This window comes from Mobula birostris, chromosome 16 (genome assembly GCF_030028105.1).
Source record: "Mobula birostris isolate sMobBir1 chromosome 16, sMobBir1.hap1, whole genome shotgun sequence".
NCBI classification, from domain to species: domain Eukaryota; kingdom Metazoa; phylum Chordata; class Chondrichthyes; order Myliobatiformes; family Myliobatidae; genus Mobula; species Mobula birostris.
The window spans coordinates 61,412,267-61,840,669 of NC_092385.1; the positions used below are offsets into that span (position 1 = coordinate 61,412,267).

The window sequence follows — 428,403 nt, forward strand, 5'->3', positions numbered from 1 at the left end:
CAAGAGGATAAGACATGAGAGAATAGAACCAATCAAGTGTGACAGTGGAAAAGTGTGTATGGAACTGAAGGAGATGGCAGAGGTACTTAATGAATACCTTGCTTCAGTATTCACTATGGAAAAGGAGCTTTGGCAATCGTCAGGATGACTTGCAGCAGACTAAAAAGCTTGAGCATGTAGATATTAAGGAAGAGGATATGTTGGAGCTTTTGGAAGGCATCAAATTGGATAAGGCACTGGGACCAGACAGGATGTACCTCAGGCTACTGTGGGAGGTGAGGGAGGAGACTGCTGAGCCTATGGCAATGATCTTTGCATCATCAATGAGGACGGGAGAGGTTCTGGAGGACTGGAGGGTTGCGGATGTTGTTCCATTATTCAAGAAAGGGAGTAGGGATAGCCCAGGAAATTATAGACCAGTGAGTCTTACTTCACTGGTTGGTAAGTAGATGGAGAAGATCCTAAGAAGCAGGATTTATGAACATTTGGAGAGGTATAATATGATTAGGAATAGTCAGCATGGCTTTGTCAAAAGCAGGTTGTGCCTTACGAGCTGATTGAATTTTTTGAGGATGTGACTAAACACATTGATGAAGGCCTTAGATGTAGTGTATATGGATTTTAGCAAGGCATTTGATAAGGTACCCCATGCAAGATTTATTGAGAAAGTAAGGAGGCATGGGATCCAAGGAGACATTGTTTTGTGGATCTAGAACTGGCTTGCCCACAGAAGGCAAAGGGTGGTTGTAGACGGGTCATATTCTGCATGGAGGTCGGTGACCAGTGGTGTGCCTCAGGGATCTGTTCTGGAACCCCCTTCTCTTTGTGATTTTTATAAATGACCTGGATGAAGAAGTGAAGGGATGGTTAGTAAATTTGCTGATAACACAAAGGTTGGGGGTGTTGTGGATATTGTGGAGGGCTGTCAGGGGTTACAGCGGGACATTGATAGGATGCAAAACTGGGCTGAGAAGTGGCAGATAGAGTTCAACCTAAATAAGTGTGAGGTGGTTCATTTTGGTAGGTCAAATATTAGAGCAGAATATAGCATTAATGGCAAGACTCTTGGCAGTGTGGAGGATCAGAGGGATCTTGGGGTCCGAGTCCATAGCTATAGTCCAAAGCTGCTATGCAGGTTGACTCTGTGGTTAAGAAGGCATACGGTGCATTGGCCTTTATGAGGCGAGAGGTAATGTTGCAGCTATATAGGACCTTGGTCAGACCCCACTTGGAGTACTGAGCTCAATTCTGGTCGCCTCACTACAGGAAGGACGTGGAAACCATAGAAAGGGTGCAGAGGAGATTTACAAGGATGTTGCCTGCATTGGGGAGCATGCCTTATGAGAATAGAAACCATAGAAAAACTAGAGCACAAAAACAGGCCTTTTGGCCCTTCTTGGCTGTGCAGAACCATTTTCTGCCTAGTCCCACTGACCTGCACACGGACCATATCCCTCCATACACCTCCCATCCATGTATCTGTCCAATTTATTCTTAAATGTTTAAAAAAAACCCGCATTTATTACGTCGTCTGGCAGCTCATTCCATACTCCCACCACTCTCTGTGTGAAGAAGCCCCCCCCCCAATGTTCCCTTTAAACTTTTCCCCCCTCACCCTTAACCCATGTCCTCTGGTTTTTTTTCTCCCCTTGCCTCAGTGGAAAAAGCCTGCTTGCATTCACTCTATCTATACCCATCATAATTTTATATACCTCTATCAAATCTCCCCTCATTCTTCTACGCTCCAGGGAATAAAGTCCTAACCTATTCAACCTTTCTCTGTAACTGAGTTTCTCAAGTCCTGGCAACATCCTTGTAAACCTTCTCTGCACTCTTTCAACCTTATTTATATCCTTCCTGTAATTTGGTGACCAAAACTGAACACAATACTCCAGAAACACACATCAAAGTTGCTGGTGAACGCAGCAGGCCATGCAGCATCTGTAGGAAGAGGTGCAGTCGACGTTTCAGGCTGAGACCCTTCGTCAGGACTAACTGAAGGAAGAGTAAGGGATTTGAAAGTTGGAGGGGGAGGGGGAGATCCAAAATGATAGGAGAAGAGAGGAGGGGGAGGGATGGAGCCAAGAGCTGGACAGGTGATAGGCAAAAGGGATATGAGAGGATCATGGGACAGGAGGTCCGGGAAGAAAGACAGGGGGGGGGGGAACCCAGAGGATGGGCAAGAGGTATATTCAGAGGGACAGAGGGAGAAAAAGGAGAGTGAGAGAAAGAATGTGTGCATAAAAATAAGTAACAGATGGGGTACGAGGGGGAGGTGGGGCCTTAGCCGAAGTTAGAGAAGTCGATGTTCATGCCATCAGGTTGGAGGCTACCCAAACGGAATATAAGGTGTTGTTCCTCCAACCTGAGTGTGGCTTCATCTTTACAGTAGAGGAGGCCGTGGATAGACATGTCAGAATGGGAATGGGATGTGGAATTAAAATGTGTGGCCACTGGGAGATCCTGCTTTCTCTGGCGGACAGAGCGTAGATGTTCAGCAAAGCGGTCTCCGAGTCTGCGTCGGGTCTCGCCAATATATAAAAGGCCACATCGGGAGCACCGGACGCAGTATATCACCCCAGTCGACTCACAGGTGAAGTGTTGCCTCACCTGGAAGGACTGTTTGGGGGCCTGAATGGTGGTAAGGGAGGAAGTGTAAGGGCATGTGTAGCACTTGTTCCGCTTACACGGATAAGTGCCAGGAGGGAGATCAGTGGGGAGGGATGGGGGGGACGAATGGACAAGGGAGTTGTGTAGGGAGCAATCCCTGCGGAATGCAGAGAGAGGGGGGGAGGGAAAGATGTGCTTAGTGGTGGGATCCCATTGGAGGTGGCGGAAGTTACGGAGAATAATATGTTGGACCCGGAGGCTAATACTCCAGATTCGGCCTCACCAATGCCTTATACAACCTCATCATAACATTCCAGCTCTTATACTCAATACTTTGATTAATAAAGGCCAATGTACCAAAGGCTCTCTTTACGACCCTATCTACCTGTGACGCCACTTTTAGGGAATTTTGTATCTGTATTCCCAGATCCCTCTGTTCTACTGCACTCCTCAGTGCCTTACCATTAACCCTGTATGTTCTACCTTGGTTTGTCCTTCCAACGTGCAATACTTCACACTTGTCTGTATTAAACTCCATCTGCCATTTTTCAGCTCATTTTTCCAGCTGGCCCAAGTCCCTCTGCAGGCTCTGAAAACCTTCCTCACTGTCCACTACACCTCCAATCTTTGTATCATCAGCAAATTTGCTGATCCAATTTACCACATTATCATCCAGATCATTGATATAGATGACAAATAACAATGGACCCAGCACCAATCCCTATGGCACACCACTAGTCACAGGCCTCCACTCGGGGAAGCAATTCTCTACTACCACTCTTTGGCTTCTTCCATTGAGCCAATGTCTAATCCAATTTACCACCTCTCCATGTATACCTAGCGACTGAATTTTCCTAACTAACCTCCCATGCGGGACCTTGTCAAAGGCCTTACTGAAGTCCATGTAGACAATATCCACTGCCTTCCTTTCATCCACTTTCCTGGTAACCTCCTCAAGAAACTCCAATAGATTGGTCAAACATGACCTACCACGCACAAAGCCATGTTGACTCTCCCTGATAAGTCCCTGCCTATCCAAATGCTTGTAGATTCTGTCTCCTAGTACTCCCTCCAATAACTTACTTACTACCAACGTTAAACTTACTGGCCTATAATTTCCCGGATTACTTTTCGATCCTTTTTTAAACAACGGAACAACATGAGCCACTCTTCAATCCTCCGGCACCTCACCTGTAGACAGCGACATTTTAAATATCTCTACCAGGGCCCCTGCAATTTCAACACTAGTCTCCTTCAAGGTCCGAGGGAACACCCTGTCAGGTCCCGGGGATTTATCCACTTTAATTTTCCTCAAGACAGCAAGGACCTCCTCCTTTTCAATCTGTACAGTTTCCATGATCTCACTACTTGTTTCCCTTCATTCCATAGACTTCAAGTTGAGTGAACTTGGCCTTTTCTCCTTGGAGTGACAGAGGGTGAGAGGTGACCTGATAGAGGTGTACAAGATAATGAGAGGCATTGATCGTGTGGAAAGTCAGAGGCTTTTTCCCAGGGCTGAAGTGGCTAGCATGAGAGGGCATAATTTTAAGGTGCTTGGCAGTAGGTGTAGAGTAGATGTCAGGGGTAGTATTTTTTTTTTACGCAGAGAGTGGTGAGTGCGTGGAATGGGCTGCTGGCAGCGGTTGTGGAGGCGGAAACGATAGGGTCATTTAAGAGACTCCTGGATAGGTACATGGAGCTTAGAAAAATAGATGGCTATGGGTAAGCCTAGGTAGTTCTAAGGTAAGGACATGTTAGGCACAGCTTTGTGGGCTGAAGGGCCTGTATTGTGCTGTATGTTTCTAACTTTGGAGACCTCAAAGCTGTGACCAGAGCAAGATTTAATGGTGGCACTTACTGGGTCTAAGAATTTTAGCATGTGACATCTGGGAATTATGTAGATAGAAAGGTAGCAGCTGCCTCTTGTGTTTAAATGCTCTGAATGCCAGTTTACATTTTAATTTGGGACTTTCGGTGGTATTTATTAAGTGCTGAGTTGGAGGTGGTGTTGCTAGTCAGGGTACTGGATGAGATGTAGAAGAGTTTCATGAAACAGCCCTCGGATGTGATGGGTAACTCATTTTTATTGTTCACGTCTGCAAGTAAACTCGCATGTAAGAACAGTCCATCAAATTCAATAACACAAGCAACAGTTTCTCACACACACTCCATTATCCCCAACAAAAGGGAATCCCAAAGAACTAAAAGCAGAAATTGGCAGCTCTCACTGCATGCAGCTTCCCAGTGGATAGACAAAGGTTCTCCACTGCTGCTAACCCCTCACCTTTAACATAGGGAACAGGGTCAGGGAACAGGTTGCTCTACCAACTGATTAGACCAGTCACTTATAATAATTGTGAAATACATTTTGCAAATATAAACCTGTAGTTCCGAACCTCCTTGGCAGGGACTATAATGATATATCAGGGCCAGAGAGCAAGTTACAATATTAATTTATAAATGCTAAATCTTCAGTTTTTAATATGTGTTAAGTTACAAGATCAGATAGTGAAAAACCAGCATCTTCACACATTCTTCATAGCAGCCAAGGGTTGAACAGTAACTCAGGCAGCAGAGGTTAGTACTTGACAACCAGAACTGGTGCGGTTGTAGGAAGATGATGATGGCACTAACCAGGTCACTAAGTTCCAGCTTTACACAAGCCCAGCAGCACTAGTTGCAATGTACATATGCTGGTGCACTGGCAGGTGATAGTTTTTGGCAAAATGCATGTTGTGCACTGATCACCAAGAATGAACAGTACTCAGGTACTGAGTTTAATTAGTGAAGAGAGGAAAAAAAAATTGAAATGCAAGATCAGCTTTCAAATGAAAACACATCTCACACAGAGCTGTAAGCAGAGAAAGGGACAAGTTAGCCAGTTCCTTGAGAACCGGATGCTGATTCTCTCTGTCTACTTTTCCCATGCCCTCTTTAAACTTTGGTAATTTGTTACTTCTCACTGGTTAAGTCTGATGGCCACCTCACAAACTCTGGACTCCTGCATCAAGCACCATTTTAGTGCAAGTCATATAGTAGATCTTTGAATCAGTAGTGCCATAACAACTCACAAGTGACATTAAATTGTCAGAAAGTGGATCATCTCACGACCGATGATATCGTTTTGTAGTGTGGTTTATAGTGTCAATGACCAACACAGTAACAGATTTTGAAAGTAGTATAGGAAATTGAGGACACAAAGGCACTAACTCATGCATTATGCAGTGTCATTACAGATAGAGACATGCGATTCTGCCTGGCATGGACATGTTGGCTGATTCATGTTTCATTTGAGGTACAGACTCATGGGATACTGGCTCATATTACCAGGTGGACAGTATGGTTTTGGCAATATTCAGCACGTGACAGGTGAATATATTAGTACCGTGATTTACACGTTAGACAGAGCCAGTGCTAGTACCAGTCCAGGCATGAGCAAGTTCACACCCAGCATCCTGATACAACAACAGATTCATGCCAAGCAGGTGTCATAGCATCAAAGCTCACATGGACTTGCTCTGCACATTATCTGGCATGTCTGGGTATAGACTCATGTAATCCAATGTCACAGAAGAACTGTCTCACAACATTGGTCAGGACGTGAACGTGAGAGTCAGATTCACAAAGGGCCGGTGTTTAACTATGGACAATGAACCCTAATTCTGCCTTCTCCAGCATCAGGCTGGCTGTGGCACACAGGATACTGAGTAGTATGTCTTCCAGTATTAAACCAGGTATGGACAGATATGATCTTGATTTGATTGTTATACAATGATAGTACCAATTAATGAATTAAGAGTTGGGAAAGTATCTTAGACTTAAAATTTAAGATTAGATAATTGGTAAGAAATACTCCTGATGCCTGGACATGAACCTGATGTGGGGGGAATTCGGGTATGGGTGAAGTACAACAAGTTGTTGTTCTCACCATGATAAACTGGAATCACTCTATTCTTCATTGTCAGTGGCTGCATTAGTTACTAGACATCAAGGGACATCAGTTCAATGGGGAAATGTTCAATGAAACCAGGCAATCAGACAGTAAGTGCACAAAAACACTGTTTCCAAGTAGGAGTCTTTAGAAAAGCTTTAGGACATTGGCAGGGCCTGTGGATTAGTAGAAAACGCTCCCATCATTTTGACATAGGTTGGTTTATAAAAGTCATGTCAAGGTGTAGGGTATCAGACAATCTGGCACTGTTCGAGTTCTGCTGTTGATTAAAATGTTCCCATTAAAAGTCTCAATGTATGGCAAAAAGGGATCCAGGTAGCTTTGAACAATTTCCACAGGAGCCTAAAACCACCTGCTGAAGACAAGTAGGTATCTTCTCATGGGTCGCTCCAAGCTCCTGCCAGACTCTAGTGCAAACAGCTGGAGTTACACAGATATACGCTTTCTTTCCCATTTCTGCAAACAGATTTTAAATCTCACTTGATGTCAGTTCGCAGCTCATAAATTAATAAAGGTAGGCTTTAGGACCCAAGAAGGGAATCACAGCCAAGACACAAGATTAGCGTGTCAGGGACAGGGCGAAATTCAATCTGTAAATTGCCCTTCAGAACGTGTTTGCCTCAGTCTAGGAATCAATATATGAAATTAAATAGCAATCTAACAAGTGCATCATTGCTTGATGAAGCACCAAGGATCATTCCCTTTTGTAAACATTGGATATTGAACATTCCAATCTCTGCATGTTACACAGTTGCTAATGTCCTGAAGAGTATCTTTTCCTTTACCCTATCTTTGGAAGCAGGGAAATTGCAAGGTTGGTGGATCAGTGACAACTAGGAGGAGGATGGTTTTGCGTAGTCATCCACGGCAGTGATAGTGGCCTTGCAGAAAAAGCAGTCCTTGTTGTTCATCAGGTGCTGGTTGATGCAGGCCCTGAAATGACAAGAGTAATAGTCAGTCCTCAAGCACGTCAACAAACAGAATCCCAATTCACTAATAATTTTGAAAAAATGAAAATGCTACATCAGCTCAGGAACTGTCTGCGGAAAGAATTCTGACATGAAATACTAACTCTGTTTCTTTCTCCACAGATGCTGCCTGACTGGCTGAGTGTTTCCAACATTATTGGTTCATAGTTCATATTTCCAGCATATGCAGTTTTTTTTTATTTTCAACTTTATCACACAGCTATTAAAGTGATCATCTTTCTGATCAGTTTATGCTGTTCCAACTGAAGGACTAGATACATCAATCAATACTTGGCATTCAAAAGGTGAAGGGGAGTAGAACAGGTTGAATGCTAACCTTAGGCGCTGTCAGTTGGGAGTCTGCACATTCTCTCTATGACCATGTGGGTTTCCACTGGGTGCTTCAGTTTCCTCCCACATCCCATGGTCAGTAAGTTAATTGGTCACTAATTTCCGCCATATAATCTGGGAAGAGGTGAGGGAGTATGTCTTATTGTAGGATGGGTGAACTAGGTCTTTTCTCTTTGGAGTGAAGGAGGATGAGAGGTGACTTGATAGAGGTGTACAAGAGACATGGATAGATTGGACAGTCAGATACTTCTTCCCAGGGCAGAAATGGCAAATATGAGGGGACAGAATTTTAAGGTGATTGGAGGAAAGTACGAGAGAGATTGCAAGTTTTTTTTACACTGAGAGTGGTGAGTGTGTGGAATGCCCTGCTAGGGGTGGTGGTAGTGACAGATACATTAGGGGTATTTAAGAAACTCTCACATAGGTACAGAGCTGATATAACATTTTAAAACAAAGTGAATCTGGGCAAGTGTGTCTGGGTAGGCGTGAGATACATTAATACATTAACGGAGGTGTTAGACATATCAATACAATATGCAGGGGTTTGTCTGTGTTGGGACTGCTTCTTTTCACGTTTTCTGGATGATGACAGAATTGATGACTTTGTGGCCATGTTTGTGGATGATAAGACAGGTGGAGGGGCATGTAGTGTTGAGGAAGCAGGGAGACTGCAGAGAGGCAAACAGGTTAGGAAAATGGGCAAAGGAAATACAATGTATGGAAGTGTATGGTGTTGCACTTTGGTAGAAGGAATAAAGATGCAGACTATTTTCTGAATGGAGAGAAAATTCAAAAATCAGAGCTGCCAAGGGACTTGGAAGTCCTTGTGCAGGATTCCCTAAAAGTTAACTTATAGGTTGAGTCCGTGAAATTTGTGGAGATAAAACATGACATCCAAAACTTTGTCAAACTTCTATAGATGTGTAGTGGAGAGTATATTGACTGGCCACAGCACAGCCTGGTATGGAAACACCAATGCCCTTGAACAGAAAATCCTACAACAAGTGGTGGAAATGGCTCAGGCCATCATGTGTAAAGCCCTTTCAACCATTGAGCACATCCACATGAAATGCTGTTGCAGGAAACAGCAGGGACACCCACCATCCAGGTCATGCTCTCTTCTCACTGATGTCATCAGGAAGAAGGTACTCACACCACCGGGTTCAGGAACAGTGACTGCCCCTCAACCGTCAGACTCTTGAACCAAGGGGATAACTGCACTCAACTTCACTTGCCCCATTCACAATCACATCACAATCACTTTCAAGGACTCTTCATCTCATGCTCTCAATATTTATTGCTTGCATGCTTATTTATTTATTCTTTTTGTATTTGCATTTTGTTGTTTCCTGCATTCTGGTTGAATTGAATTGAATGATCTTTATTGTCATTATACATAGGTACAATGAAACTCGGTTTGGCTTCCTCTCAGGCAATTAAATAAAGCGGTAGATGAAAACAAGACAGTAATAGAAAAACAGTATTAAATAGACAAGTAGCAGCAGCACCAGAATATCACAGTGATGCACAAAGTGCCGTTAGTGCAAGTATTTGAGTCCTTGTGTGTGCATGTGTGTGCTCACAGTTTCAGTCATTGTTCTGTGCGAGTGGTGTGATGGAGGCCACAGCTCTGGGATAGAAGCTGTTCCTCAGTCTATTTGTTCTGGCTTTTAGTGTCCTGAACCTTTTGCTGGACGGCAGCGGGTCAGACAGGGAGTGGCCGGGGTGTGTGGTGTCTCTGGTTATGCTGATTGCTTTCCTCCTGAGTCTGCTGGAGTAGATGGTGTCCAGTCCTGGGAGCTCCATCCTGACAATTCACTGGGCCACTTTCACCACACGATGCAGGTCTTGTCGCTCAGCGGCTGTGCAGCTGGCATTGTACACTGTGGCGCTGTTGGTCAGGACGGTTTCAATTGTGCTTCTGTAGCAGTTAAGCAACAGCTTTTGTGGGAGTTTGGTCTGTTTTAGCTTTCTGAGGATGAAGAGTCTTTGTTGTGCCTTTTTTACAAGCAGCGAGGTGTTGGTAGTCCATGTCAGCTGTTTTGACAACATAACTCCAAGGAACTTCAGCTTTTCCACACTTTCCACTACCTCTCCATGTATATGGAGGGGGGTGTGTACTCTGTACTTTGATCTCCTGAAGTCAATGATCGTCTCTTTTGTTTTAGAAGTGTTAAGGACCAGGTCAATAAACAATAGGTGTGGGAATAGGCCATTCGGCCCTTCGAACCAGCACCACCATTCACTGTGATCATGGCTGATCATCCACAATCAGTACCCTTTTCCTGCCTTCTCCCCATATCCCTTGACTCCACTATCACTAAGAACTCTATCTAACTCTTTCTTGAAAGCATTCAGAGAATTGGCCTCCACTGCCTTCTGAGGCAGAGCATTCCACAGATCCACAGCTCTCTGGGTGAAAAAGTTCTTCCTCAACTCCGTTCTAATTGGCCTACCCCTTATTCTCAAATTGTGGCCTCTGGGTCTGGACTCCCCCAACATCAGGAACGTGTTTCCTGCCTCTAGCATGTCCAATCCCTTAATAATCTTATATGTTTCAATCAGATCCCCTCTCATCCTTCTAAATTCCAGTGTATACAAGCCCAGTCGCTCCAATCTTTCAACATATGATAGTCCCGCCATCCCGGGGAATTAACCTCGTGAACCTCCGCTGCACTCCCTCAATAGCAAGAATGTCCTTCCTCAAATTTGGAGACCAAAACTGTACACAATACTCCAGGTGTGGTCTCACCAGGGCCCTGTACAACTGCAGAAGGACCTCTTTGTTCCTATACTCAACTCCCCTTGTTATGAAGGCCAACATGCCATTAGCTTTCTTCACTGCCTGCTGTACCTGCATGCTTACTTTCAGTGACTGATGAACAAGGACACCAAGATCTCGTTGTACTTCCCCTTTTCCTAACTTGACTCCATTCAAATAGTAATCTGCCTTCCTGTTCTTGCCACCAAAGTGGATAACCTCACATTTATCCACATTAAACTGCATCTGCCCACTCACCCAACCTGTCCAAGTCATCCTGCGTTTTCTCAACATCCTCCGCACATTGCACACCGTCACCCAGCTTTGTGTCATCTGCAAATTTGCTAATGTTACTTTTAATCCCTTCATCTAAATCATTAATGTATATTGTAAATAGCTGCGGTCCCAGCACCGAGCCTTGCGGTACCCCACTAGTCACTGCCTGCCATTCTTAAAGGGACCCATTAATCCCTACTCTTTGTTTTCTGTCTGCCAACCAATTTACGATCCATGTCAATACCCTATCCCCAATACCATGTGCTCTAATTTTGCCCACTAACCTCCTATGTGGGACCTTATCAAAGGCTTTCTGAAAGTCCAGGTACACTACATCCACTGGCTGTCCCTTGTCCGTTTTCATAGTTACATCCTCAAAAAATTCCCTAAGATTAGTCAAGCATGATTTCCCCTTCGTAAATCCACGCTGACTTGGACCGATCCTGTTACTGCTATCCAAATGTGCCACTATTTCATCCTTTATAACTGACTCCAGCATCTTCCCCACCACTGATGTCAGGCTAACTGGTCTATAATTCCCTGTTTTCTCTCTCCCTTCTTTCTTAAAAAGTGAGATAACATTAGCTACCCTTCAGTCCTCAGGAACTGATCCTGAATCTATAGAACATTGGAAGATAATTACCAATGCCTCCACGATTTCTAGAGCCACCTTCTTAAGTACCCTGGGGTGCAGACCATCAGGCCCTGGGGATTTATCAGCCTTCAGTCCCATCAGTCTATCCAACACCATTTTCTGCCTAATGTGAATTTCCTTCAGTTCCTCCGTTACCCTGTGTCCTCTGGCCACTATTACATCTGGGAGATTGTTTGTGTCTTCCCTGGTGAAGACAGATCCAAAGTACCTGTTCAGCTTGTCTGCGATTTCCTTGTTCCCCAGAATAATTTCACCCGTTTCTGTCTTCAAGGGACCAACTTTGGTCTTAACTACTTTTTTCCTCTTCACATACCTAAAGAAGCTTTTACTATCCTCCTTTATATTCCTAGCTAGCTTGCCTTCGTATCTCATCTTTTCTCCCCGTATTGCCTTTTTAGTTATCCTTTGTTGCTCTTTAAAAGTCTCCCAATCCTCTGGCTTCCCGCTCATCCTTGCTATGTTATACTTCCTCTCTTTTATTTTTATACTGTTCTTGACTTCCCTTGTCAGCCATGGTCGCCCCTTACTCCCCTTAGAATCTTTCTTCCTCTTTGGAATGAACTGATCCTACACCTTCTGTATTATTCCCAGAAATACCTGCCATTGTTGTTCCACTGTCATCCCTGCCAGGGTATCTTTCCAGTCAACTTTGGCCGGCTCCTCCCTCATGGGTCCATAGTCCCCTTTGTTCAACTGTAATACTGACACTTCCGATTTTCCCCTCTCCCTCTCAAATTGTAGATTAAAACTTATCATATTATAGAAACATAGAAAATAGGTGCAGGAGCAGGCCATTCGGCCCTTCGAGCCTGCACCGCCATTTATTATGATCATGGCTGATCATCCAACTCAGAACCCCGCCCCAGCCTTCCCTCCATACCCCCTGACCCCCTTTAGCCACAAGGGCCATATCTAACTCCCTCTTAAATATAGCCAATGAACTGGCCTCAACTGTTTCCTGTGGCAGAGAATTCCACAGATTCACCACTCTCTGTGTGAAGAAGTTTTTCCTAATCTCGGTCCTAAAAGGCTTCCCCTCTATCCTCAAACTGTGGCCCCTCGTTCTGGACTTCCCCAACATCGGGAACAATCTTCCTGCATCTAGCCTGTCCAATCCCTTTAGGATCTTATACGTTTCAATCAGATCCCCCCTCAATCTTCTAAATTCCAACGAGTACAAGCCCAGTTCATCCAGTCTTTCTTCATATGAAAGTCCTGCCATCCCAGGAATCAATCTGGTGAACCTTCTTTGTACTCCCTCTATGGCAAGGATGTCTTTCCTCAGATTAGGGGACCAAAACTGCACACAATACTCCAGGTGTGGTCTCACCAAGGCCTTGTACAACTGCAGTAGTACCTCCCTGCTCCTGTACTCGAATCCTCTCGCTATAAATGCCAGCATACCATTCGCCTTTTTCACCGCCTGCTGTACCTGCATGCCTACTTTCAATGACTGGTGTATAATGACACCCAGGTCTCGTTGCACCTCACCTTTTCCTAATTGGCCACCATTCAGATAATAATCTGTTTTCCTACTTTTGCCACCAAAGTGGATAACTTCACATTTATCCACATTAAATTGCATCTGCCATGAATTTGCCCACTCACCCAACCTATCCAAGTCACCCTGCATCCTCTTAGCATCCTCCTCACAGCTAACACTGCCACCCAGCTTCGTGTCATCCGCAAACTTGGAGATGCTGCATTTAATTCCCTCATCCAAGTCATTAATATATATTGTAAACAACTGGGGTCCCAGCACTGAGCCTTGCGGTACCCCACTAGTCACCGCCTGCCATTCTGAAAAGGTCCCGTTTTTTCCCACTCTTTGCTTCCTGTCTGCTAACCAATTCTCCACTCACACCAATACCTTACCCCCAATACCGTGTGCTTTAAGTTTGCACACTAATCTCCTGTGTGGGACCTTGTCAAAAGCCTTTTGAAAATCCAAATATACCACATCCACTGGTTCTCCCCTATTCATTCTACAAGTTACATCCTCAAAAAATTCTATGAGATTCATCAGACATGATTTTCCTTTCACAAATCCATGCTGACTTTGTCCGATCATTTCACCGCTTTCCAAATGTGCTGTTATCACATCCTTGATAACTGACTCCAGCAGTTTCCCCACCACTGATGTTAGGCTAACCGGTCTATAATTCCCTGGTTTCTCTCTCCCTCCTTTTTTAAAAAGTGGAGTTACATTAGCCACCCTCCAATCCTCAGGAACTAGTCCAGAATCTAACGAGTTTTGAAAAATTATCACTAATGCATCCACTATTTCTTGGGCTACTTCCTTAAGCACTCTAGGATGCAGACCATCTGGCCCTGGGGATTTATCTGCCTTCAATCTCTTCAATTTACCTAACACCACTTCCCTACTAACATGTATTTCGCTCAGTTCCTCCATCTCACTGGACCCTCTGTCCCCTACTATTTCTGGAAGATTATTTATGTCCTCCTTAGTGAAGACAGAACCAAAGTAATTATTCAATTGGTCTGCCATGTCCTTGCTCCCCATAATCAATTCACCTGTTTCTGTCTGCAGGGGACCTACATTTGTCTTTACCAGTCTTTTCCTTTTTACATATCTATAAAAGCTTTTACAGTCCGTTTTTATGTTCCCTGCCAGTTTTCTCTCATAATCTTTTTTCCCCTTCCTAATTAAGCCCTTTGTCCTCCTTTGCTGAACTCTGAATTTCTCCCAGTCCTCAGGTGATCCACTTTCTCTGGCTAATTTGTATGCTTCTTCTTTGGAATTGATACTATCCCTAATTTCTCTTGTCAGCCACGGGTGCACTACCTTCCCTGATTTATTCTTTTGCCAAACTGGGATGAACAATTGTTGTAGTTCATCCATGCAACTTTTAAATGCTTGCCATTGCATATCCACCGTCAATCCTTTAAGTGTCATTTGCCAGTCTATCTTAGCTAATTCACGTCTCATACCTTCAAAGTTACCCCTCTTTAAGTTCAGAACCTTTGTTTCTGAATTAACTATGTCACTCTCCATCTTAATGAAGAATTCCACCATATTATGGTCACTCTTACCCAAGGGGCCTCTCACGACAAGATTGCTAATTAACCCTTCCTCATTGCTCAAAACCCAGTCCAGAATAGCCTGCTCTCTAGTTGGTTCCTCGACATGTTGGTTGAAAAAACCATCCCGCATACATTCCAAGAAATCCTCTTCCTCAGCACCTTTACCAATTTGGTTCACCCAATCTACATGTAGATTGAAGTCACCCATTATAACTGCTGTTCCTTTATTGCACACATTTCTAATTACCTCCTAATGGCTCCTTTACCTCGAGTTCCCTTATCAAATCCGGTTCATTACACAACACTAAATCTAGAATTGCCTTCTCCCTGGTGGGTTACAGTACAAGCTGCTCTAAGAATCCATCTTGGAGGCACTCCACAAACTCCCTTTCTTGGGGTCCAGTACCAACCTGATTTTCCCAGCCTACCTGCATGTTAAAATTCCCCATAACAAGCGTAGCATTACCTTTGCAACATGCCAATTTTACCTCTTGATTCAGCTAGCACCCTATATCCAGACTACTGTTTGGGGGCCTGTAGACAACTCCCATTAGAGTCTTTTTGCCCTTACAATTTCTCAGTTCTATCTATACTGACGCTACATCTCCTGATTCTATGTCCCCCTTGCAAGTGACCGAATTTCATTCCTCACCAACAGAGCCACCCCACCCCCTCTGCCCACCTGTCTGTCCTTTCGATAGGATGTATACCCTTGGCACGTGGCCAAGCGGTTAAGGCATTGGACTAGCAACCTGAAGGTCGTGAGTTCGAGCCCCAGCCGAGGCAACGTGTTGTGTCCTTGAGCAAGGCACTTAATCACATATTGCTCTGCAACGACATTGGTGCCATGCTGTATGGGTCCTAATGCCCTTCCCTTGGACAACATTGGTGTTGTGGAGAGGGGAGACTTGCAGCATGGGCAACTGCTGGTCTTCCATACAACCTCGCCCAGGCCTGTGCCCTGGAGAGTGAAGACTTTCCAGGCGCAGATCCGTGGTCTTGCAAGACTAATGGATGCTTTTACTTTACTATATCCTTGAATATTCATTTCCCTGCCCTGGTCCTCTTGCAGCCATGTCTCTGTTATTCGTACAACGTCATACTTGCCAATTTCCAACTGAGCCTCAAGCTCATCCACTTTATTTCTTATACTTCGTGCATTTATATATAATACTTTTAATCCATTACTCCCCCTCACCTTTCATATTGATTCCTATTGAACTTGACCATAATCTCAGATCCCTTCCTGAGCTTTCTGCCCCGTTAATTCTGTTGTCTTTCTTAACTTTCCTTATTCTCTCTTTCCCTTTAACTCCACCCTTATAGTTCCTCTCTTCCCCCCCCACTACTTAGTTTAAACACATCCATGTAGCAGTGGCAAACCTGCCTGTTAAGGTTGTTGTCTTTACACCACTCCATCAGATGATCCACCTCAAGCCTGTAAGCTGTTTCATCCTCGTCTGAGATCAGGCCAACCACTGTGGTATTGTCCACAAATTTAATTATGGAGTTGGAGGTGTAGATGGGGGTGCAGTCATGTGTGAAGAGTGTGTAGAGCATAGGCTCAGCAAACAGCCCTGCGGGGTGCCTATTTTTAAGATGTGGGTGGTGGAGGTGTGCTGACCAATTCTGACTTGCTGTGATCAGTTTGTGAGAAAGTCCATGACCCATGAGCACAGGGAGGAACCAAGGCCAAGAGTGTTCAGTTTGCTGACCAGTTTATGGGGGATGACTGTATTAAATACAGAACTGACGTTGAATGCCCTAGTTGGACAGACTTCCATTGATTAATTCTGTTATGGTTACTTTTCTATAGATTTATGGAGTATACCCACAAGAAAATGGATCTCAGGGTTGTGAGTGCTGATAATTATGTACTTCAATAATAAAATTTATTTTGAACTTTGGTAAGGAAGGCAAATGCAATGTTAGCGTTCATTTGGAATCAAATTGAACATAAAATTAAGGATATAGTTCTGTGGCTTTATAAGACATTGGTCAGACTGCACTTGGAGTATTGTGAGCAATTTTGGGCCCCTAACTAAGAAAGGACGTGCTGGCATTGAAGAGGGTGCAGAGGAAGTTCATGAGAGAGATCCCCGGAATGACAGGGTTAATGTATGAGGAGTATGATGGCTCTAGGACTGCACGCACTGAGGTTTAGGGGGGGGGCGGGGGGATCTTACCGAAACCTATCTAATATTGAAAGGTCTAGATTGAGTAGATGTGCAGAGGATGTTTCCTATAGTGAGGGAGTCTACGACCAGAGGGCACAGCCTCAGAATAGAAGGACGTCCCTTTAGAACAGAGGTGAAAAGTAATTTCTTTAGCGAGAGGGTGTTGAATCTGCAGAATTCAGCTGTGGAGACAGTCATTGGGTATAAAACTGAGGTTATTAGGTTCTTGATTAGTAAGAGTGTCAATGGTTACGGGAAAAAAGCAGAAGAATGGGGTTGAGTGTGATAATAAATCAGCCATGGTGGAATGGTGAAGCAAGATGCAAATACAAAAGAAGAATTAAATAATAATAAATAAATAAACAATAAATATGGACAACATGAGATGAAGTCTCCTTGATGGGCTGAGTGGCCTAATTCTGCTCCTTTGCCTTAAGGATGCAGTTCATAAGGTAACGATACTTTAGAGAGGAGCTTCAAGTTTGCAGAAAGTCTTGAAAAGGAAAGGATTCTAATGAATGAGGAACAGACCAATGCAGAAAGACTTCGAAAGTTTTAGTTAGGCTAATGAATACTGAACTTAATGATGAAAGAAGGTATTAAAATTAAAACAGTTATAACTGCTTTAAACAAACAAAATATCCCAGAAGTGTTTCACGGGGATGATGTCAGAGAGAAACTTAACACCGGGCATTTTAGTCAAATAACTGGTCAAGTGAATTTTTGAAATGTGCAAGTTTCAGTATAACTGAGGGCATAGCCATCCATGGGGAATTGAAAGAAAGTGGGAATGCACAAACGAGCACAATTTGAACTTGTTTCGAAATGGAGTTGGAGGAAATTACGCAACAGTCAATAAACAAGTGATATGAGCAAAATGGGATTACCGTACTGAATGGGAATACTGTGGATCCACTGCAGGAGATATTAGTACATTAAGTGACCTGTGGGTTTGATGCATTTAGGAGAAATAAAGAAAGAGGGGTGACAGGAAGTGCACAGAGCAGCGTGATTCTGAGACATTTGAGCTGTTAATGAGCTGAAAATTCTTGGTAAGGAATACAGATGAGACGAAGGCCACTGTGGCACAAGTCAAGTCGGACTTACTTGCAAGATTTGTGAGAACATGGCATGAAGATGGCAGAGATTGGATGTGCGTAACAGATGGGGCAGAGATCTTCCTCGCTGGTGGGCTGCAAGAAAACAAAGATATTATAACACGTAGGCTGCAGCAGTGCATACAGCCCCCACCCCAACACTCCCGTCAAAGCTTTTGCAATATTCGGGATGAAGTGAAACTCAAAATTCTTGAAGGATTTCCCTGGGAAAGATCTGCCAGTTTTGAGGAACCTCACTGTTAAAACTTGGTACTAACAACAAAAACTGTAATTTAAACTTATCGACCAGAGAGGAGATGCTAAAGTATGAGGTAAACTATAAAAATGGCAAAATGGCTTTAGGTTGATTTTCGAATCGCTACCAAACCCTTTTCATCACATGAAAGGTTGGAAGCTGCAGTTTCTGATCAGGACCCAAGATAAAGGGCATTGTGCCAAATTCTCTAGTCTATAGAGGCGAATAACAGTTACTGCCAACAAAAGGGTCTAACCACCTCCTTAATCTTCTATGGTAAGTGCTTTAACTGCTGCCTTCTGTCCGGTGAAGGTGCTGCTGGAAAGGAAGTTCCAATATTTAAATCCAGTTGCAATTTGTTTCCAAGACAGGAATCTGCACAAGATGGTGTTTCGATGGGCATGGCCCTTCTTGGTTGCATAGGTTGGTGTTTTTGGGAGGTGCTGTCAAAGTAGTCTGTGACTAACCCCGGCACATTGTGTAGATGGTGCACACTGCAGGCTCTGGTGGGTTGGCACGTGCACTGGGCGCCACTGAGCAGTTTCTGTTAAAGTCAGACAAGCCATCCTCGGAGAGTGAAAAAAGAATTTTTTTCAGATGTATGATCTGTCTTTGATTATCATAGGTGAGAAGCACTAGGATGGCCTTATTTGGTCTTCTGTGTAAGAAGACCATGAAGCATTTCTTCACGAAGAAGGGGTAAAGTGGAAGCTGAAGGACAGAGGGGACTAAAGTTGGAGGCGGAGGAAGCCACGAAGTCGAGCAAGTTCTTCATGCCCTTCATGCTGCATGGAGTCGCCTGCAACTGCTACAAGTTTGTTAGACTCCGAAGGTGGATCAAGTACAAATGTGTCACAAGCCGAGGAGGAAGTCAGGTCAGATAAATCCGAGTATGACGAGATTAAGAGTGAGGCTGCCACAGAGAACGTGGACATGGCAGGAGGGGAAGACAATGGTGGTGGTGGTGATGTTGAGTTTATTGATGAGATTGAACCTGACAACACTGAACCTGGTGAACTGGATGGTGTCAAAGAGCCTCAAACTGTCATACCAGAAGTGATCGAACAGCATGACGTTGGACTTCTGAAGTTCGACAAGGATACTGGAAAAGCAATTCTGCCTGATTCGTTGAGAACAGAAATAATAAAGCTGGGTTCAAAGTATTTCCAGAACTATGAGGGGCCTTTCCTACCAACAAATAACCGCTCAATGAACAAAACTTGGTTCAAGAGGAAATTGGACAATGGTCGTGGTGAGGAAGTGACTGGCTCATGGCTGGTCTATTCCCCTTCTAAAAAGTCTGCATTTTGTATCTGTTGTCTTCTCTATTCCCGGTCAGACCATCAATTCTCATTGGAAGCAGGAAAGTGGATTCAACCAGTGGAAAGCACCTGAAAGGATTAGTGTTCATGAAAATGCCAAGAATCATCGGGAATGCTTCACACAGTGGAAAGAAATGGAAAGAAACTTAGCTGGAAACAGAGGAGTTATTGACGCGGTATTTCAGTCACAGATTGAGAAGGAAAAGCAGAAGTAGCGCAATATCTTGACAAGAATCCTTCACTGCATAAAATTCCTTGTGACTCAGACCCTGGCTTTGAGAGTACACAGGGAGTCACTTCAGCTAGACGATGACTCCAATGTGGGAAATTTCCTTGGTTTACTGAAACTACTGGCTATCTTTGACTGTCATAAAAGAATACCACACTCATTTGGAAAGTCAACCTGGATCTACATCTTATCTTTCACTGGGTGTCCAGAACGAATTCATCCACATGATGGCATCCACTGTTAGCCAGAGTTTAGACACTAAAATACTACAGCACAGTACAGGCCCTTTGGCCCTCGATGTTGTGCTGACCCATATATTCCTTAAAAAAAGTAATAAACCCACACTACCCCGTAACCCTCTATTTTTCTTTCATCGATGTGCCTGTCCAAGAGGCTCTTAAATACCCCTAATGTTTTAGCCTCCACCACCATCCCTGGCAAGTCATTCCAGGCACCCACAACCCTCTGTGTAAAAAACTTACCCCTGATGTCTCTCCTAAACTTCCCTCCCTTAACTTTGTACATTTACATACGCCCTCTGATGTTTGCTATTCATTTGCTATTTACTGAGAAGCATTCGTAAAGCGAGTACTATGGCCTCATGTTCGACTCGACTCCTGATCAGGCACACCGTGAGCAGATGTCAGAAGTAGTTAGGTATGTGGAAGTTGTTAGAGAGTCCTTCCTTGGTTTTATCCAGAGAAGCCAGAAGGTGCTGAGAGCTTGGTCGAAGACATCTTGAAACAGCTAGAGAAGGACGAAATGGAGCTACAAGATTGTCGGTCACAGTGCTATGACCACGCTGCTGTGATGGCTGGACACAGAAGTGGTGTTCATCAAAGAGTAAGTAAAGAAAAACAATCTGGCAGTGTTGTGAATTGCGACAATCACTCACTCAACTTGGTGGGTGTACATGCAGCTAAGCAGGATACAATGATGGTCACGTTTTTTGGAACCATCGAAGCTCTCTACGTGCTTTTCTCTCATTCAACACAGCGCTGGGAGAAACTCAAAAAGACCGTGCCTATGGTTGTTAAGTCAGAGTCCGAAACCAGGTGGACTGCAAGGACAGAAGCAGTGAAACCCGTCAACAAGTACCTTGAGGAGATACTTCAAGTTGTCCAGGACATGACAGACAATGAAAACGAGACCAGTGAAACAAGATGTGATGCAAGGCAGCTGTACAACTACATGTTGAGTAAGAGTTATGACTTTCCGATTTTGCTAGGATTTTGGAACAAAGAGAAATCCATCCCGGCAGTTTTATCACTACTAGCTCAGTTTAGTAGTTTTTCTGGTTATAAACTAAATCTTAATAAGAATGAGCTTTTTCTATTAAATATGCAAGTTCCAATTTATAGACGATTACCATTTGAATTAATTACTGATTATTTCACTTATTTGGGTGTCAAGATTACTAAAAAATATAAAGATCTATTTAAAGTTAACTTTCTACCCTTAACTGACCATGTTAAACAATTGTTTACTAAATGGTCCCCACTGTTCTTATCACTGATTGGTCCAATTAATGCTATTAAAATGACTGTTTTACCTAAATTTCTGTATTTATTTCAAATGGTACCAAATTTTATCTCGAAATCGTTTTTTGATATTATTGATTCTAAAATTTCTTCATATATATGGCAGAATAAAAATCCTACACTGAGTAAGAAATATCTACAGAAATCAAAAAAGGACGGTGGTTTAGCATTGCCGAATTTTAGATTTTATTATTGGGCAATTAATATCTGATATTTAATGTTTTGGACGCAAGATTGGGATGAAACTCATTGTCCATGATGGGTGAACCTGGAGGGCGAGTCTGTGCAGGGGTTCTCATTAGCTTCTATTTTAGGAGCTTCGCTCCCCTTTGCGTTAACCAAACTGAATAAACAAATAATTAAACCAATAATTAAACATACAATACGAATATGGGTGTCAGATGTTTGGACAGGGGCGCAATTTCAGTGCTTGCCATAGGTGCTATTTTCCGTAGGTATGCCCCTGGCCAGAGTGGAAGGAATGAAAGTTTAGGATGGTTGTACAGGAGCCAATTAAGTGGGCTGATGTGTCCTGGATGATGTTAAGTTTCTTGAAAGTGGTTGGAGCTGGATTCATTGATCTTGTTCCTGGAATAGCCTGTAGTCAGTTCAAAGATTTTGGGAAATCAGGAGGTAAGTCATTTACTACAAAATATCCCTGACCTGCTGTCATAGCCTTGTTATTTATATCAGAGGCACCATCTTCACCCTGACACAAGGGCACTTGGTGATGGCAATAATGTCCTGGGGAGGTGATTAGACCATCTTCTTATTGACAGTCTCTAACTGTCTCACATTTTACAAATGTGAGATGGTCTCTCACTCTTGCATTATTCACCCTGATCAATCCAGGCCTGGATTTTTTCACCTTCAGTATCTTCATCTCCTGAGGCATTCCAAGTAGGGTTAGTAATCTGACCTTGTGATGAAAGGATGCTCCTGAGTTTTGGAAACAATAAATTCAATACCCAAAGTGGTGAGGGCTTAGAATGCCCTTTCTGGAAAGGTGAATGAGCTAATAAAACCTTCATCAGAATGGAGCAAAATCCTGATAAATACTCACCTATCATGTGCTACAAGGTGACAGACTGACTGCCCAAGTTTTGGCTTGAGTCAGCAGTTACTTTCTTTGGTCCAGGCAAGCTGATAGGGTGAATAGCCTTCTAGGTTTCTATTCTCCTTGTGACACCACTTCCAAGGAATTAAGGATCTGTATTTGCAGATCTTTCTGTTCTACCACACTCCCATGCAAGATTTATCCTCCCAACGTGCAACACCTCACACTTCAGATTCCGCTGCAAGCTTCGACAACCAACCTTGCTGTCCACTAAGCCCCCAATCTTGATGTCATCTGCAAATGTGTTGATCCAGTTTACTATCAGTTTACTTATCATCCTGATCATTGATATAGATGACAAACAACAACAGACCAGCCCCGATCCCTGTGGCTTCCAGTCAGAAGGCAACCATCTACTACCACTCAATGGCTTCTCCCACAAAGCCAATGTCTAATCCACTTTACTACCTCATCCTGAAAGCCAAGTGACTGAACCTTCTTGCCCAACTTCCCATGTGGGACCTTGCTAAAGTCCATGTAGACAATATCCACTGCCTTACCTTCATCAATTTTCCTGGCAACTTCCTCAAAAGTACTCTATAAGATTACTTAATCTTATTAAGATTGGTATAAGATCTACAAATCAGTGAACAGGAATGAGGCAAGGACAATAGAAGCACATAAAAGTCTCTGTTCTTGTCATGTGGTTGCAGGAATGGAGGCACCCATTTTGTGAGACAGTCTTTGCAGCCGTCATTTTGCAAACTATTTGGTGAACTCTTTGCTGCTCAGGGATAGCTTAATCAGAGCAACTGAACATGGCCACAATGAGTTTTCTGCTGATGATTTTTATTATGTAAATTGGCAATAATTATGTAATTTTCCAATAATTTACACATTAATGATGTCAGGCTTACTGGTCTATAATTTCCCAACGTATTCTTAGAGCCTTTCTTAAACAACGGAACAACATTAGCCATCTTCCAATCTTCTGGCCCCTCATCTGTTTTTAAGGACGTTTTAAATATCTCTACTAGACCCCTGCAATTTCTACACAAGGGGAACACCTTGTCAGGCCCTGGGGATATATCCACCCTAATGTGGATGCCCAGAGTTGTAATGGATTTAGTCAAGAAGAAAAAGTTCGGAAGTTAGGATCAAATGAAACATGAGGAGTATAAAGAAGCCAGAAAAGAACTAAGGAAGGGAATCAGGAGGGGCCATGAGAAGTCCCTGGCAAGTAGGATTAAGGTGAATCCTAAGGCACTCAGTACATACATCAAGAGCAAGAGGATAACTAGGGTGAGTATGGGACCACTCAAAGATAAAGGGGGGAACACTTGCTTGGACGCAGAGAATATGAGTGAGGTACTTTATGAGTTCTTTGTTTCAAGGAAAAGGATATGGAGGACTAGGAGATGAGTGCCAAGTGTATAAATACATTAGGGCATTTAGAGGTCAAGGAGGAGGAAGTGTTGGGCCCCCCTAATGAGTATCAAGGTGGGTAGTCCCCAAGGCCTGATGGGATTTACCTCAGGTTACTGAAGGAGGCAAGAGACAAAGTTGCTGGGCCCTTGACCAGTACTTTCATCTCCTCTCTAGCCACAGGTGAGGGCTCAGAGGACTGGTGAGTGGCTAATATTGTCCCCCTATTTAGGAAAGGAACAAGGGAAAATTCTGGGAACTATAGACCGGTGAGTCTCTTGCCAGTTGTAGGGGAATTGCTGGAGAAAATTCTTAGTGAAAGGATGTATGAGCATATGGAAACCCATGGCATAATTTTTGTCATGCCTTACCAACTTGTTAAGAGTTTTTTGACAGGCAAAGTTCCTCATGGAAGGCTAATCTATTGGCTGTTCAGAGTTAGAACTGGCTTGTGCATAGAAGACACAAGGTAGTGGCTGAAGTGACTCATTCGAGCTGGAGGTCTGCAATTAGTGGTGTTCCACAGGGATCTGTGCTGGGACCTCTGCTGCTTGTGATGTATATAAATGGTCTGGATGAAAATGTAGATGGGTGGGTTAGTAAATTTGTGGATGATATCAAGATTGGTGGAGTTGTGGATAGTGTAGAAGACTAGCAAAGAATACTACGCGATATAGATCAATTGTAGATATGGGCAGAGAAATGGCAGATGGAGTTTAACCTAGATAAATGTGAGGTGTTAGACCTTGGTAGGGCAAGTACAAGGAAGCAGTACACTGTTTAAGGGCAAGAACAGTGTTGCTGAGCAGAGAGATCTTGGGGTCCAAGTTCACAGCTCCACAAAAAAAGCTACATGGGGTCAACAGAGTGGTTAAGAAGGCTTATGGAATGCTTGCTTTTATTAGTCAAGGCATTGAGTTCAAAAGTCAAGAGGTTATATTGCAACTTTATAAAACTCTAGTTAGGCCATATCTGGAGTATTAGATACAGTTCTGTTCGCACAGGGCTTTGGAGAGGGTGCAGAAGAGGTTTACCAAGATGCTGCCTGTTTTAGAAGGCATGTGATATCATGAGAGGCTGGATAAACTTGGGTTGTTTTCTCTGGAGCAGCCAAGGCTGAGAGGAGGTCCGATAAAGGTTTACAAGATTATGAGAGGCACAGACAGGAGTGAACAGAGAGTATCTGTTTCCCAGGGTTGAAATGTCTAATACCAGAGGACAGGCATTGATGGTAAGAGGGGGTAAGTTCAAAGGGGATGTGAGGAGTAGGTTTTTTACTCAGATCCTTGGTATGGTGGTACACTGGAGACTTTTGGATAGGGACATAGGAGATGGAGGAATATGGACATGGTCTAGGTAGAAGGGATTAGTGTTTGCTTTTTAACATAGTGGGCCAAACGGCCTGTTCCTGTGGTGTCCTGATATGCCTCACATCAACAAAAAACTTCTCTGTAATCTGTATACGGTCCATGACCTTACTGCTGTGTTGCCTCGCTTCCATAGACTCTGTGTCCATGTCCCAAGTAAATACAGATGTGAAATCTTCATTTAAGATTTCCATGCACAGATGACCATACCAAGTGGCCATTTTATTAGGTACACCGGCCCATTTATTCAAATATCTGATCAGCAAATCAGTGGCAGCAACTCAATGCATAAAAGCATACATACATGGTCAAGAGGTTCATGGGTCGTTTAGACAAACATCAGAATGGGAAGAAATGTGATCGAAGTGATTCTGACTGTGGAATGATTGTTGGTGTCAGACGGGGTGGTTTGAGTATCTCAAAAACTGCTGAGTTCCTGGGATTTTCATGCACAACAGCCTCTAGGGTCTGTGGGTGAAAATGCCTTGTTAATGAGACAGGTCAGAGGAGAATGGCCAGACTGGTTCAATCTGACAGGAAGGCAACAGTAACTCAAATAACCACGTGTTACAAAAGTGGTATGCAGAAGAGCATGTCTGAATGCACACCACGTCGAACCTTGAAGTGGATGGGCTACAGTGGCAGAAGAGCACAAACTTACACTGAGTGGCCATTTTATTAAGTACTGGAGGTACCTAATCAAGTGGTCACTGCGTGTATCTTTGAAAGGATTACCTACCTGTGTTGATGGTCCATTTACAAAGTCACTTGCTGCAGCTATGTTCAGTGGTCAGAAACACACGATGGAGTGTATGATTATGTAGCTAAGTACAGTTCCAATGCTGTGTTTTAGGTTTGCTGAAGTCATCACTGTTGTTGGCAGAATCACAGGTGGTGATGAAACATCATATAGCAGGAGGGAGATTGAAAATCTGGCTGAAAGATGTCACAACAAAAACCTCTCACTCAATATAAAGTATCTGCACTCATTGCCAATAATAACTGATAATTTAGGACTAAACTCTGTAGACCATTTTTCAAATAGGGAGTTGAAGCCTAGAGCAGGGGTAATGTTTTGCATTTGATATGGTTGGGTTTGCACTGTAGAAAATTCCCCACAGAACTCACACCAAATTAATGGGATGGAAAATCTTGTGCTGAGTGTGAATTTGTCCTGAACAGCTATACTGAAGTACAGCCAACATTATATTAAAAAATATCAGATTAGCTTTAATTGTCATATGTATTCGGCACCATGGTAGCCTAGCAGTTAGCACAACACTTGCCGCTCAGGCCTTTTCGGAGTTCAATTGTAAGGAGTATGTATGTTCTCCCCATGGACAATGTGGGCCTTTTCCGAGTTCCATTTTGGTGGTATCTATAAGGAGTTTGTATGTTCTCCCCATGGACAATGTGGGCCTTTTCCGAGTTCCATTTTGGTGGTATCTATAAGGAGTTTGTATGTTCTCCCCATAGACAATGTGGGTTTCCTCACAGTGCTTTGGTTTTGTCCCATAGTCTAAAGATTGGTTAGTAGGTTGGTGATTGCTATTGGGCTAGTGTTAAATAGGGGGACTGCTGGGCACTGCAGCTCAATGGACCAATAGGGCCTGTTCTGTGCTGTATCTCTAAATAATAATATATCTAAGTAAATAATAACATCACCCGGGGCAGCTCGAGTAGCAGCAGATTCTGATCAGAAAAACTACAGAAAGAAGCAGCCAGAGATCAATGAGCCAGTCCTCATCAAGGGAACGGAGGCGGAGCAGGTCAGTAGCTTTAGATTCCTTAGCATTAACATATCAGAGCATCTATCCTGGGACCATCACAAAGAAGGTAGACTTTCTTAGAAGTTTGTGTAGATTCAGCATGACATGTAAAACTCTGACAAACTTCTATAGATGCACAGTGGAGAGTATCCAAACTGCTTGCATCATTGTCTGTTATGTGAACACCAATATCCAGGAATGGAAAAGGTTACAAAAAGTGGTGTATACAACCCATTCTATCACCAAATGAAGCCCTCACCCAGCACATCTACATTAAGTGCTGAGTGCTGCCGCAAGAAAGCAGCATCTGACATCAAACACAATCACCATGCAGGCTGTGCTCTCTTCTCACTACCACCATCTGGCAGGAGATACAGAAGCCAAACCATTAGGTTCAGGAACAATTACTACCCTACAACCATCAGATTTCTGAACTGGCATGGATAAGTTCACTCACTTCTGACTTGACTCTACAACCTAAAGACTCACTATCAAGGTAGTATGTATATTATAACACATACATAGTTTGATAATAAACTTACTTTGAACATGGGACACCATTTTGCTCTAAATCCACCAGCACATTCCCTGTACATAGAGAGAGATATTTTTTACTAAAAAAAAATGCATTGTGCCAAACCCTGTTCCTTCGGATCCCTGGCACAGCTTACATGACACCCTCAACATTGCAGTTAGACTAACACCACCAACAGATACAAAGGGGCAGCTTGGAAAGCTGCTGCCTCACAATGTCAGAGATCCAGCTTGAACTGTGACTTTTGGTGCTGTCTGTAGAATTTGCACGTTCTCCCTATGACCCCAAGGGCTTTCCTTGAGTGCTCCAGTTTCAATAAGACTACAAAACATAGGAGCTGAATTAGGCCATTCAGACCATTGAGCCTGCTCTGCCATTCCATCATGACTGATTTATTATCCCTCTCAATCCCGCTCTACTGCCTTCTCCCTGTAACCTTCGATGCCCTTACCAATCAAGATCATATCAACCTCCACTTTAAATATACCCAATGACAGAAACTACAGCCATTTGTCGCGATGAATTCCACAGACTCACCACCCTCTTGCTGAAGAAAGTTGTAACACTGAGGACATTGGAAAGTGTTTGAGTAGCCTGCAGACACATCTGAAGCTGGATGGGACGTTTCCACTGAAGCAGAGTGTCCCTCTACACCAGGGGTAGACAATCTACGGCCTGCGGGCCAGATCCAGCCTGCAAAGGTATTTCGACCGGCCCATGAGCGATTTTTCCTTATTCTGAGTGTTTCACGCGACCACACTGATGGACATGCATGGCATCTTGTTACACTGGCCCCAGGTTCCGTTTTGTTCCAAACCAAACACTGATATATACAAATGACGGGAAGGCAGACTACCTTATTAATATGCACACGCAGGTTTTCAGATGGGATCGTTCAAATTTGTAAACAGAAACAGCGTCACTGTGTTTTAACAAGAAATCCATGCTAAATATCCAGATATTTACATGTGATGGCATCATTGTTTGGCAGCACTTATCTGTGTGAACAATTATTTTCAAAAATGAAGCACACCAAGAACCATTTGCGAACAAGATTGACTGATGCCCATCTGGATAATGCCTTGCTCTTGGCATCAACAAGTCTGACACCCAATATTGAGAAGCTTTCAAGCAACAAACAGCATCAAGTTTCACATTAAAATTTTCTTTTTTATTATACTTAAATTACCACCATTCAATGCATCATGTTCATACGTTTTATGTTTAAAGATTCTTTGTGTCCTTTCAATAGATTCAAAAGATGCCTTGATTGAGATAAATTGCAACTAAACTGAGTTCTTTGATTCCTAATTGGCATCCTTGGTTAAACACAAACGGTTTTCTAGCATGCAGTATTCATTAATTTGAGGCAAAACATAACCAGATATATTTAACTGGATAATTCCCATATTTCAAGTTTTTTATGGTATTTATCTGGCCCACCATTCGCTCACTAATACGCGATCCAGCCCACAGAGGCAAAAAGGTTGCCGACCCCTGCTCTAAGCAAAGACAACACAACAAAGTGGGGTGATGTGTTCCCGTTCTGCTACAGCTTTGGATCCCAGAGCTCCAACGTGTGCTAATAGGGCCAGAAGAGAATGTATGATCAGTGATATCATTCCGTACTGATACTGCAAGAACATGAATGACAACTACTTCAATCAGAAATATCAAAATCAATAACTTGCATCGCTATTGTTTTACTGATGACATCAGTAAAGATTGAATAATTTGAAACAATCATTAAAGGATGAATTAATGAAGAAAGATTTAAAAATAACCTGGTCTGCTGGACAAACAGGAAATCTAACGTTACAGAGAATGACCCCATTGAGTAACCAGGAATTATGAGCACTCACACACAGTGAGTAATCCTTACCCCACCAACTTACCAGAACATTTGCACAGTGAGTGACTCCTACCTTATACATTCACAATGAGTTCATTTGCAAAGCTGCCTATAGACATAAGTCTGCCAAAACATAGTGGATTTGTGCTGCCTTAGAACTCTACTGACCTGGGTTCAACCCTACTGTTGGGTGCAGTCTCCCTGTGACTGCATGAGTTTCCTTTGGGTGCTCCACATCTCAGAGAAGGCCAGTGAGTTAAGCGGTTACTGTAAATGACCACAAGTGTAGGCTGGTGACAAAAAGAATCAAAGGGAGTGTGAGAAAGTAAGCAAGCTTCAGGAGGACAGTGATAAGGAGAGAAGGAATGGGAAAGTGATCACGGTTGCTCCACTGGTGTGGACACATGGGACTCGTGCATTGTTATAGGTGTGAGATGAGCTGGTGACTTGGATCAGAGACGTAATTAGGTTTTGCAGATGACAGTCTAGTGAGTCCTGTTGCATTTAATTTTTCAGTAAGGTAAGACTAAAACAGGAGCAGAAATCAGGTTGCATATGAGGGTAATCAGTGAATCTAGTGACTGGTAATGGCCAGGTCTAGGGGTCTAGGGAAGAGGAAGAATGTTCTCTAACCAGTCATTAAATAATTTAACATTGTGTGCAAATATTATCATTGTCCATCATTATTCCACCTATAATTCCATAAGATGGTGCCTGCATACAACACGCCCATCTGGATAGACCACAGAACTACTGACTTCATTTCTTTTATGTCTTTTAATTTGTTTTTCATCTTGAATATGTTTCTGGAACTGCTGGAGTCTGTGATTTGCAGTTTGGAGATCGTTTGGGTGATCCAGCACATTGCCGTCTCCGAGAGGATTCCAGGAGGCAGAGGCAGCTAGTATGGGCCTCGAGGCGAGGAGACTGCAGTGGGTGGGAGTAATGCTCACCTCCATTTCGCCAATTAAAGCTTCCCCTGTTCGCTGATTAAAGTGACAAGGGAGATTGAAACATCGAGGTGAATGTGGAGGGCAAGTGCCGGCTGTCTGCATTCTGATCCCTGGTGGGATCACTCTGTTGCCAGACAAGGGAGCCTGTGTGGCATGCCACCGTGGCCGGAGGACATTACCGAGGTTTTCTGCATTTCTGATAGCGATATGGATTTGGAGATGGACTTTTTTCCCCCCAGTTTTTTGGGGTTTTTTTATATTCTGTGTTTTTCGGCTGTTCTTTCTTGTTTTTATTGTGCAGGGAGGGGGATTTAGATTTGGGGGTGAATATCCTTGTGGTGTTTTGTGTGGGGAGAGGGGATGTCTGAGGGTCGATTTTGATTTTTGTTAGTTTCTTTGTGTGGAATGAGGAGGATTTGGAGGCTGGTGTTCTTTTTGCATTTTGTGCAGGTTTAACAGCATGTGCCTTCAGACTTGTGTACCTCCTTCCTGATGGTAACAGTGAGAAGAGAGCACGTCCTGAGTGGTGGGGGTCCTTAACCATGGATGCAGCCTTTCTGAGGCACCGCTCCTTGAAGATGTTTGGAAACTATGGAGGCTAGTACCCATCATGGAGCTGACTAATTTTGCAACTCTCTGCAGCTTACTTCGATCTTGTACAGTAGCCCCCCACCCCCCACATACCAGACCACGACAGAGCCAGTCAGAATGCCCTTCATGGTGCATCTGAATAGAGTGTTCTGAGTGTTTTAAGTGACAAACCAAATCTCCTTAAACTCCTAACGAAATATAGCCACTGTCTTGCCTTCTCTATAGCTGCATCGATATGTTAGGACCACATTAGGTTCTCAGAGATATTAACATCCAGGAACTTGAAATCACTTGCCCTTTCCAATTCTGATCCCTCTAAGGATTGGTGTGCCTACCCTCAATTTACCCTTTCTAAAGACCACAATCAGCTCTTTGGTCTTAATGACGTTGAGTGCAAGATTGTTGCTGTGACACCTCTGAACTAGCGGGTAAATCTTGCTCCTGTACACCCTCTTGTTACCATCTGAGATTCTACCAACAATGATTGTATCATCAGCAAATTTACAGATGGTATCTGAGCTGTGCCTAGCCACACAGTCATGCCCTCTTCTCATTATTACCATCAGGGAGGAGGTACAGGAGCCCGAAGGCACACATTCAACATTTTAGGAACAGCTTCATCCCCTCTGACTTCAGGCTCCTGTACCTCCTTCCTGATGGTAACAGTGAAGCCTGATTTCTGAACGGTCTTGAATCAGAATTAGGTTTATTATCACTGACATGTATCATGCAATTTGTTGTTTTGCAGCTGCAGTAGAGTGCAATAAATAAGTTACAATGAGAAATATATTAAAAATAAATAAGAAGTGAAGAAAGGGAGCAATAAAGTGAGGTAGTGGTCATGGACTGTTCAGAAATCTTCTGGCAGAGGGAAGAAGCTGTTCCTAAAGCATTGAGTGTGTGTCTTCAGGCACCTGTACCTCCTCCCTGATGACAGCAATGAGAAGACAGCATGAGCACTACCTCACTGTTTCACTCTCTTCTTGTGCTCTTCATTTATTGTTATATTTCCTATTGTAATCTATAGTAATCACTTTATGTATTGCACTGTCTTGCTGCCAGAAAACAAAAAACTTCACAACACACAGTATGTCAGTGCTAATAAACCTGATTCTAATCTTTGTTGGAAGTTGATCAAACATGGTCGACCTGACATTGTACTGATCCTTGATAGCAGGACATGTTAATGGAATCACTTGCTTGCATTTGAGGCATTAGCGCAAGCCCAAACACAGTGAGGCAGCCAGGACTCAGGCTGCAGTGGGACTAAGAGATGCTGACTCAGCGCCACTCAGAAATGTGGAAACCACTGAATGCCTGCTATGCTGTCAATTATTCATCAAACCAGCATCCTTCTAGGTCAGGCACTGCGCAGTTTGTGTGCACATCACTTCAAACTGCACTATCCCTTTCAGGCAAACCATGGGAAGGTGACTCACCTCTGTGCTATACAAAGACTGCGATATTCATCAAAAAAATTCAGAGTGCAAAATACTGCCGTGATTCAAGTGAGAAGGAGTGGGGATCACACAAATCAAGGGACCAGCTTAAAACAAAATTCACAGGAAAAACTGCTTCAGCTACTGAATCAGATATTGTCAGATACCAAGACAAAATCCAAAATACATTTTATCAGATACTAGAACACAGTGAGACACACTGCCTGTGTGAGGTAACCTGTGCCACACACTATGTGTCTGATGCCCACTGCAGTGTCCAGAGACTGTGAACTTCATTGAATAAGGGGGTAATTCACTTGTTTAATTTAATTTGTTTTCCTTAACCTTGCAGTTTTCATTTGCAGTGATAAATAGATGCTAGAAATTGTTAAACAGCTAACTACGAAATACCCAGCTGGAACTAGTTGACATCCTAAGGGCTTTGAAAGGGATGGCAATGAAGAGAGTTGATAGTTTGTCATCTTCCAAATGGTTCTAACAGAGTGGAGGGGAGTAAATTTAATTCAATTATTTGCGAAAGGAGTGAGAGGTAAACTGGGGGCTGGGGGCCAGTTAGACTGTCATCAATAGATGGGGATTGCTAGAGTTTGCCATTGAAGGAAATGGTAGCTGTGCACTTGGATAACTTTGAATAACTTCAAAACAGATTTGTCAAACTTGATTTAGCTTTTGTTAATGCATCTGGACTCTACCCGATCCTGTTATCCATGAGGGGAAAACCAGTGGGTGTGGTGTATTGGCAATTTCAGAAGTTTCTGATTAGGTATCTAACAAAATGACTGAAACAAAATTCGGGCACCTGGGTCAGGGCTTAAGGCACGAGGTTGCAAGAGATTGAGGTTGGTGTTCAGAGGGGAACTGGGTTCCTTGTACACAGATTACTGAAGATTAGTATTCAGGTAGCACAAGTAATGGGGAAAGAAAAGAAAATGTTAGCCTTTATTGCTATTGAGTAACTGCAGTAATGTACTATACTGCTGAGAACACATCTGGAATAGTATGTACAGGACTTGTTTCCCTACTGAAGCAAAGGTGTGAAGGTAGGCAAGTCACCTGGGCTGCTTCTTTTCACATTATATGTCAACAATTTGGATGATAGAATAGATAGCTTTGTGGCCAAGTTTGCAAACGATATGAAGATACGTGGCGGGGCAGGTAGTGTTTTTTTCTAACTGTGCAGAAAATTCAGAAAGTAGAGGTACAAAGGAACTTTGAAGTCTACATGTAGTATTCCCTAAAGGTTAAAATGCAGTTGAGTTGGTGGTAAGGGAGACAAATGCATTCATTTCGAGAGGACTAGAATATAAAAGCAAGGATGTAATCCTGAGGCTTTATAAGGCATTGGTCAGAGTGAACTTGGGAGTATTGCAAGCAGTTTTAAGATATAGGAGCAGAATAAGGCCACTTGGCCCATCAAGTCTGCTCTGCTATTTAATCATGGCTGATCTATTTCCTTCTCAGGCCCAGTCTCCTGTCTTCTTCCCCTATCCCTTCATACCCTGACTAATCAAGAATCTATCAACCTCTGCCTTAAATATATCCAATAACCTGGCTTTCACATCAGCCTGCGGCAATTAATTCCACAGTTTCACTACATTCTGGTTAAAGAAATTCATCTTCATCTCCATTCTAAATGGATGTCCCTCTATTCTGACACTGTGCCCTCTGATCTTAGACTCCCCAGCTATGGGAAGCATCTTCTCCACATCCATTCTATTGAGGCCTTTCAACATTTGATAGGCTCCAATGAGATCCTTCCTCGTTCTTCTGAATACCAGTGAGTATAGGCCTAGACCTGTCAAACACCCCTCATATGATAAGCTTTTGAATCCCGGAATCATTTTCGTGAACCTCCTTTGAACCCTCTCCAATGTCAGCACATCCTTTCTTAGATAAGGGGCCCCAAACTGCTCATAATACACCAAGTGAGGCCTTACCAGTGCCTTATAAAGCCTCAACATTACATCCTTGCTTTTACATTCTGGTCGTCTTGAAATAATGCCAACAATGCATTTGCCTTCCTCACCACTGACTCAAACTTCAAATTAACATTCAGGGAATCAAAATCAGAATCAGATTTACTATCACTGGCATATGCCAAGAAATTTGTTGTCTTTACAGCAGCAGTACAATGTAATACATAATAATAGAAAAAAATGTGAATTACAGTAAGTATATATATTAAATAGTTAAATTAAGTAAGTAGTGCAAAAATAAAAATAAAACCGTAGTGAGGTAGTGTTCATGGGTTCAATGTCCATTCAGAAAGGTGAAGAAGCAGTTCCTGAGTTGTTGTGTATGTGCCTTCAGTCTTCTGTACCTCCTCCCAGATGGTAGCAGTGAGAACAAGGCATGATCTGGGTGACGGGGGTCAATAATGATGGATTCTGCCTTTTTGAGGCACCGCTCCTTTAAGGTGTTCTGGATACTACGGAGTCCAGTGTCCATGATGCAGCTGACTAAGTTTACAACTCCTTGCAGCTTATTTCAATCCTGTGTAGTAGCTATCTCTCCATACCAGATGGTGATGCAGCCAATTAGAATGTTCTCCAAGGTACCTCTGAAGAAATTTGCAAATATCTTTGGTGACACACCAAATCTCCTCAAACATCAAATGAGTTATAGCTACTGACATGTCTTCTTTGTAACTACATCAATATGTTCGTCCCAGGATCGACCCTCAGAGATATCGACACCCAGGAACTTGAAATTGCTGCACGAGGACTCCCAAATCTCTTTGCACCTCAGATTTTTGAATTTTCTCTCCATTTAGAAAACAGTCTATGCTTTTTCTTCTTCTACCAAAGTGCATGACCATACACTTCCCAACACAGTATTCCATCTTCCACTTCTTTGCCTAGTCTCCTAATCTTTCCAAGTCCTTCTGTAGCCTCTTTGCTTCCTCAATACTACTTGACCCTCCATCTACCTTCGTATATCGCCTGCAAACTTGGCCACAAAGCCATCAATTCCATCATCCAAATCACTGACATTAAACATAAAAAGAAACGGACCCAACAAAGACGCCTGTAGAACACCACTGGTCACCAGCAGTCAACCAGAAAAGGCCCCCTTTATTCTCATTCTTTGCTTCCTGCCAATAACCAATGCTCTATCCATGCTAGTATCTTTCCTGTAATACCATGGGCTCTTAACTGGTTAAGTAGCTTCATGTGTGGCAGCTTGTCAAAGGCCTTCTGAAAATCCAAGTACACAACATCCACTGATTCTCCTTTGACTATTCTGCTTGTTTATTTCTTCAAAGGATTCCAACAGATTTGTCAGGCAAGGAAACCATACTGACTATGGAGTATTTATCCTGTGCCTCCAAGCACTCTGACACCACATATTTAACAATGAACTCCAACATTTTCCCAACCACTGAGGTTAGACTAACTGGTCTACAATTCCCTTTCTTCACCTCTACTCCTTCTTGAAGAGCGGAATGACATTTGCAATTTTCCAGTCCTCCAGAACTATGCCAGAATCCATTGATTCTTGAAAGATCATTATTAATGCCTCCACAATCTTTTCAGCTACCTCTTTCATAATCCTGGGGTGTAGACCATCTGACCAGGTGTCTTATCTACCTTCAGACCTTTCAGTTTCCCAAACATCTAGTAATGGCAACTTCACTCACCTCTGCCCCTTGACAATCTTGAACTTCCAGCACACTACTAGTCTTCCACAGTGAAGACTGCTGCAAAATACTTACTCAGTTCAGCCGCCATAATCTTGCACCCCAGTACTACCAAATTTTCTAAAGATCCGATATTGACTCTCGCCTCTCTTTTACCCTTTACATTGCTGAAGAAACTTTTGGTATCCTCTTTAATACTACTGGCTCACTTAATTTTGTATTCCATCTTTTCCTTCTTTATGACTTTTTTAATTGCTTTCTCTTGGTTTTTAAGTTTCTCAGTCCTCTAACCTCCCTCTAATTTTTGCTCTATTGCATGCCATCTCTTTGGTTTTTAATATAGTAAGGGAGTCTAGGACTAGAAGGCATATCCTCAGAATAAGGGATGCCCATTTAGAACAAAGATGAGGAGGAATTTCTTTGGCCAGATGGTGGTGAATCTATGGAATTCATTGCCACAGACATTGATTATATTTAAAGCAGAGGCTGATAGGTTCTTGATTAGATAAGGTGAATGGGCTTGAAAGGAATAATAAATCAGCCACAATAGAATGGCAAAACAGACTCAATAGGCCAACTGGCCCAGTTCTGCTCTGAAGCCTTATGGTTTTATACGTGGTCAAGGGAGTGTGGTTTAAATCCACTGGGATGGAGAACTTGATGAGAGATTCAGCACACTAAGGCCTTCTTAAGTTTAGGTGATCTTATTGAAATTCTTACAGGGTAGATGCAAATGTTATTTCTCCCAGGTTAGGATATCTGGGACCAGGGATCACAGAAGGAGCTCGTCACTGGACCAATTTGAGATCACAATTCTTCACCTTCAGAGGATAATGAGTTGTTGGAAATCTTTTCGCAAGAGATATGTGGATGGCAGGGTTCTGAGTTCTGGAGATTTTTGGAAATTAGAATCAGAAACAAGTTTAATATCACTGACATACTGTATGTTGAAAATTTGTTGTTGCAGCAGTACATTGCAATACGCAAGAATAAAAAAACTATAAATTATAATAAAAATTAAATTATATAAGTAGTGCCAAAACAAAAAAAAAGAAAAAAAATTGTGAGGTAGTGTCCTTTCAGGAAACTGATGACGGAGTGGAAGAAGCTGTTCCTGAATCGTTGAGTGTGTCTCCCCAAGCTCCTTTATGGTAGCAATGAGAAGAGGGTATGCCCTCAGTGACGAGGGTCCTTAATGATGGAAGGTGCCTTTTTGAGGTATCGCCTTTTGAAGGCTGTTGCTGGCTAGGTTAGTCCCTATGATAGAGCTGGCTGAGTTTGCAACTTACTACAGTTTTTTTTCCAAACCTATGCAGTAGCCCCTCCATACCAGACGGAGATGCTCTCACAGTACATCAGTAGAAATTTGAGAGAATGTCTGGTGACATACGAAGTCTCCTCTAACACCTAATGAAATATAGCTCCTGTTGTACCTTCTTTGTAATTGCATCATTATGTTGGGCCCAGGAGAGATGCTGATACCCAGTAACTTGAAACTGCCCTCCCTTTCCACAGCTGATCCCTCCATGAGGACTGGTGTGTGTTTCCTCGCCTTCCCCTTTCTGAAATCCACAATCAATTTCTTGGTCTTACCAATATCGATTGCAAGTTTGTTGCTGTCTCACTCCTGTACCATCTGAAATTCTATGAAAATAGTTGAGTTGTTGGCAAATTTATAGATTGCGTTGAGGTGTGCCTAGCCACGCAATCGTGGGTGTAGAGAGAAAAGAGCAATGGGCAAAGCACACATCCTTGAGCTGCGCCAGTGTTGATTGTCTGGGAGGAGGAAATATTATTTCCGATCCACACAGACTGTGGTCTCCCGATGAGGAAGTCAAGAATCCAATTTCAGAGGGAGGTACAAGAGCTGCAGATCTTAGAGCATGTTGATTAGAAATGAGGGTATGATTGTGTTGAATGATGAGCTATAGTCAATAAACAGCAGCCTGAGTAGGTATTCCTTTGTCCAGGTGATCCAAGCCGAGTGCAGAGCCAGTGATATTGCATCCACTGTAGACCTATTATGATGATAGGCAAATTGCATTGAGTCCAGTCTTTGCTTAGACAGGAATTGATTCTGGCCATGACCGACCTCTCAAAGCACTTCACCACAGTAGATGTGAGTGCAATGGGAAGATATTTGTTGAGGCAGCTCACCCTGCTCTTCTTGGGCACTAGCATGATTGTAGCCCTTTTGAAGCAGGTGGGAACCAATGACTGCAACAATGAGAGAGTGACCATGTCTTGAACACACCTGTCAGTTGATCCACATAGGTTTCCAGTGCTCTACCAGGTACACCATGAGGATTTCAGCTGTGGTAGTCCTAAAAGGGAATATTTGATGATTCCCATCAGAACTGCAGACAGAGTGGCCACTTATCGGTGCCATTCTGATTGTAGAAGGATTGATGAAGGAACAAGTTTCACGACCTTCTGCTTACCAGATACTCTAATTATGATAACTGGTCTGGAGAATTTCAGAGGTTCTTAGCACCTATCATCATTACGGTCCGAAGATAGGTTCAAGGGATAAAGGGATGTGGGTCAGGAAAGTGACACTAAGGTAAAAGATTAGCCATAATACAACCTATTGATTGCTTCTCAATGTCCTTCAGATGTGCATTTGACTCCTGAAACGTTACAACTAAAAAGATTCAAATTTAAGCTTTTCTGTTCACAGGACAGGGATGAAACAGAGGTGCAGGAAATGGAGAAGTCATGCATCTGTGATACTAGCTCAGCGTTTTTTAAAATTCTGTTTTCTCTCTCTGGGAGTGGAGGACACACCCAGCCTGGCCTGCCAAGCCTGTCTTCCTACTCTGTATTTCACAACTCCTCCATTCCTTTGTCTATGTTCTCGCCCTCAATCAGCAGGTTACGTTTTGAGTTTTTGAATTTCTCCATTCTGTGGTCAGGATTGTAGAAAGCACAGCAACAATGATCTCTGCCTTTGCTATTAAGCAGATTTTTAAAAAACAAAATAAACTTTAATCATAATAAATGATTTATAATAATAAATCATTCTTACATTCATAGTTAATACTTTGAATACTGTTCTGTAACTTTCCTTGAAACCAATGTGGCCCCCTGGGGTGCTACTCTACTACCTCCTCATCCAACCCAGCCGTTTCCTGTCCAGTGGCAGAAATATCCTATCCTGTGGTCCTTCTGCACCTAGCCTTTGCAGTGGCTGCACCAAACTCGAGTGCGTCCATCAGTTTGTACTCCTGCAGCCTGGACTGGCAGCATTCCTCCAGGGCCATCTAAAGCAGATACAGGTTGAGTATCCCTTATCTGAAAACTGCCAAAATCTTTTTAAGCGCTGAAATAACATCAGAAATGGAAATTACCATAAGGCAAAGATTCCCAGGCAATGCGCAGATCTCTGTGTACAACTGTCAATTCTGAGAAGTGATCTCACATATGTAATGAACAGTTAATGAAAAATAGAAAAACACTGCATAAAGTGAAATTTATTGAATTTATTGTGTATTAAAAGAGTGGATTCATCAGCATTGGAGTGAATATATATAGTACACTGATCATGAAACAACGAAGGATCTATCACAACAAACTGAAAATTGAAGGTAATTGTGAATATTCACCAGGCTAGTTGCAGAAATTTAAGAAAGGGCATGGCATTAAATTTTTAAAGATTAAAAAAACGTTAAAGATAAAGCATTTGCTAATCATGAAGTAACAGAGAAATACATTGATAAGCTTGCTGATGAAAATCTAACACCAGAACAAGCCCACAATGCTGATGGTTTTTATACCTTACATAAAACCTAAAAAAAAGTAAAATACAAATACAGTGTGCTGTAACCTTTAGTAAAAACACAGCATTGTAGGTGGATCCTGCTGTTGTTTGTTGTTGTTCAACAGCTGATTCAGGTGTTCTCCTGATGTTGCAGTGCTGCTTTTGTTACCCTACACACATTAACTTTCATTATATTAATGGTATGCAATTTTTACTAAATACAAATGAGTGATGAACAAGTGTAAGACAAAGACTACTTACTGGTAGCAGATAAATTCAGAATTGGAAATGATGGCAATCTCATTACATATTCAAACATCTGGAAAAAAACATGAAATCCGGAACACTTCCGGCCCCAAGAAAGGGTACTCAACCTGTATAATGAAAAGGCCCACACTCCCGATGCCAAAACAATAAAACAGTAATAGAAGCTGATAAAGAAGGGCAATGTTGTGGTGTGCTGCTGTCTGTGGTACTCACCAGCGCAGTGGCGGCAGCCTGCTTGGACTCACGCGTCAGATGAGAGAGTAAATTTTCAACCTTCATTTGCTCTTCCAGACTGATATAATCGGGGTCTTTACAGGAAGAATCAGAGGGACATACAGTCACACAAATAACCAAAATCAATTTATTTTAAATCAGCATAATTTTAATGTGATTGGAGGAAAGTACAGGCGGGATGTCAGAGGTCAGTTTTTATGCAGATCTCTGAATAATCTATGAAACCATGAACATTACCTTAAGGTTTCTGCTTTTTGCACTACTAATTATTAATATATATACTTCTTATTGTAATTTATGGTATATCTCATGTATTACACTGTACTGCTATCACATGACAAACATCATGACATATGTCAGTAATAGTAAATGTAATTCTGATTCAAGCAGAGGAAGCAATGGTATGATCAGTACCCTCTCTGAGTCTGGCATCCTACGCCTCAGAGCTGAAAGGCTAACCCCTGGAGATGACTTCACCTTCAGCAAAGAGAAACTGTTCATCCCAGGATATAAATGCAGGTCTCCTTGCACTAATGGAACCTTAAGCTCACACAGATATATAAAAAAAAACACTCATTGCTGTTCTAACTTTGCTATCATATTTCATAGAAGAGAATCAGAGTAACTTTAACAGCAATGATGTTCCCCAGAAGGAATTTCAGCATGACATAAACATACAGGCACCTTGACTGAAAATAGCCAAGTGTACATTGGTATTATGGGATGGTATAGCAATAACCACCCTCAAAGCCAGTTTCACCACTTCCTGATGATCACTCCATCACCCAACACACAACTGAATACCTCTGTCAAGTGGGGATGGGGGTGCAAATAATAAAGTTGATGTTGCTCTAAACTTAGCAAAGAGAATAGAACTAGTATGCACCATGCTCCATATGGTGTCAATTTATTGATTCCCCTTTTTCTGCTTAAAATCTCAAATATTTCTCACTGATTTGTCAAAAATTTTGGTTTATAAATCCATGTTGACTTTTCAAAATGCTGTTAGTATTTTCTAAGCACTCTTTACCACTTCATCAATAACCGATCTCGTATTTTCCCTGCTACTTAGTGTGGTTGTCTGCCTACTTCACTTTGCTCTCAAATTTTGACATTTCATCTTTTTCTAACACAATTGCTTCTTTCAGAATATCCATTGTTTCTTTCCTCTACTCATTTCATTATTCATTCTCCTTCTTGCTCTTTTGTCCCTATTCCATAAGATACAGGAACAGAATTGGGCCATTTGACCCATTGAGCCTGCTCTGCCATTCTATCACGGCAGATTTATTATTCCTCTTAACCCCATTCTCCTGCCTTCTCCCATAACCTTTGACACCTTTACTAATCTAGAACCTGTCAACCTCTCCTTTAAACCCTTTGCTTCTCTTCCTACTTATCTCTCATTTTGCATGCTATGTATAAGTACTTAGAGTGGCCACAGGCCACAGCTGGAGTACTATGTACATTTTCTGGGCTCTATGCCATAAGAGAGACATTGCAGAAACAGAGAACCATCAGACTTAGAAAATCAAAAAAACTACAGACGTTAGATATATAAAATACAAACAGAAAATGCTAGCAATCTTCAGGTAGCATCTGTACAGTGAGAAACGCTGTGCAGCCATTGACCTAAAATGCTAACTCTGTTTCTCTCTCTATAGATCTGTGACTATACCAGCATTTACTGTTCACTGGAACATTCCCTGGTGTAAAGAATTACAAATGAGAAAACACTTGAAAAATTGGAACCACTTTTATGAGGAAATTAGGTACCACGGATTGAAAGTGACTTGGAACCAAGATGATAAACTGATGAATTCTAGTAAGGACAGAGCAATACAGAAGGAGAGATTGAAAAAGAGACCAGGATGAATGAGAAGGAATGGAGATAAAAGCATATCGGATGAGCTGGGCCCATGGTATTTGGTACAGCTCACATGGAAAATGGTTGGGCTGTCAAGCCAGATTTGTGCCAATGTTTCCCTTTCATTCTAATAAACCACACAGTCAGAATCAGAATCAGGTTTATTATCACCGGCATGTGTCGTGAAATTTGTTAACTTAGCAGCAGCAGTACAATGCAATACATGTGAATATAGAAAGAAAGAAAGAAATAAATTACAGTAAGTATTTACAGGTGTCCCTCGCTTTATGAAAGTTCGCTTTACGCCACTTCGCTTTTATGAAAGATCTACATTAGTACCTGTTTTCGCTAATCAAAAGAAATCCGAAGAGGATTTTCGCTTTTACGAAAAAAGGCGTCCGCTTTAAACTTGTGTTTACCCTGAGAAAGGCTACCATGACTTTGAAGCCTTGCGTGGGCAGGTGTGTGCGCATGCGTGTATGTGCCGATTTTTTTTCTACAAATCGTTTTTTTGGCTAAATCCTCCCGATTCTTGTAAGTGAAACTACACTGTACATACATTATTTCTACTTTATATAGAAAAAAGGCGCCTGCTTTAAACTTGTATTTACCCCAAAAAAGACTACCATGACCGTGAAGCCTTGTGCGGGCAGGTGTGCGCGCATGCATGTGTGTGCCTTTTTTTTTAGGTTTTATGTGCTATTTGGTATGATTTGGTAGGTTATCTTTTGGATCTGGGAATGCTCAAATATTTTTCCCATATAAATTAATGGCAACTGCTTCTTCACTTTACTCCATTTCAGCTTACGAAAGGTTTCATAGGAACGCTCTTTCGGATAGCGGGGGAAACCTGTACCTGTACATTGAATAGATTAAAATAGTGCAAAAGCAGAAATAATATATATTTTTTAAAAAAGAGGTAGTGTTCATGGGTTCAAATCACAAACAAGAGAACATCTGCAGATACTGGAAATCCAGACAACACACGCAAAATGCTCGCAGAGCTCAGCAGGCCAGGCAGCATCTATGGAAGAGTACAGTCAACGTTTTGGGGTGAGACTGGAGAAAATAAAAGTTGAGGAGTCAGAGTTAGAAGGTGGGGGGAGGGGAGGGTGATACACAAGGTGATAGGTGAAAATGGGATGGGAGGGGTGAGGGGAAAACCCATCTGCCTTTCCCTCTCTCACCTTACCTCTTTGCCTGCCCATCACCTCCCTCAGGTGCTCCTCCCCCTTTTCTTTCTTCCATGGCCTTCTGTTGGATTTCCCCTTCCCGAACCTATCTCCCCATCTCTTTCACCAATCAACTTCCCAGCTCTTTACTTCACTCCTCTCTCCCCACCCCAGTTTCACCTGGTAACAATGAGCAGAGGGCATGTCCTGGCTAATGGGGGTCCTTAATAATGGACATTACCTTCCTGAGGCACTGTTCTTTGAAGATATCTTGGGTACTACAGAGGTTAGTACCCAAGATGGAGCTGACTAATTTTACAACTTTCAGTAGCTTCTTTCGATCCTGCGCAGTAGCCCCTGCGCCACTCCCCCCCCCCCCCCACACACACACACAGATGTATCCTGTCAGAAGGCTCTCCATGGTACATCTATAGAAATTTTCAAGTGTCTCAGTTGACACACCAAATCTCTTCAAACTCCTAATGAATTATAGTCGCTGTCTTGTCTTCTCTATAGTTACATTGTTATGTTAGGACCAGGGTTAGTTTCTCAGAGATCTTGACACCCAGGAACTTAAAATTGCTTACTCTCTCCACTTCTGATCCCTCTATGAGGATTGGTTTGTGTTCCCTTGTCTTACCCTTCCTGAAGTCCACAATCAGCTCTTTTGTCTTACTGACATTTAATGCAAGGTTTCTACTGCAACACCACTCAACAAGCTGGTGTATCTTGCTCCTGTACACCCTCTCATCTCCACCTGAGATTCTACCAACAACGGTTGCATCATCAGCAAATTGATGGATGGTATTTGAGCTATACTAGCCACACAGTCATGGGTATAGAGAGAGTAGAGCAGTGGGCTAAGCACACACCCCTGAGGTGCGCCAGTGTTGATTGTCAGTGGGGAGGAGATATTATCACCAATTCGTACAGATTGTGGTCTTCAGTCTAAACAATGATGAGCAGTGCACAATTGAAACACAGAAGAGATTTCATGGTAACAAGTTTAACATGGGGAGAAACTCTCCTTTTAACTCCCACATCTGATGAATCAGTGCTCCTTCATGCTGGATACCATTTGGAAGTTGTACTGAGCAAGGTGACAGCACAGATGCAGTGAGTGAGGAGACTTCAGACTCGTTACTGAGTGGTGCTTAGTGGGACAACCATGGGTTAAGCAGGCCAAATCCTGAAGGAGAATTTTGTATACCTCTATCAAATCTACCCTCGTTCTCCTATGCTCCAGGGCATTAAGTCCTAACGTATTCAACTTTTTCATATAACTCAGGTCCCCAATTTGTGGCAACAGCCTTGTGAATTTTCTCTGTACTCTTTCAATCTTAATTATATCTTTTCTGTTAGTGACTAGAAAGGCACAAAATATTCCAAATTAGGCCTCACCAACGTTTTACAGTCAGAAACAGGTGAATTGATCATGGGGAACAAGGACATGGCAGACCAATTGAATAACTACTTTGGTTCTGTCTTCACTGAGGAGGACATAATTAATCTTCCGGAAATAGTAGGGGACCGAGGGTCTTGTGAGATAGAGGAACTGAGGCATGTTAGTAGGGAAGTGGTGTTAGGTAAATTGAAGGGATTAAAGGCAGATAAATCCCCAGGGCCAGATGGTCTGCATCCCAGAGTGCTTAAGGAAGTAGCCCAAGAAATAGTGGATGCATTAGTGATAATTTTTCAAAACTCTTTAGATTCTGGATTAGTTCCTGAGGATTCGAGGGTGGATAATGTAACCCCACTTTTTAAAAAAGGAGGGAGAGAGAAACCGGGGAATTATAGACCAGTTAGCCTGACATCGGTGGTGGGGAAAATGCTAGAGTCAGTTATCAAAGATGTGAGAACAGCACATTTGGAAAGCGGTGAAATCATCGGACAAAGTCAGCATGGATTTGTGAAAGGAAAATCATGTCTGACGAATCTTACGGAATTTTTTGAGGATGTAACTTGTAGAGTGGATAGGGGAGAACCAGTGGATGTGGTATATTTGGATTTTCAAAAGGCTTTTGACAAGGTCCCACACAGGAGATTATTGTGCAAACTTAAAGCACACGGTATTGGGGGTATGGTATTGATGTGGATAGAGAATTGGTTGGCAGACAGGAAGCAAAGAGTGGGAATAAACGGGACCTTTTCAGAATGGCAGGCGGTGACTAGTGGGGTACCGCAGGGCTCAGTGCTGGGACCCCAGTTGTTTACAATATATATTAATGACTTAGATGAGGGAATTAAATGCAGCATCTCCAAGTTTGCGGATGACACGAAGCTGGGCGGCAGTGTTAGCGAGGAGGATGCTAAGAGGATGCAGGGTGACTTGGATAAGTTAGGTGAGTGGGCAAATTCACGGCAGATGCAATTTAATGTGGATAAATGTGAGGTTATCCACTTTGGTAGCAAGAACAGGAAAACATTATTATCTGAATAGTGGCCGATTAGGAAAAGGGGAGGTGCAACGAGACCTGGGTGTCATTATACACCAGTCATTGAAAGTGGGCATGCAGGTACAGCAGGCGGTGAAAAAGGCGAATGGTATGCTGGCATTTATAGCGAGAGGATTTGAATACAGGAGCAGGGAGGTAATACTGCAGTTGTACGAGGCCTTGGTGAGACCACACCTGGAGTATTGTGTGCAGTTTTGGTCCCCTAATCTGAGGAAAGACATTCTTGCCATAGAGGGAGTACAAAGAAGGTTCACCAGATTGATTCCTGGGATGGCAGGACTTTCAAATGAAGAAAGACTGGATCGACTAGGCTTAAACTCGCAGGAATTTAGAAGATTGAGGGGGGATCTTATTGAAACATATAAAATTCCAAAGGGATTGGACAGGCTAGATGCAGGAAGATTGTTCCCAATGTTGGGGAAGTCCAGAACGAGGGGTCACAGTTTAAGGATAAAGGGGAAGCCTTTTAGGACCGAGATGAGAAAAAACTTCTTCACACAGAGAGTGGTGAATCTGTGGAATTCTCTGCCACAGGAAACAGTTGAGGCCAGTTCATTGGCTATATTTAAGAGGGAGTTAGATATGGCCCTTGTGGCTAAAGGGATCGGGGGTATGGAGAGAAGGCAGGTACAGGGTTCTGAGTTAGATGATCAGCCATGATCATACTAAATGGCGGTGCAGGCTCGAAGGGCTGAATGGCCTATTCCTGCACCTATTTTCTATGTTTCTATGTTTATACAACTTCACAATAACGTCCCAACTCCTGTACTCAGTATTTTGATTTATGAGGGCCAATCTGGCAAAAGTTCTCTTTACAAGCCTGTCTACCTGTGACACCACTTTCAAGGAATTATGGATCTGTATTCCCAGATCCCCTTGTTCTACGCAGTCCTCAGTGTACTACCATTCACTGAAACCCCCATCATCATAGAAGCCAGTCTTTAACCTGTCCAGTTCACTCCAGGTGCAATAAAGGAACAGCTGGATGCAGCAAAGACCATGAGACCAGACAACATGCTAGCTGTACTACAGAACACCGTAAACATTGAAATTGAAACTATTTCCACTGGCAACTTGTTCCACACTCTCACCATCGTGCATCCAGGTGTGCCTTCAGCCAAGGCGTTCCAGTACAGTTACATCATGAGCATCTACTCAACAATGTATCAGAATTTGGGTATGCTTCGTCTACAAAATTTAATTTTGTAGAAAAAATTAAATGACACATTACCACCCAATCTGTATGTTTTTGAACACTGAAACAAATTCATACAAACTTGATACTAAATTCTTACAGGTTTGAACAGGCTAAGTGCAGGGAAGATGTTATCCTTGGCTGAGGAGTTTGGAGCTAACTTGGGTAGGCTACGTTTCTCACGCCAAAGATAATGGTTATCTGGTGGTAGAGGCAAATACAATAAGTGTTTAAAACAAATTTGGACATATACTATACTTGGATATGAAAGCTAAGGAGGGATACAAGCCTAATGCAGGAAAATGGGATCAGCATAGACTGGTAAAACCATTGGCACAACACAGACAAAGGTCCATTCCTGAGCAGATTGATTCTATGATTCTATAGCTTTCCTCTCATTTAGCTGGATAAGAGTGATCTTATTCTCAGGTTTACAGTGTAATCTGTCTGGTTTAACCACAGAATGACCTGCAATGGCATATCTTCACACATAACTGACTCTGGTGTCCCCGGAAATCTATTCTCAGGCCTGTCCTATTACTTTTCTAGATATGATTGCTCTGGAACATCAGCTAGCATCTCGAATTGGACACTCTTCTTGCTGACATTAACTCCAGATGAACAAGAATTTTCTCCAACCACACTTTCCATTCCCTAACCGTTGGCTCCATTGCTGTCAACAGCCTGATGTGGAATTAGATTGTTTATGACCCTGGTACCATAGCTGAGCCAAGGTGAGCCTCCAGCCACAGATCCATTTCATTCCTCAGAATGCCTTCTGTCCTCTGTACCATCTCTCTACCCTGACCTTGCCTCAGCTTATCACTGCTGAAATTTTATCCATGCCTTTACTTCCTCTCCTCCATTTCTGTACTCTCCTGGCTAGCCTTCCATCTTCCAAATTAGACAAACTGCTCTCCAAACTTTAACTGGCATAATGTCTTATTCATCTTTGCTTTCTGACACACACTGGCTCCATTTTAAAATCATCATCCTTATTTTCAAATACCTCTATGGCCCAATGACTACATTAAGCAGCCAATGTCTGACAAACTGTGGAGGCCTGATTAATCCTCTAGCACAGTCTTCTAGGCTTTTATTCCCAAGTGCTGGATTCCCAACATGCTCCTCCTGCCTCATTTCTCCTGTTTTAAGATCCCACGCAAAACCTAACTCTTTCACCAAGCTTATGTTCAGCTTTCCTAATAGATCCCTGTGGCTTGGCATCAATATTTGATTGGTAATACCCTTGATAAATGCTTGCATTTCTGCTGCCTCCTAGATGTCACGTAAACGCAAACTCCAGTTGCAGTTTATATTGTTATATTGTTCAGCTTTTGCCTCCTATCTTACCCCGATAAATCTTTAAACAGATGAAAAAAGTTTACTGAACTTGAGTGTTTCTTTTTATATGTAGCATTCTGACTCCTCCTTGCCCAATCCTGCTGAGCTCCAAGGTGGCTGTGAATCAGAGTGTCATGTGCAACATACAGAAATTCCTCCCGGAGCAAAAAATGCTGGGCACGGTTCTAACCTCAAACAAGAGAAAATTTGCAGATGCTGGAAATCTGAGCAACACACACAAAATGCTGGAGGAACTCAGCACGCCAGGCAGCATCTATGGAAAAGAGTACTGGTGATGTTTCAAGCCAAAATTCTTCGGCAGGACTGGACCGTTCTAGGGGCACAGTTCTAGGAGCATTTCCCAACAAAATTTGGAAATTAGTCAGCAGATACTGGCACATCCTATACCCCTGCATTTTCCTCACAACAAACTTAGAACACAGAACATTATAGCACAGTACAAGCATTTCAGCCCATGATGTTATACCAACTTTTCAGGATCAATCTAACCCTTCTCTCCTACATAACCCTCCATTATTCTATCATCCATGTGCCTGTCTAAAAGTTTATTAAATGCCCCTAATGCATCTGCCTCTACTACCCCCTCGGTAGAACAATTCACACATTCACCACTCTGTGTAAAAAAAACTTACCTCTGACATCTCCCCCCAATACTTTCCTCCAATCACCTTAAAATTATACTCCATTTAATCACTTCCACCCTGGGGAAAGGTCTCTGAATATTGATTTAATCTACAATATGCCTCTTATCATCTGGTCAGCTCTTATCCTCCTTTGCTCCAAAGAGAAAAGCCCTGGCTCGCTCAATCTATTCCTGCCCATTGAACAACACACAGAGAAAAATGAATATCGAGTGGCGCCTAAGGAATTTCACAAGCTAGCAACAGCCAGTATAGACATTTCAAAGAAGCTGCACACCTTTCTTCTTGCTCAGATAATACATGCAACATTTTTAAAATAATTTCTCATCCTTTCAAGACTTCTATGTCACAAATACAGGACATTCCAAACCATTCAAGTGAATTTTATGATCATTACTGTGATATATGATAAAGCACCCGATTTGAACAGAGCTAGGTACCTCAAAGAGAACTGAGAAAATTATCATCACACATGTTTTAGGTATTCAATGAGGGGTATCAACCAGGATACATTTTGCTCTTCAATGGAATCCTTCACAGCTACCAAACTGGCCCAGCAACAGTGGCAGTACAGCACATCTGTAGATCCTGAAAGGGAGCGTGAATTTGGATAATGACTTCAAGTCTTAAGATTAACTCCACAAACTTCTAAATCAAACACAAGAACATTGCCCAATAAGACATGGCAGGCACAAACTTCAGGGTGCTGTATCAGCCAGAGTGGTTTTGAGTATCCCAACAGGCACTGGGAGGGGAAGGGGAGAAATAGGAGGGTAGGGGGGAGAGGGGCTAGGATGAAGGGGGTTAGGGGGGAGGGGGAGAGGGATATGGTCAAAACCTGGTCAGTATCAACATGAAGAAACAGATTATGATAACCTTGCACTGGCACTTTGTGGAAGAGACTGCAAAGGCAGGAACTGACGGTTGAAGTAACTGAGGAATGATGCTAGCAAGAATTTTAGGAATCCTACAAAAAGTAGTGGATATGGCCCAGTCCATCATGGTTAAAGGCCTTCCCACCACTGAACACATCTAGATGAAGCGCTGTCATGGGAAAGCAGCATCCATCAAGGACCCAGGCCACACTTTCTTCTCTCTGCCATCATCAGGAAGGAGGTACAGGAGCCTCAGGATCTACACCACCAGGTTCAGGAACAGTTATTACCCCTCAACCGTCAGGCTCTTGAATCAGTGGGATAACTTCACTTGCCCCATCACTGAAATGTTCCCACTACCTGCAAATTCACTTTCAAGGACTCTTCATCACATGTTGTCAATTTTTTTTTATTATTATTACTGTGACGGGGTCCTGAATTACCCCTATAAACTGTGCTCGATTACCCCTATGAACTGTGCTTTTGAAAAGAGAGAGCGAGAGAGAGGTATTTAACACTGACATCTGGTTTTGAAAAGAGGGAGAGAGAAACGAAGACTAACTTTTGGGCTGTCACTTTAAGGCACCAGGAACTTTTGGATTTCTGCTGAGTTGGAGAGAGAAAGCACCGAGAAGTTCCTAAGTCGCTATGGTGACTGAGGGAGGTTGTTTATACTTTCTCCAAGGACATGGCTTGCTAGTGCATTCTTACACAGAGAAGGGAAGGAGGAGTTATTTGAGAGACAGTTGGTACTCAGTATGGTGAGATAAATAGGAGGTCAGATGATAGACCTCAGGCACATGTTTTTGGACACTGAATGAGCTTTGTTGTGCCCACAGAAAAAGTGGGGTATTTTTTTTGGAGGATCGATCAGGCGGGTTGATCAGTAGCTCTTGCAATGTGAAAAGGGAGTGACCGGTGGGGAGTTGTCCATGTGTCCACCCTTGCCTGGGTTGATGATTCCACCACAGAGAAATGGTCCCCTTTGTTCTGGTCACAGTCGGTGACTTTTAAAGGATTTCAGAGGACAACGAGAAGATCGATGGTGTCAGCTCAACTGAAGACTCAAATCTCTCCCTCTCTCTTTCTCTCTCTCTCCCTCCATCACTACTCAACTCAAAACCATGAACTGAACTGAACTTTATTCATCATCGTAAGATTGTATCAGACTTAAAGAAGCTTGGTTTTTCATATATTTCCACACTTACTGATTTACTTACTTATATATAATCATTGCTAACCTGTTTGATTTATCTACATTTATATTACTGTATTGTGTAGTTACTAATTAATATTATTAGTTAATAGCAATACTGGACTCCAAAGTAGTTTCCATCTCCGCTGGTTTGTTAACTCGTCATGGGGTACATGACATTACTTAGTTTTTCTTTTATATTTGCACAATTTGTTGACTTTTGCACATTTGCCGTTTGTCCGTCCTGTTTGGTCCTTCCTTTCATTAATTCTGTTAAGTTTCTTGGATTTACTGCGTATGCGCCGAAGAAAATTAATCTCAGGGTTTATGTTGTGACATATATGTACTTTTAGAATAATAAATTTACCTCACTTTTAGGCAGTTAGCAAAAGACAAATTTATATGGATAAAAATAAAATTATAATTGTATGATTGGCTATAAAGATTTAAGCAATTCTGGAAGGTATATGAGAAAATGTTTAAAAATCTGCTTTATGCGATAACAACGACTCCAGAGACCACCCCTCAGGAAGACCCAGAGTTAAGGACTCAGAGAAGAACTTGAGAAGACTGAGCCCTTGGCTAGTTCATCAAGAGTGAGTTATATCTGAATACAGGGAATAAGTTTTGTAAAGAGTTGTGTAACTGAAGATGCTGCCTGGCCTGCTGCGTTCACTAGCAACTTTGATGTGTGTTACTTGTGTAACTGAAGAGTTGAGTTTCAGGATTCTGAAACGAAAGAGTTAAAGAACTGAACACTAGTGACTCATTGTGTTGTTTAAACTAATCACAATTATTAAAGTAGTATTGATACTAGGCAAAGTGTGTTTTATCGTTGCTACATTTACATGGCAACAATGCTATAGATGATCATTTGCTCCTACTTGGTCAGGACAGTGCAGACATATACGAGCAGTCAGGCCTGGGATGAATGACTACAGGACAACATTTGTCCTATAGACATCTGAGCAACGACAGACACTTCCCTTCTACCAGCCCACTGAAGAACAGCACTGTGTCTGCAGCTGGCTCCTCGAACCAGGACTGGGGTGCAGGAGGTGGTGCAGAGGTCCCAAAAGCTGTGGTGGCCATGGAGCCATGGAGCCATGGAGGCAGTGGTAGTGGCTTGCAGGGGAGCCTGGATGAATCTTTACTGGATTAGGAAATGGAACCCTGAAGATGGCAGTGGCAGGAATGTGTACTGAATTCAGTACTCATGCTCTCCACTGAGCGAGAGCGTTTAAGAGAGGTTCACTACATTCTAGTCCAGTATCGGGTCAGGTTTAATGCAGTATTTCATAATCACAATGCATAAACATCCCTGTGTTGCCTTTTTGTTAATAGACAGAGCTGTTCTCAACTGCTGTAAAAAAAAAAGACTTGCATTTACATTGTGGTGCTGGTGGGGATGTGCAACGGGCTGGAGACTGCTGCAGTAAGAACAGAAGTCACAGGTTCCTTCATCAGCCAGCTCAGATCAACTGTAATTTCCTGTTTAAGTCTCCTGCCTGCTTTGATTAAGAGCTACTGTGCCCGACACTTGGCAATAGGTTTTCTGCCTGTCAAATGGCAGGGCCCATTCACTCATTACCAACACCAGGAACCAGGCCTGTAAAAACAGGAAACTTTTACTTGCAAGAATCAATAACTTCTTGTTAGAGAAAGCAGTCTAAACCGGGCTTGATCCTGAGGCAAAGGACCTTTCTGTTCTCACTACCTTCTATGTCAGAAAACCATCACACAGAGTCACAGTCATTGTTGTTCCTTTCCATGCCTTGAGGTGCATCGGGTGGCCACCTTGCTGTTCCTGGAGCAGTTTTGACGCTCAACCCAGCACGGATGGAAAGCATGTAAGGAGCCGGCTGGATTCGAACCTGCCGAAGTCCGGGGCGAGAGTCACAGTCATACAGCACAGAAACAGGTCCTTCAGCTCAATAGGTTCATGTCCATCCATTCCAACCTACCTCCATTTGCTCATGTTTAGCCCATAACCTTCTAAAACTTTTCCTATTCATGTACCTACCTATCTAAATGTCTTTTAAAAGTTGTTATTGTACCTGCCTCAGCTGCTTCCTCCGGCAGTTCATTCCACATACATATCACCCTTAGTATAAAAAAGCCGTCCCTCAAGTTCCTATAAAATCTTTCATCTCTCACCTTATAGTTGTTGATTCTTATCCTCGGGAAAAACACTGAGGGCATCCACCCTATCCAGGCACCTCATGATTCTTATGGACCTCTGTAAGATCACCTCTCAATCTCCCAGAAAAAAATCCCATACACAAGATTCAAACAAAACCGACTAGACAATGTTCTGCATTGTTTTAAATTGTTTATGCCTCACTTTTCCTCGAAAAAAATAGTGACATAAGGGTGACAAAAGCTTTTTCTAGTGGCTATCATTCCATCTTCGAGTGTTGGCAGTCATTCATCAAGCAAAATGCTTGATTATGGAAAGGCTGAGTCAGATGCTGTCTGACTCAAAATGCAGCGGGGAGATGCTGTCAGAGTGAGCGACATAATCCAATTTGTACCTGAGATACTCTTCAGCTATGGAGAACACTAGCTGGAATGAAGGTGGTAGATCAGGTGTCAATCAAGTGGGCTGTTCTGTGAGTGCTGCCAGAACTGTTCTCACCCAGCTAAGTGGAGACCATTTCATCACAATACAACATAAGACTATGCCATTCAGCCCCTCATTATCATTCTGAAAGATCATGGATGATGTTTTACCTCAACAGCACTCCTCTTGCTAACCCCTTGTCTTATGAGGATAGGTTGAGCAAGTTAGGAGGATGCAAGGTGACTTGATACGAGGTGTACAAGATGATAAGAGACATAGATCAAACAGATAGCTACAGGCCTTTTTCCCAGGGTGGAAATGGCTAATACCAGAAGGTATAATGTTAAGGAAATTAGAGGAAAGTATAGGGGGGTTGTCAGAGGTAAGATCTTTACACAGTAAGTGGTGAGTGTGTGGAATGCCTTGCCAGGGGTGATGGCAGATAAATTCAGGGCATTTAAGAAATTCAGATAGGTTAAAAGGTCGGCACAACATCATGGGCCAAAGAGTCTGTACTATACTGTAATGTTCTATGTTCTATATAATCCTACATCTCTTGATACCTTAATACATAAACATCCTGGTACTGAATATGCATAGCCATCAAGCCTCCACAGCTGCGTTGGGTGGTGAATGCTAATTCACTATCCTTTAGGTTAAGTAATCTCCTTTTATCTCTGTTCTCAATGGTTTATCCCTAATTCTAAGACTGAAGCCCCGGTTATGCAGAGATACCTCAACTTCATATCTACTCTGTTAATCACCATGACAATTTTCTACATTTCAATGAGATTGTCTCCCATTCTTCTAAACTCTAGACAGCGTCAGCACAGTCTGCTTACTTTCCACTGATATGACCAAGCCACCATCACTCGAGTCAATCTGGTGAATCTTTAATGAGAGTAAATCCTTAGGCAACAAGAACATGGCTATAAATAATATTCCAGATGTGCTCTCTCCTGAGCTTTATGTATCTGGTGTTGAGATGCTCTGGTTTAGATACTTGAATCCTCTTGCAGTAAAGACTGACATATTGTTTGCCCTCCTAACAATATGGTAGCTTTCAGAGATAGATGTGCAAGAAAAACAGGTCCCTCTGAACAGCAGCTTTCAATCTCCCACTACTTAAAATCTTAAAAGTTTTCTGACAAAGTGATTTTTTTCCCCCTAAATTATATCCCAAGTACCAGTTCCTGCCCATATTCCCCAGAAGCCTCTCAGCATCCAATTCACAATACAAAATGCCACCCCATTTTGTAAGGTCAATTAGCTATGTTACATCTTACTCATTATTAAGCCCCTACTCTGATATAGATGGTGAACAGCGCAAGCCCGAACACAGATTCCCAATGCACCTGATTGGTTACAGACTCTTAATCCACAAAAAAAATTTCTAATTTGTTTTATTATTACAAATTATTGCTAATTTGTTTTCAATGGATACCAATCCCACTTGTATTACCCCACTTGTGTGGCAATTTATCAAAGGTCTTTTGGAAGTCCAAAGATACTGTGTCAATTGGCTTATTCTCATCTATTCTGCTCATTACAACCAAATTAATAGGTTTGTCAGATGTGACTACCCTTTCATAGATTCATGTTGACCTTGCTTAATGTATTATTGTTGTTTTATAATTGCTCTGTAAACAATCTTTAATAATTGATTTCAGCACTTTCCCTAATCTTGATGTTGGGTTAACTGTCTACTGGTCTCCATTTTCTCTCTTTTGTTTTTTAAAATCATAAGATAACATCTGTTTTCCTCCAATTTGTAGGAACTAATCCAAACTCAATGACATTTTGAAAGATGACAATCAGTGAATCCAATAAAAAAAATTCCTTCAAAACCCAAGGATTCAGATAATCAGGACTTGAGGAATATAGCAACATTTAGTTCCATTAATTCTTTCACCTTCCATTCACTCTAAGCCTGCAGTATTTTATCAATTCTATTACATTTTCTTTGACACAAAATAATCATTTAATTTCTCTGGTATTCCTTTATTTCTCAATACAATTTCTCCTATGTCAGTCAATAAGAGACCTATAATATAATTAGTTTTTTTTTGTGTTAAGATATGCATTTGGTAAGCCTAAAGGCTGATTTATACTTGTGCGTCAAATGTACGCCATAGCCGCGAACCTTATGCTGTATCTATGTCGAACTCTACGCTGTAGCCTAACGCGACCTCTCCCAAAATGTAACTACGCGTCGCGGCGACGCAGACCGAAACAACTGTGATTGGTCCGCTTGGTAGCATCGCATTTCCTACTTCGCTGCAATAGCTTCCCATTGGGCGACTGAAGGGCAGGGAAGGAACTCTGGCTGCAATGCTTTCCATAAAGCTTTACAGACCTCCGAAATTATGGAGGACCCTGTGCTTAATGCCAGTTTGTAGCTAGCTGCTACAGCCTGTTGACTTCCACGTGAAGCTAAAACTTGAATGGTGATTGCCAGTTTCTGAGTATACTGTGCGTACACTGATGTGAAATAAGTGATTGGAGACGATGAACCAAATCGTCAAATCTACCTACCGACATCCGAAAATATTTGAAATGCATTTCCTCGTCCATGTCTCTCAGTGGCCGGACAAGCACAGAAAATTCACCATCCTTCAGTTTCAGACGCCATTGATTAAAGTTTGAGTTTCTTCGTGTTGAGTTTCAACACGAAGAAACTCAACACAGTGGCATAGAAACTCCACCGCCAACCAGCGTTTTGGCGGTGAATTGCAGAGCAACGCAGACACACCAACGTACAAAAGTATAAATGCTCACAACGGCAGAGGCCACTTGCGTAGGCTATGGCGGGAGCTAGTATGCACAAGTAGCCTTTAGTGTTTATTTGCATGTTCTGACATTTTCCCCAATCAGAGGTTCACTGTTTATTTTTGGCAACTTCATATAACTTTGATCTAATCCTCTGATAACTATGGCTGAACCACCTTTGCTGCCAATTGGTGTCTTGATGGTGATAGAAAGGTGTTTGGAAATCAACATCAAATGAAAATGCAAAGAATTTCCACATATCCTTTCTCAGACAGATAAACTGGAAATACCTACAGATTCTCCAGAAGGATATATGGAGCAGAACTTCTACTTTCTATGTTGTAACAAGTCTAGTTCTTATGCGCAAGAACTCATACTCACATGCTTGGAGTGAGAAGTGTTTCTTCACAGTTGGTGTTGCTCCCAGAGAGGAGAGCTCATTTTCTCCGAGGAGGTACTGTATTGATCGCAACTGAAAGCAAGGGTCAGCCAGGAGCACAGCTGTTCCTCGTTGGACCCTGGAAAGAAGCAAGAGATGAAACATTGTACAAGACCTTGAAATGATAAAAGAAGGAACAGACATCAACTATATTAGACACATCACTCCCCTTTCAAGAATTTCAGTTCAAACACATTAGCTGTCAAGTATGTAAAGGAAGCAAGCCAACAGGAGCATTTTGGCTCCTTAGTTGTCAGGGAGTATGTGATGGTCAGTATAGTGAGCTAAAATGTGAGGTAAAAATAGGATCAAAATCAATTAAGTGTATTCCTGGAGGGAGAAGAGATATGAAAGTGCGATTGATGACTTAGGTTTAGTGGGACTAATGGATTCTCAAGTATCATCTGTTTGTCATCAGCTCAAGGGAATGACAGCCTTGTGCTGACTAGGTACTGTTAGATTGCAGTGTAGAATTGTTATTTTTCTTATATTTTAACTTCGCTATGCTTGCTTATATTTTTATATAACCACCTATATATATGTAATTGTTCAGTCAATTTCTTAGTAATTAGGGTACAGTTGCTTCTGTAGTTTTCTAGAAGGCTACTTCAATCTAGCTATTTTATAGGATTAATAGTAATCACTAGAATTTCTGTTATATCTAGTCTGGTAGGAGAAGACCATGACTAGTTTTTAGTCTGGTCTTTTCTTTGTTCTCTCAACACTTCTTCTTGTTCTTCTTTGCTCTTGTAACATCTAATAAAATGAACATAAGTAACAAGTTCTATGTTTCATTCTTGGCTTCTGAAGAAACTCTGGATCTCAAAAACATCAGGATCCGGCAGTATTCAGTAAAGAGCAAAATGAGCAGCCATCCAGCATTGGTGTCATAAAACTACCCTGGTATTAGGAGCAAAAGTATTGTGATGGGTTCAATTTATATTTATATTAACATTGGGAATTGTTAAAAGTCCTCCAGTGATTTACAAGTGTTATTGACTATACCTCAAACCAGCAAAGAAGCAAATCCTTGGGAATGACAATGCAATTTTGGCCATTCATTTGTCCAAAATACTATAGGACACACATCACTGCTGATTTTTATGTGGTGATTACTGAATTTGAAGTTTAATGTCTATTCCTTCACTTAGCTTCAGCACAACCTCCTTAAAACACTTCAATCATTTAAACACTCATCCAATGAAGTGAATGGTTACACACCAAATGGATATGTTCGAAGTTTACTGATAAATTGTCTCTGGATCATGGCCTGGGATCTGGTTCCTTGTCCAATAATATAATCAGCATATTATTGTACCACTACTATGCTATACCGTATAAACTAAACCTGCAAGATTTTTGTGCAGTCCTGCCAAAGCGTCTTGGCCTGAAACATCAACTGTATTTCTTTTCCATAGATGCTGCCTGGCCGGCTGAGTTCCTCCGGCATTTTGTGTGCGTTGCTTGGATTTCCAACATTTGCAGATTTTCTCACATGTTTGTGTCAGAAGGTTTTAAGATCTGGGCTCTCTGAAACTTCAACAGTCTTGTAATTCAGATGAAGTGCTTGAGAGCAAAGGTGCCATCTTCTCACAGCCACTGTCAGGTAGCAGGTACAGCAGCCTGAAGTCTGACAAGTTCAAGAACAGCTACTTCCCTTCAACTACTCGATTCTTGAACCAACTGGCACAGCCATCATCACTAGAGTTTAGCAACACTGCGTTTTGTGTGTTAATTACTTTAACACACAAAAAGTGACGGAAGAACTGAGCAGGTCAGGCAGCATCTATGGGAAAGAATAAAGAGTTGAGACTTTTGGCCCAAAACACCGACACGTTATTTTTTTCCATTGATGCTGCCTGATCTGCTGAGTACCTGTAGCATTTTGTGTGCGTTACTCTGGATTTTCAGCATCTGCAGAATCTTTTGTGACTATAGCCACTTTGATTACTTAGCACAAATGGACATTTTTTTGTTTTAATTGTGCTCTTTACTGTAAAAATTGTGTTTACTCTGTATTTTGTTTTTTTTCTGGATGTTGCCTATATGATGCCCTGAGCCTGCGATAATGCTGCAAGTAAGATTTTCATTGCACCTGTGCATACATGTACTTCTGCATTTGACAGTAAATTCCAACCTGACTTTGAGAAGAAAGCCGAGGTAATGTATGGCTACTATAACACCACCCCAGACATCCCACCCTGCAAAAACTGATTTCAGGGAGGTAGCACCATCAATTTGCGGGAGACTTCCGGGAGAGGTGGGATGTCTGCAATAGAGTAGCTCCCTAGCAGTCAGCCAGCTAGTTTAAATAATGTTAGCTATGCTAATGAACAAATGACATCTGTTAAACTCACCTCAACATGTCTTTTACAGTCTTAACCAATCATGGGCAATAGAAAAGTCACTGTTGCAAACAGTGCAGCGAGCAACACTGTCATTATTTTTGACCCCTGTGAGGCAGGGGTACACTTTAGTGTAGTCTGGGGTGACGTACGTTTTATATTTTCTTTTTTTCTGGAACACTCTGCCACAGCACGCTCTCGCTCTCTCTCTCTCGTGGTCACTCGCACACTCTCGTTTGCTTTCTCTCTCGCGCTCTCGCTTGCTTTCTCTCTCGCGCTCTCGCTTTCAGAATCAACAAACTCATTCGTAAGGCCAGTGATGTTGTGGGGATGGAACTGGACTCTCTGACGGTGGTGTCTGAAAAGAGGATGCTGTCTAAGTTGCATGCCATCTTGGATAATGTCTCCCATCCACTACATAATGTACTGGGTGGGCACGGGAGTACATTCAGCCAGAGACTCATTCCACCGAGATGCAGCACAGAGCGTCATAGGAAGTCATTCCTGCCTGTGGCCATCAAACTTTACAACTCCTCCCTTGGAGGGTCAGACACCCTGAGCCAATAGGCTGGTCCTGGACTTATTTCCTGGCAGAATTTACATATTACTATTTAACTATTTATGGTTTTATAACTATTTAATTATTTATGGTGCAACTGTAACGAAAACCAATTTCACCTGGGATCAATAAAGTATGACTATGACTATTTCTCTCTTGCGCTCTCCCTCTCTCGCTCGTGCGCTCTCTCGCTCTCGCTTGCTCACTCTCAAAAAAAATTGATTTCCGTAATATTGTATATAATTTGCAGGCATCGGGGAGCCACTCTTCATATGCAGAGACTCCCGGAACTTCCGGGAGAGGTGGGATGTCTGCCACCACCCCCCCCACCCCACACACACACCTCCCATAATGGTAGATTTAACTTTCAAGTAACTGATGTCTGTTCCAATGAAGCACATGATATAAAGATTGTGCATGGAATTGAGGGAGACCATGACCGCTGGGCTCCTACTATGTGCTCTGCCCTAAATCCTGAAGGCCTAAGGCAGGCTATGAAACGGATTGCTTCCAAAACTTCATCTACCACAACTTTACGAAAGACTATGCCATGTGCAAACTTTACATTAGTCCCTGTGTGATCTTAGGTGCTCCCACAAGACATAAATAAGCAAAGCCATCGAACTTTAGTCAACTGCATAAGGTACTATACAGTACCTCATTACACCATGGTCAAACATAAACACAAATATCCATGAAACAACAGCATTTATCTTCTAGTTAGAATGGACTTAAACTTTATAGTAGAAAATCATGCAGCATCTTTACTAAAGCAACTGTGTAAAATCAGATTAATATACAAAATAACTGAAAATACTTATCGTTATGAGGTGAGAGCAATAAAACACAGAGCTAGGTCATGCCTCAGGGTCTGTAATGACAATTCTCACAAATATATAAAAATATGAAAGCTTATTCTGGCAAAATCAACAAGCATTTTTTGTAGGAAAGAATGAGCCACGAGAAACAAGACAAAATCAATGCAGCAGTTTCCAGAATTAGAACAAAGGTTAAGTGCAATTGATTAACAACATAAGATATTGGAAAAGGAATAGGCCCCATCATTCGTTAAGATCATGGCTGGTCCTCTACCCCAGTGCTATTTTCCTGCACTGTCATTCTATTGACATCCAGAAATTTATCGACCTAGTTTGAATGACTTAGCCAACCCTCAGGGTTAAAGAGTTCCATAGTTTCATCATCTTCTGTGGGAAGAAATATCTTCTCAATTCATTCCTAAAGTGCCTATCTTATTTCAGAGACTGCAAGCCCCAACTTTAGACTCTCCAGTGAGGAGACCTATACTCCCTGCACCCATATTGCCAAGCCCCATGAGAATTGTGCATGCTTCAAAGAAATCTCCTCTCATGCTTCTAAACGACAGAGAACATAGGCCCATCCTGCTAAATCTCGTTTCAAAATGCAAATTCTCCAACCTTGGAACGGGCATAGTGAACCTGATACTGAGCAGACCTAAATTCTATACCATGTCCTTCAGCCACATTAAATCATTATTTTTATTTCTATACTTGCCTTCCTAACTACTTATTGTATCTGCTTATTGGCATTCAGTGATGTGTGTTCAATGATATCCTGATCCTTCTGACCCAACCCCTCACCATTTAAAAACTATTGCACCAAATGGATAGCTTCACATTTTTCTGGTGACCTCTTTGGAAATTTATCCGGCAGAAGGAAATGGCAAACCACTGCTGTAACTTGCCTCGTACGCGGTTCCCCACTACGTCAGAAAGGTGTGGAGGGAAATTGTCTGCTAACCGGAGAAACTCCAGATGCGACGTGTCTTTCCCTTACTGCATCCACTATATTCTTGTCCACTCACTCAGTTTGTCTATATCACCTAGAAAGTCAAAGTCAATTTATTATCCAAGTACGTACACACAGTGGCCACTTTATTAGGTACCTCCTGTACTTCTTGGTTTGATGTGTTGTGTGTTTAGAGATGACTGTCTGCTCACCACTGTTGCAATGTGTGGTTATTTGAGTTACTGTTGCCTTCCTGCCAACTTGAACCAATCCTGCCATTAAACTCGAGATTAAACTCTAGAGACTAGTGTGCAAGAAAATCCCATGAGATCAGCAGTTTCTGAGATACTCAAACCACCGTGTTTGGCACCAAGAATCATTCCACAGTCAAAGTCACGTCGATCACATTTCTTGCCCTTTCTGATGTTGGGTCTTGACCATATTTGCATGGTTTTATGCATTGAGTTGCTCCCACACAATTGGCTGATTAGATATTTGTATTAGCAAGTCAGTGTACTGAGTATGTATGTTACCATATACCCCCTTAAGATTGATTTTCATGCAGGAAGATGAATTTAACAAAATTTATGAAGATCTATACAAAACAACCTAATGTCCAAATAAATAAATAAATCACACTGAGAACATGAGTTGTAGGGTCCTTTAAAATGAGTATGTCGGTTGTGGAATAAGTTCAGAGTTGAGGTGAGTGAAATTATCTCATACCCTACTCTCTGCTGACAGTCCCACCTGGCTTTGCACCATCAGCATTCTTGGAACTTCAGCCAGAGACTCATTCCACTGAGATGCAACACAGAGCGTCATAGGAAGTCATTCCTGCCTTTGGCCATCAAACTTTACAACTCCTCCCTTGGAGGGTCAGACACCCTGAGCCAATAGGCTGGTCCTGGACTTATTTCCTGGCATAATTTACATATTACTATTTAATTATTTATAGTTTTATTACTATTTAATTATTTTTGGTGCAACTGTAACGAAAATCAATTTCCCCAGGGATCAATAAAGTATGACTATGACTATGAAATTGACACTTGTTGCCTTGGCCAAAATGATGACATTGCTCATGAAAAGCACAGGCCTGAGCACTGATCCCTGTAGTATCATAATCATATCTTGCCAACCTAAGAACCATCCACTTATTCCCACTCTGTTTTCTGTCCAATAATCAATTCTCTGTTACTGATAACCAACCTCCTGATCAAAACCCTCTAAAAATCCAAATGAAACGGCACAATGATGTAGCTAATAGAGTAGCTGCCTCACAGTGCAAAAGGCACATCTTCAATCCTAATCTCATGCTTGCATGTTCTCCAGCGACTCTGTGCGTTTGTTTTCCTTTGGGTGCTCCAGTTTGCTTCCACATCCCAAAGACTCAAGGCCATATGGTTGGTAGATTAACTGACCACTGTAAATTGCTCCTAGTGTGTGGGTTAGAGGTAGAAACTGGGGACTGGGTGAACGTGGGGAGAATGCAGCAAAACTAGAAAAAGGTGAGTGCACGTGAGTAACACGTTATCCAGTCTCTTGCTTGGGTTGATTGTCGTGTCACACAAAATATGATTTCTACAGCTTGGTAGTGTTAAACTCTTCCATCTGAGCACCAAGAGGAAACTCACGTGATCATGGGGAGAATGAACGCATTTTTTAAAGACAGCGGTGGAACTTGAACCTTGATCGGTAATTGCCAACGCCATAGCCATGCTACGATGCCACCCTCTAAAGGGGGTGGGGGAGGCGTGAGGTGAGAGTGACAAGATATACCAATATCAAGATTGTCCAATCACAAACAAGAGAAAATCTGTAGATGCAACACACACAAAATGCTGGAGGAACTCCGCATCTATGGAAAGAGTAAACTTTGCCTGCTGAGTTCTTGCAGCATTGTGTGTGTGCTATCAAGCTGAGGCTTTATAAGGCACTGGTCAGACTGAACTTGAAAAATTGTGAGCTGTTTCAGGCCCGTTATCTAAGAAAAGATGAGCTGATTGATTCTGGGGAGGAAAGGGTTAATGTGTGAGGAGAATCACAAACACAAGAAAATCTGTAGATGCTGGTAATCCAAGCAACACACACAAAATGCTGGAGGAACTCAGCGGGACAAGAAGCATCTATGGTGAACAGCAAAGAGTCGACATTTTGGGCCGAGACCCTTCATCAGGACTGGAAAAAAGATGAGAAGTCAGAGTAAGAATGTGGGTAGGTGATGGTGAAATTGGGAGGGAGGAGGGATTAAGTAAAGAACTGGGAAGTTGATTGGTGAAAGAGACAAATGACTGGAGAAGGGGGAGTCTGATAGGAGAGGTCAGAAGGCCATGGAAGAGAGAAAAGGGGGAGGAGCACCAGAGGGAGGTGATGGGCAGGTGAGGAAACAAGGTAAGAGAGGGGAACAGGAATGGGGAGTGATGAAGGTTGGGGGGGGGGGTGGTGGGTGGCAATTACCGTAAGTTAGAGAAATCAAAGTTCACGCCATCAGGTTGGAGGCAGCCCAGGTGGAATACAAGGTGTCGCTGCTCCAACCTGAGTGTAGCCCCATCACGACAGTAGAGGAGGCCATGGACTGATTCGCTGGAATGGGAATGGGAAGTAGAATTGAAATGGGTGGCTACTGAGATATTCTGCTTTTTCTGGCAGATGGAGCATAGGTGCTCAGCAAAGCAGGCTCCTAATTTACGTCAGGTCTCTCCAGTATACAGGAGGCCACACCAAGAGCACCAGAGACCTCAACAGAATCACAGGTGAAGTGTCACCTCACCTGGAAGGACTGTTTGAGGCCCTGAATGGTAGTGAGGGAGAAGTTGTAGGGGCAGGTGTGGCACTTGTTCTTCTTTCGAGGCTAAGTACCAGGAGGGACGAATGGAGAAGGGAGTCGCATAGGTAGTGATCCTTTGAAAAGTGGAAAGTTGGGGGGAGAGAAAAATGTGCTTGCTGGTGGGATCCTGTTGGAGATGGCAGAAGTTGCAAAAAATTATGTGCTGGGCGTGGAACTAGTGGGGTGGTAGGTGAGGACAAGAGAAACTCTATCCCTGGTGGGGTGCAGGAAGGATAGCCCCTTTCTTTGAAGAAGGAGGACATCTTATTAGTTCTGGAATAAAAGCCTCATCTTGAGAGCAGATGCAGGGAGTAGGTAGAACTGAGAGAAGTGGATGGCCTTTTTACTATTGACAGGGTTGAAAGAGGTATAGGCCAGGTCGTTTTGAGAATCAGTGGGTTTATAAAAGATATCAGTAGGTAAACAATCTTCAGAGAAAGACAGAGAGATTGAGCAAGGGGAGGAAGGTGTCAGAAATGGACCAGGTAAACTTGACGGCAGGGTGGAAGTTGGAGGCAAAGTGGATGAAGTTGACGAGCTCAGCATGGGTGCAGGAAGCAGCACCAATGCAGTCACTGATGTAGCATAGGAGAAGTTAGGGAGTGATACTGCTGTAGGCTTGGATCATAGACTGCTCCACATAGCTGATAAAAAGGCAGGCAAAGCTGGAACCCATGTGAGTGCCCATGGTTACACCTTTGGTTTGAAGGAAGTGGGAAGAGCTGAAGGAGAAATTATTGAGAGTGAGGTCCAGTTCCGCCAGATGGAGGAAAGTAGTGGTGGAGGGGAACAGATGGGGTTTGTTTTCCAGAAAGAAATGGAGAACTTTATGGCCCTCCTGATGGGGGATGGCAGTGTAAAGGGACTGGGCATCCATGGTGAAAATGAGATGATCAGGACCACGGAACATGAAGTCATTGAAAAGATTCAGTGTGTGTGAAGTGTCACAGATGTAGATAGGAAGGGACTGAATCAGGGGAATAAAAAAAAAAGTTGAGGTATGCAGATATAAGTTCAGTGGAGCAAGAACAAGCAGAAACAATGGGTCCTACTGGACAGGCAGGTTTGTGGTTCTTGGGTTGGAGTTAGAAACAGGAGGTGCGGGGTAAGGGAACTATGGGGTTGGTCTCAGTAAATGGGAGATCCCAAGAGTTAATAAGCCAGTGATGGTGTGGGTGACAATGGCTTGGTGCTCCTTAGTGGAGTCCTGCTCGGGGGGTAAGAGGAGGTGTCTGAGAGTTATTGCCTGGCCTCAGCAAGGTAGAGGTCAGTCGGCCAGACTACTGCAGCACCCCTCTTTATCTACAGGTTTGATGGTGAGATCCTGTTAGTGTTGAGAGTGGAGAGCACATAATGCTCCACAACTTTCGCCATTTCCAATGGGATCCCACCACCAAGCACATCTTTCCCTCCTCACCCCCCACTTTCCACTTTGCGCAGGGATCGCTCCCTTCTCCATTCATCCCTCCCCACTAATCTCCCTCCTGGTACCTATCCTTGCAAGTGGAGTAAGTGCCACACCTGCCCTTACACCTCTTCCCTCACTACCATTTAGGGCCCCATAGAGTCCTTCCAGGTGAGGCGACACACCTTGAGCCATTTACTGTATTTGATGTTTCCGGTGTGGCCTCCTGTATATTGGCGAGACCTGACATAGATTAATAGACTGCTTTGCCGAGCACCTAAACGAGAAACAGGAGACCATTTTTGCCAGAAAAAGCAGGATCTCCCGGTGGCTACCCAATTCAATTCTACTTCTCATTCCCATTCTGACAGGTCAGTCCATGGCCTCCTCTGCTGCTGCAATGTGGCCACACTCAGGGTGGAGGAGCAACACCTTATATTCCGTCTACGTAGCCTCCAATCTGATAGCATGAACACTGATTTCTCTAACTTCTGGTAATTGCTGCCCTCTCCTTCACCATTCCTGTTTCTCTCTTACCTTATCTCCTTACCTGCCCATTGCCTCCCTCTGGTGCCCCGTCCCTTTCTTCTATTTTCTTATACCCTCTCCTACCAGATTCCTCCTTCTCCAGTCCTTTCTCTCTTCCACCAATCAACTTCCCAGCTCTTTACTTTACCCTGCCTCTCCGAGTTTCACCTATCACCTACTTCTTCCTCCCATCCTCCACCTTCTTACTGATGTCTCATCTTTTCTTCCAATCCAGATGAAGCGTCTCGGCCCAAAACATTAACTGTTTGCTTTTTCCATAGGTGCTGCCTGACCTCCTGAGTTCCTCCAGCATTTTGAATGTATGAGTAGAGTTTGATGGCTCTGAGTCTGTACTTGCTGGAGTTTCAAAGAATAAGGAGGGATCTCATTGAAACCTATGAATACTGCACAGGCGTGTTTCCTATAGAGGGACGTCCATTTAGAACAAAGATGAGGAGAAATTTCTTCAGCTAGAGGGTAGTGAATCTTTGGAATTCATTGCCACAGATGGCTGTGGAGGACAAGTCAATGGGTATATTTTAAGCAGAACTTGATAAGTTCTTAATTAGTCAGGGTGTCAAAGGCTACAGGGAGAAGACAGGAGAATGGGGTTGTGAGGAATAATAAATTAGCTATGAAGGAATGGCTCAACCACAATGAGGATTCATAAATTCCATGGAACCAACAAGTTGCTAATGCCAGTTAGAATGACTTCCCTGTTCACTGTGATAGGAAGGTGGGAAAAGCAATTCAATATTGTCTTTTCCCAGTTTAATAAAACATACCCTTGCTCAGTCATCACAGTGCAAGCAGCAGCTCCAGAAACATGGCCAAGTATTGCACAGAGGGAACTGGAGCTGGGGCTGTTTTAAGGATAGAGGTAAGTTTCCACAGGGGCAAATGCTCATGGAGTTGGAATAGCGTGTTTCAGAAAACTTAAACCTCAGTTCCAAATTCAAGAGGAAATTTTTATAAGCTTTGATAAGACATGTGGTACACATTTATTATTGGTATAAAATCATTTCCTCTTATGAAATTGGTTGCACAAAGAACGCTGTCTTGATCTTTTATAAAGTAGATCATTATTTATGCAAGTAATATTGAATGAACATCAAAGTTGAAGTGAGTAATCTGCTTCAAGTGTAAAGCTACTCAGGGTTGTTTTCACTACTTCCTCAACAATCGCTACATCAATTATTCAAAGATCTATTCCACAAATATTCAGGCTATGCTGTACATTCTGTTATATTAAAATACAGACACAATTAGCCTGCACGCGACTTCCCACCATCAGGATTATGAACAAGAAGCAACTCATAAGTCTGATATTATACTGTTGTAACAACAGAATTCTCATGTAAAATATATTAGAGATGAATGCTTATGTAAACTTTAAGGCTAGAAAGTTGATTTGTTATTAATTCTAGGTCAAAAATTAGAACATAGAACATTACAGCACAGATATTTTGCCGACCTTTTAATCTACTCTAAGCTCCAACTAACCATTCCCTCCTACGTAGCTCTTCACTTTTTCCTATCATCCATGTACTTAAGAGTCTCTTAAATGCCTTCATGTATCTGTCTCTAGTACCTTAGGCAGCGTGTTCCACGTATCCACCTCTCTGTGTAAAAAACATACCTCTGAGAATCCCACCCCTATACTTTCCTCCAATCACCTTAAAATTACACACCCTGTATTAGCAATTTCTACCATATATTATTAATTATATTCCAGCAAATGTCAGGTCCAGGACAGGAAGGGATAAAGTTTGTACTTTTCCCTTGATTATAACACATTGACATGATGGTGTCTCAAGTGGACCAGTTTATTGCATTTATTTGCAACCAACAGAAAGATATGCCAATAGAATAACGTCCTGTGAAGAACAGAATACAGCATTTCTTACAGTCTGTGTTGTTTCCTAACAACACATTTGTTAATCTGGCTCATTTACTATTTGCTCATCCTCAAATACATGAATAAATTAGCAATTTTATTTAATTAAATTTGTTCCTCAAAATAATAACAGTTTGCAGAATGACATGATAATGAATAAAGATTTGAAGACAAAAGGCAAATGGTCCTATGCACAAAGAGAGCAGTCAACAAGCTGTCAACTGGGAATAAATCAAAATCCATTTGTTCATCTCTCTCTCTATCCAATATATCTAAAAAGTTTATAATGAACACTCTGGCTGCATAGCACTCAGTGTATTTTGTCAGTATTATATTTATACCAATATGAAAATTGGTTTGTAGTTCAAGCACTAGAAGTTCACAGAACAGAGAGCATCTGCATTAGCACCTGAACATTCCCAACTAATGCCATAAGACCATAACACATTGGAGCAGAATTAAGTTTGCTCTGCCATTGGCTGATTTATTATTCCTCTCAACCCCTTTCTGTTGCCTTCTCCCAATAACCTTTGACGCAGTACTAATCAAGAACCTATTAACCTTGCGCTTTAAATATGCCCAATGACTCGGCCTCCACAGCCACCCGTGGCAAGGAGTTCCACAGATTCACCACCCTCTCTGGTTAAAGAAAATTCTCCTCTTCTCTGTTCTAAAGGGATGTCCTTGTATTCTAAGTCTGTGCCCTAATGTCCTAGACTCTCCCACAGTAGGAAACATCCTTTCCATGTCCACTCTAGATAGGTCTTTCAATATTCAATAGGTTTCAAAGAGATCCCCCTCATTCTTTCAAACTCCAGCAAGACCAGGCCCAGAGCCATTAAACACACCTCATATGCTGACCCTTTCATTCTCAGGATCATTCTCATGAACCTCCTCTGGACCCTCTCCAATGCCAGCACATCCTTTTTTAGATAGGGGGCTATAAACTGCTCACAATACTCCAAATGTGGTCTGACCAATTCCGTATTCCATCCTTGCTCTTATATTCTAGTCCTCTCGAAATGAATGCCAACATTGCATTGGCCTTTCTTACTACCAAATTAACCTGCAAGTTAGCCTTTAGGGAATTGTGCACATGGCTCTCAAGTCCCTTTGCACCTCCAATTTCTGCATTTGCTTGCCACTTAGAAAATAATCTATGCCTTTATTGCTTCTATCAAAGTGCATGACCATATACTTCCCTATACTATATTTCATCTGCTATCTTCTTGTACATTCTCCTAATCTGCCTGTCCTTCTGCAGTCACTACTTCTTCAAAATTGCCTACCCCTCCACCTATCTTTGTATCGTCGACAAACTTAACCACAAAGCCATCAATTCCATCATCCAGTTCACTGACATATAATGTGAAAAGAAACGGTCCCAACACCAACTCCTGCAAATCACTAGGAATCAACCAGAAAAGGTCCCCTTTATTCCCACTCTTAAACTCTTGCCAATCAGCCAACACTTGCATCTTCCCTGTATTAACATGGATTCTTATCCTGGCGGCCTCACACATGGCACCTTATCAAAGGTCTTCTTCAAATTAAAGTAGACAACATCCACTGACTCTCCTTCATCAATCCTGCTTGTTATTTCCGCAAAGAATTCCAACAGCATTATCAGGCAAGATTTCCCCCTAAGGAAACCACGCTGACTTCAGCCTATTTTGTCATGTGCCTCCAAGTACCCCAGGGAGACCAATATCCTGGCGGGGAGGTTTGCTAAGGCTACTGGGCAGAGTTTAAACTAGGATTGCTGGGGGGTGGGAACCGAACTGAAGTGACAGAGGAAATTGGCTCACAAATAGAGAAAGCTTGGAGACAGTGTGAGAGGGAGGTTAGGCAGGTGATAGAGAAGGGATGCGCTCAGACCCATGGTTTGAGATGTCTATTTTAATGCAAGGAGTATTATGAACAAAGTGGATGAGCTTAGAGCATGGATCAGTACTTGGAGCTATGATGTGGTGGCCATTACAGAGACTTGGATGGGGCAGGGGTAGGAATGGATACTTCGAGTGCCAGGCTTTAGATGTTTCAGAAAGGACAGGGAGGGAGGCAAAAGAGGTGGGGGCGTGGCACTGTTGATCAGAGATAATGTCACGGCTGTAGAAAAAGAGGAAGACATGGAGGGATTGTCTACGGAGTCTCTGTGGGAGGAAGTTAGAAACAGGAAGGGGTCAATAACTCTACTGGGTGTTTTTTTTTTATAGACTACCCAATAACAACAGGGACATCGAGGAGCAGATAGGGAGACAGATTCTGGAAAGGTGTAATAATAACAGGGTTGTCGTGGTGGGAGATTTTAATTTCCCAAATATCAATTGGCATGTTCCTAGAGCGAGGGGTTTAGATGGGGTGGAGTTTGTTAGGTCTGTTCAAGAAGATTTCTTGACACAGTATGTAGATAAGCCTACAAGAGGAGAGGCTGTACTTGATCTGGTATGGGGAAATGAACCTGGTCAGGTGTCAAATCTCTCAGTGGGAGAACACTTTGGAGATAGTGATCACAACTCTATCTCCTTTACCATAGCATTGGAGAGGGATAGGAACAGACAAGTTAGGAAAGCTTTTAATTGGAGTAAGGGAAAATATGAGGCTATCAGGCAGGAGCTTGGAAGCATAAATTGGGAACAGATGTTCTCAGGGGAATGTACGGCAGAAATGTGGCAAATATTCAGGAGATATTTGTGTGGAGTTCTGCATAGGTATATTCCAATGAGACAGGGAAAGGATGGCAGGGTACAGGAACTGTGGTGTACAAAGGCTATTGTAAATCTAGTCAAGAAGAAAAGAAAAGCTTACGAAAGGTTCAAAAAACTAGGTAATGATAGAGATCTAGAAGATTATAAGGCTAGCAGAAAGGAGCTTAAGAATGAAATTAGGACAGCTAGAAGGGGCCATGAGAAGGCCTTGACGGATAGGATTAAGGAAAACCCCAAGGCATTCTACAAATATGTGAAGAGCAAGAGGATAAGACGTGAGAGAATAGTGTGACAGTGGAAAAGAGTGTATGCAACCGGAGGAGATAGCAGAGGCACTGAATGAGTACTTTGCTTCAGTAGATATTAAGAAAGAGGATGTGCTGGAGCTTTTGGAAAGCATCAAGTTGGATAAGTCACTGGGACCGGACGAGCTGTACCCCAAGCTACTGAGGGAGGAGATTGCTGAGCCTCTGGCGGTGATCTTTGTTTCTATGTTTCTAAAACCACATCCTTAACAATTGACTCCAACATAGAAACATAGAAAACCTACAGCAAAATACAGGCCCTTCGGCCCACAAAGCTGTGCCAAACATGTCCTTACCTGAGAAGTTACCTAATGTTACATATAACCCTCTATTTTTCTGAGCTCGATATACCTGTCCAGGAGTCTCTTAAAAGACCCTATCCTATCTGCCTCCACCACCATCACCGGCAGCCCATTCCATGCTCTCACCACTCTCTGCATAAAAAACCTTGACATCCCCTCTGTACAGACTTCCAAGCACCACATCTTGCCAATCACTGAAGTCAGGCTAACTAGCCTATAATTTCCTGTCTTTTGCCTCCATAACTTGTTAAAGAGTGCAGTGCCAATTACAGTTCTGCAGGCCTCCAGAACCATTCCAGAATCTAATGCTTCTTTAAAGGTCATTAATAATGCATCCACAATCTCTTCAGCTACCCCTCTGCCAAGTAATTAACCACTCACTCAACCCATCTATATCTTGTTTTATAGTCCAAATAACCTCAATGCAATATCTTTTGAATGTGTTGTTTTCATTTGACAGGTACTTGTCCGTAAGAACAAATGTCACTTTTAAGGTTGCACCTTACAATCACAGCTGGCCATGTGCCCCAATATATCCACAACAGCTCTTGGTACCAAACTATTATGCCTGAAAACATAGTCCATGCAAGACATAAGAAAATATCCACACAACGTCCAAGGACAAGGTGTTGAACTTTCTCCAAGGTCATCTGATAACTAGTTTACTAAAAGTCATAGCACATTCTCTGTGAGACCAAAGTCTGCATGAGGTTTTCTGACAACAGTATTTGTCCTTTCAAATGAGTTCATGTTCTTCTGCTATGTTTGCTGTCTGTTTCCTTCTTTCTCCTTCTTCCCCCAAAACTCCTACACTCTCTCCAGAAAATGGCTACCACCCCCCACCCCCCGATCCCTCTAGAACGTTCTGGGGCATCTAATTGGACAAAATGTTAACAAGACAAATCATATTGATTACGACAACAAGCCTAACTCAATCAATTCAATCATTATTTTAAACACAGCAAAAAAAAACCCAGAAATACCATATTGTAATAATAGTGCGCAGCGCGCCGGTGAAAAATGATATCGTATCTGTTAAATAGCGGCCATGGACAATTCTGATTTGATGGAGAATGGACGTGAAAGCACAGAGGAACATCTGGAGAAATTTCTGGAACGCTCGTTCGCTGCTGTCGTTACTGCGTGGTCGGGAATCTTTCAGAGGGTAGGCCTCAAAATCCCCAGCTTTGCCTGCTGTTGGCCACCAAGGTTGAGGTCGAATCGTTTGGACAGAGATGGCGCTCAGTACTCGGTGTCGGAGAGCTGATCAAAGCTCGAAGTTTTCGGATGACTCAGAGTCGGATTGTGGTCGGCATGGCAGGGAGAGTTTTTCTTCCTTCTCCCGTCTACGTGAGATGTGGGACATTTCAGAGACTCTGAACTTTTACTGTGCTCATGGACCTCTTCATCAAGTTATGGTATTGTTGCACTGTTGTAACTATATGTTATAATTATGTGGTTTTGTCAGTTTTTCAGTCTTGGTCTGTCCTGTGTTTTGTGATATCACACCGGAGGAAATATTGTATCATTTCTTAATGCATGCATTACTAAATGACAATAAAAGAGGACTACGTGTTTTCATAATCTAATCTAAATTTAAAGGAGCACCTTGCATTTTCAGAAAATCTGCAGAAAATTAAATACTCAACAGCCTAATTATATTAATCCAATAAAGCATGGTCTTAAACCATAGTATTACAATTGTATATATACATACAATGGAGTCTGGTTAATTGGGTGGTCAGTTATTCGGGGCAGTCATTTATTTGGGACATCTTTTAAAGCTCAAAAACTTATTGAGAAAGTAGCTGGGAATCCCTTCATTTATCTGGGATACTATGATACTATGCATTTAATTGATGGCAGTTACAACTAGCATGAGTTGTATGCACTTGAGTGATTGTTAGACTTACACCATGCTTCGAACGGTTTTAAAATAGCCTTAGTTGCATGTGTTTGTGTTCAAAAAGGAGCAAGTTTTGTCACTGATAATTGGTGAGAATTAAACAGCTAGACAATTAAGAATTGTTTTTCTCACTGTAGTTTCAAGCATTCAGGTTTGGAGATGTCAGAACAGCCAGGAGCGAAAATGAAATAGTTTCACTATTTCATCAAGTTAGGAAATACAAAGAATTTGAAGGCATTGACAATTATCTTGAATGTTACATTGAAAATGAAGATTTGGAGGATGCATCATTGACAACATGAAGGCAGTCCACTATCTTCACTAGGTGCCTGTATTGATTTTGTTCACTTACATTCAAAAGAACATGATGTAGATGAATTCCTCCCTTTAAGTATAAGGAACTAATACACAGTTTTATAGTACAAAGAGTTGAACAGCACGTGCATGCAACGAGAGCATCTTGGACCTCCAAGTGGTTCACAGCAGGGGTGATTGATAAGTTCGTGGCCTAAGGTAGAAGGCGATGAGTTATACAGCTCTCATTACATGCACGTGCAGTTAAACTCTTTGAGTGATAATGCAGAAAGTTTGAAGTTAGTAATTCATCTCCTTCTACCTTGGGCCACAAACTTATCAACCACCCCTGCTGTGGACCACTTCTGGAGGTCCAAGACGCCGACTTCTACAAAGAAGGGATCCGTATGCTCCACGACCGCTGGACTAAGTGTGTAAATGTAGCAAAAAATAAATGTGCTAGGTTTTCTAAAATTGACTCCTTCTACTGTAGGCCACAAACTTATCAATCACCCCTCGTGAATGCTGTTTTTGGACTACAGTTTGGCATCCAACACCATAATTCCCTCCAGGCTCGACAAGAAGCTCAGAAACCTTGACCTTCATCCTGCCTTGTGCAGCTGAATCCTGGACTTCCTTAAGATCATCGTCAGATGGTAAGAGTGGGCTCCCTTACCTCTGCCCCCTGACCATCAACACAGGTGCCCTTCAGGGCTATGTCTTAAGCCTCCTCCTTTACTCTATGTATATCCATGTCTGTGTCGCCACCCACAGCTCCAATCTGCTATTTGCTGACGATACTATATTGATTGGCCTAATTGCAAATAATAGCAAGGAAGCCTACAGAGAAGAAGTCATCCCCCTGACATAGTTGTGTCAAGGAAACATCCTCTTCCTCAATGTCGCAGAAACAAAGGAGCTTGTTGTGGACTACAGGAGGAATGGAGATGGGCTAACCCCTATTGACATCAATGGATCTGGGGCTGAAGCGGTGAACAGCTTGAAGTTCCTCGGCATACATATCACCAAGGATCTCATGTGGTCTGTAAATACTGGTTGTATGGTGAAAAAAGCACAACAGTGCCTCTTTCACCTCAGATGGTTGAATAAGTTTGGTACTACTACTACTACTATGTCAACTCAGGCCTAGGGGGCCGGCGTCGGGCACGATGATGGACTCTCCACTTCTCCCTCATCAGTGTGTTCAGTTCTTCTACATTAGCTGTGCCGCTATCTTCTAGGAGCGTGTTGACCATAGTCTTGGGACGGCACCCAGGGTTCATCCTCCCATACTTGGGCTCCCATATGATGACTAGGCTGGCAGGTAGCTCGGGGTGGCGTAGACAGTGCCCCACTAGTTGTAGTCTTCTTGCCTCAATTTTAGTGGTGAGCATCGGTAGGTCGTCATAGAGCTCGACGTTCGTCATGTGTTGTTACCAACTCATGTCAAGAGCCATCCAGAGCATTCGTGTATAGCAACCATCTAGACTTTTGCATAGTCTTCGTGAGTGTTCACGTCTCGCATCCGTACGTGAGAATGGACTCTATGACTGCTATGAAGATCCTCTTTTTAAGCCCTCTGGTTAGGTTCAACTTCTATGACTCTATGACTGCTGTGAAGATCCTCTTTTTAAGCCCTCTGGTTAGGTTCAACTTCCAGATTTCCTTCATGTCGTTTGGTATGGGCCCCCAAATTCTAAGAACTTTTTATTGGGGCATAAATGAGAGCATCCTGACTGGCTGCATCACTGCCTGATATGAGCACTCTACTTCTCTCAATCGCAGGACTCTGCAGAGAGTGGTGCAGTCAGCCCAGCACATCTATAGTTGTGAACTTCCCATGATTCAGGACATTTACAGAAGCAGGTGTGTAAAAAGGGCCTGAAGGATCATTGAAGACCCGAGTCACCCCAACTACAAACTGTTCCAGCTGCTACCATCCAGGAAACGGTACTGCAGTATAAAAGCCAGGACCAACAGGCCCCAGGTCAGCTTCTTCCACCAGGCCATCAGACTGATTAATTCATGCTGATACAATTGTATTTCTATATTACACACTACGTTACTGTCCTGTGCTACATACTATTTATTACAAATGACTATAAATTGAACATTTAGACGGAGACGTAACTTAAATATTTTTATTTCCAGCTAAGCTGAAAGTGGGTGGCACAGTAACGCTTTACAGATCCAGCGACCAGGGTTCAATTCCCGCAGCTGCTTGTAAGGAGACTGTACACTTTCCCTATGACCCCAAGGGTTTCCTCTGGGTGGTCCAGGTTCAGTCCCACACCCCAAAGACACACCAGTTGTTAGGTTAATTGGTCATTGTAAATTAGGCTCGGATTAAATTGGGGATACTGAGCGGCGTGGCCTGCTCCTCACTGTATGTCAATAACTTGTAAGAACTAGGAGAGAACGATTGGAGAAGAATGGGGGGGGGAACTTTTTTCCCCACCAAAAAGTTGCTGGAGGTTTGAAATTGACTGTTTAATGAGTAACAAGAGGCAAAAACATTTGTTGCCTCTAATCAGTACTCAGATCAGATTGCCACAATTGGGAAGGCTGTGAACCAGAGTCTGGCAAATGGGATTAGACTGAGTAGTTATTGTTTTCATTTGGCATGGATACAATAGACAGAATGTGCTACAGATTCTCGCAACCCTCAAGGAAGTTCCTTGAAATCTATGATAAACAAGATTTTGGCCATCATGTCTTTATGTGTGCAGATCTGTCTCACATTTTGTTCAATAACGCTCTCATGAAACAGATTGGGATGCTTTGCAATCTTAAATATGCTATGTGGGTGCAAGTTGCTGTTCTTGCACACCTATCTTTCTTCTTGGAAGGTCACACATCATGCGGACCAACTTGAAGGGAGAGATAGTGGGAGGTGAAGAATTAAGGTGACCATAAACACGACAATGATGATGATATATTCTCGGATTCATCCATAACTTCAACTGGTAGACTTTGGGAGGGGGAAGGATTTATAAACCAAGTGGTCAGTGATTTGGAGATATGTATTACATAGTTCATGGACAAGTGGTAAATGTTGGCTTTATAAGCAAAACTATCATCTGCAGTTGAATAAAAAACAGAACCTTGGAAATGAATCTCAGTTTATATGTGAGCAAAGAGAATATACTCTAGATATATCATCAAACTGGTAAATTATTGGCTCAGAGAAAGTCTTTAATCAGACCAGGGAACTCTAATAAGAATGCAGCAGTGCAACACATACAAAGCCACCAGATGCCTGTTTATTACCTGCTGTCTGAGGAAAAGAAAATGTGCAATTATCTGGATGTGAAAGACAATGTAGCATCTTAGGGGTGTCATGACAAAGTAGTGGTTAATGAAAGATCACGGTTCAGTTCCCACTGTGTTCTGCATGGAGTTTGTATGTTCTCACATGACCGCGTGGGTTTCCTCCAGATGCTTCACTTTTCTCTCACATTTCAAAGATCTGCAGATTAGGGTTAGTGAGGTGTGGGCATGCTACGTTGGTGCTTGAAGTGCAGCATGAGACACAATCCTTGCTCAGTTGATTTGATGCAAACAACACATTTTGTGTGTTTTGATGTACATGTAACAAAGAAAGCTAATCTCTCTTTGTCACATTACATTTCAACAAATGTTTATATTTTTGCTGTCTTTTATCTCCAGGCACAATGATTCACTCTTCCGTTTCCAATAATAATTTACGCCATTCCCATAACACCTGCCTGTACAACCACAGGAGTTGCAAAAGCTGTCCTTTGAACTGCTCCCTTCCCACCAGCCAGGTACCCACACACTCCTTTCCAGATGAAGCAACTATGCCTCTTCCAATTTAGCACACAGTATCTACTCTGCAGAATGTTCTGGATCATCGGTCTTGAATACCACAGATCTAGCCCTCAGCAGACTATGAATATCCTTGTTTATCCACGGTTTTTGGCTTGGTATGTCTGGTATGTTCTCAAAGGCTCACACTCATCAACATAGGTCTTCATGTGTATTCAATCAGATTCAAAGATGAGTCCCTGGATATTGCCCAGTCCTGTAAATGCTCCTTTACCTCCCTTGACCATACTTTCTTGCTCCTCACCAGTGGTGTTGTGCTCTTTAGTCTCTGCCTAAACACTGGGAGCCAGGTTACTTGTCTGAGTGCTACTGGTACCATGGAACCCAGCACTACCTGTCGCATGGTTGGGTGGTCGGCGACTAAACCACTCACCCACCAGGCTTGCCTAGTGAGGACGGTGGCAAGACACCCTGCAGGACAAGAAACAAGACCTGTCAAAGGGTGGATGAACCCTCTCGTAGGGTCAACGGCCATCAAGCAAACACGTGCCGTGAAGCGCGGAAAGGGCATCGAAGCCTGGTCTGGTCATTCACTGCAACAGGACTTCCCCCAGCTGTCTTGGACCCCACCATGCCGCTGGATCCGGGAGGGGATGTCGAGAGGGTGGGTCTGGACCTGTGCAACCCCCTACTCACCTAAAATCCACTCACGCACACGCTGTTCCTTTCTGAGGAGTGGGGTATCCAAACCCCACTAACTGACTGAAAGGAACCATCATCATCCAATAGGATGGATAGCCAGAGATACACTGGGAGTAGAAGTACAGCCAGGTGTTCACACTTACCAAAGTATGGGTGAGGGATGGCACAAAGCATTCTTGATGGTGGTATAACAGTGGTCAAGTGTATTGGCTCCTCTGGTTCAGGAGCTTCTTCAAGGCATGAAAGCAAAGCTTAAGAGGGTTAATGGTGCCTAATGGCGACTCCTTTGCTTGCACCTTCAGAAACAGCTCTATTTCCATCTTTAAACATCTCTATTTTTCCCTTTCAGGGTTTTTTTGAAGACCATGACCTGGAGTCACAACAGGAGACCCGTGTATCGCTGGGGGAGTCAGAATATCTGCAGTTCTGTGCCCAGTATTTTGGGCACAGAGCTCAATAAAAGCGACGTGACAGACTTTTAACATCATAAACCAACGAGTTGTTGGTCAGGTCTCCCTTATTAGGGGGAGAGAGAGAGAACCTGTGGGTTGTCGAATGCTGGGTGAAATGCGAAGTCTTTGGGGTAACTGCATGTCTGTGTCTTTGCTATTACTTTGCTCACGCTTGAGTGCTTGGTAACTGTGCCGATGCCTTTTTTTTGCCAGTGGGGGAGGGGTTGTTGCTTGCTGCCGCTTACGTATGGGAGGGGGAAGCTGGGGGGGACTTTAGGGTTCTAACATTTAACTGTTGTTCATTGTTTGGGGCACTCCTCTGTTTTCGTGGATGGTTGCCAAGTAAAAGCATTTCAGGATGTATATTGTATACATTTCTCCGACATTAAATTGTACCTTTGAACTTTTGAAGTCTGGCTGACGTTGGCCTGAGGTGGAATGTACCGCTACCAGGACAATGGAGAAAAACTCCCTTAGCAGATAAAATGGATGACATTTGACCATTCAATGTTCCAGGTCAGGTTAGCTGGACTAAGGCAGAACCGTCACGTCTGTGCACCACAATGAATTAATCATAAAGCATACCCACCTCCTCTACCTTTAAAAGACCGAGCTGTCCTATATTTGTGGAGAATGGTGAAGCCATCGGGCTGCAGCGCTGTGTCTGAAATGGCAGGGGATAGCCATGTTTCCGTGAAGCAAAGTACAAAGCAGCCTCCGAGGTCTTGCTGGAGCAGCAATCTTGCTCCGGGGTCTTCAGTTTTATTTTCCCAAAGATGTACATTTGCTAACAGGATAGTCAGGTGTGGAGGGGTGCAGCGGGGGAGGGGTGTGTGTGAGATGTTTCAATCATACCTGCAAACCAGCGCGCTGTTCAAGCTTCCACTTCATTAAAGGGGAAAAGCACTCGCGACCTGAGTCTGCAAGCCGGGATCCATCAATTTAAAGTATTGATAGATTTAAAAAATACCTTAAAAGGATGCTGCTTACTGAAGTACCCATGGCTCGAACTATGGATTTCAGCTGTAGTAATCCTAAACGGGAATATTTGATGATTCCCAGAGAGTCAACACTTATCAGCGCCATCTTAACCAGAAGATCAACAATTCTCTAACAATAAAAATAACAGGAATTCTGCAGATGCTGGAAATTCAAGCAGCACACATCAAAGTTGCTGGTGAACGCAGCAGGCCAGGCAGCATCTGTAGGAAGAGGTGCAGTCGACATTTCAGGCTGAGACCCTTCGTCAGGACTAACTGAAGGAAGAGTGAGTAAGGGATTTGAAAGTTGGAGAGGGAGGGGGAGATCCAAAATGATAGGAGAAGACAGGAGGGGGAGGGATAGAGCCAACAGCTGGACAGGTGATAGGCAAAAGGGGATACGAGAGGATCATGGGACAGGAGGTCTGGGAAGAAAGACGGGGGGGGGGACCCAGAGGATGGGCAAGAGGTATATTCAGAGGGACAGAGGGAGAAACAGGAGAGTGAGAGAAAGAATGTGTGCATAAAAATAAGTAACAGATGGGGTACGAGGGGGAGGTGGGGCCTTAGCAGAAGTTAGAGAAGTCGATGTTCATGCCATCAGGTTGGAGGCTACCCAGACGGAATATAAGATGTTGTTCCTCCAACCTGAGTGTGGCTTCATCTTTACAGTAGAGGAGGCCGTGGATAGACATGTCAGAATGGGAATGGGATGTGGAATTAAAATGTGTGGCCACTGGGAGATCCTGCTTTCTCTGGCGGACAGAGCGTAGATGTTCAGCAAAGCAGTCTCCCAGTCTGCGTCGGGTCTCGCCAATATATAAAAGGCCACATTGGGAGCACCGGATGCAGTATATCACCCCAGTCGACTCACAGGTGAAGTGTTGCCTCACCTGGAAGGACTGTTTGGGGCCCTGAATTCTCTAACAATTCTCTTCTACTGTACCGAGAAAGCTCAATGTTAACTCAAGGAACAGTAGCTCATCTTCTAAAGAGACAAACTGCCTTCTGGAAGCAGCAATAAATTAAATAATTTCAAGTAATTAGCATTCTAAGTATTTTACTTTGGATTTCCAACATTCATAGAACTTTTTCTTGCTAATTTGGTTTGGATTCTCCTTTTTAAACCCTAAAAGGTTTACTCTGTGAATAGTGACGGTAGGAGGCATACAGGAGCATGACAGATCAGCTGATTGAGTGGTGCAACAACAACCTTGCACTCAACATCAGTAAGACCAAGGAACTGATCGTGGACATTAGGAAGGGGAAGTCAAAGGAACACAGACAAGTCCTCATTGAGGGATTAGCAGTGGAAAGAGTGGGCAGTTTCAAAGTCCTAAGTGTCAACAATTCTGAAGATCTATCCTGGGTCCAACATAATGATACAAATACAAAGAAAGCTTGGTGCGGCTATATTTCATTGGGAGTTTGGGAAGTCTTGGTATGTTACCAAGAGCTGGACAGGTGATAGGCAAAAGGGGGTACGAGAGGATCATGGGACAGGAAGTCCGGGAAGAAAGACAAGGAGGGCGGGGGGGGACCCAGAGGATGGGCAAGAGGTATATTCAGAGGGACAGAGGGAGAAAAAGGAGAGTGAGAGAAAGAATGTGTGCATAAAAATAAGTAACAGATGGGGTACGAGGGGGAGGTGGGGCCTTAGCGGAAGTTAGAGAAGTCCTGGGTCCAACATAATGATACAAATACAAAGAAAGCTTGGTGCGGCTATATTTCATTGAGAGTTTGAGAAGTCTTGGTATGTTACCAAGGACGCTCGCAAATTTCTACAGGTGCACCGTGGAGAGCATTCTATCTGGTTGCATTACTGTCTGCTATGGAGGGGCCTCTGCACAGGACCAGAAAGAGCTGCAGAAAGTTGTAAACCTAGCCAGCTCCATCATGAGCACTAGCCTCCCCAGCATCAAGGACACCTTCAAAAGAATATGCCTCATCATCGAGGGCCCCCATCATTCAGGGCATGCCCTCTTCTCATTGCTACCGTGAAGGAGGTGGTACTGGAGCCTGAAGACACACACTCAATACTTCAGGAACAGCTTCTTCTCCTCTGTCATCAGATTTTTTGAATGAACAATGAACCCAAGAACACTACCTCAATATTTTATTTTGCAATCTTTTTGCACTAAATTTAATTTTTAATATATATTTCTTATTGTAATTTATAGCTTTTTATTATTGTGTACTGCAATGTACTGCTGGCACACAAAACAACAAATTTCATGAAATACAGTATGCCAGGCTCTGTTGCATGGATACTAATGGCCCAAAATCCAAGCCCCACTGCAGAAAGCCAGGAACAGAGATGATTATCAAAGATAGAACGGCAGGCTGGAGTACTGCAGCTAGAAAGCAAAGTCAAATACAAGGAGGTTTCTTTTATTATTTAGATCAGGTTTAATGGCTGCAATTATGTACAAGTTTGTAGCTATTGTTTTAATCAGCACCCCTTCTGTTGTTTCTTAAAGCTGTGAGGACCAACCATGGCCTTGAGCAGGAAATTTTTAAACAACCTGAAAATTGTAAGCAATTTTTTTTTATAATAGGCATACAACTTAGAATGAAAATTGAAAAATTACATACTTTTGATTTTATTTATTAATTGGAGGGAGGAGAAGATGGCGGCACGACACAGCACACGCGGCCTCTCCAGTGAATGATATCGGTATTTGTAAGTAGGATGCCGTGCACAATTCTGATTTGATGGAGACAGACATGAGAAGCACGGAGGAACATCTGGAGAAACTTCTGAAATGCCCGGTTCACTGCCGCTGCTACCTTGCAATCGAGAATCTCCGGAGGGGAATGCTCCAAATCCTTGGCTTTGCTTATTGCTGGCGGCCGGGGCTGGGGTCGAAGTGCTCGGCAGAGATGGTGCTCGGTGCTCGGTGTTGGGAGGGCTGGTCGGAGTCTCGAAGTTTTCGGACGGACTGTGGTCGGGTGCTTCCAGGATGCTGCATTGGCAAGTTTGCGGTGCTGGAAGCTCGTGGCAGGGAGAGTTTTCTTTCTTCTACTGTCTTCCTGAGATGTTGGGACTTTCGAGAGACTTTGAGACTTTTGTTTTACCGTGCCCATGGTCTGTTCTTCTATCAAATTACGGTATTGCTTGCACTGTTGTAACTATATGTTATAATTATGTGGTTTTTGTCAGTTTTTCAGTCTTGGTCTATCTTGTGTTTCTGTGCTATCACACTGGAGGAACATTGTATCATTTCTTAATGCATGTATTACTAAATGACAATAAAAGAGGACTGCGTGTCCTCATAATCTAATCTAATCTAATCGAAGGGTGTAATGAAAAACAGCACAACAAAGGAAACCTTTCAAGCTTCATGAACTTTTTCTGGCTGCATCCAATTCCAGCTGTGCAGCAACAAAGGCTATAAGCACGGAAGCATTTCAGTTATGCACAGCTATGCAGCTTAGAGGGAACAGTGGTTTTAAGGTATTGATTTTTCATGTTTAAAAGCATTTACTGCATTTTAATAGGTTTTGAATATCTCTAAGTATTCAATAATAATTCTGGGTTTTATAGCTGCAAAGTATAGGTGTGGCTCTGCCAGAGGACAAAGCATTGAGGGACAGACTTGGTCAGTGTGCCACCAGAGACCCAGCTTTTTGAGCCTACATTCTGCAACGCTTTGGGTCAGCAAAGTACATGTGTGAAAGACGACAGGCAATGATCCCAGGCCAATAGTATTTACCCTATTTTATTTAAAAGAAAATTTACAAATATATTGCCAGGACCTGAGGGCCTGAGTTACAGGGAAAGGTTGAATAAGTTAGGATTTCTTTCCCTGGAGCACAGGACAATGAAGTGAGATTTGATAGAGGTATACAAAATTATGAGGGGTATAGATAGGGTAAATGCAATCAGGCTTTTTCCACTGAGTTGGTTGAAACCAGAACCAGTGGTCATAGCCTAAGGTTCAAAGGTGAAATGCTTAAGGGGAACATAAGGGGGAATTTCTTTACTCAGAGGGTGGTGAGAGTGTGGAACAAGTTGCTGGTGGAAGTGGTGGATGCGAGTTTGATTTCAACATTTAAGAGAAGCTTTGATAATTACATGGATGAGAGGGATGTGGAGGGCTATGGTCTGGGTGCAGGTCGATGGGAATAGACAGAATAGTTTGGCATGGATTATATGGGCTGAAGAGCCTATGGGACTCCATGACTCAATTCTGCTCAAACGAGCAAGAGAAAACAAACATTGATGAGATTCTATGGATGAGTAATAACAACTTGCAACTCTAAAGCAAGTTACAATTATCCGAAGTCCAAGGGAATATAGCAAAAGCATAATCAAAATTTGAAACAAAACCAAAAGGGAACATTACGGCATGTATCAAAGGCTTGATCAACGTGGTAGAACTTAAGGGGTGAGAAAGGTGTGGAGGAAGATAGGTTTCAGAAGAGAAATTCACAGCTTGCAGTCTTAGTGCGCAAGACCAGGAGTATCACCAACAGATTTGGAGCTGATCAAAGAGCTAGCATTAAGTGAGTGCAGAGAAAATTTTAGGAATGTAGTGGCACAAAGCACTCAAAACAGAACGTTGAGTTTAAGGAAGGGGATATAGGCTAAGTATTAAGAGCTTATCGAAATCTTACAGGTCCGGGTGAGGCCACAGCTGGGAACACATGGACAGATCTGCTCTCCTTACCCTAGGAAAATCAGATCTCGCGATAGAGGGAGTACAATAAAGCAGATTGATTCTTGGGATAATGTGGCGCGTGGTTAAGTGGTTCGGGCGTTGGACTAGCGATCTGAAGGTCGTGGGTTCGAGCCCTGGCCGAGGCAGTGTGTGTGTCCTTGAGCAAGGCACTTAACCACACAATGCTCCAGTCTACCCAGCTGAGAATGGGTACCGGCGAAAATGCTGGGGGTTATCCTCGCGATAGACTGGAGTCTTATCCGGGGGGGGGTGGGGGGGCCTCGTACTCGCAGTCGCTTCACGCCACGGAAACCGGCATAAGCACCGGCCTGATGGGCCACAAGGCTCGTGACAGACTTTAATCTTTAACCCTCGGTTGGTGCCCTTTGAGGAGAGAATAAGCAGACCGGGACAATACACCCTGGAGTTAAGAGAAATGAAATGGAATAGTGTGGAATATTTGGCCAACTGCCCAGTCTCTGAACTGCTTATTTTACACTATATGAAGAGCTAAGAAAAATTGTTAATGATAAAAAAAATCACAATCCTTACCCTGCTGAACAATCAGCAGTTTGATGTTAAAGAGAGAACCACAGTCTCAGGACTATCTCTGTGATTACAGCACAATACTTGAAATAACTAATAAGAAATAACAAAGAACTAATAACTAAGAATGATTTCAACATTTAAGAGAAGTTTGGATAAGTACACAGATGGGAAGGTATAGCCCAGGTGTGGATCAATGGAACTAGACAGAAAAATAGAACAGCATGGACTAGATGGGCTTGTTTCTATATTGTAATGCTCTAACCTTTGAATTTTTAACAAATTGGAAATGCTGTTAATCCATCTGCCTTGAACTGTTTCTATTAAAGTTTGTGAGGCCCAGTTTAGAGTAATGTGTGCAATCCTGGTCACCTACTTGCATATCTTGCATTGAAAGAATACAAAGAAAATTTAAGTACAAGTATGTTTCTAGGGCTTAAGGACCTGAGTTATAGGGAAAGGTTCCCTAATTCTTGTTACTGCCATGGGGCGGGAGGTGCAGTAGTCTTTGGTCCAACGCCACAAGGTTCAGGAACCGTCATTGCTCTTCAACCATTGGGCTCCTGGATTGACATGGGTTCACTTGCCTCGGCGCTGGACTGACTCCGCAGCCTGCGGACTTACTTTTGGAAACTCCGGAGCTCATGTTCTTAGAACTAATTTTTTTTTTTCCTTATTTGCCAGATTTGTCCTTTTTTTTGCACTTTTAGATGTTTGTTAGCCTTTGTTATGTGTGTTTTTTCATGGTTCTGTTGTATTTCTTTATTTTCCCGTGGGTGTCTGCACGAAAAAGATCTCAAGGTTGTATATGGTATAAGAGGAGTATATACAGGACAAATGCAAGCAGGCTTTTTCCACTATGGTTGGGTGAGGCTAGAATTAGACGCCATAAGTTAAGAGTGAAAGGTAAAATATTTAAGAGCCTAATGGGGAACTTTTTCACCCAAAGGGTGGTGAGAATGTGGAATGAGTCGCCAAGAGGAAGTGGATAAGTACATGGATGGGAGGGCTACAGTTCAGCTGCAGGTCAATGAGAATAGGCAGAATAACAGTTTGGCATGGACAAGATGGGCTGAAGTGCTGCTGTGCTCTATAACTTCATAAAATCTTAAAGACAGTTACATTCCTTTTTAAACATAGTTTTTTTTGTCAGCTGAGTAACTGTGCAAGGAAACATACTGCCTTATTCAAAAATCTCTTAACCAGTTTCCTGAAAAATACACATACCAGGTAGGAAAGAAAACACTGCATTAGTATGACATGTTTTTTTTCCATGTCAGGATGGACTTCAATGAAACACTTTTGAAATGCAACCAGTTGGTTACATTGGAAACAAGGCCGCCAGCTTGCACACAGCCAGGTACCACACACCCTGAGAGAAAGAAGATAACAACATGATAGCTGCTTTAGTGTTAATAGCTGAGGGATACCAGGGAAAACTGCTCTGCTCCTCTGTGATCATTACATTCAAACGATTAAGACAGATGGGACCTTTGTCCCTTACCTCATCCAGAAGTCAATGCAGTACTGAAATGTTAGCCTAGATGTTGTATTCAAAGCTCCAGATAGGACCTGAATCAACAACTGCCTGATTCGAAGCCGGACTGCTACAAATTACACCTGACAGTTTGTCGGTGTAATGTGGTGTGTGCATGTTTGCTTCCCCTAAAGGGTCATACAAATAAGAATAGCTAAGGATTATTGTTTGCTGCAGAGGTGTTACTGAGGTTTAACCACAGATTCCCAGTTGATTCAATACAAGCAAACAAGTTCAGAGCAGAAGTAGGCTACTCAGCCCTTTAAGCCTGCTCTGCTGTTCAAAGAAAAATCATGCCAGAGCTGACTATGATTTCAACTCTGCATTGCTTTCTGCCCCCGTGGCCCTGAATACTAAAAAGTATTCATTGTCTATATCTACATTGTCAAAACATCTCAGGATCTTAAATGTTTCAATGTTCTAAACTTCACTGAAAATCGGCTCAACATTGTAACATTTCCTCATAATTTACTCCATGCACTCAATATTAATTTAATAAATCTTCTCTGAACTGTTTCCAAAGTGAAGTTTAGAAATAACTATGAGTACAAAGTGTTAGTGAAGGCGCACTGGAATATCGCACAGTTTCAGTTCCCTTGCCTAAGAAAGGATATATTAGCTTTGGAAGCAGTCCAAAGGATATTCACCAGATTAATTACAGGGAAAATAAGATTGTTCTATTAGGAAAGGTTAATCAAAATTGGTCTGTATTCTTTTGAGCTTGAATGAATGGGGAGGGGGTGATCTTATGATCCTGAGGGACCTTGAGTGGGTAAATGCTAAGATGTTTAGTAGGAGAATCTCAAAGGGAGATAGATTCAGGACTAGAAGCCACTCATTTAAAATCAGAGTGCAGAGAAGTTATTTCCTTTTGGAGGTACTTGTATTGGAGGGGTCGTGACTGTCACGTGACAGCACTGCCCACCACCCGGTCGGAAGGCACGCCACCTGCCAATCAAGGTTTGACCCCGCCTCACCCATCAATGCACACCTAACTATTGGCCCCTTTAATTAGCCTTGTACTTGGCCTCGGGCAATTGGTCTTTGTAATCAGCTTAACTCTGCTGGCACCGAACCATTGGCCCCCTGTGAATTACCTGGGCTGGACCCTCCAGCCCTCCTGTACTAAAAGGGTGCCATGTGTGCTGGACTCATTCTTGTTGTCATCTCCGAAGGACCACCCTGCTTCACTCCAGACTGAGAACCGTGGAATGGCGCTGGAGAAACTGTTGGTGAGCTGTGTTGGGAGTGTTGATTATTGTCCCTAATAGCATAGAGCCATGCCTGCACAGAGTCAAGGGGTGGCAGGTATCGTATTGACTTTTCCCGGGGGGGGGGGTTGTGTGTGTGTGGTGTACTTTATTCCCAAGCCATTTTCCTACGTTAGTTATTAATTGTCTGTGTGTTTTATTGCCGATCTGACTTTACCCGTGACTGCTGTAAATTGTGCGCGTGTGCATGTTGCTTCTGTTGCCATTTTCCCACGTTTGCCTTCTGTAAATAAAATCCTTCACTACCAAACTGTGTGTCCAGAGTCCTTGCCATTGAGACCTATCAAATCTGCTTCCTCACTTACAACTGTACTGAACCTCTGTAATTCTCTAACCAAGAGAATGGTGGAGGCTAGATTAGTAGAAATGTTTAAAGCAAAAGTAGATTAATATTTTAATGACCAGGGAACTAGTACAGAAGAGGAGCTGAAGCCTGTACAGATGAGCCTAAATTATACTGATTGGTGGGGCAGGATTGAGGATCTAGTGACGTCCTCCTGCTCTATTTTATTGTGCTTTTATGCTTATAATATTTGATATGTAACTAACAACATGCAGTTTCATGCTTTTTGTCTTAAGGTTTTCTTTTTTCCAGTCTAAGGGAACATTACCTGAATCATGGGAATCTCATGAGCTATATTTCTGACGGCAGGACAAAATCCACCTGAAGTCGGGGTCCTGCCAGCCCAGAGCTCCAAATATTTGGTCATTCTTATTGCTCTGGTGATTGCAATCCTCCTGAGCTCTTCTTTCTTTCGAAGACCCGATCCACACCATTTCTGGAATGTTATTTGTAACACTGATGGGTAAATCTGTTTAATGGAACTGCCATCTTCTTGTACTCTGCTATCAAGTCTCCAGACTTACCTTAAATACAACCAGCACTTTCTTCAACCTCCTGATAAGAACAAACCACCCTATCTAACCAGCAAAAATCCAACAGCATCTGTCTATCTAGGTGGTACATGGTCTCAGTAGGTCCTGGGTAAAAGAACATCTGTTTCTCAAATATTGCCTCCTGCACCATCTTCAACAGATATCATTCCATGGCTCAGAACTTCCCCAGTAAGGATGAAATAATGCCCAGGATTTCAGCTCATTTGCAGGACATATAACAAGCAAAAAGGTACTTTTGAAAATTTCCAGTGCAGCAGATGTGGTGGTTCATTTGTGCACAGTTAATATTGTACTCAAAGCTTTAATGTGGGACATAAATCCAGAAACTTTTACTTCAGAGGTGAGAATGCTTTCAACCCTATTGGTAATAAAACCAAGCAATAAAAATTGTTATGTTGGCAGCATCCCTCTTTAAAAGTAAAACTTTCTGAAGGGCTCTTAGGCCTGTTGTAACAGAGGCATAAAAGCCTTTACTCAAGCTTGAATATAGCAATGGGGCTGGCATTGCTTAACAACTTAAAATCACATGGTTTTTGCTTTGTTTTCTGTGCCTTGGAAAGCAGAATCCAACTTCCAAGTTTCTATCGTCACTAACACCTCAGTTCTACTCCATTTCAATTAGTTGTTAACCTCTTACTCAGATTCTAATCCCCTGCTTCTTCTTTCTGAGTGTTTCCGATCATTATCCAGTTTCATTTCCTTATTAAATTCCAATCTTTATTCTTTGAAATCATTTCCATCTCCCTCTATACAACAATTGGGGCACATTTTTCTCAAACATCTGTTATGCATCTTTTCCCCTCCTTAGGTTAATGTTAAATTTTCTCCTTCCCTATAAAATTCCTAAGTGTGCTTTCCCCTACTCAGTTTTCTTTGAGGTCCAGCTTCCATCCTATCCACAACACCACAAGACTGTCAAAACCCTACCATCCTTTAGCCGGAAGGTGGTGAATCTGTGTTCATTACCACAGACAGCTGTGGAAAACAAATCACTGGGTATATTTAAAGGAGAGGTTGGTAGGTCCTTGATTAGGTAGGGCATCAAAGATTACAGGGAGAAGGCAGGAGCATGGGGTTAAGGGAGATAATAAATCAAAGATGATGGATTGGTGGAGCAGACTTGACAGGTCAAATGGCCTAATTCTGCTCCTATGTCTTATGGTCTTCATTTTATACACCCAAAGCCCCAATGCTAATGATAGAGAAATGTCCTAAATAAATGTATTTATAAAGGGTGCATAATGGTCTCACAAACAGAAGAAATCTGTTTTTAGTTCAAGGTAAATTGTGAGTATCTACACTTTGAAAGGATTGTTGAGTTTAACACGACTGATACCATGCAGACAGACTTTCAAAAGACTTTGACGAACAACCACAATCAATTGTCTGGCAAGAGTGAAATTAAGGGATTAAAGAGAAATAGGCTGCATGGATTATAAAAGGGGCCAAGGGATAGAAAGCAAATAGTAGTGGTGAACAACGCACCTTATACAAAGCAATACAAGTTTCCTATCTTGTATTTATAGTTGTTACTTGTTTAAGAAAGTTGTAGGTGCCACAAAACCCCAAAAATGAGAGGAAAGGCTAGTGGAAAGCACTGACATGTGGCAGATGACATTTGATACAAATGGAATGTTTTGGCAGAATGAACGAGAAGCAGCAATGTGAACCAAGTGATACTATTGTACAGGGGGTGGAGAAATAAAGATCAGAAACACAAGCACACAAATCTTAGAAAGAATAGGTGAGGAGGTTGTTAAGAGTACCAACATGTTTATAGAACACTTGATATATAAAATAGAAAGACTGAGATTCAGATGCTAAGGACATTATGTGTGGTTTTATGAGGACAACAAGCTGTTGGCAAACTGTTATTTTTCTCCTCACCACAATAATGTGTGGTCAGAGGAGGGAGACCCTCGGTCTCCATAACAAGCTCTTAAAACAGAACAAGATTCCAATAGCTGCTTTAACTGTACCCATGGAATTAAGAAACTTAATCCCCAAGGGCTCTGCAGGTAAGTCGAGACATTGTTCAAGCTGAGGTTGCATCAAACAGTCCGGCTCACAACAAAAAATATACAAGCAACACACACAAACTGCCAGAGGGGCCAGGGTGCATCTATGGAAAAAAGTACAGTTGACGTTTCGGGCCGAGACCCTTCAGCAAGACAAATGTTTGCAATTACTGAGCTGCTAGTAGAAAGTAATGTTGATTCTGGTCAGCACCAGCTTTAGTTTAAATAAAGAACAAATTTCACACAGCTGATCCTAACAAAAACGATAAAATAAAGAGGACAATCTTTTCTAAAATAATTACTAATTTAAAATGTACCCCTCTGTTGACAATTTGTATTTTATGCACAGGTGCATGCCCGGGTCAGGGAGAGAATGGTATTATTCTAACCCATTCACAAAGAACATTATTCCATTCTACAGCATTCAATACTTTCAGATATTCAGAGCTTGATGGTGAATAGAGGGGCACAAGGAGTAACTCTGGAAGTAAAAGTGGCCTTAGCAATGCTTTGAAGCTCAAATTCAAAATCAAAGTAAATTTATTATCGAAGTACATATATGTCACAAACAACAGGAATTCTGCAGATGCTGGAAATTCAAGCAACACACATAAAAGTTGCTGGCGAACGCAGCAGGCCAGGCAGCATCTCTAGGAAGAGGTGCATTCGACGTTACAGGGAAAGCAGGATCTCCCAGTGGCCACACATTTTAATTCCACATCCCATTCCCATTCTGACATGTCCATCCACGGCCTCCTCTACTGTAAAGATGAAGCCACACTCAGGTTGGAGGAACAACGTCTGGGTAGCCTCAAACCTGATGGCATGAACATCGACTTCTCTAACTCCCGCTAATGCCCCACCTCCCCCTCATACCCCATCCATTATTTATTTTTATACACACATTCTTTCTCTCACTCTCCTTTTTCTCCCTCTGTCCCTCTGAATATACCCCTTGCCCATCCTCTGGGTCCCCCCCTCCTCCTTGTCTTTCTTCCCGGACCTCCTGTCCCATGATCCTCTCGTATTCCTTTTGCCTATCACCTGTCCAGCTCTTGGCTCCATCCCTCCCCCTCCTGTCTTCTCCTATCATTTTGGATCTCCCCCTCCCCCTCCCCCTCCAACTTTCAAATCCCTTACTCACTCTTCCTTCAGTTAGTCCTGACGAAGGGTCTCGGCCTGAAACGTCGACTGCACCTCTTCCTACAGATGCTGCCTGGCCTGCTGCGTTCACCAGCAACTTTTATATATGTCACAATATACTACTTTGGGATTCAAGAATGCAGGCATTTACAGGAAAATAAAGAAATACAATAGAGTTTATGAAGATCTATATATAAATAAAGACTGACAAACAAATGAGCAAAAGAAAATGAATTTTGCAAGTAATATATAACTAAGTAATAATACTGAGACATGAGTTGCAGATTCCTTGAAAGTAAATCTGTAGTTTGTGGAATCAGTTCAGAGTTGACGTGAGTGAAGTTACTCACGTTGGTTCAGGAGCCCAAATAACTGTTCCTGAACCTGGTGGAGTCAGACTAAGGCTCCAGAATCTTATTCTGAATGGCAACAGCAAGCAGAGAACATGGCCAGATGGTGGCGGGCCTGGATAATGGATGCCGTTTTTGTGTGACAGTACTCTATGTAAATGAGCTCAATGGTGGGAGGGCTTTGCCTGTGTTAGACTGGACTATATCCATCACTTTCTGTAGACTTCTGTACTCCTGGGCATTGGTGTTTCCAGGCTGCAGGTGAACTGGACCAGAGAGAGCAAGTCGGGTAGACATTGTGTCATGGGCAATATTGAGGAGGTCTGGTTGGGAGCTGAAGAAAATTACTTCTGATTTCTCACGGTAAAGCTGGATGAATTTCTCAGCTATCCAGCCCTTAATCTCAGACCTATGCTGCACAACACAATTTTGCTCTTGGATCTTCTCCGTACTAGCTACCAAGCCATGAGAATATCAACAGTTGCATATGTGAAAGCAAATCTGAATGCTGTATTTGACGTTGACAGGGAAGCCATTTTTCCCTTCAAACTAACAGAAGCTGAGAGGAAAGGTGTGGAGACATGACGTACCAGTGTTAGAACTTAAACATCGTTCAGTAATTTAGTTGGTTAATCTACTATGTTATAAGTTAGAATTTAGAACATCATAAATTAAGAACCAAGAGCCCACGTTTTACTCAGGCTGATCTCCTTCGCCTAAGTGCTGATCCAAGAGCATATCTCATCCTAGATCTGGGATACCACATTGGAAAGTACAAACACTGTAAGAAAGTCACACTACAATATTTGACTACACAGTGTATGATGATGCACCTAGGTCTATCACTAAACATCAATAAATTGCAGATGCTGGAAATCTCCATCAGCATGGACCAGTTGCACCTAAAGACCTGTTTCCAAGATGCATGACTCTCTGAAATAAAAACAGAAAATTGTAGGAACACTCTGGAGGTTATGCAGCATCTCTAGGAGGAGTTACATTAGTCCGGATGAAGGTTCTCAGCCCGAAACATCGATTGTTCATTCTTTTCCATAGATGCTGCCCAGCCTGCTGAGTTCCTCCAGCACTTTGTGTGTGTTGCTTAGATTTCCAGGATCTGCAGATTTTCTCCATCTTTGATCTTCACTGTTTAACACGATGGTACTCTAATGTGGGTACTGATGTAAGCATAATGCTGCATGAACCCAAAACCTGTTAGCTTGCCCAATGCTGGTGCCAAGAAGAAATATCAAAGTTAATATCAGATAAAAGAAAAGGGCTGAAGATATTGCTAAAAGAAGCTGAGGAGTGGGATTATTTCAGAATTCAATAAAGGCAAAAGCATTATTGAGGAAAGAACAGGCAGAATATGGGAGCACACCAGCCATAAACATAGAAACAGAAACAAAGTTAAAGTTTTTTTTATAGATATTTATGAAGAGTAAGTTAATCTGGGTCATTAACAGAATGAGACAAGAGATATTATATTGGGAAATAAGTAAATAGCAAGGAAATTAAACAAATATTTTGTGTCCAGCTTTGAGGAAGATACAAAAAAAATCCAGAAAATGGAGGAAAATATGTGAAAAGTGAATAAGGAGTTCATAGTAAGAAATCATGAGTGGCCTTTGGAAATATTTTGAACTATCAGTCTAGCACGTCTTACAAAAAATTGTGTGCCATCATCTTAGAGAGAAAGTGAAAGAAACTGGTATATCTGAGGCAAAGGCAAAAGGAGTCAATTTTGACCCTCAAATCCAACTGCAGGAGGAGTAATTTATGGGGCAATATGTGTTTTAGGTATTGTCACAATCTAACGTTTAATAACCAAGTATCAGGAGAGTCACAAGAACGTGGAACGATGCAGCAGTGGAGTTCACTTGGACTTTCACATTTGTGCTGACACTTTGAAGGGGGAATTTACATCCACTTCCCTGTTCTTTCCCAATAACCCCTTACACATGTTACCTTTACAGAGAGCACAACAGCACAGTACAAGTCCTTCGGCCCACAATGCTGTACCAGCCTTTTAACCTACTCTAAGATCAATCTAACTCTTCCTTCATATGTAGCTCTCCATTTTTCTATCATCATGTGCCTATCTCAGAGTTTCTTAAATGTACCCAATATATCTGCAGCTACCACAACCCTGGCAGCGCACGCACCCACTACTAGTGTAAAAGAAAACTTACCTCTTGACATTCTTCCAATTACTTAAAAATATGCCCCCTCGTACAAGCCATTCCTGCCTAGGAAAAGGACATCTCTAGACTTGATCAATGCCTCATATCATCTTGTACACCTCTATCAAGGCACCACTCGTCCTCCTTTGCTTCAAAGAGAAAAGCCCTAACTGACTCAATCTATCCTGATAAGACACGCCCTCCTGGTAAATCTCCACTGCACTCTGCCTTAAGCTTCCTACAATGGGGAAACCAGAACTGAACACAATATTCCAAGTGTGGTCGAACCAGAGCTTTACAGAGCTGCAAAATTACCTTGCAGCTCTTGAACACAATCTTCTGAATAATGAAGGCCAACACACCAGTTTCAGGTCTTATTAAATCCCTTCTTGCTAGTTACTATTGTTTCTGATTCCTTTACTCTTCCAAACGGTGCTCTCTCAAACAGCTCATCAGACCAAGTGAATAAAATTCTCTCCTCATTCCCAGTTCATTTGCGTCCTCGAGGAGAATGATGATGAGTGGCTCTCATGTGCAGCATATGCTCAAGCCTCTTAATCTTCTCAAAATTAAATTCTGTTGTAGATTATTAATAAACAGGTCTCTAAATACTGAATGCAATACCAATGGCAGAATCTTGCTGCTCTGTTTGCTTGAATTACTCATATAGGAGGCTATTTGGCCCATCAAATAAGTGGCTGCCAGAGGGATCTGAATCCCCCACTTAATTTCCCTGTACCTATTCTCCCCACAGAGTCGACCAGTATGTGTTAGGGCAATGACTTTATTCAATTAACCTACAATCAGCAGATTTCATTTTGCAGGAGAAAACAATCAAACAGAATGTGCAAACTTAGTGCAGATAGCAGCAAATGTTAAGATTAAACCCAGGTTGCTTGGAGCTGTGAGGCAGCAGCTATACCAGCTGAATCACTATTAAAATAACTGTTAGCTTAGTTATAACCCTTCCAGTTTTCAGGACTGGCCAGTGTATTATTAAGCTATTTTGACCACAAGATCCCCAGTGTAATCCGCACTCTCATTTGGGGTTCGGCTCCAATTGCATTCTTTGGAATTGCCTCTCCTAGTTCAAGTTTGCAGGAATTAGTGCTGGACCGTGCAAATAATGGGCATTATAGCTAGAAGCCTGGAGGTGAATATCCTGCATGTACTGGGCTCATATTTGGCTGCAGTATGACAGGATTAAGGGTACCTGTATAACTATGCACCAATAATAGCTTCAGTAATGATGCAAAGGTTAAAAAAACAGAAGCAGAAAAACTATTATCCTGTCTGTCCTTGCTGATGCCCCATTACATTCCTCTGAATGTCACTTGGAACATATTATGTAGTGAGCAGACGTAACATTACTGCTGGTCTCATATTACGGGATATATTTCACCGATACAGTACAGAACTCAGAAATTGCTAGAGAGAATAACGCACTACAATGATATTTATAAGCCATTAAGATGGTAGGTAAATATATTTTCTCTTTCTCCACAGGAGAGGATCCATTTTGTATTGATTGGTAGTCAATCTAAATTACTCAACTAAACAACTCAATTCAATACATAAGAACAGGTTCCTCATTATGTAATAACATATTGCAAAGCTATGACTTGGGAATAAGCTTTTACACACATTAGGAACTTTTCTAATCCAATCCCTCAGATAACTTCAGTAGTCAGACTGAAATAAAGTAGCAGCGGAAATGGACAAGGCAAACCAACAAGCAAATTCTAAATTTGTAAGTGGTGAAAAATGCAAAAGCTCCCCCTCATTAGGTGCCAATTACCTGCAGTGTTTGTACTGTGCAATTCCATTTGGGTTTCACATAATTGGATCAAGGGACATTTGTGCCCTTACATGCTTTCCAAATGCTTCATGTTTAGCCCTCGGAGGGCAACTTAAGTGTTTCTGAACTCCACCCAGTAACAACTATGACGAGAATTTTCCATTTTCTTGGCATTTCTATAAATAGAGGCCCAGGTTGAGGAAGAGTGTTGTACGCTGGCAGACCTGCCCATGAGTGCCATGTGTTACTTAATAAGCTGAATTCCCCAATGCAAAGAGGGCTCTCCAAATGCTTCACAGCCAATTAAGTTTTATTTTCAGGTACAGTTTCTGCTGCAAGGAGAAATCTCGGAACCAACTTGTTTGTAACAAAATCCTATGAACAACAACGTGATAATGATTTGATAATCCTGATAATGATTTTCCTGAGGGAGACAGCTTTGACTGCCGAGACCTTCAAAATATCACCACACGAACATTTTATACAAACAAGCAGACTGGGCCTTATCTTGCCACTCACTTCAAAGACAGAAGTTTTAAGTAAGAGAACACACCAGCAGCCTGCAACAAGCAGATCAAAGTCATTGCTGCAGTAGATGCCAATTCGCTGCAGTGGAATCCCAACTTGCTGAAACAACAGATTTCCAGGGAAAAACAATAAACTCTGATGCAGAGGAACCAGATATGGCTCCTGGTGCCCTGGACACAGCACTGTCTAAACTTTACATATCACTGTGATCACTCTATCACTGGGGCAGGTGCACATGCTGTGTAATAAGCAGAAAATGCAACATATTACCAACCAGCAGAAGGACAGGAGCTAATGCATTTATACTCCAGTGTGATGAATCAGAAAGATAGGGGCTGGGATTTGAACCTACAATATGAGCCTAACAGTACATTTGAAGCAATGTATTCCATAGCGAGTGAGCCACAACTCAACAATGGTCCCCCTCGCTGTTCTATTGGGGACCTGGATCAAGAACAGCATCGAAAGATATCTGAAGACTGTCTGCTCTGGGAGTTCTGCACAGCACAATCAGACGATCACCCATTCAGCAAGAAGCACCGAGCTCTGGATCTCACACCCAATGTTGTTTACGAGCCATAATGGCAACTCATCCTGGAAAAGTGTGCAAACTCCATAATCATCATCATGAAGTAGGAAGCACGTTTCCACTTCTCTTGTTATGGTGCCTTCGCAATGACTCTCTTTCACTCAGAGTGTTAGTCTCAATCCTAATGTTTTTGTCCTTAAACCCTTATGCATTCCTATTCATTTTAAATCCCAGGGTATTATAGCAGCTTTAGGCTGCCTTTGACTTTGCATTGCTGAGAAAAATGGGTGCTGTTTGCAGCTCACTCCCACCGACTAGTGGTGCACAGTGGTTGTGCACCACTGCATTGAGACCTACTTAAAACATTGCCCCAACTACTGGCCACCAATCAGCATCAAGCCTCACTCTCAGCGAGCCTCCTATCCACACCAGTTTAAATTGAGAGAGATCAATTATATACAGGCTGTGGGATTGCACAGAGCTTCATACTCGTCATGAGCCAAAGCAGAAAGTTATGAATTGCTGCCGTGGGATGATGTGTCGAGGTTTAAAGATCTGCCCAGAGGGAAACAAGTGACCGAAGCAAAAGCATCAAGGGATAAAAGACTTCATCATTTATTTTGCACCTGCTACTTGCGTGTTCTGTGCAACTTCATTTGCCTAGAGACTACAGAGAAGGGAATTTAACAATTGATGACACTGTATGTGTGCAGATGTGCTCCCGAGTCAGCAGCAGTCGCAACTCTGCCAAGATGAAAGACGGATACTAACTGGTCTGAAGAAAATTATCAGCTGTAAGTACTTTCATTAAAACACAATGCAGGGAAATGTCCTGTGTGAATTGATATTGTGATATTATGCCAACACATTAATATAGCCACCGTCAGTGTGGTTAGACATGCAGCACTGAACTCTAAAAAGCGGCAGCCCCGCAATATGCGGATCCCTGTGTAGTTCACGGTCCATCGTTTAATGCTGAACCTGATGTGAAATGAAAGAGTCTGATTAACTCCTGGTAAACTTCACCACAGCTCTCAAGAGTGTAACACCATGATTAGTCCCGGACTGGTGATTCTAGCTCTGTGGTGGCTAATAGCAGAGTTGTTATCGGATTCAATCTCCAAGGGAGTAAAAGCCAGCCTCCATGCTTGTCCTGGGGTATGCATTTGTGCCTCGGACCTGCTCAGCTGTGTTAGTCGGAGTCTGTCCATGCTCCCTCCTGGACTCCCCAACATTGCAACTAGCTTGGACCTAAGTCACAACAGCTTCCATCAGCTGCAGGACAGATGGCTGGCTCAGCTACCTCGTTTGCACATGCTCCGAGTTGGGAACAACCATATCAGTCACATTGCAGTAGGGGCCTTCCGTAATGCCTCCCGGCTTACGCACCTGGACCTGTCCTCCAACAGGCTGCACTCAGTGGAGAAACACTTCTTCCAGGAACTGACCAATCTGCAAGAGCTGCTGCTTTACAACAACAAGATACAGCGGGTGGACAGTGACGCCTTGCCTGCTCTCAGCAATGTGCAGAAGGTGTACCTCAGCTGGAACCAGCTGACCGATTTTCCTTTCAGTGCAATGCAGGACAACAGCCTTCCTCAGCTGAAGATAATGGACATCTCCTCCAACAAGCTCTCTTCCATTCCCATTGATGAGGTGATTGCATTGCCTCAGACTATTAAGAATGGACTCTATCTTCACAACAACCCTTTCACATGTGATTGTACCCTATACAGCATGTTCCTGCACTGGGAGAAAAGCCGATTTAACTCCGCTCAGGACTTCCGGGAGGAGCACACCTGCCTGGTCCTTAGGCGACCCGCAGCCTCACTGCGCTTCCTGAAGCACCGCAAGATGTTTGAGAACTGCACCCTTGTTGGCCAAGAACCGATCAGCACGGGAGACGCCAACTTCATGGGGGAGGTGGGGAAGCCAGTGTTGATTACCTGCGAGACCAGCCTGCGGGGTGAGCAGACAACCTACCTGTGGATTTCACCGAACAAAGAACTTATCACTAACAACTTCAACCAGATGATCAAACTCTACTCCAACGGGAGTCTGGAGATCCGTAAGGCCCGTAAAGAGGACTCTGGTATCTACACATGCATAGCAACCAACAAGTGGTTGAAGCGCAACGACACCCATGAGGTCAATGTCACCGTGATCCACGGAAAGCACAATAGCGAAGGCTTCAACACAGGACTCACCACTCTCCTAGGGTGTGTGGTGAGCCTCGTCTTGGTGCTTATATATTTATTTCTGACTCCATGCCGTTGCCGCTGCAGGCCATCGCAGAACCCCACCCTGCCAAATGAGTGCAGTGCCCGCTCCTCGATACTAAGTGCCACCCCGCCCTGCAATGATGAAGCTGGCCGCAAAGCTGGCGGAAAGCACGTGGTGTTCTTAGAGCCCGTAAAGGACTGTCAGAATGGCAAGATACGGCTTGCTATCAGTGAGGATTTCCCAGACATCAAAAACCCAAAAATCCTCCAATTGAAATCAGACTCAGACTCTATCAGTTCAGTCTTTTCAGACACTCCCATTATGCCCTAGGTTCTTGTGAGGATAGAAAGGTTTTCCATGTACTGAGTAACCCAATCTACTCACTGAGCATTACTGGTGTGAGTCAAGTACCCAAGTGATGCTATGCACCAGCACTCGATATCATACACCAAAATGCACTTCTATAAGTTTACGAGTAGTTCTGGCACAAGTCATTCAACAGCACCCTGTGTTGGGAAATGTAGGTAATGGTATTGTGCAAATTACAGCTCTTTGCGCTCCTCACAGGGTTGGAGTGGATCTCACCACTCATCCTGGTGCCTTGTGTTTGGCAGAAGTCTCCCTCCAGCCAGTGACAGGAGCAACAACAGGAAAGATGTGGGATGCCAGACACTGACCAGAACTTTTCAACTGATGCTAAATGAAGAAACTATTCTATCAAATATATTGTCCTAATTGCATATATATAGTATTTAACAAAGCATTGTATTATATCATGTATTCCATATCCTCTGCAATGATGTAATCCTTAATAGGGCCTGATTTATAATAAATAATATGATTTGTTTCTACTCCTGTATATCTCATAGATCAGATGAATGGACAGAGATTAACAAAGGATGCATGTTATTGGTGCTGCTGTTACAGAATATGGAAGTGCTCTCAGCTTCATTTTAGCCTATTTTTAAGAAACGGAAAAATTTAGAAAGACTTGCAAAATCGATTTGTTATAATTTTCTATCAACTCTTCCATCTCATTTTTTTTGCTTAACCATTTTGTAAAAACACAGCTTGATGGAACTTATTGGAAGGGAGGGGGTCACCTCAGGCATCAGGTGTTTTCAGATCATTTTGTAAACTACCCACAGCCACAGAAAGGTAGAAAAAAAGAGGACATGGAAAATAGGGAAAGAAATAAACATAGGGTTTTCTGTTTTTAAAGACAGCAATATTAATAATAATACTTGAAGGAAACACATCAGAACTTTAATACTGGTTTACAAGCAGACTGCTGCTTTGCTAACTATTTTCCAATATAACCTGATTTTAACTCTCGAAATATCACATAACTCCAAGACAGCAACATGTTACATTGCACAGATGTGATGATGATCAGATAACAGTGATACTGAATGATTAATATTAGTCCAGATACTGTAAAAATCTCCTGGATATCAGAAACAGAATCAGAATCAGGTTTATTATCACTGACATGTCGTGAAATTTGTTGTTTTGCTATATATAAGTAGTGTAAAAAGACAGCAAAAATAGTGAGGTAGTGCTCATGGATACGTTGTCCATACAGAAATTTGATGGTGGAGGGGAATTGAATTGACTTTATTTCTTACATCCTTCACATACACAAGGAGTAAAAATCTTTACGTTACATCTCCGTCTAAATGTGCAATCATAGTAATTTATAATAATTTATAAGAAATAGAACAGTCAATGTAACATAGAAATACACTCAAATCAGCATGAGTTAATCAGTCTGATGGCCGGTTGGAAGAAGCTGTCCCGGAGCCTGCTGTTCCTGGCTCTTATGCTGCGGTACCATTTCCCAGATGGTAGCAACTGGAATTGATTGTTTTGGGGTGACTCAGGTCCCCAATAATCCTGTGGGCCCTTTTCACACACCTGTCTTTGTAAATGTCCGGAATCATGGCAAGTTCACAACTACAGTGTCTGCACCACTCTCTACAGAATCCTGCGATTAAGGGAGGTACAGTTCCCATACCAGGCAGTGATGCAGTCAGTCAGAATGCTCTCAATTTTGTCCCTGTAGAAAGTTTTTAGCATTTTGGGGCCCATAGCAAACTTCTTCAACTGTCTAAGATGTAAGAGGCGCTGTTGTACCTTTTTCACCACACAGTTGGCGTATACAGACCACGTGAGTCCTCGGTGATGTGGATGCTGAGGAACTTAAAGCTGTTTATCCTCTCAACCCCAGATCCATTGATGTCAACAGGAGTTAGCCCATCTCCATTCCTCCTGTAATTCACAACCAGCACCTTTGTTTTTGCAATACTGAGGGGGAGGTTGCCTTCTTCACACCACTGTGTCGGAGAGATGACTCCATCCCTGTAGGTCACCTCGTTATTGTTTGAGAGTAGGCCAATCAATATAGTGTTGTCCTAAATGGTAGAAACTTCCTAAATGCTATAGTGGGTCTCTTTAGGTTTCTGTACCTCCTCTCTGATTGTAGTAATGAGAAGGAGGTATGTCCTAAGTGTTGTGGGTCCTTAATAGATGCTACTTTTTGGGCCACTGTCTTTTAAAGATGTCTTCGATGGTGGGGAGGCTCGGAGCTGGCTGAATCTACAACCCTTTGTAGCCTTATCCAATCCTGTGCAGTGGCATTTCAGGACAGATACTGGCATGGATAGCGGAATGGAAAACAGGCAGGAGGCAGCGAGTGGGATTAAAAGGGGCCTTACTGGTTGGCAGCCGACGACTGGTGATGTTTCTCAGGGAACAGTATGGGACCACTGTTTTTCACATTGTTTGTCAATGATTTAGATAATGGAATTGATGGCTTTGTGGCAAAGCTTGCCGATGATACAAAGATAGGTGGAGGGTTAGGTAGTGCTGAGGAAGCAACACGACTGCAGCGGGTCAAACAACTTGGAAGAATGGGAAAAAAAGTAGCAGATGGAACCACGAGGAATTCTGCAGATGCTGGAAATTCAAGCAACACACATCAAAGTTGCTGGTGAACGCAGCAGGCCAGGCAGCATCTCTAGGAAAAGGTATAGTCGACGTTTCGGGCCGAGACTCTTCATCAGGACCCAGTCCTGACGAAGGGTCTCTGCCTGAAACATCAACTGTACCTCTTCCTAGAGATGTTGCCTGGCCTGCTGCGTTCACCAGCAACTTTGATGTGTGTAGCAGATGGAATATAGTTCTGGGAAATGTATGATAATGCACTTTAGTAAAAGGAACAATAGTGCGGACTATTATCTAAATGAGGAGAAGATTCAAACATCAGAGACGCAGAGGGACTTAGGAGTCTCCCAGAAGGTTAATTTACAGGTTGAGTCTATGGTAAAGAGGGCAAATGCAATGTTGGCATTTATTTCAAGGGAAATAGAACATAAAAGCAAGGAGATAATGTTGAGACTTTATAAAACACTAGTCAGGCTGCACTTGGAGTATTGCCAACAGTTTTGGGCCCTATATCTCAGAAAGGATGTGCTGTCATTGGAGAGAGTTCAGAGGAGGTTTACAAGGATGATTCCAGGAATGAAAGGGTTAACATATGAGCAGCATTTGGCAGCTTTGGGCCTGTACTCACTGGAATTTAGAAGAATGCAGGGGGATCTCATTGAAACCTACCGAATATTGAAAGAACTAGGCAGGGTGGATGAAGAGAGGATGTTTCCTATGGTGAGGGTATCCAGAACTAGAGGGCACAGCCTCAAAATTGAGGGGCGACCCATTAGAACAGAAAACAGGAGGAGGATTTTTTTTAAACCAGAGAGTAGTAAATCAGTGGAATGCTCTGCCACAGACTGTGTGGAGGTCAAGTCGGTGCTTATATTTAAGGTGGAAGTTGATCGTTTCCTGATCCGTTAGGACATCAAAGGATATGGTGAAAAGGCAAGTGTATGGGGTTGAGTGGGATCCGGGATCAGCCATGTTGGAATGAAGGAGCAGACCCGATGGGCTGAAAAGCCTGCTTCTATGTTTTATGGTCTAATGGTCCCTCCATACCAGATGGTGATGCAACGAGTTAGAATTTTACAAATTCTACAAATATTGTTTTAGGATCAGTTACCTGTGTCTGAGAGGGAAGTCACGGTTCTGGTTTAAAGATGGGAGCTATGGTAGTGCACCACGCCCTCAGTACTGGAATCTTAACTAGAGTCTTTGAAATGTGACAAACCATTACTTTTTCCATTGGGACACCTCAGGGGTGTGTACTTAGCCCACTGCTCTACTCTCTCTATACCCATGACTGTGTGGCTAAGCAGAGCTCAAATACCATCTATAAATTTGCTGATGATTCTCCCAATGTTGGTAGAATCTCAGATGGAGACAAGAGGGCGTACAGGGGTGAGATACGCCAACTAGTGGAGTGGTGTCGCAGCAACAACCTTGCACACAACATCAGTAAGACAAAAGAGCTGATTGCAGACTTCAGGAAGGGTAAGACTAAGAAACACATACCAATCCTCATAGAGGAATCAAAAGTGGAGCAACTGAGCAGTTTCAGTTTCCTGGGTGTCAAAGTAGCGACGATACTTCATTGGGAGTTTGAAGAGATTTAGTATGTCAACAAAAACATTCAAAATTTTCTGTAGATGTACCGTGGAGAACCTTCTGACAGGCTGCATCACTGTCTGGTATGTCGGGGGAGGGGGGCTGCTGCACAGGACCAAAAGAAGCTACAGAGGGTTATAAATTTAGTCGGCTCCACCTTGGGTACTAGCCTACAAAGTACCCAAGGCATCTTCAAGGAGCAGTGTCTCAGAAAGGCAGCGTCCATTAGTAAAGACCCCCAGCACTCAGGGCATGCCCTTTTCTCATTGTTACCATTAGGTAGGAGGTACAGTAGCCTGAAGGCACATACTCAGCAATTCAGGAACAGCTTCTTCCCCTCTGCCATTCGATTCCTAAATGGACATTGAACCCATGAACACTACCTCACTTTTTAAATATATATTATTTCTGTTTTTGTACAATTTTTAATCTATTCTATATACAAACGTTTGTACATACACTGTAATTAGAAACATAGAAAACCTACAGCACAATATAGGCCCTTCAGCATACAAAGCTGTGCCGAACATGTACTTACTTAAGAAATTACCTAGGGTTACCCATAGCCTTTTATTTTTCTGACCTCCATGTACATACCCAGGAGTCTCTTAAAGGAACCTATTGTTTCCACCTCCACTACCGTCGCCGGCAGCCCATTCCACACACTCACCACTCTCTGCTTAAAAAACTTACCCCTGATATCTCCTCTGTGCCTTCTTCCCAGCACCTTAAAACAGTGCCTTCTCATGTTAGCTATTTCAGCCCTGGGAAAAATCCTCTGACCATCCACACAATCAATGCCTCTCATCATCTTATACACTTCTATCAGGTCACCTCTCATCCTCTGTCGTTCCAAGGAGAAAAGGCCGAGTTCACTTACCTATTCTCATAAGGCATGCTTCCCAATCCAGGTAACATCCTTGTAATCTCCCCTGCACCATTTCTGTAGTTTCCACATCCTTCCTGTAGTGAGGTGACCAGAACTGAGCACAGTACTCCAAGTGGGGTCTGAACATGGTTCTATATAATAGCTCCAATATTACTTTTTGGCCCCTAAACTCAGTCCCACGGTTGAAGGTGGCCAATGCACCATATGCCTTCTCAACCACAAAGTCAAATTGTGTAGCAGCTTTGGACTCGGACCCCAGGATCCCTCTGATCCTACACACTGCCTAGAGTCTTACCATTAATACGATATTATGCCATTATATTTAACCTACCAAAATGAACCAATGAACCACCTCACACTTATCTGGGTTGAACTCCCCCTGCCGTTTCTCAGCCCAGGTTTGCATCCTATCAATGTCCTGCTGTAACCTCTGACCTTTGTGTCATCAGTAAATTTACTAACCCATCCCTCCACTTCCTCATCCAGGTCATGAACAGAAGGGGTCCCAGAACAGATCCCTGAGGCACACCTCTGGTCACCGACCTCCATGCAGAATATGACCCGTCAACAACCACTCTTTGCCTTCTGTGGACAAGCCAATTCTGGATTCACAAAGCAATGTACCCTTGGATCCCAATGCCTTCTTACTTTCTCCATAAGCCTTTCATGGGGTACCTTATCAAATGCCTTGTTGAAATCCATATACACTACATCTACTGGTATACCTTCATCCATGTGTTTAGTCACATCCTCAAAAAATTCAATCAGGCTTGTAAGGCATGACCTGCCTTTGATAAAGACATGCTGACTATTCCTAATCATATTATACCTCTCCAAATGTTCATAAGCTCCCTGCCTCTCAGGATCTTTTCCGTCAACTCACCAACCACTGAAGTAAGACTCACTGGTCTATAATTTCCTGGGCTAGCACTACTCCCTTTTTGAATAATGAAACAACATCCGCAACCCTCTAATCTTCCGGAACCTCACCCATCCCCACTGATGATGCAAAGATTATCGCCAGAAGCTCAGCAAAGCTCCAGCACATCCTCTTTCTTAATATCTATATGCTCAAGATTTTTAGTCTTCTGTAAGTCATTCCAACAACCGTCAAGATCCTTTTCCGAAGTGAATACTGAAGCAAAGTAGTCATTAAATACCTCTGCTATCTTCTCTGGTTCCATACACACTTTTCCACTGTTACACATGATTTGGTCCTATTCTCTCAGGTCTTATCCTCTTGCTCTTCACACATTTGTAGAATGCCTTGGGGTTTTCCATAATCCTGCCCACCAAGGCCTTCTCTTGGCCCCTTCTGGCTCTCCTAATTTCATTCTTAAACTCCTTCCTACTAGCCTTATAATCATCTAGATCTCTATCATTACCTAGTTTGTTGAACCTTTCGTAAGCTTTCCTTTTCTTCTTGACTGGATTTACAACAGTCTTTGTACACCACAGTTCCTGTACCCTACCATCCTTTCCCTGTCTCATTGGAACGTACCTATGCAGAACACCACGTAAATATCCCCTGAACAATTGCCACATTTCTGCCGTACATCTCCCTGAGAACATCTGTTCCTAATTTATGCTTCCAAGTTCCTGCTTGATAGCCTCATATTTCACCTTACTCCAAATAAACGCTTTCCTAATTTGTCTGTTCCTATCCTTCTCTAATGGTAAAGGAGAGAGAATTGTGATCTCTATCTCCAAAACGCTCTCCCACTGAGAGATCTGATACCTGACCAGGTTCATTTCCCTATACCAGATCAAGTACAGCCTCTCTTTTTGTCGGCTTATCGACCTATTGTGTCAAGAAACCTTCCTGAATACACCTAACAAACTCTACCCCATCTAAACCCCTTGCTCTAGGGAGATGTCAATCAATATTTGGGAAATTAAAATCTCCCACCATGACAACCTTATTATTATTACACCTTTCCGGAATCTGTCTCCCTATCTGCTCCTCGATGTCCCTGTTACTACTGGGTGATCTAGAAAAAACACCCAGTAGAGTTATTGACCCCTTCCTGTTCCTAACTTCCACCCACAGAGACTCAGTAGACAATGCCTCCCTGACTTCCTCCTTTTCTGTAGCCGTGACACTACCCCTGATCAACAGTGACAACTCTTTTGACTCCCTCCCTGTTCTTTCTGAAATATCTAAAGCCTGGCACTCTAAGTGACCATTCCTGCCCCTGAGCCATCCAAGCCTCTGTAATGGCCACAATATCATAGCTCCAAGTACTAAGACACGGTCTAAGCTCATTCGCTTTGTTCACTTACTTTTGATTTACTTATTTATTTATCACTTTCCTCCCTCTTCTTCTATGTTATGTATTGCATTGAACTGCTGCTGCTAAGTTAATAAATTTCACGACACATTGGGGCGATAATAAACTTGATTCTGATTCTGAGTGGTAGATTTAGTCAACTTCAAGATTCACATGCAGAGTTCACTCACAGGCCTGGGCACTAACAGTACTGGCAATGAACACTCCTGCCTGATGGAGCACCTGACTTCCAGCCAATGCACAGGAGATGGAGATAATGCAGTGATATTATTTCTCTGTCTCCCTCCTTCCCTGCCAGGGTCCTGCCGCAGAGCACAGCAGAAAGGAAAGCTTCTGTTCCCTCTCTCTCCCATTATGGAAATTCTTGCTGTCAAACAGATCACAAGCAGGAGTCAGCATGGTCAGGTGTTTAGGTAGGCACTAATGTCCTCAACTCTCGATTAACACAGCAAAAGGGGTGAAGAAAGGCTGCTAAACAATGTGATGGATGGAACACAAGGTCCAAAACTCCTGTAACCGTTGTATGAGGCAACATGGTGGCTCACAAGATGCTCTAGATCATGACCCAGCTAAGTCAGCAATTTACTTTATCCCAATGCAGAAAAAGCTAATACAAGGCTGCATAATTTGAAGAATTTGGGAGGAAAGTAAAGGGGGATGTCAGAGATAAGTTTTAACAGAGTGGTGGGTGCAAGGAATGCCCTGCCAGTGGCAGTGTTAGAGGCAGGTATATTAGGAATATTTAAGAAACTCTTCGGCACATGGTTGATAGAAAAATGGAGGGCTACATAGGAGAGAAGGGTTAGAATGATCTTAGAGTAGGTTAGAAAGTCGGCACAACATGTGGGCCAAAGGGCCTGCACAGTGCTGCAATATTCTATGTTTTGATGTTGTAATCCCACTTGAGGTAACGACCCACAGTTTGAACAGCTCTAAATTAGAGCCCCACAGAAACACCCGTGTTCAATTACCCTTTTTAATGGTCTAATCATTTTTACGTACACGATGAACCATTCATTTATCTTTCCCCCCCATTTCAGATTGATCCTAGATACAACAATATTCTCAGTTATGTTTAGTAGGCAGTAATACTCCGTGCTCTAAAGGCAAAGGCACAGCACAGTTAAATTATACAAGCCTATTTCCACCAACCTCTGAATATTAGCATCATTTAATCATAGGCAGCTGTCAACAGAGATAATAAGCAATTCTGACACAAACATCCATCAACACAGAAATCTGCAAATTAGATTAACCCTTCACTCACCCAACTGGTTACTCATAAAAAACATCCAAGTCAATTTTCTCCCAGTTCCTTTCTCACAGGTATTTAAACAATGTAATGTAGACAGGAATTTTTCTACCAGACTTGATCTGTTGATGCACTAAAATTTAAAACACTCTCAGTTCCAAGTATTGTTTGCATTTGCAGCCAGTGTGATTCATACCAAGGCACATTTCAGTGTGATTCCATCAAACTCAATCCTCAGATGCATTCTTAACTTGGTTTAAAGGACATCATTATTATATTTAGTGTGACTTTGTAAACACACACCTTTCTTCAATTTATAACCAGTGTGACTGCACGGTTCATTTACTGGTGCCATTGCAGCCAAGTGTCAGTTTAGAAGTGCTTTGGTGCCTTAACACCTGTGGCCAGAGAGCTTACTCCCTATGGTTGTATTCATGTGTAGAATCATTCCTTGAGTTCATTCCCTACACCTGGTGCTGCATGCTTTTTGATTACGTTAATAACAGGCACCAGCCCATATGGCTCATTCCTACTGGACCACAGCAAATCAGTTTCTGATTAAGTTATTGTCTGGTGTGGCTCAGTACATCACACTGTCAATAACATTATTCAGTGCGTACTACAAATATACTACAGGGCAGCGTGATATTGTGCAGTTCACCCTTGGCTATAATAGAGACTTGGAAACTTCCTTTCCAATTCTGATTGCCAACTGTGACGGTGCATTTCACTCTGTGGTAATACTGCTGTAGAGATTGATTCTGTGCAGTTGACTCTGTAATCACACTACAGTAAAACTCCATTAAACCGGCACACTCAAGACTTAGGTAGTGAAAAACCAGATTTTCCAGACAATAACACACACTTAAAGCACTTTTTCCTTAAATTTCACATTGCAAAATAATAATTCTTCCAGAGAAACGAGTGTTTAGGAAACAAAACTAGGTAAGTGTCAAGGGAGTGCAGACAACAGAACCACGTGAACTTAAACAGTTAGAAGTTTAAAAAGTAAAAGTAAATGTCATCATATACTGCCCTGAGATCCATTTTCTTGCAGGCATTACAGAACCAAGAAATACAATGGAATCAATGAAAAACTATACACAAAAAAGACTGACAAGCAACCAAAGGGCAAAAGACAAACTGTGCAAATATAAAATAAATTAATAAACAATCAGACAATGGTGAGAACATGAATTGTTAGAGTCCTTCAAAGTGAATCCATAGATTGTGTTCAGTGATCAGTTCAGTGTTGAGGTGAGTAAAGTTATCCACGCTGGTTCAGAAGCCTGATGGTTGAAGGGTAATAATTGTACCTGAACCTAGTAATTTGGGAGCTAAGGCTCCTGTATCTCCTTCCCAATGACAGCAGCAAGAAGACAGCACGGCTTGAATGGTGTATGCCCTTTATAATAGATGGTGCTTTCTTGTGGCAGCCCTCCTTATTAATGGTGGGGAGGGTCTTTCCTGTGATGGACTGGGCTGTATCCACTACTTCCTCTAGGCTTTTCCATTCGTGGGGGTGGGTGCTTCCATACCAGGCCCTGATACAACCAGTCAGGATACTCTCCACTGTGCATCTATAGAAGAAAGTGTGAGGACCAGAGCTCCAGTGAGCAGGAAGGACGTGCAGGAAACATCACCTGCCGAGCCAGATGCTGAACCATTGGCATTTCCAGATAGTGGGATAGTAGGTTACTGGAGTTCCACTGGTGTGATTCTGAGTGATATTACTCAGCTTAGTTTCTGATTAAGCTACTAACCATTACAGTTTTGAACAGTTTACTCAGTGACCCCAGCTACACACTCACTAATGATGCTGTAGCCCAATGTTCCTCTGGGTAACTTACCTGTTGACATGATATACACACCTGCTGGGTAGCTCAGACTCAGTATGCAGCTCACTCTTAACCCTTGCACCCATCAAGACTCTGTTCAGCTCACCCTACAGTTAAACTATTATCTGAATTAACAATGAGCAATGCATCATTCAGCGTATAATCTTCCAAAAACTTTGTTTGCAGAGGATTGGAAAAACACAATGCAACTACCAACAGCCTCCCCCCACCCCATTCAAGAAAGGAAGGGATCAAAGGTATTTGGATCCAGTCAGGTCACATTTAGCTTTGAAGTAATAGCAGGATATTTAGAAATCATAATACAATTAAGCAGAGTCAATATGGTTTTATGAAAAGAAAATCATGTTTAACCAAATCCATATCATTATTCTATTAAGATGCATGAGCATACGGGACTGAGTTATAGGGAAAGGTTGAACAGGTTAGCACTTTAATCCCTAGAATATAGAAGATTAAGGGGAGATTTGATAAAGGTATACAAAATTATGAGGGGTATAGATAGGGTAATGGGTGGCAGGGGTGGAGATACATCTCTACTAAAGGTGCTCCTTTCCTTCGCTAACCTAGCACCTGCTTAACCCTCCCTCCCACACCCCACGGATCAAGGTCTCATGAAGCCATTAGAGCAGATGGTGGATGGTCATATGAGCAGCTGGTGCATATCACAAATCCTGGTTATGCAACCACTGAAGTTGGGTACTCAATCTCTGAAGAGCATTGATAATGGCTGGCATCACCTATCTTGTAAAGACACTGCCCAGAAGGCAATGGCAAATCACTTCTGTAGAAAAAATTGCCAAGAATAATCATGGTTGCCCACATCATAACTGTTTCCATAACAATGTTGATGACGATTTATGTCATAATAGTGAGTCTGAAAAATTAATAGAACCATTTAACTTGAAAATAAGTTTTGGGGAGGAGAGTGATTCTGTGGAACAGGTAAGATGTCTTTAATAAAGGCATCACCAGCACACGAGCAGCGGTCTAGAAACCTACTAGGCATACCACTCAGATCAGTGCAACCTGGGATTTGTCAAAGGGAGTGATATCTGAACCCAGGCATGCTATTCTCAGAAACAAAGCCGGTGAGGTACAGTCAAGGCATTCCATAGTCTAATGTAACATGCCTGGTGTGACTCTGGGCACCTCACTACTCACAATGTTTCAAGCCATCTCATGACTCACGGTGTGACTGGGCATCTCACTGCTCTCTGTGATCATGGGGAGCTAACTATTCTATAGTCTCTCTTTATTACACCATTGTCTTTGCAACTCTGTGAACCTCTTTCTACACATTACATTTTGTAGGACACTAATAATTTGTGTAAACTATACTAAGATCCCTGCAGAAATTACATGGAAGAATAACTGTCTCTCAACCAAAGTGGCTGAAGGCATCAATGCTTTGTGAAGGACCTGGGAAATGCAAAGTCCTCTGTCAAAGACAGAGACGTGGCATACATGATTTCTCTATTGGCAACCATTTATCAGCTATTTTAACCTGTATGTCAAATCTAAAGCACAGAAAAGGACACTCCAGTGTATCTGGTCTGTATGAGTGCTTATACTTCATGAGATTTCTCCCAGTTTAAATGCCTCATCCCAAAATATCTCCAGTACCCCACTTTTATCTTCTTCATGTCTGTACCAATCCTCTCACTAGCGAATTAGCACCCTCTGCTTCAACAAACCCATATTGAACTAATTTGGCACTCACATCATGTAAACAAGTTGCTCCTAAATGATTTACTTGTTCCATTTATATTTATATCCCCTTGTTCTGGACAAATCATCAAGAGAGATAGTTTTGCTGCATCCATTTGATTAAATCCCTCCATAAGAGTAAAGAAATTTTCATTGTCTTTATAAAAACATTGTTAACTTAGGGAAAATAAACAACTTTGTTCTAATTAAATCAGCTTTGGTTTCTCTAACCTCATACTTAAATATCTCCATATTCAATGCGTCTGTTCCCTAGCTATAGCATTGAATCTTTTCTGTATTATCACGCTGAGACCTACTTTCCAAAGTAGATGTATATGTACACTCAGTGTTCACTTCACAAGGTACCTCATGTTCATGGTCTTCTACTGCTATAGCCTATTCACATCAAGGTTTGATGTGATGTGTTGTGCGTTCAGAGATGCTCTGCTACACACCACTGTTGTAACGCATGGTAATTTGAGTTACTGTCATCTTCCAGTCAGCTTGAACCAGTCTAGCCATTTTTCTCTATCTTCTCTCATTAACAAGATATTTTTGCCCACTGAACTGCTGCTCACTGGATGTCTTTTATTTTTTGCAACATTCTCTGTAAACTCTGGAGACTATTGTGCATGTAAATCCCAAGAAATCAGCAGATTCTGAGATATACAAACCACCCCATCTGGCACCGACAACCATTCCACAGTCAGTCACTTAGATCAAATTTCTTCCTCATTCTGATGTTTGGTCTGAACAACAACTGAGCTTCTTGGCTATGTCTGCATTCTCTTCTGCTTTGAGTTGCTGTCACATGATTAGCTGAATATTTACATTGATGGGCAGGTGTACCAGTGTACACACACAGTGGCAGACACTCAAAGAGCTTGTGTTCAATAATCTCTTTAGCATTTTGATTGCACAAAAAACCTACATAAAAAGTTATTAAACTTTTGCTTTGTTTAGTTTCTATAATGTTCCTTAGAAACTTTGCACCAGTGTACATTGATTAACTCCTTCAAACAAATTCAGCAGAGATGATCTTCCACATACAATGACTGATTCCATCTGTAATTTGTAAGTATTATTTACAGGATCAAGTAACTGAGAGGCATCAGTTTGTGCAATGATACTCCTAAATTTTATGCCTATGGCCTGTTTGATAGTATACTCTTCACTCTTGGTGTTGACAGGCAAGGTTCAATTAGGTAAGTTTGTCACCTAGCACTAAGAGTGTTTTGATGTAATCATTCACAGACCTGGCTTTTCTTTTACACATATTGGAACACTTTCCTTCACACAGAAATGACATGACATCAGCCAGCTCCAAAAAGCTGAGAAACCAGCAGTGTTACTGCTGGAGAGTGCAATGCCCCATTTCTGAAGAGGTGACTGATGAAGAACCTTGTGGATTTATGTGGAGCCGCCACAGTTATTTATTTATTGCCTGGCAAATGAAGATGCCATGGTTGTTCAAGTGCAAGATGCAACTGTAATAAATGCACAACTGTACTTCCTTGACTATTCTCATGCCGACATTCAGTCATATTGCATGGAAACAAGCCCTTTGGCCCAACGCATTCATGTCGATCAAGTAGTCCATCTAAGCTAGTCCCATTTACTTGCATTTGGCCCATGTCTAAACCTTTTCCATCTAAATACCTGTTCAACTGTCCTTGAAATTACTCTCACCGCTTTCTCTGGTAGTTCGTTCCACATATGTACTTCCCTCTACATGAAGGAGTCACTTCTCGGGTCCCTTTTCAATCTTTTCCCCTCACCTTAAACCTAAGCCCTAGTTTTTGATTTCCTTTACTTGGGAAAAAGACAGTGTACTCATCTACTTATACCCCTCATGATTTTATACACCTCTGTAAGATCACCTCTCAGTCTCCTATCCTCCAGTATATAAAGTCCTAGCCTGACCAACCTCTCCTTCAGGCCTACAAGTCTTGACAACACTGGTTAATCTTCTTTGCACTCTTTCCAGCTTAATGACATCTTTTCTACAGAAGGGTGACCATAATTATACACAATACGTCAAGTGCGGTTTCACCAATGCCTTATACTGAATAATTTGTGATCTGGGGGTAATTTAAGTTTGAACTTCCAACAAAACATCTCGTAGCAACACTTTAGTTCCTTGCACCTGATGTTAACAGAGGGTAAGGAAGGTCTTCAGCGTAACCCGATTCAGGGAAGGATTGAGCTTAGGCTATCGATCCAGTGCATTTGCTTATCATTTTAATGACAAGAGTTCAATGTACATAACTGGGGATGGACGATACCAGCTGTGATGTATCATTTCAAAATGTCATATCTGACTTTCAGTTATCTAAGCTGTAATATGAACTTTAGAGTCAATGAAATACTTTGGAAGAATTGTCACTGATGTAACGTATGGCAGTTAAATTGTATTCTGAAAACCTAGCATGATCAGGATTGCTAGAAAATCTGTGTTTGGTGATGTTGATTCAGGCCAAGATAACAGAGAGAACTTCAGATAATTTTTACTGAGGCCCTTATCCAGTGTTCTTGATGAGGCTTCATCTAGCCTGCACAGCAGTGGCATTCAATCCAAAGGCAATGACAGCATCATGGCACACATTCCACCTTCTTTGCTTTATTGCTGAGTTGTCCTTCCAATATAATACACAGCTTCCATTAACACTTAAGGGTGAACCACTATCTAAGCACAGGACTGGGACTCCCCAAGGAAACATAGCCTCCCCTCCAATATGGTACAAGCGTTCTAACAATTAAAGTACATAAAGAGGCAAGAACAGACCACTCGGCCCCCTTTGCCTATTTCATTAGTCCATTAATTCTTTTCCTATGGTGTCAATTTCCAGCACTGACCCTGTGATTTCCAAAATTCCTAAAAATCAACCAGTCTGTATCTTGAATAAGCTCAGTAACTGATTCATATCAGCTTTTTTTGGGTAAAGAATTCTTAGCACTGACCATCTCTGAGAGAACAGATTTCTTCTTATATAAGACCATAAGATATAAGAGCAGAATTAAGCCATTTGGCCCATCGAGTCCACTCCGCCAATCCATTTCCCTCTTAGCCCCAATCTCTTGCTTCTCGCCATATCCCTTTATGCCCTGACTAATTAAAAATCTATCAATCTCTGCCTTAAATATACCCAATGAATCACCCTCAACAGCTGCTTGTGGCAACCAATTCCATAAATTCACCACTCTCTGGCTAAAGAAATCCCTCCTCATCTCTGTTCTAAATGGACATCCCTCTATTCTGAGGCTGCGTCCACTGGTCTTAAGACTCTCCCACCATATCAAGCATCTTCTCCACATCCACTGTATCAAGGCCTTTCAACACTTGATAGGTTTCAATGAGATCTCCCCTCATTTTTCTGAATTCCAGTGAGTACAGGCCCAGAGCTATCAAATACTCCTCATATGATAAGCCTTTCAATCCCAGAATCAGTTTTTGAGAGGGTTCAAAGGAAGTTCACAACGTCAGAACAAATTTTCTTCGATATGGGGCTCAATACTGCTCACTGTACTCCATGTGAGGCCTCAACATTACTTCCTTGCTTTTATATTCTAGTCCCCTCAAATTGAATGCTAACGTTGCATTTGACTTCCTCACTGACTCAACTTGCAAATAAACCTTTAGGGAATCCTGCACGAGGACTCCCACGTCTCTTTGCACCACAGATTTTTGAATTTTCATTTGGAAATTGCTCCCAAGGATGAACGAGACTTGACATCATTTTCTGAACTCAATCCGATATAAAATTTGTGGGCAGAACTGAAAAAGCATGTGCGAGCAAGGAGGCCTACAAACCTGACTCAGTTATGTCAGTTCTGTCTGGAGGAATGGAACAAAATTCCAGCAACTTACTGTGAGAAGCTTGTGGAAGGCTATCCAAAATGTTTGGCCCAAGTTAAACAATTTAAAGGCAATGCTACCAAATACTAACAAAGTGTATGTAAACTTCTGACCCTCTGGGAAAGTGATGAAAGAAATAAAAGCTGAAATAAATCATTCTCTGTACTATTATTCTGACATTTCACATTCTTAAAATAAAGTAGTGATCCTAACTGATCTAAGGCAGGGAATGTTTTCTAGGATTAAATGTCAGGAATTGTGAAAAACTGAGTTTAAATGTATTTGGCTAAGGTGTATGTAAACTTCTGACTTCAACTGTACATATTGAAATTTCTCCATGCCTATTGTAACATTGCCCTTTTGACACGAATTTTCTATCTTCCATCGTAATTTGTAGACCATATCTTTGCTACTGTTCGGAGGTCCTTATAGCTCTCATCAAGGCCTCTTTACCCTTGCAGTTTCTTAGCTCTACCCACAATGATTTTACACCTTCTGATCCTAGGTACCTCTAGTGATTAGATTTTAGTTTTTACCAACAGAGCCTCACCATCCCTCTGCTTACTAATGTCCCTTCAATACAATGTGTATCCTTGGACATTAAGCTCTCAGCTAAAATCATCTTTCAGCCATGATTCAGTGATACTCACAAGGTCAAACATGCCAATCTGTAGCTGTGCAACAGGACCTTCAGTCCTGTATTTACCCTTTTCGATTTTGTTCCCCTTTTACATTGCAATTCATCCTGTTGACTGTAATTTTGCCCTTTCATCGGCCTCCCCTTGCTCGAAGTTTCACTACTCATTGCCTCTGTTTGTAAACCAACTACCCCATACTTAGCCCTATCACACAAGTTTCCATCTCCCTGCCATATTAGTTTAAACCCTCCTGAACAGCTCTAGCAAACCTGCCTGCAAGAATATTGGTCCCCACCGGGTTCAGGTGTGACCCTCCTTTTTGTACAGGTCATACCTTCCCCAGAAGAGATCCTAATGATCCAGTAATTTGAACCCTTGCCCCCTGCACCAGTTTCTCAGCTACGCATTCATTTGTCAAATTATCCTATTCTTACTCTCACTGGCACATGGCACAGGTAGCAATGCAGAGATTACTACACTGGAGGTCCTGTTATTCAGTTTTCTACCAAGCTATCTAACATCTCTCTTCAGGACATCCTCATCTTTCCTATTTATATCATTGATGCCAATATGTAACAAGACATATTGTAACAAGGCTGCTCACCCTTCCCCTTTAGAATGCCATGGACTCTATTTGAGACACCTCTGACCTTGGCACCTGGGAGGCAACATACATTCCAGGTGTCCCTATCGTGCCCACAGAATCTTGTCCCTATTGCTCTACATTATCCTTAATAGAATCTCCTATCACTCCTGCAGTCCTCTCTTATCACTACTACAGTCCCATCTTAAATAACCAGATCCTTTGTCACTGACATCCCAGTGAGTAATCTACCTCGTCAAGCCCTTTAAGAATGCTGTTCTTCCAAAAACACGAGAGTACTAGCATATTGTACTTAAACTAACCTCATATGACAAATCTACAGTCCAGAAATTAATCTCATGATCTTTGGCTATACTCACAATGGCAAATATTTCCTTCCTTTGGTGGGGAGACCGACATACAAAATTACAGACGTAGTCTCACCAGACAAGACATCTCTACTCTTATACTCCATTCCTTTTGCACTAAATTGCAATGTTTGCCTTCTTAATGGGTTCCTAGATCTGCACATTAATGTTGAGAGGTGAATATGAACGTTAACATGTCCAGCACACCTTTTCAACATCAAACTCCTTCACTTACTTATTAAAATAAAATTCCACTTTCCAAAAGCTTTCCACTAAAGTGGATGAGCTCACTTTTCTCTCCCACATTATATCTATCAGCCAATTTATTGTATTTTGTTTGTTAACTCATTATCTATTCATGCCGTTATATTAGCCGTGATACTAAGAATTTTCACGGAGATAAATCAGGCAAAGTATTGGCCAACCAATTAAAAACTTCTGTAGTTAAACAACAAATTAAAGAAATTTGCAAAGCTAATGGTAATAGCACAACTGATTATAGGTTTACCCACCGTCCGAAGGTAGAGTGTTCCTATGAAACGGTTTGTAAGCCGGAATGTCGTAAAGTGAAGAAGCAATTACCATTTATTTATATGGGAAAATTTTGTGAGCATTCACAGACCCAAAAATAACCTACCAAATCATTCCAAATAACACATAAAACCTAAAATAACAGTAACATATAGTAAAAGCAGGAATGATATGATAAATACACAGCTTATATAAAGGAGACAACAGGAGTTCTGCAGATGCTGGAAATTCAAGCGACACACATCAAAGTTGCTGGTAAACGGATGCTGCTTGGCCTGCTGCATTTACCAGCAACTTTGATGACTTATATAAAGTAGAAATACTTTTCCACAATCATTGCCTGAACTGTTCTCCGTAGCAAAAATCTCACGCAAGCACCATCGGCAAAAACACGGCGCAAGCGCTCTCCAGTAACCTTTAAGCTATGAAGCTGCCAAATCATACCAAATAACACGTAAAAATACACAGCAGGTATAAAGTAGAAATAATGTATGTACAGTGTAGTATCACTTACCGGAATTGGGAAAGCGCAGAGCACACTGATGATGATGCATTAGACTGAGTCGTCGGAGTTTGGGTGGTGCAGTGGCCCCCACCCTCCAGGCAGCGACCCGATACCGACCCGTGAAGCATGCAGGGGTCCAGCGGTAGCCGGAAGGCACACAGCACATCTTTAAGAAAAAAAGCCGAAATAGACATGCTAATTAATTAGGTGCCGCCCAGCACATAATTGTCGGCCCAGATCAGTGCCAATTGCATCGCCTCTGTTCTGGGCCAACATTTACATGCCGGGCGGCACCTAATTAGTTAGCATGTTTATTTCGGCTTTTTTATTAAAGATGTGCTGTGTGTCTCCCGGCTACTGCTGCATTCTCCGCGAATCGGTATCTGTCTGCAGCCTGGGTATTGGGGTGGTGGGACACTGGGGTGTCATCTCGTCGTCTGTTTCCATTAGAGCAGGCAGCTCATCTTCTCCTACCTCTGTCTGCCTCGATGTCGAAGGTCAAGGTTCGTCGTCTGCTGTGGCTGATGTGGAAGGCTTGCTTGACTGCTGAGCCTCACGCAGTTTTCTATCATACAGTTCTTTGTAAGCACTCAAACCATCCTGCAAATATCCCCTAAACCTACGTACCCTTTCAAAATTAAAGTCGTACTTTATCATTACTCATTCTGTTTCGATTGTTATCCTTCCAATTGCATCAGCTCTTCATCTATCAGTTCTTGGTCATGGGATGCCAAACCTCTTCAACGTCATCTTCGTCAGCTTCCGCAAGCCAAACTCACTTATACACGCTTAGTTTCTGCACAACTAAAACGCATAGGCATTGTACCAATTACTTGTGAGTCACCTAACCAATGCAATACAGGTATTGCAAATATTACCACTGAGCCATAAAATATAGGAGCAGAATTAGGCCATTTGCCCAACCAACAGGGTACAGGCATTTAGAAATAGCTACATGTATCAGGATCAAAGTGCAGCACTGAGCTCTCCATCTCAGCATTGAGCAGTTGTACACTCTGGGTCAACTGATCCAATCCCAGCCCTCACAGGCATTCTGTCCTGGGGTGGGGGGAAGCACGCTTCATGGGCTTTTCATTAGTTCACAGGCACCACCAGAGAGCAGGCATTTACACCAATTTCTTGACAAAGGGGTACTTCTCTAATTGCTAAAATGACCATTTATAGTGAAGTACCATGTACATTAAAAACCATCTGCTGAACTTCAACTCTTGTTTCAAGAACTTTAGCTGGAAATGTACTTAAAAGTTGCTGAATAATAGTTTGCAATCCTTGCATACTGAAGAATTTAGTATGAACCATCTACCCGTTCTCTGATGCCCTCTTAATTGCTACTTTTTAATGACTAGGGAGTTTGAGCATGTTTAACACCAGCAAGACTGAATTCTGTCCTAAATCTCAAGGGCAATTTTCCACATATATACCCAATAAGTAGAAAGTTGAAATATCCTGTTTTATTTATTTATGCAGCTCCCCGGCATCACTAGTTCCGGCAGAAGCTGTAACTACGCTGAGAAGCTCACTGAGGCAGTTCTCGTTATAAATAGGAGGCTGCAGATGCTCACACTGTCACTTGTAACTTTCTATCCCATATGATATTGCATTAAGATCACCAGCAGACTCCAAGTCAGCAACCCTCCCTCACAAAAAAAATAGAAAATTCCCTTGGCTCAATCTTTCTCAGATTTTAAATAGTCACATCAGAAGCAATAAAACCTCATAGATGACACAGAATGAAGGTGACAACACTTTGAAAACATGGATGAATACAGTATTTGGCATTCTTACCCTGCTTTATACCTACAAGCCACACTCAAGTGGGGGTTGAACTGTTTTGTCTCTTTTCATTATAATGCAGCAGCCTGCCTGCCTAAGCAAGCTTGTTTAGGGAATGCAAGTGCCCAAGGTTCTGAGATACCTTGTCTATAAACACGAATAGTCTAGAGGATAACAGAATCATTGTGCTGGCAGTCAGCTAGAGCTGGCAGCATCACTTTTTACAGTTAGTTGTCACCGTAGAGATCATAAAGTAAGTAATATGGTAGCCTTCAGCTTGCTGAAGGCCAACAATTTTTAAATGTACACTGCAGGTCCCACAAATAAATGCTTGCTCATAGAGTCATAGAAAAGTACAGCACAGAAACAGGACTTTTGGCCCATCTAGTCCGTGCCAAATTATTTAAACTGTCTAGTCCCATTGACTTGCACCGGGACCACAGCCCTCCATACCCCTCCCATCCATGTACCTATCCAAACTTCTCTTAAACGTTAAAACTGAGCTCAGAAACACCACTTGTGCTGGCAGCTCATTCCACACTCACAAGACTCTCTGAGTGAAGAAGCTTCCCCTCATGTTTCCCTTAAGCATTTCACCTTTCACCCTTAACCCAAGACATCTAGTTATAGCCTTCAATTCCTCCATCTCTGCCGCATCTGTTCTCAGGATAAGGCTTTTCATTTCAGAACTAAGGAGATGTCCTCCTTCTTCAAACAAAGGGGCTTCCCTTCCTCTACCATCAATGCTGCCCTCAACTGCAACTCTTCCATTTCGCGCACATCTGCCCTCACCCCATCCTCCCTTCACCACTTCACCAGGGATAGGGTTCCTCTTGTCCTCACCTACCACCCCATGAGCCTCTAGGTCCAGCACATAATTCTCCGTAACTTCTGCCATCTCCAACGGGATCTCACCACTAAGCACATTTTTCCGTCCTCTTCACTTTCTGCTTTCTGCAGGGATCACTCCCTACGCGACTCCCTCGTCCATTCATCCTTCCCCACTGATCTCCCTCCTGGCACTTATCCTTGCAAATGGAACAAGTACTACACCTGCCCCTACACCTCCTACCTCACTACCATTCAAGGCCCCAAAAAGTCCTTCCAGGTGAGTCAACACTTCAGCTGTGAGTCTGTTGTGGTCATCTATTGTAACTGGCGCTCCGGGTGTGGCCTCCTGTATATAGGTGAAACCTGACATAGATTGGGAGTAGACTTCATCGAGCACCAACAGAAAAAGCAGGATCTCCCAGTGGCCACCTGTTTTAATCCTACTTCCCATTCACATTCCGACATGTCAGTCCATGGCCTCCTGTACTGCCGCAATGAAGCCACACTTAGGTTAGAGGAGCAACACCTTATATTCTGTCTGGGTAGCCTCCAACCTGATGGTATGAACACTGACTTCTCTAACTTCCGGTAATGCCCCGCCCACATTCCCATTTCCCTCTCTCACTTTATCTCCTCACCTGCCCATCACCTCCCTTTAGTGCTTCTCTCCCTTTTCTTTCTTCCATGGCATTCTACCCTCTCCTATCAGATTCCCCCTTCTCCAACCCTGTATCTCTTTCACCAATCAACTGCCCAGCTCTTTATTTCACCCCTCCCTCCCCTCCTGGTTTCACCTATCACCTTGTGTTTTTTCCTCCCCTCCCCCCACTTTTTTTTACTCTAACTCCACATCTTTTTTTCTCCAGTCATGATGAAGGGTCTTGGCCTGAAATGTCGACGGTATTTTTTTCCATAGATGCTGCCTGGCCTGCTGAGTTCCTCCAGCATTTTGTGTGTGTGTTGCTTGTAAAAAGCCTGCTTGCATTAACTTATCCATACTACTCATAATTTTGTTTATCCCTATCAAATCACCCCTCAATCTTCTATGTTCCAAGGAATAAAGTCCTAACCTATTCAATCTTTCTTTATAACTCAGGTCCTCCAGCCCTGGCAACATCCTTGAAAAATTTCTCTGCATTTTTTCAACCTTATTTACATCTCTCCTGTAGGTAGGTGACCAAAACTGCACAAAATACTCCAAATTAGGACTCACCAACATCCTATACAAATTCAACATCCCATCTCCTGTACCCAGTACTTTGATTTATGAAGGCCTATGTGTGAGAAGCTTTCTTTACAACCCTATCTACCTGTGCTGCCACTTTCAATGAACTGTGTACCAGTATTCCCAGATCACTTTGTTCTACCACACTCCTCCGTGCCCTACTGTTCACTGTGTGAGACTTACCCTGGTTGGTTCTACCGAAGTGCAATACCTCACACTTGTCTGCACAAAATTCCATCTGCCATTTTTCCATTTGGTCCAGATCTCATTGCAAGCTCTGTTAGTCTTTCTTCACTGTCCACGACACCCTCAGTTTTGGTGTCATCTGCAAATTTGCTATCTAGTTAACCACATTATCATACAGATCATTGATATAGATGACAAACAACAATGGACCCAGCAGCAATCCCTGCAGCACTCCACGAGTCCCGGGCCTCCAGTCAGAGAGGCAACCACTCTCTGACCTTCATCCACAAAACCCATGTCTAATCCAATTTACTATCTCATCTTGAATGTCAAGCAACTGAATCTTCCTGACCAACCTCCCACGTGGGACTTTGTCAAATGCCTTCATAAAGTCCATGTAGACAACATCCACTGCCTGGTAACTTCCCCTAAAAACTCCATAAGATTGGTTAGGCACGACTTACCATGCACAAAGCCATGCTGACTATCCCTAATATGTCTCTATGTATCCAAATACTCACATCTGGCCCCTTGGAATACCTTTGAATAACTTTCCTACTGTAATGCTGCTATCCTCCAAACCTCCAGTACCTCATCTGCCGCTAAGGATGATTTAAATATCTCTGCTCAGGCCCATGCAATTTCTGCACTGGCTACCCAGAGGATCCGAGGGAACGCCTTGTCAGGACTTGGAGATTCATCCACCCTAATTTGCCTCAAGACAGAAACCGACTCCTCCTCTGTGATTTGTAGTGTCCATGACCTTGCTGCTACTTTGCCTCACTTCTATAGACTCTGTCTCTGCCTCCTGAGTAAATAAAGATGCAAAAAATCCATTTTAGATCTCCCCCACCTCTTTTGGCTTCACGCATAGATCACCCTTCTGATCTTCCGGAGGAACAATTCTGTCCCTTGCAATCTTTTTGCTGTTAATGTATCTGAAGAACCCCTTAGGATCCTCCTTCACCTTATCTGCTTGGGCAACCTCATGCCACCTTTTACCCTTCGTGACTTCTTTCTTAAGTGTTCTCTTGCATTTCTTATATAATATAAGCACCTCTGACATGCTATGCACCTTCTCCTTTTTCTTAACCAGGGCTTCAATATCTCTTGAAAACTATGGCACATGAAACCTGTTACATCTTTACCTTTTATGTAGGCATGTACAAGCTTTATACTCTTAAAATTTCATTTTTGAAGGCCTCCCAGTTACCAGGTACACCTTTGCCAGAAAACAGCCTGTCCCAGTTCACATATTTCAGATCCTTTCTGATACCATCAAAATTGGACATTCTCCAATTTAGAATCTCAAACCACATACCAAACCTATCTTTTCCATAAATACCTTAAAATTAATGGCACTATGATCACTAGGTGTAAGGTGTTCCCCTACACAAACTTCTGTCACCTGCGCTGTCTCATTCCCCAATAGGTGATCAAGTATCTCGCACTCTCTCATTGGGTCTTCTATGTACTGATTAAGAAAACTTTCTTGAACACATTTGACAAACTCCTTCCTTTTACAGTATGGGCGTCTCAGTCAATATACGGAAAGTTTAAATCACCAATTATAACAACCTTATGTTTCTTGCAACAGTCAGCAATCTCTCTATAAATTTGTTCCTCTAAATCTTGCGGTATTGTTGGCGCCATTAATGTGGTTGTACCTCCCCCCCGCCCCCTCAGTTCTGCCCATAAAGTCTCACTAGACAGGTTTTCCAGTCTGTCCTGATTGAGCACTGCCGTGATATTTTCCCTGACTAGTAACACCACCCCACTGCTCTGTTGCATCTAAAACAACAGAACTCCGGAACATTGAGCTGTCAGTCCTGCCCCTCCTGCAGCCAAGTCTCACTAGTGGCTACAACATCATAATTCCATATGTTGATCCATGCCCTGAGCTCATCTGCCTTTTCTACAAATCTTCTTGCATTGAAATATACACAGCTCAGAACATCATTCACATCGTACTCAACTTTTTGATTTCAGACTTTGCCTGAGGTCTCAACATCTGCCTCCACAATCTCTCCACTATCAGTTCTGGCACTCTGGTTCGCACCCCACTGCAATTCTAGTTTAAACTCCTCCCCATACAGCACAGGCAAACTTTCCTGCTAAGATATTAGTCCCCCTCCAGTTCAGATGCAAGCTGTTTCTTCTGTACAGGTCCCACCTTCCCTGGAAGAGAGACCAATGATCCAAAAATCTGATGCCCTCCCTCTCTGCTTCACCAACTCCTTAGCCACGTGTTAAACTGTATGATCTTACTACTTCTGGCCTCACTAGAATGTGGCATGGGTAGCAATCCTGAGATCATAACCCTGGAGGTCCTGTTCTTTAACTTAGTGCCTAACTCCCTGAGCTTACTTTACAAAACCTCTTCACTCTTTCTACCTATGTCATTGGTACCTACATGGACCATGAGCTCTGGCTGCTCACCCCCCCAATTAAGAATGCTGAATTTGATGTCCCGAACCTGGCACCCAGGAGGCAGCATACCATCTGGGAATCTCGTTCACACCCACAGAACCTCCTTTCTGTCCCCTTAACTAACAAACCTCCTGTAACTACAGCTCGCCTCTTCTCCCCCCCCTTCCCTCCTGAGACAAAACCAGACTCAGTGCCAGAGATCTGGCCATTGTGACTTTCCTCTGCTAGGTCATTCCCCCCAACAGTATTCAAAGTGGTATACCTGTTGTCGAAGGGAATAGCCACAGGGGTACCCTGCACTGGCTGTTCAACCTCTCTCCCTATCCTGACTGTCACCCAGTTTCCTGTGTACTGCACCTTAGGTGTAACTATCTCTCTATATGTCCTATCTATCACCCCATCAGCCTCCTGAATGATCCAGAGTTCATCCAGTTCCAGCTCCAAGTCCTAGAAGCAGCAGCTGGATTCAGTTTTTGCAGGTGAAGTCGTCAGGGTCTCTGGAAGTCTCTCAGCCTTCCCACAAACCACAAGAGGAACATTCAGCTATCCTGCCTAGCATCTCTACTGTTCTAATTGTGCAAATTAAAGGAAACAATAAATAAACTGGAAAAAAAATTACCTACAGCTTTTTACCTTCCCTCACTCAAGCCTCTCCTCACTGAAGCCTCAAAGAGCTAAAGTCTCAAGTAACTCTAACAGTGTCCACACCAAAAATGGCCAGTCCACTTGCCCCACCTTATTTTTATTTGTTTTTGCCAATCAATCCTAATTGCTGACGCCAAACTGCTGCAAACTGATGCCTATGTACTTAATCAGCAAATCTGAGTGATCTACATTTTCTCACTTTCCTGATTGCTGATTGTAGCTGTTCTAATATGCTGAACTGCCACAAATCGATGCCTTATGTACTCAATTGACAAACCTGTGTGAGCTACATATTTTCACACTCTGGATCACTGACTGGTTGCTGCTCTAAGAACTTCAGTTGAAAAATGAGGTGCATAACCAATGAGATTGATGAGGCTCTCTCTTCACATAAATTGTTCAGGTGTTTTTCAGTACAGGTTTTCCCCGCCATCTCAAGGTAGAGCGTTCCTATGAAATGGTTCGTAAGCCGGAATGTCGTAAAGCGAAGAAGCAATTATCATTTATTTATATGGGAAAAATTTGTGAGCGTTCGCAGACCCAAAAATAACCCACCAAGTCATGCCAAATAACACATAAAACCTAAAATAACAGTAACATATAGTAAAAGCAGGAATGATATGATGAATACACAGCCTATATAAGGTAGAAATACTTCTCCACAATCATTGCCGCACTGTTCTCCGTAGCGAAAATCTCACGCCCGGTAAACTTTAAGCTATGAAGCTGCCAAATCATACCAAATAACACGTAAAAATACACAGCCGATATAAAGTAGAAATAATGTATGTACAGTGTAGTATCACTTACCGGAATTGGGAAAGCGCCGAGCACACTGATGATGGTGTGTTAGGCTGAGTCATCGCAGGTTGGGGTGGTGCAGTGGCCCCCACTCTCCGGGCAGCAAACCGATACCGATCCGCGAAGCATGCAGGGGTACAGAAGTAGCTGGGAGGTATACAGCACATCTTTAAGAAAAAAGCTGAAATAAACATGCTAATTAATTAGGTGCTGCCCGGCACATAAATGTCGGCCCAGATCAGAGGTGACGCAATTGGCTTTTTTCTTAAAGATGTGTTGGGTGCCTCCTGGCTACCGCTGCATTCTCCGCGGATCGGTATCTGTCCGCGGCCCGGGGTTTGGGGTGGTGGGACACTGGGGTGTCATCTCGTCATCTGTTTCCATGAGGTAGGCAGGTCATCTTCTTCTATGTCTGCCTGCCTTGATGTCGAAGGCCGAGGTTCGTCGTCTCCTGTGGCTGATGTGGAAGGCTTGCTTGACTGCTGAGCCTCACGCATTTTTAGATCAAACAGTTCATTGTAAGCACTCAAACCATCCTGCAAATATGCCCTAAACCGACGTACTGTTTCAAAATTAAAGTCGTACTTTATCATTGCAGTGAAAATCTCATGTAGTTGCCTCACGTTCAGTTCCTGAACGACTTCACTTTCGGTCTGTTCGCTACTGCATTCGGTTTTGATTGTTATCCTTTCCTCTTGCAATTGCATCAGCTCTTCATCTATCAGTTCTTGGTCATGAGATGCCAAAATCTCTTCAACATCATCTTTGTCAACTTCTACAAGCCAAACTCACTTTGTCCTTACTTCGTTCACCATGATTGAAATGCTTAATTATGACTAGTTTTACGCTAAGTGTAACACCTTTACAAGCTCTTTCAGGCTTTTCCAATACATCAGAACTCATCTTGCAAACGGCTGCTCACAGACACGTGTTTAAGCAATGCCGGCGAGAATGCCGTTCCGAATCCGCGGGAGGGCGGCTACTCGGGACGCACGCTGCTTTTTATCGTGCACTGCTTTTTCTCGTAACAGTGAAAACGCCTTCTGTTAGCGAAAACAGGTAACTAATATAGGTCTTTCATAACAGTGAGGTTTCGTAAAGCGAACGTTCGAAAAGCAGGGGACATCTGTACTAAGAATACAAGGCAAAAACTGCAACATGTTCTGTTGCATTGTACCATAAAAACAAGTTTCCAACTTGACATGTAACTAAATGCTATACTTGAAAATAGCAGTGGCAAATAGTTTTGCAAAGCTATTGTCTTTCATCAATTAAAATCCATTACCATTAGTTGAAGACCAAAAAAATTGCAGATGCGTAATGGAAGATCATTCAACCTATTATTTTCTTCCACATCTGAAAAACTTTTCTGTGTTTCAGCACAGGCACAAAAACGAAAATAAGAACTTGACCTGTTGTGGTTCCCTTGAGGTTCCATTTTGAGTTTTGTGACATTCTGCAGCTGGGAATACCCATCGCCAGATTTTCTTGTCTATTGTCCAGCATGATGAATTGATCACACATGATTTTGCTGCAGAAGAATCGGGGCGGGGGAGTTGATGAGGATGCAAGAGGGAAAATGGCAACAGTATAGGATTACATGGTTGTTTAGGGTAGGTGTGGACACAATGGGTCAAACACCCAGTTTCCTTGCCATATGACGAGAAATAAATGGGGAAATGGGACTCGTGGGAATTCTCCAAGGGCCACATTAAGTCAAGTCAAGCCGAGACAATTGTCATATGCAGAAATATGATGACAAAACCTGCTTGCAGCAGCAGCACTGGCACATTGCTTCAGAAGTCAGAACATATTTCAAAGTTTAAGAGAAGTTTGGACAGGTACATGGATGGTAGGGCTATGGTCGGTGTAGGTTGATGGGAGTAGGCAGTTTAAATGGCTTTAAACGAAATCAAGCCCTCCCTGCGTTACAGTAAGGTTATGGTCCTGTGGACTTGTTGTGTTGTGTTGTGTTCCTGTGACGCATACACCAGGATGCTCTTTATCAATTATAGTGCAGCATTTAAGACCATCATCCCCTCAAAACTTATAAGTAAACTCCAAGACCTGGGCCTCAATATCCCTTGTGCAATTGGATCCTGGATTTCCTCATTTGTAGACCCCAGTCAGTCCAGATTGGCAAAAACATCTTCACCACAATCTCCATCAACAATGAGCACTGCAAGGATGTGTATTTATCCCCCTGCTCTACTTGCTTTCCACCTATGACTGTGTGGCTAAACACAGCTCCAAAACCATATACAAGTTTGCTGCTAACACCACTGTTGTGGGCTGTATCAAAAGTGGTGATGAATCAGCATACAGGACGGAGACTGAAAATTTGGATGAGTGGTATAATAACAACAACCGCTCAATCAAAGCCAATAAGACCAAGGATCTGATTGTAGACCAGGAAAGGGAAACCTTGGCAAACTTCTATAGATGTGTGATGGAAAGTGTGCTGACTGGTTGCATTACAGCCTGGTATGGGAACACCAATGCCTTTGAGCAGAAAATCCTACAAACGGTGGTGGATTCTGCCCAGTACGTCACAGGTAAAACCCTCCAAACTATTGAGCACATCTACATTAAACATTGCTGTAGAAAAGCAGCATCCATCATCAAAGATCCTCACCACCCAGGCCATGCTCTTTACTCACTGCTGCCATCAGGAAGAAGGTACAGGAAGCTCAGGACTCGTACCACCAGGTTCAAGAACAGTCACTACCCCTCAGCCATCAGGCTCTTGAACAAAAGGAGATATCTGTACTCATTTAAGGACTCTTTTATCTGTTATTTGATGCTTTTGTTATTTATTACTATTTCTTTGTATCTGCATTTGCAGTTTGCTGCCTATTGTTTACGATTACATAGAAACACAGAAAAACTACAGCACACTACAGCCCTTTCTTGAACAAGGGAACAAAATCCGCAACCCTCCAATCCTCCGGAACCTCTCCCGTCCCCATTGATGATGCAAAGATGAGCCAGAGGCTCAGCAATCTCCTCCCTCGCCTTCCACAGTAACTTGGGGTACATCTCGTCCGGTCCCGGAGACTTAACTCACTTGATGCTTTCCAAAAGCTCCAGCACATCCTCTTTCTTAATATCTATATGCACAAGCTTTTCAGTCCACTGCAAGTCATACCTACAATCGCCAAGATCCTTTTCTGTAGTGAATACTGAAGCAAAGTATTCATTAAGTACTTCTGCTATCTCCTCCAGTTCCATACACACTTTTCTACTGTCACACTTGATTGGTCCTATTCTCTCACGTCTTATCCTCTTGCTCTTCACATACTTGTAGAATGTCTTGGGGTTTTCTTTAATCCCACTCGCCAAGGCCTTCTCATGGCCCCTTCTGGCTCTCCTAATTTCATTCTTAAGCTCCTTCCTGCCAGCCTTATAATCTTCTAGATCTCTATCATTAATAGTTTTTTTTTAACCTTTCGTAAGCTTTCCTTTTCTTCTTGACTGGACTTACAACAGCTTTTGTACACCATGGTTCCTGTACCCTACCATCCCTTCCCTGTCTCATTGGAATGTACCTACGCAGAACGCCACACAAATATCCTCTGAACATTTGCCACATTTCTGCTATACATTTCCCTGAAAACATCTGCTCCCAATTTATGCTTCCAAGTTCCTGCCTGATATCTTCATGGTTCACCTTACTCCAATAAACGCTTTCCTAACTTGTCTGTTCCTATCCCTCTCCAATGCTATGGTAAAGGAGATAGAATTGTGATCACTATCTCCAAAATGCTCTCCCACTGAGAGACCCGACACCTGACCAGGTTCATCTCCCAATACCAGATCAAGTACAGCCTCTCCTCTTGTAGGCTTGTCTACATATTGTGTCATGAAACCTTCCTGAACACACCTAACAAACTCCACCTCATCTAAATCCCTTGCTCTAGGGAGATGCCAATCAATATTTGGGAAATATTTGGTAAACAACCACCCTGTAATTATTACACCTTTCCAGAATCTGTCTCCCTATCTGCTCCTTGATGTCCCTATTCTGTTGGGTGGTCTATAAAAAAACACCCAGTAGAGTTATTGACCTCTTCCTGTTTCTAACTTCCACCCACAGAGACGCAGTAGACAATCCTTCCATGACTTCTTCCTTTTCTACAGCCGTGATACTATCTCTGATCAACAGTGCCACGCCCCCACCTCTTTTGCCTCCCTTTGTCCTTTCTGAAACATCTAAAGTCTGGCACTCTAAGTAACCATTCCTGCCCCTGAGCCATCCAAGTCTCTGTAATGGCCACAACATCACAGCTCCAAGTACGGATCCACATTCTAAGCTCATCCGCTTTGTTCATGATGCTTCTTGTATTAAAATAGACACATCTCAAACCATCAGTCTGATTGTATCCCTTCTATATCACCTGCCTATTCTCCCTCTAGCACGGTCTCCAAACTTTCTCTATTTGTGAGCTAACTGCCTCTTTCTCCGTCTCTTCAGTTCGGTTCCCACTCCCAATAGCCTTAGCAAACTTCCCCGCCAGAATGTTGGTTCCCCTCGGATTCAAGTGCAACCCGTCCTTTTTGTACAGGTCACGCCTGCCCCAAAAGAGGTCCCAATGATCCAGAAATCTAAATCCCTGCCCTCTGCTCCAATCCCTCAGCCACGCATTTATCCTCTACCTCACCCTATTCCTATCCTCACTGTCGCGTGGCACAGGTAGTAATCCCGAGATTACTACCTTTGAGGTCCTGCTTCTGAACTTCCTTCCTAACTCCCTGTAGTCTGTTTTCAGGACCTCCTCCCTTTTCCTACCTATGTTGTTGGTACCAATATACACCACGACCTCTGACTGTTCACCTTCCCACTTCAGGTTATTGTGGACACGATCAGAAACATCCCGGACCCTGACACCTGGGAGGGGGTTACTGTTCTATAGATTTGTTAAGTATGCCCACAGAAAAAGAATCTCAGGGAAGTATGTGGTGACATAAATGTACTCTGATAATATTTTTTTATTTTGACTTTGAACTGTTTGTAAATAACCAAATAGTATACAAGTTGTAAATACGGTTGCGAACCGAGTCTCCACATGGTAGAAGATAACGGCAGTCCCACAGTAGCCAGCACATCCATCCCACCAGTCTTTCAAATGTTTTCGTATTTGCAAAGTTCTGTACATAATTGGGTTCATAAGCTGGGGAGATCTGTATGATCACAGTTAACTTAATTCTTTTTAAAAGAAAAGGGCTGGCATAGTAGTGTTCCAATCACAAACAAGAGAAAATCTGCAGATGCTGGAAATCTGAGCAACACACACAAAATGCTGGAGGAACTCAACAGGCCAGGCAGCATCTAGGAAAAGAGCACAGTCGATGTTTCGGGCTGAAACCCTCCAGTATTTCGTGTGCATAGCATAGTAGTGTAGCTATTAGCGTAATGCTATTACTGTGCCAGCAACATGGGCTCAATTGCCACACTGGCTGTAAGGAGTTTGTACATTCGCCCCATGATGGTGTGAGTCTCCTTTGGGTGCTCCAATTTCCTCCCACATTCCAAAGACGTACAGGTTAGGAAGTTAATTGGTGTAGTCAGGTGCCGTGGTCTCATTGGGACAAAGGGCTGGTTACCGTCATGCATCTCCAAATATAAAAATAAATTAAATTAAATTTAAAAATGTAAATCAAAAAACACAACTACAGATGCTGGAAATCTGAAATAATAGCAGTAAATATGGAAGTATTCAACGGGTCAGGCCACATTTGCTGAAAGAAGTAAAGAGTTAACACCTGAGGTCAAAGATCCTTTGCCTCTGACCTGAAACATTAACACTGTTTCTCTTTCTACAAATACTGCTTGATCTCTGTTTTTTATTTTCTACTAGCTTAGGCCTGTACACTTGCTTTTGGTAGCTATGAGCACTAAGGGAAGATGTCGTAGGACTTGCTCAGATCACTTGGTCTGGTGGCTGGTGATACACCTTATTATCCCTCTGTTAGTTGTTCTACTCAGATACTTCTTCTTCATGTGCCTTGTGTGTTACACGCTTGGGCAATCATGGCTCTCCACATCAAACAATCTTTCGCAGCGTCAATGATATCTCGCACACTTAGATCTGTTCTTTCACAGTGTCCATATATTTTCTTCTTTGCCTTCCTCTTCCGTGTTTCCCAGGCATACAGCCTTGTAATGTAAGGCATTCTATTTCTCCCTTTCTGATGACATGGCCCAGGAATTCAAGTTTCCTCTCATTTAATGTTCTCATTAAAGATCTTTTTGTATGGACACGTTGGAGTACTGTCTCATTAGTTACCCTATCTCTATATGATATTTTCAGCATTCTTCTAAGAAACCACATTTCTGTTGCTTCTAAGTTTCTTTGGAGTGCTGGTGTTATAGTCCATGTTTCGGAAGCATGCATCAAGATTGACCAGACGTAACATTTTAGTAGCCTAACTCAGACACATTGGAACAGAAAAACTTTGGACCTTCTTGTGCATCTTTTTAACAGAGGAAAGTGTTGCAAGTCACTTTATTATAAGCAACACAAAATGTAGCATCAGGTGTTATTTGTTTTTCATAAATCTCCCCCACACCCTCTGTGGTGAGATCACATTTTTCTTGTATGATGACTGGCACTGCACATGATGCTGTAGCTGTGACCTAACTGGTGTTTTATACAGTTCTAGAATGACCTCCCTACTCAATTAGTTTACATCTTGGCCAACAAAGATAGGCATTGGTATAGCTTCTTAACCATTTGATCTAGCTGTCCCTCCACCTACAAGGTTGTGCACACATGAACTTGAGAAGTCCTTGCTCCTCTGCTCTAGGTACCATGCATTCCTTTGCCTTGCCAACATCCTGGAGCTGTAAGGAATGCTCAGTAAAATAAAGTTCCTGAAGAGAGTAGGACCCTGTTTGATATTCAATATTTACTGATTTTGATTTAATACTTGCAGGTACCACACTTTCCCGGAATTTGTTGGAAGATAGCTTTAAATCTTACAGATGACTGGGTACACCCTGATGGATATCCTGGCTGCTCTCCATTATTGTAGCACCGTCGATATGGGATAAACCTTAAAAACAGTCTGGTGAGATACACACACACACACACACACACACACACACACACACACAGAGGAAGTACGTAAATACCAACATCTATATTCATTTAATGGACAATCCAAAGAAAGATCTGTACTCTCAGTGAAGCGATTATCTGCTTTACTTAATAAATTTCCATCCATTTCAAGTGGATAGATGGGTGCCTTTGAAATTAGGGTAGATTTTCTGTGAGCGTTCCCTTATCTCCAGCTGTAACTTCAGCCAGAGCCCTGCAGAAACTGTACCACCGCTGAAACTGAAGATGGCAACAGCTCCTACGAAAATTGTGATTTGTTGAACCCTGGTGTGCGCAAATTAGCTGGCTTGATTCCTACATTACACCAGTGAATACATTTCAAAAGTAATTAACTGGCTGTGAATTGCTTTGAGAGGCTAGATATCCAGGAAAGTTTCTATAAAAGTACACAATCTTTCTTATCACAGAAAATGCCAGCTTGCTGGATCCCCAGAAGAGTCTGAGCCAGCCAAAGGCCACATTATAAAACCAATGAAGTGCTTCTTAAGAGCTGTCACTGGTTTTGCAGAGAAAGGTGGTGGACACAGCATGGTCTCCCAAAAGACGATGAATTAATTGTCTAATTAAACTATTTTTGTACAGTTGGTTGAGGCATCAATAATATAGGACACAGGAGAGAGCAGCAGTCAGCCTTGAAACCAGAAGTTAGATCAGCAGTCACTGCATGAGCCAAGCGAACCAGTAGAGGAATAGAAATTCAGTTATAATTCATTAATTTCTTTCAACATCCTCTTTTGTGATTTTTACAATTGAGTGATCAGCCAAGAAGTCTCTAAATCTGATAATCCAAAACACAGGGTTTGCAGTCACTTCTGACACTTATTAAAACAACAGGAGAGTGAATTTTTGTGCATGTGGACCATAGAGAAAGGCCAGATTATAGCCATGCACTACTGGTGGTGGATAGCTAAAGAATGATTGAACAATCTTGTAAATTAATTTAGCTTTATTAAGAACCAACAAAAGCAGTAGGCCACCCACGCCTTTCAGCCTGCTCCACCATTCATCAAAACTATGATGGGTCAAACTCAGCTCCATTTCCCAGCATTATCCGCATATCCCTCAACACCCTCAATATTTCAAAATCCCTACAACTTGTTTTGAATGAACTCGATGACCAGGTCTGGAGTAGAGAATTCCAAACTTTAATGACCCACGATGTGAAGAAATTTCTCTTCACCTCAAACCTGTAGAGATCCTTTTTTGTCTGAGACTGTGAGATTTTTTTTGGGCATTTCAGTCAGGAGGAACGTCCTCCATACATTCACCCTGTGAAGTCCTGTAACAATTATAAGACCTATAAGATATAGAACCAGAATTAGGCCATTGAGTCTGCTCCATTTCATCATGGCTGATCCGTTTTTCCTCTTAGCCCCAATCTTCTGCCTTTCCCCCCATATCCCTTCATACTCTGACCAATCAAGAATATATAAAATTTTTAAATTTATATAAAGACTTGGTCACCACAGCTGCCTGTGGCAACAAATTCCACAGATTTATCACTTCTGGCTAAAGAAATTCCTCCTCATTTTCATTCTAAAAGGACACCCCTCTATTCTAAGGATGTGTCCTCTGGTCTTAGACACTCCCACCATAGGAAATATACTCTCCATATTCACTCTATCAAGGTCTTTCACCATTTGATTGGTTTCAATTAGGTCACCCCTCATTCTTCTGAATTCTAGTGAATACAGGCTTTGCATACGACAAGCCATTTAATCCTGGAATTATTTTCGTTAACCTCCTTCGAACCCTCTCCAATTATGCAAATGTCCACCTCTCATTCTTCTATACCCTGAATACACAAGACCGTAAGACATAGGAGCAGAATTAGGCTATTTGGCCCATCCAGTCTGCTCCACATTTCAGTCACCGCAAATCCTTTTTTCCACTCCTCAGCCTCATTCCCTGACCTACTCCCTGTAACCTTTGATGCTGTGTCCAATCAAGAACCTATCAATCCCTGCCTGAAATACACCGAGCGACCTGGCCTCTACAGCTGCCTGTGGTAATAAAATCCAAAAATTCACTGCCCTCTGGCTAAAGAAATTTCTCTGCATCTCTGTTTTAAATGGTAGCCCCTCTATCCTGAGGCTGTGCCCTCTTGTCCTAGACTCTCCCGCCATGCGAGACTTCCTTTCCACATCTACTCTGTCTAGGCCTTTCAACATTCAAAAGGTTTCAATGAAATCCCCCTCATCCTTCTAAAATTCCAGCTGCCAGCAAAGAACTAATCTCTTCATTGTACTCCTTCTACAATAAATACCTATTTTTTTATGCAAAGTGACCAAATCTGTGTACTTTACTCCAAGTACAATCTTATCAAGGCCCCATATAAATGTAGTAAGCTGTGAAATTGTGTACTCAAAACATTTGTCTTCCTAATTGGAGTTACAAGAGAGTGCAGATACTGGAAGCTGGAGCACGAACCATCTGCCAGAGGAACTCAGCGTGTTGAGCAGCATCAGAGAGGGTATAGGAACTGTTGATATTTCCGGTTGAAACCCTATTTCAGGATTGCTTGCTTGTTTGCTTGTCTTCTAAATTACTGGCCACAACTTCACGTTAGCATTTTTTGACTTGTGTACAAGTACACCAGGTCGATTCTGACAATTGACCTCTCCAAATCTGTCACCTTTTATAAAATACTGCCTTTCTGTTATATTCATCAAAATAAATAACCTCAATTTTCCGCATTATATTCTAACTGCCAGACTCTTGCCTACCCTTTCTAAGAAGGGATGGAGACAAAAAGCTGGTGACCATTGGGCAGCTAACCTATCATAGAACATAGAAATCTTTAGCACATTACAGGCCCTTCGGCCCATAATGTTATGCCAACCATGTAACCTACTCTAGAAACTACCTAGAATTACCCTACCGCACAGCCCTCTATTTTTCTAAGCTCCATGTACCTATCTAAAAATCTCTTAAAATACCTTAAAATCTCTTAAAATTGTATCCATCTCTACCACCGTCACTGGCAGTGCATTCCACGCACCCACCACTCTCTGTGAAATACTTACCTCTGACATCCCCCCGTACCTACTTCCAAGCAGGATACTTGGTAGTGTGGAGGAGCAGAGGGATCTCGGGGTACATGTCCATAGATCCCGGAAAGTTGCCTCACAGGTGGATAGGGTAGTTAAGAAAGCTTATGGGGTGCTAGCTTTCATAAGTCGAGGGATAGAGTTTGAGAGTCGCGATGTAATGATGCAGCTTTATAAAACTCTGGTTAGGCCACACTTGGAGTACTGTGTCCAGTTCTGGTCACTTCACTATAGGAAGGATGTGGAAGCATTGGAAAGGGTACAGAGAAGATTTACCAGGATGCTGCCTGGTTTAGAAAGTATGCATTATGATCAGAGATTAAGGGAGCTAGGGTTTTACTCTTTGGAGAGAAGGAGGATGAGAGGAGACATGATAGAGGTGTACAAGATAATAAGAGGAATAGATAGAGTGGATAGCCAGCACCTCTTCCCCGGGGCACCACTGCTCAATACAAGAGGACATGGCTTTAAGGTAAGGGGTGGGAAGTTCAAGGGGGATGTTAGAGGAAGGTTTTTTCCTCAGAGAGTGGTTGGTGCGTGGAATGCACTGCCTGAGTCAGTGGTGGAGGCAGATAGACTAGTGAAGTTTAAGAGACTACTAGACAGGTATATGGAGGAATCTAAGGTGGGGGCTTATATGGGAGGCAGGGTTTGAGGGTCAGCACGACATTGTGGGCCGAAGGGCCTGTAGTGTGCTGTACTATTCTATGTTCTATAAGCACCTTAAAGCTATCTCAGCCCTGAGAAAAAGCCTCTGGCTATCCACACGATCAACGCCTCTCATTACACCTCCCAACGGAAAAACTCCCGATTTCATTATTAATAGCAGGATATCTAGAATATTGTGAAATATTTGGCAAAGTCAATTTGAGCTTTAGACTCTTAGTTTCTTTCCAACTGTGATAAGATTGCTGAACAGATCCTGACCCGGATCTGGGCCGTACTCTCCAAATATCCAGACCTGCCTCTCGGCTTTTTTGCACTACCTTACTTTCCCTTTTCTATTTATGATTTATAATTTAAATTTTTATTATATTTACTATCGATTAGTACTCCAGGGAGCGCGAAGCGCAGAATCAAATATCGCTGTGATGATTGTACGCTCTAGTATCAATTATTTGGCGACAATAAAGTAATAATAATAGTCAATTTGGTAAAGTCAATTTGGGCTCTTAGCGCTGTGACTAATACTTGATGCGTGCCTGCCCCAGGATCAGCAGTCTAAATAAAATTAACAGCATCCTTAGACTCACTACAACACACATCAAAGTTGCTGGTGAACGCAGCAGGCCAGGCAGCATCTCTAGGAAGGGGTACAGTCGACGTTTCAGGCCGAGACCCTTTGTCAGGACTAACTGAAGGAAGAGCTTTTGAGCTTTTCCCCCTTTTAAATCTCTTACTAGCTCTTTCTTCAGTTAGTCCTGACGAAGGGTCTCGGCCTGAAACGTCGACTGTACCTCTTCCTAGAGATGCTGCCTGGCCTGCTGCGTTCACCAGCAACTTTGATGTGTGTTGCTTGAATTTCCTGCATCTGCAGAATTCCTCATGTTTATGTTTTTGTTTTTAGACTCGCTGCTTTGGGTTTTGGAAATACAGACAGACAAGACAGATACACACAGACACATCATGTGTGACAAATGCACCCATCATGCTGCAGCAACAGCGTCAACAGTTCAGTACACTGGGCACGTAATTAAATATACTTCCAATTGAATCAGGACTAAAGAGCAAACCCAGAGCAGCTCCTGGCTAATAGCCTTCCACCACCACCTAGCTTCTTTAAACCTACACTTATTATTCTCCAACTGAAACTGAACGTTGAACTAAACGATTGCCAACTAAGTTACATTGCACTAAAGAACGTCAGTGGACTAACTCTGAACCCAGCAGTGGAGTGAAATCAGTAAATCCATTACAGAATACTTCTTATAGTTAAAAATGAAATCCTTCAAAAAGTAAGTCATTATCTTGAACAGAGTAATTGATTGGAATTGTGTTTAGTTGAAGTTCAAGTCACAGAACAGGCCCTTTAACCCATCCAGTCTGCCAAACTATTATACTGCGTTGTGTCATCGGCTCGCGCCTGGACCATGGCCCTCCATAACTCTCCCATCCATGTACTTACCCAACTTCCCTTAAATGTTGAAATTGAACCCGCACCCACCACTTCCGCTGGCAGCTTGTTCCACACACTCACCAACCTCTGTGAAGAAGTTCTCCCACATGTTCCCCTTAAACCTTTCACCCTTAACCTATGACCTCTGGCTCTAGTCTCACCCAACCTCAATGGAAAAAGCCTGCTAGCATTTACAATATCTATACTCCTCATACTTGAGAACTGAGGTGAGCAGCAACTGGACAGATAAATAGATCTGCAAAAAGCTAAGTGCTTGAAATCTACAGTGTAATAATTGCTGAAATATTAGTATATATTGATGATATATTGGATGGGGCCATGAAAGAAGGCAAGACATTTCTGGATTTAGTCCAATGCAATAAAGTAGGCTGGAAGTAGCTGCTTTATAATCCAGATATTCTTTCTGGGGAGAAACATGTACAATCAATGCCTCCTGGATGGTAAACATTCCTGGACTGTTTCAATAGCTTGACGTTTTATATTCTGTTTTTCACTCATTTTTTGCTGTTTGCGCAATTTTTTTTGTGCATTGGGTGCTCGATGTTTTCTTTGAACATGTTCTGTGGTGTTTCTTTGTTTCGTGGCTGTCTGTGGGGGAGCAAACCTCAGGGTTGTATACTGCGTACGTACTTTGATAATAAATGCACTTTTTGAAGCTTTGAATAAAGAGTTAAACAGTAGAATGAAACAAAAAATCTCATCGGAAAATACCCCTGTACACAGCAAAACTCCTCTGCTCTGATCCATTCAACACTACAAATAACAGCTTCAGCAGCAGAATCTGCTGAATGTAAAAATGCATGGGATAAATGAAATCGCATTAAAAAGAGAGTAAGAGGAGCAAAGATACAAAGCAAAAATAAACAGGCAACTAAAAGTAAGGGAATCTTATGATCTTCTCCAGGATATCAAGAAGGCTGTCAGACAGTTAACAGAGCTGATAATGGACAAAAAAGCAACAGCAGGTATGGCAGAGGTATTATATCAGCACTTTGAAATAAGTAGGCCACTGGAATATCCAATGAAATACAATTAGATAAAGAGGCATTGGCAGGAAGGCTGATAGTACTTCAAGTGAATGTCACCCGCCATAAGGAAAGGAGACATTTGTCTCCTTAAGACCATAAGACACAGGAGCAGAATTAGGCTATCGAGTCTGCTCTGTCATTCAATCATAGCAAATCCTTTTTTCCCCTCCTCAACCCCATTCCCTGGCCTTCTCCCCGTAACCTTTGATGCTGTGTTCAATGAAGAACCTATCAATCTCTGCCTTAAATACACCCAACAACTTAGCCTCCACAGTTGCCTGTCGTAACAAAATCCACAAATTCACCACCCCCGGCTAAAGAAATTTACCCGCATCTGTTTTAAATAGACACCACTATATCCTGAGGCAGTGCCCTCTTGTCGTAGATTCACCCACCACGGGAAACATCCTTTCCACATCTACTCTGTCTAGGCCTTTCAGCATTCGAACAGTTTTAATGAGATCCCCTTCATCCTTCTAAAATTTCAGCGAGTAAAGCTGCCATTAAATAACTAATCTCTTCATTGTACTCCTTCTATAATAAGCATCTACTTTCATATGTTTGTCATGAGGATTTCTTGTTGAACTGGTCAATGAGAATCATGGGGAGTGCCTCACACAAAGGAAGAAGGTTTTGATCACTAAATGATTGTCTCAGCCACAGAGCATCATTGCAGAAGTTCTTCATGGCAGTGTCATGGGTACAACTACTTCAGCTGCTTCATGAATGAACACAGCTCCAACAACACTCAACCAGTGTAACATCATCTAATACAACACAGCTTGCTTAATTGGTACTCTATTCACCATTCTAAACTTTGACTCTTTTATCTACAAGTAACCCATGGCTGCACTGTATTTACTGCCTAGATTACTCTGGCAACTACTCTTGTTTTGCAGTAGCAATACATAAAATATACTATAAATTACAGTAAGAAATATAAGGAAAAAATTAAGTAAGTGGTACAGAAAGAGAGCAAAAATAGTGCAGTAGCGTTCATGGGTTCATTGACTGTTCAGAAATCTGATGACGGAGGGCCAGAAGCTGTTTCCTTGGGCTCCTGTACTTCTTCCCTTATGTATAGTATAGTATAGGCATCCGTTAGTTTTGTGAGACCATGAATTTGCGCCTTGGAAGGTTTCCAGGGCGCAGGCCTGGGCAAGGTTGTATGGAAGACCGGCAGTTGCCCATGTTGCAAGTCTCCCCCCACACCACCGATGTTGTCCAAGGAAAGGGCATTAGGACCCATACAACTTGGCATCGGTGTCGTCACAGAGCAATGTGTGGTTAAGTGCCTTGCTCAAGGACACAACACGCTGCCTCAGCCAAGGCTCGAACTAGCAACCTTGAGATCACTAGAAGAATGCCTTAACCACTTGGCCACGCTTCTTCCCTGATGATCGTACTGAAAAGAGGGCATGTCCTGGATGGTGGGGATCCTCAAGGATTATTGCCACCTTTTTGAGGCATTGCCTTTTGAAGATAAAGTGCAGAAGATATTTACAGAGACAGTTGCAAGGAAGGACTTCAGTTATGTGGACAGACTGGAAAAACAAGGGTTATCCTCTTCGGACAGAGCATTATTTAAATCAAGGGCATAGACAGTGTATTAGACAGAAACTTAACCAATTCGAAGAGGGCTCAAGAACAAAAGGGATATAGAATGAGAGTGATTAGCAAAAGAATCAAAGGTCACAAATGAAAGTATTTTGTTTTAAACAGTGATGCAGTGCCTAGACTGCTAGGGAGAGTCATGCTTAAAAGGGAACTGGGCATGAAAATAGATAGCTCGATCGCTCTTGCATTGATCCAGTGAATAATCAATGAGCTAAATGCACTTCTTCTACATTATAAAAGTTCTGATTCATGATCATCATGTGCTTAACCCTATTGCGTTTCTAGAATACTTCGGGGAAAACAGAACTGAGTAATGCTGTCCTGACAGTTTAAAAAATTGCAGTTGTGCTTTATTATATTCCCACCATACAGTTTCCCTCATTTTTACACCACAGAGACTGTGGAATGACTGTAGTTAAGAAGTGCTGAGATAAGCACTTGAATCACCAACGTACCAAGAACTGGGAATGGGGTTAATAGGGAAGGGTGCCTAAAGATCAGAGTGAATATGTTGAGCCACATGGTGTACAATTCTATGGAACATGCTGCACTTCAGCAAGAACCATTCTTTGTGAACTGCTCAGTGCAGCTCACTCGGAGCAGACCTATATTTTCCATGATGTATTTTCAAGGGTAGCCTGGTTGGTAGCACACTTTGGCAACAGCTGATGCATTCACAGTTAATTGTCATAAGAGCCCAGCCCAGACATTGCAGTGAGTAAACATTTCTCCTCTCACAGGATGTGTGAATCTGTCCTGACGCCACAGGCTCTGAGGTAATACTCTCTCCCCTATACACCAGAGCTCACTTCTCAGTTGGGATGTTGTATTCTGCAGCTGCTGCATCAAAGGCAGAACTATATCATGGGATCATAAGCACCCATGGAAGACATCAAAAATTCCCAGTCTGGAGGAGACCAGCCTTCCAGCAACAACAGCCACAGGGGTAAGTCCATAAAATAGTAGGAGAGGACTTCATGAAAAGAGAGGCTTTAGCAAAGACTAAACCATGATTCTGAAAATCACTTTGGAAATACAACAATCATATTCATTGACACATCACACCACAATATATCAAACACTCCAACAAAATGCCATTCCAAATGCCTTCTCAGGGTTGAAGTGTCTACTGTTGGTAGAATGACTCACAGAAGGTTCCATTTACACTGCTCTCTGTAAGGAGTTTGCATGTTCTCCCCACGACCCCATGGGTTTCCTCCCACATTCCAGACATATGGGTTAGTAGTTTAATTGGTCACATGGGTGTGACTGGATGGCATGAGCTCGTGGGTTCGAGGGGCCTGTTACTGTACAGTATCTCTAAATAAAGAAGTGACATACATTCTTGAAGTACAAAGTTCAGAGCTACAATATCCACTCTTTCCCTGTATTGGTGTTGGGGCATTATTACCTATGTATACAGTTTATCTGTCACGTGTTAGCTTTCTTCTATGAACCTACAAACAGATTAACATTATAGGCTGAAAATTCTTCCACCACCTATAAATGATGTCACAAGGTTAATGAACATGAGCTTCAAACAAATGGAACAATCAGCATTTGTTATGGTGTCTCACTATGGCATGACATCTCAATGAGCTACCTAGTGCCACTATTTCAGACCTCACTAAGTAGCCCTGTTGTTTTGTGCTGCAGTCAGCCACAAGATCCATTAGGAATTTTCTTACAAGTTTTCTTAAGTGAGCCTTCTAATCAGTTTGGGCTTTGCCAGGGCCACTTGGTTTCAGACCTCATCACAACCTTGGTCCAAGCATGAGTCAAAGTGCTATGGGTGAGAGGGATCTCCCTTGACTTCAAGATAAGCACTGTCAGAGCATCAGGGAGGCCTGGTAAAACTGACGCTACCAGGCAATTATAAAGGGGAGATCATTTCAATGGCTGGTGAAAAGCTCATATAGTATAAGTAAAAACTGACTGTGGTTTTTGTAGGCCAATCATCCTGGTCCCAAGGCACTGTTGCAGGAGTTTCTCAGGGTATATTCAACATGACGTTAGGACTTAAGATATTTGTTGATGATTGCACAGTATTCAACTTCATTCACAACTTCTCAACAAATAAAGCAGTCCATGCCTGTAAGGCTTTTGTTGATTTGTCACAAGCAATATTTCCGATGAGCAATATTTTTGACAAGTCACAAAAGTACCAGTCAATGGCCATCTCCAATGAGATATAGTGTAACCACCAACTCTTGACATTCAATAGCATTATCAATGCTGAGTTCTCACCACATCAAGATCAGAGTTGGGGGGGGGGGAGTGGTTTACCATTGTCTAGAAGCTTAACTGACCCATGATGTTGCTAGAACAGGTCAGAGACTGGAGCTATTGAGATGAGTGACACACAGATCTATTGGCTCACACTAAATGTTCATTCCACCCATTATCAGTGCACAGGAGCACTGCGTCAACAATCTATAAAATGAGATACTCCACCATTACCACTTTAACCCATGACCTCCACCAGCAGCAATTACAAGGGCAGCAGGCATATGATATCACTCAGATCTGCAAGCTCCCCTCCAAATTATATATTGTCCAGACTCGTAAATGTTCTGCTGGTTCATCTTTGCCACTGTGTCAAAACCTAAATTCTGGAGTCCCTTCCCTAACAGAAGAAACTGACGGGATTGAAGAAGTAGCTCACTACTACCTCGTCAAGATGAACTAGGTTTGGGCAAATACAGGCCTTGCCAGCAATGTCCACATCTATAAATCAATTTTAAAAAGTAAGTGTTCTTCTCTCTGATGAGATTAATATAATCAGCAGGTGATGTGCACAACCTTGATGTGAGTGGATGGGTGCAATTTCAAATAACCTTTATGGAATTGGACACAGTCAGTTGAGATCAGAATAAGGACAACAAATCAATGCAGTGTAGTGTAGCTCCTCTGTTAGCTGGTTGTCAGAAAACAACAACTATGTAAGTGACAGTCGTTTAAGTGCAAAAGAGAGAAATCTCTTGTGTGGGACCTTATCAAAAGCCTTCTGAAAATCAAAATACATCCTTTCTATGTAGCCCCTTGTCAAGACTACTCATTACATCCTCAAAGAGTTCCAGAAGATTTGTCAAATATGATTTTATTCCGTAAGTTCATGCTGACTCTGTTCAACTCATTTCAAAGTGTTCTGTTATAAATCCTTCATTACAGATTACAGCATTTTCCCCACCATAGACATTAGGCTGACAGGTTGGTAGTTTTCTCTCCTTTTTTCCCCTTCAAGGGTAGGTTACGTTTGTTGCCCTTCGATTTGTAGAAACTATCTCAGAATGCCTAGAACTTTAGAAGCTGATGTCCACAGTGTTTGCTATATATTCAGTGGCCACTTTATTAGCTACACCCGTACATCTTCTCGTTATTACAAATATCTAATCAGCCAATCATGTGGCAGCAATGCAGTTCATAAAAGCATACAGACATGGTCCAGAGATTCAGTGGTTGTTCAGACCAAATATCTTATTGGCGAAGAAATGTGATCTATGTGACTTTAACTGTGAATGATCATTGTTGCCAGACAGGGTGGTTTGACTATCTTAGAAACTGCTGATCTCCTGGGATTTTCACAACAGTCTCTAGAGTTTACAGAGAATTGTGCAAAAAACAAAAAAAAAAATCCAGTAAGGGGCAATTCTACAGGCAAACTCACCTTGTTAATGAGAAGTCAGAGGAGAATGGCTAGCTTAGTTCACGCTGTCAGTAACTCAAATAACCATGTGTTACAACAGCGGGTGCAGAAGAGCATTTCTTAAAAGCACAACACATCAAACCTTGAAGTGATACCTAATAAAGTGGCCATTAGGTGTATTTCTAACTATAAACTGAAAACTTTGGGATACATGCCACTGGGACCTTGGGAATTATTGGCTTTTAGTCTTATCTACTTCCAGAGTACTATTTATTTTACCAATGCTTCTTCCTTATTCCCTCTAAACTTTTGATTATCTGACACTTCTGTGTCTTCTATGAAGACATACACAAGGTAGTTGCCATTTCCTCATTCTATAATGATCCCTTCACGTTCTGTCATTAAGCATTAAACATTTCACCTGGCTTTGTCGTTTCCTCTTTACATAGCTATTGAAACTCTCATAGCATGTTTTTTTTTGTTTCTTAGCACTTAATCTTATATTCCACCTTTTCTTTCGTCAATTTCCTGGTCCCACTTACAGAGTTCTAAAGTTTTCCTCATCCACTATGATTTTTGGTAACTGTATAATCCTCATCCTTTGATTTAGAACTAACTTTAATTTCCATTGTCAGTCATGGATTGACTACCTGTCCTGTTGGTTTTTAGTGCTTTGACTTATTAGATCTTAACTGGAAATTAATATTACTTTAAATTCTAGGCATTGTCTGTCCACAAATTTATCTGTAAATATTTGTCCAATCAACCAGCAATGTTCCTCTCATGCCCTCAGTTTTCTTTGTTTAGTTCCAGATTGAACTACATCACTTCAAACTTAATACAAAATTCTATAATATTTTGGTTATTCTTTCCAAAAGCAACAATTAACACACAAAAATGCAGAAGAACTCAGTACGAAATGCAGCATCTATGGAAGGAAATAGACAGACAGGAAATATGGAGGAAATAGTCCTTTATCTGGTCTGCTTGAAATGTCGACTGTCCATTTCACTCCATAGCGTTTTGTGGATTGCTGCAGACTACAGCATCTGCAGTTTCTTGTGTTTCCAGATCATCAACTGAACCTTTCTCACTGCACAAAGCAAGATATGCAATACCCTCTTCCCTACTTGGCTCCTTAACAAGTTGATCAGAAAATAACCAGAAATATATTCAACTAATTTGAATTTCATTATACTACTAATTTGACTTGTCCAGTCTATATGTAGATTAATGTTCTGCATAATATTTATCAGGAACACTCTTTATAGCTAAATGTAGCTATTTAAGTTGCCCTTTACAACCAACCTTACATCTGAAACATGCACCTCTTGATTAATAGAGAGCACAACAACTATTTGATTGTTTCTCATTAACTATTACCAATATTCACTGATCATTGCTGTTCTTAGCTTGACTCAAACTGATTCTAACTCTATATCATGACCATTTCTCACCATTTTATTAACTTCATCCCTTGAGCATTCAGTTCCCACCTCTGGTCACCTAACCTTGTTGTACATTAGATAAAAGATAAGACATACAGATCAACCCTAAACACTAAAAAGCACCGCCCAGCTCATGCTTTCTTCCCATTACTGTCATTGGGAGAGATGTACAGGAGCCTGAAGACCCACAGTCAATGATTTTGGAACAGCTTCATCAGACATCCCACCTCTCCTGGAAGTTCCGGGAGTCTCCCGCAAATTAATAGTGGCTCCCTGATGCCTGCAAATTATATACAATGTCCTGGAAATTGATTTTTTTTGAGAGCGAGCGTGAGACAGCACGCGAGAGAGAGCGTGAGAGCGAGCGTAACAGCAAGAAAGCAAGCGCGAGAGAGCAAGCGCAAGTGAGAGCAACCACTAGAGAGAGAGCGAGAGAGCACGCGTGAGAGAGCGAGAGCAAGAGTGAGAAAGCAAGCGCAAGAGAGTGAGAGCGAGAAAGCAAGCGCGCGAGAGAGAGCGAGAAAGCAAGCGCGCGAGAGCGAGAAAGCAAGCGCGAGAGAGAGAGCGAGAAAGCAAGCGCGAGAGAGAGTGAGAGCGAGAAAGCAAGCGCGCGAGAGAGAGCGAGAAAGCAAGCGCGCGAGAGCGAGAAAGCAAGCGCGAGAGAGAGAGCGAGAAAGCAAGCGCGAGAGAGAGTGACAGCGAGAAAGCAAGCACGAGAGAGAGTGACAGCGAGAAAGCAAGCGCGAGAGCGAGCGAGAAAGCAAGCGCAAGAGAGCGAGAAAGCAAGCGTGAGAGTGCGCAAGAGCAAGAGCGAGCAAGCATGAGACAGCAAGAAAGCAAGCGCAAGAGATCGAGAGCAAGAGCGAGAAAGCAAGCACGAGTGAGAGCGACCACAAGCGAGAGAGCACGAGGGCAAGAGCAAGAGCGAGAGAGTTCCAAAAAAAGTCAGAGTGGCAGAGTGTTCCAAAAAAAAATATAAAACGTACGTCACCCTAGACTACACTAAAGTGTACCCCGCCTAACAGCGGTCAGAATAATGACAGTGTTGCTCGCTGCACTGTTTGCAACAGTGACTTTTCTATTGCCCATGGTGGGTTAAGACTGTAAAAGACGTGTTGAAGTGAGTTTAACAGGTGTCATTCGTTCATTAGCATAGCTAACGTTATTTAAACTAGCTGGCTGGCTGCTAAGGAGCTACTCTATTGCAGACATATCACCTCTCCCGGAAGTCTCCCGCAAATCGATGGTGCTACCTCCCTGAATTGAGTTTTTGCAGTGTGGGATGTCTGGCTTCATCCACTTTGCCATCAGATTTCTGAACGGTCCATGAACGCTACTTCATTATTTTACTCTCTTTTTCCACTATTTTCTTACATACACTTCTTATTGTAACTTTTAGTAGTTTTGATGCATTTCACTGTACTGCTGCCACAAAATAACAAGTTCTATGACATACACCTGATTCTGATTCAGGTCCAAGGGCGATCACCAACCACACATTTCTGGACCAATGTAGCCTAAAATGAAAACGTATCAGCACAATTGTGGTTCTTACTGTTTGTCTTTTTGGTGCTGAAAATCTAAATTCTGACAGCAAGCCCCAGAACATGCTTCCAGTGTGGTGTGATGTGACCCAGAAAGTGTCACTACAGTGCTGCACTCTAGGTCAAGCCAATTTTCACCTCCGTTCTGCATTTTTTCAGTGCTATGCAATCAGATGTTTCAGGCCTTGAATTTAATAATTTGCTTACTTTCATGATTTCTGAGTCCAGGGTCTGTATCTGTACATGCACTATTCATGGAGAAAAAAAGTCTTTGATTGCCTTACAAGACTAAATGCATTTGTGTTTAAAAAGTGGAAGCCACACCTACCACTCTAATGACTTTGTATTCCTGTCAGAACAGCAACTTCCATGAAATATGTTTGATTTTTTTGAGCTCATTCTTGAATCTTTTCCTCTGCTCACCAAGTAATCGATTTCTGTGACAAACCTTGGAATAGAGTGCCTGTTTTGGGAGCATTAAGATTGTGAAAATTATCACGCACACAGCCATTGTGCACAAACACATCCGAATGCTTCAAGAATTGTCCCAGCTATAGGTCAGGCAGTCTCACTGTCTTGCTGGAAGGAGTGTGCTCGAGCCAGAGACACAGGGAGTATCGCTGTCATTAAAACACACGCAGCATTTGCAAGCCACTGTGACAATTTCTCAAGGGCAGTTCCAGCTGCCAACAGCCTGCAGCTGAGCTCATCAGCATACACATTACAATCTCAAGTGCTTGTGTGCACTAATTTGTAAGGAAACAGAGTGTGGGACTTAAATCTACTTATTGTAAGGTCTCAGCTGTTGACTAATAAAGTACTGCGGCAATAGGGAATCACAACAGGGGCAGATGAGCCTCTCACTGAAAGTTCCCAGCTGACTGACAGCTCCAGTATGATGGTCATTTGCCTCTTGACCCCAGGTCAATGGAGAAAGTTTGTGACAGAGCAAACCTTTCCAGGATGCCGCCCCCCTCTCCTCTCCATAAAAACAAAACATGAGAAAAGGATTCTTAGTTATTGTTTGCCCAGTCAGCTAGTTGGTTGGTCATAGTTATGGTTATCTGCATATCCCAAAACCTATAAAATGATAAATCTGAAAGGAGAGTTTAACTTAACCCCCTGGAGCATGTATACAATTGTTACACAGTGAAAAATCTGTAAATAACAATCAAAGGTGAGAGCAACGCACACAAAACATTGGAGGAACTCAGCAGGTCAGGCAGCATAAAAACACAATGTTTCAGGCCGGGACCCTTCATCAGGATATCACTGATGGGAACTGTATCAACACTGCTGTACAAATTAAGATGAGAGCCTCTGATGTAATTTCAATTGTGGAGCGTACCCTCATCTGTGCTGAATGCCTGCGGATGAATTACAAGAAGATTTCACTGTCACATGTACTCTCACTCACAACCTTGTGGTATTACTCCTCTACCCAATGTCACTACAGTTGACATTGCAGCTAGTATTCTTATGCAGCACTTGGCACTGTTCATGCAGCAATGGCTCCTGATAATGTGAAGGAGGATCTTTATACAAGCCTCAATTACTGCTTCTTTCAATGCAGTCCCGAGTATCAAGGATGACTTGCTTCTGCTCTTTGCACACAAGATGGTGAGAAGTGGAAATGGCTAATACAAGAGGGCATAATTTTAAGGTGATTGGAGAAAAGTAAAGGAGGGATGTTAGAGGTAATTTCATTATCTACAGAGTGGTGAGTGCATGGAGCACACTGCCAGGAGAGGTGGTAGATTAGGGACATTTAATAAACTCTTGGATAGGCACATGGATGACAGACAAATGGAGGGATATGTAAGAAGGAAGGATTAGATTGATCTTGTACCCCACTCTTTTAATGATAACTATGTGCATATTTTGGACAGGAGAACCGGTGGTTTGAAAGAGGGGTTAAAGTAGCCATCTTTGTCAAACTGGAAAACCCATCCCTGAACAGAGAGAGTGGGGTACGACACCACCTATCAGCTACTTACAATGTGGTCCTAACATCTCTACCCCTGCTCCTCCACTACGGTTCACACCTCCGTTCATGCAAAGGTAAGACTACATGATCCTCTTCCTCCTATATGACTCTTAGCGACCCTGATGTGATTACAATACCTTTAAACAACTCTCAGGGTTTATAAGCTGGAAAACTACCCACCATGGATCAGAACTGAAGAAGCCTCTTGGGTGAGTGACAAAAGGTCTTCTAGACAACTCAGCAGGTCCAGTTACCTTGATTTGCTACTGCTTGACATACAATGACCTGGATGACTGAAAACTTCATAGATATTTTCCCTAGATGACCAAAACAGTTTAACCATTTTGCATTACTAGCTAAAGGTAGCTGCAAATATTTTTGCCTTCATTTAGCACTCAAGTCCTATCAAGGTAGTAAATGGTGATTTCCTTAGATTCTCCTCTGTCCAGCTGACTCCCAAAACACCAACCATAAAATAACATGTGCTGCTGCTCAGATACAATGACAAGAGTAGAGCAGATGTGCATTCTCATCTTTGGAATCCCAAAGCCTATTTATCACCAAGGCATACAGGAGAAATGCAATGAAATATTCGCAGAACACCTGCTTGACCACTACAGTTCCAACTACACACAAAAGCTGTGAGAGACTCAGGGCAAAGCAGTTAGTTCGACCATCATTCTATGGACCATTTTAAAAGCTGCCCTCCCTCTGCAACCGACAAATACACTTTACAGCTGATTCCTCAGCATTCATAGTCATACTTTATTGATCCCGAGGGAAATTGGTTTTCGTTACAGTTGCACCATAAATAAACAGTAATAAAACCATAAATAATTAAATAGTAATATGTAAATTATGCCAGGAAATAGGCTCAGAGTGTCTGACCCTCCAAGGGAGGAGTTGTAAAGTTTGATGGCCACAGGAAGGAATGACTTCCTATGACGCTTGAGTGTTGCATCTTGGTGGAATGAGTCTCTGGCTGAATGTACTCCTCTGCCCAATCAGTCCATTATGTAGTGGATGGGAGACATTGTCCAAGATGGCATGCAACTTGGACAGCATCCTCTTTTCAGACACCATCGTCAGAGAATCCAGTTCCATCCCCACAACATCTCTGGCCTTACGAATGAGTTTGTTGATTCTGTTGGTGTCTGCTACCCTCAGCCTGCTGCCCCAACACGCAACAGCAAACATGATAGCACTGGCCACCACAGACTCGTAGAACATCCACAGCATCATTCGACAGATGTTAAAGGACCTCAGTCTCCTCAGGAAATAAAGACGGCTCTGCTCCTTCTTGCAGACAGCCTCAGTGTTCTTTGACCAGTCCAGTTTATTGTCAATTCGTATCCCCAGGTATTTGTAATCCTCCACCATGTCCACCCTGACCCCCTGGATGGAAACAGGGGCCACCGGTGCCTTAGCCTTCCTCAGGTCCACCACCAGCTCCTTAGTCTTTTTCACATTAAGCTGCAGATAATTCTGCTCACACCATGTGACAAAGTTTCCTACCATAGCCTTGTACTCAGCCTCATCTCCCTTGGTGATGCATCCAACTATGGCAGAGTCATCAGAAAACTTCTGAAGATGATAAGACTCTGTGCAGTAGATGAAGTCCGAGGTGTAAATGGTGAAGAGAAAGGGAGACAGGACAGTCCCCTGTGGAGCCCAGTGCTGCTGATCACTCTGTCGGACACACAGTGTTGCAAGCACATGTACTGTGGTCTGCCAGAGCGGTCTTCAAAGTGTGAAGTAAATTTATTATTAAAGTATATATATGTATGTCACCATATACTACCTTGAGATTCATTTCCTTGAAGGCATTTACAGGAAAATAAGAAATTCAATAGAATTTATGAATATACTTTACAAAGACTGACAAACTATCAATGTGCAAAAGACGACAAATCAGTTCTCCAATGTTGTTCTGTCTAGCTTTGGAGCCCCTGACAGCAGCCATCAGAGAGAATGAGAACTTTATAGGGATATCTGTGGGAAGACAGGTTCATTAACTGATGCTTTATGCGGATGATATTTTATTATTTGTGTCTGACCCTAGTCAATCAGCGCCATGTCTTTTTAACATTATAAAGTCTTACTTAAGAAAGGAGGGAGAGAGAAAACAGGCAATTATAGACCAGTTAGTCTGACATCAGTGGTGGGGAAGATGCTGGAATCAATTATAAAAGGTGTAATAGCGGCATATTTGGATAGCAGTGGCAGGATAGGTTCGAGTCAGCATGGATTTACGAAGGGGAAATCATGCGTGACTAATCTTATGGAACTTTTTTGAGAATGTGACTATGAAAATGGACATGGGAAAGCCAGTGGATGTAGTGTACCTGGACTTTCAGAAAGCCTTTGATAAGGTCCTACATAGGAGGTTAGTGTGCAAAATTAGAGCAAATGGTATTGGGGGTAGGGTACTGACATGGATAGAAAATTGGTTGGCAGACAGGAAACAAAGAGTAGGGATTAATGGGTCCTTTTCAGAATGGCAGGCAGTGACTAGTGGGGTACCGTAAGGCTCGGTGCTGGGACCGCAGCTATTTACAATATACAAACGTTTCTACATTAATGATTTAGATGAAGGGATAAAAAGTAACATTAGCAACTTTGCAGATGACACAAAGCTGGGTGGCAGTGTGAAATGTGAGGAGGATGTTATGAGAATGCAAGGTGACTTGGACATGTTAGATGAGTGGGCAGATGCAGTTTAATGTGGATAAATGTGAAGTTATCCACTTTGGCGCCAAGAACAGGAAGGCAGATTACTATCTGAATGGTGTCAAGTTAGGAAAAGGGGAAGTACAACGAGATCTAGGTGTCCTTGTTCATCAGTTACTGAAAGTAAGCATGCAGGTACAGCAGGCAGTGAAGAAAGCTAATGGCATGCTGGCCTTCATAACAAGGGGAGTTGAGTATAGGAGCAAAGAGGACCATCTGCAGTTGTACAGGGCCCTGGTGAGACCACATCTGGAATATTGTGTACAGTTTTGGTCTCCAAATTTGAGGAAGGACATTCTAGCTATTGAGGGAGTGCAGCGTAGGTTCACAAGGTTAATTCCCGGGATGGCAGGACTGTCATATGTTGGAAGATTGGAGCAACTGGGGTTGTATACACTGGAATTTAGAAGAATGAGAGGGGATCTGATTGAAACATATAAGATTATTAAGGGACTGGACACGCTAGAGGCAGGAAACATGTCCCCGATGCTGGGGGAGTCGAGAACCAGAGGCCACAGTTTAAGAATAAGGGGTAGACAATTTACAACGGAATTGAGGAAAAACTTTTTCCACACAGAGGGTTGTGGTTCTGTGGAATGCTCTGCCTCAGAAGGCAGTGGAGGCCAATTCTCTGGATTCTTTCAAAAAAGAGTTAGATAGAGCTCTTAAAGATAGCAGAGTGAAGGGATACGGGGAGAAGGCAGGAAAAGGGTACTGATTGTGGATGATCAGCCATGATCACAGTGAATGGTGGTGCTGGCTTGAAGGGCTGAATGGCCTACTCCTGCACCTATTGTCTATTGTCTAGACTCACAGGTTATAAGGTTAATTGGACAAAATCAGAAGCACTACCGTTGACTGCATATTGCCCTGCATCTGCTTTTTACCCAGGCCAATTTCACTGGCCAAAGAAGGGTACGTATATGATATTTAGGTATTAATTTTCCCCCTCAACTGAAGGATTTAGTAAATGTAAATTTTGATCCATTATTGCAGAGAATTTCATGTGATGTAGACAGACGGTCATCATTCTATTTGTCAATGTCGAGAAAAGTAAATGCCTTGAAGATGAATAGCATTCCAAAGGTTAATTATCTGTTCCAATCGTTACCAGTTCAAATCCCATCAACATACTTTAAGCAATTTGATAAAATAATTAAGGCTTTTATTTGGAATGGTAAATGCCCACGCTTAAACTTTAACAAATTACAATTGCCAGTTGAAAGGGGGGGCTTAGGTTTGCCAAAGTTAATATACCATTACTATGCCTTTACTCTTAAGCATTTAGCACATTGGTCTCTCCCTCCGGAGAGCGCGCCTCCTTGGTATTGTATTGAGTGTTCTGCTCTTCCTCCCACCCCTCCATTTTGTCTATCAAGTTACCTCCTGAGGCAAGGTCTCACCCAATTATATCACATATGCATTTGTTTTGGAATAAGATAGCTAGATTATTTAAATTTAATCCATATTTGAATGAAGCCTCGAGTATCTGGATGAATCCGAAGTTCTGTATTGATAAGTCCACTTTCTTCTGGAGGGAATGGCAAGGGAAAGGTATAATTAAATTGGGAGACCTTTATAATGGTGACAGTTTAAAATCTTTTAATCAATTATCCCAACAGTACGATATCTCTAGGTCACAATTTTGGAGATATCTTCAACTGCACCATTTGCTACATACAACTTTTGGTTCCACAGCAACCCCCACAAGTTGCTACAATACTGTCTACTGTACTGGCTGCATATGGTAAAGGTCACAAAGCCTCAAATTATTATTCAGCTTTAACACAAATCTCCGGGGACAAATTTCTGTTGGGTCTTGAAAGATCATGGGAAAGAGACCTGAGTGTGACTTTTGAGACAAAGGAGTGGGACAAAATTTGCAAAAATGTCAAAACAATGTCAAGACCTGAGGGTGCGCCTTATTCAGTTTAAGATTCCACACTGTTTTTATTGGACTCCAGCGAGGTTACATAGATTAGAATTGAAAAATACCCCTAAATGCTGGCGCTATGAGGCGGATAAAGGGGACTTAGTGCATGCGCTCTGGTCCTGTCCCAGAATTCAAGAATTTTGGATTATGATACATAAGTATATTGGTGAAGTTTCAGGTATTCAACTCCCTTTCTGCCCCAGACTTTTTTGTCTTGGGAGACACACATTGGGCTACTTGGGGATAAACACTCTCAAAATTGGATCCAGACAAGTATAATGGTAGGAAGACAAATTATACTTAGAGGTTGGAGGAACTTGGGGGGGAACCATCATTTCAGGAGTGGGCCACAGAAATAGCCAAAGAGGCAGCTTTTGAACGCATATCTTACAAACAGTTTGATAGATTGGACATCTAAGCACAAAAATGGGGCAAATATTTAGGTTTCCTGGGGGAGAAATAGTGGTGAATGTGTGATGAAGCATATTGCTGAATAACAGGCTTTTATGTTATTAGAGGTCTAAATAGACACACATGGTTATTATATTGATATTTATTTCTGCCATGTTTGTTTTTATTTTATGGATAATTTTATGTTTTGTAAGCTATGATTTACATAATTTCAACACTGACTCAAGGGATCGAGGAAAAATTTGTAAAAGAATTCAATAAAATTTAAATCATAAAAAAAAGTAAATAAATAATACTGAGGACCAGGGTTGTAGAGTCTTTGAAAGTGAGTCAGTTCAGAAGTTGTGGAATCAGTTCAGAGTTCAGGTTATCACACAGGTTCAGGAGCTTGATGGCTGTAAGATAATCATGGTAGCCCTCCACCGATTGGGATTGACCATGGATGTTGTGAGCTAGTCGTCAAAGTCGATATGCAAGCCAGGGCAGTACAATATGGAGAGCAAGCTGTTGTCCATACAGCAGGCTCCCTCCACCATGCAGAGGATGAGTTCAAAGGAATGGCAGAGATTGATACAGTCTGGCAACAGTAGTGAGCAGGAGATGTCAGTCAGTGTTGAACTCATCTTAGGGATTCCATCTCCAGATTTTTCCTCTTACTCTTGAAGCCTTCCCCATGAGTGAGTATAGCCACAAGGCAACAAAGGTTTGAGATCAGAGTTTTCCTTTCCTTGATGAGCTGCCAACCACAGTGGTGTGGGACCCAAGGCTCCTATAACTCCTGCCTAATGGTAGTAATGAGAAAAGAGTATGGCCTAGATGATGGGAGATTCTTAATGATAAATGCTGCTTTCTTGTGGCAGCACTCCTTGTAAATGTATTCAATGATTGGGAGGGCTTTGTTGGATTGGACTCTATCCACCACTTTCTGTAGAATTTTCTGTTCCTCAGCACTGATGTTTCTGTATCATTATGCTGACCATAGGAATGTACTTATCACTCTTCATTAAGGGATGTGATGTTAGAGGGATTAGTTATCTTTTTCATTCCTAAATTAATTTTAAAGTTTTCAATTACTTTGCAAAAGGTAATAGTATTTTATATAAATTCATTATACTTTAATTTTAAAGGAATTATTAACATTTTAAATTATTTAAGTGCATTTTAATTTTCTTTAAGCACCTCCATTCTTTGAAGTTGTTCTGAAGCAGCCCTCTAGCAGCATACTTTGCCTGGCAACCAGATGATTGAGCCAGATTGTTAGTGTAATGCTATTTCAGAGCCAGCTGTAAGATCTGGGTTCAATTGCTGCCATTATTCGTTAGGAGTTTATATGTCCTTCCCATAACTGTGTGGGTTTCCTTCAGGCTCTCACTCCAGTTTCCTCCCACATTCCAAAGACATAGGATTAAGATTAGTGAGTTTTGGACATGCTGGAAGCGTGGAACCATTTGTGGGCTGCTCAGCAGAATCTTTGTTTTGATTTGAGGCAAATGGCAAATTTCACTGTATGTTTCAATGTGCTTGTCACAAATAAAGCTAATCTTTATCTTCATAGTCCGGCAGCAAGACCTCAGCAAACTGGGTGCTACATGGCTGGAGGTTAGTGCGGGCAATGCAATCCCATAGAAGGTCAATGCTACGTGCAAGCCAAGCACAATCAGACCCACACTACAGGCTGGTGAGCCAAAGGCAGCAAATAGAGTTTGATATGTTAATTATTCTGAGGACAGCCCCATATGTGTCATCTTTGCTGTGAGATCCTATTCAGCTGACTGGACAAAATTTTTACATATATTCAATGATGCATTCAGCACTGTGTGCAGTAGTATTTCCAGGGATATATCCAAAACAGTGAATAAGGGGGAAGAGGTGGAAAAGAAATAAGTGCAAATTGAGAGTATGTCATAGAATCGTACAGTGAGGAAACAGGCCCTTTGGCGAATTGAGTTTATGCTGATCACCAACTGCACATTTACATTAATCCTATGTTAATCCCATTTATTTTCCTCAAATCCCCATCAACTCCGCCAAATCTACCACTCATCTACACACCAGGGACAATTTACAGTAACCAATTAACCTGGGAGGAAAGCAGAGGGCCTAGGGGAACTAATGGAGAATGTGCAAACTTCACACAGACTGCACCAGAGATCAGATTTGAACCTAGATCACCAGATTTGTGATGCAGCAGCACTACCACTTTACAACACCCGACAATGTGACACGATAGAGTCCAAAGTTACTCTGATAATGCCTTGGGATGTGTGAGGCATTTAGCTGTCAGAACAATTCATGGCAGTGCCACTAACCTCAGGACAAGGAAACCACTTCAGTATGAAATGACATTCGAGTATAAAAATGGAAAATTGGGATGAGTGTCTCACAAAGCTCTCATGAGAGAGCATTCAGTCATTAAATCTACTGTTCTACCCCAATAAATAAACCAGCATGTAATGGAAACTGATGGCTCCAGGCCTGTTTTTATGGTCTCCTAGAGCATGCTTGCTGATTTTCTCCTTTGAGAAAGGGATGTGCTGTTAATACTTTACTGGGAGGATTTGCTGCAAAGTGTTTCCAGACCACAAGAGATCATTCTCTTCATGAGTCTCTCCCCTTCCTGCAATGACGTATCTGCATCAATACACTGCCATCAGTTTTGCACTGTTTCCAACAGAGGAGGTCAATTTGTTCCATTAAATCGATGCCAGCTCACAGAACCCTCCTATTCGCTGCTAACTTTTTCCCTGGTAACCTATTCTTTTCCACAGTCAGAACAGCCGGAAGAAGATGGAAGAAACCGAAGTGGTCACATGGAGCAGGCAGATTCCAGAAGGACAATGCTCAAGGTCAGTTTCAAACCAAGGTCACTTGAATTGTTCTAACAGCTGTACCTCTATGCCACTCTTTCCATTCACAGAGACAGCGCAGCCCATAAGCCATTTCATGAATTGGTTTCTCAGCCTCAATTAGCAGAATTCTGTTTCTGCGCAGAACACCCAGGGACTGGTGGGCTGGTAATGCCACATTTTCCCCCTCTTCTCTCCTCCAACTTCATCTGTTGCTACTTATTGTGGTGATTTTGCTTCTCTATATTTCTGCAGAGCTATCTTGAACCTCATGCATGAATGTTCTTGCAGCCCTCAAAACCCACTGTCAGTCTCGGTGCAGTGTTGAAATGGATCTGTGAGCTTTTATATATTAATATTCACCTGCACCTTTGCAGTTTGCTCCATGCCCCACAGAGGTCAGGAAGCAAGCTGTTAGATGCAGGTATAAGAACTGACTAGCAGTTAACACGAAGCGAAGCATGGAGGCAGAAGACCATAAAACCACATAACACAGAACAGAATCAGGCTATTTGGCCCATCGATGGGCTCTGCCATCCAATCGTGGCTGATTTATTATCCCTCTCAACTCCATTCTCCTGCTTTTCCCCTGCAACTTTTGGTGCTCTGACTAATCAAAAACCTATCAACCTCCACTTTAAATATACCCAATGACTTGGCCTCCACAGGTATCTATGGCAATGAATTCAACAGATTCACCACCTTCAGAAGGAATAGCTGAAACATAAAATGCTTATTCTGTATCTACCTTGGCCAAAAAAGGCATTGCTGCTACATAGATGGGAGGAGGTACCAGAAAACCGACTATACTTAGATACGAAAAATCACGTGGTCAAGATTGGATGCATCGCACATTGCCAATCAACTGCAGATGGAAATTTCAAAAGTATTATGTGGAATCTTCGAGCCTTCACTCGGGACAGGGTTGGTACCAAACATGGTTGAATGGGAACATTACAATTTTGTTCACGACGACATAGATAAACTCAACAAGTGCAGGTTGGTCACTTAACTGCACGAATACACCAGCTTTTACAAATAATAACCAACGAGATGAAAAATAACAGTAATTTGGAGAGGTGTGAATTATTAACGGAGAACAGAGAACCATGTTTGACTAACTTAGGTTAAGTTTATTGACGAAGTAATAAAGGAGGCTAATGAGTATAATGTAGTAAATATCACACTATTAACTTTCAGATGGCATCCAAAAACATCTCTCAAAAAAGGTTATTCTAAAACTGAAACTGATGGAAGCGAAGAATCACTGATGGCATTGGTAAGAGGACGGCTCAAGGACTGCAAGCAGAGAACTGTTGCAAATGGCTACTTCTCAAACTGGTGAGAGACAAACAATGGTGTGGGTTCTTACTCGACAAGCAACCAGGGTTCTGGACCATTGTTCCATTGGCAAATTAAAGCAGCTAGGGAATTTAAACTGAATAAAATAGACCTCGAATTTAATAAAATCTCAGCAGTAACAGTAGCCTTATGAAATTACCAGATTGAAAGGCAAAAATGTTACTTTGAAACTTTGTAAAACAAGAGTTTAACATCCCATTTTACTCATCACCATGTAAAAAGGAATGTAAAATCCCAGAGAATATGAACAGAGAGATAACCAATGTCAATTGCAAGAACAAGGCTTATATTGTTCTTAAAGCTGAGCAGGTTAGGAAGCCAATACCATGATGGTTTAAATAGGCAAAAACAGACAGAAACTGTTCCCATTTGTAAAAGGCCAAGGATACAGATTTAAAATAACTGCTAAAGATCCAGGCTAACAAGAATAAAATCTCCGTGACACAGCAGGTAGTTATGATCTAGAATTCTGAAAGTGTGAAGGGCATATATTTAACTGAGGCTTTCAAAAGAGAACAGATAAAATCATGAGGGACAAAGTATTAAAGTAGAGCAGGTAAATTAAACTGACAAAGCTGGTATGAACCTGCCGGGCTGAATGGTTTCTTTCAGTGCTGTAATATTTCTATGATTCTAGCAAGTTTTGTAGCCATTTAAAATGGAGGAATATAGCTGAACTTTGCATTGCTTTTATTGAGGTTCTGCTGCAGCTCTGAAGTTTGGATCTATCTTTAGAATTAATTCTAACTATATACTGTGAACAATAAATCCAAACCCGAGAACTGACACAATTCAAGTTATCCAAATTGTTCTTCAACCAAAACTTCACAGGCTGTTTGGTTATCATGCTTAAATAAAGAACTAGGAAAAACAGTTAAAACTTTCTTTTAATCATGCGCGCCAATATTTATCTAACCTTACATCACGGTGTAAAATATACCTCCAAAGATACTTTATTCTTTTAAAAATAGCATTTTGCAATTTCCCACATCAAATACACTGTCTAACCAAGTGACAGGCAATATACATAAATTATTATATTATAGCTTAACAATCCTTCTGTTCAACATTTAGCAAACAGTTTCTTACCCCTGAGCATCAGAGTCAACTAGGATGCGGACAAGAATTCCTGTCACAGCTACCAATATTGGATAATGGTCCACACTTTCCAAACCTGAGGAAGTAGGAGGGAAGAAATAAAATCATTAGTACATTATTTTTAAAAATACAATCTCTAGCATGCCACATTGATCTACATTAAAGCAAGTGTGCAATAAAGTATGGAAGGTGTGTGTATTTTCATAGCCAAGCTTTAGATTTTTGGATTTGAAGAGAATTAAGGAATATGGGGATTAAACAGGAATGTAGGGTTGAGGTATAGGATCAGTCATGACTTGAGTGCACGCCATTTAGTTAATCTCTGCTTTTCTTAATATTGCAAGACTGGGGTATAAAATCCTCCTACCCACTGAACTGCAATATAATCTTAGGCCACTCTGCTGCCTAGGTCACATGATATTTTCCAGAATTTTACTCATGTCTATGGGTCAGTTTGACCGCCTCCTCCACTGTGTTTCAAGTAGTACCTATGCACCTGTACCACTAAAACACTAATGCAATCCACTTCAGCACTGGAATGTTCACTACAGCAAAAGAATGCATTTTTGGCATAGAAAGCATTCCGGTGCTGAAGCATTCTATGACACCTATGCATTGCAATAACAACACATGCACTTCCTGCAATCCACAGGTGTCATTGAGCTGAACAGCACTGAAATGACCCATCATGTCCATGCAGACCTTTTTGCTTATCTACACTGATCCCATTTGCCAGTACTAGTAAATATCCTTTTATGCTTTGCCTTTCTAAATGAATGTAGGAAATGTTAACCACTTCCTCCGCTATTGTGTTCCAGGTATCAGTCACTCACTGTAATGTAAGATTAAATCTAACAATTAGCTATGGAGAGGACAGCCAGCCAAACACTGCTCAAAGTTAGACAATAAAGAGCGCCTTAAAGACAGGAAACAGAAAGGTTTAGGGAGGGAACTCCAGAGGTTATGCCCAAACATGCCAGGCAAGCTCATCAACACCAAGATGAACTGATACTGTAAAAAAATTATTTATAAATACAACTCCTCAAAATAATTTGAGGGACTAAAAGAGATGAAGAATTTTAAATCTGAAGCATTGCAAAACTGAAAGCTGGTGCAGCTGGTGAGAGGTGTGTGAGGCTCAGGAAGTAGGGATGGAGGCAACAAAATTCTGGATAATCTCAATGAAATCCTGTTGAAAATTTGAAATAAAAACAGAAAATGCTGGAAACATTCAGCAAGTCAGACAGTACTTGTGAAAAGACAAGCACAGTTAATATTTCTGGGTCAAAACCCTTTGTCAGAACTGGGAAATGAGCTAGTTTTCAAAGTAAATTTATTATCCAAGTACATAGATGTCAATGTATACAACCCTGAGATTCATTTTCTTGTGGGCATACTCAATAAATCCATAATAGAACAGTAGCCATCATAGGATCAATGAAAGACCACACCAACTGGGTGTTCAACCAGTGTACCAAGTATAACTGCGCAAATACAAAAAGAAATAATAATAAAAAATAAATGAACAATAAACATGAGATGTAAAGTCCTTGAAAGTGAGTCCACGGGTTGTGGAACATTTCAGTGATGGGCAAGTGAAGTTGAGAGAAGTTATCCCCTTTGGTTTAAGAGCCTGATGGTTTAAGAGTAGTAACTTCCTGAACCTGGTAGTGTGAGTCCTGAGGTTCCTGTACCTTCTTTCTGATGACAGCAGAGAGAAAAAAGCTTTACCTGGGTGGTGGGGGTCCCTGATGATGGATGCTGCTTCCTTGTGACAACGCTTCATGTAGATGTGCTCAATGGTGGGAATGGCTTTACCTGTAATGGACTGGGCTGTATCCACAACTTTTTGTAAGGTTTTCCATTCAAGGGCATTGGTGTTTCCATAGCAGACTATGATGCAACCACTCTATATACTCTCCACCACACATCTATAGAAGTTTGTTAAAATTTTAGATGTCATGCCGATCCTTCACAAACTTCAAAGGAAGTTTGAAGTTTGCCATGTTTTCTTCATAACTGCACTCGTGCTGGGCCCACAAAGAACTCAAACATACTAAAGACTGCTAGTCTTGGGAATCCTTTCCCTCAGAGAAAAATAAAGACAGATGTTTGTAATCCAAGAATATGTGAGAATTAGAATGGAAAGTGGAAATGAGGTGGATTATCCGTCATGATCTTGATGAGTGGTAGACTAGACACGCCATTGACCAAACTGAGTGATAAGCAAACTGATTATTCTGAACATAGCTAGATTAGACAAACATATGGGGTTTTCGCTGTTGGAAACCACTGGTTTTTAATACTTTTTGTAAGATATTAGATGAATTAATGTAAGACTAAAGTCGTAGTTTACTCATGATTTGTACTTTTTTAACAAACTCATGTATTTTTCACAGAATATATGGTGGTTCGTCCCCACTTACTGGCAGAAAGTGGTAAAGGACTTTATAACACCTTATATTCCATCTGGGTAGCCTCCAACCGGATGGCATGAACATTGACTTCTCTATCTTCCGTTAATGCCCCACCTCCCCTTCGTACCCCATCCCTTATTTATTAATTTATTTATTATCATTACTTTTTTTCTCTCTTTTTTCTCCCTCTGTCCCTTTCACTATACTCCTTGCCCATCCCCCTCCCCCTTTCTTTCTTTCTCCCTAGGCCTCTCATTCCATGACCCTCTCCCTTCTCCAGCCTCATATCCCTTTTGCCAATCAACTTTCCAGCTCTTAGCTCCATCCCTCCCTCTCCTGTCTTCTCCTATTATTTTGGATCTCCCCCTCCCCCTTTCAAATCTCTTACTCACTCTTCCTTCAGTTAGTCCTGATGAAGGGTCTCGGCCCGAAATGTCGACTGTACCTCTTCCTACAGATGCTGCCTGGCCTGCTGCGTTCACCAGCATTTTTTGTGTGTGTTGCTTGAAATTCCAGCATCTGCAGATTTCCTCATATTAGGAGTTACCGACACTTTTTCATTTTTCGTTGGTTAAGTGTTAGCACATTATCCATGTGATGTAATTGTGCAACCATTGCTTGGTTTATTTTTATCTAAGGAATTTTCTCATCCTCACCATAAAGGTGATGGATTTTTCAATGGTGCCATCGTTTTTCTCGTTGCCTTTTTCTTTTTTATCTTCAGCTTCTTTGCTTTCCATTGAATCTCTGCTTTGTTTCCTAGCTCTTCACTTAGTTTGCTTAGTATTTGTACTTTTGTTTAAACTTTAAAATAAGTGATCGTTAAGAATTAAGACTGCTTGCCATTCTTAGCCCCTGGAAGAACCTTAAGGATAACAAAAATAACTGAGTTCCAATGCCACATTGCCATACTAATTAATCAAATGCAACAGAATCCAAATTATTTATATTGTTATAATAGTTGTCATTTACCTATTGCAATAACAGACACAAAGCCTCTTTCACAAAGGTAATCCCTTTTCCATCATCACTCTCTAGGCACTGTTAGGGCAGCTCGTAAAGCTGCTGCCTCATAACTCAGTGACTCAGGTTAAATGTAGTATGGAGTTGATCAGAATGTGGGAAGTATAGATTAAGGAAAAATTAGTGGTGGAATTGGATTGATTTATGCCAGCAAAGAGCCAATGGACCTAAACAGCCTCCTATTTCATAGGACAAGTAGTAATTTGGACCTAGAACTCCAACCACCTCCTCTCACAGAAACCTCTACTTAAGGCACTTCCTTCCTTTCCTCACCTAGAACCTCTTGCTGATTCACAAAACCTAATGCAATCCCAAGGTCCGTCTATCTGGGCTCTTACCATTTAATTGCTTTGTACAGAATCTGCTCCGTTTAATCAATTATCAGGATATACTTTTCTTTTACATATAACCTAAATATGCACACACAAACAATCCGAAACAGGAGACCGATGCTCTATATACACTGTATTGAACCTTGCCCAGGCCTGCGCCCTGGAAACCTTCCAAGGCGTAAATCCATGGTCTCATGAGACTAACGGATGCCTATGAACAGAGGGGACAATGGTCTGTGTGGCCTGTACTAAACAGAAACAGTGCTATTTTGTAGAAAGTTTGTAAAAAGGTTGAGGGGTGTTGTTGGATGGGGGTCAGTCCTCAACACACGTGTGTGTGTGTGTGTGTGTGTGTGTGTATATACCACTGCTGCCTGTAAGGAGTTTGTACGTTCTCCCCATGACCACATGGAATTCCCTTAGATATTCTGCTTTCCGCACACATACGTACGAGTTGGGGAAGTAGGTTGTGGGCATGCTACTTTGGCATCTGAAGATCGATGACACTTGCAGGCTGTACTCAGCATAATCCTTGCACTGATACAACCTGGTACAACCCTCTGGTTGTACAGCTCACATACTGCATGAAGTTGGGCAGTGTTCTAGCCATGGTAACATGGTTGAAGTCACCTGAGATGGTAGCAGAGGGGAGAGGACTCTGGATTTGATTTACGCTAATGTTAAGGATGCATACAGCTCCTCTCCCCTCCTCCCATTGAGGTCAGATCACAACCTGGTGCATCTAAAACCCTGCTACGTGCCTCCAAGGTGAACAGTGCTGATCACACACAGAATCTTGAAGACTATCTGCCAATCTGCCAAAGGAACTCAGAGGTTAAGTAGCATCTGTGGGCAAAGGAACTTGGGTGTTTTGTGTTAAAGACTAGTAATGGGTTCTACAGTTGCTCCATCTTAAATAGGGATTCAGTGGTTAATGTGTACAATCCTGAACAGTGAAACAATGCTCCAAAAACACCCATTCTCAAACACAGAAACCAAAGTGGGCCATTTAATTCCTCAGGCACTTTGACCTTAGATGTAGTTATGTAAAACAAGTAGAAGCCATTTCACAATATATATGTATTTCAAAGCCTTTGACAATAGTTTATCAATTTCAGTTAGATGACTAATCTTTCAGCCATTGGCATTTGTACAGTAAGGTTACTAGCCCTTCAGAAATCCCCTACTAGTTAGAACAATCTCTCTAGTCCTAGACTCTCCAATGAGTAGAAAATATTTCTCTCATCCAATCGGTTCCACTTAATAGCTTCTAAAAGATTAAATAACCCTTAGCTTTCAAAGTTCCAAATCATAGCACTGAATTTTATGCACCTTCTCCTCAGACCTCAACTTTCAAATGTGGCATTATCCGACACCTCACTCCCTCCAAGAGCATCATCGACCTCCTGAGCTATGATGCCCAGAACTGTTGCCAATACATTATCTGACCAAAACTTCAGAGTCTCCCTTATATACCCATCCTTTATGTGTAAAACATGCTCAGCTTTCTTTTTTCATTGTTTTCCTGCATTGATCCATAGAAGCCAAAATCTCCATGGTCAGTATCTATCTTTCCCAACGGGATCATCTGTGAGACCATAAGACACAGGAGCAGAATTAAGCCATTTGGCCCATCAAGTCTGCTTCTCCATTCAATCATGGCCGATACTTTTTTCCCCTCCTCAGCCCCACTCCCTGCTCTTCTGCCCGTAACCTTCGATGCCATGTCCAACTAAGAACCTATCAAGCTCTGCCTTAAATCAACACAACAACCTGGCCTCCACAGATGCCTGCGGTAATAAATTCCACAAGTTCACCACCCACTGGCTAAAGAAATCTCTCTGCAACTGTTTTAAATAGATACCCCTCTATCCTAAGGCTGTGCTCTCTTGTCCTAGACTCCCCCACTTTGGGAAACATCCTTTCCACATCTTCTGTCTTGGTCTTTCACCATTTGAAAGGTTTCAATCAGATCTCCCCCTCATCCTATTAAGTTCCAGTGAGTGCAGACGCAGAGCTATCAAGCATTCTTCGTATGATAACCCTTTCATTCCTGGAATCATCCTGTGAACCTCCTCTCAACACTCTCCATTGCCAGCGCATCTTTTCTTAGACAAGGAGCCCAAAACTGTTCACAATGCTCAAGGTGAGGCCTCAGTAAAGCCTTATAAAGCCTCAGCATCACATCCCTGCTCTCGTATTCAAGACCTCTTGAAATTAATGCTAACATTGCATTTGCCTTCCTCACCACTGACGTCTGCAAGTTAACCTTTTGGGTGTTCTACACAAGGACTCTCAGGTCCCTTTGCATCTCAGATTTTTGGATTTTCTCCCCACTTAGAAAATAGTCTACTCATCTATTTCTATTACTAGAGTGTATGGCCAGGCATTTTCCAACATTGTATTTCATTTGTCACTCTCTTGCCCATTCTCCTAATTTGTCTGACCTTCTGCAGCCTACAGTTTCCTCAACACTACCTGCCCCTCCATCAATTTTCATATCATCTGCAAACTTGGCAACAAAGCCATCTATTCCATCATTCAAATCATTGATATACAGCTTAAAAAGAAGTCGTCCCAACACCAAACCCTGTGGAACACCACTGGCAGCCAACCAGAAGAAGATTCCCACTCACTACCTCCTACCAATTAGCCAATACTCTAACCATTCCAGTAACTTCCCTGTAATACCGTGAGCTCATAACTTGGTAGACAGCCTCATGTGTGGAACCTTGTCAAAGGATTTTTGAAAGTCCAAATATACAACACCCACTGCATCGCCTTTATCTATCCTACGTGTAATCTCCTTAAAGAATTCCAACAGGTTTGTCAGGCAAGATTTTCCCTTAAGGAAACCATGCTGAATTAGTCCTATCTTGGCCTCTATCACCAAGTAGTCCATAACCTCATCCTTAACAATTGACTTCAACTTGTTCCTAACCTCTTGAGATCAGGATAACTGGTCTATAATATCCTTTCTGCCGCCTTCCTCCTTTCTTAATGAGTGAAGTGACATCTGCAATTTTCCATGCCAGAGTCCAATGATTTTTGAAAGATCATTTCTAATGCCTCCACAATCTCTACCACTACATCTTTCAGAACCCTAGGGTGCAGTTCATCTGGTCTGGGTGACTTATGTACCCTTAGGTCTTTCAGCTTTTTGAGCACCTTCTCCCTTGTAATAGTAACTGCACTCACTTCTCTTCCCTCACACCCTTTAACATCTGGCACACTGCTGGTGCTTTCCAAAGTGAAGACTGATGCAAAATAAGCATTTAGTTCATTTGCCATCTCCTTGATCCCGTTATTATTTCTCCTGCCTCATTTTCTTGCAGTCCTATATCCACTCCCATCTCTCTTTATTTTTTTACATACTTGATAAAGCTTTTATTATCTATCCACTTAGATATGGTTTGCTAGCTTGCTTTCACATTTCATCTTTTTCTTCCTAGTGATTCTTTTAGTTGCTCTCTGTAGAGTTTTACAAGCTTCCCAATCCCCTGTCTTCCCACTAATTTTTGCTTTGATGCTCTTTTGCATTTACACTAGCTTTGACTTCCTTGTCAGCCTGGATTGAACTATTTTGCCACTTAAGTATTTCTTTGTTTTTGGAATATATCTATCCTGCACTTTCCTCAGTTTTCACAGAAATTCATGCCATCTGCTGTCATTCCTGCCAGCATCTCCTTCCAATTTGCTTTGGCCAATTCCTCTCCCATACCATTGTAATCTCCTTTACTCTACTGAAATACTGCGACATCAGACTTTACTTTCGCACTATCAAATTTCAAGTTGAACTCAATCATATTATGATCACTGCCGCCTAAGGGTTCTTTTACATTAAGCTCCCTAATCACCTCTGGTTCATTACATAACACCCAATCCAGTATAGCTGATCCCCTAGTAGTCTCAATGACAAACTGCTCTAAAAAGCCACCTTGTAGGCATTCAACAAACTCACTATCTTGAGATCTATTACCAACCTGATGTTCCCAATCAACCTGCATATTGAAATCCCCTATGATTATCATAACATTACCCTTTTAACACGCCTTTTCTATTTCTCATTTAATCTGTAGTCCACATCCCAGCTATTGTTGTGAGGCCTGTATTTAACTGCCATCAGGGACCTTTTAATCTTACAGTTTCTTAACTCAACCCACAAGGATTCAACACCTTCCAATCCTCTGTCACATTTTTCTACTGATTTGATGCCATTCTTTGCCAGAAGAGCCACGCCACCCTCTCTGCCTCCCTTCCTATCGCTCTGATATAACGTGTAACCTTGGACATTCAGCTCCCGACTACTACAACCATCCTTCAGTCAGGATTCAGTGATGGCTGTAACGTCAACCCTGACAATCTGTAACAGTGCAACAAGTTCATCCACCTTATTTCTTATACTCCATCCATTGAGATATAACACTTTGAATACCGTATTTGCTCCCCTTTTTGATTCTGCATCCCTAATGTACTGATACTCACCCTGCTAGCTGCAATTACATCCTATCATCTGCTTGCCCTTTCTGACAGTCTGACTGTTCGGTATCTTTACTTTTTTACCATACGTCCTATCCTGAGTCCCTTCACACAGGTTCCCACACCCCCCCCCCGCAACAAATTAGTTTAAACCCTCCCCACAGCTGTAACAAATCTGCCCGTGATAATATTAGATCCCCTCAGGTTCAGGTGCAACCTGTCACCTTTGAACAGGTCATACCTCCCCCAGAAGAGATCCCAATGATCCAAGAATCTGAAGTCCTGCTCGCTGTACCAGCTTGTCAAAAACATCCTGTCAAATCTGTCAAAACATCCTGTTTCTACCAGAAATTACTACCCGGGAGGTCCTGCTTCTAGGCCTTCTACCTAGCTCTCTAAGTTCTCTTTTCAGGACCTCTTTGCTTTTTGTCCCTATGTCATTGGTACCAATGAGGGCGTTTAGAGATGGAAATAGGGAGGAGCTAAGGGCAATACAGAGGGATCTGAAAGCCAGGATCAGGGAGGCTAAAGACAGGTACAGGAGGAAGCTTGAGTGGAAACTCCAGCAGAACAACATGAGAGAGATCTGGAGGGAGATGAGGACCACCACTGAGTTCCGGCAAACTAGCAACAGAGGAGCTGAGGGCAGTGTGGACAGGGCCAACGAACTTAACCTGTTCTTTAACGGATTTGACATTGTGACCCCTGCCCATCCCCCACATTAGCCATCTGTTGTCAGCCCCCAACCAACACATATTCCACTCTCCCCTCCTACCCCTCCTCACAGTCCCCCACCCTGCTCTCATGACTATACCCCTCCCCCATACAAAACCACCACAATGGGCTTCACGGCTGCACAGGTGAGAAGACAGCTGAAACGTCTCAACCCAAGCAAGTCTGCAGGACCAGATGGTGTCAGTACCAGGGTGCTCAAAGCCTATGCCCCTCAGCTATGTGAAGTGCTTCGCCATGTATTCAACCTGAGCCTGAGGCTCCGGAGGGTTCCTGTACTGTGGAAAACATCCTTCCTCGTCCCTGTGCCAAAGACGCCACGCCCCAGCGGCCTCAATGACTACAGACCGGTGGCATTGAGCTCCCACATAACGAAGGCCCTGGAGAGACTTGTTCTGGAGCTGCTCCGGCCTATGGTCAGGCCACACTTAGATCCCCTCCAGTTCGCCTACCAGCCCCGACTAGGAGTTGAGGATGCCATCGTCTACCTGCTGAACCGTGTCTACGCCCACCTGAACAAGCCAGCGAGCACTGTGAGGGTCACGTTTTTTGACTTCTCCAGTGCGTTCAACACCATCCGCCCTGCTCTGCTGGGGGAGAAGCTGACAGCAATGCAGGTGGATGCTTTCCTGGTGTCATGGATTCTTGGTTATCTGACTGGCAGACCACAGTACGTGTGCTTGCAACACTGTGTGTCCGACAGAGTGATCAGCAGCTCTGGGGCTCCACAGGGAACTGTCTTGTCTCCCTTTCTCTTCACCATTTACACCTCAGACTTCAACTACTGCACAGAGTCTTATCATCTTCAGAAGTTTTCAGATGACTCTGCCATAGTTGGATGCATCAGCAAGGGAGATGAGGCTGAGTACAGGGCTACGGTAGGAAACTTTGTCACATGGTGTGAGCAGAATTATCTGCAGCTTAATGTGAAAAAGACTAAGGAGCTGGTGGTAGACCTGAGGAGGGCTAAGGCACCAGTGACCCCTGTTTCCATCCAGGGGGTCAGTGTGGACATGGTGGAGGATTACAAATACCTGGGGATACGAATTGACAATAAACTGGACTGGTCAAAGAACACTGAGGCTGTCTACAAGAAGGTTCAGAGCCGTCTCTATTTCCTGAGGAGACTGAGGTCCTTTAACATCTGCCGGACGATGCTGAGGATGTTCTACGAGTCTGTGGTGACCAGTGCTATCATGTTTGCTGTTGCGTGCTGGGGCAGCAGGCTGAGGGTAGCAGACACCAACAGAATCAACAAACTTATTCGTAAGGCCAGTGATGTTGTGGGGATAGAACTGGACTCTCTCACGGTGGTGTCTGAAAAGAGGATGCTGTCTAAGTTGCATGTCATCTTGGTCAATGTCTCCCATCCACTACATAATGTACTGGGTGGGCACAGGAGTACATTCAGCCAGAGACTCATTCCTCCAAGATGCAACACAGAGCATCATAGGAAGTCATTCCTGCCTGTGGCCATCAAACTTTACAACTCCTCCTTTGGAAGGTCAGACACCCTGTGCCAATAGGCTGGTCCTGGACTTATTTCATAATTTACTGGCATAATTTTACATATTACTATTTAACTATTTATGGTTCTATTACTATTTATTATTTATGGTGCAACTGTAACGAAAACCAATTTCCTCCTGGGATCAATAAATATGACTATGACTATGACAATATGTACCAAGATGTCTGTCTGCTGTCCCTCCTTCTCCAACATGCTGTGGACCCGATCCAAGACATCCCTGACCCTGGCACCTGGGAGGCAACACACCATCCAGGTGTCCTGTTCACATCCACAGAATCTCCTGTCTGATCTCCGACTATTGAGTCCCCTGTCACTACTGCTCCCCTCTTCTCCCTCTTTCCCTTCTGCACCACAGATCTATGCTCAGTGCCAGTAACTCGGTCTCTGTGGCATTCCCCTAGGAAGTCATTCCCCACAACAGTATCCAAAATAGTAAACATATTATTGAGGGGAATGGCCACAGGGGAGCTCTGCGCTAACTGCCTATTCACATTTCTATTTCTCCTGACAGTCACCCAGCTACTCACCTCCTGCAACTTTGGCTTGTCTACTTCCCTGTAACTCTGATCAATACACGGTCTTCAAAGAGCTGCTGCTGGATGCACTTCACGCAGATGTAGTTCCTGGGCTACTCTTCAAGCACTAGTTGATGCAGAGGTTTCTTTACTCATTGACTAATTTTACAGCATGCCTGCCAGCCCTCCCCTCCAACCCAGTTTTGGACTACCAAGCCAAGATAAAGCCAACATTCCCCAGAACTAAGCTGGAGAATTGCATCCCAGATCCATGATCATATAGACATACAAGGGATTTACAGGGCTTTGGATTCAGAGACATATTCTTTTCAATTGCTTCATAATAATTCAATAATTTTTATATTATGCATTATATATTCTGAAATAGTCACAGTCAGGAAACTGTAGTAAGATTTCTCTGCTCCCTGACACAGGGTAAACCTTGGTCAGGATCTTTCTCAGTCATCTCCTATTGGAGGAGCTCCTCACCTAAGTACGGCATGGACCCTGCGCACCACAGTCACATTGAACATAACCTTCTCTGCAGTGTCAGCTTCAAGAGATATGCAGAGGGCAGCTTTAACCACTATACCTGCCAATTTGTTGCCCTGACAACATTTAAATCCACCATTGGAAAGGAACTGTGGCACATCTTCCTAAATTTGCCTGTCTGCAAAATCTCATCACCATTTCTAGCTATTACATAATGACATACAAGCCATGATCTTAACACAGGCATGCCTTAAGGATGTGTACCTAGCCTACTGTTCTATTCTCTCTACACTCATGACTGTGTGGCTAAGCACAGCTCACATGTCATCTCAGATGGGGATGAGGAAGCGTATTGAAGCAAATTGGTAAGCTGGTTGAATAGTGTTACACCAACAATCCTGCACTCAACTGATTGTGGACGTCAAGAAGGGCAAGTCAGGAGAACACACACCAGTTCTCATTGAGGGGTCAGCGATGGAAAGGGTGAGCAGTTTCAAGCTCCTGGTGTCAACAGCTCAAGAGTATCTACCTGGGCTCACCATTTTGATGCAATCGCAATAAAGGCACACCAGTGGCTATATGTCATTGGGATTTGAGGAGATTTGGTATGTCACCAAAGACTATAGCAAATTTCTGCAGATGTACCGTGGGCATAATTCTGACTGATTGCATCACTGTCTAGTATTTAGGGGCCAATGCACAGGATTGTAAGAGGTTTCTGAGGGTAGTAGACTCATCCAGCTCCATCAAGAGCACTAGCCTCGCCACCATTGAGGACGTCTTCAAAAGGCAGTGCCACAATAATGTGGCATCCATCATTTTGGACCTTCACCATATGGACATGTGCTCTTCTCATTAATACCATCAGGGTGGAGGTACAGTAGCCAAAGACCCACACTCACCACTTATGAAGAGCTTCTTTCCCTCTGCCATCAGCTTTCTGAATGGAGCAGAAACATACCTTGCTATTCCTCGTTTGCACTATTCATTTACTTGTTTTCTTATTGTAACTTATAGTGATTTGTTATGCCTGCACTGTCACAGAACAACAAACTTCATGACTGATGTCAGTGATAATAAACTTAATTCTAATTCCAACTAATGCGTCAACAATAGACACAATTTTGGTGCAGACCAGAGTCAAACAAGACCGCATCATTACCCTAAAACTTTTTTTTGCTATATAGTAACCCTTTTTGCTATAAATTGGCACCACATCTCAACAAGTTTCTCAATGGAAAAGAGCTAAACCACATATCACATGGGAAGCTGTTCAACCCGTGTTGTCTTCACTACAAAACAAAGATATCCGAACTTCAGTCATTGAGTGTAGTGCATGCATAACGGTTATGTACTCACATTTTCCAAACCTTAACTCTAAATCATAGCTGATTAAATAATGGCCCTATGGATCATGCCCCTCCTGCTGTAGAACATCATTCAGTTGACAATAAAAACATTGAAAATGTGGCCCATTTTCCAAGTCTCATGAACCATTCTCAACCAAAACAGATATTGAAGATGAAATTGATCATCAGCTTTAGTGTATTAGTACAACCTTTAACCTTCTGGGAAGAAGACTATTCAAAAACAGGGACTTCAAACCTGGTACAAAGTTCATCATCCATTTGGTAGCATTGCCCTCTGCTCCAACGTACTGTAAATTCCTGAGATAGCGATATCTACAACAGGCAAGTCAAAGCACTGGAGAGATACCACAAATACTCCCTTTATAAAACACTTTGAATCCACTGGCAGAATAAGTCAACTTCAACAGCCTTTCCTATACCAATATCCCCAACACAAGGTCTCTAGTTACACTCAGTCACCCCCAGCAGGCAGGTCACATCATTCTCACACCAGACCTGCAAGGAAGGCACATTGTTCCAAGCTCTGTCATGGCCTGAGATTGCCTTGTGGATAAACAATTCAAGATACTCTCACGGCTCCTTGAAAACGTGTGACATCCATACTGACCTGTGGGAATTCTCTTCAGCTTGACTGCTCAGAATGGAGAAATATTCGAAATTGTACTGAGAACCTTTATAGTAAACAACACAACATCTCCCAAAGCACTCAGCTACCTGCCAAAGCATTTCCTGTTCCACTGCAGTTCTCACATTAGCTTCATCAACCACTTCAGAACCCACAGCTGAATTGGAAACAAGTCATGGTTAGCTCCAAGGAAGAAATAGAGTAAGTATATGCTATGGGTTATGCATAACTAGTTGTTAGATTTTGAAAGGTAGATTTACCTTCCAATTCCAACAACTTGAAAGTAGCTCACAAGTTGGCAGGCTACATAAGTATCCTTCATGAGTCTTACTAAAAGCATTTCTGAGAAAGGATCAAGGAGGATACCACTCACCAGGCAAACGCAGATTAACCACGCGGTCAAAGAGATTCTTCTCTGCTGTCACTCGATTCAATACTTGGTTTATCAACTGAGGAAGAAACAAGTGAATACAAATTAGCAGGAAACAAACTCCTTATTGAATGAAGTCAATAAGTGTGACTTCTATCACTTCTAACATTTCTTCGTGGCTCTGCTTCTGCAATCATTATGCAAGAATCAACACAAACCCATAGTAATCCCCTAAATGTGCACTTATATTTAATACCACCATACCAAGATATCTTTACAGGCTAGCTTGAAACAGTAAAGGCACAGCTGAAAACTACCGACTTTGAGGACTAAGATTTGAAGCTGACTCCAACTTCAAATTCCAGTCACCTTTATTAAAATTGCATATGCTCATTTAACACTACAACAGATTACAATGTGGTCTCCTAATAATTTAGCATTAACTATATTGTAAAAGTTTGAAAATACCATTTTAGCTATAACATTATACTTAGCATGTTGTCCCATTTTTCAAGAAGGGAAATAGGGAGAATCCTGCAAGAAACAATAGATTGACAAGACTCGTGTCAGTGGTAGGGAGGCTACTGCAAGGACATATTAGAAATAGGATTTATGAGCAATTGGAAAACTATGGCCTAATTCAGAAAAGTCAGAATGGCTTGGTGTCATTCATTGGAAGTTAGCAAGTCGTGCCTTATTAACTTGAATAAGATTTTCAAGGATGTCATGATATTGTTACATGGATTTTAGAAAGATACTTGACAAACTCCTTCAATAGAGACTCAGCCTGAAGATCATGATGCACAAGATCCATGGTGAATTGGCTGCTCTGATTCAGAATTGGCTAGTCAATAGAAGGTAGAGGACAGTAGTCAATGGAACTTATTCTGGCTGGAGGTCTATGACTAACGGTATTCCGCACTGATCCATACTGGGACTTCAGCTGTTTGCAATATATACAAAAATGTAAATGGGTGAATTAGTGTCTTCACAGATGATACAAAAATTAGTGGTGTTGTGGACCATGTGGAAGATTGCTATACTGGAGATCAGTTGTAGATATAGGTGAAGAAGTAGCAGATGGAGCTCAATCTAGCCAAATGTTAGGGATTCACTTTGGGAGATCAAATGTAAAGCGACAGTACATTACCAATGCAAGATCCTTGACAGTGTTGATGTGTAGACAGATCTTGGAGTCCAACTCCGTAGATCGCTCAAACTAGCTGCACAGTCTGTTAGGGTGTTAGAGAAAGTATGCAATGCTTGCCTTTATTAATAGAGGAATTGAGTCCAAAAGTCAGGAAGTTATGTTGCAACTTTATAAAACTCTAGTCAGGTCACATCTGAAGTACTGACCAAGTCAAAGTAAATTAATTATCAAAGTAAATTCAGTGGCCACTTTAGTTAGGTACTGCCAGTACCTGATAATGAGGACACTGAGTGAATATTCGTAGTCTTCAGTTCCTGTAGCTCGTCTAATTCAAGGTTCGAGATGTGCACTCAAAGTTGCTCTTCCGTACATCACTGTTTAACATGTGGTTATCTAGGATACTGTCATTTTCCTGTCAGCTTGAGTCTGTCTGGCTATTCTCCTCTGATCTCTCTCATTAACAAATTGTTTTAGTCATAGTCATAGTCATACTTTATTGATCCCGACGGAAATTGGGTTTTGTTACAGCTGCACCAAGAATAGAGTATAAATATAGCAATATAAAACCATAAATAATTACATAATAATATGTAAGTTACACCAGATAGAAATAAGTGCAGCTCCAGCCTATTGGCTCAGGGTGTCTGACTCTCCTAGGGAGGAGTTGTAAAGTTTGATGGCCACAGGCAGGAATGACTTCCTATGACGCTCAGTGTTGCATCTCGGTGGAATGAGTCTCTGGCTGAATGTACTCCTGTGCCCAGCCAGTAAATTATGTAGTGGATGGGAGACATTGTCCAAGATGGCATGCAACTTAGACAGCACCCTCTTTTCAGACACCACCGTCAGAGAGTCCAGTTCCATCCCAACTTCACTGGCCTTACGAATGAGTTCACCCATAGAACTGTTGCTCATTGGATGGTTTTTGTTTTTCACACCATTCTCTGTAAATTCTAGAGACCGTGGTGTCCTGGAGATCAGCAGTTTCTGAGATGCTCAAACCCCATTTGGCACCAACAATCATTTCACGGTCAAAGTCAAGTAAACCACATTTCTTCCGCATTCTGACGTTTGGTCTGAACAACAATTGAACCTCTTGACAATATCCACATGCTTTTATGCATTGAGTTGATACCACATGACTGGCTGATTAGATATTTGCATCAAGGCGCAGGTGTACAGATGTACCTAATAAAGTGGATATTGAGTGCTCATCACAAACAACAAAGGCTCCAACATCAGCTCTGACTAAGCAATCCAGCTAGAGGCTCCGAAAGAGACGACAGAAGAGTGGTAGATGTTGAGTGATATGCATCGTAACATCAAGGATAACTTGTCCTTGATTTCCTTTTTCACTCTCTGTACTGAATCATTCTTATTCTGATGGCCTCATATTTCAAATCAGCATGTGCTCTCTCTTCTTCCTCTTACCCCTTTTATTCTCCTTACCTGCCAATCAACTCCCTCTGGTGCCCTCCTTCCCTTTCTCCCATGGTCCACTCTCCTATCAGATTCTTTCTTCAGCCTTTTACCTCTTCCACCCATCACTTCATACCTCATCCCCCACCCACCCAACTTCCCCCTGACCTGGTCTCACCTATCAGCTGCTAACTTGTACTCCTTCCCCTCCCACCACCTTCTTATTCTGGCTTCTTCCCCAAACCTTTCCAGTTCCGGTGAAGGGTTTTCGCCTGCTGAAATGTTGTCTGTTCATTCAAAGGTCAAAATTCAAGTAAATTTATTATCAAAGGACATATATGTCACCATATACAACCCTGAGGTTTGTGATACTGCGAGCACCTGCAGTAAATCCAAGAATCAACGAATGACCATGCCCACTGGGACAGACGAACAACCAATGTGCAAAAGGCAACGAATTGTGCAAATGCAAAAAGAAAAAAAACAATAGAGATAATAATTTAAAAAAACAATAAATATTGAGAACATGAGATGAAGAATCCTTAAAAGTGAGTCCATAGGTTGTGGGAACAGATCAGTGATGGGGTGAGTGGTTGAATGAAGTTCTCCCCTCTGGTTCAACAGCCTAATGGTTGAGGGGTAATAACTGTTCCTGGACTTGATGGTGTGGATCGTGAAGCTCCTGTACCTTTCTTCCTGATGGCAGCACTGAGAAGAGAGCATGGCCTAGATGGTGGGGTCCTTGATGATGGATGCTGTTTTCCTTCATGTAGATGTGCTCAGTCATGGGGAGGGCTTTACTCGTGATGAACTGAGCTGTATCCATTACTTTTTCTAGGACCTTCCATTCAAGGGCATTGGCATTTCCATATCAGGTCATGATGCAACCAGATAATATACTCTCCACTACACATCTATAGAAGTTTGCCAAAGTTTTAGATGTCATGCTGAATCTTTGCAAGCTTTTAAGGAACTAGAGCTGCTGCCAGCACTTTCTTCATAATAGCACTTATGTGCTGAGCCCAGAACAGATCCTCTGAAATGATAACACCAAAGAATTTAAAATTGCTGACCCTCTCCACCTCTAACCCCACAATAAGGACCAGCTCATGGACGTCCAGTTTCCTCTTCCTGAAATCAATAATCAGCTCCTTGGTCTTGCCGACATTGAGTGAGAGGTGGTTGTTGTGGCTCCTCAGCCAGATTTTCAATCTCCCTCCTGTATGCTGATTCATCATCACTGTTGATTCAGCACAATTAAATATGGTATTGGAGATGTGCTTAGCCTCACAGTCACAAGTATAAAGAAAGTACAGCATGGGGGCTAAGCACACAGTCTCATAGTGCACCTGTCCTGATGGAGATTGTAGAGATGTTTTTGCCAATCTGAACACACTCATCCATAGCTGTTTAAAGTCCTTGACAACTGTGGCTTGTTCATTCAGATTCTCTGATGAATACTTAAACACAGCGCGGCTTACCAACCCAAAGCAATCCCGTAGCCACTCCTCTGTCTCCCGCAACCACCTCTTTGTTGTTACCTCATCTCTGGAACCTTGCTCTTTAGTCTCTGCCTGTAAGCAAGTAGGTGAGAGACAGCCAAGTGATCAGATTTCCCAAATCTGGGATGGAATGGTAGGCATTCCTAATTGTAGAACAGCAGTGGTCAAGTGTGTTGGGACCTTTGATGCTGCAGGTGATATGATGATGATAATTGGGCAGAGATTTCTTCAGGCAAACCTGAATGAAGTTCCTGACAATCATTTGAAAGATGTTGTGGTAGGCTGTTTTTCATTTAGCGATGGCAGCATTCAATATCGAGTGCCTGATTAATGTCGGCTTTCGGCAGTATGTAAACTGTGGTCAGAATCACAGAGGAAACCTCTCTAGCTAAGTAGAATAGTCAACATTTAAGTGTTAAATGTTCCAGGTCAGGGGGAACAACAGAGTGACAAACCCACTATATCCAAGCACCACAAGGAGCTTATTGTGAAACACAGACCCTTCCCTCCAACCCTTTTGCCTTCTCTGAATCAGCAGTCCAGTCCATCCTGTGTATTGAGAAGACTTCAGTCTTACCAACGTATTCAACCTGTCTAGAGTGAGCCATACCTCCATGAAAAGCTGAAAGCAGCAATTCCTCATTTCTCACCCGTACAGCAACCTTGTCGTTAGGTCCTCAGTCTTGTTCACCAGCAACTGTACATTTGCTAACAAGCTGCTCGGTAGAGGAAGTTTCATTCCTTGGCCTTTTGGTCTGGCTTGGAGTCCTCCCCTCCTCCCTCTCTTCCGGCCATGACAATAAACAGAGTCTTCTGTTTAAAGGTGCTGCACCTGCATGCTTGAGAGTTAAGTCCACCAAGTCCTTCAGGTTCTTTTTTATAACTGCTGCCTGACCTGCTGAGTTCCTCCAGCATTTTGTGTGTTTCTTTTGTGTTCATTGCTGTCTTTCTTTATAAATCCTCCTCCGCAAAAAAACCATGCAGTTTTTCATTGCCTTTCGATTCAGACTATCACTTGTTAGACTTCACGAACAAGGCGGAATCCAATATTTTTTTTCCACTCACCTGTCTTACTCCCCCTCTCCAAACAAATCCAACTTTCAGTGTAGGTGCTTGCAAAATAACTCACCCAAATCCTTTGCAAATACAATTTCACCTTGCTGTTTATTCAGCCACTGATTTGTCATGATATCTTCTCCTCTCCCTAATTAAAACCATTACTTTTCTTTTACCCAGATCAAATTATTTTATTTAGAAATACAGGCCCTTCTGATCCAATAAGCCCACAGCACCAATTACATCCATGTAACCAGTTAACCTACTAACCTGTATGACTTTAGAATGCAGGAGGTAGCCCATATGGTCACATGGACAACATATAAACTCCTTACAGATAGTGGCGGCATTGAACTGCCACCCTTCTTAGCCCGAGAAATGATTTTTCAAGATATGGATATGGCAGCAAGGCCACAATTGAGTTTCCATCTCTAACTGCCCACAGGAAGATGGCAAATCGCCTTCTTGAACACTGCAGTTCCTGATGAAGGGACCTCCACAATGCTCTTGGATAAGGGTACTGGGACTTAGATGCAGCAATGAAGGAGTGGGATAATTATATTTCTAATGACCCATGGCCCTCATGGATGCCCAGAACTGACCTGCCAGGTTTGCTCTGAGTCTTTACAATTAAACAGAACTGTAGTTCTAAGAAACACCATTGAGGCTGTCCTCATTGTGAAAACAAAACCTTGTCTCTTCAAGGATGAAAATCATGGGCAGATGTGTCAGTTGTAGGTAAATTTGTCAGTAAAATTAAATATGCCACCACCACCCCACCTCCCCAACTACGCCCGTGTTCATTCAAACACTACCTGCAACAGACCCAGGCATGGAGCAGCCCTGACTCTTCATCTGAGGGAGGCAGGCAGGTGGTACTTTTTCCTCACATTTCACCTATGCCACGAGTCTAGGCGCCTGGAGCTAATGCTGAAGATTCAGAGGAACACACTCTCATATCTGTACAGAGGAACTGAGGCAGACTCTGACTTGTGATTCTGTGAGCATGATAATTGTCAAGTCTTTTGTACACTAGTCCTCAGATGTTAGAGAGGACGTGACTGCATCTGAATTCAATGCTAGTAGTGCACACAATTTTATATTTTTGTGCCTTTTCATGCAACTTCTATATGACCAAGTGACTTGCTTGGTCATTTCAGGGGAGACTGTGGAGTCAACGAAGTACTATGGGTCTGGAGTCATGCAATGTGTAGCATCACTGAGGAAAAACAGGGCTTTCTTTAGCAGCATCTTATATACCTGTGATATCTACCACCTGGAGGGACAAGTACAGCAAGCACCATCTGATCACAAATACACTCTCATTCATTCAAGTATCAGAACACCTCCATCACAGGTACTGCACAGGTGCAATAAGACTGCTGACCAATTTCCCATTGAAAGATTACAGATGGTCATTATGCTTGGTTCTTTTGAACAACACACCAACCTATATCTATAAGCTATTAAAGGCTTAGTAAAGATGAGTTGTGATACATCAGGAGGAAGTGAAAAGATTATACGATTTCAAAGCCTGTAGGTTGTAGGGAGTATGAAAACCTGAGAGAGATGAAGAGTTTAACAACCACAAGTACTGTGAAAGACAATTGGAGCAAACAATATTCCCAGTCGCGAAGACACAGTACAAGATTCCCTTGTTTCCTTGTATTAAAATGGTACAGAATGCAATTAAACATAACTGTAGTTTATAATTATTGCAAAAAACATTGATTTACTTTAGGAATCTTGCTGATGGGCTACATCACAGCCTATGTACAGGATTTGACTCTAAGGCACAACTTTATCACAAGCAGAAAGATATTCTGCTCATAAGGTCTGGGTGAGTAACAAGCCCACATATTGAGACCTAGGGAGACAGTGATTCAAACTAAGCAGAAATGATTACCTGGCTCACAAGAGACATGGAAATTAAGTCTACCATCAGAGACACACAGAACTAATCCCCAAGGTACTGAAAATGATCAGAAATATCAAATCATGATTGGCTCATGTACTGTAACAAAACTTAGTTCCATAATTTCTGGGCAAACAGATTTACTAAAACCATAACAATTCCAAAAGCACAGAACTGAGAAAGCAGACTTCAAGTTATTTTGAGTGAAATGCACCTCAGTAACCAGCAAAGGTGAAAGTTACACACGGGAAATAGGTCTGGAGCTTACCTGTGCAAGACGTCTCAACAGCAGTTCTGCAGACTGTCTGGTCCAGTTCAGAAAGATCTCGGGGACAAGAGTGACGGTCATTTCCAGAACTCTCAGCAGGCTTACGGAAAGGTCAAAGCAGGTAGCACAAACTTTCAGCTGGCGACTGTCGACAAAGTTCCGTTCTGGTCGCTCAGCAGCCTGTTGTATCTGCCAGGGCAAGGAATAGGCAGCATGATCTAACACAGAAGGCTTCCTTATCAACAACGAAACTACAGTTAAACTGTTCTTACACCTGGCTGTGATAGGACAAGGAATTTACAGCAAAACCTAATAGAGACCATGCTATTTCAACAAGAATCAAATTGTAAATACACATAATGATGGTCCTAACAGTGCAAATCCATACATACATGAAGTATGTGTTGATCCCCTTAGAGAGGGACATGAACCTTGCAAATAAAAAGCAGAGATTGAAAAGTGGTAAAATTGCTTATTTACCTGGAGAACAGATCTAGGATGCAGATTGCACTAGAGGATGAGGCTAAAAATAACCTAACCACATTTATAATAATTAAATATTAACCAGGAAATGCTAAACCCCTGTTTTAAAGAGATGGCAGGGCCACTGTTATATTGATTTAATAATTTATAAATGAAAGTGATAGTACCAAAGGACAAATCAGAATCAAGTTTATTATCACAGTCTCACATGATGAGAAATCTGATGTTTTACATCACCAGTGTTGTCAAAGATCACTATAAATTACTACTTAAGTAACATTTAACATCCTAGAGGTAACAACAACTGAGGGGAAGGGGTAACAGAAGAGCCAGAATGTCACCTGCCTATCATGGCTCTGGGGTACTCTGCCTTCTCCTTCTCCCATGGTCCACCCTCTTCTCCTATCAGGTTCCTTCTTCTTCAGCCCATTACTTTTTCACCTATTACCTCCCAGCTTCTCACTTTATCTCTCTTCCCCCCACCCCACCTACCTTCTCCCTCACCTGGCTTCACCTGTCACCTACCAGCTTGTATTCTTTCCCCTCTCCCCACTTCCTTTTTTTTGTAATTTATTTATTGAATTTCATCATCAAACAAACATTTCCACAAGATGTATTTCAGATACTGTACATATATATCATATAATCATATTTGTCACAAATCTCCACATAATATTTATCTGAAGTATACTCTTATAAAAAGAAGAGGAAAGAAAGAACAGTTGAAAGAAGAAAACTATGTACAGAGTAGGGAGTGATTTTTTTAAACAACATATTCATTGATTATGAGAATAAAATCAAGCCTATAAGATGTTATGTAGTTAAACCATTTTTTCCCCGGTATGAATAAAATTGTTCCAACTTATGATTAACAGATGTTTTTATCTTCTCCACTTTGTAAATGTCCATTGTAATTTCCATCCATACACTTAAAGTTGGGCTCTCCTGAGATAACCATTTCCTGGTAAGGGTCTTTTTACCAGTCACCAGCAGTACATTCATTAAATATTTATATTTATCTCTTTTCAACCATTCTTGAGGTATATACCCAAAATATATGGTCTTACACTTCAAGTTAGTATATCATTGAAATTTGCAGAATATAACTTAATCGATCTACTCCCCGAACAAATAATAACCAAGAAAAGTGAATAATATAAAGATAGGTAAGGAAGGTGTGGTTCCAAGGCTGGGGTCTCTAGATGACCCTGGGTTGGGCTAGAAGAAAAGTCTAGCCGTGGGGGTTAGCCTCTCCTACCTGTGGGTTGAGGACCCCCGTTGCTGTACCTATAAAAGTAAGTAAAAAAAAACTATGTCCATTACATAGAAATGATTTCCCTGTGTATTCCTCCCATGTATATATTCTCATTTAGGTGGAGAAAAAAGGAATGAATAAATGAATTTTTAAAAACTTGAGTAATATAAAAACCACATTATAACACGTATTTCTCAAGATAGGTATATCACCGTCTATTTTTGCTTCCGTTTAGTTTATCAGCACCTTTAAAGTTAGCCAAACCTTATGGCTCTTCTGGAGGAGGTGAGGGTTGTCTTCGGAGAACTTACAGTCTCTTCCTAATTATCCTTCTCTCGTCCTGTTCCCGTCCCCTGCTTTCTCGGTTCTCTTACTATTTCCCAAGCAGGTCAGGATAACTGCTCAGCCAGACTTCCCCTTAGTTTGACCACACTAATGGACAGTCGTCGGTTGTTCATGTCTGTAGTTGCCTCTTCCACCGTCTGGTACAGTCATATCCCTTCTTGGTAAAATACCCTCAGTTTAGCAGGTTACGGGGTTTGAAATTTAATCTTTTCTTCCTTTAATATTCGTTTTGCTTCGGAATACTCCTTCCGTTTCTGTAGGACCGCCAGGGGGTAATCATGATCAAAGTATATCAACGTCCCGTTCCAAAAAACCCTCTTCTTACCCCAGGCCCTTCGTAAAATCTCCGCCTTGCTCTTAAATCGGAGAAATTTAAGTACAATGGATCACGGTTTACTTTGTCTGTCTCCAGCAGGCCACTGGGCGAGAGAACGGTGTGCCCTTTCTATTTCCATCTCCATATTTGGGGGAATCTCCAGTGCTTCCCGCAGCAGCTTGCCTACAAAGTCTATCATCGACACTCCCTTCACTCCTTCGGGAACATTATAAATCCTGATATTTTTCCGTCGTGATCTTCCCTCCTGGTCAAGCAATTTACTTTCCTGTTGATTTAATATTTTTATCATCTTACTTAGTATCTGTTCCACGTTTTGCATGTGGTCTTCCACCTTCTCAATTCGAGTCTCTGCCATCGCTATTTCCTGATTGACATTGGCGAGCTCTGACTTTATATCATTGAGTTGTTGTTTTATATCTTTTTGGACTTCCCTTATCTCTTCCAGAATCTTCATCATATTTGCTGCTTCGCCTGCACGAGGCATGGCGTCAGCCTCGCCGCCACGCGCACATGTAGGAGAGCCGCGCGCTGCACCTCTCTCTTCCATAGGCCCTGCAGTGATGCTTTTTTTTAAATCTCCATTCTTTCTGCCCTTTCTTGCCCCCCTTATCAATTCAGATATGTTCAAAAGATCTTAGATTTGATGCTTTAATGGGGCAAAATATCCGTTTTTCTGGAGGAGCTGTTGATTTAAGCTGCCATTCTGAACGATGACATAACCGGAACCCCCCTCCCCACCTTCTTATTCTGGTTTCTTCCCCCTTTCTTTCCAGTCCTGATGAAGGGTCATGGCTCAAAATATTGACTGTTTATTTCTCTCTGTAGATGCTGCCTGACCTGCCGAGATGCTCTAGCATTTTGTGTGTGTTACTTTTAAGAAGACATATGTTCAGGGATTCATAGACCAAAACACAAAAATATACAATTAACAATAAATTAAACAGGAAACAGTTGAGGCCAGTTCATTGGCTATATTTAAGAGGGAGTTAGATATGGCCCTTGTGGCTACGGGGGTCAGGGGGTATGGAGGGAAGGCTGGGGCGGTGTTCTGAGTTGGATGATCAGCCATGATCATAATAAATGGCGGTGCAGGCTCGAAGGGCCGAATGGCCTACTCCTGCACCTATTTTCTATGTTTCTATGTTTCTAAATGTCTTTTTTTCGTAGACAGGGCAGCTAGAATGAGTATTAATGTTGGCCTTAGTTGGTCTGAATAGCTTGCCTGTGCTTATTCTCCATGTTCTTCCATGCTACATTATTGAAACCATACCAATGTCCCACTTCTACTTCACCTTTTCCCACAATGTTTTTCTCTTTTCTTAGGCCTCTCTATCCCTTTCACTCTCATGTACCTAACAAAACCACGACACAAGCCCGCATTTCTGCTCAACCAGAGTACTTTCCTCCCACTAACCCAGTGATGAATATCACGAACTACCTTTATCCCTTCTGCCATCCTTACAGCACCCATCACGAGCAGTGGTCCCAGCTCTCCCAGATCACTTCCTTGCCCACATTCACACTTGCTGCACATGCAGAAGCTGATTCATTTCAAAGTTCAGAAAGCAAACTTATTATCAAAGTACATACTTATCACCATATACAACCCTGAGAATTTGTTTTCTTACAGGCAATCTCAGTAACTACAGGAGGCACAACAGAATCCATGAAAGACAGCACCAACAAGACAGACAAGCAGCCAATGTGGAAAAGAAAACAGACTGTGCAAACACAAAAGAAAAGAAAAATAAATAATAAGGAGAAATAAATATCAAGAAAATGAGTCGAAGAGCCCTTGAAAGCGAGTTCATAGCTTTTGGGAACAGTTCAGTGATGGGGCAAGTGATGTTATCCGCTCTGGTTGAAGGGACTGATGGTTGAGGGGTAATAACTGTTCCTGATCCTGGTGGTGTGGGTCTTGAGGCTCCTATACATTCTTCTTGATGCCAGCAGTGAGAAGATAGCATAGCCTGGTTGGTGGGCGGGGAGTCCCTGATGATGGATGCTGCTTTCCTGTGATAGCACCTTTCTTCTCAACATTGATCTAATCAATGCCAGTATAAGACCATGAGACATAGGAGCAGAATTAGGCCATTAAACCTATATAGTCCGCTCTGCCATTTCATCATGGCTAATCCCGAATCCCTTTCAATGCCATACACTTACCCTCACACCATATCCCTTGATGCCCTGACCAATCAGGAATTTATCAATTTCCGCTTTAAGTATACCCATAGATTTGGCCTCCACCGCAGTCTGTGGCAGAGCATTCCATAGATTCATCACTCTTTGGCTAAAAAAAATTCCTCCTTACCTCTGCTCTAAAAACCTAATCCCTCAGTTTTGAAGCTGTGCCCCCTAGTTCTGGATACCCCCACCAGAAGAAACATCCTCTCCACATCTAGTCCTTTCAACATTCAGTAGGTTTCAATGAGATCTCATTGTGCACTCTTCTTAATTCCAGTGAATACAGGCCCAAATTTGCCAAATGCTCCTCGTATGTTAACCCTACCATTCCCAGAATCACCCTCATGAACCTCCTCTGGACTTTCTTCAATGATAATATATCCTTTCCGATATAAGGGGCCCAGAACTGTTGACAATACTCCAAGTGTAGCCTGACTCGTGTCTTATAAAGCCTCAGCATTATCTCCTTATTTTTATATACTATTCCCCTTCAAGTAAATGCTAAATTGCATTTGCCTTCTTTACCACAGACTCAACCTGTGAATTAACCTTCTGGGAGACTTACATGAGGACTTCTAAGGCCCTATGCATCTGTGATGGTTGAACCTTCTCCCCATTTATAGAATAGTCTACACTATTGTTCCTTTTATTAAAATGCATTATCGTACATCTCCCAACACTGTATGCCATCTGCCATTTTTTTGCCCATTCTTCCAATTTGTCTAAGTCCTGCTGCATTGCTTCCTCAGCACTACCTACCCCTCCAACTATCTTCGTATCATCTGCAAACTTTGTCATTAGGCTATCAATTCCACTTTCTAAATCACTGACATACAATGTGAAAAGGAGCGGTCCAAATACTGATCCCTGAGGGACACCAATAGTCACTGGCAGCCAATCAGAAAAGGCTCCTTTTATTCCAACTCACCGCCTCCTGCCTGTCAGCCATTCCTCTATCCATAGCAGTATCTTGTTAAGCAGGCTCATGTGTAGCACCTTATCAAATGCCTTCTGAAAATCTAAATAAATGGCATCCACTGCCTCTCCTTTATCCACCTTGCCTGTTACTTCATCAAAGAACGCTAACAGATTTGTCAGGCAAGATTTCCCTTTACAGAAACCATGCTGACTTTGACTTATTTTATTATTAATCTCCAAATACCCTGAAACTTCATCCTTAATAATAAACTCCAACACTTTCCCAGCTACTGAGGTTAGGCTAACTGGCCCATAATTTCCTTTCTTTTGTCTTCCTCCCTTCTTGAAGAGTGGAGTGACATTTGCAATTTTCCAGTCCTCCGGGAATATGCCAGAATCAAGTGATTCTTGAAAGATCATGACCAATGTATCAGTTATCTCTTCAGCAACCTCTCTCAGGATTCTGGGATGTAGTCCATCTGGTCCAGGTGATTTATCCACCTTAAGACCTTTCAGGTTGCCTTGCACTTTTTCCTTTGTAATAGCAATGGCACTCACTCCTGCTCCCTGACACTCACAGACCTCTGGCACACTGCTAGTGTCTTCCACAGTAAAGACTGAAACAAAGCACTTACTAAGTTCATCTGCCATTTCTTTGTCCCCCATTACTACCTCACCAGCATCATTTTCCAGTGATATCAATTCTCAGCTCCCTTTTATTCTTTTTATGTAACTGAAAAAACTTTTGGTATCCTGCTTTATATTATTGGCTAGTTTGCCCTCATAGTTCATCTTTTCCCTTCTTATGGTTTTTTACTTGCCTTTTGTTGGATTTTAAAAGCTTCCCAATCATCCAACTTTCCACTCCCTTTTGCTACCTTATATGCCTTTATCTTGGCTTTTATGCAGTCCTTAACTTCCCTCATCAGCCATGGTTGTCTCATCCTGCCATTTGAGAACTTCCTCTTCGGTGGGACATATCTATCCTGCACCGTGTGAACTATTCCCAGAAACTTTAGTCACTTCTGTTCTGCCACTATCTCCCTCCAATCGACCTGGGCAAGTTCCTTTCTCATGCCCCTGTAATTCCCTTTATTCCATTGTGATACGGATACATGTGCATATGTTTCTCTCTCTCAACCATCACTTCACAAAATTTATTCCATACATTTTATATTTGCTTTGACTTAGGACGCCCTTTCAGGCTATTAAGTCCATGTCAGTTCCAAGGCCAAACCCATTCACCACTCAATCAAGTGATCAATTGGGAGGGAACAAAAAAAGATCATTGATTTCATAACTATACCAGAAAACCACTTAAAATCTCACAGCACTTGGGAATAGTGATTTTGGTAGTGTATTTATGCTGAGTAATGTGTGCTTTTAGAAGCAGCGGTGTTAGGTGACCTGCACTCACCTGATTTTTTTCTATCTCTTATTCTCAATCGGTCTTAATATACAGGATAGAACCAGAGCAAGGAAAGGGGTTGTTTGCTAAACGAAGACCTCAAAATGAAAAACAGATTTAGGAGCAAGGATAGACAATTACAAAAGTGGCTGCTGCTGAAGCCTCCCTCAACAATGGATAACTAATTACGCTGAAGTACGTTCAGCTCAAAACAAAATGATTTGTTTTTATTGCAGCATTGCCAGTCAGTTGTTCAGCTGAATTGCGTGCAACAATCACCAAAGTCTGCTGCTTCCCACTTCATAGGAGATAAAACACCTACAGAATACCCAGCAAGGGCTCATTGCTGTAAGGTGAAATCTTCAGTTGCATTTTGAGAGCTGTACGTATTAACCTGATACACGTGGGGATCAGTGGATTTGATGACTTTCCCCATCATGTCAGGCAAATGTTGGTATTTTACATCAAAAGAGGTATATAAAAATGGTCTGCAGCAGTCCAAAGAGCTGGATCACAACCAGCTTACATCTACATTCTGTAAACACATACAAAAAAAATCTGACTTGAAAGGAAGGAAATGAAATCACTTCAGTTCAGATGAATATTCCTTTGCATGGGCCTGAGGAAGTATTTTGATTAAAGTGTTATACTCACAAAACAAAAAACATCCAAAAGAAGAAATGTAGGTGTGTTTGATGAGATCAGTTAAATAGTAAGAACAGATGTGGTACATCTGGCTCTGTCCGCCAGAGAAAGCAGGATCTCCCAGTGGCTACACATTTTAATTCCACATCCCATTCCCATTCTGACATGTCTATCCACTGCCTCCTCTACTGTAAAGATGAAGCCACACTCAGGTTGGAGGAACAACACCTTATATTCCGTCTGGTTAGCCTCCAACCTGATGGCATGAACATCGACTTCTCTAACTTCCGCTAGGCCCCACCTCCCCCTCGTACCCCATCTGTTACTTATTTTTATGCACACATTCTTTCTCTCACTCTCCTTTTTCTCCCTCTGTCCCTCTGAATATACCTCTTGCCCATCCTCTGGGTCCCCCCCCCACCTTGTCTTTCTTCCCGGACCTCCTGTCCCATGATCCTCTCAAATCCCTTTTGCCTATCATCTGTCCAGCTCTTGGCTCCATCCCTCCCCCTCCTGTCTTCTCCTATCATTTTGGATCTCCCCCTCCCCCTCCAACTTTCAAATCCCTTACTCACTCTTCCCTCAGTTAGTCCTGACGAAGGGTCTCGGCCTGAAACGTCGACTGCACCTCTTCCTACAGATGCTGCCTGGCCTGCTGCGTTCACCAGGAACTTTGATGTGTGTTGCTTGAATTTCCAGCATCTGCAGAATTCCTGTTGTTTGTGGTACATCTGGTAATATTTATTTGTCTCATAGTCAGAACTGCAGCACTGAAACCTTATACTCAACTCAAGTCCATATCAGTCACTTGTCCAGCATCATACTCTCAAAATTCTGTCCTGCATTCTGCCACCAGAGTGATGACCAGGTGGACAGCTGAACAGGTTCAAGGATGTGTCCAGAACCTCCTTGACAAAAAATGCAACGTTTCCACCGACCCCTAGTCCACAGCTACTCAAAATAGAGAATAAATATTTGGATGGCAATGAGAATCTGGACCTGTACATCAGGATCATACAGCAGTTCTGCATAAACTAAAGGAGGAGTGTATCACCTCACAAGTTACCCATCCAACCACCAAATCTGTAGGCACCCTCCCGCTCCATCTGTGCAAGCATCTCCGGATCTCAGTTTGGCAAATTAATTCCAAACAGCAAGTCCTCCTCCATCCTAAAGAGCTGTTTAAGGAGAAGAATGAGTAGTTAAGAGTGGACAAGTGCACAGTTAGATCTTTTATTGCGAGGTTACCCCTGGTCCTTACCTCCTGGATCATGCCTATGAACTCAGAGAAGGCCCAGTTCAGCTGGTTGAGCACACTATTGAGAAAACTGGCTGCCATTTCACAGTCAGATCGCAGGAGGTCCGCCATGTGTTGTTGTAGCAGACTAGAAGGACAAGGCTCTGAAAGGAAGCAGAACTACAAAGTTGGTAGTTAATAGAAAGTTACTGAAGAAACAAACATAATCAGAGGATCAACAGCATTCACCCAAGCTCCAGTAGTCACTTTGCCCAGAAGCTCTTTGGGTACCCATGCTTCACTGACTCAGAAGGGTAAAGTTGGGTGGACAGTTAGTGATTCAGAACAGGAAGACTTAATGTGGTAAACCGGATCAGCAAATTGGACGATGGCACCAAGATTGTTGGCATAGGGGACAATGAGGAAGATGATCAAAGCTCTCTAGTGGGATCTGGACCTGCTGAAAAAGAATGGATTGAAAAGTGGCAGATGCAATTTAATGCAGACAACTGTGAGGTTTTGTACTTTAGGAGGACAAACCAGGATAGGACTTAAGACAGTGACCAGTCGGCCACCAAGGGCTGTGTTAGAACAGAGATCTGGGAATACAGATACATGATTCCTTGAAAATGGTGTCACAGGTAGATAGGTTTGTAAGGAGAGCTTTTGATACATTGGCCTTCATAAAACAAAGTACTGAGTACAGGAATTAGGATATTATATTGAAATTGTACTGTATAGGACGTCGGTAAGGCCAAATTTGGTGTATTATGGGCTGTTCTAGCCAGCTACCTACAGGAAAGATGTCAATAACATTGAAAGAGTGCAGGGAAAAGTTACAAGGGTGTTGCTGGGACTTAAGGACCTGAGTTCGAGGGAAAGACTGAATAGATTAGGACTTTATTCCCTGGTGCGTAGAAGACCTATAGGAGATTTGATAGTAATATACAGAATAAATGCAATCAGGCTTTTTCCACTGAGGTTAGGTGAGACTACAACTAGAGGTCATAGGTTAAATGTAAAAGGTGAAATATTTAAGGGGAACCTGAGGGGGAGCTCCTTCATTCAGAGCGTGGTGCAGGTGTGGAATAAGCTGCCAGCAGAAATGGTAAATGCAGGTTCGAGTGCAACATTTAAGGTTGGGTAAATACATGAATGTGAGGGGTATGGGGGGCTAAGCTCTAGATGCAGGTTGATGGGATTGGGGGAATAACAGTTCAGCATGGATTAGACTGTTCCGGCATGGAAGGGCCTATTTCTGTACTGTAGTGCTCTATGACTTTCCTCTCCTTCATAAACACAGAATTCTCAACCACAGATAAAAAGGTGGACTGTGAAATGAAAAATCTCTGCTCTTATATCGGAACATGCAATACTTTCTTGTGCTTCTGAATGAATACTTCTAAACCTAAGGATTTTGTATTGATAAACATTTTGATATACAGTGAAAGGTAGATAGCTGTACACTACCCTCAACCAATCTGATATCCATCAACAACATGCACAAAATAGTTTTTTGTGACTTCGTACAACAGTTTTGTTTCAGGACAAGAACAAATGAGTTTAATTATTACACCAGCATGCCACTATTTTTTGGAAATGCAGCGTCTTGTCTTTCTAAGCAAAATTGAATGCCTATTCAGCCAAAGCATCACAATCTAACTCATCAATCTTTTATACCGGTGGTTTCAACGTGGGCCATATGCCCCCCCCCCCCCGGGAACCACATTGGATTTTGTAGTGCCACAAGTAAAAAAAATAGGAAACTGGCAGCCACAGGAGTTTCTGACAGGGCCATAAGTTTACTGGTAAAATAAAGTATTTTTAAATTAAAAAGAAATTAATACAGTATATGTATTGGAACCCTGAATGAAATGAATGGGAAAATATGCCAGATGCTGCAGGTGAGACAGCAAAACAGTTTAATCTGTATGAGGGGACTGCAAATTCGACAGAGCTGTCTGCAGCAAGGCTAATCAGTGAGTACTGAGCAGGAGGCTGGTTCTGCTTGCCTTCCACTCACCCACGCATGTTACAATACTTATAAAACGTGACACAAAGGCTGCGGTTACTGCAGAGGGGTCACCTACCAGAAACGGCTACACTGTAGACAGGCAAGACCCTACCACAGCTTCACTATCTACCACCACAACTTCCACTAAATTCCTGATGTTTATCTTATTTTGAAAGGAAGTTCAATTCAATTTTCTTGGTGAGTACATGCTCTTTATTACCACATGGAATTTGCATATATAAAAGCATTTTAAAAAGTATTTGCCTAAAAAAAAATTACATTTAAAAAATACTGCCTAAAAACCTAGTTTTAATTTTTGAGGCAATGATTTTTGCCCAAAAGTTCAAGAAAGATACCAAAATGAAACTATTTTCAAAGTCAAGAGCTATTTCTTGGAAAACAATATTCCACTGGAAAATATAATGCTTTAAGCAACTGATGCTGCTACTTCAGTGGTAGGAAGATACAGAGGGTTCATTCTTCATTTAAAAAATGCTGTTTCTGACTTTTTTTTGCATATACTATGACATCAGGTCAGCACTTGGTTGAAAAAAAATTGGGAGGATGTTTGCACAACACCCTTCCTGCCGTACTAATGGCTATCAACTAAATGCACTTCAAGACAGTCATCTTTAACAATTTTCTGAGGAAAACGAAGATGATTTTGAACAGTTACTAATGTATACAGGAGCCCGACAGCTATCAAAAGAAAATTGTCTTCGTCGCATTGTTGCACTTTGGGATAATAGTGTAGCATTTCTAAGTGATACTTAGCTTGGAGACCACACTGAAGCTGCAAGGTCTGAAAAATTTTACCTGCCAGACATATTTGAAAATCTGTTTATTAAACAAACAGTTACAGGGAAAGAACTGCAATCTCATATCACGCTAAGAGACTATTACCACATCCCTTGGATAACTCAAACCTTTCAGCAGCAAAATTAGATGTCGCGAGTTCATGCAATTTCCTTCACTTGTTTCTCTTAAAACAGAATTGCAAGATGATGATCTTGATCATGTGAAAAAACTGCACACTGATAGGAATTTCGATTTTGAGACCTGCCGGAGATACATATTCCCAATTGGGTGGTGGATCCATCTGTGGTAAATGTGAATGATGTTGACACCACATTATAAGAATGTCATATTGAGATTGCAGTGATATAACCATTCAACTAAAACTCATACACAGTAAGCAAAATTTCTGGATAACTAGTGATATTCAAAGTAATTTTCCACAGCTCTTGGAGAAAGTAAAGTTGGTTTTAATTGGAGTTCCTATCTCTTATCAAGTTGAATGTGGCTTTAGTCAAGTTCTTCAACTACTATCAAAAGCTCGTAACCATCCCGATATTGTGAAAAGAGGTGGTCTTTGATTATCTTTAACCAAGTTGCAATCAAATATTCAGTGCTTTTTCATTGTTGGTTGAAAGAATATTATATATATTATAAATAAAGTATCCTATTCAGAGCTTTGAAATAGTTCTATTTTTCCTATACACCGGTAATATATTTATCATATAACACCTATACAGGTGTCCCCCACTGTTTGAACATTCGCTTTACGAAACCTCACTGTTATGAAAGACCTACATTAGTTACCTGTTTTCTCTAACAGGTGTTTTCACTGTTAAGAAAAAAAACAGCCCGCTCTCCCCCGGATTCGGAACGGCATTCCAGCCGGCATTGCTTAAACACGTGCCTGTGAGCAGCAGTTAGCAAGATGAGTTCTTAAGTATCGGAAAAGCCTGAAAGAGCTCGTAAGGGTGTTACACTTAGCATAAAACTAGACATAATTAAGCGTTTCAATCGTGGTGAACGAAGTAAGGACAAAGTGAGTTTGGCTTGTGGAAGTTGACGAAGATGATGTTGAAGAGGTTTTGGCATCTCATGACCAAGAACTGACAGATGAAGAGCTGATGCAATTGCAAGAGGAAAGGATAACAATCAAAACCGAATGCAGTAGCGAACAGACCGAAAGTGAAGTCGTCCAGGAACTGAACGTGAAGCAACTACCTGAGATTTTCGCTGCAATCAACAACAATGATTGCAGAAAAGTACAACTTTAATTTTGAAGGGGGTACGTCGGCTTAGGGCATACAGGCTTCCCCTGCCATCCGAAGGTAGAGCGTTCCTATGAAACGGTTCGTAAGCCGGAATGTCGTAAAGCGAAGAAGCAATTACCATTTATTTATATGGGAAAATTTTGTGAGCATTCACAGACCCAAAAATAACCTACCAAATCATGCCAAATAACACATAAAACCTAAAATAACAGTAACATATCGTAAAAGCAGGAATGATATGATAAATACACAGCCTATATAAAGTATAAATACTTTCCCACAATCATTGCCTGCACTGCTCTTGGTAACGAAAATCTCACGCGAGCGCCGTCGGCACAAAACCTCATGCAAATGCTGTCGGCAAAAACACTCCCTGAGGTAACCTTTAAGCTACGAAGCTGCCAAGTCATACCAAATAAGACGTAAAAATACACAGCTTATATAAAGTAGGAATAATGTATGTACAGTGTAGTATCACTTATGGGAATCGGGAAGACAGCAAGTACACTGATGATGGTGTGTTAGGCTCAGTCGTCGGAGTCTGAGTGCTGCAGTGGTCCCCACCCTCCGGGCAACCAACTGATACCGATCCGCAAAGAACGCAGTGGTGCAGCGGTAGCCGGGAGGCTCTGATCTGGGCCGCCAATTACGTGTCAGGCGGCACCTAATTAATTAGCATGTTTATTTCGGCTTTTTTCTTAAAGATGTGTTGTGTGCCTCCCGGTTACCGCTGCATTCTCCACGAATCGGTATCTGTCCGTGGCCTGGGGGTTGGGGTAGTGGGACACTGGGGTGTCATCTCGTCGTCTGTTTCCATTAGGGCAGGCAGCACATCTTCTCCTATGATTGCCTGCCTCGATGTCGAAGGTCGAGGTTTGTCATCTGCTGTGGCTGATGTAGAAGGCTTGCTTGACTGCTGAGCCTCGCGCATTTTTCTATCATACAGTTCTTTGTAAGAACTCAAACCATCTTGCAAATATCCCCTAAACCTACGTACCCTTTCAAAATTAAAGTCGTACTTTATCATTGCAGCTAAAATCTCACGCAGTTGCTTCACATTCAGTTCGCTACTGCATTCGGTTTCGATTGTTATCCTTTCCTCTTCCAACTGCATCAGCTCTTCATCTATCAGTTCTTGGTCATGAGATGCCAAAACCTCTTCAACATCATCTTCGTCAGCTTCCACAAGCCAAACTCACTTTCTCCTTACTTCACTCACCATGATCAAAATGCTTAATTATGTCTAGTTTTACACTAAGTGTAACACCCTTATGAGCTCTTTCAGGTTTTTCCAATACCTTAGAACACATCTTGCTAATGGCTGCTCACAGGCACGTGTTTAAGCAATGCCGGCGAGAATGCAGTTCCGAATCTGGGGGAGAGCAGCTGCTCGGGACGCGCGCTGCCTTTTTTTGTAACAGTGAAGATACCTTCTGTTAGCAAAAACAGGGAAGTAATGTAGGTCTTTCGTAACAGTGAGGTTCTGTAAAGTGAGTGTTCGAAAAGCGGGGGACACCTGTATTTGCAGGATGGTTTGAGTGCTTACAAAGAACTGTATGATCTAAAAATGCGCAAGGCTAAGCAGTCAAGCAAGCCTTCCACATCAGCCACAGCAGACGACAAACCTCGACCTTCAACATAGAAGAAGATGACCTGCCTACCCTGTTGGAAACAGACGACGAGATGACACCCCAGTGTCCTACCACCCCAACCCCCAGGCCGCCAACAGATACCGATCAGCGAAGAACGTAGTGGTACCCGAAACGCACCCAGCACATCTTTAAGAGGCGATTGCTGATTGTGTCGCCTCTGATCTGGGCCGACATTTACATGCCAGGTGGCACCTATTTAATTAGTTTGCTTGTTTCGGCTTTTTTCTTAAAGATGTGCTGGGTGCGTCCCAGCTACCGCTGTACCACTGCATTCTTCGCGGATCGGTATCGGTTCGCTGCCTGGAGGGTTGGGGCCACTGCATCGCCCCAACCTCCAACGACTCAGTCTAACACACCATCATCAGTGTGCTCGGCACTGTCCCAATTCTGCTAAGTGATACCACACTGTACAAACATTATTTCTGTTTTATATCGGCTGTGTATTTTTACGTGTTATTTGGTATGATTTGGCAGCTTCATAGCTTAAAGGTTACTGGAGAGCGCTTGCGCTGTGTTTTTGCTGACAGCGCTTGCGTGAGATTTTCGCCACGGAGAACAGCGCGGCAATGATTGTGGAAAAGTTTTTCTACTTTATATAGGCTGTGTATTCATCATATCATTCCTGCTTTTACTATATGTTACAGTTATATTAGGTCTTATGTGTTATTTGGCATGATTTAGTAGATTATTTTTGGGTCTGCGAACGCTCACAAATTTTTCCCATATAAATTAATGGTAACTGCTTCTTCGCTTTACAACATTCCTGCTTACAAACCATTTCATAGGAACGCTCTACCTTCGGATGGCAGGGGAAACCTGTAATCTGTTAAAACATAAGTATTGGCTGCATATCAGAATAATTAGTGCAGTTTACCAAAAGAAACAAATGGAGAAAATGAAGGGTGGGGTGCACAGAGTTAAATGAAAGTCATAAGTGGGCCATGAGCAGTGGCTCTCAAAGGTTGAGAACCACTGCTTTATACTGCACATCATGTCTGCTGCTCATAAACTAGCCTAGAGATATAATTAAAAAATTCATTTAGCTTAAACTAATGGAAGAATTAAACAAGAGCAAAAGTGAGCAATGATTGAACTTTGTGCAAAAAGAGGATATGTTTTCAGATACTCAACTCAGAACAATGAAATTGCCAAGAGACCATGCTGAGGAAGATGGAAGCAATGGCAAGCGGAATATCCTCATTGACTAGTCACCCTTAGCCCTCTTGGATAAAAGCATTCTCTTTCCCACTCCTTGAACACTCCACAGCTTTTCAATATTACAAAACTGTGGTCCAAGATATTTGTGCGATGAACATGGGGTTAGGTCTAGAAAGTGGAGTTGTACAAATTCACCCACATTGAATAATGGGGCAGATTTGAGTACTGTGTGTTCCTCAGATTTGGGGGGGGGGGGGAATGGCACAGCCTCAGTGCCAGTGACCCGAGTTTAATCCTGACCTCAGGTACAACAATTGTCATGAAAATTGTTTAATGTCATTTCCTGTACACAAATGTAAAGAGAATGAAATAATTGTTACTCTGGACCTGATGTAGTACACAAAAAAACACGAAAGATCAAGAACACAATAATAAGAAGAAAAACACACAAAAATATAAATATATAGAATAGCTTATATACATAGATTATATTCCATGAAGTGACTCTAGGTTGTACATAAGGTGACCGATGTGAAATAATAAACTAGTGATGCAGTGAGTGGATGGAGGTGTTGATCAGCCTTACTGCTTGGGGAAAGTAACAGCTTTTGAGTCTAGTGGTCCTGGTGTGGATGCTACGTAGCCTTCTCCCTGATGGCAGAGGGGGAAGCCGTCCATGAGGAGGGTGTTTCCAGCCCTTTTCTGGCACCTTTCTGTATATATGACCTTGATGGCAAGTAGTCTGGTGCCAATAATACACTGCTGTTTGCATAGAGTTTGCACATTCTTCTTCTATCAGGTGTTTGTTTTCTCCCACATCCCAAAAATGTGTGGATCTGTAGCCAGTCAAACACTGTAAATTGCCCAATTATAGGTAAGTGGTAGAATATGTGGTGGTAGGGAGGTGGAAGGGAATTGATTAGAATGTGGAAAGAAGAGCAATTTAATTACCAACAAAAAGAACCACCAAAGGTGGCAGTAGAAAAGGGAGGGAATAGCTCTGGGAATGCTAAGAATGAGTCCAGTCTCTGAGAAGTCCCACACCAACAGACTAAACACGGACAAGAAAGCTTCTTGCTGATTACTATCTGTTGCTCTGTCCCAGCAGATGAATCAGTGACCCTCTGTGTTGAACAACATTTGAAAGTTGCAATGGGAGTAGATAGGGAACAGAGGGGCAGTTTCAATGCCCAAAAATCAAGCGGCTCAGCAACACAAATGATCAAGCTGGACAAAGGACGTATCTGCCAAACTTGGTCTGTGGCAAGCGAGCGCACAAGAGACAAACCCACAATCCTCATCATAACAGATTAACATAAATCTGTTCATGTCAGTTTAAGGGAGTGATTAACAAGGGCCCAAATAAACAAAGCCACTCCACACACTGAGGACACTGCCCAACGTACTGTGTGGGACCACCAGCAATGAAAATGGGATGCACTCAGAACACACCGGACAGCTAAAACCTGTGGAGCCAGAATCACATACAAATACAATCTGTCACCTCACGGCCCAGGGCATCCCTCATTCTGCACTTACTATCAAGCCAGGGAATCAACTTCGGTTCAGTGAGCAGTGCAGGAGAAAAACAATAATATATACTGAATGGAGTTACCATGGAAGATGGTTCCTGTGCTAAACAGAAAAATACAGCTTTCAATATGCAATCCGTCAACTAATGGATCTTATTAATCATATGCAGTTATGCCTATCAATTTAATCAGTTTAGAGTAAATATCCACACAATGTTCCATCTAAGCATAGTATGGCATTGCACAAACTTTATCAGAATATTACAACTGCCCTTGAAAAATGCTGACAACACTACAAATAAAATGTTGAGTCCTCAAACCGTCAAGCAATGAATGATTAGGATGAAGGGAGATCAGACTGCATTGACATGATGACATCTCTGCAGGATCACACAGTGTGAAGAGCAGTGCAGTAGATCTGGCTATTCCTTTCACTTAACCCGTGATAAGCAAAATTTAACCACACATTGGCAGGACACGTACTTGGGCACCCTGCACTGAGAGTCACATCTTTCAAATGAATCTGGCAAAATAGGTCGAAGAAACCCCTTTATTTGAGGGTGGCGCAGCAATGTTAATGGCGAAAGGATGGATGTGACTTTCAAGTACCTTGCTTTAACTGGTCGTTAATGCACTATGAACAAGAGTACAACCCAAACCTGGTGTCTAGACATGTTTTTTCAATTCATGTTTAAGACCTGGGCATCGCCGGGAAGGCCAATAATAGTTACCCCTCCCCAATCTTCCACATTGTCTTGTAGGAGCCAAAGTTGTCAATTCACTGGAAAAGCATGGATAAAGATAAAGCTACAGTCAGTGGCCACTATATTAGGTACAGGAGCTACCTAAAAAAAAATAGCCACTGTGTATACTTTTGTATGTCCGTGGTCTTCTGCTGCTACAGCTCATTCCCTTCAAGGTTCAACGTGTTGTGCATTCAGAGATGCTCTTCTGCACACCATCGTTGTATTATGTGGTTATTTGAGTTACTGCCACCTTCCTCTCAGCTTGAACCAGTCTGGCCATTATCCTCTGACCTCTCTCGTTAACAAGGTGCTTTCACCCATAGAACTGCCACTCACTGGATGTGTTTTTGTTTTTTGCACCATTCCATGATCAAATCACTTAGATCACATTTCTTCCCTATTCTGATGTTTGGTTTGAACAACAATTGAACCTCTTGACCATGCTTTTATGCACTGAGTTACTGCCACAGATTAGATATTCATATAAACAAGCAGGAGTACAGATAAACATAATAAAGTGGTTACTGAGTGTAGTTCTGGACCATAAATCCTCAGTCCTTCTGCTGGCACGTTGTTGAGTTCCATGGCTTTATTTTAATTTAGAACTCTCAGTTGTCACTTGATATTCTGTGGAGTGGTTCTCAGAAGCCATGATAGATTATCCACACTGCACATCTAGTTGAACCTTCATCCTTGTTGATAAGATGCATGTGCTGCACCACAATCTGTTTATTATGAATAATTTCTTTCTATTCAAGACAAGGTACAACCTTAGAAATTTGTAGCGATTCCAGGTGGCACAGTAGCACAGGAGGTGGCACCTATTACAGTGCCAGCTGTAAGATCAGGGTTCAATTCCCACTACTGTCTGTAAGGAGTTTGTACATTCTTCCCGTGACTGTGTGAGTTCCCTCAGGGTGCTCTGGTTTTCTCCTACGTTCCACAGACATACCAGTTAGGGTTACTGAATTGTGAGCATGCTTTGTTTGCGTTAGAAGCGTGGTGACACTTGCAGGCTGCCCAGCAGAATCCTTGCTGATTTGATTTGACACTAACAATGCATTTCACTGTATGTTTTGATGGACATGTCACAAATAAACCTAATCTATAAATCTTTATCTTTAAAATGATCAGTATTCCCACCCCATAACATAGAAGAAAGTATCAGATAAGATCCAAGATGGCATGGAAAGAAAAAAATCTGCTCTTCATCCCAATGTGTCCCCTCCCTTCAACAGACCACTAATAACTTGCTCATAAGAGTTTGGTGAAATAAAAAGATATTTCACTGAAATGTACAAAGAAGTGACAGATGTACAAGACTTGGTGAGGATGTTGCCCTGACCCAGGGGGTTGGGGTTGGGGTTGGGCACAGGATGAAGAGTCATACTCTTAGGATGCAGGGCAAGACATAGACTGAGGCAACAATGAATTTCTTTGTCCAGAAGGCAGTGAACTTATGAAATACCATCCACAGGATGTGCGGGAAGCCAAGTCACTTCCTGAATATACTTAAGGAGGATTTTAGCTTTGCAAACATAAAAGTAATGAAGGGCTACGGGAAGAAAATTGAAATAAGGTAGGATTGTACCAAATGTCCAGATAGGCTTGAAAGCAGAATGATCTTTTCTTCCACATCATACAGCAATCAAAGGGTGAGCTGGTAGTCTACTTTGATAATGTGACATTTGTTCTCCAAATATTTGTTGTATAACCTTTTCTTCCAAAAGTGCAATAAGAATGGCGGAAGTACAAGCGTGACCCGTTAGCCAAACAGCTGTGTTTCTAACTTTGCTGGGACTGGAGTTTTTTTTTATATAAAGTTAATTAAAGTTCATTATATGATTCAAGAAATCAAAGATGTTTCACTGAGTCTGCACTAACAATCAGCAAGGTCACTGAGTCAACTCTTACATGACCCAGTGAGCAGGGAATATGTGGGACATGATACCTGAGGCATCACAACAGTATGGGGAAGACTCAATGAACAACTCTGCATTTTCCTCTCCACTCTTTTGTCTAACATACCACATGCTCACTGTGGTATTATAGGAAGGATGTGGAAGCTTTAGAGAGTGTGCAGAGGAGATTTACCAGGATACTGCCAGAATTAGAGACAATGACTTATGAGGATAGGTTGAACAAGCTAGAGCTTTTCTCTTTGGAGCAAAGGAGAATGAGAGGGGACTCGAAAGAGATGTACAAGATGATAAAAGGCATAGATTGAATGGATAGACAAGATACTTTTTCCAAGGGTGAAAATGGCTAATACAAGGGAGCATATTTTAAGGTGATAGGAGGAAAGTTTAGGGAGATGTCAGAGATAAGCTTTTAAAGAGAGTGATGGGTATGTGGACTGCTCTGACAGGGGTGGCGGTAGAGGCAGACACATTAGAAGCATTTAAGAGACTCTTAGGCACACTGATGACAGAAAAATGGCAGGCTATTTAGAATGGAAAGGTTAGTTTGATTTGAAAGTAGGTTAAGAAGTAGGCACATCATGGGCCAAAGGGTGCTCTAACTATCTTGTATAGTACCTTGCCTAGTTTGACTTTGGACTAACAATCTGTATGCCTGAAGGTACTTTGCCCAGGTTGTAACGGTCCAAGGCCTCCTAGGAACATAAAACTCATATATTCAGATCTGAGAGCAGATTATGAAAATAGAGAAAAGATTTTCCCAATAAACCCACAGTAATATTCTTATTTGCCCTGTTGCTTGTGGTCTACTTACAGTATGCTCCTTAACCAGACTCACTAACATTAAGCAGTTATCAATGTTGTACATACTTGTGTTATCTTAGAACTCAGAAAAAATATCAGGATTATATGCATACATAAACAATATACAAGACAAGTATTTCACTGTATCTTGGTACATGTGACAATAATAAATCATAAAAAAACAAAAAAAAAGTATATAAGAGGTAAAACTTAGGTCAAATTCTGTCAATGCTTCTGGGATTGGACATGGGTGCCCATATACTAAAAACAAGTGGGAAACCATTGGTTAACAAACATCAAACCTCAGCAAGCCAATATTTGGTGGAGACATAAGAGATACAGATGCTGTAATCAAATACAAAAAGAAAACAACTGCTAGAAGAACGCAGACCCTGCATCATATTTTCCTGGAGTTCATTCAACTCACAATATACGAGAAACAAGAGAAAATTTGCAGATACTGGAAATCCAAACAAAACACACACACACACACAAAATGCTGGAGGAACTCAGCAGGTCAGCATCTATGGAAAATATACCAGATTTGGAAGTGAGCTCAGGGCCGTGATTACATTACAGAGATACAAACTGGAAACAGGCCCTTCAGCCCAACAACTCTGTGCCAAATAGCAACTATCCATTTACACACATTCCACGTTGATCGCATTTTTTATTCTCCCCTCTGGCTGCTACAGCAGTACGATACCAAGGGAATGCTCCATTATCAGTGAAACTGTCATTCTAATGAGACTTGCATCCAAGCTCCCACCTGCCTATTAAAATGGATAAAAAAGGTAAGAAGCTAGGAATTTCTCTTCAGATTTCTCTTCTCACCATTCACATTTTAATCAATATCTCAACAAAGAGTGAATCTAGTTATTTGCTGTGTGCATATTGGTTGCTCTGGTCACCAGAAGTAGTACTCATTGATAAGAGAACATGGTAATAACTAAAATAAGTAGAACTTATTTCCACTGCCTTCCACTGTCTTCCACTGTTGATATCCTCTCGCTGCCCAAAATATTTAACTTATTTGTAACCATCACTGCCTAAGCCCTGTCTTCTACACTCAAAGATTTCTTCAATGAGCATACGACCTTTTCTCCAATACAGACTCCAAATTCTAGTCCTTCACTAGCTGCTCCAGCATTTACCTGATGCTCAGATTTGTGAATTTTAAATTAAACATATGTGTACTTTCCCCACTGCTATTCTACTGTGGTTGGCTTAATATTTAGTTTCCCAATTTTGGCTACAACCTAGTCCAAGCTGAAAATATCTCTGAGTTAAAATACCATTCTCTACAACCACCACCATTTTATTTTCTGCCATGCAACTTCACTTAGGGGCTCAGGAGTTCCAGGTCATTCATGAAAATACTGATGGATCCTCATACTTTATGTGAATTTGACATCAATGTAGTCAGAAAGCCATCTCTCCATATACATTCAGTGGTCACTTTAGATATCTCCTGTACCTAATAAAGTGGCCACTGAGTGCATGCTTGTGGTTTTCTGCTGCTATAGCCCATCCACTTCAGGATTTGATGCGCTGTGCATTCAGAGATGCTCTTTTACACTCCAGGGTTGTAATGTGTGGTTATTTGAGTTACTGTTACCTTCCTTTCAGTTGAATCAGTCTGGCCATTTTCCTCTGACCTCTCTCATTAACAAGACAATTTCACCCACAGAACTGCTGCTCACTGGATGTTTTTTATGTTTTTTGCACCATTCTCTGCAAACTCCAGAAAATGTGGTGCGTGCAAATCACAGATCAGCAGCTTCTGAGATACTCAAACCACCTCATCTGGCACCGACAATCATTTCACTGTCAAGTGCATCAAGATTACATTTCTTCCCTATTTTGTTATTTGGTCTGAATAACAACTAGACGATGTCTGCAATCTTTTATGCATTGAGTTGCTGCTACATCATTGGCTGATTAGATACGAGCAGGTGTACAGGTGTACCTAATGAAGTGGCTACTGGTGTACATATGTCAAGAGTCTTTCTCCCAGGGTACAAATGCCATAGCTTTAAGGTGAGAGGAGTTTAAAGGATATTTATGAAGCAAGTTTCTTTACATAGCAATAGATGGCTGGAAACAGAAATGATGGAGAAATCAAGCCAACATAAAAACTAAAGAGAGGGCATATAATAGAGCAAAAATTAGTGGAAAGTTAGAGGATGAGGAAGCTTTTAAAAACCAACAGGAGGCAACTAAAAATGTCATAAAGGAGGAAAAGATGGAATACGAAAGTAAACTAGCCAATAATACTAAAAAAGGATACCAAAAATTTCTTCAGATACATAAAGTGTAAAAGAGAGGCGAGAGTGGATATTGGACTTCCGGAAAATAATGCTAGAGAGGTAGTAATAGGGAACAAGGAAATGGCAGATGAATTGAATAAATATTTTGCATTAGTCTTCACTGTGGAAGACACTGGCAGTATGGTGGATGTTCCAAGAGTCAAGGGTCATGAAATGTGTGAAGTTACCATTACTAGAGAGAAAGTTATTGGAAAACTGAAAGGACTAAAGGTAGTCCACCTGTTCCAGATGGTGTGTACCTCAGAGTTCTGAAAGAGGTGGCTGAAGAGATTGTGGAGACATTAGTAATTATCTTCCAAGAATCTTTTCTATTCGACACTTAAATGCTTATTAAATTGGAATATTGTTGTTGGGGAGGGTTCCACTAAAAATATTTATAAGCCTTATCTATTCCTCATAGCTGACTAGTTGTTTTATAGTTATTAATAAAAATCAGACAATCACTAGATTCTGGCATGGTTCCGAAGGACTGGAAAATTGCAAATGTCACTTCACTCTTCAAAAAGGGAGAGAGGCTGAAGAAAGGAAATTATTGGGCAGTTAGTCTGACCTTAGTGTTTGGGAAGGTGTTGGAGTCGATTATTAAGGATGAGGTCTCAGGATACTTGGAGGCACTTGATAAAATAGGCTGTAGTCAGCATGGTTTTCTCAATGGAAAATCTTGCCTGACAAATCTGTTGGAATTCTTTGAAAAAATAACAAACAGGATAGACAAAGGAGAATCAGTTGATGTTATGTACTTGGATTTTCAGAAGGTCTTTGACAAGGTGCCACACATGAGGCTGCTTAACAAGTTAAGACTCTATGGTATTACAGGAAAGATACTAGCACGGTCGCTTGACCATGGTTTTCGGTCAGGCGCCGGACACTCGGAGAGATTCAGCGGGGGGCAGGCACCCGGCACTCGGCCGGGGGCTGTGGTCGAGCGGTCGGTGACTTGGGTCAGCTCCCCCACCGGACTTAGTCTGGTGAGGAGGGTGTGAGGACACCCAGCAGGACTAAAAAAAAATCAAGATCTGACAAAGGGCAGATGAGCTCCTTGTGAGCCAACGGCCATCTTCCGTGGAAGAGACTAAAGCCTCAACATGTATCTACGAATCGTATGCTATGCACTTAGTTAGGAGAGACATGATGAACTTGGGCACTGCACCGTGTGCCTGGACCTGCCCAAGGCCTCCGCCTAAGGAAGGGTCGAGCTCGATGAAATGGCCGCGGCTGGAGGCCGACACGGCTTCGGGCTCGAGTTCGGCAGGGGCGGCGGCAGGCAGTGCCAAGGCGGCCAGCGAGAACAAACTGGAGGCGAGACTGGGTCGCAAGATCAAAGAAGATGGAGGTGCATAGCCGCCAACCCCGGATACGGGACGGCACCCACTGACTGACTGACTAGCATGGAGATAGCACTGGCTGATTGACAGGAGGCAGAGTGGGAATAAAGGGAGCCTTTTCTGGTTGGCTTCAGATGACTAATGCTGTTCCACAGGGGTCTGTGTTGGGACCAATCCTTTTTACATTGTATGTCAGTGATTTAGATGATGGATTGATGGCTTTGTTGCAAGGTTTGCAGACGGTATGAAGATAGGTGGAGGGGCAGGTAGTTTTGGGAAAGTAGAGGGGCTATGGAGGGACTTTGACAGATTAAGAGAATGGGCAAAGAAATGGCAGATGGAATACAGGAAGTGTATGGTCATTCACTTTAGTAGAAGAAATGGAACGGTTGACTATTTTCTAAATGGAGGTATAATACAAAAAACTGAGGCGCAAAGGGACTTGGGAGTCCGTATGCAGGATTCCTTAAAGGTTAATTTGCAGATAGATTCAGTGATGAGGAAGGCAAATGCAATGTTAGCATTGATTTCAAGAGGACTAAAATCAAGGATATAATGTTGAAACTTTATAAAACACTGGTCAGGCCTCAGATGGAGTATTGTGAGCAGTTTTGGGTCCCTTATCTTAGAAAAGATGTGCTGAAACTGGAAAGGGTTCAAAGGAGGTTCACGGAAATGATTCCAGGATTGAATGGCTTGTCATATTAAGAGCATTTGATACCTGTGGGCCTGTATTCACTAGAATTCAGAAGAATGAGGGGTGACCTCACTGATATCTATTGTATGGTGAAAGGCCATGACATAGCGAATGTGGAAGGGATATTTCCTATGGTGTGAGAGTCTAAGGCCAGAGACACAGCCTCCGAATAGAGGGGTGTCCTTTTAGAACGGAGGTGAGGAATTTCTTTAGCCAGAGAATAGTGAATCTGTGGAATTCTTTGCAGCTGTGGAGGTCAAGTCTGTATGCGTACTTAAGGCAGAGGCTGATAGAGTCTTGATTGGTCAGGGCATGTAGGGATACAGGGAGAAGGCAGGAGATTGGGGCGGAGAGGAAAATTGGATTGAAATGGCATGATGAAATGGCAGAGCAGACTCGATGATCCAAATGGCCTAATGAAGTTTAAGAGGCTCTTAGTCATAAGTAAGGCAGGGAACTGAAGGATATGTGGCATGTGCAGTCAGATGTGCAGGTTAAATTGGCATCATGGTCAGCACAAATATTGTGGAATAAAGGACCTGTTCCAATGTTTTACTGTTCTATGTTCTATTCCTACCGCAATTCACAAGCTGTAAACACATCTGTCTAAATTCCTCTACCGCAGAAATCCTTACCCAATCTTTATTATCTCCAGATTCAATAATTCCAACCTACTCTTGACCTGCTCCTCTGTAAGATACTATCTAAACTCTACAGCCATCGTCCTAAACCACACCAGTTCCAATTCGTCCATTTATTCTGCCCCCGAAAACAAAAAAAATCTGAATATATGTAAGAAATTTCCACTATTAACTAGCTTAATAATAGCCATGGTTTTAAAGTTACCTTGCTGCAGTTAAGCACACTCATGTAAAGAAATGTAACTACAAGTAGTGAGACTTCTGAGAGCACGGTGGACTAAAGGACGACTTTAAATTCAGAAAAAACCATCTTTTTAAAGTAGAGGAAGGGAAGTAATTTTGCTTCACTTCATTCGTATGTAAAAGAAGAATAGGGAAAACGGCTGGTGACAGTGTCACCAGATAAAACAGTCACAGAATAAGTTGCCAGTGAAGTTACAGTTTGGCTTATACTCACTCTGCAGGCTTGGCATGTTGGCATCTTCTGGCTTGCTTTTCAACAAGTGAGGAAGCCGTGTGTATCTGTATCCAAATCCACATCCCTAGAAATGAACAGAGAATTACATCAAACCAAAGTCCCTAAGCATCTTTTTCACATTATTAGTTATGAACACCACACTCCTTCTTGCTTCGGTTATTTCTCTACAACCATCAAGCTCCTGAACAAGCAAGGGTAACTTCACTCACCTCAACTCTGAACTGATTTCACAATCTCCAGACTCACTTTCAAGAACTCTGTAACTCTGATTCTCAGTATTATTTATTTACTTTGTTATTATTTGTATGATTTGTCTTCTTTTGCACATTGGTTGGTTGGCACTCTTTGTTATCTGTAGTTTTTGTTCAATTCTATTGTATTTCTTTATTTTCCTATAAATGTCTACAACAAAACGAATCTGGTGTATGGTGACATTTATGCACTTTGATAATAAACCTACTTTTAGCTTTCTTACTCAGGTGTTTAAACTGATAACTACAATAAGGCTCCAAATTCACCGCAGTCGTCTGTAGGGGTGAATGAGATTTTGCAGTTAGCCACTGCTTCATTAAACATGACAGCTAATCTGCTTCTTTGCAGGCTGGCTCAATGTTTCAATCCCTCCAGACGATCAAAGTCATCTCAGTTCATGGTCAGTTAACCTCTAAATACTCTGTTTTGCATGGGAATAGTCCATGCTTCTTGTGCTTCAGAAACTGACATGTTGCTCAAACAAACAAAATGTCAGAGTCTTTTTAACACCAACCTACCTTCGGGTTGGCTACAAATTATATTGCAAAGAAAGTCAAAGAAAAATTACTAAGTATTAAAGAAGGCTGACAACAGCTGGGCAAACACAAGAAATTCTGCAGATAATGGCAACACACAAAATGCTTGAGGAACTCAGCAGGTCAGGCAGCATCTATGGAGGAGAATAAAGAGTTGATATTTCAGGCCAAGACCCTTCATTGGGACACAGGTTACGTGCTCCAGAGTGGGAATACTAATCTGAACTCTATCACTCACCTACATTACCAGTATGGGACATGATATCACCTGTCAGGATCTGCACTCATGCCTTATCCTGCTTGAGAGATTAGCTTGGTGGAAAATGATTACATTATAAAATATACTTAGCCACCCAAGTGCCAGTAATAATAATCAAATAAATGACACAAATATGTAAGCAAATTTATTATTAGACCTAAAAACCCTAAATCTAAATGTAAGATCACCCCTTTTAAAATGTGAATAGGTCAGCTAGGAACTCATACTTAAAAAAGGCAATGACAGCTCTAAAAACCAAAACAAGAATGAGAATGGATGAACAGGAGAATGAACAGACCCGTGGTATCCAACCCACATCTCACCACCTATCCATCTTCTCCAGCTCACTGCCATCACCTCGAGTGTGCATCAACTTACAAACAATTAACTTCAATTTTAAAATTACTTCAATGTCAGCAGCACAGGACATTTTAGTTACATTAAAATTCAAGAAATGGAAACTGCTTGAAATGATTAACAAGGATTCAAAGTAGTAACAATTTTGTTTAAGAACGCAGTAGACTTTGTTTATAACTATCAGGGACAGATGTGTGGAGAAGTAGTTTTTAAATTTCGAATTAAATGAACATGTGGTAAATTAATCAGTAATCAAATTATGTAAACACGAGGAATTCTGCAGATGCTGGAAATTCAAGCAACACACATCAAAGTTGCTGGTGAACGCAGCAGGCCAGGCAGCTTCTCTAGGAAGAGGTACAGTCGATGCTTCGGGCCGAGACCTTTCGTCAGGACTAACTGAAGGAAGAGCTAGTAAGAGATTTGAAAGTGGGAGGGGGAGGGGGAGAATCAAAATGGTAGGAGAAGACAGGAGGGGGAGGAATGGAGCCAAGAGCTGGACAGGTGATTGGCAAAAGGGATATGAGAGGATCATGATTCAGGAGGTCCAGGGAGAAGGAAAAGGGGGAGGTGGGGGGAAAACCCAGAAGATAGGCAAGGGGTATAGTCAGAGGGACAGAGGGAGAAAAAGGAGAGAGAGAGAAAGAATGTGTGTATATAAATAAATAATGGATGGGGTACGAGGGGGAGGTGGGGCATTAGCGGAAGTTAGAGAAGTCAATGTTCATGCCATCAGCCATGATCTCGATTCTGACCACAAGTAATCCACTATCCTCTAAGATTTTTGCAGTCAAACACTGAGAAAGAAATGGAATCTGCAGAATTTCTGCTTATTGAAGCATAGTACACACTCTCCCTCCCTACATGCCATGGTCTTCCCCACTTACATGCTTGCAAGAGCAAAAACTGTGGATTCTGAAAACGTAAAATTAAAGCAGAAGACTGAGGAAACACTGTCAGACAGGAAATATGGAAAGAAAAAAAAAACAGAATGATTCAAATTGATGGCCCTTTGAAAAATTACTGCCCTGAGGTGTCCCACTTCTTCCTACACTGATTTGTCAAATATCTTGAGCATTAGAGGTAAGTTTCCTAAATGCACTCATGTGAGATTGAAAGGAGCTGGAGATCACTAACCATGCAAAAGTATCCACAAGACGACACCACAAAAGAACAGGAGTAACCCTCCTACTTACCATCTTGTCCAAAGCTGTGAAGAGGTTATACATTTCACATCTCTGGACCACATCATATGAAGACCAGAGCAGTAAATACAGTAGTTAACTAAACAACCAGGATTATTTTAATGGCAACCTGGTCACTTTTAGTGATGCCAGCATTTTGTTTCCAGTATCATTGAGTCAGTGCCCTTGTTTTCCAGATTATCAATTATAACCTATGGATTAGTAAGTAGATCAACAATCATCCTCTCAGATAGACAGAAACAATTCCAAACCAGAGGGGATGGGGAAATTCTCAGATATGCCATCCAACCTTTACCTCTGTACTAACATTAATAAAAGAAGTTAATCCCTAAATAAACCTCATACCCTACAAGACACTTATTCACTGCAAAGTACCCGAAGACATTGTAAAAATAATTTATGTCACAACTATCCTTTAACCCTCAATCAATAATTATGGTATACATTGGATTTTGTGTATAAATTGACTCCTATCTGTTCCCCTAATATAACTAATTGGTTATAAAGCACTTTGGTACATCCCAAGGATAAAAAATATTACTATGTTTATTTGTATTTACTTACATCTTACAAGCAGTGTTTAGCTAAATAAGTCTGAACTAAATAAGCACTATATATAGGACAACCAAAGATGCGCAGCTTCCATGAAAATGACATCACATCGTTCAACCTCAAATCCGCAAAATAAAATACAGAAGTTTACAATTTCAAATAAGAGGCTTAAAAGTTGTCAAAGGAATTAGTGGATTATAGATCAGAGACAAATATGGTGGAGAAAGTGCAGGTGGAAATTAATCCAAGCAGGTGTTACACTGTGGGAGGCCATATGCAGGGGGAGAGTAGTCGGCTGGTGGCGTAGTGGCATCAGTGCCGGACTTCAGAGCGAAGGCTTCCAAGTTCGAATCTAGCCGGCCCCCTTGCACGCTTTCCATCCGTGCTGGGTTAAGCGATGAGCTAGCAACTCGGCCTTGTAAAAATAAGGAAGCTTGCTAAAAAACGCTGTCATGACGGCGTCCCGATGACTCCACTCGGAGATAAGGGCTTTCTTCTTCTCTTCTTCTACACGATTAGTGATAATACCCTAAAAACGCACTGCCGTACTGAGAGATCTTGGAGTCTAAATCTGTAGCTTACTGAAAGTGGCCACACCCAGCAAAAAACAGGGTGATAAATAAGCCATATTTGTCTTCATTGGTTAGGGCATAAGAGTAATGAAGTCATGTTGTAGCTATATAAAACTTTGGTTTGTGTGCAATTCTGGTTGCCTCATTACAGGAAGGATGAAGAACCTTTGGAAAGGGTACAGAAGGGGTTTACCAGGATGCTGCCTGGATTAGAGAGCAGAACCACAGCAACAGATTAGATGAATTTGGGTTATTTTCTTGATATCAGTTTTAAAAATGCATAGATAGGGTAAACAATCCAAATCCTTCTTTCCCAGGGTAGAAATGTCAAATACTAGAAGACATGCATTTAAGTTGAGAGGGGCCAGTTTAAGGAAAATGTGCAAGGCAAGTTGTTTCTTGTTTGCAATGGGTTGATAGATGCCTACAATGAGCTGCCTTGGGAAGTGGTGGAAGCACATATTATAGTGATATTTAAGAGGCTTTTAGACAGAAACATGAATATACAGGAAATGGAAGAATATGGATTGTGTGTAGGCAGAAGCAATTTAGTTTAAATCGGGATGGTGTTCTGCAGGGACACTGAGGGCCGAAGGGCCTGTTCCTGTGCTGTACTGTACCATGTTCAACTCTCTACATGATGGGATGCTCGCCATTTTGCAAATATCCTCCAAAATGAATCTCTTCAAATTTCTGGTTCACTGTTTATCTACTGTGACAGTAAACGAGGAGGCTATTCAGCTATCAGGTTCATTCTGGCTCTTAACAGACAAACCAGCTCAGTCCCATACCCACAGTTTATTTTTTCTCACACATACCCATCAACTCCCCTTTGATTCTTTTGCTTTATATCTACATTATGGTGTAATTTATAGTGGTCTTTGTATATTGGAAGGAAACTGGACCAACTGGAAGAGAAATACAGAGGTGCAGCTAGTGGAGATTCTGCTGGACTCCTGGGCTCAATACAACTTCGGTGTGCTGTCTGCATACAGTTTGCACATTCGCCCTATGAACGCGTGCATTCTTTTCATATAGTGTAATGCTGTTATAGTGCCAGCAATCAAGGTTCATTTTTGGCACTATCTGTAAGGAGTTTGTACAGTTGCTCACGACTACGAGTTTCCTCTGGGTGATCCGGTTCCTCCCACATTCCAGAGACGCATGGGTTAGTACTATAGGGTAATTGGGCTGAAAAGGCCTGTTACTATGCTGCATCCCTAAATAAATAAATAACTCCCAAAGATGTGCTGCTTAGTACGTTGATTACCCATTGTAATCATCACTAGTAAATAGGAATCTGGGAGGATTTGATAAGAATAAAATGGGTTAATATAGGGATCGTGTAAATAGATGGCTGATGGTCAGCATGAACTTGTTAGACTAAAAGTCTATTTCCATACTGCTTCTCTCTGTGAAATGTAGAATATGCAACTCTACTGATGGATAACCTGAGATTGGGACTGAAGTCAGGTCGGGTGGAATCAAAAGCACCAACTGTTGTTTTTCACCCATTACCGTGTCACCAAAATAAGAATGAGACCAGTCAACACTGAATACCTCCCCTGAGAGTCCCAAAGAGTCACATTCAGGCCAATGCCAGGAACAGTAAATAGAAACAAGAGACTGCAGATGCTGGAAACTGGAGCAACAAGCAACCTACTGGAGGAACTCATTGCGTCAAACAGCATCTGTAGAGGGACAGGAAATGTCAACATTTTGGGTCAAAACCCCGCTATCAAGACTGCACTGGATGAAACTTTGTTGGGAAAGTAACTCATGCAAATAATCTGTTCCCCTCAAGTTCCCTACAATAACCACATGAATTCCAAGAGATGAAATTACATCTTTATTTCCATGTAACATGATTGAAATAAACAACGGACACAGCGAATTGCAATATCAACAATATCCAAATTATTTTGTCTGGAAACTCAACTCAGGATTTTCCAAAAGTCTTGGGAGTGACATCTACACACTCAATGTCATTGCCTGATGGAAATCAAACCCGGTTTTGAATGGATCAATACTGACTTCTTCCATCATCTTATTTAGGAGCCTCTTCTTTTGCTCACTCACTCACTGAATAAATTATGCTCTTACAGATCAGTTCTGAATTTACCTTTCTGTCTTCACTTCCAACACAGGCTATGTCTTTAACATCAAGGTGAAAAAGTTTTTTTATGATCCTTACCATCTGGTCTATTTAGGATTCTAACTGCAGCAAAACCAGCACCACTCAAGTCTTTGCCTTTCCCAAGAGAATATGCTCCATTTACAGTTATTTCTCATACTTTTAAATCCTTCATGCCTAGCTCATTATGCATGCATTCTTCTATATGTTTTCAAAAGCTGCAATAGTTATTGTACCATGATAATGGAAAATGCAGACAATACTCTGAGTAAGGCAGTACCACAATGGTGCTGCTGCAGTTAGAGAACAGAATACCTTACTCTCAGTTCGATATTGACCTGTAAATCTACCCTAACATCTGATCTTCTTTCCTCATCACTAGAGTATTATTGTGACAGTTGCAAGGTAATGCCAAACTCCAGACCTCTCTCATTTTCTAAGCATGCTACTTTCTCTTGAAGCAATTATGCATGGCTTTGTCCACAGTTGAGGCTCACTGCATTTAATGTCTAGCTAGGTACATTAGAAGTCACACCTCCTTAGGTAAACACTGTGTAAACATTGTGGATGAATTTAGCCATTGAGCAGATATGACAATAGCTCCAGATTAGACCAAAAGATATAGGAGCACAATTAGGCTATCTGGCCCATCAAGTCTGCTTCACCATTTCATCAAGGCTGATCCATTTTCCCCCTCAGTCCCAATCCCCTGCCTTCATCCTGCATCTCTCCATGCCTTGATTAATCAAGAATCTATCAATGTTTGCCTTAAATATACTCAATAACTTGCAATCCACAGCTGCCTGTGGCAACGAATTCCACAGACTCACCACTCTCTGGTTAAAGAAATCAGAATCAAATTCCATGTTCTAAATGGATGTCACTCTATTCTGAGACCGTGTCCTTTCCACATCCGCTTTATTGAGGCCTTTCAACATTCAACAGGTTTCCCAATTCTTCTGAATTCCAGTGAGTACAGACACAGAGTTGTCAATCGGTCATCATATGGTAACCCTTTCATTCCCAGAATCATTCCCCAACATCTTAGCTATCAACTCCAACATCTTCCCGACCACTGAAGTCAGACTAACTGGCCTACAATTTCCTTTCTTCTGTGTCTCTCCCTTTTTGAAGAGTGGCGTGTCATTTACAATTTTCCAGTCCTCCGGAACCATGCCAGAATCTAGTAATTGTCTGAGTTTGAATAATAACTATTAAACAACTAGGGAGCTGTGAGGAAAAGGCAAGGCTTAGAAATATTTTTAATGGAACCCTCCCCAACAACAATATTCCAATTTATTACGCTGATTGTCAAATTGAAAACAGGAAAAGTAAAAAAAAAACTTAATTGTATTGAGTTATTTTGCCTTAAAACTGTAAGTAAAATCTCTGTGCAATAAGCCTACCCTCCAGAGTCGCACAAGGATCCAGTTGGTCTGTGCCCATGGTCGCTGTTCATAAGGAGCTAAGAGATTCTTCATCATGGCTATACGTCTGTAAAAGCAAAGGCACAAGGCTCCAGAGTATCAATATTTATTAACAACTTGCCTTTGAACATGAGTGAACATGACAATGTATTTGTAGAAATGAAAGGCTGCCGAGTGCACAATGTTTGTAGAACAACAAACTCGTATTGCTAATGTTACATCTTCATCCATCAGAAAGAAATCCCAATGGAAAATGTGGCATGTTTCTGGATCAGTGCTGCCTTCTGAACAGAAAGTAACAACAAACTAAAAAGCACAAACTGCATATTATAAACAAAAGAACAATATTTTAACAGATTCACCGTACTTTCATGTACCAGCATAGTTATAAAACATCACATTAGAGATTAGTATTCTTTGGGTCACTACTCCTATTCTTCAGGTTTCCAAAGTTCAGTTTGTGCTTCAGTTAATTTTGGAATGAAACTTACCAGGTTTATGAAACAAAAGTTCACCAAATGACTGACCATTATCTTCAAAGTTTGTAACAACTGAAGTTTCCAGCTCACACTATCTAAGACTATGAAAGCTTGCAGCAGGATCTGGGCCATCTTGAAAACTGGCAAATGGAATTTAATGCAGATAAGTGTGAGGTGTTGTACTTTGGGAGGACCACCAGAGTAAGTCTTGCATGATGAGCAGTAGGGCACTGTGGAGTGCAGTAGAACAGAGGAATCTGGGAATAGAGGACCATAGTTCCTTGAAAATGGCAGCACAGATAGATAGGGTCATAAAGAAAGCTTTTGGTACACCGGCCTTCATAAGTCAATGTATTGAGTACAGGAGATGAGATGTTATGTTGAAATTATACAAGACGTTGGTGAGGCCTAATTTGGAGTATTGTATGCAGTTTTGGACACCTACATACAGGAAATACGTAAATAAGATGAAAGAACACAGAGAAAATTTAACAAGACTTGATCACCTGAGTTATAGGGAAAGGCTGGCTAGGTTAACACTTTATTTTCTAGAACTCAAAAGATTGAGGGGAGATTTGATAGAGGCAAAAAAATTAAGGAGGGTTTTGATATGGTAAATGCAAGCAGGCTTTTCCCACTGAAGTTGGATGAGACTACAACTAGAAGCCATGATCATCAATTAAGGGTGAAGGGTGAAATGTTCAAAGGGATATTTAATTTTCTTTTTAGGCCCAATCTCCTACCTTCTCCTCATATCCCTTCATGCCCAGACCAATCAAGAATCTATCAACCTCTGTCTTAAATACGTTTACAAATTTGGCCTCCACAACTGCCTGTGGCAACAAATTCCACAGATTCACCACTCTGGCTAAAGAAATATCTCCTCACCTCCATTCTAAGTGGATGCTCCTCTATTTTGAAACTGTGTCTTCTGGTCTTAAGACTCCCCTACCAAAGGAAAAATCTTCTACACATCCACTCTACCAAGGCCTTTCAACCATTCAATAGTTTCAATGAGATCACCCCTCATTCTTCTGAATTCCAGTGAATATAGGCCCAAAGCCATCAAACACTCTTCACATGACAAGCCATTCAATCCTGGGATCATTTTCACAAACCTCTTTTGAACCTTCTCCAGTTTCAGTACATCCTTTCTAAGGGACCCAAAACTGCTCACAATACTCCAAGTGAGGCCTCATCGGTGCTTTATAAAGTTTCAACATTACATCCTTGCTTTTATATACTAGTCCCCTTGAAATGAATGCTGACATTGCATTTGTCTTCCTTACCACAGACTTAACCCTAACCCTAACTTCTCTTTTTCTCACACTGCAAGAGTGTGTCACCTTGGTCAAAAGCTCCCACCATGTTGAAATTAGATTGTTCTCCAGCGTCAGCAATATGAATTACAATTTCACCTGCACTAGACAACAACCAACACAAACCTAGCATCGGTCAGAATGTATTGTGTGTGTGTCTATTGCAGATGCAGTAACCAATGGTGTTTGTACTTACTGCTCCTCTGGGATGCGCTCGACAGCTCGCAGAGAGTGTGGATAGCAGACGTAGCTGGCAAGAGCCTGCATCAGAGAATCCTTAATATCTAAACAGGGAGAGAAAGAGAATGAGAGAGGATCAAAGCTTTTTATTAACTTAATTAATGCTGTGAATAATTTCCACCAATGCATACAAAACCTACTCAGTACTGTACACTACATCTTAGGCAGGAGATGTCAATCTCATTAATTAGGGATGAATTGGCATAATTGAAATCATCGATAGTGGAAGTTACAGATTAAGCCAAGAGGTCATCATTCAATTCAACCTCCTCAGTACATGAGAACTGCTCGGTGCTTGTGGTAATCTGCAGAGTCATGAAACACCAGTCGATTCCTACTTATGGACATATTGGTGAAAGCAGTGGAGATGGTAGCTTATTTGGTAGCCAAGGAGTTAAAACAGCCAAACCCCAAATAGAGAAACATGCAATGTTTTAGTGTGAACCAAAGTTTCAAGGTTGCCACATGCAAGGAGTTAATGTTTTGTGAAGATCAGAAAATAAACACAAGGAGATTGATAACTTAATTAACAAAATGATCTTCAGGATTAATTAATTACTGGATGAACTAATCTGGCATGAGATAATGAACATACCTCAAAGTAACATTGTCTACACTCCACTAAGCTGCAGCTATAAATTGGGAAGACAACTCACTTTATTTAGATCCAAGGACCAAAATGACTAATTAATTGGGAAGTGGACATCTGGTGGTTGTAAAATATAAAACAAGGTGTTTCTTCTAATGCATCCCTATTGGCATGAAGGGCCTAAATGACAGAAGAGTTGGCTATTACTATAATAACAATAAATAGCTAGAGGCCTAGGTACCTGGTCAAGATGGCTCCAGCAAACAATGCTACCACGGGTGACATCTTCCAGATGGTAAACTGTTTCTTTTCTTTCTTTTACATCTTTTTCTTTTAAATGTGGTTCTGATAATGTTGAAGCCTGTGATCTACAGTTTGATGGTATGTTTTCAGGCCGACTGAATCAACTGGCGTTTTGCTGTCTCCAAGACGTTCCAAGAGACAAGCAGCCTTGGGGCCAAGGAAGACAGGGTGCGAGCCCACAATCTACTCCATTTCTTGCCGCACTCACGATTAAAGTGTTGAAGACGACTGAAACATTAAGGTGAGTGCGGAAGTCAAACGAGAGTTCAATTCCATCTACCAGCCTCTCGCTCACTGCTGCCGGAGGAATGTCTGCGTGTGGTGGTCTCTCTCTCTCTCGCCCTCAATGCTGCCGGAGGAATGTCTGCGTGTGGTGGTCTCTCTCTCTCTCCCTCTCGCCCTCAATGCTGTTGGACAATGGTATCGAAGCTCAGGGTCTGCAGTTTGCAGATTGGACTGTAGTTTGATTTTGTGTTTTTATATTCTGTGTTTTTGCTCGTCCTTTCTTGTTGCCGTTTGCACGAATTTGTTGTTTTTTGGTGGGAGAAGGCAGGTTGATGTTTTTCTTTGAATGGGTTCCATGGTGTTCTTTGTTTTGTGGTTGTGGAGAAGATGAATCTCAGGGTTGTATACTGCATACATGCTTTGATAATAAATGTACTTTGAACTTTGAAGCAATTAAAACTGGTCAAGATACTGATGTGGGGAATGGGACCTTTGTATGAACTTCCAGAATCAATTGATTCCATGTTCTATACCTGACTTGGTTAGGACCAATAACAAGAGTGATACACAACAGATGAAATCAGTAATAGGGTGATACTGTGGTAACTAACATCCATGTGCAAAGGGACGATAAGGGACAAAAATGGCGAAAGTACCACCCAATTCACAAGGAACAGGAAGGATAAGTGGGAGATGGGTCCTGGAAACCTCGAACAGTATGGGAATCTAAAACCAACACTCAGAAAGGTGAAGTGCTGAATATGGGATTCAGAGAAAGCTGAAAGTGATTTCTTTGCGTCTTTATTTGTGAAGTAATTAAGAATAAATAATACAAAAAATATTTTCACTAGATGTCAGTGAATTCAGCACAACACAAGGTAATACCAGCAGCCTCAAAACAATAAACACCAAAACCGCACTGCACCACAATACTTGTTCCACTGCGTACCCAGCTCAATCTTCTGCTGCTCATTTAGCTCCAAACACTGCAACATAACTTGGAGCTTTGTGGCTGCTTCAACAAAACTAGTCTGATGGACTCTGCGAATGGCTTGGACAGAGAGGAGCCTCTGTGTCCCCACCAGCCTGGTGGACTGAAAAAGCTAACCATATGATTGGGGAATGTTTTACATTCACAAATATTCAGTAACGATTGGATCATCTTACAAAATAAACTTTGTTTTAAATCAGAAATATTATGTATCTTTAAAATTACAGATACAATAATCAAATCATTAAAACAAACATAAATAAATAATAATGGAATGAACGCAATGTTATGTCAATCTTATAAACTGCTGAGATCAATCTAACCCTTCCCTCCGACATAGCCCTCTAATTTACTAACATCCACATGCCCATCTAAGAGTTTCTTAAATGTCTAATATATCTGCCTCTACGACCACCCAAAGTATTGGTGAGTTCAAGCTACCTGCACACAGACCTGGGTCCTTCAACACTTCGTTCATCTCAGCTGAATCAAAAGCTACACCCAATAGCAAACCTATACAGGTGCACCCCGCTTTTTGAACATTCGCTTTAAGAACCCTCACTGTTACGAAAGACCTACATTAGTACCCTGTTTTCGCTAACAGAAGGTGTTTTCACTGTTACGAAAAAATCAGCGCACGATAAAAGGCAGCGCGCGCCCTGAGCAGCCGCTCTCCCCCGGATTCGGAATGGCATTCTCGCCGGCATTGCTTAAACACGTGCCTGTGAGCAGCCGTTTGCAAGATGAGTTCTATGGTATCAGAAAAGCCTGAAAGAGCTCGTAAGAGTGTTACACTTAGCGTAAAACTAGGCATAATTAAGCGTTTCGATCATGGTGAACAAAGTAAGGACAAAGTGAGTTTGGCTTGGGGAAGCTGACGAAGATGATGTTGAAGAGGTTTTGGCATCCCATGACCAAGAACTGATAGATGAAGAGCTGATGCAATTGGAAGAAGAAAGGATAACAATCGAAACCGAATGAGTAATGATAAAGTACGACTTTAATTTTGAAAGGGTACGTCGGTTTAGGGGATATTTGCATAATGGTTTGAGTGCTTACAAAGAACTGTATGATCTAAAAATGCGCGAGGCTCAGCAGTCAAGCAAGCCTTCCACATCAGCCACAGCAGGCGACGAACCTCGACTTTCGACATCGAGGCGGGCAGTCATAGGAGAAGATGAGCTGCCTGCCCTGATCGACGATGAGATGGCACCCCAGTGTCCCACCACCCGAACACCCAGGCCGCAGAAAGATACTGATTTGCGGAGAATGCAGCAGTAGCCGGGAGACACACAGCACATCTTTAATAAAAAAGCCGAAATAAACATGCTAATTAATTAGGTGCCGCCCAACACGTAATTGGTGGCCCAGATCAGAGGCGACACATTGTGAACAATGCGGGACATAGCTGGACATTGAAATGGCAAGAAGAATGTACCTTCAAAGTAAAACTGGGGAAAAAGATAGCGAAGCCTCGAGCAAGAAAGCGGATGTTACAGTAATGGCGCCGTTGCACACTGCTGGAGCTGGACCTGGACCTGCGCTACCCGATGACTTGGACAGGCTTCATTTAGTACTTATTTCTGACATGACGCTAGCACTGCATTCTGCCTTAAAAAGAGAACTTGAAGATGCTTCATCACCAGTGAATGCTACCATGGAACAAATTATGTCTTCTTTCGAGTCACACGATGACCTCGAAAATCGGTCACGGAGATCCAATTTCAGAGAGGTTGGCATTCCTGAAAATTTGGAAGGCTCGGACCCTGTTAAATTTATGACTGAGTTTTTTGATGAAGTGCAGGGGACAAATTTTTTCCCAAGTCCTCTCGTACTTTCGCGTGCTCACCGAGTCGGACGTAAACCATCCGGTGTCTCTGGAGCCAAGCAAACGAGAACCAAGAACGTTCCTGGTTTGCTTTCACTCCTTTCGAGATAAGCAACGCATCATCAATAGACCGAAGCAGGAGCTGTATTTCCGCGGACACCGCGTGTTTTTTTATGAAGATTTTAGTGCGGAGCTGGGTAAAAAACGAGCAGCTTTCAAGGAGGTGAAATCCCTGCTTTACGGGAAAGGGGTCAGGTTTGGCCCCTTGTATCCTGCCCAGCTCCGGGTCATACATGAAGGTAAAAAGCATTATTTCGATACACCAGAGGCGGCCGAAGAGTTTTACCATTCGCGCTGGGGAGAAGAAGAACGAGAAGAGCAATGACTTTTTTTTTAGGTTATTCATGCAGCATGGAAGGGGCCTGTTAATTTTCACAATCCACTTCTTTGTTCATTTTTTCCAGTTTAATTTGTGGAACTGCTATGCTGCCGAAACTCTTAACAAAAACTTTCAACCAGCAAAATGTAAATATTTGGGATTTATATCTCGGGCGTTTAAGTTGCCCAGTGTTTTTTTTTGTTTTTAATGCTTAGCTTGACCTGTGTCATCTTTAGCCTATATATTATATTAAAGGTAGTATAAGTGATAGGATAAATGTTAAGGAGGGGAGCCGCCCTAGATTAGATTGAAAGTTGGGCTGTATGGGGAACGCCTTGGAAGTTTTTTGTTGGGTACTGCCTGCGATCATCCTCAATTGGGGAGGTAGATCTAGGTTTCGGGGGTTAATTGGGTTTTTTTGTTGTTTGTGTAAAGGGGTGGGGGAGTGTTCTGGGGGATTATCATGGCAGTTTATTCTTTTGTGTGTTACAGGTTGAGCAGACTTTCTTTTTATTGTGCGTTATTGTGTGCAATTTATGCCCTCGCACTGTTTTGGATTGTAGGCCCTGTGTGTCTTTTGATATGGTTAACGTAAGTGCTGCTGATGGAGGCCACCCTGTGAGGTTTATTTCTTGGAATGTAAAGGGGCTCAATGGTCCGGTTAAAAGAGCTAAAGTTTTCTCTCATCTGAAACAATTAAAAGCAGATATACTATTTCTACAAGAGACACATTTAAGAGTGGAGGACCATAATAGACTTCGTAAAGCATGGATTAGTCAGGTTTTTCATTCTAGATTTAATAGTAGGTCCGGGGGGTGGCAATATTAATCACCAAAAGAATACAGTTCACACCATCTGATGTAATCAGTGACCCTAATGGTCGCTTTATTATAGTCTCTGGTTCTCTCTTTCAGATACCTGTTATTTTGATAAATGTTTATGCTCCTAATTGGGATGATGTCCAATTTGCAAATAAGGTTTTGTCATTAATACCTAACCTGAATACACATAAGCTAATCTTTTCCAGAGATTTGAACTGTGCTATTGACCCACTGCTTGATAGGTCTTGCCCTAGGGGAACATTTTCAGGTATGGCAAAGGCCTTCTCGATGTTTATGCAACAAAATGGTTATATGGATCCTTGGAGATTTTTGAATCCATCAGTTAGGCAATTCTTTTTCTTCTCTCATGTTCACCACTCCTATTCCAGGCTAGACTATTTCTTTATAGATAACTCCTTGATACCAATGATTAGACAAATTGAATACACTGCTATAGTTATACCTGATCACTCGCCCGTGAAACTGGACCTATGTTTTCCTTTAAACGTTAGAGAACGGCTTCTGTGGAGACTTAACCCCCTTTTGCTTTCTAATGAGAAATTTTGTAGTTATATATCGGCTAACATTGACACATTCTTCGAGACTAACAAAACTGAGTCGATATCGTACTCTTTACTTTGGGAAACTTTAAAAGCTTACTTGAGGGGTCAAATAATATCTTATACTTCACATGCCAATAAAGAGCGTAGGAAGGAAATGCAAGTGTTATTGCAATCTATTTTGGACCTGGATAGAAAATACTCTGAGGCACCCGCAGCAGAATTATATAAAAGCCGGGTTGATTTGCAAGCGAAGTTTAATCTTCTATCTACAAACCTATCAGAACAATTAATTCTTAAGACACGTGGCCTCTATTATGAATATGGTGACAAGGCGAGCCGGCTTATGGCTCATCAGTTGAAACGTCAAGCTGCATCACGACTTATTCCCCAGATAAGAGACACGCACCAGAACTTGACAAGCAATCCAAAAGAAATTAATAACATCTTTGCAACTTTTTATTCCTCCCTGTATGCCACAGAGTTCCCCTCAGATAAAACAGATATGGAACGTTTTTTAGATAATTTGGAAATACCAACTCTTGAACCAAAGGAGGTGGAGAACCTAGATTGGGCTCTTGGGCAGGAAGAGATTAATAATGCCATTATGGCTATGCAGAGTGGTAAGTCCCCAGGTCCTGATGGTTATCCAATAGAATTTTATAAGAAATTTAAGGATAAGCTCATACCAGTCCTTCTAGAAGTGTTTCAGGAATCTTTGGAGAATGGCTCCTTACCCCCTTCTCTTTCACAGGCAGCTATTTCACTGCTTCTTAAAAAGGACAAGGACCCGACTCAATGTGGATCATATCGCCCCATCTCACTTTTGAATGTAGATGTGAAAATTTTGGCTAAAGTGCTTGCATGTTGTTTAGAACGTCCCCTTCCCAAGATAATTTCAGATAATCAAACAGGTTTTATTAAAAATCGCTATTCTTTTTTTAATATCCATCGACTGGCTGATGTGGTTTATTCACCCAGTGATTGTCCAAGTCCAGAGGTTGTTATCTCCTTGGACGCGGAGAAGGCGTTTGATAGAGTGGAATGGGTATACTTGTTTAGTGTTTTGGAGAAATTTGGATTTGGCAGAATATTTATAGCTTGGGTTAAGCTATTATACCACTCACCTTTAGCATGTATACAGACAAATTATTTTCGAACTGACTATTTCCCATTAACACGTGGCACTCACCAAGGCTGCCCATTGTCCCCTCTTCTTTTTGCAATTGCAATTGAGCCTCTCTCTATTGCACTTAAGACAACTACATTATTTCAAGGTGTTAGAAGAGGGGACATGAAACACCGTGTTTCCCTATATGCTGATGACCTCTTACTTTCTGTTAGTGACCCTATAGGTAGTAGTCCCGCTATTGCGTCATTATTAGGTCAATTTGGTGCCTTCTCTGGCTATAAACTGAACTTTCGAAAAAGCAAATGCTTTCCCATTAATAACTTGGCCCTACAGATCTGACAGGAATCCTTGCCTTTTCCTTTATCTCCAGATGGTTTTGTATACCTAGGAATACATATTACTCGCTCTTTTACATCTCTGTTTGAAGCTAACTACAGGCCTCAGGTTAGCCAAATGAAGGCTGATTTCGAGAGATGGCGCAGTTTACCCCTTACTATAGCTGGGAGAATTCAGTCAGTGAAAATGAGTATACTTCCTAGATTTCTCTATTCGTTTCAGTGTTTGCCAGTTTTCTTATCTAAGTTATTTTTTTAAATCAGTCGACCAAGCTATAACCTCCTTTATTTGGGAAAATAAGGTCCCAAGGGTTAATAAGCACACTCTCCAAAGAGGTCGTGACGTAGGTGGAATGGGTCTTCCCAGCTTTATTCATTATTACTGGGCATCGAACATTCAAAAAGTATTATTTTGGCTTCACCGGCCAGATATAATCTGGTGCCTGCTTGAGTCACGGTCTTGCCACTCCTCGTCTCTCCCAGCTTTGGTGTATTCTTCCTTACCATTGAAATCCTCTCAATTCATATCTAACCCGGTCGTGCTCTCCACCCTCAAAATTTTTAATCAATTTCGCTGCCACTATAAGTTCATATCAGTTTCAGTTTTGGGCCCCATTCATAAAAACCATTTCCTCCCTCCACATTCGATTCAGCTTTCAGACAATGGGGTTTGAACGGTCTTATGCGCATTAAGGATTTGTATACTGATAACATATTTGATAGTTTTGATAACCTGCACAGTAAGTATGGCCTTCCGCATAATCATTTTTTTAAATACCTGCAGATTCGCCACTTTGTTAAGGAAAAATTTCCCTCTTTTCCTGTTCTACCACCTGCTATGTTATGGGAAAAACTCACTCTTAGCTTTAACAGTAAGGGGCTGATCTCTGAACTATATTCTCAGCTGATGTCTTTGGGAGTTCAAGATCTAAACAAAACTAAGAATAGGTGGGAGGATGACCTCGGTATGGATCTGGTGGAGGAATATTGGGCAAAAGTATTGAATAGGGTTCACTTCTCATCATCATGTGCTAGACTGGGGCTCATACAATTTAAAGTTTCACACAGGATACATTTAAGTAAAGCCAGACTTGCAGACATATACCCTGGGACAGATGCTGGCTGTGACAGGTGTTCCTTCTCTCCGGCTGGTTTAGTAGATGCATTTTGGTCATGCCCTCGGCTTGATGACTATTGGGCACTGGTTTTTAAAATTATCAGTGAGGTTTTGGGGGTGACACTGAGACCTTGCCCACTTATAGCTGTATTTGGTGTGGCAGATAATGATTTGGGTTTAAATGCAAACCAGTCGGATATCATTGCATTTACATCGCTATTGGCCCGTAGGAGAAATTAGCTGGTTTGGAAATCTGCCACTTCCCCAACTGCTGCTGCTTGGTTAGAAGATATAATGTTTTTTCTGAAATTAGAAAAGATTAAATTCACTTTGAGGGGGTCTGTGAAAAAGTTCTATTCAAAATGGGGACCTTTCTTATCATATTTTGGGAGTCTTAAGGAATTACCTACTAGTTGAGGGCATTTGATTGTACTTGGGAAGGTGCCTCCCATTTAACACGCTTATAATTTACCTCACAGGGTGGTTGATGAATTGTAAATATGAGTGTATTTTGGATCATCTGACATGTTGCAGATGTGTGTGAGCTGTCATCTTGAAGTAGTGTGGGGGTATGGTTGTGAAATGTCCGTACTTGTATTTGTGAATTGTTGTGTTGTAAATATATTAGCTGCCATGATATGTTCGGGGAGGGCGGGTGGGGGGCGGTTTGTTTTGGGGGTACAATACTAAAGCAAAATGGAGGAAAATGTAATCCATTATATATTCTGTATTGTGTCATTCCTTCAATAAAAATAAAAAATAAAAATTTTAAAAAAAGTCTAACGCACCATCATCAGTGTGCTCTGCGCTTTCCCAATTCCGGTAAGTGATACTACACTGTACATACATTATTTCTACTTTATATCGGCTGTATATTTTTACGTGTTATTTGGTATGATTTGGCAGCTTCATAGTTCAAAGGTTACTGGAGAGCGCTTGCGCCGGGTTTTTGCCGATGGTGCTTGCATGAGATTTTCACTATGGAGAACAGTTCAGGTAATGATCGTGGAAGAGTATTTCTACTTTATATAGGCTGTGTATTTATCATATCATTCCTGCTTTTATTATATGTTACTGTTATTTTAGGTTTCATGTGTTACTTGGCATGATTTGGTAGGTTATTATTGGGTCTGCGAACGCTCACAAAGTTTTCCCATACAAAATAAATGGTAATTGCTTCTCCGCTTTACGACATTCTGGCTTACGAACCCTTTCATAGGAACGCTCTACCTTCGGATGGCGGGGGAAACCTGTAGCTCCCAAATTTCCTAACTGTTGCTGAATTAAAGCAACAGACATTGACCTTTAACTTCCAAGTCAAAACCCATAAAAGTCTATCTCATTATCTTAAAAAGATCATTTTTGCTTCAGAAGCTAAAGGATGTACCTGCTGGGAAATGAAACACTATTCAATACAAGCAACTACTCCCATTTAAGCTGAACACTCTTTGGTCTCCTCCAAAGAAATGCCTTAGCAACATCCTCAGATGACCACAAGTTCCTCATCCCTCAGCCTGCAATCAGAGTAAAGCATTTCTAAATCAACATCAAACATGTCATGTAGACAGAACATATTAGAAGACTGTAGACAATTGGCTTGTACAACTTGTACTACGCCGACTCAGGCCTAGGGGGCCAGCATCGGGCACTTGATCACCTTCATTCCAGTAGCCATGGTGAACTTCACCCAAAAGATTGACCTGAATCTTGACCCACAATGCCTCACCTGTTCCAATGATTCGAGAGTCAGCAAAGTGCTTGGCGAGGATTGCAGCTAATCGGCTCAGTGTCTCCTGATACCCTGTGGAGAAAGAAATTAGCTTAGGCCTGTTGCATCTGAACAAAACCAGATTCTTCTAGCCAGACACATCACAAATATCAGTGAGAAATGTACAACTAACTAAAGACTCAACTCAAAACATTTGTTCTGTGCTGGTTTCTTATTTTAAAAATGCATCCCCCCCCCCCCCCCAGTATAGTTTTGGACATGCCAGCTTGTGTCCTTGTTTACTTGTCATCTGAACAATGTCGCCAGCCCTGTTTCTGGTACTGGGCCAACCAGTACAAAATATCAGTGCCTCCAGAATGCTGGCTTACCATCTCGATTGGGTAATTCCTCACTGCAGCCTCACAGCGATATACTAGAAACTGGTGATACTATTCCTTCAATCTTGTATTGCTGAAACAGTGAAAATAAACAGGAAAGATATTTTCTCTCCTAATCCAGCGGCTGATGCTGAGAAACCTCCCTCTGTTTGAAGAGAGCCTTCTATCAGATCTCTGGCGACACTAGTTAAGGGCATCTCACATTAACAAGTATCACTGAAATAGGATAGCTCCATTGGATTATTGTTTTTTTACAATACTTCTGTCAGGTTTGGTGTATCAGCCTTTCACTATACAAAAACTACAGTAAACTCTCAAGGACAGCTCACCTGGCTGCAATCTACCATCACCGCAGGACTTGTATGTGTCCAGGACAAAGAAGTGAGTAGAAAAAAAACCCACTGTGAACACTACCCACTCTGAAAAACTACCTTTTCCAAAAGTTCCCTTCTGAAAAGCACTACAAAACTATTAAAACAAAAACTTAACGCAATCTTAAAATTTTCTTCCACCAGGCAGTAAATCTGATCAACCATTCTAGTTAGCTCCATCCCAAACCTCTCTATCTATTTTCCCCATCACTGCACTGCAAACACTTTAACCCAACTTCTATAAAGCTGTTTACATTGTAAATACATGCTGGTATTTATTATTTATGCACATTTTATTGCATAACTGTACTTCAAATTAAATTTATTTTTTATATAATTCTTTATTCTATATAATTGTTGAGAGTTGTTTTTTTGTTGTATGTTACGTCCTGACCAACTCACCACAGCAATTCCTAATATATGTAAGTGTACAGAATATGGCAAATAAAATAGACCTCTGATCCTTTATGGAGAAAGACTGAAGCATCAGCTCAGCATTTGCCCCATCACAACCTCCTCTGGACACAGGGCATTACTAACTTTAACCTTCAGGCTCATTCTGGCAGCCCAATCAGCAGCAGGAGCAGGCCACAGCGACGAGGTTTCTCGCAGGTCAGTGATGCTTGTTTAAAAGTACAGAATGGACTTGATGCGGTGGCCATTGTTGGTTGTAGGCCAGTGGTTAGAGTAGCAGAGCCAGGCTTTGGATCAAAGGAGGCTTCAGCTCGAAAGACACATTGGCTCTGGGTACGTTGTGGTTAAGGTTCCCTTTTTTCCCTCTCTAGCTGTACCTAGTGTAGTAAATGGCTGTTGTATGTTCTTCATGCCAGATGTTGGAGTCCTCGGAGACCCAGGGTCTCCCAGCAAGCTGATCTCTGTCAAGTGCATCCAGCTGCAGCTCCTTGAAGACTGTGTTAGGGATCTGGCTTGTACAGGACAGTGAGGAGATAATCGATCAGCGTTACAGGGAAGTAGTCACCCCGAAGTTGCAGAAGGCGAGTAGCTGGGTGACTGTCACGAGAGATGGAAATGTGAATAAGCAGTTAGCACAAGCACCCCTGTGGTCACTCCCCTCAATAGTAAGTACACCATTTTGGATACTGTTGTGGGGGATGATCTCTCAAGAGAATGCCACGAAGACCAGGTTACTAGCACTGAGTATGAAACCGTGGTGCAGAAGAGAAAGAGGGGGAAGATGGGAGCAGAAGAGACAGGGGACTCAATAGTCAGAGGAATAGACAGGAAATTCTGTGGATGTGAACAGGACACCTGAATGGTATGTTGCCTCCCCGGTGCCAGGGTCAGGGATGTCTCACATCACGTCCACAACATGTTGGAGAGGGATGGAGAGCAGCCAGATGTCTTGATACATATTGGTACCAATGACAGAGGAAGGAAAAGCAAAGAGGTCCTGAAAAGAGAATTTAGAGAGCTGAGTGGTTAGCTGAGAAGCAGGACCTCCAGGGTAATAATTTCTGGATCGCTGCCTGTGCCACGTGCCGGTGAGGGTAGAAACAGGATGATTTGGCAGATTGATGCATGTTGAGAAGCTGCTGCAGAGGGTAGGGCTTCCAATTCTTGGATCATTAAAATCTCTTCTGGTGGAGGTATGATTGTTCAAAAGTGACGGGTTGCACCTAAATCCAAGGGGAACCAATATCCTCGCAGGTAGGTTTGCTAGAACTGTTGGGGAGGGTATAAACTAATTTGGCAGGGGGGTGGGAACCGGAGTGAAGGGACTCGGGATAGGACAGATGGTAAAAAAGCAAAGATAGCATGCAGTCAGACTATCAGCAAAGTCAGGCAGATGATAGAACATAATTGCAGCCAGCAGGATGTGTATCAGTGCATTAGGGATGCATAATCAAAAAGGGTAGCAATTAGAATACTCAGTGTTATATCTCAATGCACAGAGTATAAGAAATAAGGTGGATGATTTTGTTGCACTATTATAGATTGGCAGGTCAGTAAATCATAGCTGAAGGATGGTTGTAGTTAGGAGCTGTATGTCCAAGGTTACACATTATATCAGAGGGATAGGAAGGTAGGCAAAAGGGGTGGCGTGGTTCTGTTGGTAAAGAATTGCATCAAATCAGTAGAAAGGTACGTCATAGGATCGGAAGATTTGAATCTTTGTGAGTTGAGTTAAAAAACTGCAAGGGTAACAGGACCTTGATGGCAGTTATATACAGGCCTCCCAACAGTAGCTGGGATGTGAACCACAGATTCCAACAGGAAATAGAACAGGCGTGTCAAAAGGGCAATGTTATGTTAGTCATGGGAAATTTCAACATGCAGGTCGATTGGAAAAATCAGGTCTGAAATGGATCTTAAGAGAGTGAGTTTGTTGAATACCTATGAGATGGCTTTTTAAAGTAGTTTGTTATTGAGCCTACTCAGGGATCAGCTGTACTGGATTGGTGTTATGTAATAAACCGGAGGTGATTAGGGAGCTTAAGGTAAAAGAACCTTTAGGAGGCAGTTCAACTTGAAATTTGATAGGCAGAGAGTAAAGCCTGATGTAACAGCATTTCAGTGGAGTAAAGGAAATTACAGTGGTATGAAAAAGGAGTTGGCCAAAGTAAATTGACAGGGATGACAGCAGAGCAGCAATGGTGTGAATTTCTGGGAAAAATGAGGAAGGTGCAGGATAGATGTATTCCAAAAGCAAAGAAATACTCAGATGGCAAAATCGTACAACCATGGCTGACAACGGAAGCCAAACTTAATGTAAAAGCAAAAGAGAGGGCATACAAAAGAAACAAAAATTAGCGGCAATATAGAGGTTTGGGAAGCTTTTAAAAACCTACAGAAAACATCTAAAAGAATCAATAGGAGGGAAAAGCTGAAATATGAAAGTAAGCTAGCAAACAATATCAAAGTGGATAGTAAAAGCTTTTTCAAGTATGTAAAAAATAAAGGAAAGATTGGAGAGGATATAGAACCACCGGAAAATGAGGCCGGAGAAATAATAACAGGGGACAAGGAGATGGCAGGTGAAATAAATGAGTATGTTGCATCAGTCTTTACTGTGGAAGACATTAGCAGTGCGCCAGATGTTGAAGGGTGTGAAGGAAGAGAAGTGAGTTCAATTACTACAAGGGAGAAGATGCTCAAAAAACTGAAAGACCTAAGGGTACATAAGTCACCCAGACTGGATGAACTGCACCCTAGGGTTCTGAAAGAAGTAGCGGTAGAGATTGTGGAGGCATTAGCAATGGTCTCTCAAAAATCATTGAAATTTGGCATCATGCCAGTGCACTGGAAAATTGCAAATGTCACTCCACTCTTTAAGAAAGGAGGAAGGTAGCAGAAAGGAAACTAAAGACCAGTTAGCCTGATCTTAGTGGTTGGGAAGATGTTGCAGTCAATTGTTAAGGATGAGGTTATAGAGTACTTGGTGACACAGGACAAGATAGGACAAAGTCAGCATGGTTTTTTTAAGGGAAAATCTTGCCAGACGAACCTGTTTGAATTCTTTGAGGAGATTACAAGTCTTTGATCTTTTATCTTTGAGGATAGATAAAGGGGATGTTGTATATTTGGACTTTCAGAAGGCCTTTGACAAGGTACCACATAAGAGGCTGCTTACCAAGTTAAGAGCCCATGGTATTACAGGAAAGTTACTAACATGGTTAGTACATTGGCCAATTGGTAAGAGGTAGTGAATGGGAATAAAAGGATCCTTTTCTGGTTGGCTGCCAGTGACTAGTGGTGTTCCACAGGTTTCAGTGTTGAGACCGCTTCTTTTTATACTGTATACCCTTTGTCAGCCACAGTTGCCTACCCCTGCCATTTGAGAACTTCTTCCTCTGTGTGTCATATCTACCTTGTCCCTTGTGAACTATTCCTAGAAACTAGCCATCTCTGCTCTACCGTTATCCCTGCCAGCATCCTCCTCCAATCCACCTGGCAAACTCCTTTCTCATGTCTCTGTAATTCCTTTTATACCATTGTGATACTGATTCCTATGACTTATGCTTCTCCCTCTCAAATTGCAGAATGAATTCAATCATTCAGGGAGAAGAACTTTATTCAGAATTGGTTAAGAGATGAAGCAAGTTAGTTTTATGATGCAAAGAGCATGGTGGAGAGAGTTAAGGACTAGGTGTCTCACCATATCTCTGATACGGTGAGATCTAGCTGCTAGAATAAACACAAAGTTATTTTATTGCTAGGTTACTTAGGGCCATTAGAAGGAGAGAACATGAAGTAATGTAAAGGCTGTGAAATGCTGGGTTGTAGGAAAGGCCCAGGTCAATCCATGCTAGTAAGAGAGAAAAAGTGAGCCAATGTTACAAATGGACGGCCTTTAGCAGAGCTGCCGGATCTAATACAAACTGAAAAGGCAAGTTATTTGAAACTCTTGAATTTCCAGTTTACATTAGACAGGAGGTCACAAAGGCATCAGAGGGCATATGGGGTGGAGATTTAAAGTGGTGAGCACCAGGAAGTATTGGGTCATCCCAATGGACTGAAGAGGCATTCCAAAAAAAACAGGTATCAGTTTATCAAGTTTCTCCGAATTGCAAAGGGTGATCCACTGAATCCAGAGGCTGAATGGTTGGAAAATAAGGCCCAAGGAACTCTTTTCTTACTCTGTCCAGTACAGGGAATGAGAACAGATGCCATCTAGAATGCTATCAATCATATTATCCAGCTTAAAATCTGTTAATGAAGACATAACACTGACTGTCTTGATTTTTCCAGATCTTGCTCACTATAACCTATCCTCATCTGAACAAGCAATACTCTGTTCACTATGAAGCAACTTTGATATCATCAAATTACATCAGAATCAGGTTTATCATCAATGACCTGTTGTGAAATTTGTTGATTTGTAGCTGCAGTACAGCGCAATACGTAAAATATACTATAAATTACAATAAGATTATTATATATATGCAAAAAAGAGAGCAAAAATAGTGAGATAGTGTCCATTGTCCATTCAGAAATCCTATTCAGGGGAAGAAGTTATTCCTAAAACGTGGAGTGTCTTGTCATTCTCCTCCCTGCTGAGAATAAGAGCATGGCCTGCATGGCCCATCTATTTGATGTAATCAGCTACTGCAGTTACTTACCTGCACTTGACCAATATGAACATAATATGCTGAACTTTCCTCCAAAAATACACATGGAACATATCACTTATCTACACAAGTGTCTGGAATCTTGAGGTTCTCTCAGAAATGTGTCTGATGTACAAAGTTTGTACTTGTTGCTGCGTTTTGCTACCATGCATTGCCACTAGGTAGCATATGTAGACCAATGAGAAACACGGGCATCCAGTATTGAACAGCACTGAGACTGGGGTACACGCCTCCTGAACTGGTCTTGGGATACAGCTGCCTTATGTTCAGCAACTCCATTTCGTTTAATATGCAATGGCAGCAACGGAGAATGCTGATATTTGGTGATACCTGACTGTTGGTTTAATTGTACTTGTATAATCATTTTAATTGTTCAAAGTTCTTCTGTTTTTTAGAATTATTTTAAAAATCATAGAAAATTATTACAGAGAAAGGTTTTACAGCCTACTGTGTCTCTGCTAATTGGAAGTGAGCAAATGAAGTAGAAAATATTGTGTGAAGCTCTGGCTGCCATACTATTGGAAGGATGTGATTAAGTTAGAGGGTGCAGAAAAGATTCACAAGGATGTTTCTGGGGGCTAGAGAGCTTGAGAAACAAGGATAAATTGGGTGCCTGCAGCTGTTTTCCCCAGAACATGAGGGGAATAGCTACACAGTTTCCCTAGGGTATACAATCCAAATCTTGGGGGCACAGGTTTAAGGTGACAGGAGAAAGATTTAAATGGGATCTCAAGGGCAGCTTTTTCCCCACACAGAAGGTAGAGGGTACATGGAACGAGCTGCCAAAGGAAGTGGTATAATTGCACATACAATTACAACTTCTAAGTGGTATTTGGACATCTAAAGGTAAGGGTTTTGGAGGAATATGGTGCAAACACAGGAAAATGGAACAAGCTCAGGTAGACACTTTGGTCAGTAGTCAGGCTGATATGAAGGGTCTGCTTCCATGCTGTGAGTGCATATATCATGTATCTCTGTATGAAACACATGCACCACGTGATATCATTCACTGAAAGCTTGAAGCTGCACTGAGCTTCACTGCCTTTGAAGAAGTTTTTGCTGTGAGGATCCACTACGTTAAAGAGTGAACTTAGCAGATTGTCTAAGGTCAGGTACAGACAACCCACTACTGTAGGACATACTGAATCATCATTTCTTCCTTCTGTACTTCAGTACTTGAAGTCACACTGAAAACATGAGCAATTTTGCTGAACTCAAGCACAAAGGCAGAGCACATTTAAAGTGGGAGGTTCAGAACTGCATCCTATATGAACCAACTCAATACATTTTCTCATCAAGGACAGGGTTTGGTGTGGGAGAGATTATCAAACCATGTGTATAAACATACACGCTTTTTCCCAGGGCAGAAATGGCTAATACGAAGGGACACAGTTTTAAGGTGAATGGATTAAAACATAGACGGTGGGGGATAATGCATTTTGGTAAAAGGAACAATAGTGTGGACTATTATCTAAATGGGGAGAAGGTTCAAACATCAGAGATGCAGAAGGACTCCTGCAAGACTCCCAGAAGGTTGAGTCTGTGGTAAAGAAGGCAAATGCAAGTTTGCCATTTATTTCAGGAGAATGGAATATAAAATCAAGGAGATAATGCTGAGCCTTTATAAGACAGTAGTCAGGCCAGACTTCAACAGTTTTGGGCCTATATCTCAGAAAAGATGTGTTGTCATTGGAGAGAGTCCAGAGGAGGTTCACGAGGATGATTCTAGGAATGAAGGAGTTGACATATGAGGAGTGTTTGGCAGCTTTGGGTCTGTACTCACTGGAATTCAGAAGAATGCAAAGGTGGGGGGGGAATCTCACTGAAACTTACTGAATGTGGAGAAGACTAGATAGGGCGTATGTAGAGAGGATGTTTCCTATGGTGAGAGTATCCGGAACTAGACAGAACAAACTCAAAAATGAGGGGGGTGACCTTTTAGAACAGAGGTAAGGAGGAATCCTTTTAGCCAGGAAATAGTGAATCTGTGGAATGCTCTGCCACAGACTGCAATGGAGGCTAAGTCCATGGATATATTTAAAGTGGAAGTTGATAGTTTCCTGATTGTTCACGGCATCAAAGGACATGGCGAGAAGGCAGGTGTATGGGGTTGAGTGGGATCTGCAATCAGCCACGATGGAATGGCGGAGCAGACTCAATGGGCTGAATGGCCTAATTCTGCTCCCACGTCTTATGTTCTAATATGGCACAGCTGTAAATCTGCCTAGAGCAGGCCGTCCTCAAAAACTGAGGGACCATGCAAGAAGGGGACTAGTGTGGAGTCCACTAAGGGACTTATGACAACTATGGAGGAGTTACAAGGTTCAATGGCTGAGATGGGAGAGACTGCGCATACAACAACTGTTGCCCAGGTGCTTCATCAGTCGCAGCTTTATTGGAAAGTGGCAAAGAGAATCCACTGTTGGGAAAAACACACATGAAAGAGTTTGCCAGAAAGCATGTGGGAGACTCTGAAGTCAGCGAGAAGGTGATTCTATGGTCTGATGAAAACAAAATTGAGCTTTTTAGCCATCAGACCAAACACTGCACATCATCAAAAACACACCATCTCTACCGTGAAACACAGTGGTGGCTGCATCATGCTGTGGGGATGCTTCACTGCAGCCAGAAGGCTTGTGAAGGTAGAGGGTAAAATGATTGCAATAAATACAGGGAAATCCTGGCTGAAAACCTGATGCAGTCTACAAGAGAACGGCAATTTGGGAGAAGATTTCTTTTCCAGCAAGACAATGACGCCAAGGATGATCGAAATATAAGGGGCTATGTAGGAGGGAAGGGTTAGATTGATCTTAGGGTAGGTCAAAAGATGAAAAAGTTAACAACATTGTGAACTGAAGGGCTTGTACTGTGCTGTAGTATTTTATTTTCCACGTTCTAATGTCTGAAAAATATCCAACTGTGCAAGGAAGTTTATAGTGAACTTAGACAAATCCTCCAAGAACAGGCACTCTTTTCCAAATCGCAGAACAAAGCTAGTGATGCTACCGACTGTACTTACCAGGCAGCTCATCCATGCTATTGACTGGACTGAAGTAATTTTTCAGAGCACTGTAGCTGTTCATGGCAACATTCATGTAGAACTCTGGCATGAATGCAAATAGTGTCTTAGTCCGGTCGCTGTGTTCAATTACTCTTATGCACACCTGCAGCAGCCAGTAGATGTCCAACATCTTCTCCTGAAACAAGTAATAATTTCATTCAACCATGGACAAAAAAAGTTAATGTTTTGAAAACTGCCTAAATTCCACCTAGCCTAATCTTTGGGTAAATTATTTGCTCGACCATTGTTTTAAATAAAACTATTAATTTAAAGTTAATGTGACTCATTGGGCGGTGACAATACGAGTGCTCCAGTGGGGTCCTCTTTCCCGCTCACAGCACTTCCACAGACAAAACAAAAATCATCCAGTTATGTGTAGTTGAGCATTTCACTGTGACCAACTCAAATCAAACCAGCAACTCATGTTGCCCAAGTCAAGACCTCATGCAAAAGGAGAACGGCTCCTTACGTCAACATTCACAACTCTAGGACTCACTTTACCTTGGAGTAGATCGTGGCATTTATCCAAGCTAGCCGGCGGCTCAGGTGATTCAGCTTCTCAGAGAAAACCTTCTGACTCTTTGTTAATTCATCCAGAATATCCTTCCTCTGAAAGGAAGCAAAAAAGGTAAAGTTAATACTGGAGTTGACTAACTGAACGGGATACAAAAGGAAAGAAAGCACAAGGACACAAAAAGGATTTATGTTAACATAACAACATCTTGATGGTAGAATGGCTTCCTTCTGTGCTGAAGGTATTCTCTCTTGATGTCCCAATGAAGAGCCTCAGCCCGCAATGTTGACTCTTTATTCCTTTCAATAGATGCAGCCTGACCCGAGTTGCTCCTGCACTTTGCGCATATTTCTCCCCTTCTGGTTCAACTTGTGATAAACCAACAAAACTAGACTCCATTTTATAAGAAGACCCAGATCTTCTGAAGAAAATCTTGCCATCCACACTCATAATCGCTTGCCCACTAAATCCACCCTTAATGTAGAGTGGGTCCACTGACACAAATCTCAACCTGACTTCCCAACCCTTATACAACACAGCAACCTCGTATACACTAGAGCATATGAAGAATGATCAACACCATGTCTATCAGTTCTGCTCTGCCATTCAAAAGGATTATAACTGATATAACAATCCTTTATTTATAACTGGGCTTTTCTCAGTGGTGCAGTCATAGTCAAATCTGCGCAGTAGCCCTCACATAGATCGGGGAGAAAAAGATTCAAATAAAGGAGCGTTTGGGGAATTTTGGCCTTTTTCAGCAGTGAAGTCATGATTCGTTAGCAAGGGCAAATGAAACTAAGGCAGGAAAAAGTAGAGGGCCCATTGTGTGAGTGGACCAGGGTTAGAGTGGCGAAGCTTTGGCTCATCAAGCTTTGGTAGAAACAGGTTTGTGCAAGGTTAAGTATCTGCTAAGCGTCTTCTTATTCATTCTTTAATCTTTGTCTGTTGGTACATAGTTTGAGCAGTAAGACTGGCTCCAGAGGCTGTATTATGTTTCTTTTTGTGAGGTGTGGGAATTCTGGGAGATCTCCCAGATAACCACATCTGCAATCGATGGACTGAGCTGCAAGTCTTCAGGGAGCTTGTTAAGGAACTGGAGCAGCAGGTTGATGACCTTTGGCTCATATGGGAAGCTAAGGAGATGACAGATAGGAGCTACAGGGAGTAACCTCAAAGTTGCAGGAAGGCTGGAAAATGGGTGACTGTCAGGAGAGGGAAGGGAAATGGGCAACTAGTACTGTGGCCATTCCCTTCAATAGTAAGTACACTGCTTTGGATACTGTTGAGGGGGACGACTTACCTTCGGGCAGCGACGGGGTCTCTGGCACTGAGTCTCGTGCTGTGGCTCAGAAGTGCAGTGGGGGGAAGAGAGAGAACAAGAGGACTACAGTAGTAATAGGGGATTCCATAGTAGACATGAGATTCTGTGGATGTGATAAAAACACCCAAATGGAATGCTGCCTCCCAGGCGCCAGGGACAGGAACGTCTTAGATTGTATACACAGAATTTTATTGACACCAATGAGGAAAAGCGAGAAGGTCCTGAAGAGAGAACTTAGGGAGCTAGGTAAGCAGTCAAAGCGGTCAGCCGGGATGTTGGAGAAGGAGCCAGCCAAGGTGTTGAAAAGACTGGCTGGGATGTTGGAGAGCAGCCGTTGGGATATCAGGAAAGGTGGTGATCAGGATATTGGAGGAGCTGGTTTGGGTTCGGAGGAGCTGACCTGGCTGCAGACAGTGTTGCTGCTCACTACTCAGAAACATCGGAGTTTGTGCAGAATAAGCATGGGAGATTGTCTCGGACATTTCACTTGCTGCAGGCCTGTTACTCTTGTCTGGTAGAGGGAGCTATGTAGCGAGGACTAAGTCTCAAGCCTCAACTTGCCTGTTGCAGCAGACCAGGTGAGAAGATAGTGAAATGTTACAACATGGCATCCACACTCGGCGGGGGCTGGCCTCTCCCGTTGGTGCTGCCTTCCAGCGTTCGAGTGGTGGAATGACAGGCTGGAGTGTGTGTGTCTGCACACTACTGGGAGACTGTACCATCGATCTCCGGACATTGTCACTCGGGGTCCCAGACTATATTTTTTTTCCCCCGAGTGAATATGTTTCTTTGCTCGGTATTTTGAATTGTGTTATTTTGAATATTTGCTTGCTATTTTGAATGTTTTGCACCTTTGCCCCAGAGAAACAGTGCCTCGTTCAGCTGTATCTATGCATGGTTGAATGATAATTTAACGTGATTTGATTTGATTTTACTTTGATTTGAGGGTGCAGTGTAGATACATCTCAAAGAAGCATTCTAAGGACAGGATGATGCAACTGTGGCTGACAAGGGAAGTCAAAACCAACATAAGCAAAAGAGAGGGCATATAAAAGAGCAAGAATTAGTGGGAAGTTAGAGGATTGAGAGACTTTTAAAAAAATGAAAGGGAGCTAAAGAAGCCCTAAGAGGGGAAAAGATGAAATATTAAGGTAAACAAGAGAAAATCTGCAGATGCGGGAAATCCAAGCAACACACACAAAATGCTGGAGGAACTCAGCAGGGCAGGCAGCAACTAGGAAAAGAGTACAGTCGAAGTTTCGGCCGAAACCCTTCAGCGGGACTGGAGAAAAAACCTAAGGAGTAGATTTTTAAAATGGGGGTGAGGAGAGAGAAACACAAGGTGACAGGTGAAATCTGGAGGGGGAGGATGAAGTAAAGAGCTGGCAAGATGATTGGTGAAAGAGACAGAAGGCCATGGAAGAAACAGGCAAGTAGATAAAGGGGGTATGGGAAACGGTGAAGGGGGGTGCGGAGGGGAAGGTGGGCGGCATTACTGGAAGTTTGATAAATCAATATTCATACCATCGGGTTGGAGGCTACCCTCCAGCCTAAGTGCGGCCTCATCACGACAGTGGAGGAGGCTGGAAGGACATACTGGAATGGGAATGGGAAGTGGAACTAAAACAAGTAGCCACTGGGAGAATCCGCTTTTTCTGGCAGAAGGAGCGTAGGTGCTCGGCAAAGTGGTATCCGAATCAACACCGGGTCTCACTGATATAGAGAAGGCCACACCAGGAACACCGCATACAGTAAATAACACCAACAGACTCACCTGGAAGGACTGTTTAGAGCCCTGAATGGTGGTGAGGGAGGAGGTATAGGGACAGGTGTAGCACTTGTTCCACTTGCATGGATAAGTACCAGGAGGGGGTTCAGTGGGGAGGGACGAATGGACAAGGAAGTCGCATAGGGAGCAATCCCTACGGAAAGCAGAAAGGAGGCAGGGAGTGGGGAGATGTATTTGGTGGTGGGATCCCATTGGAGATAGTGGAAGTTTCGGAGAATTATATGCTGGACACTGAAGCTGGTGGGGTGGAAGGTGAGGATAAGAGGAACCCTATCTCTGGTAGGGTGGTGGGAGGATGGGGTAAGAGCAGACATGCGTGAAATGGAAGAGGTGCAGTTGGGGGCCATTTTGATGGTAGAGGAAGCGAAGCCCCTTCCTTTGAAAAAGGAGGACATCTCCTTCATTCTAAAATGCAAAGCCTCATTCTGAGAGCAGATGCGGCGGAGACGAAGGAATTGAGAGAAGGAGATGGCATTTTTACGAGGTATAGTCCAGGTAGCTGTGGGAGTCTGTGGGTTTATAATAGACTTCGGTGGATAAGCTGTCTCCAGAGATAGAGACAGTGAGATCGAGAAAGGGAGGGAGGTACTGGAAATGGACTAGGTAAATTTGAGGGCAGGGTGGAAGTTGGAGGTGAGGTGGATGAAGTCAACAAGTTTAGCCTGGGTGTGGGAAGCAGCACCAATGCAGTCATTGACGAAGCGCAGGAAAAGTGCGGGACTATCACCAGTGTAGGCTTGGAACATAGACTGTTCCGTGTAGCCAACAAACAGGCAGGCATAGCTGGGACCCATACAAGTAACCATGGCTACCCCTTTTGTTTGAAGGAAGTGGGAGGAGCCAAACGAGAAATTATTTAGACTGAGGACAAGTTCTGCTAAGCAGTGGAGTGTGGCGGCGGAGGGTAACTGATTAGGTCTGGTGTCCAGAAGAAAACGGAGAGTCTTGAGGCTATCCTGGTGGGAGATGGAGGTGTATAAGGACTGGACATCAATAGTGAAAAAAAGATGATGGGGGCCAGGGAACCTGAAATCATTGAAAAGATCAAGAGTGTGTGAAGTGTCACAGATGTAGGTAGGAAGGGACTGAACTAAAGGGTATAAAACAGAGTCGAGGTATGAAGATAAGCTAGCCAATGATATCAAAGAGCATACCAAAAGTTTTTTCAGATGTTTAAAGTGTAAAAGAGAGGTGGGAGTAGATATTGGACCACTGGAAAATGACGTTGGAGAGATAGTAATGGAGGACACAGAAATGGCAGATGAACCGAATCAGTACTTTGCATTAGTCTTCACTGTAGAAGACACTAGTAGCATGCCATATGTTCGAGATTGTCAAGTGGCAGAAATGAGTGCAGTTGCCATTACTAGAGAGAAGATGCCTTGGAAACTCAAAGGTCTGAAGGTAGATAAATCACCTGGACCAGATGGACTACACCCTATGGTTCTGAAAGAGGCCACTGAAGAGATTGTGAAGGCATTAGTGATTCTCCTTCTAGAATCCATGGGCTCTGAAGGACTGGAAAATTGCAAATGTCACTCCACACTTCAAGAATTGAGAGAGGGAGAAGAAACAAAATTATTGGCTAGTTAGCCTAACTTTAGTGGTTGGGAAGATTTTGGAGTCAATTGTTAAGGGTGTGGTTTCAGAGTACTTGGAGGCACATGACAAAATAGGCCAAAGTCAGCATGGCTTCTTTAAGGGAAAATCTTGCCTGACAAATCTGGAAAAATTCTCTGAGGGAATAATAAGCAGGATAGACAAAAGATAATAAGTGGATGTTTTGTACCTGGATTTTCAGAGGCCTTTGACAAGGTGCCATACATGAGGCTGCATAACAAGATAAGAGCCCATGGTATTACAGGAAAGATATTAGCATGGATAAAAGATTTGCCGATTGACAGCAGGCAAAGAGGGAGAATAAAAGGAGCCTTTTCTGATTGGCTGTCAATGATTAATGGTGTTCCGCAGGGTTCAGTGTAGGGACCGCTTCTTTTTAATTTGTATGTCTATGATTTGGATGATGGGGTAGATGGCTCTGTGACGAAGTTTGCAGACAATACAAAGATAGGTGGAGGGGCTGGCAGTTTTGAGGAAGCAGGGAAGCTGTAGAAGGACTTGGACAGATTAGGAGAATGTGAAAAGAAGAAGCAAATGGAATACAGTGTCAAGAAGTGTATGGTCATGCACTTTGTAGAAGGAATAAAAGCACAGGCCATACTGTAAACAGGGAGAATGGGGTTTTGGGAGTTCACTTGCAAGATTCCCTAACGGTTAATTTGCAGGTTGAGTTGGTGGTGAGGAAGGCAATATTAGGATTCATTTCAAGAGGACTAGAATATAGAAGCAAGGATGTAATGCTGAGGCTTTATAAGGCACTGGTGAGGCCTCACATGGAGTATGGTGAGCACTTTTGGGCCTCTTATTTAGGAAAGCATATGCTGACATCGGAGAGGTTTCAGAGGATGATCACAAGAATGACTCCAGAAATGAAAGACTTATTGCATGAGGAGGGATTAATGAGTGTGGGTCTTTACTTGCTAGAATTAAGAATGAAAGATGATCTCATCAAACCCCATCAAATGTTGGAAGACCTAGATAGAGACGATGTTTCTTACGGTGGGGAAGTCTAGGACCAGACAGCACAGCCTCATAATAGAGGGGCATCCATTTAGAACAAATATGAGGAGGAATTTCTTTAGTCATATGTGCATCATCACAGATCACTGTGTGTCACTAGAAAAAAACATTCATTTATTTACCTTTGCAGGGCAGCGTGCAATTTTATCTTCAGTGTCTTTCAAAGCCACTGCATATTCATGGACATCATCTGACACACCCACCATCTGCAAACAGAGAGAAAGTTGAGCTGAACACAACTTATCTAACCAAGCAACAGTCACAAAATCATGGCTTGCATAAGAACATGCTACACCAAAAAACAGATCACACCAAACTTAACAGGAGTTTAATTAATAAAAATCCCATTATCTTTCTGACTCCAGCCAGCTACCCATCAGCCAATTTTCGCTGAACCACATGGCAGAGCCTTGTTTGGTATTTACTGAGCTTTGGATATGATAACCCCATTCACCACTCCATTCAATACTGTTCTCCAGTCCTTACAACTCCGATAGGTTCCACTTGCACTTCATTCAAAGGAACAAGTAACTCCTTGAACTTTCTACTTTGCAACCTCCCTTTAAAAAAAACTTTCTATTACCAACATGTTTTGAGATATTGCCAAGTTCTCTGCTCTCTCTCTCCCTCTCTCTCTGTCTATCTGCAGGTACAATTTTGAGAGATTTTGTTGCATTAAAGATAAAGTAAGAAAGCAATAATTGATGAGCCTTGCATCTCACAGCAGGTAATGCCATAAATAACTAGATCTGCCTTATTCATCTTGACAGGATCAAGTACTGAGGAATGGTTATATATCAGTGGCCACCGGGTTCAGGAGCAGTTGTTGCCCTGAAGCCACTGGACTCCCAGACCGGTTTCACTTGCATCAGCACTGGCCTGGCTCCGTATCTGTGGACTTGCATTCAGGGATTCTGAGAGTCATTTGTTTACTTTTTTATTGTTTGCATAATATATTCTTTTTTCCCCACACATTGGGTGTTTGATGGTCTTTGCTATGTGGATTTTTTAAAATGGGTTCTATTAATTCTTTGTTTTTTGGCTGCCTGCAAGAAGACGAACCTCAAGGTTGTATATAGTTTATATACTGATAATAAATGTATTTTGAAATTCGACAGGCCCCTCTGGCCCATTAAGCTGCACCACACTGCAATCTGCCCATTTAATGCTGGCTTAATCACAAGACAATTTACAATGATCAATTATTCTTCTAACTGGTACATCTTTGGACTGTAGGAGGAAACTAGAGTACCCAGGGGAACTCACATGATCAGAGGGAGAACATACCTCCAGTACCTGATAAAGTGTATGTTCGTGTTCTTGTGCAGCTGTAGCCCATTCACTTCAAGATTCATCCTGTTGTATTACACTATTGTAACTCCTTGTTATTTGGGCTACTGTCGTCTTCCTGTCAGCTTAAACCAGTCTGGCCATTCTCCTCTGATCTCTCTCATTACAGAACCACCGCTCACTGGATATATTTTGTTTTTCACACCATTCTCTGTAAACTCTAGAGACTGTTGTGCATGGAAATGCCAAGAGATTAGCAGTTTGAGATACTCAAACCACCCCGTCAGGCACCAAAGATCATTCCACAGTAAAAGTCACTTACTAGATCACATTTCTTCTCCATTCTGATGTTTGGTCTGAACAACAACTGAACCTCTTGACCATGTCTGCCTGCTATGATGCATTGAGTTGCTGCCACATGATTGACCGATTATATAAATTTGAATTAATGAGCAGACATAGATGTGTACCTAACAAAGTGTACCTAAGTGTTTATACTATGTTATGCTGCTTATCTATACTTCATTGTTTAGAATGGAACTGAGCCTACAATGCTGGCACCATTCTGTGAGGAGCTTCTGCACGTCCTCCCTGTTGAATGCTTGGTGTTTCCCAGGTGCTCTGCCTTCCTCCCACAGTCCAAAGGCATACTGGTTAGTAATTCTGATTAGGGTTAACCGGGGTTGTGAGGTTGCTGGGGCAGTGTGGCTCGAAGGGCCTGATAAATCTTTTCTGCATTCTTTCTTTTATAATAATATCTTTCCTGTAACAGGGTGACCAAACTGTACACAACACTGTAAGTGTGGCCTCACCAATGCCCTTATATAACTGCAACATTACTCCCATCTCCTATACTCAGTGATCTGACTGAAGGCCAGCATGCCAAGTGCCGTCTTCACCATCCTATTTACCTGCGGCACTGCTTTCAGCGAAATCTGCACTTGCACTCCTAGGCCCTCTGTTCCATAACACTCATACTGTATGTCCTAACCTGTTTTGATCTCCCAAAGCTCAAACCTCAGATTATCTGGTTAAAAGCTATTTTTCACTCCTCTGTCCACATACCCAGCTGATCAAAATCCCCTTGCAACTTTTCATAACCTCCTACGCTATCTTCAACATCACCTATTTTAGTTTCATCCACAAAATTACTAACATGCTTTGTATACTCATATCCAAATCATTTAAATTGCAAACAACAAAGGTCCCAGCACCAACTCCCATGGCACACCACTACTCACAGGCCTTCAGCCTGAGAAAGAATCCTTGACCACTGCCATCTGTTTCCTACCAGCGAGTCAATTATGAATCCAATCCAATACAATCCAATCTATCTACCCATGGATTCCATGTGATCTAGCCTGCCATAAAGGAGGACTTTGTCAAAGGCCTTGTCAAGTTCATATAGATGACATCTACTACCTTACCCTCATCTACCCTCTTTGTCACCACCTGGAAAAAAACAAGAGATATGTCAAACATGACTTCCCACCATGCACAAAGTCATGCTGACCGTTCTGAATCAAACCCTGTCTCTCCAAATGTAGATCATGTTCCTCAGAATCCCCTCTAGCATATGATCAAACATTGATGTCAGTCTTAGTAGCCTTTAGATTCATAGCTTGTATTTGCTGCCCTTTTTAAACAATGGTACCACATTAGCCACTCTCCAGTCCTCTGAACCTCATCAGGGTGAAGGAAAAATCTCTGAAAGGGCCTCTGCAAATTCTTCTCTAGCTTCTAATAAGTTTGGAGAATGCAGCAGCCATGGGAATTTATCCATCCTAATGCACTCTATGGCCCTCAATACCCTCCTCTCAACTGATTCGTATGTGGTACAAGACAACACCACTCATTTCTCCTATTTCCTTAATTTCCATTGTTTATTCCATAGTAAAAATTGAAGAGAATTGTGCATGAAAAATGCTACCCATTTCCTTTGATTTCGCACTCAGACAGCCATGCTGACCTTTAAGGGGGTCTCTAATATGTTCATCACATGCAAAACTCTCTCCACCACTGAGCACATATACATGGAGCACTGCCACGACAAAACAAAGACCTCCATCATCCAAGCCATACCCTCTTCTCTCTACTACCATCAGGCAAGAGGTACAGAAACACCAGCTTTAAGGACAGTTATTACTCTACAACCATCAGGTTCCTGAACCAAAATGGATAACTGCATTCACTATTACTTTGAACTGATTCTACAATCTAGACTCACTTTCAAGGACTCTTTGCAACTCATGTTCTCAGTATTATGTTTATTTGCACTGTTTGGCAGTCTATGTTTAGTATACTTTTTTATAAAATTCTACTTATTTCTTTTTTCCCTGCAAATACCTGCAAGAAAATGAATCTGTCATATGTTGGTAGTAAATTTTCTTTAACTTTGTTTCCTATTAAAAATATAACCCAATAATAACTGAAAATTGCAGTGATGCAGAGAAACTTCTCAGTATTAGGAATCTTATATCTGATTGCAATTCCTATAAATCTTTTAGGTTATATCTTGTTCATTTCTATTAATAATGAAGTTGCATGTAACCATCAGTTGAAGATGGACCCACGATTCCAGTGAGGTTACCGGTGAGTGAGTAGGTGTTGTTACTGCTAAAAATTTCACAAGGTCATTCCCAATAGACATGTAATAATAATAGTGGTAATAATCAAAAAGTATGGTCTGAATACCTTTAAAAATAGAGATTAAATTAAGTACGTACAGTACATCTGGTCCAGGCATTCCCACTATCCAACTCCAGATCACTTTAGTACTACACATAGTTTTGATTTGATCATGACTAATTTCAAGGATAATCAACTAGCAAATAAATTAAAATTTAATTACTTGCAAAGAAGCTGCCAAAACAACAAGGTTTCATTGTGCCATGGAGCGCTGAAGTGGTGACTATTGGAATTTATTACAAAATGTGGTCAGTTTTCAACTAAATAGTTTTCATCTAAACTAACTGTATATTACAGAGCATCACACAGAAAGACAATCTCAAATCAATGTCAGGAAAAAAGTACGAGCAAAGAAAAAGAATAAAATCCTTGGACTGCTCACTGGATTGAAACATTTATTTTATTGTTAAGAGAAAAACTATGAAGGAATGATATAAAATTGTACAGAATTTGACATCCACAATTTCAGAATGCCAAACAAGGTTTACTGCTAATATTTCTGATAACTTTTGGTAATACTTTGAATGCAGGCTGGCTTCAGCTCCTTCTACTCTTACTATAGAGTGAGAGAAATTCTCAGGGTTGCTTGAACCATAGCAAACTGTGATGCTCTGAGATCCCAGCATACGCTGGCTGAATGACAGGGAGAGAACAAATAAAGCTGAGGCTGGGATAGTGCTGTATGTTGGTAGTACTGGCTTTAGGAAGAGTGTTGAGTCAACAAATTTGCCTTCTAAGTGTTAAGTTAAATGGTGATACTTTTAAGAGGAGCAGAACTGTTCTGGGCACTCACAACAATCGTCCGGCTAACTATGATGTTACCTTGCCAAGCTGCTGGTGCACGCTGAGGTTGTACATCATGATAGCTCCATCTAGGATTTCCAGCAGAGATTTCTCTGTGATTGGCTGCTCTGGTTCATCAGGAGGGCGCCCTAACAATAAGCCATCATTTCCGTGTGTTCCTTCAACTGCAATGAGAAGTTATCACATTACATCACATCACTTTTGATGGAAAAGGTACCACCATCCATTTCAGTACAGATACTGGACAGAGACTCCAGCAAAATACAAAGTTACCTCTACAAGTGTTATATGGATGCTAACATGTCACTGTGACCCACCTGTAACTGCCTAAATATTTTCAGATAATGCATAACATAAGTGTTACAAACATATTAATAATCATTCCATTGCTCAACTGCACAGAGTACAAAATATCACACAACACATATTATATTTATGAATGGTGACTATATTGCAGCTACTTAAACGTTCCCCTCAATCAACTGGCAATGACCTTATTTCTTTAAATCCTTAATGAGGTCTCCATACTGTCAAAATACAGCACACAAGTATAGTTTTATGAAAGGATTTATTTAGATGGTTGAGTAAACTTGGACTTTTCTAGGTTGAGTGAACTTGGCCTTTTCTTCTTGGAGTGACGGAGGATGAGAGGTGACCTGATAGAGGTGTATAAGATGATGAGAGGCATTGATCATGTGGATAGTCAGAGGCTTTTTCCCCAGGGCTGGAATGGTTGCCACAAGAGGACACAGGTTTAAGGTGCTGGGGAGTAGGTACAGAGGAGAGGTCAGGGGTAAGTTTTTTTACGCAGAGAGCGGTGAGTGCATGGAATGGGCTGCCGGCAACGGTGGTGGAGGCGGATACGATAGGGTCTTTTAAGAGACTTTTGGATAGGTACATGGAGCTTAGAAAAATAAGGGGCTATGGGTAAGCCTAGTAATTTCTAAGGTAGGGACATGTTCGGCACAACTTTGTGGGCTGAAGAGCCTGTATTGTGCTGTAGGTTTTCTATGTTTCTATGGAGTTAGTGCAGGGATCACTGTAGGTATTCTGTAAGAAGGAAATGGGACACACTATTGTTGCAGCTTTAGATTCTATAATTTATCTAGTATCCACTGAAACCACTTACATGGGATGGACTATTCTTCCCCTCATGTAGTCTAATACTGTCACTTCATGCCTTCTTCACCATTCCAGTTCTGATCTCTGTCTCATTGTAAGCCTTCCCCTATTGTCCCTACTGCCCCAACTCCAAAGCCTAGAATCCTTTTCCAAGCATTGTTCTTATAAATCCTACTGTTTTTAATAAAAGGTCATAAAGTCTTCAAGTGATAGAGAAATACAGATGTAGTCCATGCCAAAACCATTTAAGCTGCCTACTCCCAATGACCTGCAGAGGGACCATAGCCTCCATATCCCTACCATCCATGTACCTATTCAAACTTTTCATAAACATTGAAATCGAGCTCACATGGACCACTTGTGCTGGTAGCTCATCCCACACTCTCACAACTCTCTAAGTGAAGAAGTTTCCCCTCATGCTCCCCTTAAACATTTCACCTTTCAACATTAGGCCATGACCTCTGCTTGCAGTACCACAACCTCAGTGGAAAAACCTGCTGGCACTTACCCTATCTATAACCGTCATAATTTTGTATACCTCTATCAAATCTCCTCTCAGTCTTCTATGTTCTAAAGAATACAGTCCTTATCTATTCAACCTTTCCTTATAAATCAGGTCCTCCAGACCCAGCAACCCTTGTAAATTTCCTCTGCATTCTTTCAATTTTATTTACATCTTTCCTGTTGGTAGGTGACCAAAACTGCGAAAAATACTCCAAATTAGGTCATAACAACGTCTTCTACAACTTCAACATCCCACTTGCTGTACTCAATACATTGATGTATGATGGCTAATGTGCCAAAAGCTTTCTTTACGACTCTACCTGTGCTGCCACTTTCAATGAATTAGGGTCCTGTATTCTCAGATCCCTTTGTTCTACCACACTCCTCAGTACCCTACTGTTCACAGTGCAAGACCTACCTTGGTTGATCCTACCAAAGTGCAAAACTTTGCACTTGTCAATATTAAGTTCCATCTGCTATTTTTCAGTCCATTTTTCCAGTTGATGCAGATCAGCTCTATCCCTCTGCAACCCATGATAGGCTTCCTCACTACTCACTCCGTCTTGGTGTCATCCACAAATTTGTTGATCCAGTTTATCACTTTATCATCCATATCATTAACATAGATGACAAATAACAAAAGACCCAGCACCAATCCCTGTGGCAAACCACTAGTCACAGGCCTCCAGTCAGAGAGACAACCCTCTACTACCACTCTCTGGTTTCTCCCACAAAGCCAATGCCTAATTCAATTTACTACCTCATCTGGAATGCTGAGTGACTGAACCATCTTGATCAACCTCCCATGAGGGGCCCTACTAAAGTCCATGTAGACAATATCCACTTTCCTGGTAACTTCCTCAAAAAACTCTATAAGATTGGTTAGACATGACCTGCGACACACAAAGCCATGCTGACTATCCTGAATCAGCCCATGTCTATCCAAATACTTATATATCCGGTCCCTTAGAATACCTTCCAATAACTTTCCCAAAACTGATGTCAGACTCACTGTCTTCTAATTTCCTGGTTTCTATTTAGAGCCTTTTTTAGACAGCTGAACAGCACTGGCTATCTTCCAATCTTCTGGTACCTCTCCTGTCACTAAGGATGTTTTAAATATCTCTGCTAGGGTCCCAGCAATTTCTGCACTTGCCTCCCATAGGGTCAGAGGAAACACCTCATCAGGACCGGGGAATTTATCCACCCTGATTTGCCTCACTTCTATAGACTCTGTATCAGTCTCCCGAGTAAATACAGATGCAAAGAATGCATTTAAAATCTCACCCATCTGTTTTGGCTTCACACATAGATTACCATTCTGATCTTCCAGAGGACCAATTCTGACCCTAGCAATGCTTTCGCTCTTCACATATTTCTCAGGATTCTCCTTCACCTTGTTTATTTGAGCAACTTCATGCCTTCTTTTAGCCCCATTTGTTTCTTAAATGTTCTCTCGCATTTCTTGTACTCCATACACACCTCATTTGTTCCTACCTGCCTAGACCTGCTATGTTATTCTGTTAACCAGGGCCTTAACATCTCTTGAAAACCAAGGTTTCCTACAGTTCTTACCTTTGCTTTTTATGACAGGCACATACAAGATTTGTACTCTCAAAATTTCACTTTTGAAGGCCTTCCACTTTCAAAGTATACCTTTGCCAGAAAACGATCTGTCCCAATCCAAACTTGCCAGATCATTTGTGATAATATCAAAATTGGCCTTTCTCCAATTTACAATCCTAACCTGCAGACCAGACCTATCTCTGCATATTTACTTTGAAACTAATTGCATTGTGGTCATTGAATGCAAAGTGCTTCCCTACACAGACTTCTGTCACATGCCCTGCCTCATTCCCTAACAGCAAATCCAGTATTGCACACTCTCTCGTTGGGACTTCCACGTACTGATGAAGGAAACTTTCCTGAACACATAGAAACATAGAAAATCTACCTCATAATACAGGCCCTTCGGCCCACAATACTGTGCTGAACATGTACTTACTTTAGAAATTATATAGGGTTACCCATAGCCCTATTTTCCTAAACTCCATGTACCTATCAAGGAGTCTCTTAAAAGACCCTATTGTATCCGCCTCCAACACCGTCACCGGCAGCCCATTCCACGCACTCACCACTCTCTGTGTAAAAAACTTACCCCTGACATCTCCTCTGTACTTGTTTCCAAGTACCTTAAAACTGTGCCCTCTTGTGCTAGCAATTTCAGCCCTGGGAAAAAGCCTCTGACTATCCACACGGTCAATGCCTCTCATCATCTTATACACCTATCAGGTCACCTCTCATCCTCCACCATTCCAAGGAGAAAAGGCCTAGTTCACTCAACCTATTCTCATAAGGCATGCTCCCCAGTCCAGGCAACATCCTTGTAAATCTCCTCTGCACGGCTTCTACAGTTTCCACATCCTTCCTGTAGTGAGGTGACCAGAACTGAGCACAGTACTCCAAGTGGGGTCTGACCAGGGTCCTATATAGCTGTAACACTACCTCTTGGCTCTTAAACTCAATCCCACGGTTGATGAAGGCCAATGCACCGTATGCCTTCTTAACCACAGAGTCAACCTGCGTAGCAGCTTTGACTGTCCTATGGACTCAGACCCCAAGATCCCTCTGATCCTCCACACTGCCAACAGTCTTAACATTAATATTATATTCTACCATCATATTTGACCTACCAAGATGAACCACCTCACACTTATCTGGGTTGAACTTCATCTGCCACTTCTCAGCCCAATTTTGCATCCTATCAATGTCCCACTGTAACCTCTGACAGCACTCCACACTATCCACAATACCTCCAACCTGTGTGTCATCAGCAGACTTACTAACCCATCCCTCCACTTCCTCATCCAGGTCATTTATAAAAATCACAAAGAGCAGGGGTCCTAGAACAGATCCCTGAGCCACACCACTGGTCACCGACCTCCATGTAGAGTACAACCCATCTACAACCACCCTTTGCCTTCTGTGGGCGAGCCAATTCTGGATCCACAAAGCAAGGTCCCCATGGATCCCAGGTCTCCTTACTTTCTCAATAAGCCTTGCATGGGGTATCTTATCAAGTGCCTTGCTGAAATCGATAAACACTACATCTACTGCTCAATCTTCATTAACATGTTTAGACACATCCTCGAAAAATTCAATCAGACTCGTAACGCACGACCTGCTTTGACAAAGCCATGCTGACTATTCCTAATCATATTATGCCTCTCCAAAAGTTCAATAATCCTGCCTCTCAAGATCTTTTCCATCAACTTATCAACTACTGAAGTAAGACTCACTGGTCTATAATTTCCTGGACTATCTCTACTCCTTTTCTTGAATAAGGGAACAACATCTGCAACCCTCCAATCCTTTGGAACCTCTCCCGTCCCATTGATGATGCAAAAATCATTGCCAGAGGCTCAGCAATCTCCTTCCTCACCTCTCACAGTAGCCTGGGGTACATCTCATCTGGTCCCAGAGACTTACCCAACTTGATGCTTTCCAAAAGCTCCAGCACATCCTCTTTCTTAATTTAGCTTTTCAAGTCATCCCTACAATCTATAAGATCCTTTTCCGAAGTGAATAGTGAAGCAAAGTATTCATTAAGTACCTCTGCTATCTCCTCCAGTTCCATGCACAGTTTTCCAATGTCGCACTTGATTGGTCCTATTCTCTCATGTCTTATCCTTGTGCTCTTCACATACTTGTAGAATGCCTTGGGGTTTTCTTTAATCCTGCTTGCCAAGGCCTTCTCATGGCCCCTTCTGGCTCTCCTAATTTCATTCTTAAGCTCCTTCCTGCTAGCCTTATTATCTTCTAGATCTCTATCACTACCTAGTTTTTTGAACCTTTTGTAAGGTTTTTTTTTGTCTTGATAGATTTTCAACAGCCTTTGTACACCATGGTTCCTGTACCCTACCATCCTTTCCCTGTCTCATTGGAACCAACCTGTGCAGAACGCCATGCAAATATCCCCTGAACATTTGCCACATTTCTGCCATACATTTCCCTGAGAACATCTGTTCCCAATTTATGTTCCAAGTTCCTGCCTGATAGCTTCATATTTCCCCTTACGCCAATTAAACACTTTCCTAACTTGTCTGTTCCTATCCCTCTCCAATGCTACGGTAAAGGAGATAGAATTGTGATCACTATCTCCAAAATGCTCTCCCACTGAGAGACCTAACACCTGACCAGGTTCATTTCCCAGTACCAGATCAAGTACAGCCTCTCCTCTTGTAGGCTAATCTACATATTGTGTCAAGAAACCTTTTTGAACACACCTAACAAACTCCACCCCATCTAAACCCCTCACTCTAGGGACATGCCAATTGATGTTTGGAAAATTAAAATCTCTCACCACGACAACCCTGTTATTATTACATCTTTCCAGAATCTGTCTCCCTATCTGCTACTCAATGTCCCTGTTGCTATTGGGTAGTCTATATAAAAAAAACACCCAGTAGAGTTATTGACCCCTTCCTGTTCCTAACTACCACCCACAGAGACTCCGTAGACGACCCCTCCATGTCTGACTCCTTTTCTGCAGCCGTGACACTATCTCTGATCAACAGTGCCACGCCCCCACCTCTTTTGCCTCCCTCCCTGTCCTTTCTGAAACATCTAAAGCCTGGCACTCAAAGTATCCATTCCTACCCCTGAGCTATCCAAGTCTCTGTAATGGCCACAACATCATAGCTCCTAGTACTGATATACGCTCTAAGTTCACCTGCTTTGTTCATCATATTCCTTGCATTAAAATAGACACATCTCAAACCATCGTTCTGAGCATATCCCTTCTCTATCACCTGCCTATCCTCCCTCTCACACTGTCTCCAAGCTTTCTCTGTTTGTCAGCCAACCACCCCTCCCTCCCTCTGTCTCTTCAGTTCGGTTCCCACTCCCCAGCAATTCTAGTTTAAACTCTCCCCAACAGCCTTAGCAAACCTCTCTGCCAGGATATTGGTCCCCCTAGGATTCAAGGGCAACCCATTCTTTTTGTACAGGTCGCGCCTGCCCCAAAAGAGGTCCCAATGATCCAGAAATCTGAATTCCTGACAAGACATACTCTATCCCTTCTAGTCCTTTCCCCAGTCAATAGGTGGGAAGTTAAAATCACTTACTATAACAACCTTATGTCTCTTGCAACAGTCTGCGATCTCTTTACAAATTTGTTCCTTTGAAACTGGTCTATAATACAATCCCCATTAACGTGGTCATACCTTTCTTATTTCTCACTAGTCGAGTTCTCCAGCTTGACCTGACGGAGCTCTGCTGTGATATTTTCCCTGACTAGTAACGACAACCCTCCCCCTTTAATCCCTCCCGCTCTGTCATCTTCAGAAAACAAACTTTATTTATCCCGCTAGAAAACTGCCCGATCTAACAAATATTTTGCAGCATTTTGTAGTTTTATTACCCAAAATCACTTAGTTTTCACATTAACACTTTGCAGATTTAAAATCAATCAGGATATGTTATCGTTTCAATGCAAAAACTACATTTTTTCCATGTATATGCATCTCATTCAAACTAACTACCTACTGAATGAATACTTACTGTCTTCCTCTGTCCTCTGCTCCACACTCAGAGTACGAACCTTCACTTTTTCCACAGTAGCCAGGGATCGGCGGGGATTCATCAGACTCACTGCTGCTGTACTTAGGAACCTATTGGCTCGGCCTAATGTCGGAGAACTCAACCAGCTTGGTCTGGCAAGAGCTCCACCTCCAGCGGTAGCACCACCCAACCTCTGTCAAGGGAGGCAGAATCCAAATTCAAAAATGGAACAAGAGACTGGAGTTACATATAAAGCATAACGCTCAACAACCACTGTATTCGGTATGCCTGTACACCTGTTCATTAACGCAAATATATATAATTGACCAATCATGTGGCAGCAACTCAATGCATAAAAGCATGCAGGCATGGTCAAGAGGTTCAGTTGTTGTTCAGACCAAACATCAGAATGGAGAAGAAAAGCGATCTAAGTGACTGTGACTGTGGAACGATTGTAGTGGTGGTTTGAGTATCTCAGAAACTGCTGATCCCCTGGGGTTTTCACACACAACAGCTTCCAGAGTTTACAAGGAAGGGCGCAAAAAACAGAACACCCAGTGAGCAGCAGTTCTGTGGGCTAAAACACTTTGTTAATGAGAGAGGTCAGAGGAGAATGGCGAGGTTGGTTCAAGCTGACACGAAGGTGACAGTAACTCAAATAAACGCGTAACAACACTGGTGTGTTGTACAGCATCTGTAATGCACAACATGTCAAACCTTGAAATGGCTGGGCTACAGCAGAAGACAATGGACATGCATTCAATAGTCATTTTATTAGATACAGGAAGTAATAAAGAGGCCACTGAGTGTAACATTCAAGGACTCTCCTCTCTGCAGTACAATTCCAATAATCTGCTCTCCAATTATTCAACAACTGGCTTCCAAAGTCATGCTTCCCATGCTGCCTTTGCACACACAAATGCTCCATTTCCTTTGATCTCTATAAACTACTCTACATGCTCTTTAAAACATATCTGCATCACTTCCTTTAAACACACATGAGCCCATTTCCCTGCATTCCCTTTTAACACAAGTTCACTTGAAAATTGGTTATACCGTTAGTTATACATCTTGGAATAAAAGTGAATTAAAATTGTATTTGTGTATTGATACTAGTATGATCACACAGTCCAGAAAATCTGGCAGTCATAAGATTGCTAGATTAATTCTTTGAAATCTTGTCAAAAGATCATGTAATCTCTGAACTACTCTCTTCCAATTCCATTAGTATCACTATTTTAAAATGTAACTAATTTTTATTGTCCAGAATCCAAGTCATTGGTTTACATGAGTTGTAGCAGTGGCCTCACAGTTTGCCCAGATGAATTTAGAATCAGAATCATGCTTATTATCATGAAATTTGTTGTTTTGCAGCAGCAGTACAAGACATAAGATACACTATAAATTACAATAAAAATATATTTCAAAAAAAGAGCAAAAATAGTGAGGTATTGTTCATGGCCCATTCAGAAATCTGATGGTTGAGGGAAAGAAATTGTTCCTAAAAAAAGTTGATTAACTTCACAACTACAGATTCGCTGTTCACTCCCAAAATTTAACCTGGATTACCAAAGGGTTATTCTTATAGAAAACATGCAAGTTTACTTATCATGAAATTCCATTCGTACACATGGAATTGGAAGAAGACCAATGTTAATAGCAGTCTGGTTTTATTTAGTCTCCCATTCAGAATATGGATACCACAATGGACAGTTCTAATTAACAAATACCTCCCTCTTATCCAGCAGCTCACCTCACCAACATCCCTCTCAAAACTGAGATGTATCAGACTACCACTGAAAAAACTATTTAGTTTGGTCAATTTAAGTAATCTAAGATTCTCATCTTAAAGAGATTGCCACGTTATTTACCTCTTCTTATTGCCTTCCCTAGAGAACATACCAACAATATGCAAAATATTTCTGATTTTGTTCTCATTTTCAGTTCAGTACTTCCACATTTTTCACAGCTTTCACTGTGAGGTAGTTACACTTTTCCTCCATTCCTCTGTACTTTGCTAGATTTATCATAGCTCCCCTTTTGTGTCTTACAACATATTTGTGGATATACCTGGATTTTTTTTTTGCATGGCTCTAGTTTACTGATATCTTACATGTGCTTGCTACCTTGTATGTGCTACGTGTGATTGTTGGCACTGTGCTTTGCACCTTGGCCCCAGAGTAACGGTGTCTCATTTTGCTGTATTCAGGGGTATTCATGTATAGTTGAATGACAATTAAATTTGAATTGAATTGAATTCACCTTTGTTTTTGCCCTCACAGGATGTTTGAAAGTCATTTTTTCCACTTTATATTGTTATTAAAGTGTTAACATCTAGAGTTACTCTTGTTTAGAATGAACTTATTGACTTTGTTTAGATATCTGCCTTACATGCTTGGCAATGTTTCTTTTAAAAGGTGTTTCAATCACTTTCTTCTACCCTGGCTTACATGCTTTTGACATTCCCTTAATATTTTGTATTTAGTTATTATTGGTCTTGGTTAAAATTGATAATTTTGTATTTCAACAACCAGCATTGTTATAATATGAATCATGTATGTTTGAAATGTTATTATAAGATCTCTCTGGGCTTTCATGACTTGCTGGATCATGAAGATAATATTACAGTTTGAATGGTGTTCATACGGCTGGATTAATACTCTATGAGGTCTTCTTCCCTACAGAGTCCTCCTAGAGCAGCAATAAACATTGCACAGTACTAAAATATTCTTGTTATCACAAAGCTTAAGTGAAGCACAACCATATAAAGATAGCATAATTTCTACAAAAAGCTGCTTAACATGAAGATTGGCTTCAGATTCTGCAATCAATATAAGTTTAAAAAAGAGTATTTGCGAATCCCGGAATAAGATGTTGCACTTACTAGAATATCAGCTAATGTATTACGTTCTAATCAGTTCATGTCAAAATATCAACAATAGATTGTCCACAATCTTCATGGTATTCTTAGTTAGTAGTAATTACATCACCATTTCCTTTGGAATCTAACAACTACAGCGAACTGTGCAAAATCAAGCAAAGCTACACAATAGTTCTGTACCTGTTGAGTTAAGCTCTCATCATCCTCATCCAAGTCATCCATTGAGATGGCAGAGATTTCTGCAGGATCAATGATAATGTTGGCCTTTGATGCAAGATCATCTATGAAAAATACAGCAAATGTTAGAGCCTTCGATGTCACACACATGCTAATGTCCCAATAAGAGACATTAAGGCAATTAAAACTGCTGTGGTAGCCTTATTATTATAGCTCATCATATCTCCCTTCTTCAACCATCTGTAGCCTCTTCCCATTATTATGCTGAGAACCACCCTGTCACTTTTTCAAAGTTTGCCATATGATTAGAGCTGAGTCTGAATGACCCCATGTGTCTAACTCACTCAGGTGAATAAACCATAAAGCAACAAGAAGTATGTGACGAACATAAATCTAAATAACTACACCAGTTCTATTCCCAGAACCAATAAAAACTATCTAAACAATAACCCAACACATTCTTCATTTGTCATTTCCTTCCCCCAAGTAAGGCACAGAGCTCATCGCATCCCCCTGCCCCAAAAGGAGTCCCAATGATCCAGAAATCTGAATCCCTGACATGACATATTCTATCCCATCTAGTCCTTTTGTCAGTCAATATGTGGGAAGTTAAAATCACCTACTATAACAACCTTATGTTTCTTGCAACAGTCTGTGTTTGTGTGTGTGTTTTTTTGTGCATGTGTGTATTTAAGTGTGTGTGCTCTTCCGCATGTGTGGGGTTGCGGAGAGAAGATGGTTAATGGAAAAGATGGAGGGCAAGCAACTAAAGAAAAAATTGATAAAACTTCATTTGCAGCGGGTAAAATTTAGGGGAAGCCAGGCAACCTAAGCAAAGTTCATCTTGCTCCATTGAAAAGCAGAGTATAAGTCAAGACATTACTTCATTTACTTTTTAATTATTCTGAATTTATGGCTTATTTTGCAAAGTGCCTCTTGTTCCCAAATGGACTCAAATAAGTCAGCCTAATAAAATAAAAATAGGCCATGAAATCTTTCCAAATGATACAGAATTCCAGCAAAATAACTGCAACTCGGCAAAATTAGATTCACTAACAGTACAAACTTTGTCGGCCTAACAAACTAAACAGACTTAATAGCTCAAATTGACCAGGGCACCTACACAATATTGGTAAACTGAATCAGAGCCAGGCAAATGCCAATGAGCCTGTTTATGCAAATAGTCATCAAATGTACTAGAGAAAAGTATCCCTTCAGCATCAGGTTTATTGTCACCGACATACTGTACACGAGTACAGTGGAATACATAAAAAATACTATAAATTACAGTAAGAAATATAAAATACATATATGTATGTTGCGTGTGTGTGTGTGTGTGTGTGTGTGTGTGTGTATAATGTGTGTATGTATAATCCGTTCAGAAATCTAATAAGAGGGGAAGAAGCTATTTCTAAAATGCTAACTGTGTGTCTACAGTCCTCCTATACCCCCTCTCTGATGGTAATAATGAGGAAAGGCTGGTTGAGATCTATAGTGGTGTCATTATTTTGGAGGCACTGCCATTAGAAGATATCTTTGATGGTGGGGAGGCATGTACCCGTGATGCATCCCTTACCTAGTTAATAAAATAAAACCAATTCAGAACCTCCAGGATTAGAATCAGAAACAGCTATTTATATACTACTTTTAAGGCCGCAAAGCATCATTAAATAATTCTTAATTGGGAAACAAACCCGAGGAAATGGAGAACTGACCAGATCCTTTAAAGCTCAACTAAATGCAAAACAGGAGCCTAAGAAATGTAGAAAAAGAAAGATCATGTAGGGGAGCTTCAGAGTGGATGAGTCAGATGGCTGCACACCACATCCTTGGTGGCAGCGGAAAAAGCATAAAACCAGATTCAGAAGGGTGGAAGCACAAACAACCTTTGTAGATAGAAACATAGGAAACCTACAGCACAATACAGGCCCTTTGGCCCACAAAGTTGTGCCGAACATGTCCCTACCTTAGAAATTACTAGGCTTACCCATAGCCCCTTATTTTTCTAAGCTCCATGTGCCTATCCAAAAGTCTCTTCAAAGACCCTATCGTATCCGCCTCCACCACCGTTGCCGGCAGCCCATTCCACGCACTCACCACTCTCTGAGTAAAAAACTTACCGCTGACATCATCTCCTCTGTACCTACTCCCCAGCGCCTTAAACCTGTGTCCTCTTGTGGCAACCATTTCAGCCATGGGAAAAAGCCTCTGACTATCCACAAGATCAATGCCTCTCATCATCTTATACACCTCTATCAGGTCACCTCTCATCCTCCGTCGCTCCAAGGAGAAAAGGCCGAGTTCACTCAACCTGTCTTCATAAGACATGCTCCCCAATCCAGACAACATCCTTGTAAATCTCCTCTGCACCCTTTCTATGGTTTCCACATCCTTCCTGTAGTGAGGCAACTAGAACTGAAAAGTACTTCAAGTGTGGTCTGACCAGGGTCCTATATAGCTGCAACATTACCTCTCAGCTCCTAAATTCAATTCCACAATTGATGAAAGCCAATACACCGTATGCCTTCTTAACCACAGTCAACCTGCACAGCTGCTTTGAGCGTTCTGCTTTGACTCAGACCCCAAGATCCCTCTGATCCTCCACACTGCCAACAGTCTTACCATTGATGCTATATTCTGCCATCATACTTGATCTACCAAAATGAACCACTTCACACTTCTCTGGGTTGTACTCCATCTGCCACTTCTCAGCCCAGTTTTGCATTCTATCGATGTCCCACTGTAACCTCTGACAGCCCTCCACACTATCCACAACACCTCCAACCTCTGTGTCATCAGCAAATTTACTAACCCATTTCTCCACTTACTCATCCAGGTCATTTATAAAAATTACGAAGAGTAAGGGTCTCAGAACAGATCTCTGAGGCAGACCACTGGTCACCAGCCTCCATGCAGAATATGACCCGTCTACAACCACTCTTTGCCTTCTGTGGGCAAGCCCATTCTGGATCCACAAAGCAATGTCTCCTTGGGTCCCATGCCTCCTTACTTTCTCAATAAGCCTTGTACGGGGTACCTTATCAAATGCTTTGCTGAAATCCATATACACTACATCTATTGCTCTTCCTTCATCAATGTGCTTAGTCACATCCTCAAAAAATTCAATCAGGCTTCTAAGGCACAACCTTACGAAAAGCCATGTTGACTCTCCCTAATCATATTATACCTCTCCAAATGTTCATAAGTCCTGCCTCTCAGGATCTTCTCCATCAACTTACCAACCACTGAAGTAAGACTCACTGGTCTATAATTTCCTGGGCTACCTCTACTCCCCTTCTTAAATAAAGGAACAACATCCGCAACCCTCCAATCCTCCGGAACCTCTCCCATCCCCACTGATGATGCAAAGATCATCGCCAGAGGTCTAGCAATCTCCTCCCTCGCCTCTCACAGTAGCCTGGGGTACATCTCATCCTGTCCCGGCGACTTATCCAACTTGATGCTTTCCAAAAGCTCCAGCACATCCTCTTTCTTAATATCTACATGCTCAAGCTTTTCAGTCCACTGCAAGTCATCACTACCATCACCAAGATCCGGGAGGAGAAGATGGCGGCGTGCCGCGTGTGCGCAGCTCTCCGGTGAAAAATGATATCGTATCTGTTAAATAGGGGCCATGGACAATTCTGATTTGATGGAGAATGGACATGAAAGCACAGAGGAACATCTGGAGAAATTTCTGAAACGCTCGTTCGCTGCTGTCGGTACTGTGTGGTCGGGAATCTTTTGGAGGGTAGGCCTCAAAATCCCCAGCCTTGCCTGCTTTTGGCAACCGAGAAGGAGGTCGAATCATTCAGACAGAGATGGCGCTCAGTACTCGGTGTTGCAGAGCTGATCGGAGCTCAAAGTTTTTGGATGACTCAGGGTCAGACTGTGGTCGGCATAGCAGGGAGAGTTTTTCTTCCTTCTCCCGTCTGCGTGAGATGTGGGACATTTGAGAAACTTTGAACTTTACTGTGCTCACGGACTTCTTCATTAAGTTATGGTATTGTTATACTGTTTGTAACTATATGTTATAATTATGTGGTTTTGTCAGTTTTTTCAGTCTTGATTTGTCCTGTGTTTTGTGATATCACACCGGAGGAAATAATGTATCATTTCTTAATGCATTCATTACTAAATAACAATAAAAGAGGACTACGTGTCTTCATAATCATAAAAGATCCTTTTCCATAGTGAATACTGAAGTATTCCTTAAGTATCTCTGCTATTTCCTCTGGTTCCATACACACTTTCCCACTGTCACACTTGATAGGTCCTATTCCTTCACCTCTTATCCTCTTGCTCTTCACATACTTGTAAGAATGCCTTGGGGTTTTCCTTAATCCTGCCTGTCAAGGCCTTCTCATGGCCCCTTCTGGCTCTCCTAATTTCCTTCTTAAGCTCCTTCCTGTTATCCTTATAATCTTCTAGATCTCTAACATTACCTAGCTCTCTGAACCTTTTGTAAGCTTTTTTCTTTTCTTCTTCACTAGATTTATTACAGCCTTTGTACATCATGGTTCCTGTACCCTACCATAACTTCCCTGTCGCATTGGAACGTACCTATGCAGAACTTCACACAAATATCCCCTGAACGTTTGCCACATTTCTTCCATACTTTTCCCTGAGAACATCTGTTTCCAATTTAACCTTCCAATTTCCCACCTGATAGCCTCATAATTCCCCTTACTCCAATTAGTTTCGACTTTGTAAAGGCAGCTACATTTTGTGTCTTGAGTTTGCGGGATGAGATTTAGAACAATGATAATGGGGTATCATGATACAAAAGAAGACTTCATTGGAAAGAGGTAGAGATGAAAATTTGATTTTCATGGTGAAAATAGTTGATCTTGATGACATATCGGACCTTGCTTTTTATCAGATTGAATATCTAGGACAAGAGTAAGGAACAACATGTGGTGGAGATATGCCTTCAGACTTGCCAACATCAAGACAAATAATTTACACATTTCAGAGTTTAACTGTTCCACTACTAAAGGCTGTACCATCAGCTTCTTTGTTCCCTGTTTCTTCAGCTTCTCAGTACCACTATCTAGGTGCCTACAACTTTAACCAACTTCTTGGCCATCTGCCCTGCTCTTACTTTCAGGGTTTAATATCAAAACAAACAGTTAAGTGTCTAGGAAAGTTTATTATAATAAACTTCCCAAGCATTATAATGTTCCCTAGATGTTATAATAAACTTCCCAATAGCCATATCCAATGACCATGCAACTTGAAACACCCCAGCACCACAGGGGTTACTTAAATGGTCAGATTAACTGTACCTGCCACAATGATAGCAATTTGCAATATTGGAAAAGTTACTTGCCAGTCGTATAAACCAGAATCAAGTTCATTATCGCTGACATTTGTCGTGAAGTTTGTTGTTTTGCAGCAGCAGAACAGTGCAATACATAAAACATACAAGTTACAGAAGAAAATATATTAAAAATCATATCATTTTTTCCCATGTTCAATGTTTCTCTTGACTCGGGAGCGTTCTCTCAGTCCACCCTAAGTCAGCACTTACCAACTATTATTGTATTCTGCTCTCCATGCTGCATTGCCACAACTAAGGGCAAAATGTGGCAAAATACCACCACACCAAATTAGGTGTTTATAACTTTTAACAGATTTTCTACAAATATTTAGCCAAAAACAAAAACCATCAACAACATTGAATTTGTCATCCTCAAATGGAATAATTATTACATTTAAAATTAGAATATGGCTTGTACTGTTATTTTCTTCAGGGTGTTGAACGATGAAGATGGTGTCCAAATTGGTGGAATGACGATGAACCACTTGAGGTATGCAGATTGATTTAGTGTTGTTAGCCGAGACTGAGGACGAGTTACTCAGAATAGTAGATAAGATAAATGCTGAAGGAGAACAATTTGGAATGAAAATAAATGCTGCAAAGACGAAGATGATGGTAGTATCACAGAAGAAAGAAGTCCCCAAAATCAGTATCAAAATTAACGGCATAGGCATAGAGCAAGTCAAGAAGCGTGTGTACTTGGGACAGATGGTCACAGACGATGGGAAATGTCATACAGAAATTAGGCGAAGAATTGAGATTACAAGATCAACGTTTTGGAGCCTGAGTGACGTGCTGTGTGGCAAGAGGTTGGACTTTGGGCTGCGTTGTAGAATTTGGAAATGCTATGTCTGGAGCATTCTGTTGTATGGAGTCCAATCGTGGACCTTATGCAAGGAAGCTCAATGACAACTGGAGGCATTTAAAATGTGGTGTTTAAGGAGAATGCAGAAAATTAGGTGGGTGATGAAGGTCAGTAAAATGGAAGTGTTGAAGAGAGCGAGGAGAGAAAAGGAATTGCTGAAGGATGTGCAGAAAAGGAAGCTGGAATATGTCGGGCACTTGTTACGAGGTGGTGGACTGCAGAAATTGACATTGGAAGGGATGATAGAAGGAAAGAGGGAAAGAGGAAGGCAGCGAACCACTTGGTACGATAATGTGAGGCAATGGACTGGGTTGAGTTATGCTGAGGCCAGAAAAAGAGTGCAAGATCGAAGAAGACAGAGGTGCATAGCCGCCAACCCTAGATTCGGGACGGCACCCACTGACTGACTGTTATTTTACCAAAGCTCATAATGCTCAAAAAAATATATATAGCTGCTTGAAATCTGAAATAAAAAAAAGAAATGTATATTTGGAACGTCATACAGCATCCATGGAGAGGGAAACAGAGCAGACCTTTCATTACTCACAGTTGTGCAGCTCTTTGGCTTGATTTGCCCACACCAACCACATTGCCTTCCTGAGCTAGTCACAAATGCCTTCATTTGGCCCATATCTTTCAAACCCTTCCTACCCATGCATCTGTCCACGAGCTTTTCAAACATTATAATTGTAACTGCCTCTACCACTTCTTCTGGCAGCTCATCCCATATACCCATCTTCTGCTCTGTGGAAAACTGTTTCCCCGCAGGTTCCTTTTACATTTTTCTCCTCTCACTTTAAACATATGCTCCTTAGTGTTAGACTCCCCTACCTGGGAAAAAGACTGCAACATCCACCTTATCTATGCCCCTCATGGCTTTATAAACTTCGAAAAAGTCACCCCTCAGTCTCCTTTGCTTCACTCCCTGCCTATCTAGTTTCTCCTGATAACTCAAGTCCTCCATTCTCAGTAACAGCTTTGTGAATTTTTCTGCACTCTCTCTGGTTTAATCATATCCTTCCTATAATATGGCAACAAGAACTGCACAAAATACTCCAAATGCGGTCTCACCAACATCTTGTCTAGTTGCAACATGACATCTCAACTCTTGTACTCAGTACACTGTCTGATGAAGGCAAGCATACCGTATGCCTTCTTTACCACTCTACCTAAACTGTCACTTTCAGGGAACTATGTACTTGTACGCCTAGGTCTCTCTGTTCTGTGACACCTGCCAGGGCTCTGTGCATATCCTGCCCTGTTTTGATTTCCCAACATGCAACACTTCACACGAGTCTAAGTTAAATGCTAGAGGTTCAGCTTCAATAAACACTCTACTTTCTAATGTGCTGAGAATACAACTAACAAAAGCAGAGATGCTAAAATATGGGAGATGACACAAGGAGAACAGCTCCCAGGTAGTATGGAAAAGCACATTCCAGACATTCCCAGCACTGGTCTTGGCACTATATTGAGTTAGTTCAGCATATGCAGTTGCTAAATTATACTACTAAAAGTTGTAGAGGAAAATAATGTAGTTTTAGATCCTGATTAAGAAATTATGATTTCTAAACCATGATGTATACAGCGAAGAAACTGGATCTTTGGCCCAATTCAATTTGGCTAACCAAGGTACCATCCCGAGCTAGTCTCATTTGCCTGCATTTGGCCCATATCCAAATATGTGATCTATATAGATGTGATCTATATGGATTTTAGTAAGGCATTTGACAAGGTTCCACACGGTAGGCTTATTCAGAAAGCCAGAAGGCATGGGATCCAGGGAAGTTTGGCCAGGTGGATTCAGAATTGGCTTGCCTGCAGAAGGCAGAGGGTGGTGATGGAGGGAGTACATTCGGATTGGAGGATTGTGACTAGTGGTGTCCCACAAGGATCTGTTCTGGGACCTCTACTTTTCGTGATTTTTATTAACGACCTGGATGTGGGGGTAGAAGGGTGGGTTGGCAAGTTTGCAGATGATACAAAGGTTGGTGGTGTTGTAGATAGTGTAGAGGATTGTCAAAGATTGCAGGGAGACATTGATAGGATGCAGAAGTGGGCTGAGAAGTGGCAGATGGAGTTCAACCCGGAGAAGTGTGAGGTGGTACACTTTGGAAGGACAAACTCCAAGGCAGAGTACAAAGTAAATGGCAGGATACTTGGTAGTGTGGAGGAGCAGAGGGTTCTCGGGGTACATGTCCACAGATCCCTGAAAGTTGCCTCACAGTGGATAGGGTAGTTAAGAAAGCTTATGGGGTGTTAGCTTTCATAAGTCGAGGGATAGAGTTTAAGAGTCGCAATGTAATAATGCAGCTCTATAAAACTCTGGTTAGGGCACACTTGGAATACTGTATCCAGTTCTGGTTACCTCACTACAGGAAGGATGTGGAAGCATTGGAAAGGGTACAGAGGAGATTTACCAGGATGCTGCCTGGTTTAGAAAGTATGCATTATGATCAGAGATTAAGGGAGCTAGGGCTTTACTCTTTGGAGAGGAGGAGGATGAGAGGAAACATGATAGAGGTATACAAGATAATAAGAGGAATAGATAGAGCGGATAGACAGTGCCTCTTCCCCAGGGCACCACTGCTCAATACATGAGGACATGGCTTTAAGGTAAGGGGTGAGAAGTTCAAGGGGGGATATTAGAGGAAGGTTTTTTACTCAGAGAGTGGCTGGTGCGTGGAATGCACTGCCTGAGTCAGTGATGGAGGCAGATACACTAGTGAAGTTTAAGAGACTACTAGACAGGTATATGGAGGAATCTAAGGTGGGGGCTTATATGGGAGGCAGGGTTTGAGGGTGGGCACAACATTGTGGGCCGAAGGGCCTGTACTGTGCTGTACTATTCTATGTTCTATGTTCTAATTGTCAAACAACTACCTAAACTCATCTTAAACCATTCAAAAAGCAAAAAGAAGTAAATGCTGTAAATCTGAACCAAAAACAATGTTCTCAACAGGTGAAACAGTACCTGTGTCAAGAGAAATGGAGATAACATTTCATCAGAACTATGAAAATTGGAGAAGAGGAATGTGTTCAGCTGTAGAGAAGTGGGAGGGATACGGAGAACAGTGGGGACATCAGTGATGGAGAGCAAGTGACACAAGCTGTTGTTCGTTGACAGAAGCTGGCAAAGCCTTGTTAATGCCAGCTAACATGCCTGGCAGGTGTGTAAAGAGAAGGGAGTACAGGAGAGAAAGAAACGCTAAAAACAACACAGGAAGGCCTTGATTTAACTTTTAAGTACGTTCCATTTTAGAATTCCAGATTCTAATCAGCTTCTGGACACAATATTCCACAGAACATTTCTCTATTTCATGCTCTAACGCAAGCAAAAAAAAAAGACAGGCCCAGTGTTGCCCCTCCAGCCATAGAACGTAGAACAATGCAGCAGAGGAACAGGCTCTTCAAACCACGATATCTTTACCAAACATGAAGCTGAATCACATTAAATCTTTCCATCTGTACATGATTCATAGCCCTCCATTCCCTGTATATTCATGTCTATCTTAAAAGCCATTACCATATCTCCTTCCACCACACCTAGCAGTCCATACCAGGCATCTGACACTCTTGAAAACAAACTTGCCCACATATCTCGTTTAAGCTTTCCCGCTGTCACTTTAATTTAATGTTGTTTAGTATTTGACTTTCGCTTCTGGGAAAAAGATTCTGACTATCTACCCTATCTATGCCTCTCATCATTTTATGAACTATCAGATTGCCTTCCTGCCTCCAGTGCTTCGAAGAAAACAAACTTGCCAACCTTAACCTTTCCATCCTAACTCATTTCTAACTAACCATTCTCTCCAAAGTCCACAAATTTGTGAGCCTCCATAACAGTCATTTCCAATTTCTTTGTTTAAATTCCTAGCATTAACTTATAATACTGTACCAAATGCCCTATGTATACTGTCACACTGACACTGACACAACATTGGTGAGCACTGAAACAGAGCTGCTATTAATGACACATTGAAATAGTGTTGATGTTTACAGAAACACCAGGACAATCCTGGTGTGTATTAACATACACAAACACACCACAGGAGCACCTTAAAACACTCCTGGTATTATACATAATGACAGACTAAATATGTGGATGACCCTGAGATCTTGAAAAAGTAAGAATGTATTCCAACTTAACACCATTTATTTTACACTGACTCACCAACACGTCAACTGGGTATACAAACAATATGCTACAGTATCAGTGTAATCAGTATACAACAGAGCAGAGTGTACAATCACACAGAACTAGTGTAGTGGCATGACAAAGGTAGAGAGAGTTAGTGTATAGTGGCACAATTCCAATGTATACTCACACACTGCCGCAGTGCACTGTACACCAATCCTGACATAACACTGGCGTGCCCTGATCCAGAAATTTAGGCAAAACACATGCACTGACACAAAACATAGCACAATGTTTCCAGATCTACTGATGAACAGCAAGACTGTTCTTTAATTAGCAGATCAATGATTAGACTATAAGACCATAAGACATAGAAGCTTAATTAGGGGTCCTTGAGCCCATCGAGTCTGCTCCACTATTCTATCACAGCTGATTCAGGATCTCACTCAATTACATACACCTGCCTTCTCACCATATCCTTTGATACCCTGACCAATCAGGAAGCTATCAACGTCTGCCTTAAATATACCCATGGACTTGGCCTCCACCACAGTCTGTGGCAGAGCATTCTACAGATTTACTACTTTCTGTCTAAAAAATTCCTCCTTACCTCTGTTCTAAAAGGTTGCCCCTCAATTTTGAGGCCATGTCCTCCTCTCTAGTTCTGGATACCCCACCAGAGAAAACATCCTCTGCACATCCACCCTATCTATCTAGTCCTTTCAACATTTGGCAGGTTTCAATGAGATCCTCCCACATTCTTCTCAATTCCAGTAAGTACAGGCCCAAAGCTGCTAAACGTTCCTCATATGTTAACCCCCTCACTCCCAGAATCATCCTTGTGAACGTCTTCTGGCCCTCTCCAATGACGACACATCCTTTGAGATATGGGGCCCAAAACTGTTGACAATAGTTCATGTGTAGCCTGACTAAAACAGACAAAACTGAACAAAGCTGGGCTATTATATTACATTGAATACAATCATTAATGTCATTAACTTCGCTCCTCTGTCCATATACAGTGGCATGCAAAAGTTTGGGCACCCCAGTCAAAATCTCTGTCACCGTGAATAGCTAAGCGAGTAAAAGATGAACTGATTTCCAAAAGGCATAAAGTTATAGATGACACATTTCTTTAATATTTTAAGCAAGAAAACTTCTTTATTTCCATCTTTTACACTTTCAAAATAACAAAAAAGGAAAAGGGCCCGAAGCAAAAGTTTGGGCACCTTGCATGGCAGTACTCAGTAACACCCCCTTTGGCAATTATCACAGCTTGTAAACGCTTTTTGTAGCCAGCTGTGTACATACATCTATTGGTGCTTCTGGACACATCTTCAGTGATGTTCCTGGAATCATCGGGTGTTTTGGGTCTTTCAACATCATACAACCTCCCCCAGGTGACCTAGCCGGGGCTGATCAGACCCCAGCTTGTGTCCAGATGGCTAGCTACTTATGACTCCATGGCTCCCCTCTTTTGAGCCACAGCCATCTTGAGCCAGCTAAGAGTCTTTCAATTCTTGTTTGGGGATTTTCGCCCATTCTTCCTCGCAAAAGGCTTCTAGTTCTGTAAGATTCTTGGGCCATCTTGCATGCACTGCTCTTTTGAGGTCTATCCACAGATTCTCGATGATGTTTAGGTCAGGGGACAGTGAGAATCATGGCAAAACCTTCAGCTTGCGCCTCTTGAAGTAGTCCATTGTGGATTTTCAGGTGTGTTGAGGACCATTATCCTGTTGTAGAAGCCATCCTCTTTTCATCTTTGGCTTTTTTACAGAGGGTGTGATGTTTGCTTCGAGAATTTGCTGGTATTTAATTGAATTCATTCTTCCCTCTACCAGTAAATTTTCCCCATGCCACTGGCTGCAACACAAGCCCAAAGCATGATCGATACACCCCCTGTGCTTAACAGTTGGAGAGGTGTTCTTTTCATGAAATTCTGCACCCTTTTTTCTCCAAACATACCTTTGCTCATTGCGGACAAAAAGTTCTGTATTAACTTCATCAGTCCACAGGACTTGTTTCCAAAATGCATCAGGCTTGTTTAGATCTTCCTTTGAATCTTTTGAATAGAACTTTTTGGCCGCAAAATATTCAAGAAATGTGTCACCTTTAACTTTATGCCTTTTGGAAATCAGTTCACCTTTTACTCGCTAGCTATTCACAGTAACAGAATTTTTGACCAGGGGTGCCCAAACTTTTGCATACCACTGTACATGGACAGAGGAGCGAAGTTAATGACACTAATGATTGTATTCAATGTAATATAATAGCCCAGCCTTGTTTAGTTTAGTTTTTGGTTCAGTTTAGTTTAGTTTTTTTTTGCTAATTTGGGTTTTTTTTTCCCCTTGATATTTTTTCATTTTTCTTCTTATCATGTTTAATTATATTAAGAATTTGAGAGGCCTAATATACTTGTATTATCTGCAGTTTTTATTTGCATATGTCAATTACCAATAATGTAATCTCAATCTCTTTGTATTAGTATTGTTGCTATGTTTATGAATTTGAAAATTAATAAAAAGATTAAAAGAGAGAACCTTCTCCCCATTTAGATAATAGTCCACACTATTGCTCCTTTTACCAAAATGCATTATCATACATTTCCCAACGCTGTATTTCATCTTCCACTCTGAGGGAAAAGTGGTTTGATATCAAACACCAAATATTATCGGACTATCAATAATTTTGCCTTGCCAATCAATAATTTCCAAATCAATCATTTTTCTGATCACAAAATAATATAACTTAACCCAAAAATGATTTCTAAGCCTAATAAGCATCCCCACATTGTGGAATGGTTTAACTTCTAAATAGCTGTTCCCCAGAATTTCAACAATGTCCAAGAAAAATCACCCTCTCACTCCCCAAGTTCCCATTCAAAGCAAGTGCATCCAGAGATGGCTCAGCACGTTTCAACTGTGTGTGAAACATTATCAAATTGTCTTGCACTACTGCTCCACCCTCTCACCCATTAGTTTCCCCTGGTACATATTTCACAGATGAAGCAGTCAAACTGGACTCTTTTGGCTGTGTACAAGGTTAATTTAATACAGATTTCTCTGATGAACTTGTTTTTTTTTTCAGCCCTCTTGCAAGCCATCAGTCACACTGCAGCATTTTACTGCCTCAGCTTATAGATCAGAAGGAATTTGCAGGTATTTAAGTAAATCCAGATGACTTGCCTCATCCCTATCCCTTCTCTGGTCTTCAGTTTTAGCTCACCCTTCTTTGTGTGCTTGTAGTGGATGCAAGTGTTTGCTTCACTTAATTCCCCTCATAACTTAGGACAGTTCATTTGATGTTGATATAAGGCGACCTGCTGGTGAGCTTTTTCAAGCTTGCATTCAACGGTATTTGTGATTGTTTTGCACTCTAGTGTGTGGTTATTTTGTTGTGCACAGGACCATACCTTTTCTTTCAACAAAGAACTTTGAGAATTTATGCAGTAAAGGACAGGATTAACTTGCTGCAATGCAAATACATTCAGTACACTCAACCCATCAACTTATTTGTTCAACAAAAGTACAATTGGAATCTGGATAGATGTCCCATGTATAATATATAAGAGATATCATACTGCACCGAGCAGACATGATTTTTTTTAAAACCATTATGAGTTGCATTTCTGATAAAGTATACATTAGCACTGGTAACTGAATGCCAGGAAGGATGCAGGCTATTGCCTCACCTTTTAGAGTTTTCTTTAAATGAGAAAGAAGACCACCAAGTCTCTGTTGGTCAAAGTAATCCACCTTCCCATTGAAGAAGAGCTGAGGGGGGACGTATGCATCTGCAAGCACAAAAACAGAGTAACCAAGAACATGGATAATGATTCACCTTGGAACAATGGAATGCCATTCCACATGCAGACACAGTCAAAGGATCATCACTGTATGTGAACACACACACACCCCCAGTCAATGAATCATTGCTCCATACACACCCTGTTAACAGATCACCACTCCAGACACACAAACACACAGTCAGTAGATCTCAGCTGAACACACTCTGTCAATGGATCACCAATCATGGAAAAGGGGTCACAACACGTACACACTTATGGTTAATGGGATACCATCACACAAGGAAACAGCCATCTTCTGGTTTTGCGGTGGTGACTTTTTACTTCAATTAAGAGCGTATACAGTCCAGTGGTTTATTTCAAAGCTTCCAATGTAAGTGGCATTAAAGCTACCTCAGCTATCTTTTCAAGGACACTAAACAAGCAGTTGACAAGTGTCTCACTTGCAATCTACAAACAAGAAATTTCCCAACCGCATTCTAGTGTTGAAACCTTGTACTCATGGTCTCCAAGGAGTTTAAACTGCTTAACCCACAACTCAATAAAGCAATTAAAAAGCGTTCAAGAAAATGAAACTGCTTTCCACTCCTATCAAACATCCCACCTCTGCAAGACAAAAGAGCATCAAACATCTCCAACTAGCTCAGCTATCTGCCTAATTCTCACATAGAGTTGGTTTTTCAATCTATTTATAATTAAAATTTTCTATGTATCAAACAAAGGATCAAGAATATTTGTTTGTGCACCCATAGTCAACAGGCCAGTGATTAGAAACACCCTCAATCAATGGGTCACCACTCAGCACACACTCACAATCAATAACACATACCAAATGATAACTCAACACACTACACAGTTAAATAATCTCTGTTTATCACAGACCCATCACTCAAAGGGTCACTAGTCATCATACTCCTGTGTTTAGTGGATTGTCATTTAGCCTGCATACATCCCAGTCCATGGGACACTACTCATTTAACACGTGTAGTCAATGATTCAGGACACCACTCAATGAAGTCATGGCTGGCTTGAACTTTGATTTCAGCTTTACATTCCCACCCAGTTCCCACTGCACTTAATTCCCTTAAAATCCAATAATCCATCATATTCTTGAATACAAATAGTTACTCTGCAGCTACAGAACTCCAGGCTGGACAATTCCAAAAATTCACAACAGTGTTAAATGACAACCCTCATTCTGAGAGTATACTCTAAAATTAGACACTCCCCACAAGAAATATATTCCTAGCAGCCAAATGGTGAACAGGTTCAAAACCTTATGCCCCTGTATAGTGACTCCCCACTCTTTCACACTCCAGTGAGAATAGGTTCATCTAGATCAATCACACAGCCAGAAGACATAGGAGTAGAACTGGGTCATTCAGCCCATTGAGTCTGCTCTTCCATTCCATCGTGGCTGATTTATTATCCCTCTATCTCCGTCACCTTTGACATCTTACTAATCAGAAACCTATCAACCTCGGTTTAAATATACCTAATGACTTGCCCTCCATAGCTGTCTGAGGCAATGAATTCCACAGTTGCACCACTTTATGGCTAAAGGGATGTCCTTCTATACTAAAGCTGTGCCCTCTGGTCCTATCCTCTCCAACTATAAGAAATATCCTCTCCACATCCACTCTATCTAGACCTTTCAATATTAGGTAGGTTTCAATGAGATCCTCCCTCATTCTTCTAAACTCTAGCAAATACAGGCCCATAGCCATCAAATGCTCCCCCTTACGTTAACCCTTATATTTCTGGGATCATTCTCGTGAACCTTTTCTGGTCCCTTTTATTATTCTTATATCACAGAAGAGACATTTAACAGGTTTTAGGAGGAAATTTATATTTTGGGATAAATTTCAGTTGCGGGTCCACATGTAAGTCAGTTACTGACCCGCCTGCACACACGATTAAACACTGGTCTATACCTTCACTGGGGATCGCTGATGAATTTCTCAATCTGTACTCATCCCAGTAACTTCGCAAAGCAGCAATTAGTCGGTGCAAGAAACAGACCATATATTCAGGAGGGCAAAGAATTGTTGGATTCTGTAAAGGCAGAGAAGTGTTTCTGACTGTTAATACATTTGAGCAACAAATGATAGCTAGCAAAATGAAATCAAGACGACCTCCTGAAGTGAAAACGTTGCTACATTTTCTTCAAAACATTGGATCACAAACAGAGATTCAGCAAGCCGTTCAAGATTGAGACCAAAGTTGGGCAGAGTAGGGCTTGGAGACAGACAGTAACATTCAGAATCAGATTTATTATCACTGGCATGTGTCAGAAATTCGTAAACTTAGCAGCAGCAGTTCAATGCAATACGGAATATAAAGAAGAAAAAATAATAATAATAAATAAGTAAATCAATTACAGTATATGTTGAGTAGATTAAAAATCGTGCAAAAACAGAAATTATATTTTAAAAGTGAGGTAGTGGACAGGTTCAATGTCCACTTAGGAATCGGATGGCAGAGGGGAAGAAGCTGTTCCTGAATCGCTGAGTGTGTGTCTTCAGGCTTCTATACCTCCTACCTGATGATAACAGTGAGAAAGGGCATGCCCTGGGTGCTGGGGGTCCTTAATAATGGACACTGCCTTTCTGAGACACCGCTCCTTGAAGATGTCCTGGGCACTTTGTAGTACCATCCATCATGGGTAAAGCCCTCCTCACCGTTGAGGACTTCAAAATGGAGAGCTGTTGCAGGAAAAAGCAGCATCCATCATCAAGGACTGCCACCATTCAGGTCATGCTATCTTCTCGCTGCTGCCATCAGGAAGGTGATACAGGACCCTCAGGACCCACACCACTGGGTTCAGAAACAGTTATTACCCACAACCATCAGGCTCTTGAACTAGAAGGGATAACTTCACTCAACTTCACCTGGCCCATCATCGTATTGCTCCCACAACCTATGGACAAAGAGTAAAAGAGTAAAGAGGAAACAAAGAGTAGGATTAATGGGTCCTTTTCAGAATGGCAGGCAGTGACGAGTGGGGTACCGCAAGGCTCGGTGCTGGGACCGCAGCTATTTACAATATACATTAATGATTTAGATGAAAGGATTAAAAGTAACATTAGCAAATTTGCAGATGACACAAAGCTGGGTGGCAGTGTGAAATGTGAGGAGGATGTTATGAGAATGCAGGGTGACTTGGACAGGTTAGGTGAGTGGGCAGATACAGTTTAATGTGGATAAATGTGAGGTTATCCACTTTGGTGGCAAGAACAGGAAGGCAGATTACTATCTGAATGGTGTCAAGTTAGGAAAAGGGGAAGTACAACAAGATCTGGGTGTCCTTGTTCATCAGTCACTGAAAGTAAGCATACAGGTACAGCAGGTAGTGAAGAAAGCTAATGGCATGTTGGCCTTCATAACAAGGGGAGTTGAGTATAGGAACAAAGAGGTCCTTCTGCAGTTGTACAGGGCCATGGTGAGACCACACCTGGAGTATTGTGTACAGTAGGGGTTGCCAACCGGTCGATCTTTGAGACTTTCCCAGTCGATCCCAAAAAAAAAAAAAAAGAAATACACAAATACTGTTGTAATGTAAGCATTACAAAAAGTAAGTAATACAAATTAGGATAATGGTAATATAGCAATATTTTCACTATTGAAAACTAATTTGTAAAAAGAGATTGTTTCCGGGTTGCGGGGTTTTAGTTCTGTTCTTTCTGCCCAGTGCGCATGTGTGTAGCTCCCCCACCATGCACCGCGTTTTCGGCGCAGCTCGTGCTGCATCAAAGTGACCAATTAGGTTAGATAAGAGTACAGACTGTCACAAACATCAATATACGGCACTCACTCGTGATATCCTGCAAGATAGCTAGCATGGCGGAGGCGCCACGAAAGAAGGCGAGAATGTACAACTTCCATCCAGAATGGGAAGAGGAATTTCTATTTACCTTGGTGAAAGACAAGTGTGTATGTATGTTGTGCCACCAAACACAAGCACTGTCCAAAAGAAGGAATCTGGAGCGGCACCACAACACCAACCACCAGAAATTTAAAGACACCTACCCCGCAAAGAGCGCAATTCGTGCCAGGAAAGTTGAAGAGCTGAAATCGGGGTTGAAGGCCCAGCAATCCTTTTTCATAAAACATGCTGCTCAAAATAAGGCTGCTATTGAAGCATCATTTCCTGTAAGTCACCTTTTGGCTAAACACAAGAAGCCTTTTACAGATGGCCATTTATTCAAGGAAGCAATGGCCATTACCGCAGAGACTGTTTTTAATGGCTTTAAAAACAAAAGCAACATCACGACCGCAATACATAATATACCACTTGGCCCTGCAACAGTGACAAGGAGGGTAGAATCACTGTCAGAGGATGTGGATCGACAAGTGTTAAAGGACTTGTCACTCTGTGAATATTTTTCACTGTAGTTCAATGAATCCCTGGATGTAATGCAAACAGCTCAGCTTGTTATATTTGTCAGAATGGCTTTCCAGGATTTTACAACAAAGGAGGACTTCCTCACTCTTTTGTAATTAAAGGAGGTGAGGATATTTACAATGAGTTTAAAAAATATATCTGTGAAAGTGACATCCCCATTCACAAACTGATGGGGCCCCAGCAATGCACGGTGTGCACATTGGTTTTATAGCACTGTGCCGTAATGACCCTGATTTTCCCAGCTTCCTGGATTAGCACTGTGAGATTCATCAGCAGGCCTTGGCTGGGAAGGTCGTGAACTTTTCTAATGTAATGACACTGGTGGTCAAACTGATAAACTTGATTCGAGCAAAAGTGCTTCAGCACCGCTTATTCAAGGCGTTATCGGATGAGCTTGATGCCGCTTACGGAGACATAATTCTTCATGCTGATGTTCAGTGGTTGAGTCGCGGCAAAGTGCTGCAATGATTTCTTGACTTGCTGCCCAAGATAAAGACTTTTCTGTCGACAAGAAACGAGGAGCACGAGGAACTGTCAGATGATGCGTGGCTACTAGATTTAGGGTTTCTCACAGACATAACGGCTAAGTTAAATGCACTTAACAACGAGCTCATAGGAAAAGACCAACACCTAACCCACATAATAAGCACAGTAAATGCGTTTAAGGCCAAGCTCGGTGTTTGGATTTCAAATTTAAAGAACGGGAGGCTGACACACTTTCCCAACTTGGAAAAAATGTTACCGGCCATCACGGAAAAAAATGCTTTTCGCCCTGAGCAGTACTGTGCTCACCTAAACAAATTGGCAATAGAGTTCGATCGGCGTTTTGGGGAGTTAAACGTCATGAAAGATATTGCTACATTTATTTCAAACCCATATAGAACTGATAGCAGCCAAACTCCAGCAAGTATTTAGTGTGCCAAGTGATTCTGAAATGAAATAATTGATTTTCAAAATGACATCAAGCTTAAAACAAGATCAAAGGACGGTGACTTTTGGGATTTTGTCAGCAGGGTGAAGTTTCCTTATCTCACCGCATGTGCACTAAAAATCAGTGCCTACTTCGGGTCAACTTATCTATGTGAAATTGCATTTTCACAGATGAAAATTATTAAATCTAAGTACAGGAGGTCTCTTACTGACAGACACCTCACAGACTGTCTCAGACTGGCTGTCTGTAGTTATGAGCCAAATTTCAGGGAACTAGCAGAAGGCGTTCAGCCCCAGTCAACACACTGAGCGCAAAAGTCAATTTTTATTCATTTATTTTTCGTGTTGATATAAAAGTAAATAATGAAACTTAGAATTAAAGGTGTGAAGTATTGTAATATTCTTAAAGAAAGACAGCTAAGGCCTGTTTCATATGCTAGTTACAGTGTTTTATTGTTTGAACTAATTTGAAAGTTTGACAAAAGTATTTTGTGTAATTCAAATACATTTAGCCCAAACAAAAGGCCTCAAATTGGAAGTACAATCTGAGCTGTGTTTTCTCTAAACGATTCAGTAGCTAGATCTTGCCTTTCACTAAGGTCAAGGTAGGGATCTTGGGCTTAAAAAGGTTGGTGACTACTAGTGTACAGTTTTGGTCTCCAAATTTGAGGAAGGACATTCTAGCTATGGAGGGAGTGCAGCGTAGGTTCACGAAGTTAATTCCCAGGATGGCGGGACTGTCATATGTTGAAAGATTGGAACAACTGGGGTTGTATACACTGGAATTTGGAAGGATGAGAGGGGATCTGATTGAAACATATAAGGTTATTAAGGGATTGGACACACTAGAGGCAGGAAACACGTTCCCGATGTTGGGGGAGTCCAGAACCAGAGGCCACAGTTTAAGAATAAGGGGTAGACAATTTAGAACTGAGTTGAGGAAAAACTTTTTCACACAGAGGGTTGTGGTTCTGTGGAATGCTCTGCCTCAGAAGGCAATGGAGGCCAATTCTCTGGATTCTTTCAAGAAAGAGTTAGATAGAGCTCTTAAAGATAGCAGAGTGAAGGGATATAGGGAGAAGGCAGGAAAAGGGTACTGATTGTGGATGATCAGCCATGATCACAGTGAATGGTGGTGCTGGGTCAAAGGGCTGAAAGGCCTACTCCTGCACCTATTGTCTATTGACTCACTTTCAAGGACTCAGCAACTCACTTTCTCGAAGTTATTTCATATTTATTTATTTACTCATTTTGTATTTGGATAGTTTTTTTGCTTTGGCACATTGATTGCTTGTCCGTCCTGTTGGGGCAACCTTTCATCGATTCTATAGCATTTCTTGGATTGTATTTACTGTGAATAAACTCAATCAGATGGAAGACCAGCTGGGTGGTGAAGGATTAGACAAAAGAGTAAAGGTCCAGCCAAGGTAATGGAATTGGGAGGTGAAGGAGGATGTTGGCAGAAACCTTGACAGTTGAGTGATTGGGGACCAGAAGAGGTGAAACTTCTTTCCAAAAGTAACTGCTGGTAACTTGGACTCCTTGCATATCAAAGTGCAATACAAAACTAGATAAATAATTTACAACCAACCGATAGGAACTGTCTGATACCACAATTTCCTTATTTAAGCTACCAGTTATTATAACCCACTGATGTTCACCTTGAAAATGCAGTCATAATCCCTCAGTTCGCACTGAAGAAAGTACCATGAGAATAAAGACCCATACGTAAGGCTCCTTTTCATTGACTGCAGCTCTGTCTTTAATACTATCATTCCAAATAAACTGATTCTTAAGCTCCGGAACCTGGGCCTTAGCACTCAGATCTGCAGCTGGATCTTCAACTTCCTCACAGACAGGACACAGGCTGTAAAAATAGGGGACAAGCTCTCCTCTACAATCACTCTGAGCACCGGTGCCCAACAAGGCTGTATACTCAGCCCCCTGCTGTACTCACTGTACACCCATGATTGTGTAGCCAAGTTTCCACCAAACTCAATACATATTGACAACTTCCATACCAGGTTGTGATGCACCTAGAAGAATGCTTTCTACGGTGCATCTGTAAAAATTAGTGAGGGTTTTAAGGGACAGGCCAAATTTCTTTAGTTTTCTCAGGAAGTAAAGGACCTGGTGGGCCTTCTTGGCAGCAATATCTTGTCATCTTCAGAAGTTTTCAGATGACTCTGCCGTAGTTGGATGCATCAGCAAGGCAGATGAGGCTGAGTACAGGGCTACGGTAGGAAACTTTGTCACATGGTGTGAGCAGAATTACCTGCAGCTTAATGTGAAAAAGACTAAGGAGCTGGTAGTAGACCTGAGGAGAGCTAAGGTACCGGTGACCCCTGTTTCCATCCGGGGGTCAGTGTGGAAATGGTGGAGGATTACAAATACCTGGGGATACGAATTGACAATAAACTGGACTGGTCAAAGAACACTGAGGCTGTCTACAAGAAGGGTCAGAGCCGTCTCTATTTCCTGAGGAGACTGAGGTCCTTTAACATCTACCGGACGATACTGAGGATGTTCTACGAGTCTGTGGTGGCCAGTGCTATCACGTTTGCTGTTGTGTGCTGGGGCAGCAGACACCAACAGAATCAACAAATTCATTCGTAAGGCCAGTGATGTTGTGGGGATGGAACTGGACTCTCTCACAGTGGTGTCTGAAAAGAGGATGCTGTCCAAGTTGCATGCTATGTTGGACAATGTCTCCCATCCACTACATAATGTACTGGGTGGGCACAGAAGTACATTCAGCCAGAGACTCATTCCACCGAGATGCAACACAGAGCATCATAGGAAGTCATTCCTGCCTGTGGCCATCAAACTTTACAACTCCTCCCTTGGAGGGTCAGACACCCTGAGCCAATAGGCTGGTTCTGGACTTATTTCATAATTTACTGGCATAATTTTTATTACTATTTATTATTTATGGTACAACTGTAACAGAAACCAATTTCCCCCAGGATCAACAAAGTATGACTATGACTATAAGTTTGCTGATGACACAACAGTTGTAGGCGGTATCTCGGGTAATGATGAGTTTGAGTACAGACAGGAAATTAAGAACCTGCTGGCATGGTGCGAAGACAATAACCTATCCCTCAACGTCAGCAAGACGAAGGAATTGGTTGTTGACTTCAGAAGGAGTAGCAGACTACATGGCCCAATTTACATCGGTGGTGCGCAAGTGGAACAGGTCAAAAGCTTTAAGTTCCTCGGGGTCACTATCACAAATGACCTGACTTGGTCCAACCAAGCAGAGTCCACTGCCAAGAAGGCCTTTGCTTCCTGAGAAAACTAAAGAAATTTGGCCTGTCCCTTAAAACCCTCACTAATTTTTACAGATGCATAGTAGAAAGCATTCTTCTAGGGTGCATCACAACCTGGTATGGAAGTTGTCCTGTCCAAGACCGGACGAAGCTGCAGAAGATCTGGCCCTTGTGGCTAAAGGGATCGGGGGTATGGGGGGAAGGCTGGTACAGGGTTCTGAGTTGGATGATCAGCCATAATCATACTGAATGGCGGTGCAGGATCGAAGGGCTGAATGGCCTACTCCTGCACCTATTTTCTATGTTTCTAAGATCGTGAACATGGCGAAGTACATCACACAAACCAACTTTCTGTCCTTGGACTCACTTTACACTGCACGCTGTCAAAGCAGTGCTGCCAAGATAATCAAGGACACGACCCACCCAGCCAACACACTTTTCGTCCCTCTTCCCTCCGGGAGAAGGCTCAGGAGCTTGAAGACTCGTACAGCCAGATTTGGGAACAGCTTCTTTCCAACTGTGATAAGACTGCTGAACGGATCCTGACCCAGATCTGGGCCGTACTCTCCAAATATCCGGACGTGCATCTCGGCTTTTTTGCACTACCTTACTTTCCATTTTTCTATTTTCTATTTATGATTTATAATTTCAATTTTTAATATTTACTATTGATTTGTAATCCAGGGAGCAGGAAGCACAGAATCAGATATCCCTATGATGATTGTACATTCTAGTATCAATTGTTTGGCGACAATAAAGTATAAAGTATAAAGCTTCTCTGTTATTACCTCCTTTAAGATGCATACTTTTCCCTGTCTATACTAATCTCAATAATCTTCTTCTTATATATCTCCCTTTGCTGTAAGACTTACACTCAACTAGCTGCTTTCACTCCACATTTGCAACTAATAGCCCCTTGAAGGTCACCCCGACTCTTCCATACTCCAGTGAGAATAGGCTCATCCATTCTACCTAAGTCTTTAAATATTCAATAGGCTTCAATGAGATCCTGCCCCCCCCCATGCTTCTAAACTGAAAAGAGACACCCAACAACCTAGTCTTCCTTTCCTCCACTCTTCATAATTCTGAGTTTCTAAGTGCGGTTCTCCATGGGAATGACCACTACATTACTTCTGTGTCTGGTTTTCTTCTATCCAGGTATCTTCATTCCCAACACTCTCCTCTTCCTTGAACCTCAACCATTACCACACACTCACCAGCCTACCAATGGTCTTATAAATTCAGATTCTGCCTTCACCCTAAAACTCCAGTTTTCAGTCATCAACTCATTAACTTCCATCTTCCAACTCCCCCAAATCTCCTCTGAATGCAAATATAGAGAGTTCCTGGTTCATGTGAGAGTTCTTAACTGAGAACAGTCCTTACCGATTTATCTATATTAGAAACCTGTTTTTTTATGACTACCATATCATATAATTGCCGTAACTCTTTCTTTTCATTATAAACACTATGCATGAGAAAACTAATGGAGTGCATACTATATCCAGTCAGTAATGAACACTATGAAACTTTTTAATCTTTCTTGTTATTAGTAGCTTGAAAATGCTTTAAAAAATGTTTGGGAGAATTTATGAAGTTGGATTTCCCTATCTCAGGTCATTCAAAACCTGGGGAGATTCTGTAAATTGCAAACTTTCATCCTCTCCAACCCCATAACTTTAAGAATATTGCATCATACTACCACTACACTCCTCTGCCGCGCGCCCCCCCCCCAACCACCACCAGCAGGAGCTTTATTCAATCAAGTGTCCTGCAATATTTTGACCTATCCATTCACTTGCCAGCCAGGTCTCAAACTCTGACTTCTTATTCACGCTACCCTCTTTCAATATATTCTCTCACTTCATCCTACTCAGTCTGTCCCCTACTCTGGGAATTGAATGTCTGAGTGTCGATGTAGGAAAGCTAATGCCAACACCACACCAGAGCTCTCAGTCTAGAAGTTCTGGTGATGCTGCAGAACAGGTAGGTGAGAAATCCAATATTTAGCAGCTTCTTCACACTGCCAACAACAGTACCCAGATGATTCATGCCCAATTTCTGGAGCCGGAACTCAATCCATTTTCCATGCACAATTAAACCGATTTATAACAAGTATCTACTCATTCCCAGCAATACCTAAGGTAGTAGAGTCATAGAGAGATAAACCGGAGAAACCAGCTCTTCAGCCCATTATGTGCATTCCAACAATCCCTATCTCCATTGATCCTACTATAACCTTATTTTTCATTCTCCCAACATACTCAGCAACTTCTTAACAGTGTGGGCAGCAACATCTCTTGTCCCATTACACTGAACACTGGCACTCCCCAAGACTGTGTGCTCTGCCCACTGCTGTCTACACTGCTGATGCATGACTGTGTTACAGGATCCAGGTCAAACTGTGTCATCGAGTTTGTAGATGACACAACAGTGGTTGGCCTTATCAAGTATTATGATGAGACAGAATATAGAGAGGAAGTGGAGCATCTGGTGGACTGGTGTGAGAACAACAACCTAAGCCTGAACGTGGAGAAGACAAAGAAAATCCGGAAGTTGCAGACCAACCATCCCCCTCTGTGAATACTTGGCTCCTCCGTAGAGAGAGTTAAGTGTGCCAAGTTCCTGGGAGTTCACTTTACAGATAACCTCACCTGATCCCTTAATATCACCTCCTTGAGCAAGAAGGCACAGCAGCAGCACCTCCACTTTCCAAGAAGACTGAGGCAAACAAGGCTTCCCCCACACCTTCCACCCAATCTTAACTGCATTTTACAGGAGCACCATTGAGAGCATCCTGACAAGTTCCATCTCTATCTGGTCGAGCATCGGATGAGAAGTCCCTACAAAGGATTGTGAGAACAACTGAGAGGATCATAGGGTCACTCTACCATCCATTAGGGACATGTATCAGGAACACTGTGTATGCAGGGCCATTATTATCATTAAGGATCCCAGCCATCCAACCAGCATCCTCTTTGACTTTCTACCATCAGGCAGGAGAGTACGAATCATAAAAAACAAGAATGGTCCGGATGATAAATGGTTTCTTCCCCCAGGCCACTGGGCCTCTGAGCTCCCTGCCACATCATATTCAAAGTGTCACTGGTTAATCTGTTCCATGCCTTACAATATTTAATATTAATGCACTTTAGTTTGTTAATTATGTGGGATTCATCTGTAGATTTTGTCTTTACCTTCGTAAGTTATCGTGCATTACGTGTACTACTATGCTATACAACCTGGTTCAAAGAAACGTTGCCTCATTTCTATATACACTATATGGTTATATACATCATATACATGCATATAGTTAAATGACAATAAACTTGACTTGACTTGAACACCCCCATGATTCTACCACACACTAGAATTTTACAGAGCCCAACTAACCTACCAAGCACACACCTTTGAGATTGAGAGCAAAACCAAAGCATCTGGAGGAAACTAAATCAGTCACGAGGAGAATGTACAGGCTCCATGTAGGCAGCATCCCAGGACAGGATTGAACCCGAGTCTCTGGTGCCGCGAGGCAGGGACTCTACCAGCTATGCCATTGTGCTGCTGAAACTTGGAATTTATTTAATACTTTCAGGACAAAAAACTGGTCGCAAGACACAAGACATTTGGATATATACATACACATAAGTTTAGAGGAAAATGGGCGAATGTGACTTGCTTAGGTGGACAGCTTGATCAGCTTGAATGAGTTAAGCCAAAGAGCCTGCTTCTGTGCTGTATTACGTTAGGACTCTCTGACTTTGCTGTAGATGTATTAAAGGTGATCAACACTGAGAAACATTAAGACAGGATAGCAGAACCTTGGTTTCAGAGGTAGATGAAAGATCATAAAAATTGTTTGAAAGGGCAAGAAAGAGAAGCAGAAGAATTAAAGAGAAAGTGTCAATGCTTTGGGTTTCCTATCTGTCTCTTGCAGTTCATTTTGGGCACTCACCACACCTTTGAACTCTCCCCCTCTTGCTTTAAATGCATGCCCTCTAACTCTTCTCATCAGATACTCTGCTTTCCCATTTCTTATCAAAGCCATGGTCCTTTGGTGAATTCTGGAATTCTTTTCTATCCGCAGGCTTATTGTTCATTTTAACCAGTTTCCTTTAATCTAATGTTATATTTCACCAATGCTCATTATAGTTCTCAACTCCACCCAAAACTAACTCTATTTTCTGATTTTCCAGGCAAAGACCTTCTTTCATAACTGGGTTTATTCCATTTGTCATTATCAATACCCTATCAAGACTATATTCCCTCTTTTTATTTTTATAACATGCGTGAAAGCTAACAGTCATGGAACATTTAGAAACATAGAAACATAGAAAATAGGTGCAGGAGTAGGCCATTCGGCCCTTCGAGCCTGCACCGCCATTCATTATGATCATGGCTGATCATCCAACTCAGAACCCCGCCCCAGCCTTCCCTCCATACCCCCTGACCCCCGTAGCCACAAGGGCCATATCTAACTCCCTCTTAAATATAGCCAATGAACTGGCCTCAACTGTTTCCTGTGGCAGAGAATTCCACAGATTCACCACTCTCTGTGTGTTTCCCAATTTGATCATTTACCACCTTGGCTAATAATGGCTCATATACATTCAGTTCTACACACACAATTAATCCACTTACATTGTATCAAATGCTGTATGGCTTCAGATAAACAACCATGAATTTTCCTCTTTCCCTGATACTGTCATCAGCACCCTATGAATTGAAACCTAGGCACAGTCTTTGAACCATGGATTCAGCTCCTTGATCTTACTGACCCCATGCCAAATGGAATGTGATTCTAAGATGAACTCAGAAAGGAACAACATTAGACTTGGTCAGTATTGTGGAGATGAATGAAGAATGATGAAGAGAATATATGGTCAGAACTCAGCTCAGTGTTACATGGGGAACCAAGACTGTGAGTGGCCTGGTTCAGACCCAAATCTTAGCTTAGGATAACAATGCAGTAATATAGTGGCTAGAAATAGGACTTGCATTTCCCTTTGTCTTCCAGATGGTGGAAATTTCTGCTCATCCAATCTGAGACACCAAACAAGGAGCTTAGTAACAAAAACAGATGGCCAGTGGACTCAAAGAAAGTGATAAGTATTATAGATGCTGTGGAAGATCATGATTTAAATTAGAAACAGGAAATATGGATCTTTAATGGAATACAGAAGTAACACTAAAATATCACAGAATACCATATACAGATTTGGTTAGAAATCTCGGACAAACAACAAGGTGCTAATAAGTACTCACTCCTCGATTGCTGGCATTCTCCTGTAAAAATTTTCTGAATTTATTCAGGAAAATGTATCTGGATGCTTCCCCCTGAAATGAAAAAAGTTAAACATGTTTGAGTGTTGAATTTGTCATTTATCACTTGAACATTTGGTTATAGTGTCATCTTCCAATTAGATGGAACATCAGATTCCATGATGGGAGAACTTCGTTGAAAGTTTCAGACTCAACCTGTTAACAATCACCACTAAAGCCTCTGTGCTTCTCTGCAACTTGTCCACCACCAGCACTTCCCACAACTGAGGTGGACTTCATTAACAGTCTCAGTAAAACCTTTGTGATCTGTATCCCACTACCAACATGTACACACATTAAAAACCAGTGGTCAGATAGAAGAGACTAAGCTATTGTTGACCTGCATTGCAATAAGCTTAAGTACCAGGATAAGACATGCTTCTGACACAAGCAGTTAAGGTGCCAGACTTCAAGTGGAATATATTAAGTTTTTGTAGAGTAAAGACTCTAAGATTAACATCAGCTTTTTAAAAGGTTGAGAGGTTGTTGAATAACATTGTTTCAAATAAAATGTTTAAAATGAAGAAAATATTTAACAAGGAAGAGGGAATTGTTTTGACTGGAATAGGAATCCTTAATAATGTAGACAACAGGTAGAGGCAAAGCAACACACACAAAATATTGGAGAAACTCAGCAGGCCAGACATCATCCATGGAAAGGGCTACAGTCAATGTTTCAGGTGAGACCCTCCATCAGGACTAGAGGAAAAAAAGATGAAGTGTCAGAGTAAGAAGGTGGAGGGAGGGGGGAGGGAAAGAAGAAACACAAGGTGCTAGGTGAAACCAGGAGGAGAGGAGGGGTGAAGTAAAGAGCTGGAAAGTTGATTAGTGAAAGAGATACAGGGCTGGAGAAGGGGGAATCTGATAGGAGAGGATAGAAGACCATGGAAGAAAGAAAAGGTGGAGGAGCACCAGAGGGAGGCAGATAAGGAAATAAGGTGAGAGGGGATGGAGAGTGGTGAAGAGTGGACTAGGAGGCATTATCTAAAGTTCACAAAATCAATGTTCATGCCATCAGGTTGGAGACTACCCAAATGGAATACAAGGTGTTGCTCCTCCAACCTGAGTGTGACCTCATTACAACAGTAGAGGAGGCCATGAACTGACATGTAAGAATGGGAATGAGAAGTGGAATTAAAAGGGGTGGCCACTGGGAGATCCTGCCTTTTCTGGTGGATGGAAAGTAGGTGCTCGTTGAAGCAGTCTCCCAACCTACGTTGGGTCTCACTGATATACAGGAGGTCACACCGGGAGCACCAGATGCAGTAGATGACTCCAAAAGACTACAAGTGAGGTGTCACCTCACCTGGACCGACTGCGTGGGGCCCTGAAAGGCAGTGAGGAAGGAGGTGTAGGAGTAGGCATAGCACTTGTTCCGCTTGCATGGATAAGTGCCAGGAGGGAGATCAGTGAGGAGGGATGAATGGGGAGTTGCAAAGGGTGCGATCCCTGCAGAAAGTGGGGGGTGGAAGATGTTCTTGACGGTGGGATCCCATTGGAGATGGTGGAGGTTGCGGAAAATTATGTGCTGGACACGGAGGTTGGTGGGGTGACAGGTGAGGATGAGAGGAACTCTATCCCTGGAGACGGAGGTGGTGGGAAGATGGGGAGAGGGCAGATATGGACAAAATGGAAGAAATACAGTTGAGGACAGCATTGATGGTGGAGGAAGGGAGGACCCTTTCTTTGAAGGAGGACACCTCCTTCGTTCTGGAATGAAAAGCTTCATCCTGAGAGCAGATGCCACAAAGACAGAGGAATTGAGAGAAGGGGATGGCAGTTCTACAAATACCAGGGTGGGAAGAGGTATAGTTCAGGTAACATCAGTGGATTTACAACAGACATCAGTAGATAAGCTGTCTCTAAAGAAAGACACAGAGATAACGAAAAAGAGGAGGGAACAGTTCGAAATGGACCAGGTAAATTTGAGGACAGGATGGAAGTTGGAGGCAAAGTGGATGAAGTCAATGAGCTCCACGTGGGTGCAGGAAGCAGCAACAATGCAGTCATTGATGTAGCGTAGGAAAAGTGCGGAATGGTCACCAGTGTAGGCTTGAAACATAGACACATAGCTGACAAAAAGGTAGGCATAGCTGGGACCCATGCGAGTGCCCATGGCTACACCTTTTGTTTAAAGAAAGTGGGAGGAACCAAAGGAGAAATTATTGAGAGTGAGGACAAGTTCTGCCAAATGTAGGAGAGTGAGGATAAGAGGAACCAGGGAACTGGTTGGATCTGGTGTCCAGAAAGAAAAGGTGAGCTTTGAGGCCACCTTGGAAATTGATAATGGGTGATAAGGAAATGGCTGAGGCATTGAACGACAATTTTATGTTGGTCTTCACGGTGGAGGACATGTCTAATATGCCAAAGAAGGATGTTATGGATGAAATGGGAGGTGAAGACTGCGATAAAATCACTGTCACTAAAGAGATAGTGATGAGCAAACTAGAGGGCCTGAAGTTCCCTGGTCCTGGTGGGATGCATCCCTGGGTGCTGAAGATTCCTAGGTGGCGGAGGTTATAGTAGACACGTTGGTAATCATTTATCAAAACTCTCTAGACTCTGGGCAGGTCCTGGCGGATTGGAAGACAGCAAATGTCATGCCACTTTTTAAAAAAGGATGTAGGCAAAAGACGGTTAGCTTAACATTGGGAAAATGCTTGAAGCAGTCGTTAAGGAAGAAATAGCAAAACATTTAGAAAGGAGTGGTTCCATTAAACAGAGACAGCATGAACTCAGAAAGGGCAGGTCCTGTTTGACAAACTTACTGGAGCTCTTTGAGGGCATAATGAGTGCAGTGGATAGAGGGGAACAGGTGGATGTCGTATACTTGGATTTCCAGAAGGCGTTCGATAAAGTGCCACACTAGAGACTAATAAATAAGATATGGATGCATGGAGTTGGAGGAAGTGCATTGGCATGGATAGTGGATTGGTTAACCAATAAAAGGCAGAAAGTTGGTATAAATGGGTGTTTATCTGGTTGGCAGTCAGAGGTAAGTGGGGTGCCACAGGGGTCGGTGCTGGGCCTGCAGCTGTTTACAGGTATCCCCTGCTTTTCGAAAGTTCGCTTTACTCTACTTTGCTTTTATGAAAGACCTACATTGGTACCTGTTTTCGCTAACAGAAAGAAATCCGAAGAGCATTTTCGCTTTTACGAAAAAAGGCGAAAAGCAAAAATAGCATTCAGCGTTTGTTCTGCAGCGAGCTGTTATAGAGGCAGCGTGCACCCTGAGCAGCGAGAGTGGCCCCGGGAACTACACTCAGCATCAAGCCGCCATAGCTTTGAACTGTGTGAGATTTTCACCACGATTGACAGTGCTGCAATGATTGCAGAAAAGTATGACTTTAATTTTGAAAGGGCACGTAGGTTTAGGGCAGGTTTGCAGGATGTTTCGAGTGCTTACAAAGAACTGTATGGTAGAAAAATGCGTGAACCTTCCACTGTGCTCACTGTCGTCCCGATTCTGGTAAGTGAAGCTACACTGTACATAAACAAAAGGAATTCTGCAGACGCTGGAAATTCAAGCAACACACATCAAAGTTGCTGATGAACGCAGCAGGCCAGGCAGCATCTCTAGGAAGAGGTACTGACGAAGGTGCTCGGCCTGAAACGTCAACTGTACCTCTTCCTAGAGATGCTGCCTGGCCTGCTGCGTTCACCAGCAACTTTGATGTGTGTTGCTACACTGTACATACATTATTTCTACTCTATATAGGCTGTGTACTTACCATATCATTCCGGTTTTTACTATATGTTAGTGTGATTTTAGGTTTTATGTGTTACTTGGTATAATTTGGTAGGTTAGTTTTTGGGTCTGGGAACGCTCAAAAACTTTTCCTCATATAAATTAATGGTAATTGCTTCTTCGCTTTATGCCAATTTGGCTTACGAAAGGTTTCATAGGAACGCTCTACTTCTGGATACCAGGGGAAACCTGTACCATTGATGATTTGGAAGAGGGGACTGAATGTAGCATAGCAAAATTTACTGATGACACTATACTGAGTGGAAAAGCAAATTGTACAGAGGATGTGGAGAGTCTGCAGAGGGATATAGATAGGTTAAGTGAGTGGGCCAAGGTCTTGCAGATGGAATACAATGTTGGTAAATGCAAGATCATCCACTTTGGAAGGAATAATAGAAGAGCAGATTATTATCTAAATCGTGAAAGATTTCAGCATGCTGTTGTGCAGAGGGACTTGGAAGTGCTTGTTCATGAATTGGAAAAATTTGGCTTGCAGATACAACAGGTTATTAAGGAGGCAAACGGAATGTTGGCCTTTATTGCTAGGGATTGAATTCAAAAGCAGGGAGGTCATGCTGCAAATATACAGGGTACCGGTGAGGCCGCACCTGGAATACTATGTGCAGTTCTGGTCTCCATACTTGAAGGATATACTTGAAGGAGGGGAGAAGAAGATGGCGGCACGATGCGGCGCGTGCGGCCGCTCCGAAATGATATTGTATTTGTTCTTTCTTTTTAAATCTTTTTATTGAATAAGTATACAAAAAGGTAAGCCATATAGGCACTAATACACTGTTAGAATATAATAAAATTACAGAAGATATTAATACAGATAAAAAAATGATACAAACAATGTAATTTAAACATAACATAATAAGGTAACATAATAGTATACTAATTTTTATATATATATATATATATATATATATATATATCAATAGAGAAAAGGAAAAAAAAAACCCAAAAAAAAACCCACCGTGCAACTAAACTAAAATCAAAGCAAAGCAATGGGCTAACTTGGAACCAAGTAGAGTTAAAGAACTTAAAATCACGTCCTCAAACCCGACCTCCATTAAAAACAGTAAAAAAAAAACAAGAGAATATAAATATGGAGCAAAACAGAGAGAAAAAAATTACATTAAATGAAAATATTGAATAAAAGATCTCCAGGTCTGTTCAAATTTAAATGAAGAGTCATAAAGATTGCTTCTAATTTTCTCCAAATTCAAGCATAATATCGTCTGAGAAAACCAAAAATAAGTAGTTGGAGCATTAAGCTCTTTCCAATGTTGTAAGATACATCTTTTCGCCATTAAAGTAAGAAATGCAATCATTCTACAGGCTGAAGGAGAAAGATTACTGGACATTTTAGGTAATCCAAAGATAGCAGTAATAGGATGAGGAGAGATATCTATATTCAATACCTTTGAGATAATATTAAAAATGTCTCTCCAAAAAGTTTCCAGAGTAGAACAAGACCAAAACATATGAGTTAAAGAGGCTATCTGCCCCGGACATCTATCACAAAAAGGATTAATATGAGAATAAAAACGAGCTAATTTATCTTTGGACATATGTGCTCTATGAACAACTTTAAATTGAATTAGGGAATGTTTAGCAGAGATAGAGGAAGTATTGACTAATTGTAAAATCAGCCCCCAGTCATCCACGGAAATGATAGAACCCAATTTCTGTTCCCAATCTACCCTAATCTTATCAAATGGAGCTTTCCTAAGTTTCATACTAATATTATAAATCATAGCCGATGCACCTTTCTGACATGGATTAAGGTTAATTATAGTATCTAAAATATATGTAGGAGAAAGCATTGGAAAGGAAGAAAGTATGGTACTTAGGAAATTTCTAACTTGTAGATATCTAAAAAAATGTATTCTTGATAAATTATATTTATTAGATAATTGTTCAAAAGACATAAGGGAACCATCTAAAATTAAATCCAAAAACCGTGAAATACCCTTAGTCTTCCAAATTTGAAAAGCACGATATGTGAAAGAGGGAGGAAAAAATGCGTTACCTAAAATAGGAATCGCTAGCCCAAACTGGTTAAAATCAAAAAATTTTCTGAATTGAAACCAAATACGTAAGGTATATTTAACTATCAGGTTAGAGACCTGTTTGAGGCGTTTCAAATCAAAAGGAAGAGAGGAACCTAAAATAGAGCCAAGTGTATAGCCCTGAACAGATTGTAATTCCATTGCTACCCATTTAGGAATGGATAGTATATCCTGGTCAAGTAACCAAAATTTCATATGTCGAATATTAATTGCCCAATAATAGAATCTAAAGTTAGGTAATGCTAAACCTCCATCTCTCTTAGCTTTCTGTAAATGTATTTTACCCAGTCTCGGGTTTTTATTTTGCCAAATAAATGAAGAAATTTTTGAGTCAACTTTATCAAAAAAAGATTTTGGAACAAAAATCGGTAATGCCTGAAATATATATAAAAATTTTGGCAGAAAAAACATCTTAACTGCATTAATATGACCAAAGTTAAATATAATGGAAACCATTTAGATGAAAGTTGAATAATATGGTCAATTAAGGGTAAAAAATTAATCTTAAGCAAATCTTTGTGTTTACAAGTAATTTTAATCCCAAGATATGAAAAATAATTATTAATCAATTTAAACAGAAAGTTATAATATAAGGGAAGTTGTTTATTAATCAGGAAAAGTTCACTCTTACTAAGGATTAATTTATAACCTGAAAAAAGACTAAATTGTGCTAATAAATCTAAAACAGCAGGGATGGATTTTTGAGGATTGGAAATATATAAAAGTAAGTCATCAGCATAGAGTGATATCTTATGGGATTTTAAGCCCAGAGTTATCCCAGTAATGTTTGGAGATTCTCGAATGGCAATTGCAAGAGGTTCTAATGCAATATCAAATAATAAAGGACTAAGAGGACAACCTTGTCGAGTACCTCGAAAAAGAGGGAAAAAAGGTGAGCTTAAAGAGTTAGTACGGACCGAGGCCACAGTAGAATGATATAACAGTTTGATCCAGGATATAAATTTCTAGCTAAAATTAAACATTTCAAGCACCTTAAATAAGTAAGGCCATTCTACTCTATCAAAAGCTTTCTCAGCATCTAAAGAGATAACACACTCAGGAACATTTTGTGAGGGGGTATAAACAATATTTTACAGTGTGCGAATGTTATAAAAAGAGTAACGACCTTTAATAAAACCCTCCTCTTTGCGGGTTGACTTTAGGGTTTATGGAGTCTATTATTAATTTTGTCTCCTGGAATACTAATTGTCTTAACCATCCTATTAAAAGGAAAAAAGTTTTTAAAGTGTTCCGGAGACTTAAAGCACAAATTCTATTTTTACAAGAGACCCATGTGTGGAGGGGGGACAGACTACGTTTTTTTTAATTCTGGAAGGAAGAACAGTTTCATTCGAACTCTAACGCTAAGATTCGAGGTGTCTCTATTTTTATAGACTCCTCAGTTATTTTTATACAACATGATATTATCTCTGATCCGAATGGTAGATTTCTACTGGTTAGTGGTCTACTATTTAATAAAAAGGTAGTTTTGGTTAATGTTTATGCTCCCAATATGGACTGTCTGGAATTTTATAAATCATTATTCAATCAGTTCCCGAATTTGAATGAGTTTTCATTGATCTGGGGCGGAGATCTTAATACCTGTTTATCTCCAGCTTTGGACCGTTCGGCTCCTCTACAGACCTTACCTAATAAATCTGCAACTTTGATTAATTCATTTCTCTCTGATGCTGGGCCGACGGACATTTGGCGTTTTTTGTATCCTCAGGAAAAAGATTTTTCTTTTTTTTTCCACATGTTCACCATTGCTATTCAAGAATTGATCATTTCTTTATTGACTCTCGTCTTATTTCTTCAGTGATTAAATGTGATTATGACTCTATAACCATTTCAGATCATGCTCCACTTAAGCTTTCTATTAAAATTCAGGCCAATACACAAAATAATAGACAATGGCGTTTTAATTCGCTGTTGCTTCAGGACTCGGACTTTGTTAACTTTATGAATGAACAGAGTGATCTTTTTTTTTTTACAATCAACTATACAGAGGATATTTCTGTGAACATTCTTTGGGATACTTTTAAAGCTTATATTCGTGGTCAGATTATCTCGTATTCTGCTGCTTTGAGGAAGAAGCTGAAGCAGGAGGAGTTGGTAATTGTGGACAAGATTAAGGAAATTGATAAGAAATATGTTACAGCTCCCTCTGAGGAGTTATATAAACAAAGAACTGAACTTCAAATGGAACACAGTTTATTACTTTCGTCCTCGATTGTAAACCAATTAAAGAAAACAAGAAGTGAATTTTATGTACACAGTGACAAAATTGGCAAACTGTTGGCTAACCAATTGAAGTCTAATTATGCTAAATCTCAAATTAATCAGATTTATAATCAAAATGATCAACTGATACTTGATCATGCGGGGATTAATCAAATCTTCTTTGATTTTTATTCTTCCTTATATCAATCAGAGTCTTCTCGAGACTCTAAATATATGAATGATTTTTTAGATAACCTAGATTTCCCTGAGATTTCACAGGATATGTCTTCAATGCTAGATACTCCCACTACCATTGATGAGATTAAGAATGTTATTTCCTCTATGAACCTGGGGAAAGCTCCTGGCCCTGATGGGTTTACCGCAGAATTTTATAAATGTTTTGCATCTTCATTAATCCCGTGGTTCTGTAGGGTTTTCGAGGCTTCATTAAAACTGGGTAAACTTCCCGAATCTTTCAATAGAGCGTCAATCTCTCTAATATTAAAGAAGGATAAAGATCCTGCTCAATGTGCATCTTATAGACCAATATCTTTATTAAATGTTGATTCAAAAAATTTTTCTAAATTATTAGCAAACAGATTAGAAAAAGTACTTCCTTTTATTATTTCGGAAGACCAAACGGGTTTTATTAAAGGTCGTCATTGTATTTGTTAAGCAGGGGCCGTGCACAATCCTGATTTGATGGAGACAGACGTGAAAAGCACAGAGAAACATCTGGAGAAACTTCTGAAATGCCCGCTTTGCTGCCGCTGCTACTGTGCGATCGAGAATCTCCGGAGGGGAAGGCCCTGAATCCTCGGCTTTGCCTATTGCCGGGGCCGGGGTCGAAGCGCTCAGCAAAAAAGGTGCTTGGTGTCGGAGGCTCGAAATTTTCGGACGGACTCAAGAGTCGGCTGCGGTCGGGTGCTTCCAGGGTGCTGCATTGGCAAGTTTGCGGCGCTGGAGGTTCATGGCAGGGAGAGTTTCTCCCTTCTACCATCTGCGTGAGATAATGGGACTTCCAAGAGATTTTGAGACTTTTTTTTTAAACCGTGCCCATGGTCTGTTCTTTATCAAATTATGGTATTGCTTTGTACTGTTGTAACTATATGTTATAATTATGTGGTTTTTGTCAGTTTTTTTAGTCTTGGTTTGTCTTGTGTTTCTGTAATATCATTCTGGAGGAACATTGTATCATTTCTTAATGCATGCATTACTAAATGACAATAAAAGAGGACTGCTTGTCCTCATAATCTAATCTAATCTAATATACTGGCTTTGGAGGCAGTGCAGAGGAGGTTCACCAGGTTGATACCAGGGATGAAGGGGTTAACCTATGAGGAGAGATTGAGTCTCCTGGGACTATACTCTCTGGAGTTCAGAAGAATGAGAGGGGATCTTATAAAAGCATACAAATTTTTGAAAGGGATAGATAAGATAGAAGTAGGAAAGTTGTTTCCATTAGTAGGTGAGACTAGAACTAGGGGACATAGCCTCAAGATTCAGAGGAGAAGATCTAGGACGGAGATGAGGAGAAACTGCTTTTCCCAGAGAGTGGTAAATCTGTGGAATTCTCTGCCCAGGGAAGCAGCTGAGGCTTCCTCACTAAATATATTTAAGAAACAGATAGGTTTTTACATAGTTAGGGAATTAAGGGTTAGGTGAAAAGGCAGGTAGATGGAGCTGAGTTTACAGACAGATCAGCCATGATCTTATTGAATGGCAGGGCCGGCTTGATGGGCCAGGTGGCTTACTCCTGATCCGATTTCTTATGTTCTTATGTTCTGGTGGGGGATGGAGGTTCACAGGAACTGGACATCCATAACAAAAATCAGATGCTCGGGGCCAGGGAGCTTAAAATCATTGAAAAGATCAAGAGCGTGTGAAGTGAGACAGATGTAGGTACAAAGGGACTGAACCAGGGGGATAAAACTGAGTCAGGGTGTACAGATTTGAGATCAGTGCGACAGGAACAAGCAGAAATGATGGGTCTACCTGGACAGGTAGGTTTGTGAATCTTGTGTAGGAGGTGCGGGGGGAGGGAACTATGAGGTTGGTAGCAGTAGATAGGAGATCCCCAGGGTTAATAATGTTTGTCCTCCCACTCAATCAAACCCATTAATAAATTTTCCTCTTCCTTTAAAAATATATTCATAAAGCAGCTCACTGGAAAGTGACCTCACTGCTTTGCCCTCTTACCTTACTATTTTGCTCCCTCTTTGCACTGCTTTTATTTTATATTTCTTATTGAAACATAGAGTAGCTTTTATCTCTTCCACTATACAGCTGCCACAAAGCAACAAAATTTACGACATATGTCAGTGATAATAAACTTGATTCTGAATCCGATTCACATCACCCAATGCTTTTCCTGCTGCAAAGTGAAGTTCAACTTGGGCCTCTAGAACACATTGCAGAATTTTACAGACACAAAGGCAGTTTAGCTGTCGGTTTAAGTGCCACAGTGCAAAACCAAGTACCAAAAATAAAAATGTGATGAACGTGCAACACTTCATCACAAACTAGTGAGGAGCATCAACAAAAAACGAGTAAACAAACCATCAACACAGCTTATTTAAATCAGAGAATACTGGCCATCCTAGCTCAAACACAGGGCACACTCAGAGAAGAACATTCATAACGTAAAGAACATTAACCTGTAACAAAGCACATAACACTTAGAAAGCAATAATAAGATGCAAAGTACTGAACCAAAATCTACCATCCTCACCACAGCATGTTCAGAGTAAATACAGCACAAGGCAACAATTGACCAATAACTATGGCAAGATGCAGTGCCAAAAATATCCTCTCTCCTTCAGGGGTGGGGATGGAGAAAAATGGGAAAAGAATGAACAGAATCAAGAGTAATCAGTTCCAGTTTGAGTTTGCAGCAGGAGCTGGAAATGAATCTGAAATTATATGCACTTAAGAGTAGGAATTGTCTACAGTCCCGCTTTTACTTCCACTATATCTACAGTAGGTACATCACTGATGTATGTTTACTGAAATGGGATATAAAAGCAGAAGCTGCTGGAAATACTGAGCAGCTCAGGTAGCACCAATCAGAAAGAAACAGTTAACTTTTCAAGTCAATTACCTTCCATCAAAATTGGGTGTATTTAGTTAAAAAAAAGAAGTTTTAAGTTGACAGAAATTGGGGAGAGGCAGGAAGGTGTCCAATAGGTCAGCAGTCTAGAGAGATGAAATGATGTAAGTGGTGGTGCCGGCTAAAAGAAAGCTATGAAAGCTAGCGCATTACCTAAGCTGTGTCTAAAGCAGGTGTTATTTGGGAGGAGACAGAAGAAATCTGTATATTATAAAAGGGGAGAGGGAAGAAAAATATCATGCATGCAAAGAGTCTGCAGTTGTGCTTAGAAAGAATAGAGATAGTACAGTGGACTCCAAATATAGTACTGACAGTGATTGGCTTGTTCTACACACCAATATAAAAACAGTGCAGTGAGTTTCAGAAAGGAATTTACAGACCAGGCGTTGTGTTCTACACAGAAATATAGAATCTGAATCAGATTAATATAACTGATACATGTCTCGGAATTTGTTGTTTTGCGGCAGCAGTCCAGTGCAATACAATAAAAACTATAAGTTACAATAAGAAATATATTAAAAAATTAATAAGTAGTGTAAAAAGAGCAAAAGTAGTGAGGTAACGTTCATGGGTTGGTTGATTATCAGTTCAGAAATGGCAGGGGGGAGGGGAAAGAAAAGAAACCGTTTCTAAAATGGTGTGTGCATTTCTGTCTTCAGGCTCCTGTCCCTCCTTTCTGATGGTTATAGTAAGAAGACAGATGTCTTAGGTGATGGGGGTCCTTAATGATGGATGGCACATTTTTGAGGCATCACCTTTTGAAGCGCTGCAGAGAGTGAGATCCAGACATAAATATAGATACTGGGCACAAAGTTTGGTACAAGAATGTGGAAGCATGCCGTGAGTTCTAGACAGTTCATAGTGTATCTGAAACTGTAATATGGGAAGTACAATTTTGCACTTAAAATAAGACCTCAGCAGTGATAGCTTAATCAAGAATGTAGATAGTAGTCAGTAGTGTAAGCTCTTCCTGTAGGTTTACTCACCACTCCCCTGTCTCTGTTGTTGAGAAGTAATTTCAGTATTTGAATCTGTAGTTCTTCCACAACTACAAAACAAAACATTGCAGATTATCGGTGATTTCTGCCCACCACAATGTAGTTCTATATTTCACACTAATCCTTCAATTGCATTCTCACAGCATTTCACAACAAACTGCACAACATTAAACTTCTATCAAAAGGGCATCAGCTGACTGATGACATTGTCCATTGTAAGGTACAAGGCCTGACTGTTTCAACTATATACCAGCCAGGGCAAAAATGGGCACAGAAACAGGTATAGAGTGAGCCAGGAAAGGCATCTCATAAATACAAGAGGTTTTACAAATGCTGGAAATCTTGAGGTACACATACAAAACGCTGAAGGAACTCAGCAGGTCAGGCAGAACCACCAGGACTGATGAAGGGTCTCTACCAAAACACTGACTGTTCAATTCTTTCCATAGATGCTGCCTGATCTGCTGAGTTTCTCCAGCATTTCATGCATGTTACTCAGGGAAAAGCCTCTGTGTGACATTCACCCAAATAGAACTTTATCACCATTTTTTTGTAGCAGAATCCTAAAGAAGAAACCATTCCCGAGTTAAAGATCAGACTGATCAGTGGCAGTAGATTTGTATCTTATCAGTTATCAACCTTTGTGAAGCTGTCCATCACCAACAGCCAGTGCAAGCGGCACTGAGGAAAAGCTCCTCATACTCTACATCCCAATAGCATGGATACTGGGATTTCTGTGGGTTATTTCCATCCTCCCTTCCCCCATTCTCCTTCTGATCTTCCTTCAGTCCTCCGCATTTTGCCCCCTTTCCCTCAAATCTTTCACACCACCTCTACAACTCTCCATCACCTACCTTTTTCCCCAATCCCCTCATGGTTTTACCCCACCAGACTCCCTCCCCTATTTGGTTTTGGATCCACCTGCCATTCACTTCTCCATTAATGATTTTCATCATCACCTCCTTGCTTTAAGAGTCCAACACTGGTAGCCCTTTGCATTCTTGCTTATCTCTCTCCAGCAGCTATCTCCTATCTTCACATTCCTCTCCCCACACTTGCTCCCACTGCATCTCAACCTTTTTTCTCTGTCTTTGTCTGCCTCCATCAACACCCACATGTCATGGTCTCCAAACTCCACTCCGCTACCTGGCACAACCTGCCTGTCATCTATAGCACTCCTCAGTTTACCAGCCACCGCTCCTCTTCCCTTCTCCATGCTGGCCATTTCACCTCTCCACCCTCAGTCCTGAGGAAGGGGAATGAAATATCAACAACTCCTTCCCCCCACCACCCAACAGACGCTGCTTAACCTGCAGGGTTCTTCCAGCAGATTGTGTTTAACTCCAGATTCCAGCATCTGCGTTCTCTGGTGCCTCCAGATACCTGACAGATAGCAGGGAGACCTCACTCCCTGTATCTGAATGGTCCATGAGCCCCAAAACACTATTTCATCATTCCTTTATTTCACTCTGTTTATTTAGAAATGTATATCTTTGCACTATACTACTATCACAAAACAACAAATTTCACATTATAATAATCCAGATTCTTATTCTCTCCATATCCAATATAAATGGAACACACTGGAACTGCACTTTACCAATAACCAGTGCCTGACAAACTGAACTTAACCAATCGCCAGTGCCAATGTAACTGTGGTTCACCAACATCCATTGTCACTGGATCTGTGCCTCACCAATATCCAGTGTCATTGGATCTATCCCTCACCAATATCCATTGTCGTTGGATCTATCCCTCACCAATAACCATTGTCGTTGGATCTATCCTTCACCAATCTCCAGTGTCCATGGATCTATCCCTCACCAATCTCCATTGTCGTTGGATCTATCCCTCACCAATATCCTTTGTCGTTGGATCTATCCCTCACCAATCTCCAGTATCCATGGATCTATCCCTCAGCAATATCCATTGTCGTTGGATTTATCCCTCACCAATATCCATTGTTGTTGGATCTATCCCTCACCAATATCCATTGCCGTTGGATCTATCCCTCGTCAATATCCATTGTTGTTGGATCTGTCCCTCATCAATCTCCAGTGTCCATGGATCTGTCCCTCACTAGTATCCAAATTAGGTCCTCAGAGATCTTGACACCCAGGAACTTGAATCTGCTCACTCTCTGCACTTCTGATCCCTCTATGAGGATCAGCATGTGTTCCTTTGTCTTACCCTTCCTGAAATCCACAATCAGCTCTTTCGTCTTACTGATGTTGAATGCCAAGTTGTAACTGTGACTCCACTCCACTAGTTGGCATATCTCACTCCTGTGTACCCTCTCGTCACCATCTGAGATTCTACAAACAATGGTTGTACCATCAGCAAGATTACAGATAGTATTTGAGTTATGCCTAGCCACACACTTATGGGTATATAGAGAGTAAGCAGTGGGCTAAGCATATACTCCTGAGGTGCACCAGTGTTGATCATCAGCGAGGAGGATATGTTATCACCAATCCGCACAGATTGTGGTCTTCTGGTTAGGAAGTCAAGGATCCAATTGCAGAGGGAGGTACAGAGGCCCAGGTTCTGCAACTTCTCAATCAGGATTGTGGAAATCATGGTATTAAATACTGAGCTATAGTCGATGAACAGCATCCTGACATAGGTGTTTGTATTGTCCAGGTGGTCTAAAGCCGTGTGAAGAGCCATGGAGATTGCATCTGCCATTGACCTATCGTGGCGATAGGCAAATTGTAATGGGTCCAGATCCTTGCTAAGGCAGGAGTTCAGTCTAGTCTAGTTGATGGTCATACATGAAACAATAGGTTAAAGGGAAGAGGGGGAATGAGACTGATAGGGAGGCTTTGAGACTAACATTGAGACAATAGTCTGAATGATATCTTTCCATAACCCGAGAAAATATAAATAATATGAAAATGTAGAAGTTGGAAGGGACAGACATTCTGTCAAGGAAATAGGGAAGGCTAATGACAAACATGAGTTTTCAGAGCTGCAACAGCAATCTATAAACCCAACACTCAAGGCCCTACCCGACCAAGATACGAGAGCAGAGGTGAACTGATCAGGAACAGTAAGGCAGTTAACAAATGCTGGAAAGAACATTTTGAAGACCTCAGGATCCCCTGTCCTTGAAGTGAGTGCTCTTAACTCCATCCCAAAGCAACATTCTCAGAGGTGAGAAGCTCCACTCACAAATCATCAGTTACGTCTAGGACAAGGGATGCATACCAGGAAACCTTAGCAAAGGTGTAATCATGATCACCTTCAAGCAAGAAAATATCAGGCTGTTGTAACTAAAGTGAGGTCTCCCTGCTATCTGCCGCAGCAAAGTCATCCCCAGGGTCCTTATAAATCTTCCTGCCTTAGTGGCTGAATAACTACACCATGTGAGTTCTATCCATCGACAGGTTCAGTGGACATGATTTTCATTGAACAACAACTCTTTAGAATATAGGAATCACCACCATGATCTCTTTCAAGCTCACCAAAGCCTTTGAGTCCATGAATCAGGAGAGACTGTAATATTTACAAACAGGTCTACAACTGAACTACTCTCAGTGAAAACTGATACCATACAAGGCTCCGTCATTGCTGCATTGCAACTTAATCTTTTTGCTGCAGTGTTTTGCTTTGCCTCCAATATTCTAGCAGTACTGAAGACAATCTACAGCAACCACCTTCCAAAACCAAGGTTATCCAAACCTCAGTAAATGAGCTGCAAAATGCAGTTAATCCATGCGTTTGTACAGACAGAAAGGCTGAGCTCACAGTCATTGTCACCTCCTGGCTCCAAATGATTTTTGAAAGAACATTATTAATGTCTCCACAATCTCTACCGCTACCTCCTTCAGAACCCAAGAGTGCAGTTCATCTAGTCCGGCTGACTTATGTACGCAGTATGTGAGCTGTACAACCAGAGGGGAGAGGACTCTGGATTTGATGTATGCTAACGTTAAGGATGTATACAGCTCCTCTCCCTTCCCCCCCACTGGGAAGGTCAGATCACATCCTGGTGCATCTAAAACCCTGCTATGTGCCTCTGGTGAAGAGTAAACCTGCAACCTCGAGGACAGTGAGAAAATGGTCGGAGGAGGGTTATGAGGTGCTCCAGGGTTGTGTTGAGGTGACAGACTGGCAGGCACTCCGTGATCCACATGGAGACGATATTGATGGGCTCACAGAGTGCATCACTGATTGCATCAACTTCTGTGTGGACTGCAATGTTCTGACAAGAACTATCCTCTGGTATTCAAATAACAAGCCATGGATGACAAAGGATATTAAGGACATCCTAAACGCTAAAAAGAGGGCATTTAGAGATGGAAATAGGGAGGAGCTGAGGGCAATACAGAGGGACCTGAAAGCCAGGATCAGGGAGGCTAAAGACAGGTACAGGAAGAAGCCTGAGTGGAAACTCAAGCAGAACAACATGAGAGAGGTCTAGAGGGGGATGAGGACCATCACTGGGTTCTGGCAAACTAGCAACAGAGGAGCGGAAGGCAGTGTGGACAGGGCCAATGAACTTAACCTGTTCTTTAACAGATTTGACATTGTGGCCCCTGCCCATCCCTCACATGAGCCATCTGTTGTCGGCCCCCAACCAACACATATTCCATTCTCCCCTCCTACCCCTCCTCACAGTCCCCCACCCTGCTCTCATGACTATACCCCTTCCCCACACGAAACCACCATGGTGAGCTTCACAGCTGAACAGGTGAGAAGACAGTTGAAACGTCTCAACCCCAGCAAGGCTGCAGGACTGGATGGTGTCAGTACCAGGGTGCTTAAAGCCTGTGACCCTCAGCTATGTGGAGTACTTCGCCATGTATTCAACTTGAGCCTGAGGCTCCAGAGGGTTCCTGTACTGTGGAAGACGTCCTGCCTCGTCCCTGTGCCAAAGACGCCACGCCCCAGCGGCCTCAATGACTGCAGACCGGTGGCATTGACCTCCCACATCATGAGGACCCTGGAGAGACTTGTTCTGGAGCTGCTCCGGCCTATGGTCAGGCCACACTTCGATCCCCTCCAGTTTGCCTACCAGCCCTGACTAGGAGTTGAGGATGCCATCGTCTACCTGCTGAAACGTGTCTACGCCCACCTGGACAAGCCAGCGAGCACTGTGAGGGTCATGTTTTTTGACTTCTCCAGTGCGTTCAACACCATCCACCCTGCTCTGCTGGGGGAGAAGCTGACAGCGATGCAGGTGGATGCTTCCCTGGTATCATGGATTCTTGATTAGCTGACTGGCAGACCACAGTACGTGTGCTTGCAACACTGGGTATCCGACAGAGTGATCAGCAGCACTGGGGCTCCACAGGGGACTGTCTTGTCTCCCTTTCTCTTCACCATTTACACCTTGGACTTCAACTACTGCACAGAGTCTTGTCATCTTCAGAAGTTTTCCGATGACTCTGCCATAGTTGGATGCATCAGCAAGGCAGATGAGGCTGAGTACAGGGCTACGGTAGGAAACTTTGTCACATGGCGTGAGCAGAATTATCTGCAGCTTAATGTGAAAAAGACTAAGGAGCTGGTGGTAGACCTGAGGAGAGCTAAGGTTCCGGTGACCCCTGTTTCCATCCGGGGGTCAGGGTAGACATGGTGGAGGGTTACAAATACCTGGGGATACAAATTGACAATAAACTGGACTGGTCAAAGAACACTGAGGCTGTCTGCAAGAAGGGGCAGAGCCGTCTCTATTTCCTGAGGAGAATGAGGTCCTTTAACATCTGCCGGACGATGCTGAGGATGTTCTACGAGTCTGTGGTGGCCAGTGCTATCATGTTTGCTGTTGTGTGCTGGGGCAGCAGGCTGAGGGTAGCAGACACCAACAGAATCAACAAACTCATTCGTAAGGCCAGTGATGTTGTGGGGATGGAACTGGACTCTCTGACGGTGGTGTCTGAAAACAGGATGCTGTCCAAGTTGCATGCCATCTTGGTCAATGTCTCCCATCCACTACATAATGTACTGGGTGGGCACAGGAGTACATTCAGCCAGAGACTCATTCCACCAAGATGCAACACAGAGCGTCATAGGAAGTCATTCCTGCCTGTGGCCATCAATCTTTACAACTCCTCCCTTGGAGGACCAGACACCCTGAGCCAATAGACTGGTCCTGGATTTATTTCATAATTTACTGGCATAAATTACATATTACTATTTAACTATTTATGGTTCTATTACTATTTATTATTTATGGTGCAACTGTAATGAAAACCAATTTCCCCCTGGATCAATAAAGTATGACTATGACTTAGGTCTTACAGCTTTTTGAGCACGTTCTCCCTCGTAATAGTAACTGCACTCACTTCTCTTCCTTCACACCCTTCAACATCTGGCACACTGCTCGTGTCTTCCACAGTGAAGAATAATGCAAAATATTCATTTAGTTCCTCTGCCATCTCCTTGTGCCCCATTATTATTTCTCTGTCCTTTTCTCTAGCCGTCCTACATCCACTCTCGTCTCTCAGAAGTATTTCTCAAGTATTTTTACATGTCTGAAAAAGCTTTTACTATTCACTTTGATATTGTTTAGTAGCTTGCTTTCATATTTCATCTTTTCACTCCTAATGGTTTCTTTAGTTGTTCTCTGTAGGTTTTTAAAAGCTTCTAAAACCTCTATCTTCCTGCTAAATTTTGCTTTGTTGTATGCCCTCTCTTCTGCTTTGACTTCCCTTGTCAGTCATAGTTGTACTATTTTGCCATTTTGAGTATTTCTTCATTTTTGGAACACATCTATCCTGCACCTTCCTCATTTTTCCCAGAAACTCACACCATTGCTGCCCTGCTGTCATCCCTGACCACAGCTCCTTCCAATTTCCTTTGGCCAACTCCTCTCTCATACCACTGTAGTTTCCTTTACTCCACTGAAATACTGCTAAATCAGACTTTACTTTCTCCCTATTTCAAGTTTCATATTGTGATCACTGCCCCCTAAAGGCTCTTTTACCCTAATCACCTCTGGTCCAATACACAACACCCAATCCAGTATAGCTGATCCCCAAAGTAGGCTCAACACCAGCCATCAGAATCCTTCAGCCCGTAAGTGTTTACCTTCAATCCGCTTCTTCAATCGCTGACAACCACGCTCATAAGCTCGTCGTCTCAATCGCTCCTCAGCACTTTCTTCCTTTATCTCCTTGCCCTGAAGTGAAATAAATCCGGCTTCTGTTAAAATGATAAAATTATTTGGAAATTTCTGCTGTCCCCAACTTCTCCCACACATATGCTTGCTCATTTACAAAAAGCATGAAGGTTAAACAAAGGATCCTACCTCTTTATCAAATCTGGTTGGCCACCAGGTAGTGGGAATGAGCTCCTCTAATCCTGCTTCTTCCACTCGAAGAGGGGTTTTAATATAAAAAAACACAACTGATCGAAGCACATCAAATGTAGTTTCAAGTTAAGGATCATTAGGACAACGATTATTACTTAAAAAATTCTCAAACAACCATCTTCCCTATTGTTTACAACAATATCTCCAACTCCAATACCCCAAAATTTTCCTAATTTATTTCACTCATCTAAAGCAGAAAAAAGGGAAAGAACATTGCAGTCTTGTCAGGTTTTTAGAGACAAGGTAGAAAGCACAAGGGCAATCTTTAAAAAGAAAAACACACACAAAAAGAGCACTTGACCTCAGTTCTGCTACTCAGCTAGAACTTACTAGGGAAGCATTTTCCAGTGGGGAATTCATCTGTTGCCGAACATTACATCACAGCAAACAGACAGTGAAGAATGACAAGAGTCTAGAGCATTTCTAAATCCAGAGTAGCCACACAACTGTTTGTCCAACTCCAAAAGACAAAGGAAAGTTATTTAATGTTGTTTACTTGGATTTTCAGAAGGCCTTTGACAAGGTACCACACATGAGACTGCCAAACAAGAATCCATCATATTACTGGAAAAACACTAGAATGGATAGAGAATTGGCGTTTCTAGTTGGCTGCCAGTGTCTAGTGGCATTCCACAGGGGTTGGTGTTAGATCCGCTACTTTTCTCATAGAAGATTAATGATCTGGATGAATAAATTTAAAAACGCAAACAGGAGGAAATCTGCAGATGCTAGAATTTCAAGCACTCCCCCTCCCACTTTCAAATTTCTTACTAGCTCTTCTTTCAGTTAGTCTTGACGAAGGGTCTCGGCCCGAAATGTCGACTGTACCTCTTCCTAGAGATGCTGCCTGGCCTGCTGCGTTCACCAGCAACTTTGATGTGTGCCGGATGAATGAATTGATGGCTTTGTGGTCAAGTTTGTGGATGACATAAAAATAGTTGGCGGGTCAGGTCATGTTGAGGAGGCAGGAAGTCGCAGAAGGACTTGTGTAGATTCAGACAATGAGCAAAGAATTGGCAGATGGAATCCATTGTAGGGAAGTGTATAGTCATGCACTTTGGTAGAAGGAATAAAGGTGTAGACTGTTTTCTAAATTGGAACCAAATTCAGAAATCAGAAATGCAAAGGGACTTGAGAGTCCTAGTGCAGGATTCCTGAAAGGTTAACCTAACAGGCTGAACTAGTAGTAAGGTGCAATGTTAATCTTCATTTCAAAAGGACTAGACTATAAAAACAATGCTGTCATGTTGAGGCTTCATAATTTTATTTACTTTCATTTCTAGATACAGCATGGTAACCAACCCCTCTGACAAGCCAATGATTGGATACAAATGCACACAGAGCAAAGAGTTAAATTGTACCACAGAGGCAAAATTCAAAAGGGCAAAGGTGCTGTATTTAAATGTGCATAGTACTTGGAATAAGATGGACGAACTCCTGGCACAATTAGATATTGACACTGAGTCATGGCTGAAAGAAGGCCATAGTTAGGAGTTTAACCTCAAAGGATATACTTTGGATAGAAAGGACAGGCAGGAAGGAAGGCAGAGGCAATGGTGTGGCTCTGTTGGTAAGAGATGGAATTACATCTTTAGAAAGAGGTGACATAGGGTCAGAGAATGTTGAACCTTTGCGGGTGGAGTTAAGAAACTGCAAGGGTAAAATAAAAGTTATGGGAATCATATATAGGCCTCCAAATAGTAGTCAAGATGTGTGGTTGAGATTGCAAAGGGAGCTGCAAAAGGCATGTAATGAGTAATGATACAATTGTAATGGGGGACTTCAATATGCAAGGGGATTTGGAAAATCATAAGACCATAAGATATAGGAGCAGAAGTAGGCTATTTAGCCCATCAAGTCTGCTCTGCCATTCAATCATGGGCTGATCCAATTCTTCCAGTCCATAGAACTATAGAACACTACAGCACAGAAAACAGGCCATTTGGCCTTTCTAGTCTGTGCTGAAACTTTATTCCACTAGTCCCATTGACCTGCACCCAGTCCATAACCCTCCAGACCTCTCCCATCCATGTATCTATCCAATTTATTCTTAAACCTTAAGAGCGAGCTCGCATTTACCATATCAGATGGCAGCTCGTTTCACACTCCCACCACTCTCTGAGTGAAGAAGTTCCCCCGATGTTCCCCCTAAACCTTTCCCCTTTCACCCTAAAGCCATGTCCTCTCATATTTATCTCTCCTAATCTAAGTGGAAAGAGCCTATTCACATTTACTCTGTCTACACCCCTCATAATTTTGTAAAGCTCTATCAAATCTCCCCCTCATTCTTCTACGCTCCAAGGAATAAAGTCTTAACCTGTTCAATCTTTCCCTGTAACTCAACTCCTGAAGACCCGGCAACATCCTAGTAAATCTCCTCTGCACTCTTTCAATCTTACTGATATCCTTCCTATAGTTAGGTGACCAGAACTGCACACAATACTCCAAATTTGGCTTCACCAATGTCTTATACAACCTCACCATAACATCCCCTCTTATACTCAATACTTTGATTTATGAATACCAGGATGCCAAAAGCCTTCTTTACAACCCTGTCTACCTGTGACACCACTTTCAGGGAATTATGTATCTGAACTCCCAGATCCCCTTGTTCCTCCGCACTCCTCGGTGCCCTACCATTTACTGTTTATGTCGTACCTTGATTTGTCCTTCCAAAATGCAATGCCTCACATTTGTCTGCATTAAATTCCATCTGCTATTTGCTGGCCCATTTTTCCAGTTGGTCCAAAGCCCTCTGCAAGCTTTGAAAGCCTTCCTCGCTGTCCACAACGCCTCCAATCTTAGTGTCATCAGCAAACTTGCAGATCCAATTTACCACATTATCATCTAGATCATTGATATTGACAACAAACAATGGTCTCAACACAGATCCCTGAGGCACACCACTAGTCACAGGCCTCCAGTCTGAGAAGCAATCATCCACTACCACTCTCTGTCTTCTCCCACACAGCCAATTTCAAATCCAGTTTACAACCTCTCCATGGATACCTAGTGTCTGAACCTTCTGAACTAACCTCCCATGTGGGACTTTGTCAAAGGCCTTACTAAAGTCCATTTAGACAGCATCCACAGCCTTTCCTTCATCTACTTTCTTGGTTACCTCCTCGAAAAACTCTACAAGATTCGTTAAACATGATCTACCACTCACAAAGCCATGCTAACTATCCTTAATCAGCCCTTGGCTGTCCAAATACTTGTATATCTGATCTCTCAGAACATCTTCCAATAATTTACCTACTACTGATGCCAGGCTTACCGGCTGGTAATTACCTGGTTTAATTTTGGAGCCTTTTTTAAACAACGGAGCAACACGAGCTACCCTCCAATCCTCCTGCACCACACCCATGGCTAAGGACGTTTTAAATATTTCTGCTGGGGCCCCTGCAATTTCTACACTAGTCTCTCTCAAGGTCCGAGGAAATATCATGTCAGGCCCAGGGGATTTATCTACCTTTATTCGCTGTAAGGCAGCAATCATCTCCTCCTCTTTAATCTCTATATGTTCCATGACACTACTGCTTGTTTCCCTTCCTTCCATATACGATATGCCAATTTCCTGAGTAAATACTGATGCAAAAAAACTGTTTAAGATCTCCCCCATCTCGCGAGGCTCCCCACACTTTGATCTTCTAGGGGACCAATTTTGTCCCTTACTATCCTTTTAATATACTTGTAGAAACCCTTTGGGTTTACCTTCACATTATCTGCCAAAGCAACCTCATGTCTTCTTTTTGCCTTCCTGACTTCCTTCTTTAGTATCTTCTTACATTTTCTATACTCTTCAAGTACCTCATTTGTTCCTTGTTGCCTATACCTGCTATACACCTCCCTCTTTTTCTTAACCAGATTGCCAATATCCCTTGAAAACCAAGGTTCCCTATGCCTGTTAATTTTGCCTTTAATCCTGGCAGGAACATGCAAACTCTGCACTCTCAAAATTTCACCTTTGAATGCCTTCCACTTACTGAACACATCCCTGCCAGAAAACAACTTACCCAATCCACTCTTCCTAGATCCCTTCTCATTTCCACAAAATTGGTCCTTCTCCAATTTAGAACCTCAACTCGAGGACCAGACCTATCCTTATCCATAGTTAACTTGAAACTAATGACATTATGGTCACTGGACCCAAAATGTTCACCTACACATACTTCTGTCATCTGACCTGTCTGGTTTCCTAATAGGAGATCAAGTAGTGCATCCTCTCTCGTTGGTACCTCTATATATTGATTTAGAAAACATTCCTGAATACATTTGACAATCTCCAAGCCATCTAGCTCTTTCACACTGTGGGAGTCCCAGTCAATATGTGGAAAGTTAAAATCTCCTACTATTACAACTTTCTGTTTCTTACATCAGTCTGCTATCTCTCTACAGATTTGCTCCTCCAATTCTGACTACTAGGTGGTCTATAATACAATCTTATTAGCGTGGTCACACCTTTCCCATTCCTCAGCTCCACCCATACGGCCTCTGTAGACAAGCCCTCAGGGCTGTCCTGTCTATACACAGCTGTGATATTTTCCCTGACTAGTAATGCCACTCCTCCCCCTTTCATCCCACCCCCTCTATCACATCTGAAACAACGGAACCCCAGAATATTAAACTGCCAGTCCTGCCCTTCCTGCAACCAAGTCTCACTAATAGCAATAATGTCGTAATCCCACGTGCCAATCCACGCCTTAAACTCATCTGCCTTATCTACAATACTCATTGCATTGAAATAGATGCACTTAAGAACATTTTTATCACATACAAACCTTTGATTTCTGTCTATACATGCAGTCCTCGCATGACCTTTATCCTCCTCCACCTCACTATCTGCTCTAACACTCTGGTTCCCCTCCCCCTGCAAATCTAGTTTAAACCCCCCGGAGCAGCACTAGCAAAACTACCTGCAAGGATGTTAGTCCCCATCCAGTCCAGGTGCAAACCGTCCCATTGGAACAGGTCCCACCTTCCCTGGAAGGAAGCCCAATTGTCCAGAAACATGAAGCCCTCCCTCCTGCACCATCTCCTTAGCCAACTCCTTATCTTCCTATTTCTAGCCTTACTAGCACGTGGCATGGGTAGCAATCCTGAGATCGCAACCCTGGAGGTCCTGTCCTTCAACTTTGCACCTAACTCCCTAAACTCTTTTTGCAGGACCTCCTCCTCCTTCCTATCCACATTATTGGTCCTTACATGGACTACGACATCTGGCTGCTCACCCTCCCTCTTGAGAATACCAAGAACTCGATCCAAGATATCGCGGACCCTGGCACCAGGAGTGCAACAGACCATCCGGGATTCTCGATCTCTCCCACAGAACCTTTTATCTGTTCCCCTAACTATCAAATCCCCTATCACTACTGCTCTCCTCTTTTCCCTCCTTCCTTTCTGAGCTGAGGTCAGTGCCAGAGACGCAATCACTACAACTTGTCCCTGGTATGTCATCCCCACCAACAGTATCTAAAACAGTATACTTATTGTTAATGAGAATGGCCACAGGGGTGCTCGGTTCTTTCTGTCTAATCCCCTTCCCTCTCCTGACAGTCACCTAGCTACCTGTCTCCTGACTTTTAGGGGTGACTGTCTCCCTGAAACTCCTATTTCTGCCTTTGCCTCACAAATGATCCGAAGTTCATCCAGCTCCAGTTCCCTAACTCAGTTTGTCAGGAGCTGCAGCTGGATGCATCTTTTACAGATGTAGTCATCAGGGACAATTGTGCTGACCCTGACTTCCCACATACTGCATACAGAGTACTCGACTGCCCTAACTGCTGCCTCCATTACCTACTCCTAAGGTAATTAAATTAATTAAAGGAATTTACCCAGCCTTACCTCAATGGGAGCAAGCTCATCCTCAGCTCGCCAAAGCCTCAAAGCTCCACTCCGACCCTGAGCTCCTCTTCAGTTACCCCTCCTTTTATTTGTCCCTGCCAGTTATCAAGTACTTACTCCCTCTAATCAACTAATCAACACTGTTTAACCCTTCAGTTGCCCTCCACGCTTCTTTTAAAGCGCACTCACCTTAGCTCCTCAGCTGCTTCCCAGCACTCAGCGCTCTCCCAAGCCCCTCGCTCCTCCTCCTGCTGCGATGGCCCCGCGATCACAATCATCCCCACTCCCCTAACTTCACCCCATACCCTTTGATGCCCTGGCTAATCAAGAACATATCTATCTCTGCTTTAAGTGTACTCAATGACTTGGCCTCCACAGCCGCTCATGGAAACAAATTCCACAGATTTACCACCCTCTGACTAAAGTAATTTCTCCGCAACTCTGTTCTGAATGGACGTCCTTCAACCCTGAAGTTGTGTCCTCCCAGAGTTCCCACATTTCACACAAAAAACATACCACTACCTCCATTCTCAGTACACTAGCTACGTACTAACAAAAAAAACTTCGCAGAAGCTTATTTAACCTTTGCCTGTGCTTGCCCAAGCTTGTTCTCGCCTAAGTCTGTTGAGCCACAGCTAAATCACTAACACTATCCACTCACATAATGGCCTGCCCACAATTACAGCCTGCTGAAAGAAGAGTTAAAAAAAAGCACCTCATGCTGCGTCAACAACAAATGATGTCTCGCGCTGATTGCAGTTCACCTAAAAAGTTCTCTCTCAAATAAGTGTTTTTTATGGGAGGGGGCAAAAAAAAATTCTAAAAACAGTATGATTCTACATGCTGTGTTCAGGGAAGAATTGGTCCATCTCCGAGCCTGATCTTGTGGAGGCAGCTGAATTCACATGCAGTGCAAACAGTAATACCCTTAAGAACAAACTGCATGAAGAGGTTTAAGGGAAAGCAATTCCTTGCCACCAGCAATGATGACTGAACTTGATTTATAGAGCTCACTGCCATCTCCAAGAACTCTGCATCTTGAATGTGAAGATGATGCAACATTAAGCATTTTCCTAGATTCATTTGTTGGCAAATGCATTACGTGCTTGTTTGACTCTCTGCTATGTTTAGTACAAACTTTAAATAGCTGTCTTCTAATTTGTCATTGTTTATCGTCACCATTTTTGCAACTATCTGTAGTGAATGCTCATTTATGAATCACTTTTGCCCCATTGATTTCTTAAGACCATAAGATATAGGAGCAGAAGTAGGCGATTCGGCCCATTGAGTCTGCTCCAATATTCAATCATGGACTGATCCAATTCTTCCAGTCATCCCCACTCCCCTGCCTTCTCCCCATACCCTTTGATGCCCTGGCTAATAAAGAACCTATCTATTTCTGTCTTAAATGCACCCAATGATTTGGCCTCCACAGCCGCTCGTGGCAACAAATTCCACAGATTTACCACCCTCTGACTAAAGTAATTTCAACACATCTCTGTTCTAAATGGACATCCTTTAATCCTGAAGTCGTGCCCTCTTGTCCTAGACTCCCCTACCATGGGAAATAACTTAGTCATATCTAATCTGTTCAAGCCTTTTAACATTTGGAGTGTTTCTATGAGATCCCCCCCTCATTCTCTTGAACTCCAGGGAATACAGCCCAAGAGCTGCCAGACGTTTCTCAAATGGTTACCCTTTCATTCCTGGAATCATTCTCGTGAATCTTCTCTGAACCCTCTCCAATGTCAGTATATCCTTTCTAAAATTACGAGCCCAAAACTGTACACAATATTCCAAGTGTGGTCTCACGAGTGTTTTATAGAACCCCAACATCACATCCCTGCTTTTATATTCTATACCTCTAGAAACGAATGCCAACATTGCATTCGCCTTCTTCACCACCGACTCAACCTGGAGGTTAACCTTCAGGGTATCTTTTGAATGAAAGCAAAGAGGAATTTCTTTGGCCAGAGAATAATCAATCTGTGGAATGCTCTGCCACAGACTGTGGTGGAGGCCAAGTGCATGGATATATTTAAGGTGGAAGTTGAAAATTTCCTGATCGGTCAGGGCATCAAAAGATCTGGGGAAAAGGTAGGTGCATGGAGTTGAGTGGGATCCGAGATCATCCATGATGAAATGGTGGAGCAGACTCCATGGGCTGAATAGCCGAATTCTGCCCCATGTCTTATGATTTTATGAACGCAAGAGTCTGTGTTGCCCAATTGCACTCACGTGACCAACTAACCTCCTGAATTGTATGTCTTTGGAATGTGGGAAGAAAGCGCGGAGCACCTGGGGAAAATACAACTGGTTATGGGTACAGCGTACAAACTCCTTACAGACACTAGCAAGAACTGAACCCAAGTTGTTGACACTGCAGTAGCATGATACTCACCACTATCATGACAAATTTGTTCAGAATGGATTTCATGCATTGTGAGCAGTTACAGGCCTCATATCTAAGAAACGATGTGCTGGCATTGCAGAGGGTCAGAGGAGGCTTAGGGGAGTGATCCCAGAAATAAAAGGTTTAACCTGTGAGGAGCGTTTGATAACTCTGGGCATGTACCCATTGGAGTTTAGAAGAATGAGGGGCATTTCACTGAAACTTAGTGAATATTGAAAGGGTAACACAGAGCAGACATGGCCAAGATGTTTCCAATAATGGGAGAGTCTAGGCCCTGAGGGCACAGCCTCAGAATAGAAGGAAACCCCTTTCGGCATAGTAGGGTGGATGTGTGGAATTCGTTTATACAGATTGCTATGCAGGCCAAGTCATTGGGTATATTTAATGTGGAGGTGAAGAAATTCTTGATTTGTAAGAGCATCAGAATTTATAAAGAAGGCAGGAATAAAAATAAGACCATATGTGGAGGAATTTTCGAGCATCAAAGGGTTAAAATGGACTAAGTAGAATAAATGCCTGAAGCCTGTGAAAGGCGAGAGTGGGGCGGAACCGAATGCACCAGTCTGTCCCTGTTTTTGTAATTCTTTATCACACATCAGCATACTTCTGCTAGAGCGGCTTCTTATCATGATTAAAGGGCAACAGAATGTATTGTGTATCCACACAAAGGTCATGTATCAGAACTGAATGTGAGTGTTGTCCTCCTCTTTTGACTTAAACCTCAAGGCCTGCATCCCACTGCCTCATCAATGGAATGTGCAGTGATCATGAGTGTGTGAACAGCTGATGACTAACAGATACCTCCTGCTTGTAGTGCTTACTGATATGTACTCAACTGGATAAAGGAAGCCGTACTTGAAGCTGTTTTTGGAACTCTGATACTCCGCTCTTAGGGAAAAGTTCCCCGTAGTATCACAATTAAAGATTGGTTGAAGCAATCCCCTCCGTGTCTGAGTGCAGTTCCTAATATTTCTATGACACCATAAGACAAATCAGCCGAATTAGACCATTGACTCATCTAATCTGCTCTGCCATTTCATCATGGCTGATCCATTTTCCTCTCAACCCCATTCTCCTGCCTTCTCCCAATAAATTTTCATGCCCTGACTGATCATGAACCTACCAACCTCCACCTTAATTGCACCCAGTGGCCCAGCCTCCACAGCCGCACGTGGCAACGAATTCCACAGATTCTGTCTAAAGAAATTCCCTCTCATCTCTATTCTAAATGGACGTCCCTCTATTTTGAGGGTGTGAGCTCTGGTCCTAGACTCCCCCACCAAAGTAAGCATCCTTTTCACATTCTCTCTATCTAAGCCTTCCGACATTTGATAGCTTTCAATGAGATCACCCCTCATTCTTCTAAATTCCAGCGATGACAAGCCCAGAGCCTTCAATCGTTGCTCATGTGATAAACCTTTCATTTCCAGAATCTTTCTCTGAACCCTCTCAAATGTCAGCACATCCTTTCTTAAACAAGGGGCCCAAAACTGTTCACAGTACTCCAGGTAAGGCCTCACCACTACTCTCTGGCTTCTCGCACAAAGTCAATGTCTAATCCAATTTACTACCTCATCCTGAACCTTTCTGACCAGCCTCCCATGTGGGACCTTGTCAAATGTCGAACTGAAGTCCACGTAGACGACGTCCACTACTTTGCCTTCAACCACTTTCCTGTTAATTTGCTTGAAAAACTCTAAGATTGGTTGATGTACGAATGTTTGGCTACAATATGGTTTTGGAAATAATTTCTTAGCCATGACCTTACTTCTATCACAACGTTAAAAATGGGGATGTTTGTTGGTTGCACAATGTTAAATTTTATTTACTTATTTATATAGGGATACAGCGTGGAATAAGACCTTCCGACCCGTCAAGCCACACCGCCAGCAACCCCCCAATTAACCCTAACCTAATCACAGGACAATTTACAATGACCAATTAACCTACCCGATTCATCACTGGACTGTGGGAGGAAACTGGAACAAGCAGACAACACCCACACATTCCACAGGGAGGACATACAGAGGCTCCTTATGAAGGAGGCTGGGACTGAGCTCTGAACTCCAATGCCCCAAGCTGTAATAGTATTGCGCTAACCGCTAGACTGCTACGCACTACTCATACACTAAACTTTCTTAGTATGTGTAGCCATACAGCATGATCTAGATTCTAGGCAACACTAAAGCACAGGCTGATATGTAGTAAGTTACAGAGGAAGACCATTTAAGTTCTAGACAATATCCATCTTAACTTAGAAGCTACCATCTACTCTTGAGATTCAGTGCCATTGTTGAGACCCCAGCAATAGACTGGAAGTCTGCCATTGACCAGCCATTCAACTGGACTGGCCACAGTTTAAGTCTTTGGGCTCTTGTATCTCCTGCTAGTAATATGAAGAGGATATGTCCTAGATGTTAAGGGTCTTTCATGATAGATGCCACCTCATTGAGGCACTGCCTCTTGAAGATGTCCTCGATGGTGGGGAGGGTTGTGTCCATGATGGAGTTGGCTGAGTCCACAATCCTCGGCAACCTCCTGCGCTCCTGTGCACTGCAGGGTCCATATCAGATTATGATGCAACCAGACAGAATGCTCTCCACCATATATCTACAGAAATTTGCAGGAGTGTTTGGTAACATACCGAATCTCCTCAAACTCCTAATGAAGTAGAGCCACTGGCATGCCTTCTTCATAACTGTATCAATGTGTTGGCCAAAGACAGATCCTCTGAGATGCTGATACACAGAAACTTGAAGTTGCTCACCCTCAATGAGGATTGGTGTGTGTTCGTCCAACTTCTCCTTCTTGAAATCCACAATCAATTCCTTGATCTCGCTGACGTTGAGTGCGAGGTTGTTGCTGCAACACAACTCAGCCAGCCAATCTACCTCCTGTGTTTCTCCTTTCTCCGACCTGAAATTATTGCAACAGTGGAGTCATTGAGCTGTGCCTAACCATACAGTCAGAGAGGGTAAAGAAATGGCACATGAATGAAAAAGAAAGTATTGAGAGGGAAGCATTACATTGATCTTGGAAGTAGATTATAAGGTCAACATAATATCGTGGGCCGAAGGGCCTGTATATGCTGAACTGTTCTGTTTCGTGTTCTATAATTGGATTAAACACTTCAGTGTTGATTATCAGCAAGGAGATTTTATTACTAGTCTGCACTGACTGTAGTCTCCTGATAAGAAGTCGAGGATCTATTTGTAGAGGCCCAGCTTTTGAAGCGTGTGATGAGTACTGATGAGATGATGGTGTTGAGAGCTGAACTCGAATCAACAAACAACAGCCTGACACAATTTGCTGCTACCCAGGTGGTCCCCGGCGGAATGAAGAGCCAGTGAGATTACACCTATTGTCTATTGTAAAATTGATGTGGCAGCAGGCAAACTGCAAAGACCCCAGGTCATTGCTCAGGCAGGAGTTAATACTAGCTGTGACCAAACTCTCAAAGCGCTTCATCACAACAGATGTGAGTGATACAGGCCAATAGTCACTGAGGCAGCTCACCCTGCTCTTCTCTTTTGAAGTAAATGGAATTGCAGCAATGAGAGGCTGAAGATGTCCCTGAACACCAGCCAATTCATCAGCCCAGGTTTTCAGTACCTTTCCGGGTACACCATCAGGGCCTGACAAGGATTCTCCTTTTTGAAGGATGTTCTGATGTTGGCCTCTGAGACAGAGATCACAGTGGGGATTTGTACAGGCATAGTGTATTCTCTCTTTCAAAGTATGAATAAGGAAGTAACAGCATGGATACACTCACAGCTGTTATGCATCTGATTGTGAATCGCTCTTTTGTTTTCACACTGGCCTTCTGTAGGTCGTACATGGACATGTAAGGTTCTGGATCAGCAGTCTTGACACCACCAATCTAGTCATCGAGAAGGCAGCACACTCTCATCCACACAGGTCTTTATGAAGTCAATGACGATTGTGGTAGATTGATTCAAATCCAAAGGTGCATCCCTGAATACAGTCCAGTTGACCAATTCAAAGCATCCTGTAAATGCTCCTCCACTGCCCTCACCAGAAGAGCAGATTTACAGCCAGGTGATTTCCTATCTTATCTTTTGACATGGTAAGTGTTCTTGATGGTGATGTAACATTGACTGAGCTTGTTGGCTCCTCTGATTCTGCAGGAGACAATTTGATGATAGTTTGCTACCCACGCTAGAATACTCTCTTCTCCCCCATTCCCAATGGGCAAAAGATACAAAAATCTGAATGGACATACCACCAGGCTCAAGGATGGCATCTATCCCCTTGCACAAGACTATTGGAGAGTTACAATGAGATGAACTCCTGAGCTTACAATCTACCTCATTATGACCTTGCACCATATTGTCTGCCTGCACTTTCTCTGTAACCATAACACTTTATTTTCCAATCTGTTATTGCTTTAACTCAGTACACTATTGCAATGAATTGATCTGCGAGAAGTCTTTCACTGTCCCTCTGTATACCTAACAATAATAAACCAGTTTACCAACTCGAACATTATTTTCCTCCAACACTGACATACTGCAGATGCAGAATAATCCATCTATAAAATGCAATTCAGTTACTCATCTAAGCAACTCCTAAATCACCTGCTTCAGTCACCAGAAAGGTATCAGAATCAGGTTTATTATCACCAGCATGTGACATGAAATTTGTTAACTTAGCAACAGCAGTTCAATGCAATACATAATCTAGCAGAGTAAAAAGAAATAATAAGTAAATCAATTATGGTATATGCATATTGAATAGATTTTTTAAAAGTGCAAAAACAGAAATATTATATATTAAAAAAAAAGTGAGGTAGTATCCAAAGATTCAGCCCATTTAGGAATCGGATGGCAGAGGGGAAGAAGCTATTCCTGAATCGCTGAGTGTGCCTTCAGGCTTCTGTATCTCCTACCCGATGGCAACATTGAGAAAAGGGCATGCCCTGGGTGCCGGAGGTCCTTAATATGGAAGCTGCGTTTCTGAGACACCGCTCCCTGAAGATGTCCTGGGTACTTTGTAGGCTAGTACTCAAGATGGAGTTGACTAGATTTACAACCTTCTTCAGCTTCTTTCAGTCCTGTGCAGTAGCCCCTCCATACCAGACAGTGATGCAGTTTGTCAGAATGCTCTCCACAGTACAACTATAGAAGTTTTTGAGTGTATTTGTTGACATGCCAAATCTCTTCAAACTCCTAATAAAGTATAGCCGTTGTCTTGCTTTCTTTATGACTACATCAATGTGTTGGGACCAGGTTAGATCCTCAGAGATCTTGACACCCAGGAACTTGAAACAGGTAAAGAATAGTAAGTGCATGAAAACACTCTTAAAAACAACAGCCTCTACACTACTGTACCACCCTACCCCCACCGCCATGGAGAGAAGTGGGTTGTCAACAAGTTTAAAAATAAACAAATAATAAATCACATCTAACCAATCCATTTATAATCCTGCGTTTACTCACATTTCCATCTATTGACGCTATACCACAGAACCTTCAATGTTATTAGATCTCAATTTAAGAACTCCTTACCCAAGAGTACTGTGGAAACACTTCTCCAGAACCATAACCGTTTGAGGTGACAGGTCACTGTCTTCTCTGGGGCAATTACAGATGGGCGATAAACGCTTACCTTGCTAACGACACTCACATTCTGAAACAGGAATACATTTTCATTTTTTTCTAAGCATAACTTCTGATGGGAAGCTGCAGTACTTTCAGTGATCAACAGTTGCAGTGAATAATATTGAGGAATCAATGGAAGACAATTTCTCCCCCATCCTTGACAGACCCAAATCCCAGCAGCAGTTGCATGGCAATGCAGAAACATTATGTCACTCACAATCAAGACCACCAAATCCTCTCAGGTTTGAATGGACCTAATCCAATACATACTGTAGCCACTTCATTGGAGAGTAGTCAAACATTTCCTGAAAAAACAGGCAATGATAATGTACACCTTCTATTTGCCATTATAACATGAGCAAAGGCCTGAATACAAGGTAAACTTCCGCTAGAACAATTAGACATCACATCATGGGATAATTGAGCAGAGGTTCTAGCCTAGCACTTATTAACCACAGGAGATGTTGAAAGGATATAAGACATTGCTGAGCAAATATTTCCTGGTTTTCTCGTGCTTCAGAATAGCTATGGTAAGGCGCAAGTAGTGAATCTGAAAAGAAATACAAATGAAGGAAGTTAGTACACCAAGGTTCTTTTTATATCAAAATAAACTTTATTCATAATAAAAAAGCTATTTGCAAGAATAAACCATGCAAGCCTTTTCATTCCTACATTCACAGTCAATGCAATAAGTAGTGTCCTATTAAGCTCAGATGGTATTGCCTCACCTGCAGCCCTAGGTCAGGAATAATTGGAGAAAACCTGTAGGCACGAAGTAGTGACATCATCAGCTGTTTCAAACACTCCTGTACTTCATAGTCCTGCAACAGATGATGAAGTATACTCAAAACTGGGCCCAGGCAACAAACAAGAAAGGTGATGATGAATAAAATACATCACAATGATTTACCTCTTGAAAGAGCCCAAATACAGTCTATTAACTTAATGGTAGTTAAGACACAATACAGTCTCAGGAGTACCAATAGCCAATGAAAAAGCAGCAGTACAGACCTAGCAGTACATTACATGATTCAAATACAGACTTGTCAAACCACTAATTAGATAGAACAACACAGATACAAACAGACTGGTACACTGATCTCATAGAGAACAGCAGATACAAACAAGGCAATTTACTAATGATAGGTGCATATACCCCCATGGTGAGTGAAATTTAATACTCTGCATTAATCCAACAGAGGCCAGAAATCTGTGCACTTAGTGCAACAAAATGGACAAGCTGTATTCCACTCTGCTCCATACACCCATCCCATCTTCCCTCCCAACTTTTGTTTGAACCATTTGGTAAGTCTTTCATTATTCACACTCACCTCCATAAGAAGCCACATCAGGTCCAGCAAGCGTTGGATCAATGGGTGCTCATCTATTGACCCACCTCTCTCCAGCATAGTCAGAAAATAGGACATCAGCACTTCTTCCACAAGGTAAACTTTGCACTGTTTATAACAAGAAAATATTAATTAAAGAGAGAAAACACCTGTAACCTTGTCAGTACTATGAAAATCTGCTGTCGGTTGTGAAAGTACTTCCAGAGACAACAATGACAGATACAGAGGGGATAGAGATGGCAAAGTAAGAAATCAGTGGCCAAAGTGGGGATAGAAAAACAAGAATCAACAGTGAAAAATGGCAAGAATAATTTATATAACATACTCACAACACACTGGAGGAACTCAGCAGGTCGTGGAAACAATGAGTCCACGTTTCGGGCCGGAATCCTTCGTCAGGACTGTCGGGGAAAGGGGCAGAAGCCCTATAAAGACTTGTATCTGCCTACCTGGACTCCATTTTGTCACCCATGGTTCAGTCTCACCCCACCTACATCCGGGATATATCCCATGCCCTCCACCTCTTCAATAACTTCCAGTTCCCCGGTCCCAACCGCTTCATTTTCACTATGGATGTCCAATCCCTATACACCTCCATTCCCCACGAAGAAGGCCTCAAAGTCCTCCGCTACTTTCTGGATAATAGACCTCACCAGTTCCCCACCACCACTACCCTCCTCCGGTTGGCGGAACTGGTTCTCACACTCAATAACTTCTCTTTTGGCTCTTCCCACTTTCTTCACACCAAGGGTGTAGCTATGGGAACTCGCATGGGCCCTAGCTATGCCTGCCTCTTTGTTGGTTATGTGGAACAGTCTGTGCTCCAAACCTATACTGGTACTGCTCCCCAACTTTTCCTTCGGTACCTTGACGACTACATTGGTGCTGTTTCCTGCACCCATGCTGAGCTCATCAATTTTATCGACTTTACTTCAAACTTCCACCCAGCCCTCAAATTCACTTGGTCTATCTCGGACAGTTCTCTCCCCTTTCTCGATCTCTCGGTCTCCATCTCTGGAGACAGACTGTCCACTAACATCTTCTACAAGCCCACTGACTCTCTTAACTACCTCTTCCCATCCCGCCACATGCAAAAATGCCATTCCCTATTCCCAGTTCCTCCATCTCCACCGCACCTGCTCCGAGGATGAGGATTTCCGCTCCAGGACATCTCAAATGTCCTCTTTCTTTAAGGATCGTGGTTTCCCTTCTGCTGTCATCAATGATGCCCTCACCCGCATCTCCTCCATTTCCTGCACTTCGGCTCTCACCCCATCCTCCCGCCACCACAACAGGGACAGAGTTCCCCTTGTCCTCACCTACCACCCCACGAGCCTCCAGATCCAACACATTATCCTCCGCAACTTCCGCCACCTTCAACAGGCCCCCACCACTAAGCACATCTTTCCCTCTCCACCCCTCTCCGCCTTCCGCAAGGATCGGACCCTCCACGATTCCCTGGTCCACACATCCCTCCCCACGGATCTCCCACCCGGCACTTATCCCTGTAAGCGCAAGTGCTACACCTGTCCCTACACCTCCTCTCTTGCCACCATTCAGGGCCCCAAACAGTCCTTCCAGGTGATGCAACACTTGACTTGTGAGTCTGTTGGGGTCATCTATTGCATCCGGTGCTCCCGGTGCGGCCTCCTCTACATCGGTGAAACCTGACGCAGATTGGGGGACCACTTTGTCAAGCACCTCCGCTCCATCCGCCAGAACAGACAGGATCTCCCAGTAGCCACCCACTTCAACTCTGCTTCCCACTCCCATTCAGATATGTCCATACATGGCCTCCTCTACTGCCATGATGAGGCTAAACTCAGGTTGGAGGAGCAACACCTCATATACCGTCTAGGTAGTCTCCGGCCCCTTGGTATGAACATAGAATTCTCCAACTTCTGGTAATTCCCTCCCCCTCCCTTCCCCCATCCCTATGTCACTCTGCCCCCTCCTCCAGCTGCCTACCACCTCCCTCATGGTCCCGTCTCCTTCTACTACCCATTGTGTTTTCCCCTATTCTTTCTTCACCTTTCCTGCCTATCACCTCCCTGCCTCCCTTCCCCCACCCCTTTATCTTTCCCCTTACTGGTTTTTCACCTGGAACCTACCAGCCTTCTCCCTCCCACCCTCCCCCCACCTTCTTTATAGGGCCTCTGCCCCCTTCTCCTACAGTCCTGACGAAGGGTTCCAGCCCGAAACATCCACTCATCGTTTCCACGGATGCTGCCCGACCTGCTGAGTTCCTCCAGCGTGTTGTGAGTGTTGCTTTGACCCCAGCATCTGCAGATTATTTTGTATTTATATAACATAATTGCAGAAAATAATCCCAGGGTGGAAATGGTGGGGGGCGGGGGGTGGAATTTTAAGGTGATTGGAGGATGTCAGAGATAAGTTTTTTTTTTGCACAGAGTGTGGTGGGTGCATGGAACACTCGGTAGATACATGCTGAGATTCTTTTAACAGATTCTTCAATAGGTACATGAACGATTGAAAAATCGAGGATTATGTAGGAGGGAAGGGTTAAAATTAATCTTACACTGTAGATTAAAAAGTCAGCACAACATCTTGGGTCAAAGGGGCTGTAATGTACCGTAATGTTCTATTCTATACTATGATTATATGTCAAAATCATCTTCCCTCAAAGATCACTACACATTACTTTAACATTTGATGAAAATATAGTGTAATGCCTGATTGACACTAAGACTGACATCTGTGGAGGCAGGTTCTCTGGGTGTCTCTGAAATCTGGAGATATTGTCCTTCAGCATATCATGCTAGAGTCAGTATGGTTGACCTTGGTCATCCATGGGTTATCAACTCTCTCCAACACGTTTTGCAGCTATGAATTCCTAACTGAGTGGTCTGGTACTTGCCATTAGGGGTGCGAAGTAGTTGAAGATGTGTGCAAGAGTAACAAGCACAGTCGGTTCTCCCTCAGCTTGCCACGATGCAGGGTCCTTCTCCATCAGCTTTCCTTCCTTTAAATAAATGAGTAATGTTATCACCTCCTCTGCTGTTGCTCCATGATGTACTGGCTGCTAGGTGCTCTGCAGCAATCCTATACTGAGCATCTCCCAAGCATTTACTCCCCTCCAAGTCACTACCATATTCTCAACAGCAACTACAGATGAGCAATAATGATGGTCTTTCTATCAAAGCCCAGAGCCTGTAAATGAATGAAGAGTAGTAACTGCTCACAGGCTGGCAATATACCCAATTATTTTCTCAAACTTAATTTTCCCTTGGCTACCTCCAGGTTACAAATCTAACATACTAACTCAAAAGAGTATGGAAGGTAAATGTGAAGCCCTTTTGCAAACACAGACTAGCACCAGGAAGATTTACCAAATCCTCCACTAAGGATTATGCATAGTACATTCAAACACAGGCGAGATATCATAATATCCATTCCCACACCTAACACACTGCCTTTCCAATAATGAATAATCATGGCTCGCAGTGGTAATTAAGCAAAATATTAATGAGGTAAAACCAATTTCCTTACTTGGATGTCTAAGCCGATTGTGAACACATTCTTTAGGTACCCCAAGAGCTTGTGTGCCTTCACAAGATCTGCCTCTGGTGGGTCCTGCATGGGGCTATAGCCTTCCATTGGGTATGTGCGAATAAGTTAAAAGAAAACAATGTCAATCTGTTCAAACAGTAAATGGCAAACCGCAGGCTGCTGGCAATATTGATGGTAGAACCAGTGGGACACAATGCAATCTCAACTTGCTGTATCTGGATTAGTACGCAATCTCAAAAGCAATGAGTTAGTTAACCCAAGCAACAAATGGTTGAGAACTGCCACAAAAATAACCTATCGGACAACCTCAGCAAAACCAAAGAGCTGATTATTAATTCTTGGATGGACAAGGAAGACAAACATATGCCATTCTACATTGGGCATTGACAGTGGAGTCAACTGTTTTAACATATTAGGTGACATGTCTTGGACTCAGCACAAGGAAATTGCACCAGCATCTTTATTTTACAATCATGTCAGTGTTCGAGAAGAGCAGGGTGAGCTGTCTTAATGACTGTCATCCAGTAGCACTCACATGAGTAGATTGGTTATGGTCAGAGTCAACTCCTGCTTGAGCAGGGACCTGGACCCACTGCACTTTGCCTATCACCACAATATGTCGACAGTGGATGCAACCTCCATGGCTCTTCATGTAGCCTTGGACCACTGGACAATATTAATACTTGTGTCAGGATGCAGTTTATTGTTCACAGCTCAGCATTTAACACAATCATTCCTACAGGTCTGATCAAAAACTTGGGCCTCTGTACCTCACTCTGCAAATCAATCCATGACTTCCTCACTGGAAGATCACAGTCTGTGCAAATTGGAAATAACACCTCCACCTCTCTGATAATCAACACAGGCACACCTCAAGCATGTGTGCCTGACCACCACTCTACTGACTCTACACCCATGTCTACATGACTAGACACAGCTCAAATGCCATCTATAAATTTGGTGATGACACAACTATTGATGGCAGAATTTCAGATGGTGATTAGAAGGCATAAAGGAGCAAGATAGATCAGCTAGTTGAGTGGTGTCGCAGCAATAACCTTGCACTCAACGTCAGAAAGACAAATAAATAGATTGTGGACTTCAAAAACGGGTAAGACAAGGGAACACAGACCAGTCCTCATCAAGGGATCAGAAGTAGAAAGGATGAGCAACTTCAAGTTCTGGGTGTCAACAACGCTGAGGACCTATCCTGGGCCCAGCATATCAATGCAATTACAAAGAAGGCACGACAGCAACTATATTTCATTAGGAGTTTGAGAAGATTTGGTATGTCACCAAAGACATTTGCAAATTTCTACAGATGTACCGTGGAGGGCATTCTAACTGATTACATCACCACTTGGTATTGGTGGGGGGGCCCACTTCACCGGACTGAAATAAGCTGCAGAAAGTTGTGAACTCAGAAAGCTCCATCATGGGCACTAGTCTCTCCAGCATCCTGGACATCTTCAAGGAGCATTGTCTCAAAAGCATGGCATGCATCATTAGGGACCCCCATCACCCAGGACATGCCCTCTTCTCATTGCTACCATCAGGGCGGAGGTACAGAAGCCTGAAGGCACACACCCAACGATTCAGGTATAGCTTCTTTCCCTCTAATATCAGATTTCTGAATGGACAATGCACCCACGAATACTACCTCACTACTTTTTTTTCTCTTTTTGCACTGTTTATTTAGTTTGTTAAATATATACACTAATGGCAATTTACATGTTTTATCATTATATATTGCATTGTACTGCTGCCGCATTACAACAAATTTGAAGACATATGCTGGTGACATTAAACCTGATTCTGATCCTTAGGAGGTTAAGATGGTTCAGCTTGTCACTGAATACTAATACACTTCAATGGACGCACTGCTGAAAGCACCCTGAATGTTTTACATTATGGTGTGTTGCAAGCCATTCAAATGTGCAGGAACACAAGAAGTTATAGAGTGTAGTAGACTCTGCCCAATACATCACAAGCACATCCCTCCCACCATCTGTAGGATCCAGAGGAGGCACTGCCTCAAGGAAGGAAGATCTATCAAAGATCTCCATCACCTGGATCATACCACCTTCTTCTAGCTACCATCGGGCAGGAGGTACAGAAGCCTGAAGTCCCAAGTTCAAGAACAGCTACACCCCATCAGGTATTCAGTTCTCAAACCAACTAGCATAACGTTAATCAATAAACTTTAGCAATACTATGACCACTCTAATCACTTTGCCATAAATTATTCCTGTTAACAAATTTATGTTGAATTTGCATTTTGCGAATGCTGCTTATCTGATGCTCTGTGCCTGTGATGCTGCTGCAGATATGTTTTTCGTCACGCCTGTGCACATGGCAACAAATTCAACTTTGACCTTGAATTACAGAAATGAGGAACTTTGAAGTTGCACTGATTTGTACACCTCTCTCTGGTCCGAACTGGCATATAGGAGGGAGATTGAAAATCTGGTTGAATAGTGCCACATAAATAAACTCTCAATGTCAGCAAAACCAAGGAGCTGATTATTGAGGAAGAAACCAGAGGTCTACATGCCAGTCATCTTTAGGGGATTGAAGGTGCAGAGGGTCAGTATCATTTCAGAGGTTCTGTCTTGGCTCCAGCAAGCATGTGCCATTACAAAGAAGGCGAGACTATGCCTCTACTGTCTCAGAAGTCTGCACAGATTCTGCATGTCATCTAAAACCTGGCCAAACTTCTATGGATGTACAGTGAAGAGTATCCTGACTGGATGCATTATGTCCTGGCATGGAAACATCAACTCCAAGAACAGAAAAACCCACAAGAAGTGGTGGATACAACCCATCAGATCACAGAAAAAGCCCTCCCCATCATCAAAACCCCCCACTCTTCCTGAACCTGGTGGTGTGGGACCTAAGGCTCCTATACCTCCTTCCCAATGGTAGCAGCAAGAAGAGATCCAGTTGTCACATTCCACATAGTTACCAATAATATGGGTTCTACACCTGTGTTGGACAACCTAAAAAGGATATCGAATAGGCCGGCTGCCAAAGTTGAAAGCCACTGACTCTTTGAAGGATAAGCTGATTGCTGGGAAGTAGGCTACACCAGGGCCTGATCTTATGTCTTCAAACGCAGTTCCCAAGGATATTCCATTTCTGGAAAAGGAAAAACACTGATTATTCTCAGTGGGACGCCACTGATTCCATCTGACTAGCATAACTTGCTGTCGCGGTCTACAGTTATGAATTACACAAAGTTGCAGTACACTTCAGAAAAATAAAGCAAACAAAATTTCCACAGCAATGCTCAAAAGGTTAAAATGGTAACCTGTATTCCAATACCTACCACAATGGTGACCTAGACAAACACATTGGCTGGTTTAAAATTGAAGTTAGATACATCAGTAACAAAGTAAAGTTGTGGAAGGTGAGAATATATCATGGGAAGGAGCATCTGGGAGAAACAGAGCAGAGTGGAGGGTAGAGGAAGAACAACCAGAGTCAGAAGAATCGAATATAGAATACTACAGCATAATACAAGCCCTTCACCCCACGATATTGAGTCGCCCTTTAAACTTACTCCAAGATTAATCCAATCCTTCCCTCTCACATAGTCCTCCATTTTCCTTCCATCCATGTGCTTATCTAAGAGTCTTTTAACTATTCCTAATGTATCTGCCTTTATCACCCCAGGCAGAGTGTTCCTCACACCCACCATTCTCTGTGTAAAAATCCTACCTCTGACATCACCCGTTATACTTTCCTCTAATCATCCAAAAATTATGCCGTCTGGCATTAGCCATTTCTGCCCTGGGAAAAAGGCACTGGCTATCCAATCTATTTATGCCTCATTATCTTATGCACCTCTATCAAGACACTTCTCATTCCCCTTTGCTCCAAACAGAAAAGTTCTAACTCACTCAACCTTTCCTCAATAAATATGCTTTCTAATCCACTCAGCATTCTGATAAATCTCCTCTGCACCCTCTCTAAAGTTGCCACATCCCTTCTATAAATTAGAACACCAGAATTGAACTCAATATTCCAATTGCGGTCTCACCAGGCTTTTATAAAGTTGCAATATTACCTCACGAGTCTTGAACTCAATCCACTGACTAATGAAGGCTAATATGCCTTCTTAACGACATTGAGGGATCTATGGATGTAGACCCCAAGATCCCTCTGTTCCTCTAACTCCTCAGAACCCTGCACTCTGCCTTCCAAGCAATATCACTTCACACTTTTCTGGATTGAACTCCATCTCCCATTTCTCAGTTCATCTCTGCATCCTATCAATGTCTCATTAAAACTTAAGTAAGGACCTGGGAAAGGTTTCACTGCTAATGTAACAGTTTCTCTGTAGCGCAGTGTTTGGGTTATGACTAGAGATAATGGGGCCTTTGGAATGTGCGCTGGCCAATGAGGGGAGGTGTTTCTCTTTCTTGTGTGCCCAAGATAAGGTTTCGCGGTCTTTTGTTTGGCAGAAGATGGAGAGAGAAAATGCCAGAACGGGGAAGTCATAGAATGCAGGACGGACTGGACTTGGAATGGGGTCAGGAGTCGATGATGCCTGGGGGGAAATCGATGGAGAACAAAGAGACAGGAAAACAGTGAGCTCAATACGTTGAGCATTACAGTGTCACATGAGAATGGGCCCCTTTTGATTTTTTGTTTTCCTTACTAATCCTATAGTCAAATTAAAAATCATAAAGCTCAATCGTTTAATTGCTTATTGTGTACTGTTTGTTACTTTGTGGTACTGATTTGTAACAGGGGAACACATCACACAGCATCCACCCAAACAAGATTTCTCAAGTTTGGCCTGGCTGGAGGGGGTCTTCCCCTAGATTAGGCCGCAAGCCAAAACTGAGGGTTACACCTACTGTGACGAAAGTACACATAGACTAAGATGTTAACTGTCCTGTGCTGGCACCAGTGGGATCAGCAGTTGGTCTGCCACCTGTCTTCAGGAGAAAGAGAGATAAGGAAAACAATGGAGCAGCATTTGGAGATGTTAATGAAGAGACGGGAGAGCTGTCAAGATCAGCTCCCCTTTGAACCCTGAACTGTTTGAAGTGATGGACAGGCGACACCCCAGCAGGGGGATAAAAAGGGACAGGTTCGCTAAGGCAAGACACACGACACCACGAGGTAACGAGACCCTGGAAGCAGTGCGCCTCCCACAAGTCGGTGGGAGTCTTTGGAGGGCTGGTCGCGGGACCAAGCCAGAGATGCACAGGGTGGAAAGATACAATCAGTGGGAACCTGGTGTGTGTCCGCCCTTGCCTGGGTGCCGGGTTCACCGCTGAGGAAAGATCGTATCTGGAAACGGAGGGGTCACAGTCGGTGATCTCAGAAGACATTACAAAGGGCTCGCCCAAAAGCTGACTGCGAAGAATATCAAAGGTCTGTGTGCAAGCCGTTTGAATATTCATTCGTTTTTGCTCTCTCTCTCCTTCCCCTCACTGTCCATCGCTACGGCAGTGATTACTGTGAACTGAACTGAACTCAATTGAACTGAACTTTGCGTCACTTTGAAACTGGTCATTTACCCCTAGACGACGATAGAGCTTGATTGATCCTGTTATCCTAATTCTGTGTACATGTGTGTTTATCATTGCTGAACTGTTGCATTTATTATCCTTTTGATTAGAGTACTGTGTTGCTTGTTTCTTTAATAAAACTTTCTTAGTTCCAGTAATCCAGACTCCAACTGAGTGATCTATTTCTGCTGGTTTGGCAACCCAGTTACGGGGTACATAACACTACAATAACCTTCTATACTATCCACAATACTATCAACTTTCAATTCACCTGAAAACTTACTAATGCACCCTTCCACTTCCTAATACAAATCCTTTACAAGAGTCCCAAAGAGCAGGGATACCAGAACAGATCACAAACCTGCTGGAAAAAATATGCACCATCTACTATGAGTCTCTGCCTTCTGTGGGCAAGCCAAATCTGAATCCACGCTGTCATGTTTCCTTGGATCCCTCTACTGACATTATGAGTGAGCTTACCTTAGGGAACCTCGTCAAACGTCTTACTAAAATCCATAAACACCACATTCATGCTCTATCTTCAGTTAGTTTTGTCACTTCCTCAAATAATTCAATTGGATTTGTGAGGCATGACCTGCCCCTAACAAATCCATGCTGATTATCCCTAATCAAATAGTGCTTCGTCAAGTGCTCATTATCCTCTCCAGTAGTTAACCCACCACTGATGTAAGACTGACTGGTCTGTAATTTTCAGGATTATTCCTGTTACATGTCTTGAACAAAGGTATACATTTGCCATCCTCCAATCTTCTGGTACTACTCCTGTATCTAGTGAGGACACAATGACCATGCCAAAGGCACAGCAATCTCTTTCCTTGGTCCCCATAGTAACCTGGAGTATTTCCTGTCTGGCCCTGGGGACATATCTATCCTAATGTTGTGCAAAAGTTCAGCACATCCTCTTCCTAATGTTGACATGTGCCAGCATATTAGCCTGTCTTTAGCTGTCCTCTCATTTGTCAAGGTCCCTCTCACTGAAAAATACTGAAGCAATTTATTCATTAAGGACCCCCCTACCTCCTCTGACTCCAGACACATTGCCTCTTAATCCAAATTGGTCCTACCCTCACTCAGTCATTCTCCTGTTCTTCATAAATGTTGAGATGCTTTTTGGAGTTTTCCTTAATCTTATTTGCCATTGTTTTCTGCTGCTGTGTGTCTCAGCCCTAAGGCTGACAATATTTACTCAAGGCTGGAGAGGACCTAAGGAATGGAAAGATGTAGTTGTCATATTCCACATACATAGATAACAATAGTATGAGTTGTCATGGAATTTATACAGATATGCATGAACATGAGTGTGTCCCCCAAATTATTCAGAGTCTTCCCCAACCAGATCCCCTGGATAAACCAAAGGATTCACCATCTGCTGAGTGCTAGATTAGTGATGTTTAGGACTGCAATCAGGGATAGTACAAAAGGTCCAAGCATGATTCCTGGATCTCACATGCTATCCCAGACTAAACTTGAATCACAGAGACATGCTCAACAACTCTGGCAGGGCTTGAATGCCATCACCTCCTACAAAGCAAAACCAAGCAATATAAATGGCAACGAGGTTTCCCTCAAAGACTTTTATGCTCACATTGACTGACAGAACATTGAAGAACCCTCATGAACCCCCACAGCCCCAACAACCCTGTGATTGCAGTCTCTGAGGCTAAGAACATCCTTCAGGAGAGTGAATCCACAGGCAGCATCTGGCCCAGACCGTGCACCTGGCCAAGTAGTGAAGTCCTGTGCTAATTAACTTGTTGAGTTTACAGATATCTTCAATGTCTCACTTCAACATTAAGAGGTACCCAGCTGCTTCAAGCAAGCATCAATCATACTGGTGCCCAAGAAGAACGTGGTAACCTGTCTTAATGACTATTGTCCAGTAACACTTACTTCAACCTATATCAACTCTTATCTGAGGAGCGACCTGGATCCACTTTAATGTGCCTATCTTCACAATTATTTAACAGCAGATGCCATTTCATATCCTTGTTTACATATGCCCTGCTGCTACCTAGAAGTGTTCCTCTTGCCAAGAGTAATTTTGTCCTATTATCATTTCCTGTCAGAGTCACTTTATGATTAGGTACTTTTACAGCTAGCAAACTTATGTATATACAATCATTCTATGAATATAAGCTAACTTTATGAATATACAGCCAAACTTATCAGTTACTTGTTCATAGGATCATTTTTACATTTATACCTAATATTAGATTAGATTATGAGGACACGCAGTCCTCTTTTGTCATTTAATAATGCATGCATTAAGAAATGAAACAATGTTCCTCCAGTATGATATCACAGAAACATAAGACAGACCAAGACTGAAAAACTGACAAAAACCACATAATTATAACATATAGTTACAACAGTGCAAAGCAATACCATAATTTGATAAAGAACAGACCATGGGCATGGTAAAAAAAAGTCTCAAAGTCTCTTGAAAGTTCCATCATCTCACGCAGACTGTAGAAGGAAGAAAACTTTCCCTGCCATGAACCTCCAGTGCCGCAAACTTGCCGATGCAGCACCCTGGAAGCACCCGACCACAGCTGATTCTGAGTCCGTCCGAAAACTTCGAGCCTCCAACCAGCCCTCCAACACCGAGCACCATCTCTGCCGAGCGCTTTGACCCCAGCCCCAGCTGCCAAGCAACAGGCAAAGCCGAGGATTTGAGGCCTTCCCCTCCGGAGATCCTCGATCACACAGTAGCAGCGGCAGCAAAGCCGGCATTTCAGAAGTTTCTCCAGGTGCTCCTCCGTGCTTCTCACATCTGTCTCCATCAAATCAGAATTGTGTACACTACCCTACTTAACAAATACAGATATCATTCACCGGACAGGCCACTCGCGCTGCGTCGCGCCACCATCTTCTCCTCCCCCAAGGAGGCCACAATATGTTCTTAATGCTTACTGTGTCTTTTTATGCTGCATTGGATCCAGAGTAACAATCCTTTCATTCTCCTTTACACTTGTGTACTGAAAACTGACATCAACAATCTTGGATCTTGAATTTGATTTGCTCTTCATTCAGTTTTGAAACACCTGGACAATGAAGATGCATTCGCCAGGATGCTCCTCATTGTCTACAGCTCAGTATTTACCACTATAATCCAATCAAAACACATCACTAAGCTCCAAGTTCTAGGTTCGATACCTCCCTGTGCAACTGGATCCTTAATTTCCTTACCGGCAGACCCCAGTTAGTACAGATTGACAACATCTCCTTCGCAATCACCACCAGCACAGGCTGTGTGCTTAGTCCCCTGCTGTACTCACTTACTATTTATGGGAGGGATGGAACGTCGACTCAGACCATGAGAGGCCTGCGTCCGGCATTTTCATGCCTTACAAGGCGCAGATTGGAAGTCTGTGTGGGGCACCACTCCTCGCACAGACACTAGAGCAATGTGTGGTAAAATACCTTGCTCAAGGACACAAACACACTGCCACAGCTGAGGCTCGAACTAGCGACCTTCAGATCACCAGACGAACGCCTTAACCACTTGGCCACTGTGAGTCTAAATACAACTCCAATGCCATATTTAAGTTTGCTGACAACACATAGTCATAGTCATACTTTATTGATCCCAGGGGAAATTGGTTTTCATTACAGTTGCACCATAAATAATTAAATAGTAATAAAATTATAAATAATTAAATAGCAATACGTAAATTATGCCAGGAAATAAGTCCAGGACCAGCCTATTGGCTCAGGGTGTCTGACTCTCCAAGGGTTTGATGGCCACAGGCAGGAATGACTTCCTATGACGCTCAGTGTTACATCTCGGTGCAATGAGTCTCTGGCTGAAAGTACTCCTGTGCCCAACTAGTACATTATGTAGTGGATGGGAGACATTGTCCAAGATGGCATGCAACTTGGACAGCATCCTCTTTTCAGACACCACCGTCAGAAAGCCACCAATGTTGTTGCCTGAATCAAGGCTGGTGACAAATTGGCAAGTAGGAGGAAAACTGAAAATCTGGTTGAATGGTACCACAACAATCTCTCACTCAAAGTGAGCAAACCAAAGGGCTGATTATCAATTACAGGATGAAGCTGCTAGAGATCCATGAGTCACCTTTATTAGGGGATCGGAAGTGGAGAGGATCGATGGCTTTAAATTCTTGAAATTATTATATCAGAGGATCTGTCCTGGGACAAGCACATACAGTACTGTGCAAAAGTCTTAGGCACATATATGTAACTAGGGTGCCTAAGACTTTCGCACAATACTGTAGTAATTTTATGTATTGTACTGTACTGCTGCCACAAATTAAAACAAATTTCATGACATGTGAGTGATGATAAATGTGATTCTGATACAGGTCTCTATTGTGTACTGACAGTGGAAGGGAGAGGGGAATCACAGTTGGGAAAAGGGGAAGGGAGAGGCTTTGGGAGGTAGGAGGTGAGTTACTCACCATAGGATTCATAATCTCTACACTGTTCTTGCAGCCAGTTGTGTATATGGCTACTCCAGTCCAGCTTCCTATCCCAGCATATCAATGGTGAGGGAATTCAGTGTTAATGCCGTTAAATGTCTGGGAATGATAGTTGGATTCTCTCTCATTGGATATTGTTATTGCCTGAGTCTTGTGTGGTGTGATATGCCTAAGCCGTTCCTAATATTCCTTGGAATGATATATACACCAATATACTTTTCCCTAGTTTGCCAAGAGTTAAACTTTATGAATGCCCGCATCTTATATTCTATACTACAGTTTATTCGAATGATGCTGCAGTTTTTATGAGTATGAAGTACATCTCCATTAAGGATTCTGTGCATCATTTATCTTATGGTTTCTCTGTTTTCCTTATTAACATGCAGTATTATTTAATGAAAGTACTCCTGTACTATGCCATTTAAATCATAAAGATAATCAAATAACTTGCTTTAGATGGACCACAACCTAGGTATGACACTGAGGAAATGGCTTTCACATAAATTCACCACTGATTAAAAAGCCAAAAATCATCCAGCTGCCACTGAAAGTATTTTAAACTTACTATACTCTTAATCCACAACTTCACTGCACTTTGAAACACCAAACATTACCTCACAGATGGTTGGTAAATAACTAGAAAGCGTCATTGTGGATTTACCTTTGGAACTAAACAAGTTACAATATTTGCAATTGAAATCAAAACTTGGAAGCAGTTTAAACATACGGGCATACTACTAACCATGAACTGAACATAAATAAGTGTTCATTCAGGTATTCTCATTCAATCAACAAAGGAAAAGTAGGGCTAAAAGAAGAATGTTTTCTGATTAAATGGCAGAAACCATTGTGTTTGTTTCTCCTCATTTTTTCTTTTGCTTTTTCTTGCTTGGTTGTTTGTCAGCCTTCATGTATAGTTTTCCATAAATTCTATTGTATTCCTTTATTTTCTTGTAAATGCCTGCAAGAAAATGAATCTCAATGGTGAAATTCACTGAACAGTGACATATATAGGTGATTATATAAAAATACAAACAAACATAGGAAAGGTAAACTACAAGAAAAGTAATAATCCTACACTCCAATCCAAAAATGGCTTGTCAAGAGTCTGTTTCTGCGCTATACGGTAATGTCTCTGTGAGATTTTACAGATAAGGCCATCTTCATCTGGAACTTAATGTTAATCTCTGGTAGCTCTTGAAAACAGCTAAATAAGCGTCAGCCACAGGATATATATATATATATATATATATATAGAGAGAGAGAGAGAGAGAGAGAGAGAGAGAGAGAGAGTAACACGTGGATGATTCCGTCCTTGAAGAACAGCAGTGAACCAATAACAATCTAGTAACTTCAGTCTCATACTGACTCAGGCTCCACTGCTGACAGTAAACACATCTCATACAAATAAAATTTGTTCACAATACACATTAGTTGCCACTGCAAGTTAGCAGTAATGTTGCCACACGTTGACAACAGCTGCTCTCTGAACCAGTATCTGAATGAATCTCCTCAAACTAGACCATGGACCAGACTAAGTTAACATTTATATACCACTTCTTCCCGAGTGGCCCCTCCCAGATATACAAGGACTTACCTCTCATATCACAATCACGATGCTGCCTCGTCACTTGTCATGTACTGCCAAGGATGGCGAACAGCAATTCTTCTAACAGGCATATTCTTCCAGAGGCAATGGAACTGAACAACAATGTCAGCATCCTAATGGTATTCCTTATGTTATATTTTCATTATGTAATTTTGCTATAGATGATAACTAGATTGCCAGGAAGGTCTGCGTACTTTCCTGAATGGTTCTACACGTAATGGAAAATAATCAAGATTTTCAGCTCTATTGCACATTCATTAATGTCTGAACTAAAAATACGAGAGTATTAGACCATAAGATCAGAAGACACAGGAGTAAAATCAGGCCATTTGGCCCATTGAGTCCACTCCTTCAATCAGAGCTGATTTATTATTGCTCTCAAAAAATTCTCCTGCCCTCTCCCGGTAATCACTGATACCCCGACAAATCAAGAACCTATCAACCTCTGCTTTAAATATCCCAATGACTTGGCCTCCCTCTCACTGCCATCTGTGGCAATGAATTCAACAGATTCACCACCCTCTGGCTAAAGAAATTCCTCCTCATCTCCACTCCAAAGGAATGTCCTTCCATTCTGAGGCTGTGCCCTCTGCGCCTAGATTTACCCACAAAAGGAAACATCCTCTCCACGTCAAATCTATTTAGCATTTTCAATATGTTTCAAGGAGATTCCCCCCGTCCCATTCCTCTAAACTCCATAGAGTACAGGCCCAGAGAAATCAAACACTCCTCAGGCATGAACCCTTTCATTCCTGAGATCATTCTCGTGAACCTCCTCTGGATCCCCTCCAATGTCAGCATATTCTTTCGTAGATATGGCCACAAAATTGCTCAAAATGCAGTCAGATTAATGCCTTATAAAGTCTCAGCATTACATCCTTGCTTTTATATTCAAGTCCTCTCAAAATGAATGCATTTGCCATCCTTATCACTGACCATACACTTTTATACATTATCTTCCATCTACCACCTCTTTGTCCAGTGCCTAATCTGTCGAATTTCTTCTGCAGACACCTTGCATCTTCAGCCATTATGCTCATCCACCTATTTTTGTACCATTCACAAACTTGGCCACAAAGTCATTAATTTCATCATCCAAATCATTGACAAGTAACATGAAAAGAAGCAGACCCAACACCAACCTCTACTACACACCAGCAGCCAACCAGAAAAGGCCCCCTTTATTCCCACTCTTTCTCTCCTGCCGGTCAGCCAATCTTCTATCCATGTTAGTATCTTTCCTGCAAGATACTATGGGCTCTTACCTGCTTAGCAACCTCATGTGAGGCACCTTATCAAAGGCCTTTTGAAAATCCAAGTAAACAACATCCACTGACTTCCCTTTTTCTATCCTGTCAGTTATTTCCTCAAAGAATTCCAACAGATTTATCAGGCAAAATTTCCCTTGAAATGATGATGACTTCAGCCTATTATATCACGTGCCTTCAAGTACTCCAAAACCTTATCCTTAATAATGGATTCCAACGTTTTCCAATAATCTCCCTTTTAAAGAGTGGAGTGACATTTGCAATTTTCCAGTCCTCCAGAACCATCCCAGAATTTAGTGATTTTTAAAATATGACTACTAATGCCTCCACAATCTCTTCAGCTACCTCTTTCAGAACCCTGGGGTGTGAACCATCTGGTCCAAGTGACTTATCTACCTTCAGACCTTTCAGCTTCCTAAGTACTTTCTCCTTTGTTATAGCAACTACACTCACTTCAGCCCTGACACCTTCAAATTTCTAGCATACTACTGGTGTCCTCCACAGCAAACACTGACACAAAATACAGGTGTCCCCCCGCTTTTTGGACGTTCGCTTTACGAAACCTCACTGTTACAAAAGACCTACATTAGTTACCTGTTTTCACTAACAGAAGGTGTTTTCACTGTTACGAAAAAAGGCAGCGCACGAGAAAAGCAGCATGCGCCCCGAGCAGCCGCTCCTCCCCCGGATTCAGAACTGCATTCTCGCGGGCATTGCTTAAACACGTGCCTGTGAGCAGCCGTTAGCAAGATGAGTTCTAAGGTATCGGAAAAGCCTGAAAGAGCTCAAAAGGGTGTTACACTTAGCGTAAAACTAGACATAATTAAGCATTTCGATCGTGGTGAACGAAGTAAGGACAAAGTGAGTTTGGCTTGTGGAAGTTGACAAAGATGATATTGAAGAGGTTTTGGCATCTCATGACCAAGAACTGATAGATGAAGAGCTGATGCAATTGGAAGAGGAAAGGATAACAATCAAAACCGAATGCAGTAGTGAACGGACCGAAAGTGAAGTCATCCAGGAACTGAATGTGAAGCAATTGCATGAGATTTTCGCTGCAATGACAAAGTACGACTTTAATTTTGAAAGGGTACGTCAGTTTAGGGCATATTTACTGGATGGTTTGAGTGCTTACAAAGAACTGTATGATCTAAAAATGTGCGAGGCTAAGCAGTCAAGCAAGCCTTCCACATCAGCCACAGCAGACGACGAACCTCGACCTTCGAGATCGAGGCAGGCAGACATAGAAGAAGATGACCTCCCTGCCCTGATGGAAACAGACGACGAGATGACACCACAGTGTCCCACCACCCCAACCCCTGGGCTGCGGACAGATACCGATCCGCGAGGAATGCAGCAGTAGCCAGGACACACCCAGCACATCTTTAAGAAAAAAAGCTGAAATAAACAAGTTAATTAATTAGGTGCCGCCCGGCACATAAATGTCAGCCCAGATCAGAGGTGATTGCCGATCTAGAATCAGAGAATAAATCACGAAAACATACTATGCCCTTCATTTTCCATATCAAAAAGGCTTGATCCATAACAGAAGGCCGGAAAAAAAATAGACATAATAGGACTTGATAAAATAAATTTGCTCAAACCAAAAAATTTACGAAATTGAAACCATATTCGTACAATGTATTTAGTTATTGGGTTAGCCATTTGTTTATTCAATTTAGAGACAGCAAAGGGAAGCGAAGTTCCTAAAATAGAAACCAATGAGAACCCTTGTACAGCATTACGTTCAAGGTTTACCCAATGTGGACTTGGAATTATATCCCAATCTTGTGTCCAAAATATTAAATATCAAATATTAATTGCCCCAATAATAAAATCTGAAATTTGGCACCCTCTTTTTTGGACTTCTGTAAGTTTTTTTTTTACTTAATCTGGGATTTTTATTCTGCCATATATAAGAGGAAATTTTAGAATCAACAGTATCAAAAAAGGATTTGAGAATGAAAATTGGTGTCGCTTGAAATAGATATAAAAATTTAGGTACAATAATCAATTTGATAGCATTGATTCGGTCGATCAGTGATAAAGATAAGAGAGACCATTTAGTAAACACTTGTTTAACCTGATTATGTAGCGGTAAAAAATTAAAACTTAAATAAGTCTTTATGCTTTTTAGTAATTTTAACACCCAAATAGGTAAAATAATCAGTAATCAATCTGAATGGTGAATGCCTATAAATGGGAACCTGCATATGCTTGAGAAATTTAATTTTAGTCTGGCGGGAGGAGAAGATGGTGGCATGACGCAGTGCACACATCTCTCTGGTGAAATTATATCGTATTTGTAAGTAGGATGCCGTGCACAATTCTGATCTGAAGAAGACAGGCGTGGGAAGCACAGAGGAACATCTGGAGAAACTTCTGAAACTTCTGCCGCTGCTACTGTGCGATCGAGAATCTCCGGAGGATATGCCCCAAAATCCCCGGCTTTGCCTGCTGCTGGCCACCGAGGCTGGGGTCGAAGCATTCGGCAGAGATGGTGCTCGGTACTCGGTGTCGGAGGGCTGGTCGGAGGCTAGAAGTTTTCAGACGACTCAGAGTCGGACTGTGGTCGGGCATGGCAGGGAGAGTTTTCTTCCTTCTCCCGCCTGCGCGAGATGTGGGACTTTCGAGAGACTTTGAACTTTTTTTTTTACTGTGCCCATGGCCTGTTCTTCAAGTTATGGTATTGTTTGCACTGTTGTAACTATATGTTATAATTATGTGGTTTTTATTAGTTTTTCAGTCTTGGTCTGTCCTGTGTTTCTGTGATATCACACCGGAGGAATATTGTATCATTGCTTAATGCATGCATTATTAAATGACAATAAAAGAGGACTGTGTGTCCTCATAATCTAATCTAATCTCATATTTATATCTTGGATTAAATTGATATACCTTACCCCTTTGGCTTCGGTATCTACGAATAATCAAAGATCTCCCTTTTTTCAGTTATTCCGTGGTACGAGACAGGGTTGCCCTCTTAGTCCATTACTTTTCGATATTGCCTTGGAACTTTTAGCTATTGCTATTCGAGACTCACCTAATATATTTGGCATTACCCGCAGGAATGAGATACACAAGTTATTGCTATATGCAGATGATTTATTACTATATATCTCTAACCCTGAGAAATCCATTCCGCCAGTAATATCCCTGCTTGCCAAGACCCTTCGTCAGGACTAACTAAAGGAAGAGCTAGTAAGAGATTTGAAAGTGGGAGGGGGAGGGGGAGATCCAAAATGATAGGAGAAGACAGGAGGGGGAGGGATGGAGCCAAGAGCTGGACAGGTGATTGGCAAGAGTGAACTTGTTCCATTAAATATGCAGCTTCCCATTTATTTCCATCTTTAATATCTCTATTTTTCCCTTTCGGGGTTCTTTTGAAGACCCTGAACTGCCTACACGCTGACTATGGTTCTTTGCAGGAATGGGACCGGCTCTCGGGGTTTCACGACTGCTGTTATTCAACACACCAGGAGCGCAGCCTAAGAGCTTTGCTCACCTTTGAAGGTCTGAGAATTTGTGGCTCTGGAGACAGGGAGAACCGGAGGTTAGTGTCCGGGCAGGAGATCGATGTGTTGTGGGAAATGAAAGACCTGAGATCTTTGGGCACAGAGCTCGGAAAAAGCGACACAACGGACTTTTAACATCGTAAACCAGTGACTTATTTGTTAAGTGAGTTCTTTTTCCCTTATCAGGGAGAGAGAGAGAGCCTGTGGTATGTCGAATACCGGGTGAATGAGTAGTCTTTGGAGTACTGCAAGTCTGTGTCTTTGGTGCTGCTTTGCTCACACTTGAGTACTCAAGTGGTGGCTGCCGATGCTTTTTTTTGCCAGTGAGGGAAGGGGAGGTCATTGCTTGCTGCTGCATACACGCGGGAGGGAGAGAGGGAGGGAGGGAGGGAGGGGAACTTTGGAACTTTCTAACATTTAACTGTCACTCATTCTTTGGGGCACTCCTCTGGTTTTTGTGGATGGTTGCAAAGAAAAAGCATTTCAGCATGTATATTGTACACATTTCTCTGATATTAAATGTACCTTTGAAACTGCATTGAGTGAGGAATGGTTATTTTAAAACTGTATGATGAAATAAAATCTCAGTTATTTGTGGCAAAGTGGCAGCAAAATTTGATTGGTAGGGGAACTATCCAATCATTATTGCAGTGTCTAGGTATAGCACTGTCATAATACATAATCCAAAATTCAGATGCTATGGAAGCACTGAAATGCTTTCAATGTATTTTTCCTTTTAAATTTCCTGCGAAATTGATCATTCACACCCAAAGTAACCAGAAAATAACTGAAAAACATTTTAAACACAAGAGATTCTGCAGATGTTGTAAATTTTAAGCAACACACACAAATGCTAGAGGAACTTGGTAGGTCAGGCAGCATCTATGAAGAGGAATAAATAGTCAATGTTTCAGGCTGAGACCCTTTATCAGAACCGGAAAGAAAGGGGGCAGAAGCCAGAATTTTAAAAATGGGGTGAGGGGGAGGACTCCAAGTTGGCAGGTGATAGGTGACGCCAATTAAGGGATAGGTGGGTGGTTATGGGAGGACTGCATGATGTGAGGAACTGGGAGATGAGAGGTGGGAGAGGTAGACAGCGCAAAGAAGGAATCTGATAGGACAGTGGAGTTAAAAGGAAGGAAGTGAGAAACTGGAGGGTGGTGGTGAGCAGGTCACGAGGGTGGAGCAGAGGAGAAATGGTGAGAAGGCTACTGGAATGAGCACTTTTAACAATTTGTGAGAAAACGAATAACAACGATAGCTTCATTAACGTTAACATCTTTGCCATCAGGTACTTCATGAGAATATTAACATATTAGCTGCAGAAGGAGCTATGTAGAAGGCAGATGACCAAAGGTTTGTTCAGAAGCAGATTTAAGGAGAATTGAGAAGTTGACAAGCATAAAGGTTTCAGGATGAAATTATACAGAATTAGAGATCTGTCAGTTGAAAATGATATCATAATCCCAGTAAGATATTAAGACAGCAGATATCTCTGAAAGGATTTAAGATGGAAGAAATTACAGGGATACAGAGAGACTATATCAGAATAGGTTTTAACTACAAAGTCTTTTTCTTTCTTTCTGTCAGTATCACACCTGGTCATTTCTACCAGTCATCCATCTGTAAAACTAGCTCAGTCTTCTTTTCTTGCTATCAATAGAGTCTGGTCAGCCGGACACAACCTAGAGCCTTGCTACTAACACCACATAATACAAACAAAAGGGGCACAATCTAAATGTAACTGCCACATGAAATCATATGACCTCACCCCAGCAAGTATAGTTCTGGAAAACTGATTTGTTTTTTTTCTCTCTGCAATGCTAGAGCTGTTGGGAGTGATTTAAACTAAATCACACTGTGATCACTCTTTCCAAGAGGATCCCTAACTACAAGATCACTAATTTTACCTGCCTCATTGCAGAGGACCAAATCTAAGATAGCACATTTCCATGTAGGTTCAGTAACATGCTGTTCAAGAAAGCCATCACAGATATATTCTATGAAGTCCTTCTCAAGACTGCCTCGACCAACTTGATTCACCCAATCTATGAACAAGTTAAAGTCCCCCATGATAACTGCTTTTCCACTTTTACATGCCTCAGATATTTCTTTGTTTATTGCCTGTGCCACGGTAATGTTATTATTCAGTGGCCAATAGACAACTCCCACCAGTGATTTTTTTCCCTTTACTATTCCTGATCTCTACCCAGATGGATTCAACATTCTGCTCCTTAGATCTTATATCGTCTCTCACTATCGCCCTGATGTCATCTTTAACTCAGAGCACTTACCCCACCTCCCTTACCTTCCTGCCTATCCTTCTGTACTACCTGGTATACTTGGATATTTAATTCCCAAACCTTTCCACCCTGTAAACATGTCTCCATAAAGTCATACCCTTTTGCACTGATTTGTGCCACAATTTCACTGACCTTGTTTCGAATACCACAAGCATTCACATAAGGTGCTCTTACACTTACTGTGCTTTTAAAATCTTGTAACCTTTTACTCTTTTGCACTTGACTTTTCTTCACTCCACTCTTACTTTTCTCTTTTTCATCTTTTGCTTTTACTTTATCTCTATCCACACTTTTCTTTTTTTATTTTATCCATACCTCTCCAATCTGTTGAACCCACCTCCTACTATTTAGTTTAAAGCCCTAACCACAGCCCTAATTATGTGATTCACTAGGATCTAGATCCCATCGCAGTTCAGGTGGAGCTCGTCCCATTGGTACAGCTCCCTCCTGCTACCAATTTCCCATAAATTCAAGCCCACTTCTCCCACACTAATCCTTGAGCTACGCATTTAACTCTCCAATTTTCTTGACCGTAAGCCAATTTGCATGTGGCTCAGGTAGTAATCTAGAAATTACCATGTTTTGGTTCTGCTTTTTAATTTACTGGAACTGGAGTGATAGTGCTCAGGAAAGAGGTAGTTGGTTTAACAACGGCAATCTACAGGGAGACTCCTAGAGAGGAGAGGCTGATGATAAGGCAACATTGCAGTCAACAGGATACGTTACCATGAAAAATACAGACAAAATCAAAAAGATTGAATACAGGACTGCAAACAACAGGAATTCTGCAGATGCTGGAAATTCAAGCAACACACATCAAAGTTGCTGGTGAACGCAGCAGGCCAGGCAGCATCTGTAGGAAGAGGTGCAGTCGACGTTTCAGGCCGAGACCCTTCGTCAGGACTAACTGAAGGAAGAGTGAGTAAGGGATTTGAAAGTTGGAGGGGGAGGGGGAGATCCAAAATGATAGAAGACAGGAGGGGGGGGGATAGAGCCAAGAGCTGGACAGGTGATAGGCAAAAGGGGATACTAGAGGATCATGGGACAGGAGGTCCGGGAAGAAAGACAAGGGTGGGGGGGACCCAGAGGATGGGCAAGAGGTATATTCAGAGGGACAGAGGGAGAAAAAGGAAAGTGAGAGAAAGAATGTGTGCATAAAAATAAGTAACAGATGGGGTACGAGGGGGAGGTGGGGCCTTAGTGGAAGTTAGAGAAGTCGATGTTCATGCCATCAGGTTGGAGGCTACCCAGACGGAATATAAGGTGTTGTTCCTCCAACCTGAGTGTGGCTTCATCTTTACAGTAGAGGAGGCCATGGATAGACATGTCAGAATGGGAATGGGATGTGGAATTAAAATGTGTGGCCACTGGGAGATCCTGCTTTCTCTGGCGGACAGAGCGTAGATGTTCAGCAAAGCGGTCTCCCAGTCTGTGTCGGGTCTCGCCAATATATAAAAGGCCACATCGGGAGCACCGGACGCAGTATATCACCCCAGTCGACTCACAGGTGAAGTGTTGCCTCACCTGGAAGGACTGCTTGGGGCCCTGAATGGTGGTAAGGGAGGAAGTGTAAGAGCATGTATAGCACTTGTTCCGCTTACACGGATAAGTGTCAGGAGGGATAAGGGAGGAAGTGTAAGAGCATGTGTAGCACTTGTTCCGCTTACACGGATAAGTGTCAGGAGGGATAAGGGAGGAAGTATAAGAGCATGTGTAGCACTTGTTCCGCTTACACGGATAAGTGTCAGGAGGGATAAGGGAGGAAGTGTAAGAGCATGTGTAGCACTTGTTCCGCTTACACGGATAAGTGTCAGGAGGGATAAGGGAGGAAGTGTAAGAGCATGTGTAGCACTTGTTCCGCTTACACGGATAAGTGTCAGGAGGGATAAGGGAGGAAGTGTAAGAGCATGTGTAGCACTTGTTCCGCTTACACGGATAAGGCATGCGTGATGTAGGCATCGCTGAATCATGGTTGAAAGAAGACTATAACTGGGAGCTTAACGTCCAAGGATACACATTGTATCGAAAGGACAACAGGCATGTAGAGGGGGTGGCGTGGCCCTGTTGGTAAAAAGTTACATCAAATCATTAGAAAGAGATGATATAGGGTTAGAGGGTGTTGAATCGTGGGTAGAGCAAAGGAACTGCAAGGACAAAAAGGACCTGATGGGAGTTGTATACAAACCTCAAGCAATAACAAGGATGTGGCCTACAAATTACAATGGGAGATAGAAAATGCATGCCAAATAGTTACAATAGTTGCAGTGTTACAATAGTCATGAGGGTTTTCAATATGCAGGTAGATTGGGGAAAAAAGGTTGTTGCCGGATCCCAAAAGGGGGAATTTCTAGAATGTCTACGAGATGGCTTTTTAGAACATCGAGGTTGAGCCCACTGGTAGACCAGCAACTCTGGATGGGGTTTTGTGCAATGAACCAGAATTGATTGGAAAGCTTAAGGTAAAAGAACACTTAGGGGCAAGTGATCATACTATGATCAAATTCACCCTGAAAATTGAGATGGAGAAGCATAAGTCAGATGTATCCATATTGTAGTGGAGTAAAGGGAATTACAGAGACACGAATAATTGGAAAAGAACACCAGCAGGGATGGTGGAGGAGGAGCTATTGCTGAAATTCCTGGAAGCAATTCGGAAGAAGTATTGCAACCCAAAAAGGAAGGAGTATTCAAAAGGCAAGACGACGCAACCATGGCAAAGAAGAGAAGTCAAAGCCAACATAAAAGCCAAACAGAGGGCATAAAATAGAGTGAAAATTACTGGGAAGTTAGAGGATTGGGAAGCTTTTAAACACCAACAGAAGGCAACTAAAAAAGACATTAAGAAAAGATGGAATACGAAAGTAAGCTGGCCAATAATATTAAAGAGGATACCCAAAGTTTCCTCAGATACATAAAATATGAAAAAGAGGCGAGAGTGGAAATCAGACCACTGGAAAGTGATGCTGGAGAGGTAGTAATGGGGGATAAGGAAATAGTGGACGAACTGAATAAGTAGTTTGTCTCAATCTTCACTGTGGAAGACACTAGCAGTATGGTGGAATCACCAGGTATCAAGTGTCAGACGGTATGTAAAGTTACCATTACTAGAAAGAAGGTTCTTAGGAAACTGAAAGGTCTGCAGGTAGATAAATACCAGGACTAGATGGTGTACACCCCAGAATTTTAAAAGAGGTGGCTGAAGAGATTGTGGAGGCATTAATAATGATCTTTCAAGAATGACTAGATTCTGGACTGGCTGCAGAAGACTAGAAAATTGTGAATGTCACTCCACTCTTCAAGAAGGGAGAGAGGCAAAAGAAAGGAAATTATAGGCCAGTAAGTCTGACATCAATGGTTGGGAAGATGTTGGAGTCAATTATTAAAGATGTGGTTTCACAGTATTTGGAGGCACATGATAAAATAGGCCATAGTCAGCATGGTTTCCTCAAGAGAAAATCTTGCTTGACAAATCTTTTGGAATTCTTTGAAGAAACAACAAGCAGAAAAGACAAAGGGGAATCAGTTGATGTAGAGTACTTGGATTTTCAGAAGACTTTTGACAAGGTGCCACACATGAGGCTGCTTAACAAGTTAAGAGCCCATGGTATTACAGGAAAGATCCCAGCATGGATAAAGCAGTGGTTGATTGGCAGGAGGCAAAGATTGCGAAAAAGGAGCCCTTTTTTGATTGGCTGCCAGTGACCAGTGGTATTCCATGGGCATCTGTGTTGGGACCACTTCTTTTTACATTATATGTCAATGACTTGGATGATGGATTGATAGCTTTGTGGCAAGGTTTGCAGAAGATACAAAGGTAAGTGGAAGGGCAAGTAGTTATGAGGAAGTAGACAGGCTACAGAAAGACTTAAACAGATAAGGAGAATTGGCAAAGAAGTGACAGATGGAATACAGTGTCGGGAAGTGTATGGTCATGCAGTTTGGTGGAAGAAATAAAAGGGTAGACTATTTTCCAAAAGGAGAAAAAATTCAAAAAGCTGAGGCGCAAATGGAATTGGGAGTTCTCGTGCAAGATTCCCTATTCGTTAATTTGCAGGTTGAGTCTGTGGTGAGGAAGGCAAGTGCGATGTTTGCATTCATTTCAAAAAGACTAAAAATATAAATGCAAGGATGAGGTTGAGGCCTTATAAATGACGAGTGAGGCCTCTCTTAGAGTATTCGGAGCAGTTTTGGGCCTCTTATCTTAGAAAGGATGTGCTGACACTGGAGAGAGTTCAAAAGGGTTCACAAAAATGATTCCAGGATTGAACAGCTTGCATATATAGAGCAATTGATGCCTCTGGGCCTGTATTCACTAGAATTCAGAAGAATTGTGGGGGGGGGGGGGGGGTGACCTCATTGAAACTTACCAAATAGTGAAAGGGCTTGATCAAGTGGATGTGGAGAGGTTATTTCCAATGGTGGGAGAGCCTAGGACCACAGGACACAGCCTCAGAATACAGGGGACACACAGAAAATGCTGGAGGAATTCAACAGGCCAGGCAGCATCTATGAGAAAGAGTATAGTTGGCTTTTCGGATCGAGACCATTCATTAGGACTAGCAAAAAGATGAGGAGTCGGAGTAAGGAAGTGGGGGGAGGGAAGGAAAAATACAAGGGTGTCCTTTTAGAATGGAGTTGAAGAGGAATTTCTTTAGCCAGAGAGTGGTGAATCTGTGGAATTCATTGCCATGGGCAGCTGTGAAGGTCAAGTCTTTCAGAATATTTAGGCAGAGGATGATACATTACTGATTTGCCAAGGCATGAAGGGATATGGGGAGAAGGCAGGAGATTGGGGCTGAGAGGAAAAAGGATCAGCCATGATGAAATGGCGGAGCAGACTCAATGGACCAAATGGCCTAATTCTGCTCCTATATCTTATGGCCTTATACTGACCTATTGTGTATGTTCAGCTTCTTCTGTTTTTGATTTCAGAATTTCCGTGCATTGCTTTAAATGCAGAGAATAGGAATTGTGAATAATGTGAATGCATTGATTTAGTTCAACAACAATTGCTTGTACTTGGCGTGTTGTATCTACCTTCCATGGATTTGACATTGAGCCAAAGCAGGAAAAGATGAAACCATGTGGACACTGGTCTTAAGGGATGCTAACAGAGAGAAAGGAGAGGCAGTGCCAAAGTTGAAGACCTTGTTGTCAATCTTGATATGAAAAAAATTAAGGGGTGAGAAGTTTGGTGGCTCTTCAGAAAGTTATCACTTTAACTTAAAGGAGTTCAATATGCATTGGCATCATACTTCCAAACATGATATTAATACACAAACTAAAAGAATTGACATTTCCATCCAGAGTAGTATATCTAAGTACCGGAGAACATTTATGTCAAATACTGTAGTTGTCTACAACTGCATGGTTCTCACAAACATTAAAAGTGACAGTACTTTGGTACAGTATAATTCAACAGAAACCACTGGATCCTTGGGAAGTAACAATCTTAGACAATGTATTTTAATGCCATTTTCATCAACTTCATCACCTTCATCAGAATAACTGAATAAGGGACCATACCCAAAATACCCATTCCTGAACATCGTCCCGCCACTGCAAAAACTGTTGAATATCAGCATTTTGGTGCAGGGTTCCTTGTTGCCCTTGAATACCGGCTTCAGATTCAGCACCCAATTCAGCAATGAACGTTTAACACTCTACTCACAGGCAAAAGCCAATCTTCCCTTCGTCCAGGTCTATCACACAAGTCACAATATCTCCAGCTGCCCAAGCCTGGAAAAAAAAAAAATGAAGTATAGACAATAGTTTGCAAAGAAAACTAATTTTGCTTTAACATTCCATTGCCAGATACCAGATGTCAATCTTCCCAGTACATCATGATTGAATGTGGCAAATGTACAAGCTGAGCAGGAAATTGTTCAGCCTTGATCATCACCACACTTGAACCAAGGTCATGCCAAGCTCAGTCATTTATCAAGAGATACAGCATGGAATAGGCCCTTCCAGCCCCTCAAACCCTGACATCCAGCAACCCCCGACAACCCCAATTTAACCCTAACCTAATCATGGGACAATTTACAAAGACCAGTTAACCTATCTGGTACATCTTTGGACTCTGGCAGGACAGTGGAGGGCCCAGAGAAAACCCACGCATTTCACAGGGAGATATAGAAAGTAATTCACATTTTACAAACTTTCATCGTGCATTTTGATAGTTTTGAGGGTTACATTGTACAGCGAGGCTGCTTGGTAAAATATTTGTTTTACAGAGATTCTCTGTGATGCACATTCTCTTGCAAACTTCAGAGGAGTCAATAATTACTGCAAGATTATTTTATCTGTGCATCACTGCAACATAGAGAATATCTGTAAAACAAATATTTTATCAAGCAGCCTTGCAGTACAATGTAACCCTCAAAACTATCAAAATGCACAATGAAAATTTGTAAAATGTGAACCACTTTCTATACCTCACAAAAACCATCCCTTGGAACAGGCAGACAAAAAAGATAAAATTCACCACACTCTTCAGTACACCAAGCACAATCTCTGCCAGTCTGGGGGAAAAAATGTTTACAGATTACGACAGCAAACTCATGGTCTACTGGGCAGCAATGGTCACCACCCTTCCATAAGCTTCCAAAACCTGGAGAAAGATGAATGCAAAAATGAGGATGAAGAGAGAATAGACAATATTTGGTAACTGAAAGAAAGTAAAAGGAATGGATGTAGAAAAGGAGATAGAGAGAGTGAGCACAAGGGCGCACACCTGCGGAAGTAGAAAGAGACAGCATGCACATTTGTGGAAGTAAAAAACAAAAAACATGACAAATTTATTTATCTTAACACTGACACATACTGTAACTCTAAATCCACAAGTCACTTACTTTCCCATAATTAGTGGTAGTAACGTTCCACTTGCGAACTCTATTTCCATCATATGCGTAAGAATCTGAGGTGTCACCGACCCCCTCCTGTTGAGTAGACAAACAAGCATCAGGAACATATACTGGCAGTTTCTGAAGCAGCAAGAAAGCTGTCGAACAATACTGCTTTATACACACATTTTGCTGTAGTCTGAGCATCTTAATGTACTGTAACAAATAAATAAACATCATGACTACAGAAAGAGTGCAGAGTAAAGCTTGCAAATACTGCCACTAACCTTTCAGTTCCCACACCCCTGAACTTCAATTCCAGATTTTACACTGAATTGCCCATAATCACATTGCAAAGTACCTGAAATTTCCTCTGATTTACTTACCGTAGCTTAGTGTTCCAGGAATGCTACACGCTTCCAGCAGCAACATTTATATATTTCCATTTGCATCATATATGTCAGTCAAGCAAATCTCCCAATAGTGCAATCCAATTATTAATTGATTAGTACGCGTATGATTTAATCATAATCGAACACATTCCCCAATGGTTGTTGTGACATAATGGAGAGGCATAGTAGCATAGCAGTTAGCATAACAGCACCAATGACACAAGTTCAATTCTGCCACTGTCTGTAAGGAGTTTGTACATTCTACCCGTGACTAAGTGAGTTTCATCTGCATGTTCTGGCTTCCTCCCACATTCCAAAAAAGATGTACAAGTTATTATGTTAATTGGTCATATGGGTGTAATTGGGTGACGTGAGCTCATAAGGTCCAAAGGGCCTGTTATTGTGCTGTATCTCTAAATGAATAAAATGAAATAAATTAACCATAGTCAAATAGCTACGAACCACCTCTGTAAAACAGTGTGAAAATTAATCTCACAGATTTCAATAATCTTTAAAAATACTGCAGAGGCTGGAAACCTGGAACAAAAATGGAAAAGGCTGAAAAAACAAAGCCAGTCAGACAGCATCTGTTGAAAGAGAAACAGTCAACATCTCAGATCTGTGGTCTGACAAAGAGCTGCAGACCCAGCATGTTAACTGCTTCTCCTTCCACAATTGCCTGATCTGCTGAGGTTTTTTAGTGTTTTTTTTTTCATTTTTGTTTCAATAACCCTCCATTCTCAACACATGAACATGGCTGGAAAGGCCAGGATTTAACATCCATCCCTGTCTTGAGACAGTTGTCCTTGAGAAGGATGATGTGTGCTGGACTCATTCCACTGCTTCCTCTGTGATGAAGGTATTCCAGTGCTTTAACTGCCACCACAATATACCTGAACTTGCGGTTGAATATACTTAAGAAGGTGGATTGGGTAGCTGTCAAGTGGGTCACTTTGTGCTTCTGGGCACTGCGCTTCATGTTGTCACTTACACACATCCAGGCAACTTATACCATGCAGATGGTGGACAGAATTTGAGGAGTCAAGCAAAACAGGTACTGCAGTCTCCTTAGTCTCTCAGCTGTTCCTGATATCTTAACATTAATGTGGCTAATCCAAAAAGTTTCTCTTCCTAGGACAATGGTGATCAGGGATCTAATGGTGGTAACATCATTGTCTGTCCAGGGGTAGTGGCTAAAGTCCCTCTTGTAGGATCTTAACATTATCTGGCACTCGACAAATCAAAAGGCAGATCAAATAAGTGGAAAAAGACTGCAAATTAATTAAGTACAGAGGGATCTTGTTGTTCCTCTGCATGAATTATAAAAGATTAGTAGGCAGGTCCAGAAACAAGAGGCCAAATGGTATATTGACCTTTACTGTAAAAGAGGATAGAGTTTAGAAATAGGAAAACTTTGTCACAACTGCTCAAGGTGTTGTTGAGGTCTGAGGTACCGCACACAACTCTGGTCACCTTATTCACTTCAGAGATTCACTAGGCTAGTTCGTGGGTTGGGAGGATAAACAGGTTAGGTTTTTGGAATTTAGACGAATGAAGGGTGATCTTATTGAAAGATGAAAGAAACCAAAGGGGCTTGACAGGGTAGATATCATGATGCTTTCACAAGTGGATTAGTCTATAACTGTTTTTACAAAGTCCAACTGTGGTGCATTCGTTCGATCCTATGACGAGACCTTGAATATGGTCCAGTCCACCGACTGAAAGCAATTCTATTGCTACTCCAACAACAGGAATTCTGCAGATGCTGGAAATTCAAGCAATACACATCAAAGTTGCTGGTGAACGCAGCAGGCCAGGCAGCATCTCTAGGAAGAGGTACAGTCGACGTTTCAGGCCGAGACCCTTGGTGTCACAGATAGAGGAAAGAACATTGCTGGAGAGTGAACAAAAACAACCCAATCCTCGCCTCTGGTCCTGACACTCAAGCTGAGTCAGCGTTTAAGTTGTCCAAGCATCAGGTAGTCCCTCACCCTAGGACCCAGATCCCGGAGCAGCGACACGCTTGGGCCGCACAGCCTGAAGCCATTCTCGATCAAACCAAATCGGCTCAGTGCTTGGAGTGATCCAACCTCACACAAGGGTTAGGCGGACGGGCATTGAAACTTTTCCGCATCGACTCCTTTCGAAATCGCTCTCTCCAACTCCAACAGCGGCACCAACTCCACCTGTGAACCCATCTTGAACATGTTGCACCTTGGCTTTGCAATGCACATGCACAGCCCATCCTTCAAACATGGCCCCAGTTTGGTTCAGTACAGTACCAGATGCCTACGAACTAAAACCCATTGCTACCACACAAGTCTTTGAGCACCTATTCAATTCTTTAATCATTATGCTGCTGTTCCCCCACAAATTAATCACCCTCGTCAATCACCTCTACGTTAGCCATCGTTAGCCACATTTCTCAATTTTCTGTAATGTATTTATTATCTCAGTGATACCTGCAAAAACAGTTAATCGAAGTCAAACACAGCAACTCATGTTACTCACAGAAACTCATTTGCAACTATTCAACAATAAATATATACTCATCTATACAGTGGCATGCAAAAGTTTGGACACCCCTGGTCAAAATCTCTGTTACTGTGAATAGCTAAGCGAGTAAAAGATGACCTGATTTCCAAAAGGCATAAAGTTAAAGATGACACAGTTCTTTAATATTTTAAGCAAGATTACTTTTTTATTTCCATCTTTTACAGTTTCAAAATAACAAAAAAGGAAAAGGGCCGGAAGCAAAAGTTTGGGCACCCTGCATGGTCAGTACTTAGTAACACCCCCTTTGGCATGTATCACAGCTTGTAAACGCTTTCTGTAGCCAGTTAAGAGTCTTTCAATTCTTGTCTGGGGGATTTTCGTCCATTCTTCCTTGCAAAGGGCTTCTAGTTTTGTGAGATTCTTGGGCCGCCTTGCATGCACTGCTCTCTTGAGGTCTATCCACAGATTTTTGATGATGTTTAGGTCAGGGGACTGTAAGGGCCATGGCAAAACCTTCAGCTTGCACCTCTTGAGGATTTTGAGGTGTGTTTAGGATCATTATCCTGTTGTAGAAGCCATCCTCTTTTCATCTTCAGCTTTTTTTACAGACGGTGTGATGTGTGCTTCCAGAATTATCTGGTATTTAATTGAATTCATTCTTCCCTCTACCAGTGAAATGTTCCCTGTGCCACTGGCTGCAACACAAGCCCAAAGCATGATCAATCCACCCCCATGCTTAACAGTTGGAGAGGTGTTCTTTTCATGAAATCCTGCACCCTTTTTTCTCCAAACATACCTTTGCTCATTGTGGCCAAAAAGTTCTATTTTAACTTCATCAGTCCACAGGACTTGTTTCCAAAATGCACCAGGCTTGTTTAGATGTTCCTTTGCAAACTTCTGACACTGAATTTTGGGGTGAGGACGCAGGAAAGGTTTTCATCTGATGACTCCTCCATGAAGGTCATATTTGTGCAGGTGTCGCTACACAGTAGATCAGTGCACCACCACTCCAGGGTCTGCTAAATCTTCCTGAAGGTCTTTTGCAGTCAAACGGGGGTTTTGATTTGCCTTTCTAGCAATCCTACGAGCAGTTCTCTCGGAAAGTTTTCTTGGTCTTCCAGACCTCAACTTGACCTCCACCACTCCTGTTAACTGCCATTTTTTATTTACATTACGAACTGAGGAAACAGCTACCTGAAAACGCCTTACTATCTTCCTATAGCCTTCTCCTGCTTTGTGGGCATCATTTATTTTAATTTTCAGAGTGCGAGGCAGCTGCTTAGAGGAGCTCATGGCTGCTGATTGTTGGGACAAGGTTTGAGGAGTCAGGGTATTTATAAAGCTTTGAAATTTGCATCACCTGGCCTTTCCTAACAATGACTGTGAGCAAGCCATAGTCCTAACAAGTTAATTAAGGTCTGAGACCTTGGTAAAAGTTATCTGAGAGCTCAAATTTCTTGGAGTGCCCAAACTTTTGAATGGTCCTCCTTTCCATTTTTTCCATTCTAAAATAATACACTAATCTTGCTTAAAATGTTGAAAAGAATGTTTCATCTTTAACTTTATGACTTTTGGAGATCAGTTCATCTTTTACTCACTTAGCTATTCACAGTAACAGAAGTTTTGACTAGGGGTACCCAAACTTTTGCATACCACTGTATATACTCTCTAGATACACATGACTGTGTGGCTAGGCAAGACTCAAATACCATCTATAAATTTGCTGACAATACAGCCATTGTTGGTAAAATCTCAGGTGGTGGTGAGATGGCGTACAGGAGCGAGATATGCCAACTAGTGGAGTGGTGCCGCAGCAACAACTTGGCACTCAACATCAGTAAGACAAAAGAACTGATTGTGGACTTCCAGAAGGATAAGACGAAGGAACACATACCAATCCTCACAGAGGGATCAGAAGTGGAGAGAGTGAGCAGCTTCAAGTTCCTGGGTGTCAAGATCTCTGAGGATCTAACCTGGTCCCAACATATTGATATAGTTATAAAGAAGGCAAGACAGCGGCTGTACTTTATTAGGAGTTTGAAGAGATTTGGCATGTCAACAAATACACTCAAAAACTTCTATAGTTGTACCGCGGAGAGCATTCTGACAGGCTGCACCACTGTCTGGTATGGAGGGACTACTGCACAGGACTGAAAGAAGCTGCAGAAGGTTGTAAATCTAGTCAGCTCCATCTTGGGCACTAGCCTACAAAGTACCCAGGACATCTTTAGAGAGTGGTGTCTCAGAAAGGCAGTGTCCATTATTAGAATCAGGTTTATTATCACCGGCATGTGACGTGAAATTTGTTAACTTAGGCTACATCCACACTACGCCGGATAATTTTGAAAACGCCGGTTTCAAGTAAAAACGACAGGCGTACACACTAAGCGTTTTTCAAAATATCTCTGTCCATACTAACACAGATATTTGGGCGAATCTCCTCTACTGGGCATGCATAGGACACACAGAAAACAAGCGAAGAAGAAACGGTATACTTTGTGCGCGTTTGTCCAGTTACAGAGTAGAAAAACTTCAAAGGAATTGCTCTTGGCTCTCGCACAGGAGGACTTAAAACTAAAAAAAAAACAAATGCTGGAGTGTATATAGGCAACCGACAGGGAGTTCACGGACAGTATGATCCGGCTGACGACGAACACTGAAAAACTGATTAACTCTGTTGCATTAATAAAGCACCTTGTTAAATGTATAAAATATGTCTGCATCAGTGTTATCTTGTATTTCCACACAATGTTACATTAGGCTGTTACACATCTATTGTCAGAGAAGTACTTGCATAAATAGGTGAACCACCTTCATACAAGCAAGGACAGAAAACAGGGCAAAGTGAGTGTATTTATTGACTCAGTAAGCTATGGGTCAAAGTATTTGGTGAGTACATTTCTAACTCTTCTGGCTTCAGTCTCGTTGCCTTCTGTTCTGAAATTGTTAGGTTATGTGGGGGGTTGCGTTCAAGAAAACAACGAAATGCCGCGCTGCGGCCAGCTGTTCCGGCATGTCATGACAGCGTTTTTAAATAGTTAAAAAGGCTCACTTTACAATTTAACTCTCACACTGTTCACACCGACTGTGCGTTATAACAGCCGTACGGAGTACCAAGCAGAAGCAGAAAAGGCATTGTTGTTGTGGTGTTGTCATGACAGCATTTTTAAATCTCTCCGTTTACCCCGTACACACTACAACAGATATTAGGCGTTTTCAGATTTATTCACTGTGGAGACAGTTTCTGAAAAACTCCGTTTTCGGGGGATGAAAATGCCACTTTAGTGTGGACGGAGGGTCAAAACGAAGAGAAAAAGCTTCGTTTTCAAAATTATCTGGCGTAGTGTGGACGTAGCCTGAGCAGCAGCAGTTCAATGCAATACATAACCTAGCAGAGACAGAAAAAATCTAATAAATAAAACATAATAATAAATAAACAAGTAAATCAATTACATATATTGAATAGATTAGTAAAAAAAAGTGCAAAAACAAAATACTGTATATTAAAAAAAGTGAGGTAGTGTCCAAAGCTTCAAAGTCCATTTAGGAATCAGATGGCAGAGGGGAAGAAGCTGTGCCTGAATCACTGAGTGTGTGCCTTCAGGCTTCTGTATCTCCTACCTGATGGTAACAGTGAGAAAAGGGCATGCCCTGGGTGCTGGAGGTCTTTAATAATGGACGCTGCCTTTCTGAGACACCGCTCCTTGAAGATGTCCTGGGTATTTTGTAGGCTAGTGCCCAAGATGGAGCTGACTAGATTTACAGCCTTCTGCGACTTCTTTCGGTCCAGTGCAGTAGCCCCTCCATACCAGAGAGCATTCTGACCAACCTGTCAGAACGCTCTCCACTGTACAACTATATAAGTTTTTGAGCGTATTTGTTTAAGTGCCAAGTCGCTTCACACTCCTAATAAAGTATAGCTGCTGTCTTGCTTTCTTTAAGACTATATCAATATGTTGGGACCAGGTTAGATCCTCAGAGATCTTGACACCCAGGAACTTGAAGCTGCTCACTCTCTCCACTTCTAATCCCTCTATGAGGATTGGTATGTGTTCCTTCGTCTTATTCTTCCGGAAGTCCACAATCAGCTCTTTCGTCTTACTGACACTGAGTGTCAGGTTGTTGCTGCACTAGTTGGCATATCTCACTCCTGTACACCCTCTCATCACCACTAACAATGGTTGTATCATCAGCAAATCAGTAGCTGGTATTTGAGCTCCAACACCCAGGGAATGCCCTTTTTTCACTGTTACCATCAGGTAGGAGATACAGAAGCCTGAAGGCACACACTCAGCGACTCAGGAACAGCTTCTTCCCTCTGCCATCCGATTCCTAAATGGACATTGAAGCTTTGGACACTACCTCACTTTTTTTTAAATATACAGTATTTCTGTTTTTGCACATTTTTTCAATCTATTCAATATACGTAATTGATTTACTTGTTTATTTATTATTATGTTTTGTTTTATTTATTATTATTTTTTTTCTCTCTGCTGGATTATGTATTGCATTGAACTGCTGCTGCTAAGTTTACAAATTTCATGTCACATGCCAGTGATAATAAACCTGATTCTGAATACCCAAGTAGAAATTCCATTCCTCCCACATTTCGCAAGCTAAATTAATGAGGGTAGCATAAATTGAAATAAAGTTTTCAATCCTTCAACTCAGTGAGAACAAGCATTGAATATTTGAACTAAGCACCAGATTTTTGATTTTTGAGATTTTTGACAGCAAAACGATCAAGTCTAAAATATACAACAGTACACCACAGGAACAGGCCCTTCGGCCTACAATGTTGTGCCAAACTAAGTAAACTAGTAACTAAATGCCAAATTAAATAAACTATTCCATCTGCTTACACATTGTGCATATTCCTCTGCTTTCTGCACATCCTGTGCTTACTTTCGAGCTTCTTAAATGCCTCTATCATATTTGCCTCCATTACCTCCCCTGGCAGTGCATTCCAGACACCAACCAGTCTCTGTAAAAATAAAAATTCTTGCCCCACACATCTTTGAATTTTGCCCCTTTCACCTTAAATGCATTTCAGCCCAAAGAAAAATATACTGACTCTCTATTATACGCCTCTCATAACCTTACAACTTCTATCAGGTCACTGTTCAGCCATCATCACTTTTTGGAAACAACCAGTTTACCCAATTTCTCCTTGTAGCACATGCCCACTAATCCAGATTCTACATGTATAACAAAATATTAAAATTATTAGCTGTATCCCATGAATTGGGGAATTCTACATAATGTGGTGAAATATTTGATTTTCCATTCTGTATTTGCATCCACAATCTCCCACTTTGTATAAGGATTCAATGGGTCATCCATATGAAGTTGATGTAACTCAATGCTGGACAAAGAAGCTTGAGAGATGTGGCTTCTCCACTTGTGGTGAAGATTTTCAGCTAGCAGCTTTTGATCAGTTCCCTACATTAAGTTCACAGCCTCAAAATATAAGGACATCCCTTTAGAATAAAGACAAGGAAGAATTTCTATAGCCAGAGGGTGATGTTTCTGTGGAATTCATTGCCACACATGGCTGTGGAGACCAAGCATTTGGTATATTTAAATTGGAGGTTGATAGGTTCTTGATTAGTAAAGGCATCAAAGGTTACAGAGAGAAGGCAGGAGAACAGGGTAGAAGGGGAAAAGAAATCAGCCATGATCAAATTCAGGAGCAGACTCAATGGACCAAAAGGCCTAACCCTGCTCCTACATCTTATGGATTGACTCTGCAGGTTGTTATTTCAACATAATAAGGATAGGAACACACCTAACGTGGGTTAGTTGTGTACAGTTTCTGTCATACTTATGTTAAGGTGGCATTTGAGGCAAGGGACATTTACTTGCACCAACAACATCAGCACAAGCAAGACCAGGTGTATTGTGTATGGATGACCCATAAATGTAAAGAAGCTGCTGGCTGAACTGTCAACTGTATTCAGCTGCTGAAAGTGCAAGGACCAGCACAACTGTACATAATGTCTGCTCCTGCATTTGATCATGGCTGATTTCTTTTCCCTCTCTACCCTGTTCTCTTGCCTTCTCCCTGTAGCCTTTGATGCCTTTACTAATCAAGAACCTATCAACCTCAACTGCACATAATGTGTTGTCTCTGTATCACTAATACCAGGTAGTTTATTTATGTTGGGTCTTACAGTTTTCTAGCAACAGTCCCCACATACGTGAAGCTCAGAGCCAGTGCACATACAAGTCAACATGGGCAGCTATCATGGTAATTTATTTTCCCAACTGCAGTTCTATTACTGCTTCACACTGTTTTGGTGAAAGTTCAAGCAAACATACTTTGCTGGGTTGGGCTCTCAGTACAAACACCAACTGCTCTACTGAAATAGATACTGTGTTTGCCTGGGTAAGCAAATTTTCAGCTGGAGATTGACGATGTCAGTAACGTCCAGATTAATGAAGCAGGGGGAAGCACAGAGTCATGGGGAAGTCCATATTAAGCTACAATGATCTCCAAGCTGTATTCAGAACTGTTCAGATAACAGATCTGACCCTGATGTGCCCCTTCCCCAGATTAATAATTGTTATTAACCACATCTGCACAATTATATTCTAATCAACATCAATAGCATGGACGTCCAGAGACATCCTCTGGAGAAGAAAATTAGTGATCAAGTACTGAATTAGCAGGCATCAAAACTGCCTTCCATGGCCTATCCCACTGACGTGCATGCCAGTCCTGTAATGCCAATCTAATCTTATTTCTATTCTTCAAACACACAAAATTTAAAATTATTTAAGTATAAAACAGGCTTTAATTTTCAGTTTTTTTTTACTACAATTTGGGGAAATTTTACTGATCAATAGAAATCACTAAATAAACAAAATAAAAACAGTTCACTATATAATCATCCAGATTGTTGATACAGATGATAAACAACAATGCAGAGCACAGCTCTCTGCAACACACTATTAGTCACAAGCTTCAAGTCAGAGAGGGAACTATCTCCTACCACTTCCTAGATTCTCCTACAAAGCCAATGTTGAATCAAATTTATTACCTCATCCTGAATGGCAAATGGCTGTACCTTCTTGACCAACCTCCCATGTGGGACTTGGTCAAAGGCCTTGTTAAAGAGCATGTAGACAACATCCACTTCCTTTCCTTCATCAACTTTCCTGATAATCTCTTTGAAAAACTCTATAAGATTGGGTAGACATAACTGAAAAGGCACAAAGTCACAATGACTATCCTTAATCAAGCCCTGTATTGAAATACAGTGGATTCCAATTAACTGGGACACATGGGGATCAGTACATTCTGAACCAATTAAGTGGCTGCCCCAATTAGCTAGAGTTTCATGGAAATAGTTAAAAGGCTATAAAAATACAAACTACTATTTCACTATACTTAAATGGAAAACAGAACAAATTAGAACACTACCAATACTACTACAGTATAATAAAAATGTGTGTTTGTTTCAAATAGCTATCAACTATGGAATTTGAAGTTCAGAAGTTCAAGGTTTAAAGTAAAATTCATTACCAGAGTACATACATGTCACCACATACAACCCTGAGATTCTTTTTCCCGCGGGCATACTTAACAAATCTATAGAATAGTAACTGTAAACTGTAAACACCAGGAACTGTAAACTGTAAACAAACTGTACAAATACAGATAATAAATAAACAGCAATAAATAACGAGCATGAAATAACACTATAACTGAATCCTTAAATGAGTGTAGCTATCCCCTTTTGTTCACAAGCCTGATGGTTGAGGGGTTGTAACTGCTCTTGAACCTGCTTGTGCAAGTCCTGAGGCACCCGTGCCTTCTACCTGACGGCAGCAGCGAGAAACAAGCATGGCCTGGGTGGTGAGGATCTTTGATGATGGATGTTGCTTTTCTACGGTAACATTTCATGAAGATGTGCTCAGTGGTTGGGAGGGCTTTACTTGTGATGTACTGAGCCAAATCCACTACATTTTGTAGGATTTTCCACTCAAAGGCATTGTGTTTCCATACCAGGCCATGACGCAGCCAGTAAGCACACTTTCCACCACACATCTATTAAAGTTGACCGAGGTTTCCAATGACATGCCGAACTTCCACAGACTCCTGAGGAAGTAGATGTGCTGTCAGGTTGCTTCACAGTATTTATATGATGGGTCCAGGACAGGTTCTCTGAGATAGTGACACCCAGGAATTTAAAGTTACTGACCCTCTTCATCTCTGATCCTCTGATGATTACTGGCTCATGGACCTCTGGTTTCCCTTTCCTGAGGTCTACAATCAGATCCTTGGTCTTACTGACAGAGTGAGAGGTTGTTGTTATTACACCACTGAGACAGGTTTTCAATCTCACTCCTGTATGCTGATTCATCTCCACCTTTGATACAGTCCACAACAGTGGTGTCATCAGCAAATTTGTATATGGTGTTGGAGCTGTACTTAGCCACAGTGTACACTGCATGTCTGTTTGATTGGTGCAGATAATGACTATGTTCATACAATGCTTTCGATGATTGCATCCTCCAAATTTCCATTTTCATTGTAGCAATCAAGATGACTGTCATTATCTTCATATTTGTCATGGTTCCTAACTTGCTGAAGAGGTGAAATTGTTTTATTTTCACCCTTGCTCATTTCTAGCATCTCCAAACCTGAATGCTTGAAATTGCAGTGAGCAAAACAGTTCTGAATTGTCTCTCTGTTTATTTATTAACTATCAGTGACAAAAATCACTGCTCTTTGAACAGAAACACAGACAACTAACGCTATTTAAAAATTATTCACTCTAAGCACGTGTAGTATCTAAAGGCCACACAAGGGCACACAACTGATGCTGGTTAGAAACTGTCTAATAACGGTCTCCTGTCTCAATTAAGGGCATAGTATTCCAAATAAATGAAGGGAATCCCAGCTATTTTCTGTATTAGTATTGTTCTTTAAGTGTCAACTCAATTAACTGGCTGCCCCGATTTACCAATGGCCCAATTAACCAGAATCAGCTGTACTTGTATATCCAGTTCCTAAGAATACCTTCCAATAACTTTCCCACTACTGACGCCAGGCTCACTGGCCTATTCTTGGAGCCTTTGTTGATCAGTGGAACAACACTAGCCATGCTCCAGTCCTCTTCCACCTCTCCCGTGGATTAGGGCATTTTAAACACCTCTGCCAGGACACTGGCTGGTAATTTCTGTACCAGCTTCCCACAAGGTTCAAGGGGTCACCTTATTAGGTCCTGTGGATTTATCCATCTTAAATTGCTTCAAGAAAGCAATCACCTCTTCTTCTGTATTCCATAGATGGTTCATGACCCTAATGCTGCTTTGCTTCAGTTCTTAGACTCTGTGCCATCTCCCAAGTAAATATAGGTGCAAAAAAATCCACTTAAGACCTCCTCCATCTCTTTCAGCACCATGCATAGATGATCATCCTGATTTTCAAGAGGACAAATGTTGTTCCTTTCTGCCCTTTTGCTCATAATATATCTGTAGAAGCCCTTGGGATTCTCCTTCACCTTATCTGCTACAGCAGCTCATGCCTTCTTTTAGCGTTCTTGATTTCCCTCTTAAGTATTCTCTTGCATTTCTTATGCTCCTCAACTATCTCATTTGTTCCTACCTGTCTATACCTGCTTTGCACCTTCTTTTTCTTAACCAGGTCCTCACTATCTTTCGAAAACCCTAAACCTGTTATCCTTGCCTTTCATTCTGACAGGAACATACAAACTTTGAACTCTCAAATTTCACTCTTGAAAGCCTCCCACTTAACAAGTACACCTTTGCCAAAAAAACAACCTGCCCCAATCCTTTCTGATGCCATCAAAATTAGCCTTTCTCCAAGCTAGAATCTCAATCCAAGGACCAGTCCTGTTTTTCACCAAAACGGCAGGTTGAGTCAATGATAAGGAAGGCAAATAAAACGTTAATACCCATTTTGAGAGAACTAAAATGTAAAAGCAAGAATGTAATGCTAAGACTTTATAAGGCATTGGTCAGACTGCATTTGAAGTTTTGGGCCCCTTGTCTTCAAAAATATGTGCCAACATTGGAGAGGGTCCAGAGGAGGTTCACAAGAATGATTCTGTGAGTGAAAGGGTTAACATATTTGGAGATTAACAGATCTGAGCCTGTACTCCCTGGAGTTTAGAAGAATGAGGGGGGGGATCGCACTGAAACCAATCAAATATTGAAAGGCCGAGGTAGAGTGGCTGTGGAAAGGATGTTTCCTATACTGGGTGAGTACAGGACCAGAGAGCACAGCCGCAGAATAGAGGGGCCACCATTTAAAACAGAGATGAGGAATAATTTTTTTAGCCAGAGGATGGTGAATTTATGGAATTCATTACTACAAACAGCTGTGGAGGAAAGTCATTGGATATATTTAAAGCAGAGGTTGACAGGTTCTTGTTTAGTCAGGACATCAAAAGTTACAGGGAGAAGGCAGGAGAATGGGGTCGAGAAGAATAATAGATCAGTCATGATGGAATAATGGAACAATTTCAAGGGGCTAAATGGTCTTATGGACGCAGGAGGGAAGTGTTAGATTGATCTGGTAGTAGGTTAAAATGTTGACACAAGACCGTCAGTCGAACAGCTTGTAGTGTGCTGTAGTGTTCAATGTTCAATGTCATCTTCAATTCCTCTGCAAAATCTTCACTTCCTTTCACATACTCCCACACATCTTTTGGTTTCTGCTCCATTTCTGCCCATGCTTCCCCTCCGCCCCATCACCTTCGGTTAACTACCTAGCACATCGCACAGTCAAATGGGAATGGTGAGAAGTCTCCGCGCATGTCTCACAAGGCATATTCAACATTTTAAAGCAAAATGCGAGGTCTGCATGGTTGATATATACTCCAGGTAGGAAGCTTTAACAGTGGGAAAAAAATCTAAAAATTATTTTCAAAGTAGGCCCTCAGGGTGTTTTATTCATATTTGGTTTGTTAAAAATATTCAAGCCCAGTCCTTCCCTCTGTATTCTGCAGAGACCCATAAACCTCAGCATGTGTTCTCCTCGGCCTCACAAACTCTGTGTTCCCCAAAGTTAGCACTGAGCGTTTGGCTGACTTCAAGAGCTCTGGAATTGCTCCCCTAATCTCTCCAACTGTTTATTAAAGTGATCACTCGAACTAATCTCTGACTACATTTCTGTTCACCCAGCCACGTCATCCTTATGTAGCTCAATGTCAAATTTACTTTATACTTTATTGTCACCAAACAATTGATACTAGAATGTACAATCATCACAGCGATATTTGATTCTGAGCTTCCCGCTCCCTGGATTACAAATCGATAGTAACTATTAAACATTTAAATTATAAATCATAAATAGAAAATAGAAAAATGGAAAGTAAGGTAGTGCAAAAAAACCGAGAGGCAGGTCCGGATATTTGGAGGGTACGGCCCAGATCTGGGTCAGGATCCGTTCAGCAGTCTTATCATGGTTGGAAAGAAGCTGTTCCCAAATCTGGCCGTACGAGTCTTCAAGCTCCTGAGCCTTCTTCCAGAGGGAAGAGGGACGAAAAGTGTGTTGGCTGGGTGGGTCGTGTCCTTGATTATCCTGGCAGCACTGCTCTAACAGCGCACAGTGTAAAGTGAGTCCAAGGACGGAAGATTGGTTTATGTGATGTGCTGCGCCATGTTCACAATCCTCTGCAGCTTCTTCCGGTCTTGGACAGGACAACTTCCATACCAGGTTGTGATGCATCCTAGAACAATGCTTTCTACAGTGCATCTATAAAATTTAGTGAGGGTTTTAGGGGACAGGCCAAATTTCTTTAGTTGTCTCAGGAAGTAAAGGCTGGTGGGCCTTCTTGGCAGCGGACTCTGCTTGGTTGGTCCAAGTCAGGTCATTTGTGATATTGACCCTGAGGAACTTAAAGCTTTTGACCTGCTCCACTTGCGCACCACCGATGTAAATTGGGTCGTGCCGTCCGCTCCTCCTTCTGAAGTCAACAACCAATTCCTTTGTCTTGCTGACGTTGAGGGATAGGTTATTGTCTTCGTACCATGCCACCAGGTTCTTAATTTCCTCTCTGTACTCAAACTCATTATTACCCGAGATACAGCCTACAATTGTTGTGTCATCAGCAAACTTATATATTGAGTTCGACAGAAACAATCATGGGTGTACAGCGAGTACAGCAGGGGGCTGAGTACACAGCCTTGTAGGGCACCGGTGCTCAGAGTGATTGTAGAGGAGAGCTTGTCCCCTATTTTTACAGCCTGGGTCCTGTCTGTGAGGAAGTTGAAGATCCAGCTGCAGATCTGAGTGCTAAGGCCCAGGTTCCGGAGCTTAGGAATCAGTTTATTTGGAATGATGGTATTAAAGGCAGAGCTGTAGTCAATGAAAAGGAGCCTTACGTATGCGTCTTTATTCTCCAGGTGTTCTAAGGAGGAGCGTAGGGCCAGAGAGATGGCATCTGCCATTGACCTGTTGCTCCGGTAGGTGAATTGCAAAGCGTCAAGGTTGACTGGTAGGCTGTGGTTGACGTGTGCCATAACCAATTGCACTTCATAGCAATTGATGTCAGAGCCACAAGTCAATAGTCATTCAGGCATGCCAACTTGCTCTTCTTTGGCACTGGGATTATTGTTGCCTTCTTAAGACATGAGGGGATCTTAGACTGAAGCAAGGAGTAGTTGAAGATGTCAGCAAACACTCCAGCTAGCTCGCTTGCACAGACCCAGAAAACCTATCCCAGAGAACCCGTCCTTGTTAAATCTCCTGCCAAGGACTCCAGTACATCTGGTGTTGAAGTAACTACACAAAGGCAAGTGTGTCAAACGATATCACCACCCATCTTGCATTGACATGAGAGTAAAATATCGCCTCACCTCCTGATTGAACTTGCAGTTCAAGGTACACCAACCGATCTGCATAAGCCCCTGAGAGGAGATCAAGACTTCATACATCCACTTGCCTGTGATACAAGAATGAAAGGACAAGGTGAGCTGGATATCATAACAGCAGCAAATAAAGCATGCAGGATTTACATCTTGTCACAAGTCACACATATGTATTAGACCTTTGCAACATAATCTCAAACTGTAGAATAACAGCTGTCTGTAAATGACTCAAAAACATGGAATCAATGTAGATGTTGTAACTGAAAACTGGAAAGAGAAAATTGATGAACCGAATTCCTATCTAGACAACTATTTTGTTTTTTTTCTAATACAAGTTACAATGTGGGGTAATAGCAGGCATAAATGAAAAATTTGATTTAAAAAATGATATTCATTTTTACTTAGCTCGCTGCAGTTCACTCTCTATTTCCCTGTGCTGCTTAAAGTTCACTGACCTAAAAACTATCAGCCATATCTTCCCCTTGCCACCACTCTATGCATTTTGCGGGAACCACTTACTTTGTGACTCCCTGGTCTGCACTGCAATTCCACCCCCCCCCCCCATCACCACCACTTCCTGAAACCCACAGCACTTTCCCATGTAGTTGGAGTAGATGTAACACCTACCCTTTCAGATCTTCCCTTCAGACCATCCAATCAGCCGAACAATCACTCCAGCTACAACAGTGATTCTTCCAACCTAGTGTACTGCAATCAATGCACACAATGGGATCACCTCTACACTGGAGGTCAAACACAAATTGTAGGCTCACTGTACAGAGCACCTGAGTTCAGTCCGCAGGGGTGATGCAGAGCTTCCTGTTACATGCCACCTTAATTCTCATTCCCACTCCCCTTCTACCTGTCTGTCTGTCCGTGGTGTTTTCCACTGCCATAATCAAGCCCAACAAGAAAAAAATATCTTCTTTTCTGTCTTGGCAATTGAAACTTTTTGCAACAAACTTTTAATTCTCTGACTTCAGGCAAACTGCTCTCCAATTATTTCTCACCCCATTCTTTTAACTGCCTTACTAATGGTCAGTACTCGTGGGTCTTATTAGCTGATCTGTCTTAACTTACTGCCATATGGTCTTTACCTTGCACATTAGCCCTCCCCTTTAGCTCTACAATGAAAACTATAACTCCTACACTTTTCCCACAGTTTGAAGAAAGTCACTGATCCCAAAGTATTGACTGGTTTCTCATTCCATAGATTTTGCTTAACTGCCCAACTACTTCCAGCACATTTGTACCAATCCATCGTTGATGGCATCAAGCTTTGAGTAGTATTGGAACTGCACTCACTAAAGAAGCTTGTTCCTCTGAGTACCTGGTTTGTGTTGCTGATGGTGAAAAGGCTTGGGGATGACTGAGATCTCAACCTGCTTTTGCAGCCACAATTAGATTGATCCATAAGACCATGAGGCATAGGAGCAAAATTAGGCCATTTGGTCCATCGAGTCTGCTCTGCCATTCAATCATGGCTGATCCTTTTTTTCCCTCCCCAGACTTCTCCCCATAACCTTTGATGCCATGTCCAATAAAGAAATCATCAAACTCTGCCCTAAATACACCGAGTGATCTGGCCTCTACAACTGCCTGTGGTAACAAATTCCACAATTTCACCAGCCTCTGGCTAAAGAAATTTCTCCACATCTCTGTTTTAAATGGACGCTCCTCTTTAAGATGTAGGGGCAGAATTAGGCCATTCAGCCATCAAGTCTGCTCCACCATTCCATCATGGCTCATCCTGGATCCCACACAAGCCCATACACCTGCCTTCTCGCCATATCCTTTGATGCCCTGACCGATCAACTTCTGTCTTAACTATATGCATGGACCTGGCCTCCCCCACAGTCTGTGGCAGAGCATTCCATAGATTTACTATTCTCTGGCTAAAATAATTCCTCCTTTCCTCTGTTCTAAAGGGTCAACCCTCAATTTTGAGGCTGTGACCTCTAGTTCTGGATACCCCCACCATAGGAAACATCCTCTCCACATTCACCCTATCTAGTCCTTAATCCTTTCAACATCTGGTAGGTTTCAATGAGATTCCTCCCCCCCCCACCCCACCCCGCATTCTTCTCAATTCCAGTGAGTACAGGCCCAAAGCTACCAAATACTCCTCATATGTTAAACCCTTCATTCCCGGGATCATCCTCGTGAACCTCCTCTGGACTCTGTCCAATGACAATACATCCTTTCTGAGATAGGGGCTCAAAACTGTTGACAATACTTCAAGTGCGGCCTGACTAGTGTCTTATAAAGCCTCAGCATTATCTGCTTGCTTTTATATTCTATTCCCCTTGAAATAAATGCCAATATTGCATTTGCCTTCTTTACCACAGACTCAACCTGCAAATTAATCTTCTGAGAGTCTTGCACAAGGATTCCCAAGTCCCTTTGCACCTCTTGATGTTTAAACCTTCTTTCCATTTAGATAATAGTCCACACCAAAATGCTTTATCGTACATTTCCCAACACTGTTTCCATCTGCCACTTTTTTGTCCAATCTTCCAATTTGTCTAAATCCTGTTGCAATTGTATTGCATCCTCAGCACTACTTACCCCTCCACCTACCTTTGTATCATCTGCAAACTTTGCCACAAAGCCATCATTTCCATTACCTAAATCATTGACAAACCATGTGAAAAGGAGTGGTCCCAATACTGACCCCTGAGGAACACCACTAGTCACAGGCAGCCAACCAGAAAAGGCCCCTTTTATTCACACTTGCTGCCTCCTGTGGCTGTGAATCTTGTCCTAGACTCCTCCAGCATAGGAAACATCCTTTCCACTTTTACTCTGTCTGGGCCATTCAACATTTGAAAGGTTTCAATGAGATGCCCTCCTTATCCTTCTAATTTCCAGTGAGTACAGACCCAGAGTTATCAAACGTTTCTTATATGATAACACTTTCATTCCTGGAATTATCTTATGAACCTCCTCTGAACCCTCTCAAATGCCAGCATATTATTTCTGAGATGAGGAGACCAAAACTGTTCACAATACTCAAGGTGAAGCCTCACCAGTGTTTTATAAAGCCTCAACATCACATCCTTGCTCATATTCAGGACCTCTTGAAATGGATCCTAACATTGCATTTGCCTTCCTCACTACCGACTCAACTTGCAGGTTAACCTTTAGGGTATTCTGCACAAGGACTCCCAAGTCCCTTTTTATCTCAGATTTTTGGATTTTCTCCCCATTTAGAAAATAGTCTGCACATTTATTTCTACTACCAAAGTGCATGACCATGCATTTTCCAATATTGTATTTCATTTGCCACCTTCTTGCCCAATCTCCTAATCTGGCTAAATCCTTCTGCAGCCTACCTGGTTCCTCAACACTACCTGCCCCTCCACCGATCGTCGTATCACCTGCAAACTTGATAACAAAGCCATCTAATTCAATCATCTAAATCATTGATATATGGCATAAAAAGAAGCGGTCCCAACACCGACCCCGGTGGAACACCAACATCCAGCTGAGTTCTGGTCAGTAATAACTCACAGGACATTGATGGTGGTGGTGAAGATCGTAGTGATGGTGGGGGGGGGGGGGGGGGGGCGGAGTTCATAGGCAATGCCAATAAATGTCCAGCCTAGACCATTGTCCCCCTCCCTTTGGATATGGTCATTGTCTGGAGTGAATGCGAATAGCCATTCATTAACATGACTAGATCCTATGCTGTGCAGCCAATGGCTGCTTAATTTCCTGAAGAGTTACGAATGGAATTGAAAATTCTGTAATCATTAATAAACCTCCACTTCCGACTTTGTGATTAAAGGAAATTTATTGACAAAGTGTCTGAAAATGGTTGGGCCCAGGTTACTGCCCAAGGAAGTTCTCAGCTAGAATGACAAGAATTCCAACAACTACTGGGACAGATTGAAGCAGGGGGTTATTGTGGGGAGAATAAAATTGGATTAGATTAGAATTAGGTGCTGAACAGACATAGCAAAATGGTCACTGGTGAACAGAGTTGATGAGCAAGTGCTGCTTGGAAGCACTGCCAAGAATAACTCATGAGCGGTAATGAGCTGGAATGGATTTGTCCTGCTTTGTGTGAACAAGATGTACCTCGGCAATTCTGCACATTGTCAAGTGGATGTCAACACTGTAACTGTACTAGAACAGCCTGGGTGAGAGTACAGCCAGATCTGGAACACTAATCTTCATTACCATGGCTAGGATGCTTCATAATCTTCAAATCTTTGTAATCTTCAAATCTTCATTACCACGGCTAGGATGCTTCATAATCTTTCCTGCATTGGTGCTAACAACTTTATACTGAATTCATGGAGTGAATAAAATTGAATGGCGACCTGTTTCCAAGATGGTTGGAAACTTGGGATTATTTAAAATCTACATTAATAATTTTGATGTACTGTATTACAATTGTCCTGCCATCCAGACTTAAATGCATGAGAAATTACAGAAGATACAAAGGGGTAAAGGGAGATTAAGAAAAAGGCGAGGAATTGACACGCAAATACAATGTTGCTTATAGACAATACACTCATATTGGGAGGAAGAACAGAAAGACTCTATTAAAGGGCAACTACTAAACATTGGCATTGAATGAGATTCGAGTGCTCCCTGCATACACACCACAAATACAGGTGCAGTTTTTAATGCATGGAGCAGATGAACAAGAGGAAGGAAACTCTGCTGTTATATAGGACTTATGTGAGACTACACTTGGGAATACATACTTACTCTGAGGCAGAGGTAAGGCTTACTGGGTTGACTTCTGGGAAGTGGAGAAGCCAATTAAAAAACATCAAGTACAAAGGAAAATGTGGCTGGGTTTTAGAAGAAAGAAAGATATAACTAAGGGGCTATACTGGGTGTGTACTACAATATAATTTTCCTTAAATTGTTTGTCCAGAAATAAGGGCCATAGAGTTTCAAGAGGTCTTTCAGGTCTAAAATTCAAAGTTCAAAGTAAATTTATTATCAAAGTACATATATGTCACCATACACAACCCTGAGGTTCATTTTCTTGCGGGCATACTCAATAAACCCATGAGAGAATTACTGAAAGTCTACACTAACTTGGGTGTTCAATCAGTGAGCAAACAACAACAAACTGTAAATACAAAAAGAAATAATAATAATAAATATGTAAGCAATAAATATCGTGAGTATGAGATGAGTCCTTGAAAGTGAGTCCATAGGTTGTGGGAACATTTCAATGATGAGGGCAAGTGAAATTATCCCCTTTGGTCCCACAGCATGATGGCTGAGGGGTAATAACTATTCCTGAACCTGGTGGTGTGAGTGCTGAGGCTCCTGTACCTTCTTCCTAATGGCAGCAGCGAGAAGAGAGCATGGTGGATGTTCCTGATGATGGATACTGCTTTCCTGAAACAACGCTTTGTGTAGATGAAGCCTTTACCAGTGATAAACTAGGCTGTATCACTACTTCATGTAAGAGTTTCCATTCAAGGGCATTAGTGTTTCCATACTAGGCTGTGATTCAGCCAGTCAATATACTCTCCAACACATATCTATAGAAGTTTATCAAGGTTTTAGATAACATGCCGAATCTTCGCAAACTCTGAAGGAAATCAAGGCACTGCCATGCTTTCTTTGTAACTGCACTCCTGACTGGGCCCACGAGGAATATGAACATACTAACAGACTGCTAGCTTTGGGAATCCTTGAGAAATACATATAATGACAGTTGTTTTTAATCCAAGAACATGTGAGAATTAAAATGGAAAGTGGAACTGAGGAGGATTATCTGATATGATCTTGATGAGTGCCAGACCAGTCGTGCCGTAGGTACTCAGATCTCTTATGTTATCAGCCAGTAAATTCAGAGATGCTCAGAGGACAGACTGAGGGAGTATTTATCTCAGTGAGTTATAATGTTGGTACATTTTACTATGGTAGATGGGGGCAAGGCAACGGAAACGAAGGATGAGAATTTTACAACCAAAATACTATTTAATTGAGAAACAGTGTAAATCGCAAAGGGAAGTCTTAACGAGTGAATATGATGGGTAGTTTGGACATGGATAGCAGAACTTGGATGATATTGTTTAAAGGTCATCTAGTTTGCAGAAAGGGGGAGTTTGGCCAGAGGTGCACTAGATAAAATCAACCTGAGGTAATTAAAGTATGGGCAAGGATTTTAGCAACTGATGAGTTGGGGGAGGCAGGGGGAGTTAAATGGTCTTATAGTGGTGGAGATTGGTGGTCTCAGCAATAACATGGATCTGTAGCCTCGAACTCTCTACAGAATCAGATAAGAACATCAAAATTGGAAGAGACTGATTAGCCACTCTAGCTAGGTAGCTGAGTTTATGGACATTGTGTAATGCAGCATGCAAACAGGCCTTTGGCCCAAATTGTCCATACCAGCCTTCAATTTGTTTGTATTTGGCCCTATCCCTCTTACCCCTGTACTTTTCCAAATGTCTTTTAAGCGTTGTTATTGTACTTGCCTCAAACACTGTTTCTGGTAACTCATTCTATACACTCACAACCCACAACCTATGGACTCACTACAGGGATCCAGTGTCAGATCATTTTGAGAGCGAGGCAGGACCATCACTCACCTTTGTACACACACGAGGTGGCTCTGATTGAGCTAAAATTACTGTGGCCAACAACCTAAAAAAGGAGAAAAACAGAGCAAGTGCCATAATTATTCCTCAGCTACAAAAGGGAGGGTTACAGTAATCTCAAAGTAACTCTTTACATTCATGAAATAAAATGCAGGAATACTCAGGGGAACATTGAAAGTGGCAGTGAAGGAGTAGCAGTGTGGTCAGTCTGAATCTGAGGGCATGGCTCTGCCTCAGAATAAAGGGAGTGATATGAGAAGGAATTCCTTCAGCCAGAGGTTGGTGAATCAGTGGAATTCGTTGCTACAGAGGGCTATGGAGGACAATCATTAAGTGCATTTAAAGCAAACAGGTTCTTAATTGTTAAGAGGGCTAAGGGTTACTGGGAGAAGGCAGAAAAATGGGGTTGTAGAAAACATCAGTCATGGAGCAGACTCACTTGGTCAAATGGCCTAATTCTGCTCCTTCAAAGATTCAGTGCAAAAGAATGGGTGGTAGAAACCTCAGCAAGCATCTGTAACTAAGAATGACCAAGACCAGCAAATGCGGTAAAATTTAAATAAAGGTCACATCTGAGCTATGTTATTAGCTCAGACCAAGAAAAACATCTTCAAAGTCACTCCACGTTGAGTCAGCTAATCTCAGCTGTGAAATCTAAGTTGCCAGTGCCATTTCTACTCAGCGACTATAAACCTCTCTTCTGCATCCTCCCCAAAATACAAGCATGTGAACCCTGGAGGAGAGCCAGATTTTAGTCAACATGATTTGCAGCATATTCAAAGAGCAGACCATTTGCTGCCAAATCAGATGGAGGAATAACAGGCACATTCACTACTTGTGAAACTTATTTTTTTCTCATGACGGGGAGATAGCTGTACAAGTATGCATTGGTGGTCAGTCTCACTCCACAACTTATTTCCCTGTAACCTATTCTACCTCATATTCCCACTGCTTCCAGTCCGATTCTCCTACCAGTCATGTACACCAGTTGTAATTTATGTAACCAATTGATCTAGTAACCCACAAACAAGAGAAAATCTGCAGATGCTGGAAATCCAAGCAACACACACAAAATGCTGGAGGAACTCAGCAGGCCAGACAGCATCTATGAAAAATGTACTTTTTACCCCATAGATGTTGCCTGGCCTGCTGAGTTCCTCCAGCATTTTGTGTGTGTTGAACTAGTAACCCACACATCTTCAGGATTGGGGAGGAAACCAGAGCACCCAGATGAAATTCATGCCATCATAGGGGGAGCATGCACTATCCACAAGACAGTAGATCAGGTCAGGTAGATCACTAGAGCTGAGGCCGCAGCAATACCTGCCACACTACCATGCTGCCACATGACCTCAACAAGAAATTCAAGTCCATCAGAGGGAAAATTAGCAAATCATTGCATAACTAACGTTCTGCCTCTTTTAAGCCAAAGAACTATAGGCCGGTGAGCCTCACATCAGTAATGGAGAAGTTATGGCAGGGAATTTTGACAGACAGAATTAATTTACATTTGGAAAGGCTAAGATGGATACGAGATTGTTGGGTTTGTGCCTGGGAAATTGTGTCTTAGAAATTGGATCAAGTTTGTTTTTGAAGAGCTGATCAAAAGGATTGGTAAGGGCAAGACTGTCAACATTAACTACTTGAACTTTAACAAGGCTTTTGATAAGATATTGCATGGCAAGGTGATCCAGGGTGAGCTTGCTAACTAGTTACAAACTTAGCTTAGTGGAAAGAGTCAGAGGGTGATAGTGAACGGTCATTTTTTTCAGATTGGAGGCCTGTGATCAATGGTATGCCACAAGATCAGTGCAGGGTTCTTTGAGGTTTGTCATGTACATTAATGATTTGGATGAGAAAGTAAGTGATTTGGTTTTCAAGTTTGCAAATGCACTCAAACTTGGTTGGGGGACACATTGATGAAATTATCTAACATACAACAGATCAACTGGCAAAGTAGGCAAAGGAATGACAGAAGGAATTTAACTCAGACAAGTGTGCACTGATGCATTTATGCATCTTGGGAAGTTAAGCTACAGCAAGGCGTACATAGTGGGGGCCTGGGGAATTCTACGGAACAAAGAGATCTTGGGGTACAAATGCATATTCCTTGAAAATGGAAACACAGGTAGACAGGATGATAAAGAAGGCATATGGTGTGTTTCAAAGCACTAAATACAAGAATAGGAACGTCTTGCTCCATTTGCACAATACGTTGGTTGGGCCCACTTAAGGTATGTTGTTCCGATCACCATATTAGAGGAAAGACATGATCAAGCTTTGAGGTAATGAAAATATGGGTAAGGATTTTAGTTGGGGAGAGATATATGATCTTATGGAAAACATAATGGATGCAAATCACCTGTCAAGCTCAGTAACCAATATTAGATCACAGAAAACAGTATTTGATAGATAATTATTACACAGATGTCTGTTTATTTACTTTAATCGCTGAACCAAAAAGGGAAATGCAATTTCTAATAATTGAACTGCTCTATAAAACTGTTTTCAGGAATGTATAAGAAAACCCATTTTAGAAGATGGAGAAAGGATTCACAGGGGTGTTGCTTCAATTAAGGGCTTGAATATCAGGAGAAATTGGATGGACTAGATTTGTTTTCACTAAAGAGAAGAAAACTGTGAAGTGACACGATAGAAGTATATAAATTTATAAGAACTATAGATGGGGTAGATAGCCAATGCCTGTTTCCCATGGTATGGATGTTTTAAACTTAAGGTCATGGGTTTAAGGACCATCTTTAAAGAAGATTAATTTTTCACAGAGTAGCTAGAAGCTGGAATGAGTTGCAGGTGGTGGAGCGAACATCAACAACATACGAGGTACCTGGACGGGACATAGAGGATACGTAGACAAATAGGATAGGTATACAGGCATAATGGTAAGCTTAGACATGGTGGGCCAAAGGGCACGCTTCTATGCTTACAATTCAGATGTGTTTATCGAAAAATAGTGAAACGTCTCATTTGGGTTAACAACCAACATTCTCAAGGATGTGCTGAGGGCAGCCCACATGTGTCACCATATGCCAACATAACATATTCAGCAAAACAAAACAGAACACAACAAGCAAAAATAAAACAAATTCCTTTCCTCTCTCCCACAGAGCACAGAAATGGGCCTCTTGGCTCATCATGTCATGTAGAATTTAAGGAAAAAAATATGATGAAATGGAACAAATTGGCTTCATAACTTGTATTTAAAATCAGGAAGGTAATCTTGAAATAATTCTTTCAAGTACTTACCCCGAGTAAATCATCATCCACAAGCAGCAATCCCTCAAACCCACTGGTGTGATCCAGGACCACTGTGTCTGGGCCAAGACGCCCATCTACATTTTGATCTGAAATATAGAACCAACAATCCAACTGTCAGCAATTCAGTAAACTGACACTAATTACAAAAATATGAAATATAAAGATGGGTAGAGCACAGATATCTGAAAATGAATTAGCATTGCTATCTGATAAGCAGTTTGAGTGCAGGGTAGGACAAATTCTCAGGGATGGGTCCAGTCTGGAGGGATTCTGGTCATGCACATACAGTAGGGACCATAAAGTCTGACCCTGAAAATATTTAAAATTATACTCAAGATAAGCAACAACTAAAAAAGGGCAATGACTTAATTCTTAGCATTCCCAAATAACCTCACTGCCTGATGTACCAGACACAGAGATTATTTACATACCTAATTACAGTCAATAAGATTCCTCATTCTAACTAAGGCAGAGAAGGGCAGGATTGTGCTGACTGAATGATTTAGAAATATCTGTATGTCCCTGGCATCAGTCACTGGCCATAAAATGTTGCTTGATACCTTTTAGTTGGCTGTGTATACAGGCTTCACAGTACAACGCATAGTAACTTTAATCATTAAGTACAATACCATGTGAGATCTGTGAATCACTGCTGCTAGGGAATGGAGGACCACGGGACATTAGAAGGCTTCACTAAATCCATGTCATAATTCTGGCTCATCAACATGTCTCATCTCATGAGTTTGTCTTCCAAGTTGGCACTCCATCTTTTTAAGCCTGGTTGCTCAAGAATAGATAACTTCGAGAAACTAGATCAAAGGTACCATGAGATAGGAGCAGAATTAGGCCATCGGCCCATTGTGTGTGCTCCACCATTCTGTAAGCTAAACTGAAGAAGCTTTCCATGCCGATTACACTGCCTCCAGTAACAGCTGCTCACACCCTGCCCAACAAACCAGTTATTAAGAATAGGAAGTTTGTGCTCATTTAGCTTTTAATGTACTAACCCAATCCTGGCACACATTTAAAAGACTGTTTCAAATCAAGATTAACCAACCTTTCTACCCTGAAACTGACTCTCCTGAACAGGTGACCACTTATTTTTAAAATATAAAAACAGTCTAGTTTTGGCTGAGATACATGGGAAATAAAAAACCAGACAACTATCAAAATGGTTACTGAGATTTTATTGTCAGTAGATAACCTTCAAGGGAAAAAAAGGGAAAGCGTAATGAAAAATGAATAGGGCTAAAGGAGATCCTTTTCCACAAGAGGTAAGCACTATTGACAAAGTCATGATGTTTATAATGTTTATCCATCTTTAACCAACCTTACTAATGCACTTCAAATAATCATTAATACTGAACCACCTTGCTGTCGACCCAGGGTCACACTGAGCCAAACTCTGTTCAGGACTGCAGATTTCCTAGCTTGAAGGACATTACTGAAACAGATGGACTTTCACCACATTTACTTTTATCACCACTACTGATAGTGGCAATGCATTCCAGATTTATTTAATGAGTTGAATTTAATTTCACAGTTGTCATTTCGGGGGTTAAATTTTATAGAGATCATTCATTCAGGAATCTATCCTACAGCAGAGCTGTTGTCTTCTTAGAATTGCTGAGGAAAAGAAGATAAAGTTTACGAAGAGTATTAGAAACAAAAAGGGGAGGGTCATCCTCATGCAGCTATATTATAGAACTCCCAGTAGTCAGTGGGAACCTGACAAGCAGATGTGCTCAGAAATTGCTCAGTTGTAAGAATAATAGGATTGTATTAGTCGGAGATTTTGATTTCCCCAGCATTGACTGGACTGCCCAGAGTGTCAAAGGCCTGGATGAGGTGGAATACGTAAAATGTGTTCAGTAGTTTTCTAAGTCAACATACACAGGACCCTACTCAGAAGAGTTTAGGGAAGGAGGCAGGACAGGTAACTGATATGGCAGTTAATTGGCTCAGAGCTAGGAAACAGAGGGTGGTGGTGGAGGTTTGTTTCTTGGAATGGAGGCTGGCGACTAGTGATGTGCCGTAGGGGTCGGCGTGGGACCCCTGTTATTTGTTATTTATATTAATGATTTGGATTCAAATGTACAAGGCTTGATCAGTAACTTTTCAGATGACATGAAATTAGGTGTCCTGGATAGTTAATATTATTGTAGTTTACAGAGGGATATTGAGCAGGTCAGGAAAGTAGCCCAAGGAGTGATGCATTTTGGAAAGTCAAACCACATACCATGAATAGTAGGGCACTAGGGAGTGTAAAGGACCAGAGACATGTGCATAGTTCGTCAAAAGCGACATCATAGGTTGACATAGATTGACAAAGGCACTTAGCACATTGGCCTCCATCAGTCAGGGCTCAGAGTTGGGATATTATGCTACAGTCTATGAGTCTTTGGTAAAGCTGCACTTGGAATACTGTTATCAGAAAGATTGACAAGATGCTGCCAGGACTAGAAGGCCTGATTATAAGGAGAATTTGGTAGGCTAGGTCTTTATTCCTGGGAACTTGGGAGAATGCAGCAACCTTATAGGAATATTTAAAATTATGAAAGGCATAGATAAGGTAGATGATAACAGTTTTTTCCCCAAGGGTAGGGGAGCTCCAAACTAGGGGAGCAGAGGTTCAGGGTGAGAGGTGAAAAGGTTTAAAAGAGACCTGAGGAGCAACGCTTTCATGAAGGGGGTGGAAAGTATGCTGCCGGAAGTGGTTGAGACAGGTACAATAATGTCATTGAAGAAGCACTTGGATAGGTACCTGGAAGGACAGGGCTTAAAGGGTTAAGGGCCAAACGCAGGAAACTGGGGCTAGCTGGATGCACACTGTAGTCAGCATGGACTCACAAAGAGAAAGATTGATTTAAGAACCAGTGCATGGAGTGCAGGCAACAAGTCACAAGTCAAGAGTACGTGTTGTATAACAGACTTAAGTCAGAGTTCAGAATTTGAGGTCAGGGAGGGGTACTTTACAAACTGAAGAAAGTGACGTATAGGGAAGTAGGAAATGGCAGAAACACACAAAAAATACTGACTATAACTCTGAGGGAACTGTTATATACAAACCCATTTGCTTCCATTAAGACCACATCCCTCTATGCTTTGCCTATTTAAACATCTATCTAAATGCCTCTGAAACATAGATTCCAGCACCTTCTATGGCAATGAGTTCCAGATATTAAAACAGAATTTTAAAAAGCTTACCACTCAGGTCCCCTCTAAGTCTTGTTTCTCACCTTAAAACTATGCTTTGTTGTGTTTTATACCCCTATTGCGGGAAAATGATTTTGATCACCCACCTTACCTATGTTTACTATAAACTGAATTATTTCTGTCAAATTACACCTCAGTCTTCTCCATTCCAGAGAGTACAAGCCCAGTCTATCTAATCTCTTGCCATAACCAAAGTCCTCCAATCCAGGAAACACTCCGGCAATTCTCCTCTGCATGGTCTCTTGCACAAACACATGCGTCTTTTAGTGTGGCAGCCACTAAGTACTCAGAACCCTCAGTTTCTGAAGCAGGCACGCCACGTCACTTCTTCACCTGTACTGTCACTTTTAGGAAGCTGTGGGCTTGAACTCCTAGTCGCCTCAATATGTCTTCGGCTGCTATCATTTCCTGTATATGTTCCAGACCAACTGAACTTCCTAAAGTGCATTAGTTACCTTGCACTTGTTAGGATTATATTCCATCTTTCCACCCAGCTTTCCAAATAGATAGATAGATAGGTAGATAGATATACTTTATTAATCCCGAGTGGAATTTGGTTTCGTTACAGCCGCACCAACCAAGAATAGAGCGTAAATATAGCAATACAAAAAACCCCAACAATCAAACAACAAAATGCAAACTATGCCAGATGGAAAATAAGTCCAGGACCACCCTATTGGCTCAGGGTGTCTGACCCTCCACAGGAGGAGCTGCACGTTCGATGGCCACAGGCAGGAACGACCTCCCGTGCCGCCAAGTGTTGTATCACGATGGAATGTGGCCGAAGTCCAACAGAAAAAATGTTCAATATCCAGTCTGCAACCACGTTCCTCGATCGTAATATACCCCGGACCATCCGTTGTCAGCCAGAACAGTAAGCACCCAATTCCTTTATGCTTACCACTCTCAGTGCACTTCTGGTCAGCCAGAACGGTATTACCCACCGAACTCCTCTTCTCCAAAAGTCTCTGTTGTCTCGACCCGGTCCTCTTTCCTCGGCTTTGTGATCCCCCTCTGTGTGTTTTCCTCTGGATTTCAGCAGGGGTGTCCACCGCTCCATTTGCTAAGCCGGCCGGTGTTTGCTGGTCCGTGGAATACACAATGCGACCTTGCTTCTGTCCCGCGTGTTGGGATGTAACCATTTCCAGCGCTAAAGAAAACCCAAGTAAAACTCTCTCTACCAGCATGTTAGAGAGGGTGCAGCTTCAATGTGTTACCGTGAGAAAAAAAATACAAAAATAACGTAAAGTAAAGTAAGAATAGATTGGAACAGCCGTACCAGGCTGCATGCACGACCGGCGCATGCGCACTTATATGATCTATATCCTGCTGTAACCTTAGACAACCTGCCTCACTACCTACAACACCACCTCCAAGTTTATCCACCAGTAATTGTTGGGTTACAATGGCAGTTTACAAGCATACATAAAACATTCAACTTCAGGGCTTAACTGATTGAGGTTGGGTTAGAGTAACAGTTGAAGATAATATTGTGAAATGCGTCATGGAGAAAATATGGGACTAAAAGCAGAGGACTGCAGAATGCTGACACTTACGAAGTATCTGATTTCACCTGAGACAACAGCAAATAATGGAAATAGAATCAGTAGCAGAACGTTGGGGGAGAAGCTGAAAACAATGGTTTTGGTCTCAGATTTGTGGTTGAAGAACAACACAACTCAGCCACACAGGAGATAGAAAAGCAGAGTGAAAATCCACTTGCAGTGAGTGCTAATGCTGGTTAAGAGAAGTATGGTTCAAGATGCACAGGATTATACAGCCCTGGTGAAAAACACTTCCAAATATCCTAGTATGCATGTAATGTCATCTGCTGTTTCTCCGATATATTTTTCCAGTAAATTTGCTCACTTTTTTATTACTTAATCCTAGAATTTGGGAGTTTTGAGCAAGGCAAATATCTTTTCAACTCATCAATTTCTACAACTCTGTCAGGTACAAAGGTCCAAGCTTTTGATCCAACAGCAATGAAGTTAACAAATATCCACATCAGAATCAGAATCAAGTTAATTACCAGTGATATATGTCGTGAAATCTGTTAATTTTCAGCAGCAGTACAGAGCAATAGTGTATTTAAAATATAATATTATACACCGTATATAAATTAAATAAGTTCAAAATAAGAGTAAAAATAGTGAGGTAGTGTTCGTGGGTTCATTGTCCGTACAAGTTATTCCTAAAACATTGAGTGGGTGTCTTCTTACTGCTGGACCTCCTCCCTGAGGGTAGGAATGAGAAGAGGGCATGTCCTGGGTGGTGTGAGTCCTTAATGATGGATACCACCTATTTGAGGCATCGCCTTTTGAAGATAACCTCATTGGTGCAGAGGCTTGTACCTATGATGGAGCTGGCTGAGTTTACACCCCTCTGCAGCTTTCTCCAATCCTGTGCAGTGGCTCCTCCATATCAGATGGTGATGCAACCAGTTCGAATACTCTCCATGGTATATCTGTAGAAATTTTCTAGCGTACTTGGTGACATACCAAATCTCCTCGTCCCTAATGAAACACAGCCACTAGTGTGCCCTCTTTGTAATTGCATCAATATATTGAGCCTAGGAGAGATCTTCAGAGAAGCTGACGCCCAGGAACTTGAAACTGCTCACTCTTTCCGCTGCAGTCCTCAATAAGGACTTGTATGTATTCCCTAGATTTCCAGTTCTTGAAGACTACAACCAATTCTTTGGTCTTACTGATGTTGAATGCAACGTTGTTGTTGCAACACTAATCAACCAACCGATCTATCTCACCCCTATACGCTTCCTCGTCACCATCTGAGATTTTGCTGACCACAGTTGTGTCATTGGCGAATACTACAGATCTGAAAGCAATACATCACTGGTCCCCATCCTCCTCTAAAGGGTAAAGGTCATATGTTTGCCAAAGAGGCCTCACCCTCTAATTACCATTCCCCATTCCCGTTTCCCTTTCTCATCTTACATCCTTACCTGCCATCATCTCCCTTCCCTTTCTTCCATGGTCTTCTACCCTCTCCTATGAGATCCCCCTTCTCTAGCCCTTTATCTCTTTCACCAATCAACTTCCAAGCTCTTTACTTCAGCCGTCCTCCTCTCACAGTTTCACCTATCACCTACCACCTTGTCCTTCTTTCTCCCCTCTCCCTACCTTTTTCCAGTCCTGATGTAGGGTCTTGGCCAAAAGGTCGACTGTTTACTCATTTCCTTAGATGTTACTTGGCCTGCTGAGTTTCTCCAGCAGTTTGTATGTGTTGTAAAGTTGAGATAAGCACTGGATAACAAAGATTTTGCTTCTTGAATACTTTTAGGTGTTTCTTACGGATTTTGGGCTGCAGATATGAAAATCACCGTGGAATTTCCCTATCACACACCATCTTTTCAAAATTGCCTACATGTTATTTCAATTCATAATTCAAGTTAATTAAAATGTTGCCCACAATGTAAGCTGAAAAGTTTCCTATCTTGCCCAGGCATTCCTGGGCATGCTAAGGGAGGGCAGATGCTGCATGGCAGGACAAGTTTTAGAAAGGTTATAAAAAGCATCACAAACACACCATTCTATGCATTGTGTTTACATGTACATTGGTTTGCGATCATGTTGATGCGCAAGCTCTACACGCATAGCACATTGTCTGCACTCATTATAATAAAGTAATTGTATCTTCAGGAGTACTTGTGATAACAAAATGTCTTGCCAAAGCCACAATACTTTTTATTATTTTTGTGTTGAGTATATGCTTAAATCTCTTCTTATTAAAAAGCCTATGAGCTCTACTTTGGGTGTAAAATTGGCGACCAAGACAAAGCCAGGGCTCCTCACATTTCTTGCGCAACTTGCGCTATCGATCTTAGAGCTTGGCTCAGAGATACTCTGAAGTCAATGCCATTCGCTGTCCCGATAATATGGCAAGAGCAGGATTATGTGACAGACTACTACTTCTGTCTGACCAGTGAGTCTGTTTTCTCTGCTAAAACTAAGAATCCATCAAATACCCCAATCTCCCTTCAGCCATGAGACCTGTGCTGCATGATGATCGTCTTTCAGTACCAAAACCACCAGTGACATGGAGTCTAAAGAAAGCAGACGAAGATGCCATGACGGACCTACCAGGAATCACCTGCTGTTTCATTTACAAATGGGGCAGCCATGCTAAGGAATCTCATTACATTAAAAAAGATTGGCCACTCCATAAACCATTGGTTCCAGAGCAGAAAAGTGTGGCACATCAGATACTTGAAGATTCAAAAATTCTTTTCCCTCCTCTTCATATAAAACTGGGGCTATAAAAAATTCTTGTGAACGTGATGAACAACAAAGGAGAAGAATTCTGATATTTGAGACAGATGTTTCCCAGAATAACTGATGTCAAAATTAAGGATGGCATTTTTGCTGGTCCACAAATAAAACAGGTCATCAATGACCAGCTTCTAACGGGATTGAAGAAAAATCGCATGGAAGGCATTCAAAGACGTTGTTGAAAATTTTCTTGGCAACTAGAGCACCAAACTACGTGCAGCTGGGTGATAACATGCTTCAAGCATACAAAACCATGAAGTGAAACATGTCATTAAAGATTCATTTTCTGTGTTCCCATTTAGACTTCTCCCCTGCAAATCTTGGCACTTCAGTGACGAGCATGATGAAAGGTTTCACAAGGACATTGCAGTCATGGAGAAATGGTACCAGGAATCCATCAATGCTGGCTGATTATTGTTGGACACTTAAGCAAGAAGCCTCAGACACCGAGTACAAACAAAAATCTTCAACAAAACATTTTTAGCTTAGTTGAACTATTGCAAAATGTCAACACTATTATGCAATTAAATGCATTATATTCAATAAAAGTAATTTTTTGGTTTCTCCAAATCCCTGCATGATACAAGTAGTCTGACATTATACTTGACTTCAGCTTCAAGTGGTCTATCATAACTACAAATGATTACCAGGCCGAGCAAACAATGGACAGCACTGACAGGAGAGGCCAGCCCCCAATCCAGCATGGACACTGTGCCACACCGACTCCAGCGTCTCCCCTCCTGGTTCGCTGCCACATGGATGCTAAGCCACACCACCTCCAGTGTCTCCCGATTCGCTGCCACATGGACACTGCGCCACACCACCTCCAGTGTCTCCCCTCCTGGTTCGCTGCCACATGGACACTGCGCCACACCGACTCCAGCATCTCCCCTCCTGATTCGCTGCCACAGAAAATCCCAGGCACAAGGCTAAAATCTAGACTATGAAGCTCTCCAACCATCGGTCTCGCCAATAAACCAGTGAACTGGACTTGCAGTATTTTACATTCCTAATGACCAACAAGGCCTTGCGATAGCAGGAGCAACATCCTAGACAATCACTCACTGTTAGACTGAACTCTGCTTTTACGCACAGACTCCAATGGCTTTCTGTATCAAACAGCAACACAGTCTACACCAAGTCCAGTTCCTCCGCCAATGAGCATCTAAAACTTTGACAAATATCTACGGATGTGTAGTAGAGAGTATATTGACTGGTTGCATCATGGCCTGGTATGGAAATACTAATGCCCTTAAACAGAAGAGCTTGCAAAATGTAGTGGATATGGCCCAATCCATCAGGGGTAAAGCCCTCCCAACCATTAAGCACGAGCACTGTGGCAGAAAAGCAACATCCATCAAGGAGCCCCACCATCCACGCCATGCTCTCTTCTTCCTGATGCCATCAGGAAGGCAGCACAGGATCCTCAGGACCTGTACCGCAAGGTTATTATCCCTCAACCATCAGGCTCTTGAACCAGAGGGGATAACTTCACTCACCCCATCACTTAACTGTCCCACAACCTATGGATTCACTTTCAAAGATTCTTCACCTCGTTCTCAATATTCAATGCTTATTTATTATTATTTCTTTTTTTCTTGTTGTATTTGGACAGTTTGTTGTCTTTTACACATTGGTTGGGCGGTCTTTCATTGATTCTGTTGTGTTTCTTGTATTTACTGTGAATGCCCACAAGAAAATGAATCTCAAGGTTGGATATGGTGACAATAAATTTACTTTGAATTTCGAAACTCCAACGATTTCCTTGTTTTCTATTGATGTTGCAGCTTTTGCAAAATGAAACTCATTTGCTTTTCCAATGTCTTTAAGGAAAGCACTCACCGCTGAACACAGTGGACATGCTCTGTTGGCACCAGAATGTGTGGCGACACCTGTGGGCTGCCCCAAGCACATCCGTAGTTGGGCTGTTTGTTAATGCAAACGGCGCATTTCACCATACGTTTCCATGAACACGTGATAAATAAATCTGAATTTGAAGCACTGGGGTAATTATCACATGGGTCAAAATGTACACAAACACTGGGGGATAACACAGTCAAATGCAGAACTGGTCATACTCACCAATGATGTGTTGATATTTTCTGGCAAAGGACTTGGGATTCACAGTTAGGACTGGGAGCTATAACTGATTTTCTATTTAATTTTAGAATTCTAATTTCTTTGCCAAGAAGACTTGGTTTAATTTTAGAAACCTGATCAAAAGTGTGCACCTCATCACAGACCAGCAGCAGTTTGGCAACCTGTGAGCTTGCAGGCAGACCTTCAACAGCTACCAAAGATCATTCAAGAGTGGAGCCAGCTCGCTGCACTTGAAGACTTCCTGCACTGTACAGGTCCTCACCAACCAGCTGGCAGCTGCCTCCAAAGGAAAACTCAAACACCAGACCACGCTAGAAGACACACTGCACTCTAAGGGCAGGAAAACAGAATGCTCAGACCACTCATTGCTCATAGAAAGACTGGCACCATTATAGAAAGTGACCAAAGTAATGGTTAAGGGCAGATTTGAACAGATACGTTGTAGAAAATGAGAGAGGAGGAAATACTTGAGCAGGGATTTCTAGAGTTGGTAAAAAAAAAAACGTCACTGACACAGTACTTCATAGAACAGGCCAGAATGGAAGTGTAGAAATCTTTTAAAGGTAAGTGATAGAGTTGGACGTGAACTTCTAAACCTGTATTGTCATTGAATATCTTGAATTACCTGAAATTTCAAACTCACTCTCTTGATTGATTTATTCTGCAACATTCCTTTCTTATCTCATGGAATTGGTGCCAAACATTGTACTTTTAATTTAGTGATACAGCCCATCTGGCCCAGCAAAACCTGACAACCTCAATTTAACCCTAATCTAACCACGGGACAATTTAAAATGACCAGTTAATCTACCTGGTACATCTTTGGACTGTGGGAGGAAACCAGAAAACCTCAACATTCCATGGGGAGAATGTGCAAACTCCCGTTGTAATAGCGTCATGCTAAACACTACGCTACCTTGGTGCAACATGCTCTTGTGCTAAACATTCAGAGCCTAAAGAGGCAGGGAATTCCAATGATTTAAGCACTGAGTGGGGGAGTTGCTCTACTTAATCCAAAAAATGTTCCTCGCTCTTCTTGAGATCTTGTCTCCAGTCTAGGCTCTTAGCATTTACTGTCGGTCCTTTTCAAAATCAGATAGTTCAATAATATTGTCTCATTCTTTGAAACATCAGGTGAATGTAGTTCAATGTTCCTTTTAGAACATCAGTTAGGAATCAAACTAGTAAAGCCTCAGTGGATTCCCCACAGGTATAGTCTTCTTCAGGTCAAGGCTGAAACACAGCCAGTGCTCCAGACCTAGTCTCATCAATGTCCTTGAAGTTAGATTTTGTTCCTTCTATACTGCAATGCCCTTAGAGCATATTTTCCTAATTGTTTTCTGTTCCTGTATTTCATGAACCAGATTCTTTACACCAACATTCACTTGTTTCTCAATTACGATGTACTGACTACATCAAATATAAGCAAGTCAGGTCAGTCTGTAGAAGAGATGTATAGACTTGCTCAGAATTAATCTAAATGTCTGGAACCTGAGTACAGCCACAACGACAAAGTTACAGGATACAGAACCTGCAGGACTGCAGTGCATTACTTCAAGCATCACCCATGGAAGTCAAAGAACCTTCAGCATAAGGCTTGCACTATCAATACAAAAAATCAAGATACTGAGTGGCAAACCACCAGTCATAGGCCTCCATTCAGAATTGTAACCATCTACTATCAGTCTGTCTTCTCCCACGAAGCCAATGTTAAATCTAATTTACTTTCTCATTCTGAATGCCAAGTAACTGATCAATTACCAGGCAGTGTAATTGGACCATCCAGGCCTTTTTTTGATATATATACACACACATATGTATGTATATGTGTGTGTGTGTGTGTGTGTGTGTGTGTGTGTGTGTGTGTGTGTGTTTGTGTGTCCTGTCCCTTAGAATACCTGCCAATACAATAATTTACCCACTACTGACGTCAGTCTCACTGACCTGTAATTTCCTGTCTTATTCCTAAAGCCTTTCTTGAACAACAACAATAATTATTCTCCAATCCTCTAGACCTCACCCACAGCTAAGGATGTTTTGCTAGGGCTTCCACAAGGTCTGAGATAATACCTCGTCAGGCCATGGGGACTTATCTACCCTAATTTGCCTAAAGACAACAAGCACTTCCTCCTCTGTAATCTGCATATGGTCCATGATCTGAATACTTCTTGCCTCAGTTGTATAGACTTGGTGTATCCAACTCCCAACTAATTACATATGTAATAAAATCCATTTACGATCTCCCCCATCTCTTTCGGCTCCATGCATAGATGACCATGTTCATCTTCAGAAGGACCAATTTTGTTACTTGCTCTCCTTTTGCTCTTAATATATCTGTAGAAGCCCTTGAGATTCTCCTTCATCTTTTCTGCTAGAGCCACCTCATGTCTCTTTTTGCCCTCCTGATTTCCTTATTAACTGTCCTCTTATATTTCTTATGCTCAAGTACCTCATTTGTTCCTTGCTGCCGATACCTACTATACACCATTTTTTTTTTTAAAAGATCAGGGTCTCAATATCTCTCAAAAACCAAGGTTTCCTAACCTATTAGCCTTGTCTTTTATTCTGACAAGAACATACAAACTCTACAGGCAAAATTTCACTTTTGAGGGCCTCCCACCTGTTAAGCACTCGTTTGACAGAAAGCAACCCACCCCAATCCATACTTGCCATCACACATTCTTTCTCCAATTTAGAATATCAACCCAAGGACTAGATATATCCTCTTCCATAATTGAGTATATCCGCAAGACATACATGTATTTTGATAATAAATTTACTTTGAACTTTGAAACCAATGGCATTATGATCACTAGATGCAAGTGTTCCCCTACACAAACTTCTGTCACCTGTTCTTTCTTGTTCCCTAATAGGAGATCCAGTACACATTTTCTTTAGTTAAGAACTCCATATACAGTGCCTATAAAAAGTATTCACCTCCTTTGTAAGTTATTATGTTTTGTTGTTTTACAAGATTGAATCACAGTGCTTTTAATTTGGCTTTTTTTTTAAGATTGATCAACAGAAAAAGACCCTTTCATGTCAAAGTAAAAACAGATCTCTACAAAGTGATCAAAGTTACAAATTCCACCTAATGGTACAGGATATGGGTAACAGGGTGACCACTAAGAGAATGGCGTGTGGCCAAGTGGTTATGGCGTCGGTCTAGTGATCTGAAGGTCACTAGTTCGAGCCTCAGCTGAGGCAGATTGTTGTGTCCTTTGAGCAAGGCACTTAACCACACATTGGTCTGCGACGACACCGGTGCCAAGCCATATCGGTCCTAGTGCCCTTCCCTTGGACAACATCAGTGGCGTGGAGAGGGGAGACTTGCAGTATGGGCAACTGCCAGTCTTCCATACAACCTTGCCCAGGCCTGCACCCTGGAAACCTTCCAAGGCGCAAATCCATGATCTCACGAGACTAATGGATGCCTATTACTTATTAGGAGAAGGAAAGGTGATAGGCAGTCAGTACAGGATAACCCTGAGGTCGTGCCCCTCAATAACAAGTAAATCATTTTGGATGCAGTTGAGGCGGGACGGTGGCTGGTGATCAAGCAGAAGAAAGCCACAGCAGTCAGGTCCCTGGCACTGAGTCTGGCTCTGTGGCAATTGTGTGAATGGTCAGTGTTAGAGGGGAGAGCACAAGGCTTCGGCGAGGAGAGGCGGAGGCTAAGGGAGGTTTTCGTAGTTTCTTTCTTTCTTATTGTAAAATTGGAGGAATGGGAATGCCAGGCAGGACAGTGGAATGGTCTTCTTGCCTGACGTTGGAAGATGGGGAGATCTCCAGTGTCCCTGACAACTACACCTGCAGCAAGCTTCTTACAGACTACATTAGATAACTGGAGATGGAATTGGATGAACTCCAGACCATTTGGAAGGACAAAGAGTTGATTGATAGGAGATAACTCCAGTGCAGAACCCAGAATAAGGTGGGGGAGGGGAAGAAGTACAAGTTGGTAGATGATAGGTGAGACCAGGTGAACGGGAAGAAGGGGAATGAAGTAAGAAACTGGGAGTGGATAGGTGGGAGATGCTGCTGCTAGGACCAAAAAATTACAGCTCTAAGGAAAGATGGACAGGCCAATTTGTTTGAAACAATGAGGCTCAGGGGAAATTTAAGTATTAAAAACTGTGAAAGGCCTAGATGGAACAACGAGGACAGATTTTTTTTCTCATACCAGATGAGAAAACCATGGGAATTGGGGGTGGAAGAATACTCGAACTAATTTATGTAAGAATTAAAAAGGGAGATGAGGAAAGATATTTTCATCCAGAAGAGTTGTATGTCCTCAGTGTACAGATGGAAGTCAGCATGATACATTTAGGTTTTCCTAAAGGATAGATGAAAAATATGAGAGCTCCATGGACAGATGCTTGGGGGATCAGAGAAGTACAGAGCAGGAGCAGCAAAAAAACCTTTGCAGGAGATATTATAACCATAATGGATCAGGTAAGAATGGAAATGATGAAAGCAGCTGAACGATGGAGGAGAGGTCTTATTATACAATAGTACATTCAACTATGTCAAAGACTATAGACGAGAGGAGGACAGAATGAGACATCACCCCATACTATTCCAAGATAATAAATGGTATGAAATACAACAGCGTTCAGAAGAATAAACAACCTCTCCAGCACACAAGCCTATATCTGAATTTATCAACCTCACTCTCAAAAAACATGATGCCACCCCATTGACACAATTTTCCTACCCTTGTCTGCCTGAGTGTCCAGTCCTTCAGTCAGTAGTCGATCCAAATGTTCATTCAGATTCTGAAAGTTCAATGGCTTTCTGAAACAAATGTACAAAATAATGACAATAGAATAAAAACAACAAAATAATATTTCTTCTAGCATAAACTAAACTACAGAATAAATTTGTAACCTTAAAGCCTTTTAAGTAACTCAGTTTTTCTTAGACACATGGTTTGTACCAGATCCCAATAAGGGGGTGAAAAACAATATTTCCTATTGTTGCACTTCCCCTAATTACCCCATGAGAATAGTGCTGAGCAACCACCTTGAACCCCTTAAGCCCTTTCGGTGAAGATGCTCCCACAGTACTGTTGGGGAGGGGGTTCAAAGATCAAGACCCAGCAAAGAAGGAGGAATGACTGTGTTTCCAAGTCAGGAAGTTAGAGGGGAATCCATTGCTGGTGGTATTCTCATGTACTGGCAGTTCAAAAGTTCAATACTTCGAAAAGGAAGTTACAGGCTACTGATTGCAGTGATCTTTTTCCAGAAAAAGTGTGATTAAAAGTAGTTAGCAGTTTGCTGCCAGTAAGGTGTCGCTGTGTCTCTCCAGCACCATCTTAAACCAGGTCGAGGATGACTCTGTTCCACAACAGTTCTGTGGGTTCCAAGGTGAACATTGAGGCCAAAGTGGGAAAGATGGGTGGGAAATTTAGGAGGTAGTGTACTCCTTCCAATGCTTATGCTAAGCTTCTGTGTGCTCCAATATGATTTGAGATTCTCAATTTTATCCTGGATGCTTCTTCTCTGCTTCAAACGGTCATGAGCCAGAGATCATATGACTCAGTGGGAATCTCCAAGAACATCCTTGAAACATTTCCTCTGTCTGTCTGGAAGTTTTTTGCCATGTTGGCGCTTTGAATAAAGTGTCTGTTTCAGGAGTCTGGTGTCAGGCCCATAAAAGACGGGAACTGTCCAACAGAGACAAACCAAAGTAACGTGGGACTCACTGCTAGAGATGTCAGCCTGGGACAAGACACTGACATTGATTCACTGATTCTGCCTGTGGATTTTGAGGATTGTGCAGGGACAGTGTTGGTAATATCTTTCCACTGCTCAGGAAAGATATTACCAACACTAGCGACATATTAGATAGTAATTAGCTGGATTGGATTTGCCCCGTTTCCTGTGAACAGATACAATTCGGCAATATCCCACACTGCCCTGTAGATTCCAAAGTTCTATCAGCTTAGTGAGCGATGCGGCTGGCTCTGGAGTGCAGGTCTTAATTATTTCAGACAGTATATTTTCTTGCTGCATCGAACACTTTCAGCTTTTTCTTGATACCACCCGGAATGAGTTCAACTGGTTGTTACTGTGACGGTGGGGATTTGTGGAGAAAGTCACATCCCTCATTGAACCAGTGTAGACTTTTGGCTGAATTTTGACAACAGAGTCCGGTCCATGAGACTGCAAGTGTACCTTCCTCCAGCAGTCCTTCAGGATCGAGGAAGACTTGTTTGTACTCCAGTTTTCTAGGTTCCATATAATTGGCATCAGTGTCCCAGGGTAAAAAAAAAAGTGTCCCAGGGTAAAAAAAAAGTGTCCCAGGGTAAAAAAAAGTGTCCCAGGGTCAAAGAGAAGTTCATGGAGTTCAGCCTGGTTGTGAAGAAGTGAGTGTTGGAACACTATAAAGCAACAGACATAGTGAGGCAGTTTGAGCCATCACCTGATTAAAACAGGAAAGGAAAAACAAACATTTTCAAAATTTTGAGACACAGCTATACTGCACGAACAGAACTGAATTCAGACACTGATTCCCATAGATTTAATCATTCAATGCCTAATGCATCAGAAATAACAAATGCTACATAAAACGCAGAAAATAAATCCAAAACTGCATAGGCATGATAGCAACAATTCAATACACAGCAGCTCGGAAGTGCATGCTTAAACAACCAAGCAAACATAAGGAATGTGACAAAGAGGTAACCAGTCAGCTGGAAAAGAGAGGTAATGAAAAATTGCTCGAAGAGATCCAAATATTTTGTCTATTTCAACTCTACTTTGCAAAATATAATCTTTTAAAAAGACATTTAGCCAAGTAGTCCATGCTGTTGATTATTCTCTGGATACTTCCTCCCTTAATTTCTCTTAAGGGGCGTTCTTTTTTCCTCCATGTTTCTATACAACCTTTACTTACGCTGTTTGTTTCAATTGCTCCACATGTGTGAGAGTAGGAGGGAACTATATATTGTTCAAAGACAACAAAGCATTAAAATGTCACAACTAAAATGTATTTCACTACTGCAAACTGACTGAATCGTTAAAAATGATTAGAGCCATCAACAATGATGAATTAAACCTGGTGCAAAAGGATGCATGTTGCTGCCCTGACATCATCATTGTCCTCCAATAATTTTCTGTCCTGCATTGTGTGAGCACAAATCTTTTGGGGGAAAAATGCCCATCCGTCCTTTCTGCTTTGCTGCTCTTATTGGACAACCTCTAGTGCATTCCAGCTAACAACAGGCCTGGCTATTTTTCAGGAACTTGGAAACAATGTCCTAGAGGTCCTAAAAAGGATTTTGACCCAAAACATAGACGACTCTGTCTCAACAATACATGTTGCTCAATCTATTGAGTTCCTCCAACAGATGGCTTGTTGCTAATGCCCGTCTTTAGTTTCATTACCCTCAAGACCACCATATGCCTTCAAATCTGACCTTCCAGGACCCAACTACTGTTCCATCATTCTTCTGCTTTGTGTGCAACTTAAAAACATGGGAGAAAGGGAAGGAAGTGAAGGAGGAGCTGGTGGGTCATGCATAGAAGTAGGTGATTAGGAAAATGATGGGCAGATGGAATCAGGTAGCAGTGAGGGTTGAAGCTGGGAGACAACAGCTAGTAGGTGCTAGGTTAAAACATTGAGGGAGAGAAAGAATGGGAGTAGGCCATAACTACTCTCATCATTTCGTTGGCTATGTGGGAAAATCCTCATTCCAAACCAACATTGGCACTATCCCACAATATCAACTACTGCATTGGTGCAGCCTCCTTAATTCACACAGAACTCAATTTCATCACCTTCATTCAAACTTCCACTCAGCGCTCTAATTCACTTAGACCGTTTCTGATACTTTTTTCCCTTTTCTGTATCTCTTACTCCATCTCAGAAGACAAATGATTCACTAACATTTACTCTAAATCTCCCATCCTGTCAACTCTCTCTCTGTTTCTCCATCTCCACCATATCTAAACTCAAAATGAGGCCTTCTATTCCAGGGCAGCTAAAATGTCCTCCTTTTCAGGAAACATAGCTTTCCTCCTACTGTGGCTGATTGCGGATAATACCCAACCCGGAAGCTGCTTTTACCATAAGCTCCCTTCAGGAAAGCACTATAGTGCTTCCACCATGCAGTTAATCTGATCAGTCATTCATTTTAGCCCCTCCGCCACCACCCTGTATTATCCATATCACTACACTATAAACACTTCTAATCACATTTTATAATTTATTTTATTTATTTTTATTTACTGATACAACATGGAACAGGCCCTTCCAACACATTAAGTAACGCACTGTTTTAACCCTAGCCTGATCACAGGACAATTTACAGTGACCAATTTACTAGAGTTGTAGGAGGATGGGAATCAGAGTGCAAAAACAAATAGTGGAGTGGTTGTGGAGAAAGATGATTGTAAGGCTACACAGTAGGTCGGGAATCAAAATGTTGAGCATGATGGGATTAATATTCTGAGCTGTGTATATTTCAATGCAAGGAATATTATAGGAAAGGTGGATGAGCTTAGGGCATGGAAGAGTACGTGGAATTATGACTTTGTAGCCATTAGAGAGTCTTTGTTGCAGGAGGGGCAAGACTAGCAGCTCAATGCTCTAGTATACCATTGTTTTAGACATACTAGAGGGGGAGAGGATGACAGGGAAAATGTCATGACAGTGCTCAATCAGGACAGACTGGAGAGCTCGTCTATTGAGGCTTTATGGTTAGAACTGAGGAATAAGAAAGGTATGACCACATCAACAGGATTATACTATAGGCCTCCCAACAGTCCTTGGGATTTAGAGAAGCAAACTTAGAGAGAATCGCAGACTGTTGCAAGAAACATAAGCTTGTCATAGTAGGTGATTTTAACTTTCCACTTATTGATTGGAACTACAATAATGTAAAAAGGCTGATGGGAAAGAGTTTGTAAAATGTGTTCAGGAAAGTTTCATTAATCAGTACGTAGAAGTCCCAAATAGACAGAGTATGATATTGTATAGGGGAACACTTTATATCTAGCAATCATAAGGTAACTATGAAAGGATAGGTCTGCTCCTTGGGTTGAGATTCTAAACTGGAGTAATACCAACTTTGATGGTATCAGAAGATCTGGCAAGTGTGGATGGGGAGAGGTTGTTTCCTGGCAAAGATATTCTTGCTATATACATGCGAGGCCTTCAAGAGTGAAATTTTGAGTAAGGAGTTTTATGGAACCTTGATTTTCAAGAGATATTGAACCCTGGTTAAGAAAAATAAGGAGGTGCATAGCAGGCATAGGTAGGTAGAAACAAATGAGGTACTTGGTGGTTATAAGAAATGCAATAGAACACTTGAGAAAGAAATCAGGAGGGCTAAAAGACATGAGGTTGCTCTAACAGACAAGGTGAAGAAGAATACTATGGGCTTCCAGAGACATATCAAGAGCAAAACGATAGCAAGGGACAAAACTGGTCCTCTGGAAGATCAGAGTGGTAATTTATGCATGGAGCTAAAAGAGATGGGGAGATCTTAGATGGATTTTTTGCATCTGTATTTACTCGAGAGATGGACACACAGTCTATAAATGTGAGGCAATACAGCAGTGAGGTCATGGACCCTATACAGATTACAGAGGAGGTGGTGTTTGCTGTCTTGAGGAAAATTAGAGTGGATAAACTCCCAGAGCCTGACAAGGTGTTCACTTGGAGCCTGTGGGAGGCTTGTGCATAAATTGCAGGGCTCTAGCAGAGATATTTAAAAATCCTTAGCCACAGGTGAGGTGCCAGAGGATTGCAGGATAGCTAATGCTGTTCTGTTGCTTAAGAAAGGCTCTCAGAATAAACCAGGAAAACATTGGCTAGTGAGCCTGACATCAGCAGGGGGAAGTTATTGAAAGGTGTTCGAAGGGACTGGATATATGAGTATTTGGATAGACAGGGACTGATCAGGGATAGTCAGCATGGCTTTGTGCATGGTAGGTCATGTCTAAGTAATCTCATAAGAGTTTTTTGAAAAGGTTACCAGGAAAGTGATGAAGGCAAGGCAGTAGATGTTGTCTACAAGGAACTTAGCAAAGCCTTTGACAAGATCCCACGTGGGAGGTTGGTCAAGAACGTCCAGTCACTTGGCATTCAAGATTCAATAATAAATTGGATTAGACATTGGCTTTGCAGGAGAAACCAGAGAGTTATTGTAGATGGTTGCCTCCCTGACTGGAAGTCTGTAAGTACAACTGTGCCGCAGAGATTGATGCTGGGTGCATTGCTGTTTGCCATCTATATAAATGATCTGGATGATAATGTGGTAAACTGGATTAGCAAATTTGTGGATGACACCAAGATTGGGGGATTAGTATACATCAAGGAAGACTGTGAAAGCTTGTAGTGGGATTTGGACCAGCTGGAAAAATGGGTTGAAAAATGGCAGATGGAATTTAATGCAGACATGTGAGGTGATGCACTTTGGGAGAATCAAGCAGAGTAAGTCTTACGGGGTGAGTGTTAGGGTACTGAGGAGTGTGGTAGAACAAAGGAATCTGGGAATACAGATCCATCATTCCTTGAAAGAGATATCACAGGTAGATATGGTTGTAAAAGAAGTTTCTGGCACATTGGCCTTCATAAATCAATGTATTAAGTACAGGAGTTGGGATGTTATGTTGAAGTGTGTAAGATGTTGATAAGGCCTAACCTGGAATATTGAGTGCAGTTTTGGCCATCTACCTACAGGAAAAATGTAAATAAGATTGAAAATACGCAGAGAAAATGTACAAAGATGTTGCCAGGACTTGAGTTTTAAGGAAGGATTGAATAGGTTCGGACTTTATTCCTTAGAACATAGAAGATTGAGGGGAGATTTGATAGAGGTATATAAAATTATGAGGGGCAGAGATAGGGTAAATGCAAGCAGGCTTTTTCCACTGAGGTTGGGTGAGACTACAATTAGAGGTCATGGGTTAAGGGGGAAAGGTGAAATTTTAACAGGAACCTGAAGGGGAACTTTTTCCACTTAGAGTGTGGAACGAGCTGCCAGCATTAGTAGCAAATGAGGGTTCAATTTCAATACCTAAGAAAAATTTGTATAGGTACATGGATGAGGGTGATATGGAAGGCTATGGCCCAGGTGTAGGTCAATGGGACTAGGCAAATTAATGGTTCAGCACAGACTAGATGGGCTGTAGGACCTGTTTCTGTGCTGTAGTGTTCTATGGCTCTACGACCAATTAACCTACTTAATCCGTACCTCTTTGCACTGTGGGAGGAAACTGGAGCACCCGAAGGAAATCCACACGCACACAGGAAGAACGTATAAACTTTCCTACAGAGAACGCCAGAATTGAACACCGAACTCTGATGTCCCAAGCTGTTTACATTGTAAAAACATGCTGGTATTTATGCATATACACACATTTTATTCCATATTCGTATTTTAAACCCTCACTTTATTCTTTATATAATTCTTCATAATTAAGTGTTGAATGCAATTTCTTAACACATGTAAATGATGAATAAAGTTTACCCTTGATAGACACCTCTCATCTCTCTTCCATTTTGCATATGTCTGCTCTCACCCCAACTACCACCTTGCCAACAGAAAAGTTATCTTAATCCTTAGCTTTCACCCCATCAGCCTTCTCATCTGGCAAGTCATTCTCCATCATTTTAAGCAACAGCAAATGGATCCCACCAGCAGTCACATCGTCTCCTCCCATCCCTTTCCATCTTAACACAAGAACCACTTTTTCTGTGACTCCTGGTCCTCTCACCTCTCCAAATCTCCTGATACTTACCCTGCAACCGCAGGAGACACAAGACTTATTCTTACACCTCCCTGCAAATCATTGTAATGGGTATGTATTTTATCATACACTCACTTAACAATATTTCCTATTTCTAGCTATTCTAATGTTTTATTATTTCAATCAGTTCTGATCCCACTAATTAAAGCTAAATTGGGGTAACATAAATTAGTGTTTAAATATCAGATTATGCACTGAGATATATTAGCCTTTTCTTTCAAAATTGCTTACCACTTTCTCTTTTATAGTTGACTACTGTTCTGCTTTCATCAGTATAATTCCAAATTTTCACCATTCACCAAACTTCTGATTGCAGAAAAGTACAAGGATTTTACACTTGTTCCTCCTGTTTTGTATGTAAATGTCAGCACAATGCTTTCCTAGTATGGAAGATAGCTGGGATGGATGTCTCTTTCACTTATGCAATCAAGAGAAAGGAAGAATGAGATAGATACTTCCCTCTGAGAGCTTGCGTTGTCAGCGCTGGCCGACTTCAGCTAAATGCTGAATATTGCATTAATTAAAAAGTTTCAATAGAACCTTGAGATTTTTAAGATGAACTCAAGTGGTGCAGTGTGAATTTAAATTCTGTCTCAAAGCAGAATTCGCTCTTTAAATTAATCTATTGTAGGCCTGCTCCTAACACACATTAGTGAAAAATGGTCTTCAACCTGAAACAACAACTTTGCTTCTTCCTATAGCCACAGACTGACCTGCTGAATTTTTTTCAATATGTTTTTATTTTACTACACAAGAATATCAATACCGCATTGAAGCTGATTGGAAAAGTAATCCAGCAATGTATCGGCAGAGGGATGGGAACTGGAACGATAGGGCTGAGGATGGGGCAGTTGTTATACATGTACATGCAGTGTGTGGTGAGACTGTGAGGAAGGACAGACAGATGACAGGGTAAAATTGTAGTCATGGTGGGGGCAAAATCGAAAAGAGTGACAAAAACAGGACTGAGGGTGTTATATTTAAATACACACTGTATACAGAATGAGGTAGATGACCTTGTAGCACAGTGAAAGATTGAGAGTGTGAAAGACCCTGATGGGAGTTATATATAGGTCAGAATCAAGTTTAATATCACTGGCATATGTTGTGAAATATATTGTTTTGTGGCAGCAGTACTTTACAATGCATAACAATAAAAAATATATAATTTATAACATCTATACATTAATAGTGCAGAAAGAGCAAAAAAAAATGGTGATGTAGTGTACATAGATTCATTGTTCATTCAGAGATCTGATGACGGATTGTGGGGGGGGGGGGGGAGAGAAGCCACTCCTAAAACTGTTGAGTGTCTCTTTTCAGGGTCTTGTACCTCCTTCTTGATGGCAGCAATGACAAGAGGGTATGATGAGGGTTTTCATTGGCAGATGCTGCCTTTTTAAGACATCTCCTTTTGAATGTGTCCTCAATGCTGAGATGGCTAGTCCCCATGATGGAGCTGGCTGAATTTGAAACTTTCTGCAGCTTTTTGCAATCCTGCACAGTGCCCTCTCCATACCAATCAGTCAAGCAACCAATTAGAATGCTTTCCAATGTACATCTGTATAAATTTGCGAGAGTCTTTGGTGACATACCAAGTTTCCTCAAACTCCTAATGAAATATAGCCACTGTTGTGCCTTCTTTGTAACTGTGTCATTATGTTGGGGCCAGGTTAGATCTTCAGAGATGTTGACACCCAGGAACTTGAAACCACTCTCCCTTTCCACTGTTGAACCCTGGATGAGGACTGATGTGCATTCCCTTGACTTCCCCTTCCTGAAGTTCACAAACAATTCCCTGGTCTTACTGACGTTGAGCGCAAGGTTGTTCTTTTGACATCAACCAGCTGATCTATCTCACTCCTGTATATCTCTTCATCACCACCTGAAATTTTGCCAACAATAGTTGTGTCATGGGCAAATTTATAGATGGCATTTGAGTTCTGCCTAACCACACAGTTGTGGGTGTAGAGACAGCAGTGGGTTAACAAGCATTCTTGAGGTGGGCCAGTGTTTTTGTCAGCAAGGAAGAGATGTTATATCCGATCAGCACTTACTGTGGTCTCCCAATGATGAAGTTAAGGATCCAAACAACAGTCAAGATGTGGGGTGCAAATTACAATGGGAAATAGAAAAGGCATGTAAAAAGGACAAAATTCCGATAGCCATGGGAGATTTCAATATGCAGATAGATTGGGAAAATCATGTTGGTGCTGCATCCCAAGAGAGGGAATTTGTAGAATGCCTGCAAAATGACTTTTTAGAGCAGCTTCTATTTGAGCCCACTAGGGAAAAGACAATTCTCGAATGGGGATTGTATGAAACAGATTTGATTAGAAAGCTTAAGGTAAAAGAAGCTTTAGGAGTCAGGGATCATAATATGATAGAATTCGCTCTGCAGTTTTAGAGGGAGAAGCTGAAGTCAGATTTGTCAGTAAATCAGTGAAGTAAGGGAAATTACAAGGGCATGAGAGAGAAGCGTACTAAAGTTGACTGGAAGGAGACACTAGCAGGGACGACAGCAGAACACCAACGGCTGGAGATTCTGGGAGCATTCAGAAGGCACAGAATAGACACATCCCAAAGAATTAGTATTCTAATGGGAAGCTGAAGCAACCATGGCTGACAAGGAAAGTCAAAGACAGCATAAAAGCAAAGAACGGGCATATAACAGAGCTAAAATTAGTGGGAAGTAAGAGGACTGGGAAGCTTTTAAAAAAGACAACTGAAAAAAAACCTAAGGAGGGAAAAGGTGAAGTGTTAAAGTAAACTAGCCAGTTATATCAAAGATATTATTACATTAGAGGCTTTTAAGAGATGCTTAGATAGGCACATGGATGTAAGGTGGATATGGACATAGTGTAGGTAGGAGGGATTAGAGTTTGGGTGTTTTTGATTCGCTTTTTTGCTGGTTCACCACAACACTGTGTTATACTGTTCTAGTTCTAAAGATACTACGAACCCGGTGCAGGTCAATTGGAATAGGTAGTTGGAATGGTTCTGTATGGCCAACATGGGCCAAAGGGCCTATTTCTGTGCCATACTTTTCCATGGCTCTTCTATGACACCGAGTTTTTTTTTACAAGTTTTTTTTCCCCAGATATATGAAGTTAAGAAGAGGCAAGAGTGGATATCAGATCACTGTAAAGTGATGCTGGAGAGGTAGTAATGGAAAACAAAATAATGACATACGAACTTAATAAGTATCTTGCATCAGACTTCGCTGTGGAAGACACTAGCAGTATGCCAGAAATTCAGGAGTGTCAGGTGCCAGAAGTGAATGCAGCTGCTATTACTTAGGAGAAGGTGCTTAGGAACCTGAAAGGACTGAACCAGATGGGCTACACCACAGGTTTCTGAAAGAGATAGCTGGATTGTTGAGGCATTGGTAATGGTGCTTCAAGAATCACTAGATTCTGGAATGGTTCCAGAGGACTGGAAAATTGCAAATGTTACCCCAATCTTTAAGCATGGAGGGAGGCTGAAGAAAGGAAATTATAGTCTGACTTCAGTGGTTGAGAAGAACTTGGAGTCCATTATTAAGGATAAGGTTTTGGGGTACTGGAAACAAATAATACAGTAGGCCGAAGTCAGCATGGTATCCTTCAAGAAAAATCTTGCCTGACAAACCTGTTGAAATTCTTTGTGAAAATAACAGACAGGATAGACAAAGGAGAGTCAGTGGATATTGTTTACTTGATTTTCAGGAGGCCTTTGACATGGTGCAAAACGTGACGCTGCTTAACAAGATACAAGCCCATGGTATTACAAGAAAGATACTAGCATGGATAAAAGATTGTCAGTCTGGTAGGAGGCAGAGTGGGAAAAAAAAAGAGATCTTTTCTGGTTGGCTGCCAGCGACTAGTAGTGTTCCGCAAGGGCCAGTGTTGGAACCAATTCTTTTTACATTATATGTCAATGATTTAGATGATAGAATTGATGGCTTTGCGGCCAAGCTTGCGGATGATACGAAAATAGGCAGAGGGGCAGGTATTATTGAGGAAGCATGGAGTCTGCAGAAGGACAGACAGATTAGGAGAATGGGCAAAGATGTGTAGGGAAGATAGAGCAGATTGTGTAGGGAAGTGTATGATCTTGCACTTTGGTAGAAAGAATAAACAAGGAGAAAATTCAAAAATCTGAGGCGCAAAGGGGACTTGGGAGTCCTTGTGCAGGGGTTCCCAGCCTGGGGTCCATAGACCCCTTGCTTAATGGTATTGGTCCATGGCATAAAAAAGGTTGGAAATCCCTGCCCTAAAGGTAAACTTGCAGGGCAAGTGGGTGGAAAGGATGGGAAATGCAATGTTAGCATTCATTTTGAGGGGACTAAAATATAAAAGTAAGGATGTAATGCAGAGGCTTTATACGGCATTGGTCAGAGTGTACTTGGTAGTATTGTGAGCAGTTCTGGGCCCCTTATCTAAGAAAAGATATACTGGCATTGGAGAGGATCCACAGGAGATTCACAAGAATAATTCTGGGAATGAAAGGATTAACATATCAGCAACGTTTGTTAGCTTTGGGCCTGTATTTGCTGGGGTTTAGAAGAACGAGGGGGGGGATCTCATTGAAATATATCAAAGACTGAAAGACCTAGATAGAGTGGATGCAGAAAGGATGTTTCCTACAGTCAAAATAGAGGGGCGCCCATTTAGAACAGAGAAGAGGAGGAATTTCTTTAGTCAGAGGGTGGTGAATCTGTGGAATTCATTGCCACAGACAGCTGTGGAGGCAAGTCATTGGATATATTTAGAGTAGAGGTTGATAGGTTCTTGATTAATCAGGGAATCAAAGGTTAGCAAGAGAAGGCTAGTGAATGGGGTTGAGAAGGATAAAGTCAGCCGAGAAGGAATGGCGGAGCAGACTTGATGGGCTGAATGGCCTAACTTTGCTCTTTTATCTTATGGTCCCCTCCTCCTCCTCCCCCACTATCCAGGGAGTTAATAAATTCTTTTAGGTAAGGCAGAGATTCACATGCCCCTCCTCCTAGCCTGCCTAGAATATTCAGTGCTCTTGATGTGGCCTCCTCTACATCAGCAAGACCAAGTGTAGCTTACACTTATGACGAACACATGTACATTGGCTGCAAAGGTCATCTTGAACTCCAAGTTGCATGTCATTTCAACTCCCTTTCCCACTTCAACTCTGACCTATCAGTCCTCAGCTATCTCCACTGCCACAGAAACACCAGATGCACTACAGGAGCAGCAGCTTATTTCCACCTGGGAGTCTATAACCCAATGGGAAGAACATTGATTTCTCCAATTTCAGGTAATCAGATTCTCTATGTTCCTAGTTCTCTCGCTCTGATCCACCCGGGTTCTTTCACCTCCCCCACTCCACTTTTTCCAAATCCTCCACAAGGTCTCCATCAGCCAGTTCAATTCTGTTCCTCTCCTCCAACTGACTCCATCTGCCCATTATCCCTCCCTTGTCTGGATCCAGTTATTATATTCCTTCCTTACCAGGTTCCAAACTCAGCAGCCTCTTGTCTCCACATCTTTTCCCACCTTCTCTCTACCTCTCCTCCACCCCTACCTGACCCCATCTGCTCCATTTTCTCTCTCAAAGTCTGTATCCACCAGTCAGTCCCCTGGCTCCATCTGTCCATCATTTGCCACTTCAACTGGTCCTAACTATCAACCGACAACTCCCATCTCACCTCACCCCTTCCTCTCATTTCTTTATACTGGTGATCGCTCCACTACACTCTGGGTCCCAATGCAGAAGCATCAACCGTTCCTCTGCCTCCATAGATGCTGTCTGACCTGTGCAGTACATCAGCTTATTTTTTTGTTTCAAGTAACAATTTTACTTTTGTTTCCTGAAATCACCCAGTTTCCTACACCTTCTATGCTTGAAGCCACATCCAACCTCCTCAACCCAATCTAACTTCCACCTCCACCCAAATGGAATTCACCCTTCAACTTCTCAGTCTTACATCCAGAAGCTACTACCTACCCAACCACATTGTGCATTTCCACTCTGGGATTTCTGATCTCATCGGGCACTCCTAAGCCTTACAGAAATATGGAAAGTAACACTCACATTTATAAATTGTCTTTAATAGGAAAAAACAGAAAGTACAAGACAGGAACAAGCCCTTCAGCCCACAATGCCTGACCCAACTACATAGCATATCATCCCAGGGTACCCCCAGGAACTTCAGGCAAAATATGAGAGTCACAAGAGAAGATTTTTGAACAGTTGACCAAGGGTTTGGGAAAAAAAATGGTTGGCCATAAATAACAGAAGGATACAAAGGTAAGATTCTTAGAAAAGGAATTCCAAAGCTTTGTTCCTAGATTGCAGGTAATTGAGTAGTATGCAGGTCCAAGTGAATTAGGGATGCTAACAAGAAAAAATTAGAATGAAATTGAAATAAAGGGAACACAGGGTTATAGAAAGAGTTAAAATGTGAGGAAGATATTGCATCCAACATTCTGCAGGAGTTGCCTTAGTTACCACTACGAACACATAATAAAAAGGGTATAATAAGTTCATCTTTTTAAACAAAATTACCATCTAGGTTTGTACTTTAAACTTTAATAAATGTCAACCTGAAAAGCACAGATAGATCAAGCTAAGGGATTGACTGGAATCTCACTGGAAAAGAACTGCACCGTCAGGGCTTTGTAATGTGAGCTGGATCATCCAGTTGCACTGTCAAGCTATTATTAGTGAATGCAGACTCACAAAGTCTGAGGCAGGCACACAGAAAAGTCAAGCAGTTTACACACTCTGTAAGGTGTTCACAGGATACATTAGCTTCCTTATACATACATCCTGACACCTTATGTTCTTCTATCATATAGACTAAAATCTGAATACTGAGAAACAGACATAGATCAGAGAATGTTAGCTTAACATCCATAGAGCATAGATATACTACATGTTACATTCAGAACAAATGTTCATATTGTTTAAAGGATTCTTTAATATGCTGAACTATACATTCACAGTACCCCCTAGAAATGACTCAAAGGTATGAACAGCCTTTGAGCTCATGCCCAAGTGTAATGGGCAAATCTAACCAACAGCTACCACCTGCAAGTTCAAACAGTCCTAATCTTGTCCTCTTCAAATCTGTTGTTCACACACAGGGTGCTCTCCAGCTCAGTCACAACAAGCCATTTGGTCTTTTAAATTTTACTACTTGAGTTCAATTCTGCCACCATTTGAGGCTGTTTTAAACAAATACCAGAGTCCTTTTGCAGGTACCACTACAGCTAGTCTAGACAGGGAATTTGAATTGTTTTGCTATAATACCATTTCATTGAGTTTCTATGAAATAAAGTACAGAAGCATTAGTCGATGTCTCACATCAACTAAGACACTAATTTCTTTTGGGATCAATGAAATCTCTATCTACCTACATGAAACTAGGTGAACATAGTGCACAATGGAGTGCATCTAAATACAAACTAAACTCCAAAACTGATCACGCACTTGATCCCCAAAATAATGTACAGCAGTGATTCCCAACAGGGGCGGTTGTGTGTCCTAAGGGGGCACCAGGGGAAATAGAAGGTGGGGGGGGGGTTCAAGATTCTTGGGGGGAGGGGGCAGTAAGCAGCACGCTAACTCGAGGCATGAGACCCAACCAACTGTGCCAACTCGCTGCCATTGTCAACATCCGACAGGTACTCCCAGTTTGTGTTAATTTTTAATTTTAATTTAACCCCATTAATGATGGGTAAACCTCGATCTCAGAGTCTGAAGGCGGTGGAGCTTTGAATTCTAATCCTGTTGAGAAACAGAAGCTACAGAAAATGTGTCAATACTATGTTACATACATGGAGTACGGTTTTATTCTGTTCCCGTCAGATAAGTGACACCCTATGTGCCTTACTTGTAATACTGTACCATTAAATAAAGACATGAAACCACCAAGATTGCAGAACACTTCCATAAGACACCCTCAAAAGGCTACTTATGGTAATACTCAGTTCCAGTAGATGAAAGAAACATTTGAAAAGTGTTACACATTCGATTCGTTTGCCAAGAAAGCTAAATTGGCCTTGATAGATCCAGCACATAATTCTCTGCAACTTCCAACATCCCCTACAGGATCCCACCACCAAGCTCATCTTTCCCTCCCCCCCACCCCCACTTCCTGCAGGGATCACTCCCTACACTATTCCCTTGTTCATTCATCCCTCTCCACTGATCTCCCTCCTGGAACTTATCCCTGCAAGTGGAACAAGTGCTACACCTGCCCCTACACCTTCTCTCTCACTACCACTTGGGCCCGAAACAGTCCTTCCAGGTGAGGTGATTCACTTGCGAGTCTGTCGGAATCATATAGTGTGTCTGGTGCTCCTGGTGTGGCCTCTTGTGTATCGGTGAGACCCGACATAGACTGGGAGACTGCTCAGCCGAGCATCTATACTCTGTCCGCCAGTAGAAGCAGGATCTCCCAATGGCCGGCCATTTCAATTCCACTTCCTATTCCCATTCTGATTTGTCCATCCATGGCTTCCTATACTGTCACGATGAGGCCACAATCAAGTTGGAGGAACAACACCTTATATTCTGTCTGGATAGCCTTCAGATGTTGAAATGAACATCAATTTCTCAAACTTCCAGTAATGCCCTGTACCCCACCCCCTACACCACTCCCCATTCCCCCTTTTCTCTCTCACTTTAACTCCTTGCCTGCCCATTGCCTCCCACTGGTGCTCGTTCCTCCCCCCTTTTCTTTCTTCCATGGCCTTCTGTCCTCTCTTATTAGATTCCCCCTTCTCCAGCTCTGTATCTCTTTCACCAATCCACTTCCTAGCTCTTTACTTCAGCCCTCCCCCTCCGGTTTCACCTATCACCTTGTGTTTCTCTCTCCCCTCTACCCACCTTTTAAATCTACTCATCTTTTTTACTCCAGTCCTGCTGAAGGGTCTCAGCCCGAAACGTCGACTGTACTCTTTTCCATAGATGCTGTCTGGCCTGCTGAGTTCCTCCAGCATTTTGTGTGTGTTGCTTGGATTTCCAGCATCTGCAGATTTTCTCATTTGTTGATAGTAGTCTCACTGCTCTTTATCACATTTCCAAAGTGTGGAAAACCTCATACAACTGGCGAAAGATTAATAACGCCTGCTGTATCAGAAGTGCTCACCAGTGTCCTCATAGTAGATACCAGTATTTTAAAATCAATTCCTCTGAGTAATAACTCTGTAGCTCGTCATATTGACGAAATGAGTAAAGATATTGAATATCAACTATGCACAGAGATACAAAAAGCAGAATTTGGGATACAACTGGATGAGTCAACTGTGCGAGACAGGCATTGCTAATGGCATGTGTACAGTTAATCAAAAATGGAAAAGCTTATGAAGAGATTTTCTTTTGTTAAAAAGTTTAAAACAAATATCAACAGTGAATCCATCTACGACAATCTCAAAATGAATACTGATGATAAAAGTATTCCAATTAGGAACATGATTTCCTGTGCAACAGATGAAGCACCATATATGACAAGTTGCCATGCCGGTTTAGTGCCACTTATGAAAAGTCTGTTTGCAATCCGTTGTGTAATTCATTGTTAACATCTCGCAGCCAAAAACCTCAGCCAGCAACATTTTTCAAGCATGATTTTTGTAATATCTGCTATCAACAAAATTAAAGCTCATCCATTAAATAGCAGAATATTTCCTCAGTTATGCCAAGATAATGATGAAGAGATTGCATGCTTGCTTCTTCACATTAAAGTGCGTTGGCTGTCAAAAGGCTGCTGCTTAAAATGTTTCTTTGATCTTTATGACATTGTGGTTGAATTTTTGCTCAAAGTTGACAAGAGTTTGGAAAACAAGATTGAACTTCTACATGGCGATGTGGCCTTGCCTAGCTGATCTGTATGACAAAATGAACATTCTAAATATGAAACTACAGGGTGAAAATTTCTATTTAATCCAGGGAAAAAGTGCAGGATCTACTTTCAATCAGAAAATTGGAAATATACAAGCAAAACATTGGGATAATAATGTTCTCAGTTTCGCTGCATGAAAAGTATGGCGCTCACTTTCACAGACAGTGATTCGCAAAAGTTGCAGTCACTGAAGAACGATTTTCAGAATCAATTCAAGGATTGAAATGATCTGGAAATTCCAGACTGGTTAATTAACCCATCCCTTTGCAAGGTGAAAGAACAAGAAGAGAGCTTGCAAGAAGAAATTATCAAAATTCAGAATGATGATGAAGCAAAGATGCTTTTCAAAACTGTCGGCTTTTGTGGTATGTAGCTACACGGTCATACAAAGTTTCCTGGTCTTTGGAGAAGAGCCAAACTGCTCTTCATTGTATTTCCATCCTCCTACCTTGTTGAGAGAGACTCAGTGCAGTGAACCACATACTCACAAAGAACTGAAACAGCTTGAACATTGTTACGCATGGGGACTTAAGGTTTTTGCTATCACAACTTGAACCAACTCTTGCTAAAGACCAACAAGCTCAAGGATCACATTGATATCGAAGCTGTTGCAGAGCACACAGGTACTGCGTAAGCTAGGTTTAGAGACAAATAAAAATTTAAAGCAGAATCATTTTTCTCATGTTAGCATATGGTAGACATGTTTTTACAGTATGGGGGGTGTCAGAAAGTACATTGTGCTTAAGAGGGGCATTGGCAAGTATGAAAGCACTTTGGCGGGGGGGTGTTAGGCTAAAACAGGTTGGGAAACACTGATGTACAGGGTCAATATTGGAGAGTCTCAACAGAATTAGCCATCCAACAAAGCACAAGTTTGCGAGCTAACAGGAATCTTTAGGCCACCTTCAATAGTCAGAAACTGGAAAGTGCAGCCAGAAATTGGACATCACACATCTACACACCTCAGTAGCCAAGTCTATTGAAACAGTGTGCAGAAGCACTTTATCAAACATTGTGTACCTGGATGTAGCAGACAACTGAGTATTCTCAGAGGAAGGGAATACGTGGTGGAGGTAGTTGCTGAGGAATCTGTCATTCACAAATCCTGCCAAAAATAAAATTATTAAATCAGATACATTCTCTTGAATTATGATACCTAATAATATTCATTTCTGTTGTGTTACTTAAATGCACTTTTTGTATAAAAAAGTACTTTTCCATTCCATTCTAAATCAGCTTCTTGTCATTTCAACCTCTCATTCTCAATTCCCTAAATGTAATATTTTCGATGTATCTACTTTATTGTTCCCAATCAGAAGTGGATAGTATGATAAATGCTGAGTACTAACCAATAACTCATTACGTACCCAAATCCTTAAGAGCTATTTAATTATAGACAGACTAAGGTAAGCTGCTCGTTCTGATGTACGCTTTTTAACTTCATTCATTGACAATGATCAGAATTAAGTTCTTGATCATTCTCTGGCACGAGGGACATCGATGCCAATATACCATCATCTTCAATATCCCTCAAGGTTAGATAAAATAGGAACAGTTTGCAAATTAAAGTGTTTTCCCATTAGCCCATGAGACTCAGGAACACAATATGTAATGATTTCACCCAAGAACAAAGCAATAAATCTAGCCACAGAAAGCAAGTTTCACCAATGCCTCTAATTCTCCAGGAGGCTGTCAACCCTAATCAATTTTTATGATGCACTATAGAAAGCACAATGGCATGCTATGGCAACTGCTCTACATGTGACCGCAAGAAACTGCAGAGAGTTGTGGATACAGCACTGGAAACTAACCTCCCCTCTATGGACACACAATATCCATGGTTGGCCCCAACCAACAAAGGGGCTCATGTGAACACCAGCACATTGCCAGCTCTCATTTTTGCAGCAGTGCAGTGCAGGATAGCCTCAGCACATGTAACAAAGTGGGAGAGCTGACGCTCATCTCTCTACAACCATCCATACGTCCAGCTAATGGTTCTCTTTTCTCATTTATCCATCTTCTGAGAATGTAGGAGTCACTATCAAATCCAGAATTTACTAAACATCCCAATCTATACTTGAAAAAGTGATGGTGAGCCAACACCTTGAACCTATGAGATACTCCCATAGTGTTGGAAGAGTTCCAGAATGAGACCTGACAGTGAAGGATGAGCATTATATTTCTATATTTGGGCGCCACGGTAGCAGAGCGGTTAGTGCGATGCTATTACAGCTCAGGGCGTGCTGGAGTTGAGAGTTCAATTCCGGCGCCATTCTGTGAGGAGTCTCTGTACATCCTCCTCATGGAATGCATGGGTATTCTCTGGATTCTCGGGTTTCCTCCCAGTCCAAAAGACATATTGGGCAGGTGAACTGGTCATTGTAAATTGCCCCATAATTACATTCCGGTTAATAGGGTTCGTTGGGGGTTGCTGGAGCAGCATGCCTTGAATGACCAGAAAGGCCTACTCCTTGCTGTTTCACTAAATAAATAAATTTCCAAATCAGAATTACGTGCAACATGCAGTCGAACCAGGAGATGATGTTCCATGCCTCTGATGCCCTTGATGGTACATCTGACTGGTTTGGGAAGTGTGTTGAAATCGCCCTGGGAGAATAACAGCAATGATATACCCTGCAGCCATTGTGTACTCATGGTGGGGAGGGGGTTGCTGGATGGGTTGCCAATCAAGCCAAAAATTCTGCCTGAACAGTATCAAGTTTCTTGAGATCTGGTACAATGAGGCCAAACACGAGGCTTCTCTACTACCATGATGAGGCCAAATTCAAAGAGCAACATCTCGATTTCTATCTGTGTGGCCTCCATCCTGATGGTATGAGCATCAATTTCTTTAACTTCTGATAATTACTCCCCCTTCTTCTCTTCTTCCATTCCACATTCTGGTTACCCTCTCAATCGTTCTCCTTTCCTCCCCTGCCTATTACCTCCCTCCGGTGCCCCTCCTCCTTCCCTTTCTCGTATGATCCACTCTCCTCTCCTATCAGATACTTTCTTATTCAGCCCATAACCTTTTCCACCCATCACCTCTCAGCTCAACATGTCATGCCTCTCTCAACTCACCCACCTTCCCCCTCACCTATCACCTGCCACCTTGTACTCCTTCCCCTCCCATCTTCTTATTCTGGCTTCTTCCCCCTTCTTTTCCGGTCTTGATGAGGGGCTCAGCCTAATACATCAGCTGTTTATTGACCTCGTTGATGCTGCCTGACTTATTGAGCTCCCCTAGCACTTGTGTGTGTTACTCAAGCTTCTCAGCACCTGCAGAATCTCATGTTTGAGGGTTAGCAACGTGGACTCAGCTGGACAAGTGGGGAGAGCTCTCCTCATTTTCTTGAATTGTGTTGATAAAAAGATTTTAGGGTGCAGGAGGTGACTCACCCTAGCCACGATATTTGGGTGATGGGGTGAAAGGTTGCACTCAGCCTTGCACCAAATCCACAAACCTCTCTTCCCAATCTGTCCACACTTCTGCTTGAATAACTAATATTTTGACCCCACTCCCTTTATTGAAAACAATTGCAAGCACTAATTCTGTGTTGCTATGTTTCCCAACACAAGCTTGAATTTGATGTGGATGAGATGTGGGATAGAAACATAGAAACATAGAAAATAGGTGCAGGAGTAGGCCATTCGGCCCTTCGAGCCTGCACCGCCATTTATTATGATCATGGCTGATCATCCAACTCAGAACACTGCCCCAGCCTTCCCTCCACACCCCCTGACCCCCGTAGCCACAAGGGCCATATCTAACTCCCTCTTAAATATAGCCAATGAACTGGCCTCAACTGTTTCCTGTGGCAGAGAATTCCACAGATTCACCACTCTCTGTGTGAAGAAGTTTTTCCTAATCTCGGTCCTAAAAGGCTTCCCCTCTATCCTCAAACTGTGACCCCTCGTTCTGGACTTCCCCAACATCGGGAACAATCTTCCTGCATCTAGCCTGTCCAATCCCTTTAGGATCTTATAAGTTTCAATCAGATTCCCCCTCAATCTTCTAAATTCCAACGAGTACAAGCCCAGTTCATCCATTCTTTCTTCATATGAAAGTCCTGCCATCCCAGGAATCAATCTGGTGAACCTTCTCTGTACTCCCTCTATGGCAAGGATGTCTTTCCTCAGATTAGGGGACCAAAACTGCACACAATACTCCAGGTGTGGTCTCACCAAGGCCTTGTACAACTGCAGTAGTACCTCCCTGCTCCTGTACTCGAATCCTCTCGCTATAAATGCCAGCATACCATTCGCCTTTTTCACCGCCTGCTGTACCTGCATGCCCGCTTTCAATGACTGGTGTATAATGACACCCAGGTCACGTTGCACCTCCCCTTTTCCTAATCGGCCACCATTCAGATAATAATCTGTTTTCCTATTTTTGCCACCAAAGTGGATAACTTCACATTTATCCACATTAAATTGCATCTGCCATGAATTTGCCCACTCACCCAACCTATCCAAGTCACCCTGCATCCTCTTAGCATCCTCCTCACAGCTAACACTGCCGCCCAGCTTCGTGTCATCCGCAAACTTGGAGATGCTGCATTTAATTCCCTCATCCAAGTCATTAATATATATTGTAAACAACTGGGGTCCCAGCACTGAGCCTTGCAGTACCCCACTAGTCACCGCCTGCCATTCTGAAAAGGTCCCGTTTATTCCCACTCCTTGCTTCCTGTCTGCTAACCAACTCTCCACCCACACCAATACCTTACCCCCAATACCGTGTGCTTTAAGTTTGCACACTAATCTCATATTTGATATAGACCTGTGAGTGAGAATGCACAAAGCATGGTTAGTATGTTTCCAGATAATAGGTAGTGTTATGGTTATAGTGAATTACAGAGGGATCTTGATCAGCTGGTAAGTGGGCTGAGAAATAGCAAATGGAGTTTAATTTATAATGAATAGTAGGCCCCTGAGAAATGGTGTAGAACAGGCGGACCTGGGAATACAAGTACATGGATTCCTGAAAATGGCATCGGAGAGTGATGAATATGGGTTTGGTACGATGTGAAGGACACCGAGTACAGAAGCTGGGAAGTTATGTTGCAGTTCTACAAGACATTGGTCAGACTGCATTTGGAATATTGTGTTCTGTTTTGGTAACTCTTATAGGAAAGGTGGCCCGGTGCCAAGCTGTATCGGCCCTAATGCCCTTCCCTTGGACAACATTGGTGTCGTGGAGAGGGGAGACTTGCAGCATGGGCAACTGCTGGTCTTCCATACAACCTTGCCCAGGCCAGCACCCTGGAAACCTTCCAAGGTGCAATTCCATGGTCTCACAAGACTAACGGATGCCTATTTATAGGAAAGGTGCCATTAAATGGAAAGAGTGTGGAGGAGATTTACAAGGATGTTGACAAGACTGTGGGACTGAATTATGGAGGCAGGTTGAGTAGGTTGGGACTTTTAGAGAGGTGGTCCTACAAAGGGCATAGGTAGGGTAAATGTGCACATCGTTTTCCTGGCATGAGGGAATTAAGAACTAAAGGACAAATAGAAACATAGAAAACATACAGCACAATACAGGCCCTTCGGCCCACAAAGCTGTGCCGAACACGTCCTTACCTTAGAACTACCTAGGCTTTACCCATAGCCCTCTAATTTTCTAAGTTCCATGTAGCCATCCAGGAGTCTGTTAAAAGACCCCATCATTTCCACCTCCACCACCGCCGTCAGCAGCCCATCCCACACACTCACCATTCTCTGTGTAAAAAAATTGCCCCTGACATCTCCTCTGTACCTGCTTCCAAGCACCTTAAAACTATGCCCTCTCGTGCTAGCCATTTCAGCCCTGGGGAAAAGCCTCTGACTATCCACACAATCAATGCCCCTCATCATCTTGTACACCTCTATCAGATCACCTCTCATCCTCCATCGCTCCAAGGAGAAAAGGCTGAGTTCACTCAACCTATTCTCATAAGGCATACTCCCCAATCCAGGCAACATCCTTGTAAATCTCCTCTGCACCCTTTCTATGGTTTTCACATCCTTCCTGTAGTGAGGCAACCAGAATTGAGCACAATACTCCAAGTGGGGTCTGACCAGGGTCCTATATTGCTGCAACATTACCTCTCGGCTCTTAAACTCAATCCCACAATTGATGAAGGCCAATGCACTGTATGCTTTCTTAACCAGAGCGTCAACCTACGGAGCAGCTTTGAGTGTCCCTTGGACCCGGACCCCAAGATCCCTCTGATCCTCCACACTGCCAAGAGTCTTACCATTAATACTATATTCTGCCATCATATTCGACCTACCAAAATGAACCACCTCACACTTATCTGGATTGAACTCCATCTGTCACTTCTCAGCCCAGTTTTGCATCCTATCAATGTCCCGTTGTAATGTTTTAAGGTGAGAGGGGAAGAGTTTAGTAGGAACCTTTGGGGGTAACTTTTTCCACCAAGAGAGTGGTCAGTAACATGGGCTGAAAGGCCTGTTTCTGGGCTACATGCCTTTTTGCAATTTAAAAGCTCTCAAAATCACAAAAAACTCCTAGTGATAACAAAAAGCATGATAACTAAAAGAGGAAGAAATCTATCTGAATTTGAACAAGGACATCAGAACACCAAAATGTGCTGACTGCCCATGGAAAATGCATTGAACACCTTACTGCAGGGCTATTAACTGAGTGGAATCATGGGTAAATGAGACAAGGACAGAGTTCCCATTCTTGTAACAGCCTCAGCATTATACTCAAATTACAGAAACCAACCGTGGACACTGTCCTCTGGTAATATCCAGATCAATGATTCAGGAAACTTGCAGTCATATCATACCACAAAAATACACCAGCACTTTAGCTGCTAAAGTTTAGCAGGTCTTGCATGACTTACATCTCAATTCTTGACTTAAGCTTCTTGGAAACTGACACATCCAAAGGGAGGAGAGCCAGGCACAGACCAGCACAGGCGTTAAGGAATATCAAAATCATCCCAAGCTTCAAACACTCCGAATCTCGCTTTCAGCACCTTCTATCTATTCCATATGCTGTGGCTTCCGAGCTAATATTTACAGTAACTAATTATGGCTCGACATACTTCTTCTGCAGATGACTATGTATTTCACATTCAAGACTTTTGACTTTAATGTTTGATACTGAATAAGTCATTGCAATCAATTTAGAATAGGATTATCCTCTGCAAATAAATTGCTGTTTCAGACTGGAAATAACAGGGATTTTTAAACCACCTGCAACACAGTGGGATATCCAACGATTTTCTCGATCAGCATACTTCCAACCAAGATATTCTTAACGTGGAAATATTCACCCAGATAAAGCTTCAAAAGGGTCCCCTTCTACTCAACAGCATTGAAATTCACCAACACTTGTCTGGTGCTACCTACATTTCAATCTTTTACTAAAATGGAAAGAGAATTTCCCATCCTATTTGAGTACCAATATAGGACCCTGGTCAGACCCCACAGTCAAAACCTTGTCCCATTAAGGAAAATATTTTACACAAAACACCAATGCACACTCCAACACTGTATGGACCCAAACATACCTGTGACCTTCGACTTTTCATTGTCAGTGGGCAGTCGATAACTCTTCCGCGAGTATGCTGCACTGGTTCCTCCTTTCGATGTCATTGTCCGCATAGACGACTCTAGATTGAACAAATGGAGCATGAGGGGCAACTACAATTATTGTACTGTGATGAGTGGGCACAGTTCCGGAAGACAAGTTCCACTGAGCAATGAACAATAAAACGGGAGAAAGTGTGTAAGAGGGAAGGGGTGGTGTGAGGGGGGGGTGTGAGGGGGGTGTGGGGGTGTGAGGGGGGTGAGGGGGGGTGAGGGGGGGTGGGGGGGGTGGGGGGGGTGAGGGGGGTGGGGGGTGTGAGGGGGGGTGTGGGGGGGTGAGGGGGGGTGGGGGGTGTGAGGGGGGGTGTGGGGGGGTGTGAGGGGGGTGTGGGGGGGTGTGAGGGGGGTGTGGGGGTGTGTGGGGGGGTGTGGGGGGGGGTTGGTGGTGAGTGGGCGTGAGGTGTGAGGGGGTTGAGAAGGGGGGTGTTGAGAAGAGGGGTGGTGAGGAGGAGACAACTGAGGAGGGGAAGAGTGAGTGGAGGTGGTTGTAGGAGAGTGGATGGGAGGGGGTAGTAGGGTGTGGGTGGAGGGAAATGGGGTGGGAGAGGGTTTGGTACCGTTCAGGGGAGATCTCGACACCCGCACACTCCTTGTTCATGTATCGGCCCCCACATCTGCCCCACCAAGCGCCCAGCTGCGGCCCCAACCGTGGGTCCCACTTTCTTTCTGCCTGTGTCCTGGTCTCCTTACCCGCCTCGCCGGCCGGCCCACCAGTCCCGATCCCGCACCCGCTCGTCTCCCAGGTAACGTCCCACCCGCTCGACTCAAGCCGCCGGCTGCACCGCCATGATGCCGTACGGTAGCCGCCTCGGCCGTCAATTCAAAACGCGATCAGCCACCGCGCGCGCTCTGCTGTAGTCGTGGGCGCGCAGTTTCAACCACGAGCATGCGCGCGCCTTCTGGTAGCCGCGCTCCCGCTTCTCAGCATCCAAGTATAACTGATTCTAATGCCAGAAGCGTGCTGATAGGGTTGTTAAGAATGTGTATAGTGCGCTGCTCTTCATTAATGGGGTTACTGAGTTCAAGAGCCGTAAGTTAATGTTGCACACATAAAGATTGCTGGTGAACGCAGCAGGCCAGGCAGCATCTTTAGGAAGAGTCACGTTAGTCCTGACGAAGGGTCTCGGCCCAAAACGTCGACTGTACCTCTTCCTAGAGATGTTGCCTGGCCTGCTGCGTTCACCAGCTACTTTGATGTGCGTTGTTGGGGATACTGTACTGTGTTTAGTTCTGGTCGCCTCATAGAAAGGATGTAGTGCAGAGGAGATTTACTGGGATGCTGTCTGAAATAGAAATCATGTCTTATGAGTTGAGTGAGCTAGGGTGTATCTCTTTGGAACAAAGGAGGATGAGAGGTGACTTGACAGAATTGTACAAGATGATAAAAAGGTGTAAATCCAATTGAGTGATAGAGATTTTTTCATAGATACAAATGAGTAACACAAGGTGACATCAGTTTAAGATGATTAGAGGAAAGTATAGGGGGACGTCAGGGGTAAGTTCTTTATATAGAGAGTGGTAGGTGAGTGGAGGCCTGGTGTAGTGTTAGAGACAGATACATTAGGGGCATTTAGAAACTCAGACACATGGATGATAGAAAAATGGAGGGCCATGTAGGAGGGAAAAGTTAGATTGATCTTGGAGTAGGTTTGAAGGTCAGCACAACATCAAAGGCCTGTACTGTGCTGTAGTGTTCTACATTTAGCTTTTGTTTCACCTGTAAAATTCTGTACCATCTCCTGCACTTCAGTATCATTGACGAAGATAACAAAAATGAGGGATGAAAAGGGTGTGGAAAAGGTTCACAAGGATACTGCCAAAACTGGAGAGCTTGAATAACAAGAAGAGACTAATTCACCATCTTGTGCACCTGTGAGCCGTGTCCATCAGCTCTACGACACTCCCCAGGGCCCTTCTGTTCACTGCAGATGTCCTACCTTTGAGCCTCGAGAGACTGCAGACACTGGGACCTGGAGTAACACAAGCAACACTTCTGCATGCTACCTGGCCAGCTGAATTCGTCGAGCATTTTGTGTGAAGGTCCTACTCCTGTCTGTAACATTCTATCACTTAGAATTGACTCCAGCAATTTTTTCACCACTGAAGCTGAACCAATTGCTTTGTTTATGTCCTCTCTTTTCAAATCGTGGTACAGTATGAGAAATTCTCCAATTTTCTGCCATTCCAGGTGTAGTCAAAAATGGTTGAAAAATTGTACTTGGGAGCTTCTGCCTTCTTAATAGCCTGGGATGTGATTTCATTGCTGAAAACCCCTTCATATCTCTGTTTCTTCTTTATCGCATCTAGTGACCAGTACTCACTGCAATGCTATCTTTATATGCCTAGTGAAACAGCAACAATGGACTTATCAAAACTCAACTCACATCCTCCTCCAGCACAAACACATTACAATTTTATCTCCAAAAAGCTCCGTTCTTTCCTAGGATCATTATGTACACGAACCATCTATGCATTTTCTTTTATCAGCCTATATCTTCCCATTGCTTTTCTAATTTGCCTTTTAAAATTATCCCTGCAAATTCTCATTACTTCCAGGCTTTCTGCCATGTCATAGTTGTTCAACATTGAATCTAGTCCTTTAGTCCACTAAATCCGCACCAACCATCAGCTACCCATTGACTCTAATCTCATTTTATTCCCCCCCCCAACATTCCTGTTGATTCCCCTGGGGTTCCAGTTTAAGATGGTGCTACCAAACGTGTGTGACAGCTCGCTGGTAGTTCAAAAGGCAAGGAGCTTGACTAAAAACATTACTAATAACACCTTTTCTGAAGTAAATTGTGGTAAATTATCACACAAACAATGAGGAGGCGAGGGAAGGCGAAGCTCATTTGAGGGATGAACCATGCTGGTACGTTGCAGAATCGACACAGATGGAGCGAGCCATTTGGAGAGGAGAAGCTGAGGCAGTGGAGTCCCGATGCCCCTGGGTACAATGTTGATTGTTCTGGGCGCCAAGCTGAAATCGAGTGGCTTCGGGTTGGATGGCAAAATCTGGGCACGGAGCAAGTCGCTGTGCAGCCTGCCCTAGGCCCAAACTTCATTGCGGCAGTGGAGCTCGGGTCCTACTGTGAGGTACAATACACTGTTTGGACAATTTAAACAATAGACTGGAAAGACAGGGCATCAGGACCAGAGGCGAGAGCCGATTTCATTCGTTCTCCCACGATGGTCACTCCATGGCGCTGAGGCTATGAAGACTGTCCCCAGCTGCTGTGCTCCATGCCCGCTAACATGATGAACTGATACCGAGGCTTTGGGCCTACTCCGGGGTTCGGATCTAAGGGCTCATTTTGGTTTGGAATGCTGTTGTTGTTGCTCACTTCTTTTGTTTACATAATTTGTGTTTGTTCTTCCTCTTTCTCTGCACATTGCATATTGGTCTTTATCTTTTTTTTCATTGGGTTATTTCAGGTTTCTTGTTTTGTGGCTGCTGTAAGCAAACAATCTCAAGGCTGTACAATTTTCACATTCTTTGATGACAATGTACTTTGAAAACTTTGAAATTCTATCGCCCACACACCAATCAATATATCTTTGGCATGGGAGAAAATACATTCACAGGGAGCATGTGCAGACTCTACAGAGACAGCATCAGAGGTCAAGACTGAATTGGGGTCTCTGGCACTGAAATTGTCGGCATGAGAAGAAAGCTTCCCCATCTTGCCTTATCCTACCTACTGTGCATCTTGTCATCTGGGGCATTAGATTTGACAGTTCTGTCCTTTGTGACAACTTCTACCCTGACCCTCTGAATCTTTTCCTCAAATGACTCACACTGGTCTGAAACTTAGAACAACAAACGTTTTAAGATAGTCTAAAAAGTTCTAAATTAGTCGAAGGACAGAAAAATGAATTTACAAAGCACAAGTAGGAACCAGCTCCTTGATAGTAGCTGAGACCGCTGCTGTGTACTCTCATTGATGCTCCTTCCACCTCCCGGCTGGGTTGCCCAACAGGGCCTGCAGCTGAACCTCACAGTGGCAGTGGCTGTGTTCAGTCCTCACCACCTTCACTCGGAATTTGCACATTCACCCTGTGGTTCCCCAAAGCTTGCAGGTTGGTAGCTTAACAAAGTGCTGTAAATTGCCTCTGGTGTGAAAGTGAGTGTTGGAAGTTGGAGAGGGTTGATGAGGGCATGAGGAGGATAACATGGGATTGATGCACGTGACATCAGCACAAACTCAAAGGTTCATTTTATTGTCAAAGTATGGATGTACAACTCTGATATTTGTCTTTTCCAGATAGCCATTAAATACAGAAAGACCATGGGTGTTGATGAAAGAAAAGACATCAACTCTGTCCCCCCCCAGCACTAAAAAGAAAAGAAGCAAAACACACAGGCCCCAAAATCCCCCCTTCCCCACAGAAAAAAGCAACAATAACAGTCCCTGACTGTGACAGGGTCCTGAATTACCCCTATGAACTGTGCTTTTAAAAGAGAGAGAGAGAGAGAGTTGTGGACCACAGACACCGTGTTAAAAAGAGAGAGAGAGGTGAAGACTGCTCATAGTTTGTTTAAACTTCCTACAAGGAAGCTGTCTGCTTGTAAGTTCTTAGAGCAAGAGAAGGCAGGAGCTTCTTGAGAGACAGCTGGTATTCAGCACGGTGAGGTAAATAGAGGGTCAGATGACAGACCTACAGACACATGGTTTTGGACACTGAATGAGCTTTGTTGCGCCCACAGAAAAGGTGAGTTTTGGAGGATTGATCAGTGGCTCTCGCAGTGTGAACAGGGCGTGACCGGTGGAGAGTTATTCGTGTGTCTGACCCTCGCCTGGGTTGGTAATTCCACCACAGAAGAACGGCCCCCTTTGTTGTGGTCATAGTCGGTGACTTCTAAAGGACTTTGGAGGACAACGGGAAGATCAACGGCGTCAGCTCACCTGAAGACTCAAATCTCTCCCTCTCTCTCTCTCTCCATCACTACTCAACTCAAGACCACGAACTGAACTGAACTTTACTCATCATCGTAAGACTATCTGTTTACCCCTAGACTTGAAGAAGCTTGGTTTTCATATATTTCCACACCTACTTATATATATAATCATTGCTAACCTATTTGATATATCTGCATTTATATTACTGTATTGCATAGTTACTAATAAATCCCACTACTTAATAGCAATACTGGACTCCAAAGTGTTTTCCATCTCTGCTGGTTCCTTAACCCGTCATGGGGTACGTGACACCGACCCACTCACTCACAGAAAAAAACAGTGACAGTAACCTTTGAACCTTGTAAAGATACTGCCCAGCAAAAGGCAAAGGTAAACCACTTCTGTAGAAAAATTTGCCAAGAGCAATCATGGTCACAGAAAGACCACGATCGTCCACATCATATGACATGATGCATAAGGAACAAACTCACATCACTATGGTGTTAGATCTGCTTTATACTGGTTAAAAGAGTTCTCTTCTGAATATATTTGAATAGTCAATATGGGCAATTTAAATTCCCTGTTATTACTATGTAGCGACTATGCCCCACTTGACTCCCTTTCGTCTAGGGTGAACTGGCATTGACCCCGCCAACTCTGTGATCGCGTTGGTGTGGATACTATGTGATTGCACCCAGGTACAGTCCTCAAACTGTGTTGGTTGCTGACACAAATGACCTATTTCACAGTATGTTTCGATGTACATGTGACAAATAAAGCTAATCTTTATCCCCCCCCCCAACCCCACCAATCCCTTTTACCTCCTGATCTACACTCATTCTTTGATGACATAACCTTGAAAAGGGATGTTGTAAAACCATAAGACAGAGGGGCAGAATTAGGCTAACCAGCCCATCGAATCTTCTCTGCCATTCCATCATGATTTATTATCCCTTCTCAAACCCATTCTTCTGCCTTCTCCCCATAACTTTTGATGTCCTTACTAATTAAGAACCCATCAACCTCTGCTTTAAATATACCTAATGACTTGGCCTCCACAGCCATCTGTGGCAATTAATTCCACAGATTCACCACCTTCCGGCTAAAGAAAATCCTCGTCATCTCCATTCCAAAGGGACGTCCCTCTATTCTGATGCTGTGCCACTTGGTCCTAGACTCCCCCAGAAACAGAAATAGTTCTTCATGTGAAGTCTAGTGGAAATAGTGAAGTCTTTCTCAGTTGAAATCTGAGCACAGAAAAATGGCAATTCTTGTTGTTTGCTGGTTCCATCCACCTACACCCAGCCCCTTCAACTCAATTTACAATACAGAAAAGTATCATATAATTGAATGGCAGAACAGGTTTGAAGGACAAAATTTGTTCCTAAATTCCTGTGCTGTCTTTCCTCATTCCTATCTATAGGGAGAGATGCAAAGTAGAAAACAATGAAGATTTCACTTTGGATATAAGAGCAGTGAAAGGAAATTAATCCTGAATGGAAAGCCTGTGGGTGAGGTGAAGGGTCAGTAGGACCTTGGCTTGCAGGTACAAACATAATTTGGGCTGTGCTCGTTTGGATTTAGGAGGCTGAGAAGTATTAAATCCGCAAGATATAGGAACAGAATTAGGCCTTTCAGTCCATCGAGTCTTCCCTGGTATTCAAACGTGACTGTTTTTTAAGTATGGAGATTTTCTCACTGAATCGTTTCTAATCTGAAAGACAAATTAATCTGAATGTAACTTTCTTCTGCTGTGGAATCCACAAGAAGGGGGCAACATTCTGTACATGCATCTCTGCTTTCAGCAGTGAAACCAGGAAGAATGTTTCACAGTCTGGCAGAAGTTGGGGCTCTAGTCTGAATCTCTGCAGAAGCTGGGAAGGTAGGAGGGTGGCGGGGGACACTGGACTCGTCCATAGTGAAATCAAGAGACCTTTATAAGGTAAGGCCATAGAGGATAAATAATTGACCTAGTGGTAGAGTTTAGTTATGGACCAATTGGTTTGAAATAACTCAAAAAGCTAAGCAGCCTAATACTATACAACAAGCTGAATGAACTGGATGAAATATCCTTATCCCAATGTCAATCGATTACTTTATCAATGGTGATGGTAAACTTGCCTTGACATACCAATGAAGTTCCCTCTGTCCAGCTGTACATCCTCCTCCAAACCTCTACCCCCCCCAACTTACCATCTTAAATTTATGTTCCTCCCTCTTTCTCAGTCCTGACCAAGGTCTTTGAACTGAAATATGAACTTTGTTTCACCATGGATGCTGCCTGGTCTGCTAGGTATTTTCTGTTTTGATTTCATGTTTTGCACCCCTTCCCATGTTTGCTGGCTCCATCCACCTACACCCGGACCCCTCACTGAATGGATCCTCTCCCCCTGCCATCTGCTGTTCATCTCTCTCCCAATGGTTCCCATTATCCTCTTCCTCACTGATGAGAATCCACCACAGGTAGTTCTCTGTGACCCTTTAATCACCTATCTAGCGGTCCCCACCTTCATTTTTAACCCTTGTTCGTCGTTCATTCAGCCCGTTTCACCACCCCCCCCACCGCCCCGCACTCAGTTCTGAAATGCCAACAACTCCTCTTCCCTCACAGATGCAGTTCAACCCAATGAGTTCCTCCAGCAGATTGTTTTTTTCCCACCTGAAGGGCGATATTACTGAAGCTTTGGTTCCACCTCATTGGGGGCGAGGGGGTCCCAAACTAAAGATAGTAATTTTCTGTATCCTTTTTTGAGAACAGTAGCGATTTTTTTACATTTCCTTTACCTAACAGCCCAACTCACCCTTCACCAGGTCTGCTAATCACTTGGGGCTTTGTCTGTAGATTACACCTGCTTTATCAGAAGGATAAAATTATTGCACTTTAACATCCACTTGCACCTGCTGATGTGCTGGATTTGCAGTGAAATTAGGGAATCGCGGTAGAATTGTCGCATCTAAATCTCTTTGATGTGTGACCATCAATGACTTTGACAACCTTGAGCAGAGGATTCAAGATCACTTGATGTCATTTCCAGGACACAAAGGTAAAGGGAAATGAAATAATTGTTACCCTGGATTCAGTGTAACACAAAAAGAAACACAATAAGACAAAGAACACGATAATAGAAAAACAATGAATATAAATACAAAAGATACTTTAGCTTACATACGGAGATTGAATTTGTGTGCATAAAGTGACTCTAGGCACTGGAGTATCTGTATGTCAGGTGACTGACAGGAAATGGTAAGGTAGTTGTGGAAGGGTGGGTTAGTGGGTGGAGGTGTTGATTGGCCTTACTGCTTGGGGAGAGTAACTGTTTTTGAGTGTGGTGGTCCTGTTGTGGTTGCTGTGTAGCCTCCTCCATGATAGGAGTGGGACAAACAGTCCATGAGCAGGGTGGGTGGAATCTTTCACAATGTTATTGGCCTTTTTCTGTATATGTCCTTGATCGTGGGTAGACTGGTGCCGATGATGCATTGGGTAGTTTTGATTACCCATTGCAGTGCAGTTTCCATACATGCAGTGATGCAGCATGTTAGGATGCTCTCTACAGCACATCTGTAGAATGGCGCGAGTATGGATGTGCACAGTCCAGCTCTCTCCAGCCTCCTCAGAAAGTAGACACGTGGATGAGCTTTTCTGATTGTGTGTGTTCTGGGACCATGAGAGGCTGTGTGAAGTGCACCCCCAGGAATTTGAAACTGCCTGCAGTTTCCGCTGCTGTGCCGCTGATTTGAAGAGAGGTGTGAGTTATCCTGAAGTCAATAACCATCTCCTTGGTCTTGTTCAGGTTACTTCCCTGGCACCAGGTCTCGAGTTCTTCCCCCTGCTCTCTGTTTCATCATTGCTGGTGATGAGCCCCACCACTGTGGTACCATCAGCGAACCGGACAATGTGATTGCTCAGCTGTTTGGCCGAGCAGTCAGGTATAAGCAGCAATGGGCTCAGTATATAGCCCGGGGGAACACTCGTATTGAGGAGCAGTTGTGCATTCTGATTCTCTGAGGTCTGTTGGTTAGGAAGTTGCACGGTAGTGTACTTAGATCAAGGAGGAGGAGTTTGTTCACCAAGGTCTGTGGGACAGCAGTGTTGAAAGCCGAACTGAAATCCAGAAACAACATTCTGATGTAAGTGTCCTTGTTCTCTAGGTGTGTCAGGGCCGGGTTCATGATAAATGCTTTGGCATCTGTCGTAGAACGGTTCTGCCAGTAAGCATGTTGGTGAGTGTCCAGTGTGGCAGGAATGGAGTTTTTGCTGTGTGCCATTACCAGCCGTTCAAAACACTTCATGATCATTGATGTCAGTACCACCAGGCAATAGTTGTTTAGTTCTGAAGGTGTACAGTTCTTTGGAACATAGAACATGGACCAGTACAGCACAGGAACAGGCCCTTCAGCCTATAATGTTGGGCCAAACCAATTATAAATCTTGTCTCTCACATCTCCTTTAAAATTACCCCCTCTCACCTTAAATACATGCCTCTGATATATGGCATTTCAAAGGTTCAAAGGTACAATTTAATGTCAGAGAAATGTATACAATATACATCCTGAAATGCTTTTTCTTCACAACCATCCATGAAAACAGAGGAGTGCCCCCAAAGAATGAATGACAGTCAAATGTTAGAACCCCAAGTCCCCCCCCAGCTGCCCCCCCACACACACATAAGCGGCAGGAAACAACTATCCCCCCTCCCCCACCGGCAAAAAAAAGCATCAGCACCCACCACCAAGCACTCAAGTGTGAGCAAAATAACAGCAAAGACACAGAGTTGCAGTTACCCCAAAGTCTTCATGTTTCACCTGGTATTCGACATACCACAGGTTCTCTCTCGCCCTAATAAGGGAGAAAGAGATGTCTCCATTTTCCCAGCGAACAGGGAGACATAACAAACAACTCGCTGGTTTACAATGTTAAAAGTCCATCACGTCACTTTTTTCAAGCTCTGTGCCTGAAGATCGCAAAGATCCCGGGTCTCCAGGCACACAGCAGGTATTCCGACTCCCCCGATGACACCTGGGTCTCTTGTTGTGACACAAACCCTCGATCCACCCATCTCCAGAGCCCCAAGATCCTAGGCTTTCGAATTCGAGCCGGACTCTTAGGTCAAGCCTTTGGTGTGCCGAACAACAACGGCCGGTTATGGAGCCCCAAGAGCGGATCCCACAAAGAACTAAAGTCAGCATGTAACTCCAGGTCAGGGTCTGAACCCCGAAAGGGAAAAATAAAGATATTAAAGATGGAAATAAAGCTGTTTCCAAAGATGCAAGCAAAGGAGTTGCCATTTAGCGCCATAGTTGCCGTTTGAGGCCAACACTTGGGGAAAGATACTGTCTGTCTACTCCATCTATGCCCTCGTAATCTTATAAACCTCTATCAGATCTCCCATCACTCTCCCCCACTCCAGAGAAAACAACTCAAGTTTGTCCAATCTCTCATTATAACACATGCCCTCTAATCTAGGTAATATCCTAGTAAAACTTTTCTGCATTTTCTCCAAAGCCTCGGCATCCTTCTTATAATCGGGTGAGCAGAACTGTAGGCAATAGCCCAGATGCAGCCTAACGCGAGTTTTATGAAGCTGCAACATAGCTTCCTGACTTCTGAACTCAATGCCTCAACTAGTAAAGGCAAGCGTGCCATTTGGCTTCTTAACCCCCCTATCAGTCTGCATAGCCTCCTTTGGGGAGCTGTGAACTTGCACCCCAAGATCCCTCTCCTCGTCAACACTGCCCTCAGTTTACTGTCTCTTTACATTGGACCTACCAAGGTACAATGCTTCACATCTGGCCAGGTTAATCTCCATCTGCCATTTCTCTGCCCATATCTGCTACTGATCTAGCATTGTATTCTTTGCCTGTCATCTACACCATCCACAACACCATCAATCTTTGCATCATCAGCAAACTTACTAACCTACCCATCTACATTTTCATCCTGGTCATTTACTGTAAATACATCACAAACAACAGAGAAACAGTACAGATTCCTGCAGAACACAGACCTCCAGCTAGAATAAGTCCCTTCAACCACCACTCTCTGTCCTCTGTGTGCAAGCCAGTTCTGATTGCAAGCAGCCAATTCACCATGGATCCCATTCACCTTAATCTTCTGGATGAGACTCTCATCAGGGACCTTTCTAAAACCAATGTAGCCAACATCCACAGTTCTACATAAATCAACCACATCACCGTGTCAAAAACTCAATCAAGTTAGTCAGACATGACTTGCCCCGTACGAAGCCATGTTGGCTTTCCCTAATTAGGCCATGGTTTTCCAAATGCTCATAAATCCTATCCCCCAGGAATTCTCTCCAATAACTTCCCACACTGACATGAGTCTCACCGGTCTATAGTTCCCAGGATTATCCCTGGTTGCCTTCTTGAACAATTAAACAACACTAGGTACTCATCAGTCCTCTGGGACTTCACCTGTAGCTCAAGAGGGCACAAACATATTGATCAAGGCCCTTGCAATCTCTTCACATGTCTCTCCATAACCTTGGGTATATCCTATCAGCCCCTGGGGGCTTATCCACCTCAATGCTCTTTAAGAGACCCAATGCTACCTCCTCCATTACTTCAAAATACCTTAGAATATTAATACTCTTGGCACTGATCCCCCTATCCTCCAAGCACTTCTCCAAGGAAAAGACTGATGTAAAGTACTCATTAAGGACCTCACCCACATCTTTCACATCCAAACAAATTTCCCCACTTTATTCTTGAGTGGTCCCCTTTCCTTGTTATCTGCTTGCTCTTGATGGATGTATGGAATGCCTTGGATTCCCTTTAATCCTTGCTTTTCATGACCCCCCCCCCCCCACCGGCTTTCTTAATTCCTAATTCCCTGGCTTCTTTATAATCCTCCAAGGCTCTGTTTGATTTTATCTTCTTCAGCTTTACATACTTTTCCTTTCTCTACTTGACTTAACTCATCACCTCCCTTGACATCCAAAGTTCTCTAACCTTGCCATGCTCGCCCTTCCTTCTGACGGGAACATACCTGTCCTGTACTCTGAGCAGTTGATCTAAAAAAAAAACCCTCCACATGTTGGACGTAGACCTGTCCAAAACCAGCTTTTTCCAATTAGCTCTCCCTACTTCCTGCCTAATGCTCTCATAATTTGCCCTGCTCCAGTTTAATATTCTCCTGCAGGGTCCCTGCTTCTCCTTATCGATAGTCATCTTAAAACTTAAGGAGTTGTGGTCACTTTTCCCTAACTGCTTACCAACTGAAAGGTCGGTCACCTGTCCAGGCTCACTACCCAACACCAGCTCCAGTACAGACCCTCCTCTTGTTGGACTTTCTACATATTGATTTAAGAAACACCCCCGGATGTACTTAACAAATTCTGCCCCATCTAATCCATTTGCACTAAGAGGGTCCCAGTTTACATTAGGAAAGTTGAAGACTCCATGACAACAACCCTATTGCTTTTACACCTTTCCTTAATCTACCTGCTTATCTGTTCCTCAGTGCCCCAGTGGCTATTGGAGAGTCTGTAGTACAATCCATCAGAGTGATTGCGTCCTTCCTATTTTTGAGTTCTACCCATGTAGAGTCAGTAGACAAGCCCTCCAATATGTCCCCTCAAACTGTAGCTGTGGTATTGTCCCAGAGTAGTGAAATGCACATCCCTCCCCCCTTTACCTCCCTATCTTTTCTAAAACATCAAAACCCTGGAACATTAAGCACCCATTCCTGTCCCTCTCTTAACCAATAATGGCCACAATATCATTGTTCCATGGACTGATCCATGCTCTAAGTTCATCACCTTCACCCATGATACCATAGCATTAAAATACACACACTTCAAACTATCCATTCCATCGTATCTATTCCTTTGGTACAGTGCTGATGGTGGCTGATTTAAAGCAGATAGGGAGAGCAGCCTGGATGAGTGAAGTGTTGAAGACGCCGGAGTCAGCCTGGGATGTTTTCTGGCCTGGCAGTCTTATGGGGAAATTGACACTCTCAGAGCCACCAGGTGGCAGTTGAGTGCTACAGTTCTCCACATCAGTGTGAATTATTGCTGATGCCCAGACAGCATTCAAAGTAAATTTATCATCTAAGTACATATATAAAGAAAGAAAGAATAATTATAAATAAATAAACAATAAATAGAAAACATGAGAGGAAGAGTCCTTGAAAGTGAGTCCTCATTGGTTGTGGGGACATTCCAATGATGGGGCAAGTGAAGTTGAGAGTGAAGTTATCCCCTCTGGTTCTGGAGCCTGATGGTTGAGGGGTAATAACTGTTCCTGAACCTGGTAGTGTGGCTTTTGAGGCTCATGTACCTTCTTCCTGATGGCATCAGCGAGAGAGCATGACCTGGGTGGTGTGGGTCCCTGATGACAGATGCTGCTTTCCTGCAATAACGCTTTGTGTAGATGTGCTCAATGGTGGGGAGGGCTTTACCCATGATGGACTGGGCTGTATCCACTACCTTTTGTAAGATTTTCCATTCGAGGGCATTGGTGTTTCCATACAGTGATGCAGCCAGTCAATATACTCTCCACCACACATTTATAGAAGTAGTCAAAGTTTTAGATGTCATGCCGAATCCTCACAAACTCCTAAGGAAGTAGAGGTGCTGCTGTGCTTTCTTTGTAATGATAACACTGAGGGATTTAAAGTTGCTGATCCTCTCCACCTCAGATCCTCCAGTGAGGACTGGCTCATGGACCTGTGGTTTCCTCCTCCTGAAGTCAATAACCAGCTCCTTGGTCTTGTTGACATTGAGATGTTGTTGTGGCACCATTCAGCCAGATTTTCAATTTCCCTCCTACATGCTGATTCATCACCACCTTTGATTCAGGCTACAACAATGGTGTTGACAGCAAACATAAGATGTTGTTGCCAATTTGAACTGACTAAGGCCTGCAATTGAGGATACATTTGTACGAGGAGGTATTAAGGCCAAGGTCTTAAAGCTTATTGATTAGTTTTGAGGGGATGATGGTATTCCATGCTGAACTGTAGTCAACAAAGAGCATTCTGATGCATGTCATTTTTGTTGTCCAAATGTTCCAGGGTTGAATGAAGAGCCTGTTTTTTATCCACAGCAAGTGGTGGATAAATGGAACCAGCTACCAGAGGAAGTGCAGCACACACTGGAGGAACTCAGCAGGGCAGGCAACATCTATGGAGGGGAATAAGCAGTCAATGTTTCGGGCTGAGACCCTGCATCAGGACTGGAAAGAAAGGAGGCAGAAGCCAGAATAATAAGGTGGGAGAAGCTGGCAGGTAATTGGTGAAACCATGTGAGTGGGAAGGTGGGGAATGAAGTGAGAAGTTGGGAGGTGGAAGGTGGAGGAGGTGAAGAGCTGAAGAAGAAAGAATCTAATAGGGGAGGAGAATGGACCATGGAAGAAAAGGAAGGGGGGGAGAACCAGAGGGAAGTGAAGAGATGAGAAAGGGTGAGAGGATAGCCACCTATTGGTAAATAAGGTGTCACTAAATTATGATCCCTTTCATTGCTCTCTTTTTGATGTTCCTTCTACCTCCCAGCTTGATTCCCTAAAATGGGCAATAAGATTGCTCAGCTGTTACCTCACAGTGAATAGAAGAGAGAAGGGGAGGTGGGGGGGGGGAGTAATTACCAGAGGTTAGAAAAATCAACTTCATACCATCAGGTTGGAGGCTACTCAAACCCATTGTCCTCCAACCTGAATTTGGCCTTATTGTGGCAGTAGTGGAGCCTCATATCATTCCAACTCTCCAGAAGGAAACTGATGGGAGATTTTGCGAGTTACTGGAAATCCAGAGTAACACACAAAATATGCTTGGAGGAACCCAGCAGGTCAGGCAGCATCTGTGGAGAGGAATGAAGAGTTGACATTTCAGGATGAAACCCTTCACCAGAAGAGTCAACCAAGGGAGAAAGGGAAAGGGAGGGGGCACCAGCTGTAAATGATGTCAGCTTGTAAAAGGTTGAAACAGTCAGTAGGAAGGCATGGGGATTGTTGCTTTTAATTGAGGCACAGAGGCTGAGAGCAGCGAGTTTACGTTGGAACAACACTAGTTAGGCCATTGCATGAATGGTGTACAAGATGCACAGGGGAGGTTGCAAGTGTTGGCTGGAATGAAAAACATCCATTGTTAAAGATTGTGTTGTTTTATTTTGGGGGGAGAAACATAACTGAGGTACATAAAATGACGAAGGACACAGATAGAGAGAATTAGAAGGCTCATTTCTCCCAGTGTTATACCGTACTTCAAATATCCTTCGACTATTATTGTATGTCGTCACAGTCCTGCTAAGCACGAATTCAGTCGTCCATTTTAGAGCAGAGGTCCCCA

General features: G+C 42.2%; 2 protein-coding genes across 2 annotated transcripts; one reads left to right on the forward strand and one right to left on the reverse strand.

The window, feature by feature from the left end:
- Window positions 1-3,027: 3,027 nt before the first annotated feature.
- Window positions 3,028-413,241, reverse strand: rnf123 (ring finger protein 123). The gene is made up of 38 exons (XM_072280728.1): window positions 413,118-413,241; window positions 406,609-406,693; window positions 388,682-388,761; window positions 374,345-374,442; window positions 371,072-371,126; window positions 364,488-364,573; window positions 348,775-348,861; window positions 347,592-347,659; window positions 326,244-326,372; window positions 323,214-323,325; window positions 322,582-322,686; window positions 319,686-319,811; window positions 319,083-319,175; window positions 318,831-318,904; window positions 304,414-304,531; window positions 304,194-304,284; window positions 297,144-297,205; window positions 284,946-285,017; window positions 273,008-273,128; window positions 270,960-271,061; window positions 256,946-257,046; window positions 253,885-254,077; window positions 246,715-246,860; window positions 242,037-242,120; window positions 236,149-236,256; window positions 235,606-235,783; window positions 226,746-226,820; window positions 216,696-216,783; window positions 214,681-214,768; window positions 207,387-207,471; window positions 190,070-190,209; window positions 181,231-181,419; window positions 173,924-173,999; window positions 160,026-160,110; window positions 56,630-56,766; window positions 40,130-40,224; window positions 17,903-17,988; window positions 3,028-7,495 (listed from the first exon to the last, which is right to left on the reverse strand). The coding sequence occupies exons 1-38, from the start codon at window positions 413,239-413,241 to the stop codon at window positions 7,396-7,398; spliced, it is 3,942 nt and encodes a 1,313-aa protein (XP_072136829.1). The 3' UTR covers window positions 3,028-7,395.
- On the forward strand, window positions 97,971-99,499 carry amigo3 (adhesion molecule with Ig-like domain 3). Its single transcript, XM_072280139.1, has one exon. The coding sequence runs from the start codon at window positions 97,971-97,973 to the stop codon at window positions 99,471-99,473; it is 1,503 nt and encodes a 500-aa protein (XP_072136240.1). The 3' UTR covers window positions 99,474-99,499.
- Window positions 413,242-428,403: the final 15,162 nt, after the last annotated feature.

Bases quoted from the DNA above. Each gene is read 5' to 3' on its own strand.
- rnf123 (XM_072280728.1), bottom strand. From the start codon at position 413,241: ATGCTCCATTTGTTCAATCTAGAGTCGTCTATGCGGACAATGACATCG. The intron at 271,062-273,007 runs GTATAGACCAGT...TTGTGCTTGCAG, and splicing joins ATCAGCGATCCCCAGTGAAG to ATGCATACGTCCCCCCTCAG. The intron at 7,496-17,902 runs GTAAGTCCGACT...TTGTCATTTCAG, and splicing joins TGTTCTCACAAATCTTGCAA to GGCCTGCATCAACCAGCACC.
- amigo3 (XM_072280139.1), top strand. From the start codon at position 97,971: ATGATTAGTCCCGGACTGGTGATTCTAGCTCTGTGGTGGCTAATAGCA.